General features: G+C 41.0%; 14 protein-coding genes across 27 annotated transcripts; 6 read left to right on the top strand and 8 right to left on the bottom strand.

Annotated features, from left to right (window-relative positions):
• Window positions 1-56,410: 56,410 nt before the first annotated feature.
• camkmt (calmodulin-lysine N-methyltransferase) lies at window positions 56,411-186,986 on the bottom strand. Of its 5 annotated transcripts, none has more exons than XM_061689649.1 (13): window positions 186,490-186,986; window positions 186,231-186,313; window positions 185,588-185,792; window positions 179,532-179,654; window positions 179,402-179,466; window positions 90,737-90,797; window positions 88,673-88,724; window positions 84,933-84,996; window positions 80,673-80,739; window positions 76,446-76,520; window positions 70,680-70,743; window positions 67,688-67,819; window positions 56,411-60,163 (listed from the first exon to the last, which is right to left on the bottom strand). In XM_061689649.1, exons 3-13 carry the CDS (start codon window positions 185,638-185,640, stop codon window positions 60,077-60,079), a joined length of 843 nt encoding a protein of 280 aa, XP_061545633.1. In that variant the 5' UTR covers window positions 185,641-185,792; window positions 186,231-186,313; window positions 186,490-186,986; the 3' UTR covers window positions 56,411-60,076. The 5 variants fall into 5 exon arrangements, 4 of the variants coding, with proteins under 4 accessions (XP_061545633.1, XP_061545634.1, XP_061545631.1 ...); XM_061689650.1 differs by having other exon boundaries at window positions 186,231-186,429; window positions 186,512-186,986; XR_009769416.1 differs by lacking the exons at window positions 185,588-185,792; window positions 186,231-186,313; window positions 186,490-186,986 and adding exons at window positions 65,379-65,506; window positions 182,480-182,795 and having other exon boundaries at window positions 60,079-60,163; window positions 179,532-179,710.
• Window positions 182,887-192,509, top strand: prepl (prolyl endopeptidase like). Of its 2 annotated transcripts, XM_061689644.1 has the most exons (15): window positions 182,887-183,071; window positions 183,176-183,295; window positions 183,378-183,444; window positions 183,964-184,111; window positions 184,200-184,261; window positions 184,342-184,468; window positions 185,593-185,809; window positions 186,244-186,435; window positions 186,504-186,716; window positions 187,611-187,780; window positions 187,839-188,055; window positions 188,466-188,615; window positions 190,279-190,405; window positions 191,113-191,195; window positions 191,607-192,509. In XM_061689644.1, exons 1-15 carry the CDS (start codon window positions 182,952-182,954, stop codon window positions 191,682-191,684), a joined length of 2,091 nt encoding a protein of 696 aa, XP_061545628.1. In that variant the 5' UTR covers window positions 182,887-182,951; the 3' UTR covers window positions 191,685-192,509. The 2 variants fall into 2 exon arrangements, with proteins under 2 accessions (XP_061545628.1, XP_061545629.1); XM_061689645.1 differs by lacking the exon at window positions 182,887-183,071 and having other exon boundaries at window positions 183,206-183,295; window positions 183,964-184,082.
• slc3a1 (solute carrier family 3 member 1) lies at window positions 191,724-197,934 on the bottom strand. Its single transcript, XM_061689646.1, has 10 exons — window positions 197,536-197,934; window positions 196,511-196,690; window positions 196,294-196,439; window positions 196,090-196,215; window positions 194,411-194,530; window positions 193,623-193,747; window positions 193,026-193,227; window positions 192,773-192,955; window positions 192,302-192,427; window positions 191,724-192,223 (listed from the first exon to the last, which is right to left on the bottom strand). Exons 1-10 carry the CDS (start codon window positions 197,912-197,914, stop codon window positions 191,792-191,794), a joined length of 2,019 nt encoding a protein of 672 aa, XP_061545630.1. The 5' UTR covers window positions 197,915-197,934; the 3' UTR covers window positions 191,724-191,791.
• Window positions 197,935-199,641: 1,707 nt separating this feature from the next.
• On the bottom strand, window positions 199,642-222,211 carry ppm1ba (protein phosphatase, Mg2+/Mn2+ dependent, 1Ba). Of its 8 annotated transcripts, none has more exons than XM_061690239.1 (7): window positions 221,848-222,211; window positions 209,709-210,625; window positions 208,879-208,996; window positions 208,162-208,276; window positions 205,985-206,042; window positions 202,641-202,657; window positions 199,642-202,099 (listed from the first exon to the last, which is right to left on the bottom strand). In XM_061690239.1, coding segments are annotated over exons 2-7 (1,197 nt in total). In that variant the 5' UTR covers window positions 210,597-210,625; window positions 221,848-222,211; the 3' UTR covers window positions 199,642-202,098. The 8 variants fall into 8 exon arrangements, 6 of the variants coding, with proteins under 6 accessions (XP_061546223.1, XP_061546221.1, XP_061546219.1 ...); XR_009769461.1 differs by lacking the exon at window positions 202,641-202,657 and adding an exon at window positions 206,815-207,882 and having other exon boundaries at window positions 202,084-202,099; XR_009769460.1 differs by lacking the exon at window positions 199,642-202,099 and adding an exon at window positions 206,815-207,882.
• A 19,084-nt stretch (window positions 222,212-241,295) lies between these two features.
• On the top strand, window positions 241,296-243,309 carry znhit2 (zinc finger, HIT-type containing 2). Its single transcript, XM_061690356.1, has 2 exons — window positions 241,296-241,357; window positions 241,550-243,309. The coding sequence occupies exon 2, from the start codon at window positions 241,618-241,620 to the stop codon at window positions 243,163-243,165; it is 1,548 nt and encodes a 515-aa protein (XP_061546340.1). The 5' UTR covers window positions 241,296-241,357; window positions 241,550-241,617; the 3' UTR covers window positions 243,166-243,309.
• A 1,486-nt stretch (window positions 243,310-244,795) lies between these two features.
• Window positions 244,796-311,585, top strand: lrpprc (leucine-rich pentatricopeptide repeat containing). Its single transcript, XM_061690685.1, has 38 exons — window positions 244,796-244,988; window positions 246,864-247,066; window positions 247,218-247,340; window positions 248,701-248,822; window positions 248,973-249,031; window positions 250,031-250,117; window positions 250,678-250,804; window positions 250,878-251,022; window positions 251,110-251,267; window positions 253,712-253,817; window positions 254,415-254,522; window positions 261,519-261,637; window positions 262,787-262,877; window positions 264,007-264,076; window positions 266,995-267,022; window positions 267,793-267,850; window positions 268,508-268,614; window positions 270,025-270,102; window positions 271,039-271,110; window positions 271,185-271,298; window positions 272,600-272,730; window positions 272,995-273,080; window positions 278,032-278,236; window positions 284,795-284,919; window positions 288,020-288,126; window positions 292,667-292,735; window positions 292,825-292,915; window positions 293,182-293,324; window positions 295,303-295,426; window positions 296,413-296,539; window positions 298,735-298,823; window positions 298,896-299,100; window positions 301,792-301,919; window positions 302,001-302,116; window positions 305,008-305,082; window positions 306,301-306,385; window positions 308,209-308,351; window positions 311,370-311,585. Exons 1-38 carry the CDS (start codon window positions 244,810-244,812, stop codon window positions 311,436-311,438), a joined length of 4,272 nt encoding a protein of 1,423 aa, XP_061546669.1. The 5' UTR covers window positions 244,796-244,809; the 3' UTR covers window positions 311,439-311,585.
• Window positions 311,586-312,679: 1,094 nt separating this feature from the next.
• Window positions 312,680-321,599, bottom strand: abcg8 (ATP-binding cassette, sub-family G (WHITE), member 8). The gene is made up of 13 exons (XM_061690829.1): window positions 321,555-321,599; window positions 319,956-320,060; window positions 319,724-319,871; window positions 319,307-319,545; window positions 317,735-317,867; window positions 317,397-317,666; window positions 317,172-317,322; window positions 316,177-316,281; window positions 315,883-316,082; window positions 315,486-315,562; window positions 314,314-314,581; window positions 314,104-314,231; window positions 312,680-312,817 (listed from the first exon to the last, which is right to left on the bottom strand). Exons 1-13 carry the CDS (start codon window positions 321,597-321,599, stop codon window positions 312,680-312,682), a joined length of 2,007 nt encoding a protein of 668 aa, XP_061546813.1.
• A 318-nt stretch (window positions 321,600-321,917) lies between these two features.
• On the top strand, window positions 321,918-334,649 carry abcg5 (ATP-binding cassette, sub-family G (WHITE), member 5). Its single transcript, XM_061690586.1, has 14 exons — window positions 321,918-322,108; window positions 323,445-323,566; window positions 324,468-324,604; window positions 325,918-326,016; window positions 326,702-326,834; window positions 327,251-327,390; window positions 329,362-329,491; window positions 329,576-329,789; window positions 330,418-330,623; window positions 332,529-332,667; window positions 332,784-332,857; window positions 332,935-333,046; window positions 334,273-334,385; window positions 334,465-334,649. The coding sequence occupies exons 1-14, from the start codon at window positions 321,951-321,953 to the stop codon at window positions 334,647-334,649; spliced, it is 1,962 nt and encodes a 653-aa protein (XP_061546570.1). The 5' UTR covers window positions 321,918-321,950.
• A 233-nt stretch (window positions 334,650-334,882) lies between these two features.
• dync2li1 (dynein, cytoplasmic 2, light intermediate chain 1) lies at window positions 334,883-340,256 on the bottom strand. Its single transcript, XM_061690190.1, has 13 exons — window positions 340,195-340,256; window positions 339,973-340,105; window positions 339,847-339,881; window positions 339,703-339,772; window positions 339,475-339,563; window positions 339,207-339,399; window positions 337,725-337,793; window positions 337,557-337,634; window positions 337,387-337,466; window positions 336,592-336,662; window positions 336,376-336,473; window positions 336,217-336,309; window positions 334,883-335,680 (listed from the first exon to the last, which is right to left on the bottom strand). Exons 1-13 carry the CDS (start codon window positions 340,245-340,247, stop codon window positions 335,618-335,620), a joined length of 1,125 nt encoding a protein of 374 aa, XP_061546174.1. The 5' UTR covers window positions 340,248-340,256; the 3' UTR covers window positions 334,883-335,617.
• A 1,097-nt stretch (window positions 340,257-341,353) lies between these two features.
• Window positions 341,354-344,280, bottom strand: lyrm7 (LYR motif containing 7). The gene is made up of 5 exons (XM_061689612.1): window positions 343,754-344,280; window positions 343,586-343,658; window positions 341,870-341,940; window positions 341,686-341,767; window positions 341,354-341,618 (listed from the first exon to the last, which is right to left on the bottom strand). The coding sequence occupies exons 1-5, from the start codon at window positions 343,808-343,810 to the stop codon at window positions 341,548-341,550; spliced, it is 354 nt and encodes a 117-aa protein (XP_061545596.1). The 5' UTR covers window positions 343,811-344,280; the 3' UTR covers window positions 341,354-341,547.
• On the top strand, window positions 343,879-345,804 carry hint1 (histidine triad nucleotide binding protein 1). The gene is made up of 3 exons (XM_061689611.1): window positions 343,879-344,032; window positions 345,268-345,372; window positions 345,459-345,804. The coding sequence occupies exons 1-3, from the start codon at window positions 343,922-343,924 to the stop codon at window positions 345,621-345,623; spliced, it is 381 nt and encodes a 126-aa protein (XP_061545595.1). The 5' UTR covers window positions 343,879-343,921; the 3' UTR covers window positions 345,624-345,804.
• A 1,171-nt stretch (window positions 345,805-346,975) lies between these two features.
• On the bottom strand, window positions 346,976-383,133 carry cep170aa (centrosomal protein 170Aa). 2 transcript variants are annotated; one of them, XM_061689609.1, is made up of 22 exons: window positions 382,783-383,133; window positions 370,732-370,869; window positions 368,706-368,795; window positions 366,886-366,964; window positions 366,662-366,720; window positions 366,369-366,585; window positions 364,579-364,710; window positions 362,437-362,583; window positions 361,155-361,448; window positions 358,161-358,520; window positions 357,355-357,644; window positions 356,836-356,925; window positions 356,011-356,128; window positions 354,110-355,642; window positions 353,948-353,998; window positions 352,365-352,656; window positions 352,047-352,278; window positions 351,063-351,230; window positions 350,900-350,988; window positions 350,724-350,817; window positions 350,574-350,625; window positions 346,976-349,382 (listed from the first exon to the last, which is right to left on the bottom strand). In XM_061689609.1, exons 1-22 carry the CDS (start codon window positions 382,966-382,968, stop codon window positions 349,093-349,095), a joined length of 5,001 nt encoding a protein of 1,666 aa, XP_061545593.1. In that variant the 5' UTR covers window positions 382,969-383,133; the 3' UTR covers window positions 346,976-349,092. The 2 variants fall into 2 exon arrangements, with proteins under 2 accessions (XP_061545593.1, XP_061545594.1); XM_061689610.1 differs by having other exon boundaries at window positions 352,047-352,257.
• Window positions 383,134-383,880: 747 nt separating this feature from the next.
• On the top strand, window positions 383,881-395,917 carry rtkn2 (rhotekin 2). Its single transcript, XM_061690886.1, has 12 exons — window positions 383,881-384,048; window positions 384,936-385,132; window positions 385,283-385,329; window positions 385,452-385,505; window positions 385,593-385,710; window positions 386,740-386,940; window positions 387,298-387,392; window positions 387,664-387,770; window positions 388,344-388,475; window positions 389,042-389,210; window positions 390,446-390,553; window positions 393,712-395,917. Exons 1-12 carry the CDS (start codon window positions 383,902-383,904, stop codon window positions 394,299-394,301), a joined length of 1,965 nt encoding a protein of 654 aa, XP_061546870.1. The 5' UTR covers window positions 383,881-383,901; the 3' UTR covers window positions 394,302-395,917.
• A 1,537-nt stretch (window positions 395,918-397,454) lies between these two features.
• On the bottom strand, window positions 397,455-523,264 carry arid5b (AT-rich interaction domain 5B). The gene is made up of 10 exons (XM_061689873.1): window positions 523,196-523,264; window positions 522,629-522,886; window positions 496,098-496,332; window positions 461,688-461,918; window positions 434,987-435,108; window positions 433,351-433,672; window positions 424,711-424,763; window positions 422,641-422,738; window positions 407,401-407,599; window positions 397,455-405,640 (listed from the first exon to the last, which is right to left on the bottom strand). The coding sequence occupies exons 1-10, from the start codon at window positions 523,214-523,216 to the stop codon at window positions 403,796-403,798; spliced, it is 3,384 nt and encodes a 1,127-aa protein (XP_061545857.1). The 5' UTR covers window positions 523,217-523,264; the 3' UTR covers window positions 397,455-403,795.
• Window positions 523,265-529,868: the final 6,604 nt, after the last annotated feature.

Raw genomic sequence — 529,868 nt, 5'->3', positions numbered from 1 at the left:
ACTTGATTGGCTCGCCTTATTTATTTATCACATGCAAATGAGACAGAGATGTTCCATCTCCCTGCTACTGCTACATGCATAAATATGAATGAAAAGAGATTATGAAGGAAACCAATATGGACACCTATAGATATATTCTTGCTTGTTTTGTCTGTTTCTAAGTATTCATCGACATAGTCACAATTGAGGTGTTATTGCTATCTTTAAATGTTACAAGATATTGGGAATGCGTGGCTTGCATTAAGTCTGTGTTAAGGTATGATGACAAAATCAAATTGTTTTTGGCTCAATTTAGAACAACAGCAATTGTCATAATATGTTTACAATCACGTGTTTTGTGATTATTGAAATTATCAGCGTAATACAAATACAAAGTGGATGTCGATTATTTTTATGTTTGGGTCCTTGGGTGATTAAAAAAATAAATCTTGCCGGATGCTGGAGACATAAAATAAAAAATGGAATATATTATGCAACCAAATGATAGAAACAGATTTAACATGTTCTTTAAAGATTGAAGATGAGAGTGACATCCAGATATTTAAGTTATCTTTTACATTTTGTAACAAATTTTGTTTGTTTTGTATCCCACAGCACAGTAGTATTGGTGGTTAGCATGGTTGCCTCACACTCGAGAGGTTCTGGGTTCAAATCTAATCTCATGGAGTTACTGTATGGCGTTTGCATGCTTGCGTGGGTTTTCTTAGAGTACTTTTACTTTCCCCACATACCAAAAACATGCATGTTGGATCCTTTAAAGGCTATTAATTGTCCATAGGTGTAAACGGTTGGTGCTGTACATATGCCCTTTGATTGACTGGCAACCAGTCCAGGGTGTACAGGGTGTAAAAGTCATGCGGCAGGCTCCAGCTCACCCGTCACCCCCATGAGGACAACCCGGGCACATTTGTACTGCATCATCGTGGCTGCAGAACGGGGATGGATGTTTTGGATGCAACATGAGTATAGAAAAATAAGACGTGTTGTTGCATTCAAAGAGGATAAAAACAAAAAAACAACAACTGTGGAGACGTCCAACTCAAAGTGTCCTCTAATCCTACAAGGCTGGCAGACGAGCATATTTTGCATGTGTACATTTTTTCTCCGTTTTACTTTGTATTGTGGAGGGAATAATCTCAGGCTGAATGGAAACAAATCCTCTGCAGCCTGCTGTAGGCTCAGAAATCTGATGGAAAGCCTTTCCAGAAAAGTTGGGTCTGTTTTCGCAGAAGATTAATACCTCAAAGATTACATCGGCATCGTGTTTGTGCGGGGCACATGACTTTCAGAACAACACCAGCAGAACATAAGTACTGTCACTTTTAACTCTGTAGTATGCTTCAGGCTACATGTCCACACAAACGCGAAACATCTTATTATCTGGTAAAAAAAAAACAAAAAAAACAACTCTGTCCACAACATTATGCTTCAAAATGTTTAACCAAACTATATAATGCTGTCTAACAAAATTCTAGTTCAATGCTAACATAAGTGGACCCCCACTATTTACGACAAGACGTAACAGGGAACGGGCCAGACAGTGAATAACAAAAATCCGCATAAAATCCACTATATGCGGAACGTCACGTGACCAACACGGAACACGGAATAGCTGACTTCCTGTGTATGCTTGCTCACGATCATAACTCTAATTAATTACATGATTGCTTGAATGTTTGTGTTCTTTATGGCTGGTGTATTCGGACAAAGTTAAATACATATCATATCATATATATCATATAATGCATGTAAACATGAACAAATCCCACAAACACTCTATTGTGATTGTTGGTGGCTCTGCGGTGACTTGTTGTGTTAATAAAAAAAAAAAAGACACTGTAGACATTTAAAGTTCCTACGGGTGCTTTGAAACGGTCCCCTTCCTCATTCAACTGAGCGAGGCGGAAGTGCTTTTACCTGTTTTGCCCAATGCGGAAGTAGTTTCCTCATATAAAGTATTGGCAACCATTAAAATTGCATTGGAAATGTTTATTATTGTTTGAATTATTTATTCTTTAAACCCCCCAAAAATATTGAATAAGCGGGGATCAACTAACAATAAGTGATTTGGGATTGCTTCCCCCCACAAAAAAAAAAGAAAAAAATTGAAAAAAAAGTAAATTGGAAAAAAACAAAATCCGCATTTTTGGGTGCTGAGCCGCAAGTATGCGGGGTTCTACTGTAATGCAAAACACCTTAGACGTGCTAACGGAAATTAGTGTAGACGTTACGGTATGATATAAACATTCAAACAATTGCTACGCTACCACACATGGAGCAGCAACACATACAAATGTTCATTATGCTGCATCTCCTTCTAGTAGGCCTCAGTGCTGCCTGGCATATTGCGTCACAGCGTGGTGCTACACTGAAGGTGCGCGACGCTAAATTTGAACTTGCATGTATTGTGTAAAAAGCCATCAAAAACAATTGCTTGAAAATGGCGCAATTTAGAAGGGCTTCAATGTACAGTCCATGCTGACTGAAGTAATAAAATCCTGGCTGGACGCTTTGTCTTCAGGCTCCAAAAAGTGGTGTGTCCTTGAAAGAAGAGTCAAACATGGGTCTTTTGAGTATTATTTATGTACTTCCTCTGGCCCCTCAGCCTCCTCTGCTCAGTGACTTTGGTGTTGGCCTCATCCAACTATCTCGTGGCGTTCGAGGATCATAACAGAGTGTGACAGCCCTGTCATGTATGTTGCAGCACTGGCCAGCGAGGACCCGTTGCAGCGAGACAGGAGGTGTCATGCACGGACGTCTCGCCACCAGCTGGACTCTCACCCTCTCTCCTCTTCTGTCACACTCCATCTTCCTTCTACTGATTTGTGCTACAAATGCAAGAAATCAACTCCCGGGACTCTACTCTACTATGCAAAGCAAAAGCCATTTATCAATAACACGCAGAAATGCCGCCGGCTTCTCTGGGCCGAGCTCATCTAAGATGGACCGATGATGCAAAGTGGAAACGTGTTCTGTGGTCCGACGAGTCCACATTTCAAATTGTTTTGGGAAATTGCGGACGTCGTGTCCTCCGGGCCAAAGAGGAAAAGAAGCATCCGGACTCTTATGGGTGCAAAGTTCAAAAGCCAGCATTTGTGATGGTATGGGGCTGTGTTAGTGCCAATGGCATGGGTAACTTACACATCTGTGAAGGCACCATTAATGCTGAAAGGTACATACAGGTTTTGGAGAAACATATGCTGCCATCCAAGCAACGTCTTTTTCATGGACGCCCCTGCTTATTTCAGCAAGACAATGCCAAACCACATTCTGCACGTATTACAACAGCGTGGCTTCGTAGTAAAAGAGTGCGGGTATGAGACCTGTCTCCCATTGAAAATGCGTGGCGCATTATGAAGCGTAAAATACAACAACGGAGACCGCGGACTGTTGAACAGCTGAAGCTGTACATCAAGCAAGAATGGGAAAGAATTCCACCGACAAAGCTTCAACAATGAGTGTCCTCAGTTCCCAAACGTTAATTGAATGTTGTTAAAAGAAAAGGTGATGTAACACAGTGGTAAACATGACCCTGTCCAAGCTTTTTTGCAGCCATAAAATTCTAAGTTCATGATTATTTGCTAAAAACAATAAAGTTTATCAGTTTGAACATTAAATATCTTGTCTTTGTAGTGAATTCAATTAAATATAGGTTGAACATGATTTGCAAATCATTGTATTCTGTTTTTATTTATGTTTAGCACAACCTCCCAACTTCATAGGAATTGGAGCTGTAGCTGAGTGATTGTCACATTGACACATTTACATTCACATTCGCAACTTTCATTGAATCTTTCAAGATTCATGGATTCAATTTTCACATTGTTTCATTGTCATCTCTTACATACCAGACTGAGCTTTTCATCAGTAACTGTATGAACCTCGACTGAAAAGCCTACCACTGACTTTGGAACAGAAATACAAGACACAGAAGACTACAGTACATGCTGCTTTACGTATAGTAAACATCCGGGGCAAAGAAGATGTCTGGTTACCCTACTAGACACGAAAAAAGCCAATGATTGCATAAACCTTGACTAAAAAGCCCGCCAATGGCGTGTCAGTTGGACGATACGACAAACACTAACTCTACAGCAATAAATTCATTGATAGTACTGGCCTGATGCTTCCAAGTGGACATGGTAAGAAAAAGAGGACATCTGGTTTCCCCACTTCTCAACCTACGGCACAGTCAAAACAGCAACTGAGACCTGTGTGTATTTTATGGACTGTACATGTCTACAAGTACCACACACACTATGCTGATGTGAGCAGCTGTGTCACACACACATACACACATGCATTTACTGTACATGTGGGCTTGTGTGTGTGTGTGTGTGTGTGCGTGTGACTGCTGGCTGCAGGCGACCGCCGTCAGGAAATCGGTCAGCCCAGTGAAAACGGGGTCAAATTGGCCACTCAACTGGGGCTTAATCTTCCAGTCATTCCTAAAAACCCGACTGCCACTCAGCCGCTCCACTCTGCAACCGGCGGCAAAAATAAAAAAAAGATGTGATAAGCATACAAATCAAGTGACAACAACCCCCATCCCAGTACACCTTCGTGTGTGTCCATGTTGAAGCGTCAGCTCAATGGCGTCTTCTTTTCTGGCTCTGCGCGGTTCGTTTGCATGGGGAAGCGCGCGAGGCCGAGGTGCAATCAATGCTAAAACCATTACGGGACGCGCTTTAAGCACAGCAGCCCCATTTTAGCAATTTGGCCCGCATATGGAATTATTTGATCAATAGCATTGTGGCTTGAAAGAGAGGAGTAAATTATATGATCAATGCTCCGTTTTTCAAGTTGCGTGTAATCTCTCGATGCTGTTGTGTTGTTCCTCCCTTGCTTATTGGAATAAAAGGGACACGATTCCCAGAGGGCTGTTTGTGTGGACGTTAATATAAGCCGTTTTTTGAGAGAGGTGGAAACAAACGAGGTTATCAAATGGCGGAGATTAAAATAGAACGACATGGCGGTCGCGCAGACTAGCTAAATTATTGATGCGCGTATCATAATGCCTGTGAACACACAACACAACGAGCCACCCTTACTGGCAGTTCACCTCCAATAACACACTCTTATCTCGCCGCCGACAAGTACGTATAATGTATAATGTCTATACACTAGATTCCAAATGATTGAGGATATGTTGTTGTTCTCCACTTTCCTGAATAGTCAATGTGATTTGCAGTCATTACATTATTTTTGTTATAAAACAATTAGCTTTGATAACAATGGGAACAACAAACGTACTCCAAAAACTGTGTTCCAAAATTGTATGCACAAGTTAACAAAAACAAAAAGACACATATCTGTCATAAAAAAACAATTCAAGAACAAAGGCAAAACCAGGTTCTCAATAGGGTTGAGGTATGGGGATGTTGGAAGTTTCCTCTCCCTTTATAATTAAAGCAGCTAAATCTTTCGTTGTATGTATTTCGCTCCTCATCATTCTAGCACCCCAAAAATCAACTTGAAGACAACACCAGCAGCTTCATACAGGTTACTTGCTTTCTCACAGCTGCTGTCTTAAAACAAAAAGAAACTTTCCTCAATGCCCTTTTAACAGAACAAACCGGTTTGAGTTACAAACAAACGTTTCAACATGATGATTTTCTTGAAATGCCCATTGTTTTCATTCCTTTTGAGAGGCGCTGTATTATTTCATGCTTTCATCAGCAGCATGCATAAAAACCGCCACTTGCTTAGTGAAGTAATAAAATAACGTTCCTATATATAACGTATAAAAAAAGCTACAGAGGAAAGCAAAAACTCAAATGTTTATTTTAAATCCAATATGCATAATTATTTGCAACACTGTGTAAAAAGTGTAAAACATGTATCGACTCAAAGCCAGAGATCACATCAGGGATTGGTATGACTGTGAAAACCCTAAACAGAATTCACCTCATCATATCAATCGATGTTTACCCATTTGCCCCTGCACTTAATTGTTCCATTCATTCCAAAATGGATGCATTTTCTATACCGCCTGTCTTGTTCGGGGCCACAGGGAGCCGGAGCCTATCCCAGCTGACTTCGGGCCAAAGGCGGACGACAACCGGGACTGCTCACCAGTCAGTCGCAGGGCACATAATTGACAGAATCCAGCAAATACCATGGTTTTGCTTTCCGCTCCCAGTGATTTTGTTTTCATAGTTCCCGCTCCCGGTGACATTTGCTCCCACCCAATCCCATGATGTCAAATTCAGTCCCATCCTGCGGTGGAAATCCTGAAAAAATGCCAGCCTCTACTGTCAATATGATGAACATCTTTATTAAACAACGTGGTACCTTTAAATCCGACAGTATATGCAGTATTATTGGGCACACAGTGCATTTTTTGGGGGGTATTTGTTTGCGGTCTTTTCATAGGAAGCGTCTCAGGCCTCGGAGGTGACTTGCACACACCTCCACGGCGAGTGCGTGTCTGTCTCTACGGATGAGATCACTTGACGGGCTGTCACGGCCGAGCGCTGCCCGTGCGCATTCGGGCCCGAGTGCAAGTGGCACACATCGGGGGCGAGCGATACCTGGCGCCGCTCATTGCGGGCTCGTTGTCGTGTTTGTGTCGTGAGGAAAGGGAGAGACGGGCTGATAGCTGGGCTTTGAGCCTGATTTGTTTTTACCTCCCCCCTCCTCCCTCGTCGACTCACAACCCACTTGTCCTGTCGCACGGTAAAAGTTGAAGCATTGGGTGAATGATAACGAAGCGACACGAGGAGGTTGGGCGGTGTGGACGAGGCGGCGGCGGCGGCGGCGAGGGGGGTGACACAAAGAAGAGCCTGTCACACTCACTTAGATGCTGAAATATTAAAGCGAGCAGTCAGGTTGTAATTTTCCCGAGAAAGCCGAGGGGAGCGGAGGATAAGTGAAGCGAGAGAGGGGGGAGGCGGAAAGGAGAGAGGAAAGGTATCACCGCAAATCTCTCTTTCCTCCCATGCTGGATGAGACACCGGCACACTTTTAATACGGCAACTTTAATTAGCTTGGCCTTATACAGCCTGTCTCGCTCAGCTCCTCGCCGTTGCATGATGGGAATAATTGAGCGAGGACTGTCAGGAGGACTCACTGCACTGCAATCTACTGTAGCTTTCACTTCTACTTCCTTTTATCACTAGAACATACACTATGTCCTTTCAAAGTCAGACTGGATTTGACCCACTTTTGCATCCAGCAGCTGCTCAAAAGTTGTACTGTATAAGAGCGATTTTCCATTTGCAGAACCAGGTACTAGCTGGGAATATGAAAATGTTTTGGGTACATCGTCAACTGGGATTCCAACAGTCAAGGGTCAGGCAGATTCTTCAATATTATTTGATGATACGTATGATACAAATGGTCACAGTCTTCACAGCTAGTCAGCCACGCCCACTTGTGTCCGCCAGTCACACCCACCTGTTCAAGGCTCGGCTGATGACTCACTGATTGCCAGATTGTTGATCGCGTACAAGCAAGACTCTGCATTGACCTTTTCTTGCCGACGCGGTGATCCTCTGAACTTCCTGGCTTGTGGCTCCACTAGGAATCCTTTTGCCCCTGACCACAAGTTCGTTTCCCTGTGCCTGTGGCTGGTTGGAGCTCCGGTACCATGACAACACGTCCCCGTCCTCCCCTCAGCGAATTAGGGTTAAGACAACAATGAAGTGTGAGTTTCCCTGTTCTGCCTCCTGTGGATTACAGAGTTTCTCATGACTTGGTCTCAAAACCAATTCCCAATCTTCAAAGCGTCTTTGTCCGGACTGTGAATTTAACGACTCTGTTTTGGAACTTTGAAGTGGATCAGGTCTTTGAAGTTGACTGTGTGGCTACTCACCCGTTTGTCACTGGCCCCATCACAGTTTCAATTAAAAGTCATTTCCCACTAATCTGGTGGTTCGGTGAACTACACTGGAGTCCTACAGCACACTCGTTCGTGGCAAATATGTGTCCCCATTAAGATGTACACTAACTCAGTAATGCAAGGCTGAACGCATACACACATGCTGCCATTGGCGAACCCTGCTGCTGTAGTATTATACACCACAGTCTCCACTCTGTCGCAGCGTTTTCCTCTTGGATCTTGTGTCTCCTTTGTAAATATATTGTGTCATCATCCGCGGAGGTTGAAAAATGCATTTGACCATGTAAGGAGTTGAAAGTACAGTTTTCGAGTTAAAGTTAATAGTCGCCAGAAAATTCAATATTCAAGTAAAGATGTGTGAGAAACCTACTTAAGTACAGTAATGACGTATTTGTCCGCTCAATGGGCCAGACGAGGTGAGCGCTTGTGGGCAAGGTTGAGGTGGGCCGTCCCCCGTGTCATATATGGCGAGCGGTCGCTGTCATTGCACTGACAGTGGATCTTAGACGTACAACCCCTCCCACCCCAATTCCCTTTATCGGTCCATCTCTCCTTTTGTGCGACTTGTCTCCATTCCAATCAGAGCTCGCCTCAGCGCCCACTGAGTCACGTCTGAAATGGGACCGGCAAGAAAGCCCGAGTCAGCCAGGACAGCGAGCCGAGCCCAGATGAGTCATCCTGCATCTATGAAAGAGCGATGCAAAAAGGGGGGTCGTCTGTCTGCCTCAGCAAAGGGATCATCACTGATCGTCACAGAGTGTGAGTGTCCAGCTCAAGAAAGACATGACGTCAGCTGTGAAGTCACAGGCCAAAGTAGCTCAGTAGACTCATTTATTGTCTCCTTTTTTTTAATTCATGAAACAGTGAGACATGAGCTTCTTTGTTGGAAAACTTCTTACTTAAAGGGTTTTCTAGCCTACACACACAATCCAAAGTGAGCCCACTAGTGTGAGCTGCAAAATAGCTGCAAGTGTACATAAGAAGTGTTTAGTGGGTATGATGTTTCTGCAGTGCACAACAAGCGTTCAACTCTCAAGGGACAGCCAATAAGCCGGTCATGCTGTAAGCCTGTTTTGATGTTTCAAAGTAAAAATAAAACACACACACACACACGCACAAGGCTTACATGCTTATCACGTGATACACTAATTAATTGGCAACCACAGATCATATTGTTTATTTACGACAAATTTCACATTGTCTCTAATCTTATCTGTAATGTATTATTACATTAGCCCCCCCTTTTCAACAACGAATTAGAGTTAATTCTCAGGGGATATGGCATTTTAATGGAAAACTTCCTTTTACATCCAATTATAATAGTCTAAAATAATATTTAACATAATCCAGAGGTTAAAACAATACTGACTTTGCACACTCAGCCCCGTAGTCCCTTTAAGATAAGACTACAGTGGCGTCGTAATGGATTTTTTTCATTCTATTTGCGGAAATACAGAAATACGTTTATCGTCACTCATTCATATCTAATTTCAGAATGTCTCTTGGGACATAATTAGGGAACATGGCAAAACGGGCATTTGTAGCAAATTCAGGCTTTTCAATTTTGTTTTTAAATAATTAAAAAAAATATATATATATTTTAATTTCTAGGATCTAAACTTCGTACTGAAATGCAAAAATGTCACTTTTATAAAAGCTGTTTTTTTTTTTATACGACATCTGACCCTCAACTCTCCCTTCATGTAATGTACAAAAAATACAGTGACATATAATAGTAAATACAGTTTATCAGCACTCATTTATGGCATTTATTTATCTCTAGTAGCATTTTTTTCAAGATAAAAAAACGTCCACACATACAGTAATTAGTGAACATATCAAAGGGACTATTTGTAGCAAATACCTTTCGCCTTGTGCCTTGAGGTACGAGGAACCCAATTTACACATTTTTCGAGATACGGGCCATTATTCTGCCGATTTGTTTGTTTTGATTGGCACGCAGAAAAAGAAGAAAAAAAGAGCACTGTATGATCAGTGAACTCAACCCAACTCACTTTACAAGTTTTAGTTTGATAGGTAATGAACAATTGTTCAAAAAGAGTCTTCAAGCTGTTTAATGCCACCACCCGTTGGAGTTGAATGTCCAACTAAACAAAACAAAGAGAATTGCACAATGTATATTTCAAACGCCTGGACGACTTTGCCTTCCTCGAGCTGGATGCTAAGACACAATGCAAAATGCCATGAAAGGGCTAACAAATAGCATCACATATGGACACACATGCTATTTTCATATTAAAAACCACTTCAATTTTTTTTTGGTGGGCTTGTGGGGAGGCTGGAACGGATAAATGACATTTTCTTTCATTTCATTAGGGAAAGATGATTTGAGACAAGTGTTCTGAATTATGAGCGTGGTTACGGAACAAATTAAACTCATATCTCAAGGCACCACTGTACTCAGCTTTAATCCAACGCATGTTGCTTCAATAATAATTAACTTTAGCAATATTTTTAAAGAGGTTAAAATAATTTAAATGGTCCAAAACTAGCGCTGATGAAAAAGAAAAAAAGGAGGATGTTTTCTTTTCTTTTATCATTCGCCCCACATCTCCACCCTCTTAATGTGCATTGGGAATACAGTAACAAGTTAATCATCACTCACTAATTTCACATTTTTTTTGTTTTGTCCACACAAATGCAAAAATATCAGTTTTTTTTCTTTTTTTTTTTTCACAAGATGGCATCATCAGCACCTCACATCCCCCTGATGTTATTGTGCAATAGAGAGTAGAGTGAATTAAATGAGCAAATGGATGAACAGGCTGTGAAGCTGCTTATTGGACAGTTTCCCTTGGAAACAGATGGCCTCAGCACTGCTGTTTGTGTTGTGATGACAGTAGAAATGTCCCGGCTCATTTAAGCACTACGGAATGAGTGGACGGCGTTTAAAGTGACACTCGGAGACATGCACGCGCACACACACGCACACACTTGGCGCAATGGTGTGTCTCTCTCTAACCTGCGCTTAGGAGGTGTAAGTGATGAAATCAACTTTCATTTCTAATCCTCCTCAGCCCAGACCAGAGCCTGCGGCCCCCTCGTGGAGTGAACCTGCGTCGCCGTCACTGCTGAGGAGGTCGCAGAGATGCCAGGGATTATAAAGAAAGGTCTTTGTTCTTTCATATCTTTCATAGAGGTTCAACATGCACAGTATCCCAAACATGACACAATCTGCTTTGTTTTTTTATTTTTTATTTTTTTTCTGCTTGAGAGGTCACGTATCACGTACACATGGTGGGACTACAACAGCATTGAAAATGAGGGAGGGCAATGCAAAATGTAAATCAATACTGTATATATGTAAATGCTGAGGCACGAGGTTGCGTGGCTAACATGGCGCAGCAGTTATTACGAGCAAACTGCATTGTTTTAACTACTGATGTCTTATCATTGTCCAATGTTATCCCAGTAATGCAGCAGCTTCTGACTTTGGACACAAGACACACGTGGGTGTCGAAAGATGAGATTTCGCACAGCAAATTAATTCATCAATGAATTTTTCTAGAATTATAAATTATAGAATATAATTGTATTGAAATCATATTTTAATTTAACTATGTTTGTAATTGATCTTATTTTAGCATACATTTGTTAAATATATTTATATTTAAGATCTTTAAAAATGTATTTTACATTTTCCAAGAAGAGTGCAATGAGCTGTTGTCTCATGTGTTGGTGACCTGTGTGAACGACCTTAGGTGCTTAAAATATCAAAATATTAGAAACAGCTGTGAGTGTTGTGCAAGTGCAGTTCAACGCCAGTGCAAACTACACTTTAATAGTAGTTTCTACGGCACGAAATAGAAATAAATACAAATAAATGTAAAAAAATCAAATAAAATACAGTAGAAAGTCTTACTTCTAGAATGTATATTCTTAAAACTCATTCTAATCACATTAACAGATTGATAAATGAACGAAGTATAGACAACTATGGTGTTGTTGATTATACATATTATCATGAGCTTTCTTTGCCAACTGGCTCGAAGCGATCACACGGTTCTACTGCCTTCGAGTGAGCCGAGGGACTGTGACGTTACATTTGAAGTAACTTCAATTTGAAAGTTCTCCATTCAGACTGCCATCAAAACTGAGCATTATTATGTTCGTAAAAGTAGAATCTGGGCTACAGCTCTTGCGCCGGATCTTATAAGCTTGTGTCGGTGTACCTAATAAAGTGCAAGATAACATTGGTCCATGCGACTGCTGCACGGACCAAAACAAGACTTTCATTAAAAAATATCTTGTATCATCTAAAAGTGGTAGGTCCCAATATCATCATGCAAGTGGGCTAAATCAGGGAGCGATGCTATCAGTTTTTAGCTCCATCTTTGTCGCCATAGTCCTCAACCCAATCCTTCATCCTCCTCCTCTCCTGAAATATCGGTATTGTTTACGCAGAAGATTAGGGCAGAATTGGGCAGGAGGCGTTTGTCCTGTGATGACGGCGATAAAGATCGCAGGGACGGCGGCACGCTGCCCGGTCTTATCTAGGCTGCAGCCAGATGAAGTTGTTCATTGTAATTACTGGTGGCAAGAGTAGATTTCACAGGGAGATTGGCGGGGAAAGAGAGAAGCAAGGCGAGGGATGGAAAAAAAAAAAAAAGTCCTTATGCACACTTAATTTCCGCCCCCGCCTGCGTATCTTAATGCTGCCGTATCGTAATGACCTTTTGTGGGTCTAACATAATAATCGGCATCATCGTGACTCATTGCCATCTTGCCGCTGTTATTCAATCAGTGATCTTTTCTCTCTCCGCCGCTCACGCTCCACTGTACTGTAATTATCGCGCCGGATGAGAATGTCAGGTACGGGCAAAGGAAAGATGGAAAGTCGAACGATCCGCCACAAAAACTTTTCAGCTTTATCGCGCGTGCAGTGAAATGATGTGGATCGTTGAAGGCACATCATGAACTTTCACTGTAGGAAAAGCAGCATTACTGTACGTGTGGGCGTGATACATCCAGGAGAGCTGGAGTCGATATCCCAGATGACTTTAATAGACAAACTCTTACCTTTGACACCTATGGACAATTTAGAGCCTTCAATGAACCGTGCACGTTTTTGGAATGTGGGAGGAAGCTGGAGTACTCGGAGAAAATCCACACAAGTGCGGGGGAAACATGCAACCTCCGCACAAGAAGGCCAGAGCCGAAATGAAAAAATTCAAGACTTTTACATTTCATATAGTTTTACAACGAGTGTGACGCAACTAAACTCGTTGTCTCTTCCAAGGAAGTGGCAATTGATATATTTTTGCTGGAATCTATCGATTACGTTATCTATACCGCCTATCCTCATGAGCTCCGTCTACACCAATAGTGACTCACTATTTAGTCTAAATGTGTTGATTTACATGTACATTCATATTTTATTCTTTTGTTCACGCTACAGACAAGAAGTTAACTTTTCTGAAGAAGCTGCCCCCTAATGGTTTGGAGTGTGTAAAAGAGGTTTTATTTCACAGAAATGATTAAATAAGTGTGCATTTATTTCTTTTATTCGGGCCCTCTTGTTCTTTTTTTAAGTTTCCATTAGCTTCGAAGATCTAAGTCTCTGCTTTAAATGTCAAGGTGGAAAAATCACAGCGGTTGACTGTATGAATTGATAACGGGGGATAATGGTTTCTATGTGACAAAGTATATCCACACCTTGTCGCTAATGTTTCTAATTTCATCTCAGCATTTTCCACGGAAGTTATCAGAGCTCTTTTACTTCTAGGCATTAAAACTAAAAAGAAAGCAAGTGGTTCAGTAAGTACTTCAGAAGGCCGCCAGAAATTTCAGTACTTGAATCGATGACAAATTAATTGTTTGTATACTTTGAAGGACAAAGAGAGGCTGAAAGGTGATGAATCCACAAAATTCCTGTTATGTTTGGGTCAACTGTAGGACACAGAAGCCTGAGGTAAGCATGACTGTTTTTTTGTGTGTGTGTTCTTTTCTGAGGCTGCAGCGGTGGGGTGGTAATGCTCTTCTCATCTATCATTCATCAACGCTGACGATATGATCCAGATCAGACAAACCACATTTAGCTTTCCGCCCCCCTCCGAGCCCTCGATCTGCGACAACCTTTTGGTTTTAGCCTCCTTGTTGTTGACGTCTGCGGCTCCTCGTCATTTGCTTCCCTCTACTTGAACGACTTCCTCCCGATTAAAAAAACACAATGACTGGCGGGGACATTCCACCCCCCCCCAAAAAAGCGGTTTGTTTGACATTCGGCCAATCAGCTTTTGGCTTCAGCCTGACTGACAGCTGTGGTGTCTAATTACACAGGAATGTAACCTGGCTAATCTTTTAAATGCCAATCCACAAGTAAAACTCTGCACTTTGGAGAGCCAACGAGAACAAGTCATTATGGCTCCTGCCGGATGGGATTTAGGACTGCGGGAATCCCTTCTTAACCAATTTAGGAATATTTTCCTATGTGAACGACTATTAATGGGTAGGTTGTGGCTGTCTGGACATGTCCTGAGAAAGCGCCGCAATTACCTGGACCTGTCTGGATGGTTTACAAAAAAAAAAAAAAAAAAAAAAAAAAAAGACATTTGAGAAGGGTTCATTCAAATGTGCAATCTACAGGAGTGCTTCAGAGGTTGACCATAGGACAAGTGTATTACTAATGTACTTGTTTCTATGACAGGAGCTCTCACCAATGCAGTCAACTGAGGCATTTACCATTCATCATCTACCTACCGACCTTTAACCTCTCTTCCAGACAATTTACATTACACACTGAACCTGAGGTAGATTTGTCTTCAGTTCACCTAACAGACGTTTTTGTAAACATCAAAGACAATTTCGTCTTCTATGAACCTGAGGTGGTTTCGGAAATATCAAAGACATTTTATAGTCTTTAACTAACCTAATGTTTTTGCAAACATCAAAGATAATTTATAGTTTTCAATAAACCTGAGGTTTTTGTAAATATCAAAAACAAATTAGCGTCTTCAATTAAACACGTGCTTGTAAAAGTTGAAACAATACATAGCATATTTGTTTTTGTAAACAAAGACAAATTGTTAGTTTTCATTGAACCTAACGTGCATGGTTTTGTATATGTCAAAAAGACAATTTAGACAATGACCCTAATGATATTTTACACATTTACAAAAATGTAGCGCGGTATGGTGTTTGCATGTTTTCTCCGTGCCTGCGTGGGTTTTCTCCGGGTACTCCGGTTACCTCCCACATGCCAAAGAAATGCGTGGTTGGTTCATTGAAGACTCTAAATTGTCCATAGGTGTGAAAGTGAGTGCGAATGGTTGTTTGTTTCTATGTGCCCTGCGATAGGCTGGCGACCAGTTCAGGGTGTACCCCGCCTCTCGCCCGGAGATAGCTGGGATAGGCTCAAGCACGCCCACAACCCGCGTGAGGAGAAGCGGTTACAAAAAATGGATGGATGGATGGACAGCAATGTAGGTTTCAATGACCCGCTCGCATTTTTTTTTCTGTAAAGATCAAAGACAATTTTGAGTCTTCAATAAACCTAAGCGAGTTGATTTCGGTAAACAAATTAGAGAGAGAGACAAATTAGTCTTTGTCTTTGAGTCTCCAATGAACGCAACGTACCTTTTGGTAAACACTAAAGACAATTTCAAGTCGTTGCACCGCACAAACATATTTTTGCCAAACATCGATGACAATTGAAATCAGAGATGTCATTAAGTCAGCATGTATTCTTCCGCTGAACTGTGACTTGCGTTTGTGTTTCAGTCCTTCCTTTCTGCACGGTCAGACTGTACCATCACTGACTTCTCGAACACTAAATATTAGTTACTGACTTGAACATTTTATTCTCATCTGCCAAAGTATGGAAGTTGTAATTTTCATTTTCATGACACTGTATCTCTTGAAAAGAAAGCCTCAAATTGGCGACATGAATGAAGGCTTCTTGCCAACTAAAGAATTGCATGCGTCGACTGTTGTTTTCCAAACTGTGCATAGCTGAGTCCTTAATGAACTCAACCGTCACCAGTGTGCGGCGTCTGTCATCTCTCAGCACGGAGGACAATGGGCGAGCGGCATGCTAGGTGGTCCAGGTGCCCGCCGCAGCTGTCAGGCCCAACTTGAGTCAGACGCGACCTGATTTGCCGACGTTAATATCACGTAGCATTAGCGAGGCGGCCGCGCGGGACTTGAAGCTCTGTTTGCTTCGCTTAATGGCACTGCACTGGGAGGAGCTGTCTGGATGGAGCCGTGTGTGTCTGGGATATAGCTACACAAGTGTAGAAAATGTGCACGTGCAACAGAAAAGAGTGCATCCATAGTCAAAAGTTTTCTCTAAATAATGCAGCTGATCACGTTGTGTTTACACAGTGAAATGCTTGCTCACTTTGCTGGAGGCTGAAAGACTGCAGGGGCAGGATTCTCCTCATTCGGAGGAGAGGAATAGGAGAAAAGAGACACTGAGAAAAAGGTGCTCCAAAACAAATCACAAGTATTAAGAAAAAGGCACAAATAAATAGCAGTCATGGAAGAATACAGTATACTAACCTTGTTTTGCGGCTTTAATTGACATTTCATGTTTGCGGAGCCATCGATCACCCACGGGAGATGAAGTGCGTTTGCAAGGAACATGGAGGTACGGAGGCGGGAAGCAAGAGAGATAATGCAGGACTACATTACGGAATAGACCTTTTAGTTAAAAAAAAAATAAAATGATATTGCAAACTAATAATCGTCAAAGACACTCGAGTTTTCAGAAAAAGCAACGGACCTGCAAGCGTGTACCGGATAAATCAGAGGGTCAGAAATCAATGAATTAGCCTTCTTGGCTTCAGCCAACCAAAGTGCAAGGAAGTGTATTCGAATAAAGATAGAAAATAGTCACCATTTTTTAAACTAATCTTATTTGGAAGCAATACATTCACTTCCTGGAAGAGCAACATGAAATTTAACGAACAAGTTCAGTGGTTGAATTATTTCATCGTGAATTTGTGAGTTTGCTCACTTACAAAGACATTAACAGTTGTTTATTGATGATGGTAACAAAACAAAAAAAACACACCATTTAAAAATGATAAAATATTGTACATTCAATTGAATGGAATCAGTTTTCGATCCCTTACAGCTAAGTGACAATTCTGGCTCCCACAGATTGGCTGTTGTACATGTGGCACATTGCTGATCAAAATCAACAAATTCCCAATAGTCCTGATCTCAACTGGTCATGTTTATAAAGCACACTTGTTCTGGGAAGGGGGCAAATGGGATGAAGTCCACCCATTAAATTTGCGGCCTTGGATGTACTTTCAAATGCGTAATGGAGGCGGACTGCCACCAGTGTTTAAAACGTGAGACATTTGTGTCGAAAGCAACGGTCACTGTCCCAGAGTCTCGTGATCGAATTATACGAAAGCATAAATGCACAGGAGCCGACCTCATTGTTGTGCTGACTGAGGCCCGTCACACACTGAGCGTCGCGGCCGAAAGCGACTGAACTGGACAATCGCGAACAAATTACATTCGGAGATTTGCACCCGCACACCTGGCGATTGACCCTCGCACTCTCGTACACGTACAACGGAAAACCTGTGACCCCTGGTGCTCTTATAGGGAAAAATCATTTTGAGGTGCCTCATATACTGTATTGTATTTTTATTTTACTGAACCACACACAATATGGTGCCATAATAGATATAAAATAAAAGAGAGGAAACGGGCGAGTAATAACGGAGAGTGTGCGGCTATTTCAGAAAGATGACCGCCCCATTCATTGACTGAACTTGTGCATTTCTGTCAAAGAGACTCTCCACACTTCACTTTTCAGTCACAGGTCCATACGAAATTGCAAATCTAGTTAAGCATCATTCTAAAACACTATATGGTACGGTAAAACATATTTTGGAAATGATTGCTGTGAAAGCTTATGTGACACAACATGGCATTTCGGAGTGACCGTTACATCTGTGACGTTGCGATACCGTTCATCTGCGATTCAAATTTCTAATTGCAGCAAAACTACTTGCATAAACCCGAACACTGCGGCGAGCCTTAGTTCCTTTGCTTGGATGCGTACCAGATCACAAAAGATCAGATTTGATAGTGAGGTAGGTATAAAGACAGATAAATGGAAAGATGGATGGATCAGTAGATGGATGGGTCGACAGACAAATGGATGGATGAATAGATAAACAGACCGATGACATATTTGCATACGCAAATCAACTCTAAAAGGTCTTTAGTGAGTAAGATTTGCTACTCGGGTGTCAATAAACGACAGTGACCCCCCCCCCCCCCCCTCTCTCTCTCTCTCTCTCTCTCTCTCTCTCACACACACACACACACACACACACACACACACACGCTCTCCATCCGCTGTTGCAGCTTTCCTACTGATCATCACACACTTGGTTGCTCCAGAAGAAATACAATGTGTGCGCCCGCCTGAGTGTGTCCATATTATGACACGAGTGCTTATCTTAGCATGTGTGATTTGACGTATTATATGTCACTCTGTTGTGTGTGCGTGCGTGCATGTGTGTGTTTTACTTGCACTTGACTGGCCATCTATGTGGAATTAGTGGCAGTGAGGTGTGAGCTTCCCAGCCAGTGGCGAGCAGCGTGCGTGGTGGTGAGCGAGCGAGCGAGAGGAAGAAAAAGTGATGGGGCAAGAAGGAGAGAGAGCTGGTGGTGGGGTGTGGGTGTGGGGGGGATTAATGGTGCTACATGATTACGGTCCCTTTAAGGTCAACCTGTTGTTCTGCCTCCATTCCTCTCTGGGCCTGGTGTGCACCTGCCTGCTCCGCCCCGGCTTTGTGCCGCTGTGAAAACGTTTAACCGCTGCTCAATGAGGCCGCCGCCACCCCCTCCCTGGTCCACTCGCTACTGTGGGAGGCGAGGGAGGGGGGGCAGGATATGAGCGATGGAGAGAATGGGCCAGGGGGCAACAAAGGGCACATTCTCCCCTCCCCTGCATACTTTGGCCCACTTCATTCTGGCTCAGCCTGGGGCACAGGGCTTTTGTTTGCAGGACGAGGCAGAAACATGGCTGCCAAAGTGAACATCTCGTTGGCACACAAGGTGAAAGGGCAGAGGGAGGAGGGCGCAGTGGGGCGAGGTGGTGCTGCCCCCGACAGGTCTCGGTCGGCCTCGATAACCTACATTTGAGTTCCGGCTCTATACATCCACCAGACACTTCATTAGGTACACCTGTACGATCACTTTTATTATTGTGCGTTCATTTACCATTGCTCATTATTGCGGTTGTAGTTTGCATTGCATCACAATAAAAGATGTTTCTAATATTTTGGCCATCTCAACAAGGGACCCAAAATGCTTGAACAACACTCTCAGTTCGACGCAGTGCAAATGAAATGAATGACTTCACTCACATGAGCAAGAGCATTCTTGAGCAGAACGAATACAAATTAATATAAAATCTAACAGTAAAACCACAAAATAGTCATATCACTCTCCAATCAAATATATTTATTCATATATTTATTTAGAATTGATCATGATTATGTTTTTTGTTTGTTTGTTTTCTTTTGTAACCCTGAATCATTTTGAAAGTGGTGTGGAGTGGTTCATTAAAATAAAACAGTGAGCACAGTATAGTCCTCAACCATGGGACCATGTTTGGTCACTGGAGTCAACAGCAGAACAGTCTAACTCAGCAAAATAAAACAAATTCAAAAACTAAAAATGAGTACGTATAAAAATGCATAGTTAAAAACGATATTATATATGAGAAGAAAAATGATAGAGGTAAAACAAAAAAAGTTTGGAGCTGTTCTACGCAAAAGATCAACATTTGAGGTTTTTTTGGTGTAATTGTTTAAGTGTCACACAAAACTAATTATTTAGCCTATCGAAGTTTTTTTGTTTTTTAAAAAATTATGATTAATATGGATTTTCTGGTTATGTTTCGAAGGTTAAAGTACTTTTAGTTGTCATTTCAGTCATAGACAGGCATTCTATTAACATGACAAAAAATTAAGAGACCACATGGTACTTACATGATAGTAGTACCATAAGTACAGTAAAACTAAATAATAATCACATCCAGTGATGTATTAGGTCCAGATGTGTGTAAAGGTTTTAGCTCCCTTTGGACACAACTGCATACAAGTCAACAATAGAACCTATGATTTCTCCCATGCCACTCAACCATGTAAAAAAAAAAAAAAAAAAAAAGACATAATGAGGCATTTTGAGATAGTCAAACATAAACTAAAATAATGAAAATATACTCTATATCAAAGGCAATTAAAGCTTTGCTAAATTAACAAATGTGATATTTTCGCACAATTATAGAGCGTGACTAATGTCAAAAGTGGGAAACAAAATAATGAGCATTGATTGAAGTGTTTCTTAGGAGCAACATTTCAGTTGCAGTTTTCCCCTCATGAAAACATTGTGAGGTGGTGTGTATATTAAGACTTGTGGGCTAATCTTTGTGTATTAATATGCACTGGCCAGGCTTAAGTCAGCAGCTGCGTGTGTGTGTTTGTGTGTTTGTGCGTGTGTGTGTGCGCGCCAAGCAGAGAAGCTCGGTAACACTCTCACAAGAAGAGCCGCTGTCCATTGTTCGCAACAACTCTTGGCTCATTACTGGACGTATTTCATAACATCGATGTTCTCACAGACCTTAGTAGCTTTCACACCAGCCCTCTTCTGATATTAAAATTAAAAAAAAAAACATACACACACAACAATATGATTTCAATGGTGCATTCATTGCGCATTAAACATTCATTCAAGGCATATTTTCAGTCTCTCTCTCTCACATGCGCAAACATAACCACAGAGCCAGTGTTGGGGGGGAAGAAGAGAGAGAGAGAAAAAAAAACAATTACAGCTCCTCATTAAGGCTCTCCTAATCCCTTTATGCAAAACACAGTTATACAAGTACACACAATGAGCAGAAAGTGAGGCTAGCAAAGAAGAAAATGGCGTGCAAATGCGAGGGAGAATAATTACATATGTCATGAAGCCGGCGCTTTTATTCGGGATGTCACTTCTGATGTCACTGGCCGGCTTTGGCGCTAATTTGAATTCAGACCTTTATCAGTCGCCGGCAGCAGATTTTGAGTGACAGCGCCACCAAACGCCGCTCGCCAGCCATCCTATTGATTTCTCTAAATCCCCAACAATAGCATTTGCATGCTTGTTTCTGTTATAATACAGATATGCAGTCCGCGGAAATTAAAGCGCGGCAGGCAGACCAGAGGTAACTAATTGTGTGCCTGTGTAATGAGTGCAGTTTCAATTTGATATAACCCACAGCTTTTCCCCTCGCAGGCCCGAGCTAAGTACTTTCAAGTCTTTGTGGGGAAATAATTGATTTTCTGTGCTTTGGGCAGAGGGAAAACTATTATGATCTTTTTGAATAATGGCAGCGGGAGGAAAAGGCACGTCGTGAGCGATTTAAATTGGTATTAGAGGCGAGAAGAGGAGGGGAAACGAGGGGCTCGGTGGCGGGCGGAGGTGTGATAGCGAGCGCGGCGGCGGTGGGCTCGGGGGAACTTTGAGTGACAGTCGGCAAATGGCTCCCGCTTTGCCGATTACTCATTCTCTTAAGGAGGATGCCGTCATGGTGTGACTGATGCTCTGTTGGCGGGCCACCGTCGCGGCGGGATCCGTGTCATAAACACTTTTTTTAGGTAAGCCACCACAAGGTCAGATAGAATGGAATCACGTGAGCGTGGACCTCCACCAAGACCAACAATTACCCATTTGTACCAAATACCTGCAGATGCACACCAAAGTTTTTCTCCATTTTGTCATCTCGAGTCCATCGTCCATTGAGAAACAGCAAAATGTATTCCGGTGAGCAGTACCTTACCTGCTGACTATTGTTTTGGTGGTTAAGGAGTTTTTCCTCCTAACAAACAAACAAAAAAACATAACCCCCAGGCTTGAGTTGATAAGGTTGTATAATTACACTGTCATAACATGCTTATGACTATCAGAATCAGAATTATCTTTATTTGCCAAGTATGTCAAAAACACACAAGGAATTTGTCTCCAGTAGTTGGAGCCAGTATTAGCTTGACTTACAAGTTTAGCTTGACTTACAAGACTTACAACTTATAAGTTTTACAAGTCATCACTTGCTCACTTTTGTGTTTTGTACTGCAAGCCAAAATTTCAAGATCCGCGTCAATATATTGGGCTGTCCAACAAAATTTGTGAAAAATATCTAAGTCGTTCTTCCTGATAAGAAATAAATAAATAACTATAACAAAATAATAAGCAAACAAAGTCCCTAGAGCAATGTGAAAAGGTTGTGTAATTACAGTGGGATAATTTATTCATTACTATATGCACACTATAAACAGCTCAATGCAATTCTGATTATAACCACAGTAACATATTGTTAGATGAATACCTCTCTGACAGTGCCTATCCAAACTGACCAAAAATTCCAGGATGAGAATGTGTTTCCAGATTTGCCCAAAAATGTTGTTCTTTGGCTAATGCAACAAGTTCTGTGGAAAATTATTAAGTTTTATTGCTAACAAAAAAATAACTATAGCATAATAGTAATGAAATAATGTTGCATAATTACACTGTAATAACATGTTAGTTACAACATGCACAATTTAAACTGTTTTGTGTTACTCTACACCACTGCCAAAGCTTGAAACAATCAAAAGTTAGCATTATTATCTTTTTAAAGGCCCGATTTTTGATAGGGCTCTTGTTTTACCTTATATCCATTGTTTGAAAAGAGTAAAAAGTCACGAGTGTTTGTGGACGCCTGACATGACAATTTAAAAAAACAAACAAACAAACAAACAAACAAACAAAAACACTGTTGTGGTTAAGAGACTGAGAGAGCCTTATGTTTATGTTCCTGTGCGCTTGCTTTGCCTTGCTGTTCTCCTGAGGGTGTCTTTGTAACAAAAGCGGGATTTTTTTCCCCAACTTAATTCAGCTTGTTCGGATTTCACACTCTTAATTGTACACAGAGATAAACAGGTTTTCCATTGTGGAGCCAAGTGCCGATGGGAGAGGAAGCCAGGGAGGAAGGTGGAGGTTGGGGCGGGCGGTGATGCATGGGGCGGCCGGTTCTTTGGCTTTGTTGTCCGGTTGTGGTTTTTACACGATGCAGCCCAAAACGCTTGTCTGTTTTTGAAGCTCCGAGCTCACCCGTTAACATGACGACACGTTTTTCAACGGTATTATCTGACACTTCAAGCCTCCGCCGAGTGAGAGGCAGGCACAGACAAAATAAAATAAATAAATAAAAAAGGTAAAATTGGTTTGGAAAAGGCGAGTCATCACTGTTCCACTGATGTAGCAACTGCAGCAGCAAATACACCAAGTGCACACGTGCGTTGGATAAAGTCAACGATCTCCGTCCGTGTCCGTTTCAAAGTGGCACGAATATTTAACAATACATTATCATATAAAAACATGGTTGTCTATGTCTCATCCCTTTTTGTGTGTGTGTGTTTGTACTCTTCTATGAAATAACTCAACCCTGAACATCTGCTCATTTGGTGAATTATAATTGAAGTCAAATATATATAAATAATGCTCAAGTCAGTATTGCGTTTTGACTCAACTGTCATCCAAAACGTATTATTTAACAAGGCCATTTGCATAATACATTAAGTTCGTGTAATTAATTTGTAAAAAAAAAATAGAACATTTTAAAAAATTCAATTATTACTTATCTGAATCCTCAATTAAAAAGAAAAAAGTAGGGTTATATTTTGACCCTACAGGGTCAAACAACACGTCAGAAACAGATGATATAATGCAGAACTGAAAACTACAAGCTCCATAGCGAATACTTCTCTGACAGTATCAATCAAAACTGAAAATTATCATCAGAATTTGACAAACAGCTCCTGGAGGTGTACCTAATGAAATGGCCGATGAGTGCAAACGGAATGTAATGGCAAAATAGCTTGGAAAGTACATAGAAACAATAACATTATTTTTTTTGTATTGTAGGTATACATTATGTGTATATATGTATTTGTGGTTACGAAGGTGTGCGTTTTATGGGGTCAATTAAAAAAAATTAAAAAAAGATAATTTTCTCAACTTCTCCACTTTTAAAGACCAAAATAGGTTTTGTGTGACTGCAGCGCACGCACACACACGCGCTTGTGACGTCACTCACACTATTAAGCCATCGTGTGTGTGCTATGCTGGCAGGAGATATGACAGAAAACCCAAATGTTTTCTTTTCACTCTTCCGCCACTTCATTCGGTACCCTTGCACATTCTAAATGTCTGTATTCATTGAGCAATACGGTATGTTCATTTTAGTGCTTGCCGCAAGGCACTGCATCGACGGGTCTCATGAGACTGTGCAGGTATACCTGATAAAAGTGTCTAGTGAGTGTATATGATAGATTCTTTTCAATGTTTCTACCTCCATCATGATGTTGTTTTTACCTGCCTTGTTTTTCCCCTCACGAGGCATCGCAATGCAATTAACGCCTCCTGTAACACACACATACGCACAAGCACGCACGCTCTCGTGGAGGCGGCGGTGGTTAATTTAGTTGGTCATAACTAACGGCGACGAATCTGCGGGCGGGAGTCTGCAGAGGATATTGGACAGTGTCGAGGTTAATCGCGGCGCGCCCGGTTTAGCCTTGGCAGACAAGAGGAGGAAGAAGAGGAAGAGGAGTAGGACGAGGAAGGAGGAGGAAGAGGGCTTAATTCCACCGAAGGCAAATGGCATGCTGGTTTTTATCTGGAGCCCTGATAAGGCGGCGCTAATACACCGAGGAGAATGGATGCTCAAGGGCCGGGTTCTCCTTATCAGAAAACTTTACAACAGGAGCCCCGGACTAAAGCACCCCCCACCCCCCCTAATACCCGTGCAGCCCCTCACCAACACACACACACACACACACACACACGCACGACGTGCACAATAAGCACCTCATTTCACCTCTCGAGCAGAACTATCACAACACCACCACCTAGCACCCACCGTCGCCACTTCACTTTCCTCGCTTGCAATCAAGCCACAAAAACACACATTTAGCATGTATGCACACACACTCTGAAGGTGTGTGTGTGTGCGTGGGGCGGGGCGGGGGGGGGGGGGGGGGGGCTTAGTGTATAATGAGCACACAGGCTAATTGGAAGATCACTCTAATGCGTTACGAGATAAAATAGTTTGGCTGCGGGCCTGCGGGCCGGATCAGAACCAACACTGCGGAGGAAGCAATCTGGGCCCGTCACACGCTCGCACATTTCCATACTAACGCAGCGACAGCAATTACACACACACACACACACACACACACACACACACACAGCTCTGTTGGCACTACAACACACTCCCCGCCAGTACTACGGCCCCAGGAAAGGAGGTGTGTTTGTGTGTTGTGTGTGAGAGAGAGAGAGAGAGAGAGAGAGAGAGATTAAGCTGAAGCAATGGAGGAAATTGGCTTAGTGTTGTTTGATTGTGTATTTGTTTTCTTGGGGGTGGGGGTGGGGTGGGGGGGTTGGCATGAGGATTGGGTTGGGTTCTGCAAAGGTGGCCTTGGGTGTGTCATTGAGCGAGAAAGTGGGAAGACGCGCGCACACGCACGGCCCTCCTCAGACAAAAGACATCTGCTTGCACACACCCCGTCTGAGTTGTGTTTCACATGCTAATCGCTTGTTTGCTATCAGTCAGTGGGAGGTTGAGGGTGTGTGTTTGCGTTTGTGTCTGTGTGTGTTTATGTTTGCGCGTGTGTGCGTGTGAGGTGGCGATCTCGCTATTTACAGCTTGTTGACAGTCGTCATCCTTTTGCTATACTTACCAGTTGGCCCATTCTGATCTCATTAAGACTGACAGCGTACCTCCTAAATAATACGTCAATTATATATATATGTACATGTACATATAATTAAAAACACAAATAAGTGGTGAAGCCTATTTAAAAAAAATATTGTTTACTTAACCTTTTTAATTATAATACAATTATAAATTAATGAAAGTTTATTTACACTTTTTAGGATAATATTAATGTAAACAAAATGCCAATTTCAAACCGTAAGTATAATTTTATTTATAAAATTTTAAATTGTCTGTAACATTGGGTCAGAACCAAATAGTGCTGATAATGAAATAAAAATGCACTTAAAAAGTCAATAAACAGTACAATTAAAAAGAAAAGCAATTACTCTTCACAGCAATGTATTTTTTTTTGGCACTTGCGGGCACCTGTAGCCACACTGTGGCGGGCTGCCGCAACATATCTTAGCGCCCGTGGCTAAATGCGCGCCCGTAGGAAATATAATTTCAATAATACAACTTTGAATTCTATGTTAAATTGGGTCATTTAAAAAGTAAATAAACAATTTGATTAAAAACAAAGCGAGAAATGATGTACTACCAAAGCAAAGACTTTCTGGCACCTGTGGGCACTTGTAGGCACGCCGCCGCAACAGGTCTTGGCACCCGTGACAACAGGGCGGGTCTCGTTCCGGATGTTGTCGGCACTGGCATGCGCCCGCGGGTGCCCCCCCGCTGACACCCCTCCACTAAACGGATAACAGGTTACGCCTGCTAAGAGAAGGTGCTTACGGTCAGAGCGATTTCATACCTTCGCCAAGATGAGGCGCTTTATAGGCAGTGAACACACACACATATCCACTGCGTGGGTCCTCGCTTTAGGGCGGGACAGACCTCCACTATTGTTGTCTATGATTTGCCGTAAAATCCAATTGAGCGCTGTAGTGGAAATGCGTGTCTTCCCTCCGGCTTGTTCCAGCTCAGCCCTGCGTTGATCCTCGCATCATCCCCTCGTTTGTTCGCCACGCTGGCACGTTTTAGCCGTCAGGCCTACCGACGTGCCGCAACGTGCTATACGTACACTGTACGCACAGTACTGTACACACGACAAAAGTCAGTACAAAAGGTCAGCACTGGCTTTATTTGACTCATTTTCAATGTAGTAAAACTAAGTGGCAGGATACATAAGTGTTTCATATAATTTCATTAAATGAATTCATTATGCATATCTTTAGATAGTTAACTTTAGTTTTTGGGGTTGGTCGTAAAGCATGTTTCACTGTATTCTATTTGTGTGTGAATGTGACAAATAAAAATGTCGTACTTTGAGTCAAAACAAGTTTTATATCAGCACGTTTAACATGTGAGGTAGCGCACTTAAACAGGTAAAAACCTAACTGCTGCGAATGGCGTCACAATGAAAACATTTGCACGGTGCTGTATTTTCAGTATTTCAGGTACAGAGCTAGAAATGCAGCACGTTTTAAGTCTGCATTTTGCATCAACCATTACCCACAGAATAAAAGTGACTCTGAAGTTACTTAATTTGAACATGTACATCAGGTGCACATGATTAAAATGTGTTAAACTAACTAGTTTTTTTTTTTTTTTGGAAAAGAGGGTAAAGTTAAATCAGGTTAGCGCTTTTGAATCATGTGCAACTGAAAACAAAGTAGTTTAATTCCAGTGTAAAATCTATACAGCATTCTGCATGTGCTCCAACAACATAGAATATCTTTTTTTTTTTTTTTAACAATCAAACATATCTATATTCAATAATCCCCCAATCATGACATTATTCATTATGTCGACACTTACTAGATGAATTTGAAGATATAAATACAGCGAGTACATAATATTTGCAAAGAAAGAAATGATAAAAATTTGCAATTTTTTCCCGGGTTTTATTCTCCCGTGTATGCTGGGTCAATATATTTAATATATCATGTATGGGTGGGGGTCTTTTTGCAAATTCAGTAATAATAAAACAAATGTATACAAAAATAGGAAAATGAGAAAATATTTTTATCATATTATTATTGTTTTTGTGAACGGTATATACAATGATTGCATCAATATTTTTTTTTGACATAAATAAAGAGGAACAAATATAGAGTTAAAAGTGCCCTTTAAAAGGTTAATTAAAACGGTTTGCATACTTAAAAAAAAGAACTACAGAATACAGTCAGAACATACATCTTTTACACATAAAAGGATAAACCACGATTAATCCAACACACACACAGGCACACCTTCTATTAACATATAAATAAATAAATGTTGAGGGGTGAGGTCACGTGACGTGTGTGTTTGTGTTGCCTGCACCCCCTGGCACTCTCTGCTAATTGCTCAGGCAGATCTGTAGCGACTCATTTCAGCGGGGGTAAACAAAAGCTACGTAGGTGTGGAGGAGACGCTCAGCACGTGCTTACATTGCTGTAAGACGAGAAATGTGCAAATATTCAGATTTCGAAAGACGCGGCACATCACCGCCTTGTTGGGCAATATGGCGGCGAGGCCCAGATGGGAGACTCTCTCGAAGCAGAGGCTTTCCAAATGATGGAATTAAGTACAAATAGTTTTTTACTGTACTTCATTTGATTTTTCAGGTTATCTGTACTTGTCTTGAGTATTTATTGTTTTGAGATTTTTTTCTCCATTTGAAAACATATCCTGTAGCTGTACCTTCGACCACATACTTTTTCAGAATGGCCTCGTTTACTTTTTCAACCTCCAAGGACGACAACATGACATTAAAAAAAAAAAGACGTAAATAGTCAATCATGGTTGAGATCTGGATTAACTGAGAGCTTGGAATATTATAAGGTGCAAAAAACTGGAACAGCAGCGACATGGAGGAACATCAACCAAGAAACAATAACGACGATGACGCAACAGATTCGGAAACGCAAGATAGTCCCTAGTCATGGTCTTAAAGGTTGATGTTAGCGACAAGAACAGTTTGCCACTCCGTTGAGTCTTGTCCACCAGCTTCTGGCATTCAAAAATTCTCTGTCTTTCAGTTGTTATACTGAGCTAATTTAGCATTTTTTGTTACTCAGTTCAAAGGAAAGCACAAGCACTTTGATAGCACAAAATTCAAACTAGCTAGCTCTTATGTCCCATATTTTGGCTATTTAGACCTCCATAGAGTGACTGTCTAACATGGACTTAGTTAAAAATGTCCATTTCTTTAAAAAAAATAAAATAAAATAAAACCACCTTGGTTTTGTCATAGGAGTGTCCACAAAAGGACCCTCTGACAGCTACTTCTGTTTGACCCAGTTTTTTTAATCTGCGTTGTCCATATTTGGTTAAGGCCAACCCCTTTCATCTGATTGGTTGCCTCCGTGAAGAAGACCCACTTGTGAGCGCATACGTGTCTGTTATGTTGACAGCGCTGGTTCGGAGCGGAAAGGGAAGGCATAGATCTTCGCTAGTGACGTAGATAAGCTCGGGAAATTCGAACGACCTGAGTTTAGGCCTCTCGGCAGAAAAACGTCTGGGACTCAGCAATGTGGGGACGATTTTAATTCATATTTCACATTTACTAAGGCACCATATTACCACCAATATGACATTCCAAATACTAGAAAAAGATGGTTTGGAAAAATACGGGACCTTTAAACAACAATATGCGTGATGTTCTTTCTTCTCAACACAAACACTATGTAGGTTAATAAAAAAGTGGATAAAAAAGTATATATTTGTTCTCATTATGCCAAGTTATCAATATGGTTATTGTATGTCAGGGTCACCAACATGGTGCCCATGGAATGAATGCATCAAAAGGATGCTTGGATGTTTCCTCGAAAAAAGTAGATTAAAAAACTATGGGAACCGTTTCGAAATCTCAGCCTAACTCATAGAAAGCACCAGAAGGTGGCGCTTCGTGTTCATATATGGAAAAATATGTCATGCTGGAGACTACAGCAGAAAGGCACATGACCACTGAGAGCCAATCACAAATGACGGCTTAAGAAGGAAAAGCAACGGTAATTGAATGACACATTTTCGACCAGTAATGTAATGGATTACAATTACATATTTTTTTAAATAATTAAATTACTTAATATCGCTGCATGTAATTCGTAACTCCCCGACATTGGATAGATGAGTAAATTGAATTACAAGCTTGTTCACGGAACAAATTAAACTTGTAAGTCAAGATACCACTGTATCTGTACTTCTACTTAAGTGTGACTGGCAACACAAACACACACACCCACACACACACACAGCAAATCAATAGCGACTAGAACGCTGACACCGAGGCCAAGAGTCTCATTTGCCGGCCTCCTTCTACCCGTCTCCTTCTCGTCGTCGCACCTGCACTTGTCTCCTTCTCAGCCGCCGCCTCCTCATTGTCGCAGTGAGACAATTGGCAGATGTAACATTTAATTAAGCCGCTATCACCTCGAGGCGCCGTTGAGGCGAAGCGACGCTGTAACGCCACTCGGAGCAAAAAGGAGGAGTTTCATTACAATTGGCAGTCAAGTGATTTATTCGCACAACGGCGAGGGAGGGTGGAGGGCCGACACAGGAGCTAATTTCTCGGCGCTCGCTGCAAAAAGGTCAAATGCTTTTTAATGACTATGTTTTCTGATAATACAGACTGGAGAGCGGCGGTGGCGGCGAATAATGAAGTTGCAGATTGGTATCACGCGGCGACGGTTTAATGGAGTCTCGCCGCCGAGGACTTTGTGGCAATATTTGGAAGCGGGGCTGCCTGCTGTCACCGGGTGTGACATCTCCACCGCTGGGCAGGCAGGTTGCTGGCGGGCCCCGTTGTTTCCTGTCGACGGCTGGGCAATTATAAAAAAAGAGCAAATGAAGAGCACCTTCCATTATTGTTATTATTATTAAACCTCCACACAGGCAGTACCGCTGATTGAATAGTCATTAAACCAATGGACTCCACATGAACCTAACATGCAGGCAGGCAGAGAGATGATCACCAGCCACTTTATAAGGTACACCCACATGATCCCATACAAGTACACTGAAGTCCCCACTACTCCGCAACGGACGGATCAAGGCAAATGGACTACTCTTGTTGGGTGAAAACATTTACCTTTAATCCAAATGGCTTCTTCAGTCCTATTCAATATTTTAAACTAAAATAAAAAAAAAAATACATTTATCTAAAAATTTAAAACTGAAGAAGCCTTTTGGATTAAAGGTGAAGCTTCATCAACAAAAAAGAAGCGTCTAGTTGCCTCGATTCAAACTTTGCGGATTACAACGACCGGGATGACTGAGAATCTATACAGACGCAAGGCCCACTATATTGCTGCTCACCGTTCGCATCTCCGTTACATCGCAGATTTTTTAGTGATCGTTTTGTTAGGAGCTTTTACAGTATCGAGGCTCTGTGTGTTAAAGTAGCAGTTGTTTGAAGGTTCATAATTATTGTAGCATCAATGCTAATTTCTGTTAGCCCGTTTACGGTATTGTACATTTTAAGTTAGCATTAAGCTAGCAGACTTTGCTTAGAATAAATGATGTGGTTTGGTTGAAACCTTTGGTGTTTTCAATATACAATGTTTAATTCTCTTTTCTTTCATGTGTCACTTTTACAGTAAACTGGGAGTGACAAATAAATGCCTCTCACTTCGAGAACATCTCTTGAAAGCAAGACAGCGACAATTGCCGCTAAGGAATACATTAAATAGGGCGTTTTAATAAGTTTAAGTGTGTTTAAACACGTTTAAATGTGTTGAAACTGTGTAGGGGGGTAAAACTATTTTATAAAAATCATACGTGAGTCTATATCACAGATTTTTACCTATCGCGGATGGGTTTAGAACGTACAAGGGGTCCTCATTTTACGACGGTACAAACGTTTCAAGGTTACAAAAATCAAACTTCGCCTTACTTACTGTTTTACATTGGAGTGCATTATACAACCCCAATTCCAATGAAGTTGGGACACTACAAAGACAATATATTTAATGTTCAACCTGATAAACTTTAATGTTTTTAGCAAATAATCATTAACCTAGAATTTTATGGCTGCAACACGTTCCAAAAAAGCTGGGACAGGTGCCAAAAAAGACTGAGAAAGTTGAGGAATGCTCATCAAACACCTGTTTGGAACATCCCACAGGTGAACAGGCTAATTGGGAACAGGTGGGTGCCATGATTGGGTATAAAAGGAGCTTCCCTGAATTGCTCAGTCATTCACAAGCAAAGATGGGGCGAGGTTCACCTCTTTGTGTACAAGTGCGTGAGAAAATAGTCGAACTGTTTAAGGACAATGTTCCTCAACATACAATTGCAAGGAATTTAGGGATTTCATCATCTACGGTCCATGATATCATCAAAAGGTTCAGAGAATCTAGAGAAATCACTGCATGTAAGCCGCAAGGCCGAAAACCAACATTGAATGCCCGTGACCTTCGATCCCCCAGGCAGCACTGCCTCAAAAACCGACATCAATGTGTAAAGGATATCACCACATGGGGTCAGGAACACTTCAGAAAACCAATGTCAGTAAATACAGTTCGGCGCTACATCTGTAAGTGCAACTTGAAACTCTACTATGCAAAGCAAAAGCCATTTATCAACAACACCCAGAAACGCCGGCGGCTTCTCTGGGCCCGAGTTCATCTAAGATGGAATGATGCAAAGTGGAAAAGTGTTCTGTGGTCCGACGAGTCCATATTTCAAATTGTTTTTGGAAATTGTGGACGTCGTGTCCTCCGGGCCAAAGAAGAAAATAACCATCCGGACTGTTATGGACGCAAAGTTCAACAGCCAGCATCTGTGATGGTATGGGGCTGTGTTAGTGCCAATGGCATGGGTGACTTACACATCTGTGAAGGCACCATTAATGCTGAATGGTACATACAGGTTTTGGAGAAACATATGCTGCCATCCAAGCAACGTCTTTTTCATGGATGCCCCTGCTTATTTCAGCATGACAATCCCAAACCACATTCTGCACGTGTTACAACACCATGGCTTCGTAGTAAAAGAGTGCGGGTACTAGACTGGCCTGCCTGCAGTCCAGACCTGTCTCCCATTGAAAATGTGTGGCGCGTTATGAAGCGTAAAATACGACAACGCAGACCCCAAGAAGGCACCCTCAGGTACCGCCGTACTTACTGTTTTTCATTTGATTGCAACCAGGTAATCAAAATATTTGAAGGCTTTCGGTATGATGTAAACACAACAACACCACTAGAAACTACACCAAAACCATTTTTTTAAAAGAATAAAACTGATGGAAACCTAGTGGTTACCAATCGCACATTTTAAAAACATGCATGTTAGGTTCATCGAAGACTAAATTGTCCGAAGGTGTAAATGTGTATGTGAAGGCTTGTTAGTCAAAATGATGCGGACGAGTCCGCCTCCTCCAAAGTCAGCTGAGATTGGCCCCAGCACACCCCCGATATTTTTGACACATATTTATTAATGTGCAGGTGTACCTAATGAAGTGGCTGATGAGGGTCATCTGGGGCTAAACCCAAATTGAAGATTACAGTATGTTCAGTGTATGGCAACGTTGAATTCATAAGCTGGTCCTGAGATATCATAAACAATTTCAGTTTGCCCAGCAGGGTGCATTGAGTTCATTGACGACCGTGCGTTCATTGTATTTGCAAAGGCTAACCCTTTGGCTAGTTAGCTAACAAAAATCTATTCCTTCATCAAGTCGAAATAATTTGACTAATGAATCACTCACTACCTGCGCGTTAAAGATTGTAAATTGTGAATGGAGGTGATGGTGGTAATTACACGAGGCCTCGCACCTTGCCATCAGCCAGTAATTGAAACCGGAAGCTTCTTAACGAGAGTTAATGCGACTCCACGTCAGCATAGATATCAACTGCAGAAACCAAGGAAGCATCCATCCATTTTCTATATGCATATTCCTGTTGAGTTTCACCTATACCAGCTGACTTTGCACGAGAGACGTGGTACACCCTGAACCGGTCGCCAGTTACTTAGTTAGTTAGTTGGTCGCCAGGGCACATATAGACAAACAGCCGTTCACACTCACACACCCTGGGTTAACGCAACTGAATGACTCTTCAAGCATATACGTATGTCAACTGCAGACACTACCATTTGGGCTCGAAATCATAGGGAATTCTTGTTCAATACATTTGCCATGCAACCATTTTTGTTATGCATCACACGATGGAGGCTTCTTATTGCAATAAGCAGCACTTGCAGGTGAAATAACAAGCGTCTCGCTCTCTGACGTGCTTATTATCACATCATGCAAGCGAGCGTGCCACTCTCGGCCATTTGATCATTGTGTTAACTTTTAACCTGCGCTCAATATGCTCCTGTCACCGCCGCTGAGTGCCCCCGGCGCCATTATCGGCGGCGGTCCGTGACCTATTGTAATGGTTCCCTTCAATCAAGGGAGGATTGCATTAGAATTCATAATATCCGCGGAATCTGAGGCTCGTCTCTCGACGCTGCGGCAGGATTGGGGGCGAGGTGATGCACGGTCGTGCGCTATAATCGAAGCAGCGCATGCGTTGATTCTTTAAGTTTAGGCAGTTTGAGCACTGGATGCTGTGCAATATGTAGTAGGACATTGTATGACACAGGTCTCAAACTCAAGGGCTGGGGGCCACATGCAGCCCACCACACCATTTTATGTGCCCTGTGAAAAAAATCGTTTGCATCAACTTCCATGCACTGTTTTTGTTCAAATATCCATTGCTCAAAAGGTTAGAACACCGTGATATCGTGGCTAGTTTTGTTAGCTCCTTTTATGTGGTTTTGACTAATGAGTTAGCATTAAGAAACTGTACTTTCGTCACACCAAGTTATGCAGAAATGGCGCACCCCTAAAATATGACAATATAATGGGGAAAAAGTTACTGTGTCCCCAACTGACATACTTTATTTCCCTCCCTCCACCCACCCACACCCACACCCACACACACGCACACGCACGCACGCACGCACGCACGGGACCTGGCTGTCAAATAAAGATAGTTGCATAATCCGCTGACACAATGACTTTCCCATTATTACGTTCGGCCTCTAATCCTCGCCTCTCACAAGAGGTCAATCTCCCAAATTCTTCGGTCGTGGGCCTTTTTTTTTTCCCTCCTTTCCCCAGCCGCCAACGATTGATACCTCATACAGGCGATGGCTTTCATTTGTATTTCATTCATGGCCGAGTGAAGAGGAAATGTGTCAGAGAGCTGACATTGTGAGGAAGCAGCGATGTGGGGAGACCACTCATCTTTGTAATTAAAAGACTGTTAAAATATCAATGTCCCCGAGAGGAAAAAGGAGGATGGCTCGCCTTAAAAATAGGGCCATGGACATGAAAGACAGATGAGTCTCTTTTATGAAAAATAAATAAATAAACAAATACAACTAAAAATATAAGGACTCTGTTCACAGTAATGTGATTTAAGGTATTGCATACTGTTCGAAATATTTATGCACAACCGATGAGAAAACAACTCCCCAAAATATAAACTAGATCTTCCTTTTAAGGATGTGCCACTGGTTCTCAATAGGGTTGAGGCCAGGGGATGATGAGTTTTTCTCCAGTTATTACAAATGGTCAGTTAGAAACTTCATATTATTTGGACCAGTGGCTTTTTGTCAGCTATCATACACATACTTTAAAACGTCCCTAGAAAAACTGAAATGCAAATGTTGATTTATTTAGTATTATTTTTCAAACCCAAATCTTGTAATTTGAAACAAAAATCTATGTTGGTTTACTCATAGAGCACCTTCTTCACATGTCACCTTTTTACCCAGCATGCACCCATTACCTTGTTTAATTTGGTGGCTGTGTGACTGGTGCTGATCCGGTATCAGTAGCTTGCAGCTTTGCGGGCGGCCAGACACACAAACACATTCCTTTTAATGAGGCTACAGCACTCACACCATTAATGTTGCATTGTTCCTATCATGAACTCCTAGGTTACACCCTGCATGCATTTTCCATCGCCATAATCCTTAATTATTTTCATGCACCCTTAATCTTTCATATGGATTTGGTGTTTTCGCTTCAATATTTAACGGCGCGGTCATGCAGCTTATGTATGTGTGTGTGTGTGTGTGTGTGTGTCGGCGAGGAAATGGATTGGAGCACCTCCTCTTCTAACGCAAGCCTCCTCCTGCTCGACTCGGCCTCCGGTGGAGACGCCGTTTTAATTCGTGGCAACGCTGACCTCATTCACAATAATCCTCTCTTGCTTAATCGCTTGTGCCGCCGAGCCGCAGAGCATTTCTTCATATTCGCCGGGAAGTCAAACTAGAAAAGGGCCCCAAACCGCAAAGAACTAACATAACAAAGAAGTGAATTGCGCGCATTTGGAGGGAAAACTCAGCAGGCGTTTCAACAACCAAACATCGACTGTGTTTTCCCTTCCATTTTAGCACATATTTGCGTTAATTACGAGGATGCGAAATGGCTTCAAACTGCAAGGTTTGCCGTGGTTTTGCTCACTTTTTGGTCACCGCAAGCTCAAATTTACGCTCACCTTTCCTTTGGCTCTCACCTTTTGGCTACATTTCAAATCAAGTATTTTGACATTGTATGTCGATGACTCTTAATTGAGTGGGTCAAGGTAAGCTTACTAAATTTAATGTACATGCACTGTTAAGACGTTTATCATCATTATTATTATTACTCCTTTGTTTAACCAGGTACGGCAATTGAGAACAGTTTCTCATTTACAATGCCCACTTGGAAGCAAGTTAGGGTTCAGTGTCTTGCCCGAGGGCACTTCGACAGCGGGCAGTTGGAGCCAGGATTTGAAAGGTCAGTGGACGGCCCACTTTACCCACTGATCCACAGCCACCCCACTTAAATTATATATATATATATGTATATATATATATATATATATATATATATTATATATATAAAATGACAGGCAGAGAATTAAGTTAAGTTCTGTGTACATATAGCTAAACAATTGATCATATTTTAAGATTTATGTTCGGAAAAACAATTTTGAAATAAATGAATCTCATTGGTTTGACCTATATAAAAGTGTGTGACCTCGTCATACCAAGGTGAGAGCAGTTGAGAACCTCTGCTATCAATTTTGTCACAGTTGAAAAATATTGCTTCATGCTTAATAAACACGACATGCTAATAATGATTTTGAGGGCCCTTTCAGCTGTTAATACATAAAAAGTGACAGAATGTTAATGTAGCAATGTAGATTAGGAAATTAGTCAGTCAGTAGAAATTAATGTCTACAAAAACCACAACTTTTCCTCCAAAGAAATGAAAAGAGATAACGTTACCCCCTGAGGTGAGAGTTCAAGCTGCAAATCTGATCATTTCTTTAAGGCTGCTGGGAGTCAAAGTCCCGCGGGGGCCAAAGCGGCAGATGGGCGGAGTCGTCGCCGGTTCAAAAAGGTGCACGCGTTTATCTCGTGCACGGAGCAGGGGCGCACTTTCATTCGGGCGTCGCACTCGGGGATCCGTAATCCCATCTAGTGATATGATAGGAAGCCAGATGGGATAACACGCCACCAACACCATTAGCGATAATGTGCCGGTCATAATACTGTACTGTACTTGTAGTTTAGCGCCGCTATGTGCATGCATGCGTTGACCAGTGTTGGGTAATCTGGTTAGCACTCGATTGACCGGGAAGATGAACTGATTAAGCGACTATGATAGATGGCATGAAACTATTTTGTCTTGATGATTGCAGTTCTCAATCGCTCACAATTTATTTACCTTCGTGGTGCTAAAATAAGCAACAGCTTCTTCATTAATTCCTTTGTGGTGGAGAGAGAAGAATAAATACAGTGGATAGTACCTTTAATTGCACATGTATTAATTACATTGTAATTAGATGTATTTTTTGTTATTATGAATGCATTCCATTTCAAATGTACTGTAATTGTGGCTTTCAATATTTCGACGCAAAAACATTTACTTCTCAGGGGAATTTAGTACGGATAGTATCTATCCCTAAAATAGTCATTATTGGTGAATGCACAAAACAAACATGGCCTCATGCATTGCAATGCATTTTTTATGTTTCTCTCATGGTTACCAGTAATCCACCGGTATGAATTATGTTTCAAATGCTAAAATATAATTATTACTGCATACTGCTTTTTTTAATGTACTGGTTTACAGAAAACAAAGGAATTTTTTTTTTTTTAAATCACATGATTATTTCTCAAATTATATGTCCAGTTATAGTTATTTACTTCCAGTATTGAACAGAAAAAAAACTGTTGTTAGTGGTAGAAAGCTGCTTGCTGAAATTTGGGTCTAAAAAGGTGAATTCAGTTCGACAATACTTATTCCTGTCCAAAAATGTAAAACGGCAAGATTGCGCATAAACTTCTCACTAAAGCACTTCACCATGCCAGATGGTTTGCCCCCAAAAAAGTGCTGTATTTGTGCCATAATTACAAACTACTTATGGGTTAGAGCAAAAATATTTCAAAATGCCTTATAAAACAATATAAATATGTCACTTTTCTACAGATAACTACAGTTTTTTCCGTACATAATAGTACAGCATTTTGGTATCAACGAGGCTGCCTGTCTAATTGTACCGAGGAGATCCTCTCATACCTCAGATTCACTTATGCTCTGCTTTCCCTACAGACCACCCACCTTGCACTGTCACTACAGGTGAGTACAAAAAGTGGGGAGTCTAAAAAAACAAAACATGAATATCATTAGAATAAACAGTCTTGTTAAACTAGACAAATGGGTTATTTACCGTATATACCCGCCAATTACAGTTGCTGTCACTGGACTATTCACTAGGGATTTGTGGCAGGGCTCTTGTCGGGGGTCACTGAGAAGTGGGTAGAGTCCACATCAGGCAAAGAGGGACCGGCATTCATCCGTGGATCCAGAGCCCCAAGACGCATCTTCAGGCGTTGAAGGGCCCTTCTTTTGGGGTCCCCCCGTCCTAGCGTCTTGGATGAGGAGCGGACAGTTTGTACCGTAAATAAAAATGGCGGACAAGGAGTCTTCAGTGCTAATTAGCCACCTAGCATAGGGCCTTTTTTTTTATGTGCTGGGAGGGGTGGGGGGGGTGGATGGGTGGGGGTGGGTAGTATCCCTGTGGGTAATTGGAGCGTTGTAACTCCAGAGAAAACGGCTAATTTTGTAGGAAGTGCTAACAGGACCTTTGTGTGCCATGTTTCCCTTTTCCAGGGAGCCGGCGGGGCCAGAGTGAGAGGCCGCTATAGTGGGAACGGACCCGCCATACCTGAGTGGGGCCAGCCGCGGCGGTAATGAACCTCTTCACATGGCCGCTCAGCCAAAAGGAAAAGAGGTGGATAAAGAAAGGAGAACTGGGGAGAGGGGGAAGGGGGGTGCGGGTACAGAATAGCAGGTGGGACAAAAGGTCCGGCTTGAGGAGGCGTGCGGGTGGGGTCGGTTAAGTTGCGGTGGTCGTGAGTTGGGGGGGGTTATGTTGAACGGTATTCTCCTGGCCCATTTACACCATCTCCATGCGAGGCAATGGAGCACTTATCACAAGTGTCGCCATCCAGCTCGCCAATGGAAACAAGCACAATTCTATCCGTCAATGTTTACCATGAAGGATGTGTCATTTGTGTCATTAATAGGGACCCTGCCCCTCATACACATTCTATCCTCCACACTCTCTGCAGAGCGCACCTATAACAAACTCACAGAGGGCGGGTTATCCACAGAGAATGGAAACTAGCGTTGAAACGACGTATTCAGCACACATCGCTCATCTTCGCTTTTGTCCACCTCGTCGCAAAACAGGGACAAATATTCTTTTGGTTAAAAAACAGCCGACAAAGCACAAGTGCAGCATCTATTCAGGAATTGCCGCATACTGAAGTGTCCTCGAACTGAATAACACTTTGTCGTGATATTTATTGTCGTCTTTTTCTCGCAGCTAGTACAGATAAACTCATTTCAAGGGGTCGTTTGCACAATGATTTAAAAAAAATAATAATTTTGGCACTTTGCTCACACGTCGACAGCATTACAGAGTATGCAAATGGGAACATTCCTGATTCTCCAACAATTACTAGTCATGCACCCACCCTGTCATTGCAAACGGTGCCTTCATGGACATCTGGAATTTAGAGAATAATAACCACCATAATGACTAGGGATGTAACGGTGAAAAAAAAATAATCCCGGTTTGGTACGTACCTTGGTTTTACGTTCACGGTTCAATTTACTTTGGGTACAGTAAGAGAACAAAATGCTAAATTGGTTATCTTGAAGACTACAGTACAGTTTCAATCTATTTCTCTTAGAAAAGTGTTTGTCATTTTTTTTTATGTATTTTTTTTTTTAGGAGAGGAAAGATGCAAACAAGTGCAACAGTTGCGACACCGTGATATACAGTGCCCCCCCCACTATTTGCTAGCGCATATAGCCTTACCACAAATAGCCACGGAAAAAAGGCAAATAAGCATGGGACCTGATCAAATAAATAAATAAATAAATAAAAAATAGCGAATAAGCCGGGATCTAGAAAAAATATTGTGACTACGTTTCTGCAAATAACGGGATAGTTTCCCCCGAAAAATCAGCAAATGGGTGAATCTGCGAATGCTGAACCGAGAATGTGTAGGGGTCCACCGCATTATGCCATATAAAAACGGTTTATATTGCTTTGGCTCCACTTGAAGAGCCCGATTGAGGCTGTTGTGCTTAAACCTGCTGGAAGTTGCACTAACATTGCACTCGTTTCATTATTGTGCTAAACTGCTATTCATGTTCGCGTGATCCCATTTCAGATCAGTCAGGAAAAAAGCGTATCGCTAGGCAGCTAAATTTCCTGAGCCTTCACCTAATTGTTCTGTGCGGGAACCATGTACAGTACCAAAAGATCCAAATACAAGTACTGCAACCTCCTAATAACTACTGCCAACATCAATCCAGTCTGTTACACTATTGCTTATTGTACTATTAATATTAAGCACCATCTGACGTGCATTTGCTTTTAGTTTTTCTTCTTCTTTTTTTTAACCGGACTTGCTGAAACCTGCCATGGAAACTTAGTAGAACAGGCAGTGCGATGTGATCGTACTACGTCTTTACTGTAAACCTGGTGAAGCAGCAGGTGGCTCATGATCCATGGTTATTCTTGTATGCTTTGTTCTGAGTAGCTGTGAACAGTTGTGCGTTTGTGACAACGAGACGGCTTGACTGAGACCTGCGTGTTTGCTGTGCGCAATTTCTTCTCTTTCTTGCAAGAAGTAAAGGAGAAGGACATGACTTGGTGTTTGGGCAAACGTCTCCACATGGCGGCCCGTCTGTCTTCAGCCGTTTCTCTCTCGTTCCTCTCCAAGCTGTCTGGACCCCTTCAACAAAACCCTAGAGCAAGGTTAGGCAAAGTATGGTCAGTGGGCCACATACGGCACGCTCGGTTCTTTAATCCGGCCCACCAGACATTTATATTATCGAGTCCCGTAATATTTGTAGCATTTATGTAGCCATTTTCTCCCTAATATTGGTTTATTAATGTATTGTATTCATTTTTTTGTAATGTACTGTGCTTAGTCATTTATATTTATTTTTCTTTCATTATTCTAGTTAAATAATTTATTAATTGATTTCCTGTAAAAAGAATTTTAAAAAAAATTAAAATGCAACATTTTACATACCTGTATACATTTAATGAAATGATTGGTTGAATAACGCTCATTGAATAAATTAGAAATAATAAAATGTTTGTTCATATTTTACCTCATCTAAAAATGACCTGTCTGTCCATCTTAATAATCAAAGGTGCCCATCGAGGACAAAAGTATGTTTACCCGTACCCTAGAACCAAGCCAGTGAACAAGGAGGGTTAGGCAGAGTTGTACAGACAAGATCATTTCAGTGCTCCTCTTTGTGTTAGGTTCTTCCTCTACAAGAGAAAAGAGATAGAAGGCCTCTACGACAAGCTCCATCCTGGAGGCAGCCCGAGAAAGGATGGATGGACGCAAAGAAGTGACGCAGCCAAGGCCACCCTGACCCACAAGTTCTCCCCCATGTTCAAGACAAAAGCCAGAAAGGGGGAGAGCGCGAGACAGAGTGAGACAGAGCAATTCGGGAAGGCAGCCCTGAGGGCCACAGGGAGGTAATGAGCAGGAGAGGCCAGACTTCCCAGAAGTTCACCCTCATTTCCGTTGTGCCTTTTGTGCCCCGACGGCCTCCCTCGGATCGGCCATTGTCGCTGCTAGACGGGCGTGGAGGAGAGGAGACGAGGCGGGAAAGAGAAGGGCAAAAATGCTAAGCTAGGGAAAAAAAATCTAAACCATTTTTAGATTGGTGGAAAAATGCAAAAAGAGAGACATTTATTTATTGTCTTTTGTAAGATTGTGTAGGTGTACCGAATATTGTGGCTGGTGTGTATGTGCCTTTTTTGCTGTTAGAAATGATGCTTACTGTCAAAAAGTAAGCATCATTGTCATTCCACATATCTATGGATATAGTTTTTATATTGCTGTTGTATTGGATTAGATTGTGTAAGTGTACCTGATGTTATTGGTGATAAAATTGAAGATGTAAATGTAACAATACATTTATTATTTAGGAAATGTATTTTAATTTTACAGAATGTTTATATAAATATTTTGATGTTTTATGTATCTAATTTATTTATTTGTAATTATTTTTATTTACTACAGACACAATCAGTTTTTCTGGCCATATGTGCGGCAACACTGTTGCTGCATTCTTATTGGTTTATAATTCAATGTATTTTAAAATAAATATGTGTGTTGTGTGTCTGTTTGGGGTATTTTTTTTTAAATCATTTTAATATTTATACTTATCATTTATTCAATGTGTAATTTGTATCTTTGAATTTTTATGTATTTACTGATGATGATGACTGATTTTTAAAAAATGTATTTTCTTTACATTTTTAATCAGCTCTTGGACTAGATTGGATTAGACTGCATGTGTATGGACAATATGAACTGGTCTCTCATGAATGCATTCTGGATGTTTTAGTTGGCTACTGGGTGGCGACTTCCCATATCCAAAACACAATGCTTGTCTAATGTGACTGACAAGTATGATGCGCCAAATAAAATGTATACAAAGGCATTGTTTAGCTTTGCATGATCATGATGTAATGAAACATATTCTCTCAACAGGGGTGTCAAACTCATTTTTGTCGCGGGCCACATCGTAGTCATGGTTTCACTTGGAGGGCCGTTATGGCTGTGAATTCTCATGAATGTATGATTACTTCATATTATTACATATACACAAATTGATGGATAAATGCTTTTGAAATCAGAGGCCAGTAAAAACAGTTTGAACGACTACAGTATTATTTAATTTATTTTAAAAAGAGCATCGGTAAGAAACAAAATGCTTGCAATATCTCAATATTTTTTAAAGTGAAGGCAATTTGCAATTTGGGTATTTTAGCAGGAAACACGAATTGGATGCGCATGATTTGGTTTCGCGGCCCACATAAAATGATGTGGCGGGCTGAATCTGGCCTCCAGGCCACCAGTTTGACAGCTGTGAGTTAGAATACTGAAGGTGACATCCAGCATCATTGAGTACGCATTTGCGTAACATCCACATACGTACGTGAATGCATTTAGCCACGTGGGAGACCCCGCATCATTACCGAGTAGTAGAGGATGGGGAGGGTTAGGGGTGCGTGCTTCCTATTGTTACATATGTCAAGTAGAGCAACGGGGTGGGCACAACGGAACATACACCGAAATGCCACAGCGTTTAAGTGGCTGACGAAGAAAAAAAATATATAATTTGAAAGCAAATGAGACTGAAGGAAGATCGTAGGAGAGATGGCAGTGATTCATGCAAATATAGGGAAGTCTTTGGACACAACTCCTAATGGATTTAAATAAAATGGCACTCAGTGGCGCAGGGCATTTCTAGAGAGAGAGAGAGCGAGAGAGAGAGCGAGATTAAATAATTTTTCTTCCAATGAATAAATTGCTTTTTGGGTGCGCAAAATGCTTGAAAACTCACCAGTTTTGGCAAGCAGGTGTATCTTTGTTAAAAATGTATTTTAAGGGTCCACAAAACTCACTCAGTCATGACTTCTTGAATTTTAGAAAACATTTTCCGCTGACTGGGCGATGTCTTTCATAACAGGGTGCATGAAAAATTCGCAAGGATGCCATTCCCCGTTAACGGTTGCTCTTATAAAACCTTTATTAAATGTTCCGGCAATGTTTTAAGTGACATTTTCAAATTTATAGAGCCACTGTGAAATGTAAAAATGATAACATTCTCGACTCTAACTGTTAAGGCTTGTATCTGAAACTGAACAGGAAGTCAGCCATTTTGGCTTGAAGCAGGCATTTGGGGCAAATTTGACAAACTCCTACTATTTGCTGAAAAGAGCCCCAATCGTGGTGTAAATAAATATTTTTGGGGGTCCACGAAATGAAATTGACTCAGCAGTGCCTCATGGAATGTTTGAAAAAAAAAAAAAAAAAAAAAAAAAAGATCCTGAGATCAGCTATGAAAATGTCAGCAATGCTCACAGTTTTAACTTGTTCCATTTCCACTTAATGCAGGTGCAATGACCACAAGTCCAAATCCTTTTTTTTTTTTTGTTCGTGTCGGGTGCATGCAGAACGAGCGACTGATAAGTTATTCGACACAACGACTGATCCGCAAAGTGGCCCCGGCCAGGAAAGAGAAGACAGGTCGGCATCTGGTCGCAAGCTGACGGACAGCTCTTGAGTGACAGCTCGGTGGCAGCCATTATGGCGCAGGGGTGTTCCCGCGACAGTGGAAGCTGTCATTCGTCCCATCGGCAGTGTGACAAGAACGCTCTCGCCGCAACAGGCTGAGAAGAAAGCATGTCATCTTTGTCTCTTTTTTTTTTTTTTTTCCTCCTTCCCGCTCTCGGCGACGACGATAAAGGAGCGGCGGTTGGGAACAATGAGAACGACAGAAGAAGAAGAAGGGAAAAAAAGGACAGAGGAGGAAGAGGAAGAGACGGGCGAGTGGGGAGGCTTCTTTGACATGTGAATTGCATTTCCATCGCCTCGAGAACGCGGGACGGAAAGCAAGAGAGCGGCGGACGGAGGGAGGGAGGCGAGGCTTAGATGTTTATTTTAACTTCACCCTATTTGTCTGTTGTCGAAAAAAAAACCTCTTCAAAATAGCTGAAGGATAGGGACAAAAAAAAAAAAGAAAAATACAGAGGAATTCAGCGACTCGCATACATAGAGGGGAGGGCGGCAGCCACACATGAGGCCGCGTGACAAATATGACAGCAGATTATCAAGGCTGCCACTCACACAAGGTTGATAGCAGATAAGTGACACTACCTGCACATGACTCCTCTTCTTGTTCTTTGTTGTTCTCATTTTCTATCACAGCTGATGACGACGTGTTGTTCTTGCCCCCGTTTCACATACGTTACGGTCAACTGTGTACCATTTGTCACATAAGAGCAGGAGGAGGACAAGCTGTCATATTAGATCCATGAAAAGAAAAATGACAAGGTGGTGGAAAAAGACACAAAAATGAAGCGGAACCGCACAAGTTGAAAGCCCGTGCGGTCGTGCATGGGGAAAAAATAAGCCTGTAAAGTAGTCTGCAGTGAAGGGGACGCAGTAAAAAGTCAAGCCCGATTGTTGCATTATGTAATAAAGCGGTTAACTAATTTTCACCCTCGTGCGGGCAATTAATACAACAAGGCTGCAATACTCTTTCCATTTACATAAAACAAAATGCCAGGTCAGTATTTTTTGTTGACTTTCAACAGTTACTTCAAACATTACCAAAGGTTTTATGAAGACTATTTCAGATTTGTATTATTTCCGATGTGAGATGCTATAATTTTGTTCTGGCTCCCGTTTCACATACTTCATGGTCAACTGTATACCGTAATCGACCGGAGGACAGGACAAGCTGTCATATTTGCTTCATGAAAAAATTGCAAGGTGGTGAAAAATACTAACAAAAAGTAGATTCACAGTTCACTTCTTATGACAGTTAAGAATGTTAAAATATTACTTAAAAGATTGCTGTAAGGCTAATGAAGATTTAATCATTGTCACCATTTGACCCTGGAACTGATTATTTCCATTTGGGCAATAAGAGTGTTGCGTCTATACTTGTGTGAAATATTAATAATAGCATAGATTCACAGCATGCCTTTCAAGAGAGACAAGGATGAATAACTGACACATTAAAACAAAACAAAAAACAGTCAACCAATGAACATTTCAACAACAAAATGTTAAAGCAAACCATAAAATGTTGTCTAATGAAAGTCCAGTACCTTAGTGCTAACATATAATGCGAAAAGTCATCATCGAGCTAACAAAAATGAGCATAGATGTTAACGGTAATTATAAACCTTCAAAGAGCTGCTACTTTAAGACGCACACAGTAGCAACACATACTGTACAAAATGACAATACTGCTCTGTGGGTACATGGACTATAACTGTAATTTAAAACCACCACAACAAAAAGTTGGGGACCTTCTCTGCCTCTTCTTCTTGCTGTTAATTAGGCTGCATTTCTTCCGGTAGTTCCACCTCAGTGCTGCCCGGCACGTTACGACACAACGTGGAACGACAGTGAAGGCGCGCGACTCTAAATTCAGACCTGCTCGTGCACTGCAAAAACCCATACAAATTTGCACAAGTTCGAAATCCACAATAGAGCAGGGGTGCGAATGATGAACCCGCGATATAGCGGGGGGACTGTACAGCTCTCCCCGACTTTTAACTCACCACCTATGTGCACAAGGGTGTGTGCGCATGCTAATGAGCGTACATGTGACACTCGGCGCGCTATAACCTCATTAGAACCTTTCAGGCACCCGCTGTGCACGCATCCACACACACTCACGCTGCTTTGATTCGGCAAAATCGAAAGATGTCAATCACCTGCCACCGCCAGCCCGAGTTGAGAATCGGTACACCGCACACACACATCATGGCAGCCAGTCCCCCCATCCCGCCCCCCGTCTTCAGCCGCTGCACTATTTGAGAGTAATTTCATGTGCCAGCGTGGCGCATAATACACTTTTAATGGACAACTAATTCTCTGCCATTATTTCGTCAACATGATTACGGGATCTGCCGCTCCCAATCCCGAGGAGTTGGGCCCGGGCTTTTTAAATATACACAAGACATTAATGTGTCTCTATTCAGCTTTACATCAGGGGATGTCATCCATTTACATAATGCCGCCATTGAGGTCCGTGACAGCCTCCCCGCTCCCTCGCTCCCTGCTCTATTTTTCGACATGATTTCTCTCCACAAAAGGGCCTCAGAGCGCTGCCTTTCCCCTCTCGTGAATACTGGCACTCTCTGCTAATGTCACGGGCGGAACCGGCTGCTGGTTTAGGGAGGAGGGCGGGGGAGGCTGTGCGCTCAAATGAATGGGCAAAGTTTCCATTCCATCACCTGTGCACAGACAGCATAGTGGAGCGATACAAAGGGATGAGAGCATAATTTGACCACTTAAACGACGAGTTCATTAAGCCTGTCAGGAAAGCAGCGCGATGGCTGTCGGGAGGCGGGGCACGTATGCAAATGTGCTTCCCAGGACTTCATGAGCGCTTAGATTGGGCTACTTCCCTTGTCTCTGTGTGCATGCGACGGCAGGAGACGCAATTTCCTTGTCAAAATGTGCACGTCTTTACCACAGGTGCTGCTGTTTCAGCCTCGAATATGAGGTGTGTCAGAAAAGACCTCGGAGCCGTGTCACAAAAGATACATTTCAAACTCAAAGTACAAGTTTTCCCCATGAATTTGGGCCAGATGCTCAACCAGCGTGTCTACAATGAATTCATTCAGAGAATCTGTTCGAAATGTTTGCGACCCAAAAGCAATGCTTTCGATTGAAAAGAACAGAAATAGAAATAATTCATATATTTATCGGTGCGTACTTCAAAATAAATACAGTACACTACAGGAATAAGTGAAAACACACTTTACTACCAAGAAATAACAAGGTATGTTTGCTAGAAAATCACTCAGCAAGCTCTTTTTCATCACCAGCAAGCTCTTTTTCCATTCATCCACATCAAAATCATTCTTCTTGCTTCTATAATCTGAGGTCTTCATCAAAAATTCCTTTAGTCACATTGATTTCCTCTTTGTTCTTAACAATAGTGCAGATGGTAGATTTTGCCAAACCAAACTACACAGCAAGATCTCAAACACAAAAACTATTCTATTTAGCTATTATTTCCTTATTTTTTTCCCTAGCAGTACGTACGACATTTAAGCTTTCTAATAACACTATTGCTAGTCATTTTCAGTTTCTTTGGAGTCATACTGAGAGCTAATTTAGAGCAAAAAAAACGAAGACAATGACGTTTAGCTAATTATGTTTTGACAAAGCACAACTGAGCCTTGCGCATCCACGCCAAGACGATTTGTGAACCGAGGTAATATTTCTTGGAAAGTTTTGTCTGGAAAACGGATTAGTTGGTGAACGAGGGCAGACACACAGTCATTGGAACATGAGGTCCACCAATCCATTCATTTTCTATAGTGCCTGCCTTCATTAGGCTTGCGGGTAACTAGAAGCAGCTGACACGGGGTGAGTGGCAGAGTACACCCTGGACTGGTTGCCAGCCACCCGCAGGGCAAACAAGCATTCACACCCATCACACCTATGGACAATTTCGAATCGAGCACCTTTTGGGGACGTGGGCAAGCATGGGGAGAACAAAGATTCAAACCGGGGAAATTTGTTTGACAGTTGGCAAACAGTTTCAAATGTTCCTTACCACCACCGACAGGGCTCGAGTGGAACTGCATCCACCGAAACAACACCTTTACCACGACGGACACATTTGAACTAAATCGAATCGAACCGCTATTGTGACTGAGTTTGTTTTTGACCGGCTGTCCTTCATAGAGGATCCTGTCATCAAGCATGCAACTCTTGCACCAGAGCACAGGTGACCCAGGAAACACATTCTCGCGGCACAGGAAGTTGAAGCTTGTTCAACTGTCTGAAGTCTGAACATAATAACAGCGGCCCATCCGGATTGGCCGGGCCTTTGCGTGCGCTGTTTTGCACCGGCAAGGTTGCTATTGTCTCCGCGAGGGAGTGGGAGGTGGGGGGCTTCCACACTGGGCCGCCGTTTGATGTGCGACGCCTCTCGCCCGCCGGGGGCCAAATACAGGAAGTTGTCTTTCATGTCGCCGGACGGCCATTTTGGCAGGTCACGGCTGGTTTACGAGTCTCTCAGGAGTTCACACGGAAGCGCGAGGACACTTGAGGTGACACTCGCTAAATAAGCTCACAGAAATATTGGGACCAGTTTGCAGTATGATATGGCGCAAACTACAAATATGAAACAAACAAACAAATAAATAAATAAAGCGACTTTTAAAGGACCCAAGGTTGCTTAAGAATATATCTATTAAAAAAAATGTTTATTGACAGTTCTGGGAAAAAAAAAAAATGAAATGACCAAGAACACACTGTACCTTTTTTGCTATTTTGACCATTTTTGATTTTCTGCAAATAAATGCTCTCAATGACAATATCGTTGTACAGTATTTGGACTTTAGGAGTTCTGTCGTCAGTAGTCTATAGCATAAAAGAAAAACGTTCATTTTACTTCAACATACATCGTGGTCTCTTAATTTTTTGTATGATGTTAAAAATTTGTATTCTTCTTATTAACTGTATGCTTTGAGGATTTCGTTTGAAACCGGGCGGGGAAGCAGTGTCAGATTTTAGTAGTAGATTTGATTGTTTTTGTAAAAATCATGAATGCCTCAAAAGTGATCATTATTGCCTTTGTAAAAGCAGAATTTTATACAGCTCTTGTAGTGGATCTCTTTACATTATGCATGTGTACCTAATGTTATGTCCCAAGTGAAATTTGTTATCCTTTCACCCCTTGCGAAGAGTAAAATGAGCTTTTCAAAGATGACACATGGGATAAAGTCAGAAAAATGGACAGGTAACGCAAGTCTCTTCCATCTGTCATTACAGATTGGGAGGATTGCACAACTTGATTTCCGGCGTCTACAAAACCTACTTGACACAAGGGAGCCGGCTCTTTCACCAAAAGTGATAAAACCGCATGAGAATGTCGGAACCGACGCTGGAGGCTGAGCAGTAATTGCTCCTAATGGAAAAACATATAATGGCAGGCGATGAGGAAGGCCATATACCAGTTGAAGAGTGAGAGTAGTTTTCTTTAGAAAATGGATGAAAAGTGTTCGTGGGGATGTGTGTGTGTGTGTGTTTGTCCAGTGTGAGCACTGCTGTAGAATGTTATAAGAACAATATTGGATATCTAATGTGACACGTGACCAATGTGATATCACTGGATTTTGACAAAATCTAACGATGTAAAGGCCTGGAGGGCTAAAAAAGGTTGAATGATGAAATAAAGGCAAAAAAGACATTTTGTGATACAGTTGCAAGAAAATGAGAAGTTGTAGCTCAACTTCCTAGGAAAAGCTCTTCTTGTAAAATATGTTTACATTTCTTCCTTTCTGTGACAATTACATCTACTGTCAGCGCTAAAAGATGTTGTTTCTTTGTACAACGTGCAACAATATTGTTTTTCACCCTTCCGCAAGGTGTGAAGCGGTGACAGCTGAGTGTTATTTGTGATAGCCGACATTTCCATGAATAGCTGAGCAGTGCCATTAGCAAGGTGATGCAGATGCGAGCGGTAATAGGAAGATGATATTACCATTATCGCCTTGTCCTGTCAGATTGCATTTCCATTTCGAGACGGTGGAAGCCTAAACGCACCACTCTCATACCCAAACAGAAAATCAATATGAATAATAGGTGCAGATTGTAAAAAATGAGGAACAACCTCAATACACAAAAGTTGGGGAGTTGCTGCCGACAACAAAGAATTCTCTTAAACAAGGTCAAGTAAAGATTTCTGTTTGCAAAAGTTCAGAGTTAAAGCAAAACACTGTCAGAAAAATTCTAACTAAAATACAGAAACCTGAAAAAGGTACTCAAGTTCTGTAAGAAAGTATTTTTACTTTGCTACTGCTCACCACTGGGACACACATAATACAGCCAACAACCACACTGTCTTTGTTTCCAGCCACCAGGAGCCTTGTGCTGCTCCGACTCTCATCCTTCACGTCCGCCCGCTTTTCACCAGGCTTGAATGGCTACCCCCCCCCCCCCCCCCCCCCCCCACACCCCGTATTTGTGTTCGCGCCGTCGTCAATGGCAATGGCGTTATCAATTAGCGCAGCAGTGGGAGCCCAATTAACAGCATCAAACAGCTAATTAATGGAGCTGTGCGAGCAGCTAAAAACGCGCCGCTGAGCCGAGCCGGATGGAGCAGCCATGTTGGCGGCGCACTGACAATTAACCTGCAGACGTGCATCAAATAGATGGAAAGTGTCAAATAGCGACACTTATTCCTGCCTCTTGTTTTGCATTTACACACTCCAAAGCCTGAGCAATGCGACACGGGAGCTGCCCAATTAGCATTATGTTGCCACAACATTATTTACACTTGCACAATCGAATTAATGCTAATACAAGAGCTGTGATTTAGTGTTTTCTGATGTTAATATGTAATATATAAATAGTATGTGGAAGGTTAGTTTTGCTGGATGGTTTTGATCAAGGTGAAACAAGGTAAATAAAACTTACCCCTGATAACGGGCTCGTTTCCGCTGACTATACGTCGAGATATTTTATTCAAACCTTCTCGACCGAGGATTAAACGCAAATAAAACAACACGGCTACAGTAGAAATGTACTTATTTTTAAAACAGTACACGGTGTTAATATCATGTCGACGAGCGTAAAGATAGCGAAAACGAGAGGTCAAATATAGTCATTAGGACTATATTTTAGTCATTGTAGTCCTAATGACTAAAATATTCAATGTTCATACAATGTCAATGTCCTAATTAAACAACATCAGAGGGAGTGACGTTGTACTCGATAGATCACGGCACGACATCGAAAGAACATTGAACGTTTTAGTAGTTGCAGATGCTTACATTAGGACGACAAGTCAACCGAGGTACGTTCAATCAAAAAGCCGAAAAACACACAGCATGGATGTATTGCCTCTAGAAAATGAAGATGACATGTCATGAAAAAAGGAGAGTGCGAGCTGATATTACAGCTTCAATACTGACAACTGGGGAACAAACAAGTAACAGTCGAGAAGAAGGTTTTTAGAGTGCAGCCTGAACAGGCTGGCACGAAGAAGTGCAAATGCAAACGGTGGCGATCGGAGGGCCAACGCACTCAGACGGATTTAGAGGCAGACCCCAGACAGGATAAACTAGGCCCTCTCCTCTACTCTCGTTACATAGAGCTCAACATTTGACAAAAACACACACACACACACGCACACACTTTTCTCAGGCACTCACTCACTCACACACACACACACACACACACACACACACACACACACACGTAAGGTTGTTCTTATGGCTTAGGGAACACTCCAACTCTATTCAATCAGGCTACGAGGACTGAATCAGCTAAAGGTTAATTGCACCAGAGTCCTTGTGCACATATGGACGGGAAATGTGTGTGTGCGTGTGTGTGTGTGTGTGTGTGTGTGTTTGCGAGGCCGAGTGTATCTGCCGAAACACTTAGTCATTGAAGCAAAATGCCTTTTTGTTACACAAGGATTAGCATGGACATAATCTATGTACATTTCCCCCCCTCAGGAGACACACAAGTGGCTCTTGGAGGATTTGACCACCCCCACCCGCACTCCCTCCACTCCCACCCGTCCAGACAGACGGAGTGGGAGTCATCACAAAATTGTTTGGAACAGGTGCACCTCGTCCTGCTCGCCAACGAAAGGCATCTAAATTTAGATGAAACTCGAAAACTTTTATCGAACAACCTGAGAGTAACTTTAGCCCAAGTGGCCCTTAGTCCTCAAAAAGTAGCAGGAACTTCAAAGGCGACGCATAATAGAACTGTGACTTTTTAATTTCTTGGGAGTGCCGACCAACCCATCAAGAGTGGATTTAAGCCACTAAGTAGTTATTTTGGTTGGCGCCTGTTTCTGGTCTCTCCGTATCACAGATTTCAGGTGGGTCGGAAACATATCCCCTTGCCATAAAAGGGAATTCAGTGTCAGCCCTTTTTTGGCCCTGATAGATTTTCCTGGCACTTGTGTATATTTATTTCGACAAAAGTACCTGTGCTCCACACATGAATGTTCTCTAAAAAGTACCTAGTCAAACTTCCCGCAGTTAGTAGAGAACAGCTCAAACTCCATTTTTTTCTTCTGTACAGTACGATGTTTGGCTGCACGCCATCCGTTTCTACTCAACTCATCATCTGACCTCCAGGACAAACTATTCTCAATAGCCCCTACATATCTCATTTATGCACCACCAAGTGATGACATCAGTGTGGAGTGCTGGTCAGGATCATTTTGAACCACTAGAACGCAAAAAGACAGCTGAAAATTACGAGCAAGGGCATAATGTATACTCAAACCTGTGACAATTGTTTGGTTATACGTGGTTGTACCACGCATAACAAAGATGGACGGATTGGGGTATGATGGGGGGGATGACGCAAAAGCAAGAGTCAGCGAGAGAGTGCGGCAGGCGACGGCCTCGTTGACCTTCAAAGCGCAGACGAGTGCCCTCTCCATCCCGCCAGTGCCACTTGTTGCAGGAAGAGAGGCTCGTTGACTGGCCCCTAATGGCCCGCGGGAAACATGGGTCGGCAGGTTGGAGCCGTTGCCCCGGTGACCACGGGTGCACAGGACCACGGAAAATGGCGGTATAGAATCAAAAAAAAATTGGGGGTCGGGGGGGAGGGGAGGGAACGCAACAGGAAGAACGGGAAGCCTGGCTCGGGAAAACATATTGTCATTCAATCTGGGTTCCTTTTAGTCCAGAAAGAAGAAAGAAATGTGTAAAACAAAGTCAACATGGAAACTTTTGTCCGTCTCAGCAGCCAGGACTTGATCAACAATCAAACAAAAGCTGCTTAATTAGCAGCCTGTTATGTAAAGCCCCTACGTAAGCACTCGCAGACCATAAACCTCGGGTACACCTGTACAATTTAACACAAGAACCCACAAGAATCCCATAATTGTACATAGGAAGTGCATGAGACATTCATATTTCGGCATTTGATTTGGCTGCGGTTCAGTGCAGGGGCGGATGCATTCTCGTGGCACACGGGGCCGCCGGCCACCCCCAAAATCTTGAAATATTTGCCTTCCCGCCTTGAACAGACAGCTGTGACGCAGCAGTTTTTCAAAATAACTGGAGAGATTGAGAGATTTTCGCATGCTTAATTCAAGTCCAACAATTTAACATTTTCTGTGAGCGGTCGTCAGAGAAAAAACTTTGGACACACCTGGTTACAGACTACACGATTGTATAGAATATACAATTGTTGTGTGTATCGGAGGAAGATGAACCGGGAAGACACGACAGAAGTGTCGGCAAGCTGATTTTCCGTGTTTATGTCCTTTAAAAGTGTCTACGAGTGGCAAAAAAGGTGTTTTGTTTGTTTAAAACAGATCATAATCAACACAATAAAGCGGCGCTTTTTCCAGCAGTGTACAGACACCTTCCCATTCCATTACTGCATTAATACCAGTGAATTTCACCTCCACTTAATCCTCAAATACATCCCCTGTAATGGAAAACATTATTGTCATCAAGGCCAGCTTTGTGGACTATGTTACAGTGTGTGTGTGTGTGGCAGGTAGGGCGGGGGCCGTAGCAACACACAGTCAATGGCTTTCGGCATTTGGGGGTGAAAAAAAAATGAGGAAAGAAAAGGAAAAATGCTTTCAGGGACTTTTCTGCATTCCACTTCATGAGCACAAACAAACGGAGTAAAAAGCCATTCTGCGGGGGAAAGATGGTGCTTGTGGTGGTGGTGTGTGTGGGGGGGAGGGGGGGGGGGGCTGTGGAGGGCAGATAAGGGGAAGTACTAGGGGGATGCAAGCAGACATCACTGAGTGGAATTTATTAGATTTGGAGACTTTTTGGGTAGCCTGAAAAGGTTAAAAATTGGATTCTTTGGGTTTAGTTGGACTTTATGAAATATAAAAGGAAACAAAACGTAAACGTTTTTAAGTTATTTTCATGTATTATCTATTTATTTAATGAAAGTATTTATAATTACTTTAAAAAATAAGGGTTTTAAAGGATTGGATGCAAACTGTACATGTAAGTTAAGTCATTTATATTATTTGAATTGATCTAATATTCGAACTTTGTGTGGAATTACATTATATTTTTTTCACTGTAATTAAGATCTTTTAAATTGTATTTGCAAATATTTGTCACTTGCACGAATACCAAAGATTTGCCACAATATTGGTTACGTGTGCAGTCTAAAGACAAAATATATTCTATTTTTATTTTATTACAGCAATTAGCTCTTTTATATAGACGACACAAAGCAAAGCAAGTGTATTTATATCGTGCATTTCATACACAAGGTGACTTAACATTTAAAAACAAAAAGAAAAAAAAACATGAAATTAAATACAATAAAAAACGTACAGTACAAGAGAGCAACTAAAAGTGGCAAAAAAGCATGAGAAAAAAGAAAAGAAAAAAACAGAGAACGATAGGTAACCTTATTGGTCATAAGGTATACCTACACATTGTAACAACATACTGTCATGGATAGAGATTATGAATTTTTGTTGCACATTAGGTGTGTTATTTGATTTCTTTTTATATTTTATATTCATATTTTATTTAATTATAGTAAGGACGACTATTGTGTGTGTTTTAATTTGATTTGTGAACGTAATTTTATCATCGAAATGATTGTAAAACTTCTTTTTGTATATCAATGTTACATTATTGTTATTATTAGGGTTGTAATTTGCAGTGGTGGATGAGGGGGTCAAAATATTGCAAAGTATGCAACACGGCAAATACAGTATTATACATTGCCTTTGTAAATGTGGACTCTTTGAAAGGCGTCTTTTGTTGGATGTCGTCACATTGAGCAGGTGTACCTAATGAGGTGTCCAGTCTACATCTACTTTACATTCGGACACAAAATCTCAAATTGACATTGACGCTTCTTGCCCACTTTTGTGTTTTCTTTCCCTGTCCATCCTCTCTCTCTCTCTCTCTCTCTGCATCCCTCCCTCCCTCCCCCCTCCTCCTCCTCCATCTTGACACAGTGCACTGAGCCTAATCGTGGATAATTGGGTGGGAGTGGCGGTGGGCCGGCCCTGCCTTTGTGCGCAAAGGGCAAGTGGTCAAGTTAATGGGGCCCTTGTGTCGAGTCGGGGAGCACTCTGTCTCTCTTTTTGTCCACCCTGCGTTCGATCACTCGCTCGGCCACTCAATCACCTGCTTTCACTCTTATTTATTTATTTGTCTAAAGAACGCTGCTTCGATCTAGTCTCGCCATTTTTGCACTTTCCTCCCTCGGTCTTCTCTCTCTTTGCTCCCTTGTTCATTCAATCCTGTCCAGAGACGAGTGCAGGGGAGGAGAACGCGGAGCTCTTTAAAATATCAAAAGACAGATCAGGAGGCCTCAGTGTAGTCCCTCCCTCTCTGACAACCTTCCCTCCTTCCTCCTCCTCACTGATAAACAGAAGAGTGAAGCTGCAGGATTAGCAGCACTCCCTCCCTTCTTTATCCCTCTCTCTTTTATTCCCGAGGAGGGGAAGACGGTTGACTGGGCTTGATATGTGTGTGCGTGTTTGTGTGTGTGAGCGTGTTAGCTTGTCTGGCACCAGCTTAGCCTGCAGGAGGCCATTGTGTTTGAAACGCAGACCGCAGCCAATCGGGGAGCCCGAGGAAACTTCATTACATCTGTAAGCATTTAATGCCTTAACTCTCGACAGAAAGAACACACGCGAGGTGTCGACACGCCGCCTTTGCCAGAGGAACGTCGCTCCGCAATGACGAACGGTGGGGCGTAAATGTGTAAATCGAGAGGAAAGAAAAGTCCCATTGTCTCAAAATGTGTTATTTATTTTTGTTAATTGGCTAAAATGATATTGCGCTGATTAACAACAGTGAACTCAAGGTAAATAACACCCAAAACTTGTATAGAAGGCCACCACACTAAAGGGGATATCGAAAATACAGTGAAACTTCTACAGTCAGAAGCAGGATTTCGGACTTTAGAACAATTTTTCCTCAAAGGAAATCAGAGAAATGGTAAATAACGTTTCAGGGTCAAACTGTCATCATCAGAAAACCTTTCGTAAACCATCATATGAATGTCAAAATAAGTTAACCCCCTGTTAATATAATATTGTCAACAATGAAGGCCAGACACGAGATGTCATTAATGTTACAATTTTTGTACGACCTCATCGGCGTTCGACTTCAACGGTTACAGCGTTTCAAGTTTCACGGTTGCATACATAACCCATAAATGACACACACACACACACACACAAACAAAAACAAATAATGCCAGAATAATCCAGAAATTGCTTGACGTCATCACGTTGGAGGATTGCGACATGATATTATCCTCCACTGTGCAAGGCTGGGAAAGCAGCTTGGACTCGACCCCGAGCGGCGTTTGCGACGTGTGAAAAGGGGAACAAATATTAGCAATATGGTCATTGTGTTGGAATTCATCTGGATTAGCGAGGGGGGAGCGAGGCCAAATGATTCGTTGTGACCGCGGTTGCATCAATATTGTGCAAACGTCTTCGGCCACCGTGAGACGTGCTATTTTAGCAATGCTATATAATCACCAGATAGTATACAGTATAGAACCACAAGGTCATGCTATGTGGCAGAGCGCAGAGCTCCGCCAAGGCCAAACAAAGGTAGCAACAACAAAAACTCAGTTTTGGTTTGTGTTTTTGTATCTGTTTGTCAGTTGGCATAGAATTCTGAGTTGTGGGGTCAAAAATAGTTTGGTTACTTTTCTATTGTTTCCAAACAAAAATGTTAATAAAAAAACCAGAGGTGCAATGATTAATTGACAACTAATCGATTATCAAATTAATGGATAATCGTTTTGAGACCTTGCTTGACTTGAAATTGTCCAATTCGGAATTACAGCCTTACAACAGTAAACATTAATAAAATATGTATTATAATAGTAAAGCAGACTGCAATCGCCTTAATTTCCTTAAATAAGACATTTGGAAAACATTTACCAACATTTTTGCCTATTTTCATGTTATGGATCAAGCCAGCAACTGAATCGTAAACAATATATGTTTGTGCATTTTCTGCACTGTGAATTAGAAATAATGTACTGTTTTTTAATAAAGTGATGGAAATTTGTAAGCTTTTTTAAAAATCAGATTCATTTGTTAATTGAACAGGCACAGATTAATCAATTATTAAAATTAGTTGCCGTCTCAATAGGAATAATATATATATATATATAAATATATATATTTATATTTTCTTTTTCTATTTTCCCATAAATATTTGCCCAGATTCTGTCCATGTTTTTTTAACATCTATGCTAATTTAAATTCGATCTTCTCTGGTCTTTCACATAATATGTTAGCATTAAGCTCGTGGACATTTGTCAGATAAAATTATGTATGTGTTTTGGTTGAACATTTTGATGTTTAATTCTCTTTTGATTTATGTGACAGTTTTACAGTGAGGAGGAACTAATAAAGAGCTTGTAGCAAGCATGCTGAACCTCTTATTTGGAGAATTGTGCGAGCGAGTGTCTTCCTTTTGTTTCCTTAAAGTGATGTTATATGATAGTTTCCCATTTCTTGACAAGAGAATGACAACAGGTACAAAGTAATACTTTCAAAAGTGTTTTAATAAATTTAAATGTGTTTAAAGCCTGTGGCAGGGGTAAAAGTAAAACTATGAAAGAAAATGTTTGTTTTTTTTAATCTGGTCTCACAGATTTTCATCTCTCATGGGTGGGTCTAGAACATGTCCCCACAATAAATGGAAGTTCAGTGGTTCGATACTTGGCCCTGGGGAGTTATTTGTATTTTTACTCTTTTACTCACTCAACATGGTATCTGTGAAAAATTCCATAAAATACTTTTTAATATGAAAGAGAACTACTTTTGGTTGTGTAAAAAAAAATAAAATAAAATAAAAATTCACACAGCTCTTGTTGTGTGATTCTGCATGTGTACCTAATGTTGTGGCCTTCATGGACTCCGGTCAGCTGTGGATCACAGTGAATTATGGAGCCCAAAAACTAGTCATTTGGAATAGGAAGGAGTCATTCATAATGTCTCACTCAAAGTTATAGAAGGAAAAATAGTTTTACTACATGCAATAAATTCAATAACTAATATGCATTTATGTCAACTACTTTTTGCAATGGGTAAACATAAGCATGGCTAGAAGCAAGTGTCAAGTCCACATACAAACAAAGATATTTTTTAAAAGCACATCTAGTTTTCTACATCTACATGTTAACTGCATTTTCGGTTATTGAAAATCAACACTTGAGAAAAAGTATTATTTTAGCCAATTTTATAATCTAATTTGATATAGGTACATTATAAAAAACAGGCTCCTCACATCTCCAAAACCATTACTTTTCAGTTTTCATGTTTGTTGAGCCTCTAACATTGCAGTATGAAAGAGAGCAAGCCATTTCCAATACTTTGGATTGGTTAATAGTTTGGAAAAATGACAGACCCACGTGGAGGCTTGACTAATAGTATCGAGATGTGAAAAAACATGAAATTGACCAAATTTGGACATAAGATGTTTCCACCCGACAGTGACGATATGATTCCCCTTTTCTTTTAAGAGTTACAGGGCCATCTGTGGCTTTGGTTTACTACAAATTTGTTTTGTAAACCTTTGGGAAAAATACAAAATATATTTTTTTAAAGACGAAATCAGGCACACTGACAGCTAACAAAAACAGCGCTGTGGCAATGAGTGTGTTGTTGTTGTGACTTGTGCCTTGTCCCATGTGTAGGAGAAGCCCATAATGTAATAACAGCCCATAATGTAATAACGGTCCATAACGTAATACATTTGCCCTTTTTAAAATGTAATAGGCCCATAATTTAATAACTGGCCAATAAGGTAATAAAAGTCCTGAACCTGTAATGTAATAACTTTTGGCCAATAACGTGATAACTTATTACATTATTGGCCATGACAAAAAATATTTGCCAATGTAATAACTGAGCCCATAATTATATCACTTTAGTTTTTAATTGTATCTTATTGAGGCCAGTTACGTAATGTAATGATAAGGGCAATAGTACAATTTTTACGTTATAGGTTCAGGACTTTTATTACAATACTAGCGAGTTTTTACATTGTGGACCTATTCTAGTTTAAAAAAAGGGCAAATGTATGATGTCATTATGCTATGGGGTTCTACACCATGGAACTACTGTGTTCAGTAGCCCGGTACTAATGTGACTGATTCATGAACTGGCTTATGGCCCATTGGGAGGTGATGATGGCCAGAACGTTTAAAAGGGTCAAAAAGTCCAAATTTGCTGAGCGCTATACAGTAGAGCTTTAGTGCCACATAGTATCCTTCACAGATATGTTGACTCCAAAAGAAGGACGCGTGACGATATCGATCCTCACTCGGATCACGAGCGGATCACAGTGTTGATAATATGCTAAGGCTCACACCACCGCTATCACCACCACCGACGTGTAAAGCCGAGTCCGTACTTGGTTGCTTTACTGAGCTTGCGCTCCTTTGGTCAGCGTGAGGAGCAGCGGGTAGTGGATGTTCTCGTCGTACGCTTCTCTGCCTTCTTGCAGCATCTGAACATGGACAAAGCACAGAGGAACAGGAACACACTGTCGTCAGTTTACAGTGGTGCCTTGAGATAGGAGTTTACTTCGTTCCGTGACTACGCTCGCTACTCAAAACCCTTGTAACTCAAATCATCTTTTCCTATTGAAATACATGGAAATGGCATTAATCCGTTCAAGTCTTCCCCCCCAAAAAACAAAAAAGATTAATTTAATGAGGAAAAAATAGCACTCTCCATCATATTATATATATATATATATATATATATATATATATATATATATATATATATATATATAATATAATTAAACAGAATTAAAAGAATTAAACAGTTTTGTCACACTGCATCAATTGAATGGCCATCAATATAAGACAGACGGAAGGATATACTGTTCATTGAGATGTCTCAACTCCTCGGATCATCAGTGCGACACTATCAGTTGTTCTTCGCAGAGGATAATGTACGACTGTGATTACTGTTATATTGTCTGTCTACATGAGTTGCTGCACATTTGTGTTCATGTTCAAGCTGTTGCTTAAAGCGTTAAAGCACTGCAACATACAGGTAGATGCTATTTAGCATTTGCATTCATTTTACAGACATAAAATATTGCAAGAAAAATTGTACTCTAAATTCTGAACATTGTTATTTTATAACCCGGTTTATATTAAGTATATTCATAGCCGGTTCCTTATGTACACTTTTATTGGTACCTGGTTATTTAGGTACCCAGTTACATGGTTTTATCCACTAACTTTGGTAGTTGATTACTTTGAAACATACATGTATTTTTTGGTATGTACTTATTGTGGCATCGGTTTACTTTTGTATCGGGTTATTTCAGAACCTGCTTTATTCAGTACCCAGTTATGTTGGTGCCTGGATAGTTTTGTATGTGGTTATTTTGGCACTTGGTTCTTGTTAGCTCCCAGCTTACCTGCAGTAGATACACAGTTATTCTGAATACCTGGTTCAATTTGGACGAGGTTATTTTTGTACCTGGTTTATTCTCTTCTTTACCCAGGTTTTACCCAGTTCATTTTCGACTTAGTTATTTCGGTAGCTGGCTTCTTTGACAGCAAAATCCCCCTCCTCAATTGCCCTTCATGTGCGTTATCTCCCCCCCAGGCACCGGCTGGTTTTTGAGCCTGTGACCCTCCCTCCTTTAAAAAGACAAGGAGGAAGAAGAGGGCGAGCCAGTGGCCCAAGGGGCGCATGGGCGTGGAGGGCAGCTGCCTGTAATACCCCCCCCCCCTCCCCCCAACCCCAAAGGGCGCTATGTTCGGTGCTATGTTAAGCAACATTCACATTGAAACGCTATTGGGCAGAAGGAGCGAACGAGGCGATGCAAGACGGAGGGAGCGGGGACGGAAGGGAAGGAAAAAAGGTGAGGGAGGAGGGAGGGAGGCTGAGCGCTGGATGAGGTGAAAAGTTTAACAAGCAAAGCTGTTCCTCCTGATCGCAGGCTGCCTAATCAGCTTCATGGGTGGCTGCCTAAATCGCCTCTCAAACCTGAACCACCGCTTCCCCACTGCCCCCTCAACCTTTTCTCTCCATCTCTCTCCTTTGTTTTTTCTTCCCAAGGTGCAAGTCATTTATTTTAGTGCCACTTTCGCTGCTGCTTTTGTGCCCCCTCTGGCTCTCTTGTGAGGCCCCCACATTTCTACATCTCCACATGCCCCACCAGGGACTAAGTGGACAAGGTGGGACTTCAGTTGGGAGGGGGGATCACTCTAATGTCTGGGGTCTCTATAAGAAAAGATGTTTCGACCAAATCATACTGTTCAGTTCAACTGGCCACAGTATCGTATGACTACATTTGGTACCCCGAGAGGAGGGGGCCAAAATCTGATATGATACAGGTTATTTTGGTACCTGAAATTTTTAGTCAGACACCCAGTTATTTCGGTACCTAGTCAATTCCAGTACCAGCTGACTTTAGCAGCCAGTTATTTTGGTACCTCACCGGTTAAATAAGTGCCTGGATATTTTTTGGGCGACACAGTGGAGTACTGGTTAGCACATCTGCCTCACAATTTCTGAGGACTGGGGTTCAAATCCCGGCCTCGCCTGTGTGGAGTTTGCATGTTCTCCCCCCCGTGCCTGCGTGGGTATTCTCCGGGCACTCCGGCTTCCTTCCACATCCCAAAAACATGCATGGTAGGTTAATTGACAACTCTAAATTGCCCGTAGCTGTGAACGTGAGTGCGAATGGTTGTTTGTTTATATGTGCCCTGCGATTGGCTGCCGACCAGTTCAGAGTGTACCTCTCGCCCAAAGATAGCTGGGATAGGCTCCGGCACCCCCGTGACCCTAGTGAGGGAAAGCGGTACAGAAACTGGATGGATGGATATTTTTGCACCTTTTTTTTCCCCTCCGTATATTGGTACCTGGTTATCAAGGTTATCAGCTACTCTGGTGCCCAGTTACTTTTAGTACCAGGTTACTTTGTTACCTGTTTTTTATGCTACCTGGTCTTTTTTTCCACACTATGTTCTTTTGATCCTTTTAGGTACTTGGCTATTTAATTACAGTACCTGGTTCTTTTGATACCCAGATATTCTGGTACCCAATTAATTCTAGGGCCTGTTTATATTGGTACCTGTATTTTTCCTGACTTTCTTATTTTGGTATCTGGTTACTTGAGCACTTGTTTTGCGGTACCTATTTTTTTTCTCCCATGCACCCAGTCATTGTCTTTGCACCTGGTTCGTGCTGCCTGGCTATTTCAATACCCAGTTATTTTACTACCCAGTTGATTTCAGTACCTGCTTACTTTTGTACCTCAGGACAGTTTTTTTTTTTTTTTTTAGGTACCTTTTTATTCCAGTACCCCATTATTATTTTCACACCTGGTTCTACTGTTCCCTATTTTGGTCCCTGTTTCGTTTGGTACCCAGTTCACTTTAGTAGCGGGTTAATTTTGTTCCTGGTTACTTTCATACCTTGTTCTTTTTGTCTCTTTTAATTGGTACCTAATTATTTAGGTACTCAGTTCCTAGCTTTACCTGTTTTAACTGGTACTCAGTTATTTTGGTACCTGGTCACTTTGCAACATGGTTATTTAGGTAGCTAGTGATTTTGGCACAGTTATTTTGGTACTTGGTTATTTGGAGTCTCTAAGCAGTTCACTTGGCGACTCTAGAGCAGCGTTTCCCGATCTTTATGGAGCCAAGGCATCTATTTTACATTAGAAAAATCTCACAGCACACCACCAAACAAAAATGTCACAAAATGTATGAATAATGAAATGATGATTGCATCTCAATTTATTCACTTAATCCGTGTAGAATGTGGGTCTGTTTAACTGAATACAAAGCTGATATATTTGCAGGAAGCCATGACTTATTCTTTTGTATGAATGGCAACAGGTGGATGCACGGGCTTAGTGTACCTTCTGTCATCTAATGGAAGAGCAGTTCATTGCTCTGTTTGTCACTTTACAACCCTGGCATAGATAAATGAGCAAAGATATATTTGTAATCAACAAATAATGGTTCTCAGAAAAATTAAGTGGAATTGCTTAATTTGCCGCCGCATCCTTGATGATCTCCAAGAGGAAACTAGTGAGCCACGGCACGCTGCTTGAGAATCACCGTGGCTGGAGAGTCATCAGATTTCTTCTGGAACGCTGCACAGGGGCCACATTTACTTTTGATGGAAAAAAAATGGAGACGTGAACAAAACTGCACCAAACGGTACTGCTTTGTTAAAATGGGAGGAGACGGATACAGCCAGAGACGCCAGAATGTGTGAATAAAGAAGTATGCTGTGATGGAGGAAATGTAGGGAGATGGAGGCGCTAAGGGGGAGCAGGCTAAAGTTTGGTGAGTCAGGGAGGCAGCGGAGGATACTTCTGCTTATGCATGTGCAAAAGACGGGGGGATGTACTCGTGTGTGTGTGTGTGTGTGTGTGTGTGTGTGAGGGAGGGAGGGAGAGAAAAATTAAAATTCATGACTCGCTCTTCACAACCATTTGAGTAACAAGATTAAGATGGTGGGTTAGAAAATAACGCTGGCATTATCAGGCTGCTTGCAGTCCCTCCAGCTGCTTGCCTCTCTATTCCACAACAGTGGGGATAAGAGGATAACGCGCTAGCCCTGTCTGCCTGTCGCAGCATACACACACACACACTTACATTTCGGGGGGGAGTCACTTTTTTAACTTAAAATGCAACGTTGGAGATGACAATATTGTATCCCACTTGGCAACCTACAAATGTGACCTGTACCTTTTATACATTAAACAAAAAAACAGAATATGGCGGTTGTGAAATGCAATTCCCCTTGAGGGATTACAATTTTTGCAATAAATAACATCCAAAATGACTCCAATGTATCCTGGGGTGACCCTGGGGGAATTAATGCTCTGGAAATAATCCCCTAACCTCCTATGGAGACATTTTTAGTTGATTCTGACTGTTGTGGTAACGGCACAGTCCTACCAATGAAAGTGTTTGTGCAATATTCCACTAAACTGTTACACTGGATTATGATGTTGAAATGCAATTACCCTAAATGTGTTTTTTAATGTTTTACAGATGCAGCACAACTGTGTGATATAGGCTGTTTTTGTTGAAAATGTGTTGGAAAAAAGGTAAAGTTGGGGAAAGTGAGGCAATAACACACACCTGATCAATTTTTTTGGGCTGTCAGTATGACTTGTACATGCATTTTAGTGTCAGTTTTCCCACAGAAAGAAACATTTTCTTTTTCTTTGATTGTCTTAAGCCGACGTGACATGCAAATCAGTGTGTGTGTGTGCGTGTGTGTTCCGCTGCAGGTTGTGATATTCTTATTTCTCGGTCCTCCCACTGCAAGTAAACACATCAAGTCGAGGAAAGCTAATCTGTAGTGCAAATGAGGAGCAGCTGCTCATTGGTTTGTGTGTGAGAATGTGTGTGTGTGTGTGCGCGCGTGTTTTACTCCTGCATGTTTGGGTGTGATATCATCACATGGTGTGTTTGCGTGTCATGTCTCTCCAATATGCCGTCTAAGTGATGTCTGGTCTGTGCAAGCTGGTGATATAACTCTTTCTTTTTTTTTTTTTTAGCAGTGTCCATGTGTGTTACGATGGTCAGTCTGGGCCATGCACACACAAAGACATCACACATACACACGCACGCACACACACACACGCACGCACGCACGCACACACACACACACACAGACTCTCTCTTTTGGTGTGTTTATCAGAAGATAAGCAGAGGAGATTTAATCACCTTCAGATGTGAGGGGGACACTCCAAGTTGTCCTCATATTTGCATGCAGCACCTGACCCCTATGCGTGTGCGTCTCACTGCTAAACCATGGGCTCCATTGATGTAATCCCGATCAATGCCGTTTATTCCTGAGTGTTTTCAAACACAGTCGTAGCTACATGAGAAGGTCAAAATATTAGAAACCGCAACAACCATTATAATCATTGGCATTTTGTTTAATGAATACAATGAACCACCGTTTATTGTGGGGGATTCGTTTCAGATCTACCCGCAATTGGTGAAAAAGCGCAATGGACTATATAAAAGCATTTAAAAAAAGAGTTTTACCCCTCCACATGCTTTAAAAAGATTTAAACTTATTAAAACAAGCTTAAACGTATTAAACATACTTCATTGTACGTATTTGAACACAAAAAAACAAATTGCAAGCATAAAATATATAGTTTTGAAAATACTGTACCTATCTGTATGTGTCTGTGTAAATGTACCTTTAAGAGGCGGAGCCTGATGTGGTGGCGTGTGATCTTGGGGAGTCTGAGTGTGAGTGTCCAGGCGAGAGGTGTTGCTGACAGCAGCTTCTGTGCAAGCTGTGTTTATTTTATTGTGGCTAAGACATGCATTGGTGACTGTGGCTCTCTTTTTCTACATGTGAGGACATTAAAGTAAGTATACTGTCAAAAGCCCATTAAAAAAAAAATAATTAAAAAAAAAAAGACTAAAAACATGATATAGCATGGGAACATTGTAGATCAAAACTGAGAAAGATACATTTTGTAAAGGTACCATTTTTAGACACCTCTTGTCCGGGTCTCATTAGATCGTACAAGTGTGCATAATTCACTCAAGTGAGTGTAAAATGCAAAGATAAAATGGTATAATATATAACCTTTGTACTTAAGAGTAATAGTTTCCCGTGAATGTGGGCTGAGGGTTTAGCAACTCTGTAATAACACTTAATGAGCAAAGAGGTCTGAGTGAGTCACTTTAATATGCAGTTTACGGTCCAATTGTCCCAGCAGTGTTGGCGACCACGCGCTCGCCCAGTTGGGAGCGCTCCTCGCTGTCCACTTCTTCCGGAGCCGTGTGCGTGAATGGAGTCCGCAGCGGGACGCCGCTTCTTTTAACTCAGGTGCTTTCTGAGGCTGCCTCCCTCCGAGCGACAGGTTAAAGCCGCTGGTTTTTCGCCGGGCCATTCGACAAAAAGATTTCTTGAAAATCGAGACCAATGTTCAAATGATGCTAAAAAATAAAATACTATATCTTAGTCAGCCATTCATATTCTATTGAACTGGATCAATTGTAACTGTATTCCAATCTTGTTCTTTGGAGTTGGTTGGTTAGTTCATTGAATGAGTTGTGTGGGTAGGTAATAGGTGATTGTCGGTTGATTAGTTGGGGTGGGCGGGTATGTTTGGTTTGTTGATTTTGTTGTTGGTTGGCTGATTGGTGGTGTTGATTGAGTTGGGTTGGTCAGTTGCTGGAGGGGACGGTTGGTTAGTCAGTTGGATTGTTTGCCTAATTGTTGTTTGGTATTGCAACGGTTGGTTGGGTTGATTTGTTGGTTGGTTGATTACATTTTGTTGGTTATTTGTGCGGGTTGGGTTGGTTGGCTGATAGGTTGGGTTTGCTGTTTTACCCCTTGGTTAGCTGGTTGAGTTACATTCGTTTGTTGTTTGATTAACTGATTATGTTAGTGTGCTAAGATTGGTTGGTTGACTGTTTGATTAGGGTTGGTTGGATGGCCGGTTGGCCTGTTGGGTTACATTTGTTTTTTTTGTTTTTTGGTTGATTTACATGAGTCAGTTTTTGTTTTGATTAATTGGTTGGTGGGTTACACTTGGTTGGTTGTTTAGTTGTTGGTTTGGGTTGCTTGGCTGATTGGGTGGCTTAATCGTCATTTAGATATGAACATGTACCTACTAATACAAATCAAGCAAATGACATCATACCTACCTTAGGTTAGTCAACTAGTTCGTGAGATTACGCAAAAACAAACCATAATGAATGGGTGGTACATTGGCCAAAGAATAACCCATTAACTGTTGGCATCAACCTAGACAAAGGGTTATTATCATGGAATAGATTTGACACTTTTCACCATTTTTGTCACTATTTAATGAATGGTACAGTCCAATTTCGAATTAAAAAGCCACAGTCCCTTCTTTGTACCAGGTAGTAGCCTGCTATGGAACTACCAAATACCGGTATGGTGTGCCAATGCTTTTTTTGTTGAACTTAGAGGTCTGCACTCGACTGTGACATTTTACTTGAGTTGATAGCAGTTGTGAAAGCATAAACTGAAGTCTTACCTTCAGATGCACATCCCACACCTGAGCATCGTACTGCCGGTGCTGGGCCACCAGGAGTCCAGCCTGCTGGGCCAGCTGACAGAACATCTGCAGGGTGTCACCTCGAAGTGGGGCGAAGACAAAGGCCACGCCCTGGCGGACGATAAAAGTGTCAGCAGTAACTTCACACATACAGTATAAACACACAAAAACACAGCCATGAATACACACAGTGCTTTTAGTTCCACAACAAAACAATTCCAAACTCCGTGGAAATATGAACGCGCGCACGCAGGCTATGAAATTGGGTCTCAATAATCTCACAAGGAGTGAGACGTGTGTTAAGAAGAAAGCGTGTTTGTGTGTACGTGCGCGCGCACCCCAGACGTCCCGCAAGTACTAAGAGGATTAACGACAGGTTCAAAGTTTCTTTGAAATCCTCCAGCTTTGAGTTTTATTTCACGCTGATCGTGTTGTTATTGTTCTAATTAAACGGAGCACGGAGACAAGCACGTACAAACAGACACATTAACACAAAAGCACAGGAAACAGCGGGGTGACTCACTTTGTCAGACTTCTTCTTTTTTTTTTTAATCCAAACATGCACTGGTCTATTTGTAAGGGCTTCCAACGGGAAATCAAACAGACAAAACACACATATACTCGCAGACATTAATCATCTGATTAAGAGGATCTCGCCACCCGGATGGAGCACCTTTGTCACAAACAACAAATTAGTGCCATTACATGAGAGAAGTCAGGCTTTTGTTAATTGTTTAATCAGCTTAGCAAATTATTAAATATTTGGCGAGGCTCTTCGTGGCAGTGATGTTGTGTCTGATGGCCGCCGCTCAAATCATATTAGCTGCCGAATTATCTCGGCGGGATTAAAGAGGGAGATATGATTATATTAGAGCGAGACGAAGCGCACAGATGTATGACAACGGTGGCACAAGAGCTCGCCATTGTTACAACGCAGCGGTGTGCCACATCCAACTGTAAAAACATTTATTCTATTTTCCATGCGCACATGATCAAAATACTATGTTTGTGTGAGCAAAAAGAATGCATCGTTATGCATCGAACAAAGTATATCAAAGGACGACGACACAAAAAAATCTCTAAATAACTAACATGCACATGATATTGTGCGAGTTGGTGCACAACATGACAAAGTTTCTATGAACTGCTTTTGTTTTTGATATTTATGAGATTATTATTACCGGTATTATGAGTTTCCATGGCAAAAACCACATGCCTAGCGGGTTCACAGCTGGTGAGTGTTTTTCTCAATGTCTTTATGTCTCCAAAGTTTTCTCTGTCAATTGACTTTCTGTTGTCGTACTAGAGCGGCTCCAACTACCGCAGACAAATTCCTTGTGTGTTTTTTGGGATATACTTGGCAAATAAAGATGATTCTGATTCTGATAGTGGGGAAGGAACCGCATGCGTCAACTGCAGTTTATTTCTTGTGATAAATATTTATCGACTGATTGCAATTGCTCATAAGTCCTGCAACTTGACTAAAGCACATGTTCCAGCTGAAGAAAAACAAGCCCAAAGTGTGGTGTTGCCACTAGCTTCCCTTATCAACATTTCATATATATTTTTGCTAAATTTAGCCAAGCTTGGATGTTTATCTTATGGGAGATTGGCGTCACATCTGTAGGATAGAGCCAGCACTTGCCAGAAATTCCTGATTTGACAATGTGCAGTGTTGTTTTTGCGACAAACGTTTCTGGTGCCACCGGCAAGCTTTTTTTTTTTTTTTTTTTTTTTTTTATTGGTCGCTGGTTATCTAGGTACCCAGTTACTGCACCTGGTTTTATGGTATGGTATGGCTTTTGGTATCTGATTACTTTGGAACATACGTGTAACAAATACATGGTAGCTGCTTCTTGTGGAATTATGGAATTATGGCCCTACAACTCAACCTTGATTTCATCAGACCATAAAACATTTTCCCACATGCTTTTGGGAGACTTAATGTATAGTTTTGTAAAATTTAGCCATGTTTGGATGTTTATCTTATGGCAGGTTGCTGTCACGTGTCAAATACAGCCAGTACATGCAAGAAATTCCTGATTTGGTGATGGCAACAAACGTACCTTTTGGAATTATGGCTATAACATTCAACCAAGGTTTAATCAGAACATAAAAAACTTTGTCTCATTCTTATGGGAGATCGTTGTTACATGTAGTATAAACTCAGTACCTGCCAGATATTCCTGATTTGGTGACGTGCAGTGTTGCTTTTGCACCAAAATTAGGTCTCCCAAAATAATGTGAAAAAAATCTATCATGTGTTTGATAACACGAGATTGCTTTTTGGTCACAATTCCACAAGAATACAAAAACAACTGTTAAAAAGTGCGATTACTGAAAACTGATATTCTATTTTCATGTAATTCAAGCATTAATTGTTGCTTAAATGCTTGAAAATAAAAGCGAAATAGCTTTTTCTGTTTTCTCTTCCAGTTAGCCTTCAGCTTTAAAGTGCAATTCACACGTCAATTTCTCGCTGTCGCCCGCCTTCAAGTGTGCGGGCGCTCTTCCCTTCTTCTCGTTTCATCAGTGCCGTTTTCATCTCCTTTTGACAAACTCCCTCCACCAGCCTGGCCTCTGTACTTAAAACGCGACCTGCTTCTTTCAGATGAAGCGAAATCTCAACCCTATCTCTTCCAGCCTTTTGCTTTTATTCCCAACAGAACACACACACTCCCCCATCTGCTTTGGCTGTCGCAGCATGGGGTCTTATCGCGGGGCCAAAAGGGAGAAGTTGCCTGGGATTTATGATGAAGGGGAGGCCAGGAGGCAGAGCCACAGAGATCAGAGCTGTGCATAAAGCATTAAAGCATTACATGATATTAATCCTGTCACACTATTAATGTGTGCTCAGGCCTAATTATGATTGAGGAAAGTGGGGAAGTGATTTAGAGGAATGGGGGATAAGCACAGATATATACAGTAGACACACACACACACAGACACAGACACACACGCATACACTTACGTTGGGTTGCAGTAATCTCCTTATAGCATCAACCAGGCTGCTTCTGTACTGGTCGAGAAACAAACTGAAAAAGAGAGAGAGAGAGAGAGGTCAGTGTGCATTGTACTGATGGCAGCTGCAGATAAGGCAGCGTCATGTTTATTTTTATTTTGTTGACAAATAAACTCGCGAGACAACAGCAGGAAGGCAAAAAACAATTTGCATGAGTTTACGACCGGGGTGCTGAGTGTGTATTGGAGCCGGCCCGTTATCGAGGCACTGAGAGGAATGAAGAACGGACCGAAAACGTGCACATACGTACACAATATGTGGGCGTAGAGATACGCATGGTTTGGATTCAAACAGTTTGAATTGAAAGAAACATGGAAGTCGCCCATTATAGGACAGGGAAACATATTTGGTAGTGCAAGTCGAAATGGATGCCACAGTATAAGGAGATTTCGCTCAGCCAAAAAGCTAATAATGATTTTTTTTTTTAATTCTATTGAATTTTTAGAAATAGTTAATCATTTTGGAAAACGTTACTTCAGTAGAAAGGTCTTATAATACCCTACAATAACTTTTAAATTAAATACAGTAATCCGCCGCCGCGTTATAACAGTTTTTACTGTTTTTTTATAATGTTTGTACAATATTTTTGTGTTATCCATTGCGCTTTCTCTCTCTCCACATACAAAACGTCTTTCAATGTGTTTGTATTGTTTTATAAGTGTGTTCAAAGACCTTAAAATATATAAGTACTGGAAATGCTAGAAAAAGGTAAAATACCGATTGAAGTATTCACATGAATATTCATAAAACAACTGAAATGAACTTAGATCATCAAAGTGGCACCACCCTTCTGCTAAAATGGTGTGTGTGGTCATTATGCCAGATGAGATATGATTAATTTGACTAAAATGCAACAATAGAGATTTGGCATAATCCTGCACATCCAACTGGAGCATGCAGCTGCAATCTGGACCTACAAAAAGTGTAATTCCTTTTGTTGAAATGTTACTCTAATTTGCATCATGTATATACAACCAGGAATATATACACTGCATATATTCAAAATACACATCGGGCTACTCACCCACAGCTCTTAAGTGAAACCAGGATGTGCGCAAGTTCTAGTTAAATCGAGTTTATTATTCTTGCCGGGGTCGACGGGGGTGTGAGGTTTATTTGCCTTGAAAGGTGAGAAGTTTGTGTTTGGTTTAGTTTGCCACGCGTATCCACTCGGAGAGGAAGAGCGGGCGGCGAGGAACAACAAGGAAGTGAGCTGGTTGGGCGGAGGCAGTGGCTTTAACATCCACATCCACACAGACACACACACACACACACACACACACACACAAGTGCAGGGGAAGGACAGGGTGTCACTGAGAGGCCAACAGACAAAATGAGTCAATTACATCTTTAAAAAATATATATTGTAGGGAGGAAAAAAAACAATTAACAAAAACTGATATTAAAGTGATTGAAAATCTTATGAGGAAAGAATGGATATTTGTGACATCACTTCTACAAGTGGCCAGTGTGCACAGCAATGAGGTGTCACAGGTGTCAGTGTTTCATTCCATTCCTGGACTCTCAAATTGAGAGGCCTCGCCCTTTAAGACCACCCTATTGTCTCATGCTGACCTCCAGCGCCAGGACACACACACACACACGCGCACACACAAGGCGGTCATGGTCAAAGTGCACGAAAGGGGTGTGTGCCTATATGGATGGCTATATTTGTCATGTTCTGGAGGGAACAAATGACATCATTTAGTTCATCAATGAGGGAGTGTGTTTCCAGCCTGCAGGCACCATGTTGGTGACCCCTGCCCTCAACCAAGCTTTCTGACACTGGGCAGCATATTTTATTCCACATTCCCTTGATATTCCTGAGATTTGATTGTACCCCGCACAGTTTCAAGTCACCCCGTGCCGGATGCAGCTATAATTACTTTTTGGCTTCCAGTTATGAAGTGGTGTCCCAATACTTCTGTTTTGTAGTTTACTAACATAGTGTAGCAAACGTCGGCTCAGGGTTTTATCTCAGTGTCTACACATGGTCGGATTTTTGAGAGGATCCAGCTGGCCAAATTCCAGAGCCAAGAATTCGGTGCCACCCACATCCCCACTGTAGGAATGCCTCAGTCTCACATGCACGCACACACCCATTCAATCATGGGTGCAACACAATCTGTGCAACACCACAAGGAACGAGCCCATTCACAATCCCATCGCGCTCTAAAAACATTAAAACGTCAAACATGGAGGCCATGCTGCTCTGAATTTTTGGCCACAAAAAAATTAAAACACTAGAGTTTGAATTAATCGAAATGCCGTTTGGATAAAGAATGGAGGGTTTAATAAATAATCTTGCACCACACTGTATGGTCGGTCAAACATCAAATTTTACAACCCCAATTCCAATGAAGTTTGGACGTTGTGTTAAACATAAATAAAAACAGAATACGATGATTTGCAAATCATGTTCAACCTATATTTAATTGTATACACCACAAAGACAATATATTTAATGTTCAAACTGACACATGTTCTTGTTTTTAGCAAATTAGAATTTCTTGGTGGCAACACGTTCCAAAAAAGCTGGGACAGGTGGCAAAAAAAAAAACTGCGAAAGTTGAGGAATGCTCATCAAGCACCTGTTTGGAACATCCCACAGGTGAACAGGCTATTTGGGAACAGGTGGGTGCCATGCTTGGGTATTAAAGGAGCTTCCTTGAATTGCTCAGTCATTCACAAGCCAAAATGGGGCGAGGCAAATCATTGTATTCTGTTTTTATTTATGTTTAACACAACGTCCCAACTTCATTGGAATTGGGGTTGTATCTATATGACATTCGTCAACTAAATCTACAGTGCCTAACATGTATTAGAGCACCCAGAATCATGAAGCGCAATATACTATTTGTTTTACTTTTTCTTTGTAAACTTGAAAATTCATAGTTAATAATAATGCTGATATTTTAGCTTTAAAAGTATTATTTGTGTTGAAGAGCTTCTACTGCAGATACTACTGTATCAATCACTATGGTAATTTTGCTGTGAATTGAGGATAAATATGGCATAGCACTGTGGTTAAGCGCCCTCTACAGTGCTACGAAGCACAGATGTCAAACTTGCGGCCCGAGGGCCAGACCGAGCCCGCCACATCATTTCATGTGGCCCGCTTCGGCAAAATCGCGTGGATCTATTTAATGTTTTTTGCTAAATTGCAAATTGTCTTCAGGTTTCATAATGTTGACCGATTGCCAGTATTTTTGTTACCAAACTCCATGTTAAAATACGTAGAACAGTTGAACAACCTATTTTCAGTGATTTCTGATATCAAAACTCATTACCCATCATTGTTATATGTATTTATAAATATGATGAGATGACTAACATTTCTATGATTGCACAGTCATAACGGCCCTCTGAGGGAAACCAAAACTACAATGTGGCCAGTGACAAATACGTTTGACAACCGTGCTATAAACCACCCAGCTTCAACTATTCTTAAATGATGTTCAGTTTGTTTGCATTTTGTTGACATTAAAATGGTTCCTCGAAATTTAAATAAACGTTAAATGAACAAATGTCAAGAAAAAAATTCAAATAGCTGTAAAATAGGAGGGTTTTTTCTCATAGAAACTACATTATTTTAAGCGCAAAATCGCCCTAATTTATTGTGAGGACTGGTCGGGGAGGTAGGACATTTCCACTGTTAACAACATGAGTAAAAACAATAGTCAGACTTGAGAGCTCTTCTTTTGTCCAAGCAAAGGAAAGACAGTGGGGGATATCCAATGACATTACAACAAAATGAAGCAGTAATACACTCGCCGTTATGCTACTACGCACGCACACTCTCACTGTTCACAGTTGGAGACGTAATTAATCAAAGTGGATGGCGCGTTGTTGACCTTTTCTCAGGTGATCATCACAATGACGTGCCCATTAATCGGTCAGCCGTCACTCTTCAACAGGCGCCACTGCAATTATCTCACGACCGTTCAAGGATGGAGCTAGCAGAAAGTGACCCCCCCCCCCCACACACACACACACACACGAGGAAAAGCATGATGCTCGTCCTCGATGTGAGAACTTTACATGTAATTGATTCCTTTCTCGCCTGATTGCACGTAAATGTAAAATATCCTCCATCAAGCCATCCGTCCTCTTTGGCTTTGTGGGGTTTTGGAGATGACTATTACCTGGAAGGACAGTGACATTACAATAACAGCATTGGCTAATGCTGCACTTAACGTACGCGAATACAGAAAGTGTTCTTTCTGTCTGTCTAGACCAGTGATTCCCAACCTGTGTGCCGTGGCACACTAGTGTGCCATGAGCCATCTTCAGGTGTGGCGTGGGAAATTATCACATTTTTTAAATTATTCATTTACAAGATATTATTATTCATTTACTTTGTTCTTCTATTTATGCCAGTGAGGCATAGTGACAGACAGAACAAATAAATGCTCCTCTATGAGATGGCAGGAAGTACATACAGTCATCACTATGTACCTACATTTTGTAATTTTTGTTTGTTGGTGTGCTGTGAGATTTTCCAGTTGTAAAGTGTGTGCATTTGCTCCATAAAGGTTGGAAATCCCTGGTCTAGACCAGTGGTGAGTGGTCAGGGACAGCAAGACCTTTGCAGACCTAAACATGATGAGAACCACTGACATTTACAACCTAAATTCTAAAATTTCTTCCATGAAATTGTATTAATATACTTCCAACAGTTTATTCTTTTCATTTCAAAGCGTTTCTATGAGCTAAAATATTATATTTAAAATGTCCGATCATATCACATCGTATCAACGCATAACGCCCTTGTCTCGTATAACATTATATTACTTTGTAACTATTGCATTGTATTATGCGTTATCACATCGTATTAACCTCGAATCACATTCAAAATCATGTATTGTATTAGCGTATCACATATTTTACTGCCTCGTATCATCACACCGTATCGACCACTGCATCGTATTGGCCTATCAATCGCATTACGTCATAGTATGTCATATTCCATTGTATTACATCGAATCACATCGCATCCAATTGCATCTTACCATTGCATGGAATCGCATCGCATCTGCCTTTAATTGATCGTATTCTTTCACACTGCATCACATCTAAATGCATCATAGTACACATATTACACTAAATTACACTGTATAGTATCGCATCGCATCGTAGGGAATCACATCGACCTCGTATTCAAATACATCGTATCGTATCGAATCAGATCGTATTGTATCGCATCATGTATGTGTATCACACAATATCACGTCATGTTATATTGTAGGACATTGTATTGCATCTTAAATAAGATCGGGGCATACACTCACACATGCGTTTGTACACAGAGCTTAAGATTGCATTTGCCACCAGATCTACCTTTCAAAAACAGACTCGTTAATTTGTGATGTTTACATTATCGCCCATCGCTCCGTTTCAATCTCCTCCCCTTCTCCTCCTCCTCGCATCCACCCTTCAAACTCCTTCTTCATCTTACTGCACCCGCTCCCTTGTCCAGACGCAATTATTTGCAATTTGCCTAAGTCATCCATTTGCCAGGACATGGAGCGTGAAAACGAAGCAATTTAGTGTAAAATGGAGGCAGGCGGCCAACGGAGCGCACGTACATACGTAAGTGCGCATGTGAATGTGTGAGGTGGACCCGCGGAGGGGGAAGGTCCTGGTCCTGGTGGGGGGGCCGCGCAAGAACTGTCAACCCAAAGTGAAGATGAATGTGTGTGTGTGTGTACCTACCAGTCTGCACACATGACAACGTCGAAATGGGCTTCTAACGCCGAAACGTCCAGTTCACAGTCCCACCTCAGCACTCTGCAACAAAAACATTGACCACGTTCAAGACTTTTTCACCAAATTCTACCTGTGACCAAGCTTGACATATGCAACTTTTCAATTTTTTCAATGTCCTATCATATCTACCACACTACCTTAAAACTAATTTACATTTCATTAACAGCAGGGGTAGCCATGGATTGACCTTTGAGAAATGCTGATATAGCAAGCAATATAACAATTTATTAGGAACCACATGCTTGACAACTGTAGTCCTATAAAAGGTATTTTCATTATTTATAAAGTGGGTAATAATAATGCCATATACGCTTGGTAACTTACTTTAAATGAACACCTTTTTCATCACCAAGTGTGGGCTCACTATTTGGCTGTACGGTCACTGCTGAGACTGTAAAGTTACCACTTATAATTGTACTCTTGGTGAAGTGTATTATTATTATTTAATAAGGAGCTACTAACACATGCTAACAAGAGTACCCTTATATCAGGTAATAATACATTAGTCAACCGTAACGTCATGAACTCGTGAATTAACACTCCACCTCTTTTTAGCAACAAGTGTGGGCTCACTATTTGTCAAGTTCAAACCACTTTGTTACCGTTTATAAGTGTAATCCTATTTGTATGACTTTCGCTTGTGTATCATTATTTCATAATGAGCTATTACCATTTAAAACTGGTGGGACCACTTTTTGGCAAACAAAGTACAAATCATTATTCTTTTTATTTTTAAAATGTATTTGTGTATTAAGTGTTAATAACCCATTTATAAACCATTTATAGACCTTTCAGATGGGTACATTAAGTTGGTACCACATATTTATAATTGTATTTTTATAGTCCTTGACAAAAGTGAAATAACATCTGCATTTTTTTCTTAGTTGGACATTTTGTTTTTGGTATTTAAATTTTGGTTAGATAAAGCTGTTGTCGTGTTATTTTTAGGTTGCATTTATTCCGTGTATATGCAGAAAGTGCGAAGAAGTACTGTGGATTTTCTCCCCCTTGTTTTCAGGGCGTAAACTGGGTTAGGGACTGTGTTGATGGTCAGTTGAGCCGTTTTCTCTTTCCTCTCCCCTCGCTCATGCTGTCAGATTGGTGGGATTATTAATTAGGCATTATTAACACTCTGTAAACAAAACATTAGGCCCTGCTAGAAACACAATCCCAAATCATGGCAGGGGGTCCCCCACACGCAGCATTCAGCGCATCCCCCTCCTCCCCTCTTCCTCCTCTCATCCAATCACATCGCGCCCCCACCATAATCTACAGAGAAAACAATCAAAGTAATGTGTCTTAATTACACGTTGACTTTTTCTCTCCGTCTTCCACTTGTGTAAATATGCACAGGAGGGAGGAGAGCGAGAGGAGAAGCGCGGGTTGTGGAGAGAGAGGTACAACAATTAAAACACATTTTAGTTCTTTCATATAGTGTGAGCCGTGTGCTTTCTGGATGAGAGCTTCCCATCAAGAAGAATGATTGTGCTTGGATGACTTAAACGCACACGCACACACAATACACTGCTATTGCGAAGTACTCCAAGTTGCTTCATCTGTAGGCATTGATGGAGCGAATCAATTTAGGGACGAGGTTTAAGGATTAAGAGTGCCCTATACTTCCCGAGAACTGTCATTGTGCCCTTGTGCAAGGAAATACAACCCCAATTCCAATGAAGTTGGAACGTTGTGTTAAACATAAATAAAAACAGAATACAATGATTTCCAAATCATGTTCAACCTATATTTAATTGAATATACTACAAAGACAAGATATTTAATGTTCAAACTGACAAACGTTATTGTTTTTAGCAAATAATCATTAACTTAGAATTTTATGGCTGCAGCACGTTCCAAAAAAGCTGGGACAGGTGGCAAAAAAGACTGAGAAAGTTGAGGAATGCTCATCAAACACCTGTTTGGAACATCCCACAAGTGAACAGGCTAATTGGGAAAAGGTGGGTGCCATGATTGGGTATAAAAGGAGCTTCCCTGAATTGCTCAGTCATTCACATCCAAAGATGGGGCGAGGTTAATGCTGAAAGGTACATACAGGTTTTGGAGAAATATATGCTGCCATCCAAGCAATGTCTTTTTCATGAACGCCCCTGCTTATTTCAGCAAGACAATGCCAAACCACATTCTGCACGTGTTACAACACCGTGGCTTTGTGGTAAAAGAGTGCGGGGTACTAGACTGGCCTGCCTGCAGTCCAGAACTGTCTCCCATTGAAAATGTGTGGCGCGTTATGAAGCGTAAAATACGACATCGGAGACCCCGGACTGTTGAACAGCTGAACCTGTACATCGAGGAAGAATGGGAAAGAATTCCACCTACACCACCACTGAGCAGTAAAGGGTTGCTAGTTATCTGGTAATGCCGGTACATTTATTTATTTTTTTGACAATTGTGCAAAAAGATGCCGAGTCCTCAAGCACTTGGAACAGTGTTTATCAGTATGAACATTAAATATCTTGTCTTTGTAGTGTAATCAATTAAATATAGGTTGAACATGATTTGCAAATCATTGTATTCTGTTTTTATTTATGCTTAACACAACGTCCCAACTTCATTGGAATTGGGGTTGTATAATACTGCTCAGGCTGCCTCTCTGAAGCTCAACTGGTGCTGTAACAGATTCTTATGGGGCATCTTTTGTTATTGTGTGCAGTATCTGTGCAGTATGTGTACAAGGAACCCTTACCAATATGCAGATTGCTATTCACAAATTCACATTTCCGCGCCGTTGACTGTTGGTTAGATGTTCTTTTTTTCTGAAATGCTGTTACATTTACGCCTGATATAACGAGACACACTCCCTCCAACAAGTGCAACTTTTGTCTTGTCAGTCCATACAATATTCTCCCAAACGTCTTGGGAATTATTCAGATGTTTTTTTTTTGCTGTGCCTCAGCAGTGGTTTTCGCCTTTGAACTCTGCCATTGATGCCATGGATTTTGCACAGTCTCCTCCTTATTGTTGAGTCATGAACACTTACCTAACCTGAGGCAAGGGATGCCTGCAGTTCTTTAGATGGTGTCCTGGGTTCCTTTGTGACCTTCTGGATGAGTCGTCGCTCTTCTCTTATATATAATATATATAAGAGATATATATTATATATAATATTTTTTTAGGCCAGTAAATCCTGGTAACGTTCGCCACTGTTCCATTTTTTTTTCAATTGTAGATTATGGCGCTCACTGTCGTTTGATGGAGTCCAAAAGCTTTAGAAATGACTGTAACTTTTTCTAGACTGATAGATGTTAATTACTTTATTTCTCATCTGTTTTTGAATTTCCTTGGATCGTGGGACTTTGTTGCAGCTTTTGGAGAATGACTTGAAGTTCATACGCAATTGTGTATTTATTTATCATATTATTTGTAATACTTACGTTATTTTACCAAGAGTTCATATATGGCATTTATGTAAAAATATATAAAATATATGCCAAATATGTTTTTCAAATATGACCAAATATATGTTTTTAAATGATATAAAACTGTGTAAATATTTTATGTATACTTTACATATATTACGCAATTAATTACACATACAGTATTTCATTTTATTTTTTCAGCCTAAACAGTTAAGGTTGACAGGTTAATTAAGGTCCGTCCACATCAAACAGTGTAGGAAAATAAGCTTGGCAATTTAACGTCGCCCATCTGTCTAGGACAGCCGTTTTTGATAGGGGATCATTTGAGAAAATTCCCCAGTAAGAGCCCTAGAATTTGCTCCAAAATATCAGTTTCAAACCAAAATGCCCGACATCCCGTTCAATTTCTCGCCTGGGCCCTTCAGACCTTTTCGAGTGTCCTAATTTCGAGTTGATCATTAAAACTGGTGTTGAGGGCTAATTTTGTCAAACTTTCCCTGGTGTGCTACTGAGTTAATGGGGCTGGGGCGGTTGTGCTGGGGACCCCTTAAATGCATATATTTTCAGCAGGATTCACACGCTCGTGAAAATTGCATTTCTGGGCATGATGTGGCCCCCAAAAAGGAGGCAGGCCTTTGCATTGCCCAATGCTCTGACCCCAAATATCAATACACCAAAATTTTATCACCCGTCCACCCCCCCACTTATCATACAAACAAAACCAATAATCTTGCAAAACCATTGGCGATCGACATCCTCACACTTGTACAAATAATAATAATGTGAACATCCTCACCTGGTAGAGACGTGCGTTGACCCAAACTTCCCTGCCTGCTTGTTTCTCTCGACAATTCCTCGTACATCTGACGAGCAACAGTCAAGGACTCACGCTCGCAGTAACCTTATGAAAGTAATGCATTTGTAAACACGGACCAAAGTGTAAGTGTACAGAGTGGGGCATCCCTGCCGCCGATGCTCCCTGCAAGTGGATGACTTTTATGAAACGGTTTCTTTTGAAAATGTCATTTTTCTCTTTAGTAGTCCAGGTTGTTGAAGAGCAGTCTTACAATGAAAGCTAGAATAATAATTAAAAAAAGAAAAAAACACACACAAATAAATGTTATATATGTTATGCTATGAAAAAAACAAGAAAACTGCTGGAGTTCTTGCATGTACTAGTAGGACACTGGCCAAACCATTAGGGACACCTTCACACTCCAATGCAATCCAACACAGAGAGAAGAAAACAAAAACTGCCAGCACAAAATTCTCCATCAAATGAAATATTTTGAAATAAACAAAACAATTCTCCAAATTGACATCAGTTGATATATGACATCATTTGAGTGAGAATTGGCTGTTGTTAGACTACAAAAGGTCCATTTGTATCGTTACACCTATAACTAATCTAAGGTATCGTTAAGGTTTTACCACAACACATGCCGATCTAGAGTACAAACACTATGTGCCATGTCCACATTGACAGATCCAGAGTGGACGAGCAGCCTCCATCACTGGATCAATTGAAAGGCTTTTAACCCGCACGCACACGCACAGACACAGCTGAGCGCGCACACAAAAGCAGGGCGATTGATGTCAAGTTGTCTATTAATACACTGGTCTGTGGAGTTGCACCGCAATTCAATTAGGATTTGCTTGTCTTTAATGCCCGCAAAGAGACAAATCCAATCGACAAAGACGGCGGGGCGAGAGGGGCGCACAACGAGCTGGGGGGTGGGGGCGACGGAGATACACAGTCTGGATTGATAGCTCAAGAGCCAATCCCCCCCCCCCCCCCCCCCCCCCAAAAAAAAAAATCAAAAGGCCTTCTAAGTAACGAATAAAACAAAAACTACAGTAGTGCCTTGACTTGACCTTGACTCCCCATTAAAATGAACTGAAATGCTATTAATGCCTTCCAGACCCTTTAGCACTGTATTGTACACGAAGCAACTTAATTAAGTAAGTACGCAAGTTGTGGTACTCCTAAATTAAGGTGTGACTGTATGTGGGTTGGGGAAACATTTGAAAATACTAGCACAAAGACACACACACACACGTAAAGACACACACACACACACCTGTGCATCAGTGTGTCGTGCATGGCGATGACAGGGAGGCTTACTGTAATCTCATCACCAGCACACCAGTGTGGGAGAGGTCAGCGTGCACACACACACACACACACACACATTAGAGAGGTAAAACGGTGAAAGAGAGTTTAAGTGATTTTTTCTTTTTCTTTGTTATTTTCGGGGGGGCGGGGTATACACCGCAAAAAGAGTGTGATGTGAAAAAAAAGGTAAAAAGAATAACGTATTGTCTGTTCAGTACAATATGGCTAAATTGACATTACGCTCTAATGTTCGATTCAGAATCATCTTTATTAACCAAGTATGTTAAAACACACACGGAATTTGACGGTTAACTTATTTTTACACTTGTAGGACAAATTAAGTATGTTAAAAGGTGTGACGCAGAACTGGCTTTAGCAAACCTCCATCTTTATTTGCTATGCTATGCTATGCCAGGTGAGGCACACGCTAAAAACACATTTGCAGGTTTTAAGCGAGTGAGACCCAGCCGGATCGCCGCCAAGCCATACAAATACAGTATTTAAAGTATGCATATGTTGTGTTTTACAACAATACTTAACTATATTTATAATTTCATACCGCGTCGTACATTCAAGTAAATGGGAGTAAGCTGAGCCTTTCATTTATCTACATTTCATTTATTCGTTAATCATTTATCCTTATTCTCCGCCCCGCTTCTTCATCTTTTTATGGTTTCATAAAAGTGATAAATTACAATAAATGGTATGTGCAGCCTCAAAACTCTATACAGGCTCGCTGTTCAGGGTGTCCATGAATCAAATCGCTCAATGCAAGCAGAGGTGAGTTGCCAACTGTCATTTTTTTTTTTTTTTTTTTTTTTATGATGGCCCTGTCCAAGTCGAGTTCGGCCGCTTCAGGCGGTGTGCGACGGGCCTTAATTTCCTGCTATGCTATGCCACGATTCGCTTCGGTATGCTATGTTATGTTATGTTACGTTACGTTACGAGGCATACGCTTGTATGACAGTTAATAATGTTAACGTGTGACTTCAAACAGTGCAGAGACAGCTAATGAACATTTTGACCCCTGAGGAGATTATTTCTATTTCTATTATCTCCTATATGAAAAATTGAATTGCAGTCGACCTGAGAGGCCTCAATTTACTATTGGACATTGTGAAGGAATACAGTATATGCAGCCATCTTTTAAATCAGTCAAGTGGTAGCCATCAATCATGCTTAAAGGAATATTTCCATTGATTTTTCGAGATGATTGTTGAAGGTCGCAGAAGTAGCACAGTGTGCACTCCTTGTAAGTGCATGTGCATGTGTGTACCCTATGAATGAGGTCAAAAACTGTGTGGTTGTGTCTATATACAGTATACAGCATATCTCCAGCATTCACACAAATCTCCTCACATCTGCTTCCATTGTAGCCTCAAACAGCAGTCGTTCGCATGAGACCAAAAATCTTTCTTATAATTCCTGTGTGTGTGTGTTTTTGTTCTTGTGAAACAAAGCGGGCGGGTCAATGGTGCATTGTTGGTGCAAGTGTGTGCACGTTACAGTCTGGGTAGTGTTATTGTTTGGTCTTATTGTGATCGTCGCCGGCCGAGACATTGAGAGATATTGTAAGCAGACCTAAATATGGAAGTGGCGCATCGGTCAGTGGGGAAGAAATGCACATTTTTGCACGTTTCCTGCTTTTGTCACACTAAAACTTGCTTTTCTTGTTTGTGTAGCTGCCGAATGAATGCAGTGAAATAGGAGAGAGGGGAAAGGGAACAGTAATGATGCAAGATGATGGGCGAGACGAGTTTGAAGTTGGTGGGAAAGACCAGCAAGATGGACCACAGGCTTAAAAATATTAGGAACTATAATTGCGAAAAATGAAGTACACAAAGACATGTTTTGAAACCAGGCTGCTTCTAACAACTGGCGTTAGCAATATAGATGACTATTTATGTAATTATTTGTGTATTTGTAAATTGGAATCAGGGAAAATACTATAAATATGATAGCACATTATACATAATATTGTATGAATAAATGAAATGAAAATTATGAATGAAGATGCATATGAAGTACCTTGGGAATTAATATTAACTGTCTAAAATGTGAACTGGAAAGTGGAAAAAGCTTAAATAAATAAATCAATAATACCCCGTATGTACGATAAATAATAGCCTCCAGATATTACAAGAAAATATACAAAAATATGAAGATTCAAATGATTGTCCTTGGGGATTAATAAACTTGTCAAAAATGATCCGATGGAAAAGAAAAAAAAATCTACATTTTTTACAAGTAGAATATAAATAATATAGAAATAACATCATACAATAATAATAATAATGACATATGAAGAGGAAAATTAATGTCCTTGATGATGAATAAGCTTGTCCGAAAGGATCAGATGGAATCAGAAAAAAATTATTATAAATATAATTTTAAAAAAACAAAAACAACTTTTCTACTTTGTTTTTAATGAAAGCTAATAAAAACAGTTAGATGGTGGTGAGCTATGCCTCAACGCTGATATCTTAAAAAAGAAATACTAAAATTAAATATAGAAACGGCATATAGATATTTTTTATCTACAATCATATTATTAATGTGTTGCTTATTTTTGTTCTGCAAAATTAGTTATCTTTTTCCCCCCACTTACTGTTCTTCTTCACTATTTTCTCAAAACGTACAGTATCGTTGTATTAAGGAGAGGAAGGAAGAAATACTTTTATACTCTAGTAAGTTATTTTTAACCTTGTGAATAATGCCTTTTGCAATATTAGTCATCTGTTTTTAATGATGTTATCTTTTGTTATTGGTCGGTTTTACATTACACTGATTTAATGTTTGTTTCGTGATGCCTAATTTCAGCTAAAGATCATGTAGGGAGGATTTAGTGGTGTTAATGCTTTCATCTCATTCAAATCAAAGCCCAGCAGAGCAGTACAGTCGTAAGTAGTACAGAAGCTTCCCAGCGGGATGAAAGGATACTCTGAATGCACTTCTCGTTGCCGTCTGATAGCAACACTTCCTTCACGTCAGCACAAACGGCAACCTGCGAGGAGGAATGAAACAAAAGGACGAGAAGGCCTTAGATGAGGGGAACGTCAGAGCACTCGCACAATAATGACGGATCTGCACAACTGAAACCTGCGACGGCCTCCCTGCCATTCCCCCCCCCACCCCACCCCACCCTCCCTGCCTCCCACCCTCTTTCTATCTTCAGCCCATTTCTATGTCTGCATTATTTTAATCATTCAATCAAATCAGTCAATACTTTTATCATTGTGGCTAGCGGTGGGGGCTGCTATCTTGCTATCACTCTGTTCAGTAATTGCATTGTGACAGGGGGATGATGGCAAACGCTGAGCCTTTTCATTTGACGCCGGCTGTTTATCGGCCCGAGCCATCACTCCCGTTTGCCGCTGTCACTCTGCACTTTGCTTGCCGGGCCTGCCTGATGCCCTTCACGTAACTTTGCGGCGCAGACTGCGAGAGGCATCGGCGAGAGAGAAGGAAAAAAATGGAAGGGAGGGAAAGCGGCGAGCGGATGGCGTGCGCACGCACGTGTGCGCGTGTGACAGATATAGATAAAGCGGTGTGTGCTTAACTATAACCCCTTTTCACATTCTCTCTCCTCGTTTTTGAATTCATCACTCACTTTGTGTCAGGCTGTCAGTTTTTGTGTGCATGCGTGCGCAAGTGTTGCTATGCATGTATACAAAGGCAAGTCAGTGTTATCTGTCACCATATGGCACACAGACAATAAAGAAAAGTCATACATGAAGCACGTAGGGACACACACATGCATGCTTTCGCACACTTGGACACAAACACATGTACACACACACACACGTTCAGAGCCTGCAGAGGGTGTACGTGTGTGTGTGTGTGTCGGCGGTGTGGGGATACCACAGAGCGACCCGTATGTCCCACCATCTGCTCCAATACAGGAAGTGACCCGCAGGCTGAAGCGGGGGATCCAGCTGAAAGATCAGCAATCCAACCTGGCAACCCAGGAGCAGTGGCTTGCTACCCGCAACCCCATCCACCAGCTTGTGTTACTGTGCGACACCGATTACTTTCCGTTTCGTTAGTTAGTTGGTTGGTTAGTGACTTCATTAGTTAGTTAGTTAGTTTGTAGGTTACGACAGAACTGGACAATCGCAAACGAATTACAGTCAGGGACTTACACCCACAACCCTGGCGATTGACCCTCGCGTACATAGCAACTAGCTGCAATGGAAAAACTACGACCCCTGGTGTTCTGATTGAGAAACAACATGTTGAGGCTTCACGTATACTGCACCGTACTGTATTCATTTTTATTGAACCACAAACAAGATGGCATCATTGTGGAGGAAGAAGCGGCACGCAGCTACGTTATAATAACACAAAGAGAGGAATCGGGCAAGAAATAAAGGAGAGCGTGTGGATATTTGAGAGGCTGTTGGCAATGATCATCCCATTCATTGACTGAATTCATGAATTTCAACAACAGAGGTATATTGTACATACTATATCTGCTGGCAGTAGACAGCTGGACACCGCGTCGTACCCGAAAACCCAATTTGTGTTGTGAAAGCTCATATGATACAAAATGGCCTTTTGGATTGGCGGTTGTATCTGCGACTCACCAGAGTTCAAATTTGGATTCATAGCAAAACTAGTGGCCGACAGTCAGTCACTCATGAAAACCAGTTAAGATGATCAGTTCAGTAGTTCGACAGTTCTGTCGCGTCGCTTGATGTGCGGTGGGCCTTAGTTAGTTGCAAGATTAGAGATGTCCATCACCAAAAAAGCTAAATAATTGCAGATGGCAGCCAGTCGAGTAAATTGGAGGTTACCCTTGTTTAAGTCAATTGGGGGCAGCGAAGAGTCAGCCCAGTTTAACTAAATGCTATATAACGTTTATTATTCATATTTAGGTAAAAAAAAGATAACAAATCTGAGGTCACTGCTCAGTGTTCACACTTATGCAATTATTTATTTGCAATTTTGGCATCTGTGCGTACAGGTTGTTTCATGTGTTCTGTAAGTGTGGAGACAGCCAGATGGGATTTGTGTCACTTGAAATGTACATTACATGGAAATGTGGAAAAATCTCATACAGCAAATTGCTGTTTATCGTGGGGTTGTGTTCAAAGCCACCTGCAATAGATGCAACCCAATCATAGATTATATACTTTCTTCTTGCTCTAACCCTCCCACACACTTTCAACACATTCAAAGCTATTAAATTACATGTATAGAAAACACTGTCCGCCTTGTAGCGTCTGTGTACATACATGTGCCTTTAATAGGTCGAGCTTGGTGGGATGCCGTGTGACGTCGGCGAGCCTTCGTGTGAGTATCTGGATGAGAGCTGTGGTCGACAGCAGCTCCTGTGTGAATGTGGTCACTGTGTTTAACTATTCTCCGGTTATTCGATAAATGGCTGAAAAGTGCAAGGGCGAAAAACTCTTTTGGGGGGTGAGGGGGGGGAAATAGATTGCTTAAATAAGCGCGGTATAGCGGGGGAACGGCGTGTAGGGGGATGCACACTGTACAGCCATAAAATCGGGATTGGGCACATGGACAGGCAGTGCAAATCCAGCCTTCAAATGAAAGCGATGGGACAAGAACCAAAAGAGTAATTAACATATTGATCACATGACAGACCCCCTCTGAAAAAGATTAAACTAATGATCACACACACACACACGCACGCACACACACAAACACACACAAACAAACACACACACATACACACGCACGCACGGGTGCCAAGTAAAAGGAGACGGGGTAAAAGAAGGATTCCATCTCCAGCCAGCAATGTCAAAACACGGTGTATTGACTTGACGAGAGATAAAACCCTGCTTTTTTTCCCCCCACGCGAGCACAGACATACACGCACGCAGCGGATCGATGGGACACTGACGCCTGCTATGTGTAGGGGCCCTTAAGACCCCGGCTAATAAAGCCGATACATGTCAATGTTTGTGGGAAGCGGTCAAAACCTGGTGGTACATCATACAAGCCAATGGCACCATGCAAAGCAGTGTACAGTATGTTCAATTTGAGCGCTGTTGTTTGATTGACATGAAATGGCTTTCATTCTTCAAATCTTCTTACAACTCGGCTAGGAGGAGAAAACGCTCGACCTCGGACAAAGGCACAAATGATGAATGACGTTTTAGAAACAGTATATCTGCCTGCAGTGTCATGTTCATAATGTGTTGATGTGAGTCCATAAATATTCACACAAGCCATGCACCTTAATAAGACTAAAAATGCAGGTTTTGAATATTATAGAACGCTACATAATAATAACAATAAAACATAATCCTAATATGAATAACACTATTTAGAATTCACTTTTCCCAATAAAAAAATAGTGGAGAATGTATTTGCGTTTTTGTAACGTGAACTGCTGTCTCTCTGAGTAAAGTGCTCGTAAATCAAAGGGGGAAAAAAATCATCCAAACCGAGGCTCATATCTCTAAAAGCTCGTAAATTGGGTCACTCGTATCTCAAGGCGCCACTGTACTTTGGTGCTTGGGTTTATGGCATGAACACAGACTTTGCTTTCCTAGAAAATAGTGAAACAAGGTCTCAAGGGATCCTCCATGGTCCATGTGGCCACGCTGTATTGATCTGTGAGGGTCCATTTAATTAGGCATTTCCCCTACAAATTGCGTGTGCGCGCGTGTCTGTGTGTGTGTGTCCGTGTGTGTCAATGTTTCACTTACCATGAGTCCAGCGAGGCAGGTCATCCCGCCTGCTAACTCACAAACGGCGCCCCTGAGAGGACAGAGTGGGAAAGACATTCACCTTATTGAGACAGTCCTATTTTGGCACTTTGACACACACACACACACACACACACTCCCTTCATCTGTATCACATGTTATTATGATAAATTTAAGATAAATGACATTGACACATTTCTGTCAGGCTAATTATATGCTACTCGTGCACTCACTGTAGTAGTCTCACCACGCTGCACTATTTGCATATCTGTTGTTGACCAATATTGGCCACTCATGCCAGAGTGGCATCTGCTCCATTTACACACTGACTGAGGAGTATCTGCAACATTTGCACAATCAACATTGTCCCAGATTATCTATCGCACTACTCGTCATTTTAAACCGCATACACTCCTTGAAGTCTCGGCGCCCTTTGCACAATGGTCATCGCACCGGACTATTGCAAGATTGGCCATTTGAACTGGTCTAAGTGCTAGAGGACTCTGCATCTTTTTGCACAATTCTCCCAAAAAAATAAAAAAATAAAAATTGTACCGGCATTACCAGCTAACTAGCAACCCTTTATGGCTCAGTGACTGTTTTTCTCAATGTCTTTATGTCTCAAAAGTGTTCTCTGTCAATTGACTGTCTGTTGTCGTACGAGAGCGGCTCCAGACAAATTCCTTGTGTATTCTTTGGACGTAATTGGCAAATAAAAATGATTCTGATTCTGATCTTCTTCCGACTTTTATCTGGCCTTCCCCTCCATCTTTGGCCTTGTCCACTTTCATCCCAGGTACCTTCATCCCTCCGTCTTTTTTCCCCTCTTTCTTTCTGTCTCACTGACCTTCACCACGCTATACGATAATCAATAGCCCTCTTCCCCCCCCACGGCCCACCACCTGCCTCTTGAATGTTAAAACAGGAAATCAAAGGGTGACGTTCCACCTTCAGCGTAAAAAAAATCAAAGCGTGCCTCGGGTGATTTTCATGCCACATTGGTGCGTAAGTGACGACATATGACACAGAGTGTTTACATCCAGCCAAGTCATCTGAAACGTGGCCATTTAATAAATATAAAGTTGGCCAAAATAATAGAAAACAGGTGGATGGAGCAAATTACTCCGCTATAAAGTAAAAGCAAAAAGATATACTGTATACATTCAACTAATGCCTCACCGACTGCGTCAATTACTCATGTACAAGGCATTTATTAGTGGCGAATCACATTTTTACAAATTGTTTTTAAAACAATTTGTAATTTCATATGATTATGTTTTTCCACAAATTCTAACACTTCATTAAATATCAGTTCATGTTTAAAAACTACGCCAAATAAATAATGTCATGACTTGCTGTGACAATCCCTGATGAGACAAGCCGAAATTTGTGACGATCACATTTCAATAAATATTAATAGAAAAATCAAAAAAATCAAAAAATATTATTATATGATATACAGTCTATACCAGGGTCTGGTAAACATTTGTGCTCAATAGCTACATTTGCAATTCTTTATTTACAAAAATATTGTAAATATGTTATTTACAATATATCAATTAAACAATTCTTTAATGAGCTAAATAAATACAAACAAATACATTTAAAAAAACGATTTAAGGGCAAAAAACGGGTAAGTTAATGCCACTAATATTACAGGACGCTTGCTTATGTGAATGCTCGGTGGGCCAGATAAAAGAACGGCGTGGACTGTATGTGGACCCCAGGCCATATCTTGCCCACCATTTGTCTATACAGTATTAGCTTACAGCATTACAATTATTTTACCAGGAGATTGTGACAATCTAATACATTTTAGCGTACAAATGGGTTAAAAATAAAAAAATGTAAGGGGCGAAAAATTTAAGGGGCAAAAACTCCGCCGTTTATTGGAGGTGAGACTTTTTGTTGTTGAAGACAGCTACTTCCACAGGCAGCCGTTTATTGACTTACATCTGCAGGTATACCAGTATGAGTCACTTGTGATGCGTTCTTGCTTTGTTTATTATATATCTATTCATACATTCCTTCATAAACTGTACTACAGCTTGATGGTCAACTTACGTGAACATGTGACGGTTCTGCAGGCAGTAATGAGCCATGGCCTCCTCTGATGGCCACACACCTGACAACAAACAAACGCACAGAGCAAAACCAGCTTAATATCGCTTCCAATAAAACTGTTTCTTATGGCATCCAATCAGTGGAAGCCGTTTGGACGCATTGTTTGTTTTCCAGCCTGCTTCTCTGGTGGCTTCCACCTTGCCTTGTCATCCAAGTCTTATTCCTCTGGCCGTCTGTCTGTCTGCCCTAAATCCTTACAACACACTCTCACTCTCACCGCGCGAGCGTGTGCGTGTGTGCGTGTGTGTGTGTGTGACAGGAGGTCCACTGGGTGATAATCACAGCATGCAGGCCTATCTGGCTTATCACCTACCGTCAGCCCTTCTCCTTCTGCTGTGCATGTAACACACACTTGGATGCTCAGCCCAGTCATGTCACTCACTGTCTCACACACACACACACACACACACACACACACACACACACACACACACACACACACACACATATTGGCAGTGGAAGAAGCAAACATTCATTTGAATAAAACTTCAGCTTTCTGGCTTTGAAGGAGACGCTGCAGCTTTAGCGCCACATGCATCGGCGCGTTTGTGTGTCCACATGTGTGCGTGACGGGGAAGGAGTTGTGTGGGGTGACAACGTGGGGAGGACGTGGAGTTGGGGCTTAGAAAAGTGAGAGAAAAGTGAGAGAAGAAGAAGAGGAGAGCAAAAAGCAGCGAGGGAGGGTGTCTGCCGGAGAAGGAGCTGGTCAATATAATAAGCGGCTTACAAACGCTCTCTCTTCAAGTCATGGGGCGGACATCAGCGTGCGTGTGTGTACGTGTGTGTATGTGTGTCATTCTCACTCCTGCTCACCAAGATTAGCTGGACCAAGCAGGATTTAATAATGCCTATTGATAAAGTGTCCAAATATGCCTTTTCGTCATAAGGGGGAAAAAAACACACACACACACAAACACACACACATCTCGACTTGATGTTGTACACACGCACACACACAATAAGAGCCAAAGGAGAAAGTGTGCATCTAGAGAATGTCAAGATATGTATGTACAACTTGAATAAGGTGACATTTTGAATGTTGTTGTTGTGGCGCAGTTGGAAGGTTTGTTGTTGTTGTCACAGTAGTTTTGTCACGAACGTGGTTAAGGCGAGGGCGAGTAACGCAAGGTGAGAACATGGTGGACCCAATTGCAGGGAAGCAGGGAGGCAAGGCAGGAGTGCGGGAGTCTCAAAATAATATTTAATCTTAGAAAAGGGAAAACTGAACAAAGTCCCACAACAGATACCACTCAAATCAAAGTAGCAAAGAAACACTCGAATATCTAAAACTGGAAACAAACTATGACCTGTGAGTAAGACGTGGAATAGAAACGGAAAATGACACCTGACAATGACATACCACAAAGACAACTGACGACTATGACATGGCAGAGACATGTGACAACGACAATGAACCGACAAGAACTGAAAGAAACCAGGGAACTAAATACAAACAGATAGACGAGACAACGAGGAACACCTGGACAAGACATGAGTGGCTGGAGAGAGCTGATTGGTTGACACAAAGCAGACGAGAACAGGTGGACACAACAACTTAATGAGCACACGACAAACATGGAACACAGGAAAACATGGAACAAAACTAAACACAACCCAAACCAAAACACAGACCATGACAAGTTTATATACAATACAAATAGAAAAAAAGTCATAAACTCACAACCGTAATGTCACAAGGATGTGAATAAAGTGGAACATTTTTGTTTTTGCTCCCATTTTTCATGAGCTGAACATACTGGGAAGATCAAAGACTATAATAATAATAATAATATCAAAAATATTAAAAGAATGAAGTTGTAATTTTATGATTAAGTAATATTTACAATGAATGAGAAGAGTGAAGAATAAAGTCAAAATACAGTTATTAAATATGTTTTGGCGGCACAGTGGACGACTGCCTCACAGTTCTGAGGTGTCTGGTTCAAATCCGGCCCCGCCTGTGTGGAGTTTGCATGTTCTCCCCGTGCTTGCGTAGGTTTTCTCCCACATCCCAAAAACATGCACGGTACGTTAATTGAAGACTCTAAATTGCCCGTAGGTGTGAATGTGAGTGCGAATGGTTGTTTGTTTATAGGTGCCCTGCGATTGGCTGGCGACCAGTTCAGGATGTACACCGCCTCTCACCCAAAGATAGCTGGGGCACGTCCGCGACCCAAGTGAGTAAAAACAGTACGGAAAATGGATGGAAACATGTTTAGGAGTAAATGTCCCACTGTGACAAAGTTATAATTTCACAAAAATAAAGCTATAACATTAAAATAATTGCACTTTTCAAAGAAAAAAAGTCATCACGTTATTAGAAAAAGTTGTCATTTACAAGAATAAACTCCAAATTTAAATGTAATTTACAAAACAAAGTCGTGATTTAACGAGAGTTAAAGAGAAAGAATAACACGATGCCTTAGTTTACCCTTACCGGAATTTAAGTCATTATATTAGAAGGAAAATGTCACAATATTATTAAATAAAGTAAATTTACAATAATATAATAATATTGACAGACTACTGTTGATATTTTACCACAGAAAGTTAAATTTTATAATAATGTGTTGGATTGATTTCCCTTATGGGATTAGTCATACTCAGAGAGACATTTAAAAATATCAAAATATTATGCGAATTAAGTTGTAATTTTAGGAAAATAAATTAACATTATGTAAAAAAATATATATATTTCAAACGATTTTGTAAGAAAAAGTCACAATGTGAGAAGTAGTTAGAATTTGTTTTTGGAGGCAAAAGTCCTATTATGAAAAAAGTAAGCTGACAAAAATAAAAATAACTGAATAAAGTTGGTATTTAGGAAAAAAATAATTTTACAATACCTTTGTAATATTACAGTAGGTGAATAAAGTTTTAATTTTATGAAGATAAAAAAACATGAGACAAATGTGCTGCCTTGATTTCCTTCATACATTAGTAAAAATAAAAAATAAAAAGAGAGATGTATAATTTCACGTAAAATAAAATCATAATTTTACAACAATAAACTCATAATAACTTCTCTCGAAAAGTCACAATATGATATTAAAAATGTATGCGAAAACGTTTGCACTGTGAGAAATGCTCATAATTTCATCAGAAGAAATTACAACAAAAAGAGAAAAAGTATCTATTAAGTAGTTAGTTTACGAGAAAAAAGATGTAATATTACGAGAATAAAAAGAGAAAAAGAAAAAAAAGATTTATAAGGATTAAAATATTTTGAATACAACGAAATGGTAAGGTGTTTAAGGTTAATTTATAACCATAAAAACATCATTTAAGGGAGAAAACAGTTTTAATATAGCTTGTTCAAAATGTTTACTCTAATGATCAGAACGTATAGCTGCTGAAAACTGCTGAGGATTTTGTTACACTTTAGTTTTTTTCAATGAAATACAAGTTTATGACGTATTGTCTCGAGTCACATTCCAAACAATCGTTGTTGCTATGGTAACGTTGTAAAGGTTAAACAGCTTGTACTGGACCCCTCACAGTTCATCCTCGACAACAAGTGCATGTCAGCTATTGTCCGAATTCCTCCCACCCTCCCTCCCCGCCTCCTGTTAGCAGCCATGCGGTCCGTGAAAGTGACGACGACCTCTGAACCCTGCATTGACTGCCCTGGCCTTCCTCTCCACGCTTGTGTCGCCATTACTCCCAGCGGACGCCCGGCGCATGAACGGCAGAGGACGATGAAGAAACTTACGTCCTGACCCGAGATACAACAGCACAACAATGACACGCAGGCGCACACACTGCGGTAAAACATCACTTCAGTCTATTTTCACAATCATTTAAACATTGCTTTATCGCATGCAAACATCTTCCATCAAAAACTGTGCGCGTGTGAAAGCAGCACTAAATCAAAAAGCTTTGTAAAGCATATGTGAATCTGATGGTTAATCCCGGACTCCAATAACATTAATAGCCCTGGGTGATAGGAAGGTTTGTGTGTCTGTGTGTGTGTTCACCTCCCAGGTAGAGGTGTTCTGCAGGAAATGAGGGGATCAGGAGTTCGAGAGCAGATTACTCTTTCCTGCGGATAATGAAATTATTTCTCACCTTCAATTACGAGATGAGGAAAGCGTGCTTGTGAGTGTGTGTGTGTGTGTGTGTGTGTGTCTCAGTTTAATGTAGTAAGTCATCAGCGACAGGCACTAACCTGTCAAGTTATAGTTTAAAAAGCATGTGTGGAATAATGAGGCTGCACGCAGTAAAAAAAAAAAAAAAAAAAGTTAATTGAGAAATGACTATAACACCACAACCTCCACAAAGATAAATACACCTTAATTTGGACCATGACCAAATTGTAAATGCCCAGTATTTGTATGACTAGCATGTATTTTCCCATCCCCCCCACCCCCCCAAAAAAAGCACGCAATTTTCCCTTTGAAATTAATTGAAATGCCATTAACTTGCCCAAAAAGCCACTCCAATTAAAAAACAAAAATTTTTACGCTAAGAAAAATAGCACTGTATTGTATAAAATCATAATAAAACAATTAAAGAGTAGGTAAAAAAAAAAAATACACGGGTTTTATAAAGTGCAATTAATTACTGTATGTACTGTAGTATTTGTGTGTTGGGTATGTGCCTTTAAGGGGTGTGGCCTACTGTTGACATCAGTCGCCGGTGAGTCTGCGTGCGAGCGTCTGCGTGCGAGTTGTGGCCTACAGCAGCTCGTTAAGAGTGTTCTCATTTTGGATTTGTGTGTTTGACCGCTAGTCACGTTCAATAAACAAAATAAATAAATAATCTCGTAACTCCACCCTGGGAACTCCGCGGGATTTACGGCTCGGCCCGGTCCACAGCTAATCTGACCCTCAGTAGGTGTCGGTAATCACAAGCAAAGGGGATGGAATTACTCGTCCATCCCGCTTGTTGTCTTGTGCTTATCCACAAGAGGTAACCCGGTAACCCAGACATCCTCTCAGGTGAGGGAATCAGCAACTAAGCGAAGGTGATCCAGGTAGAATTTAGGGGAATACTGCCTGAAAATAACTCAGGGGCTCAGTCACTTTAAATCAGCGCGATTTAGGACTCAGGAATTACGCTGCTCTCGTTCGTCACAGCAGCCGACCATAAAATAGTTGTGCTTTGCTACGTTTTTCAACTACAACTTGCTTGGGTTTCTCACGGTGTAATATACTGTACATATATATTATGAAAAATGTGAATAATAAAATAAAAATGTCTATCAGAGAGGGGTTTCTGTTGAAAATATATATATATTTTTTTTTTTTGGTTTATAAAAGCTTGATTACTTTTTAGACTACTGAATATAATGGCTATTATGTTAAGAAATATGCAGCTCAGAAACACAAAGCTAAAAATAAAAATAAACGTGTCACTGGGGATAAAGTTTCAATACAAACCTTATTCGTTTAATTTGAAAAAAAATCGAAAATAATACAAACTTAATAATCGGAGAGATATACAAATTTGTAAAAACTTATATTTACCAATTTACAGAGGTATTAAATCAGATTATGAAATGCATTGGTACAATATTAAATATTAAAATATGTATTAGATTAACTTTTTCGGTTTTATTTAATGAAAACATCAGAGCGAAAGTCCTTGTTCTCAAATTGGTTAAAAAAAACATTTATATTACATTAAGTAATCACTATAGCAAATGACTAGAAAATAATAATTGAAAAAAAGACTCAAATAAAAAAATTAAGTACAATATTTAATTCAAACATGATCAGTGTTTGTAAGTTGGTTAAAACAAAGTATTACAAAATGAAATGATTACATTAAATGGCTACAAAATTTTAAAAATACTTTAGTAAAAGCGTATTTGAAAATAAATGAAAAATTAATTTCAAGTTACACTCATACTGCTCAGAGAGATGCTTTGGTTTGAATAATTTGGAAAACTTCCAAGATAAAGCGGTGCACAGCGGGAGACGGTTTTCTTTAACGGACAGAAACAAGCGGGAGACGGTTTTCTTAAAAGGACAGAAACGAGAGCAAATTGCGGACAAAATGGGATGTACAGCACGGTGACGACTAAAAAGAAGATGATAATGCGAGGAAGAGAAGGGGAAAGCGGAGAGAGGGGGCTTCTTCTTCGAGGAGGCGGCGGCTATTGGATGGCGAAACATAGACAAGGGAGCGTCGCGGGCGAGATGGTGTCAAGATGGGGTTAAGTGTGCCGTGATGTTGCTTTGTGAACACGCACCATGTTGTGTACCCCACCAACACGCATACACACAAGCGTCTCTCTTCGAGCCCGGTGTGTCTTGGGGCCGTGTGGCTCTCTGGCGCTGATCCGACTCCACATTAAGCGAGGCCTCAGATAATTCCTAAGCCTCCTCCATGGCCGATCCAATAAGGGATAAGGCTCTCGGCTGGCCATGATCAACTGACAATCTGTCCTCTCACGCGGCTACTTTAGTTGGAGGCCGGGATTACCCCGGCCCGCCTCGACCGGGGACACACACGTCACAAGACCACCGCGTGTGTGTTGTGTTATTGTGTGACGGATTGCCGAAAAAGAGGTGTGTGCGGAGGTAAAAGTACGGTATTGAGTTTCGTACGGTAGGTTGAGTCAAATGCTACAAGCATTGTAGGCGCTTAATACCAATGTAAATGGAATATTCCAATCTACTGTTTTCTATTTGTGTGAAAAATAACCTGCAAAGGACATCTACAAATTCCAATTACAGTATACCTCATCGGAAGGTGTGGTTTTATCATTTTTCTGTGCATTTTGTTGAAAGAAATCATCTACAGTTAGTAGAAATTATTTGGTTGAATGGAAAACAATGCTGTTGCTGGCAAGTTTGATGAAATGTAGCATGGAGCTATTTTTGTCTGTATAGTTCCTGACTAAATTCCCAATAGAAAATGTTGCAAATGTTTTTCTAATCAATTAAATAGCTTTTACTTAAACAAGAGCATATATAATTGCATGAAAAAAAACAAATACAATTACATTAAAAAAATAAAATTTATATTTAAGTCATTAGGCTATCAATTATATAAAGTTCAATTAATATGTAACAAAATTAAATAACTGCAAACGGCTGGCAACCAGTCCAGGTTGTACACCGGCTCTTGTGCAAAGTCAGCTGGGATAGACGCACACTCGCAACCCTAGTTGGATATGCTGTACAGAAAACGGAGGAATGGATGAAACCAAATAGCAATAATAACACAAATAAATGCAAAAAATAACATTACATTGAAAAGGATAAAACTGAGTAAAATTTTAAAAAAGGACTCGCTCAAACCTTGACCTCCAACTAGGCTTAGCAGCTTCTTTAAGACTGTATGATTGTGCAAACATAGCGGAAAACTGCCGAATACGAACTAATCCTTAGCTGTGGTCGCTATTAAACCACTCCAGTCCTGCAGGTGGCAGTAACGTGCATTACAAAGTGGTGCACATAAGCCAAAGAAGTGAAGGTAAGTCCTGGCAGTTGTATTCATCCATCCATCCATCCATCCATTTTCTGAGCCACTTCTCCTCACTAGGGTCGCGGGCGTGCTGGAGCCTATCCCAGCTATCATCGGGCAGGAGGCGGGCTACACCCTGAACGGGTTGCCAGCCAATCGCAGGGCACATATAAACAAACAACCATACGCACTCACATTCACACCTATGGGAAATTTAGAGTTGTCAATTGACCTAGCATGCATGTTTCTGGGATGTGGGAGGAAACCGGAGTGCCCGGAGAAAACCCACGCAGGCACGGGGAGAACATGCAAACTCCACATAGGCGGGGCCGGGGATGAACCCCGGACCTCAGAACTGTGAGGCTGACGCTCTAACCAGTCGGCCACCGTGCCGCCCGGCAGTTGTAATCAGTACACACACAAAAAAAAAAAAAGAATCACTGACAAACTTGATACTTTTATAGTATCTATCGTCCTTTATCCACGCCACCAGTTCCAGTTTTGCGAAAATCATATGAGTAGCTTTTGCCTTGCCGTTCGGGCAGCTCTCGCCATGCGTGTATGTGCTTCTAATGCCTATTAGGCACGGGATATTATTAATAAAACCAACAATGGGAGCAATTATGAGCCGGTGGCGTGAACAGGCAGCCGAGATAGCCCCGTCGCCTTTCACCAAGAGGAGCAGGCAGCGGGGGCGATAAGCATCGACATTGTGGCCGACAGAGTCTGCCTGGGAGACGCCGCTGATCCCTTTTTCCATTGGAAAAGGCTCATTTTGACGTCCGCTCGCTGCACACTCTGTGCAGGGCTTCGATAAGCGTGGCCACTCTCTCTCTTTCTCTCTCTCTGAGTAAACAGCATTTTGGATTAGGCAGAGTATAATGAGAGCAAGGGGCTATCTGCCCGCCACGCCTGCATCGTGGCACCCCCGAACCTCAACCCCTCCGCCCGCCGCCCCCTTCTCCGAGGGGGCCGGCACCAATCTTTACTCTGCTATTTATCCCCTTCCGCTGATAGCTTACTTATCGGCAGCAAAATGCCAGCTCGGACCGACTCGCCCGTCTGACTGTCCCTGCAGCGGCTGTCTCGCTTGCCACACACCTGTCTGCCCATCTGTCAAGAAAGCAGCAAGACGAAAGAAGAAAATAAGTGCGCCTTCCTTTTATCTACCGCCAGCTCGTCGTCACGTTTGTCTGGCTGACACGCGCTTTATTTTCTTCTTACAAGGTGCTTCTCCTTCCTGCAGCAAAAGTCTAATTGTATTGTCTTTTCCCTGTTTTTCTCCTGAATGCTTTTTTATAGGTATCAGCATTATGGACAACTATTTGATGCATTTAAGAAAGTTATGTGTTGTCGGTAAGGTTGTAACAGTACGTCTTTTAGTATTTGGATTTTTCAGTTCAGAACTTGGACAGAATTCCCACACGAAGCATACAGGAATACCTCAATAAAGTAGAATGTCATGGAAAAGTTACTTTATTTCAGAGGTTAAATTAAATCTTTTCAAGAAGTGAAACTCATATAGAGTCACTACATACAAAGTGACACTTTTTTTTTTGTTATCATTTTGATGATTTTATCTTACAGCTCATGAAAAAAAAAATTCACCATCTCAAAAACTTCAAATAATACATAAAACAATCAACATTACGGTAGGAATCGGCCTTCTGAAAAGTATTTTGTGTTTAATGAATTTATATGATACATTAGTTTCATTTTTCAATTGAACTAATGTCCATAAAATAAATGGACTTTTCTATGATAATCTGATTTATTTTGATGCACTTGTATAAGATAAGGGACAGGAATTGACACTATTAATGTTGCACATGACTAAAAATAAATATCTAAATTGTAAAACAATAATATGATATACAATTGTATTCTATTTCAAATTTGGCAGCAGAGACATTTGGCGATATTTAACCCTAATCCTAAAATAAAAAAGATTACTTTGGGACAATGGTGAACAATAAAACTGAGATTTTGTTTGTAAATATTGCTATATCATATAATGTATAGCTACAGTAACACAGAGAAAGTGTAAATAAATAAATAAATAAAAGACTATCCTGAATATGCCCAGTTCTCCGAGATGGAGGAAGTGTATAAGTATGAAGGTGTACAATTTGGCGATCCTTTTGCCCTTAGCAGACGCCTGAGTGCCATTCTAGTCCTTTTATTTAATTTGTTTGTTTTTCCAAAGCTGTTTGCAGTAGCGCTAACACTTTGAGTACCTTTCAAATAGGGGCTCTTTAAGTGTAGCTTAAAGTTATACCAAGTCATCATTGCGTTCGCCTCACTTTGTCTGGTGTACTTCCACGACGAGAGGAAAGACGAGCGAGTCTTACTGAAGTGTGGACCAGAGAGCAAAAGATGGTGCTGACATGCAGGAGAAACACACACGAGGCTAATAGACATATCAGCGCTCTGCTTTGGCGGGCGGACGACAGCCTCGCTCGCTGTTTGGCGTACGAAGAGCGGTGACAAGCAGAGATTAAATTGCACGCGCTCGCATTATGCTGACGCTTATGTCGACGCCCTCCTTGGAGAAGGAAGGCGAGCCTGCCAAACGAATGGATGTCACCTGCACTCGGCTCTCTTGGAGGTCTCTAGAAAGTTAGAACAATTAGAAGATTGAACAGAAGGGACTGGAGTGTCAGGAAATAGCCAAAAGCTTCTGTTCACTGCAGCTCCATTGAATGGATGTGGGGGGTCGGGGGGTTCACTGCCCCACTTGGCTCCACTGCAAGCGGACTATACTCTTTACCCGCTGGACACTGCAATAGAAGGCAACTACAGTGACCCACCAGCAACAGGTGACCATTTGCACTAAAGAGATCTTTTTTATATATATTGTTCACCCCTCCCACATGCTTTCAACACATTTAAAAGAAATAAAAATAAACATTTTTTTTTGAAACACACTGTAAACACACAGCCTGGTGGGACGGCGTGTGATGTCGGCGAGTCTGCGTCTTGAGTGCCTAGATGTGAGCTGCGGCTGAATTTATAATTCCATCCACCTTGTCCAAGGCCCCAGTTCCATCTGAAGAAAAGCATGATGCTCCTCTCACCATGTTCTTTTAAAGATGAACAGTGTTGGGTTTACACCAAACATAACTTCTGGAATTATGGTCCAAAAGTTGACCCTTGGTTTCATCAGACCATTTTCCCACATGTTTTTGGGAGAGTTTCATTAAGATTAGATTACGATTAGATTTCTTGTTCAATTGAGTTGTACAGGTTACAGACCACATTCATTAAAATAATTTAGATGTTTAAGAGTGTTAAAAGAAAAAGGAAAGTTTTGAAATGAAATACCTTTTTCTCATTTTTTTTTTTTGTACATCATAAAAACTTGAACAGGGGTGTGTAGACTTTATATACACTGTATATATTGTGGCCCCGATTTAATTTATATTTGTCCTCCATGTCATGTTTGGGGCTCCTTACATTGTTGTGTTAAAGTTATCATATTTGATGCATATATCTAATATTGCAGCTATGACTGGGACAAGGGCGGCAGTGTTTTCATTTGCAGATCTCAGGAGGGAAATGAGGCCTGGGGGCTCTCGGATCTGCATCCTCTCTCTTTAGCCAAGCGGCACAACTCCCGTCTTGGCACGTGTGTGTGTGTGCGTGTATTATGTGTCTTCTATTCACATTCATGTAAGAAGGAGTTGCAAGGGGGGGGGGTCTGCCTCAAGGCTGCCAGTGCGCTGGCGCTTCACCGGAGAGGCAGAGGAGGGGAAAGGAGGGCGGGGGGTGGGGGGCACACATCCCTGAGCGCTTCCGAGCTTTATCGGAGTTGAAATGATTTTTAGCACTCGGTTTTAGAGCGCCAACCTCGCAGCGATGTCACCCTACACGCTTGTCACCTTCCTCTGCCTTAATCCTCCTCTTCTTCCCTTCACCTTATCCCTGCCTCCTTTCATTTTCACTCGCACCCTTCTTATAGGACGCTTAATGTAGCCTTTGTTATTACAGTCTCAGAGAACAGCTGTATTCATAAGGGTATTACAACACTGGCAGAAAGGTATTAATTTGTACATACAATATAATAGTTATTGGATCTAATTTGTAGCCAAATGAAAGGCAAACTGACATTACTAGTATAACCTAATTTTTTTTAACCCCTTTTACTGCATGTATTGCTGTATAAACATGCCGAATCATAAACAAAAGATGGTCAATGGGACATGTTGTGGTTGTTTATGCCCACACATCTTTCCATCATTTTGGAACATGCAGCTTTTTATTAGATTTTGTAGCAATTGCTGAGGAGTGCAGCTAACTGGGTGTGCCCCCCCCCCCCCCCCCACAAAATTGGCATCGTTTCATAGTCTAATACAGACAATTTTCATTCAAATGAGCTCATATTTTAACAAGACACAATAAAACTACAAATTAAATATTTTTTTTAGGGTCAAGTGAGTATACAAGCTAGGGGTTGAACGACGAAAGAGTTTTTGTTGTCGACGCTAATGTGACAAAGCGAGATTCGAAGTCGATTAATCGATGACATCATTAATAGTTTTTGCAGGACATTTCACGTGAAGACATTCCGATGGACAGGCATACAAACAAATAAAAACAAATAATTAAAAACAATAGTTTTTTCAGGACATTTCACGTAAAGACATTTCGATGGACAGGCATACAAACAAATAATTAAAAAATTACCATTACGCTGGCCAGTTTCATTTTGTTTCCCATAGCTTGGCAGAAGATAAATTTCAAAATATGTGTTTGAGGATATACTTGCAAATTTTGCAAGTGACCATGCTACCGGTCTCATTTTTGGTAAAATATTTCCACAGGCTTGTAGCACACGCCAGCTGTATACACAGATGTCAGTATTATAAAAGTAACAAGTGTGATGTTGTTGGTGAGTATCGTGTTGTATCATACAACTTCTATGATGAAAAAAGTTCTTGTCATCACACAGTCGCACGTTATTGAACATAACTTTCTGGCGACAAAGATGGGAGCTTCATTTCATGCTGCTTGCTGCCCTCGTTCTGCGGCTGCACTCACATAACCCCGCTGCTGCTTACAGTATTTGAATATTTTAAGAGGAGTTGCTACCAGAATAGCTGAAGCCAGGAAAGCAAACCGCTATTCTCATCCACCACCAACTTATTTTCGTACTCTCTGTCCCGCACATTGTATGACAACTACGTCGCCATGTTGGGTGGATATTTCGCTGCTCCACAGAACGTTATAGTCTGGCGATGGCAGCAGACAGATTAGTAGAAATGTTCCCTGTAAATTGGTCAATTGGAAGATGAGATGCCAAAAAAAGAACAACATGAGAAGTGATTAGTCAACATCAAGCTTTAAACGTCTATGCACAGTAGTAAAGTGGAATCGTCGACTAATCGGTTCAACCGCTACTAGTGTGTGTGTGTAAACATTTGTTCTTCTGCGAAGCTAAAGTTCAGGCGAAAGTAAATCATATTTGTTTTTTGCCTAAAACATGCAGTTACTCAGCAATTCATATTTCAGATGATGTCAAATTTTTGGGACACCCTGTATTAAACTGTGGTTCTGGTCTATAATTTATGCATCAATCAAAAACGTAAAGTAGAAGGCGCTATTTAGACTTAAGACTAGTTAACGATTATCTCATTTAGCTGAAGCAGAAAGAGCAAACTTTGGAGATGAGCATGGATTTCTTCTGTATTTACAAAAATTCAGCAATTTACATTTTTGCACCCACATGTTGAAGAAATATGCAGCTACAAAGGAATTTAGAAAGGACAACGTGAAACTATCCTTGTGCATCAAAAAATTCCTTTTTAAAGAACAAGGCACTGTTTCATTGGCTGAGATGATGTCAGCCAAACAATACAAGTTGGTATGTGGTCACGCGCTACTGTGAAACCCGCCTAAATCTACACGAACCACTGATATTAAGTGGAGTTCCATTGCATTATCCTAGCAGGAGGCGGGACGTGCACCATGGTGAGGTCTCAAGGTCTACTAGCTCTCACCAACCATACGTCCGCCGCAATCTGAGCCATTAGCACACTGGGTGGATGGCGGAGATGCTACCTTTGTTACTTCCCCTCCTCTTGTTACCCAGGCCCAAGCAAACCCTCAAGAGCCCCACCGGATCCACCTTGGCTGTCACGCAGGGAAATAAATGGTGTTACAAGGAATGGTTTCCAGCTGAACTTAACTGCATTACAAGAACAGACAGTCAGACACCCTGCAAAGGGGATATAGAGGGGAGCGAGGAGAGGGAAAGAATGGAAGGGCAGGGCTAAACTGAATGGTCTGCTGAGAAGTTCTAATAAAAGAAAAAGGCCTGGAGAAAGAGCACCCATGGTAGTCAACGAAGGTCCACCCTCGAGGTGGCGAAAAGCTATCTTTTGTTTCACAGTGGGGGCAGCTCTGCTAAAGAAACCTCCTAGGTCACCTGACCGGGACTTAGTGCAGGTCTGTCGTAGTCAGTCCAGTATTTTGATTATAATGTAATTGGTTATTTTAGTTATTTAGTAAAAACTGTTACCTGGATCATAACTGACCTTTTCCCGCCAAGTACCTGGCCATGAAGTTGACATTTTAGAGCATCTTATGCCTGCCGCACTTCGAGCGACGCGGACAAAAGCGATTGAACTGTCGCACAGTGTGCAGGGTAGCAAAGTATGGAGAGCCTGTTGCCGAAATGCAGACGTACAGTCACTGAACGGGCTAATTGATGCTTGCTGACAGCCTCTCAAATTATCTGCGCTCTTTCCCATATTGTCACCGGTTTGCTGTCTTTCTGGCAACTTGGCTAATGGTGGTAAGAGTGGTAGGGGTTGGAGGAGTAGTACACGAGTTGGAGTTTTTTCTTGGGCGATGACAACCGTTTATTTTTACAGTAAAGATTTTATTGATCGACCACCACTTCGTTTGATCGACAAAGCAGACACAACAGTATATTGTCTGCCTTTTCACTGTTACAGCAGTGCGTTTGGTGAATTCACTGACGGCTGACGGTGAGGATTCAAGGCTGCTCGTCAGCTAGCGTCAGCGGGTGCCTGTTCAGATGGGCATGCATACCACTTGCGCTTTTGTTATATTGGAGGATAGATATTTTGCAAGTGACCATGCTACCGGTCTCATTAGTAGTAACATATTGCAACACGCTTGGGGGGTTAGCTGTGCTAACTCACCACCCTTTGATTTCAGCGAGGTGTCCATGAAGTTGCCAAAACACGTGATTGCTGATTAATCGAACTCAAGCTATAACCGTCATTGGGGAGTGGTAAAGTCAACACGTCAACTAGTCAGTTCAGCCCCTAGTGGTGATCGGGGTGGAATTAGATGTGGCAGTAGTAGTTGTGGTAATGTAGGAGGAGTATTGGTGGTGATGGTATATATTTTTTTATTTACAGGATAAATAAGTATATAAACAAAATCTCTCAACCTGCATTTTTATTCACATAACGTTAAGGCACTCTCCCATTCAATTGCGGTGAGAACGCACACACATCAAAAGCCTCTCTCTGGGTGATCTTGTTATTGTCGACCAAACAACGGCGGACAGACTCTCCATACAATGGCACATAGGAAGTAGGACGTGCTCGGGTAGCCTAAGGACACACACATTCTCACACCGGCCTCCATTCGGGTCCTCCGCATCTCGGCGGGACCCCCGTTATCCATAAAGCCCACAGGCAGATCACCGGCTCCCCAGGGCGGGCCGTGGCTGTGATGAGTCTATTCAATGATTGTCTGAGCACAGCTAGCATGTAGTGTGGCTAAGCACAGCCCATTTCCTCATTGCCCCCATGCCTCTTTTCATTCGCCCAGGCAGGGAGGGTCTTCACTGAGGACATGGAAGTTGGACTTCTTCCAGATACGTCATCGTGGAAAATGTCAAGACAAGACTTTTAGACAATGAGTTTTTACTTTAGACTGTTAAGTCAAAAATAAGAAGAATAATTACTGCTCTAGACCTCATGTAGCAAAATAAACCTGATGCTGGTGAAGAAAAAAAACACTCTCCTTATACGTACAGTATTTTCTTGCTTCAGTCCAACAGTAAGCATTCCCTGCCTGTGTACTGTCTTAAAGTGAATTCTCCTTTGTTGAATGGACACAGGCACATGAAAGTGGCAAACGTTCAAGAAATTGTGTATTTTTTTTTTTACATTTTTAAATGTACATATAGATAATTTTTAGGAAACTCCGGTTTTTTTTCTTTTCTAAGTACTGTTCATGTTTGAAGATAATTGCAACGTGCAAAGACTGAGAACTATGTAGTACAGTTGAGTGGGGTGTGTTTTCCGTGCATTTAGTGGACACGCCCACAATATGAGTGAAAAACACGGCTTGATTTTTTATAATTTGAAGACTTATAATTGGTATGATTTTTATAATCCTTCAACACTCTTTTCTGTGGTGCGCCAAATTTAGAAGACATTTATTTTCACTTTACAGTCACTTTAAATTGAGAAATTCCAGAAGTAATTATTTGGAGATTTGTCAAATTTATCAAATTAGGAAAAAAGCAAATATTTATATTGTATAATAATTTAAAATATCATTACTTAATTATAAATAAAAAAATAATTAAGTGTCACTTAAGAGGTGTGCTATAGGTACAAGTTAATTAATAATAAAAATTACATTCTAATTGTTAAAATCTTTTTATTATCTATTTTTGTTTTTATATACATGATGACTAAACATGTCCCCGCCATATGCTCAAATTTACATATGTTGATACAAAAATGTCAAAATTCCAAAAATAACTGTGTATATATTTACATCATCAGACAATAAAACTGAGAATACAGGAGCAGTGAATGAGTACATTATACTTATACTACATTATACTATATCTGCAGATGAGTGTCGACAGCAGCAGGAATACTCAGGAGAAAATTATTACTGGAAGTGATAATGTTGTCATTCCTCTATTTCTTTGAGTTACTGCGGTAGGTAGGGACAGCAGACATAAGCAAACAATAGACAACTGTCAGGGCCTTGAGATGAGTGGGAAGGGGGCGCACACACACACACACACACACACACACACTGACACACACCCACACCCACACACCCACACACACGGCACGGGTCAGTAATTGAGTGGGAGGAATACTGGCTCTCCCTTTCTGTTTGCCTGCTCCTCCCCCCCATCGCTGGTTTGTTGGCTTTCCCTCCCACTTACACTCATCATCCTGCAAAACAAGACCAATTTGTTGCCACCAGTTACCAGCAGCAGCCAAGACAAAGTCAGCTGTCAGTCAGAGCGGCCGGGGCGTGTGATTGGTCTGGGCACCAGTTGGAAAGAACAGCATTTTTTGGCATTTCTACTACAGGAGTGGGACAAAATATCGATACAGTGTGGATTAAGCAGCATCAAATATTGATATTGATTCCGTCTGAAAAAAAACAAAACAAAAAGTATGTGCATCAATAATATCCCATGCTTTTTAACACTTTTTATTGGACATTAATAATATCCAAACAAAAACACATTTACTATTGTATACTTAACACATGTAACTCCAAATTTAAAAAAAATCCATGCCAAAAAAAAACCATGCATCTTAAAATTTTGTCTAAATCTAAAAAAAAAAAAAAAAAAAAAAAAAAAAAAGACGTAAAATATATGACATGTAATCTCTAATTTCTTTTAATGGTTTCATTGCTTCAGTCTGAGGAAAATTTTAATTGGACATCAACTGATATTTGATTTCTTAAATTTTTGATTATACATATACAATAAACGTCCCTTCCTTGCAGGGGACAGACATATCTGAGATAGGTGCACGATGAGCCTCAATGTAGCAGGGAAACACTGTAGTTGTAGATGGGTTACATCGAAAATACTGATTATTACTAAATTGCTGTATGCTCACTTTATCGTTGATAGGATATCATGAGTTACTATGTAATTGCCTACCTTAATTTATACGTACTGCATTGTCAAACGTAGCTCAGGGTACCAAAATACTATACAACACCACTTTTTAGCTCACCCCCATCGGGGTGTCAACCATAAGGGTACGTAAAGCAGCAAGGTTTAAGAGAGTGAGTTTTAGGTCCTAAATTGCAGGAAAACGTGCACAAATTCTACAAAAAAGTACCTTCAATTTAAAAAAAAAAAAGCAATAAAAGATATACAGAATGAAACTGTATTGGAGCTGCCCATATCAGGCAATACACTGAGATTAGGCATCACAGTGCTGAGAAAGAGAAAGAATCTTGTGAATAGTGAACGGCTAGATATCATCCGTTCATTTTAAGGAGCGGGTGTCGCGATTGACCGTTCTACGCTGTGAATGAATACACTTGTGTGTGTGTGTGCACGTGTGTGTGCGTGTGTGTGTGTGTGCATGCGTGTCTGCGTGTTTGCATTGTGGCCCTCGCAAACACTTTGACACAAAATAAACACAGCTCAATCTCCCAGCCTGTGATTGCCACGCCGGCGTCAAGATAAGTCGTGGCAGGCCAGTTGGCGGGCAACCGTGACCATACCCTCGCTTCACAAAGAAGAAGAAATAAAGACACGGGGAATCAGCGTCAACGCACTTTCCACCATGATGTTCTACCTACTACTAAACACTACTACAATGCAAACTAGAACTAGCAGACAATCCAACAGCTTCTTCCCTCTTACAATCAACTTCTTAAACAGCTAACCTACAATTCCATTCCAACATGCTGGCAATTTTTTTGTCTTGAGTTTGTTGTCACATTTCTGTCGGGCCAATTATATATTACTCGTGGACTCGCTGTAGTAGTCTCGCCACGCTGCACTATTTGCATATCTGTTGTTGACCAATACTGGCCACTCATGTCAGAGTAGCATCTGCTCCATTTGCGCACTGACTGAGGAGTATCTGCAACATTTGCACAATCAACATTGTCCCAGATTATCGCACTACTCGCTTGAAGTCTCGGCGCCCTTTGCACAATGGTCATTGGACTGGACTATTGCAATATTAGTCATTTGAAATGCTCTAAGTGCTATAGAACTCTGCATCTTTTTGCACAATTGTCCAAAAAAAAAAAAACATATTGACCGGCATTACCAGATAACAAGCAAACCTTTATTGCTTTATTGCTTGTTTTTTTGTCAATGTCTTTATGTCTCAAATGTCGGAATTGACTGTCTGTTGTCGTACAAGAGCGGCTTCAATTACCGGAGACAAATTCCTTGTGTATTTTTTGGACATACTTGGCAAATAAAGATAATTCTGATTCTGACTACATTCTCACAAATAGGCCTGTCACGAAATTTTTTTTTAAGACGATATAGTTTCCCCCAAAAAATATCACGATAAACAATGTATATATATTTTTAATGCCTCTGAAATCATGAAAAATAAGGCCCACCCTTATTAGTATTTACGATTTATTTTATTGCTTTTAAATCAGTATTGTTGTTATTATTATTGTAATTTCCTTTCTTGTTTTGCTATTCAATTGCTTTTCTTTACAATGTGATGTGGATCCCCCTGAGTCTGAATACAAATGGAATTTCATTCGGTTTTACAGGGATGCAATATTCCTTTTGCCAAACTGTTCAGAAGCACATTTTTGCCATTCGGAATAGAGCCGGGAAAAGTTCTGTCTGTGCATGCTTCGTCTTGACGTAAATGTGAGGTGACGTCATCGTTTACTCATGGCGTAAATATGGTGGCTCCTGGTGGAGCCCCTATGCGACGGAGACCTTGTTTTTCACTACTTATAAGTTGTTTTTAATCAAGCGTTGTTTTTTTTCCTTTTAAAACAAATGTATAAAAACAATCCCAACTACTGTGCTGGCTAGACGACGGATCTGCATCTTGATGAATGACGAAATGCGCATGTCTCACGGCTGTTCCGATTAAATGTAGTGCGCATCATGTATAAACCCAATCAGAATATATGACATCACATGTAAACAGTTGACCAGAGATCGGCAATCGGAATGACAAAAAAAAAAAACCTACGGAAACCCGGCTACTGTGTGGTTGGTCCGCTGAAGGCGAGCCCTTAAAATATACGTTGACGTTTGCGGTAGTCAACTGCTGGCTGTATAACGTGTGCCATTGAGGTTATGCTTAATAAACAGTTAACGTTTCTGTGTTTGTGTTAATTGGGGTCTAACACACACTATAACATGGAGCGAAGCGCTGATGTTTTAAACGGCATTGCCGCGGTGGAGCAAGCTGTTCAGCTCAACTCGCTCTGCTCGTAGGCTAGCCATTTCACTCGCGAGCCAGCTCGTTAGATAGTGTTGACAAACAGTTAACTTTCCCTTAAGTGTCTCTGTTGTGTGAATCCACGCGTTGCATATGGAGCAAGGCTGTGGAATGTGGAGTATTGGAGGTAGCCAACACCGGGAAGAGTGTACCGGTCCGCCGGCGTTCCATGAGCCCACTAGCGGCTGATGACACAGCCGTCCAACTCTGTCGGCTCTCTGTGTGATCCGCACGATGCCTCACCTAAAAAAAAATGACACTTTATCGAATCCGTAAAAACTATCGTGTCCAGAAATGATCGTCATAACTAATTAACATGATAGAAATTGGACACAAAGTTTTAATTACGTTTGAAAAAGGACCCCTTTTTGATTTTTGATATATTTCTAGACGCTTCGTATTTTCGTGCCAGATCAGATGTAACATCTGGATCCTCGATGGAGTAGGAATATTTTAATATCACAGTTTACGTAACCTTTAGACACAATTACAATATAGTCTCTTTTTATTTGTTTATCCAATTTATTTATCTACGTACTGTACTCCGCAAATCACGGTTCTGCTGTAAAATAAACATTGACATTAAATAATTTATAACAACTTAAATCTTTCTTTACAAGAAAAAGTAACAAAGTTTGTCTTCTTTTTAGGAAACGTACAACCCTTTGAACATTATATATAATTTACTGTATCGAGTGGATATAAAGGCTATGCCCCCCACCCACCCCACCCAAATACAAGGCTTTTGTGATTTAAAAAAAAAAAAAAAAAAAAAAAGACCAAAATAAATCACTTCAAAAGCATTTCCACCGTTAATGTGACCAAAAACCTGTACACCTCGATTAATAAAGAAACAAAAAGTCTTTTAGAGGTGTCCACACCCTTTTATAACTCGGGATGTGGCTGTGTTTAGAATCAATCAATCACATTCAAACTAATGTAAAATAAGATTCAGCACAAACATGCCACCATTTAAAGTGCCTCTAATTAACTCTAAAATAAAGCTGAGCTGTTCTAGTAGGCTTTCCCAAAACCTTTAGCAGTAACATCTTTCAGCACAAGGCATGTTCTGCAGAGACCTCCCACAGCATCAGGGGGATCTCGTTCTATTTATTGCATTGCATCTACTGCATCCACGTACTTATCTATCTATCTATCTATCTATCTATCTATCTATCTATCTATCTATCTATCTATCTATCTATCTATCTATCTATCTATCTATCTATCTATCTATCTATCTATCTATCTATCTATCTATCTATCTATCTATCTATCTATCTATCTATCTATCTATCTATCTATCTATCTATCTATCTATCTATCTATCTATCTATCTATCTATCTATCTATCTATCTATCTATCTATCTATCTATCTATCTATCTATCTATCTATCTATCTATCTATCTATCTATCTATCTATCTATCTATCTATCTATCTATCTATCTATCTATCTATCTATCTATCTATCTATCTATCTATCTATCTATCTATCTATCTATCTATCTATCTATCTATCTATCTATCTATCTATCTATCTATCTATCTATCTATCTATCTATCTATCTATCTATCTATCTATCTATCTATCTATCTATCTATCTATCTATCTATCTATCTATCTATCTATCTATCTATCTATCTATCTATCTATCTATCTATCTATCTATCTATCTATCTATCTATCTATCTATCTATCTATCTATCTATCTATCTATCTATCTATCTATCTATCTATCTATCTATCTATCTATCTATCTATCTATCTATCTATCTATCTATCTATCTATCTATCTATCTATCTATCTATCTATCTATCTATCTATCTATCTATCTATCTATCTATCTATCTATCTATCTATCTATCTATCTATCTATCTATCTATCTATCTATCTATCTATCTATCTATCTATCTATCTATCTATCTATCTATCTATCTATCTATCTATCTATCTATCTATCTATCTATCTATCTATCTATCTATCTATCTATCTATCTATCTATCTATCTATCTATCTATCTATCTATCTATCTATCTATCTATCTATCTATCTATCTATCTATCTATCTATCTATCTATCTATCTATCTATCTATCTATCTATCTATCTATCTATCTATCTATCTATCTATCTATCTATCTATCTATCTATCTATCTATCTATCTATCTATCTATCTATCTATCTATCTATCTATCGCTTTTCAAGCACCATATTCAAGTAAGCCTGCAAAAATGTCACTTTTCTACTCATTACAGTGCATCTCCTTTTGTATAAAATCTTTGACTACATTGTCATGACAACAGGCTAAATGATGTGGTGTGACACCTGCAGGTTGAGCCGTGGTTTTCATCCCTATATGCGTCAAAAAGTGAACTTTCACCTCTCTCATTCACCAAAATTGGACGTCACTAGAAGCTGACATTTACACACAGCATCTTTATAAAAAATAGGTTTAGTGCAGCTCCTCGGAGCGGGCGGATACAATGAGTGTGACGTCAGCGTCTAAGTGGGCCAGGGCTCGATCAGTCAGAGGATCTGTTGGGCTCGTAACCTGCGGCGACAGGTCCTTAACGCGCCGCGTGGACAGAGCCGTAACAGATGCCCGGCTAAGTGCCTGATTAAAACTTAATGTGCAGAATGAGCAGCGCAGAAGCGTGTGCCGCTCGTGGCATGTGTGTGTGTGTGTGTGTGTGTCACACACAGGAGATGGGTGCCAGCCCGCCAGCGAGCAAGGGGGCAATGCCAGCTGCTTCTCTCCCCAGAGACGGAGCCCTGGAGCTGGGCGGCGAGGCAGCATAGTCAATTCTAGTCTCTGTGGGGGCCCCGCCACGCAGTCACAACACACAAGTGGCATATGTGACGTGATCTTGTTGTACCTACCGACACACATGATGCTCTGGCCTTTCAACAAACGTCAGAGCAAACACTTAGCCAACATGCCGAAAATATACTTTTAGTGCTCAAACAGAGAGCTGAGACTAACTCCAGAGGAAAAATGCCCACCTCCTTCACTTAGAATTGTGTTATATGGTACATAACACGAAAGATTACAGTGAGCAGACAAGCACCTAGCTGTTTGTAAAGCTGTTCCGCGTTTAATAAAATGAAATTGATACAAAAACAATCGTAAAATGAGTCAAGTTTCAAATGATGACTGTGTAGTTTTCACAACAACAACAAAAAAATCCAGAATGCAAAAATTGAATGGTTTCTTACACTACGTTTTTAGAAAATGTGTTACAACAAGTAACATACAGTACCGTCCTTCTGGTTATTCAATATATATGTAAATGTCATCGTTTAACATGCTCCAACATGAGTGGAACATTTTGTTTTTAAAATATTGGTCTTTCTTGGGGACTGTTGAGTAAAAAGCTCTTTAAAACTTTGTTTTTTTTAAGGAAATTATGTAAATCCAAATATTCTTCCATGGAATCCATCTACAAGGGGTTCTCGTTCTGTTCCTCCAGCAGTGAGGTAAAAAGTTGGAATGTGGCATGGTCACTAACTAGGTCACTAATTACACTAACTAGGTCACTAATTACAGTAAACACTATTTGTATGAAAACAGTTCTAGGCCTCCAATCTGAAAATACAAAAAACAGTAAGTGTAAATAAAGCAAATGTAACAATTATAGAGTCAATATTTGTTTCAAAACCCTTGTATGGCATAAACATAAAACAATCAAGTAAATATGAAATTCTTTTTTCATTCTGGTGCATTTAAAACATATTCCAGGAAAGGCGGATCGAAGTGCGTTTGTGCCTGGTGTGCGCCCAGGAGGTACAAGCAGCTTTGTGGGTCAACAAGCCAACAGCCGATAATTTTGAACATTTCATCTGCCTATCATCCGCTGCCTCATTGCTCTGCAACCACCCTCCCTCCCTCCGTCTTTCACCACCCATCCAACATCTCCAGCAGCAGTCCTCTCTCGCTGATTATGCCGTCAATACGGCAGGGATGAGAAGCGCTGACAATTGACCAGGCTGGATCAATATCAGCTAATAAGCATGTCAGGAGAGAGGAGAAAAGAGTAAGGAATCGACTGAGCAAGAATGTGGCGGAGGCAGAGAAAGGAAGGGGACGGGAGGCTTGATCCAATTGGACCGCTGGTTGTGCGGAGGTGTAAGTGGGAAGATTGGTCTGTTATTGCTGGTTTAATGTTAGGCAATCAGAGGCCTAGTGGTAGAGATATCAACAAACATCCATCAAATTGCCCCTTCTTCATCGTGATACCACCTCCTCCGCCTGACCCCGACAAACAATACAACACAACAAAGAGAGCAGAGCGACGTCGGTGCCATGGAAAAAACAAACAAACAAAAAAACGGGAAGTGGAATAGGCTGACTGGCATTCACCGCACGAGTCAAGAGAAAACACACTTGTTTGGGTTTTGTTTGTGACACCGCGAGACGGTCTCTTATTTAATATTCCTGCCTGCGTCCCGCCATGATCTCCCTCCTTCCCCCAGTAGACGAGAGTATGCTGTTTGTTGACGCTGATATAATAACACAGTCAGGTGTCTGTCTGCCAATTCTCTGTCATTTGGACTTTTGCCGAAATCACCATGTATTTTTCTTTTCTTTCCATGCGTTTCTCTCGTCCACGCCGCTCCATTTTCCTTCTCTTACTCCCGGAGGTGTAATTTTCTCTCGCTCAAATCACCTTCCCCCGTGGCCCCGATACACCACGATTGTCAGCGTTGTATGGATACTGATAAATCCTTCTGGGGTGTAAAACCACTAGCGTGAGTGGCGCCAGACAGTCAAAACTACTACGAATAATTCTACACATTATTAAAGAGCGGTGGGAAGATAAAGGAGGGATGAGAAGCGCTTTGACTAACTGCCTCATTTGACTGACTGACTGAGATCAACACGAGACTCATTAGACCGACGTCATTTTCTCCATTTCTCTTTTTTCCTTTTCAGAAAATACATTTATAGAAAAGGGCAGCACGGCGCCGCAGTGTTAGCCCGCCTGACTCACAGTCGAGAGCTTCTGGGTTCAAATCTCGGCTCTGCCCTTCCCATGTGCAGTTTGCATGTTCTCCCCGTGCTTGTGTGGTTTTCCTTCGGGTACTCTGGCTTCCTCCCACATTCCAAAAAGAGAAGACAAAATTTGTTCATTGGTGTGAATATGAGTGTGACTGCTTGTTTGTTTATAAGCGCCACCAATTGGCTTGCGAGCAGTTCAGGGTTTCCTCTCACCCAAAGTCAGCTGGGGTAAGCGCTGTGGAAAATGGATGGATGGGAAGATGGCTTCCCATCCAGACGTCGCACAACTTGTTTTCACATTAATATAGTAGAAAATCACACACAAAAATAAAAAGTGCGCTACTACACTGGGCTATTTTCCAGCGACATGAGCAATATGCTACACAGTGAACCACTGCATATTCACGGTTTAGCATTCGCAAATTCGCCTATTTGAAGATTTATTTAGGGAACATATCCCCTGTTATTCACTGAAAAATGACAATTTGCAGTTTTTCATCTTTAAACGATATTAAAAAAAAATTGTGCGCCTTCCATGGACATGTCTAATTAACTAACCAACTTTGGTGAAAGCAAGCTGTTCGTATTTGGTAGGATGAGCAGGTTGGTGTGTCGCGAGCATATGGGGTCGCATGTCATACTGCTCAACTGATTCAGTAAGTGTGTGTGTGTGTGTGTGTGTGTGTGTGTGTGTGTGTACTGGGTCCATGCCAACCTGCCTAAAGACAACAGCGGACAGAGTTAACACTAAAAAACACTGGAACATATGCCAGATGTCCAACACGCAAACCCAGGCATGCCTAATGTGTTATTTCCATGTTAATGCAATGCCTCTCCGTCACCGCGACAGCAGGGATGACTGACAGGGGAGGGGAAAGGTTGCCGGAAAGGAGAGGGGGTAAACAAGTGCGGAGATATCCTCGAGCAAATGCATCTTGTTAACCTCTACACCCGCACAACAGTAGATAAAGTACAACAATTCCCTCACATACACCAAATAAATAAGCAAAGGTGTGTGCTCGCGTTTCCTCCACCAAACACCAAGCGGTTTAGAATATTAAAAACAAACAGAGAAATGACTTGTGGCGAAAAATTATACAGGCGCTGATTACATCTGAACCCTGACCTCTGCTATCAAAAAGCGCACCCCCGCCCCCGCGCCGTACCCCTTTCAATCATGCCCACGCACAACCTCTAGCTTGTTTTTGAACTTTTCGACACGCTCTGCAAAAGTCACGGCCGTCATCTTTACTCGTTTCATTAAAGATGAGACAAGCGTAAACGAGGAAGAAAGCAAATGTTTGTTGTGATTCTTCAAAATTGGGATTTATACTTAAAAAACACACACACATACATGATGAGAGAAATAATTCTCTCATCCATTGACATGACTACACAGAAACTGTAAATAGTCCCTGAGAAAAACAGGTCTGTGATTGGGGCTGATGGGAGATAAGGGCTCTGCAGCCCCAGTTGTGTCGTCGCGACTGGTTGACAGGCTGACGCTGCACGCGGTTATCGCTGGGATTTTGTTTGTCTTTGATTCAGAGTGCAAATTTGACTAATGTGCTGATGTATTTCCTGACAAATAATGTGGAGAAGTGCACTGCATCATCATCATCCGACAGGTGTTCCTAGTATTTTGGACCCCCCAAAGAAATCAACATTGAGAAATGCTGAACACAACAATATCAATCAGTTATTATGATAACGCCTTCCTAGCAGTACACTTCATTTCGGTTTGCTATGGGGCGCATTTTGTTTTGCGTTTCCAATACAAAAATCACCATTTCTCTTCCACTGGGGATTCTGTGTCCAGTGCTATAGTACATAAAAAGTAGAGCTAGACACACTCCAATCTGTTTAATGGTTGACCGTGACAAAATTTCAGCAAAGAGAAAAAAAAAGTTGTTAAAATGACACTTTATAGCAGCCTACCGATGGGGTATGACTACATTGGGGTATTCGACACTTATGTTAGTAGGACATCATAAAATTGGTTTAGCTGCCCACATTCTAAGAATGGCCAACAAATGTGCACAGTGGAAGCGCTGAAGTTGAGCACCCAGGCAGTTGTACACTTCTGAAAATGCTATTTTGAACAAAAACAAAAAAAAATGCAAATGTTATTTTGTTGTTTTCAAAGCCATTTGGTGTTATAAAACCAATGTATTATGTAAAACTATGTAGTACGCATGTCTCTGTCCTGGTAACTGAGTGCAATGAACTTAGTTGCCAATATTAGAGAAGAAATGAATAATGTGTACAGTGTTAACTGCACCATTAACAGTCACTTACTGTTTTATATACAGCGGTAAACCTATTTGTACACTTCTATAGCGGTTAATAAAAGTTCTATAATGGTGACGGTCAGACTTGATTAAATTGCCATTATTTCCTACGATGAAATAGGCATTGTAAATTCAAACAAACCTCAGATGTTCAACAAGTGACAACTGAGTGAACACTATCTATGCATCCTAAGCTTGCTCAACCACAAAAAAAACCAGTTAAAATTGTTGAGTCACACAGAGGAAAAGTGCTGAGACACTGTTAGGCTGTGTCACACCCCTGCGAGGTTGTCGACCAAGACAGGATAAAAGGAGGGAATAAATTAGGGGCTCCTCCTCCTTGTCCACCACACTTGGTGGACAAGGAGCAGGTTGCACAAACTCTGTGCTCGTCGAACTTACATCCCTGGTTCAGCCCGGCAACGAGTCGCGGCGTCGGACTGGATCCCAAAGTCCGCCACAGAGAGGTCTGCAAGCTCTACCGCTGACCCACTCGGTCCCGCTGAGGAACGGAGGTCCGAGCCTAAGCGGGCGTGTGCGTCTTGCTCGGCTGTGCCAGAGGATATGAACACCGGTGTGACCTTCCGTTCACCAATAAATATTTGCAATGTAGGGTCGGTTTTTTTTCTCTAAAGCTGGAGAACTTGCATGAACATGAATAAAAATGCAATCGCCTGAATGCCAAAACATTAGAAAAACCTGTCTTTTTGAATAAATAAATATATAAATAAATGTAGACGCCTGCAGATGACTATAGATGTGATTTATTGTTCTCAAATTTGTAGTGGAACTGTATAAGGCTTCAGACTCATGTCAATATTGCATTTTCCAGCTGAGAAATCACATCGATAGTCATCTGCAAGCTTCTGTTGCACAATCTATTTTGGGATGTCATCTTAATAAAATAGAATAAATATATTCTAATTTATTGAAATGTGCCTGTATATAATAAAACTCCCTACCTCAAAGAGTGTCTGCAGCCAGGCTGGCATTGCAAATGAGAATCAGTTCCAATTGCCTCACCTGGATAAAGGCTTAGGTTTAAAAGGTATCAAAAATATTATAAATTTAGATTAAGGTACACAGTAAAATAAGAAATTGAAAGCTTGAAATACCAGTATTTTTTAGATCCAGGAGATGTCAGTAATGAGCAACATCATTTGCTTACGCTACAATGAACTAATAAATCTGATTGAACACTGACCACATGGGCCACAGCAACCTTTTGCTGTGGCCCTTTTATGGCTGCAACACGTTCCAAAAAAGCTGGGACAGGGTAATGTTTACCACTCCGTTACATCACCTTTTCTTTTAACAACATTCAATAAACGTTTGGGAACTGAAGATACTAATTGTTAAAGCTTTGTATGTGGAATTATTTGCCATTCTTGCTTGATGTACAGCTTCAGCTGTTCAACAGTCCGGGGTCTCCGTTGTCGTATTTTACGCTTCATAATGCGCCACACATTTTCAATGGGAGACAGGTCTGGACTGCAGGCATGCCAGTCTCGTACCCGCACTCTTTTACTACAAAGCCACGCTGTTGTAACACGTGCAGAATGTGGTTTGGTATTGTCTTGCTGAAATAAGCAGGGGCGCCCATGAAAAAGATGTTGCTTGGATGGCAGCATATGTCACATATGGTGCCTTCACAGATGTGTAAGTTACCCATGCCATTGGCACTAACACAGCCCCATACCATCACAGATGCTGGCTTTTGAACTTTGCTTCCATAACAGTCCGGATGGTTCTTTTCCTCTTTGGCCCGAAGGACACGACGTCCACAATTTCCAAAAACAATTTGAAATGTGGACTCGTCGGCCCACAGAACGCTTTTCCACTTTGCATTAGTCCATCTTATATGAGCTCGGGTCCAGAGAAGCCGGCGGCGTTTCTATGTGTTGTTGATAAATGGTTTGCTTTACATAGTAGAGTTTCAAGTTGCACTTACGGATGTAGCGCCGAAATGTATTTACTGACATTGGTTTTCTGAAGTGTTCCTGAGCCCATGTGGTGATATCCTTTACACATTGATGTCAGTTTTTGATGCAGTGCTGCCTGAGGGATCGAAGGTCACGGGCATCCAATGTTGGTTTTTGTCCTTGCCGCTTGCATGCAGTGATTTCTCCAGATTCTCGGAACCTTTTGATGATATAATGGACCGTAGATGATGAAATACCTAAATTCCTTGCAATTGTACGTTGAGGAACATTGTCCTTAAAATGTTCGACTACTTTCTCACGCACTTGTTCACAAAGAGGTGAACCTCGCCCCATCTTTGCTTGTGAATGACTGAGCAATTCAGGGAAGCTCCTTTTATACACAATCATGGCACCCACCTGTTCCCAATTAGCCTGTTCACCTGTGGGATGTTCCAAACAGGTGTTTGATGAGCGTTCCTCAACTTTCTCAGTCTTTTTTGCCACCTGTCCCAGCTTTTTCGGAACGTGTTGCAGCCATAAAATTCTAAGTTAATGATTATTTGCTAAAAGAAATAAAGTTTATCTGTTTGAACATTAAATATTTTGTCTTTGTAGTGTATTCAATTAGATATAAGTTGAAAATGATTTTCAAATCATTGTATTCTGTTTTTATTTATGTTTAACACAACATCCCAACTTCATTGGAATTGGGGTTGTATGTTGTGCCATGTGTCTGTGTAAAGGCTTCTTTATACTCATGCGGGCGGCGACCCCGCTGACGTCTCTGCGGCTATCCTGCACGCAGTTTGCCTTCAGACTCGAGCGCAACCCACGCGCACAGTTTTGTAAATTTACTGCAGTTCTCCTCCAAGTCAGGGTGTCGCTACGACTGGTATTGGCTAGGACACCACAGGGTGGCGTTTCCTCTGCATTTTTTGGCCATTTCCGGTAGCCGTTTTTACTTTCCTTTCCGTAACAAGGAACAAAGCAACAACAATGGCGACCGTGGAACAGTGTCTGCTAAAACAAATTGACTTAGATGACCAGATCATACGCTTTTATTATGCTGCAAAATCGATCAAGAAGGCGGCGGTGTAGGTGGTATGTGGAACCGAGAGGTACGCTGAGTACGTCATCAGAAGCATGTGACTAAAACGGACCAATCACGAGAGATGATGTCCGCGGCATTCTATACACAGCTAAAATCTTTGCAGTGTGCGCGTCGGCCAATGTGTCAGTGCCTTGTACGCAGCAGGAAATACAATATGTCCTCTGTCGGAGTGGTTTGCTCGCTCGCATGCATCGTAGTGAGCCGAGGGAGTCCAGTAGAAGCGAGCCGGATCAGAAACGTATCACTGCTGCTCACTCGTCTGAATCCTGCAGCCCATCATCTCTGAGCCTACTCACTCGTCCTCTACTTCCCTCTATCGTACACACACACGCACACACTGCTTCTAATGACAGCACTGAGGCAGTTAACTGGTGCTGGAGTGGGGCTGCAGTGCTATGGCAGAAGGCTGATTTGGCCAGGCAGTCACAGCTGAAAGGCTTTTATCCCGAATGGATGAAAGCACTGAGATGGGCAGACACAGGGCCCGCTGAGAAACAAACACAAACACACACACGCACACAAACACACACACAGCTATGCACTTCAAGTGTTTGTCAGGTCTCAAAATAAGGAGAGAGACATATTAAGACAACAGGATGATGTTGCTATTTTTTGGAGCCCCAGAGTGCTTCGCGGCTCAGCCTAAACATCCACAGTGTCCTCTCAGTGTAGCACATATCAGGTCACACAAGTGCAAGCTCTAATCCTAAAGAAGTTGCGGAATGACCGCAAAAACAACACGGCACGCTATTAGTGCTATTTATGCCATATTGTGCCACTTTGAGAGGATTCGTCAGGCTACGAGTCCGTGTTGAACGATGCTAGTGTGTCGACTCGACTCAAACACAAAGAGCGGACTTTGAAATATCGAAACACGTGCACGGCTGTGACCGAGCGCACTCTCATTATTGGCTGTTAGTCGTCCACGCGTGGCCTTTTAATCCATGTGCAGACAGTAAAGAGCTTTATACAGTAATGAGAGGGTATGTGTGCAAAGCAGGGTGTGAAAGGACCACAGTAATATGTACACCAGCAATAAGCTTAAAAGCCGCAGTAAGGAACAATTGTTTTCTCTTTATTTAAATAAGTGACCTAGGGGTCAGCATGACAACAACAGAACCATTGCAACACCAAAAAAAGATTGAGAAAAGCTTAATTTTATCGATGAAAAATGCATCTCATTAAAATTTTGTGGGATATTGTCCAAAAGCCATGTGCTACATTGCATTCGAATTTGGACTTGTTGCGCAATCTCCAAGCGCCTGTACCATTTACTCATGGGGGGGGGGGGGGAATTAACACAATGCAATATTTTTCACAAACATTTTAAATTTTACAAGAAAACTTAAGATTTGGACACAAAAACACAATATTTAACTTTAATGATGAATCAACTTTAGTGTTTCACTTTTATTATGTTACTAAATTTTATAAAATTGTATAGACAAGAAATGCGTTTCACAAAAAAATAAGCATGCCAAATATTACAATGAAAATGTAACATTTTGACAACACAAAATACAATACTTTGACACAAACATTTTACATTTTGAAACAAAAATGCAATATTTTGATATTTTAAATTGTTTGGTGTTTTGGTCTTAGGTTTAAAAAGTGTAATTGCATAAAATTGTATAGGTATCACAAACATTTTGTCTGCTATCGTACAAAGGTAATGCACTATATTGTTTTTCAAGTAACCCCTCCACCTAAAACCCCCTTTTTTAATCATTAAGAATCCTATAAATAAGATTGAGTTCCTGTCAAACAGGGACAGAGTGGTATTTGTTGTGAATTGTAATTATATTAACCCACAAGTGAATACATAGAAACTTCCACTTGTAAGTTTTTATCCCCACGTTACGGAAGACAGATTTGCGAGCATTTCCTATTCATGCACGCTTTGGTGGCGTCAAACACAAATATGCACCGAGCCACCGCAGGGCGCTTGTGCAGTGTTTCCTCCCTCGCCGCTTCCACCGGGCCACTTATCTGCCTACTGCAGAGAAAATAGAGACAGATAGCGGCGCACAGATGAGCCCCACTGCCGGTGTGCATGTCTATGTATTCATACTGTACACGAGCGCTCCCCTCCGTGCGCGTCTTTCTGTGTGTGTTTGTCTCTCTTTTTCCACTTATCTTGACATGCAAACCCCCGAGTGCGAAGGTGTGAGATGTGAGGAGTGGCGTCCGACAGCGAGGAGATGTGAGCGGCGGTAATATTCCGGGTTTGGGATCGCACTTGCTCTCGAAGGGATTAACCTGAGATGGGAAAGATCTGGCCTGCGGACGATTGACGAATCCATAGCCGTGTATGATACTGTATGAGAGATGCCATGTTGAGGCCAGGCCTTTATAGAGATATAGCACAGATCATGTACACACTTCATGCTGGGGCCGCCTTTCTGTTTATACGGCATCATTTAAAGGGCTGAGCAAACACCTGATATTGCCACTTGCCACTTTTACCACATTATTATTTTATTTATTTATTTAATTAAACTCGAAAGGGTTCCCAGGTGTCTTAATAAAGGTCTCGGACATTTTTCAGTCCAAAACGAAGGGTGGTTCTGCCTCTTGCACATGCTAAGCTTTCGTTTCCGTAACGGCCGGGAGGGAAGCTCCCCCCCCTCTCAAACTACCGACTAGCAACGAATCTAGCGACAGGAGATGTTCACCCCTCTGCGTCCAGACTACAAATGAGTCCTGCTTGCGCAGAGCCACCACTGGCTCATTTAACCATATTCAACTCAAAGAGCCCATAAAGATTCAATTGTATTTTCCCTCATGGAGGCACCACCTCATCTCCAAGTCACCAAATTACACTTTGTCGCATAGTTTAGCAGATCCGTGCAGACACATTAGCAAACACCAATACCCTCACGGTGACAACTTAGCCGAATATTTATAATAATAAGTATTTGCCGTAATCAGAAGCTAACATTATTAGCATGGTTAGCTAATGCTAATATGTGCTTACTTTTCGCTAATGTTAATATGTGCTAAAACTGCAGCTAATAGTGCTTCTGTGTTGTCCGGCAGTCAGACTCTGGCTGTCGCCACAATGGGGTATCGTCGCCTAGATGAGCAGATCATGCGATTGGTAGAGAAACTCGATGTGGGGGGCAGTATTATGGAAATTACCCATCTGGTACCTCACAGAGGGTGGAAATTCACAATGGCTCCCGAGGGCTACGTTGGCCTTTTGACCATTTTTTTTTTCACTGTATTCAAGACTTGCTAAGTTTTCCCACTGTCTATCATGGTGTCCGTGACGTTCTGTGGAGGGAAAGAGCTTCTGAGTCCCAGAAGCTCAAAGGCGCACTGCGGTTCAGTATGCAGTTTACCACGGATGCCAGTATGTTCCCACCCGGCCTCTCAGCTTCTGATTGGGACGTCACGTTACTCACATTCTGTTAAGGCTTTCTACAGATGAAACGTGAATGCCAGGCATCTTTGGAAGCACGTTTCTGGTCCGACAGAGTCGAAGCTCCCCTACCATGCCCCGCTCGAGAGTCAACATCAGCATGGGGGGGGGGGGCGCATACTGTATTTCAGCTTAATAAATGACTGATAACATTAGTTATCTGTCAACTAAACTATCCCCTATTACGTACTGGTAAGGTTCAGTTACGTTCACCCACTTTCACTACGGGCTTCAAAATTGTGAAAAATCAAGTCATTGTCTCCGCTTTCACAGACCGTGGGCATGTCCGTTGAATGTGTAGAATCCACGCCCCGCTCAACCGTCAACTTTCACGAAAACTGAATGCTACTTCGTTTAGCACTGGGGTTGGCAGCCTTAAATACTCAGAGCCATTTGGACAGCCCCCCACGGAAAACAACGGGAGCCACAAAAACCTTCTGACATCTAAAGTCAGGATAACACTGCATCTATTGTTTTTTTTTTTTTTTTTTTAATTGTTTTTTTAAAAACTATACTATTTTGAAATTAGTTAACGGTTGCAAAGAAGACCTAATTTTATTTCTGCATGTAACAATAACTCTTGGTTAAAGGGGAAATGTGTAGGAATTACTCCAATCTAGCATTGAAATTGTGCATTGCATCCAAACAAATAGTGCACTCTAGACCCTCAGTTTTTCCAAACACGTATTGGAACAACAGTAGCCGTCGTATATTAAAAAAATATATAAAAGAACAACAACACTGTCTAAAAAACTTGAATGAAAAAAGTTACCTTTCGGCAAATTTAGTTCGTGTTGAAGTCTAGGAGAAATCTGGCAGCTTCAGTTTCAAGACGGCAGACTGTCTTGGCGCTAACCTACTAGGTCACCACAACTCTCCGCTTATGAGAATGTATCAGATTATTAGCAGAGGTCATAATAAACCAATGATAACACGGTAAACAACTGAAAATGTTACACAGTGTCCCTTTAAAGGTTACCGCCAAATAAAATAATGAATGTCCATTTGAGTCCTGCTCACATTTATGAAATTAAAGCTAAATTGTCCGCCTGCAGCGAACAAAAATGCTGTGTGTTTCTATTTCCCAGAACAATATAAAATCTATATTTGCCAAACAGAAGCCAATTAAAATATGAATTTTACCTGGTTAATATGATTTTTGCCCCTAAACCTGAGCTCACAGCTGATGCGGATAACGGCTGATGCAAATGAAGATGCTCAAGCTCTTCTACAGTTGGGAAGGGGATCCTGCCACATGCCGAAGTACATCATCATCAGGTGCCATTTTAGCCACGGCCCAAAATATCTGAAAATTTTAAGTAGTGAAAAACAGCTTAATGCTATGTCTCTACAATTGAGTAGGCATACTACATAGTTCTTAGCCTCTGTATGTATTTAGAACAAAGCTCTTAATTCATTTTACAGGGTCTTTAATATTGACCAAAATTGCATGAAAATTGGCTTGTCCTCAAAAATGCTTTCGGAGAAGAAAATTACACATTTATTTCCACTTACCTTCTGTGTAACCAAAGTCAAAACACACAAAGGACAACAACTTCTTGCCGGAGGTACCAATACAGAGGTGTTACAGAGGTTAAATGAAATGTTTCGTGGGATGCACGATGCTTATTTATTGGCATCTGGCAAAAATAATTGATTGTTTCATCCTAAGCAGAGAAACTAATGTTTTCGGCACACATATTCCTGGCGGACAAAGAGGCAAAGCAGCCATTGTGCGAGCACACCTGGGAGAGAGCGGGACCGCCGCAGGTCAGCCGTCCATCTGTCCAGTCAATGGTCAGTTTGGTATGTCAGAATAGACCCATTGAGTCAGGTAAATGGGTGGCCCAACACAAAACCAGTGCCTGTATGCACTCGCTGCATTGACATGCAGTCGTGAGTCGGACTGACTCCATTACGGTGTCTGAATAGGCACGCAGAGCCGTGAATGGGTGGAGAGGGAGATGGGAAAATGGGAGACGATAGGCATGGGAAAAGGAGCGACAGGTGTAGGTTATCTTCCAATAGAGGGAGAGAAAGAAGCTATTGTAGAATATTATCTGACATACAGCAGGGGGGGAGGGGGGAAAAGACCTCATACATGCACACACACATAGCTTAAGCGCATGCATTCACCTCACTAAAGTACTTCCAATAGTCGGCGCTTGCATGAAATGGGAAGCTTTCTATTAGTCACTCTGTCACTTCAACATCACACCAGAGTGCATCGCAAAGAATATCATCAGCCACTGTTTAACAAGCCGACATAGCTATATATATATATATATATATATATATATATATATATATACACACACACACACACACACACACACACACACACACACACACACACACAGCAGTGGTACCGTGCCGTAGTTCCGTGACCAGGCTCAACACAATTTACTGTCCTTGAATTTCAAATCAATTTTCCCCATTGAAATGAATTGAAATGCCATTAATCATTTCCAGACCCCCCCCCCCCCCCCCAAAAAAAAAAAATTATATTTTTGTTAAATGTTTTTATTAATGAATAAAAACAACACTGTATTGTATAGAAACATAATACAACGTTGATTTCTTGGCAGTCCTGCAGCTTCCTACAGCAGCCAATAATGCTGCAGCAGGGAGTGTCCTGCATAGAACTCAGGTGGGATTCATAACATTTCAGTGAGAAACGTTATTTTACAGCTGAACTCCTCTTTATGCTCATCAGTATGGCACCAATATTAGTCCTTCTACGCAGAGGATAAAGAATATATGACTGTGAGTACTGTTATATTGTCTGTCTAGATGCTGCTCCTGCACGGCCTGTGTTCAATCCGTTGCTTTAAGAATTGACGCACCACAAAATAGATAATAATAATAAAATAATAATAAGCCAGCAGACTGAGAGGCTCACTTATGTGGTTGTTTTAAATACCCAAGGTGGAATTCTTTTAGTTTGGCAGTAAACCTCAACTGGGAGTGGCATTAAACAGCTTGAAGCATCTTTTTTTCTTATGAATTGTTTACTATTTACCAAACTGCTGCTTATTGTAAAGTGTGTACATACAGTGCTCGTATGTCAAGTCTGTGCTCGCAAGTCAAAGCAAAAATTAGAAGGATGACTCGTATAATGAAAAAGCTGTGAGTCGAGTCACTCGTATTGCAAGGCACCACTGTACCAGCTTTTGGAAAAAGGTGGAAAACGGTGGAAAAGCATCAACAAAATGTAGAACTGTGGGGAGCTGACTAGGTACAAGGCTGGACCCATGGTAAAAACTTTTTTCCTGTATACATAAATACACTGGCAGGCCTACGTGAATCGAAACAGACATACTACTGTAAATTAACACACACAGCCAACAGTTATTAAAGACTCGTCACTTCACTTAAAAATAAACTTCCCTTCTCTCGCTGTTAACAGTTTACAACTCCCCTCATTTGCCTCTCCTCCTGCGGGCTACAAACTCTTCATCGCTGTCATCTTTTTTTTTTGGCTCTCCTTCTACCACCCCACGTTCCCTCTCCGCACCGCAGGGCCACTCCAGTCTAAATGGAGTGATTAGTCTAAAGTGGGTGCTGTCATTGAGATCATCCCAAGATAGAGTCGTATCTGGAGTGACCCGAGCCAACAGCGGACCAGCTCGGCGCAAGAGAACGAGGCGGAAAAGAGAGAGCAAGAGAGACGCTATTAAATGGAATATTTGTGACAGCTGGCTCCGGGCTGTGGCACTCCACGAACGCTGCCTCCTCCGTGCAGCTCCACGCAGGCCCGGTGGAGAGCGCTTCCAGGCTGCGCCGTTCGTGACGCGCGGAGTTTAAGCGAGGTGAAGCGGACTAACAGCTGGCGCATTAACAGAATAAATTGACACATATGATCATAAATAAATACAGCGGCTTAGGTAAGAAGGCTTTGGAGTCTCCACCTGCGCACACAGGAAACGGACGCAAGGACAAAGAATCACAATAGGCTACAGAGGGCCAGCCAGCGGCTGACAAAAGCCATTTCATCACGAGTTAACCTCATTGACACATTAATCTGCCACAATAGCTTCCTAATCGCATAATCCTAAGAAATTATACACCTTTAAATTATGATTGCACAGCTGGAGGGGAGGGAGGGGACATTTGGGCTTTTTGCATAAGCGCTTACTGTGCTAAACATACAGTAAATGAGCACAATCCCTTTGGAAAGTAAGCTTTTTAACAATTTTGACAATTTTAATGATGATTACAGTTACCTAATACAGCATCATAGCAACATTAAAGCGGACATATGGAAAATCGACCCGCGTGAAACTCAACAACAAAGTACATTTTTTGTGAGATACCCATTTCTAAAAAAAGTGTCTATGAGTGAGCCCTTCTGAATTTTGCAAAATTGTGATGTTTCAGTTCAGTAAATTTCCACAATAAGTGCTGCTAAACAGACTTTCTCTGCCTATGATTTGGCAGCTAGGCTGGGCCAGTGTTGTTGTAGTCAACGATTAATGACGATATGATTTTGTTGAAGCCCCCTTTTTTTTTTTTTAAATGACAATAACGTGACGGTGACAAGCTAAACAAGGGCTCTTTGATTAAAACATGAGTTTTCGTTGACGAGATGAGACTGGACAAAAATGTTAGTGGCTGATCTGTCAGATGATCAAAATGCATGCTCACCCCGCCGATGTGCATTCAAAGGTAAGATACAAAACGTCCTTTTAACATGTTATAATCCATCCATCATGTTACTGGATAATCGGCTTGTGATAAATTTTATAGTGAACTTAAAGTTTTCCGCACAGTATAATGTAAAGGCCAAAGGTTAATTAGAGCTGCATGAGTTTTGTTGAATGCACAGTTTAACTTTAGTGTTAGCGATTCCATGAGGGAAAATGCAGGCCATGCTTTTCCCATCTTTGAGGGGGCTCGTATAAGCTTTTGCAGTTTGCACTTGTTTTTTAGACTAAGGCTCTGCTCCACAGGCAGCCCCTAGCTCCGCCCAGAGTCGTCATGGCAAAGCCATTGGCCCAGCAGCATAAGGGGAGGGGATAACAGAGACAAGGCCCCAGTCAAGACAGGCTAATTTCAGCAAGACAAAAACAAGACCTGCATTCTAATTGAAAAGTGTATGAAGTGTAATGTATGAAGTGCTGCCTCAATGCCTCCTGTCTTTATGGGAGCTTGTTCACCCGTCACGCTTTACTTCCACAAGTAGAAGTCACTTGCCGCATTGACCCTTCAAGCTCTACACCAGGTCGTCAAGGTAACCAAAGTAGTACTTTGCATTGATTCTGCATTAGAGTGGGCTGGTTGGACCGTCGCTCATATTCATGAGAGAGTTTTCTGAAGCTTAGAAAATAAGGTGAACAAATGTAATGTAATGAATGATCCTAGGGATATTTTGATGAAAGCATGTCACACAGATGTTAAGAAGACCAGGGAACCAATTTAAAACTGAAAAAAATGCCTCCGTCCACCCATTCATTCTCTACACTGCTTGTCTTGTTTAGGGTTGTAGGGACCTGGAGCCTATCCAAGCTGACTTCAGGGGAAAGGAAGAGTACCCCCTGGAGTGATCGCCTGTCAAACAGAGGACACATATAGAGACAGCCAATCATTCACACGGGGGAAATGAACCCACGCTGCCTGCGCCTACCACCCTACAGGTGACTCATAATGTCTCCTTTGAATTAATTTGTTAGTAGATATTGATTCTGAAAGGAAATTCAAGGATTTCTAACAAATCTATTGGCGTGCACTCAGTACGTTGGGTATTGTTACTCACACAGCTGTGCAGTGTGTGTAAACAGAGCCACTTCCACTGCACTGAGTTTTGTGTGCATTGTTTGTTAAGTGATGGGAGCACTCGACGAGCATGCCGTGGGATGTGCATTGTGTGGATACATGCTCAAAAACCGATCATGTTTGCACCTCTTTCGAAATTAAAGTGACTCCTCCCCACTTGACGACAAATAGCGGCGTTAATGACGTTGTTTAAATAGCTTCGCGCATGCGACGCACAAATGAATGCCAAACACGCCGCCACGGACCCTCACACGCTGCTGTGTAGCACAGGCGTGATGGACAACTCGAGTATTTTGTTATACAGAAAGCCACCTCGCATTAAGGTCGTGTTACAAACAGCAATTGACCTCCGAGTGCTTGCGCGTGCATGTTGCCTATGCATGCCCGCCTGCAAACAGACCCTTCAGTTAGACAAGGTGGGATTAAGAGTGCCGAGAGAGACGCTTCAGAGAGCCCATCACGTATGCATTGAAAAGAAGAAGAAGAAAAAAAAAAATCCTCCTCACTACAATTATTCAAGAGCGGCTGTTGGGCAGGAAGCGGTGAAGAGCGAGAACGGAGCGGTAGGAGGATTAAAGCGAGGTTAGGCTGGCGAGGGGTGAGTGTGTTGCCTGCTGACCACCACAGATGAATAATAACACTGCATGTGTTTGTATGACTTGAGTGGACGAGCGATAGGAAATGACAGAATCCAGCAGATAACAGATGTCAGGGAATACAAACAATGTAAGGGTACAAAGACACCATGCTATTTTAAAAACGTTTAAACCAGGGTTGTTCGATACTATTTTTTTTTTTCCAGACAGATACCAGTATGAGTATTCACTCGAGTACTCACTGATACAGAGTACCGATACCGTTACCACTTTGAGCCACGAAAATTGAGCCTCCGGTGGCTGGAATACATCCCACAACGAAAAGCGCTAGCCATTTGATAGCTCTGGAGCAAACTTCCAGGGCTCCCTTTGGCCATCACCACCTCACTTGGGAATTTAAATAACCACACCGAGCTGTTCTGTAAATTGTGGCATCCAGAGAAGATACAGTTTCAAGGTGTACGCAGAGCTAGCTAGCCAGCTAACTGCACGCTGTAGTGGTAAAAATGAGCCTCGTAATAATAATTGGAACTCGCAAGTGCGCGTGATCACCGCTGCTGCGAACAAAGACACTCAGGTTTTAATATAGTGGGAGTTCATGCCGGACACCCAAGTGCGTCACGGGGCGCTGTTTTAGCCATGCCCAAACTAATCAAGCAAACAAATGATTGAAAAACAGCTTAATGCTGTATCTCCACAACTGAGTACTACATCGTTCTAATTCTTTGCACAGCTTCTCAGCAATTATCTTTCAGAAAGTATTATGGATTTCGAAACAAATCTGATGATTTTTACAGAGGCTCTTTAAAGATACTCAGTGCTTAACACATTTATTAGACCACCTGTGAAACCTTCCAGCATAAAGTTCTTTAATGCAGACTATTTCTAATTTAATGAGCTCACCTCGTTTTACCACTTTGAACAAGTTTTACCACTACTTCTCGGCGATGTCAGAACATTTAAAGGAGTGGATTAAATAATTCAAGTAAAGCCAAGTGCAAGCAATTGCTCGAGTTATTGAGACAACAGTTCACTTCACTAAAACGTAGGCATTTGAATGCAACAATTGTCCTGTCAATCCTGACTACTGACAATATAATGCACTGAATTAAATATTTTTTGATCACTTTATGTGGGTTACCGGTAGTTAGCTTGTTAACAAGATGATGCGAAATAAAAATATTTCCATGAAACTTTGCACACTGTAGGCAACAAACTGCAAGCAGTATACTCTCAAATATTCAGTAGATGTAGCTGTAGAAAAAAAAAAGCTCGCTTTGTGTGGCAGTTCATACAGGTATGAAACAGTACCGCAGTACGGTAGAAGTCGTGGCAATAGTAGTAATACAGTAGTATGCTTGCATGTTGTGATTTTTTATTTTTTTTTCCAACCGAGCCAGACGGACATGTTTGTTTGTTCAGCCTTGGCACAGGTCTGTGTTTTCCTCAGAAGCATTCTACTTACAACTAAAAAGGTCAAAAGGTACTGTTTAGAGCAAGTAAATAGATAATTTTGTCAACGCACAAAGTTGTCATGCTTACAATGCAGAGAAGACCTTGAATGTACAGGAGGTATTCAAACATGAGAAAGTCATCGACAGCGGAAAGAAGAAGAAAGGGACAAAGGTTTAATATCAGAAAATTGTCAAAAATCAGTTCAGTCTAGATGTGTCACCGTTCACTATCTACCGCTTCCTGCCAAAACAAGAGCAAAAGGTTTCATTTGTGACTTCTATGGCACCGTCTTTCAAAGAGTTGACTATTATCCAGCGTAGTTTGAGGCAGGCTCGCGCGGGTTTTGTGCAGCTTCATTGTTGCAGGCGGATACGTGCCGCATAGTAGCGGCAGTGGAAGGGAATATTGTGTCACAGGTCGCCAGTACAAAAGCCTGTGCAAGAATGTACATCTCGAGAACAGGTACCTCGCTTGCACAAACATATCCACTTCTTTTGGTGGAATTGTGTGCCAGGTCACACTTGATTTCGACAAAGTTACATTTCTTTCAACATGTGAACAAATATAAGGCGGAATGCTAAACATGGGGAAAACTCAACTGATTCTGGAAAACTCTCTGGAGGTTGAGGATATGCTCAGATCGTAATCATGCCATAGAAAACGATGCACATGAGCCGGCAGAAATGTGTTATCTGGCATTGACTGTCAAGAATTTGGTAGGTAAAACAGTTGAATCAACAAGGACATGGTTTGTGGGTGTAGTCCCCCTGACTGGTTCAGCTCCTCAACAGGTTGCGTCTGAAATCAAACGCAAAGATTCGACAGAGACAAAAAGGCAAGACGCTAAGCAGACAATTTTGGTTTCTTTATAAGCTGCTGGCTCAACGATTAGCAACGTGACAAGCGGCAGGCATCTTTGTGGAATTTTTAAAAAACAAAAAACGTAATGAGCACTTCAAACACCTCTAAAATCTTCCAAAACAAATAAATGCCCCCCCCCCCAAAAAAAATAAATAAATAATTGATTCTACCCTTCTCTGATTTTATTCTACTGCCTAGAGTACTCTTCTCCCAAATAATGTTCCATTTGTGGTACTTGAGTTTTTAGGGCAAGTGACGCTGTTTGAAACGTCACAGTAATTTTGACATGTATACTTGGAGAACCCCTTTAAAATTTCGATCCATACGAGCTTATTGGTGGATTTTTCAAAAGTAGCAGACGAAATGAAAGGGTGGAGGAGCTATTTTGGGAAACAATGAAGTTATGATGGATTACTCTAATTTGAAAGTATTTGCTGACCAGATTGTCTACAGGAAACATCACACAAAAACGTTCTCCAAAAATGCAATTTTTTTCTTTCCCCAACACTTCAGATTTCTCTGGAACGCATCAAATTTTCAAAATTCTTAGTGCGTTTTACTCAGTTTGAATTGGCCGTTAAAACCAGACTCAACATTTTGACAGACTGTCATTTTTGGAGGTGTTGTCCCGTTGCTACTACCATCACCAGTCTGTGTCCACGTCTGTTTCCAACCTGACTAGCCACCAAGTGCTATAAGGCAATGACGTGGCATAACTGCTAACCCATCAATTTCAACTGACAAAAAAGTCCCAAACAAAATGCACAACTTTATTTCGTGCACATGAGGATCCGTGTGATTGCTGCTGTTGGGTAAATGGTAAAGGATCCCAACCTTTTCCAAGGCCAATCCTTTGCTGGTCTACTTTCAGAAATGTTGATTCGCTGCCTAATGAACTTTAGCCTTCATGATAGGTGCCGTTGTAACAAGGGGATCAGTGTTATTCCCCTCAGCTGTCAGCGGCTTTAATCTTTCGTTAGATCGCTATAATTGCTGCCCCATCTCATCTGATGACTTAAATAGAGCAGCACGTCCTTCAAGGCCCAGAAAAGCGCATCTTGCACACGAGTGAACGTTCCCATCTGAGGAAGTGGTGAACGCTCTCGGTTGTTAATCAGATTGTTTTTGCTGCAGGCCTCGCCTCTAAACATATGGGGGCCTACACACGGCTGAGGCTAAAAGCCTGAGTTAGTCCTTGTGAATATTGCATGGCGCTAATGTTTCACAGCCTGGCACAGATTGGCAACATATAGTCTCCTGGGTGGGGTGTGGGAGTGCGGAAGAGGAGAGTGGGGGAAGAAAAGTGATAAAATGAAGTCATGTGTTTGCTGACATTTTGTAGAGCCATTAAAAGAAGCCACAAAGCTGTTTCAGATGTCAGTCGAGATCATGTGTACAGCGCATTGGCATGACGGAACAATGAGGACATGGTGTAATTTAGGGCATACAGTGTTCTCCCGTTATGTCGCAGTTCTTCACGCCCACACCCCCCCCCCCCCCCACCCTTATATCACGCTGTGATTCACAAAGAGGAAAAATCCTACGAATTGTACATCGGCTCCCTCTAGTGGTACGTGAAAGAATCATAAAATTAAATGTTAAAACTGAGCGTGTTGCAGTGGTTTTAACCTTTTTTTTTTCTTTAAATCCAGTACAGTACATTTGTTACATAGAGTTTAGTTTTATTTAACTTTTAAGTACAATATATTTGCATTTAATATTTTAGAACTGTTTCTTGTCAAACATTTACATTAATCCAATTTTCATTTGACTTGAACATTCGACATATTTTAATTGAATAATTATCAAAGTTTTTTATTTTCCTTCATTTAAGAGTGGCATTATTGTTAAAACTGTGCGTAACGTTACAGTGGCTTACAATAATAAATATATTTTTTAGGAATAATACCAGTGTTTCGTTTTTGATAAACAGTACCTACTATGGACCTACAACACTACTGTATTTTAATTTTGGTCATTAAGGTGATACTTGGAGAGCCAAGTATTTTTGTAGCTGGTAATTGGTGTAAAATGTTTTAGAACCACTGATTCAAGCATTTGTTTATTATAGTAGAACTTACCGTAATGGACAGCCACAGTCACGGATGTACTTTTCGGCCATTTATTGAACGGCGGGAGAACAGCAAAACACAAACCTACTCACACAGGAGCTGCTGTTGGCTACAGCTCATGCCCAGACACTCAAATGCAGATTTGCCGACTTTACATGCCACCCCACAAGGCCCTGCCTTTTCAAGGAACGTTCATGTACACAGACAATACAATAAGTAGAGTATTTTCTATATACGTTACTCTTACAACTCTTGTTTGATCAAATATGTTTACAATGTGTTTACAAAAGTCTTTTAATAAGTGTATATGCATTTAAAGCGTATGGGAGGGGTCAAATTATTAATAGTTATCCTTTTCATATGGTCTCTCTGTATCGCAGATTTACCCAATTGCGGGCGGGTCTGGAACATACGTTGCACAATAAAAAGGGATTCGCTGTACTAACACGAGGCAATTCCACAGGATGGCTCTTTGTGCCGGTTAACTCAGGATAACAAGCGCGTGCATATTACAAATGAACAAAACTAAAGTGGTACCTTGACTTACGATTCGACTCGAATTTAGGCTTGCAACACAAAGGAAAAGGACCCAGTGATGCCTCATAACTCAGAAAATGTGTAAGCTGGTGTACCTGTAAGTCAAGGTACCATTGTAATGGCACTGATGCAGTCAAAAAAGTGCACGGCACACTCGTATATGCCGGCCCGATGTAATGTTATATAATTAATAGGATGGCTATGATAAACATCAAAGTTCAGAATAGAAATAAACAGAACTACTAGAAATAGTGAGAAAAGAAACAAAAAAGTCTAGGTCACGCTCAAGCAGCCCAACGCATGTGTCATGATTATTGCAATGGGTCCCCTCGCCAGTTAAGTGATAACTGCCACCATGTGCAATAGAAATAAACTGGCCTACTATAGAAAGGATACGGTCCATAAACTACACAGTGTGGTAGGTCAAATGCACAGCCAAGGTAATATAATAATTAATTCAATCACACTTTTTGCCGATTAATCATGACAACAGCCAAATTGCACAATAGAAATCAACAAAACTACTAGAAATATCAGTCGAAAAAGTCCATGGCGCGCTTTGTCACATCATGTAATTAATGCAATCTGTCCTTTTGCCAGGTATCCATGAAACATTTTCTGTAGCTTTATCCCTACCACATGCTTTAAATACACACTTAACTATTAAACAACACCTTTTAAAGTGTCTGTGTAGGTATATTTTTTTAAGTATCACTTAGCACGTCTTCATTTTCTCACTTTCTAGAAATGGGAGACTGTCATATAACATCACCTTGAGGAAACAAAAAGAAGAATCTCTTTCTCATTCTCCAAACAAGAGGCAAAGACTACTTCCTTCATGCCGTTTGTCACCCCCAGTGAATGTTTACAGTCAGACTGACACAAAAGAGAATTCAACATTTCATATTTAAACGCCAAAATGTCCAACCATACCAGAGCATTTTAACTACCAAAAGTCCACTCTCTTAATGCTAGCATGTGATCTGAAATGCCATAGATGGGCGTGAACAATGAACCGCGATCTATCGGGGTTTCACTCAGAGTAAAGTGGTACATGGATGAGCTCCAGGGTGTCAACTAAAATGGTTTGCCTTTGTATAAATAGGACAGCGGGATCTTGGCAGTGTTGATTTGGAAGCCTTGGAGGGTGCCTGAATCAAACATCCACCCCCGCATATACACATGCACACAGCAGGGGAGAGGCCCTCATCAGTGCAAGGTGCGTTTGTTTTACCGACACCAATCACATCAAGTGATTAGACACCGCCAAGTCACCGCGGCGACACCTTTGGGGGATGCCGAAACAAGGCGATAACGAGGGGGATTCCGTCAGGAAATCACACAAAAGGCATCTGGGCAAATCGCATACCGGTATGCACAAATGCAAGCGTGCGGGGATCTCAATCAAAAGCACGCACACACAGAGGGACGCCACGAGAAAATCAGCAGCCAGTCAGAATAATTTGACTGGGATGATGACAGGTCCATCCACAGTACAATCTGAAGCCCCTGTCACCCAGAGAGTGTTGTTATCGCCACACACCCACACAAACACACACACACTGCTGACATTAACGTATATTCTGCTCACTTTTCACCATACTGACGAGTATGCGCGCGTGACAGCTCGATTATGCCGTTTCAAATACGAATTAGGCGAGGCGCCAGTCAAACGAGCAAAAAACGTTCGTCTCCTTGGCCGTTTCAGTGGGACTGGATTTAGGAGGGCTAGTGTATAATAGGATCTCTAAGGGGGAGGTGGGACACTATTAATTGAGATGGACCGGGGAGGCAGGCAGAAGTGACAGAAAGTGATGTTACGACGAGTCAAGAGTGGACTCTAGTGGATGCTGTCACTCACACACAAACACAGAGGAAGAAAAATGGTCCTGTATGACAGACAGATACACAAATGCATCTCGTTAGGACAATAAATTAAGACTTGATGAGTGTGATAAAATAGAACTAGTTAATTATATATATTGAATGAATTATCTATTTAAAAAAATTTGAAAATCGAAATAAACAAATCATGAAAATATTTAAGTACATAAGTATTTGTGCTTACCATAAACTAAATTATTACCAACCAAGGAAAGGACTTCTCATTCTGCACTACTGCTTAATGCTCTTAAGTCTCAATAGAAATTATTCATGGAAAAATAAACAATAATTGAGGTACATTTAAAATAGAAACAGATCAAAATAACAAAACAATATCCATCCATAAATAGAAATTAAAACAATTCAAATAATAATAAACCAAATTCAATACACATTTAAATAATAAATGTAAAATCCAAATAAATAAAATGATATACAAATTTGAATAACAGCACTACAATAAAAATCTGTTAAATCAAAATTATAAATAGGATTTAAGATATGGCACAATGTCAGATTGAACTTTCCAAGCTTTCTAGAGTTGCAGTTTCTATGGCTTGTATCTTGTAAAATTAGCTTTTAATGTGTTTTTACATTATTAAGTAGTTTTAGACACTTTGACAGTGTTCTGATCTAAATGAAACAGAACTCATGTTGAAAAATGAAATTGATGGGTTAGCTTCAGCCCTGAAAAGACCACCCTCTACCCCCACCAATCGTGGCGTCCACAATGGGATCACACTGCGAGGTCACGGTCGACACCTGGGAGGGAGATTAATGACGTGGCTTCATGACAAAAACACAAGAGTGGATGGTCGACCTTTTAGTCCGAGCAGTAACAACAACAACAATAACAAAGCACCAACATAAACAACTATAATCATTCCAAATTCCGTACAAGGGTTAGGATTAGGGTTACCATTACATTTATTGCAGCTGCTAAGAAAACTAAAATGTCACTTTCTAAACTTGTCTATAAACCATTCTAAATAAACAATACTTTGTATGTTCATCACATACAGTGCATTGAAAGAAAAAAAGCGTCTACATACCTCTATTCATTTTCCCATTTGTTTTGCATATGTTTTTTTCATTTTTATTCAGATGGAACAGGGTTCTTAGACAAGGTGGGAGGAATTATGAACAGTTCGAAATAGCAGTCAATTGTCAGCACAAAACCTTCAGGTTTCTGCTGCAACGCAAAAGACAAGAAAAGCCTACTAGACCATCTGAAATTTGTGGGTTTAATCAGAGGCCTAGGTGGCAGGTGTGTGCTAACTCCACTTTAACATGACTTGAATGTGATTGGTTAATCCTGACCACAGCCACATCCCAGTTATACTGTAAGGGGCTGTGCACACTAGTGCAAGCACATTATTTCACTTGTTATTTTTTTTACTTCCCTTCTGAGAAAGGTTAGGTAAAAAATTGAATTGCATCGTAAAGGTTATAGGTATCGTAGACTAGGAGAAGGCGTTCGACCGTGTCCCTCAGGGAGTCCTGTGGGGGGTACTTCGGGAGTATGGGGTACCGAACCGCATTGTAAATTGGATTTGTTACTGGTGAGGGTTGGACTCCGCCAAGGCTGCCATTTGTCACCGATTTTATATATATATATCATTTAAGACTCTTTTCTGTTACGGCTAAGGAATAGTTGCCATTTTTACAAGACTCGTCATGACAAAAAAAGGCTTACAGTTTGCTCTAAGAGCACTTTGAAGCACTAACATGTTGTCGACCAGGAATGCTATTGACGTTTCTACGGCAACGTGACAACACGAGTGGAGGATTATCTCTGTGCAGAATGACAGAAAAAGAAGAGAGAGAGAGAGAGAGAGAGAGAGAGAGAGAGAGAGAGAGAGAGAGAGAGAGAGAGAGAGAGAGAGAGAGAGAGAGAGAGAGAGAGGACTGATGATGATGGAAGTGAGCGGCGGAATGGAAGGAAAGGTGTTTTCCCTTTAAATGCTCTTCAATCAATCACAAGTGTGCACTCATCCGCCACAATATGAGACCCACTGTAACACAAACGTATCAAAAAATGCTTTTACAAAGACAATAAGGCTTACTTTTGATTGCCACTTGTTAGTACTTTCCAGTGGGGCCCCCTTTTCATGTAGGTAAATAACCAAATTACAAAGGTAAGAGGTCGCAGTTCTCTGGGCCGTCTTCCCATAACACTGACATTGACTGTAAAAGTATGTAAATTATGATTACCAGCACAAAAGGTAATAAATATTGGACAAACATGAATCAAATTGATAAAACTGATGAGTCAGGGGCTATAATTACCATCAAAATTCTATGCCATGCTCTTTCCATATTAGATGTCTTGGGCAAAAAAAGCTTCACTATTTAGCGTCACCCTGCTGTTTAGCATACCAGCTTCCGATTGGGGCTGATTTGAGGCCTGGAATTGCCCATCAGTAGCTGCTTGGAAACAAAATGGACGACTTCCTGTTCATTTTCACACATGGGTCCTTGAGATTGTCAAATTATTCAACAACAGTTTTGATAATCGATTAATCGTTTAGATCAGTGATTCCTGGTTGATTCCCAACCAGGAATCACTGATCCTACTATGGCAGACATGTCCACCAAAGTGCATGTCCATTGGGGAAATTGGTGGCGGGAGCCTTTTCAAACGCGCAAAATTTTGATGAAAAATGTACGTCACGCTGAACCCGTCCGTATTAGATGGCATAGGCAAAAAAAAAAAGCCTCATAATTTAGCATCACCCATCTGTCTTGGAAAGTTGTTCCCAACCACCGTGCACAGTGTGCCATGAGATATCATCAGGTGTGCTGGGGGATATTATCCAATTTCACTTAACAGGTCTGAAAATTATCAATAATTTATGACAAATAATGTATCTTTGTTCATCTAGCGATGCCAATGACGTATAACGGCAGGCAGACCAAATAAATGCTCTTCCACTAGCTTGCAGAAGGTACAATTAGCCTGCGTCCTGTTGCCATTCATATTACAAAATAATAGATTTGTGTTCAATTAAGTGCCTCAGATTCCAGACTAAGTACATTTATGAGTAAATTGAGAGTTTATTTCCCCGTAAAAAAACTGAGCCCTGCCGCGACTAGCGAACCACTACTTTTGTTAAACTTCTCAACATAGTCAACATAGTTTATTGGCAATAAGATTGCGGCAAAGGACTACTTTGGTCTAAATTAAGCTCCTCAATTCCTTTCACTATCTTTCCATGACAGCAAGATGCCATGGAAAGAATGCAGACCTGCAAATAAACAGGGGTTTGCACCATACAGTACGTTTTTTGACACTTTTATTTCATGCTGTGCTGTGACATTTTTCTCGTGTAAAATGTGCGGAAACTGTCACGGTTTTATGGTGATGGCGGAAAAAAAAAAAAGATGAGAACACCAGCGCAGGGAAGCAGCGTTGCAAAGCAGAATGAATGTTCAACAAAATGATTTATTTAAAAAAAAATACAATAAATAAAAAATAAAGACTATTGAATAACTAAATTAACAAAGACCCCCAAAATGTCCAGAGTCAAAATAACAGAGAAACACATGGAAACAAAACACTCATCACAACATAAAACATGACAAAAACATGGCTTGCAGAAACACCAATGATCCAACGAAGACTGGAAGAAAGGAGGGAACTCAATACAAGCAAACTGACGAGACAACGAGGAACATCCGGACAAGACACGAGTGGCTTTTTCCAATGTGTCCTGTATGATAAACATTTTTCACCCGACTTTGTGTCAATTGGTGAGACTGGAGACGTGCGCAACATCTTTTCAACTTTTCAACAATTGAGTGACTTTTGGGGGTTAGGAACCCCTAAAATACATCCGCTTTCACCAGGATAAATGCACCGGCTGAGTTTTCTGGCTTTTTGAGGCCTCCCAAAAGGCAATTCATACGTCAGTTTCTCGGCCAGCTGGAACACAATGTTCATCGCTGTGCTCGTCCTTTCAAATGTTATCTAGCGCTGTGTCTCGCTCACACACAACCAAAGAGAGACTAAAAATACACATGCTCTCTGGTTGCCTCACTTCCTGTCCCACATCAATCAAATCTACTCCCAAAATGATCATCTGTTTAAGGCAGATTATCTTAGGGAGAGCAATCTATCGAATTACAATAGCACCACTTTATCCAACTCGCCAGACATCATCCCCAGCGTGTGTGTGTGTCTGTCTGTGTGTGTGTGTGTGTGTGTCTGTGTGTGTGTGCGTGTTTGTGTGTATGTGTGTCTGCCCCACAGAACAATGTCCGGCACAGGTTTTGGCCAGCGCGCATAAGGACAGGAACAAACCGCTCTCTCTCGTCAATCGTGTGAGCCAAATCGTTTGCAGTTGATTTTTGAGTGCCTATTTGCATAATTGCATAGTATCATTGGAGTTGTGTTCAGGTGCAAAAATACAAAATAATAATAATACATAAATACCCAGTAAAACCCTTACATCCTCCAAAAAAATAACAATCAGAAAGATTCCCTTGTGATAATATTGTGATTATATTTTTCTTTTTATTTTAACAATGGAAAAATAAAGCATTGCTCGGTTAATAATGAAAATTCTGTATACAGTATATATATATTTTACTATATTACTTACTATATTACTTAATTTTGTTTGTTTGTTTTTAACACATATTGAAGAACGCAACTGATTTTTATAGGAACAGTTTATAGATTTTTAAGATTTTTTGTGACTTTCATGATACTACTATCATTATTTTTTTAATACCCTTAGCCTCACAGCATAATTAATTTTTAAGTAATTTTTAAACTTACTGGTACAATATCAATACAAAATACCAATCTCCTTGCTAAAGTTTTTTTTTTTATTCTTGTTTTCCAAAAACATTCAAATATGACGTAGGTAACTATGCTATTAGGCTGACAATAAATTATATTTATGTTATTGTATCTTTATTAACATACTGTATATTTATTAGTTTATTGTATATTTTTCATTTTATTATATACAGTATGTATTATTTATTTTATTGTATATGTATTTATTATGGAGTTTGCATTTTCTCCAGGCATTACGGTTTCCTCCCACATCCCAAAAACACGTGTAGTAGGTTGATTGAAGACTCTAAATTGCCCGTAGGTGTTAATGTGAGTGTGAATGGTTGTTTGTTTATATGTGCCCTGCGATTGGCTGGTGACCAGTTCAGGGTGTACCCCGCCTCTCGCTCGAAGATAGCTGGGGTAGGCTCCAGCGCGCCCGCAACCCTAGTGAGGAGAAGCAGTACAGAAAATGGATGGATATATTTATTATTTTACTATGTATATATCATTTGTATTTTTTTTACTTCATTTATATATATGTATTTTATATTTATTTTATTCAAGGTCTAGTTAATATTTATTAATTCAATGTCTTTAATATTCCATCATGCATTTACGTCCTATTTTTTTTTCTTTAATTTTTCACTTTTAGCTCCATACTTGGTGTATATGTTGTGTTAGAACTGTTTTATGGTGTGGTATTGTATTGAAAGTATATTATAGATATATAACTTGCTGCTAATAACTTGTTTGGGTTAGTGTGATGGCTTGGTGGTGCTTTTGGGTATACAACAAACTACAGAATAGCCCATAAATAATGAAGTTATCATTGTCTATCATGAGGAAAGGCCCTTGCACTGACTGAGTAATGACTTAATACAGGTACAATACATGTATTGTTGTATTGTTACCCATTAAAAGTAGCGATTGTGGCATCATGAACAGTGTGACTGACTACAACATGAACTCTCAGGTCTCTATAAATGGCTTCATGTGGAGGTCCTTGCATAAAAGGCCTGCAGCTAATCTTGGTTGCAACAACAAGACGTGTAAAGCTAGATTAGCCACGCTGAGACTCTTAGACGGAGGAGTGTGTGTGTGTGTGTGTGTGTGTATAATACGGTGTGAACAAATGGGCTGCCTGGCTTGCGCAGACTTCTTGTGACGAGTAATTAAAAGAATTTCCTCCGCCGTTGCCAACACCACTTAATAATAAAAAATACGCCTGTGTGTGTGTGTGTGTGTGTACACAAGTGCGTGTGTGTGCTCAGCCGTGGGGCCTGCCATGTGCTGCGGGCACTCTCGCTGAACAATCAAAACAGCTCAATTTAGGCTTTATCTGCAGCTCAAGCATGCAAATAACCACACACACACAGGAATGAGACAAAAAGGACAAAGTGGCGAGAAGAAGAAAGAGGAAGAGGAGAAGGAACGCGACATCAGCAGTGCAAGCGCGCGGCTGATGATGCCAGCAGTTTGGAAGGTCGGTTAAACTTGGGAACATGACTGCACCTGATCAATATCTTCCACCTCTTAAACCACCCCCCCCCCCCCCCCCCCCCACACACACACACACCGCGCCTCTTTCCCAACGAGGAATTCTAAGGCCCAGTGGTATTGACTGGGGGGGTTGCGAGCGCAGAGCAATCCATAACGAGAGGTCAATCAATTAAGAGCGCACATCACAAGGCGAACGCATCGAGGGCGACAATGTGTAATCAAGGGTTCAGCCCCCTTTTTTATTGAAGTCACTTCATGGACATTACATTCATTAGAGGAGAATTGAATATATCCCCAAACAGAGGAGAACAGATAAATACGGAAGCATACTGATAATAAAGTACATTGTTAAACAGTATAACACACTGCCAGTGTTTTGTCTGTCCAAAGAAAACACAACCCATCACTGTCTTCCTCTACTACTAGAGAGAGGTCAACTTGCAGCCACTGCTACCACCCGAAGGCCACAGGTGGCACTGCGGAGTCAAAAGTGCAGCCACCTCTTGTCGTCAGCCTGTCTACTTCACAGTCCAGAGGTTTCATGTCTGAATTTCAGCTCAGGCCCTCCTGTGTGGCATTTGGATGTTCTGCCTGTGCTTGTGTGGGATTTCTCCCACATTCCAAATATTCATGCAAGGTTTATTGAAGACTACATTTTCCGTTGGTGTAAATGTGATTCTATTTGGTTGCTTGTAGAGCCAGACTGATTTGGGTTTTTTTTTTTAGGTTGATGCTGAAACAGATTCTGGGGGCTTAAAAAAAAATTAAAAAAAGCTGATACTGTCTATCATAGGCTGATATATGAAATTAGAACACTGATATAGAGGATCTATACTGTAGTCCAGTCATACATTTCACATGAAATTTCCTCATTGAAATAATGGAAATGCCATTACAGTGAAACCTCAAATTAATGGTCCCGGATTTAACGGACAGAAATGGTAGTGCTCGGATGGAAATCAAACGACTACGGGCATAGTCCGTGAGTTCCAGAAATAGCCACTGTTGTTTACTTGAGGGCTCGTCGTGTACACACATGAATTAGGTGCAGTATACCACAGTTGTTTTTTTGTCAAGCCCTTCAATCGTAATTGAGGTGAGAAAAGGGATCGCATTAAACTTAGCATTGGTGACAAATTGAAACTTATTAAGACGTTGGAGTTGGGAGTTTCCAAGGCCAGAATATATGAAGAATAAGGTGTGGAAAAAAAAAAAACAGCGACCGTCATTTATTCTCAGAAGCTAAATATAGTATTGACGATAATTACAAGGCTGAGGTGGTAGTAGGCTACTTAGTACTAACCATTTTAAATGCCAACACAGTTTATCGCTAAACCATAAAACCATTTTATTTGAACAAGAATCGCAATTAGAAACTGACAAGACACCTAAATGAAAAAAGCTGGTAGACAAAATGTTTCCAATTGATGTCAATAAATGGATCTTTATCAACAGTCTGAGGGGAAACAATAGTGTCGCTTGGGATGTTTCTGTAGCACTGTGTGAATGTGTTTTCTCGTGCTTCGGCTTGTTATGGTCGTGACAGAAACTTCTGGAGGCTCCAAGCCCGTTCCTGTGTGATTGTCCTGGGCAGGATGTGACGCCACATGTTTGTCCATTTCCTCCGTGGCGCAGGAAATGAACCAGGAGGACACCGGCCTGTCTGCCTGTGTTGTTGATGTTTCTTCTAATGGTGTCCTAAATTGGAATATTACCTGGTTTAGAGCATCAATGCACAAAAAGTTGTTTCCACCAAATGGTACAGTTCGGTTCAGTTGCGTATGAACATTTCCTTTCTTTCACCAGAGTCCAACATGCTAAACACGGTAGTAATGTTATTTACATTTAAAAACAATAAGAATAACCATTTGAAATATTACTGGCCTATTGTTAAATCGTTTCACAATTCATAACTCTTGCATTGTCACTGTATCGAGTGCCATTTTTAGCAACCCCCTTCGTTTTGCCGCCAGTAGCAGTGGTAAGCTCGGGGAGGGCGGCGCTAGAACTGCTGCCGCCTCCTGAATAGTCGACAGAGGTTTGTTTGTCTTCTATGTTACAATTAATGATTGGTTTACAATTTAAAAACAAAAAACAAAACACTTTTAGTCACATTTGTTAAAACTATCAGAATGACTTGACAGTAGTATACGTAGAAAATGATTTGTGGGGGAAAACATAAATAAAAAAATTGGTTCTCTCTGGCCCCATCTTCCATCCATCCATTTTCTGAGCCGCTTCTCCTCACTAGGGTCGCGGGCGTGCTGGAGCCCATCCCAGCTATCATCGGGCAGGAGACGGGGTACACCCTGAACTGGTTGCCAGCCAATCGCAGGGCACATACAAACAAACAACCCACTTGTACCTGAAAAACAACCAATCAGAGACAGAAGGCGTTGACTGACGTGGTGTCGTCGTCATCAACCGCAGACCGGAAATGACCAAACTACAGGAGAGCCTCCTAATTCAGCACATTTTAGTAAGCGTGGTTTGTTTCAAATGTATAGGTAGGAACTACAACCGTGTCAAGCTGTCAGCATCAAAGGTAAATGTGCAGATTGATTTATTTTGTCACTAATCAAACTGCCTTTGAAAGGTAGTCTGCCGGCTGTCGCGAACCTACCAGGCACTAACCACTAGCAGCTAGCTGTTAGCCACTAGGGACAGCGAGCTGGCGCCGTATTATACAGTTTTAATGAATGCCAGCATATTAAATTGTTTTTTTTGTGTGCGTGTGTATTACATTGGCGATCAAACATGATTTCAGGATGCCGTTGTGTTGATGTTGGTGCGCAACAGCATAATATGACGACATTATAAGGTAGGATATCAACTTGTACGATACGAACGTGATTCCGCCATTAGCTGGCAGAGATGAGTGGATTTGTCCGATGTGTTGCTTGTTGTTGTTGTTGAATATTTACTAAGTCTGTCTGGTTTTCATTGAAAATAAAGGGACTTGAAAGGCTAATACGGTACATGTCACATTCTTGCAAATTTGCGAATCGTGAACGTGAAGCGACCTAAAAATGGCGGCATTCATAAGCAAGTATATGTGATGTTTTAAATGTATTTTTTAGAATAAATACCTTTAAGTAAAAAGCATCAGATAAAGAAGACTTGCACATTAAAAATATTGTTTTGACATCTTGGTTTTAGTTCCGTTTTAACAAATCCCTATTATGTTTTTCTCATGAAGGCTTGCAGGCATTTCCTACAATTCTGGGTGCATTAAGTTGTTACAATGCATGAAACCAAGTAACCAAAGTAGAAGAATTTGAAAACAACTTTATAAACAAGCTGTGCAAAGAGCATCACGTGTTAGATCTTCATCTGGAAGACCAGAAAAAAACAAAAATTGGATGGTTTCACGAAGTCTGTCAACTGTTGAGGGCAGAAAAGACTGCAGCTGCGCATTTGGATCTGCAATGTAAATACCAATTTTGATATTATTCTATTCGAGAGGCAAGCTCACTCTTTTGAAAAGTGTGCCGAATGTTCTCCATAGCTCGCCTAGGACCACGCGATGCTCCCAATTTCGTTAGCGCAGCTTGAGTCTTTTCAACAGTACTCTGTGAGAATGTTAATAAAGAGTCGAGCACCATGGATAACTAGGGGGGTGGGTGGGGAGAATCACGTTTCACATCTGCGACAGCCGCTCTCCGCCATTGCCTTCCCTCCCATGCATGTTTGTGCTGCTCTTGACAAACAGCAGTGCGGTGGCCAACCAGCACTCGCGCACGTTTCGGCCGGCCAACAAGGGCTTAATGACAAGTGGGCACAACAATGGCGAGGCCAGCAGCGTACAGTAGCGCTCGACTGTGAGGGTGTCAAACAATAGCTAGCCTCTCATCTCTCCTTTTGCAGCGCTGGTAAACAAATCAAATGTGCTCAAAATGACACAAAGCATAATAGGAACAGAAGCTAAAATGATTTTTTTTTTATATTATTATGCTGTCGCTCGTGTGATTGGTGAGGTTACTGTGTGGCGTCTTAGTCAGAATAATGGATGGCAGCAAACAGCACAAGGCTCAACAAGTCAGGCCTGACTATTTTTTTCCCTAGACTGACATAACATAACAACATAGGAATTAAAACTAAAATGAAATACACAGGTGAAATAAATAAACTTTTTTACGGTACTCCAATTTGATTATTGTGTCACAAAATTGCTGTACTGCAATACTATCATTACCATTAGCAAAATATCAGGATAATATCATAACGCAAATAACTTGTTGATGTCCAAACCTGGAATAAACCTACAAACTTGGACCAAGGCAATGGAGTGAGGTTCCCAGGCAAGTGAAGTTAATTTAGGAATATAATAATAAAATGTACCTTTTGGACGTATGGGTGACGGCCGCTAGACAGCTTTTACATTTAGCATGCTCATATTTATGAATCCTGTACAGTGAGTCCCTATTTATCAGGGGGATAACGTTCCAGACCCACTCGCAATAGATAAAAATCTGCAATACAGAGAGACAATAAAAGAAAACACTTTTTTTAGTTTTACCACTCAAAAACATATTAAACACATTTAAACTGATTAAAACACGTCGTCAACGTATTAAATCACACTTTTTAAAAGATTTCTTAGCGCCCATTCTCACTCTGTCTCACAAAGTTCTCCAAATAAGAGGCAAACTGTGCTTGCTTCAAGCTGTTTGCCACAGCCAGTTGCAGTATACAGTCAAACTGACACATCAAACAAACAGAGCACACAACAATACTCACAAGCATATATTCTCTCTGCTGTGTAATAACAATGACTATTACTGAAGATTAGTTGGGGGTCTTCTCTAACGCTTTACTTCCTCTTAAATAGACTGAATCGCTTCCTGTAGACATCAGTGCTGCTCGGCATGTTGCGGCACAACATGGTGCTACACGGAACTCTAAATTCGGACTTGTCTATATACTATAAAAACCCATAAAAATGATCACTTAAATATGTGCGAAATAGCGGGTGCATGAACGATGAACCGTGATATACCAGGGGATTGAGGAGAAAACTGGATTTGAAGGCGACTCAAGACAATTAGTTCTGGGCCTTGAGCTACACTGCTTCTCTTTTTCTTGTGTTTAAACAAGGGAGTTAGTTGATAAAAGAATCATTTCAATGTAATTCTCCATTTAATAAAAAACAGACCTTAGTTGTTTCTGCAATGTGAAATTAAATATAAACCATCAAGAAAACATCTTCAAAGCCCCCAGCCCCCATCCTTAGGGTTTACTAATCCATGCTGAGGGATACACATTAGCACACATGAAGGTGCAGACAGGCAAGTGTAAACGCACAAACAGGCACACACGTACATACATGCACAGATGGTATAAATGGCTGCACGAGCGGGGTTTGATGACAGCCTCCTAACAATAGGCAGCAGAGCAGCCCGGCTATCTGCCTGTCACACGGCCGCTCAAGAGGCTGTCACCACCAATACACTACCAAAAAAATTATTACACGAAAAAATGGTTGGTGTGCGTGACGCACGCAGACACACACAGGCACAAGCAGGAGTAATTCCGAGCGCTGCCATTTATGTGAAGAGGGCTCCGTTTTGCAGACTGTGAGTGGAAGTGAATTTGCTTTTTTCTGTCGAGTGCAAGTCAGGTTGGATTAAACAACACTTGATGGGTTATCCTGGTGTCTGTTTGTGTGTGTGTGTGTGTGTGTGTGTGTGTGCGTATGTGCATGTGTGCGCGTGATTTTGTGATGATGCCCACAGGCGCCTGGCTGCGATGCGGGCAAATGTGTAGACGGAGCCCTTCTCCTGCTGCTGTCAGAGCCCATCTCTCTCTCATCTATTTCTTTCAAGGTGTCCTCATCTGTTCTCGCCGCTCGCTCATCATCCTTCACTTTGTTCCCATCTGCACTTTGTTGATCACAACTCTCGCATCCTCCTCCGTTCGTCTCTCCCTTTGTGCCACACCAGCATTTATCCAGTCATTTTATTTGAGCAGATTTGGAGGAAGAACTGAGGAGGGCATTTGAACTGTGGGTCAGGACCCCCATCCTGTCTCTATTCATATAGAGTATTTCGCTATGGTTCATCATTCTCGCCCGTGCTCTATCTAGCATTAGATTTTTCTTTTTTTACAGTATATAGTGATGCCTTGAGATAAGAGTGACACGACTTAGTTTAGAAGTTTTTGAGATATGAGCCGTTATATGCGACCAGTTTTTTGCTTTTACCTGCGAGCAAAAATTTTAGATATGAACATTGTATGGTGGCTGTGAACTCATTTCAAACCACCAAAAAGCAGCAGTTTGGAAGATAGTGACTTTTTTTTTTTTTTTTTTTTTATGGCTCCAAACATTTTAATGCCTCTCATAGTTTAAGTTTTTGCATGTGGTGTATTTAAACAATTACATACCTTTGCCATTATTAAAGGCATTGAAAAAATAAAAAACAGCTTAAAACATTTTAAAAGAAAGAAAGAATATATACATATATATGGCTCTCATTTAATATGTGTCCCGCGTCTGAATATTAAAATATTCCAGCATGGTGCAAATCCAGACAATCACATGCTGACGAGCAGATATCATACGCCACTCTGCGAGGCCCCGCCTCTGAAAGGCACATGCATGTATACAGATGCTACAATATGTTCAGTATTATCTATACATTTTATCCTTGCAATTTTTTAGGGGTTTTTTTTGTGTTCAAATGTTAATGTGATAAAAATGTGTGTTTTGATCAATTTAAATGTTTAAAGCATGTGGAAGGTATAAAACATTTTTTTTAAATGTTTTATATGATTTCTCTATATTGTGAATGTTTATCTATCGCAGCTGGGTCTGGAATGTATCCCCCGCAAAAACCGAGGGTTCACTGCAGTGTCATCGCAGCTAAAGACTGGTGAACAAAGCCTGTCACCCTAACAACAAAAGATGCCAAAATCTAATCCCAATTCTTTCATCTCACATGGTTTTAGTCCAAACACCACCCGCTGCTTTGTTAGCGACACATTCCTTCATGTTATTATATATCTATTGTTTCTCTGCGGTTTGGGGACTTTTTTTTTTTTTTTTTTTTTTTTTTAAAATACTGAATAGAGCGAATAAAATAAAGACAGCCCTATGTCGGTAATTAGCCGTCTAATGAGGGAATCACAGAAAATAAGATAGGAGCATTGTTTCAGCTTGCTGACGACCACCTTTTGGATAGTTTCTTAAACTGTAATTACTCTATGGGTTTAATTAAATTGCTACTCACTTTTATGTTGGGATAAGCAAAACAATACAATGGAGGTTTCTCACAATTTAAATTATTTAACGTACAAAGAAACTGTTGCCATTTTCTCCTGTGACCTTGACATAACAATCTGCAGTTTACAAATGAGTATCCATCCATCCATTTTCTGTACCGCTCATCCTCTCTAGGGTCGACATAATCCATTAAAAGCATTATTATACTGATTTATTTTAAATATTGCCATCGTGACTAATGGGGATCTGGCTCACTGAAGTTCTTTTTTTCAGTTTTTCACCTGCAAAGATGCTATTTAAAGTTCTCCTGTGATGACAAACAATGTAATAAAAACACTTTACAGCAGATTGATCAGTCTTGCTGACATAAAACATCCACTTTCAAATTTATTAATATTTATGTGCTGCAGCCTACACAGCAACACGTGTCCATTGCTATGTGGCGATAGTCGTCCCGCTTTAGTTTCACGCTCAATTTCATACCCGTGTTATCCCCACTGGACACTGGGCCGTTTGGGACACAATGTATAGATTGTAAATGACTTTACTACAATATCCCTGAATGGTGACAAGCACTAAGTAGGTCAACAATCCTCTCGCTTAATTTTGAAAACCTTTCTAGAGTTTAAATCTAACAAACCAAACCTGACAAGCAGTGCTGGTTATGGTGATAAAGACGAGAAAAGTCAAAACACACACTCATTCAAATGATGGGTGAGGAAAGCCTTAAAGATGGTAGGGAAAAAAAATTAAGTCCCAGTTATGTGTCCATCCAACCAGCTCAAGAAATGTGAATATTACATTAAAAAAAACAATCAAAAGTATTTTTAACATGGAACTGGGCTTTCACGTATAACACACAAGAGTTTAGGTTTTGAATTGAACTACTGACATAAACTGTTATACAGGTGCTTCTCTATAAATAACAATATCACAGAAAAGACAGTAGCAGTTTACAGTGCCCTGAAAAAGTATTGCCCCCTTTCTCAAATTCTTATATTTTTGCATATTTTCCCCACTTTAATGTTCAAGATTATCATCTATCCATCCATCCACCCATTTTCCAAACCACTTATCCTCACTATGGTCGCTGGCGTGCTGGAGCCTATCCCAGCTATCTTCGGGCGAGAGGCGGGTTACACCCTGAACCGGTCGCCAGCCAATCGCAGGGCACACATAGTGTAGACAAACAATTCACACCTATGGGCAATTTAGAGTCTTCAATTAACCTATAATGCATTTTTTGGGATGTGGGAGGAAACCGGAGTACCCGGAGAAAACCCACGTAGGCACGGGGAGCACATGCAAACTCCACACAGGCGGGGCCGGATTTGAACCCAGGTTCTCAGAACTGTGTGTCAACAAAAATATTGTAAATATCAGACAAATATACTGTAACCAAAGTGAACTTAAAACGCTGTTTTTAAATGATTTCATGACAATTTTTTTTGTCTTGAGTTTGTTGTCACATTTCTGTCGGGCCAATTATACATTACCCGTGCACTCACTGTCGTAGTCTCGCCACGCTGCACTATTTGCATATCTGTTATTGACCAATACTGGCCAATCATGCCAGAGTAGCATCTGCACCATTTGCACACTGACTGAGGAGTATCAACATTTGCCCAATCAACATTGTCCCAGATTATCGCACTACTCGTCACTTTAAACTGCATACATTCCTTGAAGTCTCGCCACCCTTTGCACAATGGTCATTGCACTGGACTATTGCTACATTAGTCATTCAAACTGCTCAAAGTGCTAGAGGACTCTGCATTTTTTTGCACAATTTTCAAAACAACATTTTTTTTAAATTAGTACCAGCTTTACCAGATAACTAGCAACCCTTTATTGCTCAGTGACTTTTTTTGTCAATGTCTTTATGTCTCAAAAGTGTTCTTTGTCAATTGACTGTCTGTTGTCGTACTAGAGCGTTTCAAACAAAAAATTATTTGTGTGTTTTTTGGATATACTTGGCAAATAAAGATGATTCTGATTCTGAAGACTTTTGGGAGAATATTATATGGACTGACGAGATGGAAGTTGAGCTTTTTGGAAGGTGTGTGTCTCGTTACATCTGGCGTAAATGTAACACAGCATTACAGACAATGAACATCCTACCAACAGTCAAACATGGTGGTGGCAGTGTAATGGTCTTGGGCTGCTTAGCTCTTTCGGGACCTGGACAACTTGCTGCGATTGATGGAACCATGAATTCTGCTCTTTAACAGAAAATCCTGAAGGAGAATGTTCAGACATCGGTTTGTGACCTGAAGTGGAAGCGCACTTGGGTTCTGCAGGAGGATAACGATCCAAAACACACCAGCAAGTTAACTTCTGAATGGCTTAAAAAAACAAAATCAAGGTTTTGGAGCGGCCTAGTCAAAGTCCGGACTTGAATCCAATTGAAATGCAGTGGCATGACCTGAAAAAGTCCATTCATGCTTGAAAACCCTCCATTATTGCTGAATTCAAAATAATTCTGCAAGGAAAGGTGGGCCAAAATATCTCCACAGAGATGTGAAAGCCAGTTATAGAAAATGCGAGATTTCAGTTGTTGTGGCTGAGGATGGCCCAACCAGTTATTAGGTTTAGGGGGCCATTACATTTTCACACACGGCCAGGTAATTTTGAATAGGTTTTTTTCCTTAATAAATGAAATAATTTTAAAAAACAGCATTTTAAGTTCATTTGGGTTATATTTGTTTGATGAGCTTAAACATTAAAGAAGGGAAACTATGCAAAAATATAAGAATTTGAGAATGGGGCCCATACTTTTTCACAGCACTGTAAACTGCCACTGACTTTTCTGTGATACTGTAATTTAATGAGAAGCACCTGTATAACAGTCACATGGGATTTCATTTTAGGCCTACAGTGAATGCATTGCACCTTTGAATGGAAATCAGCAATGATACTGCTAAGCCTATTACGACTTATTGAAATACAGTACTTGGGAATTATAAAATGTATATGTTTGAAATGTTTTAATATTATGATAGATTGATAGATGGATGACAGATGATATATAGAATGATAGTAAACTGACAAAGTTTCAAAACTGTCCCTTCAACATCTGGCACCCATAACAGTGAGACACAGGGTAGTAAGAGAAACTGTCATAGTTTGTCCGTCTAATATCTATGACTGTTAATGAATATGGTAGTGATGAAGATGGTGGCTGGGACAGTAGCAGTAGTTGATCAACTATAATAATCATAATAATAGTAGGGGAGACTGTAAAGTATCTTTTGGCCTACTGGTTCAGTTTGTCTAAAGCAGTCAAATGTATGAGATATCAACTGAAGCTAAACTCATTTAATGGACTGATAATGTGTGTGGCATGCAAGTACTCGGTTCCTGTGGTCTGTGGACGTGTGTGCGTGTGTGTGTGTGTGTGTGTGTGTGTGCGTGTGTTTGTGTGTGTCCCGGTGAGGCTAATGGTCCCTGGAAGCAGGCCAAGGTCCATCAGCAGACAGCAGGCATTAGTGCCCTGCCCGAGTATCGATGTAGCGCCGGTGCTTGACAGGGGCCCCTCCCTGTCACCGCAGAGCAGGACGGGCATCTACGCAATAGCTGCGTGTGTGTGTGCGCGTGTGTGTGTGTGTTGAATAGCCACAAAGTGGTGAGTACGCATTTTTTTTTTTTTAAATACAGCCCGATATAAGAGTAAAGTTTGAGAGACAGATACGTTTGTGTTACCTCTGACCCCGGGCTATGTGTCATATAGCGCTGTGTGTGTGTGCTTCTGTACACAATGTGTGGTTGTATGTGTGAAGGATAGGACGTCTGTCATCGATCACAGACACACCAGGCCAGCACTTAACACTTGGACTGCAGCGACTAATATACTCACACCCGCTATTACAGCCCCACTGGAGGCACAGCGTGTATGTGTGTGTGTGTGTGTGTGTGCGCGTGTGTCTATACATTGCCTCCTACCAAAGCCATGTCACTGCAGTTCAGATAGCTAGAGAAGATAACACACATAAAAGTGTAATGATATATGTCCACTGCAAGATATTTGTACTTTTCAGATTTGAATGCGCTCGCACCTTGATGGAGATGCTAACTGGTAGTTTACAATCTAATGTCTGTCATTGCAGTCAGTGTGGGTACAATACACACTTTATATTACCAGGGACACATCCCACCTGTTTGACCATAACAGCTTCATCTTCCCCAAATTTGACTGTTTTCTCTATACAATAAATAAAAAAACAAATTCAACCCCAATTCCAATGAAGTTGGGACGTTGTGTTAAACAAATAAAAACAGAATACAATGATATGCCAATCATGTTCAACTTATATTTAATTGACTACACTACTAAGACAAGATATTTAATGTTCAAACTGATAAACTTTTTTGTTTTCAGCAAATAATCATTAACTTAGAATGTTATGGCTGCAACACATTCCAAAAAAGCTGGGACAGGGTCATGTTTACCACTGTGTTGTACATCACCTTTTCTTTTAACAACATTCAATAAAAACGTTTGGGAACTGAGGACACTAATTGTTGAAGCTTGGTAGGTGGAATTCATTCCCATTCTCGCTTGATGTACAGCTTCAGCTGTTTAACAGTCCGGGGTCTCCGTTGTTGTATTTTACGCTTCATAATGCGCCACACATTTTCAATGGGAGACAGGTCTGGACTGCAGACAGGCCAGTCTAGTACCCGCACCCTTTTACTACAAAGCCCCACTGTTGTAAAACGTGCAGAATGTGATTTGGTATTGTCTTGCTGAAATAAGCAGGGGGGTCCATGAAAAAGACGTTTCTTGGATGGCAGCATATGTTTCTCCAAAACCTGTATGTACCTTTCAGCATCAATGGTGCCTTTACAGATGTGTAAGTTACCCATGCCATACCATCACAGATGCTGGCTTTTGAACTTTGCGTCCATAACAGTCCGGATGGTTCTTTTCCTCTTTGGCCCGGAGGACGCGACGTCCACAATTTCCAAAAACAATTTGAAATGTGAACTCGTCGGACCACAGAACACTTTTCCACTTTGCATCAGTCCATCTTAGATGAGCTCGGGCCCAGAGAAGCTGGCGGCGTTTCTGGGTGTTGTTGATAAATGGCTTTTGCTTTGCATAGTAGAGTTTCAAGTTGCAGTTACGGTTATAGCGCCGAACTGTATTTACTGACATTGGTTTTCTGAAGTGTTCCTGAGCCCATCTGGTTATATCCTTTACACATTAATGTTGGTTTTTGACGCAGTGCTGCCTGAGGGATCGAAGGTCACGGGCATTCAATGTTGGTTTTCGGCCTTCCCGCTTACATGCAGTGATTTCTCCAGATTCTCGGAACTATTTGATGATATTATGGACCGTAGATGATGAAATCCCTAAATTCCTTGCAATTGTACGTTGAGGAACATTGTCCTTAAACTGTTCGACTATTTTCTCACGCACTTGTTCACGAAGAGGTGAACCTCGCTCTATCTTTGCTTGTGAATAAATGAAGGGAAGCTCCTTTTATACCCAATCATGGCACCCACCTGTTCCCAATTAGCCTGTTCACCTGTGGGATGAACGTGTTGCAGCCATAAAATTCTAAGTTAATGATTATTTGCTAAACACAATCAGTTTATCAGTTTGAACATGAAATATCTTGTCTTTGTAGTGTATTCAATTAAATATAGGTTGAACATGATTCGCAAATCATTGTATTCTGTTTTTATTTATGCTTAACACAACATCCAAACTTCATTAGAATTGGGGTAGTAAATTATACTGCAGCCAATAGCGAAAATCCTAGAGTAATTTCAGTCTGAAACGGTCTGTAAATTGCCCATCTCAATAGAAAAACTGTATATATATGACAAATTATGATCCCAAAACAGTTTAATATCAAAATGACCTTACAACATTACCCTTCAAAATAAGTAGCTTGCAGATTATTAGCTTTCAAAAAATTCAATGGTAGTGCACATGCGGCGAAAACTCTCTGTAATTTCCAGTAACAACCCAGGTTAAACGTAGCTCCACCCCAATATACAAAGCTCATCTCTCAGTCAAGATGCATCACTTCAACATACTTCCTTAGACCAATTACTGTACTACCTGCCTATACGACAGGGTCTTGGCAGCATCTTGTGGCATCTTAGGGCATTTCAGAAAGAGCATGAAAACCACAAACCGGGGGAATCGGTTCCACAGAAATGTATAAGTCTTTACAAGTATTCAGAACTTGCTACATGGCGGCGAGACATGAACATTAACCAGTGTTCTTAAATGTAGATTGGACTCCTTTGATACCAAGTCTCAGATTAAAATACCCAGGTAACGATGGCACTTCTAGATGAGAACCAAAATGGGACCACTAACTTTTATGAATCGTGGTTGCCAATGCTTTTCCACTGTACAATTTTGGACAGTTGCTTTGGAAACTGAGAAAAACTCAGCCACATTGAACGCATCAGTCGGAATTTGACACAACAACAACGGAGAAGAACGAGGGTCTTTTGTATTTATTTACGGTCACGGTAAGGTGAAGAAGTTTAGTGTACAGGAGACTGAGGGCAGCAAAAACAACGCAGCGCTGCAGCAAAGTGGAGACTGTAGAGTATAAAGTAATGCAGCAGTGTCCAAGATAAGCTAACGTTAGCATGTGTGCATCTTTGTCATTTCCACAATTGAACCTCAACAGCATTCGCTAGGAACCACATCAACCAGTCAATTAGGTCCGCATGAACAAACAAACCTCATTGAGTGACGTAGAGTTGACATCTTGGTGTAACCACCCATGGGGTGGGACCGGGGGAGTGGGGGGCTAATGTCCACTTGAAGGAGATGGTGCATCTCGCTCTCTCCACTCCGCGCCACTTTCACTTTTCTATGTTTATCTCTGTGACCTTGTCCCTTTCCCCCCCACGGAGGTAAAAGGACAGTCGGCAGGAGTGGTGGAGAGGGACAAAAAAGATAAGGGGCCATGTGACTCCTTGAGGGGGGGGATATTAAAGTATATAGAGAGGGACAGCAAACCTTAAGTGATCTGATTGGCTTTCTGGGCAACATTTTCTAATGGAACATCTCCATTAAGGACGGTCATTGCATACACGCATAAACATATGAATAGCATTGACCCTGACATTTACATGAACGAAACATGAGACCAGTCCTTCCTGGGGGTCCATGTCCTTTTAGTAGACAAGCTAATGTGAATGACACTTATTTTCAGTTAATCAGCCATGCACCTTGTGTGTGTGTGTGTGTGTGTGTGTGTGTGTGTGTGTGTGCGTGCGTGCGTGTAGGCTTAAATGATGCCAATTGATTAGTTTTAGGCCTATGGCCCACTTAGGACACGACATGTGTTTGCACTCACACAGGTACACACACACACACACTACAGTATCATCATAAGTGGATGATGGAGTGAGTGACTGAAAGGAAGTGGACAGACTGACCTGGACAAACAAACGAGTGGCAGGGAACATGACTTCAGTTAAAAAGGCCAAGCAAATCAACCGTTGTTCGTATTTCAAATCAGTTTTTCCCGTATGAAACAATTTAATTAGAATTCATCTATGCCAGAGTAAAACTGTCACCACCATAAAGCCTTCAGTAAATGTGCAGGCCAAGTTTTAAGTAACATTTTAACAAATAATGAAGACATAACGCTAAGACGAGCTGCTGCATCACAGATATAGTCAAGCATTTCACTTTTTAACCACAATAAGAGACAAATGCAAAAAAAAAAATTAAAAATAAAAAAAAGGGCAGCATGCCAAAACATATTCAGTATAGTATTCATATACTGTACTATATTCATATACAGTTTGTTAAGTGTTCCTAAAAGTCAAAGAATAAGCAAAACACACTCAGGTAATATGCTGAACTCTCGCATGAAAGCAGTTAAGATTTGTGCGACTTTTGGATTCATTTGGATTTTGTAGTTTTGCGATATATATTGTACTATATTTTACTATTTTATAGTTGTGCACCGAAATGAAAACTCTGGACCAAAAACGAAAACGAGGAAGCCAACGCTGAAAACCGAAACACTGAAACAAATTATTTTGCCTATTACTAGTAAAATTTCATTTATGGCTACGACTGTGTACTGACCTCACTAAAAAAGCAACGCATTGCAATTGCACTAGCATTAATGCTTCAAAGAATAGATCAATTCCAAAATAAAAATATTAATTTAGCACTGACATTCCAACAATAAGGGATCAGCAAAATTGGGGAAATAAATCTGCTCAACTTTTTTTTTCCCCCAGATCAGTCGATAGAAATATATAATCACGATCTTAACTGTTCTCTGTTACTCTTAACCTTTGAATTTATTTTCTGTCAAACGTTAAACATGACATGGAACATTATACAACTCTGTAAAACGTACAGTATATGTTCATAAACATATATAATCTGACCATGCAAAAAGCTTTCTCGTTTTCCAATTCCAATTTATGCCCAGGAAGTTGGTAATGAGGGTTCATTAATTAAATCATCCACTTGAATCCCTAATTTTCCACTGTGCTTACTGGTAGCATGTCTTTTGTGATTGTTTTCAGATGGGTGGGGTAGGGTTGTGCACGCTACTCTGTTTCTTATGAGACTTAACAAACCCATAATAACTCCACACTGCCAAACTTTTCGGGGCTTTCTTGTCAACAATGTCATCAGTTGAGCATTGGGCTGTGTCGCCCGTCGTTTCTTCCGAGGGCACACTCATTTTCTTTTTTTTTCCCCCAGCGTTCTCCCACAGCTGCAGCAGTAGGCATTAGCGCCTGCTGCGTCTCGCTGCTAATGTGCTGTGTGCGTCTACCTATTGATTGGTTCAGCGCGGAATAACTGGCATTATAATTGGCTATTCGTATTGTCTGTCAAAACATGGATGTATGCAATCTATCGAACTCTATGGACTGCATCTCAAATGTTTATCAAAGAAAAGTTATTTTTAGAAAAGTATCTTTATAGTTTTATTATCGCCCAACCCCAATTAAGGCAAATTTTGACAAACGATCATGGCCGCTAAACAGATTGAGACGCCCAAGAAGCACCCCACCTCATTGGTGGCCCCGCCGGGCTTTATCAAGAGAAGCACACGCTGGCCGCAGTTTTTGCCTCCATTATCACAATGTCCTGTTTTGGCAACAAATAGTGCAAAATTGCATTTTTGTTTTTGGCCAAATATTTTCTGTGCATCCCTAGTATTTTATCACATAAACAATAAAGACTCAAGATGATTTTGTTTTATAACCTATGAATTCAAGCACTGCAGCTGGCCCATACCAACACTTTTACGTACAGATAAACCGATACCAGAATCGCTATGGGTTCCTGATACTGTTGATCTGTGCTCGTACTCTTATAAATGCTCCGATAGGACAACACCAAATACGAGCCTGTCATATACTATTCTGTCCTCCCGAAGCGTGCAATGTGCCGTTTGGCAGATAGCGAACAGTTCTTCAAAAATATTCAACATATTATACTTGCTTCAAGCTGTTTAATGACACTCCCAGTTGAAGTTTACAATAAAACCAACAAAATAAAGAGAATTACCTGCTGTATATTTAAACAAACATAGAGCTTCGTCTTGCAAACGTCCGCTCACTTAATGCTAACACATAACACTAAATGTTATCGATGGCAGCATCAATGTTGCGGTATAAACCTTTAAATAACAAATATTCAAATACAAACGGTGCAACAACATATACAGACAGATGATATACTTATTCTCATAGGCATACTGTATATTCTTTCTACTCTGCAAAGAACAAGTTTTATTATAGGAGCTTTGCCAGAAGTTCTACTCATCCAAATGTGTGTGTTATGAGTATGTGTGCACCACACTGCCCCCTTGGAGGTCAGCATGCGCAACAGAAGTGCATTTATATCTCCCGGGCAAGTGGAATAGGATTATTATGCGTGTACAAAAAGGGCTCTATTTGAGGGAAATGTATTCTATGTTCAATAAAAATTGGTGTTTTGTGTTTTTGAATAATATTTGGTTGTGTGTAGTGTTATACACGAGTGAAACCTATACAGTGTTCAATAAAAGTTAGTGTTTTGAACAATATTTGGTTAAAACATTTACATCAAAAGAACAAGATCTAATGGTATTATCAAGTATCGGTACTCGTATCGGCGAGGACTCAAATGTAAAGTACTATCATCCCTACTTCATGCACAAGTTAATTAATCACATTTGATCAAGGCGACAAGAATTGTTATGATTAAAATAGTTCTTAATTTGAAGTGGCTATGCACACCCCACAGCATAAAAATTCAAGCATATTGACCATTTCCAAGATACCAGTGGGAACGCTGCTATTTGGCACAATGTGAGCGCGCCAAAAAATCACACGATCACAATGTGGTGCAACGGCCAAACCACAGAGAGGCTTTAACACACCAACTGACTGGATTCTGTATGTCAAACGCACGCGCACACACACCTGTACAGGCCAGCATAAGAGTTATATCACAGACTTATAGCGCCCCCCACTGGGCACGAGCGACACGCGAGCAAACGCAGGTGTGTATTTACATAAACAAGGCGAGCTACGTGGATGCTGATACCTTTTATTATTATCATCATCGTAACTTGCTCATGTGCATTGTTTCCTGTGGTCACGCTGTGTGATTGCACACTTCACGTCAGCCAGTTTACATCCAAGTAAATGTTTTCCCACACACAGTGCAAAGGCCAGGTGATGCTCTCACACACACACACACACACACAAACACACACACACACACGCACCATGAAAGAGGTGCAATTAGAGCATCCCACTCCAATTAACCAGCTCTCTAAACAAATCCGCATTAGGCCCTCCATTGTGGCTGCGCTCAAAAACAGCCACTTGGGAAAACAGCATAAAAGCTTAGAAAGTGTTTCTTCTCCAGGATCTGTATGGAGGGGAGGGGGGGCAGTGCTGGCAAAGACTCTGTGCTGTTGTCATGATTGTAGCAGTGATGACTTTAGTGGCAATCACCGGTGGGTGGTGGAGAGGGCTGCTGAAAAAGGGCACAGAGGGCAAAAGGAGGCAGCAAAAACAGAAAGAGGAAAATGGAAAATGACAACCTGCAGTAATTAACATTGAATAAACGCTCCGTTCATTTATTTCTATATTAAAAGTTAGTTTTTCAATTCGTCAGTCAGTACCCTAATTGCTTAACTGAGACAATTGTCTCAGTAACAGTAAAGCATAGATTGCGCACCACATCATGTACAGTATTCCATATGCCAGGGTTGTCCAAACTATCAATCAATCAATAGAATTTTATTTATGAAGCACTTTTTATACAGTGAAATGCAACTCAAATTATTGCCCGAGGGGGCATTTGCGGCCCGCTGTCTATTTTAGTCCTAAAATATTTCCCGTGTCGTTTGCCTATATTGGACAACTTACTTTCTACAGTGTAAACTGTGTGGCAAGGCAGAAGAAGAAAAAAAATAGTCATCTTTTGCTTCCTTGTTTTCAACCAATCACACATCATCATTTGGTAAGATGCGTATCGCACTCACGATTGCTTGCCCTACTTTCTGCTTTGAGTCAAGTTATTTTAGAACAGATTGCTCGTTATCGGTTTTGAATGTCATTCTGTTGCTCCTCAGTACTAAGGTCTTGAATTACATTTTGCATGACTTCTTTTTCACCAAAAATGTTGGTCGATCTCCATATTGTACTACTTTGGTCTAGTTTTGTGGCTCCTTTTGTAATAATTGTCATTAAAAAGCAAAAGAAAAACATGTAGAGTTAAGATCTCAGGTAATATGCTCAAGTGTTGCATGACATCATGCATGACAGCTGTGCATCTTTTGGAACGAATTTTGCACAAGACCACAAAAGCCAAAGAAAAAGCGAAATGAGAATTAATTCTTTAATGCTCACTGAATTGAGGCCTCACATGATGTAAGAGTTACATATTTATATATTTTTTTTTTATTTGTTGCAAAAAATAAGTATAAAAAGCCAAATAAAATACAAAACAGAGTTGATTACTAGATGCTGAACTGAGATCTCCTCAAAAATGTGACATTGCATTGCAAGGATCGCAATATCCTCGAAATAAATAAATCTCAAATGTATAGTGCAACTTTAGAGGCATAATTTTCCCCAAAATATTTATTGTATGACTATTACCTCGTTTTGTGGCTCCTTTTTGGGGGGAATAAGTGTCACAAAAAACCCTCCAAAAAAAGCTAAAGGCACCTTTGATGCTCGCTGAACAGAGGTCTCGGGTAATCAGCTCAAGTCTCACATGACGGCGGTTCAGTCTTTCAAGGCATACTTTTCCGGTAAATAAAGCCATAGAAAAACCTAAATGATTAGAGTCTAAGCTTTGGATCTTATACATTATGGATGGGGTTTCTTTTCAACTTCATCCCTTATAAGACATCATATTTACCCTCGAGCAAAAATAATCGACTCCTTCGTTGCCACCTGAATAATTACAGAATATTTGTGCAATCAATGTGTGTGTGTGTGTGTGTGTGTGTGTGTGCGTGCGTGTTATTTCATCCTCAGTGGACAAACACAAAAGGTCCGTGGCGCCATGGCCTGCTGTGGGCAGATGGAGACAGAATGAGCGAGACTAGGGAAGTCTGCACAGTGTATTTGTAGTGTGGCCAGGTGTGTGCGTGTGTGTAATCGTTACTCAATAATAATAATAATATTGTTTTTTATTTATGTCCTCACAGGGCAACTACATTAATAGCGCCCTGATTAAAAGCTCTCACTCCGCACTGCTGCTTGCACAGCCGCAATCCAAATGAGTCCCAACAGGCTGAGCGCTAGCGCTAGTTAGTGATTTGCGGGCCCACTCGGGGGGCCACTTGAAAATCAGTTAGCTTTCTCCCCTCAGAGTGCCTGCGCTAGCTCACATTAGCATTTAGCACAAGCCATTAGTGTCAACACCTACTGTAGCGCAACCGGATGACTGGCAGTCAAGGGCCCCCGCGGGGGCCGTTTTGCGAAAGAGTGAGGGTAGCGTTTCAAAATGCAAGTGGATGGCAGCCCAATACTGGGACAACTAGACACGTGTCCCACAGAGTGAACCCCTGCAGATTCCGCGAGTGACCATTTGCGAACTCATCTACTCACAAAGTTTTCTGTAGAACCTGACTAACAACTATTCACTGAAAACCCCACCTATGCAGGCTTTCTGTAATGTCTGAAAACGCTGCACAAAGATCCTGCTCCTTCTAAAGGCCCCTTTATACTCCCGCCCTCGCATTGCATCACGTGACCGGTCCATTTGTTCTAGCAGGCACTGTTCCGCGGTCGCCGTTGTTGTTGCTTTGTTCCTTGCTCCGGAAAGTAAAAACGGCTACCGGAATTGGCCATAAAATGCAGAGGAAACTGCACCCTGTGGTGTCCTAGCCAATACCAGCCGTAGCGACACCCCCGACTTGGAGGAGAACTGCAGCACATTTTCAAAACAGTGCGCGTGGGTTGCGCTCGCAGTATAAAGGCAAACTAAGGCACCGTATTAGCGGAGGAGGAGCTAGTTTTCACTACTTGCTTATAGCCTGCTGACTTGACAGTGAACAGCTGGCTCATGGAAGATTCTAGTAGAGGTCCAACAGGTTGGCGCGACTCCTAGTGGGGTTGACGCCAGAGAAAGCGGGGTGGTAAACCTCTCAATGATGCACAGAAAGGTCCAGACCCAATACATACTCAAAACTATGACCCCAAAACACTAATTATAAGAGAAGACCTCCCTTATATCTTGACTTGAGCTTATTAACGTCACCAAGCAGAGCAAAAACATACGTCTGGCGATGTGGCAAAAACTCTCCGTAATTTTCGCTAATAACGCCAGCTAAACTTAGCTCCTTCGTGACATAAAAGGATCTCAAAACAGTCGAGATAAATCACTTTAACATGCTTCTTTAAAACCAAGGACGACTTTCCTATTATCAAGGGATTTTAATCGGAGATTCTGAGATTCGAACCCACAACCTCAGAAATGTTCGGCAGATGAGCTGACCACTGTGATGGCAAGCCATGTTTTTGAACGAGCACAATACAAACACAACTTCTATTGGCATCTAAAAAGCCTCTCCGAGGCTGCTCAGATGGAGCCTAAGAAATAACAAATATCATCATTAGTGGTTTAATAGCATAATAAATTAAAACTTGTCTGCAGGCTTCATTACCTCAAAATAAAAACAATTGATGTTGTGCTTTTCTATGTAAAAATATCCAAGCTGTTGTTGATGTTTCGTTTTAAACGTCAGTAAATCTGTTTATACAAAACAACAGTTTGTTTTGCATTTTGTTTCCTTACAGTACTGAACTGTGAACTTACAACCAAGGTAGCTGCTGAACTGTGATTTTTGGTGTACAGTTGATCCCCCTAGTGTTGAAAGTTTGACACCCTTGCAAATGATCATGGACTATTTATTAAGACATACTCCATGCATAACAAGTACTTTCCATAATTAGAAGCCAACAGGAAGGAGATTAAGCAGGGGGAACGTTAGGGTTGGCCGATTTAAATGGAGAAAAATCCAATAATTGTATCCGTCCAGAGGGAGGGCAAGCTTTGCTTTTAGGGGAATGGGGAACAACGTGTTATTATTACTCTTGCTTTTCTCCTACACCTAATTCCACGGTGAGTGGATTTGGGTGGTTGGGGGGCTAGGGTGTCTAAGAAAAGGAAGGAGACATGCTTGCTGTTAAAGTATGTCCTTGTAATTAGCTGAGTATTAGCAGCGGTCACAATACAACGGCACTGAGAAGGGAAGCCCCCCTTTAACTCTCTACTCATTTCCTGACCTTACTCCCTGCTGCTTGCTGGTAATAGTGTGTGCGCACACACACACGTACACACAACCATGTATCCTATCTACACTAATGGGGATAGTAGGGGGCGGGGGCGGCCTTCTGGGCAAAGCAACGCCCAAGAGCTCACCTTCAATCCCCATTGTGCTCAAAGCTGCATGGTGATTTTCTGCAGGGGCTTTTTAAGTGTGTGTGTGCGTGTGTGTGTGTGTGTGTGTGTGTGTGTGTGTGTGCGTGTGTGCATTGTTTCATGGCCTCAGGTTGCATTCAGCACTAAACCGTTAACATCCCAGAGTGCGTGAGGACAACGCAGCAACGTCAGGCGAGTCCTTGCCCCTCGTCATTTTGGCCTACGGTGAGGACGGCGTGGAGGAGAAAATCAATTACTTTCAATTAATTCAACTCGGGCAACTCTTTCTCAATGTGCCCCCAAGCCTTGACGCTGCACGAGAGAGCCGCACTTCAAGTTCATCATGCCACGCTCTCCGACGTGTGCATGTGGCAAACCATGCTTCTTATTCTTGAATGACAAACTATTCCTATTCAAACCTCTTAACAGGTTGGAAAATCACCTCCGTCAGCGGTGAACAGGGTTGCAGAGGGATAAAATATTGCCTGTAAATTTTCATGTGACGTTAAAGTGTGGAATTTTAGAAATGCTGTGAATTGGAAACTTTCCATGGAAAATATGGGATATCATGGCAGTTGGAAACTTAGTGTAATTAACTGGGAATTTAGGGTAATTTAATGGAAAGCTAAAGGATATTAATTCAAGGATATACATAAAAAAAAAAAAAAAAAAAGAATAATTTAGCTTTGTCATAAGCAGACATCCATGCAAAATAGATAGCTCTCTTTGCCCACATGCGAGGGCATTACAGTAGCAGAATGGGTGAATCTCTATTCATTTCACTCGAGCGGCAGCGTATCCAAAGATTCCCCAAATTTTGATACACAACACAAATCGACCACATGACTGCTTGTACCAAAAAAAATAATAATTGTAGGTTGGAGCACTTGTAAGTCAAGGAGCGACTGTACTTGAGTCAGGATTATGCTAAAATATATTTTCAATTATAGTATGTTCCCTATAAGAGCGAACCTTCATTTTTTTTTTTGCTGCTTTATTTCCATTTATTCTAATAAATTCCACTTAATTTTGAGTCTCTTATACAAAACTGGTGTCGGGGCTATTTTGTTTAAAGAAAAAACTTTCCCGGGGCGCTACTGTGTGAGTTTTGAAGGGTTGCTTTGTAGAACCCTACAATACATACATTTCCAGCAGGATATGCGCGCTATCAAAAACTGGTACGTTTTCGGCCACCTTGAGGCCCCACAAAGACCATTCATTTATCAATACATTAATAACCATAAACACAACAATTCCAAAAAGGCTTTTAAACCACCTGTTGCACAGAGGCCTAATTAGCTCCTTGTCAGAGGTAAATCTCAAACAAACCTTCAGAAAAATAAATACAACAGAAATGAACCTGACATGGGCTAAACTACTCTGGAGAAAACAAGACGCTCATACTATAGAACAGTTTGATCACCTTCTGAGGAAGCATCTGTTGTGCTCTTGCAGAAAATGGATTTTTCTTCTATTATGTCAAATGAAAACCACCAGCACACAAACCCTTTCTATAGAGAACATGCTATAAACAGCGCAATGGGGGAGCGCAAACCTTGTCATTGACACAACCATCTGAGTGTGTGTCATTGTGTGTGTGTGTGTGTGTGCGCGTCGGTCTGCCAGCTCCCCGTCATGTGCTATTATCTAACTAGGTATAATTAGCACTGTGCCACTACGAGTCGACATAATTATGCAAACAGGGTTCTGCTGAACATGATGGGTGGAGGGGCACCTGATACATCACATTAAACACAAGATGGTAACACATGAGACAACATCAACACACACACATTGTCAAAAAAAAAAAAAGTCAGAGGCCACTGCATTAAGTAAATCAAATCGAATTGAATACAAGAGCTGTATCAATAGAAGATGGTGAAGATCATACTGAGAGCTGTTTCTATAATTTTGGTTATTTAAGGTGCATGGGATGGTCAAAATAATAAACATACAGTGTTGCCTTGAGATATGAGTGTAATTTGTTCCTTGACCACACTTGTAACTCAAAACACCCGTATCTCAAATCATCTTTCCCCATTGAAATTAATGGAAATGTCATTAAACTGTTCCAACCTCCCAAAAAGTTGTTTTTAATGAGGAAAAATTCCATTCTCACGCCATATAAGACAGACATACGGATAAACTGTACTGGAGGCTCAGCTCCTCTCTCAGCTTCTTAGTACGGCAGTAATATTAGTCTTTTGCAGAGAATAAAGAATATATGGCTTGTGAGTACTGTTATACGGTCTGTCTACATGTACAGCACCGTTTGTGTTCAGATAGCCATTGCTTAATGGGTAAGAACAATCATAATAATATAATAATAGTAATATGGAGTTTCCCCACTGTATGTTAGCATTCAGGTAGCGGAGGCTATGCGGTTGCTTTAAATACACACTTTACTTTCAGCTAAAAATAGCAATAAACAGCTTTAAGACTCTTTTGTGAACAATATTTATTAATTAAATCTGCCAAACTGCCATCTGTTGTGAAGTGAGTTGGGTCACCTGCCACCATGCAGCGTCATTGTCATTTCATGTTTGCGCCCGCATGTCAAAGCAAAAGAATTGTCCGATCGACGGCTTTTATCTCAAAAAACTCATAAGTCAGGTCACTTGTATCTCAAGGCACCACTGTATTGGACTAAAATATCAATACAGTAATATATAATATTCGCGCTAAAGATATCAACGCATCAATGACATTGCCGCTGGATAGAAATGCAGTTGCACACTTTTTTTTTTTTAAGAGATGAAATGCGATATGATGCTATGATTCACTTACAAATATGTGGTAGATTGGTTTCTTTAAACATATCAATTATCATGCACTGTATGGTGACACTATCATGGTATTGTATAATCCTTGAAATGGAAATATAACAACCATCAGGCTGTATTTGAAAATTGTATTAATTTAGCATGCCAACATCCAAGCGGCACAGTGAAATAGTGGTAAGCACATCTGCCATTCAGTCAAGAAATTGTTGGTTTGAATGACGGCCCTCCTGTCTGGAGTTTGCATGTTCTCCCTGGGTTTTCCACTGGAGACTCTAAGTTGTCAATAGGTGTGAATGTGTGAATGCTTGCTTGTCTATATGTATCATGCAATTGGCTGGCAACAAGCCCACTGCGCCTCTCACCCAAAATCAGCTTGGAGAGACTCCAGCTAACCTGCAACCCTAATGAGCACAAGTGTTATACAAAATGGATGGGAGGATGTTAGCATCAAGATGACACTAGACCAAAACCCTCAAATAAGTATTCAAAAGATGACTAGATGACAGTCTATGGGAGACAACAGGGACAAAGAAGCCTGTTTAGACATAAGAGCTTGGGCAAGAAAGACTCTATTAGGATGCTTTCACATGGAAAGATGGCATAATCAACATGGTAACGTTCATACGTGTGATCTTTCACTCAAGTCACCCCAAAGCCTTGCCGTTGTCCTCTTAGTCAAAGACCTTTCAATGTCAACAGGCTATCCACCTCAAACCCTCATGCACACCCACACACACACACACCTATGGTGTATTCTTAGCAGTCCGAGCCCTCAGGGCGAGACCACTGTTCAGTGAAAACCCTGATCCCCACAGGAAACAAGCACACCTAAAACTTACCCTCGAACAAAACCCTTGACAAAGCACCACCACCCCCCCGATGACAATCTCCCGCTGACAGGCAGAGAAGCAGACGGAGGTTGCAGGTTCAGAGTTCAAAAAGTTAAATGTGATCAACGCAGTGTAAAAAAGAAATACAGCTGCTCACACGTAATGAGCTACAAATGTAACTTGCAGGACTTCTCCATGGCTGGATACTTTCTTAGAATAAAGATGAGTCGCCAAGAATTTACCATAACTGAGTAGGTACCTGCTGAAGATGATGCGTCTTGGAACCTACGCACTGGTTCCATTGAGTGCAAACCATTGCAGAACCATGAAAATTGGTACTACCATTCGCGGTTATAAACCCACATTTCCATCCAGTGGTCCAGTTCAGTTCAGCACATATGATAGTGACCAAACTACAACCCCAATTCCAATTAAGTTGGGATGTTGTGTTAAACATAAATGAAAACAGAATACAATGAATTCCAAATCATGTTCAACCTATATTTAATTGAATACACTACAAAGACAAGATATTTAATGTTCAAACTGATCAAATTTATTGTTTTTAGAAAATAATCATTATGGCTGCAACACGTTCCAAAAAAGCTGGGACAGCTGCCAAAGAAGACTGAGAAAGTTGAGGAATCAGAATCAGAATCAGAATCATCTTTATTTGCCAAGTATGTCCAAACACACAAGGAATTTGTCTCCGGTAGTTGGAGCCGCTCTAGTACAACAAACAGTCAATTTACAGAACACTTTGGGGACATAAAGACATTGACAAAAAACAATTGTGCAAAAAGATGCAGAGTCCTCTAGCACTTAGACCAGTTCGAACGACTAATATTGCAATAGTCCGGTGCAATGACCATTGTGCAAAGGGCGCTGAGACTTCAAGGACTGTATGCGGTTTAAAGTGACGAGTAGTGCGATCATCTGGGACAATGTCGGTTGTGCAAATCTTACAGATACTCCTCAATCAGTGTGCAAATGGAGCAGATGCTACTCTGGCATGAGTGGCCAGTATATGCAAATAGTGCAGCATGGCGAGACAACTACAGTGAGTGCACAAGTAATACATAATTGGCCCCACAGAAATGTGACAACGAACTCAAGTCAAAAAATTGCCAGCTTGTTGTAATGGAATTATAGGTTAGGTGTTTAAGAAGTTGATCGCAAGAGGGAAGAAGCTGTTGGAATGTCTACTAGTTCTAGTTTGCGTTGATCGGTAGCGCCTACCTGAGGGAAGGAGCTGGAAGAGCTGGTGACCGGGGTGCAGACGGTCCGAGAGGATTTTGCACTTCCTTGTCTTAGTTCTGGCAGCGTGCAAGTCCTCAATGGTGGGTAGGGGGGTACCGACAATCCTTTCAGCAGTATTGATTGTCCTTTGCAGTCGGAGTTTGTCCTTTTTTGTAGCAGCACCAAACCAGACTGTGATGGAAGAACACAGGACCGATTCGATGACCGCTGTGTAGAACTGTCTCAGCAGCTTCGGTGGCAGGCCGTGCTTTCTCAGAAGCCCCAGGAAGTACATCCTCTGCTGGGCCTTTTTGAGGACGGAGTTGATGTTGTTCGCCCACTTCAGGTCCTGAGAGATTGTAATTCCCAGGAACTTGAAGGTCTCGACGGTTGACACAAGGCAGCTGGACAACGTGAGGGGCAGCTGTGGCGAAGGATGCCTCCTGAAGTCCACGATCATCTCTACCGTCTTGAGCGTGTTCAGCTCCAGGTTGTGTCGCCCGCACCACAGCTCCAGCCGCTCCGCTTCCTGTCGATATGCAGACTCGTCACCGTCCTTGATGAGGCCGATGACAGTGGTGTCATCTGCAAACTTCAGGAGCTTGACAGTCGGGTTCGCTGAGGTGCAGTCGTTCGTGTAGAGAGAGAAGAGCAGCGGAGAGAGGACACAACCTTGGGGCGCCCCAGTGCTGATGCTGCGTGTGGATGAGGTGGCCTCCCCCAGCCTGACCTGCTGTGTCCTGCCCGTCAGAAAGCTGTAAATCCACTGGCAGATGGCAGGTGAGACGCTGAGCTGGAGAAGCTTGGTTGAAAGGAGTTCAGGGATGATGGTGTTGAACGCTGAGCTGAAGTCCACGAACAGGATCCTCGCGTAGGTCCCTGCACTGTCGAGGTGTTCTAGGATGAAGTGCAGTCCCATGTTGACTGCATCATCCGCAGACCTGTTCGCTTGGTAGGCAAACTGCAGGGGGTCCAGCAGGGGACCTGTGACACTCTTGAGGTGGTCCAGCACGAGACGTTCAAAGGACTTCATGACCACAGATGTCAAAGCGACAGGCCTGTAGTCATTCAGACTAGAGATTGCAGGTTTCTTGGGGACTGGAATGATGGTGGAGCGTTTGAAGCAGGATGGAACTTCGCACATTTCCAAAGATCTGTTAAAGATCTGAGTGAAGACTGGAGCGAGCTGGTCCGCGCAGACTTTGAGGCAGGATGGGGACACATGGTCCGGTCCTGTTGCTTTGTTAATCTTCTGTTGTTTGAAGATGCGTCTCACATCCTGTTCATGGATGGTTAACGCAGAAGTCAGAGGTGTGGTTGTGGTCGCGGGTGCGGCCGGGTGGGTGTGTGGAGTGAAACTGTCCTTTTCAAATCTGCAATAGAAGGTATTCAAGTCGTTGGCTAGTGTGCTATTGTTCTCAGCTTGGGGGGATCGTCGCTTGTAATTAGTCAGCGATTGGAATGCACGCCAGACTGATTTCGAGTCGTTCGCGCTAAACTATTTTTCCAACTTTGCTGCATAGATCCTCTTTGCAATGTTAATTTCTTTAGTAAGCTGGTTTCTAGCTCGATTATACAGGGCCCTGTCCCCGCTCTGATATGCATCTTCCTTAGCTTGGCGAAGCTGCTTAAGTTTAGCAGTGAACCACGGCTTGTTGTTGTTGAATGTCCGAAATGATTTTGTTGGTACACAAACCTCTTCACAGAAACTGATATAGGATGTGACAGTGTCCGTATATTCATCCAGGCTGCCAGCTGAATTTTCAAAGACACTCCAGTCTGTGCAGTCTAAACAGCTTTGAAGTTCCATCTTTGCTTCATTGGTCCACTTTTTGACTGTTTTCACTGTAGGCTTCGCACATTTAAGTTCTTGCTTGTACGTCGGTATTAAGTGAATTAAGCAGTGATCAGACGAGCCCAGGGCTGCACGAGGTATAGCACGGTATGCGTTTTTTACCGTAGTGTAGCAGTGGTCTAAAGTATTATTTTCCCTGGTAGGACAGTCGATGTGCTGCTTGTATTTAGGGAGTTCGTGGTTGAGTTTAGCTTTGTTAAAGTCCCCGAGAATAATGAGGGGTGAGTCAGGGTGTTTTTTTTCAATTTCGTTGACTTGTTCGGCAAGCGTTAGCAATGCGGCGCTCGTGTTAGCTTGCGGTGTGATATAGACTCCAGCCAGTATAAACGATGCAAACTCACGTGGCGCGTAAAATGGTTTATGCTCATCAAACACCCGTTTGGGTGTTTGATGAGCATCCCACAGGTGAACAGGCTAATTGGGAACAGGTGGGTGCCACGATTGGGTATAAAAGGAGCTTCCCTGAATTGCTCAGTCATTCACAAGCAAAGATGGGGCGAGGTTCACCTCTTTGTGAACAAGTGCATATGAAAATAGTCGAACAGTTTAAGGACAATGTTCCTCAACGTACAATTGCAAGGAATTTAGGGATTTCGTCATCTACGGTCCGTAATATCACCAAAAGGTTCAGAGAATCTGGAGAAATCACTGCATGTAAGCGGCCGAAAACCAACATTGAATGCCCGTGACCTTCGATCCCTCAGGCGGAACTGCATCAAAAACCGACATCAATGTGTAAAGGATATCACCACATGGGCTCAGGAACACTTCAGAAAACCAATGTCAGTAAATACAGTTCGGCGCTACATCCGTAAGTGCAACTTGAAACTCTACTATGCAAAGCAAAAGCAATTTATCAACAACACCCAGAAACGCCGCCGGCTTCTCTGGGCCCGAGCTCATCTAAGACGGACTGATGAAAAGTGGAAAAGTGTTCTGTGGTCCGAGGAGTTCACATTTCAAATTGTTTTTGGAAATTGTGGACGTCGTGTCCTCCGGGCCAAAGAGGAAAAGAACCATCCATACTGTTATGGACGTAAAGTTCAAAAGACAGCATCTGTGATGGTATGGGGCTGTGTTAGTGCCAATGGCATGGGTGACTTACACATCTGTGGAGGCACCATTAATGCTGAATGGTACATACAGGTTTTGGAGAAACATATGCTGCCATCCAAGCAACGTCTTTGTCATTGGCGCCCCTGCTTATTTCAGCAATACAATGCCTAACCACATTCTGCACGTGTTACAACAGTGTGGCTTCGTAGTAAAAGAGTGCGGGTACTAGACTGGCCTGCCTGCAGTCCAGACCTGTCTCCCATTGAAAATGTGTGGCGCATTATGAAGCGTAAAATACGACAACGGAGACCCCAGACTGTTGAACAGCTGAAGCTCTACATCAAGCAAGAATGGGAAACAATTCCACCTACAAAGCTTCAACAATTAGTGTCCTCAGTTCCCAAACGTTTATTGAATGTTGTTAAAAGAAAAGGTTATGTAACACAGTGGTAAACATGACGCTGTCCCAGCTTTTTTGGAACATGTTGCAGCCATGAAATTCTAAGTAAATGATTATTTGCTAAAAACAAAGTTTACCAGTTTGAACATTAAATATCTTGTTTTTCTAGTGCATTCAATTAAATATAGGTTGAACATGATTTGCAAATCATTGTATTCTGTTTTTATTTATGTTTAACACAACGTTCCAACTTCATTGGAATTGGGGTTGTAGAACCAATTCTTTGCTTTGTTTGCATAGAAAACAGTTCAGAGCCGATATAATTGGTGCTCGCATTAGTGGTCGTAAAGCCATGTTTACATCAAGTGGTTCAGTGTCATTCAGCACTACCAACACCATTTCATCCATGCATCCATTTTCATCCGCTTATCCAAGGTCAGGTCGTCAATTCCTGACGAACCCTCCTTTCAAGAACCCCTGAATAGACCTTACCAGGGAGGCTGAAAACGGGGACCACCATCCCGGTTTGCCAATCCAGAGGCACTATCCTCAATGTCCACGCGATGTTGCAGAGGAGTTTCAACCAGGACAGTCCCACAACATCCAGAGCCATCTCAGGGTGGCTCTCACACCGCCCTGGGGCCCTGCCACAGAGGAGCTTTTCAACCACCTCTGTGAACTCAACCCCACGGCTAGAAGAACCCACCTCAGAATCCCCAGACTCTGCTTCTTCATGGGAAAATGTGTCGGTGGAATTGAAGTCTTTGATTATTCGGCCAACCGACTCACAGCGTCTCAAGTTGAGGGCAGCAGTGTTGACGGTGCACTGCTTCCCCTTCCTGAGACGCTGGATGATGGACCAGAATTTCCTCGAAGCCGTCCGGAAGTCGTTCTCCATGGCCTCACCGAACTTCTCCCACACCCGTGTTTTTGCTTCAGCGACCAACAAAGCTGTATTTCGCTTGGCCAGCTGGTATCCATCAGCTGCATCCAGAGTCCCACGGGCCGCAAGAGCCCGATATGACTCCTCCTTTAGCTTGACGGCATCCCTTACCGCTGGTGTCCACCAACAGGCTTGGGGATTGCCTCTACGACAGGCACCGACAACCTTACAGCCACAGCTCCGGTCGACCGCCTCAACAATGGAGCCACGGAACATGGTGCACTCAGACTCAATGTCCCCCTCCCTGCCCCTGGAGGTAGGAAAAGTTCTGTCGGAGGTGGGAGTTGAAGCTCCTTCTGACGGGATGCTGCCAGACGTTCCCAACAGATCCTCACAATACGTTTGGGCATGCCAGGTCAGACTGGCATCCTCCCCCACTATCGGAGCCAATTCACCACCATTCCACCATTTCCTCCCAATCACGCCCTTCCAGATCTCACTGTCATTACCCAGATGTGTGTTGAAGCCCTCCAGTAGAACGAGAGAGTCCCCATCGGGAGCACCTGACCGTCTTGGCCCCTCCCACAGGTGGTGAGCTCATGGGAAAGGGGACCCACGTTGCCTCTTCGGGCTGTGCTAACAGGTACTCTCCTTCAAGCCCCACCTCCTGGCCTGGCTACAATGGGGGGCCCCGGTGAACCGCGCCCGGGCAAGGAAAACGTGCATTTATTTTTGTCATCATAAGGGGTCATTTGAGCTGTGCTATGTCTGGTGCCTCACCTAGGACTTTGTCATGGGTGACCCTACCAGGGGCATAAAGCGTCAGACAATTTAGCTCCTAGAATCATCAGGACACACATATCCCTCCACCATGAACAGGTGACGGCTCAGGGAGAAGAAAACAATATCAAAAGCTTGAAAATTCGTGCAAACATGGCACCAAAACATATCACGTTCTCAAGCCACATTTCCATCAAGTGGGGTCCAGTTCAGTTAGGACAGGAGTGGTTTTAAAATGGTAATGTTTGATCAGGCTTGTGTTTTTCTACTTGGGGTGTCTAGGCAGGGTGGCAATAGGGGTCAAGACACGGACTCTGTGATTGTCACATGAACTGTCCTGAAGCTTACGCAGTCTTCTACTTCTCTTGCTTCTTCTTTGTATTTTCCGACAGTCTGGACACCCTGTGGCACCATCCTGCTGTACATAGATCAGTCTTGGTACCTGACCTCTGTCTTGGGGGAAGAGACTCCTAATTGTCGGGGAGAGATCGCTTAATTGTGTGGTGTGCTGTGTTGGTCATATTGAGTTCACGACACACAATAAGAGCAGTAACAACAGACATGGCATTTTTTTATTATGTGTGGGTAGCCTTACATTCAAAACATTTGTGAGTAACCGGCTTCCTTCCATCCATCCATCCATCCATCCACCCATTCATTTTCTTTTGCACTAATCCTTAACACATCTACTGTGCATGTAGACGTACTGACTGTGTCTGTTTTTTAGGGTACATGGTTCGAGTGCGGAAAAAATGTCACTTTAAACTGCATACATTCCTTGAAGTCTCGGCGCTCTTTCATTGCACCGGACTATTGCTATATTAGTCATTAAAAGTGCTAGAGGACTCCATCTTTTTGTACAATTGTCAAAAAAATAATAATAATAAATAAAATAAACATTGTACCAGCATTACCAGATAACTAGAAACCCTTTATTGCTCGGTGACTGTTTTTCTCAATGCCTTTATGTCTCAAAAGTGTTCTCTGTCAATTGACTCTCTGTTGTCGTACTAGAGCGGCTCCAACTACCGGAGACAAATTCCTTTTTTGTTTTTTTGATCAAACTTGGCAAAATAAAGATGATTCTGATTCTGATCAATTGTGATATTGGAGGCAAGTCACATGAAAACGTAAATAGTCAAACAAATCGGACATAGCAACTGAAGTTGGCTCTTTCAGGAAGATGATGTTACACTCTCCATTGCCTTTGATTGAAACTCCTTGTCTGCTCTCCATGCATGGAAGTGAAACCATTGACCGCAGCCTATTGTCAGCTAAGACGTCACATATTGTTCACATACATGCTCAGCAGTGGCGCAAACACAAAAGCACAGAGGAGAGAGAAAGAGAGAGACTGGGTCATGCCGACAGGGGGTAGCAATTTAAAGCTGAGTCGGCATTTTAGGGGTAGTGGGCTAATCCGGCCAGGCTTTTTAGCCAGCTATTGAACAGGACAAGGACCCCTAAGGATCCAGGCTTGTCCACACCTCAGGGATGAGGGATTAGCAAAATAGCAGGGAAAGATGGCGAAGGCAGACCAGATGTATTGGCGGATGTGTGACACTTTTGCGGGGATGGGGGGGGGGGGTTGGTCGCATGTCATTCTGAGGGGTGCACATCAGTTGGTATGTGTGTATTTAGAAGGGTTCCTCTCCGATTTCCAGCCCAAACACAAGCATACCCCAGGGCTGTGACAGGGTCACCTCTGGTCCTTTCAGAGCCTCCTCTCAACCAGTCCTAATTGATCTCACGCATTGCTAGTCTCAAACATGGGATGGAGAGTAGGGGAGGGAGGAGATGGTCGACTCATTGTCTGAAGAACAAGATCCCCTCCATAAACATGCACACATGGGCAGTTAGGTGTGAGGACCTTCCTTAACATGGTGCATTACCTTCAGCTTAAACTAAGGGTACTTTCACCCAATGGAGAATTGGTTCAACATGGCACCGGGGATGGTCGACTCTGCTTTCTCTTATGGTTTGATCCAGATATGATCTTGTCGTGGAGAGTTATTATGGTTTCCTTTTTTCATGGTGAATCCTCTAAATGGTCATCAAAAATTGTTACCATGATCCACCCACAATGAACGGCGAAGGCAAAAAGGCTTGGCAATTTAGCGTCGCCCATCTGTCTAATATACCTGGTTTTGATTGGGGTTCACTTTGGCAAATGCACTGGAAGAACTTTATTCAAGTACAAGGTGTGCAGTTTTTAATGGCACTTCCTGTCACTACTAGGTCATTAATTCAGGAAGCTGACATTTGGCTCTCTTTGGGGTTGGAGTTTTCATCATGAACATGATCTTCAGGAAGAGAGTTTACTTTCCCATGGTAAATCTTCAAAGTGATGATTAAGCATTCCTGACACCATGCTTTGCCCATGTTTGTTGGCATAGGAAAAAAATAAAATAAAACTAAACATTCCAATCTGTCTAGGATACCCGCTTTGTTTGGGGAAATTCCCGAGAGGGAGTTTGCTCATGTACAAAGCATCCAGTTTTAAATGGCACTTCTAGTCGCCACGAGGTGGGGCAGTCACTAATCGAGGCAGTACACACCAGGTTTTATAGAGATGTGATCTTGTGGAGGCGAGTTATTAGTTTTAGGGGTGGGGTTTTTGGAACCCGCAATATACATACATTGACTTACATTTGAAGTGTTGTTCTATAGATGTGCTCTCAAGCAAATTCTAAGATGATCTGTAAATTACCTCACTCTAACGACACGTCCATGCAGAGGTAAAGAAAGACGGGCAAATCACCTCTGGCATGCCCACCCACTTTTCTCCCCGCCCCAGCCTTCCTCTCCCCAGCTCAATAGATGCGCTCATCTCCCCGGCTGTGCTAATCCACCAGTCGACTCAGGAACTCACTTACCCATCTGGCCAAGCATGACTCCAACTGAGAGGAAGCAGAAACACGGAAGGAGTAAAAGCGGGATGATACTGTAGGAAGTCCCCGCATCTCCTATGAGGCATGATGACCCTTGTCTTTTTATTTGATCCTATTGTCTTCTTGGCAGAGTTTATGCATACAAGTGAGCACTGTTGTGTTAGGCTGCTGTTGTTCGCGCGCGGTGACGTTGCCTCAAGACACGGCTTTCACCCTTGACCCAGACTCCTGCGGTGCCATCTGGCTGGTTAACGCTAACCTATAATCTTTGACATGGCATGGCTTTCAAGCATGGCTGGGCACAGAAGGAGGCTCTTTCTTGATGAATGGATCGCAAGTAAGGGGAGGCTTTCGAGCAAACTTGTGCTTTAACGTGAACGCAAGTCAGTAGAGTCTACAACTTAAAGTTGATCTGTACCGAATGTAACCTTCAAACTAGTATGGATATTTGACAGACGCAATTTAGACCCCATTTCCACTGCAGGAACATTTTTACTAAGCACAATTGTACAGTTGGACCATGGGAACTATTGTCTAAAACGCACACATACGAGTAAACCCAATTGATCAAAGTGAACAAAGGCTCTACAGGTTTAGAAGACAATGTTAGACAATAATAAAGAACTGAATACTATAATCAAAAGTGGTACTTTTAGGAGTCCTGAAAAACAGTTCTGTCGCTCTTCACTTTTTCCTCCCAGACCATTTATCATAACGGAATACTCAAGCAATAAGAAACAACTGCTATCCACTTCCATGTGAAAGGCATTTGAAGGGTAGCACATGACACACCAAACAACATCAAAGCGTCAATCATTTGCTTAGCTGAACACAGCATGAGGCTCACTCAACGTTGGGGTTTGGACAGTGTGTCAGGATGGATAATAGTGTATAATAACATGACAGATAGTAATGTAAGTCAAAGGGAACTCACAGACATTGCCGGTGTTGTCGAAGCTGTTGAGCACTTCATTAACTCGAAGAGGACCCCGGTCGTCCCTACAATATTGAAAACAATTACATTCCAATTCGGATGCCCATTGACGTTCATCACGTGTGCGTACCTGAGAACAGCACTGTACTCTGGAAAGAAGACACTTCTGTACTCCACCCACTGTTCCTCTGAAGTGTTATCGGGGTTGAGGGATGCGGGCCTCGTCCTGGTGAAGAGGTCAAAAGTGGCAAACCTGCGGACGGACACCTGTTTGAGCTCTGGGTTGTCCAACTGCTTCTGACGCAAAACCTGAGGGAGAAGAATAGTAATTTTTTTTTTCTTTTTAAAGAACCATTTTCGCTCAGCTAAGAAGCAAAGAACAAGACGGTCAACTAAAAAAAAGATTCAAAATAAATATAAAAGTGCCTGGAAAGTTGCTTTCTTGTAGTCTAAAAGTGGGGAAACGTACAAACACAATAACTTAAAGGGGACATAGAGTCCTACGGAAAATTTTATTGCATGTATATATACTGTATAGCGCTGGGTGATACAGTATACAGTGTTCAAATAGCATACATACATAGAATCTTGAGCCCTGCGGTGAATGGTCAAAATCCACGAATAATCCGCTATATACGGAACGTCACACGCACAAACGAGATGCCACGCTAACGAGCATGACTATGGTTTGATTACATGGTTATTTGAAGCCAAACTTGGTAAAGTTTTGTTTTCTTTATGGCTGGTGTCTTTGGACAAAAGTTAAATACATGTATATAATTTATTTGTACAAATATGACATGATAAATATATATGTAAACACAAACAAAGCCTAAACCTCTAATATTGTCATCTTTGGTGGTTCTGTAGTGACATCTCGTGTTAAAAAAGACAATGTAGACATTTAAAGGACCTACGGTTGCTTTGTCATGGCCCCTTTGCCATTCACCCGAACAGGGAGGAAGTGCTTAAATCCCTTTTGCAAAATGCAGAAGAACGTTGCACATGTACTAGACTGACGTTCCCCCTCTAAAAGTTTTATAATTGCCTATAGATTCCATAGGATTGTGGCAAAGCACTACTTTCCTATTAAACAGGGCTATAGCCTTAAATAAAGCTCCTTCACGTCCTTGCCACCAAGATGCCAAAAGATGGCGCCAAAGCAATACCTTTATATTAGATGGTGCTTTGGCCTGAACACAGAAACAACAAATAGGTTGAGTTTCGCAGCGAATAACAGATGATAGGTCACAACAAACTCTACCAATAGGTGAATCTGCAAATAGGTGAATTCACAAATCGCGAAGCGCAACTATTCGAAAATCACTTTTTTTTTTTAACAAAAATCTGATTTCCTATTTCAATTGATTTTTTTTTACCCATCACTTCAATCAAATGACAAAAGTTTTGGTTTTTGTTTTGGTTTTCCTTTTGGGATTTGGTTTACATAATTCAAAACACACTTTGAAATTGTCTTTTTGCAGACGATTAACTTACATTAACTTCCACAGAATTCCATCCATCCATTTTCCATACAGCTTATTCTCACTAGGTTTGCTATCCCAGTTGACTCTGGTCGAGAGGCGGGGTACACCCTGAACTGGTCGCCAGCCAATCGTAGGGCACACATAGTGTAGACAAACAACCATTCACTCACATTCACACCTACGGGCAGTTAAGAGGCTTCAATTAACCTATAATGCATGGTTTTTGGGATGTGCGAGGAAACTGGAACACCCTAAGAAAACCCACGGAGGCACAGGGAGAACATGCAAACTCAACACAGGTGAAGCTAGACTTTAACCCGGTTCCTCAGAACTGTGAGGCAGATGTGCTAACCACTTTTCACTGTGCCGCCACGCCACAGAAATAATATAAATATGTTTTTCGTTACAGACAATAAGCAAATAAGTGATTCCTCTTGTAAAAATGTCCCATCAGTCAAAACGTATGTAAATGTGATCCTTAATCATTTATACATTTAACATTATAAAACAGACTATCAAACTGCATGGCTTGACTGGTCCATATGTAAGAGTAACACAGCAACTCCTCCAGCTCTCTCGCACTCTAATCTCATTTAAAATTCTGCAGGTGAGGCAAGGCGACCTCTGCAAAATATTTGCAGCTTGGAAGCACATACCATCCATCCATCCATTTTCTGAGCTGCTTCTCCACACTAGGGTCGCGGGCGTGCTGGAGCCTATCCCAGCTATCATCGGGCAGGAGGTGGGGTACACCCTGAACTGGTTGCCAGCCAATCACAGGGCACATACAAACAAACAACCATTCGCACTCACGTTCACACCTACGGGCAATTTAGAGTTGTCAATTAACCTACCATGCATGTTTTGGGGATGTGAGAGGAAACCGCAGTGCCCGGAGAAAACCCACGCAGGCATGGGGAGAACATGCAAACTCCACACAGGCGGGGTCGGGGATTGAACCCCGGTCCTTAGAACGGTGAGGCAGACGTTCTAACCAGTCGTCCAGCGTGCCGCAGGAAGCACATACCACGGGTCAAAAATTTCCAACATATGGATCAATCACTGCTTCTGCAACGGATAAATGGAAATGGTCTTTTGCATGGTTTGGCACAAACGACTCTCAGATTGCCTTCCACCGGGCTCCTTTCTTGTCATCCAGAAAAAAATGTAGTGACTTTGTACAAGCACCATTCATTTACAGGCTGCAAGGGGAGGGGTGAAAGTGAAAATTGCTTCTGATAAGCAGAACATAGTTGATTTTTTTATTCTTGACCAATGGGGTAAGGGCAGATTTGTGTTTATTTTGTCACATACTCAGGTCTGCATAATAAATGCAATTTGGCAGCTTTGTGATGAAGTGCTGCCTCTATGAGGGAAAATAGAGTTCATGCTGTATTTGTAGGGCCCTGTGTGTGCTTCTCAGTTCAACTACTTTTTTAGATTCAGGTCTCCATGTAGTGGAGGTTCTAGATGAACTATAGTGTGTGTGTGTGTGTGTGTGTGTGTGTGTGTGTGTGTGTGTGTGTGTGAGGGGCGGGGCAGCCTGGGGCCAAGTCTTTTCTCAGAGGGGCCGTAGTTTGAAAGGTATTACCTGTCTGAGGAGGGTCCACCTGGCTCGTGCAACATCTGCAGTGGCACCATCGTGAGACGTTTGAGAATTAGCAGCACAAGACGCGTCTTCGTTCATGTTTCTTCTTTCAACGCGACGTTCTAATGCGTCCAAACGACTAAGTGGCGTTAAAGGCAGCGGCGCAGTGAAAAATAGTTTTTTTGTTGTTGTTGTTAATCAAAAGTACACCGAAGCGAATATGATCGGCTACATTGGAGTCACATTTTAAAGATTTAGCCCACTTCCGTACACTATGGATGGTTGAGACATGTTAGTAGCTTTCAGAGCAATAGAGCTCGATTTTTAGGAGAGAAACAAGCTACTGGTCAACTCAGGTATTGATTGGTTTTGTCTGACATGTCTTACGTACGTCACCCGCAGCCGGCTTTGTTTAAGGAAGCATGGCGGATGACAAACTTCCTTCAAGACAGCGGATGAATAGTGAAATAGTGTAATGGCTGTTCTCGCTCTACTCCATTTACCCGCACGTTTTGTATTATTTCGTTCACATTGTAAGGATGTTTTCCGCGTGCATCGTGTCACGAAGCGTGTGTATTGTCGTGACTACACTAATGTAAGTGTGGCCAACTATCGATGCCGCGTTTAAGGACCGCTCTGAAACTGGAGAAGTCCGTTTTGGTTATCTTTGAAAGTGTTTTAACAGTTTTCTATTTCAAGGACACACCCTTGGATCATAAAAGTCGTGGTCTCGAGAGATACAAAGACTTAAAAACGCATTTCAAGAGACACCTGAAAGCAATTTACAGCAGGTTCACCAACGTAGCTGACCATTCAGCGGTAATCATTGTGTAACAGTACAAGTACCCTATTAAATTACACAAAAACAGTATTCAATTCCATATGATCTGTTTTGACACAGGTGTATGGACGACACCATGTTTATTTTATGGAAGGAAACAGTATCTACAGAATGGAAAAGAGAAAAAGTAAGCAAATTTGATGCTTTCCTTTAAATGATTTTGTTTTTATAAATCCCTAACAATCAATATGTGATGTGAAATCTAGACCGAATTGCAGCGTTATAGAGGTTGAGCAAAGGTATAACATTTAATATTTCACAATTGCAGCCAATTTATGCACAGTACCACAATTTAGACAAAGTGACTCATTGATTCGTTTCATCCATTGTTAAGATGAATGTGACTAGGAGATTTTTATACTGTTTAGCCATATTGGCTAAGAAGTTTCATGACCCAGTGCCATCCCTGCTTGTATATATTTTGTCTATTATTTTGAGCATATTTCTTGGCTCTCATTAGATTGTTCAAGTGAGCCTAATGTTTTGACTTGTGATGCTCCAATTAGTAAAAATCTACGACGTGATTTCTTTAAGCGATATTGTGATAACACTGATCACTGTGACAATTTTGCTTACTATAACCCTCATATGAAACGTTCATAGCGCTTCATCTCGATTGCTAATGAAACCACCATATTGCTCGCAGGCGAGTCGGAACCGGAGCAGGTTCTCGACCTGGGATGCATCCCTGCAGGTGAGGAGACACAAGAGTGGACCGTGCAGAGAATACGACTTTCCCCTCAGGAGAAGCATCTTGCCGCCACGGTGAAGACTCATAACACAGAAACAATCAGGTCAATAATGTTGAATAGAATATTGACAGATTTGTCTCTTTTGTTTTCACTCAAATTAATGGATGAGGTCATGTGATATCTAACCCAGGTGTGTGGTTGTGAAGCTCGGCCAAAGAAACATACTCACGTTGGACAATGTCTTCACCTTTGGTACACTTTAAAACACTCTTAAAACACCATTATACAAATAGGACAATGGCAACACACCTAACATATTTGTGTCTTCTAAGAGTGGGCCACAGATGAGGTGTTGTTTTACACCATCCAGGAAAATTTGAAGTGCCAAAAGGTGTATCGTCTGGACCTGACCCAAAATGGAAGCACGACACGCCCCGTGTATGAGGAATCAGAACCGGAGTGAGTTTAACAACGTATTCATTTTGATTGATAAATTACATTTTAGCACCTTTAAAAAGCCCACTGTTGCTAGTAGTATAGTGCTCCTCCACATATTTCCAAATTCACAATCACTGACTTTTTTTTCAGGGAACCTATCCTCCAATATTGTTTTTGTGCGTAGCCCAAAGCCCTGTCAATATTATAGTATTTCTTTGGCAATATCTTGTGGCATCTTGGTGGCAAGGAACTATGTTGACGTGACGGAAGGAGCTTCGTCTAGTCAGGCCATACCCCTGTCTAATATAAAAGTAGTGCTTTACCACCATCTTGTGGCATCTCTACGCAATTATAAACCTTTTTAGGGGTGTCAATTACTCGCAGATTATCACTATTAGAGGCAGGGGACATTTTCTCTCAGGGGTTTACTCACATTTGTTGTCAGCAATTTAGACAAAGGCTGTGTGTTGAGTTTAAGGGGACAGTAAATTGACACTGTTATGCAAGCTTTACACTGACTGCATTATATTGTAGCAGTGTCATTTCTACATGGTTGTCCCATGAAAAGATCAAATAAAATACTTGTGAGGGGTGTACTTACTTTCTGAGATACTATAAATTTCTAGTCCTTTGTGGGTAAAAAGACAGTTGGTTAGCACAACATTGTAAAAGTGGGAATTTAATTTGTTAGTTAGTTGTCATTTCTAGACTCAACATGGTCTATTATAATAAAGCCTGTAATTAATCCATCCATCCATTTTCTGAGCCGCTTCTCCTCACTAGGGTCGCGGACGTGCTGGAGCCTATCCCAGCTATCATCGGGCAGGAGGCGGGGTATACCCTGACCTGGTTGCCAGCCAATCGCAGGCCACATACAAACAAACAAACAACCATTCGCACTCACATTCACACCTACGGGCAATTTAGAGTTGCCAATTAACTTACCATGCATGTTTTTTTTGGGATGTGGGAGGAAACCGGAGTGCCCGGAGAAAACCTACGCATGCACGGGGAGAACAAGTACAATAAGCCATCCTGACTAATTAGGTTGATCATAAAAATTTCATGTATGTTATAACATTTAAAATTTTTTTTTTAATCATTGCATTGTTGTTTTTAACAATACTAAATTTGCCCTACCTTAGTGTGTTTGTGGAGGTGTCCCTCTCCAGAGACTGCCATGCACTGAGCATCACCTGCAGCAGCAGAAACAGCTCCGAGGTGCTGCTCGTGGACGTCTCGGACCCCCGTCTAGAACCCACCCTGGTTCAGGCGCGCCAGCCGGAACTGTTGTACCACGTGGAACACTGGAGGCGGAACCTGATCATACTCGCCAACACGGGGCCTGGGCAGGAATATCAGGTAGAGTGTAAATAATGAATGAAAGATGGTTAATCTCAGCATGGATCATTTAAAGTTTGTGCCTCTGATGTGAATAAAAATTGGACTGGAAACCCTATGCGGGGCCAGTTTGAGTCTAAGTCTCGCTGAGAGACTTAACATCTGAAGTAAGGCTTTTGAGCTTAAATAAAAAATAGGCAAAAAAGTTTTCCAGTGCCAAAAATTGGCTCAGTCTTTTCAATATTAAAAATGTTTTCCCATTTCCCATTTTTTAAATCCTTTGTCCTCTAAATCTTTCTACTAAAAATTGGCTTGGGCAGGAAGAAAAAGCAGGAGTCCGGTCAAAGTTGAGTGTATCTTTTATTCCCACACAGAGAAGGGATTGAGTTCAAACATTTATATAAAAGGCAAAAAGATGTATAAAAAAAATTAAAAACCATACCTCCCTTATCCAGGTGATAAAGGCCCCCCTCTCCGAGCCCTCCATGGTGTCATGGGACACCATATTCACGCCGTGTCTCGGCACTGTGATCAAAGACATGGATGTGGTCAGGGACCACTGCATACTGGTTGCCGTGACGACAAGCAATGAACTTGAGCTGATTGTCGTCCCTCTCTCCCGACCGAGAGAAGCATACACTCTGCAGGTTTAAAAAAAAAAAAAGTTTCTGCATATTTATTACAGTATTCCACTGACTCACTTGTATACTTGAAGCTCCCCACCTGGGCGTGCGTCGTTGAAACCAAGCGTCCCGGCCTTGCAGACCAACGCGGCGCGTTAGAGTTCCTGATATCCTCTCCAGTCCGCCCCCAAGTGTCCTACTGTCTTTATCCCGAGAAAGGCCTCCTTTCATCAGGCACGGTGGACAGGCCCTCTCCAAAGAAGCAGGAGAATTATATTACGGCACGTTTAAAGGCCTGCAGCCAGGTACAAACTAATTGAGGTGAAGCAATCATGCGACATGAAGCAATCATGAGCGTAGAATGGAATCTGTCTGTATATTTAATACAAATCTTAAGACTGAATTACACAAACTCGATAGTAGTGCAGTCACATGCCTCAACATTAAGTACACCTGCACATTGATATTTTGGTTACCAAACTTGGCTCCATCAAAATTTAAGTGTGATGTTTCATTAAATAATTGTATTATTAGTATATTATTTGAATAGTTTATTCCAGTACCCCGCCTCCTGCCCGATGATAGCTGGGATAGGCTCGAGCACTCCCGCAAACCTTGTGAGGATAAGCGGCTCGGAAAAAGGATGGATGGATGGATAGTTTATTCCATAATATTAATGAATATCATTGTTTTGTATTTGTTCTTTTAGCTTTTTTTTAAAGTTATACACATTATTCAGAAATATGTTTTATTGCAAAGAATGTACGCAAGACAAATGAAGCGCAGAAAAAATATAATGCAGCAATGGAAGTTAAATTTAAAAACATAATTTGATTAAATTAAATGATTAATAAGTCATTTTATTTATTCAAAGTAAAATAGTAATTTTTAAGAGTGCTATAATTAAATAAATTCCAATTACTAAAAAATTAATAAAACTGAATTCTAAAAATAAAAGTTCAATATGAAATACATTAAAATAAAATAAAATATTTACAGTACAAAATTTAAAAAAAATATATATTTTTTAAACAAAATATACAGATGTATACATACATTATATACACATACATATATTTACATATAAATACAAAATTTTGTAGTTCATGGCAAATATCCACTGAGGTCATTTATCATGGAGAACATAAAGTTGAATTCTATTAAGAGTATTTTTATTGAGGATTGCATCCCTGGTGTAGGATGGTACCATAGTGCCAGTGACACTGTTTCACGGCGTGAAGTGTATGAAAGACACGCCTCTGCTGGTGCACGTGTACGGAGCTTACGGCCGGGATGTCGACATGCAGTTCTCCCCGAAGAAAAGGTTTCTGCTGGACCAGGGCTGGGCTCTGGCCTATTGCCATATAAGGTAACGTAGATCAGAAGTCACAAGTAGAAAAATGTGTATTAACTGTGATGCCGTATAGAGGGGGAGGAGAGCGCGGGCTGGCATGGCAGAGACAAGCTCGCGTCGAGGGGAAGCACAGAGGAGTGGAGGACCTTCAAGCCTGCCTTAGTCACCTCTTCTCCTCGGGGGTCTACAGCCCTTCACGGACCGTCCTCACCGCCTGCAGCGCCGGAGGTGTGCCAGTGGGGGCGCTATGCAACAGACGACCCGACATGACGCGGGCAGTCATGCTGCAGGTACACAGTTGTGTCTGCTGTGTTTAAGCACAATGAACTCCTGGTTTAACCATAAATGTTACAGAATGACCCGCGATATAGACCCATGATGAATTTTTGAGCGACGTTTACCCCTCGCACATGCTTTCAAATATCTAAATTTATGTTTAAAGAAACACTCAAAACCTTCTTCTTGCTCTTATTTATGCATCAACAAGTAGAGCTCAGTGGTGCCCGGCATGTTGTGGCATAATTAGGTACTACACTGAAGGGGTGCAACCCTAATTCAGACTTGCCTATGTACTGGACTGTAAAAAGTAAACCCCCATGAAAATGATCGCTTAAAGATGAACTGCAATATGGTGGGGGGGGGGGGTGGGGGGGGGGGGTCACAGTGGGTTTTTTTAAAACTATTTTTCACAATTTAACAGAGTCCTTTCCTGGATGTGCTGGGAACAATGGAGGACCCCGAACTGCCTCTCACAGTGGAGGACAGGGAAGAGTGGGGCGACCCTGCAGGAAACCTGGAACACAGGCTCACCATCGCCTCCTATTGCCCAGTTTGCAACATTACTCCTCAGGTAGAGAAGCACACGCCTTACCACCCGACTATGGTCCCCTTCACAGCATTATGCTACATTCAAGACATTTACATGCACAAGCAGGTGTCTTAAAGGGGACATACTGTATGCCAAATAGACTTAATACAAATGGGGTTGGGTCTCTTGAGTGGCTTCCCACCCACACGTGTGTATTAACAACTAGGTAGATCTTTTCCCTGCCTATTAGTGAATATGGGTCCGTGTGCATAGCGTTCTAAATTTTTTGAATTGTCGGCACGCTTAAGCTATTTTACATAACTGCCCTTTGCCAAATTTCTCCGTCCATGACATCACCAGCTAGGTTTGTGAAAGATCTGCTACTTTCAAGCAGCAGCCAAACTACATGGAAGCACCATCTCATAAAAGGTGAACATAGGTGCAGTGTTAGCAAACACAAATGAGTTGTAGATTTAGTTAGCCCTAGCTCCACCCCCCTTAACATGATAATGAACGTCCATTAATGATTGTGGGTAAACAGTCTGCATCTGCCTAAAACACCCCCCCCCCCCCCCAAAAAAAAAAGAAAAACAGAAGAAATGATTGGAAATGATTTAAGTTGTGAATGCAAATGCATATGTATCCTTTAAATGCTGATTTTGAGTATAAAGAGTTTGAGTCTTTTAGAAGGTTTCTCGCGGCTCCACCATTGTGATGTGGAGATTTCTCCATTTCAGTGAAGTTAAGGTACACTTGTTTGCCTTCGAGTGGGAACTCTAAAGCATTGTGCCTAGTTGGATAGTAGAAATGTCTGACTTACCAGTTTGCTGGAATGCAAAATTACCCTTTAGGTTGAGTACACACGCATACCGTCCATCGACCCTTACACCTCAAGTAGGGAGAAAAGCAGTTAATCTGATCAGCCGTATTTGTTAATGCAAGTTTATGTAGATTTATGTGTAGTCCCCCCGCGATATTGCAGTTCATCATTCAATGTTCATTCACTATGCTTTAAGCAATCGTTTTGTTATGGGTTTTTATAGGATACTGTAATGCCCTCGCCTACAGTCACACTTTTCAGCCATTTATTAAATGGATGAAAAGGAGAAAACTCAACTGAATTCATAGAGCACCTTACAAAGAACTGCACCTGAAACAAAATGCTTTACATAAATACAAATAAAAAATAAATAACAACAATATTCCTTTTGAAAAAAAAATATACTCCTTTAAAAACATAAAACCAGTCGGTGACATCCAAACACTCCTGCAGCGCCTCTCCTGTGTCTTGAGACCAAACTGTCACAGTCATTATGTTGGCCGCCTACTGTAAAACGCAGTTAGCACACAAACCCAAAAGCTGCTGTCGGCTCTCACGCAGACAAACGCATGGCACCCCACCAGGCATGTACATCGACACATTTTATAAACATTGTATGCTTGCAATTAGTTTTTGGGTGTTAAAACATGTTAAACAATGTGTTAAAAAGGTGTGTTTTAATAAGTTAAAAGTGTGTGGTAGCGGTAAAACTATTAAACTATCATAAAACTTTAAAAATATATATATATGGTTTTTCCTATTGCATCCAACGCGATAAACAGGGGTTCACTATTGTAAATTTGTGGATGAGAGCTACACTTAACTAATTTGTATTTTATTTTTTTATAATTGTATTTTAATGAGGTTCTTCCTTCCTTGATTTAGCGCTACCCGTCAATGCTGCTGACGGCCTACACTGACGACAACAGGACACCTCTAGCCGGTGTCCTGAAGTATGCTGAGAAGCTGAAGGAAGCAGTGCAAATTCATTTCAACATGGCAGCCACATCAGGTGCATTCACACAGACCCTCTGCACTAACATGTAGTTGCAGCCATGCATGCCATTGTGTACTTTAAAAGGGATGTCTATCAGAAATTGTAATGGTTCCATTCAGTGTATGTCAGCACACTGAAGCAGCCATCCATCGTGTGACTAATTTAAGTTCATGACCAACGTATAGCCAAGGTCACCTTGCAGTCCAGTGTGTACGCGCGTGCTCGCTAATTGCACTCATTTCCCCACAGATGGGCTCTTTCCCCCTCTCGCTTCTAATCGGGCCTCATCGCATCGCCCGGCTTCAGTTGTTCATACGCCCACAGCGGCACGAGGGAGACGGGGTGCGTCTGCGTACGTGCGCATAATCTCGGCTCTCCGGAGTCTATTTGATAAAGTGCTGATGGCGTGGAGGGCGGGCGGCGGAGGCCCATTAGCATGGTAAAGAGATAGTGTATCAAAGCGAGAGATTAGACGCCACAGACTGGGAGCTGTCAAGGTCAAGACCGCGCATGTGAAACAGCCGCGACCACCACGATCACGATGGGGAGGTGGAGGAGCAGGGCACTGGGGGGTGGGGGGGGTCATGTAAATTGAAGAGGATGGATGTGGAGACAGGAGAGAGTGAGTGGTGGATGCAGAGTGAGATGGAGTGGAAGTGGACTACTAGGGAGTGCAAGTATCTTTAAAATACCGTTTTCATCTCCCCTTTACTTTCTTCCAGACCCTGAACCAAACATAGTTATAAATATACAACCTGGAGCAAATCACATTGGATCAGATGACTGGGAGTCCATGCTGGAGGAGGTAAAAAAGTGGAATTGTTCAATGTATACCACAATGCCTTCCCCCTTTTTGCACTTTTCTATGTAATTGGAAGACAATGAAACTTTTACGTGCTAACGGCAACCTTGTCAAAGCAATCCCCATTCATACGGACCTGTAAAAACAACGGAAATATTTATGCCAGACTGGTAGCTGCACACTTAATACATTTAATGATCAGCATATCTGATGAGTATGATGTATTTTACTTACATTATTTGATAAATATCCCTTCTGAATTGCTCCAGATGATGTATGTACTGTAAATTGCATTTTTGTATTGTATTTAAATGAATTAAGTCCCTATTGAAGACCTGGGTACCAAATGCACAGCCCATCACTGCTTTGTCATAAAGGACTAAATGCGACAACTGTCTTTCCTACCTGACACAGGAAGCCCTTCAGCTAGCATTTCTCTACAAGGAGATGGACCTGGAACCTCCTTGTCCTCCATGGAGGAGGAAGAGATAAAGTTGTGTGGATGACAGCAGAAGACAGGACAACAAGGGATGTGACTGCAATGATAGTTTCTTATTGAGCCATGCACATCTAATGAGATACAATGGAAGATTTGCATGTTAGCATGTATAGAGAATGTCTATGGCACCTAAATAACAGGCTTTTTCAGAGATATAGCACAGCCCCGGGTGGTTGGTGTTAAACCGAGCATGTGAGGAGAACTCAATCATCAAACCCTCTCCCGCCTCAGTGGCGATCAGAGACTTGTTGACCACTTTGCGGTCGTTGGCCCGGTTCGTGCTCATCAGAACCCGCAGCCGCTCAGGCAGCTCAACGACCGCCGAGAGATCGGTGACTGCCGACTCATGGCCGAAGTTGAGCACCAGGAGGAAGGCGGAGTCCAGCCCGTCCAGCTCTCGCAGGTAGGCGAAGACGCCGCGGTCAGCTTGGATGTAGCAGAACCAGCCTCGTTGGAGGGGCAGTTCCGACTGACGCAGCGTGTTCAGGAGGCGGTACTGAGACAGCAAAGAGCCTTCGTCTTGCTTCTGGACCTGGAGGAGGACACATGGAAGCTAGTCAATGTGCCGTTTAAATAAAATGTGTTGTTTTTTTAAGAGCGTTGTTGATACCTCCACATTGACACTGCTGTAGTTGGGATGCACGGGCAACCATGTCACATTGGTCTTGTTGTTGAACCCTGCATTCAAGTCAGCACTCCACTGCATTGGAGAACGCTGAGGATCTCGACTGGCACTCTGCATCATACACAGTTGAATGTACACTGACTAGACACCTGCTAAATCCAATATAAAAGTTCTGCTTTTAGAAAAATAATAATGCAAATTTTTGATTGACACAGTCCAAGGTATTACTTTAACAATGTATATCACTGTGGTGGTTGTTTGCACAGCCTCATACTGAGGGCTCTTCTTAACTGAACTGTCAGTACAAGGTAACCAAAATATTAGAAACAACTCTCAGTATGATGCAGTGTCCATCAACCTCAGCATTATCCTCTAGATTGTTTGATACAGCTCTTGTAATTTGATACCAATCACTCTGAATGTCTTTGTATTGTAAACAATAGAATTTTAAATTACCACATTGTATCTGCCAGCTGGGTCCTGAATTTGACTCTCGGTCACGTTGACGTTCTCCATGCCAATCTCCTCGCCATAGTAGGTGGTCGGCGTACCAGGAAGGGTCAGCAGGAGCATATTGATGACCCGCGTATAGCGCTGACCCGCCCTGGAAGCAACACGAGGCATGTTGTGGTTCCCGACCTGATCCGAGGAAAATGGACAATGAATGTGTTGCAGTTATGAGCAATGATAAGGCAATGATGCAATTCACCAGCCAGTTGGGCCAGTGTCCTGTGGGCATGTTGGCCATCCAGAGGTTCACCAGATGTTTGACCCACACGCCGCTTGTGTTTTGAGGCAGATCCCGGAGATAAAAGTTAAAGGGGAAGTCACTCTCTTTCACCAGAGGTGTCCCGTAGTACATCATGGTCTTTTCCACCTCTGGGCCATCTTGCGACTCGGTCACCATCAACCTACAGACACAACTTATGTGATGGTCCAAAAAGAATTATTGCACTTCCTGTACAGGGAACCCCCTTTATTGCGGGTTATACGTTCCAGACCCACAACAGGTCAAAAGCTGCAATATAGAGAGACCATATAAAACATTTTTATACAGTTTTACCCCTCCCACATGCTTTAAACACGGTTAAAGGCTTTAAAAGACAAACTTAATGTAAATGTATTTGCTGTTCTCCCGGTGTTCAATAAACAGCTGAAAAGTGTATCGGTGACTGGCTCTACCTTCGTGCGAGGATAATACAGTCGGTATACTGTGAAAAGTCATAGGAAAAACAATCTGCTTAAAAGATTGTGATATTGTGTGTTGGCAAACGATGAACCATGATATAGAGGGGTAACACTGTACCTGTATCTGCCAGGTTCCCGGCTGAAGACGTCCATTTGAGCTCTCCACTCCCTTAGCAGGTCATGCAGGCCCAGCTGAGTGGTGGTGAAGTCGTGGTGGAGGTCCCACTCGGAAGTCACCAACTCCTGGAATTAGACAGAACATACAGAAGTGTACAATTTACACCCATAGGCCACAATATTACATACACATTCACAATCTAACATGACACAACACAAGATCCATCCATCCCATTGTTTTACTTTTAATGCCAGAATTTTGAAATTCATTCGATGTGCAGGTGTACTGTATGTAATGTTATGACCAGTGTGTGTGTTCCTTCGATATGCAGGTGTATTGTATGTAATGTTGTGACCCGTGTGTGTGTGTCTTCATTAAAATAAATCATTAAAGGTAACTTGTTTGGGTTCTGCTGAAACAGCAGTTAAAACAATATGGCAGCAGTTAAAACAATGTGGTTCTGAAGGTGGCATCTTAGTGGCTTGAAATAAACCAGCCTGCTATAATGTGTAACGATGACAGATAGCCTGTGATTGGATGGATCGTGTGATAAAAGATAATACAAGAGTGACTGTTGTAGTTTTTTTGTTTGTTTTGTGTGCAACTATGCAGCCATCATAACTCCAATGAAGTGCAGCTTGGCTCTGAATAGTGATTTGAGTGGAATCCTGTAGTATAATAATAGTGCCGTAGCGTAGCAAGTTAATCCACTAAAATATGCCTGTTTTTTTCACTTCTGAAGCACACAAAAAAAAGGTGATTTCTCGGCTGAATGCCAATCGACTCACAGGAGGCTTGTTCGGGTCCACCTGGGGCTCATCCCTCAGGTGCACGGCCTCCAGCAGGTGCTTCACCGAATCCATGCGAAAGCCATCCACTCCCTTGTCCAACCAAAAACGGATGATATCCTGGAATTTGATTCGTTAAAAGATTTACAAGGGAGACAATTGTCACTTGCCCTTTGAGCTGCATGACAGCAGTTAAAAGTGCACAAACTGAAGTTAATGTGTATAATTGTCAAGCATGTCAAGATACAACGTGGATGTCTCAGCAGTAAAAAAAACAAGGACAACACAATAAAATAGGTCTTGGTGAGAGAGATTATTTTCTTTTGAAAATTAATGATGCTAAAATGTTATGTAAAATTACATTTAGCATTTAAAACTTTATAATGGCTAAACTTCAACACCTGGAATAGATCTGGGTGTTTCAACACCCAACACCTTACCCAGTAAAAGTGAAACACATCCCACAGACATGACAACAAAGTATTTGTGTGAAACCTTTCACTGGGAAAAGTGTGGGTATTGACATACACCTAGATACCCCACGGGTGAGTGCTACGTCATTAATATTAACCTGGTAAATAGCTTTCAATACCCATACTTTTGGCCACACCGGCAGTCCCCTCTTGTCCTCTCAAAACAGTTAAAAACCAAAAGTTTATGTACACTATACAAAGACATACACTTTTCCTGATTTAAATCAGTTGGGATTACAATAACTATTTCTATTTGCTAAATGCTAGAATAATGAGAGCAGGACTTTTTAAAAAAAAATTTTAGGAAGTGGTTTACATACATACTGCTTTTAAACTATATGACTTGGGTCAAACGTTTTGGATATCCCTCTACAAACCTCTTATAATAGCTGGTAGGAATTTTGGACCATTCCTCCTGACAGAACTGGTGTAACCAAGCCAAGTTTGGAGGCCACCTTACTCGCACAACCCTTTTCAGGTCTGCTCATACATTTTCAATAGGATTGAGATCAGAGCTTTGTAATGGCCAATCCAAAACATTGACTGTTATTGGTAAGCCACTTTGTAACCAGTTTGGCAGTCGACATCGGGTCACTGTCCATTTGCAAAACTCATTTGCACCCAAGCTTTAACTTCCTAGCTGATGTATTGAGATGTTGCTTCATTATTTTCGCATACTGTTCTTTCCTCATGCCACCATCTATTTTGTGAAGAGTACCGGTCCCTCTTCAAGCTGAACAACCCCACAACAATGCCGCCCCCGTATTTGGTGTTTTCCTCCAAACGTAACAATGCACATTACAGCCAAACAGTTCGTTTTTAGTTTTGTCAGACTATGGGAGAATTAACGTCTTTCTCCCTGTATGCATTTGCAAACTGTAAGATGGCTTTTTTGTTTCTTTTGGAGTAATGGCTTCTTCCTGTCAGATGTCCATGTCAGCACAGTACTTGTTTTCTTTTTGTGTGTGTCTCAATTACTCGCACTTTTTCTGTATTTGTGGCAGAGCTTGATCCCTATCCCATTTCACTGAATTTTCCCCTGCCTGTCAACAACTTTTTCCGAGCCGTTGGTAACTAGAAAACATTACGGTACAACACTCCTGCAACACCCACTCTTCTGCACAGTTTGCTTCACCTGTGCCCGGCAGCAACCGCTTAGAACTGAGTGAGCATCAACACGAACGTTGTGATCTGGTGTCATCTTACAAGCATCTCCTGGCGGACCCGAGGGTTTCTGAAGTTCAGTTCAGGTTGCTTCTTGATGAACTGGTGCAGGTAACACTGTCCTCGAACTTCATCATACGTCCATGATGAGTTCCCAAATACACTCACCTGAAAGAAAGGAAGCAGAAAAATTTAACCGTCTTAGTCTGTGATAGATAGATTTGGTAGGCCATCAAATGAACCTACCCAGTTATTGGGCTTGGGTCCTGTGGCATTGCAATCAGCCCAGACGTAGAAATCCTCATAGTGTGGCTCTCTGGTGCGACTCAGGTTAAACCAACGGTGGTTGTCGCTGGTGTGATTTGGAATGAAGTCCATGATCAGCTTCAAACCTGGTGGAAGCAGAGCCGGCCGGGAATCCTATGAAGTGTGTCGCTTTCCAAGAACTCATTGAGGGCTTTACCTAATTTGTGCATCTCAGCCAAGAGGTCATCAAAGTCCTGCATAGTACCAAAGAGCGGGTCAATGGCACGGAAATCTTCCACGTCATAGCCTAAGTCCCTCATGGGAGAGCGATAGAAGGGATTGATCCACACCGACTTGATGTTCAGGTACTCGAAATGGCCCAGCATCTCCTGAATGCCTTGTGAAGTGCGCACACACACAGACAAGCCATCAACATCTACACAACTTCTGACAATCGTGGTAGCATCTTTCTTCATTAGTTCCATCCATCCATTTTCTGAGCCGCTTCTCCTCACTAGGGTCGCGGGCGTGCTGGAGCCTATCCCAGCTGTCATTGGGCAGGAGGCGGGGTACACCCTGAACTGGCTGCCAGCCAATCGCAGGGCACATAGAAACAAACAACCATTCGCACTCACAGTCACACCTACGGGCAATTTAGAGTTGTCAATTAATGCATGTTTTTGGGATGTGGGAGGAAACCGGAGTGCCCGGAGAAAACCCACGCAGGCACGGGGAGAACATGCAAACTCCACACAGGCGGGGCCGGGGATTGAACCCGGGTCCTCAGAACTGTGAGGCTGACGCTCTAACCAGTCGTCCACCGTGCCGCCTCTTCATTACATCCCCACAGATGTAACAAAATGTGTGGGTGATGAAATTTCAGCGGGAAATGTGTGGGTGTTCATACACATACATACCCAACGGCACGCCATCACTATCAACCCCACCCACACTTTTTGTCATACCTGCAGGGGATGTGGATGTTTCAGCACCCACTTTCATCCCTGAAAAGGTTTCAACACTTTCTGTCACACCCATAGTCTCCTTTCAATATAAACCTGATCCACACTTTTCCCATTGAAAAGTTTTTAACATCCACACTTTTTTGTCACACTCTACACTCCTGCTTGCAGCATTATTCTTTGTATTTCTGTTCATGACTGTCAGTGGACTTTCATCCTAAGTCTGCCTAGCAACAAGTGCCCAGGATGTGAAGTGTCATATGCAATGAGGCTGACTCACCTTTGAGGTCTCCCACTCCATCTCCGTCGGAGTCCCTAAAGGAGCGGGGGTACACCTGGTAAACGGGGGACACCTGCCACCAGCTGAGGCAGCGGGGCGACAGCGCCACCACACTGATGGTGAGGGCTACCAGCGTCAGCGTGCAGGCCATGATTAGCCAGAACAAGATCTCCCGCGGGACTCTGTAGAAGGCCTGCGAGGAGTAAAGCAGCAGCACCTCCTTGGGCATGCCGGCATATGGCTTGATCTGCGTGTAGTCCTTGGCAGGGGGGTCCACCACCTTTTCTTCCAGCTCCACAGTGGTGGTGGTGGTGATGTCCTCCACCGGGTTGCCGCCTTCAACCTCTTGGAAGGCCCGATCCAGGGTGCCCAGCTCCATGTCGTTTATACCTTTATGGTCTGAATGTGGCAGCAGTGTTGCTTCTTTCTTGACGTGTGGGAAGGAGGTCATGGTACACTCCTTTGTATTTATCTCTCCCACACATGCGCACTGCTAGTCCAACCTGCGGAATGTGGGGGAATTGGTTAGAGATTAGTTTGGTCAGACTGCAGAAAGCGCTTGGATCAGTCTATGTAAAGTTATTGGCTATTACAAAGTTAATCCAAACTGAGCACTAATATATTTCTAACATCAGGGTGAAGAAAAATTTACATTAAATTTACCTTGTCGACGACTACTTGTCATGGTGCAGATTGCGTAGAAAATTCTGCAGTGCCTGTACACAGAGAACCAATGCACAAGCACAACACACATACACTGGAAGGTGGCAACAGAGAGAGTTTGGGTTCATTTATTTTCATGGCAACACAAACAGCAGCTTCTCTGTCGAGTTTGAAATCCAATCTATAATTGACATTCAAGGTCAAAATGTCAGGTACAGGTGGTTTTGAGGAGGGGAGAGGAAAAAAAATAAATAAATAAATAAATAAATAAAAAAAAAAACAGCATTCACCATTTTTGTTGTTTTCGTGCTGGTCTAGCTAGTGACCAGCAGGACAACAGCAGCATCTGAAAATTGGGAGAAATTGAGGGTTAGGTGTCTTTCACAGGGAAAGATGAACCAGGATATGAACAACAAACCTTTTGATCACTGGATGACCTGCTCTACCAACTGAGCCACCAAGACTAGCAGGGGCTGGCAGCTGGTGACACTGGTCGAATGTGCTGGCAAAATCATGCAAGTCTTGCAGGTGGCTGTGGCTCTGCTGGTAGAGGTGGTCATTCATTGACCCAAGGATCAGCAGCTCAAATCCCAGCTCCAGCTGTCAAACTGTCCCAGTGCAAGACACAGAAGCCTACATGCTTTGTTGCAGTGTTGATCACCAGCAAGACCCACACAAAAACAGCATATACTTGTGAGCAGCTTGCTAGTCTATGCTTTTTTTTCAGCAGGGGACAAAATGGTGGCAAGGACCCAAACTCAGTGGATCTTGTAAATTTCTGTCTTTCATCATACAGTGGCTTAACGCAGTGAATTTTTTTGCAATGATCAAATAATGTCGAGACGTGGAAGGTGGCACCAAAGGGAGTGTGGGTTCATTTCTTTTCATGGCTAAAGACAAAAAGCAACACCAGCTCCATTGAATTTTAAATCCAATCATCTTATTGAAATTTACAGTCAGGTAGAATAACCAAAGATTGCTTATATAATTGTAGTGCACACCCAAACTCACTGGAACTTTTTAAATTTTCTTTCATTATACAGCAGCTTAACTGCAGGAGACTTATTTTACAGTAAATATAATACAATGTGCAGAGTGTAAAACAAAGCACCAAATGGAATTTGGGTTCATTTAATTTCATGACAACAGTCAAAAAAAAAAAAGTGATGGCCATCTCCCGGGTGCATGCACACAGACCCCAACTGGTGCTCAAAAAAGTAAAAAGCTACATGGTCCTGGATTTGGGTTTGGATTTTTTTTGCTCCCTTAATAATAAAAAACATTTCAAAACTGCATTTTTTGTTTACTTGTGTTGCCTTTGACTAATATTTAAATCTGATGGGAGACATTTTAAGTGTGACAAACACAAAAAAAAAAAAAAAAAATCTAGAAGGGGGCAAACCCTTCACACCACTGTATATTACTCTTAATTGCATGAATCAGCGATGGGTACCCTTTATTTGGCTTGAGCACCTGCCCAAACAAATGTCTGTGCACATGCCTGGCTGGGTTTAAAACAATGTTTTTATTGACATTTAGTCAAAATATGAGGTACAGGAGGATCCCCGGGATCGGTGGAAAAGTAGGTGTTTAGCCTAAATGCACAGGAATTTGTAAACTTATTCTTGTCTTTCATCATACAAAACAATGAGAAATAATGTACAGATGACAAAGGTGGCAACATGGAGCGTTTGGGTTCATTTTGTTTCATTGCAACAGACAAAAGCAATAGCTGCTCCATTGGGTTTGAAATAAAATATTTTTATTGACATATACAGTCACAATATCAGGTACAGGAGGCCCTGGGATTGGTAAGAAGGTGGCAAAAAGGGAGTTTCTATTAATTTCCTTTAATAGCAACAAACAGAAAACAATGGCTACTCCATTGGGTTTAAAATCCAATCTTTTAATTGATGTTTACAGTCACAACATCAGGTACAGGTGGACTAGGTGATTGGTGGTAAATGTGTTGCACACCCAGAAACACTGCTACTTGTAAACATGTCTCTCATCATACAGTGTCGAGATGTAGAAGGTGCCAACAAAAGGAGCTTGGGTTCATTTATCTCCCTGATAAAACCTTGTGATATACAAGCATGCATCTGTGGGACCATTTCTGACTACCAGCCATCTTAGAATAAGTTAAAAGTGATGATGTGCTACTCTGAAAATAATACAAATATATTCATTCCAAGACTCACTTCAACTCAAATAATGTGTAATGAAATAGAATACTACAGGAATATTGCGCTCCATCTGCTTTCGTTGCTGTAACTTCATCCTATATTGGTATCATCGGCTAAAATGAAAAAACCTTCTGAGGATGACCAGATAGTGAAAATGTATTTTCACGTCATAAATAAGCTTCTCAATAATTTAATCAGATATTGTACAAAAATGACTTTTAAACAACAACAAAAAAGTATTAAATTGTTTTTTTGAATCTCATAAAAAAAATGTTTTTTAACATATCCTACAACTGTCCAATGAAAAGCATGTACAGTATGTCCAAGATATTACGAGTTGATTTCCTATTTCAAAACATAAAAAGATAGAAAAGGGGAAAAATAAAAAAGGTTAGAGATTTTTTATCCCCCCCTTTGGACGACAATGTTATAGCATATAAGTATATTTCTTGGAATGTGTTGAATACTCCAAAAGTAAAAAGTATTAATAGTTGCAGGTTTATGTACCATAACTTAACACATCTTGACACAAAAAAGAAAACCATCCATTTTCCGTACCGCTTATCCTCACTAGGGTCGCAGTTTAAAAAAAAAAAAAAAAAAACAATACAATTAACAACCTTCCCTACATCAAGGTTTAAATTGTAAATTCCCATACAACTAATCATCATCATCCCAACATATTTTCACTCTGGAATGACAACATAACCGGGATGTTTCGCAGCACAAATAAAACTGATTTTTGGAAGGTAAACTCATATTTTGGCATTGTTTATTGATTTTACAACTCACAAAAAGGGAAGTGGCAGCACAAGTAGGATCGAGTGTGTGTCAAAAAGGTGAGGCTGGATCTCCTTTTCCCTCACATACACCCTCTTTGGAATGTTACTGTGTCAGAATACTATGCACGACCTTGTGCGTTTGCGATCAACAACACAATTAGAGTAGCACGTATGCACAAAAACAAATCACATACGCACAGAGTAGGCCACAAGGCTGGGTTTGAAGATGAAGTCAAAATACAGATATCTCTGTATATTATTCAGAATTTGACAAATTATTCTTGACGACAGTTATCCTACACATGACAACAAAGCGAGTTGGGTCTTATGAATATCAAAGTGGCGAGTTGAGGAAACGCGTGCAAAAAGGATTCACCACATTTAAAAACAGACCTGCCTGACATTTTGCACTGCACAGGAAGAATTTTTAACTCTGTGCCAGTTGTGACCGTCCCCATGTGATCAGGTGTGGCAGGCAGTCTTTGGACTTAGTGGCAAAAAATAATGGCTTTTAAAAGTCCATTAAGTGGTTTTGAGGCAAATAATTTTTTGTGTTTCAAGCGAGTGGAGAGTCCGTTCAGGAGTGTCCAGAAGCTTTGGAAATGGTTGACAGACATGTTCTCACTTTTTTTAATGGTCCTTAAGAAGTGGGCGGTGGCGGGGCTTCGGCGCATAAAGAGTTTCAGTTAACTGGCAAAAAGAAGAAGTGTGCTTTCTTGATGCCTTTATCATAACCCTCCCATTTTGAATCCCAGGTCTATTGAGAATTCTCAATGGGGGAAAGAGTCAAGATACCGGAAAGGGGGGTGGGTGAGACAAAGTTTCGATCCTGGTCCTTTCTTTCCCCCCCCCCCTTTTTTGTTTTTTTTGTTTTTTTAAGTCCACCAGGCAGATCAGGAACTTCTACCAGTGACACTCCAAGTCGGTGGTGCTCTGGGAGAGGACAGCCGCCAACAGTGAAGTGTGAAAAACAGAAGAGAAAGAAGTCAAATTAGGGACAGAGGGAGGAAAAGACAGTTATTGTTTGGTTATTATGAGGAGATGCTTCCAGTGAGCAACCTGAACACAAAATAAGCATTAAAGCAGGCGGGACACACTTTCAATTGTCTCAGGCCTGCAGAAGAGGCTGAAGGACGTTGGTCTTGTTGACAGCAAGTGACAAGAGACAAGGACTGCTGCTGCTGTTGTATGCGTGTGTGCAGTTGAAGAACCTGCCATAAGAGGGGCAGTGCATGCATGTCAGAGCGCACAGGACATAAGGGGCGGAGGGGGACAGTCCGTTGTCAGCATACAAGACGTGCCTCTGCATGCTAGTGTTGAGTGGACACGGATGGGAGGAGGGGAGTCGACAGAGGAGGTGGCCGGTCGACATGCCTGCAAGAGTGCGTGAGGTCATATGCGTGGAGGTGAGAGTAAGTCCGAGGGAAAAGAGGAAGCAAGGGGTGGGGGGGGACAATTATATATGATCACTTACCAAATGAAACAGGATGGCTGCATTAATCAGAGGGTGAACACAGTTAGACACTCTTTACATCCCTCTATGGCTTGATGTACACTGCATGGTTCAAGTGTCAATTCCGATCTTTTTCATGCTCATATGTGGCACAGTTCTGATATACACATCAGCTATACCCCATCAATGCCACCTTGACGTTATTGAAATGCACCAATGGCAGACATCTATACACCCGCATTGAAAAAAATAAGAAAAATACCATAACTACAACAAAAGCATACACCAGTAAAAATAGTCTAAATATAATAGGCGTGTCCATCAATAAATATATCAAAATAATTGCGGACGGCAGCCAGTGGAGTAATCCATCCATCCATTTTCTACCGCTTATCCGGGTCGGGTCGCGGGGGCAGTAGCTTTAGCAGGGACGCCCAGACTTCCCTCTCCCCAGCCACTTCGTCCAGCTCTTCCGGAGGGATCCCGAGGCGTTCCCAGGCCAGCCGAAGGACGTAGTCTCTCCAGCGTGTCCTGGGTCGTCCCCGGGGTCTCCTCCCGGTGGGACGTGCCCGGAACCCCTCACCAGGGAGGCGTCCGGGAGGCATCCGAATCAGATGCCCCAGCCACCTCATCTGGCTCCTCTCAATGCGGAGGAACAGCGGCTCTACTCTGAGATCCTCCCGGATGACCGAGCTTCTCACCCTATCTCTAAGGGAGAGCCCGGACACCCTGCGGAGGAAACTCATTTCGGCCGCTTGTATCCGGGATCTCGTTCTTTCGGTCACGACCCACAGCTCATGACCATAGGTGAGGGTAGGAACGAAGATCGACCGGTAAATTGAGAGCTTCGCCTTTCGGCTTAGCTCCTTCTTTACCACAACGGACCGATACAAAGTCCGCATCACTGCAGACGCTGCACCGATCCGTCTGTCCATCCCCCGTTCCATTCTTCCCTCACTCGTGAACAAGACCCCAAGATACTTGAACTCCTCCACTTGGGGCAGGATCTCATTCCCGACCTGGAGAGGGCATGCCACCCTTTTCCGACTGAGGACCATGGTCTCAGATTTGGAGGTGCTGATTCTCATCCCAGCCGCTTCACACTCAGCTGCGAACCGCTCCAGTGAGAGTTGGAGGTCACGGTTTGATGAAGCCAACAGAACCACATCATCAGCAAAAAGCAGAGATGCAATACTGAGGCCACCAAACCGGACCACCTCTACGCCTTGGCTGCGCCTAGAAATTCTGTCCATAAAGGTTATGAACAGAATCGGTGACAAAGGGCAGCCTTGGCGGAGTCCAACCCTCACCGGGAACGAGTCCGACTTACTGCCGGATATGCGGACCAAACTCTGACTCCGGTCGTACAGGGACCGAACAGCCCGTATCAGGGGGTTCGGTACCCCATACTCCTGAAGCACCCTCCACAGGACTCCCCGAGGGACACGGTTGAACGCCTTCTCCAAGTCCACAAAACACATGTAGACTGGTTGGGCGAACTCCCATGCACCCTCGAGGACCCTGCCGAGGGTGTAGAGCTGGTCCACTGTTCCACGGCCAGGACGAAAACCACACTGCTCCTCCTGAATCTGAGATTCGACTTCCCGACGGACCCTCCTCTCCAGCACCCCTGAATAGACCTTACCAGGGAGGCTGAGCAGTGTGATCCCCCTGTAGTTGGAACACACCCTCCGGTCCCCCTTCTTAAAAAGGGGGACCACCACCCCAGTCTGCCAATCCAGAGGCACTGTCCCCGATGTCCACGCGATGTTGCAGAGGCGTGTCAACCAGGACAGCCCCACAACATCCAGAGCCTTTAGGAACTCCGGGCGAATCTCATCCACCCCCGGGGCCCTGCCACAGAGGAGCTTTTTAACTACCTCGGTGACCTCAAACCCAGAGATAAGAGAGCCCGCCTCAGAGAACCCACACTCTGCTTCCTCATGGGAAGGCGTGTCGGTGGAATTGAGGAGGTCTTCGAAGTATTCTCCCCACCGACTCACAACGTCTCGAGTCGAGGTCAGCAGCGCCCCATCCCCACTATACACAGTGTTGGTGGTGCACTGCTTTCCTCTCCTGAGACGTCGGATGGTGGACCAGAATTTCCTCGAAGCCGTCCGGAAGTCTTTCTCCATTGCCTCACCGAACTCCTCCCATACCCGAGTTTTTGCTTCAGCGACCACCAGAGCTGCATTCCGCTTGGCCAGCCGGTACCCATCAGCTGCCTCAGGAGTCCCACAGGCCAAAAAGGCCCAATAGGACTCCTTCAGCTTGACGGCATCCCTCACCGTTGGTGTCCACCAACGGGTTCGGGATTTGCCGCCACGACAGGCACCGACCACCTTACGGCCACAGCTCCGGTCGGCCGCCTCAGCAATGAAGGCATGGAACATGGTTAACCTTCACATTACAGTGGAGTAATGTGGAGGTTAATCCATTCAAGCAATGGGGAAGAGCCAGCCCAGTCCAACTAAATGCTATTACCTTGAAATATTTGTATTATTTATTTACATTTGAGGGTTTTTTTTCCCCCACTGTTGCCACTGCCCGCTGGTGACACTTGGAAAGATATTTACATGCATCTTGGTCACCTCCGTCAATGTAAAAGCAGGCATATCAGATGTGTATGTGTCAGTTGAACTGGATATAGAAATAGACTGTCCAAAAAATTGGATAAACATATTTAACTGGAATTGGGCACTTGGACTTGCAGTGTAAATCTAGCTTGTTTGTGTTTGTGTGCACCTAACATTTTCTCCTCCCATGTGGTTAATAAGGCAGCCAGTTGTTTAAAACAGCTCTCTGTGTCATGTTTGAACCTATTAATCTTGCAGGTGTACCAAATGTTGTACCAAGTGTATAAGTAATTACTATAAAATCGACACCATCTGCCCATACAACACAATGGGTTTAATGCGGTTTTGAACCATAAAGAAAAACAAACTTGTTTGTCCACCTGTGTTGTCTGTGATTATGCAGAAACACACAAACTTTCTCAGAAGGGTAAAAGTGTGGACCATTACATTTATAAGCACTTGAATTTAATGTGGCAAGGGGGGAAAAAGGAAATTCAATATTTTGACCTGGGTAGAGGTAAAAAAAATAAAAAAAAATAAAAAATAAAAAATAACAAAAAATAAAAAAAGAAAGTCGTTCCCTAAGCAGCAAAGAAATCCCCCAAAACATGGCTGACAAATACATTACAACAATGGAGGATCTGAGCAAACTGTTTAAAGTGAAATCAACACACTTTAAGGCTAATGAAAGTGCCAATGTAGCGATGCCGTAACCCACATGCACCACAATCATTTAGACTTGTCAAACGATGAAGATACAAAGTCTTGGATAGCCCGGCGGATACTGACCCCTTCTTCTTCTCTGTATGGACTGAGACTGTTGTACACCGCTTCAATAACGCTTTGTCTGTAAAAAGAACAGTGCAATTAAACCAAAGTTGAGAGAACAAAGAAAAACAGAGACAGTTTTGACTAGCATTTCATTTTAAGGATTAGGTTCTTCGATTTATTTCCTCAAATGCTCACAGCATCTCATTTGTGAAAACCAGACATACAGTAAACATCAAGGAAAAAGGCATTATTTATCATGCTCTCATCAGGCGTCTTGGCAACATCATTAAAACAATGACAATTTTATTAAGTGTGCTTGAATCAACAAAATCAACTATTTCAAAGATTACTTTCAAAGATTACTTATTTAAAGGAGACATATTACACTTTTTTCACATTTTTAAACAATTCCAGGTATCGTAATAAAAGGTTTCTGACATTTTTTAGATCAAAACACAAGGAGTTAAAGAATCACAGCACACATTGGGCTCCATTTCCGTGGAGGGCGCAACTGGCAGACTGCTCTGTGACAAGGTGGGCGTTCGGGCACAGCAAGGGTGTGTCCCTTGAGGACTTGGACGTTGCTAGAACTAAGACAAGAGAGTGCAAAATCCTCTCGGACCCTCCACATCCCGGTCACCAGCTCTTCCAGCTCCTTCCCTCAGGTAGGCGCTACCGATCAATGCAAACTAGAACTAGCAGACATTCCAACACCTTCTTCCCTCTTGCAATCAACTTCTTAAACAGCTAACCTATAATTCCATTGCAACATGCGGGCAATTATTTTTTTTGTCTTGAGTTCGTTGTCACATTTCTGTCATCCCAATTATACATACTCGTGCACTCACTGGAGTAGTCTCGCCACGCTGCACTATATGCATATCTGTTGTTGACCAATACTGGCCACGCATACCAGAGTAGCATCTGCCCCACTTGCACACCGACTGAGGAGCATCTGCAACATTTGCACAATCAACATTGTCCCAGATTATCGCAGTACTAGTCACTTTAAACTGCATACACTCCTTGAAGTTTTGGCGCCCTTCGCACAATTGCTATATTAGTCATTCAAACTGCTCTAAGTGCTCGAGGACTCTGCATCTTTTTGCACAATTGTCCCAAAAAAATTTAATTAATAAATTTTAAAAAACATTGTACCGGCATTACCAGCTAACTAGCAACCCTTTATTGCTCAGTGACTGTTTTTCTCAATGTCTTTATGTCTCAAAAGTGTTCTCTGTCAATTGACTGTCTGTTGTCGTACTAGAGCGGCTCCAAATTCCTTGTGTTTTTTGGACATACTTGGCAAATAAAGATGATTCTGACATGTGCCTAGCAGAATGACAATTCGGTGGCATAAAGACGGTCTAAATTTACGCCTGGTCAGACCACGTCTAAGTCTTGGAGCAGCTGGTCCTATGTGATTTAATTCTATGCCATTGCCCCATATTTCAAGGAAATGAGAGGTGCCGCTTTGATTGGCGACGAATGAAGCCAGCTGGAGATACCCACTGTCTGATCCGCAGGGGTGTGCTGGTCTACCAAGTACGGCTTTTGTTAGCATGAAGAACGGGGCATACCTAGGGTGTTGCGACGAGACGAGTTTCTAGTCTGAATAGAAAAGTACGTAAAAGCATAATTTGCATCTCCACTCATGGAGACAGCACTTCAATTGACATGCAGATATGTGCATGTGGCTCATGCACTGGACACATTGCCAAACATAAATATGCCCACATCGACAACATCACCGAACATTCTAGTATGTGCCACATGTCAGCTAATGTGTGCTACCGCTGAAGCTCTACTTAGCTTTTGGCTTTGACATGATGGTGGTTCAGACCGTATAGTCTGGCGGACGAACTTCAGCAGTTTCTTGGAAATTGTGGATGTTCAGCCAGCCTCGTAGAGACCATCTGCATGGGTCCACTATTTTGTAAATTATCACGGTCATTACATCAAAATCCGACAACATTTATAAGGGCTCGCTTACCAAAACATTTTTGGATATAGGTAGCTAACAAAAAAAAGAAAATGGTTGTGTAATTTCACACTTGAGTGGGTAGAGACCAGATTATTTGTACACAAGCAATTAAAAAGTAAATTATCCATAATATGTCCCCTTTAAGTGGTGGTGTGTTGAGGTTTGCCCAAAGATAAAACACCTTATGGTGGCGGAGAAGGGGGGCTCTTACTTGCTGGCAAGGCCTCCCCCTGGTGGCAGAGCCGGCATGCCACTGTCAGCGGACAAGTTCCTCATCACCGTCACCAGGTCGGGAAAGCCCTCGTCGGCCGGCCGGGACAGCAACGCTAAAAACGACAGCAGAGAGTGTGTTACACAAGATGAACGTCAAAACATTCCTGTGTCCTTCTCTCCATTCACTTCTTTTTTGAGTCTCCCAGTAGCAGATGGCCCAAGAAGCCAAACATTTACATTAGCACGCAATGCTAACTGACTTCATTCCACTCCAAGATGCCAATAAATCCATTCGGTGAACATCTATTTGTCTTATTTGACCATAATGTCAAACAGCAAGGCTTTGTTGCCGGGGAGAAGAGCTTATAAGCAAAGTAGCAAAATAAAAAGGTTTTATGACTCTCAAGGGGGAACTCGTGAGAGAATAAATGGGAAGAAATGAGCGGGCCAATAGGAGAGCGAAGAGAAGACACTGCACGTGTGAGTGAGGGAGAGGAGAAAACGAGAGAATTCTGCGAGAGAGAATAGGGAAGGGAGATGCTCGCTGAAATGGAAAAGGAGGTCAACGATGGTGTCATTTTTCTGCATTGAGTGGGATCTACCTCGGATGGAGGATGTTCGACAGTAAGAGGCACAACACAAAAGAATAGGGCGGTTCTGAAGAGGAAAACCCACAAACATTTGCTAAGAATACAACAAAGCCATTCATCCTCACCTTCCACACGAGACTCCAGGTACTGGTTGAGCTCTGAATCTCTCCTCACAGCTTCCTCCGACAGTTTGGGAGTGTTGGGCAAACACACTAACACAACACTCATGTTATCCCGGCTCCCCTAAGGACGATGTGAGGAAAGAGGAAATGAGTGCGAACAAGAAAAGCAGAGTCAGTGTGATAATGACTTATGTAAAACGGTAAATAAAGCTATGATACAATACACAAACATATATTACTTCCAGCCACAAGATGTTCCCTTCTATTAGGTGACTCCTTCAAATCAAGTAGTTTTTATTTCGGCTTTAATTTTATGATACAGTGATTAACATCTCTTTAAATTTATCCATCCATTTTCCTACACTCATTCTCATTACGGTCACGGGTGAGTTGGGGGTCAATGGTTGGACACAGCCAATCATTCACAAATTTCACACCCACATTCACATCTATAGGCAATTTAGAGGAACAAACAGACACACAGGGGAAAACCAGAATGCTCAGAGAAAACCCAGGCAACACTGAAAGCATGCAAACTGTACACAGGAGGGATGAGATTCAAAGCCGGCCCTCTTCACTGTGACAGGTGTACTGCCCACATTATTTCTAATAACAGTATCTTTTGGGGAAAAACATGTTTTAAAATTTATGCATGACGGAACCATCCCAAAAGTAAAATTCAGCTTTTCAAGCCTGTAGAGGTGAGTGCAAATTATTTTCATTCAAATTCTAAAATTGCAAAACCTGGAACCTTTTTCTTCTCTTTTCCTAAAGGGAATATTGAAGTGAAAAGTATAAAGCAGCCAATATCCCACACATATATATATACACACCTTGTGCAGGCAGGTGTCCACCACTTCATTGCAGACTCTCTCCAGGTCATCAGATACCTCAAGCCTTGATTTGACAAACTCGCAAAGCTCCTCATTGGACATGACATCCCAGATTCCGTCGCATGCCAGGATAACAAACTGATCTTGCTCAGGAGTCCGAACAATCTCATAAACCTCTGGCTCGGGGCTCACCAGCTGCTCGGTGGGGCCCCTGCCAACGACACACTTGTAGTCGTAGTCCCCCAAGGCTCGGGAGACAGCCAGCGACCCGTTCACCCTCTGGATCATGACAGAGCCGCCGGCGTTCTGGATGCGCTCCCTCTCGCGAGGGTTGCAAGGCTTGTGGTCATGCGTGGAGAAGCACACTTGGGAATTTCGGTACAAAACAGCTCGAGAGTCACCACAGTTCATGAAAAAGAAATGCTCGGGCGACAGGAGGACACCCACGGCCGTGGAGCCACTTCGGTCCATGCCGTTGCGCATGTCAGAAAAGCTGCGCATGTGCTCATCAATCCTCAGGAAGCCTGTCCGGATGCCAGCTTTCACAGCCTCCACAGTGGGGGCAACCTCTGCCGGAGGGGCATCTGTAGTGCTCTCTGAACCGGCCGGTGAGCTCTGCTGCCCTCCAGCCCCGAAACTGGCACTGATTATGTGCTCCAGAAGGTGCTTGGAGCAGTAGTTGGCAACCCTGGAGCCCGCATGGCCATCGTAGACGGCAAAAAACGACCAGTCTGTCAAGCCGGGTGCAGGCAGTCCCAGCGCGGCCGTGTGAGCATCCTCCATCTCCACTCGCCAGCCCTGCATGGAGCTCAGCCCATAGCGGATGCAGTTTCCTTCACCGTGGGCGTTGTGCTTCTCTGTTTTGGGCTTGTCCAGGAAGGCACCCATGGCTCAGCTCTGCAGAGACCCACCGCTGCCTGCGAAAGAGAATAGACAAGATGGAGAGAAAGACAACAACACACTGAATTAAATAAGAAACTTGGGACAAAACCTTATAAGCACTATACTAATCAGCCCAAGCCATGTGTTAGCCAAGTATTGTGTCGTGGAAGCTAGAAATTTAAATCAATTTCGTCTGGAACTGTATGGTACGGAGCCCCCCTGGTGCCAAGGTATGAGAAAAATAAAATTCATTGGTAAACTGTACCCTCAGTTTAGTAAACCGTACCCTCAGTTTAGTAATCCGTACCCTCAGTTTAGTAAACTGTACCCCCAGTTTAGTAATCCGTACCCCCAGTTTAGTAATCCGTTCCCTCAGTTTAGTAAACTGTACCCTCAGTTTAGTAATCCGTACCCTCAGTTTAGTCAACTGTACCCTCAATTTAGTAAACTGTACCCTCAGTTTAGTAATCCGTACCCTCAGTTTAGCAAATGTCTGGGGCTCCGTATACCTACGTATATCTGTCAAGTGAAGTAAATTATATTTGTATGTTATATTCTTACTCGTGTGAATTCTGTGTATAAATTGCCATGTCGTGATATATCCTACATCCCATTTTTTCAACTGAAAGGCAATATTGCTGTAGTTCGAGGGGGTTGATCATTATATAGCAGTACTAGCAGGACTGGCTACAATTAGCCTGCGTGTTTCCTAAACACAGTACTAAACTGAGAGTACGGTTTACTAAACTGAGGGAACGGATTACTAAATTGAGGGAACAGATTATCAATTAATTTTATTTTTCTCATACCTTGGCACCAGGGGTACTCCGTAGTAAGGAATCTGATTGTTCTAACAAAGTTATGTTAAGTCGCCTCTTCGTTTCAAACCAAATGTATCCATGTTGTATCAACACAATAAATAAAAATATACATTTATTTTCTCTCCACATGCAAATCTCCGAGCAATCTGTCTGTTGGGAAACATACCCGTAAAAGAAAAGCTACGCCTTCCAACGACTTGTAGGACTAGTGGGAGTTCATCCTTTTAACGCCCGCAATAATTCAACTTTCAGAACTTCTGTTACGTTATATGGATCATCTGCCTGTCTTACTGTTGGAATTGCTATGTCAGTGCGGATGAAAGCGCAGTAATGTCATAACCAGTTGCAATAAACTCTCTGACGGGGTTGTTCCTGTACTGTTCAACAAGTTTCAATTCCTCCATATAAAAAACACTCTGAAAATATAAATCCCTGGCATTTTGTCAGTAAATATAACATTTATATATAAATATAACATATAACATTAGATGGCGCCTACCAGTGTGGCCGCCTCGGTAACGCGCTCTCTAGTATTGTCTTTGTTTTTGTGTTTTTCGTCCGTCTTTGGAGACCTTACACGACTCACTTACACAAGGGGAGACCTGCTAACCATCAAGGAGGCTACTCCGGACTTTCTGTCACCAACTTTCGAAAATCCGCTCAGTTTTTTCCCCGAGTTACTCACCGGAGCGGCGTCCGCGGTTTTCGGCGCATGGATGCGGAAGCGGCGCCACAGAGGAAAACGAGCCGGAATTCAGGTGAAACTCCGCAAGAGAGGACACAGATTGGCGTTCCCGTCGATCCACCTCGCGAATGTACGCTCCCTACCCAACAAAATGGACGAGCTTCATCTTCTGTTAAAGACCAGTAAAGACTTCGGACGTTCCGCGGCCATGTGCTTCACGGAGACCTGGCTTTGCGACGCTGTACCCGATGGCGCCGTCACGCTTCCCGGCTTCAACATTCATCGAGCGGACCGCGACATGGAATCATCGGGAAAAACGAAGGGCGGCGGGAAATGCCTCCATATAAACGAAAAATGGTGTACGGACGTCACGGTGCTCAGCACACACTGCAGCCCGCATTTGGAGTCGCTGTTTCTGAACTGTAAACCATTTTACGCGCCACGTGAGTTTGCATCGTTTATACTGGCTGGAGTCTATATCACACCGCAAGCTAACACGAGCGCCGCATTGCTAACGCTCGCCGAACAAGTCAACGAAATTGAAAAAAAACACCCTGACTCACCCCTCATTATTCTCGGGGACTTTAACAAAGCTAAACTCAACCACGAACTCCCTAAATACAAGCAGCACATCGACTGTCCTACCAGGGAAAATAATACTTTAGACCACTGCTACACTACGGTAAAAAACGCATACCGTGCTATACCTCGTGCAGCCCTGGGCTCGTCTGATCACTGCTTAATTCACTTAATACCGACGTACAAGCAAGAACTTAAATGTGCGAAGCCTACAGTGAAAACAGTCAAAAAGTGGACCAATGAAGCAAAGATGGAACTTCAAAGCTGTTTAGACTGCACAGACTGGAGTGTCTTTGAAAATTCAGCTGGCAGCCTGGATGAATATACGGACACAGTCACATCCTATATCAGTTTCTGTGAAGAGGTTTGTGTACCAACAAAATCATTTCGGACATTCAACAACAACAAGCCGTGGTTCACTGCTAAACTTAAGCAGCTTCGCCAAGCTAAGGAAGATGCATATCAGAGCGGGGACAGAGCCCTGTATAATCGAGCTCGAAACCAGCTTACTAAAGAAATTAACATTGCAAAGAGGATCTATGCAGCAAAGTTGGAAAAACAGTTTAGCGCGAACGACTCGAAATCAGTCTGGCGTGCATTCCAATCGCTGACTAATTACAAGCGACGATCCCCCCAAGCTGAGAACAATAGCACACTAGCCAACGACTTGAATACCTTCTATTGCAGATTTGAAAAGGACAGTTTCACTCCACACACCCACCCGGCCGCACCCGCGACCACAACCACACCTCTGACTTCTGCGTTAACCATCCATGAACAGGATGTGAGACGCATCTTCAAACAACAGAAGATTAACAAAGCAACAGGACCGGACCATGTGTCCCCATCCTGCCTCAAAGTCTGCGCGGACCAGCTCGCTCCAGTCTTCACTCAGATCTTTAACAGATCTTTGGAAATGTGCGAAGTTCCATCCTGCTTCAAACGCTCCACCATCATTCCAGTCCCCAAGAAACCTGCAATCTCTAGTCTGAATGACTACAGGCCTGTCGCTTTGACATCTGTGGTCATGAAGTCCTTTGAACGTCTCGTGCTGGACCACCTCAAGAGTGTCACAGGTCCCCTGCTGGACCCCCTGCAGTTTGCCTACCAAGCGAACAGGTCTGCGGATGATGCAGTCAACATGGGACTGCACTTCATCCTAGAACACCTCGACAGTGCAGGGACCTACGCGAGGATCCTGTTCGTGGACTTCAGCTCAGCGTTCAACACCATCATCCCTGAACTCCTTTCAACCAAGCTTCTCCAGCTCAGCGTTTCACCTGCCATCTGCCAGTGGATTTACAGCTTTCTGACGGGCAGGACACAGCAGGTCAGGCTGGGGGAGGCCACCTCATCCACACGCAGCATCAGCACTGGGGCGCCCCAAGGTTGTGTCCTCTCTCCGCTGCTCTTCTCTCTCTACACGAACGACTGCACCTCAGCGAACCCGACTGTCAAGCTCCTGAAGTTTGCAGATGACACCACTGTCATCGGCCTCATCAAGGACGGTGACGAGTCTGCATATCGACAGGAAGCGGAGCGGCTGGAGCTGTGGTGCGGGCGACACAACCTGGAGCTGAACACGCTCAAGACGGTAGAGATGATCGTGGACTTCAGGAGGCATCCTTCGCCACAGCTGCCCCTCACGTTGTCCAGCTGCCTTGTGTCAACCGTCGAGACCTTCAAGTTCCTGGGAATTACAATCTCTCAGGACCTGAAGTGGGCGAACAACATCAACTCCGTCCTCAAAAAGGCCCAGCAGAGGATGTACTTCCTGCGGCTTCTGAGAAAGCACGGCCTGCCACCGGAGCTGCTGAGACAGTTCTACACAGCGGTCATCGAATCGGTCCTGTGTTCTTCCATCACAGTCTGGTTTGGTGCTGCTACAAAAAAGGACAAACTCCGACTGCAACGGACAATCAAAACTGCTGAAAGGATTGTCGGTACCCCCCTACCCACCATTGAGGACTTGCACGCTGCCAGAACTAAGACAAGGGCGTGCAAAATCCTCTCGGACCGTCTGCACCCCGGTCACCGGCTCTTCCAGCTCCTTCCCTCAGGTAGGCGCTACCGATCAACGCAAACTAGAACTAGTAGACATTCCAACAGCTTCTTCCCTCTTGCGATCAACTTCTTAAACACCTAACCTATAATTCCATTACAACTAGCTGGCAATTTTTTGACTTGAGTTCGTTGTCACATTTCTGTGGGGCCAATTATGTATTACTTGTGCACTCACTGTAGTTGTCTCGCCATGCTGCACTATTTGCATATACTGGCCACTCATGCCAGAGTAGCATCTGCTCCATTTGCACACTGATTGAGGAGTATCTGTAACATTTGCACAACCAACATTGTCCCAGATGATCGCACTACTCGTCACTTTAAACCGCATACACTCCTTGAATTCTCAGCGCCCTTTGCACAATGGTCATTGCACCGGACTATTGCAATATTAGTCACTCGAACTGCTCTAAGTGCTAGAGGACTCTGCATCTTTTTGCACAATTGTTTTTTGTCAATGTCTTTATGTCCCCAAAGTGTTCTGTAAATTGACTGTTTGTTGTACTAGAGCGGCTCCAACTACCGGAGACAAATTCCTTGTGTGTTTTGGACATACTTGGCAAATAAAGATGATTCTGATTCTGATTCTGATTTCAAAATCCATGTTGAGCGGAGGGAGGGTGGTCCAGCGCACCGGTTAAGGCTGCACTTGTTTGCTTTGCGCTAATTTCATGAATTTACGTGTCAATTTAAATTTTAATTCATGACACCATTTTATTTTTGTTTTAAGCATACTAAATATTATCCACACAATATTTCCATGAATTTTCCAAATCTTTACAGAAAATTTTATTTTTCAATAAATTTTCCAGGTCCTTGAAAACATTTTTTATGACTGTACAAACCTTGCTAAATGGGCTGCCATGAAGAAGAGAAATAAAAATGGAAAGACAGCTAAGTCTGGTGCAGGAAAAACTAGAAACATTAAAATTGCAATTGTCTTAAACCTAAAACACAATAGCGTGAGCGTTCCTAGGCTGGTAAAATTAGCATGGTAGTACCTCTGCCTCGCTTAAACTTTGGTACATCATACAAACCTAACGCTCATAGATTTACAAAAGCTATCCCCAGATTGGTTTAGCTACACATTTTGTTTTGTTTAGCAGTAATTTTAACAGCACCAGAGAAATAACTCAACCCAGCCGTGGTGATAATTACTCTTCATACGCAGAAACAGACCAGTCACGGTTTATGCTTAAACAAAGTGGCGCCAGTTTAAGAGATTCCTTGGCACTACTGGATCCCAAGAGAACTGTTGAGTAGACTTTACACCAATCTGATCGGCCTTATTGGTATCGGCCGATATTTAGCATTTTATGCTGATCGGCTTTAATGTCATAATTCACCGATCCGAACACCGCAAAAGACACTTACTCCGCGTCGCCATCGTGCAGAGTATATTTGAATCCAAAAGCTAGTTTAGTGCTAGCTAGTGCTAGCACTAACAGTTGTAAGCGAACATGCAGGCGTTCTGTCGAATCATGCTCTAAACTTTCGGTATGGGTGAAGTAATTTAATTACAATAAAGTAATTTAATTACAGTAAGTTAGCACCCATTATTTCTGTCATGTTGTAATGTCGGTTTGACCTGACTGATTAGAATACATGACCTGACTAGAGCAGTGATTTCCAAACTTTATGGAGCCAAGGAACATATTTTACAATTGGAAAATCTCACGGCACACCAACAAACAAAAATGTCACAAAAAGTGGATACATTAATTACTGTGTGTACTTTCTGCCGTCTAATAGAAGAAAATTCATTTGTCTGTCACTATGTCTGACTGGCATAAATAGATGAACAAAGATACATTATTTATTGTAAATATATTTTTTTAAGCAATTAAGTACACAAGTATATACACAATGAACAGGTTATTTAAACACAATGAACAGGTTATTTAAATAGGCATTGCTCCATCTTGTGATCGGATCAGTGATCGGTTTTTTTAAACTCGATCGCCCCCAAAAATCCTGATCGTGCAAAGCCTACTGTTGAGTAGGCTTGAGCCGTGGCCCAATGGTTTAGATCATCGCCTGCCACCGTGGGGGACCTAGGTTCAAGACCCCGACTGGACTATCCGCCACGGCTATGCTCCCCGGGCGCTTCAGCTGGCCTCTGCTCCAGTGTGTTCCACTAACGTGTGTATGTGTTCACTGTGATGGATTAAATGCACTGAACAAATTTCAAGTGTATGCATGTTCATGACAATAAAAGGTGATTCTTCTTCTTCTGCTTCTTGAGCTTTGGATTTCTTATTGGGCCATTCATTCTGCACCTGCATTAGCTAAATGAACATCATCGGGTTGCTTGAAGGGAGGGAGACATTTTGCATCTGGCCTATACAAATTGTGAGACCACAAACTGTTCAAAATAGTAAACTCACAGTAGTGAGTCACTCTTTCACCTCTCCACCGACACTAACAACAACTTAAGACAAGTGAACAGCAGTCCGACGTCTCCATGGATACACAGGTTGGAGTGGCAGCTGGGAGGGATTAGCAGGGCAATAAAGTGATTAAATTCAGGTGGTCGCAGCATGCGAACATGTCAGAGTTAGCTCTCATCTAATCTTGGACAGTCTTGTCCTTGTAGCATGGCAAGGTCACATGAAAGGCCAATGTTTGATTGAAAGTCAGGTGACTGAGATCAAGAAGGGTCAGTGGATTCAGACTAGCAGGGCGGTTTTAACAAGCTAAGTCAATTTAGCAGTTGGCTGCTGATGAGATAGATGCACACAGGCCGGGATCAGCCTGTCAAACACTGACAAACACAGGCGCTACCTTACTCCTGGCCCACAAGTTCAGGTCTCACAAATGTTTGTTGCCATTAAAAGTACATTATGTTAAGGGTCCTGGAAATTGGACTTTATCCATCTTTACATCTCTGGTTAGGCACATAATCATATCAATCTACATATTTAATGCTTTTACGAGCAAGAAGGACTCGTCAGGGATATCTCCATGGTTGATGACTCATCATAAGTTGCATCAGAAGCGGTCAATTTCCTGGAAGAGCAGCACTTCGAATAGGCATCATCAGTCATTGTCTGCGCAGCGCCGTCGCGAATACCAAATGGGGCTAGACTGACTTGGTCTTTGTTTTATAGAGAGAGAGACTCTAGGTATTTACTATGAGCAATCCTCTTTTCTTTATTGCCCAAAAAAAATTATCTTAGTTTTGTTGTGGTTTAATTTAAGAAACTTTTGGCTCATCCAGTTATTTATCTGTTTTAGACAATGACACAATACCTCAAATGAACTGTAGTCATCTGGAGACACTGCTAGATATAACTGTGTGTCTTCTGCATAGTTATGATAGTCAAAATGTAAGTTCTGAAGAATTTGACCCAAGGGTATCATATACACGACCAGTTCAGGGTGTACCGCGCCTCTCGCCCGAAGATAGCTGGGATAGGCTCCAGCACGCCCGCGACCCTAATGAGGATAAGCGGTACAGAAAATGGATGGATGGCTGGAAGCATATACAGACATTTACTCCGCGTCACCATCATGTACAGTATATTTGATTCCAAAAGCTTGTTTATTTTTAGCCTTGTCGCATGTCTTTTGACGTAGTACTGTAAATATCTGACTGAATATATTTGACTGAATTTTTATTTTTATTTTTTTTAAAACATGGCGGCGGTGTGGAACAGACAACATGTCTGAGACAGACAACACGTAATGCCCAGATCAGACTACAAGACAAATTTGGTCTTTCACGATTCCACTGTCAGACTACTGCAATAAAATCTTGTATTCCAATACCACCGCATCCCTTCTTTTACGATCATTGGGCTTTATCTTGTCAACTCAAATGCGACCGGGTACACTCATTACCATGGCAATGACAACAATGGATTGTGTCGTGTGTATTATGAGAACAAAATGGGGGAAAACGTGTGCTGGTGGTCACCAGTGCTCGGGAGAGGAATTTAAGTCAAGGACTGCTTGTGGCTTTTAATACGATACGGCTCGCAACAAAACGTTATGTAGCCTAGCAAGCTAGTGCTAGCACTAAGGGTTGTACGTAAACATGCCGGCGTTATGTCGAATCATGCTCTAAAGTTTCGGTGTGTGTGAAGTAATTTAATTACAATAAAGTAATTTAATTACAGTAAGTTAGCACCCATTATTTCTGTCATGTTGGTTTGACCTGACTGATTAGAATACATGACCTGAATAGAGAATACTTTAAGATACTCAGTACACAAGTATATAGCGTAAATGAACAAGTCATTTAAATAGCCACATTGCTCCATCTCATGATCGGATCGGTTATCGTCTTTTTAAACTTGCTGATCGGTGATTGGTCCCAAAAATCCTGATTGTGTAAAGCCTAGATAAAAGTGGTACATGCATCTGTGTCCTGGCTGCCTAGTATAATATGGCTAAAGAAAGAATAAGTCATAACAGAAAAGAATATATATACACACTGAACTTTGCATTTAACAACTACTGGCTGAAAAACTCACTAGTTAGCGCATTTGTGTGCTTTCTTTTAACGCCCTTAGATCCCAACCAAATGCCCTGCTCCTTCTAAGGTGCCATGGTAGTAGAGTAGCAGCTAAAGTTGACCACAAGCTAATAGCCGGCCAGATTCAGAGTGAACAGCAGCGTGACGGAAGAGTCCAGTAATGGTCCGACCAGTAGGTGAGGCTCGTGGAGATTATTCTAGAGAAAGCAGGATGAAAAACATCTCAAGATGATGCAAAAAAAAGGTCTGGATCACTCCTGGTGGTAGTTGAAATTACAACCTGATCAGCTGCTAACAGCTAGCTGTTCAACACAAGGCACAGACATGCCCAACTAAAGAGTCGGTTGCATCAATATATGTACTTAAAAAGGGATTTCAACTTGACAGCTAGCCTGTGGATTGGGGCTCTGCGCTTGTGTGGCTGCTTTAGAGCGCCTCTTTGTCAGCCATGAGCGAAAGGTGGCTAGAGGTGGGATTTTGTATTTATTTTTTTAAAAATCCAACTTGACAGCTAGCATGTGTACCTTTAGCACGCCTCATTGTCACGGTGTGGAACTGCCACGCGACGACCCGGTGGGATGTTTTCCAGCCACCGGAGGCTTTAAGCGCATATATTTTCGTGGCTCAAACGTAGTTATGTGCAGGTATAAGAAAGATGCTAAACCAGTGATTCTCAAAGTTTGGTACTAGTACTACTTGTGGTACGCGGGCTCACTCTATTCGTATGCAAAAGAATCAGTGCCGAAGTACCGTTCAGTTGTATTGAACTTTTTTGTTGTTTTCCTATAGTTAGGCACAGTGTTAATGAACAAACTGTGTGAAATGTTACAGTGACTGGCAATAATATTATTTTCATGAACACTAAGGCCTACTACAGTACTGTTAGTGTTCACGCTGTCCACTCGCCTTGTCGACAATGGTGAATTGAAGCAGGGTGTGGTGATGCAAATATTGCCCATGCTAGCCCACATCAAAACCCCTGCCTGATGAAAGTTTAAATTCATTCTGGTGTGTGTTAACGGTGTCAGTGGTTAAAAGTAGACTTTACATCAATCTGATCGGCCTGATCGGTATCAGCCGATAATTAGCATTTAATGCTGCTCGGCTGAAATGTCATAATTCGCCGATCCGATCAATGGCATCATTGATCGGCTCCGCAAGTCATTTACTCCACGTCGCCGTCGTGTACAGTATTTTCGAATCCAAAAGCTAGTTTATTTTTAGCCATGTCGCGTGTCTTTTGACATAGTACTGTAAATATCTGACCACCAATAAACTTATTTATATAAAAAAAATAAAAATTTAAAAAAACACGTCAGCAGTGAGGGACAGAAAATACGTAATGCCCGGATCAGACTACAAGACAAATTTGGTCTTTCACAATAGCACTATGTCAGACTACTGCAACAAAATCTTTGGTCTTTCACAATAGCACTATGTCAGACAACTGCAACAAAATCTTATGTTCCGATACCACCGCATTTTGTTTTTTTACGATCACTGGGCTTTATCTTGTCAACTCAAACATGATCGGATACACTCGTTACCATGGCGATGACAACAATAATGGATCGCACCGTGAGTTTATAAGAACAAAATAGGGAAAAACGTGTGTTGGTGGTCACCGGTGCTTTGGAGAGGATGTTTGTTTAAGGCTTACTTGAGGTATGTTCACGCACTTTTAATACAATACCGCTTGCAAGCAGACAACAAAACGTTATGTAGCCTAGCAAGCTAGTGCTAGCACTAATGGTTGTAAGCGAACATGCAGGCGTTCTGTCGAATCAATTAAGTACACAAGTATATACAGTAAATGAACAGTCATTTAAATAGACAAATTGTTCCATCTTTTGTGATCGAATCGGTGATCAGTTATCGTATTTTTAAACTCGCTGATCGGTCCATCTATTTATACATTATCATTATTAATTTATATTTGGTGTTTAAAAAAAAAAAAAAAAAATCATTCAAATTTGACAGGGTTGTTAAAAATCACTCTTGTCTTAGCTGTGTCAAATTTAGAAGCCTTATTTTCACTTCACATGGACTCTAATAGATAATTTAAATTCTCATCATTTCTAGGAATTACATTACTGGCGTTTCTGGAAAGGATTGTGTTCTATTACACTGCCTAGTACTGCATTAAAATACTGTGGAACCCTAGCTATTAGGGCAGTGAATCAACACCACCACTATATCTCCCCTAGCAGCTATTACCTTTGCCACTAATAACGTGGGGTTATAGAGACCACAGACGAAACCAAATGCAAACACATAAAAAGCCTTTTAGACGTGGCAAGATGGAGCAGTGGTTGGTTAAAACAGCACAGATTTCACATCAAGGTGCCAACATTCATTAAAGACATTGTCACTCATACATAACAATACTCCTCACAATCATTTAGCCACACAAGTCCACAAAAAAAAAAAAACATTTTACTTAACCCCCTGAAGGCGCGTTATATTGTGACTTGCACTGAGCAAGGTGGCTATGATGTAAGGCTAATTAACCCCAGGCTTAAATGGACACCAATTAAGACGACGCTTACACGCAGTTGTTAAATTATACACACTATATTTGCGAATGTTACATTAGTGCTGGAGAGCATGCCCCGCCCGTGTACTTACTGTTAAAGGAGGACGATTCCCAAATGGTCCTTGTTTGTGTTGCTTCAGAGGCAGGTTGTATATTAGGAGCGAGACTTGTTGTGATAGGCTTAGCGCTCTTTAAACATTAGTCTCTTTCGTCTATCGGCCGCTAGCCACCTAGCACCGATTGAAAGCTAGCCAGCCACTTCCCTTCTCGGCAGGTCTTCACGTCGGGGTAAGGCTTTCAAAGTCATGTTTTGGGGATTGTATCATATAAATACAGGCGGACTATCTGTTGACGAGGACCATAGTTGTTTCGCCACGATGTAAATGCCAAGCTAATGTTGGCTAAAGCTAAGTTAAATGTATGAAACAGATGACGTTCTTTTTCAACGGGCAGAGGGTGGGCGGGGGGCAGCTGCTCGCTCCATGTCTCTGATTGCACAAGCACTGATTTGAGGTTGCGTTTTGATTGGTCGTGTGAGATGTCGCTCATTAGTCCTCTGACGTATTGTAAACACTTGACGTCATCCTGTTGATATGAGTGGGTGTTTGGACACTTCATTAGGTATACCACACAAACTTAATTACTGTAGCTCAAATATAATAATAATAATAATCATCATCATCATCTGCTTTCACAAAATAATATATACATTCTTTGTAAGAGCAGGCTCAAAACCCAACATTTTATTTAGCTTTTAACTAATATTTATTTATTGTGTTTAATTATCTCAGCTTTTATTTGATTTTGATTCATTAATTCATTCCTCTTCCGTCCCGCTTATCCTCACTAGAGTCGCGGGCGTGCTGGAACCTATCCCAGCTATCTCCGGGCGAGAGGCGGGGTACATCCTGAACTGGTCGCCAGCCAATCGCAGGGCACATAGAAACAAACAACCATTCGCACTCACATTCATACCTACGGGCAATTCAGAGTCTTCAATTAACCTACCCTGCATGTTTTGGGGATGTGGGAGGAAACCGGAGTGCCCGGAGAAAACCCACGCAGGCACGGGGAGAACATGCAAACTCCACACAGGCGAGGCCGGATTTGAACCGGGGTACTCAGAACTGTGAGGTAGACGTGCGAACCAGTCGTCCACTGTTTCGCCGTTTTGTTTTGAAATTTACATTAATATTTTATTAATTATATTGATTATTTATCTATCTATATATCTATCTATCTAATCTAATCTAATATAATCTACACACACAAGCACGGTGGACGACTGGTTAGCACATCTGCTTATCAGTTCCCGTGGACCCGGGTTCAAATCTGTCCTCGCCTGTGTGGAGTTTGCATGTTTTGCTTGTGTGGGTTTTTTCCAGGTACTCTGGTTTTCTCCCATATCCCAAAAACATGCACTGCATGTTCCACAAATGCTGGGACAGGGGCAACAGAAAGACTGGGAAAGTTAAGAAATGCTCAGAAAACACCTGTTTGGAACATTCCACAGGTTAATTGAAAACAGGTGAGTGCCATGATTGGGTATAAAAGGAGCAACCCCGAAAGGCTCAGTTGTTCACAACCAAGGATGGGATGAGGTTAATTACTTTGTGAACAACCGGTTGAGCAAATAGTCCAACAGTTTAAGAATGGTTATCAATGTACAGTTGCATGGAATTCAGGGATTTCATCATCTGCAGTCCATCATATCATCCTTGCTGCATTTGCATCATTGCACATACCCAAAACTAAGTATTTTAAACTTTTTTTTTGTCTTATTTTATTTTATCTTCTTTTCTCAGGACTTTATTGAGCTAATTTGTTGACCTCAAGTTTTGTATTTTGTGCCTTAATGTGTGTAAATGTGTGGCACAAAAGGGGGCATGACAATGCAATCCTTGAATCCTTAAATGATAAAAATGCTCAGGGGGGCAGATTAAAGAACAGAGCAGTCAATGTTTGGCCAAGGACTATAATTTGCCCGCCCCTGTTCAAAGATCCTCATTTATTGTTGGAATCCATTGTAGTAAGCTTCTTGTATTGGATCTCATTGTGCAGGTATACTTAATGGTGTGGCCGGTGTCTGTGTATAGCTAAATCATCGTTCCCTTAATGCACGTGTAAATGTTTCATGGTGTTACATTATTTAGATCATAGTATATACCATTTTCTATTTCAGTCGGCCTGCAATACTTAGAAGATAAATAAGATCCCTCATTCAAGAGTCATCCAAGCTATTCTTAGCCCACCAGGAAGGTATAAGTGTCTCTCTCTGCATGGGCAAGATGACTGACTGACAGACAACAAGTGCACATAAAATAATGTTTCGCTTGCTGCAACATTAGAATAACACTCCCCCCTCGTTGTCATAAATATTCACTTATGTGATGCTCAGATGACTGACTGACACTCATCACTGTACGGTGATCATTGAAGTGGATCATCATGTTGGTGCCTGTGTGTCTTGAATGATATGTTTGCAAAACCAGCAAAGCCTAAGCTCTCAAAAGCTGATGGCATAAAGTCTTTCCGAATGGTATTTGGAACAAAATTGATTTGAGTTTTACACTTTAAATGGGTCACTCTGACTCACATCATAACAGAAGGTTTAACAAAAAACAAAAAACAAAATATTATTATTATTATAAATATTATTTTTTCCATTTTGAATTTTGGAATGTATTGTCATGTACATGAAAGGCTATGGGTCGTACTGGACCATTTAAAGTTTGAACTCTAGAAAAAAAAATTGCAATCAAACTTCTGCTAGCCTTATTCTTTCTTCAGTTTACTTCATATACAGTATGTTTTTACATATTGTTGTGTGTTCATTTTAATTGTATTTTGGATGGTTAAACGTGCAGCATTGACCCATGAACATTTTTAGGAACAATTCTAACAGAAGGGTTAAATTATTAAATCCAGTTAGTCTTAATGAATAAACATTGTCTATTACTGTGCACAGTAATTAGTCCCACATAACTTTGTTTCCCCTGGGAAAATATGATACAATGGTATGATTTAAAAATAATAATAATAAAAAATAGTAATAAAGTGGCCACCTTCAATGTGCAGCAGCGTAATGGTGGCATTCATCTAATAAAATGAGTTTATTGAACTACAAGTGGCCTCAGTCGGTTAGCATCGAGTCAATGCTATCCAATTGTAGTTCAAGGAGTAATTGAAAATGATTACATTTCAGCAATTTTTTTTATCTAGAATAGGGAGTGCAGGCCATCCATGAACCAAACTTGTGCGTTTTAGTCATAAACAGTCTACTTGAATGGGTATAATCCCAGCTACTATTGCACTATTATTATAAGTAAATACTGTATGCTCTGGTTGTTGTGCTGTTTAGTTGTCGTGTGAAGAAGTAGGCTACAAAATGGCTGTGGGAGACAGTGGGAGCGCGATCAGTTTTCTTAATGATGTTTCTCTAAAACAGTTGAGTGGATCAACAGAGAGTCAAGTGCTGCTTCTTTGTTTATCATGCATTCTGTGTGTGTGAAGGAGGAGGAACACGCAGTCGTGAGTCTCCCCTTCCTCTCGGCCTAATCACCGAGCAATCATGCCTCACCTTGCCCTTTCGCTCTTCAAGCACAAGAGCTCTTGAAAAGCTGATTTCCTGCCTCCTTGGAGGGCGCGCATTGCTTTTGTCTACGGAGGAGACGGGTCAAAACAATAATTGTTGGCAAATTGTTCCCGGAACCGTACGACGCTCATTTGATTTGCATCTCATTTTTTTCCTGTATGTTTTTGTTGCTCTCTTTGAAGCCTCTTTTAACAAGGTGTGTGTGTGTGTGTGTCTGTGCGCAATCTGTTTCTTGGTTATGTGCTTGGAAAAGAAAGAGAGACAGAGAGAGCGAGCGGTAGCATACATATTAATTAATACATGTTATGTGAAGGGGCAAGCTGCTCCCTGTTCTTAATGGGATTAGAGTCATTAACCAACTGTTTACTGAATGCAAGATGCTCTCTCTCTCTCTCTCTCTCTCTCTCTCTCTCTCTCTCTCTCTCTCGCTCTGCTTTGTCTCTACGGTTCTCGCTCTATCTTTTTCTCTGATCCCTAATCAACGGGATGGCCTAGAAGTGCCTCGGGGGTGAATATGAATGAGTGCAGCTGCCCAGTGCGGATTACTACCCCACTTTGCAGGCAGACGCATACAACTGCATAAACAAAATAGACGACTGTATTTATTTACACGTTTGGCCAATTCTCGCTGATACATGCATGCTCATCTGACACTGCTGCAAGATCTAATCAGAATAAATGAGCTATAGCATCCAGGTGGCTTTCTTTATGTATTTTTTTGTTTTTGTTCGAGAAAATGAAACTGGCAGTCAATTTCTGTCATATCAATCCATTCTGGAGCAATCAGTAAATAACTTCTTTAAACTCCTTTTAAATCGATTATGCACCATGTCTTGGAGTGACATCAGCGATGGAACTGGAGACTAAATTTGTTGCATAGCCAAAGTGGACAATAGGAATGTACTATAATTTAAGTAGCAGTATTCACTCATATTTTACATATTGTCACTGTCGGGCGGAATCCCCCCCACCTCCAAAATGACAACTTTTCAGGAAATAAAAAATGTTTTTTTAAAAATACGTCTTGCTTGAGTTTCCAAACTGCATTGTTAAACCTGGTATTATAATTCATATTGATATCATATACCATTGCACAATCGTAATAACACATCAACACACCAAAATTGTGTTCAATCGCTAATTTAATATACTAAAAAACGCTGTCCTTGATTGAAATGGCACAAATACAACGCTGGGCACCAGCCACACTCATCACAAGCTTCTCTCAGCCAAGCTATAATATACTGTTGCACACTCACAACACAACAGCATCTCAAAATTGTGTTCAATCGATAATTTAACATCCATCCATCCATTTTTTCTGAGCCGTTTACCCTCACAGGAGGTGGGGTACATCCTGAACTGGTATCCAGGCAATCGCAGGGCACATAGAAACAAACAACCATTCGCACTCACATTCACACCTACGGGTGATTTAGAGTCGTCAATTAACCTACCATGCATGTTTTTGGGATGTGGGAGGAAACCCGAGTACCCGGAGAAAACCCACGCAGGCACGGGGAGAACATGCAAACTTCACACAGGCGGGGCCGGGGATTGAATCCCGCTCCTCAGAACTGTGAGGCAGACACTCTAACCAGTCGTTCACAGTGCCGCCTGTAAAACTAAATGCACAACAAAAATAATTACTCACATTCAATATGTAAATAGCTAAATCTGAGTGGGCCAAAAGCTGGCTGAAAATCAAATGCTGTATGTCATCAGAAAACAAGCCTAAAATTGCAGGGATTTTTCAATTTCAAGTCCAGAACTACGGAATAAGTGCCAGTGTTCATAGCATTCGAGAGGTCCCCAACAGATGTACTGCAAATGTAATTCTGTGTTTAATATTTCTTCCCTCAAATAGCTAACCTATCACCTTACCCACCTACATACAGTACTTTCCTACCTAGTACGTACCTACCTACCTACCAGCACTTCTGCAGTGGAGTAACTAAATACCGTCAGCCACTGTTAGAGGAATTACGCTAATTGAACCATCCCCAACTTTGTCTGCCATATATAGTGATGCTTAATTTTTGGGGTTTATCTGATTGTCTGCTTCTCCCTTCAGAATTTCACCATGGCAGCATGCAGTGTCCTTAAGCCATACTATCATACCCAACCCCATGCAGGTTTAAGTGCATTACACTGCTGCTACTAAATACGCCGCCATACAGAGGTCGCCCTGAGTTGGTAAATAAATAGTCCTGGTTTATTGCGCCCCCCGTGCTGGGGTCAGAGGGTGACTGGTTGCTGGGAACAGCGGGGTCACACTACCACCTAGTTGCAGAGAGCAGTACTGCTACTTGGTTCTTGCTAAACGTGGAGTGTATATAGCATTCTAGTAATAGAGCAGGGGTGGGCAAACGTTTGTGTTCAAGGGTCACACAAAAAATAAGTATGTAAGATATTGAATATTTTTTTATTTTAATAAAATTATTAATTTTGTTGCTTTTTAAACAATTAAACGTCTTATTATTAATAAATAAGGATTTTTTTTTGGGGGGGGGGGGGGGGTTCCATGTAAGTTGTTACATTTCCAAGGATCAGTTGTCCATCCACCGTACTGTATGGTGGCAATAACTCAATTCACTTAACAACATGCAGCAGAAGTTTATAAAATAGGATTAGTGAGCATTTTTTTTTTTTTTTATAAACTACTCCCAGTTTAAGTATACTGTCAAACTAAACAAAGAGAATTACACATTGTTTCTTCATAACAGCCACATAGCCTTTAAGACCGCTGGCTTCAACCACTAACCATTAAATTGAAGCAAAAACGGTTTAATTCTTTCCATTCGATTTGAATGTCATTACTGTTGCATGTTTTAATAAAGTGCAATATTATAAAGTGATTTTTTTTCCTCATTAAAATATATATTATAAAATCCTTTGGTGCACGGTGGCCGACTGGTTAGAGCGTCAGCCTCACAGTTCTGAGGAACGGGGTTCAATCCCTGCCCCCGCCTGTGTGGAGTTTGCATGTTCACTCCGGCTTGCTCCCACATCCCAAAAACATGCATTGTAGGTTAATTGAAAAACTCTAAATTGCCCATAGGTGTGACTGTGAGTGTGAATGGTTGTTTGTTTGTATGTGCCCTGCAATTGGCTGGCAACTAGTTCAGGGTGTACCCCACCTCCTGCCCGATGATAGCTGGGATAGGCTCCAGCACGCCTGCGACCCTAGTGAGGAGAAGCGGCTCAGAAAATGGATGGATGAATGGAAAATCCTTTGGTTATTTTTGGAAATGCTGGAACAGATTGATGACATTTACATTCATTTTCATGGGGATAGATAAATTGAGAAACGTAGGCCTGCAGTGTTTTGAGTTACAGGCGTGGTCACGGAACAAATTTAACTCTTATCTCATGATACCACTGTACATATTAATAATTGGGGCACCTTTTGATGACAGATCAAAATAATTATGAGCCACATGCTGCTTCACCATGTCTAAAGACATGTTTTCTTGTTTTCTGATCACATGTTGCTGCTGTTTCTGAAAATTTCCATGACAGCATCTTTGAAGTTATCCATACATTTAACTCTTTCACTTTACCAAGTAGCCTATAATGTTTTTATTTTGCATCCAAAGTCGAAGAGGGACACAAGCTGTATTCTGCATAACCTCTTGTGACAAGAACAACCTGAATGGCTAGTCAGATGGCAATAAAGGGCATCGATTGACTGACTGCCTGAGCCCTCCAGGCCAAGGTGACCCGGGGAATACAACGAGTACAGTACTGTACAAGCAGTCGGTCCCCAAACGATATCGAGAGAAACACTTCATCCGGAACAAATCATTTAACAAAGCAAGGACGTTCTTCTCCTTAAGCAGGCATAGAGAAGGCCACCTTGTCTTCCTCCTCATCCTCATCCTTGTGGTCTTGCTCTGGCCGCTCAAGCCTGAGCTGGCGGCGTCTTGTCGATTGTAGTCCAGGGAAAATGTTTGTTTTGCTTGGTAATGATGTTCTCCAAATGGAAGTTTCAAGAGGGAGCGCCCATTGTTTTGCCTTATTAGTCCTTCAAAGTTGATGGTAAATACGTACTGATCAGGTCAAAACTAGTCTATCTACCTACCTACAGAACCACCTATGACCCGGGCTACCTACCTTCCTCCCAACCCACCAATGTAGCTACACACCTACCTACTGACCCACCAACAGTACAAACTGTAGCTACCAAGCGACGCTTCGGCATATCTACAGATCGACCACCCTTCCTACTGACCCGCTGACCGAGCCACCTAACTTCCTAGCTAACTAGCTACCTACCTATCTATACTGATGGACAAATGTGTCTGCAGAGGAATGACATGAAATCCTCCATGTTTTTTATGTATTATGATTTAGCAATTCAGTCAGTTTATTGAAGATAAATTATGAATGTGAAGCATAACTTCACATTCAACCAAGTGTGTGTGTGTGTGTGTGTGTTTTGTGGCATGAACCCAGTACACTGTGATCTAACTGCAGCTGACAGGCAGGTTTGAGGTCTCTCTCCAGGGTCCTGTGTGTGTGTGTGTGTGTGTGTGTGTGTGCGTGCACGTGCGTGCCTAATTAGAAGCTCAGTTTGAAAGGCAGCAGGTATCCTTTAGGTGCTCGTGTGTATATGTAAAGTCGTACTCTCTGTCATATAAAGAACTAAACAAGCACCCGGTCATGGTTGTTTTGCCTCTCTACATATAACATGAGTCCAATATGTGGCCTCGTCACTTATTAATACCTCAGCCACTTCCAGGGGCTGTGCCAATCTGATGGAGACCCGCTGACCTGAAGGAAACAAGTAAGAAAGAACAGAACAGTTTGATGATGCGTCCAGTGGTTTTAGATTTGGACAGAAAGTGAGCAAACATTAAAAATGAGTCATTATGTCAAATTACAGGGATTCTACCTCCCTACCGACCAACCTACCAACATATTGACCAATGTACCTAATTACAGTTGAAACTAGATATTCAGAATCAGAATCATCTTTATTTGCCAAGTATGTCCAAAACACACAAGGAATTTGTCTCCGGTAGTTGGAGCCGCTCTAGTACAACAAACAGTCAATTTACAGAACACTTTGGGGACATAAAGACATTGACAAAAAACAATTGTGCAAAAAGATGCAGAGTCCTCTAGCACTTAGAACAGTTCCAACGACTAATATTGCAATAGTCCGGTGCAATGACCATTGTGCAAAGGGCGCTGAGACTTCAAGGAGTGTATGCGGTTTAAAGTGACGAGTAGTGCGATCATCTGGGACAATGTTGGTTGTGCAAATGTTACAGATACTCCTCAATCAGTGTGTTACATATACAGTGCAGTATTACATAAAAAGACACTTTTTCTTTGTTTTTTTTTGTCTCACATGAAATCAGACTAACCCGTTCCTGTTTTAGGTCAATTCAAATTACCAAAATGATTTCTATTTGCTAAATTCCAGAATATTGAGAGGAATTTTTAGGAGGCAATTTTTCATTACTTTCTTCAAGGTCAGATGTTTACATAAAGTAAGATTACTATGCCTTTTACAAACTCAAATGATGATGTAATTTCTTTGAAAGCATCTGAGTTAATTAGAGTGACACCTGTGGATGTATTTGAATTTGGCAAACCAGAAACACACTGGGTCTTTGTGTAACAACATGGGGAAAGTCAAAAGGAATCAGCCAAGATATCAGGAAGAGAATTGTGGACTTGCACAAATCTGCTTCATCCTTGGGTCCCATTTCCAGATTCCTGAAGGTGCCACGTTCATCTGTTCAAACAATTTTACGCAAGTAACACCATTGGATTGTCTAACTATCATACCGCTCAGGAAGGAGACAGGTTCTGTGTCCCAGAGATGAACGTGCTTTGGTCCCCAATGTGCATATAAACCCAAGAACAAAAGAAAAAGACCTTGTGAAGATGCTTGCTCAAGTTGCTCGTTATCCACAGTGAATCAAGTACTGTACCGACATTGGCTAAAAGGCCACTCTGCCAAGAAGAAGCCATTACTCCAAAGGAAAGATAAAAAGACAGGTTACAGTTTGCAAATGTGCACGGGGACAAAGACGTTAATTTTGGGAGATATGTATTGTGGTCTGAAATCTAAAATAGAACCGTCTGTCTGTGAGCATTGTTACGTTTGGAGGGAAAAGAGGGAAGCTTGCAAGACTGAGAACACCATCCCAACTTTGAAATACAAGGGTGGCAACATCATGATTTGGTGTTGTTTTGCAACACCTGAGGCTGGTGCACTTCATGAAATAGACTGCATCATGAGGAAAGAACATTATGTGGAAATTCTGAAGCAACATCTGAAGACATTAGCCAGGAAGTTAAAGCTTGGGTGCAAATGGGTCTTCCAAATGGACAATGACCCCAAGCCCACACTACCAAACTGGTTACAAAGTGGCTTAAGGATAACAAAGTCAATGTTTTTGAGTGGCCATCACACAGCCCTGATCTCAATCCTATCAAAATTTTAGGGGCAGACCTGAAAAGATGTGCGGCCTACAAACTTTTCTCAGTCACACCAATTCTGTCAGGAAGAAAGGTCCAAAATTCCTGCCAACTATTATGAAAAGGTTGTGGAAGTATATCCAAAACGTTTGACCCAAGTCATACAGTTTAAAGGCAATGGTACCAAATACTAATGAAATGTATGTAAACCTATGACGAGAAGGTAATTAAAAGTTGTCACCAAAAACAAAAAATATGAGTGACCTAATTCCTTGCATGCGGAATGGCTATTTGTCCCAATACTTTTGTACATATACAAAATAACTCATTTTAATCAGCTTTTTTTTATAACGTGATGTGTACCTGTGTGTGTGGTATATACATGTGTACTACTGGAAAAGGGATGGGATGTTAGGGGGGTTTTGGGATTGTAGGATGTCAGTTGCTTTCCAGCATGTCAGACAGACATCAAATGATCCTGAGACAGCGTGACAGCTGTCTTCACACCCCCTCCTCACACACACATGCGCACACACACAACACACACACACCCAGATAGAGTAAGTGGCAGCTTTTGCAGCCACACGCATCGACAGCAAGCCAGAGGATGAAGACGCAATGGACATATTGGAGGAGCAGACATAGGTTAGGGACAGAGCGACTGCAGGCCAGACAGGAGACAGATACGCATATGGACAAGACACCAAAGGGCTGGCGGATGTCAAAAAGTCCGCTGACAAGCAGGAGGATCGGCTCGGAACGGGAGGGAGAAGAGGTTGTTGAAAAAGAATTAAGCAGAGATGAACTGGCCATTGCTCTAACATCTATAAAGGTCGCCAGATGGAGGTTCTGATGCGAATACATTGTGCTGATATAATCTACCGCTGACATTTACTGCAATGTAAAAGCGCAGCCCATATGTCTTTTATACCTAGTTGTAATTTGGTACTAATCACATCCTGTATGACCCCTGAAAATGGCCAAACTTTCCTTAAAATTTTGTAAGTGGGGGTGCACTATAGTGAAATGAAAGTTAATGTCATTTTGCCTTTCTGAATGTAATGGTAATCAGATCATTCTCTGAGGAGAGTTTTGTTAAAGTTTGAACCTCAAAAAGGTCCAAATCTGCCCGAAATTTGAGAGTGAGATGATTTTACAATGACGATAAAATCTTTGTAATTTACCATCTTCTATACAGTGTCCTCCTGCATGGTGATTTTTCTTTTTTTGTCCTCAGGCCAAAGTCCCGTCTAATGTAAACAATTGTTTCAGCACCATCTTGCGGACTCTTGGTACCAAGGAACTACAGTACGCTGAAGTGAGGGTAAGAGCTTTATTGAAAGGAGAACCACAGTTGCCGATGCACCTTTCGGCCATTTATTAAATGCCGGGAAAACAGTAAAACACAGTGAGCACACTCATGAAGCTGCTGCTGTCGGCCACAGTTCTCGCCCAGACGCACACACGCAGACTCTATGAGGTCAAACGCCACCCCACCAGGTGCCGCCTCTCAAAGGGATATGTTTTAAACACAGAGAAAGTACAATACGTACAGTGTTTCTTACATATTTGATGCTTGCAATTTGTGTGTGTGTTTGTTCAAATGTTTGCAATGTTTAAAAAGTGTGTTTTAATAAGTTTACATGTGTGTGTTGAAGGGCTAAAACTAGCAGCAGCCATGTTATTAGTTGAAGCAGTGCACATCAGCTAGTGCTGATGCATTATATATCGAACTGAAATCAATCTAAGTTTCTTTCTATTAAACAGGTCGTGAAAATGTGTTAAAATGCTTTAAAAAAAAATTCCATGACATTTAGGGTATCATGTAGTTATGTTTAATCAGATTAGGAGGGGGTCCAATGAAAGAAATTCTCTCCTGGAAAGGGTCCCTGGACCCAAAAAGTTTGAGAACCCCTGCCCTAAACAATCCCTCTTAGAGACTTAGAGGCCCAATTTTGCCAAACATTGTGGAGGCGCCTTCATTGGAGCGCAATGGCAGGCGGCATCCTGTAATGCGACGAGACGGGCCTGACATTCCACACTCTGACGCACGCTAGCTGGCATATGCTAACTAACAATACGACAACAAGGCTCACATTTTCCACACGGTCCGTGAGGCCACTCGTTACTATGACAGCTATTCACCTATACTCTCATTTGTTTGGGTTTAGCCGTCCACATCTGTTTATTTCATCATGGGAGATGTGCTGAATGCACAACTTGATTGAAACAGACTGTTTGGGGAGCTTATGAAGGTAAGAGAAGCAAGCAAACACCTACCCCACACCCTCTCTCGCTGTGCTTGGGTGGGGAGGGGGGGGGGGGGGGGGGGGGTTAGGGTAGGAGGGGGTGCAGGCTCACTGTAGGACCTTTTCCCAAAGCAGAGGTGATGTGTCCCCATGCACTAACGTCAACATCACAGCCAGGGCCAGAGCGCTGTCAAACACGCTAACGCACAACCTTTTTGAGCCGACACTAACGCAGCATGAGTGTGTGATTATTCCAACGAAAAACCATCGTTCACCCTCCCCTCCGCTCCCAGAAAAATGCCAAAAGCTCCCCCATTCCTCCTGAAAATGTGACATGGTTACCCTATTGTGAGGCTACACCGTGTGATCTTTTCACTTAGGATATGAGAGAGCTTCCCAAAGATGTTCTGCCATATTTCACCTTGCAGTCATTTTCTGTTTTACACCAGGTACACCATGTAATGCAGGGTTGGGCAAACCTGGGCATAAGGGCCACATTAGTTGTTGTTTTTTTAAATGGAGAGATGGGCCAGGTTATTTGTAAATGAGGAAGAAAATAAACTTAAGTGTCTGTATAATAGTTACTTTTAACAATGAAATAATAATAATGAATCATGATGATAATAATAATAATAATTAATAAAAATATTTTAAAATGTCGACTCAAAATAGTTTTTATTTTTATTTTAGTAGTTACATAAATTATTTCACAAGAAAAAAGAATACAAAAATAAAGAAATACATCTTAGGGGGGAAATGTCAAAATTAATGCAATGAAAAAAAGGTTCTTTTTAATGAAATAATAATTCCTACTCATTTTAAAAATGTATAGTACTGTATATAACTGATTTCATAATAACGAATTGTTCAATAAAATGTTTAAATGTTTTTAAAACAAATTAATTATTATTTTAATTAATAGTTCAGCTCAAATCTGGATATATTCTATGAAGATTTGTTTGTATTTTCGTATTTGTTCATGGATTAAGCCACTAAAATGCCTTTTGTTGTCCATCCATCCATTCTCTGTACCGCTTATCCCCACTATAGGGTAGTGGGTGTGCTGGAGCCTATCCCAGTTTACTTTGAACAAGAGGCGGTGTAAATCCTGAACTGGTCACCAGCTAGTCGCAGGGCCTTTTTGTTGTTTTATACCAAAGACAATGAAAAAAATGATAGGTGCGGGCAGCAAAGAACAGGCCCTTGTAACCTCATATTAATAGTGAATCCTCAAAATTTGAAATTTCTTTCAACTTTGACACCATGCTCCACCCACAGATGTAACAGACACTGAAGCTCCTCAATTAATTCTTGTCCATCTGTTTTGAATACCAGCTTCTGAATGGAGCTCATTTGGGTAGTTTCACAAAAGTATGACCCTAGGGATTCGCCCAAATCTGCTGTTTCAAACCAAAATCACCGACTTCCTGTTCGATATTGTGCAAGGGTCCTTATGCCTTTTTCATGCATCCTGTTAGGACAGACATTGCCTACTAAGTTCATGTCAGTGAAACCGGTTTCAGGGGCTATGTTACTCTAACTATCCAAGTGGCGCTATTGAGTGACAATTTTGGGGGGAGGAGGAATCATGTTTGGGACCTCTAAATACATACAGTACGTATTCACCAGGATATACACACTTGCCAAAATTGGTATGCTTCCCAGCATGTTGAAGCCCAAAAAAATTTATGCATTCTACTTGTGGAAGAGCAAGTTCAGAATGTATTTGATGAGAAACTGAACACAGGGTCTTGATAGACTGGAGACACTACAAATATGTTTTTTAAAAAAAGAAAAAAAATCCAACTCTGGAGAAGGCACAGAGTGGAGGTAGGGAGCTTTTGGAGCGTGAAAAGGTTGTCCATGCTAATACAAATATGTGTGTGTTGCCTGATCTGCTGGACATTTCCTCATGACTCACACCTCCTGTAAAAATAGAGTTAAAGATAGATGGAGAGAACAAGAGGAGGTGGATGACAAACAGAAGGAGACAACGCAGGGAGTAGTGGGTTGTTTTGACTCTACTCAGGAGTGGAAAAAGTGGAGGCGACCGGCAGTGAGATGGCCTACATTTACCTAGCGTATAGCTCGATGTGTGTCAGCATCAAGGTGATGCATTCGACAACATTATTCAATAGCTCCCCCGAAATAAGTTAAATGAAATTAGCCTCAACTGTAGTTTACCGATTGACATGAAAATTTGGTGGACGTGTCCATCATAACAGGATGCACGAAAAAAAATCTCAGAACCCATGTTTGAAACTGAACAGTAAGTACATCTGCGATTTCTGTTTCGTACCTTGTGTAGGTATTGGTATTTTTACTAGATTTCTGTATTTCTGGCATCTCCTTTCTGCTGTGGCTCCATGCACCTTTTTTATTTTTTAAATATTGTTCACTTTGCAAGTTTTTCACACACCGCATTGACCTTTTGTCTTTTGTTGTTCTTTGTTACCTTATTTGTATTTGTTCACTAACAATCTACTTGTGCCTGTTTTGATTAAAACTTATATTGTTATCCATTGATGTACTGTTTTGCTTTAGAATGTAATATCGAAACACAACACTTGCAGCTTTATTTTTTATTGCTATACTGAATTTCAGTTGTCAAATCATGTCTTGATTAATTGTTGACATCGGTCATAGTATATTTTAAATATTTCTTTGCTCAATGACAGAAAAATGTGTTTTTGTAGCATGGAAAGGTGAGTATAAAAAACTGAATTCAGTTTGAAATTAATCATTCCTGGTCAAAATGATAAAAGGTGTAAAGCTCAATAAAAATGAAAGAATCCGCATTAAAGCACTTCTTGATGGTGGAGGGTTTCTGAGACAAACTGGGACAGGTTATCAAACTACCGCCTCAAAAAATACTGAGCTCTCCAAGTACCGCCATAATGACCAAAATTAAAATACAGTGGTGATAGTGTTCATCTAAGTGTTCATCAAAAACGATACAGGTTTTATTCCCAAAAAGCCACTGTAACACAGTTTGACCATTAACACTGCTAAAATATAGGGGGGCTACTTAAATGATTTAACCAAAAATGTACTGCACATAAAAGTAAAAAAAAAAATTTTTTTTTTACCTAAATAAAAGTTTTAAAACCATTTAAAACAAGATTAATTGCAAATATATTATACCAAAAAGTTAAATACAACTCAACTGGTCGAGTTGATTTGTCAAGCACTGCACAGACAGGCCATTAATTAAGGGAAATGACGGTGTGCTGAGGTTATATGCCTCTGGAACCCAGGGGAGAAAATATTCTGTCCAGGCCAAACTAAGCCAGTAGATGTAAACAGTGATATCACAGTCAACCTATTGAATAAAAGCACTGAATCGGAATTGGTGCACAAGGACGTGCATTGTGAATCCAGCCTACAAGTAGCTTTAAAGTCCCACCAGACACACAACATATCACAGCACACTTGTCTGTGGCGTTTCAGCGATTTCGAGCATCAAGCCCACTTGCCAGTAGCATGAAGCTGTGATCTTCACACTTATGACACCTCCGTTCACTGAGGGCCAGTCGGCCAACACGCATAACAGCGTTTGCACTACTGTGCCGCCATCATATTCTCACTTCTTGATGCGGAAAGACAGACACCGATCCTCTGGGACACGAACGCACTTCTCTCTCTAGCTTCCTTCTCTGTGTCTCCTCCTTGTCTGGATGCAGGGAGAGGGAAGGCCAGAGGACAGGCGGTCGGAGGTACACAGATACGTTAGTGCTCTCAGGTCGGCTCCTGCGGGAACACTGTGATGGAGAAGCGAGGGAAGGGGAAGTATCTTATATAGAGTGAGACATTGAAGGCACTCATGAGAAGATATGGAGGTCATGCTTGTGTTGAAGTATTTATAGGAAAGGGGGTATTTATTTACACAGTGGTCTTTTTAACACTATGGCCTGTGTAGTGATGGGAAGTAAAATCATTCAAAGAAAAAACAATGAATGGACTATGAGACAATTATTCAGCTGTAATGCAGAGTTGCCACTACAGTCTTGCATCTCTGAACTAATTATTCCATCAAAATACCCACTAAAACTACCTAAATATAGTAGATTTTTTTTTTGTTTTTACTATACTGGTAAAATACTCCACATTTTAATGTATTTTGGTGTGTTTTCACATTGTTCCATACCTAACAATTTATTTTCCCGTGGATTGCTCTTTTGTAAATTTATGGTTAACCTCCAATCAAAGGTGCCATCATTTGCACCAAAGAGCCTTTGAAGAAGACCCATACTTTCCAGGCAGCATAATGTGACATCTCAAAGGTTTTATCAAGTATGCCACTTGAGTGGATGGATCAGATGTGTTATTCCTTAAGGTTTCACAAGCTGCACCTGTGAAAAGTACAGCTCCTTCTTGAACACCTAACACATCATTTGTGTTGTGTTACTAATGTGTCTAATGGAAACAGCTCTCCATATGATAATTGCAGTTTTACACCAACTACAACCACAATTGGAATGCCCCACGCCCTTAAAAGGAATCACCTTTTTCAGGGTCAGGATAAGTGGCAATTCTGATACCTAATGTTTTGGCCAGTCAGTGCATGTTGAATCATCATTTTACAGATAGGTCTCTTCATCCTCTGCCACTTTAGGTCACAGAGAGGTTAGGGCACAATCTACCTATGTTTCAGCACATCACACGCCACTATGCACTGCACACACCCACACATGCACACAAATGCACATACAGATGAATGTGAAGGTGCTTCACAGGGAGGAAACACAGGCGATGTGTTTATATGTGCTAAAAGTTGTCAATGGAAAGAGGGAGGATGAGGAGGTTGTGTATGGGACAAAGGACAAAATCTTAAGTAAATAATGGATATAGGTGTTTGAATTATTGACGGCATGCATTGATGCTTTCATGCCGGAAGAAGCGGAGCCAACATTCCAGGGTTCATTCATGAAAAAGAGTGGGAGATGGGAATAAAAGGGTGTTGACTGCTACACACCTTGCACCAATACACACTGATACTACTATTGGATGTTTACTGTTGTTTACTGTTTACCCCCAACCTACTGGGTGCCCTACATACTGCGACATCTTTTTGAGCTGACAGGTGACAGAACAGTCCACATCAACCCTCTTTTCCTGCACACACACACACACACACACATGCCCAAAAGGCAGAGGCTGCTCCCCATCACCGATCAGCTGGTGGCAGACGAAGAGAGGTGTGCAGCTGTGTGTTTGACAGTTTTCTGAGAAGAACGGGGAGGATACGTCACTCTTTATTGCTCAGTGACTGTTTTTTGTCAATGTCTTTATGTCTCAAAAGTGTTCTCTGTCAATTGACTATCTGTTGTCGTACTAGAGTGGCTCCAACTATCGGAGACAAATTCCTTGTGTGTTTTTTGGACATACTTGGCAAATAAAGATGATTCTGATTCTGATTCTTAACACACCCCACACCAGAAGTAGAGACATCTGATATTCAGGCCTTTGGGAGAAAATGCTAAAATTCGGCTTGATTGTCGCTATGTGTGTAACTGGGGTTTAGGTGTGGTTTCTATACAGTGGTACAAGACATAAATGTGGAGGATTTGGGGGTTAGGGTTGTTTTTATGTCTTGACAGCGTACAGTACCGCTCATTGATTATTGTGTAATAACAGCAGGAAAAGAGTGGGTCTTGAGCAATCCATATCCCACTCGGGTGCCACGAAATGTTTAGGTGTTGAAACCTGTCATTGGCAAAACCTTCCCTGCGGGTGCGAAACCCCTGAGTGTTCTCTATGAATAAAAAAAAAAAAGCCTTAAACCTACCTTCACTAACAAGGCAGTTATTCACATGTGACCGGGATGATATTTGTTTACTACTTACTGTACTATATGACAGTATCGAAGCTTATGCATCCCAGCAAGATGCAATGTCACAGGACATGCTAGTGTGGGAGAAAGGAGACACAAGAAGGCAATAGTCTGCCTAGGAATGCTGGCACAGAAGCCAGGGGCAGGGGGGGAGCATTTGGGGGGTGGGGGGGCCGGGGGCAAGGCAGCATGGCACACGTCAACCTTAGACCCCTTTGTCATATTCTGTCTTCCCCCCACAGGGTATGTTAGGCATCACGGGGACCCGTTTGTCCGGTGAGGGGTCGACAGCCATGTGACAACTCCCCACCTGCGTGACCTTTACTGTGGTTGACTCCCCCCCAGGGGACTATCACCTCAAAGAAAACAGCCCCGTGGGAGACGTGGACATACATACAATGGAGTTAGAGAGACACATGCAGTACAAAAATAGACAGAGATAGAAATGTGTGAGACAGACTAATTATATTTGTGCGTATTAGTCTAAAAACAGAGCCCATGTTTTGGCCATTTCCTGATATACACTGTACAGTCATACTGTGTGGACCAAACCCCTATGCGAATAGTGAAAATCTGCGAATAATTGACGGCCACCCCCCAAAATGTTTATAGTTTCACATTACATGTTACTACATTATCAGGTTAAATCCTAAATATACAACAATGTAATTGACATAGAGTATTCACAGATTTTTTTGGGGACCCTATTCTCCATCGCTTGCTGAAACACTCCCCTATTGATCATCTTGTGGCATTTTGGTCCCAAGAAACTATGTTGAAGTAAGTTGAGGAGCTTTATTAAGACAAAAGTAGTGCTTTGCTGTCATCCTGTGGCATTTTGGTGTTGAGAAACTATGTAGAAGTAAATTGAGGAACTTCATTTAGACTTCAGTAATGCTTTGCCCCCATGTGGTGGCATCGTGGTCCTGAAAAACTATGTTGAGGTGAGTTTAGGAGCTTAATTTAGACAAATGTAGTGCATTGTCACAATTTTGTGGTTTCTGTAGTCAATTACAAACCGGAAGTGCGGGACACCACTATGTCTCCACTTTTCAACCAGTAAAAATACCAAGTTACTAACTTACTACTACTCCTTAATAGCCATTTTATTACCCTTTTGACTCAGTGATACATACAGTCACTCGTTTTTTTTTTAAAATACAGCATATACTGTGTATATATTAAAAAGAACCTCCCCTACTAGTCGAACCACTATTCTCCTGTCTGTCTGTCTGTCTGTCTGTCTATCTATCTATCTATCTATCTATCTATCTATCTATCTATCTATCTATCTATCTATCTATCTATCTATCTATCTATCTATCTATCTACCTACCTACCTACCTACTATGGCAGCGCAGTTTTTTTTAAACGCATTTTTTTTAAAACGACACTGTGTCTTTAAGGATACGTCATCACAGTCCAAGATGGCGGCCCACTAATTCACTGCGACAACGCAGTCCAGACGTGTCTGCTAATACCATTAAGTGAGTGAAATGTACACTTTAGGTAGTCCTAATTGGTGTAGAAATTAAATGAATTGTTTGAAACGTGATTACGATTTTGTCAGAAGCACTCGCTGAGTCTACAAGTGACGTTAATAATTCTTTAAATTCATATTTTCGGCCTTGTTATGGTGCACGTGATGCTAACGCCAGTCTCTTTTTGTCACAACTCAGGATTTCATTTTGAGGGGTTAAGACGCTGATTTCTTCTGCAGATTAAAACAAATAAAAATAGAAATCCAATGAAACCAATGTTTAGACGGACACTTCCTCCGTCCGTGAGGAGTCTTCTGACTGACATCGGTCCAAAGGACGAGTGGCCGGATGAAGAACAGGATGCCTCGGCGGTCAGCAGGGATGGGATCCTGCTCCCTGAAAGAGGGTCCTCATTTGGAAACGAAGACTTTATCGCTAAGGCTGACGGGAAGAACTCAAAAGTGTGCATGCTGTGCAACTGCAAGCCTGCGTCCTATACCTGCCCACGGTGCAACTTGCATTACTGTGGCGTAGCTTGCTACCGCAGCCCATATCACTCCTTGTGCTCGGAGGAGTTCTTCAAAGAGTCTGTTCTTGAGGAGCTGAAGAACATGGGGGAAACAGACCAAGACAGGAAGAAGAAAATGCAGGAGATTCTTCTTGGTCTGAGACAAAAGGCACAAATGACAAATGGAGGACTGGAAAGTGTGTTCAGAGAAGCCGGAATAGATCAAGATGCCAACATTAAGGCTGTGGAGCTCCTGTCCAGATTAGCTGAGCTTCAGGAGTCTGGAGCAGATAGTGGGGCGGAGATTGAGGACATCTTGAAAACGTTGGAAGAGATTGGAGGCCTGGAAGCAGATGAGGAGCCATCAGGAAGCGTGGCCCAACATCTGTCAGGGCTTGATCTCGACAAGCTCTCCGAAGAAGAGCTGTGGGCACTCCTTGACAGCCGGGAGAAGGAGAAGTTCACGGGTCTGCTGAGGGGCGGAGCTCTCGGTGGTTTGATCAGAGTGTGGAGGCCGTGGTGGGAGGAACACAAAGAGGCGGGGAGAGCGCTGGTGGAAGTGCTGGAGCAGGAGGTTCAGAATCCAGACAAGAAAGTGAAAAAGATTCAAGACAAGAATAAAAACGTATGCTCCGTAGTCTCTGGTGTTCCTGCGATCTCTGCAAAAATCCCCAAACTGAGCTCCTTATGTCGGAATCCATCTCCGTTGGTCTGCTATAGTGTGATCAACACTCTTTATTGCTATACTTTCGCATTGCAGCTCTTCAACGGTGACTGTGATTCGCTCCTCTTTGAGTTCTGTGATATGATGCTCATGTTGTCCCAGGGGCTGAGCTCCAGCAAGGTTTTCAACTCCGTGCAAGAGGCCATACACAGCGGCGAGACTCTTATCTTAGCAGGAGGATACCTCAACAAACAAGAATCCTGCACCACAGACTTGGCAGTAGAAGCCACTGCTCACATCCTGACAGGTAGAGACAAGGAAAACGCCACAGTATACATCCTTGCAGCCTTGAGTCAGCTCCGCTCGGCACTCACCCGAGCCAGAGCCGCTCTCTCCAAGGAGGGCGAAGAAGGCGCAAAGAGACAGAAATACTTCCTGGCTTCCAAGAAGTGTCAATTCTTTCAAGCCTGGACGCTGGATCATTCGCGTCACACACGTGGGCTGGCTTTGGAGCTGTGGAACGAGCGCAGTCGACGAGAGGGCGAAAGGAAAAGTGCGGAGGAAACAAAGACTCTAGTTGAGGAGAGCTTTAAAAAAGGAAAGAGGAAAGGTAACACGAAGTTGATTCAAGAATTAAACTAACAGCTATTATAAAGGTTTGTGGTGCAATAAATAGGAAAAACACTTTCTCTCATTATTCATAAAATGTTGAAAGAGTTTGTATATGTGAATAAAGTGCATAACAGGTCAACCCACATTTGATATTTGTGATATTGTTATAATCTATTACCATTTTAAGTTTGTATTTTAAAACATGTATTAAAAGTGCAAATTATAAATATTTTATAAGATTGTCGTCTTCAAGAATTAAATAGTAAATTATCACATGTTGAAAAGATGTATGTATCATCCTCATATCGTGGGGAAGTTACATTTTAATTTTTTCAGGTGTGTTTTTTTTTATTTATTTTTTTTTTTTTTACATGACTGATATTTACCCATAAAATGAAAGTATTTCAGTGATTTCTTTCAGATTTTGTTGGTGAGAATAGCTATTTCTGGCATATTTATGTATCTGATACATCCACCCATCCTTTTTCCAAACCGCTTATCCTCACTAGGGTCGCGGGTGTGCTGGAGCCTATCCCAGCTATCTTTGGGCGAGGGGCGGGGTACACCCTGAATTGGTCGCCAGCCAGTTGCTGGGCACATATGGACAAGCAACCATTCGCATTCACATTCACACCTACGGGCAATTTAATTTCTTCAATTAATCTACCATGCATGTTTTTGGGATGTGGGAGGAAACTAAGCGGTATGGTGGGTGACTGGTTAGAGTGTCTGCCTCACAGTTCTGAGGACCGGGGTTCAATCCCCGGCCCCGCCTGTGTGGAGTTTGCATGTTCTCCTCATGCCTGCGTGGGTTTTCTCTGGGCACTCCGGTTTCCTCCCACATCCCAAAAAAACATGCATGCTAGGTTAATTGACGACTGTAAATTGTGAATGTGTGTGCGAATGGTTGTTTGTTTGTATGTGCCCTGCGATTGGCTGGCAACCAGTTCAGGGTGTACCCCGCCTCCTGCCCGATGATAGCTGGGATAGGCTCCAGTACGCCCGCGACCCTAGTGAGGAGAAGCGGCTCAGAAAATGGATGGATGGATGGGAGGAAACCAGAGTATCCAGAGAAAACCCACGCAGACACTGGGAGAACATGCAAACTCCACACAAGCGAGGCTGGGTTTGAACCCAGGTCCTCAGAACTGTGAGGCACTTCTGCTAACCAGTCGGCAGCTGTGCCGCTGTATCTGACCTGCCCAATGTAATATTTAGCTTCAATATGTATTGACAAGAAATAATCAAATGTCTTAAGGTTTTATTATTACATAGTTGCATCTCACTAAATTAGAATATCTGATTTTATTTTATTTTTATTTATTTCAGTAGTTCAACGTTCTACACATCCATTAAACACAGGAAAATACAGTTGGCCAGTTACCTAGTTTCTGTTAAAAATAATTTTGATTGTTTCTTATGGAATCTAACTTTCTGAGATGCGGAATCTTGTGCTTCATCAAATGAAAGAAAACAATAATGAAATATTTCATTTTGTCCTTAGTGAATCTATATAATATTTGGATTTCACTTTTTGAAATGGACTACTGAAAAAATGTGACTTTTCCATACTGTTAAAATGGCACCGTTAAAGTTGCGTCCGCGGTCTCGCGGTGCATTTGTCACGTGGTCCGGAAGTCTCGCTCGTCTTTGACGTAATTCGACACAGCAAACATGGCAGCGCTCTTGAGATCAGCCCGGTTCCTCAATTTTTCGCCTTCGGGCTTGCTCCAAATCGTGGGGACCAGAAGAACCGGACCGCCACTCAGTCGGCTGTACAGCGGAACTATCGGTGTTGGCAGGACGGGAGTTTTGACCCGACAACAGTGTCCTAGTGTGGAAAACGCGTCCAGGTAACCCGTTAGCCGCCATCCACGCGCGTTAGCCTGATGCGCAGATGTCATTGAGGCTCAATGACAACTACAAAACAAGCATTATTTTTTACTTTTGGACACATATATGTTTTTGTAATGATATTATGATAAATTAGTTTGATGTCACTTGTTCACGTCGCTGATATAAAGATAAAGGAACCCTGTTAATTAATCAAGTTAATGGATGTAACAAGCCTTTTGGTCACTTAGGATCATATACAGGCAAAACTGATTTTTTCACTTTTAAAATTGTATTGTTGTTATTAACATCAGTCTTAGACTGTGTATGAACCGATGTAAAATGGGGTTGCATTTAAAATTTCACAGACCCATTATCATTGATGAAATATCGTAAATTTAGAGCACGAGAGTGATTTTGTCATGTAGCATCTTATTATGAACTATTTGCATATTTTCACAATGAATAGGGGAGGTTTTCAGTGAATAACGGAGCATAAGTTCTCCAATAGGTGGGGGACCACTGTATTCATTGTCAGGGTTGGGTGGGCTACTTAAATGTATTCCGATACAGTTGCCTGTTTAAAAAAAAAAAAAAAAAAATGTAGTCAGTAATGTAATCCAAGTACCAAAATATAAAATTCATGTAACTTGATTACATTCAATTAATTTTGGATTGCTCCAATAGCAAATATGACAAAATAAATTCAATATCAATAAAATATATGTAAAAAAAAAATATTTTTTTCTTGTTCTGTAAATGTTTAATATGCTTGCTTTTGGAATGCGGGAGTGGGAGAACACGGAACATTTGGGATTCAAATCCCAACCCTCAGAACTGTGAGACAAACGTGTAAACCTTGTTCACTGTGCTGTCTGGCTTCATAAAGTTTTTCAAACATATCTACATAAATCAGTGTGTGTTATCTATTGTTGAAATGGAAAAAGGAGGATTAATTAAAGTTATTAAGGCAGCCTTTGCGGTTAGCGGTAGTTTAACCCCTCTCCTTGCTGATGCATACACACACACACACACACACACACGCACACACACACATACACACGAGCCTGTTTATTGTTTAGTTTGCTTTGCAGCTCAGTGACGTAGCAGTTAGCACATCTGCCTCACAGTTCTGAGGACCCGGGTTCAAATCCGGCCTCACATGTGTGGAGTTTGCATGTTATCCCCGTGCCTGCGTGGGTTTTATACGTTAATTGGGGACTCCCAAGTTGCCCATATGTGAGTGTGAATGATTGTTTGTCTATATGTGCCCTGCGATTGACTGACGACCAGTTCACGGTGTACCCCGCCTCTTTTGCCCAGAGTCAGCTCAGATAGATGCCAGCACACCTGGTCTGGAAGATGGATGAACACTAAATCAGTTTCTCAACCTTTAATGAGCCACACATTTTACATTAGAGAAATCTCAGCACACCACCAAACTAAAATGTCACAATAAGTACTGCATATATACTTAAATAATGATCATCTTGTCTGTTTACTTTAAAATGTACTTGGTGTGAAATTTGGGCCTGTTTTGTTCACCACAAAGCTATTGTATGAACAACACCAAACTTCTGCCAGCAAGTGGAAAAGCATTTATTTTTTTCTGTAAGTCACAATACCTTGCTGACATAGATGACATAGAACAAATATACAGTACATTATCACTAGTAAATAGATATTCATTTTCAGACCAATTAATTGAAATGGGACGATTTCCCACTCCACAACTGATGACTAATGTGCCACAGCACACAGGTTGAGAATCACGGCTTTAAATTGTCCATAGTTGGCAATGTGAGTGTAAACGGTTGTTGTGAATGAAGGTTTGGTGATTCTTATAATCTTAATTTCTACCGTAATTATTGCTTTCCCTACATCACCCTCCCTAGCCATGTGTGGCCACGTGTAGCTGGATGCGTCCGCAACTATGTCGTCGCCACAGAGAAGAAGGACGAGTTTAGCGTCGCGGTGCGGTCCAAGCAGGCTCAGCAGTTCGACTGGGCCCTAGCCAAACTGGATAGTTCAGTGAGAAGAACCGGTCGCATCACCAAGACCCTGCTGCTGCGCATCTTCCACGACATCTGCAGGACAGGTAACTATGTCAAATTACACTCCCACATCTAATGAGGTCAAATGCAAAAGCTACCAGAAGTAGAAAAAGTTGCAGCTATTAACCACAAAGACAAATCTTTTCTTTCTCATATTCATCAATGATAATAAACACTGTCTCTATGTTGTTGCAGGTTATCCCAGTGGTAACCAGGCCCTGCTACTGCTGCGTAGCTGTGGCTCTCTGCTTCCGGAAATGGGCCTGGAGGAGCGCACCGAGCTGGCTCATCGCATCTGGGAGAAGCTGCAGGAACTGGGTAAGAGGAGTCACACAATGGAGCATTTTGTTGAAATCCTAATGTATTGTAATGTATAGACTATTTCGGAATGTTTGTAAACAATAGGCTGCAGGATACTTTCAGGTGGCATAAAAATGAGACTACCGCTGACCTGAACTGAAATGATGACAATAACCTGTTGTTTGGGGTTTTGCCACCAGATATATTCCCAAAGTTTCTTCGGTTTTCTTAAAAAAAAAAATACAAAAAAAATAATAAAATATATATATATATATTTTATATTAAGCAGCGGAACCTGTGAGTGAAGAGGATAAATTTAGTGGATATCATAAATAGTTGTACAGGGAAGATCCCAAGACAGGGTAGCCACTTCTAAAGGGACTGACTGGAAACCAAACCTCCATTATCGGGTTTGTGGAATGCGTTTCTCACAACTCCCAAAATGTTTGGTTGGGTTGTCTTTGAATAAGCAAAACATAATGGCTAGCCTACTAGTAGACTACAGCGTGCTTATCCATTTCAGTGTCAAAAGAGCCTGTGCCATTAATCCAAGCAACAGAAAAGTTAATTGATTAGCCAGTCCCTTCAACCTATAATCCAATTTAAAAAAAAAAAAAATAATAATAATAAAATAACAAATTTCGCCCAAGCCACTACAAGAGCAGATGACAGATTGCTGATAAAGCCTATCAGCTTCCGACACATCCTGCTATGTTTTTCAATATAATTTTTTTTTATATTTAGTGACTATCCTATAAATTCCCGCACTCGATCACTTGGTGGCACTCTTAAATGACGTCGAGAAAATGACGTATTTTACCTATGAACGGGCAGGACCATATGTGGACCGCGTAGGTGGACTGAGACATAGAGAAAGTAGAAAGCATGCGTGGTTGGAAGGAGGAGGAGGAGGTCGGACAAGCATTTATCCTATGTCATATCGAAGCCCAAAGCAACGAAGGCTTTGTTGTTATGCTGAATTCCAGCGTTACAGGGCGCCAGCAGTCGCAGATTATATCTTTAATGATCAAATTAACAAATGTATATCTGAATCTCCTCCATGTCTATTTTTTGAATCAACTTACCTGTTGCAATGTAAATTACGGCCGGCATTGGGTCTCACTTTCACGCAGCTGATCTCACGTAACATCTTCTTTTTGACTGACACGTCAAAGATTCAAACTACAGCGGTAGAGAAGAAGGCTAAAATCATAATCAAACCATTTAGCCTGTTTTCTCAATCACTCTGCCTTGGTCAAATGATATGTAAGGGAAAAAGCTAAGCTTTTTGTCATCTGCAAGTTTGCGTGATGTGATGGTGAGATGTCCTGTTGTAGAGCAATTTCAACAATGGGTTTTTGGTCTGTTCTCCCCCAAGGTACGCAATATGACGTGAGTCACTACAACGCTTTGCTGAAGGTGTACCTGCAGAATGAGTTCAAGTTCTCGCCCACCGACTTCCTGGCCAAGATTGAGGCGGCCAACATCCAGCCAAACAGAGTAAGAAAAGGAAACCACAAAACCAGTGAAGGACATGGATATTGTCGCTGCCAGTATCATAATATGGACATTTGTTTTTGCATATGCAGATTTTTCTCACATATTTTCATGCTCATGGTTCCGTTTAAATTCAGTTTTTTGTGTACATAGGTTACCTACCAGAGACTCATTGCTGCCTACTGCCAAAATGGAGACATTGAAGGTGCCAGGTGAGCTTGAGAATGTATTTTCTGCTCATTAAAGGGGACATATTACGGAAAATTTTATTTTTAATTGCTTGCATTAAAGTAGTTGGGTCTCTGGTGTGCCTGCCTGCCCATCAAGCGTCAAATGAAACAACCAAGGCAATCTTTTATAAAATGTGCATGAGCGAACCCTTCTGATTAATTCCAGATTGTGAGATCAGAGTGGGCTAATTATTATTTAACTATATCAAGCTTTTACGCCCATGACTTGGCAACAAGATTGGGTGAAGATCTGCCATTTTTAAGCTGCTTTAAAAACTGTCATGGATCTGCTGTGAGCAGTGGCTCATATGCACGAGACAGGACCAGTCCCTCAAAAGCTAGGCTAAAACATCTGGGAACTGTTTTAAAGGTGCCATGTTTTACCAAACCAACTTTTTCTAGTGTTTGGGGTGTAATAATGTCTCTATGGTGCCTCAATAAACGTGAACTATGAATTAAAATCGTCCATGTACTCCTGAGTTCCAGACGTTTTTCTGTCGAGAGGCCTGAAATCAGGTCATTAGAGTTTCTCTAGCTTATCGAAGTCACTAGCGAAGGTCTCCGCCTACCTCTCCGCTCCCGAGCCAGCGCTGTCAACATAACAAACACGTGTGCTCTCACTAGTGGGTCTTCTACATGGAGGCAACCTATCAGAGGAAAAGGGGGCAGTCTCAGCCAAATATGGACAAAGCGAATACAAAACTGGGTCAAACAGAAGTAGCTGTCAGAGGGGCATTTTCTAGACACGCCCATGACACAACCAAGGTGTTTTTAACAATGAAATTGACACTTTTATACTAAGTTCATGTTAGAGAGTCACTCTATGGAGGTCTAAATAGCCACAGTCTGGGACCTTTAAATTATCAAAACAAAATGCACATAGTCTCCTTTAAGCAATTATTAATTGACACTTTGTAATTGTTCAGGATATTTTGTGTATTTCTGTATCTCCGATAATGATTGTTATACTGGCATTTCCAGCACCATTTTGGGTTTCATGAAGAGCAAAGACCTCCCCATCACTGAAGCCGTTTTTAATGCGCTGGTAACAGGCCACGCTCGTGCAGGGTAAGCACTGCTGCTTTTGCCTCTTCACCTTAATCTTCCTGTTACGTTGCAGGTCACAGTGACCCATTTTGAATTTTCAATTGTCGAAAGAAAAATATATATATTTTTTAAATTGTCAGAGGCTTTCTTCTTTTTGTTTCATTATATATCGATGTTATATCGTATTTATCTTATTTATTTATTTGTTTGTTTGTTTATTACCTCTCAGTGAGGAAAGGGGCTATAAGGAGCAGAAATGGCTTTATAGTATACACACTCTTGTTTTTAAATTATACACATTTCGGGGGGGAGGTTATACACATTTCTTTTTCCCCCTCGTTACGCTTTGTTTTTCACAGGCACTGCAATAATGTTCCAGGGTCAGTTTGACGTGGTTTGGTTGTGTTTAACTATCAAACAGTGTCTTAAACAAAATAATTCCAATAAAATAATTGCTTTTGTGTCATTACGAACATAACTTGCAAAGGAAGTAAAATAACCCATTGTATATGTTGAAGTTTCATACAGTTAAAATGCACATGGTTTACAGAAACAGGCTAAATATGTTTTGTGTGTCACAGAGACATCGAGAGCGCAAAAAACATCCTGTCTGTCATGCGGGGAGCTGGAATCGAGCCGGGTCCCGACACGTTTGTGTCTCTGCTGAATGGGTACGCCGAGAAGGGAGACATGGACAGTCTGAAGAAGGTGTGTGGCTTCATTAAGTGCACATTCTATCCTTAAGTGTTTGTATCAATAATGATGCCTGGGCCACATCAAGACGTTGGAGGAGGCGGAGAACGCCGACTGCAGTCTGATGGACCGAGACATCATGGAGGTGATCTTCACGCTGGCCAAGGCCGGGCATCAGCAGCACATCCCCGAAATTGTGGAGCATCTGAGGCACGAGAGAGGTTACATTCCAGGTGTGCAACACCCCGTCTTTCTGTTAGTTGTTTTGCATGTGCTGTTAGTGACATTCTTTAAATGGCCAAATAATGCTCCCCTTGCAGACGCGATGAACTTGTGTCTGAGCCTCATCACTCAGGGCCACAACGACACGGCTTTCCTCATCCTGAGAACGTTTCCCAGCCTTCAGTCAGACGACATGAACGCTGACTCGGCCAACCTGGGAAACTTCTTCCTGAGACACTGCATTAACATGGACACGGTTCTTGACATTACTCATTCATCATGTATTAACAGGGGTGTCAAACAAATTTTTGTCGCGGGCCACATCGTAGTTATGGTTCCTCTTCGAGGGCCGTTATGGCTGTGAACCCATATGAATGTATGATCGCTTCATATTATTACATATACCGTATTTTCACGACCATAAGGCGCACCATATTAAAAGGCGCAGTCTCACTTACGGGGTCTATTTCTGTATTTAACACATACATAAGGCGCACTGTATTATTGGGCGCAGGCATGGTAAAACATACACTAGCTTAAAACATAAGGTAGCATGCATGAACGCTAAAACAATGTTTTTAAAAAGGCAGTGGGAGCAAAACTGAGTTCGGTTGTACTTTATTGAAGTATTTAACAATGTACTCATGTTATTTTTTTTATCAATCCTCATCCACAAATCCATCAAAGTCCTCATCTTCTGTATCCGAAATGAACAGCTGGGCAAGTTCTCCATCAAACACGCCAGGTTCCCTCTCGTCATTGTCTGAGTCAGCCTCGCTGCCGTACGGCTCCTAAGAAATTATGCTGGCTTTTACGAAAGCTCGAACAACAGTGCAAGCAGACACATTAGCCCAAGCATCCACAATCCATTCACAAATTGTGGCGTAACTCACCCGGCGCTGCCTCCTAGTCTTAGTAAAACTGTGTTCGCCATCTGTCATCCATGGCTCCCACGCCGCTCACAACTTTACTTTGAACTCCCTTTTTACACCGATGTCCAGCAGTTGGAGTTCCTTCATCAAGCCTCCCGGAATGATGGCAAGCTCCGAGTTATTGCACTCAGTCGAGTGGTTAGTGTAGAGACGCTTCTCCCGGCTGTTCTTTGCTCATTAATCCATTGCTCGAGTTGGTCTACCTCACCTTGTTTCCGCGGAAACTCAGCTTCGTCTTCTTGACTTGGCGAAGCTCGTTTTCCTGCTTCCTCCACTTGCGAACCATGGATTCGTTGATCTTGAATTCTCTCTGCGGCTGCTCAATTCCCATGTTCCTCCGCGTAACTAATAGCTTGCAGTTTAAACTGTGCTTCGTAAGCGTGTCTCTTCATAGGTGCCATTTTCGGGGGTCCTTAGCCAAACCGATGCACATACCGGAACAATATACTGACTGGGAGCGTGTCTTTAGCGTCCTCCGTCACATGCACCCTTCCCCCTTTACGTCCGCATGCTGTCTTCAGTCACGTCCGCCTTCCTCTATATAAGCAGCGTGTCGGCAGGAAATCCTCCCAGTCAGTCAAGCGGAGCGCTCATTAAAGTCACACAACAACATTTACAGATTTTGGAACACGGTCCATTTTGGAGTAAATTTAAGACTTTTAAGTGCGCCTTATGGTCGTGAAAATACAGTACACAAATTGATTGATAGCTACTTTTAAAATCAGAAGGTAGTAAAAACTTTGCTCGACTACAGTATTATTTAATTTATTTTAAAAAGAGCATCAGTAACAAACAGAATGCTTGCAATATCTCAATATTTTTAAAAGTGAAGGCAATTTACAATTTTGGTATTTTAGCTGGAAACACGAAGTAAATGTGGATGATTTGGTTTCGCGGGCCACATAAAATGATGTGGCGGGCCGAATATGGCCACCAGTTTGACACCTGTGTATTACTATGTCAGGATCTGTCACTTTAATTAAGGACGATTTTAAAACTAGGTTCCCATTCTCTTTTTATTATCGCCCACAAAAACAGTTTGTTTCAATCAGTGAGGCGTTATTTGTTAGGGTAATAATACAAATATGAATACAGGAACCATGAAAACATCTTAAGGACCCATGCTGAAAATTGAACACGAAGTTGGCCATTTTGGTTTGACGTCGTCATTTTTGGTGAATTCCAGGTCTCGTACTGCAACAAAGTCCTACTAGGGAATTAACCCAAATGAGCCTCAACTGGAAACAGGAATCCGAGACAGATGAGTGACGCTAAATTGGGAAGCTTTTTTTACCGACCATGCCCAGACATTCTTGTCAAAGCTCGTCATAGCATGTTGGGATTGTGTAATTAAAATAGTACTTTTTTTTGTAATGCACGTAAATGTTATATATATATTTACATAACAAAACAAAAAAATTTAAATCTGGGTGGTACTTTCTAAATACTCGGCCAGAGTTAGCTGAGATAGGCTCCAGCAGACCCGTAACCCTCGTGAGGATAAGCGAAAATGGATGGATGTATTAAGATAACATAAAACATTTCTAAAAAAATAAAAATATCTGGGTAGTACTTACTAAATAGTGTATATAGGATCTTGTTACATGAAATTTGTATTTCCTTTTAGCCATGAAGATGGTAGAAAAAAAGTCCTTAATTCATTAGTCTCAAAGGGAAAAACAGTTTACCGTAAGCCTTGTTGGATGTATGCGCTCTCTGAATGCTCTTATTGCTTGTTGTTGTGACTTAGTTTCTGTTTCAATTTCAGCCACTAGAGAAGATCAGTCACTACTGCAAAGAGCTGCAGGATGCCAACATGCACACATCACCTCTCAGCTTCACTCTGTCGTGCGCCCTGGAGGCCAAGAAGACTGGTACGCCAAGCAAAGGGGATATTTTGTGTAAAGTCCTTATCATACTGCACGTAGCAGAGCACAGTGCGCAGTCGACCAACCCATTCATTGTGTGTGTGCTGCAACGGCGTGTCCACTGAACCGCGCTAGGTTGGCTTTTGACGTCGCGGCGCATGCCGTGTCTTTAATTGAAAAATGTTTAAATTATTAGCGGCGTCGTCGTGCCGTCAGACGGCACATTCAGTTGGAGAGGGGTTGGCGGAGTGATTTCAGAGTGCTAACATCAAAAGATGTTGGTGGACCTATACAGTAAGCGGGATGGAGAAAATGGAGAAAGTAATAATAAATGGAATGTCCCAGTGTACCGAGCTTTGGGACACACGTAAAATGAAGTACCGTGACGTTGTTAAGAAGGTGCAGCGATGGACGTCCAAACCAGTGGGAAAAGCCTCCAGCCTACTTCCTGGTAGGCTGCTAATCAACCACTTACAAATATGGGCAAGCTTGCGCCTTGCCCTGCGTTGAACACCAAAAAATCCCAGTGCAGTGTGAAAAGGCCTAATGGAAAACAATGCCACATTTTGAAATGCCAATGAATGCTCCTTTCTTTTCTTGTAGATGAGTCTTTGGAGCTGATGAAGAAGATGAAAGAACAGAATTTACCCATCAGACCCCACTTCTTCTGGCCCCTGCTGACCCAGCATACCAAGGACAACAATGCAGCTGGTACGCACACACACATAGGAAGAAGAAAACTTAACATTTTAAAGAGCCTTTTTTTTTTTTTTATATATATTAACGGGCACACACAATAATGCTCTCACTGAAAACTATATGTACATGCACAATCTAATGAGTAGCAACGTGACAAGATTTCCCAAAAATAAAAGTCTGTCAAAATGCTGCATCGTGTTGGAAGGGCCACTTCAACCTGAGTACAGCAGTACACGCTGTGGCATCTTAGGGCAATTTTCCGTGTATAACCTTTCGTCTTTGTTGTTTCACATGCATTTAAATCTCTTTAGTAAAAAGCTATCCTAGCGTTGCAGTTACAAAAGTGAGTTATCATGTGATAGTAGTAGTAGTTGCATATAAAGTCATGTCAGTTAAGTATGGGCTGCCGTGAGACCTCAACAATGACAAAAATAGACGGCGACCTGCCAACCAGCTGTCTTTATGTCCCAACTGAAAAGCAACCATTTTATGTTATTTTTGCAATGTAGGAGGGGGATTATGAGGGGTATTTTGTAGCAGAAAGAGCTTTTAAAAGGAACGCTTCGCCTCAAATATTAATGCCCCTCCCCCAACTGGGACGGATTTCACTAGACTGGGGCAGCCAAGGGGCGAAGAGGTCTGATCCCTGCGTGAGCGCGCTTGAGCGAGAGGAGATGAACCAAACACATGATCTCTGGAGGGCTCTGCAAAGAGATGGCAAAGTTTTTAGTGGAGCTCCCAACTTCCCTATCGCAATAAAGAACACTCTTGACTTTGAGGAAATGTTGTTGGACATGAATGAGTCTGTCGATTCCAGCCTTCTGATCTTTATGGCACCCTGATCCTAGACCTTACTGCCACCTACTGGACGCATATGTTTGCGGCTTCGGTGGCCTCAAGCATTTCTGTTGCATCTGCATACATACACACAAACGCAACACAGAACACAGAAGAATCACGTGTGATTTTGTTCTCATTGATTATCTGTCAAGCTTGTGCCTTGGCACAAATCTTACTCACGCCCTTAGTAACGACAAGCACTACAGAAAATTAATGGTTGGGTTCTGAACATGAGCCCCCCCCCTCGCCCCTCCAAAAGTCATTCAGAAGACCCCTAAAAAAAAATCCCGCAACACCATGAAATTCAGTGGACATTACTAGCATAATGTGGAAAATCTGAAGGATCCATACTCAGAATTTACCAGGAAGTGAGCGATCTGGCAAATTCCAGAGCATGTACTTTTGCAGTTCCTACTAGGTGTAATTTGCTCAAATGAGCCCCAGTCAGAAGCATGTATACTAGATAGATGGGTAACACTAAATGGGTAAGCTTTTTTGCCTACGCCATTTAATGTGGACAGAAAATAGCTTCAAAGTTTGATGATCATTTTGAGGATTCACCATGAAAAAGTGGGTGTAAGCGCCGGTTGATCACTGAATTCTGAACAGGATGATTTTCTTCATAAAGCTGCTTCATCGCTTTGTACATTTTAATATAAGCATTTTTGTCATATATTTTCCAGTGACGGGTGAACCCCATCTTGTTAAGCTGCAGATTCTTCACTCTCCTTGAATGTGGAAAACATTGTCGAGGTGTCTTTAAAGTTTCTCTTCTTTTGTTCTTTGTGACAGTTTTAATGGCTTGCTACTTTTGGAGACTGTTCCCGCTTCCACTTGACGGTTATTTCCTGCCTGAGTCCTGGATGAGCTTGAAGGGGGAGGAGGAGTAGTAGTGGTGGAATAGTCTCAGTGACAGATAGCCGACATTGTCAGAATTCACCACTCGTTAGCGGACTTGCTGTCAAATGCGCGGCGGCTTGGCTTTTAAGTGCTTTATTTTTGCCAAGCCGCCGTCTTCCTCCCCGCTCTTTGTTTTTTAAATTTTTTTAGAGCGATTAATAAATGATGCATTTTGCCGCTGTCAGTTAATTGACAGGGAAGAGGTAGTGCTCGGTCCTGTGCAGGATCAACTCCCCTTGTGCGGTCGAGACGGCTCGTCAATGTGATGCTTTGGCGCCTGACTTGGCATCATAGAAAAAAAGAGGCATGCCTTAAAACCGCGCACATGCACACTCTGGCCTAACCGCAGCTTCATAAAAGACACACAAACACAAGGCGGCGTCCATTTAGTCATCAGGGTGTAAAACGGATGGAGGGAAAGTGGAGAAACGGCTTTTTCGCTCCCTTGCTGGTCGGCCTTAACTCTCATGAATGATGCAGTCTCTTCCCCTCCGCTCGCTCTCACACACTCCCCGGCTTCAGGAGGTGTGTGTGTAGGCGGAGAGGGAGGCTGGCCTTACAGAGGGAGGATGTGGGGGAAGGGGGGGCATCGCAGGTGATGTGACTGATGCGGAGTGACTTGATTTCATGTAAATGCAAGCGCTCTGAGGGAATTCACTTTGGATTACGCGCCCCACTGTGCACAGTCCATGAAATATTAAGCGCCGTGTCACTTTTTGTCCACAGGTGTCACTAGCGGGCAGAGCATTCTGGAGCTGCGGAATTGGGAGGGGAGCACAAAAAGGGGGGTGGGGGGTGGCATTTTGATGAGGTGTGGATTTGGTGGATTTAGCGGAAGCATATGCCGGCCTGCACTGCCCACCTGCCGCCAGCTAGTCATCGCTTGTCAGCACTCGCAACACTGCATACTTTTGATCACTTCTGACATTGTAGGAAAAGGGTGGGTGGGGGAGGGGGGGTTGTTAGGATACTGCGTATGAAAGGGGGGAATTTTTGCTCTTGTGTTGTCCGGTCTGCACCTCCACCTCACCTTGAACCCTCTTAATCTGTCCATCTAAATGTCTAAAGTCAGATTTCCATCAAGCGGTTCCGTGTACTTCAGTTCAAGTAGTGGTGGGAAGTAATGACGTACAAATACTTTGTTGCTGTACTTGGTGATTTTTCAAGTATCTCTGTTTTACTTGACTATTTTGTTTTTTCTGTCGACTTTTTACTTTTACTTCCTCCATTTTAAAACAAATATCTGTACTTTATCCTACTAAGAAGTGGCTCAAATTAGGCCCGTTACCTTTTTCAGCCAACGTGACACAAAAAAAAAGTAAATAGAGAGAGGTAAAGTTATCCGCGGTAGGGGTCTTGATTAATTGAGATTTTGGACCGAAAAGTCCAAGTTAAAATCTTAATTTAAAAAAAATTAAAAAACGTATAAAAACAGGAGGACTGTGAATCAGTGAGCATTACCGATATATAGCACACAAGGAGATGTTGTTCCCCATCCATGGTCTTATTTGAGAGAATTGTTTGCAGCTGTCGGCTAAAAGGAGTCATTGCGAATGGGTTGTCTTGTGCCATCTTAAAATCCTACAATTTCTGGTGTTCAAAATATTCCATCCAATCCTAAAATCACATACAAGTAAGGTGTATTTCTTTATCTAATTTTGCATTTTTTGTTACTACGTTCAGGTTAGCAAAGATTTGGGAACACGTTTTAATAGCATAAAAGTGGAGCCAATGCTAGCTAGCTCGTAAATAACATGCACCATGTAAATCTTTATTTTTTTTCTTCTTCTTCTCAGTATAAGCACTATGTACTGTAAGTACAGGGGTTGATGCAGTACTTATGCTTTTGCCAGTCATTTTTAAAAAATAAAAGTATCTATACTTCTGCTTAAATACAGAGAGAGAACATTTGCCAGCTTGCAGCTCAGATTTACAAATAGTTTGATCTCACGATTGCCTGCCCACCCATCAAGTGTGAAATTTAACAGCCATTTTCCATAGTGCTTGTCCTCCTTAGGGTCTCGAGTGAGCTGGTACCTATCCCAGCTGATTTTGGGCAAGAGGTACGGTACACACTGGACTGGTCGGCAGCCAATCACAGAGCACATTTATACAAAAAAACATTCACCCCTATGAACATTCATTCATTTATTCATCTTCTGGTCCGCTTATCCTCACTAGGGCCGTGGGCTTGCTGGAGCCTATCCCAGCTATCTTCGGGCGAGAGGCAGGGTACACCCTTAACTGGTCGCCAGCCAATTGCAGGACACATAAACAAACAGCCATTCACACTCTCGTTCACACCTACGGGCAATTTAGCAATTTGGAATATTTAATTAACCTAACATGCATGTGTTTTTGAATGCGGGGGGAAGGTGGCGTACCTGCAGAAAACCCACGCAAGCACAGGGAGAACATGTAAACTCCACATAGGAAGCTAGAGCAGGCATTCAAACCCATAACCTTAGAAATGTGAGACAGATGGAGTAGTACTTTGCACATCTGTCTCACATTTCTAAGGTTCTGGGTTTGAATGCCTGCTCTATGATGCTGCCTTTATTGATGCAATTGATCCTTAATGAGCCAAAGCTACTGTCGAAAATGCAGCGTTCCCTTGCGCTTGTTTTATTCCCCGACAGCCTCGCTGCAAAATCAAATGCACTTCTGTAGAGTTATAGAGAGGGGCAACAGGGGGCAGATGGCAAGATTGCGTTTTCGCGGGTTTAGAAGAGGAAACGTGACAGGTACTCATGTCCAAGGACCGGGGCAGAGATGACGGCTACTGGTTGGCTCCACTCCACCGCGCCACTCCGGACTCGGCGTGCACTTCTCATCTTTTGACAGTTAACCTGCAGACATGAAGATGACGGTGATATCTTGTGACCGCTGCCATCCTTAACTCACTAGTTTGATACTTCTCGCCCGTATTTATGTCAGCCTTCATGCAAACCGACCTGGAGAGGACCCCTCACCGCACTTCCCCTCCTTACTACTACTACTCCTCCTCCGTCTCCTCTTCCTCCTTTTCTCGACTCACTTCCAAGCCCTGCGCCAAAATAGAAGTTGTTTAGACAAGACCCAAAGCTGTGAAGGTCACTTGCATGAGACCTATAGATGCCACATGATATTGCACTATATTTTGAGTGTAGTCATAATCTGCTTTTTTTTTCTGTCACTCCAGGTTTTATTGTAACTTATTCTCTCAGAGATCATTCAGTTGAATTTTCATTCCTCAAAACAAAAGCTTTCCATTTGCCTCATTTAAAAAGAAATATAATAATAATGGCAGGATTACCTTAAAACAAGTTGAGGGATATTTCCAGTAAACATTGTGATAGGTGTCAGAGGCTGAATCAAAATGAGAATCGCTTTTATTGCCATTGTCAGTGAAAGGTGCTTTCACAACTACGATTTTTGTGTTTTGTTTTTGTTTTTTCTCCCCCCCTCTTCCTTTGCGGTCCGATGATGCAACATGAAACAGATGATAATAAATAAATACAAATAATGGTTGGTAATAAAATATTTTAGTTAATAAAACTATAATAAAGCTATGATGGCATGCAATATAAATGTTTGGAGCATGGTCCAAAGAAAATAACCCTTTAAATCGGACATATTATGGAAAATGTACTTTTTAATTCGTTGTCCAGTCTACAAATAGTTGGGCCTGCCCACTTATTAAGAATGAGTTACACAATAATTTGTGAGTCTCTATTTACAAAAATGTGTAAGCAAGCCGGTCTGAATTTTTGCTGCATGTGTTACATGCATGTATCAGCACACTAATTGACAGTCATTCGGTGACTTGTTGATGAGGTGTTGACTCCATGAAAAAATGTGTAATATATATCCTTTTAAAGGAAAGACCTTGTCTTCCTGGTCTTTATCCCAATAATTCGTACACACATTGCTGTGGGTATAGTGTTGTATGCAATACGTATTTCTGCATATTAAATGCAATCTTTGGAACACACAGTTGCAATTACTTTAGACTGAAGCTGAACAAACTAGTACTTTACTGCACTTATTTAAAAACTCTTAAAAACTCCTCCCACATATTTATACTTTTATAAAACTTTATCGGGGTGGTCTTCTGAGTATTTAAATAGCTTCTGTTAAAGTTTCCATGATCGCAATGGCTTGTGTGGAAACTCTTGCCTTTTTCCTCTAGCGCTCCAGGACTCCATTCACTTGTTTTCTGTTTGTCTGCTGGAGTCAAATTGATTATGGATTATTCAGCAGCAACTGCTTCTCTTTCATAAAAAAAGCAGCGGGAAAGCGATTAGAGGGGAGATGAGAATGGACGAGCTGATGGCTGAATGGATGGATAGTCCATTGAGAAGGAAGATCTCTTCTTTGTTTGGGGTTTTTTTTCTGGAAAAAGGGGGGTGAGAGAGAAGATGATGGCTAGGAGAGGGCCGGATGAATGAGTGATATGGACTGAGAGGGTATAAATGGACAGAGCTTGTTCAGGTAGCCATACCTGCCATAAGGCGGTCGCAGGTTTTAATGGCGTATAAAAGCCTGGGACTCATCTATTATTCAGCTAACGAGCGAGACTGCCAGGTGAGCACATACATCCCGGGAGAATACGGAAACGGAGCTCTCGATACGAGATTGTGTGTTGTTAAACCTGAGTGTGACGCATAAATACACACGGGATCTTTAGGTGTGCCAACTCAAACATGGGAGGGTGGTATGTGCTGGATGTGGTCATTTAGATGCAGGGATATTTACGTCGCAAAACTGCACTTAAAGTGACCGTATACACACAGAATATGTTTGTGCGCTCATTTCGGCTCAGGCAGGCTTGCTCGCAGACATGCAAAGAGCTGCTGCTGTCTCCGTCCTACGTGCGTATACGCACACACACACACACACACTTGGGGCCATCTATGTGTGTGTGAGTGGCTTTTCCATATTCATGTGGCGGTTTAGGCCTGACTTCCCTGGGGCAGGACCTCAGGGCTCTGCTGGAGAGCAGAGCTACGCTTGCAAGAGTCCACTTCAGGCCAAGTGCGTGTCTATGTATTCCACCCTCATCCAAGGTGGAGCGGTTGGCATCTATGAGCATTTAGTTTGTTTTAAATGTGTGTTTTTCACTGTAGGGCAAAGAGTGTGTGTGTATGTGCCAGCTTATTGCTTAGATGCACTTTCCTGCAGCTTCCACAGCTCCAGGATTACACTTGAGTGTGCGCAGAAAAGTGTGGTAAACTGCCAAACTAAATTGTTTCTCAATAAAGTTTATGATTTTGGTGTGTTCTGAAGGTGTGGTGGAGGTGATGAAGGGCATGCAGGCACTTGACGTCACCCCAGACCTTGACACCGTATCAAGCTACATCCATCCGGTCTTCCCTAGCGTTGAGGCAGCTCGACAGGTCTTCAAGGTACTGTGTGTGCTTTTGTGCGTGTGTTTGGAAATATCGTGAACCCCTTCTATATAGCGGTTCAATGTTCGCGCTGCCGCAATGTCAATTGCAAAATGTCAAAACTCTTTTTATTTTTTTATTTTTCGGAATTTAAAGATGTGCTCCTTCAGTGTAGTACCACATTGTGCCACAATATGCCAGGGCACACTGAGGACTACTGGAAGAGCAACCTTATTAACAGCAAGAAGAGGACGCACCTTCAGTGTAATACAGTACTGCGTTTTGCTGTTTTACATTTTAATATTTGTTGTTCCACATTACAGAGAAAATATAGAGCTGTGCACATGGGTGTGCGCGCTAAACGACCGTTAACTTCAAAGGTTGCCTTCAGAAGATAATTTATTTCCTTTGTTTTCACATTTCACTCATTAAAACATATATTGGATCAAGTGTATAGATTTTAAAACACTTTTAGGAAGATAGGTAGCATGGTGAATCAGTGTTTAGCATGTCTGCCTCATAGTTCTGCAGTTCTGGGTTTGTTCTGCGGCTACTTCATGCATTTCAAAAACATGCATATTAAACTCTTATAAGATGAAAAAATTCAGACAAATATATATTTGATTATTATTATTTTTTTTAAAAAATGTTTTCTTTTTTTTTTAGCATAGTTGGTATTGGAGTAATCAAAATTTAATTGAAAGTTATGAAATTACATTGCTATACTATTTTGGTACTTCAATTAAGTTAGCGACTACATTTTTAACAGGTAAATACCGGTAGTTTCTCTATTGGAATACATTTGTAAAGTACCGGTAACCCTCTGGACCCTGTTTATTCTCATTGTAACATCTATGCAAAGTTTTGTTCAGTCTATTTTTTTTATTCAGTCTATGGGGTTTGGCATTATATGTTAGCATTAATCTAGCTGACTTTTGTTTGACGAAATCACATGGTTTGGTTGAACCTTTTGGTGTTTAAATATACAGTATTGAAATATATTTTGTTTTAGTTGTCTGTTTCATGGTAAACTTCAACTAGGGAGTAACAAACAGTTTGAAGCAAGCCGGCTTTGTCTTTCATTTGTAGAACTGAGTCTTATTTTTGTTTGTTTTACTTTAGAACCTGAAAACATACTCCTTTTAAGGTAATAATTCCGTATTTCAGGATGCAGGCATCTCACTGGAATCGGAGGGTTTCTTAACTTCGGAGATTCGCTTGATGGCTTCACGCAACCTGGCTCAACTCTGTACTTTGTGTAGGTACACACGCACATGCATAGACACACATTATGACAAGTCTATGCTTCCACAAATTCCAAACAAGCTTGCTTTGCATCTTGAGCGCCCCTCATTATAAAAATTGCTGCTATGCCTGCGGGCTAATTGACCCAGTGCTATCTAAAACACACACGCATACACACACTCATGCACACACTTTCCTCAGCGCTCATCAGACCTTTTAAGAGATTAGTCTGTGTGAATATGTAAAGCGCGAAGGACGAGAGGCGCCTCAAACGGACCGAGGACTGAGGCGTGAAGGGGGCTCGGTTAAATAATGGATGAAGCTTCCTGTTTGTCTTTTAGCTGGTTTGAGTCTCCATTGCTCATTTTCGCATTCGCTGTCTACCCTGTGTCTCTCTTTATATTTTAGGATGATCATTACAATAAATCATTTCAGTGTTTTATCACCCTTTCTTGTATTTGTTATCTCCAGATGCTTGCTACATTTAAAAAGAAATCATTGGAAATAAAGGAACTAGAAATAATAAGTTCCAGGGTTAAACTATGGCCAGCATAAACCCTCTGCTAATTGTACATTAATAACTCAACTTTATTTATACAGCACTTTAAAACCAACAACCGCAGCTGTAACAAAAGGCTGTACATAAGATCAAACATAAAACAAAATAAATAATAAATAAATAAATAAGTACATGCATGATTTAAAAAAAAAAATCCTCTAATTAATATAACCAAGAAGAGATCCCTGGCATTTAGCATGCAGGAGGTCCAGAGTTTTATTCGTTCTCGCTACAGTCTACCTGCTGTGTGAAGTTGTTTGTAAATGTGAGAGAAGAACATGATTGAAGTCTCCACTGGCTATCATAATATTGTAACAGTCATACAAGATTAAAAAGAAGTTAACATCCATAAAAGTTGTGGTCCAGCTGACCAATGACCCTAATGAGGACAAACGCTATAAAAAATTCGATGATGGTATTTCCACTGTATTATTCCAATCATTTTAATGCAAGCAGATGAATCCATTTGAGATGTAACAGTGGACATCAAAGTAGAGTTAAAGGGGTAATTGAAAACAAATCAACAGTCCAGGTAAAAAAACAAAACGGCAACCTTATACATTTATTCATCTCCCTTTTTCAGTGTCAGAGCCCTCCCACCCTTCACTGGACCTGGGGATTTTCCGCGGCAGCCTCATCCAGGGCTTCAGAAAGTGAGTCAATTAACCTGTTGTGTGCGTTGGATGTTTGTCTCCACCATACATGTTCCTGGATCTCCATACATTGCCTACGACTCCGGACTACTGTTTTAGGGAGAGCTGTAGCACTATGGAGGTCACAGCGGCATATGTTTTGCTTACGATGTGCTGCCTATCACACTATCTACAGAGTGTGCGTGCTTGTGTGCGCGCGTGTGTGTGTGTGTGTGTGTGTGCGTGCGTGTGTGCGTGCGTGCGTGCGTGTGTGCTTGTGTGTGTGTGTGTGTTTGCGTTTGCGTGCGTGTGCGTGCAGCTGCAGGGAGAAACAGCATACACACACGGCTGCCTCATGCATATGGAGGCCTCATCCTCTGGCACTCACCCCAAAACACCGTGGGAGATATGCAAATAAGCAGATGCCCACCACTGCCCTCACCCTCTAACCCCCCCACTCCAAATAGCCCTAACCAGCATAGTGGTCTCCCTCTGTTTCTTCCGAGCACGCACGCAAAGACTCCTAGAGTTAGCCTCAGGACCCCAGTTGGACTTGCAGGCTTCTGTTGAAATGGGGTGTTTATGAATATTTAGCGATTTAACACTACACAGTTGCACACAAACAGTGCTCCTCCTGCCCACTGATTCGCGCCCCCCGAGCCAGGCTGGAGGTGAGTCAGAGCAAAGTGCTATCCGCCAGGACCCAAGCAAGTGGGGAGGAGGGGAGGGGGGAAAAAAAGTAAGAATACATAAAGTTGAGCTGAACCTGAAGTTTCATTATCAACTAGTAAAATCAAGAGGATGTGAAGAAATGTGCTTAAAAATTGATAAAAGTTATTTAATGATGTAATGTGTGGCAGTATAAATGTTAAAAAGGCCCACAGCGCATAACAAAGTAACATTTTTGAGTCCAGTAATGCAGGTCATTTCCATATAAACACAAGAATTTATTTAAAAAAAAAAAACAATAACAAGAAATGCATATTGTCACATGCAAGCAGTGTGTTAGGCCACAGAAAATATTTTGGGCCAGGGAATAGATAAAAACTTCTTTTTTTATTTGTCTTTTCCCCTCTAAGTAAAGTCACAAGTGCTTTGGCATTTATTTGACTACATTTAAAGTTTTTTTTTTCTTTCTTTTTTTCTCTTTATATTACATGTCAGAGCAAGCTTAATGCTAACGCACAATGCAAAATGCTATAATCGGGCTAACAAATAGCATCGATGCCGCGGTGTATAGCCCTTTTAAAAAAATTCTATTTGCATGCAAACGATAAAGCAACACATGTAGACAGACATCGTACAATACTCACAGGCATTTATTCTTTATCCTCTGCAAAAAACAACAAATATAACTGCAGCTTAATAAGTCAGTTGTGACACTCTTCTTTGTGTATGTCTATCTTACACTGCCCCCTGGTGGCCAAGGTGCACACACCAAAAGAAGCACAGCGTGGGGGCTCGAACGCAATAATGGCATTTCTATTCATTTCAATGGGGAAAGATGCTTTGAGATATCACTTCAATGGGGAACGATGCTTTGAGATATGAGAAATTGTGTTACGACTAAACTCGTAAATCAAGGTACCACTGTTTGTGAATGAGCATGTATATCGCTGTGTACTACTGTTTATAGATTTTTATTTTTTTTATTTTCAGTTGTTTGCTGTCTGAATCTGTTCCTCACCTCTACTTCTTGCATTGAATCACACACACTCACCCGTGCCTTCAGTTAGCATCCCTGACAGGGTCATAATTGGGCTCGTCACATGGGACGTGTGTGTTTTTGTGTGCGTGCACCATTGTGATGCGGGACCTGTCAAAGACAAGGTCACGGGATAATTTAATCATTAAAGACCTCTCTTCTCCTCTTGCCTCCTCTCCGACTCGCTGACAGCACCAGGGATGTCACACGTTGTCATCATTTTGTGCGTGTGTTTGTGTGAGAGTGTGAGAGAGAGAGTGAGAGAGAGAGACTTCTTTTGTGGTTTGCCATGCTTTTGTATCACCGTCTTGTCTCTCTTGTCCTGTGGGCTGGAGGGCGTCAAGTCTTGTCTATACGTCGCGTGTGGTGTTTTGTGCCATACTTGTCACTTTTGTTGTCATGGTGACGTGACGGCTTGGCTGCATTGTTGCGTGATTTACTAGCATGCAGCCACCCAGTCACCAAATAGTCTATTAAAACTCTTACAAGATTGCTTATTTAGTAGTTCTTAGTCTGTAAATCCCCTTACCATCCATTCTTTTTCTGTACCCCTTTATCCTCACTGGGGTCGTGGGCGGGCTGAAGCCTATCCCAGCTACCTTCGGGCGAGAGGCGGGGTACACCCTAAACTGGTCGCCATCCAATCCCATGGCACATATAAACAAACAACCATTCACACTCACATTCACACCTACAGGCAATTTAGAGTCTTCAGTTAACCTACTGTGCATGTTTTTGGGATGTGGGAGGAAACCTGAGTACCCGGCGAAAACACACGCAGGCACTGGGAGAACATGGAAACTCCACACAAGCAAGGCCGGATTTTAACTGTGAGGCGGATATGCTCACCAGTCGCCCACCGTGCCGCCAAGTCTTATTACAAAAAACTTAATTCTGGATAAGAATTTCATTCATTTCAGTTCAGTTTATCAAGTTATAAATTTATGAATCTGTAATCAAGTAAGAGAAGCATAAACATTTGTAAAACCTATTTTTGCTATTTAGTGACGATAAAGGCAAGCTGATTTTTCTCAATATGACATTCATATGATGGTAAAAAAAAAAAACACACCTGTGATTAAGATGGACCTATCCCTTTACTAAATTCACCTCACGTCTTTTTTTTTTTATGTTCTGTGAGCCAAAAGTAAACTTGCTTGTGTGAGTGCGAGCTCGCAATGTGCGTGTGTGGAGTGGGAGCTGATGCCTTGTCCTCTACTGCCCCCTACTGCAGGTCTGATGACATGGAGAGTATGTTGAAGGTAAGAGCTGAATGTCCCCATTTTTGTCCCCATGTGAAGAAAGTATGCACTCCAACTGCCCTGAAGTGATGAGTGAATTAAAGAATTTGTTAAGGACACAAAATTAATCCTCACCGAGGTGTTACAAGAAAACATAACAGCCAATGATCACTATACATACTGCCTGCTTTAACTAAAGTAACATTTAGTCAGAATATGCGACATGACAAAAACCATCTGCTCCCTTTTCTTGAATTATTCACGCCACAGCGAACATGCAAATGATTACATGTCGGCTTGCAAACACAAAATGTATGAATGAGGTAGTTGAGCACTGCCAGGCTTAATGCTCCTGTCCTGTCCTATTTTGTCCTGTTTGCTGTCCCTTTTTCATTCGACGTAACACTGGCTTCCCAGTTCACATATAAATAAAATCCAAAATCTGTAAATATAGTTTTTGTTCTTTTTGCTCTATTCTTTTGTCTCCATCTCTCACCTCTCTTAAACCAGGTTCTGTCCAACTGCATTTCCAATAAGTGGTGTACAATATATCAAACTCTCCTGTTATATAGCAAAACTGTTGTGGTATGATATGGCATACAGATCCACCATGGGGTGGCCAGAAAAAAAAAAAAGATGCAAGCGGTGCGAGTTGATTGGGGGAAAAAATAAAAAAATGTTCAGCATTGGATTGATGGAAACAAATGTTCAGGATCGGATTAACTACAATGCAAATCAACCTGGCCTTCAGATACACTGGAGATCTAACAGCTATTTATTTCTTCTCACAGATCACCGAGCTCTTGTATAAGGATGAACGCTTCAGCAAAACCGGCACTAAACCTGCAGGTAAGCTATTGTCATGTAGCAGCATTCAAGTTGTCATCGGCTTTCAGCTACAATTGAAATGACATAGAAGTAGCCTGTGTGCGTGTACTTTCAGTCTCAGTGGCACTAGACTGCTGACTGGTCCATTTCTCACGATGAAGCCTGTGTATGTTTGTGTGTGAGAGTGAAAAATGTCCTTGTTCTCCATGGGTGGAAACGGAGCCTGGCTGCTGACACAGTGCTGAGTTGTAAAAGTGTGGTGAGCAGTGTGTAATGAGTGTGAAATGTCTGCGGTAACGTGCGTTTGTGAGGCGTTAATGTTGGTATGTGTCAGTGTGTCGCTGAGTCCCCCAAGTAGTGCTATAACTGGTGTGTGTGCTGGTGCAAGTGATAGAGATTGTTATCCGTGTCACATCCCGTTAGACGACATCTGCGAGCCTTACTCGTGTGTGTGTGTGTGTGTGCGTGCATGTGTTGAAGTTAGGCACGGCTGTCACCACCAGCCGTCGCACACTCACTCTCGCCGCCGCCCCAAAGCAGCCTCCATCAGCAGGACGAAAACACACAGGAACATCATAAGAATGCACAAATGGATGCACTGACTGACATGGTGGCAAATGAAGTGTATTCCCAAGGCCTCTCTACTCCCTGTGTTTGTGTGCGTGGTTTCACTTCCAGACACGGTCTCCTACTTCCTGTACAATCTGATTGACAGCATGTCAGAGAGCGATGTGCAGGCGCAGGAAGACAAACTGCGGAATTATTTCAACCAGCTGAAGGCTCAGGTACAGACGGATTACACACAAAATACAAAACATTTTAGAATAAAATACAAAACTATTAGGAAAAATACTTCGATGTTAGATAAAAACACTAAAATATTCTGAAAAAAATGCAAAAATATGAGACAAAAAATATAAACATGTTAAAAATATGATATAATATTATATTATAATAAATAGATTAAAAACAAATTAGAAAAAAACATTGTACAGTATTATGAAAAATACTAATTTTCTGAACAGAAATATGACAAAAAAATTTCTTCTCTCAAATATTAGATGATAATAATACAAACATATTGACTAAAAGTTAGGAATGCACCGCTACCACTTTTTCCCCGCCACACAAAATAAAAGCGCAAGCACGTGAGTACTCAGAGACACCAAGTACCAATACTTGATAATGCCATTAGGTCTTGCAATTGTGATTAAAATAAGTTTATTTTTTTATTCTCTGTTATTAAATATTGTTCAAAACACAACTTTTCATCAACATGACACAGGTTTCACTAAAAAAATGCTTTTTAGAGTAACAACCTGTCCTTACTGACTTTGAAATATATTCAATTATTACTTTATTATTGGGGGGGAAAAGAAAAGAAATCCAAGGTTAAAAAATACCAAAAATACAGCAATTGTAGATTGATAGGTATCACTGCACCTGGGCTGCCTTCCACCATCTTTCAGAGCAAAGTAACATGTACATCTGATGTGAAATAGCCAAAGGAAAAACCCAAATAGTCTTCTGGGGCAAATCCTTGAACCGCAATCATTCATACACTCTGTCTCACTTGCACTTAATTTACAGCACGTCATTGGCCACAGATTACCCTCTGCATACAAGTTTGAGTTGCGACATCTACACGTTACTACAGATGAGTTCATGTTGTTCTCTGCTTTTCATGTCCAAACTGCCTGTTAGAAATTCTGCTCAGTCTGCAGTCCCAATAGAAATCATATATTGATCCACATCGATAACAGCCAGCTGTAAAAATAAATAAATAATTAAAATAATAATAATAATAAAAAATAAAACCATCTGTAGATTTAAAACTGTGCTGTGGACTTTCTTTGGGTCATCAAAGTACAGTTTAGTTTGAATTTAGTACTTTACAACTTCAGTTTTTTTTTTTGTTTTTTTTTTGCTTCTTTGTCATCCATCCCAAGCGCACTTAAATTCACCTTTTAATTTCCATCCACATTTATCCACTAATTCAAATGCAAGCTCCGTGACAGCCTGTAATTGTCCCTCTCTGGCTAAGATAAATTAAGGCTCTAACAAACGTACCATTTCTTGCTTATGGCTTCATTAATGTTCAATTCTTTGGCCATCCAACACACATGGAAAATCAACAGGTTCATAGCATACTGTGCTTTTAAGCTGATAAATTGTATTTTTTTTTTATTTTATAGAACATTATCATCTCTGCAAATATCTACAGAGGCATACGAAACCTGCTAGAGTCTTGCCATGTTCCAGAGCTCATCAAGGTATAAACACATAAATAACTTAGAGACATATTGTTTTTGTTTTTATTTGGTTATTTTTTCAAATTTAAAGCGGTTTTCAGGTGTATTAATAACACATCTATGGTATGCTTTTGTCAAACTGTGTCAACGATCTAGAATTACACCCGCTTTACACACCCTATTTTTTGTCTTGCTGATGACATTGTTTCATGCAAGGGCGCTACTGCTCACCCCGCCCCACATCTGTTTTGCTAATGTCGAATACCAATTTGGTTACCATGACGAATAGGGGCGGAACTAGACGCAGCTGCATGTTGAGCCCAGAGTCTTAAAAAAAAAAAAAAAAAAAAGCAAGTGCTAACTGCACAGCACACCCAAGCCCTTACAGAGACAGCATGATTGTATTTTCTCGCATGGAGACAGTACTTCATCACCAAGTCTCTGAATTACACGTCGTCAATTAGTTTCCTGATCCACGTGGCGCATGCACTATACAAACACAAAAGCGCTCTCAACCCCACTGTGTCGACACATTTACAGAGCAGTCAAGTATGTGCTGCTTATCAGAAGCTAAAGCTGTTAGTTGAAGCTATTTTGTGAGTCCAACAAAATTCAGTGCAGTTCTGCTTACATTTTTGGCTTTGACATTAGTTTTTCAGACTGTGACTTACAAATGGTGGCTCTTCTCTCAGCCTAGCTTCCAAGTCATGGGCGGTTATTATGTAAATTAGTGACACTGTTGCATCATAATGGAGCAAATTCAGAATGACAAAAGATTGACATGGTTGTTCTTTTGCACTTCTAGGTGACCTTGAAAGGTGCCTATGAATTATTATCATTATTAATGTTATTACTTGATTAAAAAGTAAATTTTCAATAATATGTCCTCCATATGGACCAACAAGCTGCATTACCTGACTCTCTATACTCTACTGATTTAACTTGTCTTTTTGTCAGGATGTGATCGTGTTGGTGGACCCAAATGAGCGAGTGTCGAACGGTCCTATGTCAACAGCGCCCCGCCTGACAGTAAGTGTGACAACAGCATTACACTTTTTATCAGTCTCTGAGTAGAGTTAACCTTAATATTTGCTTACCGTCAGGGTCTCGAGGGGAAGGTCTCCTTTCTGGAGGCTAAGCTGGCTGAGCTAAAAGCGGAAAACAAACCTCTGGCTTCAATGCTGAAGCAAATCATCCAGGTTCTCTCGGCTGAGGAGGTACAATGCTTTCAAATGACTTGTTGAAATGTTTACATGCTTGGAGAGACAAGAGAACACACCTGCCTCTAAGCATGTTCATTTGACCCTCTAAGCTCAAACAGGTGGACGGGAACATTTAGAAGGGCAATATGGTCCAAATGTGAACAAATATTCACAGGAGACAGATTGGCCTTGACCCTATAAAAATACAGAAATATTAGACAAAGGTTTCACAATTTTAGGAAAAATGCAAAAATATTGGAAGATGAATAATATTTCAATGAAAATATCCTAAATTACACAAATTACAAAAATATAAGACAAAATAGAAACATTTTAGATGGCAATTACAAAACTATTTTATAAATAATAAACAGTTGTAATAATTTTAAAAATATTACATCCAAATATGCAAAAATATTAGATGAAAAATACCAAAAGATTAGATGGAAAAATACAAAAGCAGTAGCAATATTTCTGCAAATATCACGCAAATCTCTAAAAATACAAAAAGATTACCCAAATAAAAAAAACACCGTTAGATGAAAACTACAACAATATTGGGATTGACTACAGAAATATTGGATATAAACTATCGCAGTGACTTCCAACCTTTATGGAGCCAAGGCACATATTTTACTATCCAAAAATCTCACAGCACACCAACAAATAAAAATGTCACGAAAAGTGGATACATTAATTACTGTATGTCCTTCCTGGCATCTAATACAAGAGCATTTCTTTGTTCCGTCTGTTACGATGCCTCACTGGCATAAATAGATGAATAAAGATACATTATTTCTTGGAAGAAAAAAACATTGTTTTTGAGCAATTCAGTAAAATTTGATAATTTAAAAAAAACACGGCACACCTGAAGAGCGCTCACGACACACTAATGTGCCCCGGCACACTGGTTGGGAATCACTGAACTATTGTAACGAAATTAATGCAAAATGTTAGACAAAAATATTACAGTAAAAATACTGCAGATTATTAGATAAAAATACAAAAATGAAGACTTGGATGGAAAAATACACGGTACTTATCGAAGGTAAGATTATTAATACTTATTTTTACTTAACTTTTTAAACATACATGATTTACTATTTTATTCATAAGTCCACCCCTCTTAATATACTCTTCATTAAATAGTCATTAAGAATAACATTATAGTGAGCTGTGGCGTCCATTTCAGCTTAAGTTACGAGATATGGCTCCTTGGCCCTAAAAAGGCTGCCATTTATTTTTTTGCTTTCCAAGTTACTTATGTTATACTCCGTGGTTGGCCTCTTCTCTTAAGAGCCTTTGCCTCTTTGCAGAACCTGCAGCGCGCTCTCGAACTGAAGCAGCAACACGAGGACGAGATGAGCGTCGGGGCCTACGCCGTCCTCATCAACCTGTGCTGCCGCCACAACAATGTGGAGGAGGCGCTCAACCTGAAGAGGGAAATGTGCGTGTAGCAGGACACACACTCATACACACAGATTGCTCTCCATGCGCTGCAACCTGTAGGATGCCATTAAAGTTTAACTTGACTGGTATTAGGAGAGACATTAATGCAAGGTCCGGCCTGTTCTGTTGACCGCGTCAACCACAGGAAATGCTCCCGTTTCCTTCAGCCGTCACCTGCTCCCCACTTCTGACTACGATAAAATGAGTTGCATTACCGTAAGTGGAATACATTAATCCACAATGTCTCGCTCTCCTTCTCCAGGAGTCGCCAGGATTCATCGGTGGGACTGGATGCCAGTAAATATATTGCACTTGTCAAGGTGCTCGCTAAGAATGGCCGGGTAGAAGGTAAGCTTTTCATTATAGATTCCCCCCCCCCAGTCATTGAGGTAGTCGCCAGTTCCACATTTATACATTATTACTGCACTGGCACGCCATCTCGTCTAACTTTTTAAGCTTTTTTGTCATCAGACCAAGAAATCGATTGATTTGGAGTTATATTAAAGATGGCAAAAAAGGCACAAGCTCAAAACTGGTTTGAGCAAGAACCCTGTAATTTATATTTGTATCTGGCACAAGATATTATTTAAAAAAATTCCTTGTCATAACTCGACTGGGTATTGTTATCAATCAGGGTTAAGGGAAATATCATTCGTCATGTCAAAGGTAGAACCCAATTTGTTTTGTATGATATCAAACAATAAATAGCGTGGCCAGCTGAGGTCCAAGGTAAAATTAAATTTTTGTATTTTTATGTATCTTTGTTTGTAACCAGTCCATGTCTCTCCCTCAAAGCATATTAGCCGACCATTTTCACAATGCTACGATGGATTTCCTTCAGGCCGTGGAAGAGCCAATTACCATCAGTGTTGCCGCTTTGCCCCCCCCCCCCCAACACACACAGTGACAGCCAAATGTTTCCCTTGTCTGTCCTCTCTCCTGTCCTCCCTCTTAGCGCTGCCTGTCAACATCTCTGGATATACACACACACACATGCATATGTGCACGTACCCCTGCATCAGCGAGAAATGAGAGGGGGAAATTACAGGACTCTGTGTATTTTTCTGGAATTATTGAAATCCGCCTTGATGCTCATGGCAGATCATGTTCACCAAAGTGCCTGAGCGGTACACACACACATTTGCATGTGAATTCAACCAAAAGTCATTTGTTGAGCACGACAGTTGGAATGTGCGTCTGTGTGTGTCGGCTTGTGCATAGGCAGCGCTAAAGCGTTCGCCATTAGCCAGAGTGCGCGCATCGGGCGAGACGCTTGTCACCCACATTAGCACACTTGGCTAAGCTTGATGTTAGCCCATTCCCCCGCCCAGGCGCTGGTGGTCTGCCCGGCTCGCAGCACACACCGGGCCCAAGATGTAGATGATGTCAGATGGCATTGTTTTTTTTATCACGGCACGTCTTTTAATGTTTTTTGTCGTCTTTTTCTTTAAATTCCACATGCCTGTTAACTTCTTCACTTTTTATTTTCTTCTTTGTCTAATCACTTAATTTACGTGTGCTGCTTAATCGCCATTTCTTCTCGGCCCATTAATCTGCCACATGTCTTAACATCTGTCTTCACGTCTGTTATAATGCTCTTTGTTTGCCTTTTACTCTGAAATTTGTCACTTGATCTGCCATAATTTCCATTGTGGATCCTGTATTCCCATGTTAATTATTTTTTAAACACAATTTGTAATTGGATTTCTGAATATGTAATAAATGATCATTATAAATTCATCGAATGATGAATATGAAACACATTTTATTTCCTCGTGCTTGTATCTGGAGCTGATGAACTTTATATGAGCAAAGGTATTGGAACAGATAAACAGCAGATTAAAGTGAATAAGACTGAACAAAAAATATTTAATAATAAATATTTAGCTTGCCATAACTGTATCAAGGCTGTGACCAAATGGCATGTTCAAACGTTTTAATCCAAATCAGTCCCTAGACTAGCATTGCAATAAATAGTTGACAAGTCACCGATTATTTTTGTGAATAGTCAACTAATCGGATCATTTTGCTGGCTATGTCCAAATTTGGTTAATTCCATGTTTTCAAGTGTTGTAAATGACTTGCTCTCTTTGACGATGCAATGTTAATGGCTCATACATGCCAGTTTCGTTTACTGCGATAAGCAAGTAGGCTCACAGCCGTTAACGCTGATATTAGCAGCTAACTAGCCAAATAGCTCACCGAAAGTGTATTCGTCAGAAACTGAATCAGCCACAGTTTGCTTTCTTTTAAATGCTTGTGTATCACTGCCATGTTGCCATGAAAGTTCTGTCTCAAAGGGTTTGCATCGCATTCCTCTTCAGTACTTGAAATGCTTAATTAAATTAATTATTAATTGTTGACAATTTTGATAGTCAACATAGCCATGACTAGTCGACTAATCTACTCGAGACTGAAACCATATAGAGTTTGCAGTTTACAGACTGAAGGGAATGATCCCCCCCAAAATAAACAACTGAAAGAGACTCTGGTGAAAGTCTGTAAAAGTCTCACTAAATAATGCAAAGTTTGGTGATTTCAGTGGGTCACGGGCTCGATGCACGCAAATGATTTGTAGTTAGTATTGTATGTTTTCGTCTGGCTAAGTCCATCACTGAACTTAAACCTATAGAGCCTGTAGTTTACTGGCTATCGGGGAGACTGAAGGGAGTAACTCCTCGAAAACAATAACTCAAAGAGGCTGTAATAAAAGCCTGGAAAAGTATCACATAATAGGATACACCCCCTCACTGTAACTTCCCAGTCTTGCACTTGTCTTCCTTCTGTCTTTTTTTTTTAATACCCCTCTTCATCGCCAGTTGTCTCTTTGACCTGCCCTTGGCCTCCTCTGCAACTGTCTTTCTTTTCTGTAACGTGCTGTGAGTTGGTGCTCCTTGTATGTTTTCACCTGCAGTCAAGTCATGGAGCATTAAATGAACCACTGGGCTGTACGATATTTGTTTGCCTGGCTTGTCCTCCTCCCTGTCTCCTGGGACTTGGTTGTGTGTGTGTGTGTGTCTGTGTGTTAGAGGCCTGGCTCACTTTGCTGGCCCCGATGCTTGGCTGAGCTGATGGATATGCATACTGGCTAAACGGGCGGGTAAAAGCAGTGATGTATTCCGGGAGGTGCAAGGTGGTGTGAATGGTGGATGGACCGCTCCATTTGGGCAGATCAACTCCGAACCATTGGCCTCAGTGATTAGTGGGTGTGTCACAGGGTGATGGAGAGTTTGTATAAGAGAACAAAGACTTTGGGGGCGTGCGATGACTGAGTGGGTTTATCAACCAACAATACACACTTGGAAATAAAAGGTGAAATCCAAGGGTACATCAGTACTTCCAAGGGAATGCGTTGACTCAATCGATAGTAAGAATATCCTCAATTTGGTGCAGCTCTTGTATTAGATGTTAATAAATGTGGTTGATGAGTTGTGAAACATGGAATTTAGGGAGTTAATTTTTAAATTCCATTGCGAATACAGACAGCACGGTGGATGACTGGTTAGCACATCTGCCTCACAGTTCTGAGGACAGGGGTTCAAATCCCGGCCTCCCCTGTGTGGAATTTGCACGTTCTCCCTGTGCCTGCGTGGGTTTCATTCAGGTACTCCGGTTTCTTCCCACATCCCCAAAACATGCATGGTAGGTTGATTGAGCACTCTAAATTGCCCGTAGGTGTGAATGTGAGTGCGAATGGTTGTTTGTTTATGTGTGCCATGCGATTGGCTGGCGACCAGTTCAGGGTGTACTCCGCCTCTCGCCCGAAGATAGCTGGGATAGGCTCCAGCACGCCCGCGACCCTAGTGAGGATAAGCGGTACAGAAAATTGATGGATGGATTGCGAATACACTTAGTTCATATTCAGATTTTTCAGTACGGTATACACAGGTACAGAGTTCCCACACAAAACACAGTGTATTTTGCAAGGGACATGAAATGGAACTACCTCGCAGCTCAGCCTCTGGCTCTTGGCATTATGGCTACCGACATGCTTTTGGCAGTACATTAAACTTGTCTCAGTGTAGCATGAAAAAAAACCTCCTTCAGGTTGTCAAACCAATAACATATGCCGGTTTTTGTTATTTCATACTACAGTGCAACCTTGGTTTACGAAGGCTGCTGTTCACAAACAAATTGGTTTACTCAAAAGCTTTTTGAACAAATATTGCTCTCTTCAGTTTGCAAACAGTCACATTGTCCATGCGGAACACTCAGTTGTGCTTTCTCTGACATAGCGAGAGCGTTGTTCACTCCTTCCATCAAGTAAATTTTTGTTTTCTGCTCCAAACTGGCTCTCAGTACGACTCTCAAGAAAATTAAAAGGCATTGCGCTATTGGGAAGCCCTAGAAACTGTCGCTGGTGGGGCTGGGGATGTGCCATTGCTGCGGAAACCTGCCCGGTCCAAACTACATGCTCACCCATGTCCGGGTGTGGTGGCGGGGGCTCCGCCAGTCCTTCCTTGCTTGGCATTCTGGGAATAACGGGGGCTAGGTTCCCCAAAATGATCTGCGAATAGGTGAATCTCCAAATGCCGAACCACAAATATGCGGGGGTTCACTGTTTTTCTAGTTAAAAAGACAAAATCAATATTGTCTTTTAAAGTATAACTACAACTGCGCACATGATTCACATGCATTCTGTACACGTCCACGTCCTGCCCTTCGGTCATGGTGTATAGATTAGTATCTGTGTTGGAAAGCAGCTGTATCGCTATCAACCCATTAGCAGCTGTCTAAAGAGATCGTAAATGCATCTTAATTACTTTACCCTCGTAATACACACACACACACACACACAAATATGTGCACACTCCCCTGTTCACCGCTCAGCCCCCTCCTGTGTTTGCCAGATGGGCGCGTGGTGAGGTAAATAACCTTCCATTTCCATGGAAAATGGTTGGGCCCCTCATCCCGTTTATCGAGGTCTCATCGAGGCCATGGCTGGCCCTCGTCGCTGCATACCTATAATTTAGCCCACCCCACACCCCTTCTCCGCATGGCCAAGGCAAAAAGCTGGCCTTCGTTGTAGGGGTCTAGTAATTGTAGTCTCGTTTAGAAAACCGCACGTAGCAATTAGAGCAGAGTTGACATTATCCAGGGTTGCATTTGCATCCCCCACTGGGTGCAAATGCTGTTTTTATATGGGTTTGTTTTGCCGGCTTTGAATTAGCTAAAAGGGCCTTTTATTAAAGTATTTGCACACCTGACTTTTTTCGACTCTCCTTGGTCTCTGTCTTTGAATGTAAACTTATTTTTTCTTTTGTGTTGATTAATAACGTTCTCTCTGCCTCCTCTTCAGAGGCTGTGGACATCCTGAAAGAGATGAAAGAGAAGGACGTGGCGCTGAATGACAGCCACGTCACAATGCTCTTCCACACACTTAACGCCGCAGTATCCAAAGGCGCCCCTGTGGTTCGGCGCCTCCAGGACACCATCTTCACTCTTGGGCTGGCCAAGCCCAGTGCCAATCTCTGTGCGCCCCTGGTCAGCTCCTATTTTGACAGGTACTCCCCCTTTGTTTGTAACCATGTGTCAGCATATTGTCATACCACAACCATTTGGCAGGTGTGGATGCGTGTAAATATGTATCTGGGCATGTCGCTCATCCCTCCCTGTGATCATAGCCGAGGTTACATTCTGGTTCAGTGAATCAGACAGAGAGAGGATGTGGAAATTGCTCATTTGTGTGCTTTTTTTGTTTTCCCGAGTGCGTGTGGCTTTTTTTGTTTTGGATTCAGCAGCTGCCACCTCTCTCATGAGCCCCCACCCCTCTCGCCCACCCATTACTATATTCCCAAGGTGTGTGTATCTATAGTGTGTGTGGTTCTCTGTAAATGCAAAATGCAGATCAGTGTTATCAAACACTGGCCGCGGGGTTACTTGTATCAGCCCGCCTCCTCAGCGCCTGTGTGCCATTCACCTCGTGTGTGTGTGTGTGTTTGTGTGCTCTATTTATCAGAGTAGCTTTTAAGTAGGATCAACTCATTAACATGTTAATTATATACAGAGCACTAATTGCCAGATTTACCCCAGCCACACCGTTAGGGGACTCGCAAACACAGAGGCCGTACACATACTTTCATACTGTGTTTACCTCAAAAGTAGTACTTTGCAGGTGCTCCCCCGCCGCTACTTATTTTTGTAGTAATTCTGGCCCAACGGTTGTGAGGTTCACTCGTTAATCACTGCCTCAGCGAGATTAGCGGGCTAATTTACTCCTGGGTCAGCAGTAAGCCAGAACATAAACACACACAAACGCGTAGCATCCAAAAGTCACCCAGTGCACCAATTAAACTCAAGTTGAGTTTCCTCCAAATGGTGTTACAGTAGTTATTTGTGTTTTACAGAAGGTCCTCGGTATACGCCGGAGTTCCGTTCCTTCAGCCATTTTTACCCCCTGTACTAACATTTATTATTGTAAATTGGGAGAGCAGCTTGCATCATGTGTTGCATCCAATATGTTTACATCTCATGTTTACACCAAACATGTCCATTCACCACAGTACGGTTTAGAACTGTAAATCCTGATCTGGTTTGAGTTTCCACTGGGGGGCTTTGGTCAGCTGCAAAAATAATGGAATAATAGCTTGGCAACATAGTTGCCAAGCTATTATTTATTGAAATAATGAAAGAGCGCGAAAGAAGACCCTTTGTCTTCATCCTCAGACCAAAATAACACCTTTTCTCCTAATGCGTGGCTCTTTATTACAAGATTAGAACATCCATCCATCCATTTTCAACACCGCTTATCCTGGTTAGGGTCACGGGGCGCTGGAGCCTATCCCAGCTGACTTCGGGCGAAAGGCAGACTACACCCTGAACTGGTCGCCAGTCAGTAGCAGGGCACATATAGACACGGACAACCATTCGCACCCGCATTCACACTGTCACTGAGTGGGAACTGAACCCACGCTGCCTGCACCAAAGTCAGGCGAGTGTAACACTACACCATCAGTGACTAAGATTAGAACAATATTGTATTAATTAACTGATCAATGGACTGCAGTATACCTTTATGTACCATATTTCATGTTGATTTCCATCTGCAGTACAGATCAGGTATTTTGGTAAACATCCCTTTGACTACTATCACTGCTGATTTTGTAGAAAGATGCGGGTGGTCTAGAGTTAGGCTTGTCCTTAAAAATGTGAGGGCTGGTTAAGTTCTATTCTTGGACACTCTTTTAAAAGTTATTTGAAACGGAATAATTCATTTACATACAATGTAGGCTACTTGGAATTCCTGAGACATATTTTCACCAAGCGGTTCAGGTTCAGTTCACCAGGTTATGAATAGGAATGGTCATTCATGATCTGGTTTCAGTTTCCAGTGTGTGATTTTTAGGCACAATGGCTACCTGGGCACCATACAGATCAAATGTTTTGGTAAACTTCGCAACCTTTCCAGTTAATAGAAGGATGCGAGTTTTACCATTGGGTCTGTTTCATTCCTGTACAACTTTCCATTCAAAGGTTATTTCTCATGGAATAATTCTTACACTCGCGGCGTTACGGTGGACGACTGGTTAGAGCGTCAGCCACACAGTTCTGAGGACCGGGGTTCAATCCCCGGCCCCGCCTGTGTGGAGTTTGCATTTTCTCCCCGTGCCTGCATGGGTTTTCTCCAGGCACTCCGGTTTCCTCCCACATCCCAAAAACATGCATGGTAGGTTAATTGAAGTCTCTAAATTGCCCCTAGGTGTGATTGGCTGGCAACCAGTTCAGGGTGTACCCCGCCTCCTGCCCGATGATAGCTGGGATATGCTCCAGCACTCCCGCGACCCTTGTGTGGATAAGCAGCTCAGAAAATGGATGGCTGGATGGATGGAATTCTTACACTCCTCCCCACAAAACAATTGACGTACACATTTATAATGAATGTGGCTGGTACCAATAGGGTCACCCTGAAAATGTTGGGAATTCATCCCTGGAAAGCAATGGAAACGCAAACAGATTTTCTGACTGTACCAAACTATACTGCTTGGTGGAAGTTTGTTTGTACCCTTTGACAGTATTGTGTCAATAGCTAGTCAACAGTCAAGCCAATAAAAAGAGTTTAAACATTTTCATGAAGCGCTTTACTTTTACTGTAAGAAATGCCGCACTTTTTGTTGTAAAATGGTTGGTAATGCATACCACGTTCAACATCTCGTCGCTGTCCGATTCAGTGCCAAACATTTGAATTTAGTCTACTTGCCCTCTTCATCTGTTTTCGTTCCGTCACTCAGTGGACAAACCGATTGTTGGGAGAAGGCGGAGGGAGCACGCCAATATACGAGGACAAAGCAGGCTTCAGTCTCGCCCGCACCAGTCTCATCTGCTGCGTCGCCGCTTAATGACTTAATGAACACTTCTGCGGCAGATTAGCCCTTGACAGCCCATCATATGTGCCGCCCTGTGAGTCTTCCCGCCCGTTCACTCCGTATTGTTTGCGCTAACTTGCTACCACTCTGTCTGGCAGCCCCAGCTGCCACTTGTTCTGAAAGTGATTAGCGACAGAAAATGGCAATGAGCAGGAAGATGGCAGGACATGAATAATAATTCTGAAAAACGGAGTTGGAAATGGTCTTGAGATAGAGAGAGAGAGAGAGAGAGAGAGAGAGAGAAAGCGAGAATGCGAAGCAACTCAGAGAAACACCCTCACTTTTTTCTGATAGCTGACTTTTATTTTTCTAAATACTACAAGTACACCACAGATATTTGGTGTGGTAAATGTATTATTGTTAATGTTGGGAAGCGAAGAAGCCTCTCTCCAACAACTAAAGTGGTACCTTGAGCACAATTGGGTAGACCTTGGAATATTTGTTCCAGAGTCCAAACGCCATCATAAAAACTTTATTTACTTGTACAGGCAATGGTTTTAAGTAAGTGTGCAATGATTAATCAACAACTAATTGATTATCAAATCAATCAAATCATTTTTGGTAATCGATTAATCATTTAGAGCTATTGTTTAACTTCAAATTGTCCAGATTTCAGCCTGTGAGCATTAAATATTCTCTGATTTCTGTAGTCCTCCATGAAAGCAGACAGATTAACTTTGTGTTTCTTCCAAATAAGACATTTGAAAACATCTTCTTTTACTTTGGAAAACAATGATCAACATTTTTCCAGCTTTTCTGATGTTACGGACCAAACCAATTACTGAATCATAATAAATTTATGTTTGTGCATTTTCTGCACTGTTAATTTGAAATAATATCCTGTTTTTAATAAAGGGATGGAAATAAATAAATAAAATTGGTTTCATCAATTAATTGAAAATATAATCGACAGATTAATCGATTATTAGAATAATCGCTAGTTTACAAGAGGTCCTTGGTTTATGGCAGTGGCGACGTAACCCAAATTTGTATGTTATTATTTTTTTTGTCCTGCTAATGCAGAATAAAGTCATAATTAAAGTAAATATTTGTTTAATGTCAGAAGTTTAGTTGGTGTTAATCAGGAGTTCTTTAAATGGTAGCATGGGTGTGCTGTCCCATTTTACATGAGTTTAAATGTGAAAGGTTAATCGTAAACAGCCACATTCCTAGTTGTAAGAGTGTATGCACTCGTGCAACCATATCAGCTCAGTTGTTTGTTTTTGCTTCCCCTCACGAAAATATATATTTTTTTGTTGCACGGGTTATGGGGCGCATTAATGGTGGGAAAAGTTTTTAAATTATTTATATTGGTCAAATTGTTTTTATATCACAAATACCTTGCATTTGAACCAGGGTGTGTAGACTATACAAACTCCTTTTGGAGTTTCCCACGAAACAATGTAGCATGGGCTATGGTAAAACCCATTTTGGGGAGGTACCAATGGTGTATTCTTTTTTTGTTTAGTTTTGTTCTTTTGTTCTATTTCATGGCTGACAAAGTTGGCATCATTGCCACTGTGTCAGGCTTCCTATTAGCATAAGTAAATGCCTTTCTTACGCAAACATAACAGCAGGCTAGTGGTGTCATGATCAGCAGCTCATTTGTGTTCTCCAGACACCCCTCGTCCTCCCCCGTACGAGGACAGTGGCTTGATAACAGTCCTGCCCGTCTTCGTCACACAAAAGAGGGCAGCAGAGGAAGGATGAGGCACAATTAGCTTCCTTGTCTAATCCTTCAGGTTTCCACCAGCAACGCTTTGGTTATATATTTCGTTTCAGTGCTTAATTGGCTGGAAAGTGGCTGACATGCAAAGCTGGGGACATTAACAGGGTGCGCTGTAGTAAATGGCAATGCAAAGTGACATTTAAATTGTACCGAGAGGAAATTATCCATTATTTGACATCCTTAGCTCTCCTTTTTTTTTTTTTGGAGGGGGGGGGGGTGTTGATCGTCGGTCTGAGGGGGTATAATTGCAATGCCTGGCCAAGTGATGGGCCCGTTTTAGATGTCTCATATAGAAGTGATGTATGATAGTAGGTCGAACTTGGAGAGAATGTATGAAAGTAAGGGAGTGTATACCAAAAATGTCTACAGTGTATTGTTCAATCACCCTTGAGTTGCATTTCTAAATATAGTTGTCCCTCTTCATCTCACTCACCAGAAGTTGACTAAGCAACACTAATCGTTTCATCTCCTGCATCACAGAAGTTGAATTCAAGGCCATACCTGTTTGCTTGCTGGTCTTTATTGGGTTAATTTATGAACACACACACACACACACACACACAGCTAAAACACAAACACACACAGACAAAAAAAAAATAAAAAATCAACCTTCATCACTGTAACATTTAACTGTTCTCCTCTTTCACCATTGAAGCCCTCTCTGCTTTGACCTCTGTGTGATTGACATGGTAATTACCCAATCAACAGATTGACAGCAGCGCTGTCACAACACCGCCGATTGAAGTGAAGTGGTCTCTTGTGCGCCCCGTTCCCTCCCTCAACTTGTCTTCAGCTTTGCGGTCTCTGCGTTCCTTTATCAATCCATCAGGCGCACTTGTCCTCCCTCCATGGAATCGCATGCCAGGCCATGAGTTTAGTAAGGAAATGATGGAATGAGATGAACAAATAACCAGAGAACCAATTTTGAAACAGTAGCCAAACCTTTAGGGAAAAACACGCATGCACAAAACTGGTTGAACATGATTCATGTCTAATGTCAAAAGAGGTTTCAGCTCAGTGAGGATGTAAAGTAGGGGTGGGCAAACCTTTGGACTATGTTTGATTTTTGAAATGGAAAGATGGGCTGGGTCATTCGAAGATAAGGGAAAAAATATTGTGGATGTGGATTTTAGTAATTATAATTAAGGTAATTAAATGTAATTGTTTAAAATAAAATGTATATAAAATGTTGAATGTATGTAATTTTTTTGTTCTATTAATATTTCATTATAATAAAAAATAATAATTATTTTCACAGAATAAATCAATGAAATGAGTGACTTGTGGCTACATTCAAATCTTAGTTGCGGTTTTAAAACTGCAAACTCATCTCCCCTTTTAAGTTCGTCCTGAAATGTAACCTGATTGTTTTCTTCATAACGTTTTGTGATTAGTGTATATTTTTGGTTTTGTATATTATTATACAGGTGTTTACTTGTAACAATTTAGCACGTTGCATTTAAAAAATATATATTTTTAAAAATTCAGACAAATCTAAGGTTGTGAGGCCGAGAACAGACGATTTAGTGGAAGCAGGAGTGATCAGGAGGACAAGCAAACAAGGTGAGGAAAAGTTGCTGGCAAGGACAAAAGAAGCGAGCGATGCGTTGCGAGAAGTTTCAGATAACCACGGAGGCTAAAGATTGGCCCTTTTGTCTGCTGTCAAGCATCAAGCGCCAATGAAAGCCTGTCCAGAGAGACATTAGCCCACTGCACACCAGCAAGCGGGAAAGAGTGCATGATTGTGTGGGAATGATGTTTTGGGGCCAAAAGGCCTCATCACCTGTAGTTGGGCTGTCATGCATTAAATGGCCTGTATTGTTGCAGCAGGTCATTGTACTTTAATGCGAGGGCACGAGGTTAACGCTCTGGATTTTCTCCCCATGCAAGCCTAACTGATTGCACATCTAATTCGCTCACTCTCGTTCCGTTTCCTTTTGTGTGTGTTTTTTTGGATGGCGTGCCGGCAGTAATGACCTCCCCGGAGCTCTGGACGCAGCACTGGAGTGTCAGAAGCGCTATGGCCACCTGCCACGCATCCATGACATCATCGTCAGCCTGGTGGAGAAGGGAGACACGGAGCTCCTGCAGAAAGGTCACACAGCAACATTTTATAAGCCTTTTACCATAGTTTGTGATTACAGTGCCAAAAGAAGTTTTATAAAAAAGACTATTCTGTTGTTAACGGTAAACCATAAAACGTGTAGCAAATTATTATTTGCTTCAATCGTTGAACCATTCACATTCTGGGGGCTCAGTGTAGTTCTTTTTTTATTCAAATGCATCCATCCAGCCCTAAAACAAAGTAAAAGTCAAATAGCTATGATTAACAGAGACAGTCATATTTCATAACATAAATAGACGCCCCAACAATTGCGGTTCCCTTAGAAAATGTTTTTTTTCCCCCGTCCTTTGGATATAGAAAAAGCAAATGACATGATTCAAAACAAGTTTTGCTTTTGGGATATTTTGTCCCCCTTCTGGGATTTGCTTTATTTCTCCTGAAACCAAACAAGCTTTGAAATGGTACTTCCACAGAAATAACAGACATACATATGTTTCTTTACAGATAATGTAAACAAAAACTACTTCCGCTTGTAAAAATTTCACTTTTGTCAAAACATATGTAAACACGATCCTTAAAGTGCTGGTAAACAGACCCAAATTTTTTTTTTTGTATGTTTAACACACCACAGAGAAGGGTGTTGTTAACAAGTCTGCCATATTTGAATGAATAAATTAAATCCGGCTTCAAAAGTGTGAAGAAATGACACATTGTCTCAGCTTTCAGACACTGTGGGTGTGTCGCTGAATGCTCTGGAAACCCTGGCCTGTGAAACTTTGCGCCGTCAGTCAAAAAAGTGCCTTCTCTCCCGACTCGTTCCGAGAGGCAATCTGTGGCTGGCAGGCAGCCTCTGAGACCTGGCACGGCTGCCGGTCATTACACCGGGATCTCAGAGACAATTTCCCCCTCCTTTTGGCTCTGTTGAAATTGAGCGGGTCGTTGGTGGAATTGTGGCCGCCCATGGCGTACTCTGCAGCGGCCACAGCAGCACGATGCGCACCGGTCACCCTGGATGATTTTATTCAGCTCCTCCTTCCCCCCTGCGACATCGTGGGCAGCCAGCAAGCACATTGAGGCTGACGGCCCTAACACCGGGGTGGCGATCGGCGGCCCCCGCTGGTGGCTATGATCTGCTAGTGCTGGTGGGGAGGTGTGGGCGGCGGAAGCGTCAGTTTCGCCAGTCTCGCTACGTGCTGTGCGTGGGTGCACAAGGCATAGACAGTGTAGCCGCATTTAAACGAAATACATCGGGTTGTAGGTATAGCTTGATGACCAATTGCACGCTGTTGTGGTAGAAAAATAGCCCAAGTTATTAAGATAAGGAAGTGGCAATTACGGCGAATCGCCACAACTAAAATGAGGGCACATAGTGGGGGCGGGCCGACTCCTGCTGTTCCCTGGTGACATCAACGTGGCCCTGTTTTAGCCCCACCCAAAGAAATCCCCCAAATCTTCAAACATATTTAATTTATTTAGAAACAAATCATGAAAACTTAGGCACTTTTAATAAATTTACATTTTAGACAACAATTCATGATATGAGCCATCCAACTGAATGGTTCAGTTGTTTGTCTCATAGTAACAACGCATGTCCTCCAGCTCTCATGCTTTTTCATACAGGTGATGCAAGGCGACCTCAGCAAAATATTTGTAACTTGTACCCATAACTCGCGTCAAATGTTTCCGAAATGTTGATATGTGGGCAACGTTTTTTTTCCCTTCTTCTTCTTTGGCAATGTTCAGGGAGATTGAATCCATGATAACATTCACTGGGCTCCTTTCTTGTCATCTGGAAAACAAATGTGAAAATAAGTCCCCTCATGTTATCTATTTCTTAGCGGGAATTAATTTTTTGAAAAATAGTCTACAGGGGTCACTAAATTTGTAACACTGACCGTGCTTTTGTGAAGTAGCTTTGTTCGCTTTGCAACCATGTTGTTAGTATAAGCGGTGCACATCAGCCAGGACACGCTTTTAACTGTGCAAGCTGCCAGTAAGAAAAAAGAAGAATCGTCCTGAACCATAAATTCAAATTAATTAATACCATAAATTAGTCGTACAGCCCTAGTGAGTGGTGGGAAATTGAGAAATTCCAAAGAAAAACATAAATTGATGACTATACATCGCATCATATATCTATAGTGGTCTTTGAGTTTTGATCTTCTGGCCATGCCATGATGTCCTTGCAACTGCCCTACTCTTCATCCTTTTGATCCTTTTGAATAATTCGGTCCATATTTCAGAATTTGAGCGTTTCCCCGAAGAAACCCTAAAATAAAACTTAAGTGACTAAAATATGATATAAAATATGATATACTATAATAATAAGTATTGTTCGAACAATGCTGTAGAAACACCTGAATATTATAGTATTTAAAAAATGTTTGCTTTGGGAATGAAAGGTTCACTTTAGGTCTTCATTAGGTTATTTAGTTGTTTTTTTTCCCCTCCTTTTATTTATCATCTTGTCTGGTTGCCTATGAAAAGGTCAACGTCAGTGTCCCAGAGAGGCAAGTGGTTCTGGAGTGCATCTCTTCATTCGCCCCCTACAGCCCACACCCAAAAGCCCTCTTTTTTGCTCTTGTGTCTGCCCTAACCACATCCACCCTCATGTGACCTCACCAAGGGGAGAGTACCTAAACCAGACAGCTGCGTTGTGTAGTTAAAAACATAAATACAATGAAAAACAGCCGTGTTGCCTCGAGAGGGCGGGGGGGGGCATAATTTTGCTCTTCAAAGGTTCTTGACTCGTGGCCTTTTTTTATGGAGTTGGGGGTTCAGCCAAGCGCTGCAACCCCTGAACTGTTTTGGCCTTTTGTCTGATTTTTTTTCTCACCCAAGTTGTTCCTTTTCAATGCTTACTTGAACAGTCCAAAAATATCAAATTATGCTGTGGTGTTTTATTTTCTATCTCTGCTGAATATGCCGTCAGCTGCAGGACAGAGTAAAAGGCTGAGCACATGCCCTTTTTGCAGGAGGGCTTTAGTAAGGTTTTCATGCAGGTCTTTTGCTGGTGGTTGGAGAGCGCAGTTGATGGCGGTGGCTTCTGTCTACATGCCAAATAGTGGAAAGAAAATGAAAGGATGTCCGTCTTTTTTTTGTAACCTTCAACTCTCTTATCCTTCCTCAGCCATGGACGTGGTGAGCCAAGAGCGCGGAGAGATGACGATGCTGTACGACCTGTTCTTCGCGTTCTTGCAGACAGGGCGCTACCGTGAGGCTCGTAAGATCATCGAGGTAATAAAGTAGAAAATACAGCATCTGAACAAAAGTTACTGGGACACATTGTGATACCACCGACTGGAAGAAAATAGGGAATAGACGTACCTTTGCAGCTATGACAACTTGCACTCCTGAGGTTTTGGCAGGTGTTTGATGGGCTTCTTCCACACCAAACTCCTCCAAGTCTGCCTTTATGGGCGTTGTTTTGTTGAGTGGGGACGGACAGGGACTTTGGAAGCATTCAGTTGTCTTTAATGTGTTCAGGGACAATTTTGGAATAGATATTTTATGGGGTAATGAAGGTATTTTTCTATGGCTCTATCTAGCTAGATATCTCTCTATGGCTATCACTAGCTATCTATATATGGAAGTCTATATCTTTCTATATCTCCATCTCTAGCTGATTATAGATCTAACTTAATTCATCTATCTATCTATCTATCTATGGATATCACTATCTACCTGTCTGTCTATCTATCGCTAGCTTTCTCTAGCGCTGTGACTATTTTTCTCTATCTATGTCTATCTATCATTATTCATTCATAACACAATTTCCAGTATGTGTATGGTAGATTTTGTTATGGTCTGTTGAAACCGAGGTTGAAGTTTTTGTCCATAATTCTAAAAGGTCTGTGCGCAAACACAACACTGCTCATGACTAAAAGAACACTATGCCGACAGTGAACAAACTTTCAAGTTTTTTTTTTATGAAAGTGCAAAAACAATGTCAGATAAAGCTTTCTAGAAAAGGTGGCAGGTGAGGGAGAGTTAAGTTTAAATGTGGTTGGTTAATTCTAAACACAATGATATCCCAGTTATTCAAGGGTGTGCCCACTTGCGCATGATCCCAGTTGTTTATTTTTGCTTCCCCCTCTTGAAAAGATAATTTTTTTTTTCAATTGATTTGTACAGTTTGTAGGTTGTGTTAATGGTGGAAAGGTTTGAAATTATTTATCTTGGTCTAATTTTTTATATCACCAAAACCTGGTATTTGAGCAATTGCTATTGCTGTCTATCGCTATCTATGTAATGTATCTGTCCATCCAATACCAGCCCTTAATTGACCAATTAACTGCTTCCCAATTATTTTGTCCATATAGGTTGCGTACCGAGGCTTCATTTGCTTTTTTTGGGTGGTTGTTTTTATTGTAGGTCTTGCTATGACCTAAATAATAATAAAGCACGATCATGTACCGCTTACAAGTTACACAAATATATACAACATTGTCCTGTTATAAGACTCAGAGATTAGTGTAAAAGAGATTGAGGCAAGGCGGGTCGATAAGAAGCGACTGACACACGGATGAACTGTGCGCTCACAAGCGGGGTATCAGCGCAGGGAGATTGATGAATAAACAGATCAGGATATGAGACATCAGAGGGAACAAGGCCATTATGGTGTCTGAACAGACCAAAGCGTGCCCCCGTTCGGCCCTCTCGTGTGCACTAAAAGAGGGATTTTGGCCTCCTAAGGATTTCCCAACCCTCTGAAGCGCCATCGACGTGTGATTGTGTCTGTACAGCCCTTATCCTACTTACACCAGTGTCAGCTAAATGCCAGCAGTGTATGTGAGAAAGTGGCAAAGCCTTATTACAGATTGCAGATGAACACACACTGTCAAGGATGTCTGTGAAAGACATGGGTTTGAACTGTCAAAGATGACCCCCCCCCCCCTCCTCCAAAAAAAAAAAAAAAAAAAGCACAACACACACACACACACCATATGTCAGGTTGAAGATTTATCACAGTGCCTCAGAGGGTATTGAAACATGCAGCACCGTAAATAATACAGTGGCTGGGTGGCGCCTACTTGAAGAGTCACTAAAGGCAGTCTGATTCTGACAATTTATATTAAAACATTAATTGTTTGAGAGTTGCGCTGGATGTCCTTGTTCATGTCGCCCAAATCACAACTGGAGTTGGCTCCAGCTCTCCCACGAACCCTAATGAGGACGACAGCATTAGAAAATGGTTTAAATGGCTAGAAATGGCAAATATAAATAAAGCTGCTAACATTGGCTTCTCCCCCTGTGCTGGACACGATTAATATTACTGTATACTTTGCTGCAGTGCTCTGTTTTCTTGAGACTGCCTTCAGTCTTCCCTAGACTAAAATATCTCCTTACAACAGCCGCATGCAGGTGTTGTGTGTGTGTGTGTGTGTGTGTGTGTGTGTGTGTGTGTGTGTATATATATATATATATATATATATATATATATATATATATATATTGGAAAAGTGGCATGAATTGGTCATTTCCATTACAAAATCTGTTTTTATTGCGTATTCCTGCTAATTTACAAATGAGTCAACAAACACCAATACATGAATGTCTGCCACCCACTCGCAATAAGGTTTCAAAATCTCTGGTCAAGCAAGCTCACCTTTCTGCTGTCATCTATCATATCTTTTGATACTTGAGGCGATAATGGATAGTTGTGTTACAGTCATTAAAGCACAAAAAGTGATGCATGTAGAAACGCACACAGGGGCCAACATTTATGGAGAGAGTGTCAAGTGGCTGTCCCAGTGAGTGGTGCCTCTCTTTAGGCAATGTTTGGTATAATTGGCAGCTGATTAATCACAGCTAATTAAATGTAATGATGGAGAAAGGTGGACAATTTTGTGCTAAATGGTCATGGTTAGATAGGGGATTGTCATGGGGCCTATTATTGCGGCCCGAGTATTTGGTGTGTGGTCAGGGTTAGGTAGCATTGCTAAAGAGCAGTGAGTAATTGTTTTTATGTTAGGGAGATGGGTTTAAACATCAGGACGTGAGATGGAGAGTTGCAGTTAAGTGAAGTTGAGAGTTCTTTCTTTAGATGTACGCATAAAAATGTTTCACAGTTTAAACTCTCAATGTACAATATGCTTTTGCTCTACTATGTACCTACATCTGCACACACACTTTATGATATCTAAGATAAGAACTGTATAATAAAAAAACATTGCATTTTCAAAAATAATTATTACAGATTAGGCTCTGGCTCCTGGGGGATTCCAATAGAGGTGTGTGCGTTTGCACGTGGAGACTCGCAAACAAAATGAAAAGGAATTGAAAGGGAGGGAAAGATGGGAGCACTTGCAATGGGCTTTGGTCTCTAAGAAGATTAGACAGATTGAGGGAGAGAGTGAGCGCGACACATTTTAATTTGTCCCTTTGGCTGCTCGGGTAAGCGCATAATGCCTCTGCCTGGGATGGGTGGATGGAGGGAAATCGAGGCAGGGTGGGGGGTAAAGGAGGAGAAGGAGCAGGGGAGATTTGCAGGAAGAGGTTGGGATTGAGAGAGATTGGGAGAGGAAACAGCAGTGAGGGATAAGGCCAGTCTTTTTTTGACTGTGCTCCCATCAAAAAGGGCCAGCGGGGATTGAACGCCGTTGATCCCCCTCCCTACCTTGCTCATTCAGATTAACTTCTGGCTCGTTCTTTTTTATTTATTTATTTATTTTTTTCTTTTTTACCCCCCCTGTTCTCAGATTACCAGAGATATATAGAGAGAGAGGGAGCTCACTCAATCCTAGTCTTATTCAGATTGTATCCAAGCGCCAAGAGACCGATGAAATCCTGATCGCTGTTCTTTGGTAATAATCACCTAGTCACTCCACATATCAGACTAAATCTGTGCTACACCAGCCCGAGATCAATCTATGTCAGCCCGTATTTGAGAGCATGTTGGACTATTTCAATATTTTTCTGGCCTGTATGTGCCGCACCACTCCCAAAAACAGATGACTGTTTGAAAATTCATTTCACGTCCACATTTTAACGGTCTCTTGTGACTTGCCTTGAGAAAGGAAAACAAAAAAAAAAGGTTACATGACGTGATAAAATCTTCATTTAGCTAGGGGTTTGTGGAATTAAAAAGTAGACTATAGAGGAAGTCCTCAAGAAATATTATGACATTTGTTTCTGACTCTGTCATGGATTAAACATTTAAATGAGGAAACATTAAGACTTATTCAAAACAACTAGCTTTCTTTTCCTTTCTTGCTGCACTTAAAAAAATGAAATGTCATATGTTTACGTCACCCTGTTACACACAATGGTGTAATAAAGGTCATCAAACAAACTAAAAATATATTGTGATTTTTGTGTGTGTGTCTGTCATAGATCAATATGACGAGATATATATCATATTTAAAACATAAAAAGTTCCACAAACTACGACACTTCCTGCACATACTTTTTTTTTTTTTTGGTTTGTGTGGCGCTCCAGCTGCTAAAAATAGATAACTGCTGCAACATAAAAGTGCAGGACTAACTCTGTCGACATGCTCCTTTTGTTTAAACCAGCCATTTTGTATAAAGTAGCGTAAAATCACTATGAACAATGTATCCGATGGTTATATGGATCAATAGCGATTTGCACAGTCAAATGTACTTTATGAGCTTGTGGTTATCCTGCTGCTGGCTGTAATTCCTTCCCAATGTTGTAGAATACACCAATAATATTGAAACATCAAAAACGTAACAAGTTCCTCACAGGGACACCTACAAGATATTCATTGTCACGTTGGTGATATTCACATCTGTTTATTTTTTCCCCTCAAAGACCCCTGGACTGAGGGCAAGGCCTGGGCGCCTGCAGTGGTATGCAGAGAAATGCATTTCCAACCAGCAGGTAACACAATCACCAACCCACTGAACAATGGATTAAAAAGGGAAAATAAAGAGGATTAAATTAAAATATATATAAATGTATGCCCTTAGATGGAGGTCCTGGAACAGTTGGTGGAAATGACCTCCAAGTTATTTGAGTGTGACCGTGACGAGATGTACTGTTATCTCCTTCGTCTCTGCAGTAAGTTCTTCTTCTGTTTGCCGTCGTCGTGTTTGTGACCTAAGATGAATACCTTAGTCTGATTGCAACAGTGCTGATATGACCATTGAAGTTGTTTGTCAACCAATTACACTTTCATGTTTTGCCTAGATGACAGCACAGACACAGATAAATCAGTTGATCAGATTAGTGCCTTGATTGCCTTCTTGTCAGCATGACCCTCTTCTGCCAAGCCGACTACTCCCCCCGTTCACAAATGACTTCTCTCATTCCTGCCCTCCCTCTAGAGGAGACCAACGACTGGCAGAGGGCTGAGGCCGTGTGGACAAAGATCCAAGAAGAGAACATCATTCCCCGGGAGAGGACACTTCATATGCTAGCTGACGTCCTGAAGAGTAACGGCCAGGAGGTACCCTTTGAGGTGCCTGAGGTAAAAACCCCTGCTGTATGATATAACCTGCACATCCTGCTAGCTCTAATAAGGAGATTATTCAGAAGAATAATAGCCAAAAGGCTCCTGGTGGGAAAGGGAGGCGATGGAGTAGAGAAATCTTGAGATTCCCAGGAGAACTGGAGGAATTTAAACACGCCTGAAGTCATATGTGACACATAACCAGCAAGTTAAACACACATTAGAAAGGGGGGGAAAAGACAATAAGTTCAATCAAAACAGTCTCCCATATGCAATCTCCTGTACATTTGTTTTCATTTTGAGTATTTTTTTATGCTCATAAAGAGAAATATGCAAAATGTAATCAGTCCGTGTTCAGTGTACCGTAGTTTTTGCTATCAGTGTAAATATATTTTTAATCGTTTCCCATCTTTCATCAAAAAAAATAACTCTCCACCTTTTGATTAGATTGCATCTGACGGTGACATTCTGGGTCATTCAATTGTCATGTGCTGTAACAACTCAAATGACATGCAGTGGAACACAGACCTGCACTAAGGTCAAACCATGCTTAATTACCAGAGGTTTATGAATGGAAAAGCATAATTTAAAAAAAACAGGGTTGGTGACAACTAGAATGGCATGTAGTGGAGCACAGACCTCCGCCAAGGCCAAAGCATCTTTAATATCCTTAGTTTATGAATAGAAAAAAACAATACAGAGTCCTGTCACAAATAGCAAACATATGGAAGTAATTGACCCCCGTAACCTCCAGAAGTTTAGAATTACCTGGAGATGCCACAAGATGGCAGCCAGCTTTTGTCTAAATGAAGCTCATCAACTCACTTCAAACTAGTTCTGTGGCAGTTTGGATCAGTGAATAGGGGACTTTTCAGTGGATAACTGAGGGTAGGGTCCAAAAATATATGAATTTGCGAATGCTGAAGTGCGATTATTGGGGGGGTTTCACTGTATTGAAATACCAGGTTTGATCAGTGCCCTCACTTGGCCCCTACTGCAAGTAGACTGTAACATCGAAAAGTGTCAGATGGTTGTATTGAGACCTTTTATTCAGATCACAGTTGCATTGCAAGTACTTATCAAACAAACCATCTCTCTTACCTCACAGATGCGTGTCATAATCAACCATTTAAATATCCACCCGTGAAGTTGAATAATTAGCGGCCAGCTAACTGGATCACTTAAAGAGCGTGTTGACCTCACCCCCTCTTGTATGTATGAAGAGTCCCCTTTAAATGGAGGTGAAAAAAGAAATGCTCTTTTCAACTGCTCTTGGTGCCCCCGCCATGGTCCACTTTTTTTTAAGTCTCTGTTCATTACGTGGAGCAGAGCAAACAGGTTTGCAGTGTGCTCAATCAAAGCGGCTGGCTGGCGAAAGGAATTACAGCTGGATGTGTGTGCAAATCTCTAATGCCCGACTAATTAAGCCAGTAGCTAAATTCCACCATATGGCTTGCTGGCTCTTGTATGTGCAAGCTGACTTAAGAGACAAAATTAAGACGATTTAGTACAACAAACAAACCAAGCAAGGGAAGGGTTTTCAATTTGCTTTGAATATTTCTCCCCTTCCTCCTCACCGCCCCAAGTATTGACGAGACAGGAAGTGATCGCTGTTGCCCCGAGCAATGAACTAGGTGACCCCAGGGGCGCTTCAGTTGATGTCCCCACTCCCTGCACTCTTAACATGTATGCTTCTCTTTACCCCCCCTGGGTGCCAGCCCTAATTTGCCCCCAGCCAATACAGCTTAACCCCCTCCCCTCCCTGCTACACGGGTGAACGAGCATCAGGGGACCCTGGCCTGGCTGCTCCGCATCTCACACACACTGAATATGTGCAGCGACTTGTTAGAGCCCGGAGAGCGTTGCAGTGTTTTGATGGAAACGTGTATGTGTGTGTGTGTGTGTGTGTGTGTGTGTGTGTGTGTGTGTGTGCGTGTGTGCGTGTCTCTCTCTCGCTCTCTCTCTCTCTCTCTCTCTCTCTCTCACTCTCTCACAGACTTGGTATGAACAAGCTGCCAACACACAGCAGGTCAAACCAGAAACACCCCCCAGAGCTGTGGAAAGTGGCCCCCAGTATCAAATGCGACTTCTGGCCCTCTGCAAGAAGGGAAAAGCCAATGGTAAGATGCTGGTCCTGCATTAATTGGGCCCGGAAGTTACTTTGCCCACCCTTTCCAATTAAATAAGGATTCAGTTCCCTACCAAGTTTTTGAGTTTTGATTGTTAGTGTTAGAATGTAAGAAAAAATGTCTGGGGGGAAAAAAAATTAACTCTTTATAGGACAAGGAACCATTGTTGGTCAGCTATTGACAGACACACTTTATTCAGCCACAAGTGAAATTCAAAACACTGATAATTCACAATTCAACTGATTTTAAATTACATTTAATCAATTAAAATCCAGCAGTATAACTATGTCACTTCTCCCAGCCAATCAGCAGAATACTGATGATAATGAAAAGGCTGTATAGCATTATCAGACTCTTCTTGAAGGCCCCAAAACAGTGAACCCTCAAATGCTCATAACATAAAAGATTAAACTTAATAAGATAGGTTTGTGCAACTTATCTTAAGGGCAAGTATCGTAGAAAAGTATCATGACAAAAAGTAGTCAAGTATATTTGTATAGCCCTTAATCACAAAAGTCTCAAAGGGCTTCACAGGCCCACATTTGGCAATGATTAAGAAGTCCCTTAAACCCCCAATAGGGCAAGGAAACAGTCAAAACCCCATTTGATGGAGAAAAAAAAAAAGAAAACCTTCAGAAGGAACCTCAGATGGGGGAATCTCTTAAGGTGGTGACTTGAGTTTTCATTTGTTGTAAGCTATATTCATCAAAATTATTTAAAAAAAAATGAGAATCCTGAAATATTACACTCTATGTTGTGGATTTATATAATGAGTTTCACTTTTTGAGTTGGACTATTGAAATGAGTTTTCTGCAATATTCAAATTTTTTTAGATGCACCTGTGTGTTTTCATTAAAATGTGTGTGGTCCTCTAAAGACTAAGATAGTTGGAGAAGGCTTCCCTTGTCCTGATGTGAAGATAAGTAGACCTTCACATATCGAGCCCAACATATTTCTACTATTGCTGTCGCTGTCAGAGGCCTATAGGATGCTGAAGGAAGCGGACAAAAAGGGTGTGGCCTTGGGCCCTGCCTCATACGACCACGTGATCCGCACCCTGCTGGCCGGAGGAGCTTTGGAGGACGCCACGGCGGTCAAGGACATGTAAGTCGGCTCACCAGCAAGGCTGCCGAAGGTGTCTGTGAGCTATTTGTTGTGTTTGTGAGTCAGAAACAGCCCACCAAGCGTTTCAAATTATTTAAAATGTTGTGCTTTCCTCTCATTGATGTCACCAAGGAAGTTATTTTATGCTTTCCACATATTTTTTTATAAGATGCGGGACATGAGCCAAGGAAAAATCCATTACATTGTGGTGCAAATCCAAGAGAATCTTTCAGCATTCTCCCAAATTTCTCTGTGAATAATGCATGAATCTTAATGACCAAATCCAGACAAGGCCAAATTATCCATCCAGTGCTATTGTAGTTTCTAACGGATTCATTTACACAGTCACCATAACTGAATCAGGTATTGTACTGTCTCTGGGTATGTTACCAGCACTAGTCATCTGTAGGTAAACAAAGCCTGATGACAACTGTGTGCTTCCACACTCATGTCTCCTGGATATATTTTATAGGTGGAAATAAAACATCAATGGACATGTAGTTAAGTAAGTAATATAATACTGTATATAGTGTATGTTGTAATATATTGTGAGGTCATGCCTAAGTGGGTGCATGTAAACAGGTATTCGAGATCTGAGTTTAGTGCTGCCAATCTTTTTTTTAGAATTTTTTTTAGATTTATTTATTTTTTACTCACTTGTTTTTTTTTTCTCCTTCTAAAGAAAACAAGCAACCACTTACTGTTCAATGCTATAACTAATTTGTAAAAGAGAGAAAAATACATCGTTTTTATCAGCCGACACGATTCTCCCGCTCATGTCATGAGAAATAATCGCAGCACTTTTAAGACCTGCGCAATACGATAACCCATCTCCGTCTCTTGTTTGAACTAGTTCACGGCCTCCCCTGCACCGCGTGAAAGCTTAGCTTTATTTATTTTTATCTGTGCTCGCGCTGAGCAGTGGAATGAGCTGAGAGGAGATTCGGGCTGGGGAAGACGATAATGGCGAGAAATAAGGAGATAAAAAGAGCTAAGTGTGGGTAAAAATGAAAAGGCAAGGACGTCTAGATTTAATCATGGAGGTGGTTAATGAAGACGCTATAGGTATTAATTATTTGTGCATTTGTTTTGAGGTAATCTGGACAGAATTGAGTATCTGAAGGGGGGTGTTTATGGCCAGATTAAGGGATTGAGGGTGTGATGTTGAGGTAGATGTGGGATTCAGTGGCTGAAGTGCAAGTATGCCTGAAAGAGAAGGCACAGTGTGGGTGTGTGTGTTTGTGTGTGTGTGTGTGCGTGCGTGTGTGTGCGTGCGTGCCCGTGTGTGCGCAAGAGAGCCTATTGAGATTCTCCCTCACCTGATAAGAGTAATTCAGACCTCACCACACCGACCCTCTTCCCGTTGTGACCCTGTCGCAAGCGGCTCCCGAATGTTGCCTGGCCCCTGGCGTCGCCATGGCGATAAGGACTACCTCGCCTGATGCTCAATTGAGCGCACAGATTAATCTGCTTGCAGGGCTCTCATAATAAGTACAAAAAAGAAGAGGAGAGCCTAGTCTGATTGAGGTTTTTGTGGCAAAGAAATGAGGAGGGCACACCCGTTTATGGAATGAGGAGCAGATTTTGGAAAACATTCTTCTTCAAAATGACACCCGAGCTAGATATACTACTTGCACTGTGGCTCAAGAAGAGCAAAACATCGCACGCACGGTGGCATCAATCAAGTTATTCATGTCTGTATTATTGTCAGGGTCACATAAGAGGCTCAGACATGCCCTCCATCATGTAGCTTGCATTGTCTGTACTTTGTCCACAGGATTATAAAATAGGGGAAAATAGGGTGAAACAGTTTACCAGTAGAATGTGACAAAATTTGCAGATGTAATTATTACCTTTTTATATTGGAATTATCGTCATTACAGTATTTGATTCATAAGTGCATACGGTTGAATTCTGATTATAACCGTGATCGTTTTGGTCACCACCGATAACTGTGAGCATTTTGGTCACTTTAATCGTGATATTACATTTTCGTACTGTTTTATCTCTTGTCAAAATGTACCGACAATATTTTTTAATAAATGCGTCTCTGACATTGTCAATCAAAACTGATCAGATTGTGCAGGTTGCCATAAAGTTGTGGCTGGTCAGAGTGTACACGTAAGAAAAAAAGCAACTCTGTTTCGTTGTACTACTTTTTTGGTACATAGCCCAAGTATCTTATCAACTTTCAGTGCCCAGTCTCGTGTGCCAGGCTTCCAGCTGAGCGACATCGCCAACAGTTTACTCGTGGTCACACAGAGCAAGCGAGGCCAGACTAAAGGTAAGAACAATACACATACATACATGAGATTTAGCCAAACAAAATAGTAAACATCACAGCCCCTCCCCGCAGATGCATTGGAGACTCTCAAGTCGATGCTGCAGCAGGACCTCGTCCCATCACAGCTCGCCATCACCAGGCTAGTACAGGCCCTCGGCAGCCAAGGCGATGTCGCTGCCATTACGGAGGTGCAGTCATGCATGGAGAGTCTCGGCACGAGCCTTAACCTCTCCACCATGTTGTTCATAAACAACAAGGCCCTGGCTCACATCAGGCAGTAAGTCCTTAGTAGGTTGTTTTGAATCCTCCCAATCATATGTTACTGACAAGCTATTACCCTCAAAATCCTGGCATTTTATTTCCTCAGTATTGCCACCACTTCAGTCCACACAAGTAGCCAGCTGCAGCTTTCATCCTACAAAAAAAAAAGTGGTTGCTTGAATAGTCTTTTTTTTTTTTTTTTAAGACAAAAACAGCACATTTGTCCTTAATGTGCAAACAAAAACACGCATCACAGTATGACAGGAATGATGGGGAAAGGACATTGATAACTTTGCATTCTTTTACACACGTATGTATGTATGTGTATGTATATATATATATATATATGTGTGTGTGTGTGTGTGTGTGTGTGTGTGTATGTATATATATATATATATATATATATATATATATATATGTATATATATATGTATATGTATATATATATATATATATATATATATATATACATATATACATATATATATACATATATATATATATATATATATATATATATATATGTATATATATATATATATATATATATATATATATATATATATATATATATGTATATATATATGTATATATATATATATATGTATATGTATATATATATATATATATATATATATATATATATATATGTATATATATATATATATATATATGTATATATATATATATATATATATGTATATATATATATGTATATATATGTATATATATATATGTATATATATGTATATATATATATATATATATGTATATATATATATATATATATATATGTATATATATATATATATATGTATGTTCGCCCTAAATATGAACTAGCTCATGAACTTTTGTTCATTGAACTCGTTCAGGTACAACACTGCAAACCTCCCCACTAGGAAGGATAGCTACAGTCTTGATTGTATTTTTGTTTACTGAAAAAAAATTCAGATGCCCGGTTGGATAAGTGATGTTGTCTATTACCGTGAATTAAACATTTTTTCTCGGATTTCAACTACAAACAAATTTTATGACACTCTAGGTCACTTTTTTTTTTATTTTTTGTGACAGAGCATGTATATCTGGCTCTCCGTAATTCTTATTTAGTCTTCTTAGTGTTTATCGTAAGGTAAATATAATTAGGGCACAAGCATGAGGTTGTCCAAAAGGTCCTCTTGGAATTGCTGTTTACGACAGGGCGCACGGGAAAGTCTCAAAGACCCATGCTCAAAATTAACCAGGAAGTCGGACACTTTAGTTATATATCAGCCAAAATGGGGGCTCTAGACACGGTCTTGTCATTTTGAGGATGTGCCATGAAAAGGGAAATGTGAGAGTCTGGTAATTGCTGCTTGTGGCTTAAAACATTTTTTTAAACTTCTCTCTAATCAGTAAGCCAGTATGCAGTCAGACCCAGCTGTATGTTGAAAAACTTTTAAGAATTTACATTCCATCCATTTTCTGAGCCGCTTCTCCTCACTAGGGTCACGGGAGTGCTGGAGCCAATCCCAGCTGTCATTGGGCAGGAGGCGGGGTACACCCTGAACTGCTTGCCAGCCAATCGCAGGGCAAACAAACAACCATTCGCACTCACAGTCATGCCTACGGGCAATTTAGAGTCTCCAATTAATGCATGTTTTTGGGATGTGGGAGGAAACCGGAGTGCCCGGAGAAAACCCACGCAGGCAAGGGGAGAACATGCAAACTCCACACAGGCGGGGACGGGCATTGAACCCCGCACCTCAGAACTGTGAGGCTGACGCTCTAACCAGTCGGCCACTGTGCCGCCAGAATTTACATTATTCTGCAAAATATTTAGTAAAATGCAAGGCAGAAGTCGTTTTACAGTGCATTGCACAAAGAACAATATTTTTAACACATTACCGCCAGGCAAGCGCGTGACAAGTCCTGCTATGACAAACTCTTAGCATAAAAGCTTAGTAAGCGAGCAGGACGTCCAGAACAAATGGGAGACAAGGGCATAATAGGATTATTCATGGATTCCTTTTAATGTTATGAAAACACCCATCCTCCACTGCTGTTCCATTGACTCTCAAACAACAGTGGACAAAATATAAAACACATTGTGCATCAAACTTTCATCACGCCACTTGCCACATTAGTGCGACAGACATCCCCGTGCCAACTCTGCAGTATCGCAAAAAGTGGAAGAAATAGTAAGACGGCCTTACGCCCGGTTGGCCATCGTTGCTTGGCCCTGTCAGCTTGAACCCTGACCTCTGGGAGCGGCGCCCTGAGCCGCTCTGACACGTGTGTCCCCGCTGTGCCTGAGTCAAGCTGACTAGTTAAGAGCCCGGGTGGGGAAGCGAGCAGGGCCGGAAAGCAGAGAGAACCGCATTTAGCGGGGGCCCCCGCTGAATTATTCAGACGGTCCCACTCGCAACAATCAGGGTGGATATGTTCACCCACCTCTGGACACTCGCACATACACTTGCATATAGGCGCGCACACTGCCGCAGTTAAATATTCATCACGATGGCAACTGTGAAAGGGGGAGGCAGAGTTAAGTGTACTCGCCAGGTCAGGTTGCCAGATTGAGTTGGCTGATATCTGTAGAGCTTTTGTTTTTCATGGCTTTGTGCACCAACATTTCACCATGCAGACAAAACAGGGGAAGTTTACACAGTAAAGAGAAAAAAATGTGAATATCTTTCTGACATTAACTCATGTTTTTTCTTTTCCTCAGGGGTGATTTGGAGTCAGCAGTTGAGATGCTTGAAGAAGTTTACACCAGTCCAGACAGCAAAAGCCCCAGTATGGCCTTTGTGTTCCGGAAAGTTTTGGAGGAAGACAACGACAAAGCTATCGACAAGTGTAAGACAGACAACACATGCAGTGTACAATGATCGGTATCACCAGAAAAGTCACTGACTGAAGGTGCCTGTTGTTTTACAGTGAGCGCTATGGCCGAGCGGCTGGCCAACCACTTTGCCTGTTGCAGACCGGCTTCAGATCTATTCCTCAACCTTCTGGACTTGGGCAAAGTAGAGGATGCCAAGTTCATGCTGGCTGTAAGTGTTTGGGAACACATGTGCGACTTGTACAGCAATCTTTGTAATGTTATGTAACTGCCATCAGCCTTGAATGAACTATGAAGTGTACCACTGCTCAGTACTAGGGCTATTGCCATTCTTTCTATACTGAGCCCCTTGACTGTTTATTTTCTCTGATTATGCTATGCTTATGACTCTGTGCTCTTCTCATTGTCAACAAACTAAAATGCAACAAGCATAAACCGTGTCCCAAGTCCAGACATAATGATGAATCGCAGATTTGTGCATCAAACGTGTGTGCAAGTTTGACGCACAAATCTGTGCATACGCCGGGCAAGTGAATGAGGCCCATTGTCATCTTTGGCTCCTTAGTCCTGTCTAGAGACTGCTGCCTTTCCAACTTGTCTCCCTCAGGGCTCTCATTACTCTGTAACTCTGTGACGGTGTCAAGAACTCTTTTGAACCGGAGTCCCTCGGATCTATGTCTTGGAGCTCATGTTAGTCTTTCTATACTAGCTCTCGATAGCTTAGTTCATCTCATGCCTTCTCCCATGACTGCTATGCTAGTGACGTCCTCTCCTCCCTTCTTTGACACGCCATATCTTAAGGCCTTAGTGCTTTCTGTGTCATGGTACTTGAAAACATGCGTAGCAGACGCAAAATTGGAAGTGTTGATGACTTTTTTTCCCCCCTAAGTCAAAACCCTTGGGACACCCAGGTACATTCACTCACCACTGTTTTTGACTAATTTATCCGGCCTTTTACATTTGCGTCCCACACCCCATGGAGTCGGCCAGTCTTTGGTTGACTGCCTCAGACTTCAACTTCACTAATTTACGCACTGTTCAAGCGTTACAGCTCAATGGCTTCGCTGTGAGCGCTGGGAAATGAATATGTAAGACTCGAGATGGGTGGACGAGACAGAGCCGAAACACAGGCGGTAAATGGGAGAGACTTGCTGCCAGTTCACAGCGATTACTTATCACTCACTTGCTGGATGATCCACCCCTCTCAGTCGTTTGCTTGCATGTGTGACTTAAGTGCACACTAATGAAAACGTATCTTACTTACTGCTGCACTTCATCACTATTTCAACAGGAATATACTTTTTTTTTTTTAGGTCAGCAACACTGTTTTTGCTACAAAACTGTCATTTATCACAATTGTTAGCCACCCCGAAAAGTCAAATAATACAGCTCGAGAGTGAGCCCTTACCCAAACATTGAATTATATTTCCTTCTTTTATAAAATCAAAAAAACTTCCACAATGAGTTAAATCCAACCTTGTCTGCTCATTTTTTTCGCTGACATCTGGAGTAATAATCCTTTTCAATCATTAAACAGCCATGTCTGAAATGATGGGCTTTAATGAACAGATACATTACCACTCACTGCTCTCCCCCTTCATCACTATTTAAACACAAACTATGGATTACATTGCATACATGCTTGATATGCATCCTGGACAGTTTTCAGATATGCAGTATGTGTTTTGACCCTCTATACTAGGACAAATGACTACAATTGCTTAACATACCCTGAAACAAATACCGGTATACAGTTTATACATAGCCATTCCATGGTTGAATGGAATAACTCTTTTATTATAATGCTAGGTCAGTCAGTCAGAAGCCTGATCAAATTCAGTTTTGGAAAATGCTAAATAGAATAGCTAAATCAAATGAGGTGAAGTAGATAACACACATGAAAAATCACATCTTAATTTAATGTTATTAAACTAATTTAAAAAAAGAAAACATTTAAACTGGAAAATATTACAATAGTGTCACTTTAAGTCCAGTTTAATATACCCTTTCATGTTCTCCATGGTCTAAAAGGTAGAATAATATTTTTTTTAATCCCAAAGAAGAGAAAATTAAATATACCTGTAACGCGAACAAAATGTTAAATTGTCAATCAAAAGGGTGAAAAAGCAGCAGTCTTGGCTTAAAAGAACCCAATGTAATGCAATGCACTCAGGGAAGTTACAAATGCGAATCGTGAATTTTCCCCTACTGGTCACGTGCTAATATTGCCTCGATACTATAATACGTCGCTACTTCTCAAGCTTGTGAGTACTGACATGACCCGTGTGCAAGTTTTACATCTGTCATCCCCCTCGTAGGCCCTCTTTAGTCCTCACTGGAGGACCGCACAGCAAAGCAACCGACCGAGGCCATCCCATCAAAAAGTGAAGTGACCAAACTCTGAAAAGCTTTTAAGTCGACAGGCGCACAATAACCGTGACGAGCCTATCAAGAGAGGTGGCGAGTGGGCATACAGTGGGCGAGCGTGAAGTCATTAAGAAGTACAACCAGGAACATGTGTCAGTGGAGAGGAAGGATGCGACGTTCCCTGGGAGCATCCGAAGCTTTTAGGAGCCGCCGGGTCGGTTCCGACGTCGCTAGTGGGGGAAAGATGGGAATGAAATAAATAAATAAAACACCAGGGATGGAGCCAATGTTCATGGTGTTGCTCTAATTGCCTGATTGTACTTGAATCATTCTGGGTGGTGTGTACGTGTGCGTCTATGCATGTGCGCGTTGTGTTAAAAGCCTCGCAGGCTACTTTCTTTAAATTCTGTAAAACCGGAATGTGTTGGTTTACGACTGGCTAGAAATGTCATTGCTACTCAATCAGAAGAACACACACGTACACACCAAATACACACACAGAGCTATGTTTTGTATAAATGCCTGCATGTATTTTACATATTAAAGCATCTTTTCCTCTTGGATTAAGTATAAGAACGTATGTATATAAAGCTTGTCACGTCACGTCTAATCTTTATCTGTGCTTATGTCTGAACAAACCCTTTGAGATTAATCCAAGGCTAGCAACTCCACACTTTTAGTTTTTATATACCCATGTTAAATGCACCTTCGTTTATCTTCCATCTCTTTCTGCAGAGGGTCACCGCCTTGGCTGAGCAGAAGGAAGTGCTGATGTCTTTCTTGGCTCGAGCGTCTCAGCGGCCAGGACAGGTCCAGTCACATTTCGTCCTTTTTTAAAGCATGTTTTACCCCCTTTGTAAGTGATGTTATGATAAAAACAAATGTTGCCCATAAAACTAAGGGCAGGTTAACAATGTGTATTATTTGTTGTTTGCATTGCTTCAGGATTTAACTGATTTGAAAGTTATTGAAATAGCATTTTATTTGGACTCCTGGAAATGGTTCATTTCGACATGATGTTATGATGTGATGCTCATAAAATTTGTCCAATACAGTAATCCTTGCTATATCACAGTTCATTTATTGCGGATTGAGTGCATCATATTTTTTTCTTTAAAGGTCATTGTAGTGCATTATTTACCTGCAGTCAGCTTTACAGGCCAATTGATTTAAATGTCACAGCAGTGACTCACAGAAGGTCAATTGGACTAATGTTTTTAGCAGATAAACTTTACAGAGTACCTTATCCATTTAAAACTCAAGCCAGAGTCAGAGGTTTCTTAAATAAATTTACAAATACCAACTTTAGTCTGACGAATAGCTAATGCACACACTCATAACAATATCGACAGGAACAAATACGAGGAAGGGGCAAAGTTTAGCTTGATTTTCTTCAATTACAGTACTGTAGTTTAAAACATCACAATTAATTCTGGGCACTCATAATGCTTTTTGCTGAGTACGTTGTCACACCATGCCTGTGTGGATTGTTGTTCACGTCATTCAGGCAGGCCATGCCTAATAGGCATGTGCTTGTGTTGTGTGTGTGAATGGCGAGTTTAAGAGGACAGATAAAATACTTCTATCGCTCTCTAAAGTGTAGTCTCACAAATTGACATTGGAATGCATATACAGTGGAACCTCGATAGAACGAACTAATGGGGGGGTGGGGGGGTCGTCCCTTTGATTGTCATTTACAATGAATCATGTTTTTTTTTCGTGGCCTAAAACGCCCAGTACAGTACAAAGTTATTGTAAATAAAGATACAAAAAAAGCTTGGTTTCATTTAATGCTAGGGTTTTCTGGAATGTAACCCCCACAATAAATGGTTTTCTATATAATTATTTTTAATAAAATTACAGCTTCATTTACAAATTTTTTATTTATTTTTCAAAACACTTGTTTTATATATATACAGTAAGAAAATGCATACAACAGCTGGATTGCATGATGGCAACATAGCATCTGTAGCTAATCCACGGTCAAAACAAATGACTTGACCATTGTTCTTGTGTGTGACTTGATAGGTGGACAAAATCAAGACCTTGCAGAACCTGATCCCTGACTTTGTTGAGAAGGAAGTGCTGTACCCATACTTGATGAAGTGTCATGGTAAGAGTGGTGCCGTGAGCATGGCTGCATTAACAATACATCGAGTCAAAGAACATACAGTGAACCCTTACCGATTCACAACTCGGCAGTCACCTATTCACAATTTTTTCTGTTGAACATAACTGAAAGTATTTTCTTAAAAACACACCTCTTCGCGCCTGTCCGTATAGTTTTGCTGGCTGGACGGTGATGATCAGCGTGATGGAAGATTCCAGTTGAGGTCCGACAGGCGATGCGCCTTGTGGGGTTGATGATGAAGAAAGTGCCCTATTAAAGATACAAGAGATTTTTGCAATATACTGCGGACATTTGGAATATTAGAGTATTTATGTGCCACTGAGTTAAACATGTAATAAAACGGCTATTAGGAGAGTAGTAATCAGTATTTGACAGGTTGCCTAGCAGTAACATATACACCAGTCTTTTTTATTTTTTATTTTTTAAATAAATCATCTGGAAGCCATTTATTTTTAAGGGTGATGTAAGTTGAGTTTCAAATGATACTGTTTTAAGATAATAATTTGTGGTCTATTTAGGGTTTAAACTATTATTACAGTGAACCCCTGCATATATGCTGTTCGCTATTCACCAATTTGCTTTTCCTCTGTGGAACCCAGCCTATATATTCTCTCTTAAACGCACCTATTCATGGTTTTTGTGCTCTTTCTGTAACGCCATAACGTGGCGCCAAAGGCCTGGCTAATACGAAAGTAGTAATTTGTCAAGGAAATATGTTAAAGTGATGCATCTCAACTGAGAGACTGCTGTATTTGTTTGTAGGGGAGGTGCCAAGTTTAGCCCCCACTTCACGGGAGGTCTCGATCCCTATCGTTTGGATGAGGGGATTTACTATACAGTATATGGGAAAATATAAAAACATTTAGGGCGGGCGTCTATTATTTGTAAATGTTTGCTATTCGCGCGCGTCCTATCTTGTCCCTAACTCTCGCGAACAGTGGGTGTTCACTGTATTCGTAAGTGTATATGTGTGAGGAGGCACAGTAGGAAGTCATGCAGGCCTTTTGGAGACCACATGTCCACTAATGAGTCAGCTGTCCTGCCTAGCCTAGCGTGCTAATCACTACATGGCCCGCCACTCAGTACTTTTTGTCTTACACGCCGACTGTCCATCTTTCGACTACAAACTACAATCTCGACCATTTTCCTCCGTTATCACAGCAAAGACGGGCTGACATGACTATTTCATTAGCATTCACCAGCTGCTCAAAAAAGGTGCTCATGGGGGACGTGTAAGCGCAATTGGGCTCTGTCTTTATTTCTCAAGAGACATAACCTGATTACTTTTTCTATTAATGAAACCGCTATCTCACAAGGAAATGGAGCAACAAAACCTTCCAACATTGGCTACTACTTTATTTTTATGATTCTAATCATGACAAAATGAGCCTATATAATATTCTTTTGCCCACTGAAGTGATATTTAATATCCAAAATACGTCATGTTGACTCATGTGGTTTACAAGGTTCCTCAATGCTTCAAATTTGTTCAAGGTTTAGTGCTGCAAATGTGGCTGAAGTGCTTTTGTAGCACTTGAACTTGGAGCAAGCAAGGTCTGCTAATGGGTTTTCCGTCATAGTTTTGTCTCGGTTAAGAAGTAGATTTTAATGAATTTTAATATAATACTATCCCTTTTATTGTAATGAACTCATTTTTAACATATCCATCATGGCACAGCTGTAAGGTGCCCTAAACACTTAGAACTCTTAGAAGTTGAGTTTGAGTTTAACAAGGTGTGTACACTCTGGAAAACCTTTCCAAATTCAAGTATTTCTCTCCATCACATTGATATTTTCTGTGGCAGTCATGGACAAAGACCTGGCGTCGGCTAAGGCTCTGTACGAGCGCATGCAGCAGGAGGGGCTGGTCGTGGATGAGCTGTCACTCAAGCGGCTGGCTGTGTTGTATCGCAACGCGGGAGAGACGGCGCCATTCCCCGAGCCCTCTGTGAGTTCTACTGCTGCACTTTGCAGTCAACACACAATACCTACAAATTGGTTGGCAGAGTTTCATTTATTAGCTGGAAATGCAATGAAATAATAATTTTATCTAAATATGTGTTTATAAAATATATATATATATATTTATCTGAAACAATTCAAGTTAATATGGTTGCAATGAGTGGAAGTGATTGAACATTTTAATATATAGCTACAGGAATTTTGGATCATGCTTTAAAGTGCTGAAATTAAATAACTAAAATAAATACATATGCAACAATAAATTAACAAATGAGATATTTTCAGTATCTTTTAAATTATATATTTTCTGTTTTTGGGCATGCAATCATTGTGGTCTTAAAATCAGTTAACACATTTTCACTCATGACTAAAATAAATATGAACGTATTAAATGTTATATATCATTTAACCAATTAGATATTTTTAAAAACATATTTTGTATTTGATCAAGGTAATCTAAAAGCACATTTTCAAACACCAATAACTAAAATATATAAATATCAAACACAATTTAATAAAGTAAAACTGTTATCTATGTTTAAATAGTTTATTCATAAAGCAGAAAATGAAGGTTGTCTTTAAAAGCAGTTGAGATATTTAACACCACACTAAAATAAATACATACATATTAAATAAAATAAATAAATAAAAAATAAATATCGTTTTAAAGGCAGGTAATTTTGAGAGCGCCAAACTTTTTTCCTTGAACCTATTAGCAACAATTGTATTTGTATACAGCAAACCTCCTTTTAAGAAAATATGTGTTTGTCATATATTAAGTTTAAAAAATATTTCTTTTAAGTACTTATAATGTTGTAATTGGACAAAAAAAAAACAACGTAAAGGAACCCTGGCAACTTCTGCTTTAAAATCATAAACATGCACATTGCACACCAATTTGGTGCAAAAATGAACAGATCCCAATTTGTGCTGCAGTGGTTGCAGTATAGTGAAGACGCAGTGTTCTTCAACTCTCATTATTTACACAGGCACATATATACACGCACACACACAGCGGATGAACTAAGTATTTAACACATCACCGTTTTTCTCACTAAATATACTTCCAAAGGTGCTATTGACCTGGAAATTTCACCAGGTGTTGGGAACAACCCAAGTAATCCATACATACAAATAATACTTTCAACCACAAATAAGCTCAGAAATTAATATATATATATATATATATATATTTACACACACACACACACACACACAAAATATGGTGAGGTGTGGTATCAATTAGTGCTGTCTGGCTTTTTCTGCTACTTTTGAGCCTTTTAGCACTTGACACATTATGTAAGTTGGTGTGGGCCTATTTTAGGAAAAAACACACGCATACATATGTACACTTAGAAGGCTCTGATGTTGATGCTGTGGCCCTTGGAGGCAGGTGCACCAGCAGCCTAACGCACCTGCGGGATGAAGGTAAGAGAGGCTCTTGCATTATTCAACACACATCAGGAGAGTGAAGTGATGCTCGGCCTTTGGAACGGAGGCAGACGTGAATGCCGCCATAAAACCTCTACTCCACCGCTTCAATCACTCGCTGACCTCCACTAAGGCCCAATAATCTAATTTGCATCAGCACGTAATGGTACCTACACGTTTCATAAATGCACACCTTCTGTGTATGACTGATATTGTCTTTAAGATTCATGCATTATTCACTGAGAAATTGAGGAAAATGTCTCCATAAAAATTCACACATTGGGATAACCAAGGCCAAGTAGTTATTGAGAATGTGACCTGTGCCCAAAGTCGTTACTAGTTTGATTTCCCTGTGAATAAAAAGCACTTTTTACATATTTAGCATTGTATCACAATTTAAAACACTTGCCAGGTGTCTTAATGTCTGTTTCACGGTTTTGTCAAAATACTCTGAGGTTTAACTTTGCACCCCATTATTTAATCCTTCCTGAATTTAGCCTGTTTTGATGGGGCGGTCCTGTCCGGTCACCCCGGCTTTTGTTAACCATGACAATTGGGCACCAAGGGTTTGAATGTGTCAAGTAGCTTCAACTTGTGAAAACAAAGTTAAGAGTTTGTGGAGCTGTATGAGCACCCTGGAAGACAATAAAAGCATTTTCACTCATGGTGGCAGCACTTCATACACTACAATTTACACACTTGTCAACTGGGGGTTATTTGGCACGTGGCGCATGTAGCGGACTCCTCAACAAACAAATCCTGTTTCGTGACAGTGGGCTGGAAATTCAGAACCAGTCAGGACACTTTCTCAGAAATAGTCTGAGAACAAAAGAATTACTATGTTGTTTCATTTCACACTCGATGGGTGGACCACACTTCCCACCCATCGTTATATGGGCAATGAAAAGTAATTTTCCATCATGTCTGCTTTGCCGCCATCTTTTGGCATTTTTGCGGGATGGAACTGAGTTGAGGAGCTTTAGACAAAAGTAGTGCTTTGTCCCTCCCACCCAGGATTCTACAGTACATACAGTAACTACACTTTATAAAGCCAGTTTATTTTTTCATATTCTCCTTTTTAATACAATACAATACTTTTTTTCTTTAAAATCAATTAACATTTTTCAGTTTTCTGTGAAGGGGCTGGAATGGATTAATGGCGTTTCAGTTCATTTCTATGGCGAACATTGATTTGCTATATGAGTAAATAGAGTTATGAGCTTGGTCACGGAACAAATTAAGCTCATAAATCTATGTACCACAATACTTTCCACAAAAGCCTTTATCCACCCAAACAAGAACAAAACGCACAACACTTTGTGTGGATCAAAACACTGATTCATTAACCAAGAGGAGGCCTGCTGTGTGTGTAGACATCAAATACGTTCTTTGTGTCTTAATGGGGATTTAAAGATGAAACGAGAAAACCTGCTTGTAGAGTGCAGGCTATTTAAACACCCAGGAGGGCGCACGTACTCACAACGCCCCCCCCCCCCACACACACACACACACACCCCATGACTTGAGCGCCATTTGGGGTTTAACGCCCACCCGTCCTCTTCTTTGTGTGCAGGAGTCGTTCAAGTTCTACGCTGACAAACTGAAAGAGAGGACGGTCAAAGTGCAACCTGTAGAAGAATAAAGACCTAACCCTGCCCCTTTCATAGTCATCCCTCCATTTTTTATACATTATGTAAATGGTGTTCCACTATCTTGTCCTCTGCTATCAAGATGACTGTGATAACCGTGTACAGACGTATTTATCCTAATAAATGACATTAGAAATCCAGGTGTTGTGTAGTCAATGATGTAGGCATGCACCAAAAAAAGCGCACACATGCACATTTTTATCAGTAAGTAATAACTCCTGACCTTTCTTAATCTTGTATAAAGCTAAGGAGCTAAATTTCAAGGTACACATTTACCCATGAGATAGCATGGCATTTAGGACCAGAGGTACCAGATTAAGACATTATTAAATAGAATAAATAGAAGTGTGATCTATCGTGAAAATAGAAATCTAACTAAACATAACAGATGGTCGTCAAATAGAAAATCTACCAAACTACTAAAATAGGAAATCTGACTACAAAAACAAAACGTAAGATAACAAAGTCCAACTATAATGACAAACTAAATATACTTAAATATTAATATTTCTCCTTTAAAAAAATACAAATGACTTAATCTGAAAAGTTTTAGCTACGCTATTTTACATTTTATTTAATTAAGCATATGAAATGTCAAATGATTGATTTTTATGATCCAGTGTGTTAAATCTTAAGACTCAATAATACGTGTACTTATATACTGGATAAAATATATTTTTGTTAATATAAATATTACTGTGCATAATTTCTTTTAAATAACTCAATTATATTGATCTAATCACAATTAGATTTTACAAACCTTGCACCTGACTCTTTTGGACTTGTATACCTATACAGTATATATTTATATACATGTACATACAAAAAAAACGAACTTCAATATGTACTACTGTACAATCTTTATGAGTAAATCTCTACAAGGCCTTTTCCTTCATTGCTTTAATAATGATGCATACACTAAAAGCATTGTTAAGCCTAATAACCTTACATATACAAAACAAAAGATTGAAAATGGAACAAGCAAATATCTGCAGAGACAATATGAGACGTTTCTCCCTGTACCTCAACGTTACTGCGGTGCTCTGGTGCCATCCAGCGGCAGATTGTGGTACCGCTACGCGTTTCCACTTTGCAACAAAGGTAATTCTTTCAGTTTTCCACCATCATTTGTTGATTAATTTCTCCAGGTTGTATGCTGTCGAGCCAGTCGAACTTGGATAGCCTACATGTAAGTCTAAAACCTTCATAGCTAAGATGACGTCATTGACGTGAATCACCAGTCCTGACTGGACTTCTGTTTGATAAATTTCAGGCAGACGTAGTAGAGCGCCATGAAGACCAAGCACACGGCCAGCAGCACCAGGTAGCACGAGTACAGAGGATACTGGTTCATGCTCATGGCCTCCACCACCTGAACATACAACACACACACAAGCTTTATGCACTAAAGTATTGGGTGGGTTACACATCTACTTTACAAATGTTTTTGTTCATACGTATTTATGATTTGTCTTTTGTTATTACAATTATTATATATTTTTTAGAGCGGTGTAACGATTATTATCCCTCGAGGGTTGGGGGTCATCTAGTGTGAGAGCGAAGCGAGATTTCAAAACAATAGAGCAATGATTTATTAGGAGTAGCAGTTATTTTGTATTCATTATCATTTAAATGCCCTGTGTTAATTCCATCTAGTAATATAACCGAAGGCTTTCAAAATGATACATTTTTATTTAAATATTTCGTATTTATTTTTCAATCAAAAAATATAGTTCTGCAATTAGCAATTATTTAATGCTGATTTTGCATTTCCTAATCATTTTTTATTCTTATCAGTATTAAACCTAAGTAGTAATACATTAAATTATTGTTACTATCTACTTCCTTAATGATATTTTTCACCTCATATCTTAAAATAAGAATAGTATTTACTATTTAGGTTTAAATAAACATGATTTAACATCTCAGTTATCACTATGATGTTTTAATGCTTTTCCCCCTAATATTGTATAAGTTTAAAATTACTGTTGATTTTATGTTCAGTTAATATTAACATTGATTGGAAATAGTGTGCATGACTATCTCATAAAGTTTTAATGCAGGCCAGGTTTAATTGTATTAGACTATTCTATATAATATCACTGAGGGATATGTTGCAGACCCACCCTAATAAGTGAAAATCTGACAAGAATCCATATTAAAAAAAACTTGTTTTGAAGTCGTTTTACCCATCCCTCGTCCTTTAAACACTATATATATTCAACTGTAAATGTATTTTATCATTTAAAAAATATATATAATTTCAAGCATAAAGTGTATAGCATGTAGAGTAATGTCGGTATTGAAGCGTCTGTTTACAGGCATGTGCCTTTAAGAGCCGGGGCCTGGTGGGGTGGTTTCGGCGTCGCTCCTTGTGAGTGTGTGGGTGTGAACTGTGGCTGACAGCAACTTCTGCGTTAGTGTGCTCACTGTGTTATACTGTTCTCCCGGCGTCCAATAAACGGGTGAAAAGTGCATTGGCGAGTGGCAACTGTGGCGTTCCTTTCCCACATGCGAGCACTAAGTAGACTGCTTCTTAGAAAAACGGGATATTGCAGGGGAATGTTGTCCTCCACGAGAATAAGTTTTGTTCTTTTTATTTTTTAAGCAAATTAAGGAATGAGTTAATGTTTATCTTTGAAAATATGTTGCACTCACATATATTCCATCCACTTGCAGTGTGAAGTTGCCGATGGTGAGGGGGTATTTGTTCCCTCTGAACTGCACCAGAAGAAGTCCCTCAAAGCCCCAACGCATGAAGGAGGTGTGAGAGAGCCACGACGCCACTGCGATCAGTAACTATGAATTTTTAAAACATCGACGAACCCACCCTGACATACCCAATGACGACTCGGAGGGTTTTCTCACCCAGCCACATGTTCTCAACACTGATGACGAAGCCTCCGGTCAGGTAGAAGACTGTGAAGAGTGAGTTGCCCATGAAGGCGGAGGTCTGCAAGGTGGGCAGCGCGGCAGCCACGAAGAGCGCCATGGCGCGGCTGCAGTACACCATCAGCCACACCAGCAGGAAGTTGAGCAGGAAGCGATCCGGAGCTTCGTTCAAGCCCGCCAGCCAGTAGATTGGCAGAGCGTAGACCAGGGTGAACACACAGTGCTCAGGTAACTCCCCCAGCACCTGGAGACACAAATGGGCATTTTTACAGCTGACCAAATGATAGCATGTTAGCATTTGCAATTCTCAATAGAAATAGTAAGACAGAATGCAAAATCTGTATCATTCCGCCTTAGCTATCTCTGTCCAAGCTGCTATTGTGCTATGTGTTAGCATACCAACTGTTAGCGTATTACCATTTTGTCGACTCTCATTCGAAATAGTACCTAACTACAGGCAAAATCGTTTTTGATCGATTTTCTCTACTTGATTGCTATCTTGCTATCTGTCAAAATACCAACTGCGAGCATGTTACCATTGTATTCACTCATTAATCAATTATTTAAAATTATAACAGACTACAGTGCAAGATTTAAAATACTTACCAATATACCTTAGTGCTTACTCTAATCAGGTTGCCATCTTGCTATTTATCAACATTTTATCACATACCCAACTACAAGGCAAGATTTAAACACCTTATCCAGCCGCGTTAGTACTTTCTTTACCCAAGTTGATCTCTTGCTACAGTATATGTTTGCATATTAGCATGTTGGCCTTTTACACTCTCATTTGAAATGGTACCCGACTACAGGGACAGAAGTAAATTCCTTATGATCAACCTTAGCGCTTTCTCTACCCAAGTTGCTATCTTGATGTACATTAGTATATAAACTGCTAACGTGATAATATTTTTTAATTAGAAATTTCACTTGATTAGTGGGTGGCAATATGTCAAATCCTTATTGATCAGCTGTTGCACTTTTTATACCCAAGTTGTTGTCTTCTTATATGTTTGCATGTTAGCATTTGATCAATTCTCAATAGCTAGTACCCAACTTTTTTACGGTTTGAGAGTGTATGCAGACAGACTGTGGGTCCACCGTGGAGCGAGGCTGTTCCCTATTGGTGACTTTGTGTACTATACCTTAGCGAAGAAGTAGGAGGTGACCGAGTACATGCCGTCTTCCAGCTCATGGTAGAGCATGGCTCTCTCTGTGTGACCTACAAAGAACATTTCCCAAGGATTTTATGCATAATATACTTTACATAGTGCCACCTATCTAAAAGCTGCGCAATATTGTTTTCATAACATCTTTGGTGGTGTCCCTAATAACGTTTTCAGAGAGTTAGCAGTGGACTTTGGTTTAAGACATGCTGGCTTCTCAAGTCATTATCTGTACACTTAATCAACTATACCGTCTTGTGATTGAATGTCATATAAAGTCCATCATCTTTGATAACTTATAGAGGAGGACATTGAATGACCTGAAACTGTAAAGTTGATAGGGGGTTTAATACTAAAGTGCCGTGTGTGTTCTCACATTTGGCTATGACGTCCAGCACCACAGCGAAGGGAGTGAGCGCTCCTATCATGTAGAGCAGGGCCACGGTGTCCTGAATGGACAGAGGCTGGTCTCCGGCACCGTAGTACAGGCAGCCCACCAGCAGGGACATGAGCAGGGCCTCCAAGCCGTGGACCAACAGGGTGACCAGGTCTCGGTAGTCGTTGTACATGTGGCGCCTGGCGGAGGAGCAGATGGTTGGCACCAGGATGTTTTAATTTTTTTAATTTAATTTTTTTTTTTGGTGGGGGGGTTGCCCTGCCCTGACCTGACCTGATGAGGATGGCAAACTGCTGGAGTCGGCCCGGTAGTCTGTCTCTCTCCTTGGAGATGACGACGACTTTGTCTCCTTCACCCTTGTCGGGCTGCAGGCAGCTGCTGCAAATAGGGAAGCAAATGCAGTTGTTTTTTTTTTTAAATCAAATGCTAACATTTAGTATGGTAACAGTTGGTGTGCTAACATATTGCAAGATAAACATGAGTACAACATCATTAAGGAAGATCTGGAGTTTACATTTTGCCCTGCAGTTGGGTACAATTTTTAATGGGATTTGATCAAATGCTAACATGCTGACTGATGGTATGTGTCATATAGCAAGCCTTGGGTAAAGAAAGCGCTAAAGCAAATAAGTCTGGATTTTGCAGTTGTATTATTTCTGATAAGTGTAAAAAAAAAAAAAATTCTAACATTTGGTATGCTGACATACTTACTGTCCGCGATAGCAAGATGACAACTTGAGTAGAGAGTTCTACGTCCGAGTGATAAGGATTTTACATCCTGTCTTGTAGTTGGATACTTTTTCTATTGAGGTGGCAAAACACTAACATGCTAAACACTGGTATGCGGACATATAGCAAGATATTTCTAATGAGAGTTGATCAAACGATAACATGCTAAGAGTTGACAGCGCTTAGGCAGATAGGTCTGTATTTTACCTCTTGCCCTGTAGTCATGCACTTTTTTTTTTTATGAGGGTTCATAAAACAGTCGCTATGCTGACACATAGCAAGCTAGCAACCTTAGTCCAGAAAGCACTAAGGCATATATCTATAAGGATCGTTCATTTTGCCCTGTAGGTAGGTAATATTTCTAATGAGAATCGATAAAATAATAACATGCTAACAGTTGGTACATGACATAATACAAGACAACAACCAGGGTAGACCATTCTAAAGCATATTAATAATGATGTTTTATCTTGCCCTGTAGCCGAGCACTGTTTCTAATTGGGATTGATAAAATGCTAACATGCTAAGTATGAAGCGACCTGTCAGTGTGCGTCAGGGCCGTGCTGCTTTTCCACATGTGGTCATCGGTGTCACGGACCTTTTCCGAAAACTGCTCCGCCAACACCTGGGATCGTTCCCTACACTGGGCCTCTTGCTCTGGACTACGACGGTCTATACTGATCAGGTCCACTAGTGTGCAAAGACAAGAAGCTTTTTAGAGATGTTCTACGTGGTTACAAGGTGGAGAACTCGAAATGTCCTACCATAGAAGTCGGAGGGGTTGCAGTACCGCGGGCACGGGTGTCCCAGCGCCATGAAGTACGGCACCATGTCTCGGGCGGCACCGCAGTACACGGCCGAGCCCGATGAGAGCAAGACTACCAGGTCGAAAAGCTGGAAGATGTCGGAGCGAGGCTGGTGGACAGACAGGAGAACCAGACGATTCCCCCGGGCCAAGCGGGACAGCGTGATGACAAGATTGTGGGCCGTGAAGCTATCCAGACCCGAAGTGGGCTCGTCCAGGATCAAAATACCTGAAACCCGAAATGGTTGGTTTGGGAATTGGTGTGTTAACTGAAACAGCTCCAGAGGGTTCTCTTACCTGGGTTCCAGAGGAGTTGGACCGCGATGCTGACCCGCCTCCGCTCTCCTCCAGAAACCCCCCTCACGTAGTCGTTTCCCACCCTGGTGTGTGCGCACTGTCTTAGTCGCAGCTCTGCGATGACGTCGTCCACCTGAGAAGGGGAACATGGCCAAAATCTGGTCAGACCTGCATCGACTTTGTCAAGAGTTGTCAAGGCTACGGCCTCTGGAACTTTTTAGAACCCTGCCAACTCCCAGACTTGATCGGACATGGACTTGGATGGACCATTGTCAAATGTTTTCAAGGGTACGGGACTGACTACTCTTGAACGGTATTTGATACTCTACCGACTAGTTAATGTGGTCTGACGGGGATGGACCATTGTCAGAATTTCTTTCGTTTTTTTTTATTTCCAACTATTCTGAATCCAGTTTTTGGAATGCCACCATTTATTTTATCTATTTGCTATACTGCTTATCCTGTTCAGGGTCGCTGTGAACTGGAGTCTGTCACATCTGACTAGTGGTTGTCAGTCAATCACAGAGGGTTATGTAGCGTTGACGTTTAATCTGGGTATTTACAGTATAAAGTGTGGTAGCATTTATTGACAGTCCTCAATATATATGAAACATACAAAGGGCCTAAATTACTATTCCCAAGAGGCCACTGTCACACAAAAAAACAAAGAAAAACCGCGCACAAGTACCGACATTCTCCGCCAATGAATGTCCTACTGCCGCTGTAAACAGATCACCACGGGTCCACACGAGGGACAGCAAACACCATATGGCATAAAATGACAAAAAAAAAAAAAAAAGGGGATCCGAAACTTTTCCAATCCAGGAAATAAATCCTAAAGAGTAAGGGCACTGGTCGTGTCGAGTTGCATACAGCTGACCACACAGCCAGTGTTGAATCAAGTGACTGTGGGTGCATATGGTTGCCTATTTCTGTGTGCCCTGTGATTGATTAGCGACCAAGCCAGGGTGTAAATCCTAAAGAGTAGGGTCACTGGTAGTGTAGTGGTGCAAACGGCTGACTTTCTTTCCAGCTTGCGTGGGTTCCAGTGACTGTCATTGGGAATGGTTGCCATATCTGTTGGCCACCAATCCAGATTTGTTTTGTTTAGGGCCTATTGAGTTAACTGAAGCCCCATTTGCATTGTACCGGTTCTGCCCCAACCAGTCTGGTTCCTCCCAGTGTGGTCGCATTTCCATTACACTTTTTTGAGACTGGGCGGTGACAATGGACCGTTCCTCAGAACCTCCTCTGACCTGGTTCTAAAACGCAGGCCGAGGAGGGTCGTGACGTTACTATTATCTGATTGGCTGACAGATGTAGGCATTTCTTTAAGGCCTGTTGACGTCCCTGCCATTTGTTTGGCCATTGAATGTTTATGCTGCTGAGCGTAGTTTTCGTCCACTGAATCAAAAAAATTATCCCGCCCCAATCCCTCCCACTTTTGATTGGTGCAATGCAATGTAATGGAATTGTAATGCAAAAGCAACAGAGGCCAGGCCAAGCGAGGCCGGGGCAGAGCAGGGCCAGGTTGTTCTGGAACTTGTAATGGAAAAGCGCCATTTATGTTACCCTCTGGTCCCGCTGGGCCTGCGTGAAGTGCGTGGGCAGCCTGAGTTTGGCCACGAAGGCGAGGGTCTCGCGCACGGTGAGGTGAGGAAGAAGGCGGTCGTCCTGGCGCACGTGCGCAATGCTCTTCTTCACCAGGTGAGCCGTGTTGGGGCGACCGTTGATCAGAATCTGGCCAGACGTCACGCCGCCGCCCTCGTCGCGACACGTGATGATGTCCAGCAGCGATGTTTTACCACATCCTGCAGGGGCGCAACCATGCATTTATGATTACTTTTAGTCGTAGTAATAGTAGTTTCTGCGTTGCTGAATTGGCCTTAAAATGAATACGAAACTCTCCAACTTTTAAGATCCTCCATTGTCCAAACAATTCTCCACATGGATGAATGAAAGTGTGTTTAAAATATATTGTCAGTGTACCAGAGCTTCCAATGATGGCCAGCATCTGCCCACTGCAGACGCGCAGGCTCAGTTTGTCGATGGCTGTCTGCTTGTTGCCTTTAATCTCCCACGGCAGCTTGAACTCTGACAGCCTCTCGTACCAGGGAATCTGTGCCGCTGTGTCCACCTGTCAACACACACACACACTTGGAGCCACAAGTCGAGACTGCATGCACGTGTTTTGTGTGATCTGTTTTGAGGGTGTTTTCACCTCATAGTGCAGGTTATTGACTTCCAGCTGGTTGCAGTCACCGCTGTATGTGAAGTACAGGCTGCTGTCCTCCTCTGACGAGAACAGCTGTCTGTCTGGGTGCAGCTGAAAAGCAATATATTTACAACCTATATTCTAATATAAAAGTGTTTCTCTTGGCTGCACTGCTTCCAGTATGTGTTTGTGGATGGTAGAGTCATTGTCCAATCAGATTTCAGCCTCTTTGTGTTGCCATGTCAAGCTAATCTGCGCAGGGCTTTCAGAAATAATTAGTGCTGGCAAATGTAATTTAAATTTTGAGCTTTCTTTAACCAATCAAATTTCAAATTTGTCCTCCACCGCCCTCGATGACGTCAGGATGTGTCCGTCCGCTGAATGGTTGGTTAGAGCAAAACTTGTTAAAGCCAACTTCGACTAGCAAAATAAATCTGTAATAAATCTGCACACAATACATCTGGTGAGTATATCTATTTTCTTTTTTTTTTTTGTTTTTGTTTTTTTTAAATATTGATTCTGAAATGCTCCAGATGATGTATGTGTATGTCGTTATATTCCCTTTTTTGTATCGTATTTTTTTTTCTATAATTTTGGCATGATAGTCGTGGTATTAACAGATGGATTAAGTGGGATCAATCCACAGTGAAGGCCCAAATACCGTGCATTTGCATTTACTTGCAACAGGACATTACATTAGGTGCACAGGCATATAGAGCTACATAAGACTTGCAACATACAGCAATAAACAGATCAAAGTAAAATGGAACATTGTTTTAGTAAAGTGTTTTTTTTTTTTAGCGTACAGCCCGTGTATCGAAAATGTTCCTAGGAGTGGTACCTAATGTTGTGGCTGAAGAATTGCAATTTGTTTTGCCTTGTGTTTTTACCTGCATGGGTCCAGAGTCCCATGATGTAATGCTTAAACAAAAGTTCCAGGGAGAAAAAAATGAATTCTTAACGAAGCACATGCTCATAACAACAGCAAAGAACACGATTGAACCCACCATATGATATTTGAAGGACCATATTTTCAGCATTCCTCTGTTGTTTCCTATTAATTAGGACATTTAAGATATTTGTCAATGAAATCGAGTTATTCGAAGTGCACATTTAGAAGTTTCAAGTAATTCATACTATAGATACATACCTCCTGCATAGATCAGAATGTTTTAACATCTGTGCATGTTTACTTAGAAATTAGGAACATGCTTGAAAAAGATTTACGCCAAAAATGGAGAAAAAAATTCCAATAAAAATTTGAAACTATTTTAAGCAATTAAATATTTGTTTTGTAGGTGTTAGTACGGAACACCGTTGCTTATTTTTTCATTCAAAGAAGTGTGATTTAGTTTGTTAGACCTTAACAATAATTAAAAAAAAAAAAAGTAGTCTTGTTGTAACCTTAGTTCTGGTTCGCTAACCCTAGCTCCAAGCTTATTTGTACTTTGTGGATCCCTGGTTCCAACCCTAGTTTAGTTATCTAACCATAACAATTGCCAATGAGTCAAATCTATCCAGTAAACAGCCCATTTAAAGAATCTAATAAAACACTACAAATAAATGAAAGCAAATGAGGATGTCCAATTAGTATCAATGACTGACCTGTGAGGATCCGTTGGTGTGACTGAAGCTACTATTTGTGTCCATAATGACGCAAGATGCGGGTTGATGTTTGTCTGGTCAAATGGTCAATGCAGCCCCTCTCCGCACCCCTCCTCCGCCCCTCTTCAACCTCTGCTTCTTTTTTCCACTCTTCAGGATTTCGCTCAACCCCCTGTGTTCCCGTGTCCTGTCGAGGAAAAGTCTCCTCCAAAATGATGTCCCGCCACCTCACATGTTCCGTGCCGCGTTCTAGAACACGCTGCTCGCCACCCCGTCTGCTTTATACGAGCGTGGATCAAAGTTCCCTGAGATAAGGCCACATGTCCCAGCAGTGTGTTTATGGCTCTCTCTGGTTAGTCTAAGGGGACCTGGAGCTCATGTGGACGCGGTTTAAAGATGAGCAGACAGTACTCTGTGCGGCTGGAGAGTCCCGGCCAGGACAGCGAGGCCAAAGAGTCCTTCAAGTTCGTGTCGGAGGCTGTGAAAGACGGCGGAGAGGAGACAGCCGAGCCGCGATGCTCGCTCAGTGTCAGCAAGCTCACCTACACAGTCAGGTAAGCACACTTGGAACTGGAGATCCTGTTCTAACCCCCTTTGCTGGTTGTCTAAACCTAACCCTGGTGCGAACCTAACCCTATTTGTAACCCTAGTTCTGTTTTACCCCAGACCCTAATTCTAGTTGTAACCCTGATACTAATTTTAGCCCAAGACCAAATTCTCTAATCCTCACCCAAAATGTAACCATAGTTTTGACTCTAGTAAGAATTCTCTAACTGTAGTTGTCACCTTCTACCACTAATCCCTTTTCTGACCCAAGTTTAGTTCTAACCATGACTTGTTTTTTAAACCAATTTCTAGTTCTCCCACCCCAAAAAAATGGTCAACATACTGTAGTTCTGGTCGCCTTACCAATAGTACAGTGGTACTTCGACTTGAATTTTTCAAGGCATGAGCCATCGCGTGATTGATTTTTCACTTTGACTAGCAAGCAAAAATTTGAGGTACAAGCGCTAGATGGTTTGGCAGATACTGACCATGTCTTCGCCAATCCCAGTTGAAGTTTGTCAACCTAAATATAAAACAAAGAGAATTACACATTGTGTAGTTGAAAACGACATCACTTTGCCTTAGGATTGTCCGCTGCTTAGTGCTAACACACAATGCAAAACGCCAAAGATGGGCTAATGAATATCATCAGTGTCTTTGTGTTACAACCCTGTAAGTAACATATTTGAACACAACAGATGTAGACAGTCAATATAACATAAAACTCACAAGCATATATTCCTTATCCTCTGCAGCAAACGACTACTCTTACTGCAGCTGAGCAGTTGTGATCGTCTCCTTTGTGTATATCCCGTATGTCTGAGTTATACTGTCCATGGTGGCCGAGGCACTCACATCACAGTCGTGATGCACAAACTGTTTTATGTTCTTACATTCTATTTATTTGTTATAACTGTTAGTATAATACTACAGGTGTTATTTTCTTATTATAGAGCCCGTTGCAAGAAGATGTTGATTTTCTTTTTTGGGGGCGAGGCCGGAACAGATTATGGCACTCCCATACATTTCAATACGGAAAGATGATTTGCGATATGAATGTTTTCAGTTACTAGCGTGGTCACAGAACAAAGTAAACTCATAAGTCAAGGCACTACGGTAATTATTTCCTACTCCTAACCCAAATGGAACTATTTGTAGTTCTAACCCTTGGCATGACGCTAACAAGTCCTAACCCATTTTGTGGCCCTAGCTCTAGTTTGAACAATAAGCACAATCCTACTACTAGTTCTTGTAATAGTACCAGGGGAATCAATTGCTATCTGGTATTATTGTTCAGCCTTGGCAGAGGATTGAGATCTAAGGAGGGTCTTTATGTCCTTGCAGCGAGCGTGTGGGCCCCTGGTGGGACTTGCCCTCCTACAGGAAGCGATGGACTCGTCAGATCCTCAACAACGTCTCCTTCCACGTGGACAGCGGGCAGATTATGGGTATCCTGGGCAACTCAGGTGGGGTCCCAGCTCAGATCCTGGCACAACTTGTTGCCAGGCAAAATTGGTGACGCACAATCATTAGACAGCAAGTCGGCATAGTGCTCTGCAGCCCCAAACAGGAGGGAATGGACAAGGAGAGGTGAAAGGAACAGGAAGTTGAAGTACTACAAAATTCTGCCGTAATTACAATAGAATTACTATACCATACATATTATAAGGTAATTTTCTTGATATTAATGCTAAATATTTTTCATCCAAGTGCCATATGCTCGATCTGGTGGGGCACTTCAAAAATTGCCCCTAATGCAAATTGAACTCAGAGTCGTGCCATATATTGGCACAGGAGGCCAATAAGCACAAGCTTTACTTAATTACATTAATTCCCCCCAAAAAAAATTTCACTCAAGTGCCATCTGTGGGCCGTGGTGGGACATTGCAACACTTGTGGTTCTCCCATTTAGTGGATCTCGTGGAGCACTGGAACACTTGCCCCTAATGTGAAATGGAAAATACTGTGTGTGTTTCTTAGCACAGGATGCCAAAAATCACAATTTTAAAAACATAAAATGAATTTAAATTGTCAATATAAAAAAATAAATTAAAACATTTCAAATGTTCACCGTAGCTAGCCAGTCACAGGGAACCTAAAGACAAGCAGCTATTCACATTCACATTGACACCTAAGGACAATTATTGCGTCTTCAATGAAAATAACATGCATGTTTTGGGAATGTGGGAGGAAGTCGGAATACCCGGAGAAAACCCAGGGATAAGTGGTATAGAAAATGGACCCTTGGGTGCCATCTAGTGAATCTCGTTGGGCCCTGCAACACTTGCTCCTTAATCAAAATGAAATGGAAAATAGTGTCATTTTTCCTTCAGTTCAAGATCGAATGCGTATTTTTGTATTCTACAGGTTCCGGAAAGACGACGTTGTTGGACGCCATCTCGGGAAGGATCAGGAACTCTGGCACCCTGTTGGGCGAAGTCTTCGTCAACGGCAGGAAACTGGCGAGAGAAGAATACCAGGAATGCTTCTCTTATGTGCTGCAGGTGACGCACACACACAGCTGTAATCGTAATTTAGCCCCCCCCCCCCCCCCCCCCCCCCCCGCCAACCTCACCTCCACCCGCCCACCCCCACACACACAATTTTGCAGTTATACTATCCAGCACCCAATTGTAAGAGAATATACTCTCCTAATTATTATTCTAGCTACAGTTAATGTAATTTATCATTGATGATCATATTTATCTACTATTTGATTCCGACGCAAGCTCTAGAGTTTAATTTTGATACTGCAGCTTAAAGAAGGCATTGCCATTGTTAAATGACACTTGGCTGGGGCAATCACATCACTTAGACTTTTTAACCGCAATTTAAGATTAGCTTCCCCCCCCCCCGCCCGCCAAATGTAGTGTGCAACGACAGTGTTAAGTGAAATAACTGGCTATGACCTCTTTGTAATTAAAAGCCTCTCGTCCAGTGCTTTTCAAAGTGTTCATCAAAAATGAGGTTTTATTCTTAAAAAGTGTATTGCAGTTTGAACCTGTAATTTGGATTATTTCGGGTACCACGAGATGGAGCCTGCACAAGACAACACTTTGAAAGTCACTGCTCTATGCTATTGTTTTAGCCATAATTGTTGTACGTGTGACCCTCATAGTACACGAATTATTGCATTTAAAATTGTGGAAAACTGGTCGACGACTTGTTTCTGGATGTTCCCCCCACCTTTCAAATATGACTTAAGCCGCTGCGCACACAACAGACATTTTGCACGTACTGTAGCTATTTGGGTTAGCAAACTCTAGGAAGAAAGTCTTGCCAAAGGTTTCTTAGTACTTAAATTAACTTTGAGGTCCTCCATGGCCTCCTCATGCTCCTAATCTCTCAGTGAGAGGTGCTCAAGTGTATCCAAAGCCTGAATTAAAAAGACTGTATTAAAACAGCCCCTTTTAAATTATCTCCCCACTTGCTGATAACACAAGCACGCCCACACACACACACACACACACTTGTCCATCGACTCTAAGCTTTGTCATTAACTTTGGCTGCTAAGCTGCAGATGAGGAGCTGATATGAGCACCTGATATTAAAGTCATTCACATGAGAGACTCTGTGGAGGAGTGCAATTGGACCGCGTGTTAATTGAGCCAGGCTGTAGGTTCAAGCTGTGTGTCTGCGTTTGTTACAATCTATTCAATGTGCGTCAACAGTTTTCACCATGCATCAATACAGATTCTTCACCATCCAGTACCCGAGTCTTCGCCACTCATCAATACTCTTTACCATGCATCCACATAGAGTCTTTGCCATAAATCAACAGTCTCATCCAATATTCCCTTTCTGTTTCTTCTACCAGAGTGACAACCTACTGAGTTATCTGACTGTGGAGGAGACTTTGACCTACACGGCACAGCTGGCCCTCAGAAAGCATTCTGCCAAAGCCATCCAAAACAAGGTGGGACTACACATGTGCAATAGATGGATGGACAGAGATTAGAAAAATGATAATAAAATAACAATCACAATAATTAGTTAATTTAAAAAAGAAAAAAAAAAGAAAAAGGTCATTTCTCATTTTATTTACAAAAAGGGACATTAATAATAAAGAACACTATGTTATGGGAATTAAAACTACTGTAATAATACAAGTAAAATACTATAAAAATAATAAATATTTTACATAACAAAATGAAAAATAATATTTTATTTGTATAATAAAAAATGAGTAATACATTATAAGTAACATTTCTTTTAAATATATAATAATTGAATATATTAAATATCCTTGCTTGAATATTTGGGTCCCTTGAAAGGTGCAATATAAATCTTATCTAAGTTATGATGCAATGATGATGATGACGAAGATGATGACAATATTATTACTAAATCATTACAACATCAAACATATTACAATTATTTTTTTAAATATTACAATAAAGGAGAAATTCATTGATATAATTTACAATAATACATTGATATAATTTACGGTAATTAGGTGCATTAGTAAGTGCAATGAAGGGTTCCAATGTGTATATAGAGTCAGTATTGTAAATCTGTATGTAATTAATAAATGCAATAGTCATTAGGCAGTCTCTAATATTATGAAATATAAAATGTAATTTTTTTATACATTTCTAAAGGTGTCATCAGTGATGGCTGAGCTGAGTCTGAGCCACGTGGCCCACAGCGTGATCGGCGGCCGCGTTTTCCCGGGAATCTCCGGAGGTGAGAGGAGGAGGGTCTCCATCGCCAGCCAGCTCCTGCAAGACCCCCGTAAGTCAGCACTGAGGGGAAGGTGGAAGAAAAATTCTCCAAGAAGAAGAAAGATGGGCGTGAAAGTAAAGTCTTCTGTTATCAAAGCACAATGAGAGAGAGTGAGGTCTCTGGGCTCGTTTTATCAGCTCTGCGGAACTCCACTGAGGACGAAGGCCCTTGTCCTCATCATTCAGGATTAGAATGACCACGCACGCACATGCGCGCGCGCACACACGCACGCTTAGAATGTGAGGAGTTCCCATTCATTTCCACTCCAATCGAGCAGAAAATGAATTAATCTCCATTTAATTGCACACTGAAGGACAATCTTTTAATTGTCCTCATTAGACTAATGAAGTAATAAATAAGTCAGCCCTTATCTGCGACGAGTCGAGTTTAAAAGTTTAAACCGGGAATGATGTCATCGTCGGCAGGGGTGATCCTATTGGACGAGCCCACCACGGGCCTGGACAGCATGACGGCCAATCAGATTGTGGTGCTGCTGGCCGAGCTGGCTCGCAGGAACCGCGTCGTCATCGTCACCATCCACCAGCCTCGCTCGGAACTCTTCACGGTAAGAACACACAAAGTCAAATGGCATTTGATTTAATTCTCAATATAGTCAGACTTGAGTAGCAGTGGCTCGGGTCGCCAGTTTGATTCCTGCATAGGCCCTGGACATATGCGTGACAATAAAAGAATTATATGAAGTTTATGAATCGCTGCTGGTGGGCCACTGCCCCTGTGTCCCTTTAATGCCGTCACCACTGGTTGTACTCGTGTTTTATTGTTTTTTTTTTTTTATTTTTTTTTTTTATGTGACTTGTGACCAAATGGTCGCCACTTTGATTGCTGCATACCCCCTGGACATAGGGGGGCCTAGAAAAGCATTACAGGAGATTTATGAGTTGCTGCTCTGTATTAAATATTCTGTAAAAGACAACTTGGGTAGGAAGGAAAACAGAACCATTTACTACATCTGGTGTAGCACTGCCTCCTCTGCGTTTGTGGCTTGTGACCAAATGGTCGCCAGTTCAAGCCCATAGTCCCTGGGCTGATGTGTGACTATAAAAGCATTATAGGATGTTTCTGAATCGCGGCTCTGTCTTAAATATAAAAGAAATCTTGGCTCGAAAGGAAAAGAGGGCTGACTAAAAATGTTGTGGTGGGACACTGCCCCTGCTTACCCTGTAATTTATATTTAATACTGATTGTACAAAGTTTTTTATTGATTCGTGTCTAAGTAGGGCAATGGAATAACAGCCCCTGGATATAGTCGACATACATGACCTATAATGCTTTCAGTCAACCCTCTGTCTAGGGGCGGTCGTTGCATATTCCCTATGCAGGACTCGAGATGGCAACCATTCAGTCATACACAAGCCACAGTCATAATTTTCTACACCAATAAACTATGGACCGACAAAGTACAGCCAGTGACTCTACATTTGGGGCTGAAGGGGCAGTGCCCCATCAGATGGAGCAGATGGCATTTTTACTTCCTATCCAAGATGCATGTTAAATTTAATGCAAAGCAGTGTTTCAAAAACATCCTATAATGCTTATAGTCTGCCCTCTAATGTCCACAAATGCTTTTTGTCAGCCCTCTGTCTAGGGGCAGTTATTCCATACGCCTTCTGAGGGACTCAAACTGCCGACTATATTCAATATTTGACTTAGACGTGACTCTGCATTAGGGGCAGCAGAGACAGTGCCCCACCAGCTGTTTTCATTCCTACCCAACATGTATTTTACATTTAATTGAGTTATTCCACATGCAAGAGTCGTTAGAAGCCACAAGGGTGCCAGGGGCAGTGCCCCACCTGATGTAGCAAATGTTCGTTTTCCTTCTTACCCAATATTGCTTTTATATTTAATGCAGAGTAGTGATTCATAATTCTATAATGCTAAATAATCACTGCTCTGCATAAAATCTAAAAAGATTTTGGATGGGAAGTAATACAGCACTGTCTGCTACATCGAGTGGAGCACTGCATAACGAATGAATCTCAGTAACAAACATTTCCAGTGAACCCCGTTTATTGCATGTGATACGTTACAGCTGCAACAGGTGAAAGTTCACGATCAAGAGAGACCATTAAAAAAACGTTTAAAATATAATTTCACCCCTCCCACATGGCTGAAACACATTTAAATGTATTAAAACACTTGTTAAATATGTAAATGAATTTTAACACAACAAAACAATATGTATAGAAAATTCTGTGAATATTGTAGTGTCAGTGTTAAATAAATGCATGTGCCTTAAAGAAGTGTGGCCTGGTGGGATGATAGGCTTGTGATCTCATCGTGTGAGTGTCTGGGCGTGAGCTGTGGCTGACAGCAGCTTCTGCGTGAATGTGCTCACTGCGTTTTACTGTTGTAAAAACTCGAAAAACCACGGCTTAAAAACTTTTTTATAGCAGGGGTGCAAATGATGAACAGTGTTTTAGCAGGGGAACACTGTACAGCAGGTGTGTACCTGTGCTTTATTATTGTTGGACCTTGGAGGAGGTCATTGAAGAAGTGTTTTTTGTATGTGCAGGTGTTCAGCAGGATTGCAGTGATGAGTCGCGGTGAGTTAGTTTTCTGCGGCCAACCCGACGAGATGGTGGTCTTCTTCAGCCAATGTGGATACGAATGTCCGGAATACTGCAACCCTTTCGACATCTATGGTACTTGTGCCATAGACTCACACGTTTAGTAATCTACAGTGTAAAAGCGAAACGTTCCATCATTTGACGTCCCTTCCAAAACAGTTGACTTCACGTCGGTGGACACCCGCAGCAGCGAGCGCGAGGCGGCCACCTTCAGCCGCATGCACGAGATCACGTGCTCCTACCAGAAGTCGGCCATCTTCAAGCGCATGTTGTCGAGGACGCAGCAGAGCCTGCACGACCGCGACAAGGCTGCCATCCCCTTTAAGAGCAAAGAGTCGCCCGGAGGCGCTGCCAAGCTGGCCGTGCTGCTCAGGTCACTCCAAATACTTGCAGTCGGATGATTGACATCATTGTGAAAATTTGACAATACAGTGGACATCCATATATTCGTGGTTTGGCATTCGCACAATCACCTGTTCGCACATTTTGGGGGGGAAACTATTACCCGTTTTTCCACAAAAACCCACACTTATTTCTTTTATTTTGTTTTTATCTTTTTAACTCTTTTTATCTCCCACTTTTGACTGTACAGCAGCATAATTATTATGTAAATTATATTATGTAATAAAATAAACGCATGTTAACAAAATTAACAAATACAATTTTAAATGAAATTAAAACAACACAAAAAATGTAAAATAGATATGCATTTAAAGGGAACAAAATACTACATTAAAAATGAAATTTTGAGATAATGACATATAAAGATTATACAAAAACAATTAAGCATCTTTTGGTCCCTTGAATGGTGCTGTATAAAAGTACCAAAAAAAATTACACAATGCACATTTTAACGTTATTATACTAATTGAATACAATTAAAAATAAAGAATAAATACAAAATGAAAATTTAAACTCAAATAAATAATGGAAAAAATATTCATTGGTGAGGGGACTTCAATATTTAAAAAAATTATAAAGATTTATTGTATTCTCCAAAGGCGGACCATGCGGAACCTGTCCAGAGATCGTATGGGGGTCCTGATGCGTCTCTCTCAGAACCTGATCTACGGCTTCTTCGTGGCCTTCTTCGTCATGCATTTGGACGACAACATTGCTAAAGGCGCCGTGCAGGACCGCATCGGCATCATCTATCAGAGTGTCGGCGCCTCGCCCTACACCGGAATGCTCAACGCCGTCGCCCTCTGTAAGTCACGGCAGCATCCCATCTGACTTCTTGATTTCTGGCCACGATTAACGTCACTTGTTGCTAGGCAGAGTCAATCGGAAGAATAGGAAGGATTTTACAGTCCAAGAAACAGCATTATAAGATTGTAGAAAGTGTTATATGCTGATGTTATATGTTCTGTTTTAAATATTTAAAAAAAAGAAAAAAAAAAGTGCTATCTGGTGGGGCACTCTACTCGCTGCCCCGAATGCAATGTCAGAAATATTTTTATTTACATTCATTTCTAAATTGAGTAGTTGCTTTGTATGAAATGTGTGTGTGTGTGTGTGTGTGTGTATATATATATATATATATATATATATATATATATATATATAAAATTAAAAAACAGTGCTATCAACTGAATCTCATTGGGTTTCGGGGGATTATATTTCCTGGCAACAGTCACTTGTTTCTAGGCAGAATTCACTGGGTTTAGTCATAACTGGATGGAGAGGTGACAAAAACATGTCGGACAGATTAGGAAATTCATTCAAAAAAGCAGCAATATAAAGATTATAGAAAATGTTTTATACACAACTGCTCTGTATTAAATATTAAAAAAAAACTAAACAAACAGTGCTAGCTGCTCAATATGTTGGGGCACAGTACTCTATGCCCCATATGCAGAGCCAGAAATCTCATTGATGTACAGGAGTTTATGTCTGCTCTTCCAGTTTTCAGAGTTCAGCGACCTCCCTCAGTGCCTTTTAACCTACAAACCTCCACTTACTATACTAAAGTTTGTCTGTTGTTATCTTTGTGTACCTTATATGCGCTTGCAAGTGCAATAAAAAGTTAACTTTTTATGGCAGTCTGTGTGAACTGAAGTACCCTCAATTGTTAACATTCACTGGGAAAGAGAGCTAGTGAAACTTATTTGAAATACATGAATTACATATGATTTCTTATAAGTAAGTAATAAGTGTATAAGTAATGTAAATTTAATCTATCTTCCTGCGTGTCGGTAAGGGAGGAAATTATAGCAGTAGTTAAGCACTCGTGTTTTTTTCCTGTCTTTTAATGCAATATTGCTGGGCCTCCTTGACATTCTCCACAAAAATGCCAAATCTTCCTGAGAAATAATCCACAGAATGACCGACATTTTGTTTAGATAGTTACATTTAAGATAATAAATGTATGTTTTTATTATGAAATTATTCTTATTATAATTATATTTGTATGAATTATTTATACAGTATAGCTATATTTATTGTATTATTATACCGTATATTTTACATATAAAAGGTTAAACTAGTTAAAGAAAATAAAAACTATAAGCAATGTAAGCTTATCTCCGTAGACAAAAAATATAGAAATATATATTGAATATATATTTTGAAAATATATTTTTAATGTTCTGTATATTTATTTTTAATTAGAGGGAAATGAGGCGATACTGCTATTTTCAAAGTATTTTTTTTCTGCTTTCCGCTTTACAATATGTACATTTTTTATCGTTAAAAAAATATATTGTAACTACTACCTTAACACTTAATTGTACTCCGATAGAAATACTTTTTTTACGTCACATTTTTTAAATTGGTTTTATTTAAAAAATTTTGTACACTGATACGCCATTATAATATCCTATTGGCATTAAATGTATTGATCATTACATTTTGTTGCTGATTGGTTCTCCTGCCTTATATAGTAAGGCTTGCTTGCCATTCATTTCTTCATAATGGTGCTCCAGCTTGAAAAGCGCTTAAGTCCGCTCTTAGCTGTTGACTAGCAAACTTATCAGTATGCTGTATTTGTGTCGGACTGCGCCGGTAAGAGACAATAAAACACACTCCGTAAGCACCCAGACAGCCTGAGGTGGAGGCAGTCACCGTGGCTTGTGTATGTTTAAAATATGATTGCTTTCACTGTGTACCGCAGTTCCTGCCCTGCGAGCCATCGGTGACCAGGAGAGTCAAGATGGCTTGTACAGCAAATGGCAAATGTTCTTGGCCTACATCTTCCACATCCTGCCCTTCAGCATCCTCAGCGTCTTCATCTTTACCTCCTTCCTCTACTGGTACACAGAAGTACTGATTGAACTCCTACAAATCAGCACGGACTCTGAAACTCTGAAACGTGGAAGACCATCAATAACATGCGGTACACTAATTGTACTTGTTCTTTGCTGTCAAGGACGGTGGGGATGCATCCTGAGACGTGGCGCTTCCTGTGTTTCACGGCGGTGGTCATGGTTCCTCACATTACAGGTGCTCTCGTCACATCAGCGCTGACTTCAGTGTTGTCGTGCGTTTGAACTTTGGTGGGATTGCGCCACGTCTTCCAGGCGAGCTGCTGACGGTGGTCCTGTTGGGCGTGGTCCAGGACCCCAACATGGTCAACACCGGAGTGGCTCTGCTCAACATTGCAGGGATCCTACTAGGCTCTGGATTCCTCCGGTAATGCTATTACGTATGTGTCCCAAAAAGTATTTTTTGTTGTGCGAATGCTGAGAGAAAAGCATTCACGCTAGTGGTGTGTCCACATCCAGTAACTACTTATACCGCTATGTCTACTTTTTCTTTCGCTATATATATATATATATATATATATATATATATATATATTATATAATATATATATATAAGGTGACACCAGCAATGCACAGCTTTAATGAGGCTGTTTATGACACAACAATGGCAACTGCCTTGTGTGGGAATACTGAGAGACAGGCATTTAACTGTTTTTACATTAGTGCAGCCTATTAGGTGTCAAGAACTTCTTGATATTGTATAAATACTAACAGACAAGAATTGAAACAGGTGCTATGTAAAGGCTGTTTAAAATGTTACTGTTGGAATAATGGTGAGAGACAAGCATGTGTCCAAAAACATTCTTCTTTCTGATATGTGTCAATGCTGAGAGATGAGCATAAACACCATGATTATTGTCCAAAAATGACTTATTGTTGTTGTTGTTGTGTTAATGTTGCTAAATGGCAAGCAGTCACATTAAAACTCATGTTATATATGTTTAAACAAAACTGCTTCATATTGTGTCAGTGTAGAAAGGACAAGCTGTCACATCAGTTTTATGGGAGTGTGAGAGGTTATTTTGAGTGTGTGTATGAGTTTTTTTTGTTGCATGTGTGGTTTTTTTGTGAGTTTTATTGCTGTGGGTGTGTATAAGGCTATTTAGGCTGTGAGATTTGTGTGTGTGAGAATATTTTTTGGAGCGTATGAGTTTTTTTGTGCATGTGTGAGAGGTTTTTGGGTGTGAGAATTTTGTGTGGGTTTTTTTTTTTTTGCTTGCGAAAGGTTTTTGGGTCTTTTTTTTGGGGGGGGCGGTGTGAGAAATTCTTGTTTTTTTTTTTTGTTTGTGAGAGAGGTTTTTGGGTGTGTCAGATTTTTTTTTGGGGGGGGGGGGGGGTTTTGTGTTTTTTTGTTCGCGAGAGAGGTTCATGAGTGTCTTTTTTTTTGTTTTTTTTTTGGGTGTGACAATTTTTTGTGTGTTTTATGAAATATGTATAATCCCCCCCCCAAAAAAACTTTGCGGATTTCACCTATATGGTCCGGAATCTAATCTCTGCGATAAGCGAGGGATTACTGTATGTCATTTTAGAGACCATCATTGCGCCCTTTGCCCCCCGCCCCCAAGAAACATTTCTCTATTATCGTGTGAACAGGAGCACAGCGCAGATGCCGACCGTCTTCCAGTGGCTGAGCTACTTGACGTTCCAGAAATACAGCTGCGAGCTGCTCATCGTCACAGAGTTCCACGGCCTTCACTTCACGTGCAGTAAGCTCACCGAGGAGGAGATCCGACGACGATTCAAGTCATTCTCGAGTCGTGAATCGGCACTCCTGGTTTTCCGCAGACCACTCCGGTCCTTTCCCGGGACAGTGCCTCATCACGCAGGGCGATCAGATCGTGGACGAAGGCTACCCCGGCGCTCTGTCCCGCTACACGCTAGACTTTGTGCTCCTGTACTCCTTCCTGCCCGCCCTGATGCTGTTGGGCATCATCTCATTCAAGATCAGAGACAGACTGGTGCTCCACTGACTGGACGCAACATTAGGTACACGTGAACGCAACACAACAACACAGTCGACCAAACATTTGCTGTCTAATTATTTTTTTCATACGCTGTGAGAAAACGCAAGTTGTATGTACTGTATAAAGAATTCATTTCTAGCTGCTGTATTGTAACATGTTTATTCTTCAATACATCACTGTCCACATATAAAGTCAAACAGTGTTCAAAAAGTAACACAAAACAAACAAAAAAAGGCAGTCATTTTCTCTGCTCAATGAATGTGCCTCACCTGGGTTTGTAATGAATTACAACTGTGTACTGAGGTAGGTATCATTACAATTATTGATGGAAAAATGGTATATATTATCGCATCAAAACACATTGTTGCTGTAACTGCATTAAGATGATAGCACCCTTGTTCACTGGAAACAAGAGCAGTTTGGAAAAGTACTACAATGCACAAACTCGCACACCTCGAGGCACTGGCCACATCTTGATAACAAACAAGTCCTTAAAAGGTCAGGGAATGTGATACCACCTACTCAAATGTTAGTAAAAAGGGCACAGGGGAGACAGACGTCAGAAGATTCCAGATCGCCGAAAGAGCGACTGCTTCTCCTTTTGCCGCAAAAGATAAGTACTGACTCAGGTTATGTTTGGTGTGTCTCCGGTCTCCTTTCGGGGCATGCTGAATTGAGAATATATGGAGATTTACAGGATAACCCTAACAATTATTCATTTCTGGAAGACATGATTTAAAAATCACTAAAGTCAACAAACTGCTCCGGATGTGTACTCGTGTCACTGTTGTGTGTATATTACATTGATCAATGTCAGAATGTAACAAAGATTTCCATTTTTTTGATTTTTTTTCCCTCCCTTTAAAATGCGCAAGATTTCACAGTAATTCCCAGGAGTAGAAATTTGTGAATTTCTGTTGGGGGGAAAAAAAGATGACAAGTGGTGTAATATACAGTAAATCCAGTTTTTTAAGTTATGTGTCCAGTTCCAGGCCTTTCCAAGACTTTGCTGCATTCTTCTTGTACTCTTCCAACTCCTGCAGACAGAAAACAAATAATTTCTCAACATCAAAAAGTGCCCTACTCAGTAAAGAGGAGAATGTGCTACGCATCCATCCATTTTCTATTGCGCTTGTCCTCATAGGCTCCAGCGCACTCAATAGTGAGCCTAATCAGAGCCAACTTTGGCCAAAAAGAACAAAGTATTCACACTTACGGACAATTTAGACTCATCAATGAACCCAACATGCTTGTTTTTGGAATGCTGGAGGATGGATGGATGAAAAAAAGGAATTACTATTTTATTTTTATTTTTTTCTGTTTACTTTTCCTACTATTGTACAACTAAATCCAGGTGGCTAATGAACCTTTAACCCAGCCAGTGCTGCTATTGGTCAATGAGTTCATCCAATGACAGAGCAGCATGATCAGGCGAGAGGAAGTCAAAGGTAAGCGCCATGTAACTGAGAGATAACGACTCACCGTGATGATCTTCAACAAGTGTATTTTCTTCGTACGTTTCAACCCTGCCTTTTTTTTTTTTAAATGGAAAGTGACGCGCGTGTGTCCTTACCTGATCTTTCTGCGCCCGCATGGCGTCGATCTGCGGTTCGCTGTATTGCGGGTCCTTGGCTGGATCCTTAACTTCCTTCTTCTCGCTGGTGTTCTGCACACATATAAATAAAATAGGATCAGGATATTGTTTTCGGTATTACGTCGATTAAAAGCTGACCTCTGGAGGGAAGATCCGCTCGTAGACTTTCTTCCAGAGGTCTTTGGGGTTCCTGGCGTGCAGGGAAGTGATGTCCACGTCCGTCGTGGGTGGAGAGCCTATCATCCGTCATATTTACATTTAAAAATGTAGCTCTAAAAAGTGTATATAATTCATGGGGCGTCCTGTTGATTAAGTGCGTGGCTCGTATCGGCCACAGGAGCGCGCCAAGCTCACCGATTTGGCTGAAGGAGTCGGAACCTGCTGGAATGATGAGGGGCTTGCTGGAGTCACATGACACTGTTTTCCTGGAAATGAACAAGAATAATTAGATTTTTATTATTTTGTATTTCATTTATTATTACAGATGTATGAGACTTTTTCCACTCAAGTAAAATGTTTTCACTTCTTAATACACTTTTTTTCCTCAACCCTTAATTTTCTCGCCTTATTTTTTTCATTATATCCCAAACCTTTTTAGAATGAAATTCACTTTTCATGCACTTATTTTCAAAAAATGTAAACATTTATTGACAAAATACTAATAGATTACATAGTGACAACAAGCATTTTACAATTGTAATACAAAATGTTACACAGTAATTTATTTTTTTCTGCACATTCTGGATTCTAAATTTGGATACTTCAATTCCTCAAAATATACAAGTATAAATGAAAGTTTTCAAATGTACAGTTATATAATGTATCTATACAAATAAATCCATATAGAAATCCTTTTACTTTATACATTACATAAAAAGTGAATAATATAAAATCATGATATTAAAAAGTACAATTTATTTAAATAATAGAGTAATATGCAAAAAGGTGTTTTGTTTCACCTATAAATAAAAAGTACTTCCATGATAGTTACAATTTGGCGCAATTGAATATGACACGCATTCGCAACATTAAACCACTTTCAACCCTCATTTTCACACACACAGTTGTAACTTGGCTTCTAGTTCATTTTTCTAAAAGTAAATCCGTGTGGTGGCATTAGCAGAGTTCAAGAAGGCAAGCTGCGTTCACCCTGCATCCACGTTGAAGGCCAGGTGGGAGAAGAAGCTCTTGGTCTTGGACATGAGGCTCTCCGACTTGATGCTGCTGAACTGCCCGCCAATCAAAACCACATAAGAAGAAGTGAAACACGCCAACGGCGTGAATGTGATGTCGTGCGTGCGTGTGACAAGTCATCTTACAATGAGTGAGGCGGCGTGGTAGTGAGCAACAAAACGCAACGTCTTGCACACCACTTTCCTCTTGTCTGACGGTAATTCCTACAACGGACACACAGTACAGGTTTTTAAAATCAGGGCTCATTTAAAAATACCGTCTTAAGGTGATGAGTATTTTTGTGTGTGTTTTACCTGGAAGAGGTCATACTTGCTGCCAATGATTAGCAGAGGTACTGGAAATGCGCTGATCAGCTCTCGGTCCTGTTCAATCAGCCATCATCATTGTGTCCAGACATGCAAACACCAAAGGCATGAAAAAGGTGACCCAAAAAAATTGTACGGGGGGGTTTATTTTAATATAAATTAAGCAATCTGGAAGACTGAAGAGTACAAGAAGGCAAAATTAAATTTTCTTCACAGATTTTTTTTTGTTTTTGATTTGCACTGCTCAAGTACATGATGTACAAATTTAAGATTAAAATCTAATTTGTCTCATTTCTTTGCTTTTTTGTTTCCTCTTTAAGCACTCTCATCCTGGAAAAGAATTGACTAAAATCATATTCTGTTTTACTTCATTTTTCTGTGTCGTGACATAATCCCTAACATCGCTCCGTCGCTTAATACATTTAACATTAACATTCATAAACTAATTAGATAATTGTAGGTGCATTTCCTAATTAATACAAGATGTACTAGTGGATCAGCTCTTGTCGCCGATGTTGTGTGTGCGTCGCAGTTCAGTGTTTGAACATTTACGGAATACAAGAAAAAAACTAATTCGACAAACAAGAAGAGTGCAGTTGCCTCAGTTCAACTGTAGTGGATTACAAGGACCTGGACGATTGAGAATCTACACAGACAAAACGAAAAAAAAAATTTTTTTAGTTGATATCGTGACACTAAATAAAAAAAATGACTTGGGCAATTATCCTATTAGGCTGACGATATATATGCAGTTTTAATTTACATTTCATTCATCCATCCATTTTCTGAGCCGCTTATCCTCACTCGGGTCGCAGGCGTGCTGGAGCCTATCCCAGCTGTCATCGGGCAGAAGGCGGGGTACACCCTGAACTGGTTGCCAGCCAATCGCAGGGCACATACAAACAAACAACCAGTCGCACTCACAGTCGCACCTACGGGCAATTTAGAGTCTCCAATTAATGCATGTTTTGAGGATGTGGGAGTAAACCGGAGTCCCCGGAGAAAACCCACCCAGGCACATTGAACCCCGGTCCTCAGAACTGTGAGGCAGACGCTCTAACCAGTCGTCCACCGTGCCGCCACATTTCATTCAGTTAATCCTAATTTAATTAGTAAAAACTATACATACATATATATATATATATACATACCTCAAATTAAGAAACAATACACATCCATGCTAAAAATAAATAGATAAAAGAAAAGTCATAATAGTATCAGCATGGCTTTTTATTTTACTGATTTATGTATTCTATTACTATTAATTAGGTTAAAAGAGAATAGTATAAGTAGTATATTACAATTAATTTTACATTTTTGTAAGTTCTTGTTATGATTAATAAAGTTAATTTTAGTTTATTTAATTTGAATGGATTCCATGACAATAAAAGGCTACAAAAAATTCATGTTGAAGGAATGTATAAAGGCTGAATTATCCCAAATGTTCTTTGTAAGACGTGCGGCGCTTACAGGGAAATCTTTGGGCAGGACGCGTGGCGCGAAGGGCGGCGGGCGTTTGGCTGCCGGTCGGCTCTTGTCGACTTGTCGCGCCCGGGACGCGGCCCGCTCCACGTGGGCCCGCGCCGCCTGCAGCAACGTCTCCGCGGTCGCCCACAGAGCGCACGGAGCAGACAGATCCACCACCAAGATGACAGACAGGGACCTGCACCAGACACAACAAGCAATGAACGGCGGCCATCCAGGTGGATTTCAACTGTGCGTTCCTCATCTGAGCTACCTGACGCTGGCAGCAGTGATGGGGATCTGGATCAGGTCTGACAAGGAGGTCCCGCCTCCCAGCTCCCACAGGTGGGCTATGTCTTTGGGCTGCACACATTATGAGAGACATTGTACACACACTTACAGTGGATAGGAATAAAATGCCAGGTTTTTGTGATATATTATAATTCCATTTCATAATTTCTTTCCAAGTCAGCGATTCCTAAATAATAAATATGTTCCTCACCGTGTTGTGTCCAGTGGCCCTCCTGCCAAATGTGTACTCCAGAGCCAGAGTGGGCTTAGCTGGTTCGTCCCTGGTGTGTACACAACAGGGTGGTATTGGAGTAGCAGTAATTATTTATATTCATCATCCTATTTGAATGCTCACCTGTCCAGGCATCTGAGGAGAATGGACGTCTTACCCTGTAAATAAAAGAGAAACATGTTGCATTTAACTGAACATGAATAAATAGTGCTTCCAAAAAGACGTCAAGTGATGAAGAAGAAGCTGTACCCCAGCCTTGCTTCCTGTGAGAAAGACGCTCCTCTCCCCCGCTGCTTCTCCGCCACCACCCACGTCCTCTCCACCGCCACTCTCCCGACTTTGGACCTCGGCGGCGGCGGCCAAGTCCCACAACTTGTCCGTGCTGATACACAAACCTCGCGTCACGTTACTTATTGTATCGTACAGAAGCACAAAACGAGGGGGGGGGGAAAAAAAATCACTTTTCCTTACCATGTTTTCGCCATCATCAGTTGTTGTCGTTGCAAACCACCGACATAGCCCATAGAGGCGTTGTCAAGACAACGGGCGCACGTTGATGACGTACTTCCGTTTTACGATAGCCATGCGACAAACTTTTGGATTGTTCACGAAAATGTGACATTTCATGAAAGAAAATGTACAACCCTGCTTGGTTTGTTTTAGCAAATGTACCTTTAAAGACCTCAGCATGGTGTCTGATAAAAGCTTAATGTACTTTTTAGTCACTCTTGGCGGTACAAACAAAACTTAAATGTTCTTTATGGGAACTCGCTACGTCTGTCCCGAACAACCCGAGCACATGTACCATAATAACAACAACAGTAATAATAATAATCCATCCATCCATTTTCTGAGCCGCTTCTCCTCACTAGGGTCACGGGCGTGCTGGCGCCTATCCCAGCTATCATCGGGCAGGAGGCGGGGTCCACCCTGAACTGGTTGCCAGCCAATCACAGGGCACATACAAACAAACAACCATTCGCACTCACATTCACACCTATGGGCAATTTAGAGTTGTCAATTAACCTACCAAGCTTGTTTTTGGGATGTGGGAGGAAACCGGAGTGCCCGGAGAAAACCCACGCAGGAGAACATGCAAACTCCAGACAGGTGGGGCCGGGGATTGAACCCCGGTCCTCAGAACTGTGAGGCAGACGATCGAACCAGTCATCCACCGTGCCTCATAATAATCCACTTTATTAAATAAGATGCACTGCATGTATTTTAACAAATTATTTCAGTGGTTTTTAAACCCTAATAACATCCTAGTCCACTACTTGGTAAAGTATTTTTGCCTATTGTCTAATTTCTAATAATTAGTCATTTTTAAAGGCTGTGTACTTTTGGGAAAATATATTTGTATTATTTTCCCGATTTGTATTTTCCCATCTAATATAGTAGTAATTCTGTCTAATATTGGAGTATTTTTTAATGCATATTTTTTATGATAATTTTTCAATTTATATTATTTTAAATTTTTATTTTTCCCCCCACTTGTCTATTCCAACATTTCCGTATATTCTTGGTCTAAAATTTTAGTCCACAGCTTAGCTGTGGCAACCGTCAAATTCACTGAGTTGAATGTTTAGGCAGAGAAAAATCAATATGCAAAACAAACATTTAACATAATTTAATTACACAGTAGACACGAAACTTTGATATAAACTTTAAAGCACATCCGACGTTTCCATCAAAAAGAGCTTCATCCACGTAGTAGCCATGATCTCGTTTGGCAGATTTTTATCTAAATGAAATATGCGTGACGGGATGATCACAAGTCTTTAGCCATGAGTCTCTTTCCTTCTTATGTCATCAGATGATCTGTCATGAGTTTTTCCTGGGCTGATCACAATACGGCACATTCTCCAGTAGAAGACCTTCTCTGGCTCGAAGCACTGCGAGAAAAAAAAATGTACAGAAAATGTTGTCTGGAGAAAAAAAAAAACGGAAACATCGACTCACGGAGTCGTGTGTTGCCGACGTGCTCCATTTGAACCACGCCCTCTCGTAGGACTGTTTCCACATCTGAACCCATTTTGATCATCTGTAACAACAGAACACAAGTTTTCACTGGCCTCCAAACTTCATCCAACAAAGTGGCAATTGCACATTTGGTTTATACAAAACCGAGCAGTGAGCACTTTACCTTCTCAATGTTTTCTTCTGACGATTCATGTTTATTTTTACGGAACTCCTCGTTGATTTTCGATTTTGCAGCTGTACGAAAGAATACAATTTCGGAATTGGACAATATAGAGCTTTTCAACTGCGTCACATAATTTAAAACATGTCACGCAGCACTGGAACTGGAAAGTAATGCAGTACAAATACTTCATAACTGTACTTAAGCAGACTTTTCACTGTACTTTACTTGGAAACAGATACTGTATCTGTACTTTCTACTGTTTTTTTGTCAATATAGGCTCACTACTTTTATCAACCTCCGTGCATGATGATACGACGTAAAAAATATGTAAATTGAGAGAGAAAGATTTTGATTGACTGACTGAGATCTTGGGTACATATATGGCATAACGTGAACCAGAAAGCATTAAAAATGATGACGCAACAGATTCAGAGAAGCAAGATACACTATATTGGCCAAAGTATTTGCTCACCTCCCTTGACTCACATATGACTTTAGGTGATATCCCATTCTAAATCCATATGGTTTAATATGATGTATAGCTACCCTTTGCAGCTGTAACAGCTTCAACTCTTGTGGGAAGGCTTTCACAACAAGGTTTAGGAGTGAGCCAATGGGAATTTTTGCCCATTCTTCCAGGTATTTATTCGTGAGGTCACACACTGATGTTGGACGAGATGGCTTGGCTCGGTGTCCACTTGAAATCAACCGTGTTGTGTTCTATTCTATTGCGTGTTGTTGCTAACCGTGTTGTGTTCTATTGCGTTGAGGGCAGGACACTGTGGAGGCCAGTCAAGTTCATCCAGACCAAATTCTCTCATCCGTGTCTTTATGAACCTTGCTTTGGGCACTGGTGCACAGACATGTTGGAACAGGAAGGGGTAATCCCCAAACGGTTTGACTGTCCAAAATCTCTTGGTATGCTTAAACATTCAGAGTTCCTTTCACTGGAGCTCAGGCGCTAATATTTTGGACATTTCCAACTTTGTGTCTATTCTGGGGGGGAGGTGTATTTTGTGGGGTCACTGATGGTGTAGTGGTACACTTGCCTGACTTTGAGGGCAGCATGGGTTTAGTTCCCACTCAGTGACGGTGTGAATGTGAGTGTGAATGGTTGTCTGTGTCTATATGTGCCCTGCGACTGATTGGCGACCAGTTCACGGTGGTGTCAGCCTTTCGCCTGAAGTCAGCTGGGATAGGCTCCAGCACCCCATGACCCTGAACAGGATAAGCGTGTTGAAAATGAATGAATGCATGGATGGGTGGATTTTTTTCAGTTGTCATTATTACGTAATTTACTTTTTTCATTGGTTGGTCCTAAGCTTAGCAGAACAATGCGAACACGTTGTTTTGATGGAATAAAATCCAGAGTCAAGACTAGCTTTTTTTTTTTTTTTAATCGTCCATATGAGCGCTTTGAATGGGAAAGAAAATAGGGTAACTGTTTTGTGTGCAGACGTTTTTTTTCTTTACTTGTTGTTGCAAATTATCAAAACGGATATTGTATCTAAGTGACAAAAATTCATTTTCGCTTGAATTTCATCCAATTTTAGTCGACTCTTTTACGATGACTTAAGTAAAGGAGTTGAATCAATTCTTCGACTTCTACCACTTGTTTCTTTTAGAAGTATATGCACTTCTACTTAAGTACAAATACAGTGTGAGTGATTTTGCCAGCTGTTTTTTCAAATGTACAAAGTAAACAAACAATCTGACCTGCCAGTGCTCTCTCGTCATCTTTGAACACAGCCATCCTTGTTCTGTGCAGCGATTTAAATACACTCAAAACCTGCGTTTACAAAAAAAAAACCATCATTATTTTTCTAATAACGGATGTCTAAAATTTAAACTCGTGTTATTATTGTTATAAGGTTTGCTGCTCACCTTCACGCGAGTTCCCATCTTGACTTTTTGAGCATACTTCCGGTTTGGATGTGTCATTCACCAATCAGAGCAGACGTTGCGATTACGTTTGCCAGCAGCCAATCGGCTTTCTGCGTGCTCCTCCGTGAAGTTGACACCGCCGAGTGACGAGTGTGCGTCTGCACCAACATGGCTGATGAAACTGCGAAAGCGCAGGTGGCCCAACCTGGCGGAGACACAATATTTGGCAAAATCATACGCAAAGAAATCCCTGCAAAACTCTTCTACGAGGATGATCAGGTAGAACTTCATTTAGTGTGCTCGAACGCGCTCTCACGTGACTTTATTGCAGCAAAGATCAAAGCTAAGTGAGTGCTAATGTTAGCTTCGGGCTAGTTCCGCAGAAGGTCTCCACTGTGTACCACAGCCTAATTGATTATGGACTAATGTGACAGTATTGGGTTATACGGTAACAAATTATACCAATCATATGTCAGATTTATGTCAAAATCTGGATTTAGAGGAATCACACAAAAAACAATAAAACATCCTGCTAGGTATCCCTTTTCTTTGGTCAGGCTGAAAAAATTTATATATATATATATATATATATATATATATATATATATATATATATATATATATATATATATATATATATATATACACATATACACAGATATATATATATACACACACACACACACACATATACACACACGTCCTTGAATGCCCTGAAAAGCGCTAAGTGACATGCATTATTATTATATAATTTGATGATCAAAGGCAGCTACGAACAGATCCGTCCGTATTCTGTTTTTTTAAGGTCTATCTTCTCATATTTTACCTTTTTTGTTGTTGTTGTATTTTTCGTTTTTTTCCCCACTACAGGTATCGCTAATATTTGTTCCTTGTTTTTTATTTTTGTTTTCATCAAGTAATTTCTAATGTTCGTGTAGTGTATAATTTCTAAAATTTGGGTGTTTTAAAATAAATAAATGTTTTATTATCATCTACTAATTTGTTGTACCGTATTTGTGTCATTTCTAATATTTGAGTAATTTACAAATACATAAATATCTTTAAAAAATGAATACATTTTAATATTTTTGTTTCCTAAAGTATGTTCTATCTTATTTTTTTCAAATATGTGAATTTTCTGTGTCATTCTTTTTAAAAAAGCATGTTTTAAAACAAATTTTATTTTTTTACTAAAATGTTTGAATTTTGAGGATAATATACATTTATATTAAAAATGTATATTCATCTGAAATGAGATTTTTGTCGAATATTTTAGTATTTCTTTCAAATATTTGTGTATTTTCCCACAATTTTGGGCTAATATATTGCATTATTTTCAATTTTTGTTATTATTTTGTAATTTATGTTTGTGTTTTGTATATTTGTAATATTAAAAAAAATGTCTTATGGTTTTGGTATTTTTAGACATTTTCTGTAGTATTTGAGCATTCTTAATTATTTCTAGGTGTATCGTGTATATGTATATGTCTCAGTGTATTTCTCTTCTGTTTTAGTGTGTTGCCTTCCCTGATATTTCCCCCCAAGCACCGACTCATATCCTGGTGGTCCCCAAGAAGCCAATCATCCAACTGTCTAAAGCGGAAGACGGCGATGCTGCAGTAAGGATGGCTCCTATATGGCACGAGATCTGACACAATGCTTCTTGTGTTGTTGTTTGACCACCTGGACTTCCCCCCCCCGGCAGCTGCTGGGCCACTTGCTGATCGTGGCCAAGAAGTGCGCCCAGCAGGCGGGCCTGGCCAAAGGCTACAGGATCGTCATCAACGACGGACCCGACGGCGGCCAGTCGGTCTACCATATCCACGTCCACGTCCTGGGGGGCCGGGGCATGAAATGGCCCCCCGGCTGAGGTCCGCCACGTCTTGTTTCCTGTGGATGAAGTCAAACTAAATGTGGATGTTCAACAGTGGTAATAAAATGTGATCCTCTCACAAGGAGTGTTGTTTTATTATTTCAAATATGTATTGTTCTAAGGGGGGTTCACCGCTTGTCTTAAACTAAGTACAGTAATAATAAATTCGATTTATATAGCAGTTTCCAAAGTAAATTATTAAGAGCATTCCGACCTCAACCAAGTCTCGAGATTGCGTTGAAATGCAAGTTTCTTCAAACTGCAACTGCATAAACAGTTGTAGTTTGATGTCCTTCTGTTTAAGATTGCACCTCCCAGCCAGCAGAGGGCATGTGTGCACAACAGAAAACTGGGATTAGGGGTGAGGTTGAATTGACAATTTCAGACGGTTGGTATTACCATTTCACTTTTGAATTCGCTACTTCCGTATTTAGCATCATAAAGTGCAGTACCCAGTTGTCTTTTGGCTTCTCTCATCTAGTGCATGTGGATTTGTCTAATTTTTGAAAAATCTTTGTGATTAAAAAAAAAAAAAAAAAATCCAATATTTTGGGGGGTTTTGTCTTTCCTAAATATTTGTCTCTTCTTTTTAAGTTTTTCTTATTTATGTCATCTATATTTTGTCTTTTTGTTGTTGTTGAGTGTTTTATTCTGTGGATTCCCCCCAATGGTATGGTAGCATTTTATTGCCAGTCCTCAATATATGTGGACTATCCATCCATCCATCCATCCATTTTCTGTGCCGCTTGGGGTCGCATAGAGGGCTGAAATAACTTTTCCAAGAGGCCTCTGTCACAAAAACATTTAAAAAAAAAAAAAAAAAAGACAAACTACCAAAGAAAAAACATCCATGCTCCTTTTATGATGCGGTTATAGACGAAAGAGGAGGTGCGTAGTCTCCCTTGACCACTTGGTCATCGATGTTGCACTCACAATGTCGTTTACTACGTTTTTGTAATACTTTTCTATTTTATCAGTTTTTTTTGGAGGGGTCAAATTCTTCTAGATTTTTCTGAGTGCATTTGAATATTTGTGTATTATTCATTGAATGTTTTTGCAATGTAGTGTTTTTTTCCATTGTTTGTCTAAGATGTTTTGGTGATATCTTTTTTTATAGCCCTTTGTCATCTTTTATTGGACCAAGTTGTTTAGATTTTTTCTTTTTTGGTAAATTTATTTTTCATCTACAGTAACATAATGTGTATTTTTTAAAATTGTATTTATATAGTTTGTCTAAAATTGTATAGTTTCTATTTTGTTTCCTCATTTTATGTATTTTGTAGTACAATCCTGCATTTTTAAGATCCACAATCCAAAGTCAATGTCATCAAGTGTAACACTAAAGCGTGGATGGCTCTTTCTTTTATTGACATTAAAATTGCAGTTTGAACAAATATAAAATACATAAAACATCCACAATATTTTCAACGAAAAAATAAATAAAAACTTTCTTCTCTCTTTACAAAAAAACAAAAACACCAGACAAGGAGAATAAAAATCAAATTAAAACCTACTGGTACCGAATATTCACGTCAAATGTTTTTCTTCATATAAAAAACAAATTGGGAATTTAAAAGTAAAAACGTGAGACACACAACAAAATAATAATAATAAAAATAATGTGCAAAATAAAAACAAAATTAAAAAGTTTTTTTCTTCAATTTCTGCAGAGCATCTCATCTGCTTACACTTCTGGGTCCTAAAGCCTCTCATTACTACTACGCAACATCAGACGATGCAAGATGACCGGGGATTCAGGGAGTGGTTTAAGACCTTAAAGTGGATCCATGGGGACAAAACTGCTGTGGGATCTTTACCCTGCCCCCTGAATGCAAAAATTTACATTTTATACATAAGATGAAGCCACGTTACAATCAGAAATTAGGAGGGAGGGATGGACGGAGCAGGCGAGTGGAACGGAGACATCCAGCAGCTTCTTAAAGCTCAATTTGACACAAATTACTGTTAAATGACTACAAAACAACATTGGTATCCAAATATTAGAAAAGAGCAAGTTAATACTTTGCCCCCCACCCCCCACAAAATTGAAATAGAAAAAGCCCAATTGCAAATCATAGGACATTTCAGTGCTGCTACAAACTTAATGGCACCGCATCCGACAGGCCAAACGAACATAAGGCAGCAATGACAAAAGTGAAGAATGAGCTGAAATGCGCATTGGGTAAAAAACTTTGGTAAGTGGTTATTTTTACAGTAAATCTGCTCTACAAACACAATAACTAGCAGGGAGACAAGGCTCGGTTCTTCAAATGCTACTGGAGGTCCAACTCCTAGGGTGAGTAAAAGACCCCCCCCCCGAAAAAAAAAAAAAAAAGCTTCAATGGATAGACTGTTAACAATTGTACTGTGTATAAAACTGCATCGGTTGAGTTGTGAAATAAGGGGACCATTTCCTGTATAGTCTGTTTTTGAATGTCACATTAAGGCTGCAGCTGTTTTTAATACTGAAGTGCAAAATGAAAGTCATAAAATGAGCATTCTGCTGGTCTGAAAAGTACAGGGGGGGGGGGGGGGGGGGGGGTCCTGTTGGAGGGAGGATATGTTTTTAAGGCATGACCTAAGAGAAGAAGGGTCCACACACCGGGAGCAGGAGGAGGAGATTTAGATGAAACGCTCGTGTTCATTCGTGGGTCCACTGGGAATCTGTGTATTATTCGTTCGTTCCATTTTCAAATTGGCAATCAAACTCAAAAAGTTTTTTGTTTTTTTTTACTTCAATAGTATGCCCAGATTGATATGAAAGGAAAAACAAAACTGACCACAAATTTTATTTTAATATTAATTTGTCGGGTTTAGGTGACAAGCATTAGTAAAGTTCCATTAGCTGAACGTGAAAGCACATCGTTGTCCTCATAACATAATCGTCATTTTTAACTTACTGCCTCAATAACAAAACAAAAATACAATCCCCTTGCTGAAAATTGTGTTGTTTTTATTTCCTTCAAGCCTGTGTAGATTCTCAGTCCTCCAAATTATGATAATCCACAAAGTATGAATCGTAGTAACCGGATTTGAGGAATATCTGTTTTTTCTCATTTTCTGTAAACGTTTAAATAAGGCAATTCTACTATTGAACTAACATCTCTGACGGAAGGCATGAAGCAGATTACGATAACATTTAACATATTTGTTCTTGCTATAATATGGCCGATGAATCGTTTGATTGTTCGTGGTCGTGATCGGGACGTATTGTGGCGGCTAACAAGGTAACGTTTACTAATGTTCGTTACCAGACTTTTCGATCATGTACAAATGACGAATTAAATATTAATTATATTAGATGTTAAAATCAAATTCAGTCCTCTGGTCGGTTTGTACTTTTGATAAGAGCCTAAAAATGAAGTTTTTTTATGTGTTACATTACATTACAAAATACAAAATCACTTTCATTTTTTGATTGCCAATTGAAACTGATGCGAACGAAAGATACGCAGATTGTTTTGTCTCACTTCTGTACAAGGGCTTCCTTCCCGCTGGGCCGCATGCGGCTGAAAGGCAGACCGCCGACAGACGCTAAACCGAGACCTACGGAGACGTCAGGCGGGACCCTGGCGGGTTCCCCGGACCCCGGAGGGATCTCCGGCAGCGGGTCATTGGCCGGGAGCCGCTGGGGTCCCGGTCCGGCGGAGTTGGGAGCGGACGGGGCGGTGGTTTTGCCGATCTGAGGCTTGGTGAGCGAGACGGGGCTGGCCACGCCGTCCAGCGTCCCGTCAGGGTCCAGCATCAGATTAATCACTAGGACACACACGCAGACAAGGAGTGTGAGCTGGCTTGTGCTGGTGTAGAAGGACACAATATTAGGTACACCTCCTGCACAAGCAACTATAAACAATTCCTTCATATGGACTCTTGTCAATTTCAGTGAGTGCTTCACATTTTATCATTTTGAATTTCAAATAGTTTTTCTTTTCTATTTGTGTAGTTTTTCATAATACTAATACTACTTTTTTTCTTGTAACATCCCCCCCCCCCCAATATTTAGGTATTTCTGTCGAATTGTTTTCGTGTTTTATTTGTTTTAATAAAAAAAATCAGCTAGTATTTTATATCTTTCATTTGATTTTATTCTTTGTATAGTTTTGCATTTTACAGCTAGCATTCTTAATGTTTTCATTTAAACATTTTCTCTCTACTATTTTGTTAAATATATTCGTGAATTTTGCATCCATTATTTTTATTTTGTTTGTTATATTTTTTCCTAATTTATTTTAATTATTCATCTTAATATTGTTGCATTTTTTTCTAAAATGTGCATATTTTTGCCTAATTTTGTATTTTGGTCTGTTTTTCTATTTTTGGTGGTGTTTTTTTCTTCAATACATGCATTACGATACAAAAATATATATAAAAACAGAAAGAAAAAAATAGAAACATCAAAATATGAGGAAAAAAAAGGTAAGAAAAATCACAAAAATACAAGTCAGAAATAAAAGAAAATGGAAAAATACGGAAACAGAAACAAACTAAAATATTGGACAAAAACTACAAAATATTGAGGGTTTTTTTTGGCAAAAGAAATACACCAATAATTATTGGGGAAAAACATACACAAATATTAGACAAAAATTACAAACACTGGAAACATGAAAAAATAGACAAATATACACAAATATTCAGGAAAAAAAAAATAGAAAACCACACAAACATTTGATCCCAACATTAGACGGAAAAATATTTTGAAATTAAAAAGTTGACAGCTCACCGAAAAAGAATTAAAGCACTTAATGATGCTGGATACTCCTACTTTAACATTTGTTAAGCACTGTACATTCTAATTATCTTATTAAAAGGCAGAATGTTCTAGTATTGGCTTCCATTAGATAATGTTATGGCCAGTGAGTGCATTAAATGTACGCATCGTAACAGGAAGTAGCAGGTGTAATGCGTTAACAGGACCCTGTGAGGAGTCAAAGTGTCTTTTTTTACCTCCAAGCTGCTTCTCCACTCTCCTGAGCTCAAGCAGCACGGAGGAGATCTCCTGCACAAACAAACAGCAACGACATGCTCAGTTGCCTCCTCATATATTGTACGTTTCTAATTTCTGAAATTTAGAACAGTTTGGGACGCTTGAGTTACCTTGTTGGAGGACGTCAAGAGCGGCACATCGCTGTCGGACTTCAATTTCTTTTCAATGTCCTCCCAGTTCCTGTCGTGATCCTTGAACAATATCCTTGTGAGCCACAACACAACACCAGTGTGAGATCTTATTTAATTATCTCAACAAATTCTGATAATAATGACAGTATAATGACCGGATTTTTCCCGCTGTTTTGTCGGCAGAATGTCTGATCTTGGTGGAGAGCTGAGAGATGGAATGGATCAGAAGGCTGTCCAACACCGCCTGGATGGACAGAAGCATGAAAAGCGTCAACATTCCACGTCTGCCTCACGGCGGCGCCGCGTGCGCACGCGTACCTCCTCTCGGTTCCAAGTGCGTCTCCTGAGCGCCCGGGGCTCGTGGCCTTCGGGGGCGCGGGGGCGGAGCTCCACAGGCTTGCCGTTGATCTCCGGCGTTTTGGCGGCGGCGATGACGGGAGGGACCTTACGGAATTTCAGGCTCTCGTCAAACACACGATCCACCAGCTGAGGACGCGAACAAAAAGTCGTCAAAGTAGAATTTATATTAAAAAAGACTAAAACATTACACAAGTACAAAAATGTGAGGGAAAAAAAAAAATATGAAAAAGAAACGCACAAAATGTTAGACAAACAACAAGTAAGTAATAAAACAGAATAAAAATATTAAAAAAGATTTTAAAAAATGGAAAACAAATAATTAATATTAAAAAATGATTACATCAATTAGATGAAAAATTTAAAAAAATAGGTTAAACATATGACAGAAAATACAAATAATACACAAGAAAACAAACAAGACAAGAAAACAAATCGAAAAAGCATAAACGTCAGGCAAAAAAAAAAATTGGAAATTAAAGAAAATTAGGCATACACAAATTTTAGGAAAATGCAAAAATATTACATGAAAAATACAAAAAATAGAAAAGAAAACTCAAAAATATAAATATATACATTTGGTGAAAGATAAATGTTCAATTAAAAAAAAAAAAGATATTAAAAGAAAATTATGAAAAAAATACACAACTACCAGACAGAAAACTGAAAGTTTTAGACAAAAAATATGAATGATCAAATACAGTAAAACAATATACAAATATCAGAAGAAATACACATAAATAGACATATTAGACAATAAATTCACAAAAAACAGTAGATGTTGTTAACTGCTACCTCTAGGGTTGTTAAACACGATAGCAACAATAACAACTTGTGAGAAATGAGTTGCAGCAAAGGTTGAAAGTTTTTTTTTAACGTGAGGTCTGATGTGATGGATGAAGCACAGCACACCATTCAAAGTGAGAAGAGGATCAAATCGGGCACCTGTCTCATGCTCTCCTGCAAGTCCGGCCGCGTGGGCCGAGCCGGACCTACCTCTTCGCGGGTGTCGATGGCCGAGCCCGGCGTGGTGGCGGCCGTGCTGGCGGCGGTGCTCGGCGCCGTGTCGGACGAGCTGACAGAGTCGATCTTGCCGGCCACGTCGTGGATCTCGCGCGCCAACGTAGCCAGGTCCTTAGCCAGGTCCTGGCTGATCCTGCGCACACAGGGGAATAACCTGTTAACCATCAGATAAGGTGATTTAGAACATCATCGGACACATGCGGCGTTGACATAAGATCGTTTTTTAGAACGGATCGATACCTGGCTATCTCCTCGCTGTGCGCCGTCCAGTCTTTGATGTATTCGTCTTGCTCCTTCATGCGGTGTTTCAGCACCGCTGCGCCCACGACAGGCAGTTCGCTCGATCCAGATCCCGAGGCTGAGCCCGGGGTCGCAGGGGCGCCGGGTCTCGAACCGCGGGCCGGCACGAGGTGATGGGGCCGCGTGTGGGGTCGTCCTCCGTGCTTGGAAGCGTTGCGGCCGGAGCCGAACTCTTCCTCCGAGGTGGACGCGTACTCGGGCGGCAGGCGTCGCCACCTGTTGCTGCTGGACACTGGGAAGGCGGAAACACGATGCTTTAGTCTCACTCGCGGCATTTTATCACCTATAAACAAGTGTTATTCGTGAAGTTAATAAATGAGTCTGTTACATACACATCTGTAGGAGATGTGTAACAGACAAATAAATTCCACTTCAGTATGTATTGTTTTTCTTTTGGAAAAATAAAATGGGGTTGTAATAGGGACTGCTCAGTGAAGCAAAGAGTTATTAAATGTAAAAAAAAAAAAAAACAGCAACAGAACATTTTTTATTAATGAAGCTGCCTGCACCGTGATGAGACAACACAATGCTCTGTGGCCACTGGCCAGTCATGGCTGTCTTAAATATGAAGTCATATTCCAAACCCAATTGCTATTTTTACTTAAATGTTGAAGTGGCAACAGCGCAAGCAGAGCATTTGGCACTTCATCACAGTTTTACTTGATGGACTTAAGGGAGAATTCACTGCAACACAATGGCAGACCTGGGTCAGCATCCGGACACTTCCTTAGGTACACCTATATGTGGCTGTAGTTTGCAGTGACGTAAAAACCAAACGCAAAAGCATTCGACTAAAAATGCAAAAACCACATGAAAAGGAACTCAAATATTAGGCAAATAATATAAAATATTAGTACTAAAATATTGGTGAAAAACTTACAAAGGAAAAAAAAATAGAGAAAGAAATGGACAAAATACAGACAAGATTTAACGAAAACAAAACAAGTTTACAAAAACTCAAAAATAAACATAAAACAATGAAATAAAAAAAATACAAACATGATCAGAAAAATACAAAATAGAGACAAATATGAGGGGAAAAAAACAAGCAAACAGACAGCAAGATTTCTTTTTAAAAATATGAAAATATTCTGAAAAAAACAATATTACCATAAAATACTATATTATTAACTGAAAAATGCACGCAGCAGATGTGAACTGCTACTCACATGGATGCTAAATGCGGTGGTAAGGATGACATTGGAAAAGCGGTATCGTTTAACTTTTTCTGGTTGGAGGTTGCAGTGACATCATACTGAGAACTTTTTCTAATATTTTGACTCCTTTGTATACCTAAATAAGGTAACCTCCAGCAAGAACACTGGTACCTACATAAAGGTTTTCAATACTTCTATATTTATGGATCTGTACCTATTGAAGTGGCCTTCGAATGTATCACTTCTCACGAGTGTTCTTTTACGTCTTCAGAAACGCTGTTTTTCTGTGGATGCGACCCAGGTCTTGACACATGTGCACACGCACGCACACACGCTTCAGAAGATTCTACAGTGCCAATACAGTACCAACAAGTTCTTCATCTGCATCAGCGCCGCCAGGCTCTGAATGAGAGCCCTCTGGACGATGAAAACCAGCGGAAACATTGTCACAACATCATTTGTGAACGACAGCAGACAAATGGCCTGCACATCAATAGTCTGTTTTTGTCGTGTGTTGTGTTTGTTCACCTGTGGGAGAGCAGTACCCGGTCGTAGCGGTCTTGGTTCTGGCTTCGTTCAGCTTGGACACGCTGTTGGCCCTCATCCTGGGGGTCAGCTTGTTCTCGGCGGGCGTGGACGAGCGCAAGCCCAGACGCAGAGCCGTCTCGGCCGAAAGGCGCGGCGTCCGCGCCGCCATGCACTCCGAGTCGCTGCGTGCCGAGATGGAGCCCACCCGGTTGCGGCGCGGCTGCGCCAGCATGTCCAGACGCGACAATCCCGCCCGACCGGACGGCGGTTTGGAGGTGGAGCTGGTGGTGGACACCTCAGACGCCACCGAGACCCGGTCCGCGTCGGCCAGATCCGTGTCAGAGGTGTCCCCGAGTCGGGCTCGGCGTAGGAGAGAGGCTCGGGTGGGCCGCGGCTTAGGCAGCCCGGCCTGCTTGCTCAGGGAGGCCGACGTAGCGGCCTGGAGGGTACGGCTGCTTTTGGAGGAACCGCTCGCGGCGTTCTTGGCGGACCTGCTCTCGCGTTTGGCGTCCAATCCGTATCCAGAGTAGGTCTCCTGGTCTGATGAGAGGATGTCCGAAATGGGGAAGGAAGAAGTCTGGTCGTCGTCCGTGAGATCGAGGGACGCTTGGCGTGCTCTGGAAGAAGACGGCTGAACCGAGCGGCGCGCTTCTGTCCGACTCGTCACTTCCGCCGTTCTGCTTTTGGCCTTCCTCTCCAAGCGGTCACGCGCGCTGGCGGAGACGCCGGACTTGGAGGCCGCGCTCATGTTGCTCTTCTCCCGGTGCATGCTGCTGAGGGAGCGTCGCTTCTGCACGCTGCCGGCCTTCCCGTCGGCCTCGCCGGCCACGTGACTGGCGGTGCTGGCCGTGTCCACGTCCGACTCCGGGGAGATGGAGTCCGTCCGAGGGTGGCAGTTGTAGCCCGACACCTGACTGCTGATACTGCTGCTGGTTTTCGCGGTTTTGGGCTCAAGCTTGTTTTCATCCCTCAGTTTGGCCTCTAGGAAGGCCATGACGGCTTCGGTATCCTTCAGGAGCGTAGCCGTGTCCATGCTTCCCACCGAGTCGCTGCGTTCGCGGGTTCCAGCGCCACCTCTGTTGATGCGCGGGATGGGTTCCGTGGCGACGCTGCCGCTGGGCTTCTCGATGGTGAAGCTGCCTTGGCGCACCAGAGGCTTCCCGGACTTGTCACCGCCCTCTTCTTCCTCGTCCTTCCTTTTCTCAGACCTCTTCCTGCGCTCAGCGCTGCCGGAGCGCCGCACGGCGGCCTTGCTCGGAGAGGAGGCGGCGCTCGGTTTGCCTTTGTCGTTCATGTCCCCGTTCTCCGTGGGAGGCGGTGGGGATTCGCCGTCCCCCTTGTTCTCTTTCTCCTGGGCTTCCGTATCCTGCTTTTCTCCGATCTCGGACCGCGGCGTCTGTGGTTTGGCGCTGCTGGGTTTGTTGCGGGGGTCGTCCACGGGGAGAGGCGGGAGGGTCCTGCGCTTGCGGTCAGTCAGACTTGACGAGGATTCGCCTCGGCTGAAGGGCGCGCTGGACTTCAAGGCATCACCTCCTAAAAGGGTTAAATGGAGTACTAGTTTAGTCATTTAAAAGGGAACTAAAACCTTTTTTTTTTAAATGCAAGAATACGTTGTTTGTGCCAGCACTGCTCAACACATGGTACTGTGATTAAAATTGCATTTGTGAAATAAAAAGTAGACAGAATATTTCATCAATCGAAGGGGCCGCCATAGCGCCTGCTGCTGCAGGACGGAAGCGACGTCAAACTACAATAGAAAACAGGCGAGATTTGACAAGTTATACCAAGTCAAAGTCAAGTCGAGTCTTCCATACACTTCCCAATTCCTGAAATTGGTGTCTTGAGTCAGACCTGGGTCAAGTCATGTGACTCGAGTCCCCCACTTGTGGCGCGAGGTGTACCTCTTTCTTTGTCCCGGAAGACGCCGGTCTCTGCTCCAGAGCCTTCCGGATCGGTCCGGGTGTGGTTGGCAGCCAAACTTGCCCACTGGGAGACCCAGTCGGAGTCTGTCGGAGGAGCCTAAAGAGAGGAATATTCAAGTGAGAATGCAGAGAGGCAGCAAATCCTGCAGCGCGGATGGTGAATGGCGTTAGCCTTCATGTATAATGTAGTATGCGATCATAGGAAAGCATCTAGTGGGAGATCTCGCACAATGAGCCTGTCTGCGAACCTAAAATGGAACACAAATCCCAGTTCCTATGTAGACAACACTGAATCTTGTCAAATTGTGATAAACAAACTTCAGCTCTGGGGTTACAAGAAAGAAAACTATGAAATGGCTTGTCATTCTCCTTGGAGAAAAAAAAAAAAAAAAAAAAAAAAGACAGCCAAACATCTAAATAGCAGAAAAGAGTTGGTGATACCCTTGCACACTGCCCCCTTTCTTTTTCAATGCAACTGCCTCCAGGGCAAAATGTCTGGAGCGGGATCTAGGTCACTCTCAGGGAGGGCACGTCTCCTCTCATGGACTGGGAGGAGAGGAGAGTCGCCCAGCCGTGGTTGTGACCGAGACCCGCGTTTCTAGACTCCACTATGACTCTTTGATCTCTCTGACCCGAGAACACTCCTAATGAGTTCTAGTACGAGAGCTGCATCAAATCAATCTGCATTAAAAAGATAATCATTTAGTTTGCAGTGAGGTGTGACGGTGAGAAACGGGAGTTAAATACAGTATATGCTGCTGACAAATTGACAGTGTCAATCAAAACCAAGCATTCAATTATTACCTTTTTTCCCGCCTCTCCTGTTTCCTTTCCTCTTTCCTCCCCTTGGAGCTCTGATATGGACGAGTCCTGGTTCTGCTGCAGCCCAAACACCTGCAAAAATGAGCAGCCAACGCACGTCACTTGCTTACAATGCAAACCAATCAAATCACATAATTGCTCAGCAGACCGAATGGTATCCCATATAAACACGAATAATGTCATTATGTAAGTATATTGAATGGCAAAAAAATAAATAAATAAAGCAGCTTAGTTAAGAGGTAGTTGGCGCCATGGCAACGGGGAGACATCGAACCAACTGATCACAAAACGGTGCAGGAGCTACGTTCCAATTAGTGCCCGCTAATGACAGGAATTTACATAATACCACTTGCTGTTTTGACTGTAATGCGTACAAGCAACACAGCGAGCCCGATAATTATACCACTCCTTGTAAAGTAAGTGCACCACATAGAACGGACGCGTCGTAAAGTATAAAACTGCAAAAGTGACGCCCTCCGTAGGAGCAGAGAGGTTCCCTACCTTGTCAATCATGCGCCTGGCCTCCTCCTCCTCCGGGTTTCTGTTTTCCAGCTCGATCGTGTAGGTCCCGTTATCGCTGCGGTCGTCCCCCGCCTCCTTCCCGGCCGCCACGGCCGCTTGCCCCGTGAATGAAGTGTCCTCGCTGGGGCTGGTGGGGCTTCCCGTCGCCAGCCCCGTGCTGATTGAACTGCGGCCGACGCTCGGGTCTTCGGACCTCTGCTTGAGGAGCACGCGGGCCGCCGTGGGGGCGCCTGCAGCCACTGCGGCAGAGATTGGGGCCGGGACTTTACCTAGAGAGAATAAACACAATATAGAAACACAAAATGACAAGATATTTTCTCGGAGATCAAATACGAGATCATGCACAGAAAAGCAGTGACGCAACAATGACTCCGCGTCATCGCCTCAAAGCAGAAACAAACGGATAGCTCTAGTGTCATCCTTATTCATATATTGTATTTAACCAAGTTTCAGCTGAGTGCCAAGCAGCATTTGTAGAGGGTGTGGCAAAAAATTTGGTAATTTTGTAGTTTAATAATCCTTGCTCAAATGATCTCACATTTAAAAGAGGTGTAAAAATGGAAACGTGGAGATGGGCGGAGGAGAGTGAGGCGGCTCGATAGGGGACTGGAAAATGGAGACATTATTCTTTCTGTACGCGTATGTGTGTTACTCGACAATGGACGCTACAGTTGCTTGTTTACTTTCAACTTGTGGCGAACGGGAGGGACGACAAGCACGCTGTCATCACAACATCACAACACGAGCCACTGATGAAGGGAGACTTCAAATGATGAGTTACTTACCCGAGTCTGAGGCCGCGGTAGCCGAGGTGGAGATGCTAAACACCTTGGGTTGAGAGGGGGGTTGCGGGCACAGCCCCTCGCCGCCGGCTCCGCTCAGCAGCGGCGCAGTCTGGGAAAACGAATACGAGCGCCGTTTGCGAGGGTTCTCCTCGTCGTATAACTCGATCATGAAGGCCGTGCGGCCGCCGCCTGCCCGAGGCCCGCTCGCCCCGTTTTCACCGGCTGCTCCCGCGCCTCCTCCTAATCCCACGTGGGCGTGCGCTGCTTTTAGACGTTCCTCGAGGGCGTGGCGCCGGCTGGCGAAGCGCAGGCCCAGACCGTTCTCAGAGTCACTTTGGGTGCCATCGTCATGTTTGCTGCCTGGTAAGATGCGTTAAACATTAGCAAACAAGTATTCTGGAAGATCGAGGACTCGTGTTCTACATTTTTCAGAACAGAAAAACCTTGCACGTGCCCTCCTGCGAATAATGGGAAAAAAAACACTAGACACCTCCCAAAAAAGTTCAGAATTGACGATATTAACTGTTGTATTTAGATTCACAGGCAGCAAAACTCCTCTTTGCAACGCTTCCTCCGAGGAACAGGCAGACGTTGTTTGGGAGGACTTATAACAAAAAAGGCATACAACTGAAACACTGATAGAAATGTATTTGATAAATAAAAGGCAATACAATACACATGCAAACAGTTTATATTAAAGTCTAACATACATAAAATTCAAAGGTGCTGCGTCATGAACAATTATATAAAAACCAGGCAGAATATAGTGTGTACCAAATTCAAAACAATTTAAGAATCTTACTAGTATGTCACAGCATATGTCTTAAAATATTTAATCGGTGACTTTGCGAATAGCAAACTGCAGCTATGTGGTGTGTTTGTATGAGAGAAGCAACCACGAATAAGAAGAAAAAACACAATCAAAGCACATCCACTGTGGATAAAAATGAAGGGGGGAGAAAAAAAAATTAAAAATAAATACATTTAAAAAATGTAAACAAATTTTGAATCCAAGGTTTTCAATTTATCCCATTTGGATGTGCCATGGTGGAAACGGTGCCAGGCTGGCCCAGCACACGGCTACTGGCTCAGAGAAAGAAAGAGCGAAAGAAAGAGAGAGCTAAAGAGAGAGAGAGAGAGAGAGAGAGAGAGAGAGAGAGAGAGAGAGAGAAGAAGGGTAGGATGACAATGAGGCGGTGGCAGCAAGGGAGGAGGAGAAATGGCTTCGGGGATAAAACGAAAGGAGGGGGTGGTGAAAGGAGATTGGAAATGCGAAGGTGGTGGGGGGGTTCAAGAAAAGAGGGAAGCGGGGATGTCCAGGATTAAGACTCAGAAGAAAATGGTAGCACGAGGGGGGCTCAGTGTAGAGTTCTGACATTTTAAATTGAAGCAAAGTGTCCATTAAAATGAAGAGGATCTGTTGAGTCATCGTCTATCTTATAAGAGTGTTTGACATTTTCAAAAACGTCTCTAATTCAATCAAGATAAGAAAAGAAACCATAAAGGCTAAACTCGATGAGCAGATAAACAATCGTCTTTATTGTTTTGTCCGTCTGCGCAGACAAAGAAGCTGTTAGTGGAGAACACAGTTGTCACTTATGAGAGCCGGGCGCTGCGCACCGCTTGCCACCACTTGAACTGCGGGGGCCTTTGCCTACGCGCACAACACACACATGCAAATCCGCACGTACACACAAAACTGCATTCAACACCAACAACGTTTTTCATGAGCAGTCAGCAAACATCGGGTGCCACGCGGAGTTCGCCGGCTTTGGAATGCTTTTCTTGTGCCGAGGGGTGCGCCACACATATCACCTGTCGATCCCAGGACGGACGAAGAGAGACAAGCGGAGAAAGCTTGTCGAGGGCAGGGAGATAACGTGCAAACGCCATACACGCTGCCCGGAAATATGCGACTCACACTTTGTTTTTCTTTTAACATACACACACGGTTGAACTCTGAAGCAAACTGCAATGACTTGAGCAACCAGTCTCAATTTCATTATTTTCTGAGTTGGTAGGTGTTCATCTGCTCTTCTCGGTCTTCTTCCACTAAGCTACTCAGACCTTCACCTGACAATTATGTCAATAGATGTCCATCCTCACAACTTTGGCCTTACAATAATCAAAATCGATTTCTGACAAAAAAAACAACAACCTAACAACAACAAAAAAAACAGGTATTCTGAGTTTTAACATCACAACAGTATGAATATAAGGTCAATTATACATTTCCATTGCCTCAACTGTCTCTACTCAGTTTGTGCTTATGCAGCATCCGCATGAGAAATGATTGACAGGTGCCCTAAATGGGCTCCTAAATGACTTACTTCCACGTGCTCCCGCATCCGTCACGGTTTAATGTAGTCCTCGTTCTGCGGTTCCTTTCCGTCAGCTGCTTCTTTGCCTCTATAAGTAACGTTCTGCAACTGCTACAACGTCGCTTCCCTTTCCTCCACATGGCAGTCCAGGCAACTAACCTCGCTCTACTTCCTCGCTTTGTCCAATCAGCGCTGGCGTTCTCGCAGCGGTCAGCATTGCGGGGAGGGCCGTTCGCCGCCCTCCTGCTCCCCGAGGTCCACAGTCAGCAGCATCAAGGGTAGGTTTTCTATCCGTGTGTCTACTCCTCAAAACAACCCTCTCCGTCTTTATTAGCCCAACCACACTTTGACAGCTTTTGACACTCTATTGCCTCCATTTAAGCCGCTTCAAAATATTAAGACATCTAGTCAGTTAGCAAACATAATGACCAATCGGACGAGACACTCCGCCAGCCACTTGACATGCATCTAGTACAACCCCCACGTTGAATGAGCATCCCATTTCCATCAGCTCCCTGTCAGTCGCGACCCCTCCCCCTATACATCATGATAAATTGGCCTCCATTTAATTAACCGAGCACTCTGCAGTAACTCAGACGTGACGTACAAGTGTTTGTGAGCGTGTTTGTCACTGCTTGATGTGATTTCCCTTCCTCGCTGCCCAGTTCCTCACCTTTCAGCCTTTTGAGATGCACCGGCACATCACTCTTGTTACTCTTGCTATCGTCTTCCGTGGACTCGCCGCGGATCAGCGTGGGGTCGTTCTGCGCCAGCCAATCCGCCACCTTGCTCTCCGACGCCATCATGGCCGCCTGCAACGTGCTCAGGTCCCTGCTCCCCGTGCCGCCGCTCCTCTTGGCGCGGGACCTGTGTTGGCTCGGCATGAACTTTGAGACGTGGTCTTTGATGGTGACCCTCCCAGGGGAAGTGCTGTCGAACTCTATCGTGAAGGAGGCGTGGCCTTGAGCTGTGGAGCACACATAGTATTTGTGTGAATATGGACACTATGTGGACAAACATTGGCTATCAATCATGTAGTTGTCTGTTTCCAAGTTCCGTTCAGTTTGGGAAAAGTCGTTTTCTGTTCCCAGTGCCACAAAGCAAAGTCCCTGAAGACTTGATTGGATGATTTTGGTGTGGAAGAACAAGCCCATCAAACATGAAATTCCCACAGACACATTCCAACTTGTAGAAAGTTTTTCCAGAAGAATGCAAAGAAATTAAACTAACACTTCCTCTAGGTGTCATCACCACATGTCCCAATATTTATGTCCCTATTGTGCATTGATGCGCAAAGTATGGCCGAGGGCCACATAGGGCCCGCTTGGTTCTTCCTTGCGAGCATTTACATTATCAAGAGTACTGTAGGATTTGTTGCATTAATGTAGCTGTTTTTCCTAAAATGAGTTAATTCAAATGTATCTCATGAAATAATTTGATTTATTGCTACATATGTCAGTGAAATAAACAAATGTACATATACATTAAGTGTTTTTTATTTATTTTATTAAATAATTGGTGAAATAACTATATTTAAATGAAATCCAATACTATGAGAATTATTATATTATTACAATAAACAATTTTACATACACATAACTTGTTTCCCTTCATCTACAAATGACCTGGCTCAACTGTCTATCTTCAAAATCAAATATGGCTCTTAAGCACAAAATATTTCACACCTCTGAAATACCTGCAGTGCTTAACAATTTGAATCCATAAACAAAATTATTACATTTAACAAAGGAACTGTGCAGCATATGTAATCCTCTATCAAAGTATAGTGTATATGAATAATAGAGTTAGATTTCTGCCATTAGATCTAGCGCTAGTAAAACTTTGCTGCACTTTTTGACCGTGGAAGGTAATCCTAAATCCTAGAGGCCTTACTGTTCAAGTGGGTTTTGTATTTTGACTTTGAGGATTTCAAATGAAAGCATTCACATCTTCACCTGCGCTGCTGTGGGCGCCGGTTCCCTCCGTGTCCTTGGTGGGTATCTCATGGATGCCGTTGGTGGCCACGTGATGATTTTCCTTGGTGGGGAGCTCCATGTAACCTGGATTGTGGCCGTCCTCTCCGCGCCGAACCTCTTTCCCCTCTGCGGATTAAAACAAAATTGAAGATGTGAGCGTTGTTGGCAATACTGGAAATATGTTCCATTTTAAATATAAAGTTCATTTTCTGTGTGCACTTAGAGTCAGATAGATCATCTGTCTATGTATACTGCATGGACAGAAACTGTAATTATTTTAATAATATAACATTCAAAACGCGGCTTCAGCCTTACTCCTCCGCGTGAAAACGAGCCTTTGGTTTCCCTCGTGCGTCTCATACAAGCGGAAGTCATGTGCACACTGCACAGTGAGAGACATGCTGGTGGACATCTTAAAAACCTGTTTTGCCAGCACGTCAGTCTGTTAGTTGGAACAAACGAAACCTCTGTGGGATCTAAATATGATAAATGACGCTCTTGCAAAATTAGAGGGGCCATCTGCTGCATGCCGAGGAGCAGTTGTGGCAACATACGGCTTGGTGACTTTAAGAAGCTACCAAATAAACTGAAACGGACGAGAATAAATAGTGAGGCAAGTCTTTCAAGCGAATCTGATGCATGTTTACGGCTTGCTGAAAATTTGGAACCGCTCCGTAGAGCTGCGTTTTTGGCACAGTAAGCCGCTTTGGGGATGAGTGCAACTTGGATTTTATGTTAGCAATGCTCAACAAGCAACACCCAGACAGGAGGGACAAACGACTTCCCATTTTATTTTAACACTTAAACCAGTTTGTGAAACAGAGATGATCTGACTTTTTCTTATCTGGAACATTTCATAAATGAGCATGATGCTATCCAATAAATAATTTGCATAAATAAGCCTGTACATCCTCCAGTGGAAACCTAAACAAGCTACAGCCAAGCTTTAAAAGCATCATTAAAAAAAAAAAAAAAAAAAAAAAACAATAATAGACTTAGCATTAGTCATTAATCCCAGCAACATATGAGCCTCCATTAAACAACACAAACAACAGCATCTGCACAGAAAAGTAGTTAAAATGTCAAACCTTGACGTGCGCTCGTCACCTCTGTATACGGAATTGAGAGGCATTGCTTACTCGAGAATTAGTGCGTGCTAAGCTAATGATCAAGCGAGAGGTCTATTTGAATTCTGTGGTGTGTGTGTGTGAGATCGGTCGAAAGGACAATACACAAGGAAGGAGTATGGGGGGGGGGAGGGGGGGGGCTCCATGGCTCCATTCACATAGCCTATTCACTGAGGAAGGAGAAAAGGACACGCACAAAAACAGCAAAACACACACATTCACAGTGAGAATCTGCCCTCAATCTGTCTCCCCATCGTCACTTCACTTGGCCTCAAACATACTTAAAAGTCTACTGGAGCAAACAGACTGACGGCGCTCCCACAGTTATGAAAGAAGTATCGCGTAAAGATCTTTTTTTGACAACTCCCTGCAGTATTACGCTGCCTTACTAAGTCAGCCACACTCACTCACCTATTTCTGCGGCGGATCTCACCGATCCCATTCGTTTGCACTCGTCGGATACTTGCGCTCATTAAAAACTCCCAAAGCAAAAACTGCTAAAATCCACGTGGAATCTGCATGACTGGCAATAAAATCAATCCGGCTGCTGAAGATGCTGGCAGAGTATCCATCCAGATGTGGTGAGAGATTTGAGGCCGCTTCAGGGTAACCCCCCCCTTGCCCTCTAAAGCAGTCTGGGCCAAACTGATTTGATATTGCTAAGCTCTTTTACCATTGGTGTAGTCCTTAATCCTGTTACTCTGGCTACGCAGCATCAGTTAACGTGACCCCGCAGTCAGACGGTCAGGCACACATACTGTATATACACTAGCTGGTTCAGTGAAAAAGCCCTTTGTGTGCACTTGAATGTACATCACCAGTGCGTGCACAAACACACCGTCTGTTTGGAGACTAAAACGAGGGGTTATAATGGGGCACTGTGGTTTATATAGGTGGTAATTTAATTACTGTGAGGTTTAAAAAAACAAACAAACAAACAAACAAAAAAAAACAGTCAGATTTCAAATTGAATGTGAGCGTAAACACGTCCTACCTGGGAGCTCAGGCTTTTTGCTGGACGTCTTGCTTTCCTGCTTGAAGGAGTTCTCGTCATCCGCGTCCCCGTACCCCCACCACGCCGGCTGGCCGTACAGGGGGGTCCCGCGAGGCAGCGCTGTAACATCCACTGGGAGACAGCGCGGGCACGCATTTTAAGAGATGAACTGTGGAATGTGCAACATGTTTTTATGTACTTTAAAATGGTGCCACCCACAAAGTGTTCATGAAGGCACGACGCCAAGTTTTTTGTGTGTGTGTGTGTGTGCGTGTAGTATGGTAGTTCCCGTCTGCTGTGTTGGTACTCCAGAAACCTAATTACAGACCATTTACAGAAGTTCTCCAACTTTTTGGGTCCAGAGATCCCTTATGGTTAGAAATCTTTACTAACGGCAATTAAAAATACCTACCATGTTGACCCCTAAATACTATAGAAATTTAAATTTGCAAGAAAAAAAGTCATAATGTTATGCTATGTTAACGGGAAAAAAATAACTACTGGTATATTCTCAAAAACTATGCCTTTTGAAAATAAGGCATGGAAAAAAAAAAAAACTTTACTCATTCAGGGGTATCAGATTTGTGTGACGATACATCATAATCATATCTTTTAATGCTTTTAATTGGCTCAAAGCAAATCTGATGCGCAACTATTTGTACCAACTACTTTTTCTGTCTTTTATATAGGACAGCATATCATAAAGTGAAAGGAAACGAAAAGTCTCATGTTGATAATTATTAATATTAGATGAATCTTTAAGCTAAATCCTTGTCCTTCACCTTTTCATCTAAGTACCACTCATCCTGGGTTAAACACACTATAGCAGGATAATTATGGATGTTGCCTGCCAAATTTCATGCCATAAGTAGAAGTCGCGCCTATATAAAAACAAATGTATATTTAAAACCTGAGGCCTTCATCATAGTAATAACACAGTAGGTCGTTATAGAACCACAAGAGGCTCTCATTTGGCAGATGGAAGGACATCAAACTGAATATCTATTTTAGTACTGTTCCCCAATGTGTACGTGCGCGCCTGTGATTGTGCACACACGTGAATACAAACTAACACTGGCATATGGCTTTGTTTTATGATGGCACTCGATTGCCTAATCTCGAATAATAACGCAAGCTCCATGTGGCCTTATTTCAACATCTGGAGCTTAAACAGGACCCCTACTGGTGAGTGATGTCTATGATTAGGAACTAAAATACTCATTTCAAAACGAAGTAAGTGCACGATGGCAGAGGTGGTAAAGCCCCTTCCCTTGGCGACCATATACACCGCACTGAGATAAACCCCGGCAAGTGTGCGTTTTCCTAAAGGACAAAAGACTCCAAAAAGAAAAAAAGAAAAATACTGAACAGTAGACTAGCCTCTAGCCATCCAAAATGCGGAATTGTGTGTCCAAAGTGTGAAATCTGAGGTGTTTTGAACAGCAATATGGGCAGTATCCCATTTTCATGGATTTTTCATGCAGTAATAGAAACCATGTGATAAAAATGTCATATTGACATTCGCAATAATAGCGAGTGGGAAACATCTGGTTTAAGCTTTGTTAGCACGATCTCGTAAAAAACAATCCTGCAGCGAGTATAGGCCCATTGCCCAGTCAATTTTGGTACAGATACAGATTAAGGTACATATTTTCTTTCATTTCTCAATAAATAATGCAAGATTCTTCATGAAAAAAAAAATTCTGGCACATGCAGGACTTATGCGTGTATGAAGGCGTTGGCGGAGGTCTGGCCTTCCAGTTTGCTGCATGCTTTTCTTTTGTTCTCACCTCCAATCCTTTCTTCGGTTTTGTGAGAGTCTGCAGGTCTGGGTGGGGGCTCTTTGGAGGGAGAGACCCCATCTGTTGTTGTTTGGCCGGGCCTGGGGGTACCGCCACCGGGAGACTTTTGTGTCTTTGATGGGGTTTTAATGGGGGACTTGCTCGCGGTCGTTTCACCTTTGGACGGCTTCTTGCTCAGCTGGAGGCCGCTGGTGAATTTCTCATGCTGCAAATGGAAGATGGATCGACATGAGGACCGATATGGTTCTTTAAAGGACGTGGCGCTGTGCTGCTTATCTCACCTTGAGAGCCTCCTCGGGCACGGTGAGCTCACCTCTCTCAACAGTGAACCAGTTAGTATGTGAGAGAGCCAGGTTAAGGAAACGCCGGTAAACGCACACATGCGTGCGCGCGCGCACACACACACACCAATCACACCAGATGCATGCAACATCTCCCTGAGGAACACCAGTGGAACTGAAATGATGAACCCACCGGTGGATGTTTAGGGGTGTGTGAAGGATATCATATCCAAACCTCAGTTTGTCCTCCAACTTGAGGGTGATGTACATCTGCTCTTGAATGCGGACATCATTTACAAAGGTCTGTGGGGAGAAAAAGACCGAAAACAGAAAAAAATGGACTAGAAATTATTTTTCATCCTGTATCAGTCTGCTTCTGATCTTACTGATAAATTTAGATCCGAAATCAGAGGGAAATGCAACACACTGGATTCAACTGTGGACTATGAATCCCTCAATCATTTTTAAAATGTTTTTTATTTATGTACCACACAGCAAATCATCACATCAGGCAGGCTAAAATGTTCATAGAGCAAAGTAAATGTGCTCAGCGTGGCAGGAAATGAAGCACAACAGTCAGAAAATGGCCCAAACAGACTTTGTAAATCTCCTGAGTCAGCAGCCAAAAGGTTCCCTTCAATCCATCCAAACCAGTGAAAAGTGGGTGACACAGCAGGAAGCGTCTCTGACTACGACTTCCTGTTGAAGATCTGCAAAGGATGTGAGTGACCCGCTGAATACAAGTCCAAACCGGGAGGGGGACGGAGGGGGGTAGTAATCACTGCACATGACTAAACACCACATGGCAACTGTAACCTTGCTTTATGTCACAGAGAAATAATGTTGTTCTTATCATACTGGAGAATAATACAACAATAAATCAAGTACAGTATGTCTGACACCTTGACACCTACAGACAGACAGTTTAGAGTCTACAGTTAACACAGTGGATGTAAAATCTTGCCACATTTTTGTGATATGAAAAAATGAGACCATGGTAAATCATTTTAAAACTTTTTTCAACCATTAATGTGACGCCTTTGCAACTCAATGGAAATATATCTATATTTTTGAGAGCAGAAGTTCAAATCAACCACTGAGAGAGTGCGGTTGCAAAAGTATGTACACCTTATAACTGGGCTGTGAGCAGAATTAACCAGTCTCATTCAAACTCATGTTAAATGGGAGTCAGCCAACAAATGCCATCATTTCAAGTGCCTCTGATTATGCCAAAATACATTTCAGATGTTCTAGGAGGCTTTTCTTGACAGTTTGTGTGTGCTTTCTAGCAGAAGCCTGAAGAGTTGGTGTGAACACGGACTCCTATGTTGAACTGTTCCGAATCCCTTCCACCTAAGTTCCCAGTTCCAGCTGCAGAAAAACAGTCCCGAAGCATGATGCTGCCACCGCCATGCTTCACTGTGGGTATGGTGTTCGTTTGGTGATGAGCACTGTTATGTTTGCTAACAGACATTTTGGAATTATGGCAAAAATGTTACAAACAAAATCTCCCAAACACTCGTGGGAAATGTGTTATGGTCAGATGAAACCCATGTTGAACAGGGGCGGGCCGACTTTTTATATCCACTGTGCATGTTTTTGGAAACATCGCAGACAATTTACAATTTTTCTCTGACTAACTTAACAATTGCAAAATAATAGCATTGCTTTGGCACCATCTCGTGGCATCCTGGTGCCAATGAACTATGATTAAGTGAGGGGAGGAACTTCATTTATAAAGGCCGTAGCACTGTCTCATAGGAAAAAAAGTAGTGCTTTGCCACAATCTTGTGCACCCTATTGGCAATCTGTGTTGTAATGGTGGGTGACCTTTTGACTTGCCTATCTGAATAACTGAGTGAACATTTGTAACATTAACATTCAAAATAAACCTCAGGCCTGACGGATTAGGTGAAGACAATTAGTGGGTTCTATTGATTGTCGAAAAAAAAATGGACCTCTCCGGATTAATCTTCATCTACTCCCATCCCCTATCCATCATCTTTATATTTGTCTTCTTGAATGTCATGTTTGAAGCACTCACCCCATTCAGGCTGCCCAGGTCCTTCACCTTGTGTTCGTCTGAGCCAGGCTCGTAGTTGATGACGGCGTGCTGCTTGTCCACACTGCGAGACTGTGGATGACAAACAATAAAACGTGGTGCTTACGGATGGGGGCTGAAAAATTATTTCAGGTCACAGATTGTTCATCAGTTCCTGTTCACGTGATGACTCTGCATGACTGAGGAATGGAAACCATTGCAGACATAAAAGCATTTGAAGGCTGTGTGTGCTCTCATGTAATGATATTTGCTGGGGAAGATTATGAAGAATGTGATTGTTATTCCTCAGAGTATGCCAGGGTCAGATGGAGAAATGCTTTCAGGTGTCAATGTCATGTACAAACACATCTTGAGATTTGCTTTGCCTCGCATAATGTAAGGAATTCCCACGAGCATATGACACTCACACCTTTATTTTCTCCGTCTGTTTTCCTTCTGAGATAGAAATGTCTTGATAAGCACTGAAATAGGTAAGAAAGCCTTGAGAAGCACCTCTAGCGAGCAAACCATAATACTGATTACTTTAGCGAGATTAGGCTGGATCAAAGGGGATAGAGACGGATTGAGCAGTTTGTTTTACTTCGTGCTTGAGTGGAGCTGACTCTTGTTGCCGCACAGGGCAATTAGCTGAGTAACACGTACTGATGTGACAAGCAACTACACTGCTTACATATGGTAAAAAGTAAATGTACTCGTCAAGTTTCAGATGATAAAGATCACGATGCTTGAGGCCGGTTATACGGTCTGTGAAAATGTATTTGGTGCGTGACACAAGTACGTGGTCGGCCATGAGATGAGCGCTTGCCCCGTTGGAGCGGTCACATGGAAAACTGCAAGAAAACTTACAAATGATTCAAGCCAAATACAAAAAATCCCAGCCTACGCAAAATGGCACAGAGCAGCAGGGAGTACGGGCCAGTAGACACTGAGATTAACTTTTTACATGCCATTGCATCAGAAAAAGAGACAGATTATGGCAGAAACAGACTGTGACTGCATTCAAGCCAGCTGGGAAAAGAAACACGGCAAGATATTTTTAACTCTCCCAAGGAGGTTATGTTTTCATTGGCCTCTGCACGATTGCACAAACTACGAAACCAATTTGAGTGGAACTGTGTATAAGGTTGGGGCATGGAAAAAGCCATTACTTTTTGGGGGGAGTCCACATAAAGATATGAATGCAGGACTTCTTCCCCCACAAACCATCAATCAAAACGCATCAATATTAATGGCAAAAGGCCAGCAACCAATGCAAATCTAGTTCAAATTGCGCCAGTATGCAAGCCTGTTATAGCTTTTGTCATGTAACCTTGAGTTACTGACTATTTTTTTTCAAGGTTTTTATTTGTTTTGTATTTTGTCAGATTATGCTGTCATATTTTTGTTGTCACACTTTTGTATTTTTTATATTTATGTATTTTTCATCTAATATTTTGGTGTTTTTACAATATTTTCCCCTAATATGTACTTTAGTCTTGTCTTTTTTCTTTATAATATTTTGAGGATTATTGGTAAACTGATTAGACCATGCAAGAGTACCAAATGTTTCAACTTCCATTAGTAAATCCTCAACATATTTCTTTAAGGGATACCGTTATACTACTGATAACCACTGTGATCATTTTGGCAAGTATGGTTATGACTTCAATCTTTCATATGATATATCCCTGGCACCAGTGTTCTACAATGTGATGACATTGATAAGCAATGAAAAAAGGTGTCAATTCCACCATATGTGCACTGGTGCTACTGAGCCTTTGCACATCAGCAGAAAAATAAATACGTGCCCCACTTTCTACAAATAGCGCAGTGACCAGAGGTCATTGCTAGCTCGCGGGTAAGAAGGTCTCTCTTACGGCCGCACGGACACTGACTCAGCGTGTATGTAAATAACGAGTACGGCACGTCACTGGAGCATACAAATTCCGAGCCTGTTCGGAGGAAAACTATGTTGAACAAATCCCCCATCCTTGAAGTTCAACCAAGGCGGTGTGCACATCATCTTCACCTGTAGCATGAGCTCGCAGTCGTCCCGCCCGACAAAGATCATTTCGCGGGGCAGTCGGTGGCGAGTCCCCCCGCTGCTCACCAGGAACCAGGAGGTAACGCTCATGTCTGCACCACTGCAGCTACTTGTGCTACACACCTACAAGGGGGGTACAACAACATACAGACATGATTAGCCCATAATGCGTGCGTGTGATCAAGTGTCGATAACCACAACATTAAGCACAGCTGCATAATTGCATTATACATAGGCTAATGACTGTTTTAAAACTGATGCTATAAAAAGTCACTTTATCTTGCATTATTAATAATAATAAGTTGTATACAACCTTTTTTTATGACTACATATTTAATCATTCAGCTGTGTGCTGCTTTATGGTGTATTGCTGTAACACTTGAATTTTCGCTCAGGGGCTCAATAATAGATTATTTTACCTCAAATGTCTTTACACACATAATATAATGCTCAGTCTGATTGGTACAGGTATTAATCTGTCAATACTTTTCTTTCCCATGGTTTTTATAGTTGCCGACTCGCGCAGTTAACAAAGATCAAAATATTACAAACAGCTGTCCAAACTTCAAACACAAGAATAAACATGTTCGACGAGAACTGTCCGCTCGTAGGCAACCATGATGAATCCCAGTGGACGTATTCTAGAGATGAATCATGTACTTCAATGGGCAGGTGAGTGAAAGCTGTAATTCCAAATGTAAAAAGTTCAACTAAAAATAAATACATTTAGCTAAGTTGAAGAAGGAAACAACCGTTTTTGGCCCATCTCGATATCTCAAACTCTGTTAAAACGGCACAAAAATAGAAATTACACGATGTTTATATAAAGGCAGAATTCTTGGTAAGGCTCTAGTTTATAAAATCCAATCAAAGCACTTGCTCATCTCAAATAATGCTTGTTGGCCAGTAGCTGTAATGACATTGAGCAGTGGTGCACTTTGATGCCCGGCTAAGCAACCGACACTAAGCCAGCCTGTACGACACATCCTCATATCCTCTCCTCCTGATCATTGCCAGATGTCGGCGGAGGAAGTGATGTAGGAATGTTGGCCGGCCTTCCCGGCAGAACAGTTATTCCCCCCACCGCCGCCACCACGCTCGCTCCCCATCACATGAGCTGGAAAGGAGGTCAAACAAAAAAACGCACTGACTGGCAAGATACCACAAGGGTTGCACGGCCTTTCATGCAATAACCCATTAAAAATGGCATATTTTTGCTGTGACTTGAGCGAAAACAACATATCTATCCTGAGTCGAATTGAAGTCGTCTCAGTGGCTGTAAATCGCAGCACATTTTCGTAATTGAATTTTCCGCTGCTCTGTCACAAGATGACGGCGAAACGAAGTTGAGGTGCAATTGGAAGACAACGACGCCACCAGTTACACCTTCAGTTTTTGTCCAGGGTTTAATGCTCCTTCAGATTATTTTTCTCCATTTTAAGCAGGCACTGAAATAACAGGCAAGTGTGTGTGTGCGGAAAAGGTGCCAAGAATGGCTCGTCAAAGAGGGAATTAACGATTATCGAGCTAAGCCCTCGTTCACTTGACCTCATAAGTACTTGGTATACCGTCTCAATAATCCCCCGGGTAAAAATTTTAATCAACTGCACCCCTGACACAACATTGGTAACACGAGGGAACCGAAGCAAGCAATACGTTCCAGGATGTACTCTTAAGCTTTTTCTGACGTACAGTAGCTGATAAACCAGGATGGAATGAAGGTACTGTCAACTACTGCAAGTAGTTGACCAAGTCACTCTAAAAAAGTTAACCACTGTAGAACATGAAACCAAGAAAATGCTCAAGTGACAAGCGTACGGTGAGTGTGCTTATGCTACATAGGTAACTTCCTGTATACATTCTTCTGTGGCTGGTCTTTTGGAAAGAAGCCACAGACAGCTAAAGAAAAAGCAAAACATCCGGATCCTTTGATGCGAACTGAACTACGAAGCTCTTGTGAGATTTGCCGACTTGCACGATTGCGGATCACCGCTTTAGGTGCATATTTTTCCACAACATTTCTGTTGAATTTCAAATTATAAAACATGAGGGGCACAAATTTCCGCTGTGGTATCGTGCCCGTTGCCACCTCCCGCGTCTACATAATGACCACACAATAACCACAGTGTGCCAAGTTAACGAGAATGTGGTCGAGGAGGCAGGATGGGGAGGAAGTGTTCCGTCTTGAGTGGTGTCATTAATGCAAGCCCCTCACTCACGAGCAACCACACACGAAAGCACGGCCCAGCTGGAGCAATGCGATTTTGGGAATTATCATCTTTCTGAAGGGAATTTTTGACACAGTGCTACGAGTGACCCGACTTGCGAGTTTTTCTAGATACGAGCCCTCGCTCAGATGGTTTTTTTTTTTTTGCTTTGACTTGTGAGCAAAAAATTGAAAATACGAGCACTAGATGGTGTCAGCAAGCTCAATCAGCACAACGCACTTCACTACAAACAGCAGTTTGGAAAATTGTGAAAAAAGAGGCATCAACCTGTTTATTGACACTATCGGATGGAGTTTACAGTCAATACTTTTGCTATGTATTTAAAAAGTAATACGTTTCAATTGTGTGGAAGGGATAAAACTGTTTCCAAAAACTTTTTCATATGGTCTCTATCTCTGTTTTGCAGATTCTCACCTATTGCGGGTTACGGTATCCCCGCAATAAACACTGGTTCACTGTATGTACCCCACACGTCATTCACCACAATAAAAATGACAAGGAGAAGACTTTGCAGCGGCAATGTAGTTACGACGTAAGATAACATTTAGCCTAGCCTCGCCAATCTTGGGTCCACCACACACGAGGAGAACACACTTGGTGATTTTTAGCCCACTTTAGATTATGCAGCTGCACCTAATAAAGTGGTTCTTGTACAGCTGTGCCTCATCTCCATTTTCTGCAACTGTGTCAGCAACAGTGGTGCTGGGGCAAATGAAGAGTAACAGTTATCTCGTGCCTTTGGCAGGAATTCTCCAACCCAAAGACCCCAGCGCTCATTGTAACACACACACACACACACACACACAAACGTGCACATACACACTGGGTAGTGAAAGGGTGGGATTATTCTGAGATAACTGTGAATTCTTTGTGTGGAGGAGCTGGAGAGTCAGGAAGTCAAATGAGCGCTTCCTGTAGAGGGGGGGGGACGACGACACTCAGCTTTGTTGAGCTTTTTGAATTTAAAATGACTGGCAAACCGTGTATGTCAACACTGTAACAAATGGGGGAATGCGCATTCACGAACAGGGTTTTAATTTTAATTCCAAACTACGAGTACAGTTCATTCGATATAAGGACTAATCGCACTGATAGCTCCAGTACATTTGCGTTGCTCTTTATCTAGAAATCCGTGTCCTTTTAAACAACGTAATTCAGACACGTAAATGGGCACCGGAAAGGTTGTCACACTGGAGTTTGTCCACGACAATAATAACTTAATAGGTTTCCGACACCAATGCATGGCTTCTGCTGAGCACACAACATGCTCGGATTATGCAACATTTGGCTCGGCGTCGTGATCAGTTGACTCACACAGTTGACCAATAACATACACGCACTAAACAAAGTTTAACAGGCAGCGGGAGTAGGAGCAGCTCATGAGGAAGAAAGGCCGACTCACACTCGCCAAAAGCATCGCTCGTATAAGGGTGCGGTTATCTAGAGCACAAAATGAAGCCACGTTTGAACTCAAAACTACAAATATTGTGACTAAACATAATAACGACTGAGCTATGAAGCTTGTGGGCATTTACCCTCATTGGACACGTCATTGGGTACACATGCTCAATCTAATGGGATCCAATACAAGAGCTGTAAAAATGAAAAATTCTGCCTTTAAAAGCATGATACTTAGGGTTGGGCATCGTTTGAATTTGAGCGATTCCGGTGCCGATTCCGGTTCCTCATTTCGATTCCGGTTCCAAACGATTTTTGATTCCGATTCTTTTAGGAGGTTGGGTCAAAAAAGTTTGCATGGATTAGATAAAGGGTGTCCAAATTATGAACATCCATTTTCTTAGCAGCCCGCAGCATAGACGGAAATGAACATTTGACTCAGGGTCCTTTATAATCAGTATCAATATCAAACTTATGAACTAAAAGGCAATGCGTGTGGAACTAACCCAGTTGACTTTATATTTATTAATTAATGTTTTAGCTAAAAGTGAAATGTAGCATTGTTAAAATCGTTATTTGGGACTGTTTATCACATCAAATGGTTTATATGTGCAAGTTTTAACTTGACTTCCTGTTTTAAGCTTGTAGCCTTTTATTTTGAAGGGTACAGCATTTTGGCACGAAAAGTAACTTCACATAACACCGGTGATTATTTTTATTTTAATTTTTTTTTAATGGATGGAACCAAATGCTATAAAACATTGATTCCTTTCCTTACCCACCGATGAGGCACAAGGTTAGTGTTTGTGATACTGTGAGACAATGTTTATGTGAATTTTGTACCAATTCATTGTGATGTAAAGTTGCTATGGTGAAGTTTTAGCTCAATTGTTAAGCTTTTTTTCCCCGTGTCATTGGCTCTTACGTTGGTTTGAAGACTAAAATAAACGCTAAAAACCATCAGTGCAAAAATGCTACCAACCGTTTACCTTGTTAGCTGCCTCAATGTTGGCATAGACGTATTTTACTGTTTCACTCACCCAGTTGACTGAGAGTTGACTTCATTTGAAGCTCCGCGCAGTGTAGGCTGAGGCTCGGAGCGCATCTGACGCTACACATCGTGAAAGCCTCCTTTGCACAATATAATCGTATTCCAAGTGTTGCGCTGAGGCGACTCGTCATTCCTTTGAACAATGTTAAAACACACTTATGTTCGCCGGCACTAGCACATCTTCGTGCGCGTTCTTTGCTGGTTTTCGCCGCTTCTTCTTCGGGATCGGTAGACTAGGCATCGAAACTGGGAACCGAAATGTTTAAATTTAAACAATTCTGGGATAACCGGCACATTAGTCCCGGTTCCACGCGGTTCTCGATTCTCGATATCCAAGCCTAATAATACTGTGTTTTGCTTGTCAGGGGGGCATTCAATATTTAACTAGTATGTGTTTCTTATGTATTCACAATGAGATTTGTGCTAATATTATCTATTTGACTACCTTATTTAGCTCCATAAATGCAACCTCAGTACAGTCCTACTACACAGCAACAAGAATACAAATATAGTTTAGATTGTATATTAGCCAGGAAGCATGGGAGTATAACCGTTAGTACGTCTGCCACACAGAGTACAATACATGCGCTTTTCTGTTTTTAAAAAAAAATGTAAGTATGTTTTTTACTTAATTTTTATGCGCAATACATTTCTCATTGAATCAGAATTTAACCTGTGTTTCCCCTATATTCAAGTGCAGTGTTGATGTTCAAACTGTACATGATGTTAAATATATAGTTATGAATAAAACTGTCTCGTTTTTGAAGAACACTTAGTCCAACTACGGCACGGTCAGAGCGTCAGCCTCACAGTTCTGAGGACCCGGGTTCAATCCCCGGCCCCGACTGTGTGGAGTTTGCATGTTCTCCCCGTGCCTGCGTGGGTTTTGTCCGGGCACTCCGGTTTCCTCCCACATCCCAAAAACATGCATTAATTGGAGACTCTAAATTGCCCGTTGGTGTGACTGTGAGTGCGAATGGATGTCTGTTTGTATGTGCCCTGCGATTGGCTGGCAACCAGTTCAGGGTGTACCCCGCCTCCTGCCCGATGACAGCTGGGATAGGCTCCAGCACTCCCGCGACCCCAGTGAGGAGAAGCGGCTCAGAAAATGGATGGACTTAGTCCAACTACAATACTATATTTTAATGTTGGTCATAATGGTGGTATTTGGAGAGCAAAGTATTTTTTGAAGCTTACTTGGTGTAAAATGTTTGCCAACAACTGAGTAAAAAACTCAAAATAAATAAGGCATATAGCATATAGCAGTTTAAATGGCAGTATGAAGGGGTGGCCCCGGTAACTTTTTTTGCTCGGGTGTGTAACCCTGAAATGTTAGAGAACATTCTGTATTTGTTTTTTTTCTTTTCTTCTTTTTTACCCAACATGTTTTTGGTTAACTAAGAAGCAAAATTTGGGACTCAATGGTTTTAAAAAGTGCTGTCTTTGTTCACCTTCAGTAGATGCTAACAAAGGTACAGAAGCAACCTCAAGGCATTAGTAAAAAGCAATTAAGGGTGACCCATACTGAAGGCCACATACCCTTGAAAACGCTAACGCGGGATCAGTGAGGGCTTTTTGATCGAATTGGAGATGTGAAACAATAGAAAAAGAAATGGTCTTTTGCAAGCTCCAGAACGTTCCAAGAGCAGAAAAAGACTAGTCCAGAGTAGAGCCTGAGGGGCTGCACGCGCCGAAGAGCACAAAACAAAGACTTTAAAAGACTAAACAATCTGTGGTCAGTCAGTCAGAGAGACAGAGGATCAGAAGGGGCTATTGTCATCCCTTGGGGTTATTGGAGATATACACACAAAGAAATGCATCAGTACAATCAATAGCTTCTCTTCCAGTGGACAAAACGAGGATCGGCTCCTTGTAGTACAATGATGACATACAGGACACTCTTGTAGAAATTAAATTAGCGATTGTTTAATATTGCCTTGTAATTATCTGTGATCCACTAATGTGCATCCACTTCAGAGCCTTGCAGTATACAATGCTGGCTATTATGTTTGTCGCGTTTGTCAGAGGCACAAGATATTTGATGGAGAGTTACATTATAAATGCAGGAGATGCTGCCTTTCTGATGGTACTTCATTATATTTGACAGCTGCAGTAGTTTATCAGATCCTTGAATTACACTGGCGTCAACACAGAGAAACCAATATGCGGTTGTGGGAAATATTTTGTGAAGAGATTTATGTAAGGAGACAGTATACAACATCTTGTATGCATATACTGTATATTAGAGCTGGGCGATTAATCGATATTTAACCGTGCTTTCCAATTTGGCTTCTAACGATCATAAAAACATTAGAATAGAAGAAAAATTATGAATGTGCAGCGAAGCAGGCTCCTTATGTAAGTTCCTGTGTTGTAAAATGCACCCTGAACGCACCATGTGTTGCTTGTAGCAAGCGTGTCGCATGTTCTTCTGCCTTCCCCGAGCAAGCTTTAAGCTGTTTATTAACACCCCAATTGGAGTTTACTGTAAAACGAAACGCACAACAAAAACAAGTACTCACATTGAATATTTAAATACAAGCCACACATTGTTAAATACAAAGTTTTGAAAAGGAATGAATTGTGTAGCTTAATCATGATTTCAATATCAAAATAATCATGATCATTACTTTTTCCATAATCGCCTAGCCCTAATATACAGTATGTATACCTGTTTATATGTACGTCTGTATTATTGTGGCTTGCATAGGTATCATGGGGAGGTTGTCGCATACGTGACCATATGGCATTAAAAGGCAGTCGTACATGAGCAGTTGGCCAAAAGGAACAAACAAGCACACACCTCTATTTAGCCAGCACCCGTTTCCCCTGCTTCATTGTTATTGGCGAACACAAACACACACATTGACATACACGTATGCACAAACACACACACACACCGCAGGCTGTAAGACACAATGCGCCACATGCTCAGTGACCTCCGCGCACCTCATGACCCACAGACCTACATATTGAAATAAGCCCCCTCATGGACATTATGAACTGTGCAGCATCTCACCACGGCCAACGAGCTCTTTACTGATGAGATGAGTTCGAATGAATGGTCGACAAATGTAGCCGTTTACAAAATGGTTGCCTCAAAATTGAGATAAAAAGTCACCACTTTCCATGACGTCACACAGAGACAACACCTGCAATCATCCACCCTCTGAGTACTGCACTGGAATCAAGAGATATTATGGGAAGTAGACTTATCAATAACTTGTTTACAAATAGTTGGGTCTCCAGAGTGCCTGCTCACCCATAAAGTGTGAAATTACGCAAGTAAATCTTTTGTGAGCTGCCTATTTCTGAAAATGTTCAGAATTTCCATGCATGGATCTGCTACACTAATTGACAAGTTTCATAAAGGTGTTGCCTGCAAGAGTGAAAATACAATCCATTCCATGCTTTTACTGTCTGATGTGTGAAGTGTTTGGGGCTGAGAAAAAGAATAAGAGTCTTAAAAAGCTGCATAATTTGCTCACTGATTGAGCAATATTGCTGCTATCTGATATTTTTGAACAACAACAACAGAAATGGCAATGCTTATCTCTCACAGCGTTCACACAATGAACCAAAACAATGAATGAGGCAAATGCCCTGAAGCGTACTTTCTTTTCAGAGCATGAGATCACTTCTTCAAAGTTCACGCTGTACCGGCACAAAAACTCAGCAGCGGACCAAGAAAATGGGGAACTCTGCCCTCTCGCACTGCGGGACAACGCCAACATTTTCATAACAACGTAATCTGAATAGAACCAGATCTGTTGCACAAATATGAGTCGATCAATATCTGAAGCGCAAAATAACAGAAAGTAGGACGGGAGTGCGTCACACCCCGAAACAGATGTGAGGGTCACTTGTGTGTTATTTTTTTTCATGGAGTTAAATGGAGGAAAAATAAGTGGTGAAACGCCCAAGATGTTCCATAACAAGGGAGGTCACAGTATTTTACACTGCTGATGTTCCAATTCAATACAATTGTGGAAAACCCCCTGTAGAGTTGTGACAGCAAAATGCTGATGACCTTCTTTAACATTTCTACGGGGGCAGAAGTGAGAGTCTCTGCCGCTATTTTTAGCCAAGAAGAAATTCATCAACATCCGTTATACCTCAGGTAAAATTACATTACCATATACAGAGGAAGCCTCCAAAGTCAATGGAAATGTTTCAGGAAAGATATTCCTCAAAAAGCCAAACATAAACATGGAACTCCAAACCGTCATCGTGTGTGAGACTTCAGCTAAGTGAGGATGTTTTTTTTGTGATGTGTATCAGTGGTGGGAAATATGTAAAAGTGTGATAGTAAACATACAACCAGATATTGAACCTATTGCTACAGGACACAGCAACGGGTCTGGCTATACAGTGGACCCCAAGTGGACCACCCGCAGATTCATCTACTCAACGATTTTTTTGTTTTGTTTTTTTACAAAAATCTTTCCCTATTTTTTGAATTATTTTGTTTCTTTTCTGGGGGGGGGGGGGGGGGGGGGGATCAACCCCAAAAACAATTGGTGATGCTTTATCGCCGCTTATTCAATAATTTTAGGTTTCAAAAAATAAATAATAATTATTATTTTAAAAAATCAATGCAATTATATTGGCCCTCAATTATCTGCATATTTTCGCTATTCACAGTCCGGCCCAGTCCCTGTACCCCATGAATGGCAAGGGTCCACTGCAAAATCAACTAAAGAGAGGCAGTGTTGAGTATACAATTACTTAAACATTGAATACAAAAAGTATTTACACAATTGTTCAAATCCCCATAGAAACCTGGCATTCGAACAGGGGTGTGTAGAGTTTTTATATGTACTGTACTGTATTGAACGGGGTGTAGTTTGACTTTATTTTAGTTTTATCTGACAGGAATGGGCTTCTTTTTACAATTGTCTGGGTGTTAAGTGACTTAAAACATTGCCTGTACAGTTAATAAAGCTGTTATGATTGAAACAGTTTGCCACAAATTAAGTCACTTAACTTAATTTACTATGGGGAAATTTGAAATCAGAATAACAATCAGCATCACAGATCATATTGTGCTCAACTTCGGGGGTAATGTAATGTAATGTAATAATTAAAAAAAAAAAACCTTGCATCATCATAATCAGAGAAGAAAACAGAAGTCACTTCCTAAACTTCCTTTCATACACAATGGCTGCAGGCAGGTCACACAACAACAAAGTCCTCAACTAGAGACAGAAAACATTTTGTTTTTGTGGAAGTCAAAAATTGCTGTTATAACCAATGCACAGGATTCGAAGCTACTTTAACAATAAACAAAAGTGGTCTTTTGAGCCATCACATACACTGGTCTGAGATCAGATTTCCACGCCCAAGATGCAATGACTGTGATACTGACATAGTAAAAAATAAAAATAAAAATAATAATTCTAAGCTACCGCCCGTCAGAGCCACCAAGCCCACCACAGGCCACATTTGCAGAGAGGACAGGAAGAGGAAAAAAATGGAAAAGGGAGGGAGAAAGAGGGAAAGCTGGACTGCATGGCATTATCTTAACATTCTATGGCTTGATGCCCAAAAAAAATCTTGCAGCTGAGGAGGAGGACTCAGTGGTGTGCATTGTGCAACGTAAAGCTCTGCGAAAACATTTTGGCCCAGTACGAGATGAATGCATCGAATCAATGGACAAAATGGGGGAAACGACAGCGGAAGAAGGAAAGGAGAGTGCTCCCGGCAGTTTAACAAGCAAATCTATTTATTTACCTGCTTTAAAATTGTAAATATATGGGCTACATCATGGGTTTGCTCATACTACAATACATTTTAGAATCCGAATCATCTTGATCAGCCAAGTATGTTAAAACACACACGGAATTTGTCTCCGGTAGTTGGAGTCACTCTAGTATAACAACAAACAGCCAATCTGACAAAAAAAAAAAAAAAATACAAGTATGGAGAGTCACTGAGCAATGGAAGGATACCAGTGATGTGGTTAAGCTGATACAATGACAATTGTCCAAGTGATGTAGAGTCGTCAAGTAATTTAAAACCATTTAAAGTGTCTACAAGTGCGATCATTTCCCCAGATTTTCCCATTTTGGGGCTAATTTTCCTGGGTTTGGATCTTCTTCCATTGTAAGGAAACAACAAGGAACACCATAGCCACACTATGCATCGGGCTTTCTTCTACTGGAACTGTGCACTTCAATCAATTTGGTAAAAAAAGAAAATAAAAAGCATGGTCTGTTTTGGACGCAAATCCTCAAGATTGTCTTCTGGAAGATCAAGCGTGAATGTGACACCAAGAATCAAGAAAACAACAACGGCACCAGGATGAAAATCAAGTTTTGAGATGACCCGGCCAGAGCCCAGACCTAAATCTAAAGAAAAATCATTGGGATGACCTGTGCAGGTAATCTTACAAATTTCGAGCTTTGGGGGGAATATTGCCGAATCTAGACAATCACTCCTACCCAAAAAGACTTAAAATGCTGCGATTCAATCAAAAGTGCAGCTCTTTTTCTTTCTTTCTTTTTGTTTTGTTTTAAAGTATTTAGAAAACAATGTAACTCGGGGTGTGTTCACTTGCCAAAGGCACGATAGTACAACCCAAACGCTTGTGACTGTATCACAATTTCATTAAAAAAAAAAATAAATTGAATGAAAAAATACATAAATAAAAGAGCACATCGTGTTGCTGTTTGGAGGATAGTGACAGCAAATATGAGCACAAAGAGGAGCGGGTGCAATGGAGGCCAGCTACATCTGCTCCATGAAAACCGAGGCCCCCGTCCTACAGAAGAAGAGGAGGAGGAGGAGGAGGGATCATACAGCAGCTACCTATTATAATACAATATGTGACATTTTTGAAGGCAATTAGATGCTATCGCGTGTCCATTCCCGTTCCCACCAAGCCTGCGCGATGTGACCGACCTTTGTGGCTCGATCAGACTTGAGCCGGCAAATCGCGGATGTGCGCGCGACGGAGATGTGAAGAGTTGCGAGAGGCGCAGGCGACGCTTTCAAGGCTGCCTTGCCCGTCGTCACAATGGTGCGGCCATCGCACTGGCCTCGGTGTTATTTTCCCAGCACAATTTCAAGTCTGCATTTGCCGTGATTTCTTGTTTTAAAAACGCATAACGCGGTAAGTGCCACGGCTAAATTGGTCAATAGATGAGCATCAGCGAGGCGACTTTCCTTGTCTTGTCTCCTCATTTTCGCTACGGTAAACTTCACGTGCGCCTCAATGCTCGACCACTACCCCTCACAAATGGATGTCGTTGTTGTTGTTGTTTTTTCTACACAATGAATAAAGGTGAGGCGTTTTGCTGAATGATGTGTGGCTTGCTGTCCCGTGTGTTTGTGCGTGAGAGCGGAGCCCAGCCCTACCGTCGCTGCCGCAGTCACGTCTGTATCCGGCCTCCTCGTTTTCCACTCGCGGTTGCTCCTCGCTGGCGAGCCGGCAGCGGCCACAGAGGGCGACCAGGAGATGTCAACACATTTTGAGAAAGATTCCGGATGTGGTGTTTCAAAATAAAAGCGATCTAAGCGCAACAGCACAAAGGATCCAGTCATCGCGTCCCATGTTGTTCCTCGGCCGTGTGCTTAGTTGTGAAAATAACTCCTTGTGGTTTCCTGTGTGTTACGTTTCGCTTGACACAACTTTCCCCCCATCCTCAGCAAGCGCCTGCGTCGACACTTCCAGCCGTGGGTGCTTCCAACTCAAGCAGAAGTTCCGTCAGCTTGAACCGAGTGGGCGGGTTTCCTGCTCGCATTGGTCACTTCTCAAATCCCCTCAGCTGCAGAACTGCATCTCCGACTGGGATGCCACACTTGGGGTTTCTCCTTTCCTCAAGTATCACATTCAAGAACAACAGAAAACCAGATCAAATAACAGCGGAAAACATATCAGTACTTTTCAACCAAAAATTATATTATTTACATGCCAATTTATACGACATGATTTAAAAAAAAAAATTGTGCCATTGTGTGTTTCAAATGAGCAACAATTCAAAAAGTGAAACTCAAATCACGTCTGTTTTCTTTCACGATGACGTAAGGACGTTTGCTTGACTATTGTCAGCGTAAAGCTACTTGGTGTACTCACCTAAACGCGCCGGCAGATGGGCGGGGTGCGTTGATTGCACGAACTGTCTCAAATTCAACGCATGTTTTTAAGATATTTCGTTTTATACGGTTTGAAGAAAGTACTGACACATTGTTCCCTGTTTTTATTTCCATACGCTGTTGGTCAGGAGGACTGCAGAAAACATAAACAAAAAATCCAATATATAAATATAAGAACGTGAACATATTTGCATTTAACTATCAATAGATAACATCAATAATCAAAATACAACATTAACGCCGTTATTGTTATTAAATAATGAGCAAGGTACCTTTAGTTTACGTGTTACCGAAACCCCGGTTGACAATGCAAATCAAATCGAACACCCCCTTGCATTTGAAGTTGGGAGTAGGAATGTGCTCGTGCTCTCCGAGCAGCGAATGAAAAACAACACGGACGACCAGCGGGACGTTCAAAATCCCAAACCAAACACAAGCGCCAGCCTCGTCATGTCGGCCACTTCCGCGGTGGCCATGGAGATTAAAAGGAAGAAAATACGACAGAGTGAATTATTCCAGCAAACAGAGGTAAGAATATTGTTTATTTCCTGATGTGACTAGCGTCGAGTCAGATTGTTGACTCCTTGGCTGACGCCCGATTGGATCCAAAGTACAAGGAAACAAGCGACCAAAAAAAAAAGGCCCCAGCCAATATTTAGTTAGAGCACAGCTATGACATAAAATGGTATTGTGCTCAAATAACTCCCGAACAATGACACGCATTTGGGCAATGGCATTGAGACTTCAAAGGGGGCTCACGTCACAAATCCACCACCACCATTGTTGTTGTTCGCCTTTTTGAATTCCGAACTTTGTACAGTCACCGTTGCCTTCGACACGGCCAAAATTGAAACACTGACACATTTCTTTGTATTAAACTGAATACCATTAAACAACGTCCGAGGCTTGCAATTGTACCGAATGAGATTTTACTTCAATGTGAACGTTTCAAAGTAGAAGCAGTTTAATTCAGGTCCTTCTGTTGAACGCGTTTGCTTTGCCGTTGAGCTGTCTCGGCCACCGTATTTCTCTGATTTGAACTTAAAGTGTCAAGGAACAACCTCTGAATAACTTTTATAACACCACTTGGCACACCTTGATTCTGCTTTATCTCATTCACTTGTGCTACAAAATAAATGATCTTACAAATTGGCCAATGTAAAATTGACAAAGAAAGAAATACAACATAGTACATGGTTACATTTGCCATAATTATACTTTGACGTATATTTGTACATCACAGTACTATTTACATTATGCATGCTGTACAACTGCACTGAGAGCAGTTTTTCATATTTTGGTGACCTCATCAAGCCACACGAGACTATGAAACCATTAGAAAAGCACATAACAGCATCCAAAGAAGCCAAACTTGATCTTTTCCCGTTAATAATTGTAAAACATTTCCCTGCAAGAGCACCAGCATTCAAGAGAAGCTGGACTTTGAGGTGCGAATGCGAGAAGGCGCCTACAAGCTGCTGCTGGCCTGCAGTAAGAGAGAACAGATCCTCAACGCCTCCAAGAACCTGCTGACCTGCAACGCCAGGATCAAGGCATACACCGGTCACATGGAGAAGATGCACGAGGAGCACGTTGTGACAGGAGTCAGCAGGTACCGGCTATGCTTGTTATCACTACAAACACACAGTTACGGAACGGAACGCCCCCCAAAATCCACTTAAATACGTAAAAATGCAATGAATTATGGGTCTTTATTAGTGCTCCGAATTCTTGCTCGGGCTCTTAGTCTCAGTGTTTGCAGGCATTCGGAGGAGCGTGTGCCATGTAGAGGAACGATTGCGCTGTCTGGTGAGTTCACTTCCCATTTCTTTTTGTCCGGATAACTCTGAACTGAAAAATAACCAAAGACGAGCCACTGAAGTCATTTATCCGAGGGTTATTTTGTAAATCGACTATTCTCTCTGTTGTAGGACTTCGTATTCCATTGATGTGGAAGGATCAGGATCACTTTAACAACCGAGGAAGTGAGTTTTGCCTCATTTGCCTGTCGTTCCTACTTTATATTTTTTTTATTCTGAGCTTTCCGTGCTAACACTGTTTTTTCGCTGTAGGCTCGCGGCGGGTGGCCATCTTCTGCGTGATGCAGATGGACTGCCAGGTGTTTGACACCAAGATGGCGGTGGTGGACCGATCCATCACGGACGTCTGCTTCGACGAAGTGACCATCTTGTAAGTACTTGTTGTGTGCTCACGCTACATATGAATAGATGCTACTTGTCAGTCGCTATGCCAGCAGTTGCAATTCAAACAAGAGAAAAATCGCGTTGTATTCAACTCAGCGGGCCCAGATTTAACACTCAGTGCATTTGTGAGTAAATTGAGATCATCCGTATTTCAGTATTTATACATTTTGTGACATTTATGTTTGGTGGTGTGTCGTGAGATTTTTCTAATGTAAAATATTTCTGGGTTCAATAAAGGTTGGGAGACACGGCCATAGAGCAGTGATTCAAAGTAACAGCAGTGTGCCATAGTTTTCAAGTACAGTTCAGTTGTATTGAACTTCAATACAATGCATTTGATCTTTGAGAACTGGTTGTTTACCATACATTTATTTTTAACTTATGTGCAATACATTTTAATAGAATAATTTAAAGTACAATTTTATTTTCCTATATTTAAGCGCATTGGTAATGTTCAAACTGTGCATTATGTTACAGTGGCTTACAATAATATTAAATATACTTTTTAGGACTACAATCTGTCTTGTTTTTTTGATGAACACTAAGGCTTACTATGCTACTATCTTTTAACCTTGGTCATGATGTTTGTACTTGGAGAAGAAAGTCGTTTTTGAGGTGTCACTTGGTGTAAAAACAAACGTTTGAGAACCACTGCCCTGGAGATCTTTTTTATTTTTTTATTTTAATTTACCTTAAAGATGACAGACTTTTAAAAGTATGTTTTAATATCAAGCTTTATATTTTTTAACCCATTTTACTAGTAATTTCTGATATGTGTTTCATTTGTGCATCTATTTTCTTTTAGAATGTATTTGCCATTTGTTTACAATTTTATTATATTTTGTAGCTCTGTTCCTATTTTATTTAAATTTAAATGTAGTTTCTTTATCATTTTCGAATGTTTAATTAGCCATATTATTTAACACGTAATATTTCCAAATGTTCAAAAATGTGTATCAATCTTATTTTTCCATATTTCCGTGGTAGTAATAGCCATGATGATCCCCCTTTGCAGTACAGATGCAGTTCCCGGGTTTAAGCTGCGGGTGGCGCTGTGGAGCTGCGCCGTGGAGGAGGAGCTCACCTTGGTCAAGACGCCAAAGAAGCTGGCCAAGAAGCTCCGGAATTCCTTCGGGAAGACGGCCGGGAAGAAGCTCTGCCCTCTGCTGGATACTCCCGATCCTGACACGTTCCTGCAGTATAACCCGGTGCCCGCGTATGTATTGTGTTACAGTAATACAGCGCTGTTGTGTTTTTTGTTTTGTATTTTGTGTGTGAAATCCACCAAGCCAGCGACACAGTGCGCGCATTGTGATGTTGGCTCGCTGGACAGGTTTTTAAACAAATGATACCAAGCGACTGTTGGAATATGGCTTCAACATTTGTTTGGTGTAATGAAAAGGGGGCTTTGTCCCCCCCCAAAAATAAAACAAATAAAATGACAATAGGGAGAGGTGTCTTATATGAACTCATTTGAAGTCAATAGCACACTGCATGCTATTTATTGGGTATCATTGACCCATTAGTCACCCTGCACTTAAACTGTTCCGTTCTGTGTTTGTTGTTGTCCCAGAGGAGCCAAGTACAACCTCCTGGCCTACTCCACCATGAGACTCCCCGAGGCTGAAGGCAGCTTTCAATCCCACTCACTGGTCGTGCTCCAACATTGTAAGAAAGCAAAACGTATCCGACAGTTTAGAGACAAATTTCTCTTTCTTTTCGTCATACAGGTATATACATATAATGTATACTTCGTGTTACTGTATGTGTGCAGCCGAGATTATGAATGTTGCAGGTTGGCTGGTGAAACACAACTTCATGGAGAAGTCGTGCCCGGTGGATAGAAAGCGCTGCTTCTTTATATTGAAGTTATCTTTTTGTTGATTTTCATATGTTGATGTTTAAAATTGACAGTTTTGCCACCTTTCCTTCCTCTCAGCTGATTGGTCGTCGTGGCTTCCGCTTTACGGCAACCTGTGTTGCCGCTTGGTGGCCCGGCCTGCGTGTATGACGCAAAGCGGGATGGCCGGTAACCTCAACCGGAAGGTAACATCGACTCTATTTGTCTTCTAAGCCAGAGTTTGGGGCTAGGTTAACCCAAAGTCTTGTTTAATTGATCTGCTGTGTGTTCTACAAATAGATTTAAACACACCCGCATCATGTTGATATGGTAAACGTTACAAGCTATAACACTACAATTGATTTGTTTATTTTTTCATTTTTTTTCTTTTTAAGTTGAATGTTACTATATTCTTCATTGAAAAACATTTTTAAGAAAAAATGTTTGAACGTTATGATGTACCACAGTATTTTTCTTGACAAGATATCATACAATATTTTCATTAAGAAAACATGTTGAATTGTACCATACTACAGTCGCAAGATACCGCACTAGTTTTCTTTTTTTATAAAAAAGAAAATAAAAATATTAGTACACAATCTCACGCTAATACTAATAATAATCATTTGCTTTGTAACCAATATCACAACTCTAAGTTGTCCTTTTTTTTCTTGAACTAATGAAGAATTTGAAGCGGTTAGATTTGAATGTCTTGAACTACAGCCTTCTGGCTTCAAAAGCCAGTTGTCATGTTCGGTTCTTCCACCGTGTCTCCCCAGCAAAGTGTGGAAGGCCCGGAGCGCCGCTGCAGCCTCTACTGCATCCTGAGCGCCGCCACCTTGTCGTGCTACTTCAGCCCGGAGGAGATTGATGCCAAAGTGCGGCCGGCGCTCCGCCTGCCAGTCAGCAAGGTGGGACGACTCGGCCCGCGCGGTCACCTTCACATCGGACACGCTCGTTTTCATTTCACGCTCGCGTGAGCTTGTTGATTAAAAATGACAATGCCACATTGCCACGAAAGCGGCACGCTCTAGCGGGTGGGGACACTTAATTGGAGATTAATAAAACGCATTCAATGTTGATTTACTTTGCAGTGCTTGAAGGACTTGCACCTGTTTCCTATTATTATTGAACATTTGCCTCCCACAATGAGCCATTATTCATCTAGCGTTGGAGTCATGGAGCGTTATTACTCTTTTCTTTGATCCAGAACATGAACATTAACTTTTAACAGCATACTGACTTTTATCCAGCTCATTCAAGGCTTTTCAAAGTCTGGATATCATAAAACTTTGCAAAAACCAGATGGAACACAGTGTATTGTCATGAGAGGGCTGTAAGAGATGTGTTTGCGGTTCTTCAAAAAATTCATGTACGCAAGTGGCTTCGATGAAACTAAAGTGTCCTTTTGGCTCTTTGTCACTCATCGACTATTTCTTGGGAAAGAGCACGTCAGTTATTGAAGTTGTTACTTCAGGACACCCGCATCCAAGTGATTGAAAAGGAGTCGGGAGGAAGGAAGTCCAAGAGTCTGTCCATCATCAACCCTTCGCCAGAGGGAACCCAGACCGAGGTCTTTACAGCAGACACCAGGGAGGAGCTGGACCAGTGGCAGGAAGCGCTGCAGCAGCACCTCTATGATCAGAGTGAGTTTAAAGTGATTCCTGTTAATCGTGGGGGATACGTTCTGTAGTTTTTTTTTTTTTCTCCTCCCACATGCTTTAACCACACTTTGGCGTATTAAAACACCCTTTTTAAAGTCACCCTTAGCGCCTGTTCACACTCACGCTGTCTGTCAAGAAATGGGAAACTATCCTATCATATACACGAACATTTGAGGAAATTAAAAGTAAAAGACTCACTCACGCGGTTCTAAAATAAGATTTTGTTTGCTTAAAGCGGTTTATTTTTACTCTGTTGAAGTGTACCGTAAAACGGACATGTACAACAAAAGAGAATTGAGCATTGTATATTTAAACACCATCCATCCATTTTCAACACCGCTTATCCTGGTTAGGGTCGCGGGGCGCTGGAGCCTATCCCAGCAGACTTTGGGCGAAAGGCGGACTACACCCTGAACTGGTCGCCAGTCAGTCGCAGCGCGCATATAGACACGGACAACCATTCGCACCCGCATTCACACCGTCACTGAGTGGGAACTGAACCCACGCTGCCCGCACCAAAGTCAGGCGAGTGTACCACGACACCGTCAGTGACTCATTTAAACACCAACATGTTCAAACCATATAATTTCGTCTAACGAAAGTTTGCTAGCTTAATGCTAGCATAATGTAAAACACCATAGATGGGCGAACAGTAATTAGCATAGATTTTACGGTAATTAAAAAGATGCTGCTTCTTTAACACACATGGAGCAGCAACACTTAACAAACAGAGCATGCAAAAAATACTCACACATTATCTTTGTAAATAAAGTCATAATTACAAAAGAAACCAAAAAAAAAATTATCTTACCAAATAAACTAGGATGTCTTGGAATAACAAAATATATATAAATTGTCATCTTATTTTTATTTTTTTGAGAATAAAATTGTTATTGCACGACAACATCTTTTTTAGAGTAAAGTCAGAAAATTATCAAATGTTCTAATGTATAAATGGTGTTTTTTTTTTTTTTTTTTTTTTTAAATTATTGAAGTCATAATCTTACGAGAATATACTCAGAATTTACAGGGCTTAATTTTAAATCATATTTTATTCTTCGTGCTTGTAATTCAGACTAGATCGCTACTCTGTGTTCGATGTAAAGGAAAGAAAGAAAAACAGTGGTGGGCTGATGCTCCGAATGCACACACTGTTGTGTGTGTCCGTTTGTGTAAAAGAACACTTATCAAGGTGTTGTGTTGTTGTTGACCACCAGGTCAGTGGCTGCACTGCTGCGAGCAGCTCATGGAAATCGAGGCGGCGTCGCCACGGAAACCATCGCTCTTCCTCACTAAGCAAGCAGACTCTGTTTACAACGAGCTCAGTGAGTACTGTGTGTTTAACTGGATACTTTGTTTATTTTATAGAAAGTGCTACAAATGAATAGGACTCAATTGAAATATATATATATATATATATATTTTTTTTTTTTGTGTTATGTGGGTCACGTTTGTTTGTGGGGTTTTTGAAATGTATTTATTTTTTACTTTATTGCTTTTGTTAAAACCTCATCTAACTACAAAGTGGATATTTCTTCTGAGACACATTTTTCTCTATTTGTGAATATTCTTTTCACTTTTTTAAATAGCAGCATGCCAGCATCATTGCACTTGTACTCCAAACTTGAAGAATATAACGAATACTTGGCGATTTTTTTGTTTTGTTTTGTTTGTTTGTTTAACCATTCAGATTTGGCATATGAAAGACCCATCCTAACTTTTTTAATTAATTTGACTAAAGATGAATAAACGTGTGTACATTAACACTATAAACCTAAATTAATGTAGATTTAAGTTTAATAAACGTTAAACATTTTCTCATCCCAAAAACACACAAAAAAAATAATTTTCTTTGTTTGGATAAAAGAAATAAAACTCAATAAATTTGACAAATGCTTTTTATTGGGCAGCAAAAATATACTAACTATACAAATATATAGTAAAAGCTATCGAACGTCATATCCACCCATTCATCTTTCTCTTGTATTTATAAAATAATATAAATAACTAGAGCTGCGCGGAGCTATAATCGGGCCCTCGCACCCCGGCCCCGTTGGGGTACTTACAGTTTGAGGTCCTGGAAGATTGGGGTATTGGCACGATGAAGGGCCGCAAATTGCCCCCGGGCGGTAGGTTGGACACCACGCTTTACGACATATGCAAAGTTATGGCCCATATTGAGTAAATGTGGGCCACACAAAAATGGAGGCCGACCCGCAAATGGCCCCTAGGCCGTAGGTTGAACACCGCTGCTTTCAGAAGCGCAAAGCTGCGTGACAAGTTATAATGTGAAAAAGCGGACCGTACAAAAATGGGGGATGGCCCCCAGGCCATAGGTAGGAGACCACTGCTGTTGGACAAGTGCAAAGAAATCCTTCTCAAAGGTTACATTGCGATAATGCAGGTCACACAATAATGGGGGATGGCCCCCAAATGGCCCCCGGACTATAGGTTGATACCACTGCTGCAGGACCAGTGCAAAGGCTTTTCAAAAGTTACAAATTCTAGGTCACATTAATGGTGGAAAATGTTTTCAAATGATTTATATTGGTGAACAATCACAAAAACCTGTTCATTGAACAGGCCGCTGCAGCCTTGTTCCTCTTTTTGTCGTCTGCCTGATAGATTCAATTGAACATTTTGAACATCAAAGACTGTGACCTAACATCGCACAGTGCCTGTAAATAAAGACAGTAATGCTGTTCAAAACGGAGAGTATTTCCTAAACGAGTGAGAGAGAAATGAACTAACCAGCTCTGAGTAGCATGAATGAGAGGCTGTAAAATGAAAACAGCACACAGTTCTTGACGTTGCGGCTCGCTCTCCTGCTTTCGTCCCCCAAAAGTTCGTCCTCGTACTCCGCTATCCTTCTTGCGCACATCTCCGCAACACTTTCCGCGAGCGGAAACAGAACGCGCATTCATTCAAGAGCCGCTATCGACCGCAACTCACGGCCAGGCGCTCCGCACACAGACGTCCCTGACTTGAGCTTGCGTTCAAGTTTAAATGCTCCTTTTATCTGTCATCTGAAACGCTCCTTTTGCCGTCCTTTTAAATCACCAGGCAAGAGCAACTCAACATCGAAGGACATCCATAAGCTCAACGCTGCAATGATGGTTGGGAAATGACCTTTAAAAGGTCATAGGTCCGTTTCTGTTGAGCTTAGTGTATCGGTTTGTACAAGTCGGGGTAATACACGTACCTGCCTAGTTTGGTAGGTGTAGGTGTGACGTACTACGAATGGCTCTTTGAGGAACTGCATCAGCAACCTTCGGAAAAGGGCGAACCTTACGATTCCAAAGTCGCAGGTCACTTCCTGTTGGGTTTAGGGTATACGTGTCTTTGGGGTTTTTGTACGTCTGGGGTCGATAGAGGTGTGAGACGGTTTTTGTAGCTCTCGGTGAAACGTAGAACAAATGAGACTTTGATGAAGTTTAGGCATTTTCGGTTTTGTGGCACAATGTGGAATGAAAAGTTTGAAGGCCCGCCCCCGTCATATAGTTCGTCGGATTAAAAAGCTTTTCATAACTTTTAACTTGAGATGATACACACCAAGTTTGAAGCGCATCGGATGAAAGCTGTAGGAGGAGTTCGCAAGAGATACAGACAAAATAGATTACGCAGAAACATACTTTCACTTATGATGGTGCACAACGGAAGACAAAACTGCTTGACAAATCTCAAACACAGACGGAAAAAACACTATCAATGAATTAAACCTAACACCACCACCAACATTACACCGGATTGTGCCAAATTAATACTTAACTCGCTTTGGCCTGAGCACAGAAACAAGGAATAGCTGAGGTTCCCCCAAAAAGCCGCAAATATGCAAATTGCCATATATTTAGTGCCTTGAGATACGAGTGATACTTACAAGTTTTGGAGATAAGAGCCAACTTTGGGCCAATTTTTGGCTCTCACTTGTAAGTAAAAATTGACTGTGGACTCGCGTCACAAAAAGCAGTAGCTTGGCAGATTGTAAAAAAAATTCTTCAGAATAAGTCTTCAAGTTGTTTAATGCTGGTTCTTTGCCTTCCTGCCTGCCTAGCTTAATGCTAACACGTGATGCAAAACACCATTAACCAGAAAGAATAGCATCGATATTTGCTTTAAGCAACAGATATTTGAACAACAAATGCCGCACGAACGCACGTAGACACACAGGCATATATTCTTTATCCTCTGCAAAAAACGACTAATATTACAGCAGTTTACTGAAGTCCCTTGCAGTAGTTGTGCAACTATTCGTTTGTATGCATGATTGTATTATACTGCCCCCTGGTGGCCAAGTCGCACGTGCCAGAAAAAGCCGCGATGAATTCGTGATGGACAAACTGTTAAATTATTTGCGTTCTATTTAATTATCATATGACTGTTTCTACAAAGGACAATATTATAGCCTTTTTAATGTTTCAATTTATTTATTCACGGAACCAATTAAACTTGTATCTCAAGGCACCACTGTATGTTGCCCTCGCAGGTATCAATTCTCCGGGCAAGTTCGAAAGCATCACCGACATCATCCACAGCAAGATCGAGGAGACCGACGGCTGCTTCCTGATTGGCCACGAGGAGGCGAGGGTGCTTCCTAATTGGTCGACTCTGTTTGATGGTTCCCAATCGTTTGTACTGCAGAAGACGCCGACGACTACTAATGTTCTGTCCCAGAGTCAAATCTGCACCCCGTGTCCGAGCCCCAGGCCCTGCTCCAGCTCCACGCCCAACAGCGGCAAGAAACGGCGTGCCCCGCTTCCTCCCACGAGCCCCTACGCTGCTCCTCCTCCTCCTCCTCGCCCTGGCAGGCCTCCTCGTCCTCCGCCTCTCTCTCATTCGGAGAAGGAAAACACTTCGCGGCCGAAATCCAAAACGGGAAGACCGTCCCTGGACGCCAAATTCTCCGCCATCATCCAGCAGCTGCAGCACAACAACAAATACGGAGGGGGCGGAGCTCCGGCGCTGGGCCGCAAGAACGCCCCGCTCGCTCAGGTCGAAGTCGGCGAAGTTGCCGCACCGAGGAGCAATCTGAGGAAATCGTTCAGAGAGAGGATGAACTTCAAAGCCAACATGTAACACTGAATTGTAATTAATACAGATTACTCTGTCGATCGGGCCCCCAGGAGGACATTTTGTGGTCGTTTGACATTTTCTACTGTGAATTCGATAACGGCTAGGACACACTTCACATTCGACGTGAAACTAGTTAGCTTAGCGTAGCATGAAGATGCCACCACTCGAAGTAGTCTTGGGCAAAACGTTTGTGCTCAAGCCAGGACCACATTTCATTTTTAAAAAAAGAGAAAAATAGAATTGTTTTTTTTAAAATTAAGAACACATGCTGTTATCTGCCTACCTTGTAAATGTATACATCAAAATATGTCAATTGTGGCAGTGCATGAAAAAAAAAAAAAGGTTCCACCAAACCAACCTCTATTAAACTTCAACATTTTGCGATATCCAGTGTCTGCAATATTTCTGCAGTATGTATTCATTTTAACAGAAGTGTATTCTTCACAGTGCAAAGGTGGCCCAGCAAATAATCTGAAGCAGTCTTACTTTGCTCCTGAAACTTTCTTCTTTGAGCCTTCACTAGTGCATCAATGTCAGGTGTCATATCCTGCATAGCAGACAATTCCAGAAAGTCATTTAAGTGGCAAGTGGCCTCCAGTGGACAAAATTCGTAACAATAGTTTTATATTGGAAAAATAGCAATGTTTTCTCTGTCCCTGTGGGCCGGATTGGACCCCCTGATGGGCCAGTTCTTGCCCGTGAGCTGTACGGTTGACACCTCTGTAGTCCTTGAAAGTAGCTCTGGATCTTCAGACAGCCTAGCTGATCATGTTGCGGACGAGAAATCGCAGTGTGAGGGTGGTCGTCATTTGAATTAACCCCGCTGTTGCATCACAGTTGGGTGGAAGCACACCAGAGACCAACGATTTGTCTCGCATTCCAACCACTATCACATTTTTAAAAAATATATTAAAAAAAATAAAATAAATGCTGTTTACAGTATGCTTACTGTAATGCTCTTGCACGTGGGAAAGGAGAGCAACAGTTGTAGAGGCAGTTTTCAGCTGATTGTTAAACGCCGGCAGAACAGTAAAACATGGTGTCCAAGGTGTACCCCACCCTGAATGATGTGCTATCGGTGCGCGCAGTCAGAGAAATTTGGCGAGTACCGACGGTGTACCTCTGAAGAGTATCGGTGCTCGTTTCTGGTTCACCCCCAATGTTGTGTTCAGACTGAATGTTTGTTTTTGTTGTTATTGTTTTAACATTGTTAAATGTTGCCCGTACAGTTTCATATGCAAATTAATTTACCCAGCAGATGCAACATTTAGCAATTGATGACATACTATACCTAGTTGGGATTAACGTTTTTGACACTTACATGATGCTTCAGCGTTTCAAAACATTGCCTGTACAGTTTCATACATGAATGAATTCACCCAGCAGCTGCAAAGTTGAGCATACAATTACTTAAACAGCACGTAGTGGTTTTATTGTATTTTAGCTGTATTGTAGAATCGTCTGACCCATTTTTACACATTTATGATATAGTAATGAATGTTAAAAATGTGACTTAAAACATTGGCTGTACAGTTAATAAAGGTTTTATGATGGCCACAGTTTGACCCTGCCATATTTCCATGATGTCAACCAAGAAGGTTTGGAAATCAGCGTTTTGGAACGAATTGTGTTTGACTTCAGGGACAGATTATGAATGAGAGTTGTGGGTAGCAGATAACATTAAAAAGTACTTTTCTAATGTGATATGTCCCGAAAAAAATGTGAGCATTTCCATCCAAAGAAGGCTGCCGTTATATCCCGTCTATCAACTATTGCATCACAGATCCAAGTGCAGCTGCACAAGATGCACCAAAATGCTGAACGCTCATCAATCGTGCGGCACGAAAAGAACACAAGAAGCCTTCGGAATTGATCCACACAGACGTTCCTGGTGGACTTGTTCCGCTTAGCGTGACGACTTTGTGAGGCCTTCTTGCTGCGGGCCGGCGCAAATGTGACTTTCATGCCCCCGAGGTCTGCCTATGGAGTGACTTCGCTTTTTCAAGCAAGCAGGATGGCCGGCGTGATTGCACCGCGCAGCCAATAATAAAAAAAAAAAAAAAGGGCTGCGAAGCATCATTGAATAAGGCTTTTGTGGGCCCCTTACAAGCCCTGTGCGTGTGTCTGCGCCAAGATCAGCAACCAGCTCAATTAAACAACATGCTGACATAGATTAGGGTTAGAGGGGTGTGGGTGGGGCTCCTGATAATATGGGAAATATTGCAATAAGGCAATGCTTGTCAGAGAATAAAGATGTAATGTCACGAGAGTAAGGGTTTAAAAAAAAGTCTCAGAGAATAAGTTATTTTATGAGAAAAAAATATTTTTAAAAACTTTTTCCGAAAATAAAATTAAGAATACAGGTAGTCGTATTTTTCTGAGAATACAATGGTAATTTTTATGTGCGTGGATTTTTCAAGGACACATTATTTTTCAGAGAATAAAATCTTAATCTTATGAGATAAAAGTGATATTTTTTTCTATTAGAAAAATGTATTTTGGAGAGGTTAATTCTAATTTTACAAGAAAAAGTAAATTTTTTTCTTAGAATGAAGTTGTACTTTTTACAAAGACAAAAAAATAAATAAATCTTGATTTAATGAAAAACAGTGAATTTTCTTTTAGCGCTACATTGTTTTTCAGAGAATACAATTGTAATTTTGAGGAGGGGAAAAAAGTGGATTTTTGATTTAGAAATTTTTTGTTCAGACAATAAAATCATAATTTAATCTAAAGTCCTCATGATTATTTCCAGGAATAAAAACAAATTATCTATTTATTTACATTGTATTCCTTTTTCTAGAGAAAGTGGGAACGATACAAGAAAAAAGTTGTAATCCTACAACAAAAATTGTTGAATTATTTTAAATAAATTTCTAATGTTCTCTGGCAAACAAATTGTAATGTCTTGAGAATAACGTTATTTTTTTTCAAGAAAGCCAAAAACTCTACTTTTTTGCAAAAATTCTTTTTTAAAAAAATTTAATACTTTTTATGAAAGCGTGGAAACTCCTCCCTAAATTAACATTTAAAATAATAATAATGTTTTTAAATGAATTAAAAAGTTCCAATTTTAAATACGAATATATGAATAAAATTGAAACCTTATGAAAAGGTATTTTCTTTATGAGAAAGAAACTGAGATACTTGAATTTTGTTTAAGAATGATGTTGATAATTCATCACAAAAAAATGTAACATTTTAGCAAAAGAGTTATAATGCTATGAGAATAAAGTCATTCTTTCAACGAGTCATTATCTTTATAAGAAACATGTAATTTTACAGGTATAAAAAGAATGACCTGAATGAAGAATCACTTCCTGATCTTACAAGAAAAATAGCCATGCTACAACAATAAAGTCATATTTTCCCTTTTTTTAATACAATGAGAATTTTTTGGGGAAGAATTGTTCACTATCTACCATAGTGCTGCTTGTTGTGAAGTGAGTTCAGTTCACTGTCACCATACAACGCTCATATCTCAGGTTTGCGCTCATAAGCCAAAGCAAAAACACAGGACGAAACGGCGGCTCGTATCTCAAAAAGTCGGGTCACTCGTATCGCAAGGCACCGCTGTATTTTTTTTGTAGTGTAATTTGTGTGTGTTTTTAATCTCAAGTAGACTATTGTATTGGTCTTCTGACTGGCCTCCCCCAAAAGAGCATGAAACATCTGCAGCTCATTCAGAAAGCTGCAGCTCGAGTTCTGACCAGAGCAAAGAGGTCAGAACATATTACTCCAATTCTAAAGTCTCGACACTGGCTCCCAGTCAGCTATAGAATAGACTTTAAAGTGCCGCTGGTCTATAAATCACTAAATGGTTTATGTCCTGAATACATTAAAGAAATGCTAATGGAATATAAACCCAGTAGGGCTCTGAGATCTACAGACTCAGGTCAAATAGTCCAAAGCAAAGATGGTGAAGCAGAGTTTAGGTGTTATGCTGCACAAAAACGGGAATGAGTTGCCAACAGAAGTCAAGTGTTTTTAGGTCCAGGTTAAAAACTATTCTTCTCTTTTTTTTTTTTTTTTTTTAACCTCATGATTGAGCATTTTAGAGTTAATATTAAAAGTAGTAAATATTTGTTTTCAAAATAAAAAAGTAACATTGGATTATGACAATAACACAAAAGATTCCAGAAAGAAAGGCCACTTAACATGAATAAATAGTGATATTTTTGGGGATTGAAAAACATTTTGTTCAGAATTTTATGAGTGTAAAGTCATAATGTATTGAGAATAAACGCGTATTATATTGAAAATAAATTGTGAAGAATTCTACGAGAATAAAGTTGTCTTTTATCGAGACAGAGGAAAAAGTCTGGTCTCAGACTGAATGAATCTTTTGTGTGGCTAAAATAGCGAATGCCCTTGAATGCGTGTGCGTGATGAGAGGATTTAGTGAACGGAGGGAGAAGAGATTGCCGCCGGGGTTGAGGGAGGAGCGCGAGCGCAATTGAATATTCCCCGTTTGTTGCACACGCTCGCTCGGTATGCCGAGTATGCGTCGGCAATTATTCATGAAACGGATCCGCAAGACAAACACGAGTTCAAACCCGGCCGCACTTTTTGCGTGCAATGTGATTATTTTCATTTGAAGACCTTTTTATGGCTGGAATCATTTCAATTAGTTTTACATCCCCCGAAGCAACATTTGACTCGTAAAAGAACAATCATGTGATGTTATGAGCGCACACACTAACTTTTATGTACTTATTGTGTGTGTGTTTTAAAGTGATTTTATTATTTTGTATTTTTTTATTTTTTGCATAACAAACGCAGCTCACCGTGTTCTTCATGGATTATGGTGAAAATGAACAACCAATTAATGAATATTTTTTATGAGAGCAGAGAATGTTCTGAACTCTCGTTTTGATGTCAGTGCCATTAGACGGAGCCGAGCAATGTTGTCCAGAGGAATCAACAAACAGGAGAATTCGGGTCATGCGGAAAATAGCATTACTTGGAAAATAACATCAAACAGTCGAATAGTTTTTGTTAGAATTATTATTAACACGACTTTCGAAAGCGTCACATTTTGTAGGAATTAAGTCACGTTCAAAAGTGCATGTGAAAAGCTGTAATCTTACAAGAATAAAATGGTATATTTCTATTCTGATATACAAACTTTATTCTCAGAAAAATGTCTTTCTGGGGGGGGGGGGGAAATAATAATTCTAGTCGGATTACATTTCCCTCCCTCAACATATTTCCCCCTTTTTAGCCTCTCGTTTGACTTTTGGTTCAAAATGCTGCCCCTCGCCTCTTAACTGGAACACGTACAAGGGAGCACATAGTGTCATTCCTATTCTGCCCTACTTTATTGTGCTCATCTTTAAGATGACCTGAACTATTTCGTCCATGTAAAGCAGTGATTCTGGTACTAGCGCCAGTAGTTATATGTGGGATCCCTGTACATGTAAGCAAAGTACAGTTCAGTTGTATTTGACTTTTTAGTTCAATACATTAATCTTTTTTTAGTTTTTAAGCTGTTTATGTATATTTTTATTCAACTTTTATGTGTGATACATTTTTAACTTTTGAACATGTTGGAAGTTGGACAAGTTAAGGCACCTCACACTCGAACAGAGTATGGATGTGAGAAAAACGACGACAAAGGTCACGGAATGAATGACGAACGGCGTGTAAAAAAACCTGCTGATGTTCAAGTCGAGCCGAGGTCATTTTCTCTGCTTTCGGTCAGAAACCAGTGTTTTTGGTGAAACCAATCCATGTTCGACTGCAGATTAAGAAGAGAAAGCGGTAGAAACAAAACAAAATATTTTCTTTTGGCATAAAATGTTTGCGAAGCACTGCTGGAGAAGATTTCTACCACATGGTGGCTACATAAGTCATTTTATAAAGTGCAGTCAGTCAGAAGCCAGAAGGCCACTTGCGCCTGTCTGGCCGTCTTCCCAGAAGCGGGGAAGGAGGAATCTCACAGACCGATAACGCGATTCAAAATCGTGGCGGCAGCCCATTCGCACCTGCGCATCGACACACACACACACACACACACACACACACACACACACAGTGAAACTGTTTAGATAGTAAAATATTTTAATTAAATATACAGGAGGTCATAGCATAAAAAAAATGTCTAATTTTTTTGTCTGGCTCGCCAGTTGGCTGATTGGTAAACAGATGGCTACTGTATCAAAAAACACTTCTGAGGATGCACAAAAAAATTAAAAGTGAAACCATAACAACAAACAAAAAAGTCAATCTAATCCTTAATTGAAAACATAGTGTTTGTTAGAGGCTAGATTGTGTCTAAGCGACTTATTTTTTCTCTCTCTCATACATATATATATATATATATATATTTATATATATATATATATATATATATTTATATACTGCCTTTGATGCTATTTACAGATTATAACAGTTTTGATATGATAACCACCACTCTCGCGCCAGAGCGGTGCGCTATCTACAGTGCTATTTATTTACACACACACATACATACACACACGCGCGCACACACAAGACGACGACAACGCAAGAGAAGAAAAGGGGAAGTTGAAATTGATCCCGTGTATGGATTATTATTATTATTATTATTATTTTCATACAAGGGCCACATTCAGTGCTTGTTCATTGGGGACAGTCACAGAATTTGCACACAGCCGTGGAAAACACTTCTGATAATTCATTCAATATCCTTGATATCCATTTTACAGACTAGACTGTCTATTAGTGCAGGATGCTTTTTCCTCACTAGTGAACTAATTCACCCCACGAGTAGAATGACTGTATTACTAGTAATCTTTTTTCACTACTAATGCCACATTTGGCCTACGAGTACGCAATCAAACCTTACTAGTAAACTACTGTGCTGCACTCGTCTACTAGGCCCAACTAGTGGGCATGGATCATGCCCTAGTAGCCTCCTGGAATCCTGCTAGCACTAAAATGCTCACAAGTAGTTGGATATCAAGGATATAGCTATATCTTAAGGTTCATGTACTAGTTGTTGCACTAGTGCACTCAATTGTCTTACTAGTGAGAAAAAGGAGCATACTAGTACATGGACCTTAAGTTGGATATCCTTGATATCCATCTTAAAGTCCATCTACCTTTTTCTCAATAGTAAGACAATTGAGCGCACTAGTGAAACGACTGACTTACTGGTAACATTTTTATCCCACAACTACTGTCACTTTTGCCCCATTAGCATGCAGTAAAACCTTACTACTAAACTAATGTGCTGCACTAGTAACACTACAAGGCCCCGTTTGGAGGCATGGTTCACACACTATTAGCCCCCTGTTACGGAAAATTACCAGTCGTTCTACTAGCGCGCTGAATTGTGTAACTAGTGAGGACAAAGAGTGTACTAGTACAAGATCCTTAAGATGGATATCAAGGATATTAAATAAATGCTAAAAGGGTGTCCCATGGACATCGGGCATTCCGGGCCAAATTTGAGCCTAGTGGTTGTAAAACCCCCCACCCCCCCTCCTCGCCCCCCCTCGGGTTCATTATTACACGCTTGGCTTTACTTTTATGGAGTCTGCTACCTCACATTCAAGCACACACAGACGCAAACTGTGCTTTAAAGGAGACATGTTAGGCATCTTTTGCCAACTCATTTTCATCCACAAGAATTACAGATTGCTTCCTCGCTGAAGTTAACTTGTTTTGAGGGGGCGGTGCTGTCGTGTGCAAATGAGCCGTTGCTCACCCCGCTTGCTCTACTGCAGGGCCAATGCTTTTGACATCGCGGCGAGCAAGGGCCGGAGCCAGGGGGTTGCGACGGAGAGCGGGCGAAGGTCAGAAGAGCCCAAGTGAAGGCGAAGTAAAAGCACGGATTGCAGTTCGTGAAGGCAGCACTTCATCTCGGATCTGTGAATGTGGCGCATGCAGCAGACATGCTGTCCCATCAAAATTCAGCACAATTCAGAAGGGCTCTCTCACTGCCACATTTCGGGAAACAAGCAGGTCTCAAAAGGTTGTATACAAGCTAATAAAAAAAGAAATTTTCCACAATATGTCTCCTTTAAAGTGTAAATGACCACCTGTCATAGAAAATAGATCAATTTCAGCACATGTACACGAGTGTAAAGCATTTCTTAACAAACTTTGCACCTCACCAATCACGTGTGGTGGCCCAAGTGCAATCCGGACAGTAAATCACTAATTTCTAATACCTGCTCCCTCCCACAATTTAGTGCTAACAATAATAACGCGAGACGGGCAAAAGGCACAGATATTTGCAAAGCGTCCTAAGTGTCAACATTCTTACTCCCCCCCCCCAAAAAAAATTCATACAGTGGATGTTTCTTTTTTCAGCATGTTTTGACTGTAAAATGTTATTTTTTTCAAGTCATGAATAATAAGAGCGGTGAAATGCTTGTGTGTGTGTGTGTGTGTGTGTGTGTGTGTGTGTGTGTGTGTGTGTGTGTGCGTGTCGGGGCACAAGCGTTCTGCAGCAGCCGGCTGCTTCATGACGCTAGTGCGACGAGCTGCTACAGTCCATAGATCCTTGATGAGATCTTTCAAATAAAAAAAAAAAAATAATCCAAGCAAAAAGCCACATTCATTCATGTGAAATGGATTTGGACACGTCATGTCCCACAGCACCTCTACAGGTTACATTTGTCAACGCACTCCACTGCACGGTACCCACTCGGCTCTACTCATTAGTGCCGCTTTTCCACTGGCATAAAGACCTAGTACTACCTGGTACTATTTCTTCCCGAGGTAAAGCCACTTGCTGTCACTCACAGGTGGAGCAGATTCAGTCTTCAAAATATGCATGCTAATGTTAGCTTAACATTGTATCGCCGCATTCTCCGCTCGGCTGCAGCTGTCCAATTTCTCGTTGCTCATCGTCAAACTTCTCCTGACTACAGAAGAACGTGCTAACCACTCGACTAAGGTTTTGCCAGTTAATTATCCGTAAATGTTTATTTATTTTTTCAGTTTTTATATTTTTTTTCAGTTTGTTATTTTTAGCATGTCCCATGTCCAACCAATTCAATTAATGCAATGTGTTTTTTTTTTTTTTTTTTAAAGTTTCCTGTGGTACTATTGTGGAAAAATGACCACCCCCGAACCGAGGCGGTACAGTGCAGTATAAAGGCAACAAAAAAGTGGAGCCACTGAATGCCAATGACATTGACATATTTTGGCGACTCTTGGATACGAAAGTTCCTGTTGTAGTGTTTCAAGCGACAGTTTTAGCCCTCGGACGCAGTAAACAAAAACGGCGCGACTGCCCGACTCCCGCCGACGGAGAGTCAAACCAAAAGTGAGCACATCCACGTCAGAATTGTGCAAATAAGGATAAAAACAAAAAGATACAGTAAGTGGTGATAAAAATACACAACAGTGCAAAGTATATAAACAAATGTATAACCTAATACAAAAAAAAATAATGGAATTTTCAGTCTGTCTCACAGATTGAGTTTTACAATCAGTCGCCACCCCTCCATCTGACGACTGCTTGGCAGGGGGAAAGGGAGTCGGGACAAACCAGGTGTCCCTCACAGTCTAGTGCTGGGGTGTACCGAGGACAGCTGTGGCGGGGGGAGGGTGGAGAGCGGGTACAGGTGGTGCAGCAGGTCCCCGTAGAGAGCCGCCCCGCCCGGGTGCCTAAAGAAGTGGTGCGGGCTGGGGGCAGAGGCCAGAAGCTGCCTGTGGAGCATCATGGAGTGGAAGGCTAAGGGGGGCACTAGCGGGGACACGGCCGACTGGCTCTTTAGATACTGCAGGCCCGGGTGTTGTTGGAGTCCGTCCTGCGACACCAGGCTGCCGGGCGGGTACATGCCGGCGTAGAGGGGTGCGGCGTGAGGCAGGGGGTAAGTGGTGGCCGGGTGGCCCTCGGGAAGGTGGTTGTTGAGGTGGACCGCGTGGGCCGGCTCGGCGAGTTTCAGCTCCTCCGGGTCGCTGCGTCGGATGGCGGTAGCCGGGTGGATCGGAGTCACGACGCGAACCTTCCTTTCCGGCACCTCCTCGCCCTCCGGTTCCCCGAGGCTTCGTTTACTGGGTCGGACGGGGCTGGTGAGGGATGAGTCAGATGAAGATTTGGGACTGAGAAAGGGTGGTGACGGGTCCTGCTTGGGAGGCGAGATGGTCATGGGAGGAACTCTACATGCCTTAGGGTGGGAGTCCAAGCCCTGGTGCACGATGGAGTAAGGGAGGCCGCAGAAGGAGGGTTTGGAGAAGGTCGACACCCGCTGGGAAAGCGGTTTGGACATGGTGAAGTCTCTGGGTTCGTCCTCTGCTTCTCTGCTCTCCCCTCGAGTCTGCGCTTCGTCGCTGTAGTGCGATCTGTAAGCGAGGCCTTCCTGCTCCAGGCCTCCAAAAACAAATCCCTGCCCCCCCTCCCGGTCCCTGGGGAAGTGCTCCCGCCGCTCTCCATTGGAGTATCCAGACATCCTGTCCTGGCTCAGGCAGTTCTCCGTTTGCCTGTACAGACTGTGCAGGTGCGGGGATGAGTAGCAGTCCCCGGCGAAGCTCCGAGCCTGGAGAAGCTTTTCCGAAGTGTTCTCCACAGCATCCCGGTCCTGCGTCCTAGGGAGATAAGGCTGCCACGGGGCAGTGACGTGAGGCTGCAGGAGGTGGTTGCTGCTCCTCTCCTGCGGAGGCTTGCTGCTCTGCGCGTGCTGAATGACCGACGGACGGAACATCGGCGCTGCCTCCGGGATGTTGTCGGACATGTGCTGCCTCTGGCCTTCCTCCTCGCCTTTCCTCTTGTCCGTGTCTCTCTCGGGAGCAAGAGGAGGCTGGAGAGACGACATGAATGAGAATGACGCTGACTCGCACACTTGGGAGAGGAGCTTCTTTTTGGCTAGAGGAGACATGACGCCTTGACCTGCTTTGCAGTAGGCGGCCATCTGTGCGGGAGTTTCCTTCCTGATTAACCCATAGTCCTCCTTCTCTGGCACGGAATCTGCCCTCAAGTCTACGGACTGCCTATCCTGTTTACACATGGGTAACACCTTGCCAACTCTCCCGCCATGACTCTCCAAGGAGTCTTTGCCCCGGATGGAGGACTCGGGCAGCGCGACATGTCCGGCGGGTTTGCTCTGGTCCCAGTGGTGAGGCAGGTAGGCGCTTTTGGTGACAAGGTGTACTTCAGTCTTGGCGGCTTGAAGGCCATCGCTGTTCTGCCTCCACTCAGGCTGAGTGGCTGCGTGGACGGGCCGAGGGGCGAGCGGGGCCCTGTTGGAATCGGCCTCTTTTGGGCACAGCGACATGGGCGGCTCCCCGGCCAACGACTCCTCTTTCTTCAGCGTGACATGAAGCTCCTCCTCCTCGATGACGATGGGTTCATCCACAGCCGGCGGTTCGAGGTTCATGGCCACTTCCCCTTTCACCTTGGAATCCTGCAGAAGACAATTATTGGTATCATTTGATCAATCTAATGGTCAAGTCCACAAGGTTGCTTTGTTATGTCCCGAAACCTTTTTTTTGCGCTACAGACCAGTTTAACGTTAAGCAAATATTTGACAGCAAATACAACTCACTCTTACGCCGAATGTAGCTGTTGTAATTACAGGGAGTCCTACGCACGAGCCGATCCCATCTTGGGGTAATGGGAGACAATGCCCCCCCGAAATTATGTTACTTATGTCTAGTCAACTGTGTCATTTCGTTTTGGTCGCCATCGCTGTGACGTGAGAAAGTATTGGCCCCCTTCTCAAATCCATATATTTTTGCATAGTTCCCCCACTTTACTGTTTAAGATCATAAAATATATGTAAATATCAGACAAATATAACCCAGGTGATCTTAAAATGCGGTTTTTAAATGGTAATTTCATTTATCAAGGAAAAAAACTACTCGAAGTTACCTGGCCCTGTGTGGAAAAAGTAACGGCCCCCTAAGCCTAATAACTGGCTGGGCCGTCCGTCCTCAGCAGCAACAACTGAAATCAAGCGTTTTCTATGACTGGCAATGTCGTTCACATCTCTGTGGAGATATTTTAGGTGCATTTCCTTGCAAAATTGTTTTAATTCAGCAAAAATTGAGGGTTTTCAAGCATGAATAGACTTTGTAAGGTCATGCCACTCCATTTCAATTGGATTCAAGTCCGGACTTTGACTAGGCCGTTCCAAAACCTTTGTTTTTTTTAAGCCATTCAGAAGTTGAGTTGCTGGTGTGGCACAGTGCCGCCAATTTAAGTTCATTTGGGTTATATTTGTCTCAGATTTACATTTGTTTGATGATCTTAAGCATTAAAGTGGGGAAACCATGCAAAATTATAAAAGTTCAAGAAGGGGACCAATACTTTTTCACGGCACTGTACAATCGGGCAGCTTTAGGTTGTTTCCATTAATACTGTATATGCTGCGCCCTGCGAAGTGAAATCACTTATTCTATATACAGTGGGTACGGAAAGTATTCAGACCCCCTTAAAAAAAAAATGTCAATATGGTGTGCTGTGTGTACATTAATGAGGAAAACAATTTACTTAAATGATTTTAACTAATGGCTGGAATATAACAGAGTGACAAATTTAAGAGGGTCTGAAAACTTTCCGTACCCACTATATGTATATCAAACGTGTAAAAAACAAACAAAAAAGTGCTATAACTAGGCATGTTCGATAGCACTTTTTTCAGACTAATACCAGCACGAGTATTCACTCTTGAGTACTCACTGATACAGAGTACCAATACCACTAATACTTATGATACCTAACATGTCAATTAACACAATGACAGCGAATCGTGAACCTTTCTTTTTGACGCACATAAATGATTCACCAATGTCAAACCGTCGCAGTGTAGGGCCAATTTGCTTTAAGTACCGGTGGCTGGTATCGGCAGCTTTCACGAGAAACGGCTAATGGCCTTATTTAAAAGTATCGGTTACTCGCTCATCCCTAAATATAACTTAACGCCCACTCCTTGTGGTAAAAAATTGCGAATGAAAGGTCTTGAAGTAGATCAAGTTGGCCTTCACAAAGGTCTTTAACCTCTTACTTGTGACATCCTAAAAGCTGCTGACAGCTTGTATTACATCCTCAATGGACTCTTGCGAAGTCTTTGTATGTGTTCCCATGTGAGCACAGACAAAGCGTGAAGAGATGACAGAGAATGGCATCAAGTGGTGCAGCAGCTGGCAGATGTCTGGAACCAACCTGTGATTGTTGCTGGCCCTTGGCCGCCTCCCCGCGCTCCTTTCTGGATGCCTGCTTGGCACCCGTCGGGCCCTTGGCTTTCTTGGCCCTGACGCCTTTGGCCTTGGCTGACGGCACCTTCTCCTGGCTGCGGGGTTTGGTTAGGGGGAGGGGCTTGTCCTGCTCACCTTTGAGATGCCTCTCGTACGGGAGGAGAAGCCTGCAGGGGAGGGGGAGGAAAAAAGAAATGTTGGCGCTGTTATGTCACGGAAGACTTAGCGAACATAATGGCAACTTGTTCATTTAGAGATGTTCAATGTCAGTCAGGAGGAGGAGGGGGGGAAAAAAATCCAAAACGTTGTCTTTTAATGTGAGAACTATTGTGCTGGCCACAACTTAAATAGAATAAACCTTTACTTGTGGTGCAGCGGGGAAATGGTTTTATAGCAGCACAGAGGATAATGAGACTATCAATAATGTATGTTGCATGCGGCAACTGTTCAAGAACAATACATTCATTATATGCAGAAGTGTGTCTGAACACCAGAAAGATTAGTCAGCAGCATTGTATGTAGCTAAAACCCCATACAAGTATCCATAGTGGATTGACAACTATAATACCATACAATATGCATACAATGTATATAATAAATGACTATGTAAATGTGAACAGCAGCAACAATAGTCATCAGTGTTTTATGTATCAAATAAACTATTTCCACAATAAGTGTATATAATAAAACCAGATGTGAATAAGAACAAAGGCAGCTAAAATAGTCAGCGGCGTATTATCGATGATGACCATACCACACTTTGAGCAGTTGTGAAAAAAGCACTGTATGGAAGGATAATATTAATTCATTTAATTATTATATTATTATGAAGATCATAAACTAAACATGCTTTTGAGGGTGGGGTTGGCTGCAGTTTCTGAAATGATCTGCGGCTTGTTTTAATACCTGGCATGCAATAACTAATCCTATTGTAATGACACGACGTTAGGGGAAATCCAGTCACACATGAATGCCAGAGAATGTGTGTGTGTGTATGTGTGTGTGTGTGTGTGTGTGTGTTTTAACTCCTGCTGAGACACATCACACCGCCTATTATTTGAACCTTGAAAAAGGAATAACGCTCTGCTTTTCATGGACATGATGATACTGTAAGCAATGTTTTTTTAAATATGTCAATATGAATCATCACTACAGCTGGTGTGTGCATTTTTTTTTTTTTTTTTTTTTTTTTAAACACACCGCCCCCAGATGGCGGGATTACATGCAGATGAAGGCCACGTGAGGCGACCACGAAAATTGTGTGGCTCATCCCGACATTCCAAAAGTTCACGTTTCAGTCATAATGGGGATGGGATCTGGAGCAACAATGGCTCACGTGCAAAATAAGGACTTGAGAAAATTATTTTTTACAGCCACAAAAAGAGAATGGGAAGTTGGCAGTGGACCAACTGGCGGAAAACATAGGATGAAATTCCCCGAACTGAAAAAAAAAAAAAAAATATTTCAAACAAAATTATCTATGAAGGTGATTGCTAAATGACAAACAAACAAACAAATGTTGCACATTGTAGTTTTCTTTCACCTTTGTTGGAGGTTTTCGTTTTTTGAAATGGCATCCAGAGGTGTGAATGTGAGTTTAAATAGTTGTTTGTCTATATGTGCCATGAGATTGGCTGGCGACCCCCCAAAAAACGGTTGGGTTAAGTTCAAGCTCATCCGCCACCCAAATGAGGATAAGCGCTATAGAAGATGGATGGATGGGTTTGTCCTGTTGTTCAATTGGTCATGTCGTATGTCATCCTCCTTGAACCAGGAAGTAGCAATGCAAATGAGAAAACAGACTAAGAAATTTGGCAAAATGAAGAACGAGGTATGATTTTTTTCCCACTTTTGATCACTATTAAAAATGGTATGGTCCCGCCTGTCAATTGGTAATGTCATTCTATATGAACCAGAAAGTCGTGGTTCCTCTCGTGAGCACAATGAATACATATTTAAGTCACATCAATCTCACTGTGATGTAAAACCCGAAACAAACTATCCTCAGGTAGGAGACAGTTGCTCTCGCCTACTTCCGTTTAAAGGGGACACAAAAGTAACAATGAATCAAGAAGAGATGTTTAGCTTGCTCTTAAAAAAAAGCCTCAAAAAGACTTCAAGAGGCTTTGTGGGAATTTTATTTTCCTCTCGAACAAAAGCACTGGCAGCAAAAAAGCAGCCAAACGGCCTTTCATCCAGCTGCTCTGGCAGGCCGTCGGCCAAGAAAGGAAATGTACTATTAAATGTGACTTATTGGAAAAATGCAGCGAGCGAAGGCATAATGACACGTTAATGAAGTTGAGGAACAACTCCAAAAAACAACACACGCAATGTTAAATAGCTGTTGTGTTACTTTTTTTTTTTTTTTTTTGTATAAATAGGAGAGTCAATTAGCCGTGTACAGGATATGACTCCAAACAAGGAATTTGTACTGAGGACATATGTACAGTGTGTGGGAATGAGGCTGGCTGCCTTGGCCTGGGTCAACTTGAAGGAATTTCAATACGGGATGAAGGGGGTGTGGGACAGTGTGTGGCGAATTATGTATGAGCTGAGTGAAAAATGACTGGCTCCTTGTGTATAAATACTTCCAAATGGAAAAGCCTAACATGCTATTCTGGTCAGGAAAAGCCCCCCAAAAAACTGAGCGTCAGGAAGTTCCCAACAGTGTGGGAATAATTCTTTTTGTTCAAGGTTAAATACAAAACAGCCCTCGAAATGATCATCCAGCTTTGACGCCATGCTCGGCCCACATTTAGATGGCGTTAGGGCTGGGCGATTATGGAAAAAGTCATTCATTCATTCATCTTCCGTTCCGCTTATCCTCACTAGTCATGATTATTATTATTATTATTATTATTATTTTGATTGATACTGAAATCAGGATTAATAAACACAATTATTCAATGATTTCGCAACTACCAAAACGCAACTTTAAATATAACGTAACAAGCTGAAAACAAATTAGTAACAAGTCAAATAATAATATATTAAAACATAGAAATATAAAACAATAAAAAATACAATCATGGCTAAAAACATTGGCACGCCTGGGGTGACTGTATTGTCTATTATATATATTCATTTAAATAAAAAAAAAAAGATATATATTATCACTATTCAGGCAATTAGCAAATAGAAATAATGTTAGTAATCCTAATTAACCTAAAACAGAAAACAATTTTGATTTCATGTTAGACAGTCAGGGAGAAAAAAAGCATTTGTGTCTTTTTATACAAAGTCGTGACTGTATCTGCTGTATGAGCCTTAGCCTCTTGGGGGCAGTGTGGTGCGATGCATGCATGGAGCTGCATATTGCAGTAATCTTAAAAAAGAGTAGAAGAAAGTGGCAATAACATTTTATTCAACTAGTTTTTCACAGATTAGGAAGAATACAGTGTGCCCGTGAGTATTGTTCTATTGTCTGTCTGTGTGTGTTCCTCTGACGTTTGTGTGTAAATATTTGTTATTTCAAGGTCAAGGTTTTCTCCCGTGAGCTAATGAGTTTTCCATTGACTGATCGCAAAAGCTGGCGATATCTAAAACGTTGTGTGTCTTGTATTTACATATTGAATGTGAGAAATTATTTTTGTTGTGCATTTAGTTTTACAGGCGGCACTGTGAACGACTGGTTAGAGTGTCTGCCTCACCGTTCTGAGGACCGGGGTTCAATCCCCGGCCCCGCCTGTGTGGAGTTTGCATGTTCTCCCCGTGGCTGCGTGGGTTTTCTCCAGGCACTCCGGTTTCCTCCCACATCCCAAAAACATGCCTGGTAGGTTAATTGACAACTCTAAATTGCCCGTAGGTGTGAATGTGAGTGTGAATGGTTGTTTGTTTGTATGTGCCCTGCGATTGGCTGGCAACCAGTTCAGGGTGTACCCCGCCTCCTGCCCGTTGATAGCTGGGATAGGCGCCAGCACGCCCGCGACCCTAGTGAGGAGAAGCGGCACAGAAAATGGATGGATGGATGGATTCACTTTTACAGTAAAGCCCAACTCAATAAACAGCTTAAAGCACGCTCAGGGAAGGCAGAAGTACATGCAACACAGCCTGCTACAAGTAACACAGGGTGGTTTCAGAGTGTGTTTACAATGCAGGCGCTTGCATACACAACCCGCGCCGCTGCACATTAATAATTTGTCTTCGTTTTTATGAAATAAAAAAGCCGAAATCGAGATCACGATTAAATTTCAATTAATCGTCCAGCCATAGATGGATGGCGTAGCCATAAAAGCATCCAGTCACCTATCTAATATACCTGCTTCCAGTTGTTTCATTTAGGTAAAGTCCCTAGTAGTTAGTAGAGTTCCACAAATTCAAAGCACTGGCATTTTTGCAAAATGACTGATTTAAACTCAAATGGCTTCCGACTTCCTTTTCAATGTCGGGGATAGCTGCTAGAGACATTTTCGTGCACCCTGTTATTATAGATACATCCACCAAATTTTGTGTTGATCGGTGAAACTAGTGTCTAGGGCATAGTGTTTGTAACTCTTCAGGGGCCGTTATTGAGTGACTTTGGAGGGGTTTGTTTGAAAAATCCCTAAAATACATGTATTTTCGCGAGGATACACACGCTTGCTAAATTGATATTTTTGGGGCATGTTGAGTGCACAACTTAAGAGGTTTTCCCATTTTATTATAATGGTTCACTCTTTACACTTATTGTAGATGACAGTTAAGGATGTCAACTTGCCTTCACATGATCAAAGGGTGAGTGCACAATTTATTACTTTTCACATTTTAATAGTCAGTGGATTCCTTCTTTTTAAACATGTATAACAGTGAAGGAGAAATTCAGCAATCCGTCATGTGGTGAGTGCGCAATTTATTGTTTTTCAAATTTTAACATTGTAAACTTTTTTTTTTTTTACACTTGTATGAGACAGATAAGGAGACTAAGTCAACATTCCCTCAGCAATCTGTCATCAAAGTTAAAGGTGAGTACACAATGTATTGTTTTTCCACATTTTAATACAGTGGTTGACTTCTTTTTAGACTTGTATGACAGTTAAGTAGTGAGTGCTTTTGACAAGCGCATGTGAGCGCGTTGGACAGGCGTGTGTGAGCGCATTTGACAGGAACATGTCAGTTCATTTGACATGAGCATGTAATCACATTTGACATGCGTATGAGCACGTTTGCCATGCGAGTGTGTGATCATTTGACAGGCGTGTAAGCACGTTTGACAAGCGCATTTAAGAGCGTTTGACAAGTGCGCGTTAAGTGCATTCGAGAAGCGTGTCTGAGAGCATTTGAGTACTGCTTATGAAAGCAAGAGAGCGTTTGCATGAATGAGAGCGTTTCACTCATGTTTATGAGAGAATTTGACAAGTGTTTATGACTGAAAACATTTTAGTTTTATGAATGACAGCCTTTCAGTAGTCTATGAAAGTATGAGACCTAATCCTGAAGTATGTCCCTAAAAGCCGCTCATATAATTTATTGTTTTTCACATATTTATGTAGGGCTTGATTATTAATATTATTTTTTAAATGACACTTACGGAGGTGTAATGTCAACTCGCCCTCAGGAATCAATCATCAAAGTTAAAGGAGGGTACACAATTTATTGCTTTTCACATTTTAATATAGTGGTTTACTTCCTTTTTTTTATAATTAAAAAAATAAATAAAGTCAACATTCAATCAGCAATCTGTCTCAATAGTAAGGGTGATGACACAATTGTTTTCCCACATTTTCATACGAGGTAAAATTTTTCTTTACATTTAGTCAACTTGCCCTCAAGATATCGGTCGTTGAGCTTAATGGTGAGGAAATTATGGTTTTTCACAAATAAATATAGTGGTGTACTCTGTTTTACAGTTGTATGACAGTTAAGGTGGCATTAACCCTCTTGTCCCAATATGCAGTATACAAGGACAAAACAGGAATTAAAATCAACAGGAGAGGTAATATAATTCATAATAAAAAGGAGGTGTCATTCCCACCATGGGCCACATGGAGGCACATGATGCTCTCAGAGCAGCTCGGGTGGGTGGAAAGGGGGGAGGTTGGTGGAGAATTTCATTAGGGCAGCACAGCAACATTTTTATGAGGTCAATAAACACTTAACTTCCTCTCAAGCCAATTTATCAGCCGCCTCGTTTGACCGTCCGCTTTTTCCGTGTCGATAACAAGTGTCTAATACATGCACCACGGAGGAGGGGTTGGTTGGCGGGGGGCTAAATGTTGAATAAATATAGAAATATTAGGCTCGTGCTAATCTGGGAAAGAGATGAGCGCTGATAAAAGACTATTATGCATGTCTGGCTAATCTTAATAAATGAGCAAAATCCATAATAGTTCATTTAAAGGGACCCTGCCAAGCTGAACATGTTTCTGGTCTAGACAGAATGGATACAGTGCACACATTCTGAAAAAAAAGATTGAAAAAAAAGAGCGAGATAGAGAGAGAGGGAAAGAAAGAGACAGAGAAGAGAAAGAAAGAGGGAGAGACAGAGAGCGAAAGAAAGAGAGAGAACAAGCGAGAGAGAGAGTGCGAGAGAACAGTTGGCAAAAACAAGGTGACTTTACCAGCAATGTGCTGCCCTCATTTGCGTTTTGTGTTACAGGAATGAGCGGTGTGTCGGAATCCAAGAAACGGGGGCCCTAAGTCACCAAATATGTGGAAAAAGCCCGCAGGCTGTTCCACTTCCACAACCTCCCTCCGCCATCTGCGCCCCAAATTAATTTTAGCCGCTGTTGTGCGTTAAGATCACAGGAGTGGCACGGCAGCGGGTTGGAGACAAAAAGAAAAAAAGCGAGGGAAAAAAAGGACAATTTAAAGGGCGAGCGGAGCCAGCAGAGATTAGGAGCACAGAAAATGACTTGTTTTATTGTATTTTACAGGCCCGGGAGGCCATGAAATAAAAAGATGTCAACGGCGGGATAAACAGACATTCCCGTCTGAACTCCCCCCCACCCTCCCTCCACTTTGGATTCATGCCTCAAAGCCCCTTTTTGTCTCAAAGCCAAACCACTCGAGGTGACCCCCATTCATGCTCTTAAAAGCAGAGGGCAGCCAAAGAATGTATGAAAAACTTAAGCCCTTTGTCACTTCTGAAAACAGCAGATTTAAAATGACCTCTACTGTTCCTTCCTCGCCCCCTCAGGGGGCTTCGCTCTCATTAGCCAGCAGGTGAACGTGGGCTCGCAAAGTCTCCAATAATAACAAAAATTAAAGCTGCAAGCAGCGATGAACGGGCTCTTACACTCCTTTTTGTGGCGAATTCTCAAAATAATCATCCAACTTTGATGCCAAGCTCTGCCCACATTAGATAAAAGAAACTTGACAGTTTAGCATCGCCCATCTGTCTAGGATATCTGCTTGCATTTGGGGCTCCTATGGTCAAATTCCCGAGTAGGAATTCATCAAAGTCCTGAAATTTGCCCCAAAATGTCTGCTTCAAACCAAAATAGATGACTTTCAGTTAAATTTTGGGCATAAGTCCTTGAAACATTTTTGTGCATCCTATTTTGATAGACGTGCAAAAAGCCTGGCAAGGTTTGGTGTCCAGGGATATATATTTTTTTTTAATAATCGGTGGAAGTGCTCAACAAACTTTGATGCCATGGATGACCCACATTACATGACAAAGGCAAAATGGCTTCGGAATTTAGTAGTGCACATGGCTACCAAACTTCATGTCGCTAAATGAAACCAACGTGGGGCCTGAATTTTCTACAGTCTACTGAGACAATTTTGGCCCTGAAAATAAGAAACGAAGCAACTTCACACTACATGCTCAGGCCCTAAAAAAACTGCACACGTGCAGCATATGTTCTGCATCTGCGACAGAATGTCATTAATTTAATTTGCTACACCCAACGATTTATTAATCTCGGCGGGGCGCAGCGTTTTGGTCGATAGCCCGTCACACGCGGCTAAGTTTGGGTAACGCTTTCTCATTACCACGGGGAGAGAAGAAACCTTTGCCGGAATTCCACACGTGAGGAAAATCAGCCAATAATGTCATTCAGGAGCTGGAATAAAGATGTTAGAAACAAACCCTACCGTACTCTTAAATGTAATGGACTTCACTGGTAAATAAATACACACGGGACGGTGCTAAACAAGCGATTGCTTAGCTACGTATCCATCTGTCTATTATAGCTGCATCTTCGAATTTGTTGCGTTTTGTTTAATTTTAAGAATATATATATATATATATATATATATAAAAAGATGATACATGTTTATTATTGTATAGTGATGGTAGGTGCCCGTCTACTTATTTATACAATGACCTTTAATGCTAAAGCAGCATTTAGGCGCCAACTGAATCTACCAGCGCTATGTTCCGAGTATTTTCTATAAAAAGTTCTAATTGTTATTGCTATTTTTAACAATTTTAAAAATATTTCATTTTATTTTAAGAATTATATTGTAAAAATTAAATCTCTCATCATGTGGCGATTCTTGTTTTTTAAAAAAATGGTATGTGTTAGCTTTTTTAAATTAAAAATAAATTAATATTTTTTAAACTAAAACTAGAAACCTAGCAAGATATTTTTTTTAAGAATTAAGTCTCACAAAATGCAGACATGGTTTTAATTATAAAAAAAGTTTAAATATTTTATTTAAACAAAATAGTAAAAAAAAAAAAATTTAACTCAACATTTTGAGGTACACATTTTGATTTTAATCTAAATACAATTCATGTTTATTAATTTTCTTCATAATGATGATGATATTTTTTTTTCATTTGTATCTGCAAAAACTCCAACCCTATCAAACATATATATTCATCAAAACAGTTTTAATAATATTTTTTGTTTTATTTTTAAAAATTAAAACTAAAATCATTTGGAGATGCGTGTTTTTGTTTCTATCTAAAGAACAAAAATACAGACAGTATTCATTATTATTGCTTTAAAAATATTAAATATGTATTCAATATTTTAAACTAATTTTTAAGAATCAAAATAAATAATTTGTAACCATTTATTGATATTGTTTTGCAGCATTGTGTCAACTAAATAAAGTAATGCAGTAATGTTAGCACAGATGCTAAGGGAAACAACTACAGGTGTCCTGGCTGGCCCAGCAATATGATAGCACTGCAGTCGCAGGTTATTTAGGCTCACCATGGCGTCGAGAAATGTACCCTTTCCCTCAACGTGAGCCATTGCGGCATCCCAGTAATGCTGAAGCTGCTCCTTTTTGAGGTCAAACTATTACATAGTGTTACTTCAAGGAACGTCTTGCCTGACTGTGTCTTTCTCTGCCTTGCCGCTGGCTGACAGAACCAAAATGGCAAGTAAGATTGCCTCTAATACCCTTTTCCTGCAAGAAACACACACACACACACACACACACACACACACTCTGTGATGTATCTGCAGTACGGCAAGGACGAAGCAAAGAGATGCTGACAAGTGCAAGATAGCGCTGACTAACACACACGCACACACGCACTGTATAGTCCATTACTATTCCCAGCGTGAGCTGCAAATATAGTTTGTGATGCTTTTGTGACATCCATACGGCGAGTTGTCAATAAAAGACCCATGTATCGGAAAGCATTTTATACACTTGGCTGGTTTTTTTTGAGCGATTGCGACAATCCCAGCTCTGCTTTTAAAATAGCAAAATGACTCGGAATGGCTTTGCATGTCGCCATAGCAACATGCATCCCCGCCTGATGACACGAAAGAGAGAAAGAGAGAAGTATTTTACACTAAAACGACAAGATTAAAAATGTAGGAGTTGTAAAAAGGCGCTGACCTGTATCAGAAAAGCAGTGGAAATGGCACACACATGGGTGCACACACACGCGCTCACTCTCTCACACACACACACACACACACGCACGCACGCACACACATAGAAAAAAGGCCAGTCTATTTCAAGGTTATTGATGCCATCTTTTTCATGACCTCATTTTTAATTCCATGCGCAGCAGCCCCGCCTGACAGCTCATCTTGGGGAAGTTTTTTTTTTTTTTTTTTTGGAATAAATATCATTAAAGCCTCGCCAGCTGCAGCGGCAGACCCTCGCTTTATTGATTTCTTTCTAATGAACGAGTCGTTCAGTGAAGAAAAAAAAAAAAAGAAGGTACACTTACACTTCGAGGTTATCTGCTGTTCAGCTATGTTAGCGCCATTACACCTGATTGGTGCCTCCTCCCGGACGGCGTTAAATACGGTCATTACGTCGTTCGCGATATCCTCGGAAACCAGTTCATATGATTGATATGATTCAAAAGGGAGATATGATGTAAAATTTACTTTTAAACAGCTTGTATACAAATAGTAGGGTCTCTGGAGTGCCTGCCTGCCCAACAAGTGTGAAATTGAACAACCGAGTAAAGCTTGTAGTGAACTGCCTATTTGCCAAAATGAGTCTGTGAGAAAGCCCCTTGTAAATTTTGCCAGATTGTGATGACAAAATTGAGTTAATTTATTATAATACCGCCCCCACACCTAGTTTCTCCACCTAGGACTTGGCAGCTAGGCTGGGTGAAATTCTGTCATTTCCAAGTGAAGGCCAGACTACGCTATCTGAAAGAAAGACTACTGTGTCAAAGCCAAATGTTAAGCAGAGCTGTATTGAGTTTTGCTGAATGCACAAATTAGTGTTGGCCAACAGCGTTTGTGCATCTTAATAGAATATGGTAGAACGGTTTATTTCAGTAGTTTGATTCAAAATTGTAACTCAAAGATTATACAGACTGATTAAACACAAAAGAAAATATTTTTTCTGCCTAATTTTTATAATAAAAAATATTTTGGCTGAAATGTGATATTCAAATTTCTTGAAATGGTGGGTTTAGCTGGAAGCTATAAGCCCTGTCTAATATAAAAGTTTTGCTTTCTATTTCTTGTCACATCTTCGTGCCAAGGAACTATGTTGAAGTGAGGGGAGGAGCTTCATTTAGTCGGGCCATAGCCCTGTCAATTGGTCACTATATGTTGCAGGCATAGATAGATGAACAAAGATACATTATATGTAGCAAACCAAGATAACCAAGATAACAACATACAAAGCAGAGCTATGTATGTGTTAAGAGGTGTTAATTTATGGAATAATTATGAAACTGAATTGAAAATGTGGATGTCACTTGCTTTGTTAAAAAGATATAGACAAAATAAATAAATAAATAAAATACTAGAAAATATATAAATCAGGTATAAAAACAATTTTTTAATGTTGAAACACTTGGTGGTGTTAGCTTGTTTTGTAATGAAATTGTATTTTTATTTTTTTGTTTGTTTTAAGGTTGTCTTACCGAAGTCCTGTTTTTTGTTTTCTTATAAATACGTATATATGTACATAAAGGTTTATATGTTTAGTAAATGTGCATAAGATTAATGTGCACATGTATGTTTTGGGCCTGTTATTTGACACATTTATATAACTGTATATGAATAACCTATAGTTGATATGATATCAACAAGGAACAAAGGGTACTACAAGGTAAGTTTTTACTACTTCCTACTCTCTTTTGTTTTCGGGGACATAAACTGTGCCGAAGGATGACATTTTCTGCACACTAATGTGCTGGGGCACTTTGGTTAGGAATCTCTGGTTTAAAGTGTACTGTAATTCTTGATTTTTGGGGTTATTTGGACTAAAGCATGTCATAAAAATTTTATTAAAACACCTAAGAACTTCTTTAAATGGCGATAAAAAACATGTATCTTTTAAGCATTAGGGCAGAATATGTATTACTTGGAGAGGTGTGAGAATATTTTGCACTGTAATATTGTTGCTTTGTGCAGCTGAATCATTGTTGTGCATTGACTAATGATTAAAGGTGGAAACAAAGACACCTCCGGGGCGCAAACGCACAGTCGAGCACGCTCGCAAACAACCTCATTCATCACGTGGCCCCGCAATGTTTGCTGAGCTAATACAAGCCGACTAATTGCCCTCCGAGCGGCTCAGCTAAAATGACCGTCGAGCATGCGGCCCAATGCCAGCCGGGCTCATCCCCGTACCGCATGCGTTGTGGATATTATTGCTTTGTATGGATTCAGCAATATTTCCTCTCAGCTGTCTTCCATGGCATCATAAACACACGTAACACCACCATTGCACCTCACAGTACAGTTTTAGGCCATTTTACATAAACCCTGGAGAGGTACCTACTCATTCAACCTTTCCCAAAGACAAATTTCAGCACTTTCAGATAAAATGATGCACTAAATGATGTATTAATCACAAATTCCCTGCAAAACTACCTTATGTTCTTTCTTTACAATCAGTCATGTAGTTATAGTTATTAATTGAAAACTAAAAAACAACAACAACAACAAACCCATCACCATGTAGCAGTAGGCAAGCATATTATGCACCGTCTGGAAAAACACTTTTGCAAATAAATATCTTCAAAAATAAAACTATCATGAAACAGTATTAAGCAGCATATTATCCACGGTCATAAAGCTTTTCAAAAATAAGACCACCGTGACATAGTGGCAAGCAGCATATTATGCGCTGTCTAAAGTAAAATCGTTTCAAAATACGTTAACAGCAGTAAGCAGCATTTCATGAACTGCCTCATATAAAGATGTTCAAAAATTACTCTCTAATAAAATAAATAGTCGAAAACATCAGGCCACCACGGCATAGCGGCAAGCAGCATGTCATTCACTATCACAAATGAAGATGTTAAAAAATAAGACCATGCATGCACGGTCTTCAATCATTATTATTAGATTTAAAAAAAAAAAAAAAAAAAAAAAAAAAAAAGCACATTACGACATAGCGGCAAGGAGCATATATCATGCACTGTCGCAAACAAAGATTCCAAAAAGCCCATTGTGACGAAGCACTAAGCAGCGTAGCATAAACAGTCTTCAATAAAGTTTTTTTGTTTTTTTGTTTTGTTTTTATAAATTAGGTCTTCATGACTTGGCAGCATGCAGAATATGATGCAGTTTTCATCATAACATAGAAGCAGCATATCCTGCACGGTCATGAATAAAGGCTTTTTTTAATACACCTATCACAAAATAGTAGCAAGCAGCATAGAATGAAATGTCCTGAATAAGGATTTTCAAAAATAAACCCAAGGCACCATATAATGTACTGTCTGGAATACAAAAGTTCACAAATAAACCTATCACTATATAACGGCACACAGCATATCATCCACTGTCTCAGATAAAGTATTTTAAAATGCCACAACACAACAACACATTTGTTTAGGCAGGCCTTCTAGTTTTTTCTTGTATTAACTGTAAAATGCGTCATGTTATCTTTCAATATTTTATTCAATTACTATGTGAAGCACTTTGTGAGTCCTTTCTGTAAAAAGTGATATATACAGTAAATACACTTCGTCAGGTACAAGAAGCATAGCGTGCACTGTTTTGAATACACTTCCAGTCACACGCTTCCTAGAAAACTCACTCTTGACTGTGTGCTCTCCACTGAGTATGAATACCCCATATGGTACGACTGACAGGTGTGTGTTTGTGTATATATGCGTGCTTAAATTGTGTTGATGCAACACACAGCACACGCTGGAGGGCGAGACAACCAACTGCCTCATGAACGACCGCTTATGAATTTATTGGGAACTTCATTTTTCTTTACCCTTGGGAAAGTAAGTGTGTGCAAGTGTGTGTGCGTGCGTGCCATAACCGTGAGCCCTCCCTCCGGCTCATGCCCATATGCTTGTTTTAATTTAGTAATAGCCTCTCCGATGATGATGATGATGATGACGACGAGGAGTTGCTGCAGTGTGTTAATGGTGTAATGAGATGAATAGATGACATCAACTGCTCTTTTCGAGAGGGAGTACTGTACGTGTGTGCGCGTGTGTGTATCCATGCAGGCAAGTGAATAATTCAAAACACTGCGCTAAATTTCGAGCTCTTAAATCACTTGCACTGGCAAGTGCGGGTCGGAGCTGGCAGGCTAATTGGTTCCTCAGAGCCGCCAAACAGATCAATTCATCGGCAGAAAAGAAGTAAATCTAATCTCATCAAGAATTGATTAAGCTCCAGAAGGAAAACATTAAGAGAGCGTTTGCCTGTGTGGACTCTGACTGTTTGTGCAGCTCACAAGCTTACAGTACCTGACACATCCTCGTGGACTTGATTCATATTTAGGCTCGCATTACTACATTATCCTTTTACATGTGTTGAATGAAGTTAGAAGGTTAGGACCACATCTGTATATCATGAATAAATGTACCCAATGAAGAGTTCAGTATGCTTTTATCTGCATTAGAAATGTTAACTTGTGAATGTAAGACTAACCAATTTTTAATAATCCATCCATTTTCCATACCGCTTATCCACACTAGGGTCGTGGGAGTGCTGGAGCCTATCCAAGCTACCTTCGGGTGAGAGGCGGGGTACACCCTGAAGCGGTCGCCAGCCAATCACAGGGCTCATATAAACAAACAACCATTCGCATATACATTAACACCTAGGGGCAATTTAGAGTTTTCAATCAACCTACCATGCATTTTTTTGGGATGTCGGAGGAAACGGAGTACCCGTATCCCGTATTTACATTTGATTAAACAATCAAATACGAAAATAAAATTTATAAATGTATTCATCTAAAATATATTTTTGATTTTATTTATTAAACCTTCATTATAGTGTAAACAAATATGACAATTACATAAATGTATATTGTTTACGTGTCTTAATACATTGATATACAGATTTATAAACAAAAATATGCAGTTGTAGTGAACAGATCAAATTAAAAATTCATGCATTAATGTTTAGTAAAATATTCATTATAATAGTTAAACAAAAACAGTACAAAGAGTTAAACAAATAAAATAAAGTATATTATAGCAAATATTTGGCAAAAGTAATTTCTATTTTTTAAATGTCTTACTACAGTTACATATATTTTTATGTACAGAAGAAAATATATAATGCAGTATAATTCCTGTCTTTGTCTTAAAATATTTTATTGTCACATATATTAAATTAAAAGTTAAAATGCATAATTCATTGAAGTAAATAAATATTATTGGTATTTGCATTAAAATAAAATATTCAAATACTTTGACTATACAAGATAAATCATTTTTTATTTCAAGTTTTTTTTCTGCATGTTTGCGGACCTTTTGACCTCTGACTTTACTGCCGTTTTGCACATTCCTAATTGCAAGAAAATAGTTTGCGTACGCAGACATAAGGGGATACAAGAAAATATGTTGCCCAACCAGCAGACTCCTGCGTGTTTTCCAGTGCACAGCGACACAACAGCCGTGATACCAACTAACCTCTCGTAGTGTCTGCGCGTGCACGTGGCGGCGCTGGTGCTGCTAGGGTTGCCACCCAGTTCGTCGTACACATGCTTCCATTGCCTGCGGACCGTGATCTGCGGGGGGGGGGGGGGACGAGCACACAAATGAGTGATAAGATGACAGGTAATGTCAGAAGGGATATTAAGGAAAATATGAAAGGATATAAAGGGAAGGGGGGTTTGAGAGACATAAGTGTGTGACATCATTGTGCTTGGGGAATGACTGACTCATAGAATTCAAGTCTTCATCTCATCATGTCGCAGTTACTTTTTCCTGCTGGGCCTTACTTATTACATAACGCACACATTAAATTTATGGTAGTGGTTTTCAAACAGCGCTCCGCAGGCCATTTATAAAACATTATTATGTCGTATCATTAAAAAAAAAAAAAAAAGTGGGTATGTGTGTACGTGTATATATATATATATATATATATATATATATATATATATACACACACACACACACAACCCCAATTCCAATGAAGTTGGGACTTTGTGTTAAACAAATAAAAACAGAATACAATGATTTGCAAACCTATATGTTCAACCTATATTTAATTGAATACACTACAAAGACAAGATATTTAATGTTCAAATTGATAAACTTGATTGTTTTAGCAAATAATCATTAACTTAGAATTGTATTGCTGCAACACGTTCCAAAAAAGCTGGGACAGGGTAATCTTTACCACTGTGTTACATCACCTTTTCTTTTAACAACATTCAATAAATGTTTGAGAACTAAGGACACTAATTGTTGAAGCTCTGTAGGTGGAATTCTTTCTTGATGTACAGCTTCAGCTGTTCAACAGTCCAGGGTGTCCGTTGTCGTATTTTACGCTTCATAATGCGGCACACATTTTCAAAGGGAGACAGGTCTGGACTGCAGGCAGGCCAGTCTAGTACCCGCACTCTTTTACTACGAAGCCACGCTGTTGTAACACGTGCAGAATGTGGTTTGGCATTGTCTTGCTGAAATAAGCAAGGGCGTCCATGAAAAAGACGTTGCTTGGATGGCAGCATATGTTTTAGAACAAAACGCATGTCATTACAGGAATAAAAGCCTATTTTTATTTTAAGAACAAAAGGGCTATTTTTTTCAAGCACATACAGTGAACCCCCATTTAATGTGTGAGATATGTTCCAGACCCACCTGCAATAGGTAGAACAACTCTGTAATAATGAAACACATAAAAAACTGTTTGAATAGTTTTATTCCTGCCACACCCTTTAATTCCATTTAAAAGTTTTACAACAAAGAAACTTATTAAATATTTTTAAACACATTGTGAACGTAATTGAACACACAACAATGCTTTTATTTAATTGTTTTCTAAAAATAGGAATTTGTTATTGTCAATTAAAGGCTTTTTTTCCAAAAAAATGGGCAACTTTTTAAATCCGAAGGCATTTGGGAATACACATGATCGTTATGTTTAATTGGCTTCAGGAATAAATAAAATGTTTGAGAACCCCTGCTTTATGGTATTGAAAAACACCAATCAAATCAATCAATCTGGGACATTTGGTCAACTTTGTGGAAAGGCCATTTTTTCTTTGCGTTGCATAAAGGTGTGTTTGGACAAGTTTGATGCAGAAGAACAAAGTAGAAACAGAGAACAGCGATGTTGAGCCAGCAGCGTGTGAAATACTCCATGTTTTTTTTCCACTTCCTGTAACCTTAACGGCCACGCATCCACATACTTTCTTCCAAAGGGCGCCACGTGAAACACGAGAGCAGATCGGAGGCTTTTAAAAACAGAGCCGCTTCCTCTTTCGATGACATCACCAGTCTTTTAGGGACCCAGTTAATGTGTCTCTGTGTGTGTGTATGGGTGGGTGTACGACACACTTTCAGGTAAATTTCACATAGTACAGTGTGCTTTCCCATAACAGCGCCGGTTTGGAAGCAACAGAATCGTTTTCCCCAAAAGTGAAGGAGGGAGGACGGAGGGATAGAAACAAGAGGAGAAGGAGTGGAGACAGCGCGGAGGGATGGACGGAAGGGTTGGGTTATTATATGAGCACATATGTGAACACTTACCAGCTCATATCCTCCCAGCTTCTGAGCTGCTTGAAACATGGTCCAAAGGTTGACTGTGGGTGCACACAAACAAGGAGAAGTGAGGAATTCTGGGAAATGAAGTTCTTACTGCAGGGGATAGAACAACAACTGGTGGTGTAAAAGTGACACACACAAAAATAATTATATAAAAATTTACATATTTGTAATTGAAAATTATATTTAAAAAAGAAAACTAAATATTTATTCATGTTTATCATGAAAAATATTTTTGGATTATAAATAATTATTGTAAAACAATTTTAGGAAGCATGAATAAACTGAAAATTTTTTATTTTACAAAATATTAGTACTTTAACAAATAATATGTATTCTAAACACATTCAAATGTCATTATCGACGCTGTGGGGCAGAAAGCTCCTATGTCCAGATTTGGTCAATTTCATATTTTAAAAAAAATCGATACTATTGGTCAGTCACCATGTGGGTATGTTATTTTTTTTTTACTAATTATTAACCGATCTTAAAACCTTTAATGTACAGTTTTCTTCTGCTATATCACAGTTCATTGCAGTTTTTTTTAAGCAATTGTTTTTTACAGTATACTTACTTAGTGTAATGCCCTTGCATGTGGGAAAGGAGAGCCAGAGTGGCCAATGCACTTTTCAGTGTATTGAACGCCATGAGAACAGCATAACATACACAATGAGCATGCTGCTGTTGCCCACAGCTTAGTCCAGACACTCGCAGGCAGACTCGCAAACGTCACACGCCACCCAAACAGGCCCCGCCTCTTAAAGGCAGATGCATGTACACAGACACCACTACTTTCTCTATGTTTAATGCCTGCAATTTGTATTTTATTTGGAATGTTATCAATGTGTTTAAAATTTTTGTTTAATCAGTTTCAATGTGTCTAAAACGTGTGCCGGGTATAAAAACTAATTAAAAACGTTTTTATATATGGCTTCTCTGTCATATTTCAGATTTCCACCTATTATGGGTGGGTCTGGAACGTATCCCCTGCAATAAAATGGGTTGTATAGCCAATATTTTAAGTACAATTTCAACATTATTAATAGTCATACAAGTACAACCCCAATTCCAATGAAGTTGGGACGTTGTGTTGAAGATAAATAAAAACAGAATACAATGATTTGCAAATCATGTTCAACCTATATTTAATTGATTACACTACAAAGACAAGATATTTAATGTTCAAAGTGATAAACGTGGTTGTTTTGTGATTCAGTGCACTACGGATTGTTTTAGCAAATAGCCATTAACTTAGAATTTAATGGCTGCAACACGTTAAAAAAAAAGCTGGGACAGGTGGCAAAAAAGACTGAGAAAGTTGAGGAACGCTCATCAAACACCTGTTTGGAACATCCCACAGGTGAACAGGCTAATTGGGAACAGGTGGGTGCCATGATTGGGTATAAAAGGAGCTGCCCTGAATTGCTCAGTCATTCACAAGCAAAGATGGGGCGAGGTTGACCTCTTTGTATAATAGTCTTTGTATAATAGTCGAGCATTTTAAGGACAATGTTCCTCAACGTATAATTCCAAGGAATTTAGGGATTTCATCACCTACGGTCCATATCATCATCAAAAGGTTCAGAGAATCTCGAGAAATCACTGCATGTAAGCGGCAAGGCCGAAAACCAACATTGAATGCCCCGTGACCTTCCATCCCTCAGGCGGCACTGCATCAAAAACCGACATCAATGTGTAAAGGATATCACCACATGGGCTCAGGAACACGTCAGTAAATACATGTTCGGCGCTACATGAAACTTGAAACTCTACTATGCAACGCAAAATCCATTTATCAACAACACCCAGAAACGCCGCCGGCTTCTCTGGGCCCGAGCTCATCTAAGATGGACTGATGCAAAGTGGAAAAGTGTTCTGTGGTCCGACGAATCCACATTTCACAGTTTTTGGAAATTGTGGACGTCGTGTCCTCCGGGCCAAAGAGGAAAATAATCATCCTGACTGTTATGGACGCAAAGTTCAAAAGCCAGCATCTGTGATGGTATGGGGCTGTGTTAGTGCCAATGGCATGGGTAACTTACACATCTGTGAAGGCACCATTAATGCTGAAAGGTACATACAGGTTTTGGAGAAACATATGCTGCCATCCAAGCAACGTCTTTTTCATGGATGCCCCTGCTTATTTCAGCAAGACAATGCCAAACCACATTCTGCACGTGTTACAACAGCGTGGCTTTGTAGTAAAAGAGTGCGGGTACTAGACTGGCCTGCCTGCAGTCCAGACCTGTCTCCCACTGAAAATGTGTGGCGCATTATGAAGCGTAAAATATGACAACGGAGACCGCGGACTGTTGAACAGCTGAAGCTGTACATCAAGCATGAATGGGAAAGAATTCCACCTACAAAGCTTCAACAATTAGTGTCCTCAGTTCTAAAATGTTTATTGAATGTTGTTACAAGAAAAGGTGATGTAACACAGTGGTAAACATGACCCTGTCCCAGCTTTTTTGGAACGTGTTGCAGCAATAAAATTCCAAGTTAATGATTATTTGCTAAAAACAATAAAGTTTATCAGTTCTAACATTAAATATCTTGTCTTTGTAGGGTATTCAATTAAATATAGGTCGAACATGATTTGCAAATCATTGTATTCTGTTTTTATTTATGTTTAACACAACGTCCCAACTTTATTGGAATTGGGGTTGTATTACTAGTAACAAAGCACTCCAAGGCCGAATTAACACTGCAGGTCCAAGTGCCCACTTCTTCTTTAATGCCTATACAGTGCTATATTGCGGTTCACCTCTTGCAGATTCAGTGCACTGCGGATTATTATTTTTTTAATATTCATATCGTGCATAATTCGCCACATCACTAGTTTTCAAGTGTATCTGGATTTCTTTTCTTGTTGGAAAATAAACATTACCTACCCTAAAACATTAAAACTGTTTAAAAAAATTTTTAATGAAAAAACTACCTAAAATTAATTAAAACATATTATAAGGAATATAATGTCTCTATTGTAAAGTACTGCTGTGCATTACTGGTTGTTAAAGAGTTTAAAAGGTGTTCAACAGTACATAGAAAGTGTTTATAATAGTATGGTAGAGGTTAATAGGAGTGTGGGGAAGATAAGAGTCTGGGGAGGTTCATATAGATCCCAAAAGTATGTGGTCGCTACTTTGCAGATTTCACCTATTGTGGCGGTGGTCCCAGACCTAACCACCGCGATAAATGAAGCATTACTGTATCCAACATATGTAGTTAGTTAGTTAGTTAGTTAGTTAGAGCTCTCAATGCCATGGGGCACATTAGGCCGCAATTGCGGTTTCTGTAATCTGTAGTTTTTTTTTACGTGTAGCCGTGACACAGATTCCACCTATATACTGTAGCCTTACACTGACAGAACACATGAAACCCGTATGACCAAACACTCAAATTGCACTCCACCAGCGTCAACACCGGGCAATGACAAAACTGAAGTCAACAGTCAGAATCATCTTTATTTGCCAAGTATGTCCATAAAACACACAAGGAATTTGCCTCCGGTAGTTGGAGCCGCTCTAGTATGACAACAGTCAATTGACAGAGAAGACGTTTGGGACATCAAGACATTGACAAAAAAACAGTCACTGGCTCCAGTTTTTTTTTTTTTTTTTGCTTGGTGGGGGGGGGGAAGCAGGGAACATGTGTGACTGTTTGATGACAAGTACATTTGGCAGCTCCTTCAAATTGTAAGTCACCATGTGACTGTATTTTAGTTTAAATAGTTACATCCACACACTTGTGGCTCGCACAACAAGCTAATGAGGCATTCTACATCTTCACTGAGTGCTCCACCTGTCACTCGAATGAACCATTCTATTTGCATGAGAGAGTCTTTTGGTCACAAAAAGTGGCAGGCCAAGAGTCCTATCAAGCCAAAAGGAAGAGGAAATAGAAACCTAAAAAAATAAAAGCACTAAACAGCACTGAAGATGACTTAAAAGAAACAACTACCATGACTTCGAAACACTGGCCAAAAGTAGTTGGCCACCCTGGAGTCCTTTCTGTTTTGAATGTCTGCACTTACTCAACTTTATTGATTTGCAAGCACAAAATAGCTAATACGCTTTATCAGATTGCAAGTGTTGTATAACACATCACTAAAAATAGCCTCGATGGCTGCCTGTCTTTGAAAAAGCTGAACCACAATTTCGCCACTAAACATTTGTATTTGCTTGCTGCAACATCATCATTTAACATTTTTATTTGTTGAGCCAATAAATACCACACCGAAAAAAAGAGGAAAAAAGGAAGGCCTCGCTGGGAAGAGAAATCCATCAAAATTCAATCTGTGCTTACACAAAGCATTGCATTTGTCAAAATGACATTTTCCTATCTGCGCCTCTGACAGCATTGATTTTTTTTCTTCCCTTTTTCCTTCCCTCCTTTTCCTTCCCTCCTCCTCCTTCTCCCTGTGCTGGTTGGAACAACAAAGACAGCGTGCGAGCTTTTCCATGATTGAAGTGAGCACTGCGAGCATATTGTCTTGTCTGACTGCATGATGGACTATTTAAGCAGCGTGTTATGCATCGCCTCTAATTACCACACTGGACCCACTGCTGCCTTCTGTGTGCGTGTGTTTGTAAAACAGAAAAAGCAAAAAAGTGCACGTCTCTCTCTTTGATGTCATGTCATTCAGCAATTGCTTCTGCTGATTCCCTCGCCAATTACGCCACCGGTAAGGACGGTGAAACAGCAACACAATGCGGGCCGGACGCCGCCATGGCAACACAAATTGGCAACCATGTTTACAATCTGATAATCTGATATATTGTATGAGGTTTCAGGCTCTTCGCTGCACTTCCTCGCTTTGGCAATACGCTATTGTAAAGACTGCTGGGACTGTTGAGGCCATTTGAACTCTGTAACAAACCAAAACAGGAGCACCCACCGAGGCATCTAATCGTCTGAGGTTAATTTAAGGTTGGAGTCCTACCACAAACGTGTAACCTGCACAGTACTACAGATGAACTCACTGGTGATTAGCGTTCCAGTACACTCTGATGTGTGGTTGCTCCACAATGTTGTGTCTGCCCATGTTTATGCCATTTTCTCTTCAATAACATTTTTTATTTCATTTTGAACTCCACTTTTACATCACATACAATGTATTACATGTCAAACAATGTTTAATATTATTCCAGATAGCGTCCCAGGCACAATTTTTCAATATCACATGTATAGATAGATATGCTATAAAAGAGTTCTAGCTCCACATTAGACATGACGCACTTTGGTGGTCCCATTCAGACTATGAAACAAAATTCCACCGCAGCTTTGAAATGTGCTTTAGGGGGAATTGAGTTTTTACATTTTTTTTCCAGATGGAAACAGTGAGACAATAGAGGTTTTTGGTGTCATATAGTCAAATCCATAATTTTTTACTGTATGCTTTAGAGCCACAATATTAGGTACGCCCATATAAAATATACTATCAAAACATGTTTTTAAAAAAAAGATTATTCATAGGGGGGAAAAAAAAATCTAAATCACAAATATATATATAAAATATTGATAAACACTGGTGTAAATCTTAATTTATTTCATTTTTAAAACGTTTGCTGAGCGCATTTAGCTACGCACGAGTTTCGAAATATTAGAAACTGCTGTCAGTATGACACTGCGCAGTTGTACAACACTGTTAAACAACAACCACAACAATTAACGAAATAATAATTTTCAATTTAATCCATCTCAAAAGTGAGCATTATTATCTCAAAATGTTACAATGAAATCGCTAAGGCTGTAATTCCGATACAGCAACTGGATTTTATTAAACCATGCAGATGTACCTAATGACGGCCCATGAGCGTTAACACTGCTTTCTGTTTTTCAACAATTGTGTTACTTTAGTGGTTGGTTGCCACACAATGCCTTTGTGGTAGCCACAAAATCCGTTTTTAAGGACAAAACAACAGCAATTCCCACTCTCAGGACAAAAAAATAATAGTGCAATAGCATCCATCTTAAGTCAAGAATAACGGGACGCGCTCTTTACTAGCTCCAATAGAGCTGCAGTGGAAAATAACTTAAAACATGTTCTGTTGGCAGGTTAATGGAAAGGTTCAGCTGTCAGGTATGTATGTGTTTATTACAGACTTAAGAGATCAGCGGCTGTGCGCTGAAATGTTTAATGCATACGAGCCCCTTGAGAGAGATGTATAAATTCGAAAAAATAACATTAGCTGGTTTTGACTTTTGTGTGCAGATTTGTTGGACGAGGCGGGATCTCAAACGATCCGCGTTGGGATTCTTTGGAGGTCAATCACTGAGAGGAAGCTAAAAAGGCGAACATCACTCAGCCATCTGTTGCTCGGCTAAATAAACACCATTAAAGCAAAACGTTTATTACGATCAGTAGAAATCGAGCTGTTTCATGTCTGTGCGGTGCGTCTGGAGGGAAGACCACGACAGAGATGTTCGTTGTATTATTTACAATTTATTTGTATTTGATCCCTTCGCTTTTAAACATGCCATTTATGTTACTAGTTGATTGACCCATTGAATGACAATGAACAAAATCAGCAGTAATGAACATGGCGAATCAAAATGATCAAACTTGGACACCATGCTCCACCCACACTAGATAGCATAGACCAGTGGTTCTCAACGGTTCTCACTCTGGGGCCCACATCTTTCTCTTGTTGCTAAGTAGTGACCCACTTTTACAGAAGTTGGGAACAATAAAGAACATATATTGTTCAAAAATAGCATTTGAAAACGAACATATTTTTAAATTTAACTACTCATGCTTACATGTTTGAAGTGCCTTTCAGAGCACCTTAATAAGAAACTGAGGATGAAGATAGCTGCATGTACAAAAACGTGTATCTTGGCACTGATCTCTTCTATTTATTGAAGTGCAGCATCAATATTTTTTCTTTTTCTTTTAGGAAATGAAGGCTCCAGACCAAAGGAACTGTAACTGTTTTTAACAGTAAATTATTAAGATAAAAATTTTTTTTATTAATACGCCATGATCCATCCGAAATGGCTCCGCGGTCCACTTTTGGGTCCCACCCCATCAGTTGTGAATCACTGGCGTAGACAAAAAAAGCTTGGCAATTTAGTGTCGCTCATCTGCGTAGGATAGCTGGTTCCAATCACGCTTAGGCTCAATTGGGCAAATTCCCTCGTGGGAGTTTATCAAAATACGAGACCCGGAATACTGTCAAAAATAAAAAGGCTGCTTCATACCAAAATGGCTGATACCATGTCGTCGTTGAAACTTTTTCGTGTGTGCTGTCATGACACACATGTCAACTCAATTGCTTTGGCAACTGGTAAAACTGGTGTTGGTGACTAAATTTTCTAACTTTCCAAATCTTCCAAATGATCAGCAAACTTTGACACAATGCTTCACCCACATGTTAGGTTCACTGAAGATGTTAAATTGACCTTACGTGTGAAAGGTGACCCTAATGAGGACAAACACTATAGAAAATGGATGTTCAAACTTGAACCAACGTCCTTAAACTGGAAATGACTCCTCTGTTATTTGATTATATCGCAAATTTCAAAAATGCCTTTGTACAAATACAGTTCTCACTTGCCCCTTATGCAGTTGAGCTCTTCTGATAAACGTCCTCTAACAGTGTTCAAAGAACATTAAGACTATGAAGAGTACATCTACTACAGATGAGAAGACGTCTAATATATATTTTGGTCGCGCTCGCACAGGAACATCCTTAGGGTCGCAACGCTGTCTCTCCAAGGTGCGTTTGTTTTGCTCGCCGTTTGATCTGGTGGCTCCAGAGAGAGCTCCTCGCCTCCTTTGTCAGCCTTTATTCAGGAAAATTCATTTGCATTTGCTCCTTCAAAAAAGAGCGAGATGTGTGCGTAGTCGAGCGCTTATGAATGTTTAAACTCGTGACTGTCGTACCAAGGTGAACCGCGGCCATGTAATCGCGTCGTCTCGCTTAAATAGGTCAACCATTTTGAGAATGAGGCAAGCGAGGGCTTCCTCATGCTTAAACCTGGGTTACGTTTGGCTCTTTGCTGCACTGAAAATATTCATGGGGTAATCTAAAACTGCTGCTTAATAAAAATATATATATATATTCAGTCAATATTCACTCTTTTTTGTAAATTTTAATATTGGAAAAAAGCAAAAACGAGTAATTAATGAAGCAGTAAAGCAAACCAATCAGGAAGTAACTACTGAGGAATTAAACTAAACAATCAAGTAGTAACGTAACCAATCAGGGAGTAACGTAACCACTCAGGAATTACCGTAACTAATCAGGAAGCAATGTAAGCAATCGCAAAGTAAGCAATGAGAAAATTATGTAAGTAATCAGGAATTAATACATGAAGAAGTAAAGTAAGCAATAAGGAAATAAAGTAACCAATAGGGAACTAAAATAACTCATCTGGAACAAAAGTAACCAATTACGAAGCAAAGTACAAAAATCAGGAATTGAAGTATGTAATGCCCAGGTAAGAAAGCAGGAAGTAAAGTAACCAATGAGGAATTAAAGTAAAGCAGGAAGTAAAGTAACATATTAGGAGGTAGAGCAACTAATCAGAAAGTAAAGTAACCAATCAGGTAGTAACCAATTAGGAAGAAAAGTAACTGATCAGGAAGTCATGTAACCAAGGACAACATGCGTGACTCACTTTGTTTGAAGCCCAGGAAGGGGATCCTCTCAATGGGCGTGTCTCTCTTCTTCATGTACTTGTAGAGCTCTACCAGGAAGGCCTGCTCGTCCTCTCGACTCTCCTCGGACGAGGATGATGCCGCCTGCTCCTCATCCTCCTCCTTCTCCAGGGAGGCCAGGGAGGAGGAATCCCTGGCCTCCTCCTTCTCACTCCTCTCCTCCACCATCTCCTTCAGTCGTTCCTTCTCCTCGGGCGGCGCCGCCTTCCTGTGTTTGGGAACGGAGCTAAGCTTGCCAGAGCTAAGTTTGCCGTTGGCTAATGCTCTACAGCTCGCTTTGACCTGTGAGGAGGAGAAGGACCGTGGTCAGGTCGCATGCATGGATGCGACGCTTTACGGTTTAAAGGAGCGACTCGTCACCTTACTGATTAATTTTTCTGGGAATCATAACCAAAAACTATTTGCTGAAAAAAAGCACAATATAGTCAACAATTTGACATTTATATTTAACATTTGTTTAATTAATTTTGTAAATAAATGGCAAATAGATTTTTTGCAAATAGTAAAATAAAAATAGTGGTAAAATAAAAAGAAATTGCACATACATTTAACTTTGTTTATATATATGTTTTTAAAAAAGAATGGGTTAATTAATTTATTGCAAGTAATCAAATAAAAACATTAGTAATAGAAAAAATTTTACGCTTACCTGTAACAATTGTTTCATTTTATCAAATAACTCGTAAATACTGACACAAAAAATTACTAAAGTAGACGGTTTCACTTTGTTTTCATATATTTTATGAAATAACTGGTAAATTGATATATTTCAAATAATAAAATAAAAATTTGAGTAAAATAAAATAGTTTGCACATAACGTATTATTATTATTTTCCTTTAGTAAATAATTTGTTAATTGATTTATTTAAAATAATAAAATTGGAAGATAGACCAATTTACATATAATGAACATTGTTTTCATTTATTTTATCAATTGCTTAAATATAATTTGGAGTATTACAATTTAAAATGAATTATTATTGCATTATTAAAATCAAGTATTTTACATATTTTGCATTCCCATTTCGCCCAGAATTTTCATTATTTTTGAATGATGTTGCCCATCTGTCCGTTTGGATCCTAAAGAAGCAAATGCCTAATAACTGGATAAAAGAGCTCAAGTTACAAAGTAAAATAAATTTAAAAAATTATATAAATCTACAATAATATTGCCAACTTCAATGTAGGTGTTAAGATTAATATTGTGATAGTCAAAATAATTGTCTTCATGATAATTAAAATAATGTTCATACTATTTTACCTCTACTCTCTAGATGACCATGTAAAATTTGCTGTTGTTCAATTTCATCTTTATTTTCATGCAGCGGGTTTCTCCGCATTGATTCTTGATGAGGTTGACTCCTCTTGGGCAGCAAAGATTAAGCACAGATTAGCCAGAGACATGATTGCCGTTATCGATTTAGCTGTCCAAGGTTGTCAGGATAACAGCGGAGTTAAAATACAAAAAGTATTTTACTTCTGCTTCCTTACCGCGGAATCCCATAACAACACTACGAAATAGCAAAGGCGTGCTGTGTAAAGCATTTCAAATGACGTCAAAAATGATCATTTGGTTCAATGAATCAATGGTCTACCTTGGGACTTTTGGTCTCCAAGCTATTGGGGTCCTGAGCCGTCATCGCCGTGGAGCTTGTGGAGTCCCTCCTCTGAGAGATGGACAACTTCTTCTTGCGGGGCCGCCCCTTCAGGTTGGGAGCTGGGGACAGAAGGAAAACATGAAGAGTTTCAAACAATTAGCTGTGAAAGCAGATGTAGGTATGTATGTATGCCAGTCGTGCGGTGAGGTTTGTGGCTGGTGAGGTACTGACAGAGTTTGATTTTTAAATTTATGACCCAAAAAGAGGAGAATATTCATATTACTAATATCATATAATATAATTAAATTTGCAGCCTGACATTAAAAACGGGTAAACTTTCATTTGGAGCAATATTTTAGAATGCATAGACTGCAGCTGGAGTCATTTTCCTCACAACCGCGCCAACAAGTGTGTTTTGCTACCATTTCCCTGAGTCAAGTCTGCACGTATGCAGTGAGAAGATGGAATAGTCCATTGCATGAGAAGGAAGTGGGGAGCATTCCAAACAATCATAATTAAGGATTTATGTGCTTTAAAGCGCATGAATTAAGAATAAAACAAAAATAATTGTGTTAAATAGAAGAAAACTTAATTCATCTTTTTTTTTTTTTTTTAACTGTACATTCGGGGGGCCCTGGAAATGTTGGGCCCAGCAGGCAACTGCCTGTGTTTGCCTAGTAGTCAGTCCAGCTTTGTATGGCAGAGTACTGTTTGCTAACACAAAAATATTAAATACACAAATTCAGCAGTTTAACTATGAAATCATGTACACAATTAGATTCAAACAGAAAACACACCAAAAACGTTTCCCAAATGTGTGTAAACATAACATAAGGGTTGTCCAGGCTGGTGATGTGGGCTCGCCATGGCAACAAGAATTGAATATGCCATTTTTTTCAGATGTTTTGTTTTTTCCCCTGGGATATTTTTACACTAAAAACTAAAAGGATTGTATTGTGCAGTGCAGTGTGTTTGTATGAAACTATTACACATTTGAGCGCTTTTACTTAACATTTATGATCGTGATGCTAGAAGAATGAAATTAAACAATGGAGCGATTTAGTGATTCCTCTATTTGTGCTTCCCCCTGGAGGGGCTCTCATAATCACAAACACATGAACCTGACTGAGAGCAGCTCTGTTTAAGAGGCGGGCAGATATAATTGCTCAGTTCACATTACGCACACACACGCACACATGCAAAATCAAGCATTTAAGGCCATGCCAAGTCCTCTTTTTGTGTACACCCGCGTTTGTGTCATGTAACATCTTGGCACAGCATCACCAACAACAAAGATAAGCTTGGGGGAAGAGAGAGAGAGAACCTTCCGACATATTTCACGTGGCATCGGCGTCAGGATAACGTGACGGCCAACGGTGAATGAAAGGCGGAGGACGGTTGGCGGGAATAATATCATCACCGGCATGCCGCCGCCGGCTCCTTGTTGTTATTTTCGGAGGAACGCTGGGAAGACTCTGCCAGCATTTGTTGTGCGTTTGTCATCCAAAAGAAAACATTTCACAGGCGATAATCCTCATCCAGCGGCTGGGCGCGTTTCTAATTAAGATGCTCTCTTACATAAACTACAGATTGTCGTCTGTTTAGTGAAAAGCCACAAGTGATTACGTCAGATATACTACTTCCAAAAAGTTAAAACTTTACAGCTGAATTTATTTTGATTTTGAATGAACATGACCAACTGTTGACTGTTTCAGTCATTTATCCACAACTTGCTGCTCTCAAAAAAGGAGCTGATTGGCTAAATTAACTTTTTTTATTTCCAAGGACATCAGCTTGAATAGCTTTCTGTAACTCTTCCAGTCTTTCTGTTGGAACCCGCTAATGACACTCTGTTATAGTCTAAAATCAGTAGCCACTTCCCTCTGAGAACAGTGTGTCTTCAGAGGCACCACCTGCTGTAGATGCATGAATTCTGTCATGGCAACCATGTATTGGGTATAAATAAAGAAAATCTGTGAAATTAACAAAGTGGAAGCAAAACTAATGAAAATGCAATAAATGTATCCAGTTTGCAATCAACAATTAAAAAAATAATAATCTAGGCCTATGCTTCCATATATACGGTATCTCTATGCAAGCCTGCAATTTTTCTATGAAAACAGTAATACAAACATTATATTTATCTCCTTGGAGGAGTCAATAAATGTCAATGTTGTGTGGTTAAAAAAAAGTAATGCATCTTATTTAAAAAAATAAAAATAAATAATAAATTTAAAAATATATTTTATTTTCTAGGTCCCAGCCCCCGATACCTCTGTAAATGTTTTTCTGGCAAACCAGTTAAGACGTTTTTCCTAAGAAAACAGCCATAAAGATATACAACCACCTTGGCGGAGGTAGTAAAATTAGGAATGAAAAATACTAATTCGGATCAGAAAAAAAATTATGCACCTCGTACACATGCTTAAATTATGTCATTAAGATGAAGTGACACAAGAGGCCAACAAAAAGACTCAACGTAGTAACAAATGTGTAATGAACATGTAACAAATGTGCAATTACAGCAGTGTTGTGTGTAACATCTCTTTAGAGAAATGGCATTGCCTCCTAGGCTGAGGTACATGAAATTAAACATCCTAATCTGGCTCAAAATACAAATTGGCCACCTCCTGCACATACTTAAATTATGTCATTAAAATTAAATGACACAAAATGTCAACAAAAAGCCTCACAATGCAGTAAAAATCGTTAGCATAATCATATAATTGACTATGTCATTTTTAACTTAATGTCGCAATATCAATACAAATACTAATGTGCTTGCTAAAAGTTTTTTTTATTCTTTTCTTTAATGCCTATGTAGATTGTCAGTAATCCAGGTCATGGTAATCTGCAAAGGTTGACCCGAGGCAAGTGCACTGCTCATGTTTGTTAATTTTTTTCCAGATTTTTTTCTAAAATGTGTTCAATTAAATGATTACACCGAGACATGTTATATTAAACATGTAATAAATGTCTATCTACGGCAGTGTTGTGACAATTCAGAAATGCCACAGCCTCAATGAGGGAGGTAGTAAAATTGGACCTGAAAAGTCCTGATTTTCAACACAATACAAAGTGGGCACACGTGCATAAGGTTGAATGTTGTCCATCTGTCCACCTATCCATCCATCCATTTTGTGTACCGCTCAACCTCACGAGGGCCGCGGGCATGCCGGAGACTATCCCGGATATCTCCGGGCGAGAGGCAGTGTACACCCTGAACTGGTCGCCAGCCAATTGCAGGGGACATATAAACAAACAACCACTCGCGCACACATTCACACTGAAGGGCAATTTAGAGTCTTCAATCGACCTACCATGCATGTTTTTGGGATGTGGGAGGAAACCGGAGTACCCAGAGAAAACCCATAGAGGCACGGGGGAGAACATGCAAACTCCACACAGGCGGGGATTTGAACCCCGGTCCTCAGAACTGTGAGGCAGATGTGCTAACCAGTCACCACCGTGCCACCATGTAGTCCTAATGTACAAGTTACAATTTACTAACTAACAAGCTAACTAGATTGACAACATAATGTGTGGTGTGAACTGATAGTAAGATTGAATTGCTTCTGATTCTCGCATTTTAAAATGTTAAAAAAAAAGCTAATTACAATATAATACATGAAAAAAATGCTAAAAATGTATTAATAAAATACATGGAAAATAAAAAATAATAAATAAATGCATACATAAAGAAATTGAAAAAATAAATAGGAAAGAAATATGGGGGGGGGGGGGGGGTAAATGGGAAATTAATGCAAACAAAAAAGTTAAATAAAAAAATACAAATAAATTGTGGAATAGATTTATAAACAAATACAATGTGAAATAAACAAAAAATAAATGAAATAAACATAAAACAAAAGAAATACACAATAAACACAATTAAAAATAAATAAAAATGTGAAAAATAAATTTTAAATAAAAAAAGTTAAAAAAATAAATAGAATAAAAATAAATTGTGTCAACAATGGAACTAAAATTTACATGCAAAAAAAAACATTTAAAAAGGTAAGTTACATAAAGTAGCTTTAAGAGATTACAAGAAAAATCCCTTTCTGTGAAAATGAAAGGATAGACACACAAACACACAGAGGTGAGGGCAGTTCACACACACACACACACACACACACACACACACACACACACACACACACACACACACACACACACTGCACACTGAAGTGAGCCACGGCGGTCACCGTGACGACGGCTTAATGACTTGATTGAAGCTTCTCTGAACGGTATCTTGTCAAAAAGAGTGTTCCTCTTGCTCTCCACCATCATTCAGCAGATGGCGACAATAATCAACCATAATCATTAAGAGTCGACCCGGATGGTCTCAGTCACTTCTGTGCTCGAGTATGAAAAAAGAGAACCACAGATAAAGCACAACAACATGGACTTATTGACGGGGGGGGCCATCTGACACGCGTCACACGGAAAGAAAAGACGGCTGTGTTCATTTGGATGTTCACTCTGAAAACAAATATTTGCTTATTATTCAAACAGTTGCAGTAATAACACAGTAGTTGTGCACTCATGCGCAGCTCCCGCGTGATGAGTTGCCTAATTACCCCTGTGACATTTAGAGTTTTTGCAGGCAAATCGAGCGAAAGTTTTAATTTGCTAAATGACCGTTTAGCGTTGACGCAATGAATTCCCATCAGTCCAAGCGGAAATGTGTTCTTTTGTGAGTTAATCGCCTTTTTAGAGACCTCAACAAGCCTGAAAACTTGCACATTGTTGCAAGAATGAGTATGCTGGTGAAAATGGCTGTATTTACTGCAACATCTTTTACATTTCAAGGGCAGTACTTTTGAAATACAGTACATTGTTTATTTTTCTTTCTGTTCTCTCCTTTTTCTTTTCTGTTGCTCCGCTTTAAAACCTCATTCTGTCAGTCTGAAATTGTTTTAATAAATATCCATTACAATACAAAGAACCACAGTCGCAGTTAAAAAAAAAAAAAAAACCTCCAATGTTGGAAGGTAAAACTGTTCTGGCATAAAAGGGATACACATTCTCCATTCTGCTTGACCTAGCAACTGAACAGGGCATTTGTATTTATTTTTGAAGAAGTGTTCGTTACTGGCGGCACGGTGTACGACTGGTTAGAGTGTCTGCCTCACAGTTCTGAGGACCGGGGTTGAATCCCCGGCCCCGCCTGTGTGGAGTTTGCATGTTCTCCCCGTGCCTGCGTGGGTTTTGTCTGGGCATTCCGGTTTCCTCCCACATCCCAAAAACATGCATGAATTGGAGACTCTAAATTGCCCGTAGGTGTGAATGTGAGTTCAAATGGTTGTTTATTTGTATGTGCCCTGCGATTGGGTGGCAACCAGTTCAGGGTGTACCCCGCCTCCTGCCCGATGATAGCTGGGGTAGGCTCCAGCACGCCAGTGAGGAGAAGCGGTTCAAAAAATGGATGGATGGATGTTTGTTATTGTCATATGCAATGCATTTTAATTGATTCATTACTTCAGTATTTCTTTCATATATTTAAGGCCAATGTTGTGACTAATGTTACAGTAGCATACAATAATATCAAATGTTAGAAGAATGCTTTTTCATACAAATATTTACTGGAATCCTAACTTTACTGTGCAGGTTAGTGATAGACTATGACACATTCCGACTTATAAATTCACCACTGTAGGAACGGAACTCCATAGTAAACTGAGGACCGTCCCCGACAGTATTCATGTTTTTACTCCTTCCTGTATCAAGATCAACAGTTCAGTGTACCATAGCCACACTGCCAAAATATTCCAAACACTCTCCTATTGCCAAAGGTAGCAGCGGTGTCGTAACACGGCGACCTCGCCTGTGCAGCACACCCCGCAGGCTGTGTTTGTTCACCACAATTGTAATCCTGTTGTTTTAATGTATCGGCGGTTTCTGACAAACACGCTGCATGGCCGCTGTGAGCCAAACGGGCCAAAGGTGAACACAGAAACACTGGTTAGTGTTATGATCTTCGTCACTGTGTAGAAAACATTTTTCAATCCATAAATGTACTAGCTTGAACTGGACCATGGCCGAAAAAAGGTTGGGTACCACACTGTTTTATCGGATTAAAAAAAAAAATTAAAAAAAATTAAATAGTAAATCAATTTTAAAAAGTAAAAAAATACAAAAATAAAAAAACACCACTTATGTTGTGTTAGTTGTAGCATCAGGGCTAACGTTAATATTAATCTTCAGCACGTCTTTTATTTTTTTGCAATAGTAAATAAGAAAAGTCAAAATAACAAAAAATATGTATTTCCATGTACTATTATTATGTTTAAATCCAACAACTAAAATGTGTTACAAGAAAATAATGCTTATATTTTCAAAAAAGTAAAAAGTTACAAAATTACAAATCATATTTAGTTTCTTTGTTGTTTTGCATTGGATAGTAAATACAGTTTAATAATGCCTATGTCTGATAGCTACAGAAGCTAGCATAGCTAATGTTTGTGTTTTATATCATACTGCATGTTTTATGACATGCTTTAAAGGAGGTGGCATTAAAACACAGTGAGTAGGAACTCACGAATGTGTGACCCAGATATATGTTATGAAAGTAACTGGAATAAGGGCTTTGTACATGTTTATTTACATTGTACAATATTTGAGTGAGTCAGCTCAGTCAATAATGTTAGCTGTGGGGATTTGGCAATGAAATGTGACACGCCACGCACGCCAAGACAAAGGCGGTCACTCACGCTGGAAATTTACATGTCATAAAACACACAGTGTGACATCATGAAATCAAATGCAAAATACCACAAAAACATGAATAAACAATAATATGTGGATAAAGTGGCTTTCTCACTTCATTGTACATTACCACCAAAGGTTTGGAGGTGGCTGCTCATATTAAAAATGTAAGAATTTTAAAAAATATGCATATTTACATTGGAAAAATGTGAATCACTTTGTAAGTACTGTAATTAATGAGAATATAAAAAAATAAAATCAGGTATTTCCAAAAATTGAAATGAATGTAAAAAATTTAACAAGATTTTTTATTTTTTTTTGGTAGAATAAAAATAAATAAATAAATAAATTTTAAAAAAGTAAGATTGGGACAAATGTTTGTACACACCACTTATGTTGTGGTAGTGCTAGCATCAGTGCTAACATTATTATTTATGGATGCATGTACAGTTGTGCTTGAATATAAAGCACGACTATAATAAGATACATTATCCTTTTTTTTCTTGACTGTCTGACATGAAATCAGATTAAATGTTTGCGGTTTTAGGTCGATTATGATTACCAAAATTGTTTCCTATTTGCTAAATGCCAGAATAGTGAAAGAAGGATTTAGACAAACTTATATAAAATACAATACAGAATATAAAAAATATATAATATAAAATATTTTTTAGCATGACTATCGTATTTCAAGACGTGACCTTCACTGTTTTTATATACTTGTGGAAAAAATAATATTCTTTTTTACAATTAATGAGAAGATTACCAATAGTCCAAAAAATAACAATTAAAAATGTTAAATGCAATGTGACTTAAAATGTTTTAAAATAAAAAAATATATATAACTTTTTTCGTAATTTCTTTTTGTCTGGGAAAAAAAAAAATGTTTTTCATTGGACAGCAACTACACAAGTACACATGAAAAATGTAATCAAATACAAATAAAAAGAACCACATCATGCTCATTTTTAAAATATTTAAAATACATGCCTGAAATAAAAATAAATAAAAAATTGAAAAAGAAATCATAGAAGAAAAAATATTTAATAAGTCCCCAAAAATATAAAGCATGTATTTTTTTTAATAATCCAAAATCCAAAACGTAACATGAAAATTGTGTTGATTTTTGTTTTTTAATATATACAAATGTTTGAACAGTAAATGAGCAGCAGTAAGGACAATGGTGTTTTTCCAATAAGAAGGCATAGTGAAAACACATCTACACTAGCTATGAGGCTACGTTCAAGAACATACAAACACAACAAGCCTCTGAAATGGGCTTCACGACGTGTCATAATTAATGTTGTCTGGCTGTTCAAAAAAAAAAAAAAATATATATATATATATATATATATATTCATGCCATTAAAAACAACCCTGATAGCAGCTACTGTATATTGTTTAACCAATAAATGAATGCTAATACTCGCCCTCCTGCCAAGAGGAGTGCGCGTGGGTGGGCGTACGTTTTTTTTTTTTTTTTAATTATTATTTTTTTATTATTCATTGCTGCGACCTCGGATGATAGCGACCTTAATTAATTTCTCATCATGGTGCTGCAGTGTGATGTAAAGTATTTTCCATATTCACTTAATGAGCGAGGCATTTGTCGGCGCAATTGTTGCTGTTGTGTCTCACGCACGCACACACACATGCACACACAAACATACACACACTCACACACACACATACAACATAATGCACCTTCCAACACAACAGAAAGAGGGTGTTACTACTTGTTTTTGTGTTTCACATGAGTCAAATGTGCCTGGGCTTTTGCTTTGTATATATATATATAAATAACAAATATATATATATATATGAAAACTCTATATGAAAACACAAAACAACAACACAAAACAACAACTATGACATCTAACTTCATCTATAAGAACATAATGATTTTATTCTTATTTATTTTATTTATTATCCTATTTATAACAAATGACAAAAATAAGAAAATGTGTATTTATTTTTATCGAGAAACAAAATATTTTCTCAGAAATCTAAAATGACGTATTAAAATAAAATATCTGAATACATTTAACAATTGAGCATTATTGTCTTTTCAAGGCATTTTGTTTTAAAAAAAAAATAAAATTCTTACAAAGCTCTTGTATTGGCTCTCATTAGATAGCAGAACTCGAGTAATTGCAGCTAACATTGGACACGACGTGGCGAGTGAGTGAGTGTTGCCGATAACATCCTTTTTCCTGGAAGCACAGCTTACTGAGGCCATTAAACCCAATCAATAAATGAATGAGTTTATAAATAAAATACATTCTTGGGCTACATAAACATGACAATTAAAGTCTGTCCACATAAATAAATGTTGACCGGCTGTCCAGTGCATGCCTAAGCAACAGGTGGCACTACAACCCCTTTCAATAAGGATGTTCTAGCCAAGCCAAAGCCCCAAAAAAGTCATTTTTCACGTCAATAAAATTTTGCTAAACAATGTTGCATTTGTTTTTTTTGGGGGGGGTTCAGCATTTTTGGGAGCTAGCAGTTACATTACGAACAAAAACTAACTAGTTGACTTCCAAGGTAGCTAACTAATTAGCCAACTAACTACACCCAACTGATCACTAGCTAAGTAGCCAACTCAGTAGCAGACTAATTACATTACTAAAACTAACTAGATAACTAACTGGACAGCTATCTAGCCAAGTAGCCAACTAAGTGAAAAAGTTGACAACTAACTAGCCAGCTAATTAGCTAGCCAACTAACTACTCACCTAAGTAGACAACCAACTAGCCATCTACCTACCTAACTAGCCCACTGACTGACTGGTTAGCTAGCTAAATATCAAACTAACAAATGGAGATCAAAATAATATAGCTTGCTTGCACTTCAGCACATTGCCAACGCAAACAGTTGATGCAAACGCTTCCATGCATCAAGGAAAAATCACATTTATTGATGTATGCCTCCAATATATCGAGACTGCTTCCAAATATGAGCGCTATGCATGTAAACGCACTGCATCATAAAAACGCCTTTCCGTCAATAGCGCCTGCCATGTCGCCTATTATGCACGTGGTAGCATCAAGTTAAAAAAAAAAAAGAAAAAGAAAAAGTGCGTCTGCTTCTTTGTATTCATTGCGAACATTTATCACATTTTCACGTAGCGGTGTCGGCAGGAAGGCATCAATTTGGAGCATATTGTGGCATATCTATTTGTCTTTTGTGTACGGGCTGTGTGAGTGGCAGCAAATATGATTAGAAAAGGGCGGGGCCCGGGAGCAGCTCATTACTATGCACGGGGCAACAAAAGGCCGCATTAAAAAGCTATTACCACAAACATTCTGTCAGTATGTTTGCCAGTCAGCTGACAATTATCAATCATCGTCAGAAAGCGGCCGTTGCCATGGCGACGAGCCCACATCCCAGCGACACATTGTTTTTTTGCCTCCCCTCTAATATTTGATAAATACTCGTGCCTGTGTTTTCATTCACACTCCACACCGTCAGCACATACTGTAGGCTCAAAGGCCACAATATTAGGTATACCAGCACAATCTAATAAACAAGAGCTAAAAAAAATGTACATCCATCCATCCATTATTTGTACCGCTTTATCCTCACAAGGGTCGCGGGCGTGCCTGAGCCTATCCCAGCTATTTCCGGGCGAGAGGCGTGGTACACCCTGAACTGGTCGCCAGCCAATTGCAGGGCACATATAAACAAACAACCACTCGTGCACACATTCACAATTAAGGGCAATTTAGAGTCTTCAATCAACCTACCACGCATGTTTTTGGGATGTGGGAGGAAACCGGAGTGCCCGGAGAAAACCCAGGTTGAAAAGGTTGATTGAAGACTCTAAATTGCCCGTAGGAGTGAATGTGTGCGCGAGTGGTTGTGTGTTTCTATGTGCCCTGCGATTGGCTGGGCAAGCAGTTTAGGATGTACCCCGCCTCCCGCCCGGAGATAGCTGGGATAGGCTCCAGCAGCCCGTGACCCTAGTGAGGATAAGCGGTAAAGAAAATGGATGGATGGATAATGACAAAATGACAATCACTGGATCAAATATTAGGTACACTTGCACAATCCAATGACCCCCCCCCCCCAACCAAAAGATGCACGAAAATGCTATTAAATAATTCAGAAATATAATTATTATTATAATAATAATGACAACAATATTACTGTTATTCAAATAATTTAATCTATTAATGCATCAAAACTGCAATAAAATAATTATGACAATATCATATTTTTATTACAATTAGACAATAATAACGCCTATTAAAAATTAAATAATTCTAAATTTTGCAATAATACTAACACAATATCAATAAAATTACTATTAATATAAAAACATAAAATATACATAAATAATAATACTATTCACATTATTACAGTATAAAAAATAAATTTGAATAATTCAAAATATAACATTCATCTTCATCTACCGTTCCGCTTATCCTCACTAGGGTTGCAGGCGTGCTGGAGCCTATCCCAGCTATCTCCCGGCGAGGGATTTAACCCCGGTCCTCAGAATTGTGAGGCAGATGTGCTAACCAGCTGCATCAAAATATAACATCCATCCATCCATTTTCTGAGGCGCTTCTCCTCACTAGGGTAGTGGGCGTGCTGGAGCCTATCCCAGCTATCATCGGGCAGAAGACGGGGTACACCCTGAACTGGTTGCCAGCCAATCACAGGGCACATATAAAGAAACAACCATTCGCACTCACATTCACACATTCACGGGCAATTTAGAGTTGTCAATGAACCTACCGTGCATGTTTTTGGGATGTGGGAGGAAACCGGAGTGCCCGGAGAAAACCCACACAGATACGGGAGAACATGCAAACTCCACACAGGCGGGGACCGGGATTGAACCCTGGTCCTCAGAACTGTGAGGCAGACGCTCTAACCAGTCGCCCAAAATATAAAAATAAAACTATAATATGAATAACATTATTACAATAATACTAATTTACCAAAAATAAAATTAGACAAATAATAGTAATTTTATATTATTATTATTATTATTATCATAATATAATTATTGTAATGTTAATAATTTATTATTAAAATAATACATTTAAATGAAAAAAATCTGTGAAAGAATTAAAATTTAATAATAATCACCATCATCATCATAATAATGTCAAAAATTAAATTCAATAATAAAATAATATACATTTTGCATGAGTGTGCCGCATGAAGCATTCAGGTTGTGTCCATAAAGAGGTAAACAGCTGCGTGTGTGTGCAAATCCATAATGTATCTTGGCAGTAATGAGCTGACGGCCGCTTCGTCGACAGTGTCGGAGTAAATATTCATCTCATCTGAACACTGAGGACTTTTTCTCTCCCACACTTGTTATGACTCAGTGGTCTTCCCACTCACGCTCTGCATTGACCGCTTTTACAAACACACCTGACGCCTTTGCATCCAAATTCGCCCTCGTCGCACATGCCATGCAAATTCCCGGCTCTTCCGTGTCGAACTGAAGCAATTCGAGCTGAAAATAACCGCTTCCAATTCATGTTGATGATACGCTGGCTTGTAATGAGAAGAGCATCAACGCTGTTGCTATGGCGACCCTTGGATCACCCATACAAACTTTCTTACATGTTAAAATAATCAGACCACGTTTATTCCAAGACATCACAGCTTTACACGACCTAATACACAGCTTTGACAAATGCAAAGATGGAGGTGTTCTGTAGTAGTCCAATGAAAAAATGCAACTCCAATTCCATTTTGTGAATTTAAGTCTGAAACATCAAACATCCAAAATCTATGTTGTTGTGTTTAAAAAAAAGTCACTGAATTTGGAGCTTGTACTTTTTGTTGGACAGAAATGCAACAGGCGCCGTCCAGATTTTAATAGCAAATGGATGTAAGCACAACTAGTTCATGTGATAGCAAACTAAACAAGACACCTACCTACCTTACTGACAAGCAAACTACAACCCCAATTCCAATGAGGTTGGGACGTTGTGTTAAACATAAATAAAAACAAAATACAATGACTTGCAAATCATGTTCAACCTATATTTAATTGAATACACTACAAAGACAAGATATTAAATGTTCAACCTGATACGTGCAGAATGTGGTTTGGCATTGTCTTGCTGAAATAAGCAGGGGCGTCCATGAAAAAGATGTTGCTTGGATGGCAGCATATTTTTCTCCAAAACCTGTACCTTTCAGCATTAATGGCGCCTTCACAGATGTGTACGTTACCCATGCCATTGGCACTAACACAACCCCATACCATCACATATGCTGGCTTTTGAACTTTGCGTCCTTAACAGGACGTCCTTCTTTTCCTCTTTGGCCCGGAGGACACGACGTCCACAATTTCCAAAAATAATTTGATATGTGGACTCGTCGGACCACAGAACACTTTTCCACTTTGCATCAATCCATCTTAGATGACCTCGGGCCCAGAGAAGCCAGTGGCGTTTCTGGGTGTTGTTGATAAATGGCTTTTGCTTTGCATAGTAGAGTTTCAAGTTGCAATTACGGTTGTAGCGCTGAACTGTATTTAATGACATTGGTATTCTGAAGTGTTCCTGAGCCCATGTGGTGATATCCTTTACACATTGATGTCGGTTTTTGATGCAGTGCCGCCTGAGGGATCGAAGGTCACGGGCATGCAATGTTGGTTTTCGGCCTTGCCGCTTACATGCAGTGATTTCTCCAGATTCTCTGAACCTTTTAATGATATTATGGACCGTAGATGCTGAAATCCCTAAGTTCCTTGCAATTGTACCTTGAGGAATATTGTCCTTAAACTTAAGACGATTTTCTCACGCGCTTGTTCACAAACAGGTGAACCTCACCCCATCTTTGCTTGTGAATGACTGAGCAATTTAAGGAAGCTCCTTTTATACCCAATCATGGCACCCACCTGTTCCCAATTACCCTGTTCACCTGTGGGATGTTCCAAACAGGTGTTTGATGAGCATTCCTCAACTTTCTCAGTCTTTTCTGCCACCTGTCCCATCTTTTTTGGAACGTGTTGCAGCCGTAAAATTCAAAGTTAATGATTATTTGCTAAAAACAATAAAGTTTATCAGTTTGAACATTAAATATCTTGTCTTTGTAGTGTATTCAATTAACTATAGGTTAAACATGATTTGGAAATCATTGTATTCTGTTTCTATTTATGTTTAACGCAACGTCCCAACGTCATTGGAATTGGGGTTGCAGTCAACCACCGTACTAGTTAAAAATAAATAAATAAATGAACTGGCCAACTAAATAATTGACTAATTAGCCAAATAAACTTGCAAATTATGAGAATAAAGTTAAGAGTTTTTCCAAGAAGACAGACTTGGGATAAACAGCTACAATCTTACGAGAATAAAATCGTGGTTTTCCAAGATAAAGTCGTAATTAAAGTCAAACTTTAACAATGCAATAAAGTCACATTTTAACAAGTGCATTTCAAAGATCCATGTTTATTCTCATCATAATTTACTCTGGAAGAGACACTTTTATTCTCAAATAAATAGAACTATATTCTCCCAAAAATCATTTATTTAAAAAAAATGACTATTTCTGTAATGCTACACCTTTTGTTGAGGAACAAAAAGACTTAATTCATGCTGGGATGTCAAATTTATGTGATAATACGTCACAATTCTATCAGAGCTTTGAATTGGTCCATGGTTTAGCTAGAGAGGAGTCATTGGTTTACTGTGTTTGTTTTCTGGGTGTGCCAGTCCCCATAAGTAGGTGTGCACATTTTTTGCTAATTATTTTGCTGCTTGCGGACCTCCAGAGGTCGCCGTACCCAACCATGAGAACCACTGGCTTTGTGCATTAGCCGGCCTTCCTTTCATGATAAATGTTTTTGGAAAATGTCTCAATTCTTCACAGAACAAGCCGGCTCCCTCCCTCGCTTGCCCGTTCCATTTTCCATGCGACCTTGCTCTGCTACCTTTCCACAAATCATTATTTTCATTCGACAATCTTCTACGACCTAAACACACACACACACACAAGCTAGTTCAAATTAAAGCAATTTAGCAGACAGTGCTTCAGTGTGAATTTCTCTGCTTTATTATGAAAGTCATTTGGGAGGATGAGCCAGAGAAAATAGTAATAATACGGGGGGGGGAAGGAGTTGTGTGTTCTTAATTCATTAGTTGTGCGCTGTTGTGCATGCTCCCCACGGGCTGGGGGGAGCGGGAGATAAGTAACATTACGCTTTCATCAGATCAAATGAAGCAAAACTGTGCTGTTCCAGGAAGAGCCAATTAAGGCCTTCAAAGAAGTTTATTATTGCCGCGGATTAAAAAAAATCATTCTCATCTGATTCAGTGGCGCGCTGTGTGTGTGTGTGTGTGTGTGTGGGGGGGGGGTGTTAGATGTGGGAGGGGGAGTGAAGGCTCAAGCTTTCCGTTTGCAAGGAAACATTTGACAAAAGCTTATTTACAGTGGAATCGGACAGCGGAGCGCCCGAAAAGTGCTACAATGTGAGGTTTAACCCACATGTCCTGGAAAAATACACCTTATAAGTCAAATAAAAGTTCCATGATCACGAGATGTCAGCAAAAAGGATTTTCAATCTCGAGTGCTTAAGTTATTTTTAACCTAAATAATAAACTAGCCAACTAGCCAAGTACCCAATAAAATAACTACCCAACTAATTGATCTAACTGATCGATCAAGAACCTAGCAAAAAAACAACAAGCAATTAAGGAACTCCAATGCCCTCCTGTACTTTCAGCCGTTCACTTGAAAGGGACAAAAAAAAAGGCAAAAATACAGAATATGTGCACTTAAACTTTAGAAAGTTTGTTTCTTTACATTCTCTTTCATTGTGTTTCATTATGTTTTTATACAATACAGAGATATTTTTCTTTACTAAAAATGTAACCAAAAAAGGCAGGTTTTTTTTGTGGAGGTTGTAACAGATAAATGTCATTTCAATTCAATTCAATGGGGAAGATTGATTTGCTATACAAGTAATGATAGAAGCTTGATCACGGAACGTATTAAACTCATAAGTCGTACGTATTAAACTCATACCAGTAGTTGACATAAATTGTAATATCTGATTCAAAAATACTCCCTTCTTCAAGGGTGAGTAGTTTTTCTTTTCGTTGTATTACACAGAAACTTATTTTTACACTTACAGTACATGACAGTTTAGTTAAAACACTGCCTGGAGAGTTAATTAACGGTTTTATGATGGTTATTATGACAGTTTGAGCCTGAAAGAAATATACTGATTTTACATTGGTTATGAGGAAAAACAATTTCAAGCACTGGTCTTGTGACCGCCTCATGACGCCTGCAAGCGCTAACTAATCTTAAACCACATCTGACTGCCTGACACGGTCACTGAGGAATGCGCCGACCCACGTCCACTTAATAATACCGCCCTGGCATTTAGCGGTGCGCTGCAATTATGTAATGCTCTCATGGGGTCTAAAGTCCGGCGGGGCGCAATATCGGAATTGCTCGTCTGAGGTGTGGGACTTATGTGGCCAATTTTAGAAATTGGGACTTTCTTGTCTAAAACTTATGAAAGACTCAACATGACTTTGACGTGGTATTCATGAGACTAAACCTGACTTTGTCTTGAACTACGTAACTTAAGTTTTGGCTGTCTGCATTTGAAAATCAGCATTTTGTGTGTGCACAAAGTTTGCAACACAAAGACACAACAACTATGACATCTAACTTCATCTATCGATATAGAGCTCAGCAAAGACAGGTAAGTTACATCGACTTCACAGCTTAGCTCACTTATAGCTAGTCAAACATTAACTAACCTTCCTGTCGGTTATGCATTTTATTAAGAAGACAAAGTAATAGCCAATATAGAGACGTATCTGGGACCATTAAAAACTGTGCTTGTAAATGTGTTAGTACAGTTAACCGTATACATTGTGAGTGAGTATACAGAGCGTCCCAAACATCATTGCGTCCCAAACATCATTATATCATTATATTCAGGTATGAAATGCATATATGTGAGGCCATCAGCATTTGACAGTTTAGGCTTTGCAATTTTTGTAAACAAATTGTTCCCTTGCCACGGGCTCACCAATTGACATTGTATACTATAATTTACACTATCCATGGAAGGTTTCTCAAAACAGGAAGGTCCAATGTCAATTGGCAAGCCATGGGCAAGGGAACGATATGCTTCCAAAAAGCGCAAAGCCTAACCTGTCAAAATGCTGATGGTTGGACGTCTTTCCGAATTACACCTGAAAGGAAATACAATTTTTAGAAAAAGGAAGTGTATAGTGATTTTTTTGGGACACCTAGTATTGTATACCTTGACTTATGACTCAAGTAATGACTATCTTGAAATTTAGTCGGGACTTGACTTATTTGAATTTGCCCAGTAGCCCACCTAAAACTTAAAGGTTAAGCCTCGAGACTTACTTATAACATACACGTACAGTATGTGATTTACTCCCACCTCTGCTCCTCAACAACAGTAAGTAAATATGTGAAAGTGTCACGGGAGGAGCTCTTGAGAAAAAATAAACAAACCCGAATAGCGTTAAAACGTTACGTAACGCGCAGCATTTGCTAAAATGGGATCACCTTCAAAACCGCTTGCACATCACTGATGCCGACAGACTGCAGCGAGCACTCAGTAGGACTGTGGGCTTGAAAGAAAGATTTCAATTTGGCTTTCGGAGCGAGGGGGGATGGGGGGATAGGATAGAGGAGGGTGGGCTATGAAAAGGAGCGGTGGATAAGCTTCAAGGCTTATCCTATTCATTACTGGCGGAGAAAGAGTGAGCGAGAGAGAAGAATCTCAGTATTGACCTATAAATAAATGAACGGTGGGATAAACACATCAATAAAACATATGTATTCTAATAGATCACGCTCTAGTTACACTTGATGGGATTGAGGCGACCCAATGAGCCCAATCACGGGGACTTGATCATTGCGGGAAAAGCTACACAACGTTAAAGCGACAGCGGCTATAAATAACAATCATTGCCACGATAAAATAGGCCAGAGCATCTTCAATGTTCATGTTTGCCTCTTTACACGCCGATTTATTGTACTCTGTAGGGGAGGTTATTTATAATTCATTATAAAAGACTGATTTTACGGCAAAACGAGTTTCCTTCGGCTCATTTTGTAATCACTGGCGTGTTCGCAAGCTGTTCTTAAAAAGCTGTAAAACACCAGGCTCAATTTTCCGCTGTCATGTAAAAACATCAGATGACGGCAAAGCGGGAAGCTGCTGCGAGTGAGCAAGCCTCCACCTGCACGCCGCGTGTTTGACAAGCACGCAGCTCGTATTTAGTCAGTCACTTCAGGCCGTGACAGGCTCGTCTGGTATTTATCTTCGGGTGGTGGGGGGGAATTCGGGATTGCGTCACAATGATTTTGGCAAAATGATTACTCTCCCCATTTCCTATTAACGGAACACTAAACACATACTGAACATCTTAAACATTATTTATTTTCAACATATTTAACAGGTTTACGACGATTCAGAACGGGGGGGGGGGGGGGGGGGGCACTTGTAACAGACCCCACATCACAAGATAATCAATCACTCAAGATAATCTTTACAGACATCCGACAATTGGGCCTTTGCTGACTTTAATCCTAAGGAAGGAAAAATGCTTAAATTTGGGCCACTTGTTTTTACGTGTTTGCCATTTTAGCCGTTCCAAATCAGAAAAGCCAAACATGATTACTGAAATTATACTGATAAGCGTTACAGTTTAACATGGCAAACTCTCCAGATTCCAGAGCGTCTGTGAACATGAACGCACCAAAAAGTAAGATTTCTCTTTTCTCAGGCGCCACGGCTGCAACAACACGCGACCCTAATGACCCCAGGACAGAATAGGTGTCTTACACTCGATACCATCGTCTAGACTGATGATGGCAATTATAATAACACAGCTGTGATGAAAGGGAGAACTACAACGCTGTAGTGTAGTGTAGTGACTTTGGTCGCCCCCGAGGTGCAAAATATTAGAAACGGCTCACAGTGCAAACCAAGAATAGTTTTGAAATTAAATGAAGATCTCAAAAAAGAATCTGATATACATCGAAGATGAATTAACATGAAAGGAAGAAGGAAGAAAATACCTGGTTGCTATTTTTGGTTGTTGCAAGCTAATTATCTCGGATCAAGGCAATTAACCTCAGCCAAGCCACAGATGTTTGTTTACCTCCGGCAATGTTGCTAAAAATACAAACAAGCAGTGAGCCCAAATGACGACTGAAGCTAACTGGAATTGTAAGTAAACTCATTTCTGGAGTCTTGCCTAGTTCCTATTATGTTACAGTCACTGGTCAGTCCACATGTCAATCACAACACATAGCACCAATCATTGGGCATCTTGTCATCCAGTCTATCATGCAGTTGTTGGCGTGTCCAAATGTCAATCTTTATAGTCAGCACCAATGATTGGTGGTGATGTGAACTCGTCATCAATAAGCCATTGGTCGGCCTTCATGTCAATCATTACACTTGGCAGCAATATACTGTACGTCTTTATGTCTTGCCCATATTGTAGATGGCAATGATAAGTTGTGTTTTTTTTCTTCTTTTTTTTTTTTTTCGATTTGTGGAAAGTTACGATTATTTCTTATAATTGGCAAGTTTATTATTACCATTTCACTATACTGTACTACTATTAAATTCTTTACAGTAAAAAGACTACTAGAAAGCAATCCAATTTTCGAAAGGGAGTTATTATTTTCACAAAGCTGACCAAATTCAACCCAGGCAGAAATTTGAAATCTACCTCATTTTGACTGCGTGTTAGATTTTTACAATACAGAAGCAATGTGAATCTCAAACATGAAAGTGAAGCAGCAAAGTGAGCAAAAGAAAATGTGCGTCACTGCCAAAGAATTTTGGCCACGACTGTACTAGTGATTGTTGGATTAAGAGGAAACACAATGACACATTTGTTGTTGTTTTGGCAATGGCGCCTTGTTATAAGGCCATTAATGGAAAATGAAATCTTATAACGTAGTTGCAAGAACCCTATCTATGACATACATGAATATTTCATTTCACCTAACATGATTTCATGTTTAAAAGGGCGAGCCAGCAAGCGGCTCAAGTTGTGGAAAGAGTGACATCATACTGTAAGTTCATGTTGAGCAGGAGTCAATGTTTTTTTAGAGGGGGATGTGATCTCAGAGAGTGAAACATGGCCCATTTTTGTGTGTGTGTGTGTGTGTGTGTCCCTCCACCACCACCCCACCGCCACCCCCTCCCTCCTCCTGGCACATTCTAGTGCAGGAAGATTTATGAAGCCAAAAGCGTCCACAGGTTGTTTTTCATCCCACAAATAGCGACAATATTAATCTTTAAAGCAATAAAAGGCCTTTACTCTCGCTCCTTCTGCGCAAAGATTCTACTGGAGATCCCTACTTAATAAAAACAAAGCAGCAATGAGTGAGAGTTTTCCAACAAACAAACACATTGCTGCTTGAAATATAGTTATATACAGCAGATAAGGACTATATTAGACTTGCCGTATGACGAGAAGTAGTGCTTTTCAGCTTCAATGTGATTGCCTCGCTCGCATGAGTTGACTTAAACCTGCATGAGAGTTGGGTTTCTGACACAAGAGGGGAAAGAAAGGTCAGCAGAACTCCAGGAATTAAAGGAGGTGGGAGAATGGGGAAAAGTGTAGCTCATAATATTTCCCTTGAGAGTCGCGGACACGAAAAATCCATGAGGCATCTCCTGCATGCGTGCTTGAAATGCTTTCGATTTGCGCAGACTGACCGCAGAGTCCCTTGGCAAACATCAGCGGGTGAGTAACGCAAGTGGTGGTAAGTAAAGTACAAATACTTTGTTACTGTTACTTTGTTAAGTAGATTTTTCAGGTATTGAGTATATGTATATTTCTGACAACTTCTTACTTGTACCTCCCAACTTTTGAAAAGATATCTGCACTTTGTACACCTTACTTTTTCAAAACAGGCTCATTACCTTTTTCACTAATGCAAACTAAGGCGCTCAAGTTTTTATGTAGTGGGCAACTCATGCCGGATACCCAAGTTTTCAATGAGTAGCGTTTTGGCCACAGCCAGATGTGAGTACTGTTGCTGCCTCTTAGTTAAACAGGCCCCATTGCGACACAGTGAACCTATTTCCAGCTCAGCGTAAGCCAGCCCCACGCCAACTATTTATGTTGTTGCAACAATGCCTTTACCAACACTTTGCTTTTCATGCGGCCACAGAATTGAAACCTATATAACATTCTCTCCGCCGTGAGCATGGGTTTAGTCGAATCCGAGCAGGCAAAGAATGTGTGCTTAGAATTATACATTATAAACAATGACTGTCACCCATGACCTCAAGTGCACGGGTGATTCTAAAAACTGATTGTCAAGTCGGCTAAGAGTCTGAGCTCAGCTGACTTTGGGCGAGGGAAGCGGGGTACAACCTGGTCTGATCACCGGTCAATCGCAGGGCATGTATACCGGTAGACAAACAACCACTCAAATTCACAGTAATGGACAATTTAGAGTCTTCAATGAGGCTACCATGCCTGTTTTTGGAAAGTGGGAGGAAGCCAGAGTGCCCGGCGAAAACCCACACAAGGACGTTGACAAACTCAAGGTATTCTAGCCTATCAGAAGCTGGAAGAAAGCCACTTCCTGGGAAAAGGCATTGTAACAGCAAGGGGTCTTGTGCACAGAGATCCAGCAAACTAGTTCCATCATTGCTGTTAAAGAAGATCAGGCTTCATACAGTGACACCGCATCCTGCAATTGTCAGCATGCGTGTATACAATAATTACTTTCAACACAACAGGAAAGGAATGTTAAACTTCACACCCCTGTAAAGCTATCCTTGCATGCACCATTTACAAAGATGTCTCTGTTACTAAAAATGCAAAACATATTCTATATCAACTTGCCCCAACCTTGACATTTTTCTGCAAAGCTTTGCAGTAATCACATGATAAACAGTGGCGAAAACATGAAACAGTCTCATATAATAACAATGGTGAATTGAAGAAAATTGGAATCATATGAGAAATCATGAGGTGTGCTGTGGGAAATTATCCAATTCCATTTGATTGGTCAGAAAATTATAATTGACCACATATCATTTCTTTGTACCTCTATCTAGCCAGGAAGGTAGAGTGACAAGCAGAATAATTAAATGCTCTTCCAACAGTTGGCAGAAGGTAGAAGGAACCTGTGTATCCACCTGTTGCCATTTATAAAACAGAATAGGGCAACAGCTTTTAGCTTAGTTTTCAACGAAACAAGGCCAGATTTGACAAAGTTGTAAGTAAATTAAGATGAGGTCATTATTTTTCCAATATAGAGGTACCTTGACTTACTAGGGATTCCAAGGGACCCAACTTCTGATTTCAAGACAGAAAGTTACACGCGAGCTTTGGATACGTAGCCAATCGAGGGGGATGGGGGAAAAGAATGGCGCAATTAATGTACCAACATGCCCTCGCATGTGGGCAAGGAGAGCCACAGTCGCCATGCACTTTCAGCAGTTTATTGAACGGTACAAACGGTCAAACACACAAATAGAAAACGAGGACACTCACAATGAGGTGCTGTAGTCCACAACTCCCACCCAGACGCTCACACTCAACTAACTGGCCATGGTCCTGATGTGACTCACTAGGCCACGCCCCTTAAAGGTACACCAACAACACTACAGTTGTTGCTGTGACGTTCGGCTTGTCGCAACATACGATAGTTACACTTCATAAAACTACTTTATTTCTTTACATTCTCTTTTATTATGTTTTATTATATTGTTATACAATACTGTGATATTTTCTTTATTTAATATAGTTACTGTGGGGGGTCTGGAATGGATTGATGGCATTTCAATTCATTTCAATGTGGTGTGTTAATTTGATATACTAGTCAAATGAGTTATGAGCTTGGAACGAAGTCATGGTACCACTGTAAATTAAGATAAGATCAACATTTATGTCAGTATGCTGTATACTCTTTCTGTGACATTTTTATTTGGTAGTGTGCCTTGAGATTTTTCTAATGTAAAATATGCATCTTTGCTCAAAAAGGTTGGAAAACAGCCCTAGAAATATTTTTTAAAAATATTTAAAACAACTATCACATTTGTGTGTCCGTGTCCTGGCTCTCAGGACTCGACAAACTGCCAAGAAGAGCGTTCCTGTTCCTGTTAAGCGTGGTTTAAAAGCCTGAACAGCAGATTGAGTCAGATAAAAGCCTGATAAGTGTCTTTGTAGAGCGCAGGGATGGGGGAGGCCTTACATCATCCATTACAGTGCAACACAGTACAGTACAATACGCTATAGTGCGGAGTGTTAACACCACAATAGCAGTCAGAGGATTGCTCCAAATTCACCCTGACAAATGAGAATAATTCACGGCGTATAATATATATCAAGAGTGAGCCGCCGCTGCTTATATAATCAATGCGCTCGTACACCTACTACACCGCTGTGATGAATCCATAACCAGGCCCGCCAGGAATAGACTCAATCACACCATTTTCTTTCCTCTGTTGACTGTATTTCACACTGCGCTTTTTCATCTGGCCGACCAGCTGACGTACACAAGCCTCGTTCGATCGCCTCGCTACAGAAAGAGAAAAGTTTATTATGTCACAGCTGGACGGCATTACTCCAGCGCTGGTATTTATCCTAATAAAAGTGGATATGGAGCCAGGAAATGGCGGACTGCGTATGTGCAAACCTCACAAATGTGCTTATAATACTAAGCGAGATGCCCTCAGGGGGCCCTTGGCAGTGTGATGGAAATTGTGTTGGTTGTGAAGAACAAACAAGTGAATAGAGAAAATATATATTAGGGTAGAAATCTGCTTGTAAACCTCAAAGTGCAGAAAATGTAGCGCTCCCTGCGTCTGCTGAAAATAAACCTTTAGCTTAAATGTGGCTGGCGGTGGAATGGCGCCACTGAGCCAAACGGCGGCCACAGGATGTTGCCGTTACTATTCATAACTTATTTTCCGATGTATGGAAAGTAACTTTCCCTTCACGCATCACCTCTTACAAGGTAATTACTTAGCAAGCACTTAACCTTCCGGCTATGCTGCAGGATAAATTACCTGTTTTCCCTGCAGAAAAAAATCTTATTTTACTCAAATGCATCACTCAAACACAAAAGCATGGATGAACTCCAATTTTCGCGAAATGTAAATCCAGGTTATTCTGCACTCAAATTATTCTGATTATTCTGCCAATTTTTGACGTGCATCTACTTCCACAGTCCTCAACCGATTCAAACCATTCCAAGGTCAGAAGGTTCAGGTCATTCAAAACATGCGTGCTAGTATTTTTCACATTGCACAAAATGTTTACCTCTCTTATAATTCCGCATTTTCCACCAGATAAATCCCCCGTAATTCAGCTTCATTCCTCACATTTGCCTCCATTTCGATTCATATCATTCCAAAATTAAAAATGTTCAACATCCCAAAAATGTTTAAAAAGTCCACATTTTCCATTGAGAACATTCCCTACATTAAATGGAAAATTTGAATATTTATCCCAAATTCTTCATTAATCAACCAATTCAAATCATTCATTTTTTCAAGGTCCCACATTTCTCATTTCCATCCATCCAACCATTTTCTGTACCAATTATCCTCACGAGGGTGCTGGAGCCTACTGTATGCCAGCTGACTCTGGGCAAGAGGAGGGGTTCACCCTGAACTGATCGCCAGTCAATCGCAGGGCAACACAGAAACAAACATTTGCGCTCAAGAGTCACACCTACGGGGAATCTAGAGTCTTCAATTAACCTACCATGCATGCTTTTGGAATATGGAAGGAAACCGGAGTACCCGGAGAAACCCCACACAGGCACAGGGAGAACATCCAAACTCCACACATCCACTGAGGCCGGATTTGAACCCAGGTCCTCAGAAATGTGAGGCAGATGTGCTAACCAGACGTCCACCGTGCCGCCCATTTTCCATTTCCTACATTTCTAATTCATTCGACAGCATTTCAGTTCAGCGTCAGCTCTTCAGCATTCACATGCGATTTCAACAGAAATTGCACTTTCTACTTTCTCGTTTCAAATCGTAATTTTTTTAGGATGGCTTAATGCAGTGGGTTACAATTCAAAGAAGCAAACACAACCGGAGGCTTAGCAGAACGAACATCAATGAATTACTTTACAGCAGAGAAGCAGTTATTGTGAAAGTCCTCTTGTACAGAGATGAATCACATGATCAATTTGTTTTAGTGTGCGAATTCATGAGTACAGACATGTTCTGGCACTCCAAAAAAATTCCAGAGCAGAATGTTTTAGGTTAGGTGAGGCTGTTTGAATGGCGGTCGCTGTTCAACGACCCCCTTCCTCGGTTAAAACGACTTGGATGATGAAAAAAACAATTGGGAGCATCACTTGTACGAATCTAAATGGCCAGATCCAATTTCAGGCTTATTGACGCTACTAAAACATGACCGATCTGGACGGTTAAACGTTGCTGCAGCTCAGCATCAAAACATCCATCTTCAACCACAAATGAATCATCATATTTTCCTTAGATGATTTCTAATTCATTTAAATGAGTCCTTAATACCAAATTGTCAATTAATATAAAATACAATTATCAATAATAATTCTAATAGTTATGTTTATTAGAAAACATCTTTAGAATTAAAGTGTATAGAATGACAATAAAAAACAAAAACAATTAAATACATAATTTACATTAATATATGAATATAAAATAAATTGTAAACAATGCAAATGTTCATTTAAAACAATTGAAAAGGATAAATATATAAATTAAAACAATAGGAATGTAACAATTAATGTAATATTAAGTCCATCCATCCATCCATCCATTTTCTGAGCCGCTTCTCCTCACTAGGGTCGCGGGCGTGCTGGAGCCTATCCCAGCTATCATCGGGCAGGAGGTGGGGAACTGGTTGCCAGCCAATCGCAGGGCACATACAAAGAAACAACCATTCACACTCACATTCGCACCTACGAGCAATTTAGAGTCGTCAATTAACCTACCATGCATGTTTTTGGGATGTGGGAGGAAACCGGAGTGCCCGGGGATTGAACCCCGGACCTCAGAACTGTGAGGCAGACGCTCTAATCAGTCGTCCACCGTGACGACAAAATATAAACAATAACACCAATAATAGTCTATATGTATATAAGAAAAACTAAATCAATATGTGAAATTAAAATGTGAATAGAATTACATAAATCAAATGAAATACAATTAAAAGAAAAAAAGAAAAAAAATAACACTTGTACAAAAATCTAATTAAAATGCAAATTTGAAATGAATTAAAAATGATTTAAAAAACTATATATAGAAAATTAATGAAATAAAAAGGAAGTAATCAATTGAAATCCATATAAAAATACAATTTACATAGTAAAAAATTTAAAATACAAAATTGTGGTAATTTTACAAATAATATTACTACCAGTAATAATAACAACTTGTAAGATGCATTTTAAATTCATCATAGATTTCATTTGCAAAAAACAAAACAAAATGAGGACTATAAGGCTGGTTACACACAACATATCATAGCAATTCCTGGATACATTACTACTACATATTTACTGACCATAAGCAGCATGACTATCACCGAGTATGTGATTTGAGTCCATGTCATAACACCATTGACGTGTACAAGCTTGGCTTTTATTTTCTTGCAGAAAAAAAATCCTTTTTATTCTCAATTGGGAATTTTTTTTTACCATAATCTAATTTTTAAAGGCGTATGCTAAAATCAGCCTTTCAAATAAATGCAATAAGTATGTGTAAGAATGAAACTTCAATGCTAGAATAATCCGTTTACAACGTCTGGAACACTGTTTTCACAGCAAGAGTTGAATGCTTTTTTTTTTTTTTTTTATAGTCATTTCCATGCAAACAGGATCCTGGAAAAGGCTAATCATATTTCCTGTCTTTTATTATATCTATGGCAAGAATGCCACCAAAATATTTTGAAACACTAACATTAAAAAAAGTTTCACTGTCAAAAATAAGGGAAGATCCACAAGGGCGAGACTCACCGAATTCGTCACAGATGCTCTCGTTCTGCAACAGCGTGGGATGCTCGAAGGTGTCGCGGCAGTACAGGATCCGGGTGTTGCCGCCCAGCGCCGCGATGCCGCCCAGCGCCAGCACCGTGTGGTTGAGCAGCAGCGAGGTGGGCTGCTCCCTGAGCCGAACCAGAACTGAGCGGAAGCGGCAGTACTGCGGGTAGCTGAGGACCAGCACCTTCCTGCCGTCCTCTTCCTGGCCTATAGAATTACACACACACAAAAACATGGGAGTCATGAGCGAGTAAATTCAATATGGGAATGTTACTGTCATCATTTTAAAAAGACATTTTACTGAATAGGCCAGCATAGTGGTCTAGCGGTTAGCATGGCTGCCTCACAGTTGAGCGGTTCAGCTTCAAATCTCAACAATCAGAGTAATAGAGCAAATGAAGGGGATATTTATGTTTGACGATATGTCTGCAGCATCCTCCCAACATGCTCTGATCCGCACTCTAATTGGTAATTGTAATTCACCAGGGTAGTCCCCAAGTAGTAGCTGCTTGCCTCGTCACAACACACTAGCTCTGGCCCCGATCGGCATGGAAATGATGCCGTCCTCGGCGTTGGCCCTGTAGTGGTGGGAGGTGGGGTGAGCAGTGGCTCATTTCCATAAGACGGGAACAAACTCTCAAAATAGGGAGAGTTCAACAAGGCAAAAAAAAAAAAAAAAAAAAAAAAAACTGCGTATAAAGTGTGCTGCAATTCTAGATCCTTGGGGTAGTTTGAGGAAAGCCAGAAAGACATCTGGGAAGTGTTTTAAATGTGGGGGGAAAATGCACCACCACAATTTTTTTTCCCACATGAAAATAATGTCTTCCTTAGTGATTTATATATACATATGCACAGAAAAAGCCACTCAGTACTAAGAAAACCGTTCATTTTCAATATGCGTGATTGAAATGTGGGCTGACTACATGGTTCAAGTCCTTGACTTCTGATGTATTCCTATGTGACCTGGATAAAAATCCAATGTGTCGGATATATACAGTCTTAGGCAATAACACAATGTGGAACAACACTCAGAGGTTGATTGACAGGCTTTATTAACGAGGCCGTCGCAATTTCGACGAAAAAAAAAAAAGCGCCAACCATCTCAATTTACTCAAATCCAATATTAGGAGACTTTAACACACTTTGACCAACACTTTAATCCAAAGTGTGTGTGTCTGTGACCTACTTTTAACACACTGATAATGAAAGAACTGAGCAGGCATGTACAGTGTGACACTTGATTCATTTTCTGTGAAATAGGATCAGGCTGCGGAACAAGAGGAAAACACTATAATGTTGCTAGGAATGACTAAATGAATATTAGCAAAAAATATAGATATTGTACAGCAATTTTTATTGTTTTTCCCTTTTGTGCTTTGGTGTAATGCGTATTGAACCAACCCTGCTAATTGAAAAGAACACTTTACATTAGGCTTTACACGATCAGGATTTTTGGGGCCGATCACCGATCAGTGAGTTTAAAAAAAACGATAACCGATCACCGATCCGATCACAAGATGGAGGAATGTCTATTTAAATGACCTGTTCATTTACTGTATAGGCTTGTGTACTTAATTGCTCAAATAATTATATTTACAACCATCTTTGTTCCTCTATTTATGCCAGTGAGGCATAGTGACGGACAGAACAAATGAATGCTCTTCTATTAGATGGCAGGAAGCAAATACAGTAATTAATGTATCAACTTTTTGTGACATTTTTGGTTGTTGGTGTGCCGTGAGATTTTTCAATTGTAAATGTGTTCTTTGCCTCCATAAGGTTGAAAATCACTGCTCTAGTCAGATCGTGTATTCTAAATCAGCCAGGTCTAACCAACATCACAACGTGACAGAAATAATGGGTGCAAACTTACTCTAATTAAATGACTTTATTTTTAATTAAATGACTTCACCTCACACCGAAACTTTAGAGCATGATTCGACAGAACGGCGGCATGTTTACGTCCAACTGTTCGTGGTACCGCTAGCTTGCTAGGCTATATAACATTTTATTGGCTGCTTGCGAGCCGTATTGTATTCAAAGTACGTGAACATACCTCAAGCAAGCCTTAAACGAACGTCCTCTCCTGTCCTGAGCACCGGTGACCACCAGCACACGTTTTTCCCCCATTTTGTTCTTACAAACACACGGCGCGCTCCACTCTTGTTGTCGTCGCCACGGTAACGAGTGTATCCGGTCGCATTTGAGTTGACAAGCTAAAGCCCAATGACCGTAACAAACGGGATGCGGTGGTATCGGAATACAAGATTTTATTGCAGTAGTCTTGACATAGTGCAAGCGTGAAAGAGCTCGTTTGTCTTGTAGTCTGATCCTGGCATTACGTGTGGTCTGTTCCACACCGTCGGCATGTTTTTTTTTTTTTTTTTTTTTTTTTTTTTTTTTTAAATAACTTCATTGGCCGTCAGATATTTACAGTACTACGTTAAAAGACACGCGACACGGCTAAAAATAAACTCGCCTTTTGATTCAAATATACTATGCACGCGGCGACGCGGAGTTCAGTGCATGCATGCATGTTCATGACAATAAAAGATTCTTCTTAATGTCTTTTGCGAATTTTCGGATCGGCGAATTATGACATTAAAGCCGATCAGCATAAAATGCTAAATATAAATACCGATCAGCCGATAAAAATCGGTCTAAAGTCTACTTTACATGCACCCCTGCTTCGTTATGAAAGAACAAATCTCAAGCCGCCCACACAATAAATATAATTAAATTCATACCAAATATACACAAGCAATTACACGCTCAGCGGTGTCTGTGTCGCCCCTCGAACAATTCATGTCATTATGACGCAAACCAAATAATGAAAGGAATGTGGTTTTCTTCCATAATTTAATCTGTCACAACATTATTATTGTTGACAAGTTTTTTTTCCATATAAAAAAGGATAATCTCTTTAAAATGCACTGAGTTTTGACTAACATGCTTTTATAAAAAGGTTCTGACATGATTATGGAATCCAAATATGTGTACAAATCCATGGCCATTTGTCTCCCAGTGTTAAGAGTTGCTCTGCTCATGTTTCTCCAGCATACAAAAGCAGCCGCCGACCTACGCACTTGACGAGGCAGGCAGCTGGGACACAAATATGAATAATTCACAGTCACCCTGCCCCGCTTTTGCTTTGACACACACACACAGACACACACACACACACACACACACACACACACACACACACACAGTGGAGCAAAAATGTATTTAGTCAGCCACCAATTGTGCAAGTTCTCCCACTTAAAAAGATGAGACAGGCCTGTAATTTTCATCATAGGTATACCTATAAGAGACAAAATGAGGGGGAGGTAAACAAAATTCCAGACAATCACATTGTCTGATTTTTAAAGAATTTATGAGCAAATTATGGTGGAAAATAAGTATTTGGTTACCTACAAACAAGCAAGACTTCCGGCTCTCACAGACCTGTAACTTCTTCTTTAAGAGGCTCCTCTTTCCTCCACTCGTTACCTGTATTAATGGCACCTGTTTGAACTCGTTGTCAGTATAAAAGACACCTGTCCACAACCTCAAACAGTCACACTCCAAACTCCACTATGGCGAAGACCAAAGAGCTGTCAAAGGACATCAGAAACAAAATTGTAGACCTGCACCAGGCTGGGAAGACTGAATCTGCACTCGATATCAGCTTGGTGTGAAGAAATCAACTGTGGGAACAATTATTAGGAAATAGAAGACATACAAGACCACTGATAATCTCCCTCGATCTGCTAGGTCCAAGCAAGAGCTCACCTCGTGGGGTTAAAATGCTCACAAGAACGGTGAGCAAAAATCCCAGAACCACACGGGGGGACCTAGTGAATGACCGGACCAAAGTAACAAAGGCTACCATCAGTAGCACACTACGCCGCCAGGGACTCAAATCCTGCAGTGCCAGACGTGTTCCCCTGCTTAAGCCAGTACATGCCCAGGCCCGTCTGAAGTTTGCTAGAGCGCATTTGGATGATCCAGAAGAGGATTGGGAGAATGTAATATGGTCAGATGAAACCAAAATATAACTTTTTGGTAAAAACTCAACTTGTCGTGTTTGGAGGAGAAAGAACGCTGAGTTGCATCCAAAGTACACCATACCTACTGTGAAGCATGGGGGTGGAAACATCATGCTTTGGGGCTGTTTTTCTGCAAGGGGACCAGGACGAGTGATCCGTGTAAAGGAAAGAATGCATAGGGCCATGTATCGTGAGATTTTGAGTGAAAACCTCCTTCCATCATCAAGGGCATGGAAAATGAAACATGGCTGGGTCTTTCAGCATGACAATGATCCCAAACACACCGCCCGGGCCACGAAGGAGTGGCTTCGTAAGAAGCATTTCAAGGTCCTTGAGTGGCGTCGCCAGTCTCCAGATCTCAACCCCATAGAAAACCTTTGGAGGGGGTTGAAAGTCTGCGACAACCCCAAAAAAGCCAGCGACAACCCCAAAACATCACTGCCCTAGAGGAGAGCTGCATTGAGGAATGGGCCAAAATACCAGCAACAGTGTGTGAAAACTTTGTGAAGGCTTACAGAAAACGTTTGACCTCCGTCATTGCCAACAAATGGTATGTATATAACAAAGTATTGAGATTAACTTTTGTCATTGACCAAATACTTATTTTCCACCATAATTTGCTAATAAATTCTTAAAGAAAATCAGACAATGTGATTTTCTGGATTTTTAATTTCTCATTTTGTCTCATTTTGTGAGATATACCTATGAGGAAAATTACAGGCCTCTCTCATCTTTTAACACATTCACTGCCATTGACAGCTTTAGAAGTCAAATATCCATGTTAACTGGGAAGGCTGGCAGTTAATGAGTCAAGTGGGAGAACTTGCACAAATGGTGGCTGACTAAATACTTTTTTGGCCCACTGTCTGTGTGTGTGTGTGTTCAGGGGGGATTTCCGCTGCCGCCTTGTGTTTCAGGAGCTGATTCTTTCTTTACAGTATGTTATTGAGCTCGAAGACTGATAAATGTGTGACTGAAAAGAGACTTGGTGGATTTTTTTGTACACATTTACAGCAGCTGCATTCATGACTATCTGGCTCATAAATGCCAGCCAGCATGATGACCACTTCAAAACAAAACTCCCACAAAGATTGACTGTAAATGCTGAAATGCCAAAACAAAGTGCAATATTATGGACAATAAAAGTTTCTGACTAAGTAAGTATGTTGGAGCTAACCCATCACAAATTAGTTGTGACATGCAGATGAATGGATAAAATGCTTGTCTCTTAGCATTTGCATAACGATATAAAGGATATGAAGAGTTCAAGAGCAAAAGCCGACACGTGCCATTTAGACAAAATTAGAACCTTGCCTACTCAGCATTTAAATATGATTATGATTACATTATTCAGCGAACTGAGCCCTGCTGCAAATAGCAAAAATCTGTGAGCAATTGACACCCTTCCCCACATTGGTTTGTATTTGCTTGTAGATGCCACAAGACATGGCAAAGGACTAGTTTTGTCTAAATGAAGCTCCTCAATTTACTTCAGATTGTTTCCTTGGCGCCTCATCTGGCTCCTCTCGATGCGGAGAAGCAGTGGCTGTACTCTGAGCCCCTCCCAGATGACCGCGCTTCTCACCCCATCTGTAAGGGAGAACACGGACATCCTGCTGAGGAAACTCATTTCGGCCGTTGTATCCACGATCTTGTTCTTCCGGTCACAACGCACAGTTCGTGACCATAGGTGAGGGTAGGAACGTAGATCCACTGGTAAATTGAGAGCTTCGCCTTTCAGCTCAGCTCCTTCTTTACCATGACAGACTGCACCGATCCGCCTGTCGATCTCCGGTTCCATTCTTCCCTCACTCGTGAACAAGACCCCGAGATACTTGAACTCCTCCACTTGAGGCAGGATCTCCTCCTGCACCGGGAGAGGGCACTCCACCCTTTTACGACTGAGGACCATGGCATCAGATTTGGAGGTGCTGATTTTCATCCCAGCCGCTTTACACTTGGCTGCGAAGCGCTCCAGCGAGAGTTGAAGATCGTGGCTTGATGAAGCACAAAGCAGAAACGCAGTGCTGAGGTCATCAAACCGGACCCCCTTAACGCCTCAGCTGTGCCTAGAAATTATTTGTGTCCATAAAGGTAATGAACAGAATCAGTGACAAAGGGCAGCCTTGGCGGAGGCTAACCCTCACTGGAAACTAATTTGACTTACTGCCAGCAATGCGGACTAAAGTCTTGACACCGGTCGTACAGTGAACGAACAGCCCATATTAAAGGGTCCGGTACCCCATACTACCGGAGCACCCTCCACAGAACCCCTCAGGGGACACGGGCGAACGCCTTCTCCAAGTCCACAAAGCACATGTAGACTGGTTGGGCAAACTCCCATCCACCCTCGAGGACCCTGCCGAGGGTGTAGAGCTGGTCCACTGTTCCACGGCCAGGACGAAAACCACACTCCTCCTCCTGAATCTGAGATTCTACTTCTAGGCGGGCTCTCCTCTCCAGAACCCCTGAATAGACCTTACCAGGGAAGCTGAGGAGTGTGATCCCCCTGTAGTTGGAACACACCCTCCGGTCCCCCTTCTTAAAAAGGGGAACCACCACCCCAGTCTGCCAATCCAGAGGCAGTGTCCCCCCCATACACAATACATACACAAACTTCAGAATCTGTCCAATTTTTCGGAATGTTTGGATGGTGCAAACAGTAGCTTTAAACATTCCAATTTGCAATTAAAATGGTGCGGAAGGAATTTTGCACTCTTCTCTCAGCTTTCAGCCAATGATCAAACCGATGTATCCAGCGCACACACATCCACATCCTGTGAAAAAGCACAAAGCCCACAGATTTAGGCTTTACTATTGGAAACATACACTGCGCTGACACCCTGTATGCATTAAATATTACTCTTCTGGCACAGTTATAGCTCGCAGGTATGGTAGCGGCTTTGTTTTCAAATGTCAGGGCTTTTAGTGTATCTCTCTCTCTCCTACTCTCTCAACCGCATTGCACTTGATTACATTCAATTTGCAGAGAGTGCCGCGGGGCTTTAATAAGCATAAAAAGGCATTTGCCAAGGCCTGCACGTCCGTGCACACCAAGCGCACTTTCAAAATTTCCCCCTTTGTTCTTCTAGCACGACCTTTCCCAATTAAATGGCGTGCGTGTGTTTGTCTAAGCGTTCTAATTGGTCCGTGCGGCGTTTTGATTGTTTTGCCAACGCGACCTGATAAACTGCGTTGGGTCCTAACAGCTCAGTGGTGTTATGATGCTCCATTAGTTGTCATACTGTCTACCATTCTATAACTTGGACGGCTTGCAACTCATAAAGTAGACATACTGTATTAATATGGAAAATTTACTTTTTAATTGGCGGCACGGTGGGGACTGGTTAGAGCGTCTGCCTCACAGTTCTGAGGACTGGTGTTCAATCCCCGACCCTGCCTGTGTGGAGTTTGCATGTTCTCCCCGTGCCTGCGTGGGTTTTCTCCCACATCCCAAAAACATGTGTGGTTGGTGAATTGCCAACTCTAAATTGCCCGGAGGTGTGCATGTGAGTGCGAATGGTTGTTTGCTTATATGTGCCCTGCGATTGGCTGGCAACCTGTTCAGGGTGTACCCCGCCTCCTGCCCGATGATAGCTGGGATAGGCTCCAGCGCGCCCGCGACCCTAGTGAGGAGAAGCGGCTCAGAAAATGGATGGATGGATGGATGGACTTTTTAATTGCTTGCATGTGAACAGTTGGGTCAGTGGCTTGTCTGCCCACCCATCAAGTGTGAAAATAAATCATGTAAATCTTCCTATTTCTGAAAATGTAAGCCGTTCTACAATTCCACCCCACTGTGATGTAATAAAAACACATTATATGACAAGATCAGCGAAGGTGGTCAAAGATCCACTTTCAAGCCAGAGTCCAACTACACTGTCTGAAACATTATCATATCAGAGCCAAAAGGTAAGCAGAGCTGCATTCGGTTGAGCGAGTGTAACCAACATGAAACCAGAGCGCTATTTGTGGGTGAAAAGCGAGCTACTGCAAAGCTGAGAGATTCTTTTTAATCTGACTTTTAATCATTCATACATTCTACAACTTTTTTGTGGGCGGGAGGGTTTTAGTAATAAAATACAATTGTCTAAAACCATATCAACAGAAAATATTTCTGATACAGTTAGCCAAATTTTGAGTTAAAGTGAATGTCCATTTGTTGATTAGGAATCAGTTAATGAGAAATGACAAAAGAAAATGGCAAAAATTGTTACATAAACCCATAATACTTACTACAGATAATAGAATTATAAATGTGAGTAAATAAATAAACCAAAAAAAAACCTGCACTAGATTATGCTAGAAATTCCTTAAGAATGGCGCAAAAGATTGCCCTTTCACATTTCCCAGGCTATGAATGAGTTCCAACAATGTAAATGGGCAACACTTTGCATGAATACCTCTAACGGCTTTCTGACGCTTTCCTGTGGCAAGTTCCAGCAATAAAAAGTCACTTTGACGAGATTATGAATAATTTGGAGGCTTAACTGTACACACAGAGGATCCCTGTGTGAGGCGCTTCCATTATAATAGATATTAAAAATATTCAAATTTGCCTGAACAAAGTGTGTGCGTGCGTGTGTGTCACAAACACCCCCTCCCCACCCACACGCATGCACACACACAGCAGTATTGTTATTTATTGATGGCGCACACTGTGTGATTGATGCTGTTTTGTTTACAGCGCCGAGTCGCTTTCAATTAGAGGAACGTTCTGGTACATTTTGTGTCATGCCAGATTGTACAAGCATGACTCATGCAAATTTAATAAATTTATTTAATTGTTTATGTAACGACGCCTTCGTAGGAGAAATTACCATTGCCAGCCCCCAGGCCCTTTTGCACTTCCATGTGGCGTCACTGATAGATGCCGTTCCCCCTTGCCTTTGGTCGAGTTTCAATCACACAAAAGCCAAAAGCATCTAGTGTACGTGTGAGCAAGAGGAGGCGGACCATGAGTCAGAGGTGTGTTGTATATTTTGAGAAGAGGCTAAATGGAAAGCGAATGGATCGGATCGATACAACAGACTGCATTGATGACAGCAAAATAGCAAACAACAACCTTTCTTGGTTTCTTGGTTTGTTTTTAAAAAAAACGTCAGAAGAATACTTGGACGTTTCCCCATCGGTAGGTAACAAAGACAAATACGAAATAATGTGAGAGTGAGTGACTAATTATGAAAACATAAAAATAAAATAACCTATCTAATCTAACACCTATTTGAAGATTTTTGCAAATTCAAGGATAATAAAAAAACATTATATAAAAATGTGAAAAGAACAAAAATAAGACAAGCAGATGTTTATTCTACATTTTACAAATTAGTTTTTCATTTAAAACTCGCAACATAGGACTGAATATATGAAACTCCAAAAGAATTGGGAAAACCAAAATAATAGCAACAGAGGTTCATATACAAAAAGTTATTTTAAAAATATAGAATGAAAAAAAAGGCGGCACGGTGTACCATTGGTTAGGGCATCTGCCTCACAGTTCAGAGGACAGGGGTTCAATCCCCGGCCCCGCCTGTATGGAGTGTGTTCTCCCCGTGCCTGCGTGGGTTTTCTCCGGGCACTCCGGTTTCCTCCCACATCCCAAAAACATGCGTGGTAGGTTGATTAAAGACGCTAAATTGCCCGTAGGTGTGAATGTGAGTGCGAATGGTCGTTTGTTTATATGTGCCCTGCGATTGGCTGGCAACCAGTTCAGGGTGTACCCCGCCTCCCGCCCGATGATAGCTGGGATAGGCTCCAGCACGCCTGCGACCCTTGTGAGGATAAGCGGCTCAGAAAACGGATGGCTGGATAATGAAAAAAGGAAAACAGAAAAAATACCAGAAGAAGCAGTTTTGTTGTAAATGTTCAAATGTTTTTTCTACATTCCTTATAATCTTTAAAACATGTCTATGTGACAGGAGGGTTAGCTATACGGACCCAAAAAAACATTTCTTTTAAATATATAACAAAAAAGGAAAAGAAAAAAATAAGATAAGCAGGGCACGTTTCATTTCTAGATTTCTTAAGATTTTACAAGAGGTCAATTTGACCTACAACATAGCAGGAGGGTTAATTACCCAGCAATGACATAAGTGGCTAAAACAAGGGCTGAATTGTCCCATTCATACACTTTTTTTTGGGAGGGGGTGGGAATTTCCAATATTCAAAAAAAAAAAAAAAAAAAAAGAAAAATGGAAAAAAAATACAATTATTTTTAAAAATACTGCTTTTTTTATGGTTAAACATGAAGTGCGTCACATTGACCAATGAACACTGTGGTGTACCAAAGAAACAAATATAACAAGAGAGCAAAAAACATTTTCTTACTCGTCTGTGAGAAGAACAAGCTTGTGGTCACTGGAAGAATATTTTTAAGCTTGCATGAATGTAAATTACAGCAAATTACACCAGCCACACTCATTGCTTTCACTCATTTTGCTGTCGCCACTTTGGCTTTTACACTGCATGTTTCAAGCCACACTTTTCCAATACAATTCCAATATGCGTCATTGCATCTGAAAAGAGAAAAAAAACTATATTTGCCTTCGTGACATGGTTGAAAGGGGATATCAGATTTAAATTACGGCCACAATTACGATAAGATTCCAGCTTTGGACTCCTCGGCTTCACATAGTAAGTTTCCTTCAGAGCAGAACAGGAAAGGTAAAAGGTGTATTTCTTTAATCGTATAGTGAAATCAGTAAAAAATAAAATAAAAAAAGGGGGTATGTTTATGCAATAATTCCATTTTATTATTTTATAATGAGTACAGTAATTTCTAATCACATTATCATTTTAAGTATGATGACATATAAAGCAATACAATAAGACCCAAAATATGAACATAAAAATGTTATTTGAATAAAGTATTTTTGAAATACCATAAAATCACAAAAATACTTTAAGCATTTTTTTAATTATAGTTTTATGCATGTGTTTTTAAATATAATAAAATGAATGACTCATTTGAAGTGACAAAATATTAGCTTTTAATTCAACATATTTCAAATATTATATACTAATACTATACGTTTATCATTATTAAATATTTCTTAAATCTATTTTTGTAAGCCGCAAAATATGAGCAATCTTTTATTTTTTTCATATTTTAAAATATAATTACATATTTTTGTAAGTGACAAAATATGAACATTTAAAAAAAAATGTAAACAGAAATTTTATAAGTTATTTAATGAATACATATTTTTTAAACACGTCATAGGGACAATTGGGAAGACTTTGCTCACAAATAATTGGCCAAAACCACACAGATATTAGATAACTCATCTGCAAACTCCATTTTGATGTCTTGTGGCCTTGTTGCCTTTTCCACCCAATTTTTTTTTCTCCATCCTGTATATTGCTGCAGCTTGACTGAATCGTGTATTTTTGTCCCAACAACACACTTACGTCCGCTCTTCGCAGCACGCGGCTAATAACTTTCAGAAGATTTTGATTGAGGAATAATTGATCGCGCATGTTGCATGCTTGGAAGAGGAGCAGAAATGTTTGCTTTGATTGCAGAGCAGAATTTAATGTGATCACGTAACATCTTTACAGCGTAAGCGCACCCAACCCGCGTGTCTAATACATTCTATAAGCTCTTACAGGTTCATTTAGTTGTATTTATGAACGAGCTACTTTTATGGCATGGCAGCGTGCAGTTGCCAATTAAATAACATTGAAAAGTGTGCAAATGCTCCTTCTCACGGCAGAAAACGTGGCTAATGACTAGCACTCTGCTGTTGCGGTGTAACGTGATAAAGTGGCGTGGTAAATACACTAATGTCAGACGTTTGAGCACAAGGAAACTTGTGTAAGCATAAAACAGGGCTGAAGATTCGTTTGGTAAGGCTGAAGTTGTGAATGCAGGATTATAATTTTACCCGCTTTTATTTACTAAATCATTAACGCTAACAGTAGACAGAGTCAAGATAGCTCTTCATGTCTATGCCAGGCTAACTAACAGACCCGTAGTTTAAAAAAAAAAAAAAATTAAAAAAAAAAGACTGTAAATAAATGACTGCTTAGTTTAGTAACTAAACTCCAAAACCGGTCGGTCTTGTGTCGGCTCAGAAGTTAATTTTCTCCGCTCTTACCAAATAATGTACACTAGCAGTAGACAGTCAAGATGGCTCTTCATGTCTATGCTAAGCTAACTCATAGACTAGTAATTAAAGCGGATCGGATAAATTACTACTCAATTTGGTCACTAATCTAATAAATCTGTCTAGTGTATACTCTGAAGTTAATTTTCCCCACACTTATTCATCAAAAAAATAATGCTTGCAGAAGACAGACTAAAGCTAGCTTTTTATGGCTATGCTGCGCTAACTACCAGATGCGTAGTCAAAGCTGTTATCCAAATTTTTCAGCAGGAAAAACATATTTGAATAAATTACTGCACAATTAATACTCATAAATCAATACTCTGTTTTTCCCCTCAAAATGTACACATCAGCACCTAGTCTCTTTGCTAAGCTAAGCAACAGAGTTGTGGCTAAAGCATTTGTCACAGCAAAAATAAAGAAAAATCTGAATGATATGTATTAAAGTAATAATGTGACTGTGAGTGCGAATGGTTGTTTGTTTGTATGTGCCCTGCGATTGGCTGGCAACCAGTTCAGGGTGTACCCCGCCTCCTGCCCGATGATAGCTGGGATAGGCTCCAGCACGCCCGCGACCCTAGTGAGGCGAAGCGGCTCAGAAAATGGATGGATGGATGAAGATTTTTACACAATTGTAGTAAGTGCTTTGTATTAGCATTCAACTTTCTGGACTTTTTGAGTCGTATTAGCTTGTCGTCAGATCCGCAAAAGATTCGGATGAGTCATTTTCAAATCAAATTCAGATAAGAGATCTGGAGGCGACATTCGTCTCTCCAAAATGGATTTTGGCATATTTTGGATTATTGGCCGCTGTCATAATGTTCTCATTTCCTTGACCTTGACATCCCTTAAGAAGAAAAACAACATTTTCTCTTTGTGTTGGAAGGATAAAGCCTTTGCCAATCCATTTTTTCACACTTTGGGAGAAACAGAAGTGTTTGTGAGATGAGTCATGATGTTTCTTTGAAAATCAGCCAGATATATAAGACAGTACAATATGTTGTCAGTCCTATGATAAGGAAGCAAAATGCTACCAAACGCACCACCTGTCACAACATGTTGAGATTAACACAAAATGTGATCCACGCTGAAGGCTTTAGGTGTTTTAGATCTCATTGTCACAAAGCCGTGAACCGTCGAAGCTTAAGCAGGTTACAGACATAACAAAAATAGGGCCCAATTTGCACTCCCTTGCGATCAGTCATCAGAGGGCCCAATTGTTTGGATGTCTCGGAAGGACTATCCTGTCCGCAGTTTTCTTCACCGATCTGCTCGGAAAACAGCCACCAATTTAAAGTGGGTTCCACACATACCGATAATCGGGTAGAATCTTTGCTTTTTCCAGCCCTTCTGATCAAAGTCAGCAAAGGCCTGAGCCATTATCCTGTGCTGTGGGTTGTGTCGAAATTGTTTTTTTTCCCTCTATCTGATCTGTTCAGGAAACACCACGGTCAACAATTCAAAATGTTAAACCTGTACAATATTTAAAGCAGGGTACACACAACACTGATAATCAGGTCAAACTTGGGCATTTTCCCCACCCACTCTGATCAAAGTCAGCAAAGTCCCGATGAGCAGATGTCTCTAAACGATTACCCTGAGTGATTATCCTGTGGTGTGGGGGTGTGTTAAGTTATTTTTCCTCCCTGATCTGCTTGCCATGACCTTGTTACGCTATAGGTCCAATCATTGTTGAGCAAAACATGCGCTGCTTTGCTTCTATAGCTGTCAAGTCAAAGTGGTCTTACCACATCCTGTTCAGATGACTGTGATGCACTTTTTATTTAAGCCATCCTTCAAGTAACTGACAAGAAAAAACATTCCTATTACTATGCTAATGTGAGTGCAGAAATGTTTTTTTTTTTAGAATTTATTTTTAAATGGGTATTGAAAGAGCCTGTCATAGCAGGGCTTCAATATTTTTTTTATTTTTCATTTTTTAAATATTTTTTTTAAAGGGGTGTGATTGTATGCCATAAAGTCACTTTTTGGTACATACCTTGGATTTAAGGTCATGGTTTGGTTCCAAAAAATGGGGGCAAAAAAAATGTTTTTTGTTTTGTGTAAACAAAAACAGATTTAATGCTGTTTCAAATAAAATGTTAAAAACTGGTAGCAGTAAATTCTACAATGAATGAAAGAGTCTAATAATGCATATATCATTTTACACTTGAGAGTATGTGAGTCCTGGGATGCACATCTGATGGAAACAATGAGTCTCTGCAACTAATCCTCACAGAATACAGATACAGTAATCCTCCACTATATCACAGTTTGTCTTCTCGGACCCGCTATAGTGCAAATTTTTATTACTGTTGTGTCTCTATTTTTCATACTATTTGTACAATATTTTTGTGTTATCCATTGCTCTTGCTCTCTCTCAGTATATTATGCATTTAGGCCTGTCATGATAGCAAATTTTTGGAGGACGATATATATATATATATATATATATATATATCAAATACTATCACGATCAAATACTATCACGTAAAACGATAGTATCGATGTTTTTTAATGAATATTGACGTAATGCAGAAGAATAAATATCTTAAGATAAATATAAAATGACTCAAGACTTGAAAAATTGCACTTCAAATCGTAAAATTTGGCACAGAGATATAAACAGTCATTAATGCCTTAACAGGCAATATAATGCCAATCAAGTGTCCAGTTGGTTAAGAAAAAGTGCCAAGTAAGAACATTAATAACATCACAACAAGTAGATCAAAGTGACCTGTTTTGAGTCAAGATTTGTCCTACTTTTTAAAAGTCTGCATTCTATCTTTAAACGCTGCTTTCTCAACATGTTCAATGGCTACATCTCTTAAAATAGTAACGCTTATATACTGTATATAATGTGAGTATACGTGGACCATATTCACATTTGTATTTGCATTGTTGGGCAAAGGGTTCCATAATTGAAATGAAATGGGAACTGTCCCACCATTTTTTTGTTCCCAGCTGAAGAAATTGGGTGGGATGGTTGTGTTTAAAATGGATTTAGTCACCTTGTAGTTTGAAATTGTGTTGTCTTTGTTGCGACTTCATACAAATTTGACATACCAGCTCGTTGGTGTTAGCGGGATGGCGGCATTCATCTGCTTTGAATCCAAAATGTTCCCACATCGTCGCAGTGGTGTTCGGTTTTAGAACTAATTGCATTGATGCCGCTCAATCTTCTGTAAATGCAGTTACAACATAGACGTCAGAAAACCTAGCTTAGTGTACGCGAGCGCCCGCATTTCAAACGCATGTACGTGCAGACATGCTCGCACACACGCGCACACAAACACGCAGGCCATCAATCAGACCAAGGGTCCCCACTCTTCACTATCTCTGATCGGTTTAGAGACCACGATGATGAAACCCAACGTGTGTCTGCTTTCAGGTCGCGGAAATGTTTTTTCTTTCTCAAATGACTGGGCACCTGTATGCACCCTTTGTTTTTGTTTCTTTGCCTCACCATTCAGAAATTAGGGCGCATATGCGACCAAATTAGTCACACTCTAGAGTCCAATTACGTCCCAAAAAAAAAAAAAAAAATTCATAGGCCGGATTTCTATACTACGCCAGAGTACTAAGCCGTAGCTCTGCGTCAGAAGACACAGATTCATCACACTTTATGCGTCGCTGCTCATTTTTGCGCATCTCAGACGCGGGGCGCACATCAAACGAGATCCCTCTAATGTATACAATTAAACAAAATATAACAGGTTAATTATTTTCATTTTCGGAAAGTGCAACAAGTTTGTCTTCTTTTTAGGATACGAACAATGCAGATAAGTGCAGCAGTAACAGTTTGGACAGGCTTAATTTGTGAATTGAAGTTTGACATACTGCCAAAAGCATATCGAGAACCGTGATGGCCACTAGCCAGAGGCTGAGCTGCACTGTAATTTTTTACGGAGTAGACGTGTAGCTAAAGCACACGGCTGTTACACTTCCCTTACCCCGTTTCCTTCATGTGGGAACTCTGTACCATACCCAACATTCAGTACCAAAATATCTGACACACCGTTTCACCCATAGTTTATTCTGCAAAATAGGAGATGTTTCTTGACCATATTTACAGTCAAAACAAGCTGATGGAAGTCTATGGGAACTGAACCAAAAATACTGACAAAAGCTCAGAAACTATAGACAGTTCTATCCCAGTTTACTTTTGACATAATCTTAAATGTTCAGTGGAAAAAGTGAATTTGCACCACTTATAGGGCATAGGCAGGAAAATGTGAATGTGTTTTTCCATCCCTGTGGATAGGTCAAGTAGTTTTTGCATCATCCTCGTAACACACAAACGGGCAGGAAAGACGCCATAACCAGTTGGGCGAACTTGTCGGAGACAAGTTTACGACAGCGGTCACAAAGCTGAGACAGCAGAAGCCTCTGGTGTCCCCCCGCAACGCCCTCCGCTTTTAGTGCAGGTTAGTGCGGGTCAAGCTTAAAAAAAACGTGTAATCCTTAAGATCCTACAATGCACCATGACGGCGTCGTACGTTATGTTTGCCTCACCTCGTAAACTTCTTCCCCTCCTCCCTTACCTTACCGCTGGCCTTCTATACAAATGTGAGATGAAAGCCTTAAGATTTCTTAAATTCTTTAAAGGGAGCATAATATTGAATTTGAATTCATTGCATACAAATAGTTGCGTCTCTGGAGTTTTTGCCAAACCATCAAGTGTAAAATTAAACAAACAAGTACATATTTTGCAAACTGCCTGTTTCTGGAAATGTGTCTGTAAGCGAGCCTATCTGAATGCTGCAAATTTGTGACATCACAAGTTGTGCGTCAATGACTTGATCGAGAGGCACTTTCAAGTGATGCATGGAAGACACTGTCTGAAACACAGAGACAATTTTACAAATTGTGTCGTCATGACTTGGCAGATAGACTGGGCAAAGATCCAAAAACCACCTTCAAGCAACAGCGGAATCCGGCCACACGACTACACTGTCTGAAAGACTACATCAAAGCCAAAAGGTAAGCAGATCTGTAATGGGTTTTGTTGGGTTCACAGATTAGCATTAGCTTCTGATTAAGTGCTCTGTGAAGTTGTGGATGCAGTGGGCTTGAGGGGTATTTGTATTTGGTGATGAGTCTCCTGCATGCACCACATGCACAGGATATTCCGCTGTTCTATTCCTCCATGAAACAAGCTGCTCTAGTACACAAATATGTCGACAAGCAAGCTAACTGGAAGCCATGTTAACAGGAAGGAGTCCATCAAGCAATAAAAGAGTTATACAGTCACGGCGCTGCAGTGGAGCACAGCTGTTCGACTATCCGGCAGCCACGTTGTTTTCAATTTGACACCCAGCATGCTCTTTCACGGTGTCGGCGCTTACGTCAACAGCTTTTCGTTTGTACAACACACTTCTCTAAGCGAATCAAATATGGATTAAACAGTTTTTTTTTTTTTTTTTTGCAAACACATCCAGATCAAATTAACATACTACATCATATGTTGTTATATGATGCACCCTTGCTCTACGCTGCAAACTGTAGCACTTTTCTCTAACAGCTATTGAAAAATGTCAGCTTTACAGATGCCATGTCTGCTCTGTCTGTGGGTCAAGACGTCTTCTGTCACTTTGGTAATATCATAAAGGTTACAATTACAGCCTCCACCTTTTATTTATTATTCCATAGTTGTTTATTTGAGGTGAGGCACTTATTTAATGAGGTATAACGACATAATCGCTGAATCATTGGTGTGCAGCGTCTATGGTACGAACTGTAAACCTGCTAATTAGCAACGCTTTCATACACAGTCTCGGATTGTGACACACAATGAACAGATTTTCTCCGCCCATGACTTGGAAGGTCGGCAGGGTGAAGACAAGATTTTCATGTGATGGCCAGAATATATTAACTGAAATATGTGTCCACTGCATGACCCTATAGTAGAAGAAGGGGATTTGCACGCAAGAGGACCACCCCCTCAAAACAGGCTAATTTCAGTGAGGCTCAAAGAGTGCAAATGTGACTTTAAGAGCTGGGGCCTGGTGGGGTGGTGTGTCACGTCAGCGAGTCTATGCGCGAGTGGCTGGGTGTGAGCTGTGGCAAACGGCAGCTGCTGCGTGAGCGTGCTTATTGTGTTTTACTGTTCTCCCAGCGTTCAATTGACGGCTCATAAGTGCGTCTGCGACTCTCTTTTCCCACATGCGAGGACATTATAGGTGAAGAAGTACATTGCAAAAACCTATAAAAGAAACAACTGCTCAATACAGCAGGGGAGCACTATGTATTTAAAAACATATATCTATATCATATGTATCACTCACTGATTCAAAAAGCTGTAACATGGCTAAAAGGAAAGTAGTAATTGTTAATTTTATAGGTCGCAAAGCGGCAACATACACGCTCATCTGATACCTTTCTTCAAACTCAAATCATCTGTCAGCCCTTTATTTCTTATGATTCAAAATGATTTTACTCACCTCTTGAATCCTCAACGTTTGTACTTTGTTCAATTTCATTCATTGTTTGTTCTGTTAAACTGAACCCAGAAGTGGATACTATTGAGAGACTCCACTCCCATTTGTGTGATTTGAGGCTCCAGCACCGAGAGAGGGGGTCTTACATTGAACCTGATGCAGCACTAGACATGCAGAAATGCACTCATCCGAATATCGAGTGTGTTTATGGGAGCCGACAAGAGCCCTCCATGCATGTAAGCTCCTGTTCTTAATTACAGAAAAGTTCTAAAGTGCTCTAGTTTGTTTCAGGACAGGGAGAAGAAGAAGAAAAAAAAACATTTCTATCATTTTCACCGCAGTTTACATGGCAAATGAGTACAAATTCAGCTTGATTTAATTGCAGCAAAAACATACACTGAATGCTGCATGTCAGCAGAGAAGAGAAGAGACGATACGAGCACTTTTCCTCCAGTTGATTTATGTGATTCTATTACATTAAACATTCTTTCCCCCGAGCGAGCTCAGCTCCCTAGCAACCGTCGCTGGCGGCAGCTCTAATGTGTCTGGCGCAGGGCCAGCCCAATGCCGCCTCGCCTTATTGATTGCCAGATTGAAAAGTTTGCATTTAATAGCCCCTGTAATACGTGGAGGAGTTATTCAGCAGGGCTTCGCTTGTCAAAAAAAAAATACAAATGAAATAAAATTTTAAAAAATTAATGAATTAAAATTCACACTACTTGGTTTTTGACACAGAAAATGAAAAAGGAGCCTCAGAATGAAAGCACAGCTGCATCAGCGGAAGAGAAGTTGTTTTTGACAAGCTTGGGAGGGATGAAAAAGTGTGTTTGTAGTCAGCTTTTGTCTAGTAATGGAGTGGACATTCTGTTTTTTTGTTTCTCCTCCTCAGGCAGGACGACTGCTGAGTTTGGAAGGGGTCAATCCGCTTATAGCATGGCCACTTGTGCGAGAGTAAAAACAAGCTGCTCCGCATGGTCCCTTGAATAAGTGCAAAATAACACAGGGAGCAGATGTAATCAACCATCTTGAGTGTCACTTTAAGAGCGGACATAGCAGACGCTACAGATGGCGCTGCATACGCTGCTCACAAAAGGTTTGGGATATTTGGCTTTCGGGTAAAATTTCAGGATGAATCTAAAATACACTGTAACCTTTACAGGAAAACTTCATTTGACTTTCTCTAAACTTTGGAAGGCACTTCCAACTGTTCAATGTTTCAGGACTTTTTGCACCTCGTGCTGTTCTCTAGCAAGAAGGTGACATTTTGTTTAAAGTTTTGCAATGACAAAGTACTGTTGATCAGGGTGTCGTCCGGAAATATAGGTAAAAATGCATATTTTTAAGAAATCAAGTTTTCAACTTTTTATTTGATTAATTGGCATATTGTTTATTCTAGCACAATCCCTCTTCTGTTCAATCAACTGTGCTGCATTTGACTTTCATTAAGTACACCTCTTTTAGCTCTCGCCACATGACCACAAATATCGAATATCATGCATATCTAATATTTGAAGGTAAAAAATATATATAGTTAATATTTCCTTTGTGTCCAGACATTAGGGACACCATATAGTAAGTGGTGACTAGTCAACATGTCCGCGATGACGATTATAGCTTGAAGTCGATGAATCGCCAATCACATGTTTTGGCATTAACAACACGGACACCTCACTGAAATCAGCAGGTGGTCGGTAGGCGCAACAGACAAGCAGCGGTGCCTCAGGCGTGTGTAAAAATGTCCCTAAAAATTAGACCGTAGCAGCTTCACTTGCAAAACAAGTGGTAAGGAAGCCCAACTGAAAAGGCACCCACTGACGCTTGCTGACGAACAGCCATCAGCAAATTTGCCAAATGCCTTTCTGTAACAGCGAAAAGACAGTCAATATGCTGCAGCATCGGCTCAGACGACAAAACGAAGATAAGCGGTGGTTGATCAATAACCTCTTTATTGTGACAATGAACCATTAACGTCGCTGTCTCGATCAAGCTTTAATCACACAGAAGTGACAAGCTCTTCTTCCTGCTTCCAATGGCCCAACCACCTGACTCACCCATACAGTCACAAGTTACACTCAGACACCTTCATAATCTCACAGAAACTTGGACATTATAAAGCTCTTGCAACAATCCATGTAACACAACTATAGGTTTTGCTACAACCACAAAGCTTTCCCTCCTGATTTTTTTCTTTTTTAAATCATGGGTTATAGTACTATTATATACTGTACCAAGTAGCTACACTGCAGTTGTATTACGTGATTTGGTGAGTTTTACACGTTCAGACTGTATCTCAATGTGACCGGATGAGTGAGTGTCTGAATGTGAACGGGTCGGGCGGCGGGACCTGTGCGACCGAGGACTGCGGGGTATTGAGTGAGCGAGCTTGTGTTTGGAGGTGAAAGTCCGCACAGCAAGTGGCAACTGAAAAAAATATCAATGTCATCGATTTATCGTCGTCGACTCGAATATCATCACCTTTAGTGTCGACGACAAAAAAGTTGTTCAACCCCAACCCTGTAGTTCTCTTGCTATGTAAGAGAAGCTATAACAGTTTTCCTGCTTTTTACCATATGAAACCATTACTTTTCATGCAAAAACAAACCTTAAGTGGACAGTTTCTCCTCCTCTTTCCCTCCAGGTGATAGTCTATCCACTGCAACGGCCGCTCTCATTTGCTGCGCATAAATTCAATTGAGCAGCTGTGATCAGACATCGGAAGTTTGTCAGCACGGCGAGGATTTTCCACTGACTCGGCCCGTAGCCGCTTGGCAACCTACACCCCCCCCCCCCCCCTTCCATCCCCACCCCCCGCTGTCAGAGAACGACATGTTTGCCTTAAAAACGCTTGTTTAACAGGACAGCAAGTTCCCATTCGAGTGCAGGGAGGACAGTTCGAAAAAGAAAAATCTTATCAGGAGATTGGGAATTAGGCCAGGCAAAGAATGACATGCCATTCTAGATCAAAGTTGCCTAGTGTGTGTTTCCTCAAAGCGGGGGCCCCCCTCATTATCAGCTCAGACCCATTTCAGCGGCCGCGCGAGAGGAAACATGATTTGATATGTTTGAGGAAGACAGGGAAAAAAAACAGGAGGAGGAATAACACTTGAGGCTATGAGACTGGCTTATTTCCCAGTGTTAACTGGATTGAGAAAGAACTATGCTAGTTGTGAGAAATGCTATGAGAGGCAAAATAAAATGCTTCAGTCGCCATTTCTGAGCGGATTGGGACTAAATAAACACGTAACGGTTCAGACATTTTGGACGTTTTCCTCAAGTTGCTCATTGATGACATGGATGGAAAAAAAATTACAGCACTAACCAAGTAAACCAATCAGATGGCTCTGATGTCATCCCCAAACTGTTCACAGACACAAGCTTGGCATACTGTAAATGCATGGTATCTAGGGACCGCTAATATATGCTGTGATAGGCAATTTCCTGGGCTTCCTGGAATTTGAAAAAAGGAAAGAAATAAAAAACACTGCAGAATTTCTTTGGAGGTATTCAAAAAATAGGGGGAAAAAAAAGTTTTTTCTCAATTTTTAGAAGTTTTTTTGTTAATCGCCAAAATCTGCTAAAATATTTTAGGGAAATGAATCTCCATTATTCTGTGAGTTTCTTATTTGAAACTTTCACATTTTCATTCAAAATGTCGATTAAATATTGGCGACTGAAAAGAAAATTGCAGTTAAAAAAATATTTTTATTTTTTTTTTAAATTACAGCGCATGGATATCCCAAAGGAAAGTCAGAAAAACAACATAATTATGGTAGAAACATTCCCGCTTATGAAATTTTATTTTAAATATTATTTCTGTTCATGCTAAAATAAAATAAAAATACTAGAAAATGTCTTAATGTTGTTAAAAAATGATAGGTAAAATAGTTTGTTAATCATTATTATTATTATTATTACAAATCCAAAATAATTATTTGATATTTTGTTAATCAATAATAATATTATTATTGTTAATAAAACTAAACTTGTTAATAAAAAAAATATATTATTAAAAATTGCAATTCCTAGTTTGATATGAGGTGGGTTATTACAGCTCTATTATGAATGTAAGCGCATTGCCTGTGGTTTTTCACGAAAACAAAGAAGCTGTAGCGTTAACCCGACGAGAAGCATTTTCTATAATTACATCCAGCAACAACACTCAATTTAAAGTGTGTTTATTTAGCTGGAGGACTTGGCAGCGCGCTATAGGAAAATGGGGCGACTTTACACAACAATGTCTTTAAAACATCTAGTCAGTTTTCCTGTGCGTTCGCCGTCTTGCATTCAAAAGCAAATCCCACAAATTAAAAATGATGGAATATTCTCCTGTGACTATTACACATAAGCACTAAAGAAGAGGGGGGAAATGCCTTCAACAAGCCATAATGACCTGCCTTTCAACTGTGGCTCATTGCACTCCATTCATTGTTTTTGCTAGACTGCTTTGTTATTCATTTGGCATTGCGCAGTAACCATCCACACAACACTTTTACAGCCAATTGTGTGGCACAATGGGTTGGAAACTTTAGCCTGGAAAACATAGTATTATTATTTGTACTAGTATTATGATTTAAGTATGTATGCGGCAGGAGATTTCTGGCCTACCTTCGCGATGGCTTGGATAGCTCGCATTGAAATTACCGTGCCCTTCGCACTACTCATTCCTGTAGCATCGGGTTGCAGACAAACACTTGGCCCGTGTCAGGCTATAAATACCCGGTGGCCAGTCAATATCACTTATTTTAATGTGTAATGTCCACAATGGATGAGTACACAACATGGACATTGAACCTGTAATGCAGTGTTCATTTACCAGCACAGAAGTCATGGATTTTTCTGCTTTGAGGGTAATTGCGTTGCTGGCTTTGATAGATTACACTTTTGGTGGCAATTGTGTGCATGCTGACACTCTACAAACAGCATTAGACTGCATAACAAATTATTATCCAAATTACATTTTTCTCTGATTTTCTTGTATAGTCGATGAAAAATGACACCAGCATTGTTTAGGTCATCAACCGTTAAGTATAATTCAAATGTTTGCAAACAAACCTCCCAATGATAACAGTATAGTTTTGAAAAATAAAACACTTAAAATGCACTGTTCAAAATTATTAGGCACAATAGAGTGTCAAAAAGGTTTATAAGTTGTAAGAGAACTGAACACAGCTATTTGTTGAATTTGCAGCATTAGGTCGCATTTACTGAAATCAAAATCTTTTTCAATCAAAAACATCTGAACAGGTCAAATTACATTATAACATAGGGGCCCTTGTTTGATAGCATTACATCTGCAGTTGCACAATACTTGCATTTATTGAATATGTGAGTTTTGGGAAGTTTGTGCTAAGATGTCTTTGCAGTAAGTCAAAAGAGCCTCTCAGAGCTGCGGTTTGGATGTGATCTGCCTCTCACCCTCATAGATCTTTTGCTTGAGGATGCTGAAAAGGTTCTCAATAGGGTTAAGGTCAGGCCACACCATGAGAGTCTCTCCTTTTATGCTCATGGCAGCCAATGGTGCAGAGGTATTCATTACAGCGTCTGGTGCTGATTGGGCAAATTTACTAGTAGCTCTTTGTCAAAGCACAAGCCCTTGAACTCGCTCTAAATGGTCGCTTCAAATCAAACTGTCCACCTTCCTGTTCATTTTAGGCATGGGTGCTGAGACTTTTTCCATTCAACCTCACACCTGTCCACCCAATTTGGTGAGTTTTCGGGCATTTTGAGAGGCCCAAAAAGTTGATTCATTCATTGATCCCTTTTTCATGGTGACTCTTCGAAATGATCATACATATTGACGCCGTGCTCCGTTCACATTAGATGATGTCTCGTTATGATAGACATGTCCACCCAAATTCGTTTCAATGATGTCTTGTTATGATAGACACGTCCAGCCAAATTCGTGTCAATCCGTTAAACTGGTGGTGGGGGATAAAAGATTTTCGAACATGTTTTTTCGCACCCCAAAAAAATCATTTTAACCAGGATACACATCACATGCTTGCAGAAACTGCAAGCATTTTCAGACATGTTGAGCCCGCCCAAAAAGGCAAATCACAGTGACTCCACGATAGCTAATAATTCCTAAATAAATTAGAGGGGGTATCTCGTTTTTGTTATATTCCATGAAATTCCCACAGCCGGAGCTGTCCAGTGAGGGTGATGGATCACCGAGATCCTCTTTCCCAACCTGTCAGTCCATTTCCGTGTTATGTACTGGCCCGAGGAGCGCTTGGCAGAGGGGAGGAATTCAGCCAGTCCAGCACCACCAGCCCTGACCCAATCCTATCCATCCTCCTCAGCCATGACTCAAGTGAATGCTGCTGTTTCACTTGAGCTCAGCGGATCAAATGTAAAAAGCTAGTTCGCTCACTTTGTAAAACATGCCGTTGAACAGGTGGTAATTACGTTCCGGTAAACCCACACCATTATTCTTTTTTTCCCCCCTTTATTCTGACCATCACAAGATGCACACAAAAAAGTGCTCTGCTCAGAAGCCCAAGCCAAATGCTAATGATGATTCATGTTGTTAGCGCTTCATGTCACTTCTCACTTGATTATTATTCCTCCGCATGCGAAATCACTACCAGTTGTCAGGGGGATTTCAGACGGAATATCCAGTGGCTGCTGGTCAAGGCGTGGTTTCATGTCAGAGACAGAGTTTTTTTTTTTTTTTTTGCAACTTAGGAACTAGAGCATTTGCATGTTTCAAGTAATCATAAGCCTGGAATTTGTGACTGTTTTCCGGGCAGATTTGAAGAGCGTTTGACTAATGCACTGAACTCCAAATATGCACACGCGTGAACAACCGTCACCCTTTATATCACCATTGGTATATGCAGTACCATGGTTACCTCATGTAAATACTCGGGTGTAACAGTATGCCAAAAATCACAGTTCGGTACGTAACTTGGTTCGGGTTCCATTGGGTAGAGTAAGACAAATTCTCAGAGGCAACTTAAAATTTTCTTTTTCGGAAAGCGCAACATCATAGTCTTTAAGGAATGAGCAAGTGTGTCATTAACAGTTTGAACAGTTATAAGTTAGTCATTATGCTCTAAAAACACAAATAAAGGCATTTGTTTGTTGCTGCTTTAGCTTGATCTGTTATTTACATTCGCATGATTCCATTTCAAATGAGTTCAAAGTTCCAAAACGTATATCCCTGGCCATGACAGCCGCTAGCCTGAGGCTGAGCTGCACTGTGTTTGTTTTTAGAGGAGATGTGTTGCTAGACAGTTAGGTAGTTACATTTCCTGTCCCTTACCTAATGTTCCGTGTAAAAAATTGAAAAAGCTAAATATTAAAACCAAATCTCCCCTACTAAATTTTATGCGGGATACACACTTTACGACTTTGAACCTTTTAACACGAGAGAACCCCACACATGAGGAGAAACTGCTCTACATCTGATAAACGAGCCTTTTGCTCAAATTTGGCTCGATTCTCGGTGTGTACGGTGAACCCCCTCCTCTATTGTGGTTTATTGTTTGCACAGCAAGAGGAAGAGGCAGAGAAGGTCCCAAACTAATCTCCTGTAGTAGTTGTTGTTCCAACAGAGCAGAGAAAATATATGCCGGTGAGTATTATTGTATGCCCTGTTTGTTTGTACTGCTGCTCTGTGTGTTGAAGTAGCACTTGTTTGAAGGTCTACAATTACTGTAACATCCATGCTTATTTCCATTAGCCCGTCTATGGGATTCCACATTAAGCTAGCCGACTTTCGTTACACAAATGACATGGTTTGTTTGAACACGTTGGTCTTTGGTCCATTTTACAGTAAACTTTACCTGGGGTGGCAAGATGCTTGAAGCAAGCTCGCATTGCCTCTTATTTGGAGAACTGTGCAAGCGAGAGGGTCCCCCCCCCCCCTCCTCCACCTCAAAATAGTGTTAAAGGATTGTCTGCTATTTTTGACAGAAAAAAAGAGTGAGAACAGGAGCTAAGGAATACTTTAAAAAGTATTGTTTTAATAAATAAACTTTTAGAAATGTTTTCATATGATCTCTCGATATTGAAGATTTTCACCTATCACAGGCAACATATCCACCACAATATTTTGGGTTTCACTGAACCCACATCAACTACGTCTAAACTGTTGCACCGAGCAACAGCACTGAATAAAACCACCCCAGCTCATGTCACACTTAAACGACAGCATCCTTTACTGTGTATATTCTCCCTGATTAGCACTGAGAGTCCTTTTCATCGCCGCCGCCGCAGGGCCCTCTGACCCAGGAATGGTACAAAACATATGGACTGGGCGAGCTCATAAAAGATGCAGAGTTATTAACCGTACAATCTGCGCCGCGTTACCGAGCAAAATCGGAGCGCTTGCGCAGAATACGAAATGTCACGTGGACGAAGAGCGGCAGTGGCCCGCTGAAATATTCATGTCGGCATCATACTAGGAAGCAGGATCGTTTTGACAGAGCTGAAAAGACTTCTCTGTGTGTGTGAGTCAGTGCAAAAGTGACAGGCAATTTCTGCAATAAGAAGAAAAAAAAATATGTTCCTCAGAAAAAAATGGTATTAGAAAATATTTCATGAATGCGTCGTGGATGTATGCAAGCGGCAGATAAGTGTGTCATCGAGAAGGCTGTCTGGCTCTGCGTCTTTTTAAGAAAGCTTGGCAGAGGTCACGTCAATAGCATCTCTCTCTCTCTCTCGTTCTCTGTGTTGTTCCAGACCTGGCTAATGGAGAGATCTCTCTCTCTGTGTTGTTCCAGACCTGACTAATGGAGATCTCCCCCCCCCCCCCCCCCCCCACTCTCTCATTCCAGACCTGACTAATGGAGAGAAGAGAGACACACAACTGCTGTTTGGGGCCTCGCTTAATGGAGATACAGAGCTTTTCATTTCCTTCAAGGCCACCCGAGCTCATTGTTTAACCGTCTCCTCCCTCCTCCTCTTCCGTGGAAAAACACATTATGGGACGTTCCAGAAATAAAATAACACAAATTATTAACTAACGTCACAGTGTGCGGATGCCAAATTTGATTAGGACGGGAGGAAACATCTTTTTCTCTTGTCCCCTCCTATTCAAATTCGAGGCATGCGCCTACATCTAATAGATTTTCCCACTCCGCCACACAATTTACTGTTTACAGATTTAGAATTTGCTGGCTTCCGGACAGGCTGCAGTCAGAAAGGAATTAATGATATGAGAGAAAAGGAGAAAAAAACAGCTTGTGATTCTCCTTCATCGTATAATGAAGATACTGCGATGCGATAATGGCAGCCCCCCCACAACAACATCAAAGATGACAAGGTACATAATCAATGCAGGCACTTCATCAAAAATGATCTTTTCCGCTACATACTGTAAATGTTACTGCCAAAACTTTAAAAAAAAAAAAAAAAAAAAAAAAGTTATGAAATTAGGAATACAGTGATGCTTTGAAATACCAATGACCTGACTTATTAGTTTTGGGATATACGAACCGTTGATTGGTCCATGATGTTTTTGTTTGACTTGCGAAGGCAAAGTCAAGATATGATATGTATACTGTAAAAACTGACAATAAACAATTCCGTAAAAAAAAATTTTTTTTTTAAATAATAACACGACACAGCTAGGACACGAACAATGAACCGCAATATAGCGGAGAAGCACTGTACTTCAACAGAATTATGGAATTAGTTTTTATCTGAATTTAAAATTACTCATAACTGATAATAAAATCTCAAGAATGGTCATGTGCAGTGTGTTTCCGTCACAACAAACCATTACTCTTGCTCCCTTTATCTTTTTTCTCCCCGCTCCTTCCTAGGACCACGTGCGATAGTGACTATCCGAATATCCCCCAAATATGGTGTCACAGTTGTCGTCGACACAGAGGATGGCATCTGCCCGCCGCTCTTATCGCAAATCCCGAACGGTGGGAACGCCCTGACAGAATCTAGCCTCCGCATCAAATTGAAACGTTCCGACTGAAATATTATTGGGATATTGGAGGCGTTTGTGTGCGTGCGTGTGTGCCAAGTCTGCCGTAAAGATCAGATGTTGCACCAAAGAAAAAAAAAAAATGGAATGTGGTGATATCACTGTGTGCCTTCATACTCAATTACTCTTATGCACTTGTGAGCATAACAAGTCATGTTTCCTCGCCCTCCTTTTCTAAAGTGGTAAATTATAAACTTAAATTGTGACAGTTTATTATTCTATATGGAAAGAATGGTGCAGATGTTTTTTTTTTTTTAAAGTTTTCTCACAGAGTTGTGGCTTACTTGCAATATTGTGTCTAAATAAAGTCATAGTCCTTATAAGTGCTGTTTTGGGAATTATTTCCATATGCTAATTTTCCACTAGGGAATCCTGAGAAAAATGCATACTGCGGGAAATGCAAAATCCACGCCGAATTGAAGGCATCACTTGGACTGAGAAGCTCTAACAACATTAGAGTAGGGCAAGTGTCTCTTGTATTTGTTTGGGAGACACAATTTATCCAGGAGGAGACAGAGGGCAGAAAGTAACCAGACCACTGCAGCAAAGAGGAGACTGTGACATAGGAGCCATATCTGAAGCACAGCAACAGAGCTATTCCTAGCATATGTTATTTTTGCCATTTCTAGAACTGGTACTGCTTTTGTAATATGTACCCAATAGAAAAGCATCAGTAGTGAGTAGAGCTTATGCGATCCCATCCACTGGTTTCTTTGGAGACTGAATTGTCTTCTGTGTTTACAAAAACGTACACTCGTTTTATTGAATAGATTGTCTCTCTCTATTTGGAAAAGATGAATGTTAGTTTTGTTGGGGACTCTGAAGTGTCTTTAATGTTTGTGAAAATATGTATGTTTGGTTTCGTACAAGTAACAATAAATATGTTAGGGTTTTTTTTTAATACAGAACAGAAAACTGGCCTTGATGTTTATGAAAACATGTACATTACATTTCATTTTAATGCTAAACAGTCTTTGATGTTTAAAAATACAATGTTGAAGGATTGTCTTTGATGTTACCAAAGACATTCAGGACTATAAGAGTGTCTTTTTTTAGAGCGTTATTAGCTGCACTGTCCAAAAATAATAATAATAATAATAATTAAATTGTTTGAATCAAAACAAACATAACATTTGGACATGCAGTACATGGTTTTCCATTACAATTATTGCAGTCTCATCAAAGGCACGTGTGTTCTATTATTTTACTTTTTATCAACAAAAAAAAGTTTTTTTTTTTTTTTTTACTGTTTTTCGGATATCATTAAAAAATATATGGCTTGCTTTAGACACCAAGGCTGTGCTAAGATTTCAATGTAAAAGTAAAATATACACATACAGTGGTAATGCATTCAATGCCAAGGTGTTTTTCGTAAACATAAAAAGTCGGTTTCATTCACGGTACCCCACTAAATCTGCTTAGCAACAAGTGGAATGACTCATTACAAGCACTTAAAAATTGGAAAAGTCTTTCTTAAATGTTTTCTTTTACCTTTTGAAAAAACATGTTGAAAAAAATAGTGTAAAAAGTGAAAGGAAACATCTACTGTACGCCTTTACACCCACACGGGTGAGGCTTCCTGTATGGTAATATGTACCACATTGTTTGATTACCTGCTTACACAGTTTGCTTATCAATTTCAAAGCAAAATTCAGCTACATTTCTATTTCAGATGTGTGTGTGTGTTTTATGTTGTTGTCCCAGTTACGCCTGCAGTGAATTAAAGGTACCGCTAAGTGTGTTCATGCTGACCATGTTGAATTACAAAATAAATAAATAAATAAAAAATAGAGTGAGCGAGAGAGTTGCAGTGCATGCTAGAAACAATGCAGCAATCTGCTATGATGTAATGCCTAGAGCAGATGGAGGAGCCGCCTGCAGCAAGAAAAATGCAAATGTAAACCTGAATTTTATTTTTATTTTTTTTAAACATCAATGGCATTGAAAAGACAGTTTAATCTTCTTAAAAAAAGTGATTTTTTTTTTTATTAGAATTTATTTTGTGTAATTAAGAAAACATACCTTGTACTGAATTATTATTTTTACTCTATGTACATTTGGCAGCCACTCTATATAGTCCATCTTTTAATCCTATATCTAATGTGAAGGTCATCCATTTTAAGCGTTATTAGCTCAGTGCGCGTCCTTGAGCGCGATTCACCCAAAATTACCTCCTTAATGGAAGAAGTCCCTGTGCACAAAAGCAGTGCCTGCTACATTAATGTAATGCACCAAAAGCATAAATTATGCATAGTGGTGTTAAGTCGGGGGCCGCTACAGTTAGCGGAGAGGAGGCATTGAATGCATCCATTTGAGCGTATGTATGCCGCTGAATGATGGGGCGCTTCCACCCTTGAATAATAATAGCTCGTCGTCATTACCTTGGGAATTCGCGGGAGAACAAATTCCATGAAAATGTTAATTTGTCCGGATTGTTGAATTACATGGTGGCGTGCGTTACCATGTATAAATAAGACTGTCATACATCACATTGAACGATAGCGAAGTAGCATCATTTTCTTCAAATAAATAAGTATATTCTTTATTCCCTTCATAAAATTTATAGTGAACAGTTTCCTGTCTTCTTGTCTTATTCTGCCCGAGAGAGGTCTGATGGTGAAACATCGAAGGCTAAACCAGGCTCCAGTACCATATGATCTTGTATCGCCAAACAGTATACCAGCGCAAAAAGTGTGACTTTGTGAGCCACAGTTATTTTATTATTATTTATTTGTTTTTTTTGTTTGTTTTTCTGCTCCATTGCTCGGCCTGACCCACTAACCGACCGGCTGGCCGGCCGACTGTCTCAGCAGATACAACTCTCCGACGTTCCGCCTTATACTCTATATGAGCAGAAAGCAATTTCAGCAGGCGGCAATAAAAAGAAGGAAAAAAAAAAAAAAAAAAAAAGAAGTGAATCAGGCCAGATCTCTGGAGAAAGATAAAGGGGCACAATGTAAACTTGCCTGGTAAGCCATCCCCAGTAGATTGGACTGTAAAAAGAAACCTTAATGCGCACTCCAATACAACATCAACTCAAAGAAGTTTGGGCGGGGGGGGGGGCAGGGCGAACAGTTTGCATTACTTGATTAAACGAATGGAATTGTGGATGATGTAAGCACTGCAGCACTTACTCTATTCATCTATTTGAAGGATTGTACTTGGGTGCTTTTTTAACATGTTATTCAAGCAGACTTGATAAAATACACTTGGGAAATGTTCACATACACTAGTATCTTGACTTATGAGTTTTTGGCGGAACGAGCCAATGCTTGGACTTTTTTTTGTTTTTGTGCATTGCGAGTCAAAATTTGAGCTATGAGTTTCACATATGCTGCCCCTCAGAGGAAGTGGGAAAAAAAGCAATAACGTACTGTAATGCCCTCAAATGTGGGAAAGGAGAGCCACAGTTGCTGATGCATTTTCAGCAATTTATTGAATGGAACAAACAGTCCAACACACAAATACAAAATGAGAATGATGGCAAGGTGTGACTGCCAATCCAACTCCTGATATCAATCACGGGGCTACGCCCCTTGAAGGCAAGTCAGTTACAAATGCTACATTATGTACAGAAACTATACTTTATAAAACTTATAAAGTCTTTATTAAAAACTAAAAATGGTGGTGGTTTTGAGGTGGTGGAACGGATTCATGGTATTTCAATCGGGAAAATTGATTTAAAATACAGGTATACCTCAATAAATAAGAATATGGTACTAAAGTCAATTTACTTCAGTACTCAAACACTATACAGATTCATTAAACATGGGGAAATACTTTTCAGAGGGCAAATTCCTGCCTAAATTCAACATTTAAAAGTTAAGTAATATTCTAGTTTCTAGAGGTGAATTTGGGGTTTTGTTTGCTGTAAGCTATTAACATCAAAATTATATATACATATAAAGTACACTAAAAAAAGTCTTAAAAAAATATTTCACTCAGTGTGTGTAGTGCATCTCTAAGAGCTTCAGTTTTTGAATTGAATTAACCAAATTAAGCTTTGGACACTATTCAAATTTATTGAGCTATACCTGTTCAACTCATTTGAGCTTGGTCAGAGAACAAATTAAACTTCGAAGTCAAGGTACCACTGTAGATACATTGTGACATTTTTCTAATGTAAAATATGTGCATTGGCTGACTCAATAAAGGTGGGGAAACATTGATCTAATACAGTTACTTTAATGTGGCTGTGCTACCTTTTGTTATCAATCTCTCGCGCCCTAGTTCAGTTAGTTAATTAAAACCCACATCAGATTTGCGCAGAAATGTGATGTGAAAACTATCATTTTGCACATAATCGCTACATTGCTGATGCAACCGCCTACTTTAAGTCGGTCGGCGACCTCGCTTGTGAACCCTACGTGTTCAAAGCTGAATTTCTGAATCACGCCGCCAATCAATTATCCGCCTCGCAGGTTTAAAAGTCACTACTGCTAATGCAGCGCAGAGGTCACTCCTTCCTAAAATGAATCACTTTAAAATAGATAACATGATGGACTAAGCGACAAACTGCAATGGTATTTTTAGCGGTTTTGGTGAGCTTGGGTGTGCCATTGTACAGTATTTGTGCAAATAGTGGCAAAGTTGTAGATGGAGGAGGCTTCTATCGGGGGAGAGGCCTTAATGTTTCCTGCTTATATTGCTTTTTGAGCAAAGGTTTTGTTTAAAACAACATAAAAATGGCTATTATTGGAAAAAATGCAGCAAAAGGACAAGAAACAAGGCAGGAACATAAACGCACACAAAATTGTGAAGCGTCGACTCGCTATAATCATCACTAAAGACGCAGTCTCAGTATAATCACCTTTTAATACGGGACCTCTGTAAAACTTCACACTTTGATTCATCTGAGACTTTTTTTCATGCTTTGGTAGGTGACGCTGTTTTGGTTAGCAACAGTTTTTAAATTAGCTCAGCAACCGTGTCCATTTTGATGAACTGAGATTATTTCAGTTTCTACCAATTTTGTTTCCATGTTGGGAAAGGGTGGCATTTATTTGTCTTAAGAAGATACCGTATACAGTATTTAGCATTAGACACCAAAGTGAGGGAGGAACCATAGTAGCGTCATGTCCTTTTCCAATTGCATTATGAGACTCAAATGCTTCCTATTAGCATTGAGTCACGGAGCCTTTGCATTGTACTTTGATTGATGGAATGCAGGATGACACCCGATTGAGTATGCGATGAATGAGCAGCCTCACAGGTACGGAATATACAGTGGGTACGCAAGTATTCAGACCCCCTTAAATTTTTCACTCTTTGTTATATTGCAGCCATTTGCTAGAATCATTTAACTTCATTTTTTTTCTCATTAATGTACACACAGCACCCCATATTGACAGAAAAAAAAAACGGAATTGTTAAAGTTTTTGCTGATTTATTAAAAAATAAAAACTGAAATATCACACAGCCATAAGTATTCAGACCCTTTGCTGTGACACTCATATATTTAACTCGGGTGCGGTCCATTTTTCTGATCATCCTTGAGATGGTTCTACACCTTCATTGGAGTCCACCTGTGTTTGATTATACTGATTGGACTTGATTAGGAAAGCCACACACCTGTCTATATAAGACCTTAAAGCTCACAGTGCATGTCAGAGTAAATTAGAATCATGAGGTCAAAGGAACCTCATGATTCTAGCACAAAAACATTTGAAACAATTTTTGTAAAATACCACTATATTTAAATATATATATATATAGAGAGAGAGAGAGAGAGAGTTAGAGTAATGAGATGCTACTAAATAACTCGAGTTGCTAAACAAGAAGAAAGACAGTAAACAGGAGCCATTTTCTGGCATGTGCTTGCTGTGCCCAATACAGCACCCAGATAAAAGGTGTCCACTCACCGAGGTGCGCCCGCTCCCGCTGGACGTCCTTAAAGTTGAGACCACTGGTGAGAGTGCTCTCGCGGTAGCGGTGGAGGGCCTCGCGCTGCCCGTTGGTGCTCAGCTCGCGCAGCACCGAGCCCTTGAGGGGCTCCGCCTTCAGACCATGGGTCCATCCCGACAAGTCCGGCACGGTCCACTTGACCAGGTCCTGGAGGCGCACGATCACCTTTTCGGACACGGCGATCACCTCGTGCTGAAGGCAGAAAAACAAAAGTTAGCCATTTAAGGTTGAAATTAAATCACTTTAAAGGCAAATGGAGGATACATTGGTGTTAGAAAAGACAACTACAATGTACAAATTACATTACTGCAGTGTTTCCCATCCTTAATAATTGAGCCAAGGCACATATTTTACATGAACAGAAAAAGCTCACATAAAAATTTCACAAAACAACTGGAAAAATTTGGATTTTTATTTTTATTATTAAGGGCAATAGATGGATACGCAGGTTAATTCACAGGTGTCAAACTCAAGGCCCGGGGGCCAGATCCGGCCCACATTATCATGTCATGTGTCCTGATAAATAAATATCATGTACGTCTACTTCATGTTTCTTGCTAAAATCTGTACCACTATTGCAATTTTTCCCTTTTAATAATGTTGAGATATTGAAAGCATTATATATTGCATCATCTTATTAGATTGTTTAATAACGAGGTTTTTTTTGGTCCTGTTCGGCTGTTAGGTCAAGCAGAGAGGAGGACCTGTATCCCTTTTATGCCGTTCTACTGTGTCACATTGAACTTTTTCAGCTGCCACTGTGATTTCTTTGTGTTCTGATGGATATTTACTGAGAATTATAGTCGTTCAGTTGAACAGAACAAAGCTTTTAAAGGGGAGTGATAGAAACAACAAAAAGGAGAGTAAAAAGGTAACTAAATAATATAGGAAAAGAAGACAACAAAAGACAAGACACTAGCTGTAAACAAGATGAGGATGTAAGTCACTTTGTAGTTACTGTTGCATATGGGCTCAAATAACATCCATCCATCCATTTTCTGTATGCTGGAGTCTATCCCAGCTATCTTTTGGCGAGAGGCGGGGTAGACCCTGAATCGGTCGCCAGCCAATCGCAGGGCACATATAAACAAACAACCATTCGCACTCACATTCACACCTACGGGCAATTTAGAGTCTTCAATCACGATTAGGTTAATATATTGTTTTACCACGACATACGGCTGACAACAACTGCTAAGACTTGTTCAATATTTTCAAATGCCATTGTGCGAAGCTAACCTAGCTCCACACGTACTGTTTAGGACCATAAACCAGATGCTAACTAAGCGAGAAAACAATACTTTGTGGTTACGGCAGAGTGACTGTACTGGAATATAGATTTCTTTGAACTAAGCTAACCCAAGTGCTAACATATTGTTTAGGATCGCTAGCCAGCTGCTATCGAGCGCTACTAAGACATCTAAAGCTTGTCCCACAGTTGAGATGCAGCACTTCAACATTCTTACTTGACAGTAATTACTAGGTTTACTGTAATGCTTTGGCAGCATCTTTGGGCGTTTCTGAAAGAGCACAAAACCGCAAACAAGTGAGTTTTGAAACAAAAAAAGAAAACAAAGAAACTGAAATACTGTACTGAAATAATGATGATCTTGTCTCCATTTACTTACAAATGTAGCTGTTCTTCCTGTTGCTACTGTATTTGCTGTTGGCATAGATAGATGGACATAACCCTTATTTATAGCGAAGGAAGTACATAATTTTTATACCAGTTAAGTGAAATTTAATTTTTCCCAAATTCATTAACTCTTCATTAACTCTTAACAACACACTACTGTGCTGCGGTACAGTGGAATCACTGTATTACTGCAACTGTCTTATTTGTGTTCAGCATTTTATTTTACTTACAAGGTTAAAAAATGAGCAATTTTATGCATATTGCTTCTGAGTATTTTATTGTTAGCTCTCGCATTCTGGTATGTATTGTGCCGTCATCGTGTGTGGTTTAGCACTTAACTCTCCCCTTGTAAACTCGATTTTATGCTGCAGTACACAAGTGGAACAACTATAAAGGTTACGTTTAATTTGACGGGGCAGTCAAAGAATTAGACAGCGCTTTCAGTATCACTACAGCCACAATTAAAGCTGAGAGCAGGGCCCTCAAAGACCCCCTACAAATCACAATACACAAAAAAAAACATTCCAGTTTAGCGTCAATCTTTGTAGGATACCTGCTTCTGATTGGGGCTGATTTCAGCAAACCCCTAGTAGGAGTTTGTCAAAGTACGAGCCATGAAATTTGCCCCAAAATGGCTGCTTCCAACCCAAATGATGGACTTCTTGTTCAGTCTCGAGTATGGGTCCTTGAGACTTGTTCAGACGTCCTGTCATAAGACACGTCCACCCAATTTCATGTCAATCAGTGAATTGGTGTCCTGGACAAATCTTTTCAGTGGGCACTACTGCTTAATTTTTTTGATATTCCTATTTTTAAGCGCTGTGTTAATTTTTTAAGTGCATAATGTTACAGTGGCTTACAATAATCCATCCATCCATTTTCTGAGCAGCTTCTCCTCACTAGGGTTGCGGGCGTGCTGGAGCCCATCCCAGCCATCATCGGGCAGGAGGCGGGGTACACCCTGAACTGGTTGCCAGCCAATCGCAGGGCACATACAAACAAACAACCATTCGCAATCACATTCACACCTAGGGGCAATTTAGAGTCGTCAATTAACTTACCATGCATGTTTTTGGGATGTGGGAGGAAACCGGAGTGCCCGGAGAAACCCCACGCAGGCACGGGGAGAACATGCAAACTCCACACAGGCGGGGCCGGGGATTGAACCCCGGTCCTCAGAACTGTGAAGCAGACGCTCTAACCAGTCCCTACCGTGCTGCCTGCTTACAATAATATTAAACATATTTTAGTAATACAACCGCCGTCTTGTTATATTTTTATGTTGGTCATTATTGTGGTAATTGGAGGGCTAAGAATGTTTTAGGTGGTAATTGCTTTAAAAAGTTTGAGAAACGTTATACAAGAACAATACAAATGTGTAAGTATATGCCTGGTGGGATACATTGCATGCACAGCATGTGAAGTCAACGCAATGTGAGGACTCAATCAGTTTAATTTTGTTTAATAATTCAAAGAAGTGCAGGTTTGTTTGAAGGCCTAATAAAGTCACGCAAGCTTGTTACTGACAAAAGATTGCGCCGGAAGACGGCTATTACCCAAAGTCTGGAAGACAGATGTGCTGGGGGCACAGAAATGTAACACACATCGTAGTGGAGTCGGATTCCGCCCTTATGGCTGCGAGGCAAAAAGCAATGACAATATAATAATGACAAATATATATACAATCTTAAGCTCTTTGTCGTGGGGGGAAATGTACTTGTGAGCTGCATTTTAATGCAGTTCAATTCACTTTTATGGCCATGGCGATGAATTTCATTTTTCCTTCTTCAGCCAACAAATCTCCCAATCTTTCAACTCAAGCAATGCCCTGTTGTCATATCCACGGATAATGTACTAAAGCACACGGATCATATATTTTACGTATAAAACACTGCTTTGGTACCGGGGATATATGAGCGAGAGGTCAACACAGCTCCATAAAACACTGCTTAATTTACCCATTTATGGGCACCAAGCTGTCTGTGCCAAATGCACTATATACATACTGTATATATCTAGGAAGTGAAAATCGGTAATGACGCTGTAGGTAGACAGGCAGGCAGGCAAGAAGTTAAGCCTGTAATTCATTCTGCAGGTCGTGCATTATTGGGTTAGGCAGGTTGGTAGTTCATTAGGTAGGTAGTCTGTCAAGCAGCAAGTTAGGTAGGTAGGTAGGTAGGTAGGTAGGTAGGTAGTAAGGCTGCATGATATTTTGTTTGACCATTGTCATCAGGATGTATGTGTGCGCAATAGTCATATCACAGGGTCTGATGCGATGTTAGTGTACTGTAATATACAGTGAATCAACTGTAATATTAAAAGTGACCAGCACAGGGACCTGTTTGGACATACGCAAAAGATTAAAGGACTGTACCGTACACCTGCTGCATTTCCTATTTCACTCTTCAGAATGTAACTAGGTAGACATGCTGCAGTGCATGAGGTGCGTTCAGGGACACTGCATAAATGGGATTGAATGTGTTCTTTTGTCATACGGTACATCATTGTAAAAATGGATTACTAGGAAAATTACTATTTATATCAGAATGCTTTAGTTAAAACACTGTACGATTACACTGTGATAAGATGATCACTTTTTTTCCCAATATTGTACAGCCCTCGTAGGTAGTTTGGTGGGTACGTACATAGGTAGGTAAGTACTGTATTTTGGACGATAGGAAGTATGGGAGGCATGTTGGTAGGTAGTTTGATAGTTCAGTGATTACATAGGTTTGGGAGTAAGTAGTACTAGTTGTTTTGGTAGGCACGTAAGTAGGTCAGTTTGGTAGGTACTGTAGGTAGTTCAGTCAGTGGGTAGCTAGGTAAGCAGGCATGTCGGTATAGTATGTATATGTATATTCCTCAAACAAAGATGCAAATATACCATTGTCCAAAAAGTCTTTCTAAGATGAAATTTATAATTGTTATTGTCCAAAGCTTAATCAATAGATTAACGGATTCATTGACTGATTGACTGCAAGATGACTCCAAAGACTTTTTGAACATAAATAGTTTTCAGTGTTAAGTGCAGCTGGGGCTGAAATACAGACCGTTTGAACTAGGTATGATTGTAGATTGACCCCATGGATTAACTAATTAATCGATTAATTGTTATTTTATGAACTCCTGTTTCCAGCTCATCTTCCTGTTGCAGATGTCACTGTTGTCCTTCTTTCAACAGCACATAAGTTGAGACTCGATCAACAGTGCCAAGTGAGCGGGTGCTCTCCATTTGGACACAACGGCTATCAGGACGATGAATAATCAACAATTGATTCCACGCGAGCGCTAGAACGCGCCATGTGGACACTTAATTAGGTACAGCTGTAAAATCCAAACACCTGCATCACAAATTCTGCCTTTCTAAAGCTGATAATGTTCAGTTTATAGCAAAAAATGAAAACCTCTCATTTTGGCTTTTCCTCCATTCTCCATTTAAGTCACATTTCCGTAAAAGCAAAAGGAACCATTGTGAAAACAAACTTCCCAGCGTTCTCCCTGAGTGCTCTGTCCAAACAATTACCCATATTCAGTTCTCACATTAAGCTGCGGAGCGCGGCTGTATCAAATCCTGGCCAGTTTTCAAGCCAGTATTGCCTTATAAAGGAAAAAAAAGCCTGCAAAGGATGGCTTGATATAGCTGCTGTGCCTCCCTCGCTCGCTAAGTAAAAACATCAAACATGGCTTTTTTTTTCCTCTCTTTCTTTCGCTCGTCTTATAATGAGCTGTCAAGTGGTGGCGGGTGGCTGTAACCAACTTTTCCGTGCGATGACAAACGGACCGAGAGAAAAAGACCATTTGAATTATGTGTCGCAAACAATAAATAGCTTTCAGCCCCGCAGCCAAAAGCCTCGTTGTGCTTCATCTGCACAAAATGAGCAAGTGTACGTTTGATGCGATTCCCTTTGAACACAAAGCGCCATCATAATAACACGCTCTGTTCATCACAACGGCGGTGTTGCAATTAAAAGGCACAGTGAAGCATATAGTATATTACTGTAAACTATATTGCATTCGATGTCTATTAGTCGTCTTGTTGCACCAGTGTAAACAGATCCCGTTTGGCGACGTGTTTGCACCAGACTTTTTTTTGTACATGTTGTACCGATGATTCACATTTAAAATGGGTTTGATGTACATACAGTACAGTGGACCGGTGTATAGGGGGATAAAATCCATGAATAATTGACAGTCGTTATATTTGCATTGGATTTTTTATTTTTTAAATACCCAAAGAATTCTTTATATAGGCAGGGGTTGTTTTATCTTGTAATATTAAGACTATTTTGTGACTTTAAGACTTTATTCTCATATTCTTATGACTTTTTTCCCATAAAACTTTTGTAATCTAATAGGTTCTCATACAAGTACAACAATTATTGGTAAATTACAACTTTATTCTCATATAATTGTGACCTTTTCTTGTTATATTACAACAAGGCATGCATTTAGGTAGGTACAGTCGGTAGGTTGGTAGGTAGCCAGGAGTCAATTTGCACTAATCATAATAGTCCTCATAAGCCTATGACTTTTTGTAATGTAATGATTGCCCTCGGACAATTACAAATTTATTCTCATAATCTTATGACTCTTATCATAATGTTAATGAGTTCCCGCACATTTACAACAATTCTTGTAAAATTGCTATTTCATTGCCTTAAAATTAAGACTTTTTTAAGATTAAGATTTTTTTCAAGATAATCCTTGTGATAAGTATGTTGTCAAATTACCTTGGAAAATTACAACTTTCTTCCTGTAAAATTGTGTTTCCTTGTAATAGTGACAGTTTCATCTTACAATCTTATGACTTTATTCTCATAAAACTGAAGCTTTATGAGACCGCTTCTCATGATATTGCACAACAACTGAGCATCCCTCAATAGAATCCATCTGGAAAAAACGGTTCAATCCATTAGCTTTGTTGTTGTATTTTTCTATGAAAAGTGTAAAGCGTGAGATGCAGTCAGGAAGTACAATTGAGAAATGTTTAAGGAAATCAAGTGGTTTGCCAGTGAGTCAGCTACAGCACGCCTCCAATCTGATGCACCCTAATAAAATCGAAGATCGACAAAAACATTGACAATTTATTACTTTCCTCATCTGTGGCATTTTGATGACAAAGCAAATCAGAACAAAAACAAAAAGAGAAAGACTCGATTTACTTTACTGGATTTATTTGGAAAAGGTTTGACGCAGCTGGTCAAGCTCCAGAAAATCATTGATGAGGCACATTTTTGAAAAGAACAACACTTTACAGGAACATTGTGTGAAATGCATTAATCATGAGTAGCCATTTAGAGAGCGTGGAACCATATTTGGTAGCTTAGAAAGTCCAAATGGAAGCGTCAAGCATGGCAGTAAGGAAAACGCGTGACGCTCGCCTGAGGCTGAGTTGCACTGTATTTGCTTACGGAGTATCATGTGACAGTTACAATTTCTGAACTGTACCCAAAATGTTCCATGTGGGAAAGCTACCGAAAAATTCCATACATTCATCCATTTTCTAAACCGCTTATCCTAACTAGGGCCGCGGGCGTGCTGGACCCTACCCCAGCTGACTCTGGGCGAGAGGCGGGGTACACCCTGAACTGGTCGCCAGCCAATCGTAGGGCACATACAAACAAACAACCATTCGCATTACTACGGGCAATTTAGAGTCTTCAATGAAACTACCCTGCATGTTTTTGAATATGGGAGGAAACCAGAGTACCCGGAGAAAACCCACGCAGGCACGGGGATAACATGCAAACGCCACAAAGGTTAGGCCGAATTTGAACCCGGGTCCTTCAGAGCTGTGAGGCAGACGTGCTAACCAGTCGGCCACCATGCCGCCCAAAAAATTCCAATATGGCAAAATATTACGACTTTATTTTTATTCATACAAAACTGACATTTTGTAATCTAATGATTTCACGATTTACAAGTCTAGTCATAAATTTACAACTTCGTTTTGGTGAAATGACTTTCGTTGGAATACTGAGACTTCTCATACTCTGACTTTCTTCTCAAACAAATCTTGACTTTTCGTTGTCGAATGACTTCTCGTACAATTACAACATTATCCTTGTCAATTTGCGACTTGATTCTTTTAAAACTGACCTTTTCCTTTTAATATTTAGAATTATGACTTTTTGTTGTCTATTGACTCCCCGAACAAACTACGACAAGCTAAAGACCCTGTGTACAATTACAACTTTATTCTCCTCGTTTTAACACTATACTCGTAAAATGGTCAAACAAATTCTGGTAATACTGTGACTTTTTCCTTTGTTCCCAACTATTTTTGTAATGTAATTACTTTTTTTACAATTACGAATTTATTCTCAAAAAGATGACTTTATTATCTGAAATATATATACTGCACAACGCAAAATCTCAGCTTGTGAATGTATCCTATTTCTAGTGAAAACATCTTACTGTACTTGTTTTAAGTCAGTTTCCTCAATTTTCAGCAAGACTAAAAGACAGGTTTGTTGTCTTATCAAGTCAATTCATACTAGTTCAATTGGCAGTTTTTATTTGATGACGAACAATTACAACTTTAATCTTGTCAATGTAACCCTTTATACTGGTGAAACTACGACTTCATTCTCGTAAAATTGCAACTTTAGTCTTGTACAGTTACAAATTCATTCTCCTAAAATGAAGTATTTTTCCCTGTAATGTTTCTTCCCACAACTTTATTACTTTTGTACTCTTGCACTTCTTGAAAAAGTATTAATTATTAATTTTCCTGGTAATATTGAGACTTTCTTCCCATGACTTGATGCCTTTGTTCTGATAATACTGCAACTTTTAGTTGCCTAAAATATTGTCATCATCTTATTCCTTTCTTTTAATACAATTACAACATTTTGTTACTGCAATACCACCATCACGGGGGTCTTCCACTCCCCACTTCTAAGAAGTGCCGGACAACCTCGGGGGTCTTCACCACGGAATTTTAAATATGATATAAAAAGTCTGTCCCCGTCCGCAATGGGCTGTCATATCCAGTTAGCCCGCGGATAGCTGAGCAAAGCGGCAGACAGCGGCAGCCAGCAGGCCGCCTGCTAATAATGTAGGTCAGATGACGTCCAGCACAAAGCCAAGATGTGACGTCGAGCAGCAGTGGAGCATTTCTGACACTCACTTCACACTTGGTTTTTTTTGTTGTTGTCCGTGCATGTCAGTCGACTTGTTTGCGGCACATACGGTATGCTAAAATTACGATTGTGTGTAATCAAATGTAAATGTAAGTTAGAACTGTACTTGGTTATTTTAATAGTTTTATAACTGTATGATAAAGTCCTAACTTTTTGTAGTCTAAACAGCTTACCACTTACTTTGACTTTTTGTAATCTAATGACTACAATCAGGATTTTATTTTCATCAAACTACGACTATCATAAAATGACATTTTGTAATCTGATGACTCATCATAAAAAAAGACTATCATCATAAAATTTCAGCTTTTGCTTGAAATATTACGACTTCTCGGAATCTTATTTATTCTCGTAAAATGATTTTTTCATCAAATTCCAACTTCATACTCAAATTTTTCAGATTTTGACAATCATAAAATCAATCAATCATTTCTTGTCTGAATTGTATGACTTTATTTTCATAAAACAACTTTTCATAATCCAAGTGCCTTTGTGTAAAATACGACTATTTACACCTCATTACGACATTGTTCGGACCAAATTATGATGTAATCTCGTCAATTTATGATACATAATATTACAACTTTATGTCAAATTAACTCATTCACCGCCAGCTTTCCCAGTTAACATGGATATTTGACTTCTAAAGCCGTCAATGGCAGTGAATGTGTTCATACTTTTTCTTCATAATAGTCCAACTTTCTATTCTCATAAAATTGCGACTTTTTCTCATGATTGCCTGTAAAATGACTACTAATTTTCTCTTTTTTCTCGTGATATTATGACTTTCTTCCCACATACCGGTAGTTATAACTTCTTTGATCAACTGACTTCTCATAAAATTAGGACTTCATTATTGTGGTATTTCAACATGATGCTCACGAAATGATGACTTACTCATAATATCAAACATTTCTTTTCATAATACTATGACTAGTCTCATAAAATTATGAATTTTTACAATCTAGTGAATTCTTGAAAAATTACAACTTTCTTCTCATCAAATGATGACTTTTTTAAATCTAATGATTTTCTCACTATGCTGGCTTCCGGGTTGGAATGCAAAGTGCTAGCTGAACGCCATATTGCACCCCCTCTCTTTCTTCCATCAATAATTCATTTTAATACTGCAGCAGAATGATAACATTACTCAGGGACTTTATTGCTTTGACAGCGCATAATGCACTGCGAGGGGAGTAAACAGACGTGTGCTGCTCAAGTGTAGATAACTATATTAAAAAAAAAAAAAAAAAAAAAAAAAAAAAAAAAAAAAACCTCAAGGTGTCTGCCATCTCGCTGGAATAAAACTCTGCAGAATAGCATGACTTGACATCCTCGCCTCGGAAACAACGCAACACCATGAAATATTTCAACGGCAGTACAAAAATGTCACAAAAACTGCTGTGAGTTACATCAAACAAGCAGATGACGCAATCCTGTGAGTCTTCCGTTCAGTGAGCAATGAAAGGATTTCCTCCTCAGATTTTTCTTTGGCTTTTATTCATTTTTTTTTTTAATGGCGTACGAGTGATGAGAAAGAGTACAAATATGATAAAGCTCATAGAACAGGAAGCAAGTGATGTATGTCCAGGCTGCTCAGTACAATATGGCTAACAATTAGGGCTGGGCGATATGACCTTAAAATAAAACTTCCTGTTGTAATATAACAAGAAAACGATAACAATTTTACAAAAATTAAGTCGCAATTTTACCAGAATTGTTGTACAATAATCCTTCATTTATCGCAGGGATTACATTCCAGGCCACCCCCACAATAGACGAAATCTGCAAAGTAGCGAGCGTTTATTTATTTGACTATTTATATATATTTTAAAGTTTTATGCATAACACCAATACAATATGCATGTGAGATGCATGCATTTTTTTCCCCCCACTTAGGGTCTCCATCCTCACGTTCTACAGGATCAGCGATTGAGAGTGTAGAGTTGGTTGGCTATGTTAACTAGCTAAACCGTTAGGTTAAGCCACTCTGTGTTGAGTGACTCAGCGTCAATTGTGGCAAGTGACAGGTTGTGTGTGAATATGTGCTTGTATTTATTTTGTTAACTTTGTTCAGTAAAGCTATTGAAAGTGCACCTGTGGCTGTATCTATCCTTGACCACCTGTGGAGGAATTACAACTCCTTCCAAGCGTAGTAGGCTATATTAAATTAGCTAACGATGTTTACTGTATTTTACCGTAGCCGTGCCGTTGTGTAACTTAAGACAGTTGTACTTTGCAATCGCCACATTGCACTTTAGCTTATTTTATTAAGTGTGAAATGATCTCAAACTTTGGGCATTTTGTTTGCACGTGCTTAAGTAGTAACAGTATTTACTTACCTACTTACTTACTCTGCAGTATCAGTCTGTTTGGAAAAAATAATCACAGCAAAATCCCGTGATATTGCGAATAATCCGCCAGAAAGTACAATAAAAATCTGAAATGCATTGAAGCAGCAAAAGTAAACCATGATCTAGCGAGGGACGACTCTAATAGTACAGAAATCATTATATTGCAAAATTCTTTTTTTAAAGAAAAGATTCAGAAGATTATGAGAGTGAAGTCTAAAACTGACGGAAATAAAGTCATGATTTTAGAAGATAAAAATTATTTTAGAAGAATAAAGTCATAATTTAAACAAATCACTAGATTAAAAAAAATATTTTATAATTATAGATTACTGTTTTATTAGAATAGCAATAATTTTCCAACAATAAAGTTGGCATTTTACAAGAATCATGAGACAAAAGTTGCAACTATATAACAATAAGGTCAGAATTTTGGGGGACAAAAATAGGTCTGAACTTTGGGCAAAAAAAGTTTGAATATTAAACAAAGAAAAGGACAAATCTATGATAATGAAGCTGTTATTTCACATAAAGATAGTTGTATATTGACGAGAATTAAGTCATTGTCAAATGAGACATTGGATTACAAAAAGTCATACTTTTAGTAGAATGACAAAATCAGTTTAATTTGCTCTGTGACCAAGCTCGTAACTCAATTTACTGTTCTTGTAAATCAATTTTCTCCATTGAAATTAATTGAAATGTCATTACTCCGTACCAATCTGTCAAAAAACACCCCCATTTTTTGTTACATTTTGTTAATATACAAAAGTTGCAAGTCAGGTTACATGGCACTTCCACTGGAAGGCATTGTATTAATTGCAAGATACCGGCTTTGCATATACAGTACAACATATTCCCGCAGGAGGAGCCTTGACAGGGGCTCTCAGTGAGTGGGTTTATTTTTCTAGTACGTAAGCGCACATGCACACGCACACACAGGGGTGCTGTCATGCTGCGAAGGTTTCAGCCTGCTGAACTTCTGAGAGGTCAGCGCAGGAATTTAGCAGGCCAGAGGAGATTAGTAATTGAGTAATGGACATGGTGACACGGACAATGAGGAGAGAGCGAGGAAGGAGAGAGAGAGTATGAAACACAATACGAGTTCATTATCTGTCTCCTCCTCCACATGACTGACCTTGGCTCGGCTGGCCCAAAACAAACTTGCCTGGAAATTAAGAAAAAAAAACAGCCTGGGAGCACGCCACGAATATTAGCACTTTCTTCTGGCAGAGTTTATTCCCGACAAATTATGACTTTTGGTAATCAACTTGTTTTCTTGACGTATTACGATTTAATTACAATTTTCTTGTCAAAGCGTATGCAGAACGCTACTTGATTCTCTTAAAAATCTCGACTTTTTAAATCTATTAATAGCAAGCTCGCCGCATTTGAGCTGGAATGAGCAGTTGCTTAAGAATGCCTACAGGTGAGATGTTTTGTTTTATTAAAGGTTAAATAATGGTGCATAATGTGAATACGCTTTATTCATATGCGTAGGAGTTTCTGTATTATCGGCAGGGGGGTCGGGTGGGGCACCTAAATCATGTTTTATTCACTGATTCCATTAGGAGATCGCGCTTACAGCGTGAAGTCGTTTTCAAAAGGAAATACAAGTTTGTAAATGCTTTGTGAGAGAGGGTTAGTGAGGCATCAGTAGTTGTAGGGTAACACAGAAAAAAAAAGAAAAGACAAAGGGAAAAAAAAAAAATAAGTGCTATGTCAGCCACTTTTGGAATTGCAGCTTTTTAGTGTGCCATTTTACAGCTTGGTTCCCAGAAGGACCAATATGGAAATAAAGAAAAGTCCTTTTTTGATGCATGGCCGTTTCTCACATCAAACGTTACAAGCAAGCATCCACAGTCAAGGAGGCTTTTTTCACAATGTTATCCCAAAATATGTTTGTTTGTAATCTGATGTCTTTATTCCCATAATGTTACACCTTTCTTTGTAAAATAATATCCAGCCATCCATCCATTTTCTGAGTTAGAACGTCAGCCTCACAGTTCTGAGGACCCGGGTTCAATCCCCGGCCCCGCCTGTGTGGAGTTTGCATGTTCTCCCCGTGCCTGCGTGGGTTTTCTCCGGGCACTCCGGTTTCCTCCCACATCCCAAAAACATGCATCAATTGGAGACTCTAAATTGCCCGTAGGTGTGCATGTGAGTGCGAATGGTTGTTTGTTTCTGTGTGCCCTGCGTTTGGCTGGCAACCAGTTCAGGGTGTACCCCGCCTCCTGCCCGATGACAGCTGGGATTGGCTCCAGCACGCCCGCGACCCTAGTGAGGAGAAGCGGCTCAGAAAATGGATGGATGGATGGATGGATGGATGGAAGTCAGACAGGTTCAAAAATTACATCTGGGAATAGGTGAATCCATGAATAGCGAATCACGAACATGCCAGGAACAATGCATTGAGAAAGTTGAGGAACGCTCATCAAACACCTGTTTGGAACATCCCACAGGTGAACAGGCTAATTGGGAACAGGTGGGTGCCATGATTGGGTATAAAAAGGAGCTTCCCTGAATTGCTCAGTCATTCACAAGCAAAGATGGGGCGAGGTTCACGTCTTTTAGAACAAGTGCGTGAGAAAATAGTCGAACAGTTTAAGGACAATGTTCCTCAATGCACAATTGCAATGAATTTAGGGATTTCATCATCTACGGTCCATAATATCATCAAAAGGTTCAGAGAATCTGGAGAAATCACTGCATGTAAGCGGCAAGGCCGAAAACCAACATTGAATGCCCGTGACGTTCGATCCCTCAGCAGCACTGCATCAAAAACCGACATCAATGTCTAAAGTATATCATCACATGGGCTCAGGAACACTTCAGATAACCAACGTCAGTAAATACAGTTTGGCGCAACATCCGTAAGTGCAACTTGAAACTCTACTATGCAAAGCAAAAGCCATTTATCAACAACACCCAGAAACGCCGGGTGGGCCCGAGCTCATCTAAGATGGACTGATGCAAAGTGGAAAAGTGTTCTGTGGCCCGACGAGTCCACATTTCAAATTGTTTTTGGAAATTGTGGATGTCGTGTCCTCCGGGCCAAAGAGGAAAATAACATTCGGACTGTTACGGACGCAAAGTTCAAAAGCCAGCATCTGTGATTGTATGGGGCTCTGTTAGTGCCAATGGCATGAGTAACTTATACATCTGTGAAGGCACCATTAATGCTGAAAGGTACATACAGGTTTTGGGGAAACATATGCTGCCATCCAAGCAAAGTCTTTTTCATGAACGCCGCTGCTTATTTCAGCAAGAGAATGCCAAACCACATTCTGCATGTTACAACAGCGTGGCTTTGTAGTAAAGAGTGTGGGTACTAGACTGGACTGCGTGCAGTCCAGACCTGTCTCCCATTGAAAATGTGTGGCACATTATGAAGCGTAAAATACGACAACGGACACCCCGGACTGTTGAACAGCTGAAGCTGTACATCAAGCAAGAATGGGAAAGAATTCCACCTACAAAGCGTCAACAATTAGTGTCCTTAGTTCCCAAACGTTTATTGAATGTTGTTCAAAGAAAAGGTGATGTAACACAGTGGTAAACATGACCCTGTCCCAGCTTTTTTGCAGCCATAAAATTCTAAGTTAATGATTATTTGCTAAAAACAATTAAGTTTATCAATTTGAACATTAAATATCTTGTCTTTGTAGTGTATTCAATTCAATATAGGTTGAACATGATTTGCAAATCATTGTATTCTGTTTTTATTTATGTTGAACACAACATCCCAACTTCATTGGAATTGGGGTTGTAAATCAAGACGAGAATTACAACTTTTTTGTCATCTAATGAATAACTACTTTCTTCTCATCAAATGATAACACTTCTCCTGTCGAATTGCAACTTTACTCTTGTAAAAATTATGTTCTCATTAGCGTTGACATAGATGACATCTTTATTTTCATGAAAAATTACTCCTTAATTTAATAGAATAAAAGTGAGAATTTTTCATGTGGCTGCATCATTATACACAAAAAAAATAATGAAAGAGAAAGCTAAAGTGGAGAGAAAAATTATTTCCATTGCCTTTTGAAGTAGAGTCTCTTCCACTGGAAAGCTTTTTTTTCCTTCTTCTTTTTAAACAACACCGGCCTAAAAAGCTGGTAATAATTTACACGCTATTTCACCAATAGCGAGGAATTCACTTTAGGGCAGTGTTGCGAGTTAATGACTCGCTCTGCGGCAGGCACCAACACCACCAGCGCCAACTCGCCACCTCCTCTGAATTCCTGCCATTGTTATACGAAGGAGGAATTTGCAATTTGCAATTGTACACAAGACAAGGAAGCGGCATCGGCAAGGTTCACATTTACACTCATTCATTCAAAACGCAATCCATCAAAATGCTGCACGACTAAGCCACTTAACTGAGCCAGTGTATCCCACATGCCTGAATTAGGCATTCAGGGGAAAAAAAAACTAAATCAAAGGCACAGCAGTAAGTGAATACAATCTCATTTCCCTACTTGTACAGTGTGGAACACATGTGCGAGGAATAGAGCCAGAACGTTTGCCACAGCAATCAATACAAGACTACTGCCGCAGTCCCAGACTTGTCAGTGTGTGTATGTGTGTGTGTGTGTGTGTGTGTGTGTGTGTGCGTGTGTGTGTGTCAGCTGGGAGGGAGAGACAGGTCAGAAGATTTCAAAGGTGATTATAATAGTGCATTAGCATAATATGATCGAGGAATATTGGCCATGCTCGCAGCGGGTACGACAACATAGAAAATGCATGGTTGGAGATGAACACATTATGACTGCCTATGATACGGTGTATGGAGGATAACAAAAAAAATTGAATTAAAAAGAGAATTTATAAAATATATATCAATAAATGAATATTAATAGTATTTTAAATGACATTAAATACACCAATCAGCAGATTAAATAAAACAATAAATACAAAAAAATATTTAATAATATTAAATAATTATTAAAATAAAAAACATCCTATTTTTAAATAAATATTTTAAAATATCTATTTTTAAACAATAATAAATTAATTTTAAAAAAATGAAAATTTTAATCACCAGCAACAGCATAGGCGACCACAATGTATCCTTTAGCGCACTCTGCCATCGTTTATGATATTATGGGGAAAAACAGAAAAAATAATAATAAATCTAAGTTAAACATTTTACCATAAATTATTAAAATTTAAAAATAAATAAAATGTCATTTCATTTAAAAAAAAAAAAAAAAAAAACATCAGCAACCACAATGTATGCCACTGGGTTAAAAGTAAAAAAAAAAAAGAAGAAATACATTTAACTTGTTGAAATATATTTTTTTCTCATAATATTTAAAAAATATATGTTAGTCTTCTTTAGACGCAGGGATTGTCACAGACAACCACAAGGTATCCCGCTGGGTAACCTGCTTTTCTTTGATACTCCATATGGAGGATACAAGTAGAAATAAAAACATATATATACATTTATACATAATTAAAATAAAAGAAGACGCACAAAATAATAACATTTCAAAACATTTTTAAAAACTAAATCGATACAGACAACCACAATGTATCCGAAGGGCCATACTCCAACAACTGGCCACAACATTAAGAACACCTGTAGTATCCAATGAGAGCAAATACACGCACTGTACTGTAATGTAATTGTGCCTTTACAGTGGATATAAAAAGTCTACAAAATGTACGAATGCTAGGTTTTCTGCATTTAAAATGAAATGACACCAAGATAAATCATTTCAAAACGTTTTCCACCATTAATGTGACTTATACTGTACAACTCAAATGGCAAAAAAAAAAAACATTTTAAAAAAACCTTTCAAGAGAGGAAGTATAAACAAACAACTGAGATAATTTTGTTGTGCTCTTGCGTTCCGAAAACATTCAAAAATGACTGAGGCAACTATGCTATCTATTAGGCTAATGATACGTTTATGAATGTGTATGCGAGTGAGTTCGTGTCAGTTAAAGCATGCATCATAACGGCCCAGCAGCTTGGCACAAAAGGCTGTTTAAAGAGCGAGCGCGGGGGGGGGGTGACTCAACTGGTAGTGGCAGGGGGCCAGTAAATAGGACTGGCCAGGCCCCCAGCATACAATGAAGAAAAACCGCTCCCCCCCGCCCCCCATCCAGACTTCATAGTTAACTCATATTAAACACGTCAATGGGTCGCGCACAAAAGGAATTGGGGCCACGCTGATAAGAAAGCAAAATAAAAGTTGTAAAGTTGTGAAAGTAAAATTTTCATTCCCACGACTACGTAAACGCAACAGCTACTGGTATACAGTATGCCATATGTGACTTGGGTAATATAAGCAAATATTTGCCAAGAACACTTGCGGTTGACGACCGTGTAGTTCAAATATTTACACAAACATGACAAAACATTGACTGTTTTACTGTTTGTTATACTTAACTGGATAAGATTCTCAACAGTCACCATCGTAGCATGTTTATGCTCTTAATATAACCGTTTCATTCGAAAAAGTTAAGACTTTTTTTCTCCAAATACAGTACATTTTTATGCTAATATTACAAAGAAATTTGAAAATAAAAAAAACATTCCTCTGAATACTGCATCTTAACTGTCAGAAATGTAAAAAAGTTATTCATTTTTTTAAAAATTAAAATGTATCTTTTTTTTTTAATCTCATTATGTGACTGATATATATTGTTCTAAAAAATAACATTTTCACAAGTCTCGTAATATAGCATTCTTCTCATTTCTTTTCCCAATATTCAGACATCCATCAATCAATTTTCTGAACCGCTTCTCCTCACTAGGGTCGCGGGCGTGCTGGAGCCTATCCCAGCTATCATCGGGCAGGAGGCGGGGTACACCCCGAACTGGTTGCCAGCCAATCGCAGAGCACATCCAAACAAACAAACAACCATTCGCACTCACATTCACACAACTACGGGCAATTTAGAGTCTCCAATTCATACATGTTTTTGGGATGTGGGAGGAAACCGGCGTGCCCGGAGAAAACCCACGCAGGCACAGGGAGAACATGCAAACTCCACACAGGCGGGGCCGGGGATTAAACCCGGGTCCCCAAAACTGTGAGGCTGACGCTCTAACCAGTCGTCCACCGTGCCGCCAATATTCAGACAATTTTGCACAAATCACAATTTTATTTAAGTCAATTTAGGACAATTTCCTCATTTCAGAATCAGAATCAGAATCATCTTTATTTGCCAAGTATGTCCAAAACACACAAGGACTTTGTCTCCGGTAGTTGGAGCCGCTCGAGTACAACAGACAGTCAATTTACAGAACACTTTGGAGACATAAAGACATTGACAAAAAACAATTGTGCAAAAAGATGCAGAGTCCTCTAGCACTTAGAGCAGTTCCAACGACTAATATTGCAATAGTCCGGTGCAATGACCATTGTGCAAAGGGCGCTGAGACTTCAAGGAGTGTGTGCGGTTTAAAGTGACGAGTAGTGCGATCATCTGGGACAATGTTGGTTGTGCAAATGTTACAGATACTCCTCAATCAGTGTGCAAATGGAGCAGATGATTCTTGTAACATTCCAACTTATTTGTAGTCATCACTTTTTTCTCATAATATTACGGTGGCCTGGAAGTGCAAAAACAATATAACAAAGCCAAAACACTTTTACATTACAGAAAACAAATGATACATTACAGAAAACAAATGAACAAAAACCGGAACACTTTTACATTTCAGAAAACACATTAACAAAAGCAGAAACACCTTTACAAAAGACAAAATACCCGGAAAGGGAACGTCCAATTTCAAAGACATTCTTAGAAATCCCACGCCCTTTCTCGGCAAGACCCGCCCCGCTTCAACATGATTGGCTCCTGCATCGCGGGAAGGCTAGGCTACACAGATATAACGAGCTGTCCGTCACAAATATAATTGAAAAAAGAATTGTATTATGTTTAGGAGTAGGGTTGGGGTTCAGGCAGTTTAGAATGAGTTAAGGTTAGGATTAAAGTGGTTAAGGCTGGCGCACACCGAGCACCGCCGCCGAACCCGACTGAACTGTGGCACAGTGTGCGTGGTTTGGCAACTGTTTCCTTGAGCGGCCTATCAGTCGGCCACTGATTTTGACGCGATTCAAAATTATAATCTCCGTTGCACGGCGTCTTCACGTCCCAGTTTACATTCAATCAAAATGCACAGAAGCCTTCCCCTACGGTGAAAATACATTTCCAGGTTTGCGAGCCGTGCCGCCGCGTTGCCTCGGCTCAAGCCATATAAATAATACGTAAAGCATCAAATGTTGTTTAACATCAATGCTAAACTATATTCATAATGTGCCTGTCGATGAATAAGCATTTCATGAAATAGTGATCGATTTGAAAGAGGCTTGGATTTAGACCACTATTGCACTCTTAAATTTGCATATTTTCTTACTGGCAAGCTAGATGATACTTACTGGGATCTGGGATCCAACCTATGAAACTGAAGATGATGACCCTATCTCAGTTGTGGCTAAAGGCGTTATGTTATATTTGGCAAAATGCCAAAATATGAAAACAATTTCTGTAAAAACTAAAAGAAAAGAACAATCCAGAAGTAATCATTACAATATAAATTAAAAAAGATATGAATCCAAAGATATGAATCCAACAGATTTTATTGCAGCCATAAAATCATAAATTAACTCTTCTGCAAAAAGGACTCCAGTGGAGTTAGCCCACTCTAGTTCTCAGTGGCTCAATTGTTGCCATGCGCTTCAATTACGGCGCACATTAAATGCCATTCCAAAAAAAAGCAGTACGCTGCCTGTGAGACGCAATGTTATCAAGTCGGTATCCGCGTGGGGGTCAGTGGGCTACTTTCAGATGGGTTAGGGTTACAGATTTACACATGCAAGTGACTCAGTGGCCATTAATCTAGCCCTTGTGAGGATGCTAAAAATTACATTCCCCTACAGACATCTTTACATTTTCCCACACGGGCACACTGAGAAGGAAACAGAAGAAATTTTTTTTTTTTTAGGGTTTTTTTTTTTTTTTTTTTTTTATCTCATAAATCATGATGTTATTCTCATAATATAACAATTAATTTCTCACCAACTGGCAACTTGACTAATATTACGCCTCTATTGTCAACTTTTTCTTGTAGTATTGTGACCTTTTGCTCATGATATTTTGCGTTATAACTTATTTCCCATTATATTGCAACTTCAAGAAAAGGAATGTAATTTTAAGATTTTATTCTTGTAGAAAGTGCTGCTTCCGTTTTCAATAAAACAAGTTTGAAATATGGCGTTGAATAGGTCAACTTTTTCCTCGTCATATTACAACTTTATTCACGTAAATGTACTACTTCTTTTCTCATGAAAATGTGACTTTTGTGACCTGACGGGAGTATTTAGTATTTAGATATTTAGATCATTTAGATGGTGAATAATTACAATTACACTTTCTGTATTGTCGGAAAACCACATTAACTTTGTCTTCTGAAAGTGTTAGCTTAATGCTAACACACCATACAAAAGGCCATAGATGGGATAAAGTCGCATTGTTATTGTGGTAATTATAAACCAACAACTTATATTTGAACAAAGATGGTAGCAACACATGTAGACTAGGAATCTAACGATATCTACAGCTCACGGTTCGGTTTTATTGCGATATTAATCTCACGGTACGATAATTATTGCGATTTTGTGGGAAAGCTCATGGTTTAACGGTAAGGTTCACGGTACAGGCAGGGCAAAGATGCCCACATGATCACATGGGTTACACGCCCAATCGGGTGCGTTTATACTCTTAATGAGGAAGTGGATCGCTGTAGCCTGGCTAAGCGGCATGGCTGCGTATAGCCAGGCCAAAACTAAATTTTAAGAAAAACGGCGCTTTTAATTTTGCAATATTGTGAATATTGTTACATCCCTAATGTAGACAGGTAATACAGTATAACAAGACTCAAAGGAATATATTCTGTATCCTCTGCAAAAAAAAACAAAGTTTAGTAGCGAGGATCTTCTTCTGTGTTTCATCATCAAATTTGCGTGTTTTATGTCTGTATGTATTTACTGCCCCCAGTGGCCAAGATGCACACACCTGGCACACAGTGCCCACTGAAATAATGCATGAAATCATGATACACCCACTGTTTAAATATGTGCATTCGATGTAATTGTGTTATTACTAGGCTTTACACGATCAGGATATTTGGGGCCGATCACAGAGTGATCAGCAAGTTTAAAAAAAAAAGAAAACCGATCCGATCACAAGACGGAGCAATGTGCCACTGACATAAGCTAAGGTCAGATCAACATTACAACATGACAGAAATAATGGGTGCTAACTTACTGTAATTAAATTACTTTATTGCAGTTAAATTACTTTAATAAATACTCTTAACGACATTGCTTACTCTATCTAACCTTCTCACTGTACCAGCTATATGGACGGGTGTTGTTCAGTTTGTCCGTTTGACCCCCCCCCCCCCCCCCCCCCATTATATATACTGCAACTTGATTCTCGTAAAATTGTCATTTTCTTTCTGTTAAAATTTTCTTTTTGCAATATTACAACTTTTGGCATTTTTGACAGTTCCAAGCCATCAATCTGCCCTCATGAGCACCAAATGTGAGTGATGTGAGCTTCTGTATAGCTAAAAATGTAATTCCCCCTTGTTGTGTTGACATTTTCCCATAGTGGTAAATGTAGTTTTGTGTAGGGCGGGCAGGTTTGAACAGTCCTCCTCCCCTACGCGCTAATGTTTGTTTTTCGGATTCCACTTTGCATCTGTAAACGCTCGCCACTGACTCAGTTTAGCGTCATGGGGCAAAGTCAGCGCAGGGAATGTGCTCGGCGAAGGTCGTAAAGGCCTCCGCAGCTTGTCGGGACCGGTCCACATCCCCTCCCCTTCTGTTGTAATGTACAGTAAAAAAAAAAAAAAAAAAAAAAAAAACTCCCATTTGCTGGATGCACTTGAACGCATCACCCCCACACACGCAAAAATGGTCTTCAAAGGGAGAGGCAATGTGATGCAAGCTGCTGCATAATTCATGCAAAGGGGAAGGAATGCTTTTTGGCATCATATTGCGCTTTTTTTTTTTTTTTTTTTGCAATGTCATCATTTTTTATCAAAGAGGACGATTGTTTTCTTTTTTTGTTGCGTCCACATCAAATGTATTGGCTTGACAGAGCAGGGGTGATAAGATAGTTTACACACGTACGCACAAGGACAGGAATATAAACCATGCTTATTATACACGACACACAAATCAGGGAGAATATGTCACGCCATAGACTTCAATTCTTCATTCATTCATTCATCGACTGTTCCGCTTATCCTCACTAGGGTCGCGGGTGTGCTGGAGCCTATCCCAGCAATTTCCGGGCGAGAGGCGGGGTACACCCTGAACTGGTCGCCAGCCAATCGCAGAGACTTCAATTAATTCTTTGCTATTTGTGCTTTAGGTGTGTGTGATAACCGTAGAACAGGAAATGGATCTTGCACGATGTCGGGATAGCGTCGCGACTGGAGCAGCTCATAATTGCCATAAAATGATGAACTTTTTCATAGATTACAACTTAATTCATGTCCAAATGTTCCCCGAATTGAAACTTAGATTTTTAGAAATATATTTTATGATTTTGTTTCTTCGTGAGTTCACAAAATTATTTTTGTAATATTTTATCGGTTGTCTTGTAATATTATGGCTTTATTCTAGCATAAATTATAACCTAGCCCTCGTTTGACTATTCTCATTTTCCCTAATATTCAGATTTTTTTTTGTAATATGACTTCAGTCTCGAACTATTACTACAAAATAATCATTCTTGTAATCTTATGACTTTAATATTATAAAAGTGCCACTTTCTTTTTGTAAAATTCTAACTTTTTTGCTCGTAATGTATTTTTTCGCAATCTTATGACCTTGACTCATGAGTTTGAATATTTCATTTATTTCTCAAAATGACAACTTTATTCTCATATTTTATCCTTCATAAAACTATTTTCATAAAATAACGAATTTTCTAATAATATTAGGATTTCATTCTCATAAGCTAACAACTTAATTTTTATTTTATTTTAGTTTTTTTTTTAATTTTAGTTTGAGTATTTAAAATTTTTGCTCATAATATTTTGACTTTATTCTTAGACATGTAAAACTTAATTCTCATAATATTGAGATTATTTTCCCCCCCACTGACAAAAACTTTTTTTCCTTCACTTTTATTTTTGTAATGTCAACTGTATTCTCATAAAATTGCAACTTTTTATATATAAGTAAAAATGTTTATAAATTTAAAAATGTATTAAATAATTGGAGAACATGCAAACTCCACAGAGGCGGGGGCAGATTTGAACCCTGTGAAGCGGAAGTGCTAACCAGTCGCCCACGGTGCCCCCCAAAATAAACAATTTGAAATATTTAACATCCATATTTTTTTATTTTTTTGTATTATTATTTATTTATTTTTTTTTACACTTGCATGACCCTTCAAACATTGCCTGTCCACATAATAATGGTGTTGTGGTGAGAGTCCACTCAGACTATGGAAAAGATTATTTCTATCATTCCCTATGGAGGGGTGGGTCTGTCTTGGACCTTTACGCTTCAACTGTAGCAAGGGGGGCGGAGCTAGGATATTGCACAAGCGTGCCTTTAAGTGATTACTAAATAACTGCAGTGTGTTAAAGGCCAATAAGATATTTAGACGGGAGGAATGAGAGGTTGGGGAGGTCTTGTAGAGATGATACCGGGGCTCATAATCGGCATCGGAACGACAAAGATGATCGCTTGTGTAAGCTGCGGCGGGGGCCATAAATAGCCATGTTTCTCATGAAAGGGAAACGTGATAGGCGCTCTTATTACTCAAGAGGAAAGAATGTAAGTAAACCTTGAGCGGAAGACTTCGAGTACAAACACGGCTTTCTTTGTGCAATGGTCGCACACATAAACAAGACGAGAATTGGAGAATAAAGATGAAGAAGGAGGGAGAGAGGAATGTGCATGCAGAGGAGGTCCATTAAAGTGCTGTTGCAATATGAGAGCCAAAACAAAAACATCAGTACAGTACAGTACTTGGTTTACAAGGTCCCGACATCAATGGTTCAGCATATGACTGCCAAAATACAGTCCAGTCCTGGGCACAGGTGTTAAACCCAAGGCCCAGGGGCAAGATCCGGCCTGCCACATCATTTTTTGTGGCCCACTAAAGAAAATCAAGTGTTTATTTCATCTTTCTTGTTAAATGGACTTGTTTTTTCATGTTGGCAGAAAATAAATTATTTTATATATTCATACAGATTTTTTAATGACTTCAGATTTTCAATTCAAATTCAATTTGTTGTTAAAAAACAATCATAATAATGGCATGCAGGAACAAGCGTGTATTTTGTCGCTGTCGGGCGCAAACCCCGTATTTCCAAATACGTCATATTTTTTCACAAATCAATATTATTGGTCTGTCTCCACGTCATCTGTTATTTCTACGCATTGGTAAGTGTTGAAAATAGCTTGAGAACAAATCTAATGACGCACTTGAACACTTCAACTGTCTGAGAAGTGTTGTAAAACTCTTGTAAAACCTGTTGTAAAACCACCTCCACACTCCACGGACAATATGGGGCATTATGTTGCCTCAAGATGACAATAAGTGACTATAGTTAGGGTAGATACATTTGAGTAGGCCTGTTTTGTTAAAAACTGATCGCTGTAATGCTTTGGTGCAGATTAGCTGGTCAGCCACAAAGGTAAATTTGCATGCAGATTCACGTCCGCAGATTACACTGCCTAGTCCGCTGATTGTTTTAGTTACTGCATCACTCATGACTCTTTGAAAGTTTGGGAAGATGACATAACCACTGTCATTTGCTTTTGTGACACATTAAAGTATTTTTGTCTGGTAGGGTGGTCGGCACGAGCGCAGACTTTCAAATGCATGGCTGGTGACGGTGACATGTCCATACCATTTTATTATAACACAGCGTCATAAGTTAGCAGTTTTTTAGCAAATTCAATTAGCAATTGAACATTATCTTTGGGCGGTATTGGGTTAATGTTGGTGGGCAACGGAATATGATAGCAATATAAGAGACAATACCAGATTGAACAATGCGATGTTTGGTAACTTAACATACGTCGTGGTTGAGTATTACGGGAAATGCACCACTTAAAATATATATATATATTTTTTTTTTAAATCAGTACAGTACAAAATGTCCTTGGTTTAAACCAGACCAACATATGACGTGTGGTCCAATGTACGATTCCGAGGTTCAATGTTACGAATGGCGCAAAAAAAGCAAAAAAAAAGCAAAAAAAAAAAAAAAGGTCCGAGCGTACGATGTCAAATGTTACATCATACGACTCAAAGGTTCGATGATTTAAACGGCGATTTCCCTCAGTACAGAGGATCCTCAGTTTTTAATTTTCCCGACATACAAAGTCAATGTGCCGACATACGAATCTGAGGTTGGATGTTACGAACGGTGCAAAAAATGTCAGTACAGCACATATAGTCCGTGGCTTACAACGGTCCCGACATAGCGGGTTCGACGTTACGAACAGCAAAAAATTGTAAGCTCGATAGCATAATTGCCTCAGCCATTTTTTATGTTTTGGGGAAATGAAAACAATGTAAATATTAGTTGTGGATTACCATGACCTGGATGACTGAGACTCTACACAGTCAAAAAAATAATAATAATAACACAATTTCTTGGCTCCACATTGGTATGTTTTTGTTGACATTGTCACAGTAAGTTAAAAATGACTTAATGACTATTTGGCTAACGATATAAAAATTAAAAAAAAACACGAGTAGCGACAGTGCATCACTACTGTGGAGGAGGAGGTCCTCGGTTTAAGTCGATGCCGACATACGACGAATATGTTCCGACATACAACTGCATGCGTCTGTACAAAATGTTCAATGTTACGAACGGCCCCAAAAGACGAGTACAATACAGGGGGTCATCGGTTTACGACTCTCCCAACATACGACGTCGAGGTCCGACGTACGTTGCACAGTAGCGGACGCATAGGTTAGTGCCAAACTACGACGCGTTCCGACTAAAGAACAAATCCGTACACATTACTGTACACGCAGTCGCTGACGAGCATCCACCATCCATCTGCAAACCCTGCAGCGCATTTACATCTGTTGTGCAATTTCCGCCTGACGAACGTCCAAACAAAATGTAGTATGCATGTTTCCCAAGCGCAATACGGGATTTATTCCCACGATGAACACTCGGCAAGTGCACACGCAGCACAATGGCGAGGAAAAAACGGCAAAGCACACACTGCGAAGCCAACTAATTAATGCACTAAATATGCCAGGGCTCGGAGGCGGAGAAGGGGAGCTAGGAGACAATTAAAGCCGGCGTTGATGAATAAAAAGTGGCCCCTTACCTCGCCGTGGGAGACGCCGCGTCCCTGCGGAGTGTCCTCGGGTAGGAAATAAAGTTTGGAGCTGGACAAAAGTTGCCTGCTCGTCCTCTCCTCCCAGAGAAGCTGCAGCTCGGCGACGCACACGGGCTCGTCCGGCTTGCAGCGCACCAAGAAAAAGTCCCCCAGCGACAGGATCCGAGTCTCGGCGGCCCGGCTCGCGAATTTGAAGGCTTTGTAAAATATATACGGTCCGTGTAAGCCGCAAGACGAGCCCACCCACTGTGGAAACAAAACACAAACAATAAGAACACAGTCAACTAAACGAGCGGAGTAAACAAACATGTCACTCACACTTGACGCTCTTGTTTATTTCCCCCGCATGCTAAGCTATTAATAGCCGTTAAAAGGCGACGTTTGACACGGATGCGACCGACGCCGAACGGACGATAAATGTCAAAGTGTGGCGCCGGTAAGGCGTTTTGGACGCGGAAGGACCGCGCGGAAGAAGGAGCCGGGGGCGAACGTAAAAAGCGGGGTGAAAAGTAGAGGGCTTCGGCGGCGGGTTTTCGTGCGTGTGCGTGTGTGTACCTTGAGTGAGTTCGGCTCCATCGCGACGTTCTGAATTGATTCAACTCAACACGCTCTCCAAACTTGCTGGCGTGAATGGATCGCCGCAGGTCCTGGCAGGGGCACAAAGCGAGCCACTTCAAATGAGCACCCGTTTTCCTTTCAAGACTCGTTTCAAATGGGTCCTCGCGAGTTAATGGGCTGTGTTTTAACGTATTTTGAATGTATGATTACGTAGTGTTCTTTTGCCAGTTATGCTCATTTTCTAGGCTTTATACCAGCGCAAACGCCACTGCAGGCGCGATATTACGCCCAAATAGAAACATATTGTAAATATGTCCGACCGATTCTATAACTATTCTGCTTCACGGCCCTTAATGTGACTCACCGCAATTTATCCGCCTCGAAAAGCTACACCGACGTCGATTTTACGCCTTTTTGTACCGTCGCCCGTGTATGTGCCTTCCAGGACTTGCGTAAAAGAGAGCGAGGATGAAAGCCCATTTCTCACATAATGACACACGGAGGCACATGCAGGCTGTGGATGCCCAAAAGAAACAGTTACATGAAACTTAATAGGTTCCTCAAAAGGCAATGAGACACTCGTGATGTTCCGCCTTTTCTTTGCTTTTTTAAAAATTATTTAAATCAAGGAAAACAGTTGTATTTTATTGTCCTACTAGGAAATAAACAGCTTTATATCCGCAACAATTGGTGTCACAATCAGAAAACCTCCCTCGCAGTTGCCTATTAAAACAAACGTGAATATTTAGCGCACCTATTTCACAATCAGAGCCCTCATATAATTGCTAGTTATACATATATCAGGTTATTATCAATGATGGATCATTAGTTGTTTATTTCTCTGCTATCTGCGTTTTAATATTTATACAACCCACCGTGGGGCGTGTATTTCCTCTTTCCCTCTTTATCACTTACAGTAAGATGTATGTGCTACTGATTCGTGCGTTACTAAATGTGTCCACAGGGCGGTGCTGTTTCTCCACAAGTCATGCGCGCACACACACACACACACACACACACACACGTACACACAAAGTACTGGCAATGTGGATTATGCAACGGTTTTTTTTTTCACCCCCCTTGACATAACTTGCAGGGCTGGATGAGACAGACAGCTAGACAGATTTAGTTAGTTAGTTAGTTAGTTTTACAGACAGCCATAAATAGCACTTAAACTTCAATGTTTCCCATCAAAGACAACACACGTAAACACAAAATGCACTTTATGAAGGTTTTTAATATTAAGGGAGAGAAAAAAATCCAAACCTATATGGCCCTGTTTGAAAAAGTGACTTCCCCCAATTAAAACGTAACTGTGGTTTATCATAACTTAGTTCGATTTCTCTAGCCACACCCAGGCCGGATACTGCCGCACCTGTTCTCAATCGAGAAATCACTTATATAGGATTCGCCTGACAAAGTGAAGCAGACCAAAAGATCCTCAAAAGCTAGACATCATGCCGAGATCTAAAGAAATTCCGGAACAAATGAGAAAGAAAGTAATTGAGGTCTATCAGTGTGGAAAAGGTTATAAAGCCATTTCTAAAGCTTTGGGACTCCAGCGAACCACAGTGAGAGACATGATCCACAAATGGTGAAAACATAGAACTGTGGTGAATCTTCCCAGGAGTGGCTGGCTGACCAGAATTACCCAAGAGCAGAGTGACGACTCATCCCAGAGGTCATAAAAGACCCCACAACAACATCCAAAGAACCGTAGGCCTCACTTGCCTCAGTTAAGGTCAGTGTTCATAACGCCACCATAAGAAAGCGACTGGGCAAAAATGGGCTGTATGGCAGTTCCACGACGAAAACCACTGCTGAGCAAAACGAACTTTATGGCTCGTTCGTTAGTTATAGCTCTCCGTGGCATGAGGTACACATAGGCCACAGTTGCAGTTTCTGTAAAAAGTCAAAAGTTCCAAAATTAATCAAGGAAAATTGTCAGTTTACCGTTTTTAATCATGTGGAACTGAAAAAAAGTGTTGTTTTTTTTACTTTTTTTCAGTGAACAAAGTACAGATATTTGATGATGCTATGGCATGATGATGCTATGGCACTGGAAAAAAATTACTTAATGTTACTTAAGTACTTAATTAATGAGATACATTGGTTGCACATAATAAAAAAAATATATATATTATATATTAAATTCTCCCTCTTGTCCTTGAAAATAATAGAATATATTAGTTTAACATTTTTTAATCACGTTCAACCAATGTGCAAGTTCAAATTAAATAAATTCAAAGGACTTTTTTTAGTGCACTGTCTTGCAAATGTGTAAAAAAAAAAAAATTATTTGAATCAAATATTGATTAGAAACACAAAAGACTTTCAAAACTTTTCTTGAACATGGTATATGTTTCACTCAAATATAAAACTATATATATTTCATAAAACATAAGATATTTTAACATCCAACTCAGGGGTGTACAAAGGGGGGGGCCGGACATCCACCCAGAAGGGGGCATTCAAACAGGGTGCATCGATCGTGAACCGCCCCCCACCCCCATTAAAGACAACTTCTCGTGGGCCCAAAAGTTCAATCAGCTTTGGAGCATTTTTTCAGTGCTGACATAGTACAGTGCAGACTTAGAGTAGTGGCACCAATACCGATACTGCACTACTACAACTGAAAAAAATACACCTTATCGGTACGTCCGATTAGACGATATAGTTTAACAAGCCTATTTTGCCAAAGTAAAAAGTCTAGACCTCCGTTTTTAAATATATAATATATTTTTAAAAATAAATAAATAAATAAAAACTCTACTTAGGTACAGTAACAAGTCGTTAGCCTAATAGCATAATTGCCTAAAGTGAATTGTCAGTCTGGTACCACCACCACGAGTGGTACACAGGCTCCCTCGAGTGGTAAGTACAGTTCAGTTAAGTTGTTTAACTTTTAAGTACAATAAATTAGAATTTATCTTTAAGAACTGTTTGTTTTGGTAGAATTTATATTGAACTTTTATGTGAAAATCAATTTCATTGAATCATTATTTAAGGACAGTTATTTTTAGTGTCCTATATTTAAGCAGTGTTAATGTTCAAACTGTGCATAATGTTACAGTTGCTTGCAATAATATTAAATATAGACTATCAGTTTTCTCATGCTATTGAATGGAGGAGTGTCTCCAAACCTTTGACTGGTAGTGGACTTCTTAGGAATAAAACCTCTGTCTCATTTATAATGAACACTTAAGCGTACTATGCTACTATAGTTTAATTTTGGCCATCATGTTGGCATTTGGAGAGCTAAGTATCTTTTTCGGTAGTACTTTGTGTAAAACGTATAACCGCAGGCCTGAGTCTTTTTTGAAAGTTTTTGGGAAAACAAGAAAAAAAAAAAAAAAGCACGACAAATTCAACAAACAAGAAGAGTCAGTTCAGTTGCTTTGATTCAACCTTCACGGATTACCATTATCTGGATAACTGAGAATCTACACAGACAAAGAAAAAAAAACAATATTTTAGCAAGCACGTTTGTATTTTTTATTGACATTTTAACAGTAAGCTCAAAATTGTTGAGGCAATCATGTTATTAGGCCCACGACTTGTTACTTCCCAGCACTGGTTGAATATGACTTCAGTAAAACGTGTAGCACAACGGCGTTACTATTCCCGCCGTGTGTCCAATCCAACTCGTTTGAGCATTATCTCCTCTTGATTTTCCTCACTGACATCACAGCAGCTCAATCAACGGACCCTCATTGTTAACGGCGGCCTCCATAATGAAGTCCCCCCCCCCACCCCCCCACCTCCTTAAATCGATGGCACCACTCCCACTCTTATCGCCAGCTTTTTCCGCATGTCGCCCGTTGAAAATCTCCATGTGGATATTGACTAGAGCATGCACCTGGGGGTCTCTTTCAGGGGGGTTTGTCTGGGAATTTTGGAAGAGGAAAGGGGAGCTTCAATCCCCGCCAAGTGAATGAGAAAGTAGCGGCCTTTATATGCAACCACACATGGGACTCTCACCTCAGGCTCGTACATTGCTAACAAGCCTGCTTTTATTGTGCTTTTCTATTTTGATATATGTGGGGTTTGTGCTTTGAAAAAGGCTACAAAAAGGAGCAGGAAAAGAAACATAAATAGAAGACACTGTGTGATATTTGCAGACTAGAGATACGGTAATGATACTGAGGACTGAGGTTTGGTTCCAACAACACCAGACCAAAGCAATAAGAAAGTCACTAAAATAGCTTAATGTAATGTAATAATGATTAGCGTATATTCCAGAAACATGATTTACTTAAATGTAATTGAATTTAATTTTGAAGTCGATTGGAATAAAATATTATTTTATTCCCGATTTTTATTTTTAGTCCCGATTCAAAGCGGAGGATATTTAATATGTAACGTAATTCACAGTAGTTTTCAAGTCCCAGTTTGGAACCAGGGAAATTCCATTTGACTTTATTTTCAAGTAAAATTTCAGATCCAAAGACATTTTTAGTTTTGTATTTCTTTTTTAGTATTTTTTATTTTTTTTTTATTTATGCTTGGTATTTAATGCAATTGTATTTTGTTGTATTTCTTTTTTCATTATATCTTGTTGTTTTTTGATTTATTATTTTTACATTGTATTTTATTGTAGTTTCAAAATTTTCATTTTAATACAATTTGAAGTCCGAATTAACTTCCGAAGACATTTTACATTGTATTTTTCTTTGTTCTCTTTTATTTATATTTTTTGTATTTTATTTTATTTAACCTTTAAGTCATGTTTCAGACTTGTGACAATGTTATTGTATTTATTTACTTTATTTCTATTTTTCATATTGTATTTTATTTTCAACTCCTAATTCACATCTAAGGACATTTTATTTATTTAATTATGTATTCTAGCCTCTTTTATTTATTATTTCGTCTTTTAGTCTCTTTTAAAAAATTATTTGCAAGTTTTTTTTAAGTCATGTTGCAGATCAGCTGAAATTGTATTGTATTTAATTGTACTTCAGTTGATTTATTTATTATTCTTGTATTTTATTTTAGTTTCAAGTCCTGATTCAGGGGAGTTGATAATAGTTCTAATTTATTTTAAATACATTTTTAAGTCCGAATTCAGATTTTTACTTTTGTATTTTATTACATTGAATTTGTAATTGTTCATATTTTTTTTTTTAGTCATTTCTGATCTGAACAAATAGAACTGAACTGAACTTATATATTTTTGTATTTTATTATATTTTTAATGAATGTTTGCATTTAGTTTAATTTTCAGATCTGATACTCTGATCTGATCTTATACTGATAATCAAATAGAACAATTCTTTTTGATCCATTTTAGTGTTTCAATTTATTTATCATTTTTGTTTTTTATCTTGAAGACCTCTTTCAGTTATGAGGGAGGAAATTATTTATTTATTTGCTTTTGTTTATTATTTGTGTATTTTATATTACTCTTAAAATGGATGGATGGATGGATGGATGAATGGATGGATTTCTCTGGAGGGAGGGGGGCTCAAAGTTCCTGGTTCCAAATTGTGATTAGATTAAAACGTGAGTCTGAACCTGGCTGACTAACATTATCATTCACAATATTTCAACAAATCCAAATGCCAAATTGAAATATCTAATACAGGTGCACCGTTTCAAAAAGCTGTGGACGTTCGTTATTATGTTAGGAATGAACACCCCCTAAAAATGAGTCTTGTGATAAAGGGCTCTATTTTCGTGAACGGCGTGAATTCTGCGTGGTGGGCGGCACAATTCTGCGCCAGAAGCGGGTTAAACCGGTGTTGGTAATTTCCTAGACGAGGACAGGCTGGCGGATCTGATAGTGGGCGGGCTGGGCCACTGTGAGAGTGTTTACAGCCAACTTGAGGAGGCGCCAATCAAAGCGGCTCCTCTCATTCCCTTTAAATGTGGCACAACTGATGGTCGTGACGGAGACGTAGCTGTGCGGAAGAGGATGTGCACGAGTGGAGCATTGTCACTGCTCTGGCCATGGTGTGGCAACAGACAATGTGAGCGGTACAGAATGAGCTGGTGATAACTGCTGGCAACTTAAATATGTCCGCGGAGCTCATTATCTGTCTGCCTGCGCCCGATCAGTGGTCAAAGCAGGCGTAGGTTTAGGTCGACCTTCTGCCACCAAATTGTGTACATATTTACCTACCAAGAATATAAATTGTAAGGGTCCCAATATATACCCTATTTAGGTGGTACCTTTTGAGGGTACTTCCCCAGTGACAAGCTATTGGACCCTCTAAGGTACGAATTAACACCTTTTTTCTGACAGTGTAGCGTTTCAAATGAGTGTTTTAAGGCTTGGTAGAGTTTCAAGTTCGAGCCTATTGCCTGTAGTGTGTGCCGATACTACTCCAATACAATACAACGCAATACAAGACGGTGTCCAACTTATGTAGTTATGTGTATTAGTGTGGAATGTAACCGGAGATGTGAGCGACGCACAGTGACTAATTTTAGCCCCTTTGACTCATTAGAAGGCGGTGTTACATTTCTCCAGAACGGGAAATCCAATTACACGAGCGAGAGGGGCCGCTTTTAATCAGCGCTCAAGTTCCGTCTGTACGACTGCCCCATGCTGCGTATTTGCGGGCCTCCTGCGGGACGGCGTTGGCTGACCATTAGCGAAGCGCCGCGGCTCATACATACATGTGATGCGCCACTATCCTCGCCACATCAAAAAAGACGACACGCC

Source organism: Phycodurus eques, chromosome 11 (genome assembly GCF_024500275.1).
Source record: "Phycodurus eques isolate BA_2022a chromosome 11, UOR_Pequ_1.1, whole genome shotgun sequence".
In the NCBI taxonomy this organism is placed as follows: Eukaryota; Metazoa; Chordata; class Actinopteri; order Syngnathiformes; family Syngnathidae; genus Phycodurus; species Phycodurus eques.
This window is presented reverse-complemented; position numbering and strand designations above follow the sequence as displayed.

What these genes read in the sequence shown, in the direction of transcription:
- camkmt (XM_061689647.1), bottom strand. Translation starts at nt 182,575, where the DNA reads ATGAACGAAGACGCGTCTTGTGCTGCTAATTCTCAAACGTCTCACGAT. An exon ending in CAACGAGAAGTGCATTCAGA is followed by an intron (nt 80,740 to 84,932) that starts GTATCCTTTCAT and finishes GTTGCTCGTCAG; the next exon opens with ATGTACGAGGAATTGTCGAG. An exon ending in GGAGATTACTGCAACCCAAC is followed by an intron (nt 67,820 to 70,679) that starts GTAAGTGTATGC and finishes ATCGTCCGCCAG; the next exon opens with GGCGTGGCCTTTGTCTTCGC.
- prepl (XM_061689644.1), top strand. Translation starts at nt 182,952, where the DNA reads ATGGCTGTTCTCGCTCTACTCCATTTACCCGCACGTTTTGTATTATTT. An exon ending in CATAACACAGAAACAATCAG is followed by an intron (nt 184,112 to 184,199) that starts GTCAATAATGTT and finishes TATCTAACCCAG; the next exon opens with GTGTGTGGTTGTGAAGCTCG. An exon ending in CTGGCCTATTGCCATATAAG is followed by an intron (nt 187,781 to 187,838) that starts GTAACGTAGATC and finishes GATGCCGTATAG; the next exon opens with AGGGGGAGGAGAGCGCGGGC.
- slc3a1 (XM_061689646.1), bottom strand. Translation starts at nt 197,914, where the DNA reads ATGGAGCTGGGCACCCTGGATCGGGCCTTCCAAGAGGTTGAAGGCGGC. An exon ending in TGGACCCGAACAAGCCTCCT is followed by an intron (nt 193,748 to 194,410) that starts GTGAGTCGATTG and finishes GTCTAATTCCAG; the next exon opens with GAGTTGGTGACTTCCGAGTG. An exon ending in ACAGCAGTGTCAATGTGGAG is followed by an intron (nt 192,224 to 192,301) that starts GTATCAACAACG and finishes GTCCTCCTCCAG; the next exon opens with GTCCAGAAGCAAGACGAAGG.
- ppm1ba (XM_061690235.1), bottom strand. Translation starts at nt 210,596, where the DNA reads ATGGGTGCCTTCCTGGACAAGCCCAAAACAGAGAAGCACAACGCCCAC. An exon ending in TGGACACCTGCCTGCACAAG is followed by an intron (nt 208,997 to 209,708) that starts GTGTGTATATAT and finishes CATCGTCCTTAG; the next exon opens with GGGAGCCGGGATAACATGAG. An exon ending in CATACAGAGAAGAAGAAGGG is followed by an intron (nt 202,541 to 205,984) that starts GTCAGTATCCGC and finishes GCACTCTTGCAG; the next exon opens with GCATGTCGACCGGCCACCTC.
- znhit2 (XM_061690356.1), top strand. Translation starts at nt 241,618, where the DNA reads ATGAAACCAATGTTTAGACGGACACTTCCTCCGTCCGTGAGGAGTCTT.
- lrpprc (XM_061690685.1), top strand. Translation starts at nt 244,810, where the DNA reads ATGGCAGCGCTCTTGAGATCAGCCCGGTTCCTCAATTTTTCGCCTTCG. An exon ending in AGTGTGGAAAACGCGTCCAG is followed by an intron (nt 244,989 to 246,863) that starts GTAACCCGTTAG and finishes CACCCTCCCTAG; the next exon opens with CCATGTGTGGCCACGTGTAG. An exon ending in ATACTTGATGAAGTGTCATG is followed by an intron (nt 306,386 to 308,208) that starts GTAAGAGTGGTG and finishes TTTCTGTGGCAG; the next exon opens with TCATGGACAAAGACCTGGCG.
- abcg8 (XM_061690829.1), bottom strand. Translation starts at nt 321,599, where the DNA reads ATGGACACAAATAGTAGCTTCAGTCACACCAACGGATCCTCACAG. An exon ending in GCCCTGACGCACACTGACAG is followed by an intron (nt 316,282 to 317,171) that starts GTCGCTTCATAC and finishes CCCTATTTGCAG; the next exon opens with CAGCTGCCTGCAGCCCGACA. An exon ending in CAGTTTGCCATCCTCATCAG is followed by an intron (nt 316,083 to 316,176) that starts GTCAGGTCAGGG and finishes CTCCTCCGCCAG; the next exon opens with GCGCCACATGTACAACGACT.
- abcg5 (XM_061690586.1), top strand. Translation starts at nt 321,951, where the DNA reads ATGAGCAGACAGTACTCTGTGCGGCTGGAGAGTCCCGGCCAGGACAGC. An exon ending in AAGCTGGCCGTGCTGCTCAG is followed by an intron (nt 329,790 to 330,417) that starts GTCACTCCAAAT and finishes TATTCTCCAAAG; the next exon opens with GCGGACCATGCGGAACCTGT. An exon ending in TTTACCTCCTTCCTCTACTG is followed by an intron (nt 332,668 to 332,783) that starts GTACACAGAAGT and finishes TTTGCTGTCAAG; the next exon opens with GACGGTGGGGATGCATCCTG.
- dync2li1 (XM_061690190.1), bottom strand. Translation starts at nt 340,247, where the DNA reads ATGGGCTATGTCGGTGGTTTGCAACGACAACAACTGATGATGGCGAAA. An exon ending in TCCTGCCCAAAGATTTCCCT is followed by an intron (nt 337,794 to 339,206) that starts GTAAGCGCCGCA and finishes CTGATTGAACAG; the next exon opens with GACCGAGAGCTGATCAGCGC. An exon ending in GCCTTCAACGTGGATGCAGG is followed by an intron (nt 336,663 to 337,386) that starts GTGAACGCAGCT and finishes GTTCATTTCCAG; the next exon opens with GAAAACAGTGTCATGTGACT.
- lyrm7 (XM_061689612.1), bottom strand. Translation starts at nt 343,810, where the DNA reads ATGACACATCCAAACCGGAAGTATGCTCAAAAAGTCAAGATGGGAACT. An exon ending in TGACGAGAGAGCACTGGCAG is followed by an intron (nt 341,941 to 343,585) that starts GTCAGATTGTTT and finishes TCTTTCGTACAG; the next exon opens with CTGCAAAATCGAAAATCAAC. An exon ending in CGTCGGCAACACACGACTCC is followed by an intron (nt 341,619 to 341,685) that starts GTGAGTCGATGT and finishes TTTTTCTCGCAG; the next exon opens with TGCTTCGAGCCAGAGAAGGT.
- hint1 (XM_061689611.1), top strand. Translation starts at nt 343,922, where the DNA reads ATGGCTGATGAAACTGCGAAAGCGCAGGTGGCCCAACCTGGCGGAGAC. An exon ending in TCTTCTACGAGGATGATCAG is followed by an intron (nt 344,033 to 345,267) that starts GTAGAACTTCAT and finishes CTTCTGTTTTAG; the next exon opens with TGTGTTGCCTTCCCTGATAT. An exon ending in CGGAAGACGGCGATGCTGCA is followed by an intron (nt 345,373 to 345,458) that starts GTAAGGATGGCT and finishes CCCCCCCGGCAG; the next exon opens with CTGCTGGGCCACTTGCTGAT.
- cep170aa (XM_061689609.1), bottom strand. Translation starts at nt 382,968, where the DNA reads ATGACTGGATCCTTTGTGCTGTTGCGCTTAGATCGCTTTTATTTTGAA. An exon ending in GCACTTGGAACCGAGAGGAG is followed by an intron (nt 350,989 to 351,062) that starts GTACGCGTGCGC and finishes CTGTCCATCCAG; the next exon opens with GCGGTGTTGGACAGCCTTCT. An exon ending in AAAACAGCGGGAAAAATCCG is followed by an intron (nt 350,818 to 350,899) that starts GTCATTATACTG and finishes GTGGCTCACAAG; the next exon opens with GATATTGTTCAAGGATCACG.
- rtkn2 (XM_061690886.1), top strand. Translation starts at nt 383,902, where the DNA reads ATGAAAAACAACACGGACGACCAGCGGGACGTTCAAAATCCCAAACCA. An exon ending in ACTGGTCGTGCTCCAACATT is followed by an intron (nt 387,393 to 387,663) that starts GTAAGAAAGCAA and finishes CCTTCCTCTCAG; the next exon opens with CTGATTGGTCGTCGTGGCTT. An exon ending in CCGGTAACCTCAACCGGAAG is followed by an intron (nt 387,771 to 388,343) that starts GTAACATCGACT and finishes GTGTCTCCCCAG; the next exon opens with CAAAGTGTGGAAGGCCCGGA.
- arid5b (XM_061689873.1), bottom strand. Translation starts at nt 523,216, where the DNA reads ATGGAGCCGAACTCACTCAAG. An exon ending in GCGGGAGCGGGCGCACCTCG is followed by an intron (nt 461,919 to 496,097) that starts GTGAGTGGACAC and finishes GTAATTCTATAG; the next exon opens with GCCAGGAAGAGGACGGCAGG. An exon ending in GAGCATCTGTGACGAATTCG is followed by an intron (nt 435,109 to 461,687) that starts GTGAGTCTCGCC and finishes TTCTGTCCCCAG; the next exon opens with CTCCCAACCTGAAGGGGCGG.